Below are 576,716 nucleotides of genomic sequence, written 5' to 3'. Positions count from 1 at the left end.
GGCCACTATCACATTGGTTTGCCACTGAGAAGACAGACCGCGAAGATGCCGAACAATCGCTGCATAGCAGAGCAATGCGCCATCAGTCTAAAGAGAAAGCTGAACAAGAACCCCGACTTTCACGAAGACTACAAAGACTTCATGAGAAACATCATAGCGAAAGTCTATGCTGTAAAAGTGCCCGAAGAACAGTTGAACAGAGACGATGGAAGGGTCTGGTACATTCCTCATCACGGGGTGTATCACCCAAAGAAGAAAAAGATCCGTGTAGTGTTTGACTGCGCCGCCTCATTCAGAGGAACTTCATTGAATGACCAGCTGCTTCAAGGTCCTGATCTTACTAATACCCTCATTGGCGTCTTGACTAGGTTTAGACAAGAGCTCGTTGCCATGATGGCAGACATAGAATCAATGTTCTACCAAGTCAGAATCCCTGACGAAGATGCTGATCTTCTGCGTTTCCTTTGGTGGCCAGATGGCGATGTTAGTGAAGCGATGGTGGAATGTAGAATGGCCGTACACCTGTTTGGAGTCACATCATCTCCCAGCTGTGCAAGCTACGCTCTCAGAAAAACTGCAGAAGATGGCAAGGGCAAAGCACCATCCGAGGCTGTGGAGACAATCTTCAGAAACTTTTATGTCGATGACTGTCTGAAGTCCGTGTCAACAGAAGACGATGCCATCGCACTGTCAAGAGACCTTAGAACTCTGTGTTCGAATGGAGGATTCCATCTGACTAAGTGGATAAGCAACAGCAGAGCAGTTCTAGCTTCTATCCCAGAAAAGGAAAGAGCCACTGAAGTCAAAGATCTGGACCTGAGCCACGATGTCCTTCCTATCGAGAGAGCTCTTGGTGTACAATGGTGCATCGAGTCAGACACGTTCAACTTCAGGATAATGGTGAACGAAAGACCATCCACAAGACGAGGGATTCTCTCCGTGGTCAGTTCCATCTACGACCCTCTCGGATTCCTGGCACCACTCATTCTGCCGGTGAAGCTGATGCTACGAGAGCTGTGTAGAGACAAGAGAGGATGGGATGAAGATATCCCAGAAGGTCAAGCTCAGAGATGGCACAGATGGCTGACAGATTTGCAACAACTTTCTAGCTTCAACGTCAGTAGATGCATCAAGCCCGCGAGTTTTGGAGTTACAAAGATGGCTCAACTACATAATTTCTCGGACGCCAGTGAGGACGGCTATGGCACGGCTACCTACCTCTTGCTGACAAATCAACAGGGCCAGAAACATTGTGCCTTCCTCATGGGAAAATCCAGGGTGGCTCCGCTGAAGCAGGTCACCATCCCGAGACTGGAATTGACGGCAGCGGTTGTTGCAGTTAAAGTTGACCAGGTGATGTGTAAAGAGTTACAGCTCCCATTAGAAGAATCTGTCTTCTGGACGGATAGCACGACGGTGCTGAAGTATATAGAGAATGAGAAGATACGCTTCAAGACCTTCGTAGCAAACAGAATCTCATCCATTAGAGAAGCTACACAACCATCTCAATGGAGGTATGTAAACACCTCATTAAACCCAGCAGATCAAGCCTCACGGGGATTGAAGGCTGAAAACTTCATGAGGAGTGAAACTTGGATACAAGGCCCAAGTTATCTGCTGGAAACAGGGAGATCATGGCCAGAAAGACCAGATATGCCAAGTCAGATTACTGAAGACGACGTCGAAGTCAAGAGATCAGTCACAGTAAATTTCATAACGACGAAAGAGAACTTTGACACAGTGAACAAGCTTGTTAACCATTTCTCAGGATGGCACCAGTTGAGGAAAGCAGTTGCATGGTTTCTAAGGTTGAAAGAGTTGCTGCTACACCTGAGCGGTAAGAGAAAAGTGTACCGAGCCACTATCAGTCAGTCTGAAAGTAACCCTGATAAGCAGAGAACGCTTCTACAGCAGTATATGCATCAGCACAAGACCACATTGAGCAAGAATTCATTGACCGTGGAGGATTTGGCCAAGGCTGAGAAGGAGATAGTTTGCTTCAGTCAAAGACAAAGATACCCAGAAGAAACCGAAGCTCTACAGCAAAATACTCCAATCAAGAAAGGTAGTCATATCTACAAGCTGGACCCTACACTGCAAGATGGAGTACTGAGGGTGGGAGGGAGACTAAACAAATCTGCTATGCCAGAGGAGGCCAAGCATCCTGCTATCCTTTCTAAGGACCTCCGGGTTGCTACTCTCATTCTTCAGCATATACACCAGAGTATTGGACACAGTGGGAGGAATCACGTGCTTGCGAAGCTAAGACAAAGATACTGGATTCCAGGAGCTAATTCCGCAATAAGAAAAATACTCTCTGAATGTATTGTTTGCAGACGGTTACACGCTAGAGCTGGGGAGCAGAAAATGGCAGACCTGCCTGAAGGCCGTTTGTTACCAGACAAGCCCCCATTTACAAACGTAGGGGTGGACTATTTCGGGCCTTTCGAGGTAAAGCGAGGACGGAGCCTTGTCAAGAGATATGGTGTGCTTTTCACTTGTTTGACCATCAGAGCAGTTCATATTGAGGTGGCACACACGCTTGACACTGATTCCTGTATTAACGCCTTGCGGCGCTTTGTCTGTAGAAGAGGACAGGTGTCCATTATGCGTTCTGATAATGGCACTAATTTCGTCGGAGCGGAGAGAGAACTACGGGAAGCTATTGAAGGTTGGAATCAGCTTAAAATACAGGAAGCCATGATGCAAACAGGAATTAAGTGGATCTTCAATCCTCCGGCTGCATCCCACCACGGAGGTGTCTGGGAAAGACAGATACGCACCGTAAGAAAACTACTCAGTTCTGTACTGAAGCAGCAAGCGCTGGACGACGAGCGACTCCAAACCGTTCTGTGCGAGGTCGAAGCCATCATTAATGACCGACCGATAACTAAGACATCAGATGATCCCAATGACCTCGAAGCCCTGACTCCGAACCACCTGTTGTTATTGAAAACACAGCCAGCCATGCCCCCGGGAGTCTTCAAAAAGGAAGATCTGTATGCCCGTCGGAAGTGGAGGCAAGTTCAGTATATGTCAGACCTCTTCTGGACCAGATGGACAAGAGAATACTTACCTCTGCTACAGGAGCGTCAAAAATGGTCCAAAATAAAGTGGAACTTCATCGTCGGAGACATTGTCTTAATTGTGGATGATTCAGCCCCTAGAAATTCTTGGTTGATGGGAAAAATAATCAAGACCATGCCAGACTCCAGAGGCGTCATTCGTCGCGTCTGTTTGCAAACCAAGACCAGTACCCTGGAGAGACCGATCACAAAGCTCTGCCTGCTACAAGAAGCAGCGTGAAAAGCTCCCGAACGAAAGAAAAAAGTGGACACTTGTATTGTAAATATGTTGAACTCATTAGCTTATGACTCTTAATGTTTGAGTAATTGATATGCTTCATGTGCCTAGTCAATTAGGGGCCGGAATGTAAGAGCCATAAAAGCTTAAGAAAATACTTTAAAATAGTGGCTAAATGGCATAATACAGTTAATTTACCTGAACGACTTATTGTATTAAGAAACCCCCTATTTTCTTGCTCCAGTAGTATAGTCCGACACCCCCTTCATTCTTGCCACAATGGAACAGTCCCTAAGCCACACATGGGTGCAGCCATCTTACAGTTTTAAACTGCACGTGGTGAAAGAGGCAGAAGCTGTGAGGTTTGGAGCAGTACAGTTTTTGACCATGTTCGTTTATACGTGTTTGCTTTGTAATTCTGTTTGTTAAGTGTTATAGTAAACCGTTTAAAAGACAAAGCTACGTTTGGGAACGTTTTATTTCGACACGCGTCTACTCGATGTTAAAAGCCCCACAGCCCAGTGGCCTGCCTGTTTGGAAACTAAGAAGCGCCACTACAGGTAATGTAATAAAAAGGGCAAAAGCAGGAACTAAGGGCTAGATTTTCAGTATAGGCAGTTTTGGGGCGCTAACCTTAGCGCCCGCCCGAAGTTAGCGCCCGCCCCAAAGTAGCGCCCCGTTGCCGGGAATTCAGTGGCTTCGCCCTAAGAGGTTGGTGGAGCGCTAAAAGAGGCGTTCCACTACTATCTTTAGGCGCTAAGCCGGCGGTCCAGAGGGATAGCGCCCAGGCGGGGCGCAGCGCGGGTGCGGTCATTTTTGGACTGACAGCAAACCCCGTGGCGCCGACCAGCTCTTAAAGGGGGAAGGGACGAATTGGTCTGCTGCCACGCCCTGCACACTGCAGCCTTGCAAAGAGGCCTCAACACTGCTGCTCAGCCCCAGGGAGTCATGGCAACGCCAGAGAAGGCCCGTCAGCGTGCCCTGCGCTTCTCAGAGGGTGATCTGGACATAATGGTCACAGCTCTGGAGGTGAGGCACAAGATCTTGTTCCCAGAGAGTGGGAGGAATCCAACCCACCACGACTACACCAAAGCCTGGAAGCAGATCGCCCAGAGGGTGACGTTCACCGGCGATGCCCCCAGGACCCACAAACAATGTCGTAAAAAATACAACGACCTGACCAGGATTGTCAGGGTGAGTACCCTTTCCAGTCTCCTCCTCATTCTTGCATGTACACCTGACATGATGGGCAAAGGGAGCTGAAAGTCCTATTGGCCAGCCCTCAGCCAGCAGCATTGGGACAGTCATGAGCATCAATTGGCCATTCGGCACTCTACACTCTGGCCAAGCTATTCCACCATGGGAGGCTGTGCACACTACATCAGGGCTTCACTCTGTCCAAGCTATTCCACCATGGGAGGCAGTGCACACTACATCAGGGCTTCACTCTGTCCAAGCTATTCCACCATGGGAGGCAGTGCACACTACATCAGGGCTTCACTCTGGCCAAGCTATTCCACCATGGGAGGCAGTGCACACTACATCAGGGCTACACTGCGCACTTACAGCCCATCCTTTCTCTTGCAGGCTAAAGTAGCCTTTAATCGCCAGGCCCGTGCCAGGGGTGGCCGCGCCAAGCTGCAGAAGCTCACTCGGCTGGAGGAGCGCGTGTGTGTGCTCATGGGAGCCCGTGTGATCGTCCCCACAACGTGCGGAGTATCCGACCCTCCACTGCCCGGCAATGGTAAGGACCTCGCCTTTTGGCCCTCTCGCATCGCACTGGCCCATCCGAGCTACCTCCTTTGCCACTGTCCCACCAATGCGCTGAATGCCACCAGTCCTAACTCCCTCGCTGACGCCGTCTCCTCACTCTGAAGCTACTCTTGTGCATTCCTGCTTTCAGCTGGTGACGACCAGGACCCTGAAGCTGCCAGTGACAGCACCTCCGAGCAGGAGGAGGAGGAGGAGCAAGCCGGACCATCGGGGGAACAGTCACGTCCCGCAGGAGAGGAGGAAATGCTTGACACCTCCTCACTGGATGAGTGCCTGGAGGAACTGTCGCAGGGCAATGCAGCTTCTGGGACCAGTGGCGTCCAGCCACCCAGGAGCCGTGCGCGTGGCCCGCGGCCTTCCCCCCAAAGGGGGGAAGGATCAGAGGGGAGTGCTGCTGATCGGCACACTCGCCGCCACCAACGTGGCAAGGGTCCCCTAGTTCGGCCCCCTCCTCCCCAGCGGGAGAGTCGCGACTCCAGTCCGGACACCTTCACCTCGGAGGAGGTGCGGAAGCTGGATAAGATGGCCGAGGATTCGGACCGGCGCCACACGGAGCTCATGAGCGTGGTGGGGCGCATGCCTGAGGCCATCGAGTCGCTGGCGACCAGTGTGCTCGAGTTCGGGGCAGCAACTGCCGCGAGTGGCCGCATGCTGACTGATGCCGTCAAGACCCTGGCGGATGTGATGCGCGCGCACACCAGGACAACAGGGGCACTCACTGCTGCCACACGCGCTGTCTCAGGCAGGCATCGCCAGGGCAGCCGCCGCGCTGGACCATCCCAGCAAGCCGCCCCTCGGCTGATTGTTGCGGATCCTGCAGTGTGGGCCCGGCCGAGTGCCACCGCGCCACAGCACCAGCCAACGCATCCCAGACGCCAGCTGGCCCACATTGAGCCATCCGTCGCCGCCATTCCCCACTGGGGCATCAAGGGCAAGCGGCTGCAGCTGATGGTGGCCAGGCTCAGGTGCGCCACTCAGCAGACGGCCCCTCGAGGCCCAAACGCCGTGTAGGCCGCCCCCCAGCGGCATCTGGCAGAAGGGCATCTGAGCCTCAGGCGCCTTCCCCCAGCCTCGCAGCAGCCACTGGGCAGAGCTTGCGAAGGAGCAGCAGGCCGGGCAGGGGAGGCAAAAGGCTGGGCAAGGTCTCGCCCTCGCGGGCCACTCAGTAGAGGGTGTGGCCAGCTTTCCTTTTATATGGCGGTGGCCATCTTTATTTTGCCCATGGTTGTGTTGTTGGAGGGCTTATTTTTTGCGTTAGGCCGACGTTGAGGCCCGGTTTGAAGAAAGGTGGAGTGACTCCTCCCCAGTTTGTGGGAGTGAGTCATTTGTTGTGCTTTTTGTGGGGCCCGTTTATTGTTTTTGGGGATTCATGTGGGAAGGGCTTTTCATTTTTGTGTAATAAAAAATTATCTTTACTCATGCAGTCTCCATGGTTGTTCTTCTTAGTGTTTGTTGGCTTCGCCGGCTGAGGGCTTGCGGAGCGGCTGCATTCATCTTCCCTCATGGCCCCTGGCCATTCCCTGACAGGGGGCTTAGAAGTATCGTGTAATAAGGTGGCGTCGTGCGGCCCTTGGCCCTGGTCGCTCCCTCCTGGGAACGTACTCCTGCTGCTCCTCCTCCTCCTCCTCATGCTCCTCCTGCTCCTCCTCCTGAGGTGCTGGTCCAACGTCAGGTGGCAGTGCCTGAGTCCTGCGGATAGCCAGGTTGTGTAGCATGCAGCAAACCACCACAAATTGGGAGACCCGGTCCGGCGAATACTGGAGAGCTCCTCCGGAGCGATCAAGGCAGCGGAACCGCTGCTTGAGGACCCCAATAGTTAGCTCGATGATGTTGCGGGTGGTTTGATGGCTCTCGTTGTAGGCCTCTTCAGCAGCGGTCCTGGGCGCGCGGAGCGGGGTCATGAGCCAGGTGCACAAAGGATAGCCTTTGTCCCCGAGTAGCCATCCTCTTGGGGGAGGCTGTGCCTGGAACATGTCATGCACAGTACTCTGCCGCAGGATAAAGGCATCGTGGCTGCTGCCTGGGAAGCTGGCATTGACTGCCATGATGCGCTGCTTGTGGTCACACACCAGCTGCACATTCAGAGAATGGTAGCCCTTCCTGTTGCGATACTGCTCGCCATGCTCCAGAGGGGCCCGCAAAGCCACATGCGTACAGTCAATGGCGCCCTGCACCAAGGGGAATTCCCCGAGTCTGGAAAATCCCAATGCGCGCTGATGCTGGCTCTCCAGGGCCATGGGGAAGGAGATGAATTGGCTTCTCCTTCTGAACAGTGCTTCGGTCACCTGGCGGATGCAGCGATGCGCGCCGTACTGGGAGATGTTTCCTATGTCCCCAGCAGCGTATTGGAAGGAGCCGGTGGCATAGAAGTTCAATGCCACCGTCACCTTCACTTCCACCGACAGAGACGTCCTGCACCTGAGCTTTGGCCGCAGATCTCGGCAAAGCAGGTGGCAGATCTCTGCAATCACCTCCTTTCGGAATCGGAGCCTTTTAACACATCGCGCGGCACTCATGTTTAGGTAGGAGCGCTGCTGGCGGTATAGCCTGACTGGGTAAGGCCTACGTGGCCGACGCCTGTAGCCCCCTCTGCCTCTAGCCAGGGCTGCCCCTCTCACAATGCGTCTGCGAGCCCTACGGACATGGAGCTGCAGCTCCACGTTGGCACCCCATGCAACCCCCATCAAATCCTGGCAAACACTCTAATTTCCAAAAGGCCACTTGCAGCGCTCTGGCCTGAGTCCAAAAATACCTGAGCTCTTGCTGCTTGAAACCAGTTAGCTATCCTCCTTGTTGTGTCTCCAGAAATGCGTTGCACAAGAGTGTTTTCTGAAAAAAGGCTGGCCTTTATACTGGAGAGCACGTCCCCTTTAATTTGCGCCCCCCGGGGCCCGCGCTGGTTGTGTTGCGTTCCTTTTTCCAAACGCTCCAGCTGCCAGCCGCACAATGGGGCGGTCCGACTGAAGTTTGGAATCGGGGCGGCCAAAGGGCGTTGCACGAGGATGTGACGTCATTTTCTGCGCGCGCATCCGGGCGGGCGCTAAACTTTGCGCCGGCGCTAACGGGCAACTTAATTTGGGGCGGGGCGCAAACTGCGCTGCGCACGGGCGCTACACGCATAGCGCCCGAAAATCACTTCTCTTAAGGCGCTAACTGCTGGTGCTAGCAACTGAAAATCTAGCCCTAAGTGTCACAAAACATATTTGAAAGTTCTCTATCTGAATGCACGTAGCATTCGTAACAAAATAGACGAGTTAATGGCACAACTAATTACATATGGGTATGATCTTGTGGCCATTACAGAAACATGGCTGCAAGGTGACAATGCCTGGGAATTAAACATACCAGGTTATTTAACGATCAGGAAGGACAGGCAGGAAGGAAGGGGAGGTGGGGTGGCTATGTTAATAAAGGAAGGAATCACTGTAATACAGAGAAATGATATTGGGTCAAAAGATCAGGATAATGAAACAGTTTGGGTGGAGATAAGGAATAATAAGGGGAAAAAAACACTAGTGGGCATAGTCTATAGGCCTTCGAACAGTTGCAACTCGGTTGGACGGAGTATCAATCAGGAAATAGTTGAGGCTTGTAATAAGGGAACATCTATAATTATGGGGGATTTTAACTATCATATTAATTGGACAAATCAAACTGGGCAGGGCTGCCTTGAGGATGAGTTCATTGAGTGTATTAGGGATGGTTTTCTTGAGCAGTATGTAACTGAACCGACCAGGGGACAAGCAACCTTAGATCTGGTCCTGCGTAACGAGACAGGATTAATTAAAAATGTCCTAGTAAAGGATCCCCTTGGAATAAGTGACCATAACATGGTTGAATTCCATATTCAATTAGAGGGTGAGAAGGTTGGATCTCAAACAAGCATGCTAAGCTTGAATAAAGGAGAATATGAAGGTGTGAGAGCGGAATTGAGTAGAGTGGATTGGGAAAATAGATTAATGGGTAAGATGATACATGATCAGTGGTGTACATTTAAGAAGTTATTTTACAACTTCCAAAAAATATATATTCCACTGAGAATAAAAGGGTGTAAAAGAAAATACAGCCATCCATGGCTAAGTAAAGAAATTAAGGATAGTATTCGACTAAAAACAAGGGCATATAAGGTAGCCAAATCTAGTGGGAGTCTAGAGGATTGGGAAAACTTTAAAAGACAGCAAAAAATAACAAAAAGATTGATTAAGAAAGGGAAGATAGATTATGAAAGTAAATTAGCAAAAAATATAAAAACAGATAGTAAGAGTTTTTATACTTATATGAAAAGAAAAAGGGTGGCTAAAGTAAATGTTGGTCCCTTAGAGGATGAGACCGGGAAATTAATGGTGGGAAATATGCAGATGGCAAATACACTGAATGAATATTTTGTATCAGTCTTTACAGTAGAGGACACTAAGAATATCCCAACACTGGACAAACAGGGGGCTATAGGCGGGGAGGAGCTAAACATGATCAAAATCACTAAGGAAGTGGTACTCGGTAAAATAATGGGACTCAAGGCGGATAAATCACCTGGACCTGATGGCTTACATCCTAGGGTCTTGAGGGAAGTGGCGGTAGGGATTGTGGATGCATTGGTAATAATTTTCTAATTCTCCCTGGACTCAGCAGAGGTCCCGGCAGACTGGAAAACTGCTAATGTAACACCCTTATTTAAAAAGGGCAGTAGACAGAAGGCAGGAAACTATAGACCGGTTAGCCTAACATCTGTGGTAGGTAAAATGTTGGAGTCCATTATTAAGGAGACAGTAACAGGACATTTGGATAATCATAATTTAATAGGACAAAGTCAGCATGGTTTTATGAAGGGGAAGTCATGTTTGACAAATTTGCTGGAGTTCTTTGAGGAAGTAACATATAGGGTGGATAAAGGGGAACCAATGGACGTAGTGTATTTAGACTTCCAAAAGGCATTTGACAAGGTGCCACACAAAAGATTATTGCTTAAGATAAAAAACCACGGGATTGGGGGAAATATTCTGGCATGGATAGAGGATTGGCTATCTAACAGAAGGCAGAGAGTTGGGATAAATGGTTCATTCTCAGACTGGCAATCAGTAACTAGTGGTGTTCTGCAGCGGTCAGTGCTGGGTCCCCAACTCTTTACAATCTATATTAACGATTTGGAGGAGGGGACCGAGTGTAACATATCAAAGTTTGCAGATGATACTAAGATGGGAGGGAAAGTAGTGAGTGAGGAGGACATAATAAACCTGCAAGGGGACATAGACAGGCTAAGTAAATGGGCAGAGATTTGGCAGATGGAATAAATACTGGAAAGTGTGAGGTTATGCACTTTGGCAGGAAAAATCGTAGAGCAAATTATTATCTTAATGGCAAGAAACTGGAAAGTACTGAAGTACAAAGGGATCTGGGGGTCCTGGTGCACGAAACTCAAAAGGTTAGTATGCAGGTGCAGCAAGTGATTAAGAAGGCCAATGGAATGTTGGCTTTCATTGCTAGGGGGATAGAATATAAAAATAAGGAGGTATTGCTTCAGTTGTACAAGGTATTGGTGAGACCATACCTGGAATACTGCATACAATTTTGGTGTCCATACTTAAGAAAAGACATACTTGCTCTCGAGTCAGTACAAAGAAGGTTCACTCGGTTAATCCCGGGGATGAGGGGATGGACATATGAGGAGAAGTTGAGTAGATTGGGACTCTACTCGTTGGAGTTCAGAAGAATGAGAGGCGATCTTATTGAAACATATAAGATTGTGAAGGGGTTGGATCGGGTGGATGCGGGGAGGATGTTCCCGATGATGGGTGAAACTAGAACTAGGGGGCATAGTCTTAGAATAAGGGGCTGCTCTTTCAAAACTGAGATGAGGAGGAACTACTTCACTCAGAGGGTGGTAGGTCCATGGAATATGCTGCCCCAAAAAGCTGTAGAAGCTACATCATTACATAAACTTAAAACAGAAATAGACAGTTTCCTAGAAGTAAAGGGAATTAAGGGTTACGGGGAGCGGGCAGGAATTTGGACATGCCTCTAGGTTCAGATCGGTCATGGCCCTGTGGGTAGCGGAGCGGGCCCAGGGGCCGTGTAGCCTGATCCTGCTCCTATTTCATGTGTCTAATTCTGTTAGATTCAGGAGATAGTTCTGTGATAGAAGATTGGCGGTTAGGATCAGATGAGCCATGATCTTATTGAATGGCGGAGCAGGCTCGAGGGGCCGATTGGCCTACTCCTGCTCCTATTTCTTATGTTCTTATGTTCTTAAGGTCCAAAATGTACCACCACATGCCCCTCTACACCCATGGGAGTGGCCCTCCTCTCCATGGCAACGGGTGCACATTGATTTTGCTGGTCCATTCATGGACTCAATGTTCTTAATAGCAGTGGATGCTCATCCAAAATGGCCTGAGGTGATAAAGATGTCTTCAACCACTACAGAGAAAACGATTGCAGTCCTACGGACCATATTTGCCAGAAACGGGTTGCCAGAGCAGATCTGCTCTGATAATGGACCACAGTGTGTGTCCAACGAGTTCCAAAAATTCATGAAAAGGAATGGGGTAAAGCATTACACATCCGCCCCGTATCATCCAGCCACCAATGGATTGGCTGAGAGGTTCGTACAAACCTTTAAGAAGGCGATAAAGGCCATGTTCGATGAGAAAATTCCACTACAGCATAAGCTGGACAATTTATTATTAGCCTACCAAAACGCGACACATGCAGTTACCAACCAAACCCCGGCCATGATGTTCTTTAACCGAAGGTTGAGATCTCGTCTGGACTTGCTCAGACCAAATGTGCGAAGAAATGTTGTGGACAAACAATTCCAGCACATCAACAAGAAGCCGACAAGGAGCTTTAATGTAGGGCAACCAGTCTTGGCCCGGGACTATCGAACAGAGAAGTGGCAACCCGGAACGATATGTACAAGGCAGGGGCCATTAATGTACACAGTGGATGTCAGGGAGAACATTGTGAGACGCCACGTCGATCAGATCTTGGCATCACAGGAATGCGTCAACCCCATGTCTCGAGTACCTGGGGATGAACCCGACATACCGGTAGCATCTACTTCAGACCCAGTAGCAGTGGAACCCGATGAACTACCCGATGAAAAGGGGTCAGAATCGCCTCTGCACCAAGAACAAGAACCTCTGGAAAGGCGCTATCCCGAAAGGGTCAGGAAGCCGCCCCAAAGACTGAATCTATAAATGGACTTTTGTTATTGAATGTACATGTAAAAATGTAATTGTTATTTGAATATTAAGGGGGTATTATTAATCTAAAAAGGGAGGAATTGTAGTGTATGTGCCTTTAAGTCAGAACTACTTTTTACAGCTCCTGTATACTGTAGTACCGGCAGTGACCACACCGGTATATAAGCTGTGCGTATGCCTCTGTACCCCAGTCTAGAGATTACCCTCCTCCAGTAAAGACCTGTTATTTGTTAATGTACAGCATCCGTGTGATTATTTATCCACTGAACCACGGATCCAACACCATCCAAAAGCATCTGAGTGGGTGTGTGGTGTATGAGGAGGGTGATGGGAGAGGTGCCTGCGAAGATCCGGGATTTATTCACAGCCCAATATGTGGCTAAATGGTGCCTTTCAGATAAGTGGCAACCCGGAACGATATGTACAAGGCAGGGGCCATTAATGTACACAGTGGATGTCAGGGAGAACATTGTGAGACGCCACGTCGATCAGATCTTGGCATCACAGGAATGCGTCAACCCCATGTCTCGAGTACCTGGGGATGAACCCAACATACCGGTAGCATCTACTTCAGACCCAGTAGCAGTGGAACCCGATGAACTACCCGATGAAAAGGGGTCAGAATCGCCTCTGCACCAAGAACAAGAACCTCTGGAAAGGCGCTATCCCGAAAGGGTCAGGAAGCCGCCCCAAAGACTGAATCTATAAATGGACTTTTGCCTCTCTACATCGGTGAGTATTCTGGAGGAATAAACCACGGGTCTCAGCCTACCGTGCCGCTCTTGGAGCAGCATAACACTCAGGCCATCTCCACTGGCTGCTACTTCCAGAAAAAACTCCCTTTTCCCATCTATCGCTCCTAGGGCTGGTGCGGTCTGCAGGTCTCCCTTTAACTTAACAAATGCTGCCTGGCATCCCTCATCCCAGGATCACTCCACTCCCTTGTGTAGGAGACGGAGCAGAGGGGCCGCTGTGACTGCATAGTCCTCTATAAAATCCCTGCAGTACCCCGTCAATCCCAGGAACGTCCTCACCCCTCTCACTGAATTGGGAATCGGTAATTCCTGGACCACTTCCCTCCTTGCCTTATCTATGGCCCTCTCTCCTGTGCGGACAGTCAGACCCAGGAATTTAACTTCTTGCTGACCGATCTGCACCTTCTTGGGGTTGACTTTAAATCCCTTTCTCTGCAGCAGCTCCAGCAGCTCAGCCAGTCGTGGGCCATGCTCCCCGACCGAGTCGGTAAATAAGAGCAGGTCATCCACATACTGCAGTAACTGAGTGGGCTGACTGAACTCTTTTAAACTATCCTTCATGCATTGGTGGAAGATGCTGGGGCTGTTGTGGAAACCTTGTGGCAGACAGTTCCAGGTATACTGCTGTCCCTTAAAGGTGAAGGCAAACTTATATTGGTCCTCCCGTTTTAAAGGGATGGACCAGAACCCATTCGAAATGTCCAGCACCGTGAATGTGTTCGCGGATGCTGGAATACTGCTAATAAGATTAGCCACTGCTTCTACTGTGGGGGCACACGCAGGGATATTGCTGTTAAGCACCCGAGAGTCCACCGTGGCTCTCCATGAATTGTCTGGTTTCCTAACTGGCCAAAGTGGCGAATTAACATGAGTGGCTATGGGTCTCAACACTCCCTATTTAACTAAGGAGGTGATGGCTGCCTCCATGTCGGGTTCAGCCTCCTTGGGGAAATTGTACTGCTTCTGTGGTAGGGCCATGGGGTACCCGTCTATTTTAACCTCAAACCCTGTGATCCTCCCGCAGTCGTGTTTATGGGTGGCAAACGCTGTGAGGTTTGCCTGTACGACTGCCTGCAGTGCCTCTGGGACACCATTTACCATGAGCCCGAGGTCGTAACCTTCTTTGGGCTTCACAGTACAGAAGGTCCCCTTACCCTCCTTGCCCGGGATGACCACTACACCTTCTTCCCTGTCTGTGCTAGCCTCCCAAAGGCAATGGTTGCGGAGATCCACGAGGATCCCATGGCTCACCAAGAAGTCGGCCCCTAGGATCCCCTTTCCTTCCTCCTTATTCCACATTGCCAGGATGCACGTCCACTTAGTTTGGAGCGTACCCAGACGGATTGAGAGGGGTCTGGAGTATACCCCCGCCTGCTCCTGACCGGTGAATCCCGATAGTATGTATGGAACCCCGTTAGACAGAGGTGAGGTGGTGGGATTATCCGTATGGATCACGGTGCATGATGCCCCCGTATCCAATAGATAAGTCCCTGTAACCTTCTCTACCTCCATCTGTATGAGCGGCCTATTCCATTCATCGTACTGGAGATTACACAGACGGACAGGCTGCGCGGGCGCCAGTCATTGTGGGGAGGCAGAGGTGGGCGAGGGGGTTGCAGCACCACTGATGGCTGCTACCTTTCCCTGATTGGCCCTGAGGAAAGATTTTATCGACTCCATGACGGACTCGACTGTATCGGGAGGAGTTTCTGTCTCTGCCTTCTGAGTTGGGGCTGCGGGGGTCCTGGCTTTATCATCTCTCCCAGGCTTTTCACAATCCCTGTGCCAGTGGCCATCCTCCCCGCACCTGTAACAAGTGACCTTGTTCTGGGAGGGACGGCTCCCCTCCTGGTGCCACTCTTTCTTGTATTGAGCCCCAGGTTTAACCTCGTGGACCTTACCCTTTTGCTGGGGGTCCCACTATTCCTACCATTCCTATATGCTACCATGAGCTGCCGGATTACAGTCTCTTCAGTTGCTAGGGGGTCTCGGTGGTCAAAACAAGTATCAGCCTTTTCTTTTACCTGGGGCAGGCAAATGGACACCAGGCAACGGAACCATTGGGTCCGCTGCCGCTGGTTCAGGTGTGCCCTATCTTGTCCCTCTGTACACGCGCTGTTGTAGACTGGCCACAGCCTGTCTGCAAATGCCTGTGGGGTCTCCCCTTCCTTCTGCAGTGTTTTCCCTATGCGATCGAACGGACTGCCGTCGCTCGCACCCATGGCTTCCAGTATTTCCTCCTTTAGGTCCTCAAAATCCTTCTGCCCTCTCTTAGCCTCATCTGAAAGGGTCTGATAGAGCTTACTATCTACAGAGAAAAGCAACATTTTGGCTTTCTCTTCATCATCACAGCCGTTAACACAGGCTGCCTGTTCTATCTCTTGGAAGTGCATTGAGGGGTCTCCCTTTTCTGAGAGCAGGGGACTATGTTTCACCAGGCCTCTGAGCTGTTGGGTATCATAGGGTCCCTGTGATAATGACCCAGCTGAACAGTCCCTGGGTCATTATCATTCACGGGCAGACCGTACCTCTGTTGTCGGATGGGGTACACTGGTCCTGGTCTCCGCCTGCCTAGCGGGACCTGCTGGCGTTCTCCTACCACCCCATTTTCCACCCCTTCTTGCTGCCAGAGCTCCTCAAAACTCGGAGCTGTGGGCTGCGGTCTTGGGATCTCTAATTCCCTAGCCAGCTCTGTTCTGGGTGCTGCCTGTGGGGCGGTTTGATTTGAGCTGCTGGTACTGTCCGACGGACTTCCCTTCGGACTTATGAGACATACCATCCCTTTAGTCCTTAGTAACTCCATACTCAAAATCTCTATCTTTCTGTTACATGGGGTATGATCTGCTCCACTAAACCTTTGGTCGCAGGCCAGCTTATAAGCTGCCTTTACCTCCCTAACCTTTTCCTCCTGCTCTGTTACTTCTGAGGTGAGGCGGGCATTCTCTTCCCGCAGTCTCATCTCATTACTCTTTGCTTCTGTAATTTGGCACTTTAGGAACTCTATCTTGTACCTCGCGTGGCTTTTGCCCTCGCTAGCATCTTGGGTGAGGTGTGCGTTTTCCTCCTGTAGCATCATCTCACTGTCCCCAGCCTCTGTGACTTCCTGCAGAAGGCGCTCTATCTCCGCCTGGCATTTCGTGACCTCTAGTGTGAGGCGTGCATTTTCTTCCCGCACCCTCATCCCACTATCTCTGGCCTCATTCACCTCTCTGGCATTTTTCAAACTCTGACTCCCAATTCTTGGCCTCTGTAACCTCCTCCCGCACCCTCATCTCACCCTTCTTAACCCAGCCACCTATACTATAATAGGTCAGCTTACACGCTGCCGCTAACTTCTGCAGGGCTACCCACAGGCTGAAAGCAAGAAAAGCAAGAGCTGATGCTTTCTCCAGATCCAGACCACTTATCATATCAAAAACTGCCTCCAGTCCTGCCGCGGATGCCAATTTGTAGGGGGGCATCCTTTACCTGGTTTACGGTAATGTACCTGGTCAGGCAGCCTTTGCCACATGCACTGTGACCAATTCCAATCAGCGGTTTCGAATAGCTAAACCCCCCGCCCACCTCCAGTTCTGACTGGAGGAACTTATAATTAATGATATATTAATAACGGACAAATGGTCTGGATGCAAGAAAGTCAAATTTTATTAAAACTAAAGAAACTACACCATATGATCAAAGTAATCGCGGTAAAATTGCTTCACAGGGGAAGGCAGATGGCAAAAACGAGGGATAAATGGCTACAATGTTAATCTTACAATTTTAGCAACATTTCCCTTAAATTACCACCCCTTTACTTCTCACTAGATTGTCTTGCTAGTGGGTCAGAAGCCTTGCTCACCTGTAGTCCAAAGAGTAAAAGAGACAAAAAAAAGCCCCAGAGGACTTCCTGGGCTTAATCTTTATACCCTGGGAGTCCCTGATGTTTTCGCGCCGAAAAGGTCCGTGCACAATTTCGCGCCGAAAAGTCCGAATACACAAGAGAAGGGCTTTTAACTTCCTCCATTCATACATGGAGACATCACGTAGTAGAGTCAATTTCAGTGAATGGATGTGTGTAAACAACCCATTGTGCTTGCTGTTCGATGATTGGCTGATTCAAACGGGCTACTCCGCAGTGTAAACAAGCAGCTTGTAGGTTACCGGACCCGCCCAATACCACAGGGTGACTGACAGCTCGGGCTTCATTCAAACTTACTACAGGGCAGCGCTGAGCTTTTCATATGCTAACAGCCTGTCTGTCCTTTTCTGCTGCCTTTTAAAATTCTGTTTCCATGAGGTCTGTTCAGCCATTTTTATGCCCTGGGCAATTTAAACAGTCCAAAACTCAAGAGTGCACCTTTTAATAAAATGTACAACCTTAAAATGTGCGATTTTCACAAAGTTCTTTGATTCCAGTGTCCAAGTGCTGCCTAGCTTACGAGCTTTTTAACGCAGCCTTTTGCGGTTCTGGGTATGTTTTAAAACATTGTCCATCCCAGAGACAATTTAAATCACACAAGTCTTCGTCCACGATGTGGATTAATATTTCCCGATCTTCGGGGGCTGAGGGGATTTTGCGACCCCTACATTCCAGACCTGTGGCAAGCTGTTCGCCACCAGGCAACGGAGCCAATGGGCCAGGGAATCCCCGTTCAGGAACGCCCTGTCCAGCATCCCCGGACAGACCCTCCGGTACACCAGCCACAGCCGGTCCTCAAAAGCCTGCGGGGTTTCTCCTGGGAGCTGGATCATCTTCTCCACATGGGTGAAGGGACTTCCCTCATTCATCCCCATGGCCTCCAGAACCGCATCTCTAAGCTCCTCGTACCCACTCTGCCCCCTTTTACACTCGTCAGAGAGGGATTGGAGGAGACTACTCTCCAGGGAGAATAGAAGCATCTTGGCCTTCTCAGCGTCATAGCAGTCGTTGACGCTGGCTGCCTGCTCTACTTCCCTGAAGTAGATCGAGGGGTCTCCCTTTTCAGAGAGCCTCGGGATATGGTTGACCATAGCCCTAAGCTGTTGGGTGTTAAAGGGTAATATGAACTGGTTTTGGAGGGGTCCCTCATTGTCACCATTGGCGGGTGGGCCGAACCTTCGATGTGTGCTGGGCACATTGGTCCCGGCTCCGACCTCTCGGGCGGGGGTTCCTCCACCTCCACCTCTGGCTCCACCCCCCCTTGCCGCCAAACCTCGCTGAAACTTGGCGCTACGGGTGGTGGTCATGAGGTCTCCGCTCTCTCAACCGGGTCGTCCCTAGACACTACCGGTGACGTTGGAACTGTCCTCCACTCATTCCCCATAAAATCTGCCTGGCCTGCCTTTGGGCTTATGAGGCATACCATGCCTTTTGCCTTCCAGAGGGCCCGGCTCAGATTTTCTATCCTCTCTTTACAGGGGCCGTGGTCTGCCTCCTCAAACCCCTGTTCACTCGCTAGCTTGTAAGCTGCCTTTACCTCTTGTACTTTCTCTTCCTGTTCCCTAATCTGCCTTGCCAAGCGGGCATTTTTCTCCCGCAACCGTAACTCATTTCCCTTGGCCTCGGTGACTTGACACCGTAGGTATTCCAACTGGGCCTTGTGCTCTCCCATTAAATTTACTCTCTCCTGATTCAAAGCCTGCAAACCTACTAATAACTTCTCCCCTGCGAGAGCCTTATCCTGGATCTCCAGGGCTGACTCCCTTAACTCGACTGCCTGTGCTGCAACGAGCCTGTCCAACAGCTGGACCTGCTTTTTCAAACACATCAGCCAAACTGCCTTCTCTAAGGACTTCTTGTGTTCCTTTCCCTCTGTCCACTTAGCTGCTCAATCTACCAGATGCCCAGCCTTTAACAAAGTGGTGATCCACTTCTTAGCAATATTCACCTTGCTAAACACATAATCAGAAATCTTTTCCTCCATCATGGTTTGCTCATCCGAACCATTGTCTACTGTATCGCAACCCTGTTGCCGGTGTCCTGCCACGGTTGCCATTTCTGTAGGGGGTGGTGTGGGGTGGCGCGTGTGCCCAGTCAGTTATACCCCTGACTGTTTGTGAGCGGTTCGAATCACTCCTACGCCCCTGGGTTCTAGACACCGGACTTAGGTACAGGCGGCGATACAGAAAAGACTCGAGTGGACAGGTGGTTTGGATGTGAGAAAACCAAGATTTTATTGAAATAGAAATTAACACAATCTTATGAGAAGTTACTAGTATAAAATTACAGGCAAATACAAAATAACTATACTTATACAGGGAATGGGGAACACACGGCACATCGAGGGAAAACAAACCATTTTAACAATCCCCTTATCCTTATCCCACCCCTTATACCTAAGTAGATTAAGCTATGAGGGGCCAGAATTCATGCTCACCAATCAAAGGTCTGCTGAATTAAAACAGCGGTGGGGCTTGGGGTTCGCTCTTTGTGCTCTCTGGGGCCTGCCATCATCACGTGGTCTCAGGGCGCTGCAAGGGCATCGTTCAAGTACCAGTACCCCAAGGTTAAAGTCTTTGCTTGGGTACTTTACCTGGCAGGGATGATGGTTCCTCTTCCTCGGGCGGCAGTTGGAGTTTGCATGAAGATACTCGCAGGTCGGCTGTATTGAAGGCCCGATTATTCGAAGCTTTTCTTCAATCGTCTTCCCATTCGTCTTCCTCACCACCTCGCCTCGTCTCGTCCCGCCTCGCCTGGCCTGGTTGGTCTGTGTCCGTCTGGTGCAATGCCGGGCATTCCTGATGGGATGGGAAAGGCACGGGCAGTGGCCAGGCGGTAAGCGCGGGACGGGGGAAGAGCAGCAGCCACGAGGGCGAGGGGCCGGAGCAGGAGCCAAGAGCAAGGGCAGAGAGCAGAGCGAGATTGCTACCAGAGGCCTTCAGTTATACTCCTTCGGATGGCCCTTATCTGCACGCCAAATCAGGTTAGTTCTTTGTCCCAATCTTGGCGGGCTAGTTTAAATAATTGTAGCAATCTAAACTAACTGTTTTTAGATGGCCGGTAATCGCATCTACTGGCCTGATTATTGGGTTGTTTTGTTATTAATACATCTTAATCGGCCTGACCAGCCTCGATGGCTTCCTTAAACTGTTTCCGATTATTTATGCAAACAACTTGATGGCCTCAAGTACAGGCCTAACTGGTTTCGGTCTGTCTGCGATTTGGCTTAATGCATAATTCAAAATCCTGCTGTCTGCATTTCAAAATACAAAAAGTCTCTCTTCACAGAAACTGCAGCTTTGGTTTCGATTTCTCCACAAGCTGCTTGTGCCACAGAGTCCAAGCTTTTAAAAATCTTGCAGGCTTTTGGCCACGAGGTGCAGACGCCATCTTTGGGTACACTTTTCTTTAAAACATCCACGCAGGGTCCCTTTTATTAATAGTAACTGTAGTGTATGTACCTTTAAGAGAGAACTACTTTTACAGCTCCTGTATACTGTAGTACCGGCAGTGACCACACCTGTATATAAGCCTTGAGCATGCCTCTGTTCTCCCAGTCTTGAGACTACCCTACTCCAGTAAACACCTGTTGATTGTTAAGTTACAGCATCCGTGTAGTTATTGGAAAACATCATACTCTCAGAATCACGGATCTAACAGTGCCGACAAGTGTCGATTCGAATCTACCTGCAACTCTGCATTTCCCGTCAAGGATTCGCTCCGGAAGGGCGGTGGAAGAAAGTCGAGGCCAGAAGCACGGGCGTCGACCACGAGCAACCGCCCAGTCGTCCGGCAGAGAGTGAACATCGCAGGGGAGGCTGTTGAGAGCCGGGCTTGGTTCCCCAGCCACGACGATCCAGCAACAGACTGGCAACAGGTACAGTGCAGACCCTTCCCGGACAGCGGCGGCTGGAGCCGACCGACGGCAGAGAAAAAGCCGAGCAGCGTCGACGGGGTAAGAGAGAGGGTGAAGCGCACAGGGCGCAGCCGGGGGTTGAAAACCGAGCGGCGTCGAGGAAAAACAAAACAGAGAGAGAGATGAAAATGCGCAGAGCACAGCCAGGGCTCAAGGGCTGAACAGTGTCCACGGGGAGAAGAAGGGAGAGCACGGGAGACGCCATTGAGCCGCGGAGAAGAAGGAAGAGCGCGGGAGACGCCATTTTTAGAAGCCGCAGTGGAGAAGAAGGGCGAGCGCGGGAAGAAAGGAAAGCGCGGGAGACGCCATTTTGTGCCAGCGGAGAAGAAGGGAGAGCGCGGGAGACGCCATTTTTGACAGTTAAATCACATCCAGGGATGCCAAAGAGTGGCAGTATCTCTACGTTCGACAATGAAGTCGAAGATTGGGCGACATGTGGAACGCATTGAGGTGTACTGCAGGGCGAATGAAGTGCCAGATGTTAGGAAAGCACTGGTTTTGTTAAATTCCATGGGTGCAAAAACTTATGACTTACTGCGAAACCTAATAACCCCAGAGAAGCCTGTGAATAAGAATTTCAAAAGCAGAGTAGAAATCCTACAGGACCACTTAAACCCCACACCGCTGCTGATAGCAGAAAGATTTAAGTTCCACAAAAGGAACCAGCATAAAGACGAAAGTAATGCTGAGTACTTAACGGAACTGCGCAAGCAATCGAAACACTGCCAGTTTGGAGTGGGACTAGCAGATACGTTAAGGGACAAGTTTGTGTGTGGGCTTCAAAGTGAAGGAACCCAGAAACGGCTTCTATCAGAAAAGGATCTTACGCTGGACAAGGCTTTCAGCATGGCAGTATCACACAAAGCAGCCGCAAGGGGCGCTGCAGAGATACAACGGAGACCGCAAGAATATGGCACCAATGAAATGTCATATGGAACAGGGAAGTGTTATCGCTGCGGCAGAACAACACACGACCAGAAGGATTTTTGGTTCAAGGACCAAGTGTGCAGACAGTGTGTAAAAGCAGGACATATCTGAATCACTTAGACGGTAAAGAGACCTACATCAGAATGCTGTTCATAGACTACAGCTCAGTATTCAACACTATCGTCCCCAACAAGCTGGCCACCAAACTCCACATTCTTGGCCTGAACACTTCCCTCTGCAACTGGACCCTGGACTTCCTAACAAACAGACCCCAGTATGTCAAATTAGGTAACCACACCTCCCCCCCTGACCCTGAACACGGGGGCCCCACAAGGATGTGTGCTGAGCCCCCTCCTCTACTCCCTCTTCACCCACGACTGTGTGGCTGTTCATGGTTCCAACACCATCATCAAGTTTGCGGATGATACCATGGTGGTAGGCCAGATCACCAACAACGATGAGTCAGCCTACAGGGAGGAGGTCCAGCATCTCGTGAAGTGGTGCGCCGATAATAACCTGGCCCTTAACATCAAGAAAACCAAGGAAATCATTGTGGACTTCAGGAAGTCTAAAGGCGGAAGTCACACCCCCATCCACATCCATGGGGCTGTGGTGGAAAGGGTGGACAGCTTTAAGTTCCTCGGAGTCCACATCACGGAAGACCTCTCCTGGTCCCTCAATACCTCCTCTCTGGTGAAGAAGGCCCAGCAGCGCCTATATTTCCTAAGGAGGCTGAGGGGATGTAACCTATCACCCCTGATCCTCTCTAACTTTTACCGCTGCACAATAGAGAGCATCCTGATGAACTGTATCACAGTATGGTATGGCAGCTGTAGCTACTATTACTGGAAAGCCCTGCAGCGGGTAGTCAAAACTGCCCAACCGCATTACCGGTACCCGGCTACCGATCATAGAGCACATATACCAGAAACGCTGTTTACGGAGGTCACGGACCATCATCAAAGACCCTACCCACCCCAGCCACAGTCTGTTCACCCCCCTGCCATCTGGGAGACGCTACAGATGCATTCTCACCCGAACAACCAGATTTAGGAACAGCTTCTTTCCCAGGGCTGTCATCCTACTGAACTCCACAAATAAACTCTAAAGCCTGCACATCTGCCAATGCACTTTATTATGTTTATGTTAATGTATTACAAGCCAAATGAATGTTGAATGTTTAAATGTCTTAATCTAAATGTACACTCTCGGGAGCCGCAAGCCTACATTTCGTTGTACTGCACTTGTGCACGAACAATGACAATAAAGTTGATTATGATTATTATGATTATGATAGCAAGAGTCTGCAGGTCAGGGAAGAAAACCAACAGCAAGAAATCTCCACAGGAGAAGTACAAAAAGGTACATAAGGTGATGGACAGTAGTTCAGGCGAATAGAAAAGTGATACAGACTCCGGAAGCAAGGAGCTGGGTTGTCTGAAACTACATAAGGTAACCAAAATGGAGGATCACCAGACTATCTGGGTCACACTCAAGATAGACGGAGTCCAAGTGAAAATGGAATTGGACACAGGAACAGCCCCAACAGTCATAAACCAAAGGGACTACAAGCGGCTATTTTCACATATACACTTGAAAGCTACAGAGATTGTCTTGAAGATGTACACGGGGCAAAAAGTCTACCCCAAAGGAAAAATAAGGATGAAAGTGATATACAAAGGCCAGGAAATACCTAAAATGGACCTATATTTATTGCCAGATGGAGGACCACCACTACTAGGACGTGAATGGATCCGGAAGATACAATTAGATTGGCATACAGGCACTGAAGGTTGAGGCCAAAAAGGATGACGACGTCACACCTGGACGACTGTCAAAAATGCTAACTGAGGCAAATGAAGTGTTCCAGGAGGGACTCGGAACACTAAAAGGCATAACAGCAATGATTAATATAGAGGAAAATGCAAGCCCAAGTTTCTTAAGGCCAGACCAGTGCCTTATGCAATCCGACCAGCCGTCGAAGCAGAGCTGAAAGGGTTGGAACGTTCAGGGGTGCTGTCCAAAGTAGACTGGAGTGAGTGGGCTACACCCATCGTTCCTGTAATGAAGAGGTCGTTGAGTAATAATCCTGGGGAACCAAAGAAGGTCCGCATCTGTGGGGATTTTAAGGTGACAGTGAACCCAGTCCTTCACACGGTACAATATCCGCTTCCACGGATTGAGGATATATTCGCCTCGCTATCTGGAGGTAAACGCTTCACCAAAATTGATCTAGCCCAGGCGTACTTGCAAATGGAGGTAGAAGAAGCCTCGAAGCAATACCTCACGATCAACACTCATATAGGTCTCTACCAATACAAACGGCTGGTGTTCGGGGTAGCAACGGCTCCGGCTATTTGGCAAAGGGCGATGGATCAAGTCCTGCAAGGGATTCCAGGGACCCAGTGTTATTTGGACGACATCCTGGTCACGGGCGAAAATGACAGTGATCACCTCGCCAACCTGGAGAAGGTGCTCACTAGATTAAAGGAATATGGGCTACGAGCTAATCGCCACAAGTGTGAGTTTTTCCAGAAGCAGATCTCATATTGTGGCCACGTTATTGATGAAGAGGGGTTACATAAGTCCCCTGAAAAGATTGAGGCAGTAGTCAAGGCTCCAGCACAGGAAAATGTGTCACAACTGAGGTCGTTCCTCGGGCTGGTGAACTACTACCATAAGTTCTTACCAAATTTGTCTACAGTATTACACCCACTGAACACCCTACTGCAAACAGGGGTACCATGGAAGTGGAATGACGAACGTAAACGAGCTTTCCAGAAGTGCAAAGAATTGATCACATCAAAAGAGGTGTTGGCCCATTTCAACCCAGCACTACCAATTCGTTTGGCATGTGATGCAACACCCTATGGTATTGGAGCGGTGCTGTCACATAAATTCCCAGACGGGTTGGAGAGGCCAGTAGCCTTTGCGTCTCGGTCACTAACCTCAGCCGAGCACAACTACGCCCAGATTGACAGGGAGGCCCTCAGCCTACTATGGGGAGTAAAAAAATTCAACCACTATCTGCATGGGCAGAAGTTCACCTTGCTGACTGACCACCAACCACTTGTCTCCATCTTTAATCCAAAGAAGGGCGTTCCGGTGATGGCTGCACAATGGTTACAAAGATGGTCCCTTTTTCTAGGGGCGAACCAATATGAAATAGCATATAAAGGCACGAAACAGCATGGAAACGCTGATGGGCTATCACGCCTGCCACTGCCTACTGTGGAGGAAGCACCAGCAGTGGACCCTATTGAGATATTTTATTCATCAATAATTGAACGATTGCCAGTAACTAACGCGGATATAGAGAAGGAGACCCGCAATGATCCGACGCTGTCTCGGGTAAATGATTTGACGGTGAGGGGATGGCCAACACATGGCGACTCACTGTTGCCAGCATTCTCATCCAGAAGAGAACAGCTGTCAGTATGCCAGGGGACAGTGATGTGTGGATCCCGAGTGGTGATTCCACCCAAGTTAAGGGAGAGAGTGCTAAATGAGCTTCATGAAGGTCATCTGGGAGGGGTGAAAATGAAAAGCCTTGCTAGGGCTTATGTGTGGTGGCCGGGGATCGATCAACAAATCAAGGACCTAACTAAGAGCTGCTCAGGATGCCAGAAGGTCCAAAATGCACCACCACATGCCCCTCTACACCCATGGGAGTGGCCCTCCTCTCCATGGCAACGGGTGCATATTGATTTTGCTGGTCCATTCATGGACTCAATGTTCTTAATAGCAGTGGATGCTCACTCAAAATGGCCTGAGGTGATAAAAATGTCCTCAACCACTACAGAGAAAACGATTGCAGTCCTACGGACCATATTTGCCAGGAACGGCTTGCCAGAGCAGATTTGCTCTGATAATGGACCACAGTTTGTGTCCGAAGAGTTTCGGAAATTTATGAGAAGGAATGGGGTAAGGCATTACACATCCGCCCCGTATCAGCCAGCCACAAATGGATTGGCTGAGAGGTTCGTACAAACATTTAAAAAGGTGATAAAGGCCATGTGCGATGATGAAATTCCACTACAACATAAGGTGGACAGTTTCCTGTTAGCCTACAGAAATGCGACACATGCAGTTACCAACCAAACCCCGGCCATGATGTTCTTTAACCAAAGGTTGAGATCTCGTCTGGATTTGCTCAGACCAAATGTGCGAAGAAATGTTGAGGATAAACAATTCCAGCACATCAATGAGAAGCCGACAAGGAGCTTCAATGTAGGACAACCAGTCTTGGCCCGTGACTTCCGAACAGAGAAATGGCAACCCGGAATGATATGCACAAGGCAGGGGCCATTAAGATACACCGTGGATGTCGGGGAGAAAATTGTGAGACGCCACGTCGATCAGATCTTAGCGTCACAGGAACGAGTCAACCCCATGTCTCGCGTACCTGGGGATAAACCCGACATACCGGTAGCATCTACCTCAGAAACAGTAGCAGTGGAAACTGATGAACTAACCAACGAAAAGGGGCCAGAATCGCCTCCGCACCAAGAACAAGAACCTCAGGAAAGGCGCTAGCCAGAAAGGATCAGGAAGCCGTCCCAAAGACTGAATCTATAAATGGACTATTTCTGTTTAATGTGCATGTTAATGTGTTAATTGTTATTTGAATATTATGGGTACTGCTAATCTAAAAGGGGAGGAATTGTAGTGTATGTACCTTTAAGAGAGAACTACTTTTACAGCTCCTGTATACTGTAGTACCGGCAGTGACCACACCTGTATATAAGCCTTGAGCATGCCTCTGTACTCCCAGTCTTGAGACTACCCTACTCCAGTAAACACCTGTTGATTGTTAAGTTACAGCATCCGTGTAGTTATTGGAAAACATCATACTCTCAGAATCACGGATCTAACAGTAACCTTTGGGGAAATGTGGAAATTTTTTGAATCCTACAGAGGATATACATATCAGGAAAGGATGAACAGGCTGGGTCTCTTTACTCTTGAAAAAAGAAGGCTGAGGAGTGACCTAATAGAGTTCTTTAAAATTATGAAAGGTTTTGATAGAGTGGACACAGAGAGAATGTTTCCACTTGTGGGGAAGAGCATAACTAGAGGCCATCAATTTAAGATAGTCACCAATAAATCCAATAGGGAATTCAGAAGAAACTTCTTTACCCAAAGAGTGATGAGAATGTGGAACTCGCTACTACGGGGAGTGGTTGAAGTGAATAGTATAGAGGCATTTAAGAGGAGGCTGGACAAGCATATGAGGCAGAAGGGAATAGAGGATTACGCTGATAGATTTAGATGAGGAAAGACGGGAGGAGGTTCGAGTGGAGCATACACGCCGGCATGGACTGGTTGGGCCAAATGGCCTGTTTCTGTGCCGTATATCCTATGTAATCCTATATAATATTCTAACTTACATTTCCTTGTTCAGACTCATTATCAATTCTTCAATCTGATTCGGGAGACAAGTAGCAGAATGGAGAGTTGGCTGGTTTCAAGACAGAAAGCAGAGAGTAGGGGTAAAGGGTAGCTATTCAGAGTGACAGAAGGTAGGAAGTGGTGTTCTACAAGGATCAGTGCTGGGACCGCTGTTGTTCTCATTTTATATTAACAATTTAGACTTGGGAATCAAAAACACAATTTCTAAATTTGCGGATGACTCCAAATTGGGGGGGAATAGTCAATACTGAGGAGGACTGCAACAAATTACAGGAGGGCATATTAAACTTGCAGAATGGGCATATAATTGGCAAATGAAGTTCAACATAGATAAATGTGATGTATTACATTTTGGTAGGAAGAATAGGGAGGTCACTTATTACTTGGAGGATGTGAGTCTGGGTGGGGTAGAGGAGCAAAGAGATCTCGGAGTACAAATACACAAATCACTAAAAGTAGTGACACAGTTTAACAAGGCCATAAAAAAGCAAACCGGGCACTAGGATTTATTTCTAGAGGGATAGAATTGAAAAGTAGTGAATTTATGCTAAACTTGTATTGAACCTTGGTTAGACCACACTTGGAGTACTGTGTGCAATTCTGGTAGCCATATTATAAAAAGGATATAGAGGCACTGGAGAGGGTGCAGAGAAGATTTACAAGGATGATACCAGAAATGTGAGGGAAAACCTATCAGGAAAGGATGAACAGGCTGGGTCTCTTTCCTCCTGAAAAGAGAAGGCTGAGGGGTGACCTAATAGAGTTCTTTAAAATTATGAAAGGTTTTGATAGAGTAGCTACAGAGATAATGTTTCCACTTGTGGGGAAGAGCGTAACTAGAGGCCTTCAATATAAGATAGTCACCAAGAAATCAAATAGGGAATTCAGAAGAAACTTCTTTACCCAAAGAGTGGTGAGAATGTGGAACTCGCTACCACAGGGAGTAGTTGAAGCGAATAGTATAGATGCATTTGAGGGGTGGCTAGATAAGCATATGAGGCAGAAGGGAATAGAGGGTTATGCTGATAGATTTAGATGAGGAAAGACAGGAGGAGGCTCGAATGGAGCATAAACGCCGGCATGGACTGCTTGGGCCGAATGGCCTGTTTCTGTGTCGTATGTGTGATGAAATATGCCATTCGTCACTCATCGGTATTCTCTGCCTGTGACTGTGGTTTGGTTTCAGTTTCATTTTCCTTACCTCAGTTCCGTTTCCTCACCAATTGTATTGTGTGTAGGGCTCCGCCCATACCTGGCCCCTATGTAAGCAGGCCCAGCCTGCCTCACATCCAGTACAGCAGACCTCTGGATGGAAGATACCTCTCCACTGTGTGTTACCTTCTAAGTTAATAAAAGCCTTGTTTTGTTCCGCTAACATTGAGTCTCGGATTTATTGAGGCACATCAGTATGTAACCCTATGTAATCCTACGATTGGTTAAGGAGATACACAGTTGTTTGCCCTGTTCACACAGGTCCCAGATCAGCTGTAGAGCGCACCGTGCTGAAATGGCTTTCTAAATTACAGTAAGTTCCAGTGCAAAATCCCACAGAAACCCTGTGGGCAAGTGTAAGTCTAATGGACGGCCCGCACTGTTCGTTCGCCGCTGACTGCAAAATCTGGCCCATTATAACGAGGGCCAGTGTCACCACAGCTCGGACTTTCCTGGTTTTACACTCCTAATGCATTCTGGATAACTTAAACTGAGATCTATACGACCCAGCTGCTGCCAGGATCAGCTGATGCAGGCGAAAATGGGGAGTCTTTTTCTCCGAAGAGTTTGAATAATGATTTCTGCAGCTGGGAAACACTGTTAGCAGTAATTGCTTTTTGGTATACTGCCTATACTGCTTCTCACTGCTTCTGACAGGTTCAGATTTCTCCCCCTCCCCCCCCCCCCACACTCACAGTGAGGGCTTCTCAGGAGCAGGTATGGTGTCCCTGCAGGCAGGCCCTTGTATGCCATTATCAGGGAGGAGGAGCCCCAGTACATGGTGGAGCAAAGACGAGTCAGGCAGCATTTAAGGAGAATACAGCCTACAACGTATTGCCCCATCCCCCCATAGAATTCAGGTAGCACAGGTCACATCAGACCATTGCTGAAAAGATGCACAAAGCTTTTATGGCTCAGGCTCATTGCAGGCAGTCATGGGCGATCTCTAACACCAGCCGGGCTGCATTATGGCCATCCATTCGTCAGGTCACTGAGGCCCATCACAGGAGTGTTGCCAAATTTATCGCCTTGGCATCACAACAGTGAGATGGGTCCATCCAATTTTACAGGTTTGTTGGCTTCCCCAAGGTCCAGTGTGCAATCAATGGCACCAAGTTGTTTTGCGATCTCCCACAGAAAACCCCCTCAACAATCTCAACAGGAGGGGCTTCAATTCCTCAGCGTACAGATCATGTGTGGCAACATGCAGAGCATCTGAAGTGTCAACGCTTGATATGCTATATGTTGCCACAGTGCCTTCACAGCATGAAATTCAGGGATGAAAATCCAATTAATGTATAGATTTGGGTGATAAAGCCTACCTCCTGCTCCCATGGATGATGGTCCCACTAAGAATAGCACGAACAGCAACAGAGGAGCATTGCAATGAATCACATGTCTCTACAAGTTTGGCCATTGAGAGGACCATTTGAGTCTTAAAGGCAAGCTTTCATTGCCTGAACACATCAGAAGGGGCTCTGCAGTCTGCTCCAGATTGCGCGTCACAGAGAGTTATAGTCTGATGTGCACTTAACAACTTCACCATTCAAGAAAATCTGGAGTTGGCCATTGCTGACAATGAGACCTTGGTTCCATTGGATCCAGAACTACATGGGGGAGACCATTACGATGACCTGCACTCACTGGCTTCCTCAGTGACTGTTGCAAGGGGCATCAGGGTGCATCTCATCACTGGAGTCTTCTATGCAACTTGGTTCATCTTTGACACAACTGACTTACCTCCTACTTCGCTGCTTTCCAATAAAGGGACATTCTCTGAATCCACTACCCATCCTACAACATGAAAACACATCAGTCCTCTTTGCCCCATCATGAGCATGCCAAAAATAAGGTGGATGAATTAGCTGCGCAAATAGATGTAAACGGATATGATATAATTGGGATTACGGAGACATGGCTCCAGGGTGACCAAGACTGGGAATTCAACATCCAAGGGTATTCAATATTCAGGAAGGACAGGCAAAAAGGAAAAGGAGGTGGGGTAGCATTGCTGGTTAAAGAGGAGATTAACACAATAGTAAGGAAGGATATTAGCTCTGATGTTGTGGAACCTGTATGGGCAGAGCTGAGAAATACCGAGAGGCAGAAAACGTTAGTGGGAGTTGTATACAGACCCCCAAACAGTAATGCTGAGGTTGGGGGATGGCATTAAATGGGAAATTAGAGATGCGTGCAATAAGGGCACAGCAGTTATCATGGGTGACTTTAATCTACATATAGATTGGGCTAACCAAATTAGTAACAATACTGTGAAGGAGGAATTCCTAGAGTGTATACGGGATGGTTTCCTGGACCAATATGCCGAGGAACCAACTAGAGATCAGGCCATCTTAGACTGGGTATTATGTAATGAGAAAGGATTAATTAGCAATCTTGTTGTGCGAGGCCCCTTGGGGAGGAGCAATCATAATATGATAGAATTCTTCATTAAAATGGAGAGTGAAGTAGTTGACTCAGAGACTAGGGTCCTGAATTTAAATAAAGGAAACTACGATGCTTTGAGGTATGAGTTGGCTAGGATGGATTGGGGAACGTTACTTAAAGGGTTGATAGTGGATAGGCAATGGCAAATATTTAAAGATCGCATGGATGAACTACAGAATTTGTTCATCCCTGTTTGGCATAAAAGTAAAACAAAAAAGGTGACTCAACCGTGGCTAACAAGGGAAATTAGGGATAGCATAAGATCCAAGGAGAGGACATATAATTTGGCCAGAAAAAGCAGCAAACCTAAGGATTAGGAGCAGTTTAGGATTCAGCAAAGGAGGACAAAGGGATGAATTAAGAGGGGGAAAATAGAGTATGAGAGTAAGCTTGCAGCGAACATAAAAACTGACTGTAAAAGCTTCTATAGTTATATGAAGAGAAAATGATTGGTGAAGTCAAGCGTCAATCCCTTGCAGTCAGAATCAGGGGAATTTATAATGGGGAACAAAGAAATGGCTGACCAATTAAATACATACTTTGGTTCTGTCTTCACAAAGGAGGACACAAATAACCTCCCATAGATGTCGGGGAACATAGGGTCTAATGAGAGGGAGAAATTGAATGAAATCAGTATTTGTAGGGAATTGGTGTTAGGGAAATTGACGGGATTGAAGGCCGATAAATCCCCAGGGCCTGATAATCTACATCCTAGGGTACTTAAGGAAGTGGCCCTAGAAATAGTAGATGCATTGTTGGTCATCTTCCAAAATTCTGTAGACTCTGGAACAGCTCCCATGGATTGGAGGATAGCTAATGTAACCCCACTATTTAAAAAAGGTGGTAGAGAGAAAACGGGGAATTATAGACCGGTAAGTCTGACATCGGTAGTGGGGAAAATGCTAGAGTCCATTGTAAAAGATGTAATAGCAGAGCACTTGGACAAAATTAACATGGATTTACAAAAGGTAAATCATGCTTGACTAATCTACTGAAATTTTTTGAGGATGTAACTGGTAGAAAAGCTAAGGGAGAACCAGTGGATGTGGTGTATTTGGACTTTCAGAAGGCTTTCGATAAGGTCCCGCATAAGAGATTAGCATGCAAAGTTAAAGCACATGGGATTGGGGGTAAGGTACTGTCTTGGACAGAGAACTGGTTGGCAGACAGGAAGCAAAGAGTTGGAATAAACGGGTCTTTTTCCGAGCGGCAGGCAGTGACTAGTGGGGTACCACAGGGATCGGCGCTAGGACCCCAGCTATTCACAATATATATAAATGATCTAGATGAGGGAACTAGATGTAATATCTCCAAGTTTGCAGATGGCACAAAGCTGGGTGGGCGTGTGTGTGCTGTGAGGAGGATGCAGAGAAACTCCAGCATGATTTGGACAGGTTGAGTGATTGGGCAGATGCATGGCAGATGCAGTATAATGTGGATAAATGCGAGGTTATCCACTTTGGTGGCAAAAACAGGTAGGCAGATTATTATCTGAACGGCAATAGATTGGGAAAAGGGGAAGTGCAATGAGACCTGGGTGTCCTTGTGCACCAGTCGCTGAAGGTAAGCATGCAGGTGCAGCAGGCGGTTAAGAAGGCAAATGGTATGTTGGCCTTCATAGCGAGAGGATTCGAGTACAGGAGCAAGGATGTCTTGTTGCAGTTGTACAGGGCCTTGGTGAGACCACACCTTGGGAGGACTCGTAAAAATCAACATTTCATTGTGCAGTACACACGTCTGCTGTATATATGACAAATAAAAATTGAATTGAATTGAGTATTGTGTGCAGTTTTGGTTACCTTATCTGAGGAAGGATGTTCTTGCCATGGAGAGAGTGCAGTGAAGATTCACCAGACTGATACCTGGGATGGCAGGAATGATGTATGAGGAGAGATTGGGTCGATTAGGCTTATATTCGCTAGAATTTAGAAGAATGAGAGGGGATCGCATTGAAACTTATAAAATTCTAACAGGACTAGACAGACTAGATGCAGGAAGGATGTTCCCGATGGCGGGGGAGTCCAGAACCAGGGGTCACAGTCTAAGGATAAGGGATAAGCCATTTAAGACTGAGATGTGGAGGAATTTCTTCACCCAGAGAGTGATGAACCTGTGGAATTCTCTACCACACAAGGCAGTTGAGGCCAATTCATTAAATATATTCAAGAAGGAGTTAAATATATTTCTTAAGGCTAAAGGGAGCAAGGGATAGGGAGAGAAAGCAGGGACAGGGTACTGAATTTGGATGATCAGCCATGATCTCATTAAATGGCGGAGCAGGCTCGAGGGGCCGAATGGCCTACTCCTGCTCCTATCTTCTATGTTTCTATAATGATCACCGCAATGAATACACCAGCACCAAATAAGCATACCCTTTCCTATATGATTCTAAGCTCTATGAATAGCAAAGTGCAATATCAGTGCGCATTCTATTTTAATTCAATAATTGCATGCCAATCTACTCTTTCTTAATAATGTGCTTTCCCAGGGTTCCCACATGTGCCTTTCTTTGAACTATTCTGGTACTTCTTGAAAGCCAGGATCGCAGGAGGAGGCAGCTGCAGATACTCTATAAAAGGGATTATGGGGCTGTGGTGCCCTCATCTCATGACTGCTGCTGGCAGAATCTCCAGAGCTTGCTTTGGGAATCCAAGCATTGACTCCCATGTTCCTCTGGTGTGGTGCTCTGAGGGAGAAGGATGGAGACTTGGTTGTGCTGCTTTCCTGCAAGACCGTGGTATCAAACAGGTGGACTCCATCCATCACCATTCCACTGCCTAAGAAGAAGGATCTGTGTCCCCAATGATCAGGGGGGTGGCTGCTCTAATGGCAGCTATTAGCTCCTGAAAGCCCTGAGAAAAAATGTCCCACAGATTTAGCAGTAGGAACAATGAATGCGCAGGTTGAGCGCATGCTACCCCGCTGCTATATTGATATGTGCTTTGCACCCATTTCATGCCCGAAAATTGGCACAATGCATACCAATTTCTACACCTAAATCACCAAGTTAGCTTTTCCTATTAACATTTTAACTAATATGCATTGTGTCTCACTCTCCAACTTACAACATGGCACCATCTAAGGTTTGCATGTTGCACGGAAGACCAGAAGGCATATGGAGAGAATTAAAGATGCTAATTCTTGATGTTTAAAATGTTTCAATGAGAATATAGGAACAGAAGTAGGCCATTCAACCCGTTGAGCCTGTTCCCCCATTCAATTAGATCATGGTTGATCTGTATCTTAACTCCATCTACCCGCCTTGGTTCCTCAACCCTTAATATCATTGTTTAGCAAAAATCTATCAATCTCAGTATTGAAATTTTCAATTGACCTAGCCACAACTTATTTTTGGGGGAGAGGTTTGCAAATTTCAAATACCCTTTGTGTGAAGAAATGCTTTCTGACATCAACCCTGAACAATCTAGCTCTAATTTTAAGGTTATGCCGCCTTGTTCTGGACTCTCCCATCAGAGGAAATAGCGTCTCTCTATCCACCCTGTCAAGTTCTTTGATCATCTTAAACACCTCAATTAGATCACCCCTTAGTCTTCTATACTCAAGAGGGTACAAGCCTAGTCTATGCAACCTGGCCTCATAATTTAACACCTTAGGCCCCGGTATCATTCTGGTGAATCTGAGCACCCCCTTCAAGGCCAGTATATCTTTCCTGAGGTGCGGTGCCCAGAACTGAATGCAGTACTCCAGGTGGGTGTAACCAGAGGCCTGTACAGCTACAACATAACTTCCACCCCTTTGTATTCCAGCTCTCTTGAGAAAAAGGACAGCATTCCATTAGCTTTTTAAATTATTTTTGTATCTGTCCATTAGCTTTTAGTGATTTCTGTACTTGGACCCCTAAATCTTACTGCTTAGCCACAGTTCCCAGCTTCTCGCCATTTAGAAAATACTCTGATCTATATTTCCTAGTTCCAAAGTGGATGACCTCACATTTTTCCACATTGAACTCCATCTCCCACAGTTTTGCCCACTCACTTAATCTATCAATGTCCCTTTGCAACTTTCAGCTCCCATCTACACTATTTAGTGTGCCACCTAACTTAGTGTCATCAGCAAACTTAGATACATGACGCTCTATTCCTTCATCCAAGTCATTTATAAATATAGCAAAAAGCTGAGGCCCCAGTACAGATCCCTGGGGGACACCACTAGTCACATCCTGTCAATTTGAGTACATACCCATTATCCCCACTCTCTGTCTCCTAACCAATTCCCTACCCATGTCAATAGGATGCCACCAATTCCATGCACTCTCATTTTTGTTAACAATCTCTTATGTGTGACCTTATTGAATACCTTCTGGATGTCCATACAAATAGCATCCATAGACATTCCCTTATCTACCATGTTTGTTACCTCTCAAAGAAAATTCAACTAGGAGATGACTTACCCATTACAAATCCATGCTGGCTTTCTCTGATCAGCTCAGATTTATTCAAATGCTCAGTCACTCTGTCCCTAATAACAGATTCTAATAACTTCTTCACAACTAATGTTAGAATAATAGGCCTATAATTTCCTAGTTTATCTCTCCCACCCTTCTTAAATAATGCAGAGATATTGGCAGTTTTCCATTCCAAGTGGACAATTCCTAAATTGAGAGTTTTGGAAGAGAATGACTAATGCATCAACAATTTCCTCACCCACTTCTTTTAATACCCTGGGGTGGAAACCATCAGGCCCTGGAGATTTCATAGAACCACAGAATCATAGAATAGTACAGCACAGAAGAAAGCCATTTGGCCCATCGAGTTTACGACGGCTCTTTCGAAGAGCAATCCAGTTTGTCCCACTCCCCCGCTCTTTCACCACATCCCTGCAATTTTTTCTCCTTCAAGTATTTATCCAATTCCCTTTTGAAAGCTACTATTGAATCTGTTTCCACCACCTTATCAGACAGTGCATTACAAAACCTAACAACTCGTTGCATAAAAATATGTTTCCTCATGCCGCCTCTGGTTCTTTAGCCAATCACCTTGAATCTGTGCCCTTTGGTTATCAACCCTTCAGCCATTGGAAACAGTTTATTTTTATTTACTCTATCTAAACTCTTCATGATTTTAAATACCTCTATCAAATCTCATCTTAGCCTTCCCTGCTCCAAGAAGAACACCCCCAGCTTCTGCAGGCTATCCACGTAACTGTAATTCCTCATCCCTGGAACCATTCTAGTAAATCTCTTCCGTACCCGCTCCAAAGCCTCCACATCCTTCCTAAAGTGTGGTGTCAATATTTAATCCCATTGGTTTCTCCATTACCATTTTTTGATTCATATTGAATCTGGTTACTTCCTCCCCTTGATTTATTTTTAGTTTTCCTTGTATCTCTGGTGCTTTATCTTCATCTTCTACTATGAAGACCGTTGCAAAGTAGCTGTTTAGTAAGTCTGCCATTTCTTGATTTCCAATTACAATATCACTTGCGTCTGCCATTAAGGGGCCCACATTAATCTTAGCCACCCTCTTTCTCTTAATATATTTGTAAAAACTTTTACTGTTGTCCTTGATATCCCTCAGAAGCATTTCTCATATTCCCTTTTTGTATCCCTTACCACTTTCATTGTATCCCTTTGCTGTTCTTTATATCTCTCCCAGTTTGCGGGATCTCTACTGTTTATGCGTTAGTATAAGCCCTTTCTTTTAGTTTTATCTTATCTCTCAAGTTGTTTAATTACACACATAGAGCTCTTGCCCTTTAGGGGTATGTGCAAGTCTTATATTGTACCAAGTACTTTTTTGAACATCCCCCACCGTTCATCTGTAGTTTTATCCATTAATAGTTCTGCCCAGTCTACTGTGGTCAATTCCTGCCTCATCCCTCCAAAGTCAGCCTTACCTAAAATTTAAAACCTTGATTCGTGACTAACCCTTCTCCCTCTCAAACCTAATATTGAATTCTATCATATTATGTTTGCTATTAGCTAGGTGATCCCTTACTGTTAGATTATTGGCTATTTCAGGCTCATTACTCATCATTAAATCTAAAATGGCCTATTCTTTTGTTGGTTCAAGACATGTTGTTTCCTGAAACTGTCCCAAATACTCTCCAGAAATTCACTACCTTTGGGACTTGAGCTGTTCTGCTTCCCCCAGTCTAAATGAAAATGAAAGTTTCCCATTGTAACTGCACTGCTTTTGCAACAAGCTTCTCTGATCCCCGCGTTTATGTATCCTGCTACTTTATCACTGCTATTGGGAGGTCTATAAACAACTCCAACCAAAGACTTGTATCCTTTTCCGCAGGGGTACATTTATCATAGTTATCTGGTATATAATTGCCTCTACCTTCTCAGCATCTCTGCAGGGGTTGTTGATTTTTTTAAATTTTTGATGCAAATTACATTTGTACAAGAGGACAGCGGGAAGGTAACGGTCCCGCTCGGAATGGTAGTGTGGGCATCATGGGAATAAGAGTGGGTGTGAAGGAGTCTGTCAGAAGATACTTACGTTCATTTATGAATGTCACTGTTTGTTTGTTCTGTATTGCATTTGGAAATTTTCCTTCTAAATCATAATTTTTATTTAATTTTGCTTAACAGAAGTGATGATACATACCTCCCCTGCTCCTACTTCTGTTGGGATTACGCATAGCCCAGCATGTGTGCACTGTGGCCCCACTCTATTTGATAAGTTGATCTCATAGAACTTGGGTAGGCTCCAAGGAAAATGCAACACACAGGAAATTCTAGGCTGAGAAAATATTATCTCTGCAAAAGATACTCATATTTTAGTACATCTGGATGCCTAACTGCAGACAGAATTGAAATTGTTCTGGTAAGATTGATGAATAGAGAGTATTTCCAAAACAAAGAAGGATTTATTTTCTACCGGCCTTAATCCACTGAGAGTCCTTGAGAGGACAAAACCAGAATGGCATACATTGAAAGCGGAGTTAAATTTGACAATTTTGAAGACAACGTTGTGTAGCTGCATGAAGTTTTTTCAAACTGATGTACATGTAGCATTTGTTTGGTCAGATTACTTGAAGTAGCATTCACTGTAGTTGCTTATGGTAGATAAGCTCAGATGTCCTTCCCCTAAAGAAAGAAGGTTTAAGAGTATTAGATGAAGGTATTAAAAAGTTCTTAAAGAAATAATAAATAAGAACTTGCATTTATATAGCGCCTTTCAGGACCTCAGGACATCCCAATGTGCTTTACAGGCAATGAAGTACTTTTGAAGTGTAGTCATTGTTGTAATGTACGAAGTGCAGCAGCCAATTTGCGCACAGCAAGGTCCCACAAACAACAATATGATAGCAACAACAACAACTTGTATTTATATAGTGACTTTCATGTAGTAAAACGTTTCACAGGAGCATTATCAAACATAATTTGACACAGAGCCACATAAGGAGCAATTAGGGCAGATGATCAAAAGCTTGGTCAAAGAGGTAGGTTTTAAGGAGCATTTTGAAAGAGGAAAGAGAGATAGAGAGACAGAGAGGTTTAGGGAGGGAATACCAGAGCTTAGGGCCTAGGCAGCTTAAGGCATGGCTGCCAATGGTGGAGCGATTAAAATCGGGGATACTCAAGAAGCCAGAATTGGAGGAGCGCAGAGATCTCAGAGAGTGGTAGGGCTGGAGGAGATCACAGAGATAGGGAGGGGCGAGGCCATGGAGAAATTAAGAATGAGAATTTTTAAATCGAGGCGTTGGTTAACCAGGAGCCAATGTAGGTCAGCGTGCACAGGGGAGATGCTGCCAGTTAGGACACGGGCAGCAGAGTTTGGATGAGCTCAAGTTTACACAGAGTATAAAATGGGAGGCTGCAAAGAGTGCGTTGGAATAGTCAAGTCGAGAGGTAACAAAGGCATGGATGAGGGATTCAGCAGCAGATGAGCTGAGGCGGGGGGGAGTCAAAGATGTTACGGAGGTGGAAATAGGCGGGCTTAGTGATGACGTGGATATGTGGTTGGAAGCTCATCTCGGGGTCAAATACGACACCACAATTAAGAACATAAGAACATAAGAAATAGGAGCAGGAGTAGACCATTTGACCCTACGAGCCTGCTTCGCCATTCAATAAGATCATGACTGATCATCTACCTCAACTCCATCTTCCTACACTATCCCCATATCACTTGATTCCCTTAATATCCAAAAATCTATCGATCTCTGTCTTGAATATACTCAACGACTGAGCCTCCACAGCCCTCTGGGGTAGAGAAGTCCAAAGATTCGCCACCCTCTGAGTAAAGAAATGTCTCCTCATCTCAGTCCTAAATGCCCGACTCCTTATTCTGAGACTGTGACCCCTGGTTCTAGACTCCCCAGCCAGGGGAAACATCCTCCCTGCATCAACCCTGTCAAGCCCTGTAAGAATTTTGTATGTTTCACAGAGATCACCTCTCATTCTACTAAACTCCAGAGCATATAGGCCTAGTCTAATCAATCTCTCCTCATAGGACAAACCCCCCATCCCAGGAATCAGTCTGGTGAACCTTCGTCGCACTCCCTCTATGGCAAATACATCCTTTCTTAGGTAAGGAGACCAAAACTGTACACAATACTCCAGGTGTGGTCTCACCAGAGCCCTATATAATTGCAGTAAGATGTCTTTACTCTTATACACAAATCCTCATAGAATCATAGAAAGTTACAGTACGGAAGGAGGCCATTTCAGCCCATCGTGTCCGCGCCGGCCAACCTAGTCCCACTTCCCAGCTCTTGGTCCGTAGCCCTGCAGGTTAGAGCATCCCAAGTGCACATCAAAGTACTTTTTAAATGTGGTTAGCGTACCTGCCTCTACCACCCTTTCAGGCAGCGAGTTCCAGACCCCCACAATCCTCTGGGTAAAGAAATTGCCCCTCAAATCCCCTCTAAACCTTCCACCAATTACTTTAAATCTGTGCCTCCTGGTTTTTGACTCCTCTGCTAAGGGAAATAGGTCCTTTCTATCCACTTTATCTATGCCCCTCATATTTTTATACACCTCAATAAGGTCTCCCCTCAGCCTCCTCTGTTCCAAGGAAAACAGACACAACCTATCCAGTCTTTCCTCATAGCTAAGATTCTCTACTCCCGGCAACATCCTTGTAAATCTCCTCTGTACCCTCTCTAGTGCAATCACATCTTTCCTGTAATGTGGTGACCAGAACTGTACGCAATGCTCTAGCTGAGGCCTAACTAGTGTTTTATACAGTTGAAGCATAATCTCCCTGCTCTTATATTCTATGCCACGGCTAATAAAGGCAAGCATTCCATATGCCTTCTTAACCACCTTATCTACCTGGCCTGCTACCTTCAGGGATCTGTGGACATGCACTCCAAGGTCCCTTTGTTCCTTTACACTACTCAGTGTCCTACCATTTAATATGTATTCCCTTTCCTTGTTAGCCCTCCCCAAATGCATTAACTCACACTTCTCTGGATTGAACTCCATTTGTCACTGTTCTGCCCACCTGACCAATGTATTGATATCTTCCTGCAGGCCACAGCTTCCTTCTTCAGTATCAACCACACAGCCGATTTTAGTATCATCTGCAAACTTCTTAATCATACCCCCTATATTCAAGTCTAGATCATTGATATATACCACAAAAAGCAAGGGACCTAGTACTGAGCCCTGCGGAACCCCACTGGAAACAGCCCTCCAGTCACAAAAACACCCATCAACCATTACCCTCTGCTTCCTGTCTCCAAGGTACTTTTGAATCCAACTTGACACTTTGCCCTGGATCCCATGAGCTTTTAACTTCGTGACCAGCCTGCCATGTGGAACCTTATCAAAAGCCTTGCTAAAGTCCATATAAACTACATCAAACGCACTATCCTCATCTACCCTCCTTGTTACCTCTTCAAAAAATTCAATCAAGTTTGTCAGACACGACCTTCCCTTAACAAATCCGTGCTGAATATCCTTGATTAACCCGTGTCTTTCTAAATGAAGATTTATCCTGTTCTTCAGAATTCTTTCCAATAATTTTCCCACCACCGAGGTTAGGCTGACTGGCCTGTAGTTACTCGGTCTATCCTTTTCTCCTTTTTTAAACAAGGGTACCACATTAGCAGTCCTCCAGTCCTCTGGCGCAACACCTGAAGCCAGAGAGGATTGAAAAATGATGGTCAGGGCCTCTGCTATTTTCTCTTTTGTTTCGCTTAACAGCCTAGGATACATTTCATCCGGGCCTGGGGATTCATCCACTTTTAAAGCTGCTAAACCCCTTAATACTTCCTCTCTCACTATGTTTATTTCATCTAATATTTCACACTCCTCCCCCCTCCGATAACAATGTCTGCTTCGCCCCTCTCTTTTGTGAAAACAGATGAAAAGTATTCATTAAGAACCCTACTGACATCTCCCGCCTCCACACGCAGATTACCCTCATGATCTCTAATAGGCCTTACCCTTTCTTTAGTTATCCTCTTACTCTTAGCATATTTATAAAACATCTTTGGGTTTTCCTTGATTTTACTTCCCAAGAATTTTTCATGCTCTCTTTGCTTTCCTAATATCCTTTTTAATTGCACCCCTGCACTTTCTGTACTCCTCTAAATATTCTGGAGTATTTAGCCCTCGGTATCTATCATACACCTCCCTTTTTTTATTTATCCTACCCTGTATGTCCCTAAACATCCAAGGGGCTCTAGATTTGTTAGTCCTGTGGCGGATCGCCACCTAAACGGGCGCAATTCACTTTTCCGTCCGTGGACAATAAATCGGGCACCTTGCCTTTAAGAAGCATGCTGCCTTTAAGGCATGACAAAGGAGCGGGCGTCGCCCTCAGTGTGTACACAAAAGCGCGGGCATCGCCCTCATTCGGTTTTCGGGTTTAGCAGAGAGAAGAGCTGGGGCAGCCATCTCTCAAGAGAATGTAATAAAAAGCCATGTGTTCCTCAAATCGGTTCGGCCTCCATTCGTGTTCCGCGGCAGCCTCAACATTGGTGACCCCGATGCTCAGAACGTATTCCGAGCACTGCAATGGCGGACACGAACGCAGTTTCCGTGAAACTGCCGGAGTTTTGGGAAAACCAGCCCGAAGCCTGGTTCCTCCAAGCTGAGTCCCGATTCCGGCTGCGACACATCACCACAGATGGGGCGAAGTATGACAACCTCGTCGCATCACTCGGTAGCTCCACAGTCACGAAGGTCTGGATAGCGCTGCAGAACTCACCAGAGGAGGGCAAGTATGCACATCTTAAGGCCGCGCTCCTTAAAAAATTTACGACCTCGACATACCAGCGAAACTGCCGCCTCCTCGACCTTCCAGGCCTCGGTGACGCCTCACCGTCAGACCTCCTCTCCCACATGCTCTCACTCACCGACGAGAGCCCACCCGGGTCCCTCTTCCGCATGCTGTTCATCTGCCAGCTACCTCCCAGCATCCACCCAGCGATCGTGGCGTCCGGCCTCACGGAACTAGAAGCCCTGGCCGACGAGGCTGACAAGCTGCTGTCCGCTCACTCCAGCCGCGACGTCGCTCCGGACCTGGCAGCCACAGCCTGGGCGCGCCCCTCACCGGCCACCACGCAGCCACAAGGCCCAGCCACAGGGCCCACGGGGCCTTCGCACCCCACAAACCCGGGCTACTGTTACTACCACGCACGGTTCGGCACCAGGGCACAACGGTGCACACCTCCCTGCTCCTTCAAGTCCGCCCCCGTACCAGCCCCTGTGATGGCCGTGGGCCACGCGGGCTCCCTGCTGTACGTCACGGATGACAAAACCGGCCGTCGGTTCCTGTGCGACACTGGAGCTCAGCACAGCATCATCCTGGCCTCCGCCCTCGACATCCAAAAGGGCGAACGAGGACAGGCGCTGGCTGCCGCTAACGGCTCGGACATCCGGACGTACGGAACCCGCACAGTCACCCTCGACCTCGCTGGTCGCCGCTACCAATGGGAGTTCATCACTGCCAAGATACTCTCCCCTCTCATCGGCGCAGATTTCCTGTGCACCCATGGCCTACTGGTAGACATCCTTCGACACCGCCTCATGGACATGAACACCATGTCCCCCATCCTGGGCGCCATGGCCCCCCGTCAACCCGCCGACATGGCGTCACAGTGCCACGTCCGGACCACGGATGACTACTCGGCACTCCTGGCCGAATTCCCGGCCCTCACCAACCCGACCTTCTCCGCGGAGGTCGCCAAACACGGGGTGGAACACTTCATCCCTACCACAGGCCCCCCAGTGTACGCCCACGCCCGCAGGCTGGACCCGGCCAAACTGGAGATCGCGCGGACCGAGTTTGCCACTATGGAACAGCTCGGCATCATCCACCGCTCCAACAGTCCCTGGGCCTCCCCACTCCACATCGCCCCCAAACCAGGCGGGGGTTGGCGCCCCTGCGGGGATTACCGCCGCCTCAACGACGCCACCACCCCTGATCGGTACCCCGTGCCGCACATTCAGGACTTCTCGGCTAGACTGGCTGGCCGCTCAGTCTTTTCCAAAGTCGACCTGGTGCGCGGCTACCACCAAGTCCCCGTCCACCCCGCGGACGTCCCCAAGACGGCCGTAATCACCCCCTTTGGGCTTTTCGAGTTCCTGCAGATGCCCTTCGGCCTCAAAAACACGGCCCAGGCATTCCAACGGCTCATGGACTCGGTCCTTCGGGACCTGAAGTTCCTGTTCGTCTACCTGGACAACATCCTGGTAGCCAGTTCCTCCAAGCAGGAACACCTCAAACACCTTCGCATCCTGTTCGGGCGCCTCAGCGACCACGGGCTCATCCTCAGCCCAGCCAAGTGCCAGTTCGGCCTGGACAAGATCGACTTCCTCGGCCACCACATCACCCATGCTGGGGCCATTCCCCTGCCCACCAAGGTGCAGGCCGTCCAGCAATTTCCCCGCCCCACCACCATCAAAGGACTCCAGGAGTTCCTCGGGATGGTGAATCTCTACAACCGCTTCATCCCCAAAGCGGCGTCCCTCATGAGGCCCCTGTATGAAGCCCTCCGGGGCAGGAGCGGCAAGATGGCGGTCGAATGGATGGCAGACGTATCAGCCGCCTTCAACTCCACCAAGACCGCGCTCGCCGACGCCACCCTGCTCGCGCACCCACGGCCCAATGCTAGAGTAGCGCTCACCACGGACGCCTCCGACCACGCGGTCGGTGCCGTGTACGAGCAGTGGGTCGACGGCGCCTGGCAACCACTTGCCTTCTTCAGCCGCCAACTACGCCCCCCGGAGGTCAAGTACAGCACCTTCGACCGCGAGCTCCTCGCGCTGTACCTGGCGGTCCGCCATTTTCGTTTTTTGCTGGAGGGCCACCCCTTCACTGCGTTTGTCGACCACAAACCCCTGACATTCGCAATGGCAAAGACAACCGACCCCTGGTCCGCCAGGCAGCAGCGCCAGCTCGCGGCAGTGTCCGAGTTCACCACGGACATCCAACGCGTCTCCGGCCGAGACAACGTGGTAGCCGACTGCCTCTCCCGCCCCGCCATCCACGCCACACACCTGGCAGTCGACTACGCTCAACTCGCAGCAGACCAACTCACGGACCCTGATCTGCTCTCCGCACCTACCAACCTACCAGGGCTACGCCTGGCCGACGTCGCCTGTGGCCCGACCGCAGTCACGGTCAAGTGCGACATATCCCTATCTCAACCTCGGCCCGTTGTCCCAGCGTCCTGGCGCCGCCGGGTATTCGAGATTCTCCACAACCTCTCCCACCCCGGCGCTCGCGCATCCATCAAATTGGTAGCCAACCGCTTTGTCTGGCGCTGCCTTCGCAAGGATGTGCGTACTTGGGCCAACTCCTGCCTAGCCTGCCAACGGGCCAAGGTGCAGCAACACATGAAAGCACCCCTCGAGGAGTTCACCGTCCCTTCACGTAGATTCGACCACATCCACGTGGACATCGTCAGGCCCCTGCCGCCGTCGCAAGGCCACATGCACTTGCTGACGATCGGCGACCGCACCACGCGCTGGCCCGAGGCAATTCCACTGACCTCTACCACCACCGCCGACATCGCCAGAGCCTTTGTCAGCACCTGGGTCGCATGGTTCGGCGTCCCCTCCGACATGACGTAGGACAGAGGTCCACAATTTACCTCTGAACTCTGGACCGCCATCGCACGCAATCTCGGGGTGACCATTCACCGCACCACAGCGTACCACCCCCAAGCCAACAGACTGTGTGAGCGGTTCCACAGATCCTTGAAGGTATCTCTTCGAGCCAGCCTCCAGGATGGCGCCTGGACCGACCAACTCCCGTGGGTCCTCCTCGACCTGCGCTCCGCGGTTAAAGAAGACCTCCACGCATCGGCAGCAGAGCTCGTGTACGGCCAGCCGCTGCGCTTACCCGGCGAGTTCCTGCCCACCACCACGACACCCTGGTCAGCCAACCAGCAACGCCACGACTTCGCCTCACTGGCGCTACAGTTCGCCCCGGTGCCCATTGCCCGGCACGACGAATCCACCTCACACGTCCCGCTAAGCCTGTACCAGGCACGGTTCATTTTCGTCCGGCACGACGCCCACCGCGGACCCCTTCAACCCCCGTACGATGGGCCCGACAAAGTGCTACAGGCTGGGGACAAATTTTTCGCCCTACAAGTGGGCGACAGGACTGAAAAAGTGTCGGTTGACCGACTCAAGCCAGCACACTCGGAGCCCGGTGAGCAGGTCCCAGTAGCTCGTCCACCGCCACGTGGCCAGCCTGCCCTCAAGCCAGTACACCCGGCTGCTCCACGCCCGGCCATTCCACGTCCACCGGCGTCCTACAAGAGCCACTCCGGCCGGCCCATCAGACCGCCGCACCATCTCGTCCGCACCTCCTAAGCGGATTCTGGGGGGAGCTGTGTGGCGGATCGCCACCTAAACGGGCGCAATCCACTTTTCCGTCCGTGGACAATAAATTGGGCACCTTGCCTTTAAGAAGCATGCTGCCTTTAAGGCATGACAAAGGAGCGGGCGTCGCCCTCAGTGTGTACACAAAAGTGCAGGCGTCGCCCTCATTCGGTTTTCGGGTTTAGCAGAGAGAAGAGCTGGGGCAGCCATCTCTCAAGAGAATGTAATAAAAAGCCATGTGTTCCTCAGATCGGTTCGGCCTCCATTCGTGTTCCGCGGCAGCCTCAACAGTCTCACCTTTTTTCTTTAAGGGGTCATATTTGGTCTGAACCCTCTGGAACTCCTCCTTGAATGCCTCCCACTGCTCTGATTTACCTTCAAGTAGCTGTTTCCAATCCACTATGGCTAAATCCCCTCTGAGTTTAGCAAAATTTGCTTTTCCCCAATTTAGAATTTTTACTCCTGGTCTATTCTTGTCCTTTTCCATAACTACCTTAAACCTAACAGAATTTTGGTCACTAGCACCAAAATGTCCCCCCACTGATTCGCCTTCTACCTGCCCAGCTTCATTCCCTAAAACTAAGTCCAGAATCGCCCTGTCCCTTGTTGGGCTTGCTATATACTGGCTAAAAAAGTTCTCCTGGATGCATTTTAGGAATTCCGCACCCTATATACCCTTCACACTAATTTTATCCCAGTTAATATTGGGGTAGTTGAAATCCCCTACTATTACTGCCCTATAGTTTTTGCTCTTCTCAGAAATTTGTCTACATATTTGTTCTTCTATCTCCCTCTCACTATTGGGGGTCTATAGTACACTCCCAGCAGTGTGATCGCCCCTTTTTGGTTTTTCAATTCGACCCATGTGGCCTCGTTTGATGATCCGTTCAACATATCATCCCTCCTCACAGCCGTAATAGTTTCTTCAATCAATACCGCAACCCCCCCTCTCTTTTTACCTCCCTCTCAATCCCGTCTGAAAATCCTGTAACCAGGAATGTTGAGCTGTCATACCTGCCCCTCTTTCAGCTGTGTCTCTGTAATTGATATAATATCATAGTCCCAAATATCTGCCTGTGCCCTCAGCTCATCTGCCTTGTTCGCTATACTCGTTGCATTGAAGTATATACTATTTAGTCCAGGCAAACCTCCTTGTTGACTATTATCTAGCCCTTGATTCCTCTGCCCTTCCAATTTACTTTCTACATTTTTGTTTTCCAATTCCAGTTTTTCTTCCCTCCCTATTGACTCTGTACTTAGGTTCCCATCCCCCTGCCAAGCTAGTTTAAACCCTCCCCAACAGCACTAGCAAACCCTCCCGCGAGGATATTGGTCCCGTTCCCATTGAGGTGCAACCCGTCTGGCTTGTAGAGGTCCCGCCTCCCCCAGAAACGGTTTCAATTCCTCAGGAATCTAAAGCCCTCCCTCCTACACCATCTCTCCAGCCACGCATTCATCTGCTCTATCTTTCTATTTCTGAACTCACTAGCAAGTGGCACTGGTAGTAATCCGGAGATCACTACCTTTGAGGTCCTGCTTTTTAACCTCTTTCCTAGCTCCCTAAACTCTGCTTGCAGGACCTCATCCCTCTTCCTACCTATGTCGTTGGTACTGATATGGACCACAACCTCTGGCTGTTCACCCTCCCCCCTTGGAATGCCCTGCAGCCGTTCAGTGACATCCTTGACCCTGGAACCAGGGAGTCAACATACCACCCTGGAGTCACGTCTGTGGCTGCAGAAACGCCTGTCTGCTCCCCTAACTATTAAATCCCCTATCACCATTGCTCTCCCGCTCCTCTTCCCCCCGTGCCTGTGCAGTTGAGCCTTCCATGGTGCTGTAGACTTGGCTCTGGCTGCACTCCCCAGAGGAACCATCTCCCTCACCAGTACTCAGCACTGAATACTGGTTGGTGAGCAAGATGGGCTCAGGGGACTCCTGCACTACCTGCCTGGACCTCCTCTTCTGTCTGATGGTCACCCATTCCCTCTCTGCCCGCACACTCTTAAGCTGCGGGGTGACCACCTCCCAAAACGTGCTATCCACGTAGCTCTCAGCCTCGCGGATGCACAGCAGTGACTGCAGCCGCCACTCAAGCTCTGTAACCCGGTGATCGAGCTGCTGTAGCTGGCGACACTTCCCGCACATGTGGTCGTCCAGACCACGGGAGGTGTCCAGGACTTCCCACATGACACAGGATGTGCATTCTGTAGTGTATGTACCTTTAAGGGGAGAACTACTTTTTACAGCTCCTGTATACTGTAGTACCGGCAGTGACCACACCTGTATATAAACCCTGAGTAGGGATCTGTACGTTTAGTTTTTAGAGTAACCCTCATCCAGTAAACACCTGTTGATTGTTCTCTGCAGTCTCGTGTCTAGTCACTGAAGGACACACAACATCAAGATACACGGATCTAACATTGGCGACGAGAAGATTCAAACCTACCTGCAACTTTGCATCACCTCCCAGGGATTCGCTCCTGGAGAAAAGAAAAAAAAAGAAGGCACAGTCTAGAAGCACGGGCGTTGACCATCCAGTGGAGACTTGAGCATCGCAGGGGAGGCTGTGGAGAGCTGGGCTTGGTTCTCCAGTCACGGTGGTCCAGCGAAACAGGCTGGCAACAGGTACGGCGCAGACCCTTCCCGGACAGCGGCAGCTAAAGCCGACCGACGGCACAGAAAAAGGCCGAGCAGCGTCGATGGGAGAAGAGAGAGTGTAGAGCGCACAGGGCGCAGCCGGGGATCAGGACCGAGCGGCGTCAACGGGAGAAGAGAGAGGGTAGAGCGCACAGGGTGCAGCCGGTGTTCAGGACCGAGCGGCATCAATGGGAGAAGAGAGAGAGGCGCGCAGGAAATGCGCAGAGCGCAGCCGGTGTTCAAAGGACGAGCAGCGTCAGCGGGGAAGAAAGGAAAACGTGCAGAGCACAGCCGGTGTTCAAGGGCCGAGCAGCGTCAGCAGGGAAGAAAGGAAAGCGCGGGAGACGCCATTTTGAGCCGCAGCGGAGAAGAAGGGAGAGCGTGGGAAACGCCATTTTGAGCCGCAGCGGAGAAGAAGGGAGAGCACGGGAAAACGCCATTTTGAGCCGCAGCGGAGAAGAAGGGAGAGCGCGGGAAAATGCCATTTTGAGCCAGTCTAACCACACCCAGGGATGCCGAAGAGTGGCAGTATCACAGCGTTCGACAATGAAGTCGAAGATTGGACGACATATGTCGAATGCATAGAAGTGTACTGCAAGGCGAATGAAGTGCCAGATGAGAGGAAAGTGCTGGTATTGTTGAATTCAATGGGTGCAAAAACATATGGCTTACTGCGAAACCTAGTAACCCCAGAGAAGCCAGTGGAAAAGGATTTTGGAAACATAGTGTCAATCCTACAGGACCACTTAAACCCCACACCACTGCTGATAGCAGAAAGATTTAAGTTTCACAAAAGGAACCAGCATAAAGATGAAAGTAATGCTGAGTATTTAACGGAACTGCGCAAGCTATCGAAACACTGCCAGTTTGGAACGGGACTAGCAGATACTTTAAGGGACAAGTTGTGTGTGGGCTTCAAAGTGAAGGAACCCAGAAACGGCTTCTATCAGAAAAGGATCTTACGCTGGACAAGGCTTTCAGCATGGCAGTATCACACGAAGCAGCCGCACGTGGCGCTGCAGAGATACAACGGAGACCGCAAGATTATGGCACAAATGAAATGTCATACGGAACAGTGAAGTGCTATCGCTGCGGCAGAACAACACATGACCATAATGATTGCTGGTTCAAGGACAAAGTGTGCAGACAGTGTGGAAAAGTAGGACACATAGCAAGAGTCTGCAGGTCGGGAAAGAAAACCAGCAGCAAGACATCTCCACAGAAGGAGTACAAACAGGTACATAAGGTGATGGAGAGTAGTTCAGACGAACAGAAAAGTGATACAGACTCCGGAAGCAAGGAGCTGGGTTGTCTGAAACTACATAAGGTGATCAAAACGGAGGATCACCAAACTATCTGGGTCATGCTCAAGATAGCTGGAGTCCAAGTGAAAATGGAATTGGACACAGGATCAGCCCTAACAGTCATAAACCGAAGGGACGACAAGCGGCTATTCTCACATATACCCTTGAGAGATACAGAGATTGTCTTGAAGACGTACACGGGGCAAAAAGTCTACCCCAAAGGTAAAAATAAGGGTGAACGTTATATATAACGGCAAGGAAACACCAAAAATGGACCTATATGTATTGCCAGATGGAGGACCACCACTACTAGGACGTGAATGGATCCGGAAGATACAGCTAGATTGGCATTCCATACAAGCATTGACTGTAGATGCCAAAAAGGATGACGACGCCGCACCTGGACGACTGTCAAAAATGCTAACTGATGCACAAGAAGTGTTCCAGGAGGGACTTGGAACACTAAAAGGCATAATAGCAATGATCAAAATAGAGGAAAATGCAAGCCCAAAGTTTTTTAAGGCCAGACCGGTGCCTTATGCGATCGGCCCAGCCGTCAAAGCAGAGCTGGAAGGTTTGGAACGTTCAGGAGTACTGTCCAAAGTGGACTGGAGCGAGTGGGCTACACCCATTGTTCCTGTAATGAAGAGGTCATTGAGTAATACGCCTGGGGAACCAAAGAAGGTTCGCATCTGTGGGGACTTTAAGGTGACAGTGAACCCAGTCCTTCACACGGCACAATATCCGCTTCCGCGGATTGAGGATATTTTCGCCTCGCTATCTGGAGGGAAACGCTTCACTAAGATTGATCTGGCCCAGGCGTACCTGCAAATACAGGTAGAAGAAGCCTCGAAACAGTACCTCATGATCAACACTCATAAAGGTCTCTACCAATACAACCGGCTGGTGTTCGGGGTAGCATCAGCTCTGGCTATTCGGCAAAGGGCAATGGATCAAGTCCTGCAAGGGATTCCAGGGACCCAGTGTTATTTGGACGACATCCTGGTCACGGGCGAAAATGACAGTGATCACCTTGCCAACCTGGAGCAGGTGCTCACTAGATTGAACGAATATTGGCTCCGAGCAAATCGCCACAAATGCGAGTTTTCCAGAAGCAGATCTCGTATTGTGGCCACGTTATTGATAAAGAGGGGTTACATAAGTCCCCTGAAAAGATTGAGGCAGTAGTCTAGGCTCCAGCACCGGAAAATGTGTCACAACTGAGGTCGTTCCTCGGGCTGGTGAACTACTACCATAAGTTCTTGCCGAATTTGTCTACAGTACTACACCCACTGAACACCCTACTGCAAACGGGGGTACCATGGAAGTGGAATGACGAATGTAAACGAGCTTTCCAGAAGTGCAAAGAATTGATCACATCAAAAGAGGTGTTGGCTCATTTCAACCCAGCACTACCAATTCGGTTGGCGTGTGATGCATCACCCTATGGCATTGGAGCAGTGCTGTCGCACAAGTTCCCGGACGGCTCGGAGAGGCCGGTAGCCTTTGCGTCTCAGTCACTAACCTCAGCCGAGCGTAACTACGCCCAGATTGACAGGGAGGCCCTCAGCCTAGTGCGGGGAGTGAAAAAGTTCAACAACTATCTGCACAGGCAGAAGTTCACCTTGCTGACTGACCACCAACCACTTGTCTCCATCTTTAATCCAAAGAAGGGCGTTCCGGTGATGACTGCGCAACGGCTACAAAGATGGTCCCTTTTTCTAGGGGCAAACCAATATGAAATCGAGTATAAGGGCACGAAACAGCATGGAAACGCTGATGGGCTATCACGCCTGCCACTGCCTACTGCGGAGGAAGCACCAGCAGTGGACCCTGTTGAAATATTTTATTGGACTATAACTGAACGCTTGCCAGTAACTAACGCTGATATAGAGAAGGAGACCCGAAATGACCCGACACTGTCTCGGGTATGTGACTTGACGGTGAAGGGATGGCCAACGCATGGCGACTCACTGTGGCCAGCATTCTCATCCAGGAGAGAACAGCTGTCAGTATGCCAGGGGACCTTGATGTGTGGATCCCGAGTGGTAATTCCACCCAAGTTAAGGGAGAGAGTGCTAATTGAGCTTCACGAATGCCATCTGGGAGGGGTGAAAATGAAAAGCCTTGCTAGGGCTTATGTGTGATGGCCGGGGATCGATCAGCAAATTGAGGACCTGACAAAGAGCTGCTCAGGATGCCAAAATGCACCACCACATGCCCCTCTACACCCATGGGAGTGGCCCTCATCTCCATGGCAACGGGTGCATATTGATTTTGCTGGTCCATTCATGGACTCAATGTTTTTAATAGCCATGGATGCGCACTCGAAATGGCCTGAGGTGATCAAAATGTCGTCCACCACCACGGAGAAAACGATTGCAGTCCTACGGACCATATTTGCCAGGAATGGCTTGCCAGGGCAGATTTGCTCTGATAACGGACCACAGTTTGTGTCCGAAGAGTTTCGAAGATTCATGAAAAGGAATGGGGCAAGGCATTACACATCCGCCCCGTATCATCCAGCCACAAATGGATTGGCTGAGAGGTTCGTACAAACCTTTAAGAAAGCAGTAAGGGCCATGTGCGATGACGACATTCCACTGCAGCATAAGGTGAACAATTTCCTGTTAGCCTACAGAAATGCGACACATGCAGTCACCAAACAGACCCCGGCCATGATGTTCTTTAACCGAAGGTTGAGATCTCGTCTGGATTTGCTCAGACCAAGTGTACGAAGAGATGTTGAGAATAAGCAATTCCAGCACATCAATGAGAAGCCGACAAGGAGCTTCAATGTAGGGCAACCAGTCTTGGCCCGCGACTACCGAACAGAGAAATGGCAACCAGGAACGATATGCACACGGCAGGGGCCACTAATGTACACAGTGGATGTTGGGCAGAACATTGTGAGACGCCATGCCGACCAGATCCTAGAGTCACAGGAACGAGTCAACCCCATGTCTCGCATACCTGGTGATGAACCCGACATACAGGTAGCATCTACCCCAGAAACAGTAGCATCGGAAGCTGATGAACCAACTGACGACAGGGGGCCTCCGCACCAAGAGCAAGACACTCAGGAAAGGTGCTATCCTGAAAGGATCAGGAAGCCGCCCCAAAGACTGAATTTATAAATGGACTATTTTCAGTTAATGTGCATGTTAAAAGTGTTAATTGTTAAATGAATGTTATGGTACTGTTAATCTAAAAGGGGAGGAATTGTAGTATATGTACCTTTAAGGGGAGAACTACATTTTACAGCTCCTATATACTGTAGTACTGGCAGTGACCACATCTGTATATAAACCCTGAGTAGGGATCTGTACGTTTAGTTTTTAGAGTAACCCTCATCCAGTAAACACCTGTTGATTGTTCCCTGCAGTTCCCTGCAGTCTCGTGTCTAGTTATTGAAGGACACACAACATCAAGATACACGGATCTAACACATTCCACGGGTGTGAGCTGCCCTGCCATACCTCTAATTAACAGACTATATACTAACCTAGCTGGAATAAACTTAAAACTTTAAGAAAGCCAAGTAAAAACACTTACCAGATACTCACCAATCAGTTCCCTCTTTTTGAACATTTAGTTTTTAATCCCGGCTCTTAATTTAAACCAATGCCCAAGATAAAGAGAGAAATACTGACCAACCAATCACTTCCCTGCTTTCCCCTGACATCACTCCTTGTTTTTGTTGTCAGGTCCACTGCCTCCACTCTCGGGCTTTGCTCTGCCGTGCTCTTTATATCCTCAGGCTCCACTCTCGCTCCCTCTCAGGTCCGCTGCCTCCGCTCTCGGGCCTCGCTCTGCTGCGCTCTTTATATCCTCAGGCTCCACTCTCGCTCCCTCTCAGGTCCGCTGCCTCCGCTCTCGGGCCTCGCTCTGCCGTGCTCTTTATATCCTCAGGCTCCGCTCTCGCTCCCTCTCAGGTCCGCTGCCTCCGCTCTCGGGCCTCGCTCTGCCGTGTTCTTTATATCCTCATGCTCCGCTCTCGCTCCCTGTCAGGTCCTCTGCTTCCACTCTCGGGCCTCGCTCTGCCCCGCACTTTATATCATTAGGCTCCGCTCTCGCTCCCTCTCAGGTCCGCTGCCTCCGCTCTTGGGCCTTGCTCTCCCACGCTCTTTATATCCTCAGGCTCCGCTCTCGCTCCCTCTCATGTCCTCTGCCTCTGCTCTCGGGCCTCGCTCTGCTGCGCTCTTTATATCCTCAGGCTCTGCTCTCGCTCCCTCTCAGGTCCGCTGCCTCCGCTCTCAGGCCTCACTCTGCCGCGCTCTTTATATCCTCATGCTCCACTCTCGCTCCCTCTCAGGTCCTCTGCCTCCGCTCTCGGGCCTCGCTCTGCCGCGCACTTTATATCCTCAGGCTCTGCTCTCGTTCCTTCTCAGGTCCTCTGCCTCCGCTCTTGGGCCTCGCTCTGCCACACTCTTTATATCCTCAGGCTCCACTCTCACTCCCTCTCAGGTCCTCTGCCTCCGCTCTCGGGCCTCGCTCTGCCGCGCACTTTATATCCTCAGGCTCTGCTCTTGCTCCCACTCAGGCCCGCTGCCTCCGCTCTCCAGCCTCGCTCTGCTGCACTCTCTGTACCCTCAGGCTCCGCTCTTGTAATAAAGGATATTCAGCCTCAGACAGTTGCCAGGGAGAGGGATGGAGTTCTCGGCTAGGGAACGGAGTTTGTGGCGGTGACCGAAGACAATAGCTTTGGTCTTCCCAATATTTAGTTGGAGGGAATGTCTGCTCATCCAGTACTGGATGTGGACAAGCAGTGTGACAATTTAGACAGTGCAGTGGTCGAGAGAGGTGGTGGTGAGGTGTTGTGCTTTTGGATGTTGTCGCCGAGGGGCAGCATGTAGATGAGAAATAGGAGGGGGCCAAGATAATGAACAGATGATCTGTTTTAGTGATGCTAGTTCAGGGATAAGTATTGGCCAGGACACCTGAAAGAACTCTCCTGCTCTTCTTTCGAAATAGTCGCATGGGATCATTTACGTCCACCTGAGAGGGCAGACAGAGCCTCGGTTTAACGTTTCATCTAAAAGATGGCACCTCCGATGGTGCAGCACTCCCTCAGTACTGCACTGGAGTGCCTGCCTAGATTTTGTGCTCAAGTCTCTTAGAAATCTCTTAAGAGAGAAGGTCTTGAAAAGTTTTGAAAAGAATTCGGAAAGTTTTAGGTCAAAGTCAAAACCATGAACTCACAATTTTGCAGAGAGAGATACAAACCTCCAATAACACAGCCAGCTTACTACATGAGAAGAGAGGTTGTAAGCTTTTTGTCAATCTTACCTAAGGAACAAACTTATTGCTGAAATCCTTCCAGTGGCACCCGATCGAACTGGACCTTATACTTCATTTTTCAAAGAAATTGTAATCTTGGTCATTGAACATTGTTCTGTTATACTGTAATTATAAGCAGCAGCAGTGGCGAGAGGCTAAAGAGCGGCCCGAGAGCGGACCTGAATTAAAGCAACGGCAGCATTAGGGCTCCAATTCAAAAACAACAACTAAGAGTGACGCCACAGGAGAGCAGGTAGGTGATTGGTTGGTGAGTATTACGGCTCTTTTTTGCTCTCTAAGTTAGGGAAGGGGGTTAAATTAAGAGCTGAAAAACTGTAACTTGCTAGTAATTATTAAATTAATAACATAACTAAATAAAATAATCAATCAAACTACAATATTGATTGAATAAAATCTTTAACTAATTAATTAATAAATAAAACAAGGTTAGAGGTGGCAAGGCAGGTGGTGTGTTGTATCTGCAGCATGTGGGAGTCTGTGGAGAGCATCGCAATCCCGAGCAACCACATCTGCAGTGAGTGTCTGCAACTCGAGGAACTTCGGCTCAGAATTGTTGAGCTGGAGTCCAAGCTGCAGACATTGCGATGCATCAGGGAGGGGGAGAGTTACCTGGACACTTTGTTCCAGGAGGTAGTCACACCCTTTAGGTTAAGTAGTACTTTAGAGTTCGTCAGTGGTCAGGGACAGGAGGGTGTGACTGCGAGTCAGGAAGGTATGGGGACCCAGGATGTAGTGATGGAGGAGCCTCAGCCCTGGACCTTGTCCAACAGGTACAAGGTACTTTCTACCTGTATGGATGAGGAAATGGACTGCAGGGAGGATGGGCAAACTGACCACGGCACTGTGGGGGGAGAAGGAAGGAATGTGGGAGTAGTAGGGGACAGTATAGTCAGGGGGATAGATACTGTTCTCTGCAGCCGTGAAAGAGAGTTCCGAAGGCTGGGTTGCCTGCCTGGTGCTGGGGTGAAGGATATATCCTCGCAGCTGGAGAAAAACTTGGAGTGGGAGGGGGAGGATCCAGTTGTCGTGGTCCATGTAGGAACCAAAGACATAGGTAGAACTAAGAATGAGGTTCTGCTGAGGGAGTTTGAGGAGCTAGGGTCTAAATTAATAAGCAGAACCACAAGGGTAATAATCTCTGGATTACTACCTGAGCCACACGCAAATTGGCATAGAGTCAAGCAGGTCAGAGAGTTAAATGTGTGGGGCACTGGCACCAGTACTGGGGAAAGAGGGAGCTGTTCCGTCTGGATCAGCGTCCTGCCGAATCGAATAACTAGGGCTGTAGATAGGGCTTTAAACTACAAAAGGGGGGAAGGGTCAGGTGAGGGGAAATTTAGAAATTGAAAGAGAAAGGTCAAGGCAACAGAGCAGTGTAGTGATTTGGGTAAAAATAAGCAGAGTGTGACAGGAAGGGACAGAGAGTTTAATGGTAGCAGTGCAGCAGAGAATAAGGTCAAAGCAGGGAATAATGGTAAAAAATTAAATTAAAGGCTCTTTATCTGAATGCACGCAGCATTCGTAACAAGATAGACGAACTAGTAGCACAAATAGAAATAAATGGGTTTGATCTAATAACCATTACAGCGACATGGTTGCAAGGTGCCCAAGGTTGGAAACTAAATGTTCCAGGGTACTTGACGTTTCGAATAGACAAGCAGAGTGGAAAAGGAGGGGGAGTAGCCCTGATAATAAAGGATGACATAAGGACAGTAGCGAGAAAGGATCTCAGCTCGGAAGATCAGGAAGTAGAATCAGTATGGGTGGAGATAAGGAATAACAAGGGGCAGGAAACACTGGTAGGAGTAGTATATAGAACCCCTAACAGTAGCTATACTGTTGGACAGAATATTAATCAAGAAATAGTAGGAGCTTGCAACAAAGGTAATGCAATAATCTTGGGGACTTTAATCTTCATATAGATTGGACAAATCAAATTGGCAAAGGTAGTCTGGAGGACAAGTTCAGGAATGCAATCGGGACAGTTTCCTAGAACAATATGTCATGTAACCAACCAGGGAACAGGTTATTTTAGATCTTGTATTGTGTAATGAGACGGGGTTAATTAGCAATCTCATAGTAAAGGATCCTCTGGGGCAGGGTGATCATAATATGATAGAATTTTACATTAATTTTGAGCGTGACTTGCCTAAGTCCAAAACTAGAGTCTTAAACTTAAATAAAGACAATTACATAGGTATGAGGGGCGAGTTGGCTAAGGTAGATTAGAAAAATAGATTAAAAGGTATGGCGGTAGATAAGCAGTGGCTAGCATTTAAAGAAATATTTCATAATTCTCAACAAAAATACATTCCATTAAGAAACAAAAACTCCACGGGAAAAGTGATCCAACCATGGCTAACTAAAGAAGTTAAGGATAGCAAAGAAGAAGCTTATAATGTTGCAAAGAATAATAGTAAGCCTGAGGATTGGGATAGCTTCAGAAACCAATAAAGATTGACCAAAAAATTAATAAAAAGAGAAAAAATAGAATGAGAGAAAGCTAGCAAGAAATATAAAAGCAGATTGTAAGAGTTTCTACAAGTATGTAAAAAGGAAAAGTGTAACTAATATAAACATCAGTCCCTTAGAGGCTGAGACAGGAGAAATTATTATGGGGAACAAGGAAATGGCAGAAACATTAAGCAAACATTTTGTATCTGTCTTCACAGTAGAAGACACAAAAAGCATACCAAAAATGGTGGGGAACCAAGGGTCTAATGAAGGTGAGGAACTTAACGTAATTAATATAAGTAGAGAAAAAGTACTAGAGAAACTAATGGGACTAAAAGCCGACAAATCACCTGGACCCGACGGCCTACATCCTAGGGTTCTAAAAGTGGTGGCTGAAGAGATCGTGGATGCATTGGTTTTGATCTTCCAAAATTCCCTAGATTCTGGAGAGGTCCCAGCAGGTTGGAAGGTCGCAAATGTAACACCGCTGTTCAAGAAAGGAGGGAGAGAAAAAACAGGGAACTACAGGCCAGTTAGCCTGACATCAGTCGTCGGGAAATTGTTTGAATCCATTGTTAAGGAAGTGGTATCAAGTCACTTAGAAATCATAAATCAGTGGATGTAGTATATTTGGATTTCCAAAAGGCATTCGATAAGGTGCCACATAAAAGATTATTACACAAGATTAGGGCTCATGTGGTTGGGGGTAATATAATAGCATGGATTGAGGATTAGTTAACGGACAGAAAGCAGAGGGTAGGGATAATCGGATCTTTTTCAGGTTTGCAGGCTGTAACTAGTGGGGTGCTGCAAGGATCAGTGTTGGGGCCTCAACTATTCACAATCTATATTAATGACCTAGATGAAGGGACTGAGTGTAATGTATCCAAGTTTGCTGATGATACAAAGCTAGTTGGGACAGTAAGCTGTGAGGAGAACATGTAAGGGGTTTTCTACGCTACTGGTCCCCCGTTACACACCGTTCTTGGACTTCAGGATTTATAAGAACAAAATACACACGGCACAGGGTTTTGGCTCAACCTTTGATTCGTTCGTTTATTGAACACACACACACAATTACCTCCCCAGTATAAATCCCTATGATTTATATTAGACTAACAACCCCAAATTACAAACCCCTACGCAATGGTCACTTGCATCGACACAATATGACACATTTAAACCCGTCCGTGATTTGACTGTTACATATAAACTTACTCAGACTCAATCACAAAACCCATATTGTGATCTGACGGAAACTTACAAACTTACTCAAACTCAATCACAAAAGGCCCTCTATGATTTGATTGAAACATACAATCACCACTCCCGATCGGCTGTCTCCTGGAGTTGATTGTAGGCCTGAATCTTTCTGCTCGCTGTTCTTGCGTTAGCTTCCCACGCCGTCTCTCTTCGAAGTGGCTTTTTTTTTCCTTTATACCCAATACCAATTTGCAATATGTTGAAACACATTTCCTGTGCCCTCCTGTGCACACAATGGCCATATCAAAATGTGTGAATGTCTCTAGCAGAGAACTCTTGATGGTTAATTGTCCCTCGTATTGTCCATTGATTACTTGGGCACCGACTGTCTGTATTGAGGTCCTTTCTGACAATGCAACCTTCCCAAGGTGACTGCATATGTTACTTGTTGGTTTCTGTTAGCATTCATATTCAAATGGTTCAGGGCCCGGCCCATTGTCTAGGCCTGCCCTGATACCAGCTTTTCTGGAACCATGGTCCAAGGTGTGCTTCTTTAACAATGTAACCCCTTAAGGTAAACGAAAGGCGAATGTTCTTGTATATTCCCTAGACAGAAAACCTTCGTATAGCAATTTGGCTGCAATGTCGGAATTAACCCTTTATTGCCCATCTCTTTTTGCTGGCTGTGCAGTTCTGAGTTTTTATATTTCATACTCCAATTTTTACCATTGTGGGGGAGGAACAGATCCTACAAACGCAAAGGCCACGATTTTCTCAGAGGAGGCAGGTTGGAGGCGGCTTTGATGTTCGGCGGATTCCGGTCCCACTACCACTTTCAGCCGCCCAGGAATTAAGATATTCCCTTAAGTGGCCTGATTAAGGTCTCCGTGTGCATTACCCAGCCCAATCAGTGGGTTTGGGTCTGCTGCTCGCTTCTGTTGATGTTTGTCAGCCAACTGTATTTAAGGGGCCCATGCAGCCTTGTTTTTCAACCATCCTTTCCTGCTGCTTCTCGGTGTACCACTTGTGAAAATGACTTCTGCAAGAGCCAAGGCCTCTCCCCGATTTGATGGTGACTCCCTCCATGCTCTTGTGGAGGGATTGAGAGGTACTGTTCCCCTCAACTGGACAGAGGAAGCCTCCGCTGCAAAGCAAAGCAGCCTGGCTGCAAATTGCTGAGGAGGTGAGTGCCAGGTCTTTGTGTGGTCGCACCTGGGTTCAGTGCAGGAAAAGGTTCAATGACCTGCTACGCACAACAAAAGTGAGTATAACATCACACTTACCTTGAATCTGCTCCCCATCCCCTCATCACCAGCACTCTGCATTGTCAACCTACTCCTGCACATCCCACTTTACCCTTACATCCTTATCCATCCCTCTCTCTCTATGTACAGAATCACTTCACTATTCTACTCTGCACCCCTCACAGTCACTGTTAAGCAATGACAACAACTAACAACGCACAGGGAGGGCCCTTGGTGTTGGCACCTCACTCCCTCTTTGTCTCCCTCTAATCATCTATGCTATGGAGTCTCTACACGCACGCCAACATTCTCACTTAAACTCCACTTGTGTCCCTCATTGCAGGAAAAGTGAGCCCACGACAAGAGGGAGAGGACCAGGACAGGAGGAGGGCCACCTTCGAATGCCAGTTGACCACCGCTAAGGAGGTTACTCTGGACATCGTAGAAGGTGCTGAGGATCTGGAAGTGGGAGACAGTCAGACGGGTGAAGTAGAGCAAGCTGGTGACAGAATAGATTTGCAACCCTCTCCTTTACATTGCATGAGTGACTGATATGGCATCTGATGTTCATACAGATTGAGTTATGATCATCTGCACAAGTCGATGTGCCTGCTACGTTAATATCACATGTCTAACTCATGCCTTTACTCACCATAGGACCATCGAGAGCTCCCCTCCCCACTGTCCAGGAGGAAGAGCGGGAAGACTCCTCAGAGGAAGCTGCAACCTCTGAGGGCACAGCGTCAGCAGAATTGAGCGCACCCAGCACCAGCGCAGAGACACGCACCTCGGCGGCTCCTTCGCAACATAGAGTAGTGTTGTCAGCTGGTGTGTCACAACTCACAAGTGAGCATCAGCAGATGGTGGAGAAAGTGACAGCAGTGGAGAGGCCTCGTCAGAGGCTGCAGGGTGCTCCTAGCTTTGCTCAGCTGCATGTGGACCCTGTGCCGCTGGGGCCATCCAGAAGGAGAGTGGTTCTGGAACTTCAGGAACAAGTGCAGGAGTCTCTGACAGGTTTTGCATCCGGGGTAACTGCGAGTGTGCAGAAAATGGAGGAATCCATCTCTAACATGAGCATTGCCTTTGTAGAGGCAATGGCGCATGAATGTTCTGCCATGGAGTGGGTGGCAATCGCCATGGAGGACATAATTCGCCAGATTAACGAAAACATGGTCACTCTTCAAAATTGATTGTCTGCTATGGAGGAGAGATGGACATCTGTTGAGGAGATACACCAGAGGTTCTTGCACGTCCTTGTTATGAGGATTGTCAGTACAGAGATGGGTCCTCATGGCCCCCCTGGTGTGCAGCAAGGTGCTGTCCAGCCACTTGCTAGCACTGAAGTGAGGCTGACCCATGAGAGGGATGTTGGTGGCAGGCAACAAGGAAGTGTGGGCTCCTCTCCAAGTGGACACACTCCCATGCCACTCCGGAGCCCTCAGTCAGAGCCCAACCAGATTTTTTTTTAATTCCTTTTTTTATGGGATGTGGGCGTCGCTGGCAAAGCCAGTATTTATTGCCCATCCCTAATTGCCCTTGAGAAGGTGGTGGTGAGCCACCTTCTTGAACCGCTGCAGTCCGTGTGGTGAAGGTACTCCCACAGTACTGTTAGGTAGGGAGTTCCAGGATTTTGACCCAACGACGATGAAGGAGCGGCGATATACTTCTAAGTCAGGATGGTGTGTAACTTGGAGGGGAACTTGGAGGAGGTGTTGTTCCCATGCGCCTGCTGCCCTTGTCCTTCTAGGTGGAAGAGGTCGCGGGTTTGGGAGGCGCTGCCGAAGAAGCCTTGGTGAGTTACTGCAGTGCATCTTGTAGATGGTACACACTGCAGCCACGGTACGCCGGTGGTGGAGGGAGTGAATGTTTATGGTGGTGGATGGGGTGCCAATCAAGCAGGCTGCTTTGTCCTGTATGGTGTTGAGCTTCTTGAGAGTTGTTGGAGCTGCACTCATCCAGGCAAGTGGATAGTATTCCATTACACTCCTTACTTGTGCCTTGTAGATGGTGGAAAGGCTTTGGGGAGTCAGGAGGTGAGACACTCGCCGCAGAATACCCAGCTTCTGACCTGCTCTTGTTGCCACAGTATTTATGTGGCTGGTCCAGTTAAGTTTCAAGTCAATGGTGACCCCCAGGATGTTGATGGTGGGGGATTCGGTGATGGTAATGCCATTGAATGTCAAGGGGCGGTGGTTAGACTCTCGCTTGTTGGAGATAGTCATTGCCTGGCACTTCAGTGGTGTGAATGTTACCTGCCACTTATCAACCCAAGCCTGAATGTCATCCAGGTATTGTTGCATGCGGGCATGGACTGCTTCATTATCTGAGGAGTTGTGAATGGCACTGAACACTGTGCAGTCATCAGCAAACATCCCCATTTCTGACCTTATGTTGGAGGGATGAAGCAGCTGAAGATGGTTGGGCTTAGGACACTGCCCTAAGGAACTCCTGCAGTGATATCCTGGGCTGTGATGATTGACCTTCAAGCACCACAACCATCTTCCTTTGTGGTAGGTATGACTCCAACCAGTGGGGAGTTTTCCCCCCGATTCCCATTGACTTCAGTTTTACTAGAGCTCCTTAATGCCACACTCAGTCAAACGCTGCCTTGATGTCAAGGGCAGTCACTCTCACCTCACTTCTGGAATTCAGCTCCTTTGTCCATGTTTGTACCAAACCTGTAATGAGGTTGGGAGCTGAGTGGTCTTGGCGGAACCCAAAATGGGCATCAGTGAGCAGGTTATTGGTGAGTAAGTGCTGCTTGATGGCACTGTCGATGGCACCTTCCATCACTTTGCTGATGATTGAGAATAGACTGATGGGGCAGTAATTGGCCGATTGGGTTTGTCCTGCTTTTTGTGGACAGGACACACCTGGGCAGTTTTCTACATTGTCGGATAGATGCCAGTGTTGTAGCTGTACTGGAACAGCTTGGCTAGAGGCGCGGCTAGTTCTGGAGCACAAGTCTTCAGCACGATAGCCGGGATGTTGTCGAGGCCCTTAGCCTTTGCTGTATCCAGTGCGCTGAGCCGTTTCTTTATATCACGTGGATTCCTCACCCAACTGAGATTATTGTACAGATTGTGTATGGTGTGTTATGAAGGTGGCAGCGAATCTGGCATAGATTAGTACATCCCTTGCATTACAGCCAGCAATGTGCTCGCGTGCTGGTGGAACTGGCACATTCGCCTCCGCAAGGTCTTCCTCCTCCTGCTCCTCTGAGGAGGAGGCTATGCGCTGAGCCACTTGTTCCTCAGGCAGTGGTAAGCCACGCTGCTGTATAGAAACATAGAAACATAGAAGATAGGAGCAGGAGTAGGCCATTCAGCCCCTCTAGCCTGCTCCGCCATTAAATGCGATCATGGTTGATCATCCAAGTTCAGTACCCGGTCCCTGCTTTCTCCCCATACCCTTTGATGCCTTTAGCCTTAAGAAATATATCCAACTCCTTCTTGAATATATTTAAAGAATTGGCCTCGACTGCCTTCTGTGGTAGAGAATTCCACAGGTTCACCACTCTCTGGGTAAAGAAATTCCTCCTCATTTCTGTCCTAAAAGGCCTACCCCTTATCCTTAGACTGTGACCCCTGGTTCTGGATTCCCCGACCATTGGGAACATCCTCCCTGCATCTAGTCTGTCCAGTCCTGCCAGAATTTTATAAGTTTCAATGAGATCACCTCTCATTCTTCTAAACTCCAGCGAGTACAAGCCCAATCGATCCAATCTCTCCTCATACGTCATTCCTGCCATCCCAGGTATCAGCCTGGTGAATCTTCGCTGAACTCCTTCCATGGCAAGAATATCCTTCCTCAGATAAGGCGACCAAAACTGCACACAATACTCAAGATATGGTCTCAACAAGGCCCTGTACAACTGCAGCAAGACATCTTTGTTCTTGTACTCAAACCCTCTCACTATGAAGGCCAACATACCATTTGCCTTCTTAACTGCCTGCTGCACCTGCATGCTTAACTTCAGCGACTGGTGCACAAGGACACCCAGGTCTCTTTGCACTTCCCCTTCTCCCAATCTATTGCCATTCAGATAATAATCTGCCATCCTGTTTTTGACACCAAAGTGGATAACCTCACATTTATCCACATTATATTGCATCTGCCATGCTTCTGCCCAATCACCCAACCTGTCTAAATCATCCTGTAGTTTCTCGGCATCCTCCTCACAGCACACACGCCCACCCAACTTTGTGTTGTCTGCAAATTTGGAGATATTACATCTAGTTCCCTTGTCTAGATCATTAATATATATTGTGAATAGCTGGAGTCCAAGGACCGATCCCTGCGGTACCCCACTAGTCACTGCCTGACACTCGGAAAAAGACCCGTTTATTCCAACTCTTTGCTTTCTATCTGCCAAAGAGTTCTCTATCCAAATCAATACCTTGCCCCCAATCCCATGTGCCTTAATTTTACACGCTAATCTCTTATGTGGGACCTTATCGAAAGCCTTCTGAAAGTCCAAATACACCACATCCACTGGTTCTCCCTTATCTATTTTACTAGTTACATCCTCAAAAAATTCCAGTAGATTAGTCAAGCATGATTTACCTTTTGTAAATCCATGTTGACTTTGTCCGATCCTGTCACTGTTTTCCAAGTGCTCTGCTATTACACCTTTTATAATGGACTCTAGCATTTTCCCCACTACCGATGTCAGGCTTACCGGTCTGTAATTCCCCGTTTTCTCGCTACCACCTTTTTTGAATAGTGGGGTAACATTAGCTACCCTCCAGTCCATGGGTACTGTTCCAGATTCCATCGAATGTTGGAAGATGATCAGCAATGCATCTACTATTTCTAGGGCCTCTTCCTTAAGTACCCTAGGATGTAGATTATCAGGCCCTGGGGATTTATCGGCCTTCAATCCCATCAATTTCCCTAACACCATTTCCGTACAAATACTGATTTCTTTCATTTCCTCCCTTTCATCAGACCCAATGTTCCCTGACATTTCTGGGAGGTTATTTGTGTCCTCCTTTGAGAAGACAGAACCAAAATATGTATTTAATTGGTCCGCCATTTCTTTGTTCCCCATTATAAATTCCCCTGATTCTGACTGCAAGGGACCTACGCTTGACTTCACCAATCTTTTTCTCTTCACATATCTATAAAAGCTTTTACAGTCAGTTTTTATGTTCCCTGAAAGCTTACTCTCATGTTCTATTTTCCCTTTTTTAATTAATCCCTTTGTCCTGCTTTGTTGAATCCTAAACTGCTCCCAATCCTCTGGATTACTGCTTTTTTTGGCCAATTTATATGTCCTCTCCTTGGATCTTATGCTATCCCTAAGTTCCCTCATTGCCACGGTTGAGTCACCTTTTTTTGTTTTATTTTTATGCCAAACTGGGATGAACAAATTCTGTAGTTCATCCATGCGGTCTTTGAATGTTTGCCATTGCCTATCCACCATTAACCCTTTGAGTGACATTCCCCAATCAATCCTACCCAACTCGCCCCTCAGACCATCATAGTTTCCTTTATTTAAATTCAGGACCCTAGTCTCTGAGTCAACTGCTTCATTCTCCATCTTAATGAAGAATTCGATCATATTATGATCATATTAGATCATATATTGGTCCAGGAAACCATCCCGTAAACACTCCAGGAATTCCTGCACCACAGTATTGTTACTAATTTGGTTAGCCCAATCTATATGTAGATTAAAGTCACCCATGATGACTGCTGTGCCCTTTTTGCATGCTTCTCTAATTTTCCTTTTAATGCCATCCCCAACCTCCGCATTACTGTTTGGAGGTCTATATACTGCTCCCACTAACGTTTTCTGCCCCTTGGTATTTCTCAGTTCTACCCATACAGATTCCATATCATCAGAGCTAATATCCTTCATTACAATTTGTTAATCCCTTCTTTAAGCAGTAATGCTACCCCACCTCCCTTTCCTTTCTGCCTATCTTTCCTGAATATTGAATACCCCTGGATGTTGAGTTCCCAGCCTTTGCCACCCTGGAGCCATGTTTCCGTAATCCCAATCAAATCATATTCGTTTACCTTTATTTGCGCAGCTAATTCATCCACCTTTTTACGAATGCTCCTCACATTAAAACACAAAGCCTTCAGGCTTGTTTTTTTAATGCTCTTAGACCCATTAGAATTATTATTTACTGTGGCCATGTTTGATTTAAACCGTTGATTTCTCTGACTGCCACTTTTGTTTTTCTCCTTCCTATCTTTTGCTTTTATTCTTGTTTCCCTTTCCTCTGTCCCCCTGATCAGGTTCCCAACCCCCTGCCATTTTATTTTAAACCCTCCCCCAGAGCACTAGCAAACACTCCCCCTAGGACATCAGTCCCGGCCCTGCCCAGGTGCAAACCATCCGGTTTGAACTGGTCCCACCTCCCCCAGATCCGGTTCCAATGTCCCAGGAATTTGAATCCCTCCCCCTGGCACCATTCCTCTAGCTACGTATTCATCTGAAATATTCTTCTATTTCTACTCTGACTAGCATGTGGCACTGGTAGCAAGCCTGAGATTACTACCTTTGAGGTCCTATTTTTTAATTTACCTCCTAACTCCCTATATTCAGCTTTTAGGACCTCATCCTATTTTTTACCTATATCGTTGGTACCTATATGCACCATGACAACTGGCTGTTCACCCTCCCCTTCCAAGATGTTCTGCAGCCGCTCTGAGACATCCTTGACCCTTGCACCAGGGAGGCAACACACCACCCTGGAGTCTCGTTTGTGGCTGCAGAAACGCCTATCTATTCCCCTAACAATAGAATCCCCTATTACTATAGCTCTACCCCTCTTTTTCCTCCCGTCCTGTGCAGCAGAGCCACCCCTGGTGCCAGGAAGTTGGCTGCTGCTGCCTTCCCCTGGTAAGCCATCCCCCCCACCATTATCCAAAGCGGTATAGCTGTTTGAGAGGGGGATGGCCACAGGGGACCACTGCACTACCTGCCTGCGCCTACTACTCTGCCTGTTGGTCACCCATTCCCTTTCTGCCTGTGCCACCTTTACCTGCAGTGTGACCAACTGATTTAATGTGCTATTCACGATGTCCTCAGCATCACGAATGGTCCAGTATGTATCCAATCGCTGCTCCAGCACCGCAATGCGGTCTGCCAGTAGCTGCAACTTGACACACTTCCTGCACACATGGTTGTCAGGGACACAGGAAGTGTCCCTGAGTTCCCACATAGTGCAGGAGGAGCATACCACGGCACCGGGCTGTCCTGCCATGACTTACCCTTTAATTAATTGCAATTAAATTAAATTAAATCAATCCCACCAATTACACTACAGTTAAATGGTATATTTAAGGGCCCTGGTTTACAAACAGTCCCCGCTACACCACAGAGACTTTAGAAACTATAAACCACAGAGTTAAAGTTTATAAAAGAGAGAAATACTCACCAACCAATCACTTACCTGCTTTCTGGTGACGTCACACTACGATTACTTTTTACTTCTCTCCTTTCCTCTGAGTTCGGAGATTAGTATGCCTACCTGGGTCTCTGGGGCCTTTTGTACTGCCGCCACTCTGCGATTCCCGTCGCCTCTCGTGCTGCACTGAGGCCTACCTGGGTCTCTGAGGCCTTTTGTACTGCCGCCGCTCCGTGATTCCCGCCGCCTCTCGCACCGCACTGAGGCTTACCTGGGTCTCTGGGGCCTTTTGTACTGCCACCACTCCGCGATTCCCACCGCCTCTCACGCCGCACTGAGGCCTACCTAGGTCTCTGGGGCCTTTTGTACTGCCGCCGCTCCACGATTCCCGCCGCCTCTCGTGCCACACTGAGGCCTACCTGGGTCTCTGGGACCTTTTGGACTGCTGCCACTCCGCGATTCCCACTGCCTCTCGTGCCGCACTGAGGCCTACCTAGGTCTCTGGGGCCTTTTGTACTGCCGCCGCTCCACGATTCCCGCCGCCTCTCGCGCCACACTGAGGCCTACCTGGGTCTCTGGGGCCTTTTGTACTGCCGCCGCTCCATGATTCCCGCCGCCTCTCGCGCCACACTGAGGCCTACCTGGGTCTCTGGGGCCTTTTGTACTGCCGCCGCTCCGCGATTCCTGCCGCCTCATGTTTCTGGAGACCCTGGCTGGTGAGTACTGTAGGGTTCCACCTGATTTGTTGAGGCATCTGAATCGCATTTTGAGCAAGCAGCTGGTTTGCTTGATGATGGCTCTGGTGGAAATATGGCTCGCAAATGTAGCGCTCCTCGGCTTCGTTTGATGTCCTCCTCAACAGCTTCATCAGCCTTGTCTTCAGGGGATAGCCCTTGTCTCCAAGTAGCCATCCGGAAAGTTGGGTTGGCGGATTGAAGAGCAGAGGCACAGTAGACTGCTGCAGGATGAACGAGTCATGGCAACTGCCAGGGAACTTGGCGCAGACATGCAAAATGTCCTTCCTGTGGTTACACACCAGCTGGATGTTAGGGGAGTGGAAGCACTTGCGGATGACAAATACAGCTGGGTTGTGATGGGGTGCCCTAATGGCCACATGTGTGCAATCTACGATGCCCTGCACTCTTGGCAAGCCTGCCTATGGCCTACTCCTGCTCTTACTTCTTATGTTCTTATGTTCCCAACTAATGCTGAGATACTGTAATGCTTACCATTAAGAGTATTATTGTGCTTAGTCTATCAATTTATATAAATCATCAGTTATTTTTAATGTCACCACTGTTAACTTTAAGTTGATACTAATTGTAGAATACCAGTCATAGTCAATTATAATGGGGTTACTAATACATAATGGCCCAGAACTTGGTGTCGGGGGCTTGCCGCGCGTGCAAGCCCCCGATCTGCACTCACCCTGCGCGCTGACATCTGAAGCCTGGGCCTGCTTGCATTTCCTGTCACAGGCCCGGTTCAGATGTCAGCACACAGTGCTTACCTGATCCAGCGGCGTAGTTAGTGCGATGTGCCGGCTGGGATCAGGTGAGCACTGTCCAACCAATCAGGGGAGGGGAAGGTTCATTCATGAGTCAAACTCATGAAAACTACAGGGGCCCAAAACACTATTTAAACTTTAAATAAAAATTTAAAAAACATCCCAATCATTAAATTAAGTATAAATAAGTTTAAAAAAATAATTTAAACAATAATTTTTTTTTTTGAAAAAAATAAATTTTTAATAAAAAGGGTCTAAAACTAAACTTACCTTATTGTAGATTCTTTAAAATAATAAACCTGTGGAAAAAAAATTCTAAATTGCACTAAAACACCACTTACCTGTAAAAATAAATACTTACGTGTGCTTTTTACAAGCGTAAAGACCGGAGGCCTTCACACATGCGCCAATCCCCCAAAACAGAGGAAATCCAAGACGCACGCGCTGCCCCCTACAGCGCACGCACTAGCCTCTTCAACTCTTGGGTTAGAGGAGAGGAAATGCCGGTTTTCAGCGCATGCGCTGTGCATGCTGAAAACCGGCATTTCCTCCGGCCAGACGCGTGAGTACCCCTTCCGCACTCAAGCGTTTGGGGAGGAATTACTGCCCCATTCTGTATCTGGCTCAGTCCATGATCCCTTTGACAGTTAAGAGTTACATTCATTTCACTCAGTGTTCCACCATGGTTCTCCTGGTGACAACCTAGCTTAATCAATATTCATTGATTGGTTTATGTTGGTCAGCTTGAAACATGCTACTTTGGCATCATATGTAAAACCCTAGACATAAAAGGAACTCCCAAATCATTTTTCTTACATACTGGTGAAAGGAGAAGGGGCAAGTTGTGTGAAACTCCACAGCTGGAATAGGTTACATATTGGGAATCTGAATTAATCTACTATACACATCATTGGCCCTACAAGATCCTTGTTGGGCCTCGGTTAGAATTGTGCATCCACTTTGGTTTCCTCGCATAGTGGGTGATATTGAGGCTTTGGAAAGGGTGCAGAGGAGGACACAAGATTAATAACCAGTTTAAAGCATCTTAGTTATCAAGATAGGCTCAAAGAGCTGGGACTCTACACTTTAGAGAAGTGCAGACTTGAAGGTGATTGAAGCAGCGGCAGCGGCGAGAGGATAAAGAGCGGCCTGAGAGTGGATTTATATTAAAGCTGCGGCAGCGGCGAGGCTCCGATTCAAAAACAACAAAAAAATCAAAGAGTGATGTCACAGGAGAGCAATAGGTGATTGGTTGGTGAGTATTACAGCTCTTTTTTGTTCTCTAAGTTAGGGAAGGGAGTTAAATGAAGAGCTGAGAAACTGTAACTTGCTGGTAATTATTAAATTAATAACTTAAACTAGATAAAATAATCAAACAATAAAATTAATATTGATTAAATAAAAGCTTTAACTAATTAATTAATAAACATAACAAGGTTAGAGGTGGCAGGGCAGGTGGTGTGTCGTACCTGCAGCATGTCAGAATTTGTGGAGAGCATCGCAATACCGAGCAACCACACCTGCAGTGAGTGTTGTTAGATCCGTGATTCAGTGGATATGCTGTTATAAAATAATCACACGGATGCTGTACATCAACAATAAACAGGTCTTTACTGGAGGAGGGTAGTCTCAAGACTGGGGGTACAGAGGCATGTGCAAAGCTTATATACCGGTATGGTCACTGCCGGTACTACAGTATACAGGAGCTGTAAAAGTAGTTCTGACTTAAAGGCACATACACTACAATTCCTCTCCTTTTAGATTAGTAGTACCCCTAATATTCAAATAACAATTAACATTTCAACATGTACATTAAACAACAAAAGTCCATTTATAGATTCAGTCTTTGGGGCGGCTTCCTGACCCTTTCGGAATAGTGCCTTTCCGGAGGCTCTTGTTCTTGGTGCAGAGGCGATTCTGACTCCTTTTCATCAGGTAGTTCATCGGGTTCCACTGCTACTGGATCTGAAGTAGATGCTACCAGTATGTCAGGTTCATCCCCAGGTACTCGAGACATGGGGTTGATGCATTCCTGTGACGCTAAGATCTGATCGACGTGGCGTCTCACAATGTTCTCCCCGACATCCACTGTGTACATTAATGGCCCCTGCCTTGTACATATCGTTCCGGGTTGCCATTTCTCTGTTCGATAGTCACGGGCCAAGACTGGTTGCCCTACATTGAAGCTCCTTGTCGGCTTCTCATTGATGTGCTGGAATTGTTGTCCTCAACATTTCTTCGCACATTTGGTCTGAGCAAGTCCAGACGAGATCTCAACCTTCGGTTAAAGAACATCATGGCCGGGGTCTAGTCGGTAACTGCATGTGTCGCGTTTCGGTAGGCTAATAAGAAATTGTCCATCTTATGCTGTAGTGGAGTTTCATCACCACACATGCCCTTTATCGCCTTCTTAAAGGTTTGTATGAACCTCTCAGCCAATCCATTTGTGGCTGGATGATACGGGGCGGATGTGTAATGCCTTACCCCATTCCTTCTCATAAATTTTCGAAACTCTTCGGACACAAACTGTGGTCCATTATCAGAGCAAATCTGCTCTGGCAAGCCATTTCTGGCAAATATGGTCCGTAGGACTGCAATCGTTTTCTCTGTAGTGGTTGAAGACATTTTTATCACCTCAGGCCACTTTGAATGAGCATCCACTGCTATTAAGAACATTGAGTCCATGAATGGCCCAGCAAAATCAATATGCACCCGTTGCCATGGAGAGGAGGGCCACTCCCATGGGTGTAGAGGGGCATGTGGTGGTGCATTTTGGACCTTCTGGCATCCTAAGCAGCTCTTAGTTAGTTCTTCGATTTGTTGATCGATTCCCGGCCACCACACATAAGCCCTAGCAAGGCTTTTCATTTTCACTCCCCCCAGATGACCTTCATGTTGCTCATTTAGCACTCTCTCCCTTAACTTGGGTGGAATCACCACTCTGGATCCACACATCACTGTCCCCTGGCATACTGACAGCTGTTCTCTTCTGGATGAGAATGCTGGCAACAGTGAGTCGCCATTTGGTGGCCATCCCCTCACCATCAATTCATATACCCGCGACAGCGTCGGATCATTTCGGGTCTCCTTCTCTATATCTGCGTTTGTTTCTGGCAATCGTTCAATTATTGACGAATAAAATATCTCGATAGGGTCCACTGCTGGTGCTTCCTCCACAGTAGGCAGTGGCAGGCACGATAGCCCATCAGCGTTCCCATGCTGTTTCGTGCCTTTATATTCTATTTCATATTGATTCGCCCCTAGAAACAGGGACCATCTTTGTAACCGCTGTGCAGTCATCACTGGAACGCCCTTCTTAGGATTAAAGATGGAGACAAGTGGTTGGTGGTCAGTCAGCAAGGTGAACTTCTGCCCATGCAGGTAGTGGTTGAATTTTTTTACTCCCCATACTAGGCTGAGGGCCTCCCTGTCAATCTGGGCGTAGTTGCGCTCAGCTGAGGTTAGTGACCGAGACGCAAAGGCTACTGGCCTCTCCAACCCATCTGGGAATTTGTGTGACAGCACCGCTCCAATGCCGTAGGGTGATGCATCACATGCCAACCGAATTGGTAGTGCTGGGTTGAAATGGGCCAACACCTCTTTTGATGTGATCAATTCCTTACACTTCTGGAAAGTTCGTCGATGTTCGTCATCCCACTTCCACGGTACCCCTGTTTGCAGTAGGGTGTTCAGTGGGTGTAATACCGTAGACAAATTTGGTAAGAACTTGTGGTAGTAGTTTACCAGCCCGAGGAACGACCTCAGTTGTGACACATTTTCCGGTGCTGGAGCCTTGGCTACTGCCTCAATCTTGTCAGGGGACTTATGTAACCCCTCTTCATCGATGACGTGGTCACAATACGAGATCTGCTTCTGGAAAAACTCGCACTTGCGGTGATTAGCTCGTAGCCCATACTCCTTTAATCTGGTGAGCACCTTCTCCAAGTTGGCGAGGTGATCACCGTCATTTTCGCCCATGATCAAGATGTTGTCCAAATAACACTGGGTCCCTGGAATCCCTTGCAGGACCTGATCCATCACCCTTTGCCAGATAGCCGGAGCCGAGGCTACTGCAAACACCAGCCGGTTGTATTGGTAGAGACCTTTATGAGTGTTGATCATAAGGTATTGTTTCGAAGCTTCTTCTACCTCTATTTGTAAGTACGCCTGGGCTAGATCAATTTTGGTGAAGCATTTACCTCCACATAGCGAGGCGAAAATATCCTCAATTCGTGGAAGCGAATATTGTACCATGTGAAGGACTGGGTTCACTGTCACCTTAAAATCTCCACAGATGCAGACCTTCTTTGGATCCCCAGGCGTATTAATCAACGACCTCTTCATTACAGGAACGATGGGTGTAGCCCACTCGCTCCAGTCCACTTTGGACAGTACTCCTGAACGTTCCAACCTTTCCAGCTCTACTTCAACAGCTGGTCTGATCGCATAAGGCACTGGTCTGGCCTTCAGAAACTTTGGGCTTGCATTTTCCTCTATTTTAATCATTGCTGTTATTCCTTTCAGTGTTCCTAGTCCCTCCTGGAACACTTCTTTTGCATCGGTTAGCATTTTTGACAGTCGTCCAGGTGTGACGTTGTCATCCTTTTTGGCCTCAACCTTCAGTGCCTGTATGAAATGCCAATCTAATTGTATCTTCCGGATCCATTCACATCCTAGCAGTGGTGGTCCTCCATCTGGCAATACATATATATCCATTTTAGGTATTTCCTGGCCTTTATATGTCACTTTCACCCTTATTTTTCCTTTGGGGTAGACTTTTTGCCCCGTATACGTCTTCAAGACAATCTCTGTAGCTTTCAAGGGTATGTGTGAAAATAGCCGCTTGTAGTCGCTTTGATTTATGACTGTTAAAGCTGACCCTGTGTCCAATTCCATTTTCACTTGGACTCCGTCTATCTTGAGTGTAACCCGGATAGTCTGGTGATCCTCCATTTCAGTTACCTTATGTAGTTTCAGACAACCCAGCTCCTTGCTTCCGGAGACTGTGTCGCTTTTCTGTTCGTCTGAACCACTGTCCATCACCTGGTGCACCTTTTTGTACTTCTCCTGTGGAGATTTCTTACTGTTGGTTTTCTTCCCAGACCTGCAGACTCTTGCTATGTGTCCTGCTTTCCCACACTGTCTGCACACTTGGTCCTTGAACCAACAGTCTTTCTGGTCACGTGTTGTTCTGCCGCAGCGATAGCACTTCCCTGTTCCATAGGACATTTCATTGGTGCCGTATTCTTGCAGTCTCCGTTGTATCTCTGCAGCGCCCCTTGCGGCTGCTTCGTATGATACTACCATACTGAAAGCTTTGTCCAGCGTAAGATCCTTTTCTGATAGAAGCCATTTCTGGGTTCCTTCACTTTGTAGCCCACACACAAACTTGTCCCTTAACGTATCTGCTAGTCCCGCTCCAAACTGGCAGTGTTTCGATAGCTTGCACAGTTCCGTTAGGTACTCAGCATTGCTTTCATCTTTGTGTTGGTTCCTTTTATGGAACTTAAATCGTTCTGCTATCAGCAGCGGTGTGGGGTTTAAGTGGTCCTGTGGGATTTCTACTATGCTTTCAAAATTCTTGTTTACCGGCTTCTCTGGGGTTATTAGATTTCGCAGTAACCCATAAGTTTTTGCACCCATGGAATTTAACAGAACCAGTGCTTTATTAGCATCTGGCACTTCATTTGCCCTGCAGTACACCTCAAAACGTTCCACATATGTCGCCCAATCTTCGACTTCATTGTCGAACGTAGAGATACTGCCACTCTTCGGCATCCTTGGGTGTGAGTTAACTGTCAAAAATGGTGCCTCCCGTGCTTCCCCTTCTTCTCCGCTGGCACAAAATGGCATCTTCCGCGCTTTCCTTCCTTCCCGCGCTCGCCCTTCTTCTCCACTGCGGCTTCTAAAAATGGCGTCTCCCGCACTCTTCCTTCTTCTCCGCGGCTCAATGGCGTCTCCCGTGCTCCCCTTTCTTCGCCCCGCAGACCCTGTTCAGCCCGTGAGCCCTGGCTGTGCTCTGCGCATTCTTCTTTTTATTTTTTATTTTTATTCGACGCCGCTCAGTCTAGAACCCGGCTGTTTCTTTACCCTCTCTCTCTCTGGTTTGTTTTCTTTTTCTCGACGCCGCTCGGTGTTCAACCCCCGGCTGCACCCTGCGGTCTTCACCCTTTGTCTTACCCCGTCGATGCTGGTCGGCTTTCTCTCCGCCGTCGGTCGGCTCCAGCCGCCGCTGCTCGGGAAGGGTCTGCGCTGGACCTGTCGTCGGTCTCTTGCTGCTCGTCGTGGCTGGGGAACCAAGCCTGGCTCTCCACAGCCTCCCCTGCGAAGTTCAATCTCTGCCTGACGGCTGGGCGGTTGCTCGTGGTCGACGCCCGTGTTCCTGGCCTCGACTATTTTTTTTATTTTTTATGTTGCAGGTAGATTCGAATCGCCACTCGTCGGCACTGTTGGATCCGTGATTCATAGGATATGCTGTTATAAAATGATCACACGGATGCTGTACATCAACAATAAACAGGTCTTTACTGGAGGAGGGTAGTCTCAAGACAGGGGGTACAGAGGCATGCGCAAAGCTTATATACCGGTGTGGTCACTGCCGGTACTACAGTGTACAGGAGCTGTAAAAGTAGTTCTGACTTAAAGGCACATACACTACAAGTGTCTGCAACTCGAGGAACTTCGGCTCAGAATTGTTGAGCCGGGGTACGAGCTGCAGACATTGCGATGCATCGGGGAGGGGGAGAGTTACCTGGACATTTTGTTACAGGAGGTAGTCACACCCTTTAGTTTAAGTAGTACTTTAGAGTTTTTCTATGGTCATGGACAGGAGGGTGTGACCGCGAGTCAGGAAGGTATGGGGACCCAGGATGTAGTGATGGAGAAGCCTCAGCACTGGACCTTGTCCAACTAGTATGAGGTACTTGCTACCTGTATGGATGAGGAAAAAGACTGCAGGGAGGATGGGCAAACTGACCACAGCACCGTGGTACAGGGGGCCATCCAAGTGGGGGGAGAAGGAAGGAATGTGGTATGATAGGGGACAGCATAGTCAGGGGGATAGATACTGTTCTCTGCAGCTGTGAAAGAGAATCCCGAAGGCTGTGTTACCAGGGTTAAGGATATCTTCTCGCGGCTGTAGAAGAACTTGGAGTGGGAGGGGGAGGATCCAGCTGTTGTGGTCCATGTAGGGACCAATGACATAGGTAGGACTAAGAATGAGGTTCTGCTGAGGGCGTTTCAGGAGCTAGAGTCTAAATTAATAAGCAGAACCTCAAGGGTAATAAACTCTGGATTACTACCTGAGCCACGCGAAAATTGACATAGGGTCAAGCAGATCAGAGAGTTAAATGCGTGGCTCAAAGAGTGGTGTGGGAAGAAGGGGTTTCAATTCATGGGGCACTGGCAGCAGTACTGGGGAAAGAGGGAGCTGTTCTGTCGGGACGGGCTCCACTTAAACCAGGCTGGGATCAACATCCTGGCGAATCGAGTAACTAGCGCTGTAGATAGGGCTTTAAACTAAAATAATGGGGAGAGGGGTCAGGTGAGGGGAAATTTAGAAATCTAAAGAGAAAGGTCAAGGTAATAGAGCAGTGTAGCAGTTTGGGTTAAAATAAGCAGAGCGTGACAGGAAGGGACAGAGAGTTTAATGGTAGCAGTGCAGCAGAGAATAAGGTCAAAACAGGGAATAATGGTAAAAAATTTAAATTAAAGGCTCTTTATCTGAATGCACAAAGCATTCGTAACAAGATAGACTAACTAATGGCACAAATAGAGATAAATGGGTTTGATCTAATAGCCATTACAGAGATGTGGTTACAAGGTGAGCAAGGTTGGGAACTGAATGATCCAGGGTGCTTGACATTTCCAAAAGACAGGCAGAATGGAAGGGGGGTAGCCCTGATATTAAAGGATGACATAAGGACAGTAGCGAGAAAGGATCTTGGCTCGGAAGATCAGGAAGTAGAATCAGTATGGGTGGAGATAAGGAATAACAAGGGGCAGAAAACACTGGTGGGAGTAGTATATAGAATGCCTAACAGTAGCTATACCGTTGGACAGAATATTAATCAAGAAATAGTAGGAGCTTGCAACAAAGGTAATGCAATAATCGTGGGGGACTTTAGTCTTCATATAGACTGGATAAATCAAATTGGCAAAGGTAGTCTGGAGGACAAGTTCAGGAATGCATTTGGGACAGTTTCCTAGAACAATACATCATGGAACCAACCAGGGAAAAGGCTATTTTCAATTTTGTATTGTGTAATGAGACAGGGTTAATTAGCAATCTCATAGTAAAGGATCCTCTGGAACAGAGTGATCACAATATGATAGAATTTCACATTAAGTTTGGGAATACTTGCCAAAGTCTGAAACTAGAGTCTTAAACTTAAATAAAGACAATTACATAGGTATGAGGGGCGAGTTGGCTAAGGTAGATTGGAAAAATAGATTAAAAGGTATGGCGGTAGATAAGCAGTGGCTAGCATTTAAAGAAATATTTCATAATTCTCAACAAAATTACATTCCATTAAGAAACAAAACCTCCATGGGAGAAGTGATCCATCCGTGGCTAACTAAAGAAGTTAAAGATTGCATTAGATTCAAAGAAGAAGCTTATAATGTTGTGAAGAATAATAGTATGCCTGAGGATTGGGAGAGTTTCAGAAACCAGCAAAGGATGACCAAAAAATTGATAAAAAGGGTAAAAATAGAATATGAGAGAAAACTAGCAAGAAATATAAAAGCAGATTGTAAGAGTTTCTACAAGTATGTAAAAAGGAAGAGAGTAGCAAAAGTAAACGTCGGTCCCTTCGAGGCTGAGACAGGAGAAATTATTATGGGGAATAAGAAGATGGCAGAAACGTTAAACAAATATTTTGGGCAGGATTTTCATTGGGCCGTGGAGGTGGGATTGGAGGTGTGTGGGGGGTTAAAATTGCAAAAACTGGCGTGCGGGCCCAACCCCACCTCCATCCCGCCTCCAAGCAATTTTCATTAATTCATATCTAATGGTCCCATCTCCGTCCCGCCTCCAAGAGGCGGGATAGGACGTTAAGGCCCTTAACAAGCACTAAATTGCCTCTATAATGCCATTTTGAAAGGCCTTTGCGATTTTAACCATTTTCTCATGTAAAACACGCCTGTTCTGAAACACGACGGTGAAACCTGGCGGGAGCACAACTGGATTGCTGACTATCAGCTGCAGCTCAACCATTAAAGAGCAGATTTGATCAGCCATCATTTGCAGGTGGCAGGACTTTGTTCTCTCAGGTCTGGAGGAACTTTTAGAAGGCATAACCACAGCTGTGGAAGTTTGGAGCCTGACACCCATCTCCGGTGTGACCTCCTGGGAAACCCCTCTCGCCACCTTCACTGAGCGCTTCCTCAACTGAGACATATACCAGAGGCATGGGAGCCATTTATTTCCTTCCCTTCTGGACATTGGATGAGGACGAACACCAGCCGTGGCACCAGCAGCAGCAGGAACAACAGCAGCACCAACAGCAGCAGCAACAACAGGAGCGCCAAGCTACTGCTCACCCACCTGAAGCTGCACAGGCCAGAAGGGGCCAGCGCATGGAAGCCCATCGGCAGAGAAGATACCCCCCAAACAGGGTCTACAGACACAGGGGCAGCCACCTCATCATGTCTGAGCAGCAGTGCCAAAGGCGGCTCCGACTTTCGCGAGAGGTAGTGAGTGACATCTACACAATGCTGCAACAACACCTGCAGGCCAGAGGACCAGGTGGACAACCCTTACCAGTGGCCATCAAAGTCACCACCGCACTCAACCTTTTGGCCTCAGGCTCATTCCAGTGATCAGCAGCAGACATCAGCGGCATCTCCCAGGTGCCCGCACACACTTGCATCATGCAGCTAACCGATGCCCTCTTTGCCATCGCGCACAATCACATCCATTTCACCAAGGATCAAGCAAGTGTCACGGCACGTGCGTTTGGATTAGTTAATCTGGCAGACTTTCCAAGGGTGCAGGGCGCCGTTGACTGCACACATGTGGCCCTTAAGGCACCCCATCGCAATCCAGGTATTTTTGTCAACTGCAAGGGCTTCCACTCCATTAAAGTTCAGCTGGTGTGTGACCACCAGAAGGAAATTTTGCATGTTTGTACCAAGTACCCTGGCAGTTGCCACGACTCCTTCATACTGCACCAGGCTAGTGTGCCTCCACTATTCTGTCTGCCAGACCAACTTAACGGATGGCTACTTGGAAAAAAGGGCTATCCCCTGAAGACATGGCTAATGACGCCATTGAGGAGACCATCCAACAAAGCTGAGGAGAGCTACAACTCCAGCCACATATCCACCAGAGCCATAATCGAGCAAACCATCGGTTTGCTGAAGATGCGCTTCAGATGCCTGGATAGATCAGGTGGAGCCTTGCAGTACTCAGCAGCCAGGGTCTCCAGAATCGTCGTGGTTTGCTGTGCACTTCACAACATGGCACAACGTCGTGGCTTGCAGATTCCTGAGGACCAAGTGGCACGTCACATATCCTCCTCAGATGAGGGGGAAGAGGAGGAGCAGGAGGAGGAGGAGAATGAAAACCAACATCTTGCAGAGGCCCATCAACCAGCGGCAGCAGTACGCGACAACATTGCTGCCCGGGATGCAAGGAACGCACTCATCTTGGCCAGATGTGCTCAGCCTATCCAATCAAGCACTTTTGCCTTGCAGCTTCTTACCTGAGCATCGACAATGGCCAAGGACCAGCGGATTCCTAGCAATTTGACCACCATACTGACAATTGCAAGTAATCCTAAGCCCTCAATGTGAAAGTCTCATTCGCGAAATGACACACGCCACAACTACAGCAGTAGCCATCAGATTTTTTATTTACATTATTCATCTTATGGCTTTTTCACAGAAAACATCAAATTTCACCCAAGTGACTACCCTTGTGACTATTTGTGCAGTATCTTTTTCTTACGCGTGCTCCTACATGGTGCTTCCCCTGTGGCTTCAGCAGATGTGGAGTCCCCTTGCTCACTTTCCTGCTGCTCCTGTCTCGACACCTTTGGCGGGCGTCCTTTAGGGTTGCGAATCAGTGAGGGCTCGGCTGCAGCCTGCTGCTCCTGCGGCTGTGCAGGGGTTGAGATGCCAATCTCAGTTGGATGTGGACATTGGTGGGGCTCTGACCAAGGGCTCTGCAGTGGCATGGAAGTGTGAGCGCTTGGAGAGGAGCCCCCACTTCCTTGATGTCTGCCACCAACTTCCCTCTCATGGGTCAGGTCCCCCTCAGCGCTTGCAAGTGGCTTGAGAGCACCTTGCTGCACATCAGGGGGGCCGTGGGGACCCGTATCTGCACTGGCTGTCCTACTCAGAAGGTTTCTCTGTTCAATAGATGACCATCGCTCCTCCAGGGATGTCATTCTATTCAGAACCCTCACCATATTTTCTGCACTCTGGCGACTTATCACCTCCATGGAGGTTGCCATCCTTTCCATGGTGATGCGTTCATACGCCGATGACTCCACAAAAGCTCTGCTCATGTTTGCGATGGACTCCTCCATTCTTTCCACACTTGCAGCGACCCTGGAGACAAAACCTGCCAGAGACTCCTGCATCTGTTCCTGGAGTTCCAGCACCGCTGATCTTATGGATGGACCCCAGAGGCAGAGTTTCAACATGCAGCTGAGCCGAGCTGGCAGAGCCCTGCGCCCTCCGACTAGGACTCTCCACTGCTGTCCCTGTGCCCACAATCTGCTGATGTTCACTTGTGAGCTGTGATACATCAGGTGACAACACTACTCTATGTCCCAAAGGTCTCACCGAGGTGTGAGTGTCTGTGCTAGTGCTGGGTATGGTGAATTCTGCTGACGCTGCACCCTCAGAGGTTGCAGCTTCCTCTGAGGAGTCTTGAGGCTCAGGCTGTTCCTCCTGGCTAGTGGGGACGGGTGCTTGCGATGGTCCTGTGGGGGAGTAAAGGAAAGAGTCAGAGATGTGATGCCAAGGTTACATGCACATTGCATATTGCAGATGATCATAAGTCCATCTGTTAGAACTTCAGAATCATTATCAGCGACTCTTGCAATGTCAATGAGAGAGATGGAAAACTATTATGTCACCAGCTTGCTGTGATGCACCCCTCTGTCCGTCCCCCACTTGCGCATCTTCCTCCACTCCTACGATCTCCAGGACCGCCTCCTCCCAGGGGGTGAGGCGGGCTACAGAAGGTGGACCTCCTCCTGTCCTCGCTCTTTCTTGCTTATTGTGAGCTCTCTTTTCCTGCAATGAGAGAGACAAGTGGAGGTTGAGTGAGAATGACGGAGTGAGTGTAGAGATTCCATAGCATAGATACTTAGAAGGAAACAAAGATGGAGTGAGGTGGCAAGATCAAGGGCCCTCCCTGTGTGTTGTCAGTTGTTTTCATAGCATCACAGTGATAGGGGGTGTGAGGGCTGCATAGTCGAATAGTTAGCTGAATGTGACCAGAGAGAGAGAGGGAACGGTTAAGGGTGCATGGATGTCAGTGTCAAGTGGGATGTGAAGGAAGAGATTGCTAAAGCTGAGTGCTGGTGAGGAAAGTCAATGGGGCTCAGATTGAGGGTGATGGGAAATTCATACTCACTTTTCCAGTGCGCAGAAGGTCATGAAACTTCTTCCTGCACTGAATCCAGGTTCTGCGGGTTACTGATACTGAGTTGACCTCCTCTGCCACCTGGACCCATGCAGACTTGGTCTGCTGGGGAGGCTTCTTCCGCCCTGAGGAAGGGAAAAGCACCTCTTTATGAGCTCTTGCTCCCTCAACTAAAGCCTGCAAGGCAACGTCATCAAACCTCGGAGCAGCCCCAGGTCACTGGCAGGCCATTCTTCCTCCAGGTCCCTGTAACATGAAAGGTGTGATGAAATATGCCATTCATCAGGCACTCTGTATTCTCTGTGTTTGATTGTGCCTGTGACTGTGACAAGCAGGGGAGTTTAGTTTCAGTTTCATTTCCTTACCTGTATTGTATTGTGTGTAGGGCTCTGCCCCTACTTAAGCAGGCCCCAGCGTGTCTCACAGGCAGTACAGCAGATCTCTGGATGAGAGACACTTCTCGACTGTGTTTTACTTTCTGAGTTAATAAAAGCCTTGCTTTGCTCCGTTAACGTTGAGTCTCGGATTCATTGAGGCACATCAATTTTATTAACTCAATTTTCAACGCAATGGATCAACTCTTGAAACCCGAACGTTTGGATTTGGACCCGCATGCTTCGGACGCATCGGCACGATTCGGACACTGGTTTAAGTGTATGGAATTCTTCCTGGACAATTCCGCAGCCATCACAGACGCTACGGACGCTGAAAGTATGAAACTCGGAATCCTGCGGAATTGGGTAAGCCACCGGGTTTACCCCCTCATCCAAGACGCCGACACGTACCCGGCCGCCTGCGACATCCTAAAGGCGCATTACCAGCAGCCTACGAATGAGGTGTACGCTAGGCATCTGCTCGCTACTCGCACACAGCGACCTGGGGAATCGCTCGATGAGTTCCTAGTGGCCCTGAAAACGCTTGGCAAAGACTGCAAGTGCCAAGATGTAAAAGCCGCAGTGTACACTGATGAGCTTGTTCGTGATGCCTTTATCACAGGCCTCAGCTCCACTTACATCCGGCAGAGACTACTGGAAAAAACGGGATTGGACCTGAAACAGGCTGTGGACACAACGCGATCCCTGGATGTGGCCCAGAGAAACTCGGACGCCTACTCTTCAGCCCGCGCCGCCCACGCCGCCACGTGTGCACCAAGGGTGCCGCCATCTTGGAAGGCATCTTCCCCGCCCGGCAGCCCGACACCGTCGGGGCCCCGCTCTCCCCCCAGAAGCCCTACGACAGCCGCGACGCGTCGGGGACCCAACTGCTACTTCTGCGGGCAGCCGAAGCACACCAGAAACCTGTGCCCAGCGAAAGGCACCACCTGCTTTAAGTGTGGTAAGAAGGGGCACTTCAGGAAGGTGTGCAGAGGGAACCCCGCTGGAAAACCCGCCACCGCCGCGTGTACGCCGTGGGAGCGGCCATCTTGGACGCCATCTTGCCCGACCTCGTGGGGTCCGCCATCTTGTGAGCAGACAGTGTGGACGCCATCTTGTCTCGATCAGGGCCCTACAGTGCCATCGGTCACAGTGGACCAGACCAGACCGCACCCGCTATCCAAATCAATGGTGGACATCGAGGTAAACGGGTGCGGGGTTAAATGTTTAATTGACAGTGGAAGCACGGAGAGTTTTATCCACCCTGAACTAGCACAACAACTCTCTCTAACGGTGGTCCCTACTCGTGGCACCATCTCTATGGCTGATAAGACCCAGACATCAACCATTATGGGTTACTGCACGGTACAATTGTCCGTTAACGGAACTGTATACGATAATTTTAAATTACTAATCATGAAGAGTCTATGTGCGAGCGTGATCTTGGGCCTGGATTTCCAGTGCCACCACCAAAGCATCACGCTCAATTACGGTGGGTCCCAGCCGCCCCTCACAGTGTGCGGTCTGGCTACCCTGAAGGTAAAGCCGCCTTCGCTATTCGCGAACCTTACTCCCAACTGCCGGCCAATAGCGACCAAAAGCAGGAGGTACAGCTGGGAGGACAGGCGGTTTATCATGACCGAGGTGGACAGGCTGCTGAGGGAGCGCGTTATTGAACGCAGCAACAGCCCGTGGAGCGCCCAAGTGGTGGTGGTGAGGGGTAGCGAGAAGAAACGGATGGTGATCGACTATAGCTGTGAGGGTGCCAGTCAGTTCCTTCTGTAACCTCTAGATGGCACCTTCACTTGTTTGTTTTCTAGCCCTTTGTTAATTGTTCCTAGCCTCCTGTGTTAATGCTTAACGGCCTGTTAGCTGTTCATGGGTTGCACCTGGTTCTTGGTATATAAGTTCTGTGGTTGCTCCTCTCTGTGCTCAGTCCTAACCGGGGATCCAGGGACTAGCCTTCGCTCTGTGGCTCCTGGCTTTGACTAGCTGGTTGCCATGGTTCTCTCGAGCTCTGTATTTAAGATGTAACTAAGTCTGTGTTCTTGTTGTTCTTAGTCTTGATAAGGTGCTGGGCTGGACTAGCGTGTTGCCATGCTGGCGCTTGTCTGAGCTTTGTATTGATAAGCCTGTTACCCCTGCGGCAGCCCCTCATGATAGCTTGTCTCGAGTCTCGTCTCGGCAAGCTGGTTGCGCTTGTGGTAAGCTTATCCCAGCTCAGTATGGACAAGTAGGTTGCCTCATGGAAACTGTCCTGAGTTCCTATTCTTGACTAGCCGTTTTGTAACTTGTCTCGAGTTCTATGTATATTGTTCTTCTCTCGAGTTCTATGTATGATGTGGTGTTCCTGTCTCGAGTTCTTACGTATGCTGTTGTGTTCCTTGTATGAATCTAGTTATGTGTGAATCTAGTTAAGTAATGAATAAAGTACTGTTCCTTAAGATTGTATACCTGCCTCTAGCCTGGTTTCTGCACTTGGGTCCAGAACCTACCTTGCCCGGAGAGCACGGCCCCGTATCTACATGGCCCCGTGGCTCCCCAACCCTGACAATAGCCAAACGATCAACATGTACACCCAACTAGACGCCTATCCGCTTCCCCGCATATCAGAAATGGTGAACCAAATTGCCCAATACCGAGTGTTCTCCACCATCGACCTCAAGTCAGCGTACCACCAGCTCCCGATCAGACCAGAGGACCGCCCGTACACCGCCTTTGAGGCGAACGGACGCCTCTACCAATTCCTCAGAGTCCCCTATGGGGTGATGAATGGGGTCTCGGTCTTCCAGAGGGAGATGGACCGCTTGGTCGATGACCACCACTTGCAGGCAACCTTCCCCTACCTCGACAACGTCACCACCTGCGGTCACAACCAGCAGGATCACGACTCGAACTTCGAGAGGTTCCTGAAAACCGCACAAAAACTCAACCTCACTTACAATGAGGACAAGTGCGTCTTCAACACCACGCGCCTCTGCATACTAGGCAGCGTGGTGGAGAATGGGGAAATCAGACCAGACCCCGACCGATTGCGCCCCCTACGGGGGCTGCCCCTGCCCAACACTCCCAAAGCCCTGAACAGGTGCCTGGGGTTATTTTCTTATTATGCCCAATGGGTCCCCAACTACTCCGACAAAGCCCGCCCCCTCTTGAAAGCATCCTCTTTTCCGCTCTCTGCTGAGGCCCACGCCGCCTTCAAAAGCATTAAGCGGGATATTGAATGGGCCACGCTACAGGCAGTGGACGAGAACACTCCCTTTCAAGTGGAAAGTGATGCGTCTGACTTTGCCTTGGCGGCCACCCTCAACCAGGCGGGGCGGCCCGTAGCTTTCTTCTCGAGGACCCTCCAAGGGCCTGAGATCAGACACTCCTCCGTGGAAAAGGAGGCCCAAGCCATTGTGGAGGCAGTGCGCCACTGGCGCCACTACCTAGCCGGCAAACGATTCACCCTACTTACCGACCAGCGGTCGGTAGCGTTTATGTTTAATAATAAACAGAAGGGGAAGATTAAAAATGATAAGATTCTCAGGTGGCGGATCGAGCTCTCCACCTTCGAGTATGACATCATTTACCAGCCAGGGGCCCTTAACGAATCCCGCGACGCCCTCTCACGAGGGATGTGTGCCAGCGCCACCGGGGATCGGCTACAGACCCTCCACATCGACCTCTGCCACCCAGGGGTCACACGGCTGTTCCACTTCATAAAGTCCCGCAACTTACCCTACTCGATTGAGGAAGTTCGGTCTCTGACCAGGAACTGCCGCACTTGCGCTGAGTGCAAGCCTCGGTTCTACCGCCCAGATAGAGCCCACTTAATCAAAGCTACACGGCCCTTTGAGCGGCTCAGCTTAGATTTCAAGGGCCCCCTCCCGTCAGTCGACCGCAATGTTTACTTCCTGAACATTGTGGACGAATACTCCCGTTTCCCATTCGCCTTCCCCTGCCCAGACATTACCAGTGCCACGGTCATTAAATGCCTCAACAGCCTGTTCTGCCTGTTCGGTATGCCGAGCTACATCCATACGGATAGGGAGGCGTCCTTCATGAGTGAAGAGCTACGCCAGTACATGCTGTCCAGGGGGATCGCCACGAGCCGTACCACCAGCTACAACCCCAAGGGTAACGGCCAGGTGGAGCGAGAGAACGGGACAGTATGGAAAGCAGTCACTCTAGCTCTAAGGACCAAGGGCCTCCCTATCTCCCGCTGGCAGGAAGTCCTCCCAGATGTGCTCCATTCGATACGGTCGCTATTGTGTACTGCCACTAATGCCACGCCTCATGAACGAATGTTTGTCTTTCCCCGGAAATCCACCTCAGGCGTATCCATGCCATCATGGCTCTCCACCCCAGGTCCGGTATTTGTACGAAGGCATGTGAGGGGCCACAAGATGGACCCTCTCGTGGAGTCAGTGCACCTACTCCACGTCAACCCCCAATACGCGTATGTCCGGCACGCCGACGGAAGGGAGGACACCGTGTCCATAAAAGACGTCGCCCCAGCCGGTAACGACAACAACCACGACAACAACAGCAACAACGATCACAGCAACACTTACCCACCCACTATCCTTTTATCACCCCTGGAAGAACATCGGCCAACGGTGCCCCCACCAACTACCCCTTCAACAACCCTGGCGGCGCCCCCGGCAGAGACCCAGGAGGCCACCGGGGACACCCAGCCAACACCCGCGGCACCACAACAGCTACGTCGGTCACAGAGGACTATCAAACCCCCAAACAGACTAAATCTGTAGAAGGGGTGAATGTGATGAAATATGCCATTCATCAGGCACTCTGTATTCTCTGTGTTTGATTGTGCCTGTGACTGTGACAAGCAGGGGAGTTTAGTTTCAGTTTCATTTCCTTACCTGTATTGTATTGTGTGTAGGGCTCCGCCCATACCTGGCCCCTACTTAAGCAGGCCCCAGCGTGTCTCACAGGCAGTACAGCAGATCTCTGGATGAGAGACACTTCTCCACTGTGTATTACTTTCTGAGTTAATAAAAGCCTTGCTTTGCTCCGTTAACGTTGAGTCTCGGATTCATTGAGGCACATCAAAAGGTCAAAAGGCTGGCAGTCTGCAGAAGAAGCAAGGCTTGTTGCAGACTTTAAATGCAGCAGCAATGATGACATCATCGGAGGCGACTTTCAGACTGGAAAAGCTCATTTGCATGGGTTCCTGTAGTGTATGTACTTTGCAGAAGGAACTATATTCTGCAGCCCCTGTATACTGCAGTACCAGTAGTGACCAACCCTGTATATAAGCCTGTGTAGTAACTTTGCATAGTAGTTCCAGTTTTGTCTCCACTCAGTAAACACCTGTTGTAACCTATTCCTGCAGTCCGTGTCTCAATTACACACGGACATAATGCTGGTGACGAGCAGATCTGAACGTACCTACAGTTCTGCACCACCTCATGGGGATCCATCCCTGAAGCGAAGTAGTTGGAGGTCGAGGCCAGAAAGAAGAAAGAAAAAAAAAACAGAAGAAACGGGCGTCGACCGTGGACAACCGCCTCTGATTCATCGGAGTTGAAGATTTGCAGGAGAGGCTGTCGAGAGCGGGGCTTGGTTATCCTGTCTATGGTGTTCCAGCTAATCGGGCTGGTGGCAGGTAGTACACTGATCCTTCCTGGGCTGTGGCGGGCTAGAGCTTGATCGGGTGGCTTTTCAACGGGGCCGAGCAGCGTTGTCGGGAAGAGGAGGGAGAGAGAGAGGGTGGAGCACACAGGGCGCGGCCGGTGCTACGAAGCCGGGCAGCGTACAGACCCGAGAAGAGGGAGGAAAGTGTCCCAGACGGTTTGCTCTGGCGACGGGAAAATAAAATAAATTAGAAGCGCAGAAAGCCGCGAGGAGCTGCAGTTTGCCACGGGGACCGCGGAGAGCGGCGTTAGCAGCAGCGCGGGGGGGGGGAAGTGCGCGAAGACCATAGGGCGTCGCCATCAAGGCATAAATACGCCAGTAACAGCGCTAGCAGCAGCAGAGAAGACAGAAAGCGCGGGAGGCGCCATCTTAATCCAGCGGGGAAGAAGGCAAAGCGCGGGAGGCGCCATTTTGTTCAATCGGGGAAGAAGGCAAAGCGCGGGAGGCGCCATCTTAGATTTCCAAGATGCCGAAGACTGGCAATATCACTGCCTTCGATAATGCAATAGAAGACTGGACCACGTATGTGGAAACAGTCGAAGTATATTGCAAGGCAAATGAAGTAGCCGATGAGAAAAAGGCATCGGTACTACTAAACTTAATGGCCGCAAGAACATACGGCCTATTGTGGAACCTGATCACTCCAGCCAAACCGATGGCGAAGAGTTTTAACAAAATTGTTGATATCCTACAGGAACACCTAAATCCTACACCGCTGCTGATAGCAGAAAGATTTAAATTCCACAAGAGAAATCAGCATAAAGAGGAGAGCAATGCTGATTGCCTTACAGAACTACGCAAGCTATCAAAGCACTGCCAGTTCAGGGCAGGACTGGCAGATACCCTACAGGACAAATTTGTCTGTGGACTCCTGAGTGAAGGAACCCAGAAGAGGTTACTCTCAGAGAAAGAGCTGACGCTAGATAAGGCTTTCAGCGTGGCAGTATCGTACGAAGCAGCAGCAAGGGGAGCTGTGGAAATACAGCAAAAGCCAGAAGAATACGGCACCCATGAAATGACACGGGGATTTGAAAAATGTTATCGCTGCGGCAGAACAACCCATGACCAGAAGGACTGCTGGTCCAAGGACAAAATATGCAGGCAATGTGGAAATATGGGACATATTTGTCCAAAGATGTGCGGGTTAGGTTGATTGGCTATGATAAGTTGACCCTTAGTGTTAGGGGGATTAAATACGTGGGGTTACTGTTAAGTATGTGTATTGTATTGAACAATTAACACAAAGACTTAAACGTATAACTCAAACAGGTCTTTACTGGTTGGAGGTAGGGACTATACGTAGGTCTTTACTTCATGCCCACAGGTGGGAACTGAGGGGAGATCAGTACCCACAGTACTATTTATACCCCTATGGCCAGGAGTGGTACTGCGTATCACTACGCCCAACAAGTAGTGCAGTCCTGTCCATAGGTTCAAAGTAGCACACATATTACATACACAACATTCCTCCCTTCCTAGCTTTACAGTCATCTCCCCATTTAACATAACGTAATAACATATATACATATATAACTTCAGGTTTACATAACAGAATAACATAGATACATAGATAACTTCATGTCAAAACAGATCACAGATTCAGTCTCTGCGGAAAACAGTTCACAGATTCAATCTCTGTGGTGGAGTCGGTTCACGTTGCTGGAGTGACTCATTCAATAGTCCTTCCATGGATTTAACAGTTTGAACTTCCGAACTGAATTGGCTCCGTTCGGAGGGACCACGTGTGTGATCTGGTAGAGGTGATAATGGTTCAGATGGGTCATCTTCTGTTTTTACTTTTCCTTTTCTGCTTCTTGGAGACTCTCTGGGCTCCATTGTCAGCTGCCACAGCTGCCAGCTGCATGCGCAGTTCCTCCTTCTCTTCCTCCTGTTTCCGTCGTAGAGCCAGCTTCTCCCGATGTTCCGTAGACTTTTGGTGCTCCTCCATGATTTCTGCACTTTGGGAGTCGAAGTTACAAGCTGGGCAGGACAGGACATCGTAATATTCGGTGTCGTCCACCAGGTCATAGTAATATTCGGTGTCGTCCTGAGCTAGACCAGTGAGAGGGTCGTCTATTTCCTCCATGCCCAGCTGGACGTTAGCCAGCTCTTGTTCCAAATCCAGACATCTTTCCTGAAGAGACTTCTTCATGTGTACCTCTGCATCCAGCTTTTTCTGGGCTTTCAGCAAGTCGTTTACTAGTGACCTCATTTGTGATTTTAATACTTCAACTTCCTTTGGAGATTGATTGATCGGACTATGCAATCCCTCTACCGGAGCAGCTGTTTCAGCGGTCTGTTGTTCTACGTTGACGTGAGTCAGCGTACTTTTGGCATCCAAGGGCTGCTCTGTTGCAGTCATCTCAGTCTGTGTTGCCACCTCAGCTCTTCCAATAACCTTTGAGAGCTCCGAACCCCTTTCGTTTGAATATTGAAGTTCGTGTTCAAGTTTTCCCCATTTCAGAGTCCTGTCCTTCAGCATATGCAGGAGTTGGCTGACCGTTAACTCCTCTGACATCAGACGTTTTGTGTGCTCCTGTTCCATTTTCTCCATCAGCTGCTTCTGTTGTCTTTCCAGATTCTCCAACTCTATATCAAAGAACTCTTTCGTTGCATTCAACTCTTGCTCACAACGGCGAAGCATTTGTTCTAATTGCTGTTGTAGTTTGAAATGGAGTTGAGTTCGAGCCCGGTGTCCCTCAGAAATGGGCACATCAGTAGACTTGCCAGACTCAGAATCCACAGTTAAACTATGTTGTTGTTGCTCAGTGGAATTCTGTGCTGAAACTTTGTCTTTTGCACCTGAGTTGGGCTTACCATCATCCGTTCCAGAGTCTGGGCCGACTATCTTCACCGAGTTCTCACTCGTTATTGTTTGTAGGAAATGCCAGTCCATATTCATTTTCCTAATCCACTCCCGTCCTAGTAGTGGAGGACCTCCTTCAGATATCACATATAAGTCCATTATTTGACTGTCTTCGCCCTTGTGGACCACTGCAACCTCTATTTTCCCGATGGGGTACACTCTTTGCCCCGTGTATGTTTCCAATATAATCCCCGTATCCTGTAGGGGAATATGTTGGAATAACTTTCCGTAATCTTTCTTATTTATGACCGTCAATGCCGATCCAGTGTCCAATTCCAGTTTTACTTGGACTCCTTCTATCTGAAGAGTGACCCAAATTGTCTGGAGGTCTGCACCCTTACCAGCGTTGAGTACTCTTAAGCTAGCCAGTTCATTACAGCTTAAGCTAGCCAGTTCATTACTGCTAGCGTCTGAATCGGACTCCTGTTCGGTCACCTTGTGTACCTTTGCGTATTTTCCTTGCGGTGACTTCTTGTTGCTGGTCTTCTTCCCTGACCTGCATACTCTAGCTATATGTCCAAGCCTACCACAAGTTCTACATTCTTGGTTTTTAAACCAACACTGGTTCTGATCATGCGTTGTCTTTCCACAACGATAACATTTGCCAGAACTCACACCCAATTTGTGTGCACTGAGCTCCGGTGACCGTAGCTGCATTACTGCCGTGCCTCTCGCTGCGGCTTCGTGTGCTGCTGCCATAGTGACCGCCTTCTCAAGCGTCAGCTCATTCTCCTCGAGCAGTCGCTTTTGTGTATCCTGTTTAAATGAACCACACACAAATTTGTCTCGAAGTGCCTCTGTCAGTCCCGTTCCAAACTGGCAATATTTCGCTAATTTACGCAATTCCAGCAAATATTCAGCATTGCTTTCATGCTGTAGCTGCCTTCTGTCATAAAATTTAAATCGTTCCGCTAACATCAGCGGCGTGGGGTTTAGATGATCTTTCAGGGCAGTAACAATCTCATCGAACGTCTTATCCGCCGGTTCATCTGGTGATAACAGGTGTTTCAATTGCCCGTATGTCTTCGCAGCCATTAAATTTAATAATGTTAGAGCTTTATCTTGGTCACGAATTTTATTGGCCTTACAATAATTTTTTACTCTTTCAACATATATGGCCCAATCTTTGAGGTCACTATCAAAGGTACTAATATTCCCGTGTTTAGGCATTGTAGATTTGCAATTTCTCAGATTTTATTTTGTTTACTTGTTATCAAAGATGGCGGCTTCCCGCTCTTGCCGTCGTCCTCCGCCCACAAAATGGCGGTTTTCCCGCGCTTGGCGGTCTTCACCCGTCCCCCGACGCCGTCTCCCTTCAGCCCCCGAGTGCGGCCCTTATCTTTGGTCCCGATCGCTGGCCCGCGCTGTGCCTCGCACTTGAAGCGGCTCCCGGCCTCTGGCTCACCCGCTCGTGCGGCTCTTGCTTGCTCGCTCCCTCCCGGGCTCTGGCTTACCCGCTCGCGCGTTTCACCGCGGCTCTTATCAGGGATTGCGATCGCCCTTATCTTCTCCAACTTCCCCAGCCCTGTCTTTGCAGCCAACACTGCACGGCTTACCCCACCACCTAGGTTGAACAAGGAAACTGCAGAAAGACTTCTGTCAGTCGCTGGAAGCTGTCAGGATGTTTGCTGCACTCCAGTGCTCAGTCGCTGATGGAGGCTTCAGAGTCCTAAAGCCTGTCGCTTCTAGTGGGGTGGTGATGTTTGAAACCTCTCTTCAACTGCCGCAGGGTAAGAACCTGACTCGTCGCCAGTGTTAAGTATGTGTATTGTATTGAACAATTAACACAAAGACTTAAACGTATAACTCAAACAGGTCTTTACTGGTTGGAGGTAGGGACTATACGTAGGTCTTTACTTCATGCCCACAGGCGGGAACTGAGGGGAGATCAGTACCCACAGTACTATTTATACCCCTATGGCCAGGAGTGGTACTGCGTATCACTACGCCCAACAAGTAGTGCAGTCCTGTCCATAGGTTCAAAGTAGCACACATATTACATACACAACAGTTACGGGGATAGGGTGGGATATGTGTTGGTGTAGGGGTTACGGGGATCGGGTGGGATATGTGTCGGTGCAGGCTCGATGGGCCGAAATGGCCTCTATCTGCACTGTGGGGTTTCTGTGATTCTGTGATTCTGTGATTGCACGAGTTTGCAGGTGTGGAAAGAAGACTAACGACAACAAAAAGGCTACTAAGGAACAGTACAGGACAGTACAAAAGCTGATGGACAGTAGTTCCAAAGACCAGAAGAGCGGTAGTGAATCCGGGAACAAGAGACTAAGCTGTCTCAAACTTCACAACGTAATCGCAAAAGAGGATCACCGAACCATTTGGGTCACACTCACGATAGCAGGGTCCCAAGTCAAAATGGAATTGGATACAGGATCATCTCTGACCGTCATGAATCGACGAGACTAGAGCGGCTATTCTCACACATACCCTTGAAAGAGACATCCATTGTCTTGAAGACGTATATGGGGCAGAAAATATACCCCAGAGGAAAAATAAGGGTGCCTGTCGAATACAACGGCAAGGATATACAGAAATTGTATCTGTACATACTGCAAGATGGTGGACAACCGTTATTGGGACGTGAATGGATCAGAAAGATAAGTTTAGACTGGCACTCCATTCAGGCACTGACTGTGGCTGGTAAAAAGGATGACGACATCACACCTGGACGATTGGCAAAAATCTTAGCTAACGCCAAAGAGGTATTTCAACAAGAACTGGGAACTCTTAAAGGCATAACCGCCTCGATAAAAATAGAAGAGAATGCAATTCCCAAGTTTTTCAAAGCAAGACCGGTACCGTATGCAATTCGCCCAGCCGTCGAGGCAGAGCTGGAGAATCTGGAGAATGCAGGCGTGTTATCTAAGGTAGACTGGAGCGAGTGGGCGACACCCATCGTTCCTGTCATGAAGAAAATGTTAAATAATAAGCCTGAGGAGCCAAGGAAGGTCCGCATCTGTGGGGGCTTCAAGGTGATGGTGAACCCAGTCCTTCACACAGTGCAGTATCCTCTCCCAAGGATAGAAGATATTTTCACCTCACTATCTGGGGGGAAGCGTTTTACAAAAATTGACCTAGCACAAGCATATTTGCAGATGGAGGTTGAAGAATCCTCTACGAAGTATCTCACGATAAACACTCACAAAGGTCTTTACCAGTATAATCGAAAGGTATTCGGAGTAGCATCAGCTCCAGCGATATGGCAAAGAGCGATGGAACAAGTCCTGCAAGGGATTCCGGGGACTCAGTGTTACTTGGACGACATCCTAGTGACAGGTGAAGATGAGAGTGAACACCTTGCCAACCTAGAGCAGGTGCTCACTAGACTAAGAGAATATGGGCTACGAGCCAATCGCCCCAAGTGCGAGTTTTTTAAGAAACAGATATCGTATTGTGGCCAAGTGATTGATGAAGAGGGGTTACATAAGTCCCCTGACAAAATTGAAGCGGTAGTTAAGGCTCCAGCGCCTGAAAATGTGTCGCAACTGAGGTCATTCCTCGGATTGGTGAATTACTACCATAAGTTATTGCCGAATTTGTCGACAATTCTGCACCCACTGAACGCCCTACTACAAACTGAAGTAGCATGGAAATGGAGCGATGAATGTAAGTGGGCCTTTCAGAAGAGTAAAGACCTAATCACTTCAAGAGAAGTATTGGCTCACTACAACCCATCACTACCGATAAGACTGGCGTGTGATGCGTCTCCCTACGGCATTGGAGCGGTACTGTCACATAAATTCCTTGATGGTTCAGAGAGGCCGATAGCTTTTGCGTCACGCTCGTTAACTTCAGCCGAGCGTAACTACGCCCAGATTGACAGAGAGGCCCTCAGCCTGGTGTGGGGGGTGAAGAAGTTCAATCACTACCTGCACGGTCAGAAATTTACTCTACTAACTGATCATCAACCTCTTGTCTCCATTTTCAATCCTCAGAAGGGCGTCCCGATAATGACAGCACAACGGCTACAGAGGTGGTCCCTTTTCCTAGGGGCACACCAATATGACATCGAGTACAAAGGAACTAAACAGCATGGGAATGCTGATGGATTGTCGCGCCTACCGTTGCCGACGGTGGAAGAAAAACCTGCAGTGGATCCTGTGGAGATAATCCACTCGACCATATTCGAATGTCTACCTGTGACGAATGCAAACATAGAAAAGGAAACACGAAATGACCCGACACTCTCCAGGGTCTATGATTTAACGGTGAAGGGATGGCCAGCACATGGCGAACCATTGTTGCCAGCATTCTCGCCGAGAAGAGAACAGCTGTCAGTGTGCAGAGGAACCTTGATGTGTGGATCCAGAGTAGTAATTCCACCCAAATTGAAGGATAGAGTGCTCAATGAGCTTCATGAGGGTCATCTGGGAGGAGTAAAAATGAAGAACTTAGCCAGAGCGTTTGTGTGGTGGCCGGGAACCGATAGAGAAATCGAAGAGATGACCAAGAGCTGTACAGGATGCCAGAAGGTCCAAAACGCCCCACCACAAGCCCCTCTACATCCATGGGAGTGGCCCTCACCTCCATGGCAAAGGGTACACATTGATTTTGCTGGTCCATTTATGGACTCGATGTTTCTAATTGCGGTGGATGCACATTCAAAGTGGCCAGAGGTAATAAAAATGTCCTCAACCACCACAGAAAAAACTATCTGTCTTACGAACCATATTCACCAGAAATGGGCTGCCTGAACAGATTTGCTCCGACAATGGACCACAGTTTGTGTCTGAAGAGTTCCGGAGGTTCTTAAAGAACAATGGTGTTAAGCATTACACATCCGCCCCATATCATCCAGCCACCAATGGATTGCATGAGAGGTTCATTCAAACATTCAAGAAGGCTATCAAGGCAATGTGTAATGAAGACATACCCCTACAACACAAGGTGGATAACTTCTTGTTTGCCTACCGGAATGCAACACATGCGGTTACCAACCAAACTCCAGCCATGATGTTCTTCAATCGAAGACTACGATGCCACTTGGATTTGGTTAAGCCAAACATCAGAAGAGATGTGGAGAACAGGCAGTTTCAGAATATGAATGAAAGGCCGACCAGGAGTTTTAAGATAGGTCAACCAGTTTTGGCCCGGGACTACCGCACAGAGAAATGGCAGCCAGGAATGATCTGCACACGGCAAGGACCTCTAATGTATACCGTGGACATTGGAGAGAGCATTGTAAGACGCCATGCTGACCAGATTCTAGAGTCACTGGAAAACGTCAATTCCACACCACGATCCGATACACCTGGTGATGAAACCGAAGTACCAATTGCATCTACCCCAGAATCGGTGATATTGGAAGCAGACGAACCAAACAACGACGTTGATCCCGAATCAACTTTGCCAGAAGAACCTGATACCCCAAAGAGGCGTTATCCAGACAGAATCAGGAAGCCTCCTCAAAGACTGAACTTATAATTGCTTAACTTCAGCTAATGTATCTAGCAACTGTAATTGTAAATATGTTATTTAATTATTAATCGAATGTTATGTACTGTTTAGCTAAAAGGGGAGGAATTGTTGTGTATGTACTTTGCAGAAGGAACTATATTCTGCAGCCCCTGTATACTGCAGTACCAGTAGTGACCACCCCTGTATATAAGCCTGTGTAGTAACTTGGCATAGTCGTTCCAGTTTTGTCTCCACTCAGTAAACACCTGTTGTAACCTACTCCTGCAGTCCGTGTCTCAATTACACACGGACATAATAGTTCCCACACGTTGGAACTCAATTGGCCAATTAAGTTAAAATCACATCAATCTCCCACATTGATTTAGATTCAGGTGGATAACACGAAATGCAGACCCCAGCCCGCCCCGAATTAAAATTCTGCCCTTTGTATCTGTCTTCACAGTAGAAGGCACAAAAAGCATACCAAAAATGGTGGGAAACCAAGGGTCTAATGAGGGTGAGGAGCTTAATGTAATTATTATTAGTAGAGAAAAAGTACTAGAAAAACTAATGGGACTAAAAGCTGACAAATCACCGGACCTGATGGTCTACATCCTAGGGTTCTAAAAGAAGTTGCTGCAGAGATCGTGGATGCATTGGTTTTGATCTTCCAAAATTCCCTAGATTCTAGAACGGTCCCAGCGGATTGGAAGATATCAAATGTAACACCGCTATTCAGGAAAGGAGGGAGAGAGAAAACAGGGAACTACAGTTAGCCTGTCATTTTAATTCACCGCCCCATTCCCACTCAGAACTCACCGTACTCGGGCTCTTGCATTGTTCCACGGAAACCCAGCGTAAGCTCGAGGAACAGCGACTCATCTTCCGATTAGACACTTTACAGCCTTACGGACTCAATATCGAGTTCAACAATTTCAGATCATAACCTCGGCCCCCATTACATTTTTACTTATATTTTTATCCACACCTTTGTTTTGTGCCCTTCCCCCTTTTTTTTATGTCCCACACGGCAGCTGTCTCTCATTCTGCCAGCGCATTTCACACCTAATCTAGAGCCGTCTTTTGTCTCTTTACTAGTCCTATCACCAGCATTTTCTGTTGTTATTTCAGATTTCCCGCATCTGCGGTATTTTGCTATCGTACAGTTAGCCTGACATCAGTCATCAGGAAAATGCTGGAATCCATTGTTAAGGAAGTGATATCAGGGCACTTAAAAAATCATAATATGATTAGGCAGAGGATTTATGGTTTTATGAAAGGGAAATCGTGTTTGACAAATTTGTTAACGTTTTTGAGGATGTAACTAGCAGGGTAGATAAAGGGGAAACAGTGGATGTAGTATATTTGGATTTCAAAAAGGCATTCGATAAGGTGCCACATAAAAGGTTATTACACAGATTAGGGCTCACGGGGTTGGGGGTAATATAGTAGCATGAATAGAGGATTGGTTACCGGACAGAAAACAGAGAGTAGGGATAAACGGGTCTTCTTCAAGTTGGCAGGCTGTGACTAGTGGGGTGCCGCAAGGATCAGTACGGGGGCCTCAGCTATTTACAATCTATATTAATGACCTAGATGAAGGGACTGAGTTTAATGTATCCAGTTTTGCTGACGATACAAAGCTAGATGGGACAGTAAGCTGTGAGGAGAACACAAAGGGCAGTATTTTCATTGGGCCATGGAGGCAGGATTGGAGGCATGTGGGGGGTTAAAATCCCGAAATCGGGGGGCACGAACCCATCCCGCCCCAACCCGCCTCCATGCCAGTTTCAAAGGAGGCGGGTACCCGACCCGCACTGGGACCCGCCTCCCCGAGGCAGGAAGGGGATTAGTGCCAATTAACTGCCTGTTCACAGGTAGTTAACAGGCAGTTATTAGCCTAATTTCTATTTTCATTCTTGAAGTGTGGGATTCCCGACAGCTCCAAACCATGCCAAGTTAGCGAGGCGGGCCGTCGGGCTGAAGGGCTTGGAGGGGTCGAGCTGTCCGTTGTTCAGGTGAGTGATGGGTGCATGAGTGCAGAGGTAAGTGTGTTTGGTGTGTTTAAAGTGTTTAGAGACATTTTACTTACCTTTACAGCCTTCCTTCCTTCAAGTCTCGGGAGTCCCTCATCTCACCGGCACAGAAAGCAGATTGGCCGCGATCTGTCAAAAATTGCAGCATTCAGCTTTCTGTTCTGGAGAGATCTCTAAATCATTCTGAGAGGAAGGAATTAACTTAGAGTACAGATTGTCAGTGTTTGACAGCTTCAAACAGCTGTGAAATGCTGATATTTCATCTGTCAAAAGGTCTTGACAGATGAAATATCAATCTGTGACGGGTGGCCCTTAATTGGCCTGCTGAGCCCGCTGGGCATGTTCAATAAGGTCAATCAAGTCAAAATCACGTGGGTTGACTACAACTCGATGGAGGCGGGAATCCAACCCCGAAAGTTTTAGTCCCACCTCCTCAATGAAAAACCAGTCAAAGAGTCTGCAAAGGGATATAGATAGACTAAGTGAGTGGGCAGTAAAGTGGCAGATGGATTATAATGTAGGGAAATGTGAGGTTATTCACTTTGCTAGGAAGAATAGAAAAACAGAACATTTTTTAACTGGTGAGAAACTTTTAAATGTTAGTGTTCAGAGAGATTTGGGTGTCCTCGTGCAGAAACACAGAAAGTTAGCATGCAGGTACAGCAATCAATAAGGAAGGCAAATGGCATGGTGGCCATTATTGCAAGGGGTTTGGAGTATAAGAGTAAGGAAGCCTTGCTACAATTGTACAGGGCCTTGGTGAGACCACACCTGGAGTACTGTGCACAGTTCTGTTCTCTTTATCTAAGGAAGGATATACTTGCCTTGGAGGCGGTGCAACAAAGGTTCACTAGATTGATTCCTGTAATGAGAGGGCTGTCCTATGATGAGAGATTGTGTAGAATGGGCCTATACTCTCTGGAGTTTAGAAGAATGAGAGGTGATCTCATTGAAACATACAAGATTCTGAAGGGGATTGACAAGGTAGATGCTGAGAGGTTGTTTCCCCTGGCTGGAGTGTCTAGAACTAGGAGGCATAGTCTCAGGATAAGAGGTAGGCCATTTAAGGTCGGGATGAGGAGGAATTTCTTCACTCAGAGGGTTGTGAATCTTTGGAATTCTCTGCCTCAGAGGGCTGTGAATGCTGAGTCTTTGAGTATATTCAAGGCTGAGATAGATAGATTTTTGGACTCTAGGGGAATCAAGGGATATGGAGATCGGGCGGGAAAGTGGAGTTGAGGTCGATGATCAGCCATGATCTTATTGAATGGCTGAGCAGGCTCGAGGGGCCGCATGAGCTGCTCTTACCTCTTATGTTCTTATGTTCCCAACGAATGCTGACATACTGTAATGCTTACCATCTCTGCTCCAGAGGGCTGTGGATTCTCAGTCATTGAGCATATTCAAAAAAGAAAGAGTTGCACTTATATAGCGCCTTTCACGACCACCGGACATCTCAAAGCGCTTTACAGCCAATGGGTATTTTGAAGTGGAGTCACTGTTGCAATGTAGGCTGAGATAGATAGATTTTTGAACTGTAGGGGAATCAAGGGATATGGAGATCGGGGGGGAAAGTGGAGTTGAGGTCGAAGATCAGCCATGATCTTATTGAGTGGAGGAGCAGGCTCGAGGGGCCGTATGGCCTACTCCTGCTCCAAATCTTTATGTTCGTATGTTCTTATTTGATCAAGGTTTACAAGATGATGAAGGGAATAGATTGTGTTTGTGTAGACTGTTTGTTTCAACTAAATTAGTAGGGAGGACCAGAGATCACAATCACAAGTTGTGTAAGACCACAACTTAGTTAGGATTTGGTTCTTTACTCATGAATAGTGGATCTGTGGAAGAGGCTGCCAACTCATGTGATGAACGATGATTTGCTAATTTCCTTCAAGCGAGAGCTGGACCTGTTTCTGGCCAGGGTGGAGATCATCTCAGACAAAAGGTAGACACTGTATAACATTAATCAGGACCAGATGAGTTTCAATCGCCTAAAGGGGTCGAAGAAGAATTTTTTAGATTTTTTATTCCCTAATTGGCCTGAGTTGTTATCTGGTTTTTTGCCTCTCCCAGGAGATCACATGTTTTTGGGTGTGGTGCATAAGGCATTATAGTTGTGTGGGACAGTCTGGATGGAGCAGTGTGTCTTTTCCAGTCTGTCATGTTCGTATGTGTTTTTATATAATAATTTTACTTAAGAGTCTGTGGTAAGTGGTAGAATTTGGAATTACTCCAGTAGCCCAGGTACCAACCAGTGAAAGTGAATGTCTTACTCCATGGCGTCAATTTTCAAGTGACCATTTCCATTGGTTGGGCGGCGAGGAAAACAAGCCCACTGCCTGATTGATGAAAGTGGTCAGAAGCCCAAACCAGTTTCACGGTCTGGCCTCATTAGCACTCCGTCGACAAACTGTTTGTGCTTTTGAAACAGCTCGCCAATTGGAAGAGGCGGGACATCTGGTGGCCCAATCCACAAAGCCCTGCTGGTGAAGGTAAGTTGAGGGGGTGAGGGGGGTGGGGGGGTGTGGGGAGGTGATCACTGGGGAGGGATGTGGAAGGGCAGGCATCGCAGTGGGAGGAGTCAATTCTTGTGAGGGCAACAGGAGCATTTTAAAAACCTTGAGTTCTTTTGAGTGGCCTGTAGTGGTCCCTTTAAAGACTGCTGATTAGGGCACTCTGGACCAAGCTTTAATGGGCGGAGCATGCGCAAAGTGCGCTCCTCTCATTGGTACTTCAGAATTGCATTGGGGGTCTATTGACGTCATCAGACCCTGATTTAGCTGGGCTAATAAGACTCATGCCTGTTTCCGGTGGGCACCTTGTCCACCCATTTCAAGGCCCCCAGCAAAATGCCAGTCATAATAATAATAATTCAACTTTATTGTCATTGTACAATGCACAACGAAATGTGACCTTGCAAGTTCCTATGAGTCCAGTACAAATAACATTAAACGTAAACACCGTCCTGGGAGAAGCAAAGCCGCTGCGTCTGTGCGCGCCGCCATTCCATTTCCACCATTCCTCCTATCCGACAATCTTCAGCCCAACGCCCAGGCCTGCTCACCAGCCGCCCCTCCCGGGGCTCCTTCCGTGACCTTCTCACCAACCGCCCCTCCTCGGGGCTCCTTCCGTGACCTTCTGCACCTGGTCTTCCCTGATGATCACCCCTCCAGGTACTAACCAGGCCTGGCTCTGCTTAGCTTCCAAGCCTTGCCAGTGACCCTGTCCCTAGTCCCAGGAACAGGAATGGGGCCGTAAGTGCTGCGATGACATTTTTGTGGTGCTAGCACTGCATTCCTGCTTGATGGGGAGGATAAAAATCAGCCCCCATATGTTTTAAGCTGCTGCCGTGATGCTTGTATGTCCTGGTCAGTGGTCAAAGAAATCACCTGGGATATTCTGGTAGCCATGGATATAGTGACAGTGCACTCACAAGTCTACACCTACAATCTGAAAACCAAATGCATTTGCCTTTTCCTTACAGGACCAAAGTGAGACAGGGAGAAAAACAATCTGCTTGTATTTCAGAGAAGATCAAACTGCTCTTTAATTGCTCAGCTTGTACCCTGTATCATTCTGCCAGGTTTGGCCATCAAAAAGTAGACTAGCTCCTTCATATCACATCAAACAACTGTCTTTCCCTTGAGCTGTTTGTAAAATCACATATCTAACATCAAACAGATGATTTGCTCTTTTACCTGAAAAGTAACCCCCACCTAAAATGAACAGGTTAATGCCTGTACAAGGGTAGCACACACAGGAATGTCATACAAGTGTAGCCACTGTTCGTGCGTGAGCTTCACCGATTGGAATTTCCACCTTTCCACCCAATAAAGCAAAACCTGCCCACTTCTGGTGCTGGAAAAGAGAGGACACACATTCTGTGACTCAGGGAGCTACCCAAATTGAACTTGGCGCTGGTCCCCCAGTGACCTGTTTCAGTCAATCGACCACAAGGAGAACTACTTTAGTGCAAGAGGTAGCCACACTAGTTGACATGCTGCAAGATATCAAATCTGCCCGAGCAAATCACAATCGGCTGGGAAACCATTTTGAACATGCTCCTATGCCCTTCCGAGCCAGGGTCACTTCCATCACAATTAATAGCTCCATCATCCTGGGGTATTGCCAAGGTCCGTAAGTCCTCCCGACTCCATCCAGCTGCGGACATTCATGAAATTGATAGTACCGCCAAACAGATTTTTTTTTCAATGCCACTTCTTGATGGGAGCTATATATTTTTTTGCCTTACAATTTCTTTCACCTTTTGCTTTCTTTGGCATCTGCCCAAGTTACTGTTTTATATGAGATCAACTTACCAAGTAGAGTGCAGCCACTGTGCACACATGCTGGTTCATGCATCAGAAGTGGGAGTAGGGAAGGTATGTATCATCACCACTGTTAAGCTGTTAACAACAAAAAATATGTTCAAAGTAAAGAACATGGTCACAATGTTATGACTAACCAGTCCAGGTTTCTTCATAGTATTTTAGTCATAATCATGTCTGTGCCATTAACGCAACAAGGATTGGAATTACAAATCTAGATTTTCTACTTGTTGACTACAAATGAGTGGTAATTCTGGTAAGTCCAAACAAGTTGCAAAGACAGGCATGTTTTTTTCAATAGCTTCCAAGAAACACCCCTATAGTTATTAAAAATGCTTTACTCATTGCAATCTGATGTTTCTGGCAAAGCAGGTTGTTGCCCAGCAGCAGTTGTGACATGATTCCTCTGTTACTGCTTTGTAAATTTTTTTTAACTCTTCCACATCTTGTGTGGTGCTCCAGAGATTTGAGCACATATTCTAGGCCGACACACCAGTGCAGTACTGAGGGAGTGCTGCACTGTCAGAAGTGCCGTCTTCAGATGAGACATTGAACCGAGGCCCCGTCTGCCCCCTCAGGTGGACGTAAAAGATCCCTTGACGTTGTTTCGAAGAAGAGCAGTGCAAATCTCCCGGTGTACTGGCCAATATTTATCCCTCAACCAATATCACTGAAACAGATTAATTGGTCAATTATTTCATTGCTGTTTGTGGGAGCTTGCTGTGTGCAAATTGTCTGCCGCGTTTCCCTACATTACAACAGTGACAACACTTCAAAAGTACTTAATTGACTGTAAAGTGCTTTGGGACATTGTGAGGTCATGAAAGACACTCTATAAATGCAAGGCTTTCTTTTTTTTAATTTCTCATACATTTACTTCTCCGCAGTGGTGTAAAGTGTTCAGCCAGAGTTTTAGACCGTAATCACCATCGCTTGTTTTATTTTTTTTTAAAGGCATAGGCTTCACAGAAATGAATAAGCTTGTTCCATTTCTTTTCAAACACTCGGGATAATGACATTATCGGGGCAATTTTAACCTAACCCACACATCAGGAAACACACGGGATCGGGTGGAACGCTGGTTTTGCACCTCGCCCAACTTTACTCTTCATTGAAGTCAGAGGAGAGTAATATTAGGCGGGGTGTAAAACCGGCATTCCACCCGATCCCGTGGCTATCCCGCCCACATGAGTTAGGTTAATATTAACCCCAATGTGTTCGGACTTGGTTCCTGTTGTTGAAATTTGCACTCAGTTCTGTAGGGACTGTCCAAGATGTCCAACAAAGAGCAAAGGTGCAGTGTGATATTATTCTTTAATTTGGGAAAATACCTCTTTCTCCCGACACAATTGAAATTTTACATTTAAATTAGTGAGCTGTTTCTTCCAATAAGAAACTCTGGGCATAAACCACAGCTTTATAAAGAAAAGGATCATTGATTATATACCAGAAAAAAACAACGTTCGAATTAAACATTGGGCCAACAGTTGCGATTGGAGGCTTCCTGCGGGCGGACGCCTCCGACCTGCAAAATGTCTACGAAAGTACCTGGTGCCCCGGAGGTATGGAGGCTTGCGATCCTGGGCCTCTCCGGGTCCACGTGGGCAGAGCCCCACATATCCCAGGGGTGCATGCAGTTTGTAGGCACTCCTGAGATCACGCGGGCCGGCCCAACCAATAAAAGAAGAGAAACCCCATTCATACTTTTGACAGGTCCGTACGTACGGAACTGTCAAAAGTATGAATGGGGATCACTTAAGAAAGACACCAACATATTCAATTTAAAAAAAAATTAATTACATATTTAAAATTAATTAAAATGGCATTTCATTAAATATTTTAAACAAAAATGTAATATTTTCTGGAAAAATAATTAAATGTTTTTCCGGGCTAAAATTAAACTTACCCTTTTGAAGAATATTTTTAGTTTATAAATGAGTGATCAAATTTTATTTTTTCTATTTTTTTAATAATTCTTATGCTGGTAAAAGCAGGCCTTACGCCGGCTTTTACCAGGCGTAAGAATTTGACAGGCTTTCAGCGGGCGGAAGTTGTGCAAATATCGCATCTCTCCACCCGCAGAGGCCCTTTTCTTGGGCATGCAGAAGATCTGTCAACTTGACAGATCGCAGTGGAAGATTCGCAAAATTTCCACTTTTCCCCAAAGGTTACTATTAATAAAAGGGACCCTGCGTGGACATTTTAAAAAGGGTACCCAAAGATGGCGTCCGCACCTCGTGGCCGAAAGCCTGCAAGATTTTAAAAGCTTGGACTCTGTGGCACAAGCAGCTTTTGGGGAAATCGAAACCTAAAATGCAGTTTCTGTGAAGAAGGACTTTTGTATTTTGAAAAGCAGACAGCAGCACTTTGAAAATGCATTAAGCCAAATCATAGACAGACCAAAACCAGTTAGGCCTACACTTGAGGCCATCAAGTTGTTTGCACAAATAATCGGAAACAGCTTAAGGAAGCCATCGAGGCTGGACAGGCCAATTAAGATGCATTAATAACAATACAGCTCAGACATCCGGCCAGTAGGTGCGATCACCGGCCATCTAAAAACAGTTAGTTTAGACTGCTACAATTATTTAAGCTAGCCCGCCAAGATTGGGGCAATGAACTAACCTGATTTGGTGCGCAGATAAGGGCCATCCGAAGGAGTATAACTGAAGGCCCCGGGTAGCAATCTCTCTCTTCTCTTGCTCTCTTGCTCTTCCTCCTGCTCCCCGCCCTCGTGGCTGCTGCTCTTTTCCTCCTCCCGCGCTTGCCGCCTGGCCACTGCCCGTGCCTTTCCCCACCCCATGAGGGACGCCCGGCATTGCACCAGGCGGACACGGACAAACCAGGCCAGGCCAGGCCAGGCGGGATGAGACGAGGCGAGGTGATGAGACAAGACGAATCGGGAGAGGATTGAAGAATGCTTTGAATGATCAGGCCTTCAATTCAGCTGACCTGCGACTATCTTCATGCAAACTCCAACTGCCACCCGAGGAAGAGGAACCATCATCCCTGCGAGGTAAAGTACCCAAGCAAAGACTTTAACCTTGGGGTACTTGTACCTGGACGACACCCTTGCAGCGCCCCGAGACCACGTGATGATGGCAAGCCCTAGAGAGCACAAAGAGCGAACCCCAAGCCCCACTGCTGTTTGAATTCAGCAGATTTTGATTGGTGAGCATGAATTCTGGCCCCTCATAGCTTAATCTAGTTAGGTATAGGGGGTGGGATAAGGATAAGGGGATTGTTAAGATAGTTGTTTTCCCTCGATGTACCGCGTGTTCCCCATTCCCTTTATAAGTATATTATTTGTATTTGCCTGTAATTTTATACCAGTAACTTCTCATAAGATTGTGTTAATTTCTATTTCAATAAAATCTTGGTTTTCTTACATCCAAACCACCTGTCTACTCGAGTCATTTCTGTATCGCCGCCTGTACCTAAGTCCGGTGTCTAGAACCCAGGGGCGTGGGAGCGATTCGAACCACTCACAAACAGTCAGGGGCATAACTGACTGGACACACGCACCAAACACACCACCCCCTACAGCAAGTGCCGGGTTTCAGCGCATGCGCTATGCATGCCTAAATCCAGCACTTGCGTGCACCCATAGGGGTCTCAAAATCCGACCCCGTTTTACAGTTCTTGCTTGATTTACAACTGCTTTAACAACAGTAAAAAAAATCTCTCTGACTCCAAAATGGGTGTCTATATTAGAAAGCAAAGGCCCATCCTGCACTAATCCGTTAACAAAAGCTTTACATATACTTATGGTTGTCTCTGTTAGATCCGTGATTCTGAGAGTATGATGTTTTTCAATAACCACACGGATGCTGTAACTTAACAATCAACAGGCATTTACTGGAGGAGGGTAGTCTCAAGACTGGGGGTACAGAGGCATGCGCAAGGCTTATATACAGGTGTGGTCACTGCCGGTACTACAGTATACAGGAGCTGCAAAAGTAGTTCTGTCTTAAAGGTACATACACTACAATTCCTCCCCTTTTAGATTCGTAGTACGCCTAATATTCAAAAAACAATTAACACTTTAACATGTACATTAAACAACAATAGTCCATTTATAGATTCAGTCTTTGGGGCGGCTTCCTGATCCTTTCGGGATAGCGCCTTTCCTGAGGTTCTTGTTCTTGGTGCGGAGGCGATTCTGGCCCCTTTTCATCGGGTAGTTCATTGGTTTCCACTGCTACTGGTTCTGAGGTAGATGCTACCGGTATGTCGGGTTCATCCCCAGGTACTCGAGACATGGGGTTGACTCGTTCCTGTGACGCTAAGATCTGATCGACGTGGCATCTCACAATGTTCTCCGCGACATCCACTGTGTACATTAATGGCCCCTGCCTTGTGCATATTGTTCCGGGTTGCCATTTCTCTGTTCGGTAGTCACGGGCCAAGACTGGTTGTCCTACATTGAAGCTCCTTGTCGGCTTCTCATTGATGTGCTGGAATTGTTTATCCTCAACATTTCTTCGCACATTTGGTCTGAGCAAGTCCAGACGGGATCTCAACCTTCGGTTAAAGAACATCATGGCCGGGGTCTGGTTGGTAACTGCATGTGTCGCGTTTCGGTAGGCTAATAAGAAATTGTCCATCTTATGCTGTAGTGGAATTTCATCGTCGCACATGGCCTTTATCGCCTTCTTAAAGGTTTGTACGAACCTCTCAGCCAATCCATTTGTGGCTGGATGATACGGGGCGGATGTGTAATGCCTTACCCCATTCCTTCTCATAAATTTTCGAAACTCTTCGGACACAAACCGTGGTCCATTATCAGAGCAAATCTGCTCTGGCAAGCCATTTCTGGCAAATATGGTCCATAGGACTGCAATCGTTTTTTCTGTAGTGGTTGAGGATATTTTTATCACCTCAGGCCACTTCGAATGAGCATCCACTGCTATTAAGAACATTGAGTCCATGAATGGACCAGCAAAATCAATATGCACCCGTTGCCATGGAGAGGAGGGCCACTCCCATGGGTGTAGAGGGGCATGTGGTGGTGCATTTTGGACCTTCTGGCATCCTGAGCAGCACTTGGTGAGGTCTTCGATTTGTTGATCGATTCCCAGCCACCACACATAAGCCCTAGCAAGGCTTTTCATTTTCACTCCCCCCAGATGACCTTCATGTAGCTCATTTAGCACTCTCTCCCTTAACTTGGGTGGAATCACCACTCTGGATCCACACATCACTGTCCCCCGCCATACTGACAGCTGTTCCCTTCTGGATGAGAATGCTGGCAACAGTGAGTCGCCATGTGTTGGCCATCCCTTCACCGTCAAATCATATACCTGAGACAGCGTCGGATCATTGCGGGTCTCCTTCTCTATATCCGCGTTCGTTACTGGCAATCGTTCAATTATTGACGAATAAAATATCTTGATAGGGTCCACTGCTGGTGCTTCCTCCACAGTAGGCAGTGGCAGGCGCGATAAACCATCAGCATTTCCATGCTGTTTCGTGCCTTTATATTCTATTTCATATTGATTCGCCTCTAGAAACAGGGACCATCTTTGTAACCGTTGTGCAGTCATCACTGGAACGCCCTTCTTAGGATTAAAGATGGAGACAAGTGGTTGGTGGTCAGTCAGCAAGGTGAACTTCTGGCAATGCAGATAGTGGTTGACTTTTTTTACTCCCCATACTAGGCTGAGGGCCTCCCTGTCAATCTGGGCGTAGTTGCGCTCGGCTGAAGTTAGTGACCGAGACGCAAAGGCTACTGGCCTCTCCAACCCATCTGGGAATTTGTGTGACAGCACCGCTCCTGTAGTGCATGTGCCTTTAAGAACCCCAGGTGTGCTGTAATGCCGGCAATGACCACTCGGGCTATATAAGCCTGTATATTGTGTATATCCGTTAGTACCCCTCCAGACTTTGCTTAATAAACACCTATGAACCAACTCCTGTCTTCAGTGTCTCTATCAAAACACGGACACCACAGTGGCGACGAAGTGGAAACGGACATACCTACAATTCGGCAGCACCTCAAGGACATCGATTCCTCTGGCGTCCAGAAGAATCAAGAAGTGAAAGAAGCTGTTGTTTCACCAGCTGGCCAAGCTGGTGGCAGGTACTGCGGTAATCCTTCCTGGGCGTCAGGCTGGGGCTCCAGCGGCTGGCTCTACAGCTGGGCCAAGCAGCGAAAGCGGAGGCAAGCAGTAACAGACGGGGAGGGAGCACTCGGGAAACGGCCGCGGCTGCAAGCAGGTCGGCATTCAGACCTACAGAGAGAGTCCGGCGGGAACGAGTCTCCAACTGTAAATAAATAAAAAAAAGAACGGAAACCGCGGGAAACAGCGTTGTCATCGGCAGCAGCAGCGGGAAAGCGCGGGAAGCACCATATCTTTTCTACAGAAAAGAAAGAAAAGCGCGGGAAGCGCCATATCTTTTCTAAGATGCCTAATTCTGGCAATATTGATGCTTTTGATAACGAGATAGAGGATTGGACCACATATGTGGAAAGAGTGGTGGTATATTGCACCGCAAATGGAATAGAAGATGAGAAAAAAGCTTCAGTACTTCTGGATCTAATGGGCGCAAAGACATACAAGCTGTTACGAAACTTAATCACTCCAGCCGAACCGATGGACAAGAATTTTAAGGAGATTGTTGATACCCTACACTGCCAATTCGAGGCAGGACTGGCAGATTCTCTGCGAGACAAATTCGTCTGCGATCCCCTAAGTGTAAAAATACAAAAAAAGGCTATTTTCTGAGAAAGATTTAACACTGGACAAGGCTTTCAGTGCAATAGGAGCTGCAGAGATACAGCAAAGGCCACAGGACTTCGGCACCCATGAAATGACACGGGGTTTCGAGAGATGTTATCGCTGCGGCAGATCCACCCATGACGAGAGGGATTGCTGGTTCAAGGACTAAGCATGCAGGCAATGCAGAAAGATGGGACACATTCCACGTGTGTGCCGATCTGGAAACAAAAAATCCACTAACAGGAAAAGAATCAATAAGGATAAGCACAGAAAGGTACAAATGATGACGGACAGTAGCTCCGAAGACCAGCAGAGCGATAGCGACTCCGGGAACAAGAGACTAAGCTCTCTCAAATTACATAATGTAATTGCCACAGAAGATTGTCAGACCATTTGGGTTACCCTCACAATAGCAGGGTCCCCAGTTAAAATGGAGCTAGATACAGGATCAGCTCTGACCGTCATATATCGACGGGATTACGAGCGGCTATTTCCGCATATACCTTTAAAACACACATCCATTATCTTGAAAACATATACGGGGCAGAAATTATACCCCAAAGGAAAAATAAGGGTGCCTGTTGTATACAACGGCAAGGAAATACAGAAGTTGTATTTATACGTTCTACAAGATGGTGGTCCACCGCTGTTGGGACGTGACTGGATCAGAAAAATATGTTTAGACTGGCACTCCATTCAGGCACTGACGGTGACCAGTAAGTAAAAAAATGACGATGACGTCATACCTGAACGATTAAAAGACATCTTGGCCAACGCCAAGGAAGTGTTTCAAGAGAAACTAGGAACCTTGAAAGGCATCACCGCCTCAATAAAAGTGGAAGATGCAGCAATTCCCAAGTTTTTTAAGGCAAGACCGGTGCCATACGCAATTCGTCCAGCAGTCGAGGCAGAGCTGGAGAATTTGGAAAAGGCAGGCGTATTATCTAAAATAGATTGGAGTGAGTGGGCAACACCCATCGTCCCAGTCATGAAGAAAGCATTGAAGAATGATAAATCTGAAGAACAGAGAAAAATTCGCATCTGTGGAGACTTCAAGGTGACTGTTAACCCGGTCCTTCACACGGTACAGTATCCTCTTCCGAGGATAGAAGATATTTTCGCCTCACTATCCGGAGGGAAACGTTTCACCAAAATTGACTTGGCACAGGCATATCTACAGATGGAGGTTGAAGAGGCCTCTAAAAAATATCTCACGATAAATACACACAAAGGTCTGTACCAGTACAATCGACTGGTTTTCGGAGTAGCATCCGCTCCAGCTATCTGGCAAAGAGCTATGGAGCAAGTCCTCCAAGGGATTCCGGGGACTCAATGCTACCGAGACGACATCCTTGTAACAGGAGAAAACGACAACGAGCACCTTGCCAATTTAGAGCAGGTGCTCACTAGGCTGAGAGAATGGGGCCTACGAGCAAATCGCCCCAAGTGCGAATTTTTCCGAAATCAAATATCATATTGTGGCAACATAATAAATAAGGAAGGGTTGCATAAGTCACCTGAAACAATTGAAACGGTCATAAAAGCCCCAGCACCTGAAAATGTTTCACAATTAAGGTCGTTCCTGGGATGAATAAATTACTATCATAAATTTTTACCGAACTTATCAACTCTTCTACACCCTCTTAATGAACTGCTACAAACAGGAGTAATTTGGAAATGGAACGAAGACTTCAAACATGCCTTCCATAAATGCAAAGACTTAATCACATCCAAAGAAGTTTTGGCTCATTACAACCCATCACTGCCAATCAGACTGGCTTGCGATGCATCCCCTTATGGCATAGGAGCAGTATTAGCGCATAAATTCCCTGATGGCTCGGAACGGCCGATAGCTTTTGCGTCACACTCATTGAACTGAGCTGAGCGTAACTATGCCCAAATCGACAGGGAAGCACTCAGCCTGGTATGGGGAGTAAAGAAATGCAACCATTACCTACACGGACAAAAATTTACCTTGTTGACTGACCATCAACCCCTCATCTCCATATTCAACACTAAAAAGGGTGTTCCCATTATGACAGCGCAAAGGCTACAGAGGTGGTCCCTTTTTCTAGGGGCACACCAATACAACATAGAATACAAAGGGTCAAAACAGCATGGGAATGCTGACGGTTTATCGCGCCTACCGTTGCCAACGGTAGAAGAGGCACCTACAGTAGACCCAATGGAGATGTTCCACTCTACCATAGTGGAATGTCTACCAGTAACAAATTCTGCCATTGAAAGGGAAACGAGAAATGACCCGACTCTTTCACGGGTCTACGATTTAACAGTGAAGGGATGGCCAGCACATGGCGAACACTGTTGCCAGCATTCTCGCAAAGAAGAGAACAGCTGTCAGTGTGCCGAGGAACCTTGATGTGTGGATCCAGAGTGGTGATTCCACCCAAACTCCAGGATAAAGTGCTAAAGGAGCTTCACGAGGGGCATCTGGGTGGAGTGAAAATGAAGAACCTAGCCAGGGCGTTTGTATGGTGGCCAGGTATCGATGGAGACATCGAAGAAATGACCAAGAGCTGCCTAGGATGCCAGAAGGTCCAAAACGCTCCACCACAAGCCCCTCTACATCCATGGGAGTGGCCCTCATCTCCCTGGCAAAGGGTACACATCGACTTTGCTGGTCCATTTATGGACTCAATGTTCTTAATCGCGGTTGATGCACACTCCAAGTGGCCGGAGGTAATAAAGATGTCCTCCACCACCACGGAAAAAACCATCACAGTATTAAGGACCATATTTGCCAGGAATGGGCTGCCGGAACAGATCTGTTCTGGTAATGGACCGCAATTTGTGTCCGAAGAATTCAGGAAGTTCTTAAAAAACAATGGGGTTAAGCACTACACGTCCGCCCATACCATCCCGCCACCAATGGATTGGCTGAAAGGTTTGTCCAGAACTTCAAGAAGGCCATAAAGGCGATGGTTAATGAAGACATAAAACTTCAGCACAAGGTGGATAACTTCTTGTTCGCATACAGAAATGCAACACATATGGTTACCAACTAAACTCCCGCCATGATGTTCTTCAATAGAAACCTAAAATGCCGGCTGGATTTGGTCAAGCCCAACATCAGAAGGGACGTGGAGAACCGGCAGTTTCAAGGCATGAATGAACGGCCAACTAGAACCTTCCAGATAGGTCAACAAGTTTTGGGCCGGGACTACCGTACCGAGAAATGGCAGCCTGGAACTCTCTGCACACGAGTAGGACCACTGATGTATACCGTGGACATCGGAGAAAGCATAATAAGGCGCCATGCTGACCAAATCATAGAGTCATCCGAAAAGGGACAACCTATACCACAACTCTATACGTCTAACGATGAAGTAGAGATACCCATATCTATCTCCGATCCGGTGATACTGGAACCCGATGAACCCGACACTGGCATTCAAGCCGAATCAGCATTGCCAAAAGAACCTACTACACCACCAAAAACTACTGCACCACCGAGGCGTTATCCGGACCGAGTCAGTTAGAGACTGACTTATAATTAATTAACTGCAGCAATGTGTATATTATTTTTCTTATATAACATATAATTAATAATTACTTAAAATATGATGTACTGGTTAGCTAAAAGGGAAGGAATTGTAGTGTATGTGCCTTTAAGAACCCCAGGTGTGCTGTAATGCCGGTAATGACCACTCGGGCTATATAAGCCTGTATATTGTGTATATCCGTTAGTACCCCTCCAGACTTTGCTTAATAAACACCTATGAACCAACTCCTGTCTTCAGTGTCTCTATCAACACACAGACACTACAGCTCCAATACCATAGGGTGATGCATCACATGCCAAACGAATTGGTAGTGCTGGGTTGAAATGGGCCAACACCTCTTTTGATGTGATCAATTCTTTACACTTCTGGAAAGCTCATCTACATTCATCATTCCACTTCCATGGTACCCCTGTTTGCAGTAGGGTGTTTAGTGGGTGTAATACCGTCGACAAATTTGGTAAGAACTTGTGGTAGTAGTTTACCAGCCCGAGGAACGATCTCAGTTGTGACAGATTTTCCGGTGCTGGAGCCTTGACTACTGCCTCAATCTTTTCAGGGGACTTATGTAACCCCTCTTCATCGATGACGTGGCCACAATATGAGATCTGTTTCTGGAAAAACTCGCACTTGTGGCGATTAGCTCGTAGCCCATACTCCTTTAATCTGGTGAGCACCTTCTCCAAGTTGGTGAGGTGATCACTGTCATTTTCGCCCGTGACCAGGATGTCGTCAAAATAACACTGGGTCCCTGGAATCCCTTGCAGGACTTGATCCATTGCCCTTTGCCAAATAGCCAGAGCTGATGCTACCCCGAACACCAGCCGGTTGTATTGATAGAGACCTTTATGAGTGTTAATCGTAAGTTATTTTTTCGAAGCTTCTTCTACCTCCATTTGCAAGTACGCCTGGGCTAGATCAATTTTGGTGAAGCTTTTACCTCTAGATAGCGAGGCGAAAATATCCTCAATTCGTGGAAGCGGATATTGTACCGTGTGAAGGACTGGGTTCACTGTCACCTTAAAATCCCCACGGATGCGGACCTTCTTTGGTTCCCCAGGCGTATTACTCAATGACCTCTTCATTACAGGAATGATGGGTGTAGCCCACTCGCTCCAGTCTACTTTGGACAGTACTCCTGAACGTTCCAACCCTTCCAGCTCTGCTTCGACAGCTGGTCTGATCGCATAAGGCACTGGTCTGGCCTTCAGAAACTTTGGGCTTGCATTTTCCTCTATTTTAATCGTTGCTGTTATGACTTTTAGTGTTCCGAGTCTCTCCTGGAACACTTCTTTTGCGTCAGTTAGCATTTTTGACAATCGTCCAGGTGTGACGTCGTCATCCTTTTTGGCCTCAACCTTCAGTGCCTGTATGGAATGCCAATCTAATTGTATCTTCCGGATCCATTCACGTCCTAGCAGTGGTGGTCCTCCATCTGGCAATACATATATATCCATTTTAAATATTTCCTGGTCTTTATATATCACTTTCACCCTTATTTTTCCTTTGGGGTAGACTTTTTTGCCCCGTGTACGTCTTCAAGACAATCTCTGTAGCTTTCAAGGGTATATGTGAAAATAGCCGCTTAGAGACCCTTTGGTTTATGACTGTTAGGGCTGATCCTGTGTCCAATTCCATTTTCACTTGGACTCCGTCTATCTTGAGTGTAACCCAGATAGTCTGGTGATCCTCCATTTTGGTTACCTTATGTAGTTTCAGACAACCCAGCTCCTTGCTTCCGGAGTCTGTGTCACTTTTCTGTTCATCTGAACTACTGTCCATCACCTGGTGTACCTTTTTGTACTTCTCCTGTGGAGATTTCTTACTGTTGGTTTTCTTCCCAGACCTGCAGACTCTTGCTATGTGTCCTGCTTTTCCGCACTGTCTGCACACTTGGTCCTTGAATCAACAATCCTTCTGGTCATGTGTTGTTCTGCTGCAGCGATAGCACTTCCCTGTTCCATAGGACATTTCATTGGTGCCATATTCTTGCGGTCTCCGTTGTATCTCTGCAGCGCCCCTTGCGGCTGCTTCGTGTGATACTGCCATACTGAAAGCCTTGTCCAGCGTAAGATCCTTTTCTGATAGAAGCCGTTTCTGGGTTCCTTCACTTTGCAGCCCACACACAAACTTGTCCCTTAACGTATCTGCTAGTCACACTCCAAACTGGCAGTGTTTCGATAGCTTGCGCAGTTCCGTTAGGTACTCAGCATTGCTTTCGTCTTTGTGTTGGTTCCTTTTATGGAACTTAAATTGTTCTGCTATCAGCAGTGGTGTGGGGTTTAAGTGGTCCTGTAGGATTTCTACTATGCTTTCAAAGTTCTTGTTCACCGGCTTCTCTGGGGTTATTAGGTTTCGCAGTAACCCATAAGTTTTTGCACCCATGGAATTTAACAAAACCAGTGCTTTCCTAGCTTCTGGCACTTCATTCGCCCTGCAGTACACCTCAATACGTTTCACATATGTCGCCCAATCTTCGACTTCATTGTCGAACGTAGAGATACTGCCACTCTTCGGCATCCCTGGGTGTGATTTAACTGTCAAAAATGGCATCTCCCGTGCTTCCCCTTCTTCTCCGCTGGCACAAAATGGCGTCTCCCGCGCTTTCCTTCCTTCCCGCGCTCACCCTTCTTCTCCGCTGCGGCTTCTAATAATGGCGTCTCCCGCGCTCTTCCTTCTTCTCCGCGGCTCAAAGGCGTCTCCCGTGCTCTCCCTTCTTCTCCCCGCAGACACTGTTCAGCCCTTGAGCCCTGGCTATGCTCTGCGCGTTTTTTTATTTTTATTTTTTCCGTTTCCGCCGCTCGGTCCTGAACCCGGCTGTTGCTTTACCCTCTCTCTCTCCGTTTTGTTTTTTTTGTTTTTGTTTTTCTCTCGACGCCGCTCGGTTTTCAAACCCCGGCTGCACCCTGTGCGCCTCACCCTCTGTCTTACCCCGTCGACGCTGCTCGGCTTTGTCTCCGCCGTCGGTCGGCTCCAGCCACCGCTGTCCGGGAAGGGTCTGCGCTGTACCTGTCGTCAGTCTCTTGCTGATCGTCGTGGCTGCGGAACCAAGCCCGGCTCTCCACAGCCTCCCCTGCGATGTTCACTCTCTGCCGGATGACTGGGTGGTTGCTCATGGTCGACGCCCGTGTTTCTGGCCTCGACTTTCTTCCACCGCCCTCCCAGAGCGAATCCTCGAAGGGAAATGCAGAGTTGCAGGTAGATTCGAATCGACACTCGTCGCCACTGTTAGATCTGTGATTCTGAGAGTATGATGTTTTTCAATAACCACACGGATGCTGTAACTTAACAATCAATAGGCATTTACTGGAGGAGGGTAGTCTCAAGGCTGGGGGTACAGAGGCATGCGCAAGGCTTATATACAGGTGTGGTCACTGCTGGTACTACAGTATACAGGAGCTGTAAAAGTAGTTCTGTCTTAAAGGTACATACACTACAGCCTCATGATGCCCAAGGGTAGTGGTGTAGCACATGGTCTACTCTCGGGACCAAGGGCATTGTGTAGGAAGTAGTCTGGAAGAAGCAGAGAGCGAGCTTCTTCCACACGGTCCACTTTTTTGGAACCACACTTCTGGATCAGTTGCCTACCAGAAATAAGCTTCTTCAAATAGAGCTACACAACTTACTGAGACTCCAAGGTCTTTAATGCAGCCAGGTTATGTTGGTCTTTAGCCAGTCCAGAGACAGGTTATGTGGGTCTTTAGCCAGTCCAGAGATTGATTATGTGGGTCTTTAGCCAGTCCAGAGATTGGTTATGTGGGTCTTTAGCCGGTCCAGAGATTGGTTATGTGGGTCTTTAGCTGCTCCGGAGACAGTTTATGTGGGTCTTTAGCCGGTCCAGGGATTGGTTATGTTGGTCTTTAGCTGGTCCAGATATTGGTTATGAGGGTCTTTAGCCAGTCCAGAGACAGGTTATGTGGTCTTTAGCCGGTCCACAGATTAGTTATGTGGGTCTTTAGCCGGTCCAGAGATAGATTATGTGGGTCTTTAGCTGGTCTGGAGACAGGTTATGTGGGTCTTTAGCCAGTCCAGAGACAGGTTATGTGGGTCTTTAGCCGGTCCGGAGATTGGTTATGTGGGTCTTTAGCCGGTCCAGAGATTGGTTATGTGGGTCTTTAGCCGGTCCAGAGATTGGTTATGTGGGTCTTTAGCCAGTCCAGAGACAGGTTATGTGGGTCTTTAGCCAGTCCAGAGATTGGTTATGTGGGTCTTTAGCCGGTCCAGAGACAGGTTATGTTGGTCTTTAGCCGGTCCAGAGACAGGTTGTGTTGGTCTTTAGCCGGTCCGGAGACAGGTTATGTTGGTCTTTAGCTGGTCCAGAGACAGGTTGTGTTGGTCTTTAGCTGGTCCGGAGACAGGTTGTGTTGGTCTTTAGCCGGTCCAGAGACAGGTTGTGTTGGTCTTTAGCCGGTCCAGAGACAGGTTATGTTGGTCTTTAGCCGGTCCGGAGACAGGTTATGTTGGTCTTTAGCTGGTCCGGAGATCTCTATGGTGATCTGTTCTTGTTTTGTAGCAACCATGAGGTGTAACGCAGCAGCTCTTTTCATGCTTCACTATGTCTGGAGCCGCTATGTCCCTTTTATACAAAACTTTGGTTTATTATATGTATGTTTACTACAGTTCTTGAGCTTTGACCTTTAAATTGGGGAAATACGTTTGCCAAACAGTTTTCTCATCAGAGAGTTCTATAAAATCAGTAAGGCTATAACTCACACCAAAGATAATTTATGACCATCCATGTTGAGGAATAAGCTGTGTACTAAGGCTGCATTCATAAGGTAGGTTAGGTTTTTCTCTTTGTTTGTCCTAGATGCAGTGAAGAGGTTATGGAGTTGAAGACCTATCAAATCAGGTCTCTGCCATCATTACACTGTACCAGGGGCGCCCAGAAGAGGCAGTAGGCGCAGGTCCATGGTAAAGATGCTCATAAGTTGGGAGGGGGCATTGCCAGCTCTCCCGCCTATATTCCTTCTCAGCATGTCCTTGGGTGCCTAAACCAAGGGGCGCCCAAAAAAGGTTGGCGGTGGGGCTTCTTCTGTGACCCTTTGCGGACTCCAGGATCCTGGGAACACCACAGAGATTAAAGGAGAAAGAGGTAAGTAAATAAATCTCCCCCCACCCCAACCCCGCCTTTCAAACATGATCTTTGGACCTTGAAGGCCTTGTGGTTGCTGTAGGTCCCAATGCTGGTGTTACACTTGTATTGTGAATTCACCATTAAATAACAACCATCTTACAAACACCTGGGTGTTTTTAAGCACTTGGTAAGAGTAAATTAGGATGGCATGGTGTTGGGAAGTGTGCAATCAGATGGATTGGGGTGCAAGTACCAACACAGAGAATAATCCTTTCTGATTCCACGATCGTGGTGCATTTTAGGAGATGTTTTGATGCGCACACTGTCAATTCCTCTGAGGAATCCAGCTGTGGCATCAGAAATCTCCCTGGCTTTTAAGTTACTGATGCGTGGTATCTTGAGGTGGCCATAGATGGAGACGGACACAGGTTAACTCCGTAACATGGTTTAATCAACACTTGCACATAAAAGCTTCTGCCATGAGGCAGCAAAAACAAAGAGTACAACAAGTACAGACCAGACTTAACTCAGGAGACCAATTGCCACAGCACCACTTGGTGGATCAGGTTACTCATAACCTCCCAGGTTACTACACTCGTCCCCCCTTAGGATTGCCGTATGCAATTCTTAAACAATAACCCTTACTAGGTACTACGTTTTAATTAACCAGTATGCTCTAACCATGGTTAACCCCTGACTAATTTAACAGGTTTGTATAAGTCTTTCTGGTTGCTTGCAAATCCTTTGTGACCGTCTTAATTCCACTTGTGGTGGATTCTCAGATTCACTCGCACTTGAGATTGGAGTAGTCTCTGATGTTGGTTTTACTCTGTCCCGCTGTGGCCTGGCAGTACCAGTGTCCACTGGCACCTTATAAGCAGTGCTGGGTCCTGGAACAGCCTCCTCTACTGCCCTTTGTTCAATCTGAGGCAGTTCCCCCTGCTGCCGGCTGAAAAGCTGATCCACATGCCGACAAACCCCTCGACCATCCCCTAGTAACACGGAGTACGACACATGTCCTGTAATGTCCTGGATTAGTCCTGGTATCCATTTAGGTCCATAGCCGAAGTTCCGGGTGTACACAGAGTCCCCTATGGCGAAATGGCGAGCTTTAGTATGTTTGTCATGGTATGCTTTTTGGTTTGTTTCTTTTGTCTCAACCTTGCTTTTGAGATCTGGGTGTATCAGGTCTAACGTGCACCGTAACTTTCTCCCCATCATCAACTCAGCCGGAGAAAGCCCCGTGGTAGCTTGGGGTGTTATACGATAACTAAACAAGGCTCGATTGAGCTTGGTCTCCAGGGTGTCACCTGAGCTCTTCCTCATGAGCTCCTTAAAAGTCTGCATGGCTCGCTCGGCTAACCCATTTGAGGCTGGGTGATATGGAGCCGAGGTGACATGTGTGATTCCATTCCTTACCATGAATTCTTTGCTCCCTTCACTAACAAAACACTGTGCATTGTCGGATACAATCATTTCTGGAATACCATGCGTGCTGAAGCTGTTCCTGAGACAATCCAGTGTGGCATCAGTCGTTGCAGAGCTCACTGGATAAACGTCGATCCACTTTGAGTGAGCGTCTACCAGCACCAAAAACATTTTGCCCATAAAAGGTCCCACATAGTCTATGTGAATTCTCCTCCAGGATTTGCTGGGCCACTCCCAGGGATGGAGTGGTGCCCCGGCAGGTGCTTTCCTCTGTTCCTGACATATAGTGCATGACTTTACCTTTGACTCAATTTCAGCATCCAAGTTAGGCCACCACAGGTAGCTCCTAGCCAGTCCTTTCATTCTAGTCATTCCTGGGTGCGATTGATGCAACTGTTCCATCAAAGTAGAGCGTCCCCGCTCTGGGACTATGATGCGTGCTCCCCATAGCACACATCCATCTTGGACACTGAGCTTGTGCTGTCTCTGTCTGTACGGCGCGAACTCCAGTCCCTCACGGTGATCTGGCCAGCCTTTCAACACATACTCACGGACCCTTGACAGAACGGGGTCCTTGGCTGTCCAGCCCTGGATTTGCGCTGAAGTCATCAGGGGACTGATCTCCTGATCCAGCATCAGGACGTGCTCCTCAGGGGAAGTACTGCGAGGAGATTTTGAGAGGGGCAGGCGGCTGAGAGCATCAGCGTTCCCGTTTTCCTTGCCGGCTCTGTACGTGATCACATATTCATAGGCTCTTAGTATTACTGCCCATCTCATTATTCTCTGTGATGCCATTTGAGGCACCGCTTTCATCTCATTCAGTAAGCTAATAAGAGGCTTGTGGTCAGTACTGATTACAAACTTCCTCCCATATATGTACTTATGGAATTTCTTTACTCCAAATATAATGGCTAACCCCTCTTTATCAAGCTGTGAATAGTTCTTTTCCGCAGCTGTGAGCGTGCGTGAAACAAACCCGATGGGCCTTTCCGCACCATCTGGCATGCGGTGGGCCAACACTGCCCCCACTCCATAGGGTGATGCGTCGCAGGACATTATCAGCTCCTTCTTCTCGTCGTAATGCACTAACACCCTGCTGGACTGAAGTAGCTCCTTTGACTGCTGAAACGCTTTCGCTTGCACTGGCCCCCAACGCCATGGCTCCTCCTTTCTCAGCAGTTTGTGCAGGGGTGCCAGCAGCATCGATAAGTTTGGAAGAAACCGTTTATAATAATTCAGGAGCCCTAGATAGGCTTTCAGTTCAGTCACTGAGGTGGGTGCAGGTGCATCCTGCACTGCCCACACTTTCCCTGGTACTGGATGGAGGCCTGTGGCATCCACCCGATGTCCCAGGAATGTAACTTCCTTCTCCATGAAACTACACTTACTCCATTTCAGGCGTAGCCCTGCCTCTTCCAGCTGCTGTAGCACTTTGTCCAGTGTTTTTACATGATCCTGATCATCACTTCCTGTTAGCAGAATATCATCTAAGTACACGGCCACCTTTGGAATGCCCTGCAGAATGCCCTCCATAGTCCGTTGGAATATTACTGGGCTAGAACTGACACCAAATGGTAACCTGGCATACGTGAACAGCCCCTTGTGCGTGTTCACCGTGACAAACTTATTTGATTCTTCATCTAGCAATATCTGCTGATACGCATGACTCATGTCCAGTTTGCTGAATCTTTCTTCCCCAGCGAGTGATGTTAACATGTCCTCTATTCTCGGAATGGGGTACTGTTCCAGTGATGATACTCTGTTCACTGTTAACTTATAGTCACCACATACCCTTACGTTACCGTCGGGCTTCAATACCGGGACTATTGGTGCCGCCCAGTCTGAAAATTTCACTGGTTCTATTACTTTGTCCTTTAGCAGGCGATCTAGTTCCGCCTCAACCTTGGTTTTCATTGCAAAAGGTACCGACCTTGGTTTAAAGAAAAGAGGCGTGGCATCCCTTTAAGGTGCCCAGTTCATCCTTGAACACTAACTCATGCTTCATCAGTACTTCTTGCAGTGCCTCTGTACTGTCCTCCATTTTATTCATTGCCTGCCAGTCCACACTCAACTCACTGATCCACCCTCGCCCTAACAGGTTTGGCCCTGACCCTGCTACCATTACCACCGTAAGCTCTTTGGTGACTCCTTTATGTTCCACTTGTACTTCGGCCGCCCCCAAAATGTCCACCTTCTGTCCTGTGTAGGTTTTGAGACTAATGGGGCCTGTACCTAGCTCTGGTACTTTTGCTTCCCCCCATAGCTTGGCGTACTCAGACTGCGACATTATGGTTACACTACATTCGGTGTCAATCTCAAACTTTACTTGACCTCCATTCACTATCAAATACTGAGTGGGAGGGGGTACGTTGGGCCTTGAAGTGTCTATACTGTATATAGTGAAAACCTCCTCACTAGACTCACTAGACTTTTCCTCCTCTTGTATGTAATTTGCCCGCTTTGTGTACTTCTCCCTCCCCCCTTTAGCATGCTTTGCCCCTTTAGCACTGCTTCCCTCACTCACTGCCCTTTTGCAGACTTTCTTTAAGTGCCCTATTTTTCCACAATTGTGGCACTTTGCCTTTGCAAACCTGCAGTCCTTTGCATAATGGCTCATCCCGCCACATCGGTAACAATCCCCAACCCCGACTGGTGGACTTTTTGCGCCAGCTTCCATCTTGAAAACAGCTCCTCCCACTGGTTTACTCCATTTCTCCTTGCTTATACTGTTTAAGTCCTTAATGTCCTTGTTAGCCGTCTCCATGGCTTGTGCTTTTTTAAATGCCGTCTCAAACATTAATCCTTCTTCTGACAGCAACCTTTGCTGTATACTGTCGTCGTTAACTCCGCATACTAGTCTGTCCCTTAACATGACTGTGAGCGTATTTCCAAAATTACAGTCCTGTGCGAGCTTCCGAAGCTCCTCCACATACTCAGTAACGCTTTCTTCCGGCCTCCTAATCCTCGAATTGAATTTCCATCTCTGTACTATTTCACTAGGTTTCGGATTGAAATGATTCTTTAGTAGACTCACCAACTCGTCAAAAGATTTTTCTCCTGGCCGCTCCGGGCTCAGCAGATTCCTCATCTGTGTATAGGTTTGCGCTCCCACACAACTCAGTAAAATGGCCCTTTTTCTTTTCAGCACTGTCCACCTCGTTTGCCATAAAGAAATGGCTCAGTATTTCACAATACTCCTCCCAAGACTGCGACTTGCTGTCAAAAGGTGCCACGGAGCCTACCGTTCCTGCCATCCTTGGAGTCCGGTCACTTCAGCCAAAAAATCAAACTCCGTTTCGACTCCCGCGGCCTAGCCTCGTGCTTTTCCGACTAGTTTGCTAACCCACCCGAGCACCTCTTCTGAATACTCCATAACTATTTCTGATCCACCAAAACTTTTCCGTCCTTTATTCTCGTTGCCATATGTGGTATCTTGAGGTGGCCATAGATGGAGACGGACACAGGTTAACTCCGTAACATGGTTTAATCAACACTTGCACATAAAAGCTTCTGCCATGAGGCCGCAAAAACAAAGAGTACAACAAGTACAGACCAGACTTAACTCAGGAGACCAATTGCCACAGCACCACCTGGTGGATCAGGTTACTCATAAACTCCCAGGTTACTACATGATGCATCATGTTAAAAACAGTTATACTGATAAGCCGACCCTTATCAATACAACCTGACCTATAGGTTTAAGTATAGCAGATACTGCACGCGGACTGAAAGATAGAAGTGGCATGAAAAATGACAGCAGCTGTCACCTTCACTGCTTTTGCCAATTGCTGATGCAGGCCTTTCCTTCCCCCACTCAAAAAGACATCGGCCTAGAAATTCGGGTCGGGGGCTTCCCGTGGGTGTAAGCCTCTGATCTACATTTACCTTGCGCGCCGGCCGTTGAGCTCTGGGCCCCCGTGGAATTCCGATCCGGGGCTTGCGTATCCCAGGGGCGCAGTTAGTTTGATGTGTCCCCTGGGATCACGTGGGCCATGGGGAGCTAATCGGAGCAGGGAATGCTCCATTCATAAGTCTGACAGGAAGTGCTGTCAAGACTTATAAATACTACGGCCCCAAAATAGCACTAAATCTTCAAATACATTTTTTTTTAAATTACATTTTTTAAATAAACTATAAATTATTATTTTATAAATAACTATTTTAAACAATAATTTAAATTTTTGAAAAAAATAATTTTATTTTCTAACGGGGCTAAAAATAAACTTACTTTGCTTTAAAGTATTTAAAAATAATAAACCTGTGGAAAAAATGTTTTAGTTTTAATTAATTCACCACTTACCTTGTAAAAAGCAGGCCTTACACCTGCTTTATAGATTTGAACTTCTGCAGGCTTACCCTCGCGGGAAAACCTGTAAAAAAAAACGAAGTTCGATGCGCACACGCTGCCTCTCCCGCGCACGCGTTCGACCTCTGAACCCCTTCGTTCAGAGGAACGGAAGTGCCGGTTCCCCGCGCATGCGCAGTGCATGCAGGAAACCGGCACTTCCATTGGGCCTACGGGTGAGTACCCCGTGCGTACTCACCCGTGGAGACCCAAATTTCTGCCCCAATATTGCAAAGAAAAATGCAATATTTTACAAGTTTATATGTTGCAGATGTAAAGTTAAAGATTGACTTAAAGATTCTTATAAATCACACAATCAGGTACCTAGTATTATTTAATAAACCTTTGAAATTGAATATATTCCTTTTTGTCAGTGTCTGCTTCTTTACTGCATGGCCATAAAGTGGGATCTATGTCGTAGTATTGATCTACTGAGTAAGTATGTTGGGCCTTTCATGATATTCTTGTGTACCCGGTACTGCTGACTCCCCACCCTGTACCTTTGTGGTTTTCTCAATTCCCTAAGTCAGACATGCTTTTAATTGTCAACTGTATTCCACTTTCAGATCAGGAGAGTCATTCCTCAAATCCTGTCAAAAATGTTTAGCTTTGGCCAATATGTCTGTATCATGATCTCTTCAGGTTATTATGCCAATTATCAGGTGTATCCAGCATTGGGTACAAGTATGCTGGATTTCTCTACCATCATCAGCAGCCTCTTGGCCGTGCTTATGTCAGGTGTAGTTGTGTCGAGGTCCATCAAGTTGGAACAGTTCATTCAGAGTGTGTAGTACAATGAGTTTGCTGCCCGTCACTGTTGTCAGTGAACTTGTTATTTCTGTCTGAAAGGGTTGTATTGACTGAAGAGTGGTACATTGGATGTGTCAGAGAACTGGAGCTTTCATCCTGCATCAGATCAGGAAAAGCTTTTGCAGTTTTTTCGATGGGATTTTAAGTAGGCAGGATGTGAATTAAAAATTGGTTTCAGGTACCTGGGGAAAAAAACAACTTTCTTTGCCTGGTACTTGGGATGATCGCCAATCAACTAAACTGACCTGTTTCACCTATAATTTGTTGACTGGCTTTCTCTGTTGATGACTGTATCTATGCAGAAACTAATGAAGTCAAATTTGTTGGTTGGGCTATTATTTTTCTTGAAATGTTAATGTATGCAAGGTTACGGGCTGGAGGAAGTGGATGAATTCATCACCGGTAATAGCCGATGCATCAGGCGCTCTTTGGAGAGGAAGATAGCTAACCTTCTCAAGACTAACATGAAAGGCTCCTTTTGGCATAAAGGTACAGTCGTAGATATTTATTTCAAGGTTCGGTGTTTTCTATTCAGATTGGTCCAGTCTCTGGAATTGACTCTTGGGCCGGAATTTTTACCGTGGAGTCGGGTCGGGTGCGTGCGGGCCGTGTAACGAGTCGGGAACGTGATGGTCTGCTCAGCGCATTCTACAGGGCGACTTTAACTTAATGGCCCCACTTAAAGTGGTCATGTGCATTTCCCAGCCTAATTAAATGGAGCGGGTCTGATGACATCATCAATGACTCGTTTCCAGCGCCAATATTTAAAGCCTTGCACTCAACTCATTTGAAGGTTGCTAGAGGAAGGTGGAACCTGAAATCCAAAGGGCTGAGTGTTGTTCTAAAGCAGCAATGATGGATAGTCAAAGACAGAGGGCTGCACCACGGTTTTCTGACGCATCCCTGCATACTCTGGTGGAGGCAGTCAGGGCATGCAGGGAGGTCCTCTTCCCTGATGATAGGCAAAGCAGACCTCCAAACGACACCAAAAGAGCTTGGCTGAATATAGCTGAGGAGGTCAGCAGCAGGGATGTATGTGGTGAGGAGGTCCTGGATCCAGTGCAGGAAAAGATTCAATGATCTCATGAGGTCAGGAAAGGTGAGTCCTGAAGTACCTGTCACCACAACCCCATCACTCTGCCTTCCCAAGCCTACTTCTGCACATCATTCCTCACACCAACATACCTTGCACGTCCACCCATCCCTCTCTCTCTATGTATATACTCACATCCCCATCTGACTAACCACCTCTGACACGCAAAATCATCCGAATGCAATCATAGCAAGTAATACAACAGCAGGAGGCCATTTGGCAATGTCATCCCATTCCCTCGTAGTCACCCTCTACAGATGTAGCCCATCCATTCCTTACACTCATTCCATCACTTTCACTCAAACTTCTCTTCTTTCCATCCTCAGAGGAGAAGAGAGCCCAGAATATGCGGGAGAGGCAGAGAACCGGAGGTGGTCCTCCAGTCTTCACCCAACTAACACCAGCAGAGGAGGGGACTCTGGAGATCTCAGGAGTTGCAGAGGTACTGGCGGAGGAGTCCATCTCAAATATGAGCACCACCATGTCGCAGGCAATGGCGACGATGTGCTGTTCCATGGAAAGGATGGCCACCTGCATGGAGCAGCAAATGTGCCAGTCACATGACAACATGCTAGCTATTGATAACAGATGGCAGACACTCATTGACCTCCTCTCTACGAGGGATATAAACGTAGACTTTGGCCTTCATCACCCCACTGCTGTGCAGCAAGGTGCTCTCCAGCTCCTTGCTAGCAGGGAAGTGCGGGTGGCCCATGAGAGGGATGATGGTGAGAGAGGAATGGAAGTGGGGGCTCTTCTCAAAGCGCTCCCACTTTGATTCCATTGCCTTCCCCTCAGTCAGAGCCCCAGATGGCCGAGTCTGCCTCTGCACAGTCGCAGGAGGTGCAGACTTTGGCGGGGTCCTCACAGGCTCCAAAACCCAGAGGACGTCCACCAAAAGTGTCTGACAAGTCGCAGCAGGGAAGTGAGCAGCCTGCAACTGCCTCTGCTGAAGCCATAGGGGTTCCACCTTGTAGAAGTACTCGGAATAGAAAAATGACATCTTCAGCATGCCTATTGCTTGCTCTATGACATACATGGCGGACATGTGGCTGTCATTATAGTGCTCCTCGGCCTCATTGCTTGGCCTCCTCAATGGTGTCATCAATCACGTCTTCAGTGGATAGCCCTTGTCTCCAAGCAGCCAGCCAATAAGTGTGTTTGGAGGTGTGAAGAGCTGAGAAAGGGTGGACTGGTGCAGCATGCAAGAGTGATGACAGCTGCCAGGGAATCTGGCGCACACGTGAACATATTTTTATTTTATTCATTCATGGGATGTAGCCTCCGCTAGCAAGGCCGGCATTTATTGCCCATCCCTAGTTGCCCTCAAGAAGGTGGTGGTGAGCCGCCTTCTTGAATCGCTGCAGTCCCTGTGGTGAAGGAACTCCCACAATGCTGTTAGGTAGGGAGTTCCAGCATTTTGACCCCAGCGACGATGAAGGAACGGCAATATACTTCCAAGTCAGAATAGTGTGTGACTTGGAGGGGAGCTTGGAGGTGATGGTGTTCCCATGAGCCTGCTGCCCTTGTCCTTCTACGTGGTAGAGGTCGCAGGTTTGGGAGGTGATGCCAAAGAAGCCTCGACGAGTTGTTGCAGTGCACCTTGTAGATGGTATACACTGCAGCCATGGTATGCCGGTGGAGGAGGGAGTGAATGTTTAAGATGGTAGATGTTGTGCCAATTAAGTGGGCTGCATTGTTCTGAATGGTGTCGAGCTTCTTCAGTGTTGTTGGAGCTGCATTCATCCAGGCAAGTGGAGAGTATTCTGAAGTATTTCTTTAAAAATAAAACAAAAAAGGTGACTCAACCGTGGCTAACAAGGGAAATTAGGGATAGCATAAGATCCAAGGAGAGGACATATAAATTAGCCAGAAAAAGCAGTAAACCTGAGGATTGGGAGCAGTTTAGAATTCAACAAAGGAGGACAAAGGGATTAATTAAGAAAGGGAAAATAGAATATGAGAGTAAGCTTGCAGCGAACATAAAAACTGACTGTAAAAGCTTTTATAGATATGTGAAGAGAAAAAGATTGGTGAAGTCAAGCATAGGTCCCTTGCAGTCTGTGGTAAACCATTGTTGTTAGTATTGTTGTTCACCACTGTTGTTAGTACTGTTGTTCACTGTTAGTACTGTTGTTCACTCTTGCATATTGTTGTACTTGTCTGTGCATGCCTCAGCTGACTCCGCCCCTGGCTCCACCCTCATGGCTGGGTATAAAGGTCGCTGCTCAGCAGCCTCCGGCCCTTTTGGATACCAGGCAACCACAAGAGGCATGCTCTGTTCTTTGGTAATAAAAGCCTGTTTATTACTTTCTCAATCTCCAGTCTTTTGCAGCAATTGATAGTGCATCAATTTTATTACCAAAGTTAAATGTTGGCTGCGGATGCTGATCAACCGATGGCGCAAAACGCTGAGCAGCAGGCGCTGCTGCGAGCCCTCAGACCAACATGCCTGGACCTAGACCCCCAAGAAGCGGGTTCATCGACTAAATTCGCACAATGGCTGCGTTGCTTTGAGGCGTATCTGGAAGCCTCGACCGTGACTCTTGATGAAAATAAACTGAAAATCCTGGCCTCGAAGGTGAGCCACCAAGTCTATACTTTAATCCAAGATGCGACGACCTACGCGGCGGCTATCGATCTACTGAAAGGGCAGTATGCACGCCCAGTTAACACGGTCTATGCCAGGCACCTTTTAAGATCTCGCAGACAACAGCCCGGGGAATCGGTAGAGGCCTTCCTACGGGCACTGCGGGTACTCGGACGCGGCTGCGACTGCAAGGAAGTATCGGCCGCGGCACATGCGGAGGGACTGATACGAGACGCTTTCGTTGCGGGTCTAAGGTCCGACTACTCCCGGCAGAGGCTGCTGGAGAAGGGTGAAATAGACCTGACAAAGGCAGTGTCCCTCGCGCTCTCGCTCGACGCGGCCCACAGAAATATGGACGCTTTCTCCCCTAATCGCCCCGCGCCGTGGACGCCACAATCTTGGGCCATGGGACCGCCACCTCCGACTGCTGCAGTGATGTCGAAGGCACAAAAATGCTATTTTTGTGGCCAAGCTAAACACCCTAGAGCACGCTGCCCCGCGAAGAATGCTACCTGCTCCGGCTGCGGGAAGAAAGGTCACTACGTTAGCACCTGCAAAGGGAAGACCGCTAACGCCAGCAGCGCCGCGTGCGAACCGTGGGCGCAGCCATCTTGCCCGCCATCTTGGGCTCCCCCAGCCGCGTGGGGATCGGGACTGTGGGCGCCGCCATTTTGTCCGCCATCTTGGACGCCTCCGACTTCGGTTACGGGGGACCCGGACTCCACCACCGCCTCATCGGACGACCGCATCGACGCGCTTGAACATACGCTGGCTTCCATGACGCTAGATCAATCTCTCCCACATCAACTGTCCAGATCCATGATGGACATTACGGTAAACGGCCGCGCCACTACCTGCCTTTTTGACAGCGGGAGCACGGAGAGTTTTATACACCCCGACACGGTGCGCAGTTACTCTCTCCCGGTCCTGCCGACGCGTCATCGCATCTCTATGGCTTCCAAAGCCCAGTCAGCGGAAGTCGGTGGCTACTGTATGGTGACTCTTTCAGTGCGGGGTACTGAATACAAAAATTTTAAACTTCTGGTCCTGCCCGATCTCTGCGCTGCCGTCCTACTGGGGTTGGATTTTCAGTGCCACCTTAAGAGTGTCACTTTAGCGTACGGTGGACCCCTCCCCCCTCTCACGGTCTGCAGCCAGCAGTTTTTAAATCGCCCGCCGCGTGCCATTTGCAGCCTCTCCACCCTTAAAGTCTCCCCCCCCTCCTTGTTCGCTAACCTCACCCGCGACTGTAAGCCCATCGCTACCAAAAGTAGGCGTTACAGTGCCGGGGATAGGGGTTTCATTAAATCCGAGGTAGCGAGACTCCTGAAGGAAGGGATTATCGAGAGCAGCAATAGCCCATGGCGAGCACAAGTGGTGGTGGTGAAGACTGGCGGAAAACAGCGCATAGTTATTGACTACAGCCAGACGATCAATCGCTACACCCAGTTGGATGCATACCCACTCCCCCGCATATCTGACATGGTCAATCAGATAGCACAATACCAGGTGTTCTCGACGATTGATCTGAAGTCGGCATATCACCAGCTCTCCATCAGGGCTGAGGACCGCCAGTACACAGCTTTTGAAGCTGACGGTCGGCTCTATCACTTTCTCAGAGTTCCCTTCGGCGTCACCAACGGAGTTTCTGTCTTCCAACGGGAGATGGACCGGATGGTTGACCAGAACGCGCTCCAGGCCACTTTCCCATATCTAGACAACGTCACCATCTGTGGCCACGACCAGCAGGACCACGACGTTAATCTAGGGAAATTCTTCCGGACGGCCCAGCGGCTGAATCTCACATACAACAAAGACAAATGTATGTTTCGTACTAAGCGCCTTGCTATTCTTGGCTGCATAGTGGAGAACGGAGTCATCGGCCCAGACCCCGATAGAATGCGCCCTCTTATGGAGCTCCCCCTCCCCCACTGCCAGAAAGCACTGAAGAGATGCCTGGGGTTTTTCTCTTACTATGCTCAGTGGGTGCCCAACTATGCAGATAAAGCCCGACCCCTCATCAAGTCCGCCTCCTTCCCCCTGACAGCAGAGGCCTGTGCAGCCTTCACTCTCATAAAAAGCGATATTGCGAAGGCCACAATGCACGCTGTGGATGAGTCCCTCCCTTTTCAAGTGGAGAGCGACGCATCCGACTTTGCCCTAGCTGCAACCCTTAACCAGGCGGGGTGTAGTGGCGCTTCTTAGTTTCCAAACAGGCAGGCCACTGAGCTGTGGGGCCTTTAACAACGAGTAGACGCGTGTCGAAATAAAACGTTCCCAAATGTAGCTTTGTCTTTTAAACTGTTTACTATAACACTTAACAAACGGAATTACAAAGCAAACACGTATAAACGAACACGGTCAAAAACTGTACTGCTCCAAACCTCACAGCTTCTGCCTCTTTCACCACGTGCAGTTTAAACTGTAAAATGGCTGCACCCATGTGTGGCTTAGGGACTGTTCCATTGTGGCAAGAATGAAGGGGGTGTCGGACTATACTACTGGAGCAAGAAAATAGGGGGTTTCTTAATACAATAAGTCGGTCAGGTAAATTAACTGTATTATGCCATTTAGCCACTATTTTAAAGTATTTTCTTAAGCTTTTATGGCTCTTACACGGGGAGACCCGTGGCCTTTTTCTCAAGGGCCCTCCAGGGCCCAGAGATTCGACACTCCTCTGTCGAAAAGGAGGCCCAGGCCATTGTGGAAGCCGTGCGACATTGGCGGCATTACCTGGCCGGAAAACGATTTACCCTGCTCACTGACCAGCGTTCAGTAGCTTTTATGTTTCATAATAAGCAGCGGGGCAAAATCAAGAATGACAAGATATTAAGGTGGAGAATCGAACTGTCCACCTACAATTACGATATCTTGTACCGGCCCGGGAAACTCAATGAGCCCCCAGATGCCCTATCACGTGGTACGTGCGCCAACGCGCAGGTTGATAGATTACAGACCCTCCACAATGACCTCTGCCACCCGGGGGTCACCAGGTTCTTCCATTTTATCAAATCCCGTAACCTGCCCTACTCCATCGAGGAGGTCTGGACCATGACCAGGAACTGCCAGATCTGTGCCGAGTGCAAGCCGCATTTTTATAGGCCAGACAGAGCGAGCCTGATTAAAGCCACGCGCCCCTTCGAGCAGCTGAGCATCGATTTTAAAGGGCCCCTCCCCTCCTCTGACCGCAATGTGTACTTCCTCAATTTAATTGATGAGTACTCCCGTTTCCCGTTTGCCATCCCTTGCTCGGACATGACCAGTACCATGGTCATTAAATGTCTGAATGACCTCTTCGCATTGTTCGGTTTCCCTAGCTATATCCATAGCGACAGGGGCTCATCTTTTATGAGCGACGAACTTCGGCAGTACCTGCTCGCGAGAGGCATTGCTACAAGCAGGACCGCCAGCTACAACCCCCGGGGTAACGGCCAGGTGGAAAGGGAGAATGCGACAGTCTGGAAGGCAGTCCTTTTAAACTTAAAATCTAAGGGCCTTCCGACCTCCCGCTGGCAGGAGGTCCACCCTGCGGCGCTCCATTCCATTCGGTCGCTGCTCTGTACACCCACCAATGCCACTCCTCACGAAAGAATGTTCTCCTTCCCCAGGAAGTCCACGTCGGGGATTTCGCTACCAACATGGCTGACTTCTCCAGGTCCCGTCCTACTGCGGAAGCACGTGAGGACCCATAAGGCTGACCCCCTGGTCGAGAGGGTGAGCCTCCTCCACGCCAACCCGCAGTATGCTTACGTGGTGTACCCGGACGGGCGGGAGGACACAGTCTCCATTCGAGACCTCGCACCTGCGGGTGCTCCTGAAACACCCTCTTCGCCACCCACCGCTACTCCTGCCTACCCCCAGGACACAGTCCCCGCATGAGACCTCGCACCTTCGGGTGCCTCTGAGAGACCACCATCGCTACCTCCCATTACCCATGCTCTGACCCCTGTAGACGGCATGCAGCAGCCCCAGGGTCCGCCACCTGCTACACCTCCTCTGAACGAGACACCGGGTTCAACGTTGGATGCTGCACCATCACCGCCGCTGCTGCGACGCTCAGGACGGCTTACAAGGCCTCCTGATAGACTTCAGTACACGAATTTTTAGTGCACTTCACCCCGCCGGACTCAATTCTAAACAAGGGGTGAATGTGGTAAACCACTGTTGTTAGTATTGTTGTTCACCACTGTTGTTAGTACTGTTGTTCACTGTTAGTACTGTTGTTCACTCTTGCATATTGTTGTACTTGTCTGTGCATGCCTCAGCTGACTCCGCCCCTGGCTCCACCCTCATGGCTGGGTATAAAGGTCGCTGCTCGGCAGCCTCCGGCCCTTTTGGATACCAGGCAACCACAAGAGGCATGCTCTGTTCTTTGGTAATAAAAGCCTGTTTATTACTTTCTCAATCTCCAGCCTTTTGTAGCAATTGATAGTGCATCACAGTCAGAATCAGGGGAATTTATAATGGGGAACAAAGAAATGGCATACCAATTAAATAAATATTTTGGTTCCGTCTTCAAAAAGGAGGACACAAATAACCTCCCAGAGATATCGGGAAACATAGAGTCTGATGAAAGGGAGGAACTGAAAGAAATCACTATTTGTAGGGAAAGCGTGTTGGGGAAATTGATGGGATTGAAGGCCGATAAATCCCCAGGGCCTGATAATCTACATCCTAGGGTACTTAAGGAAGTGGCCCTAGAAATAGTAGATGCATTGCTGATCATCTTCCAACATTTGATAGAATCTGGAACAGTACCCATGGATTGGAGGGTAGCTAATGTTACCCCACTATTCAAAATAGGTGGTAGCGAGAAAACAGGGAATTACAGACCGGTAAGCCTGACATCGGTAGTGTTGAAAATGCTAGAGTCCATTATAAAAGGTGTAATAGCGGAGCACTTGGAAAACAGTGACAGGATGGGACAAAGTCGACATGGATTTACAAAAGGTAAATCGTGCTTGACTAATCTACTGGAATTTTTTGAGGATGTAACTAGTAAAATAGATAAGGGAGAGCCAGTGGATGTGGTGTATTTGGATTTTCAGAAGGCTTTCGATAAGGTCCCACATAAGAGATTAGCATGTAAAATTAAGGCACATGGGATTGGGGGCAAGGTATTGACTTGGATAGAGAACTGGTTGGCAGACAGAAAGCAAAGAATTGGAATAAATGGGTCTTTTTCCGAATGGCAGGCAGTAACTAGTGGGGTACTGCAGGGATCGGTCCTTGGACCCCAGCTATTCACAATATATATTAATGATCTAGACAAGGGAACTAGATGTAATATCTCCAAATTTGCAGACGACACAAAGCTGGGTGGGCGTGTGTGCTGTGAGGAGGATGCCGAGAAACTACAGGATGATTTGGACAGTTTGGGTGATTGGGCAGAAGCATGGCAGATGCAATATAACATGGATAAATGTGAGGTTATCCACTTTGGTGGCAAAAACAGGAAGGCAGATTATTATCTGAATGGCAATAGATTGGGAAAAGGGGAAGTGCAACAAGACCTGGGTGTCCTTGTGCACCAGTCGCTGAAGTTAAGCATGCAGGTCCAGCAGACGGTTAAGAAGGCAAATGGTATGTTTGCCTTCGTAGCAAGAGGGTTTGAGTACAGGAACAAGGATGTCTTGCTACAGTTGTACAGGGCCTTGGTGAGACCACATCTTGAGTATTGTGTGCAGTTTTGGTCACCTTATCTGAGGAAGGATGTTCTTGCCATGGAAGGAGTGCAGCGAAGATTCACCAGGCTGATACCTGGGATGGCAGGAATGACGTATGAGGAGAGATTGGGACGATTGGGCTTGTACTCGCTGGAGTTTAGAAGAATGAGAGGGGATCTCATTGAAACTTATAAAATTCTGACAGGACTGGACAGACTAGATGCAGCAAGGATGTTCCTGATGGGTGGGGAAGTCCAGGACCAGGGGTCACAGTCTAAGGATAAGGAGTAGGCCATTTAGGACAGAAATGAGGTGGAATTTCTTCACCCAGAGAGTGGTGAACCTGTGAAATTCTCTACCACAGAAGGAAGTAGAGGCCAATACATTAAATATATTCAGGAAGGAGTTGGATATATTTCTTAAGGCTACAGGGATCAAGGGGTATGGGGAGAAAGCAGGGACCGGGTACTGAATTTGGATGATCTGCCATGATCGTATTGAATGGTGGAGCAGGCTCGAGGGCCGAATGGCCTACTCCTGCTCCTACCTTCTATGTTTCTATGTTTCCATCACACTCCTGACTTGTGCCTTGTAGATGGTGGAAAGGCTTTGGGGATTCAATAGGTGAGACACTCACCACAGAATACCTAGCCTCTTGTTGCCACAGTATTTATGTGGCTGGTCCAGTTAAGTTTCTGGTCAATGGTAACCCCCCAAGTATGTTAATGGTGGAGGATTCTGCGATGGTAATGCCGTTGAATGTCAAAGGGCAGTGGTTAGACTCTCGCTTATTAGAGATAGTCATTGTCTGACACTTGTGTGGCGTGAATATTACCTGCCACTTATCAGCCCAAGCCTGAATGTCATACAGGTCTTGTTTCATGCGGGCATGGACTGTGCAGTCATCTGCGAACATGCCAATTTCTTGATTGGCACTCCATCCACCACCTTAAACAGTCACTCTTTCCACCACCAGTGTACTGTGGCTGCAGTGCATACCATCTACAAGATGCACTGCAGCAACTCGCCAATGCTTCTTCGGCAGCACCTCCCAAACCTGCGACCTCTGCCACCTAGAAGGACAAGGGCAGCAGGCGCATGGGAACACCACAACCTCCCAATTCCCCTCCAAATCACACACCATCCTGACTTGGAAGTATATCGCCGATTCTTCATCGTCGCTGGGTCAAAATCCTGGAACTCCCTACCTAACAGCACTGTGGGAGTACCTTCCCCAAATGGACTGCGGCGGTACAAGAAGGCACCTCACCACCACCTTCTCAAGGGCATCTAGGGATGGGCAATACATGCTTGGCCTTGCCAGCAAGGCCCACCTTCCATGAAGGAATATTTTAAAAAGTCCGCGAGCTTCGTGTGGTGGGTGGAACAGTGCTGGGACACCAGTCTGTCGCAGGATGAATGTATCGTGGCTGCTGCCAAGATCACAGGCATTGATGGCGAGGATGTGCTGTCTGTGCTAGCACACCAACTGCACGTTTAGAGAGTGTAGCCTTTGCAGTTGCAGAACACTTCTGCATTGTGATGAAGTGCCCGCAATGCCACGTGGGTGCAGTCAATGGCGCCCTGAATCATGGGGAAGCCAACTATCCTTGAATTACCACATGAGCGTTCATGCTGTTTGTCTCTGGTCATGGGAAATGAGATGTATTCCCTTCGCCTTCTGTACAGAGCATCTGTGACCTCCCGGATGCAGCAATGGATGGCAAACTGTGCAATGTTTGCAATATCCCCTGTTGAAGCTTGGAAGGAGCCACTGGCATAGAAATTGAGAGCGACTGTGACCTTCACTGCCACTGAGAGAGACGTCCTGGTCCTGAGCTGAGGTTGGAGCTCTGGCCGCAGGAGGTGGCAGAGCTCTGTGACCACCTCTATGCTGAAGCGGAGCCTTCTAAGGCACTGCTCCTCTGAGAAATGAATGTAGGAGAACTGCTCCCGGAATACCCTGGGAGGTTAAGGTCTCCTGTTGAGAGCTCTGTTGGCCCTCCCCGCTCTGTCCATGTTTCGCAATCTTTCTCTCTGCCTCCGCTGCCTCCGACGGTGAAGCTGGTGGATGAGGTCCCATGCCAGTACAGCCCCCATTCAGTGTTGGAAATGTTGCAGTATCAAAAGCAAGACAAATGAACCCGATAAATTTTTGTCAGGAGCAAAACTCCTTCAAGCAGGAAAACCTCAAATGGGTCAAAACGCCTGTCTGCTTCTGTCAGAGTGACAAGCCCATATTGTTTGCCGACAAAGAAAACCCCAGGAAGTGCACGCCTTTAAATAGCGCTCCTGCAGTTCTCAGCCGACAGCAAACCGCCTCCTCTACCTGTCATTCCTAACGGCAGGCGCTGAGGCAGGGGGCGAGAATGAATTTCTGGTCCGGGGCGCTACCACAGCGATGTGCAGCTGGATGACATCACAATCTCCGGGTGCAGGAGATCGTGGTGGTAGTGGTTAGTGCCACCGCAAGCCGCCAGGTGAACTTCGGCGCCGGTGCTAAAATCGCCGCTGCCGGACAGGAAGTCATTAGCGCCCCGTTAGCACCTCCCAAGCACTAATGGGAGGCTCTAGCCAATTGAATTTCTCCCCCTTACTGTTTTTTGGAGCCAACAGAAAAATGTGGTGGGCATCCCACGTGGCCTCCAGTATATTTTACTTAATTAAAGTGTCTTGTGATGCACCACCCATTCACGGCACACAGAAGGATACAGGTTTCAGTTCAAACAAGATTTTGTTTGTCTGTGGAAAGTAACTTTCTGCTGTGAATACTAGTTAAAATTCTTATAAAATTCTTAAGGGGCTTGACAAGTTAAATGCTGGGAGGATGTTTCCCCTGGCTGAGGAGTCTAGAACTAAGGGTCACAGTCTCAGAATAAGGGGTCAGCCATTTAGGACTGAGCTGAGGAGCAATTTCTTCACTCAAAGGGTTGTGAATCTTTGGAATTCTCTACCCCAGAGGGCGGTGGCTGCTCAGTCATTGATTATATTCAAGACAGAGGTCAATAGATTTTTGGATACTAGGGGAACCAAAGGATATGGCGATCGGGCAGGAAGGTGGAGTTGAGGTAAAAGATCACCCATGGTCTTATTGAATGGCAGAGCGGGCTCAGGGGGGTGGAATGGCCTGCTTCTGCTCCAATTTCTTATGTTCTTTTAAGTGTTGGGAGGCATCCTGAAACATATCAGGGCTCTTGCCAACTCTGCCAGTAGGTATCAATTGTTCTGATCTTTATCTGGTGTAGTGGACATGAGTATTAGAATGCTCTCTGCAGCATTCTGCGTGATACAAGATTAAGTGTGAACTCTTCATCAATGGCTATTCATTGGCATAATGTCCACTGTGTCAGTTATTGTTAACTGGACTTTGCATTCTCTTGGTTGTTTTTATCAATGTCACACCAAGAGATATTCGAAAAGCATAAGCTCTGGAAGAAAATTTGGGCTTGTATAAGAATTTAACAATATGGAGAATGAATATGCCCATCCATGTTCAGGAATAAGCTTCGTACTAAGGTTTATCCAAAGAGCAGACTTAATCAAATAGCGTTTATGCCTTTGGATACTGGATCTCGTCTTCACATTATTGTTGAATCTAGTGGTTCCTTGATGTATTTTCTGCTTATGTCTTGGGCATCAGTCGAAAATGTAAAGAAGAAAATCAGATCAGGGTAATATCCTGGTATCATAGTGGGTGATTTCCATTCAAAACATTTCTTAAACCACCTCTCAACACCACCAGCTTGCTTTGTCTCCACAAACAGTGGTTGTTAGTCAGGCCAAATAGAAATATGAATAATCCCCATCAGATTGATTCTATTTTCTGGTGGTGCTGAAGCAACATATGTGCAACAGTAAGGTGCCCGGACATATTTCCTCCCTGGACACTTTCAGACTTTCAATTTTTATGTATTATATTACAATATTATGCAGAATACATAGAATTGTATTTTAAAGCAAAAATGTATTGAATTACTTTTGTGATGATCTTCTTGGCCTTCACTTGTTCATCAACCATAGAATCCCACTGTGTGTTATTACCTTGTGCCTTTCCACTGAAGTTTTACGATACTGCTTCCATTTCACATAATGTCCTGTCCCTGCCAAGATAATGGGCGAGATCTTGCTGGCATCTTACAGCGTGCTCCGTTAGTTAGATTTTTCTCTGGTCCCTTCAGCTCAAAAATGTTTTGCGCCAAATTGCAAGCTGATAACAGCGTGATGAGGGCAACCGGGCATGTGGGACCTCACTGAATGGTGGGACCAACAGTGTATCTCCTTAACCAATGAGATTCAAGGTTTGAGAAAGAAACAGGATGAACTGAGAAGGGGTGTAAATTAGAGTGGGTGAATTTAATGTCAAATCAGGTACGGAAGGAAAATTAAGAGGGAAAGAGAGATTGGATTATGAGAGAGAGGGGAAAATGACAGAAAGGAAAAGTAAGAGAAAGAAAATTAAAATTTAAAACTTTACATTCTTTAAATCACTAAGAACAATTTACCACCTGAAGGCATGAGACTCCATAGTTTAAATTGTTCAATTTCTGGGCCAGAGAGGTTGATTGGCATTACATTAACAAGTATCACATCGTTAAAAAGGTACTTACACTGTTAATTGACAGACTTAACTTTCTGTGGCAAGTTTAATAGGCAATTAATATGCAAATCCAGCAAGTTCTTAAAAATACCAGGGAGGTTAAGGGCGAGAAACCGTGCGTGTGAAGCAAACAGCAGAGCAGCGTAAATCGCCCAGCAAGTTCTGGAGATTCGCAGCTTATGGTGTATCTCTTAATCCCCTGAACTTGCTGGCCAGTTTGCACATTAATAATGGTGTGTGGCATTAACATGCCATTGTTTTTCCAGAAATATCCGGCCCACTCATTTTCTAGAAGTGCAACCCACTGAAGATGTAAGAGCGAATTCCTAGAGATGCCGATTCCAGCCCACTTTCCAGGACTTTGCTTGAGAATTGAGGGCCAGAAAAAAGATAAAGTGAAGAGAAACTGACAGAAATCAAAAGGAAGTGGGAGCGCGATAGGAGAGTGAGACAGGAAGAAAAACAACAAGAGGAACAATGGATTACCACAGCTGGAAGCAATGGGAGAGGCAAAGCAAATGAGAAGAGAAGCAAGAACAGGTAGCAAGAAGCAACAAGGTATACATATTCCCCGCTGTAGGATTCGCAAAATTTCCACATTTCCCCAAAGTTATTAATAAAAGGGACCCTGCATGGACATTTAAAAAAAAGGTACCCAAAAGATGGCGTCCGCACCTCGTAGCCAAAAGCCTGCAAGTTTTAAAGTTTGAACTCTGCAGCACAGAGCAAGCAGCTTGTGGGGAAATCGAAACCTAAAATGCAGTTTCTGTGAAAAGGACTTTGTGTTTTGAAAAAGTAGACAGCAAACATTAGAATATGCATTAAGCCAGATCGTAGACAGATCAGAACCAGTTGGGTCTATACTTAAGGCCTATACTTAAGGTCTGCATAAACAATCGGAAACAGCTTAAGGAAGCCATCGAGGCCGAACAGGCCAATTAGACTGCAGTAATAACAATACAGCTTGGACATCAGGCCATTAGGTGTGATAAACGGCCATCTAAAAACAGTTAGTTTAGTTTGCTGTAATTATTTAAAGCAGCCCGCCAAATTTGGAACAATGAACTAACCTGATTTGGCGCGCAGATAAGAAATGGAAACGACGGGTATAACTGCAGGCCCCAGGTAACAATCTAGGCTCGCTCTGGCTCGCTCTCTCTCTGCTCTCTGGCGTTGGGCCCTCACTCTTGGTTCCTGGCTCACTCATGCCCTGGCCTCATGGCGGGTCTCTCCTCACTCCCCGCGGTGAGAGTTCAGCAGCTAAGTACACCATACCAACTGCCGGGGAGGAGAACGGGACCCGAGTCCCTCGTCATCTGGGACGCCCAGGCCGCAAAAGGGTCGAGACGAATTCAAGCAGGTAACAGGTAGATGAGACGAGTAGAAACGAAGAGGACGATAAACTCGATAAACTAAGGGCAGAGCAAGGCAGTGAAAAACGTATCGAATAAAAATCTGAGCGTCGAGTTATAAGCTGGCACTTGGGAAGACGAGCATCTTGAACACTGCGATAACGCAGGTGCCTACGCTATGATGAATAAACTGTCGTTCGATGCATGGGTAACAAAATCTAAACGACAAAGACTGTTAACTGTCCATTAAATATAACGTTAAAGCCGACGACCACCCGAGGGAGAAGAAGAGGAGTACCCATCGGGACGAGACGACGACGGTACCGGAGGAGAAGAAGGTGCATCGCGGCAGCCGCTCCCGCACTGCGCCCCTGAAGACCACGTGGCAACGGGGTACCTAAGAGGACAGAAAACCAAACCTCAAAATCCGCATTTCGTTAACAGTTTGCTTTGCTTTGGATTGGTGAGCATGAATTCTGGCCCCTCATAGCTTAATCTAGTTAGGTATAGGGGTGGGATAAGGATAAGGGGATTGTTAATATAGTTTGTTTTTCCCTCGATGTGCCGTGTGTTCCCCATTCCCTGTATAAGTATAGTTATTTTGTATTTGCCTGTATTTTATGCTAGTAATTTCTCATAAGACTGTGTTATTCTCTGTTTTAATAAAATCTTGGTTTTCTTACATCCAAACCACCTGTCTACTCGAGTCTTTCTGTATCGCTGCCTGTACCTAAGTCTGGTGTCTAGAACCCAAGGGGCATGGGAGCGATTCAAACTGCTCACCAAACAGTCAGAGGCATAACTGACTGGGCGCACGCACCACACCTGCCACCCCCTTACAGAATGGCGACCGCGGCAGGACACCGGCAACAGGGTTGCGATACAGTAGACAATGGTTCGGATGAGCGAACCATGATGGAGGAAATGATTTCTGATTATGTGTTTAGCAAGGTGAATATCACAAAGAAGTGGATCACCACTCTGTTAAAGGCTGGGCATCGGGTAGGTCCAGCAGCTAAGTGGACAGAGGGAAAGGAGCATAAGAGGTCCTTAGAGAAGGCAGTTTGGCTGATGTGTTTTAAAAAGCAGGTCCAGCTTTTGGACAGGCTCGTTGCAGCACAGGCAGTCGAGTTAAGGGAGTCAGCCCTGGAGATCCAGGACAAGGCTCTAGCAGGGGAAAAGTTATTAGTAGCTTTGCAGGCCCTAAATCAGGAGAGAGTGCATTTAGTGGGAGAACACAAAGCCCAATTGGAGGACCTACAGTGCCAAGTCACCGAGGCCAAGGGAAATGAGCTGAGGTTGCGGGAGAAGAATGCCCGCTTGGCAAGGCAGATTAGGGAACAGGAAAAGAAAGTACAGGAGGTAAAGGCCGCTTACAAGCTAGCGAGCGAGCAGGGGTTTGAGGGGGCAGACCACGGCCCCTGTAAGGAGAGGATAGAAAATCTGAGCCGGGCCCTCCGGAAGGCAAAAGGCATGGTATGCCTCATAAGCCCAAAGGCAGGCCAGGCAGATTTTATGGGGAACGAGGGGAGGACAGTTCCAACATCACCGGTAGTGCCCAGGGATGACCCGGTTGAGAGAAAGGAGATCTCACGACCACCACCCGGAGCGCCAAGTTTCAGCGAGGTTTGGCAGCAAGGGGGGGTGGAGACAGAGTTGGAGGCGGAGGCGGAGCAACCCCCGCCCGAGAGGTCGGAGCCAGGACCGATGTGCCCAGCACGGCATCGGAGGTTCGGCCCAGCCGCCAATGGTGACAATGAGGGACCCCTCCAAAACCAGTTCGTATTACCCTTTAACACCCAACAGCTTAGGGCTATGGTCAACCATATCCCGAGGCTCTCTGAAAAGGGAAACCCCTCGATCCACTTCAGGGAAGTAGAGCAGGCAGCCAGCGTCAACGACTGCGATGACGCTGAGAAAGCCAAGATGCTGCTATTCTCCCTGGAGAGTAGTCACCTTCAATCCCTCTCTGATGAGTGTAAAAGGGGGAAGAGCGGGTACGAGGAGCTTAGAGATGCAGTTCTGGCGGCCATGGGGATGAATGAGGGAAGTCCTTTCTCCCGTGTGGAGAAGACGATCCAGCTCCCAGGGGAAACCCCACAGGCTTTTGCGGACCGGCTGTGGCCGGTATACCGGAGGGCCTGTACGGGGACGCCGGACCGAGTGTTCCTGAATGGGGATCTCCTGGCCCATTGGCTCCGTTGCCTGGTGGTGAACAGCCTGCCACAGGTCCGAGCCAAGGCAGAAGCCTGGTTCGACCCCAAAAACCCCCAGACCACCGAACTTACGGTGATTAGGCAGCTCACTCTGGCCTAGAAAAACGGTAGGGGAGCCGATGCACACCCACCCAAGGGAAAGGTGCATGAGGTAAAACCCAGACCGGGTAGGAAAGAGTGGCACCAGGAAGGGAGTAACCCCCCCAACACAAAGACCAATTGTTACGGGTATGGGAAGGATGGTCACTGGCGGAAGGAGTGCAAAAACCCTTGGAAAGATAACAGGGGAAAGCATTCCACAGCCCCAGCCCAAAGGGCGGTAGCAGGGATCCCTCCCGCAGAAGTCGAGTCATTTTTGGACACCGTGAGGTCTTTATTGACTGGCCAGGGGAGAGTAGCAGCCGCTACCGGTGCTCTGACCCCATCAGCCCCATCCAACCCACAGCCCTGACTAGAGCCAGCGCAGCCTGTCGACCTGTGTCCCCTTGAAAACGATGAGGGGAACAGGCCCTGTGTTAAGATGCGGGTGGAGATGGTGCAGGGGAGATTTTTGGTGGACACTGGAGCATCCAGCATGGTGGTCCATTCTGAAGACCCGGCCAATCCACCCAGGTCTAACAAGGTCCCATTTAGCCTAATGGGATCTACAGGGAACGAGCAGGCTGGGGGAATGGCCAAACCTTTGGCCATAGATTTGGGATCCCTCCCTACCATGTGGGAGGGTAACCCAAGGACCAATGAGGTGGCCAAGCAGGGGGCCAGGGAAGGAGAGTTCTGGGATCCCTGTAGAGCAGGCCCGGTAGCCGCAGTCTGGGACAAAGGAGGCACACAGGGGGTAGCTTTGGCCCCGGACCTAAAGCAGGTCCAAGCCCAAGCTCCCGTCTGTAGGGCCGTCCCGGTAGAGGCAGAGAACAGGGAGTCCCTAGAAGGCCCGTTCGGGGCAGCGGACGAGGTTTTAAAACAGGCTGCTGGTTATATTAATCAGTGCAAATTGTTTAGACCTGAAAGGGGAAAGCAGCCAGTTGGGGTAAGGTCTGAGGATAAAGATCCTCAGCCTGCAGCAGGAGTGAGTTCACAGATGGCACAAGCAGGCGCTGTGGCTTGCTTAAAGGGAGGGGCCATCCCGCCCATCGATTGGGACACTCCCCCGCTCTTCTGGGACCCAGACGAGGGGGAGGGACCTGAGGGTGAAAACCCCGCCCCTAACCCAGGTGTAGAGAGGGAGGGACCTGAGGTTGAAAACCCCACCCCGGACCCAGCCATGGGACCTGGGGGCAGAGACTCTCAGCTCGCAGCAACAGGCTGCGAAGAGTTACCTGCCCCTAGCCCAGTTTCGGGAGATGTCAAGCCTGAGGGAACGGCGGTTCGGGTTAAAGGCCCATCGGCCAAGAAAGCCCCACCCGCCAAGGCCCCCAGAAGGTCCCCATGGACGCCCCAGCCGAGAAAGCCATGGTCACCAGCTCCCCAGGTACCAAGGGCCGCCCCTCGAGTTAGGGGGAGGTCCAAGGACAGAGGTCCTCAGCCAGCAGCCACAAGCTGCGAAGGACCAACAGTGCAGGACGGTGCGGCCACACCGGAGGTAGCGGTGAGCCGCGATCCAACCAAGAATTAACCTGGCCGCCCGGAGACGGGCGGCGGTTGTACATAATTTAGGTTGTTTAAGAATTGGTTAAATTAGGTATTTAGCTTAAGTTTGGGTGTTTTAGCTTAAGTTAAATAAGGTGATGGGTAGTTTAGATTAAGTAAGTAATCTGCCAAGAGTGTATATATTTGGGTCGCGGTCGCGGGACCCGACCATGCTTCACCAAGCCAGAGAATCTCTTGCGGACCTGGATGCATGTTTTTGCATATTTTTGCAGAAAGACTGTCAGGATGAAGGGGATCGTAGTCCTACTTGCCCTGATGGGACTGAGCCTGGGAAGGCGGGGCGATGTACAAGATTCCCACATCTGTGGGTGCTCAGGAGACACGGCGCCCATGGCGACCGACGGAAGCAGTGAGCGGGATGCGGAGGAGACCGCCGCCTACGTCCACGAGGGAAGGTGGCCAGGATGGCTGGGGTCCAATTCATCTCAGTACTCCAGCCAAATCGGATTCACGTACGGGGAAGCCTCCCTCCTGTGCCCCAGGGTACGGGTCATTACCATGATGGTCAGCGTCACTGTTGGAAAGCGTGTATGTTTAACGTGTAAAGGACACATTCCTCTGGATAGGTGGTGGTTGCTCAGGAAGCTGAGCAAGGATATGAGGAAACCCGAAGTCGAGTGCGAACGGTTGGGGAACAATACCCACCGGACAATTACAGGGACTCATGGAGGATTAAATGTGTGTTGGGACAAGTGGTGGGAGCCGGATCAAGGGATTTATATCTGTATGTGGGGGTCAGAGAGGGTCTGCCCTGCAGGCATATCCATTGTTTTCCACCGGCAGTGGCAGGACGCCAGGGAGGGGATGTAGTGGGATACCAGCCTGAAGGTGTGTGCGGTCCCATACACCCCGATCACAGTCAATGCCACTGAGCTTGTGCCCCGCCCATGGTACAGGCGGCGAGGTTACCCAGGGAAGGTTGCCCCACCACCACCAAAGGACCAGGGAATGGGCTGGTACTAGTACCTACCGATCAGGTGCTGTACCAGGGGGTACACTACGCGGTAGCCTCTGTGATTTTAAATCTCACCGAGCTACATTTACCAGAGTGGTGCCCCAAAGAAACAGAGCAGCTATACCAGGCCCTATTAAAGGACATGTTCAGGAAGTTTTATGAGTTCGATTTCGGCCATGTGGACAAAACCGAACTGTACACCACACACCTAGAGTTTTGGGGTAATGCAGGGAGACAAAGAAGGGCTGCATGGAATTATGTTTTTACTGCGTTTAATACTGGGTCCGCTGTCATCAATAGTTTGGATGACATAGAGCTGCAGACTCAGATAAACGGTTTAAAAACACAGTTAAAAAAGATATTGATGGATGAGAATAAAGTAGTGGGCTCGGAGTTGCATGAGGACCAGGCCATGACAGTCCATTTAAAGGAGATCATAGCGGAGTTGGAGAAGCACACAAAGATGGTAAATGCCCTCAAAAGGGAGGACAGAAATGCTTCTGACCAGGCTGCGCAGAAAGAGGTGTGCGTGCTATACGGGGCGTGGTTACTGGGCGAGTGCCGCAGTAATCTAGAGGATTTAAAACAGAGTTTAGTCCCCTCCTGGATCAGCAACAAACACCTCGCAGCCCTCCACCCTTTTGAGAATGCATTGAGCCCGTGTCAACTCCGGCTAGCCTCCGAAGCCTACCCAGTCCCCGTGGATTGTGGGCGGTCCAACCACACAATCATGGGAGTAGTAGTTAGGAAGCCGGTCATGGGTAGGACAGCCTGACCTGCGCCAGTGTACAGGGTAGAGAACATTGGAATCATTCAGGGGGGTGCACACATTCATTTCACAGCGGTCCCACCTTACATCATAAAGTGGGAGCACGCTATGACAGGTACTGACCTCTCAGGGTGCCAGAGCCAGGGAGCACACATAACCCTGTGTCCCCAGCACTTGAATGCATATTCGAAACCGCAGTGTGGGTTCAGAGCTGCTGGCGCGAAGCCTATAAATTGTACCATGGAGGCAATGGCACAAGGCCATGTTCCCCCGCAGGTAGCATATATAGGAGGTGGGACATATTGTGTCACCACCGGCGCGTCCCACTACCAGCACGGACAGCATAGTTGGTGTCCGGTTAGTGACAGCAGTTTCTGCTTTAAACCCGAGGCAGAAGTTCAAGTGGCCCAGGAGCAAATTGTCCCCATTCCTGAACCCTCCACTGTTCACCTCACTGGGAAGGAGAATTTTACGAATTTGCAAAAGTACGTAGCGCACTTCGGCTATGAAATTCCCCCTCTCCCAGAACACCTTACCAAAATACTCAAAGCCGTTATAGTTTCGCAGAAACATTTTTACACTCTAGAGCAGAAAACCGTAGAGATAGGGACTAAGATATTGGATATTGTGATTCCAACCTGGTGGGACATTTTCAATAACATAGAGGTCCCTTCGTGGATCAGACTGGCTTTCCACATTCTCGTGGTTTGCCAGTTAGGGATAGTGTTGTATCTAGTTTGTATTCAATGTAAGGGAAAAGGGCAGTTGTTAGAGTTCCAAAACCAGAAGAACTGGAAGGAACATTATGTGAAGGTGGAGGGAGATACGCCTGTTTAAGCTTTTTCCTTGTATTTCTGATTAAAGATTGTTGTTTTTTTTGTGTTTGTTGTTTTTAATAAAGATTCTTGCGATGAGTTGTTAATAAAGGTGTATGTGTACCAAGTGGTGCAGGGGTGTTGGACCCCTCCATGCTTGGATGTGTGTAAAAGACTGTAATTATTCTATGTATGCTTATGTACACTACATTTTCGTGGAATGGGAAGTGCATGTGTCGTGGGTATGTTAGATAGGTAATTACAGTGGAAGGTTGACTATGGAGGGTCAGAAAAATTTTGCTCACCTTGTAAGAATGATACTTCAAGCAAGTTTTAGTATCACAGGGGGGAGTGTAGGATTCGCAACATTTTCACATTTCCCCGAAGTTATTAATAAAAGGGACCCTGCATGGGCATTTTTTTTTAAAGTGTACCCAAAAGTTGGCGTCCGCCCCTCGTGGCCAAAAACCTGCAAGTTTTAAAGCTTGATCTCTGCAGCACAGAGCAAGCAGCTTGTGGGGAAATCGAAACCTATAATGCAGTTTCTGTGAAAAGGACTTTGTGTTTTGAAAAAGACAGACAGCAAACATTAGAATATGCATTAAGCCAGATCATAGACAGATCAGAACCAGTTGGGCCTATACTTAAGGCCATCAAGTGGTCTGCATAAATAATCGGAAACAGCTTAAGGAAGCCATCGAGGCCGGACAGGCCAATTAGAATGCATTAATAACAATACAGCTTGGACATCAGGCCATTAGATGCGATAAACGGCCATCTAAAAACAGTTAGTTTAGTTTGCTGTAATTATTTAAAGCAGCCCGCCAAAATTGGAACAATGAACTAACCTGATTTGGCGCGCAGGTAAGAAATGAAAACGACGGGTATAACTGCAGGCCCCAGGTAGCAATCTAGGCTCGCTCTGGCTCATTCTCTCTCTGCTCTCTGGCGCTGGGCCCTCGCTCTTGGTTCCTGGCTCACTCGAGACCTGGCCTTGTGGCGGGTCTCTCCTCGCTCCCCGCAGTGAGCTTCCAGTAGCTAAGTACACCATACCAACTGCCGGGGAGGAGAATGAGACCCGAGTCTCTCGTCATCTGGGACGCCCAGGCCGCAAAAGGGGCGAGACGAATTCAAGCAGGTAACAGGTAGATGAGATGAGTAGAGACGAAGAAGGCGATAAACTCGATAAACTAAGGGCAGAGCAAGGCAGCGAAAAACGTATTGAATAAAAACCTGAGCGTCGAGTTATAAGCTGGTGCTTGGGAAGATGAGCATCTTGAACACTGCGATAATGCAGGTGCCTACGCTATGACGAATAAACTGTCATTCGATGCATGGGTAACAAAATCTAAACGACAAAGACTGTTAACTGTCCGTTAAATATAACGTTACCGCCGACGACCGCCCGAGGGAGAAGAAGAGGAGTACCCATGGACAAATCAAATTGGGCAGAGCAGCCTTGAGGATGAGTTCATTGAGTGTATTAGGGATGGGTTTCTTGAGCAGTATGTAACTGAACCGACCAGGGGGCAAGCAACCTTAGATTTGGTCCTGTGTAATGAGACAGGATTAATTAAAAATGTCCTAGTAAAGGATCCCCTTGGAATGAGTGACCATAACATGGTTGAGTTCCATATTCAAGTAAAGGGTGAGAAGGTTGGATCTCAAACAAGTGTGCTGAGCTTGAATAAAGGAGACTATGAAGGTATGAGAGCGGAATTGATTAGAGTGGACTGGGAAAATAGATTAAAGGGTAAGACGGTACATGATCAGTGGTGTACATTTAAGGAGTTATTTTACAACTTCCAAAAATATATTCCACTGAGGAAAAAAGGGTGTAAGAGAAAAGATAGCCATCCGTGGCTAAGTAAAGTAATTAAGGATAGTATCTGACTAAAAACAAGGGCATATAAGGTAGCCAAATCTAGTGGGAGGATGGAAGATTGGGAAGTCTTTAAAAGACAGCAAAAAATAACTAAAAGATTGATTAAGAAAGGGAAGGTAGATTATGAAAGTAAATTAGCAAAAAATATAAAAACAGACAGTAAAAGTTTCTATAGTTATATAAAAAGAAAAAGGGTGGCTAAAGTAAATGTTGGTCCCTTAGAGGATGAGACTGGGAAATTAATGGTGGGAAACATGGAGATGGCAAAAACACTGAACAATTATTTTGTATCAGTCTTTACAGTAGAGGACACTAAGAATATCCCAACACTGGACAAACATGGGGCTCTAGGGGGGGAGGAACTAAATACGATTAAAATCACTAAGGAAGTGGTACTTGGTAAAATAATGGGACTCAAGGCAGATAAATCCCCTGAACCTGATGGCTTGCATCCTAGTGTCTTGAGGGAAGTAGCGGTAGGGATTGTGGATGCATTGGTAATAATTTTCCAAAACTCACTGGACTCAGCAAAGGTCCTGGCAGATTGGAAAACTGCTAATGTAACACCCTTATTTGGATAAACATAATTTAATAGGACAAACTCAGCATGGTTTCATGAAGGGGAAGTCATGTTTAACAAATTTGCTTGAGTTTTTTGAGGAAGTAACATACAGGGTGGATAAAGGGGAACCAGTGGACGTAGTGTATTTAGACTTCCAAAAGGCATTTGACAAGGTGCCACACAAAAGATTATTGCTCAAGATAAAAAATCACGGGATTGGGGGTAATATTCTGGCATGGGTGGAGGATTGGCTCTCTAACAGAAAGCAGAGAGTTGGGATAAATGGTTCGTTCTCAGATTGGCAATCAGTAACTAGTGGTGTTCCACAGGGGTCAGTGCTGGGTCCCCAACTCTTTACAATCTATATTAACGATTTGGAGGAGGGGACCGAGTGTAACATATCAAAGTTTGCAGATGATACAAAGATGGGACGGAAAGTAGTGAGTGAGGAGGACATAAAAAACCTGCAAAGGGACATAGACAGGCTAAGTAAGTGGGCAGAGATTTGGCAGATGGAATACAATACTGGAAAGTGTGAGGTTATGCACTTTGGCAGGAAAAATCATAGAGCAAGTTATTATCTTAATGGCAAGAAACTGGAAAGTACTGTAGTACAAAGGGATCTGGGGGTCCTGGCGCACGAAACTCAAAAAGTTGGTATGCAGGTGCAGCAAGTGATCAAGAAGGCCAATGGAATGTTGGCTTTTATTGCTAGGGGGATGGAATATAAAAACAGGGAGGTATTGCTGCAGTTGTACAAGGTATTGGTGAGACCGCACCTGGAATACTGCATACAGTTTTGGTATCCATACTTAAGAAAAGACATACTTGCTCTCGAGTCAGTACAAAGAAGGTTCACTCGGTTAATCCCGGGGATGAGGGGGTGGTCATATGAGGAGAGGTTGAGTAGATTGGGACTCTACTCATTGGAGTTCAGAAGAATGAGAGGCGATCTTATTGAAACATATCAGATTGTGAAGGGGCTTGATCGGGTGGATGCGGTGAGGATGTTCCCAATGATGGGTGAAACTAGAACTAGGGGGCATAATCTTAAAATAAGGGGCTGCTCTTTCAAAACTGAGATGAGGAGAAACTTCTTCACTCAGAGGGTGGTAGGTTTGTGGAATTTGCTGCCCCAGAAAGCTGTGGAAGCTACATCATTAAATAAATTTAAAACAGAAATAGATAGTTTCCTAGAAGTAAAGGGAATTAAGGGTTACGGGGAGCGGGCAGGAAATTGGACATGAGTCTAGGTTCGGAATGGTCATGGCCCTGTGGGTAGTGGAGTGGGCCCAGGGGCCGTGTAGCCTGGTTCTGCTCCTACTGTGTTCTAATTCTGTGTTAGATTTCAGGAGATGGTTTTATTCCTGTTCCTGGCTGGGGTGGAGATCGCCTTTACAGAAGGTAAGTACTGTAGAAAATATAGGGACAGAGTGATCTCCTGGAAGAATTTCGATCGCCTAGATGGGTCGGAGAGGAATTTCCCGGATTTTTTTCTCCCAAATTGGCCATTGGGTCTTTATCTGGTTTTTCGCCTCTCCCGGGAGATCACATGGGTTCGGGTGGATGCACAGTGATAGAAGATTTGAGGTTAGGATCAGATCAGCCATGATCTTATTGAATGGTGGAGCAGGCTCGAGGGGCCGATTGGCCTACTCCTGCTCCTATTTCTTATGTTCTTATGTTCTTAAGGTGCGTCACGGCAGCCGCTCCCGCACCGCGCCCCTGAAGACCATGTGGCGACGGGGTACCTAAGAGGACAGAAAAGCAGACCACAAAATCCGCATTTCATTAACAGTTTGCTTTGCTTTGGATTGGTGAGCATGAATTCTGGCCCCTCATAGCTTAATCTAGTTAGGTATAGGGGGTGGGATAAGGATAAGGGGATTGTTAATATAGTTTGTTTTTCCCTCGATGTGCCGTGTGTTCCCCATTCCCTATATAAGTGTAGTTATTTTGTATTTGCCTGTATTTTATGTTAGTAATTTCTCATAAGACTGTGTTATTCTCCGTTTTAATAAAATCTTGGTTTTCTTACATCCAAACCACCTGTCTACTCGAGTCTTTCTGTATCGCCGTCTGTACCTAAATCCGGTGTCTAGAACCCAAAGGGGCGTGGGAGCGATTCGAACCGCTCACCAAACAGTCAGAGGCATGATTGACTGGGCGCATGCGCCACACCCGCCACCCCCCTTACACCTCCAACCTTTGCTCAAAATATACGACTAGTTGAAAATGAATGGAAACTGTTCAATGTTTCAGAAGCCAACTATTTTCATATTTATTTTGCTGTGCTTGCACATTTGTGTATATCCCAGAACACAATCAGAACATACAAAGAAAAAGGTCGAATTGCGATTTGAAAACATTGATCTAGTTACTGTTAACTTGAATGAGTTCATTGCAATTTTCCCACACATTTTTCTTTCCATTCACAAATGGTCACATTGTGGTCTGGGACTACCTTGATGGTATTCAGACTGCCATTGTGAGAGGAGCACCAAGAGGAATTGGTCTGGGATAGCATGGACTTGTGAGCCTTATTCCAGTATCTTTGCTGGTGAGTGTACAAGCAGGAGGAATGATCCTGTGTCTTTGATGTGATTTGCTGCTCCGACAGAAAGGTACAATTCCAGTGGTCTCCACCATGGCAGCAGTTACTCGTCTTAATATCCTTCAATCTTTGTTGCCTCCCAGCACAACGTGAACTAAGTGGACTCCCTCCTTTCAAACTGAGCTAGTTTAGACCTGATCTTAATCCAGGTCAGAGAGTGCAGCAAGAATGCAGCATTACAGACTGTATGATGCCATCCAATTAACCCAGCCACGTGCATTCGGTGTAATAATTTGAAGTGTCAGCTTGCATTGATTATAGTGTAAAATGAATGTGCTTTCATCAATCAACATAAAAAAATCCATAGCTGGCTACAGCAGGATTATCTAAGTGTTATTTCCAGGTCGCTTGTGATTATAGATGACCATTTTCACAACAGGTGAGGGGAAACTGAAATGATAAATACCACAAATAGCATGGTTTGATCATGCAAGCTAGTTTTTTTCAACAAGCTTGTCAGTTGGAACTGATGGGCAATGACAAAGTAAGCATGCAATGTAGAATCATTTTGACTGCCCAGTTAGCTGGAACATACAACAATCTGGTAATGCGGAGAGCATATTTTTGAAATTCAGTAGTACCGCAATAAAATGCTCCATTGTTTCACCATACTGAGGTGTACAGTGATAGTTGTTTTCACTGCAGCCTGGAGACTGTGCAGAAGGCATTTTAGGATGTTCTAAGAAAGAGCTGAAGGGCTCTCATTGTTCCAGATGCTGTGCTGTCGTCAGGCAGAAACGATTGGGCTGGTTTGCATACAGTTGGGGGATTTACCATTTAACTGACTTTGTTTTACCGCAGTCGAAGTAAAATGTACCTTTTTATTCACCATCATTCAGGTAAATCAGTTACTGTTTGAAAAGCTTTTAAAAACTACATAGACTTTAACTACTGGGGACAAATTATTCGCTCTTCGATGGCCCATTAACTTTATATATTGACACACAATATAACTTTGAAATCAGCATTCTGAATGAGCAGACCAGTTTTTTTGACCAATAAGTCTTGGTATTGATTCAACAGTGTTCTTACGATTTTTTTTACATTGTATTATTGAGCAATAATTTGAATTCAGATATTTAAAGAGGAACCATCTGCACGAAAACGTTTTTGACAAGCTTTTTGTTGTGGGGGCAGGGTGGGGGGAACTTTGTGTCACTTTAATCACTATCATATCATGTGCAAGTCATGTAGAGATATGTTTCAACAAGATTTAGTCTTTTGCGTTGCGTGTTCGCAAAGAACTGAAAAAAAGGCTGGCCAGCAACTTCTTTGTGAATATGATAGCGCTTTAAGATTCCGATGTATGTAACTCAGTGGGAGTAATTTTGTTTGTGACATCACTGGTGGGCGGGGAGAGCAAGCCGCCCATCCAATCGCATCCATGAGAGGCCTCATTTGACTGTAATTGGCAAGCCGCCCACGTCTTTCCCAGCCCTCACCAAATATGGTGGGTGGGATCTCCAGCACCTACTTAGAGGTAATGTCAGCCATGGCTCAGTGGGTAGCACCCTCACCACTGAGTCAGAAGGTTCTGGGTTCGAGTCCCACTCCAGGGATAGGTTCAATCCCTTGAGATTGTTGATCTTGGGCAGGACAATGGTGGACCATTACAAGTTGACCTTAATGCCCCTGAGTTAGGGCGAATAATGTCAGCCCAGATTCCTGCTCCTGATTGATATCCAGTAATGAAAAGTGTGCTGTATGGATGTCAGGTGAAAGTAGCATCAGCTGAGCTGTGATGTCCCCTGTAACCACTGGCATTTCTGTCCAGGATCTCACGTGAAGAGAGGTCACTTGGAGAACAACAATGAGTCGGCGCTTTTTGAACAGTGGCTAGAAAATTGGAGGTAAAGGAGGAAGGTGACGAAGTAGTCCTGGATAAGAGTGAGAATAAACAAGTTGAAGGACAACCAAAAGCTATTAAAATTGTTATTTGAAATCATAGTGGAAAATAAAACAAGGCAGTACAAGAAAGATCTGCTCATAAAGGGCAGATGTTCAAAAGTCAGCACATTGAAAGGCCATTAACAACTTGCACTCTTTCAGAAATCAGCCTTTGATATATTTTTACACATGAGAAGTTTTTATTTTTTTTTAAAGCAGTTTTATTTGAAATAGTACAGGTCAAATCTTTTTTTTATTTTCAAGGGCTTGCACTTAAACAAATTCCACTAACAGAGCTCCCGTGGCATTGCTCAGCAGATAACATGGTGAGTCAGAAGATTCACTTGCCTCTGAGTCAGAGGGTCGTGGCCAATATTTCCTGTAATTCTGTTTGGTGCCACGTGGCCCCTTTAAGAGGCTGTGCGGGCCAGTCAAAATACCGTGCATGCACGATTTTTACATTGAAAGGCCAGTTGCATGGGATTCCTGAAGCTCTGCACGGCTGCTTGGCTTACAGGGAACACTGGTCATGGGTTCAAGCCCCGCTCCAGGACTTGAGCAAAGGTGGATATATGGATTGAAATACAGATCAGCCATGATCTAATTGAATGGTGGAGCAGGCTTGAGGGGCTGAATGACCTGCTCCTGTGCCTATGTTTCTATGTTCCTAGGATGGCCATATAGTCGAGGCTAACACTTCTGTGACGTACTGAGGGAGTTCTGCATTGTCGAAGATGCTCTCCTTTGGATGAGAAATCTGGCCTCTCAGCTGGACGTAAAAGATTCAGTGACAGTTAAAGATCCAGTGGCAGTAAAAGGTCCAGTGGCAGTAAAAGATCCAGTGGCACTATTTGACGAAGAGCAGAGAAGTTCTTCCGATGTCCTGGCCAACACTTATCCTTCAACCAGCACCTAAAAGCAGGTGATCTGGTCATTTATTTAATGGCTATTTGTGAGGCACTATAGAAATGTAAGATCTTTCTTTCTTTCTTTCTTTTGAAAGGATTCGCAAATTTCATGTCTCCCCCGAAGATTTACTTTTGGTTTATTAAAGAAACCCTGGTTGGACTGAGTTTAAAATCCAGGGTACAACAAGATGGCTGTGGTCAGCCTCATGGCCAAAGCCTGTAAGTTTCAGTTTGGACTGACAGCTTGTATTCTGATGACTGTGAGAAGGAACTTTCCAGAACTTGAATGCAGACAGACCTTCTGCATTTATGCATGAGAAACAAACCCAGTGGTATTCGGGCCTCTGGTTAAAAGCGATCAAGGTTGTTTGCACAAACAATCAAGAGCAGACGAGGCCTATTCAATATGTAGTGGGACAAGCTCAGCTGCATTCCGGCCTTTGTTTAGAGGACGTCAACATTGTTTACCCAAGTGCTTCAAAACGATCAACGGGGCTTCAGACTGGAATGGCCCCATCACGAAACCAGTTGGACAAAGGGGAACACTGATGAGGCATTTAAAACTGATTACCGGCCATCCAGGTCGATGGGCCCAGATCGGTACCTTTTGTATGAGTTTCAATACGTCCAGATTAAACAAAAGAAATGAGCTGATCTGGCGGGAGATAAGGGCTGCCAGGAAGGGTATAACTACTCCCTCAGGAGGCCATTTCTCTCTCTCTCCTGCCTCGCCTCCAGTGCCCTGCCTTACCATCAACCCAGCAAAAAGGACTGTCGACGAAGAGCCCATCCAGGAAAGTAGAATACCCGCAGTTACGTTTAAATTACTGGGGTATCTCTGCTTTGGGGCGGTGAAAACCTAAGACATCGGCAGGCAACAGGGCACAGAGCAGGCGTTTCAACATCCTAGACTGGCGAGCATCAATTTTCTGGCCCATCACAAGATAACCTAGATAGGTGTAAAGGGTGTGAGTTAAGGGGAATTGCTAAAGTGTCATTCTAGTCATTTTCCCTCGATGTGTCCATTTCTCCTCCCCCGTTAAGTGTAATTGTGCTGCATCCATAGTGATTTTCTCTGTATAGTCATTGTTCTCTATTTTAATAAACATTGGTTTTATTTGCACCGAACCACTGGTCTCGTTTGTTTATATCGCTACTTGTAAATAAGTCCAGTGGTCAGAACCAAAGGAGAAGCGATTCGAACCGCATGGGGCTGGGGCAGCTCAGGCACACGACTGACTGACCAGACACAAACCCCAAACCAAAACCCCCTACAGAAATGGCGAGCCAGGTAGGAGCATCGGCGACAGTATGCGATATGACAGACAGTGGTGCGGAGGGAAAAAGCGCAATGGAAGAGAGGTTGTCCACTTATGTGTGCAGAAAGGTCAATATCGCCAAGAAATGGGTGGGCACTGTATTAAAGGCCGAGTGTCCCATAGACGCCACCGCCCAGTGGTCAGCGAGTAAGCAGCATAAGAGGGCAATTGAAAAGGCAGTCTGGTTAATGTGTTACAAGAAACAAGTCCTAGTGCTGGACAGTGTTATAGCAGCACAGGCTGCCAAACTCAAGAAATTGGCCCTAGCAATGCAGGATAAGGTTGTAGCGGAAGAGAAAGTGCTAGTGGCACTTCAGGCATTAAGCCAAGAAAGAGCGCAGATGGCAAAGGAACACCAGGCAAAGGTAGAGCGCCTGGAGGCCCGGGCCGGCGAAGTGCAACGGGAATACCAGGCAAAGGTAGAGTGCCTGGAGGGCTGGGCCAGCGAAGTGCAACTGGAACACCAGGCAAAGGTAGAGCGCCTGGAGGCCCAGGCCGGCGAAGTGCAACGGGAACATCAGGCAAGGGTGGAGTGCCTGGAATACCAGACCGCTGAAATTAAAGCCAGCGCTAGGCGCAAGATGGAGCACTTGGAATACCAGGTCAGAGAGGCGAGGGGCAGTGAGATAAGGCTGCAGGACACGATTTGCGACCTCACCCAAGAATTAAAAGAGCAGGAAGAGAAAGTAAGGGCGGTAAAGGCAGCATACAAGCTAGCCTGCGACCGGGGGTTTGAGGAGGCAGATCACGGGCCCTGTAGGGAGGAGATAGAAAGCTTGGGCATGGCCTTATCGAGGGTGAAGGGCGTGGTATGCCTCATCAGCCCGAAGGCGGGCCAGTCGGACTTTACCGGCAACCCAAACAGAACCGTCCCACAGGCAGCACCCAGAACAAAGTTGGCTAGGGAATCAGAGCTCCCACGGCCACCACCCATAGCTCCAAGATTTCAGGAGTTCTGGCAGCAAGGGGGTGTGGAGGATGAAGTGGTAGGGGAAGCACAGCAGGCCCCGCTAGATAGGCCGGGACCAGGACCGGTGTACCCCCTCCGACAACGGAGTTACGGCCCGCCCGTTGATGACGAGGACCCAGGGGCCGTCCAAAATCAGTTTGTGGTGCCGCATGGCACCCAACAGCTCAGGGCCATGGTTAGTCACATCCCCAAGCTCACCGAAAAGGGAGACCCCTCTCTGCACTTCAGGGAGATAGAACAGGCAGCGTGCATTAATGACTGCGATGACGCAGAGCAAGCTAAGATGCTGCTATTTTCTCTGAGGAGTGATCTCCTCCAGACCCTATCTGATGAATGTAAAAAGGGGCAGAAAGATTATGAGGATTTGAAGAACGGGATATTGGAGGCCATGGGACTCAATGACGGCAGTCCGTTCGCCCGGGCGGAAAAAACGGTACAGCTCCCAGGGGAGCCCCCCAGGCGTTCGCATACAGGCTGTGGCCAGTCTACTGGAGCGCATGCCCGGGAATGCCAGTGCAGACATTACTGAACCAAGTCCAATTGACCCAGTGGCTCCGTTGTCTAATGAGAAACTGCCTGCCCCAAATCCAAGCCCAGGCTGCAGCCTGGTTTGACCCCCGAAACCCCCAGACCACCGAAGAAACAGTGATCCGCCAGCTCACGGTAGCGTTTAGGAATATGAGGGGTATCGAGACACCCCAACCCAAGGGAAAAGTCCATGAGGTTAACCTGGGGGCCAGAATAAGAAAGAGTGGCACCAGGAGGGAAACCGTCCCTCCCAGACTAAGTTAAACTGTTACGGGTGCGGGAAGGACGGCCACTGGTGCAAGGATTGTAAAAATCCATGAAAAGTTCGACCTGTGTCCCCGCGAAAATGCTGAGGGGAGCAGGCCCTATGTTAAGATGGGGTGAAGATGGTGCAGGGGAGATATTCGGTGGACACTGGAGCTTCCAGCACGGTGGTCCATTCGGAAGACCTGACCAATTCACCCCGGTCTAACAAGGTCCCATTTAGCTTAATGGGATCCACAGGGAACGAGCAGGCTGGGGAAAGGTCAAAACCTTTGGCCATAGATTTAGGATTCCTCCATACCACATGGGAGGGTAACCACAAGACCGACGAGGTGGCTAAGCAGGGGGACAGGGAAGGAGAGTTCTGGGACCCCTGTAGAGCAGGCCCGGTAGCAGCAATCCGGGACAAAGGAGGCACACAGGGGGTAGCTTTGGCCCCGGACCAAAAGCAGGTCCAAGCCCAAGATTCCACCTTTAAGGCCGCCTTGGTAAGGAGAAAGAATTTAGAACAGGGTTACTGGCAGGCTGCTAGTTATATTAAACAATGTAAGTTGTTTAAACCCGAAAAGAAAGAGCAGCCAGTTGGGACAAGGCCTGAGGATAGAGATCCTCAGCCCACAGCGAGTACAAGCTCACAGGCTGCACAGGCAGGCGCTGTGGCTTGTGTCAGGGGAGGAGCCATTCCACCCACCGTCCAGGACACTCCCCCAATCCTCTGGGATTCAGATGGGGAGGCGTCCGAGCGCGAGAATCCCGCCCCCGACCCAGGTTTGGAACCTGGGGGCGGATACTCACAGCCTGCTGCAACAGGCGGCGAAAGGTTACCTGCCCTCAGCCCAAGTTTGGGAGAGGTGAAACCTGAGGGGGAGGACCCCCAGCCAGCGGTCGTGGAAAACCCACAGACCATGCTAGCAAAGGCTGCGGTCCGAGCCAAAGGTCCACCCGCCAAGAAAACCCCACCCGTAGCCCTCCCTAGAAGGTCCCCTCGGACACCCCAGCCCAGAAAGGTATGGTCGCCGACTCCCCAGCTTAAAACGACAACCTCCCGAGTTAAAGAGAAGTCGGAAGACAAAGGTCCCCAGCTAGCAGCTACAGACTGCAAGGGACCGGAAGTGCAGGCCAGTGCAGCCACGCCGCAGGGAGCAGCCTGCAACAGCCCAAACAGGGATTCGGCTGGCCACCCGGAGATGGGTGGCGGATGTATATAGTTCAGGTAGTTTGATTTTTAAGTTTATATAGTGTTAAGTTTAGGGTGTTTAATTTAATTCTAATTAAGGTGATGGTTAGTTTTAAGTAATCTGCTCAGAGTGTGTACATTTGAGTCGAGGTCGCAAGACCCGACCATGCTTCACCAAAGCCAGCGAATCTCTAGGGAACCTGGCTGTGTGCTTCTATATCTGTTACAGGAAAATTTACGGAATGAAGGGGGGCCAATCCTATTCACCCAGATAGGACTGAGCTTCGGAAGGAGAGGTGACGTGGAGGATTCCCACCTCTATGGGTGCTCCGGAGACACAGCACCGATAGCGATCAATGGGAGCGGCGAACGGGATGCAGAGGAGAATTTTACCAATTATGGGAATAGTAGTCAGAATGCCGGTTATGGGTAGGACAGCCTGACCTGCCCCGGTATACAGTGTGGAGAACATTGGAGTCATTCAAGGGGGTGCACACATTCGTTACACAGCGGTCCCACCATACATCATAAAATGGGAGCATGCTATGACTGGTACCGACCTCTCGGGGTGCCGTAGCCAGGGAGCACACATAATCCTGTGTCCCCAGCACTTGAATGCCTACTCCAAACCACAGTGCGGGTTCAGAGCTGCTGGCGCGAAACCTATAAATTGTACCACGGAAGCCATGGCACAAGGCCATGTTCCCCCCCAGGTAGCATATATCAGAGGTGGGACATATTGCATCACCACAGGAGCGTCTCACTACCAGCATGGACAGCACAGCTGGTGCGCGGTGAGTGACAGCAGTTTCTGCTTCAAACCCGAGGCAGAAGTTCAAGTGGCACATATACGAATATTCCCCATTCCTGAACCGTCCACTGTTCACCTCGCTGTGGAGGAGAGTTTTACCCACCTCCAGAAATATGTCGCCCGCTTCGGTTACCCGATTCCCCCTCTCCCAGAGCACCTTACCAAATTATTAAAAGCCGTTCTTGTATCACAAAAGCACTTCTACACTTTGGAACAGAAGACTGTACAGATAGGGGCCGACATTTTAGATATTACGACCCCGCCCTGGTGGGACGTTTTTGAAAGTATAGAGGTCCCCTCCTGGATTCGTATGGCATCCCACATCTTAGTAGTCTGTCAGCTAGGGATCGTCCTCTCCCTAGTTTGTGTCCAGTGTAGGAGAAAGGGTCCCGGGGTAGAATTTAAAGCGAAAAGGTTGTGGAAGGACCAGTATGCCTGGGTGGAAGAAGAAACACCCATGTGAGCTTTGTGTCATATCACTACTGAGTGATGGCAGACTCATTTGTTATTTTTAATAAAGCTTGTTCCTTCCGTTTTTTAATTTTAATAAATATGGTTTTGGCCTGATGTTGATTTTATTAAAGATTGTGTGTTGTAATAAAGTTTTATGATGACCCAAGTAGTGCAGGGGTGTTGGTCCCCCTCCGTGCTTGGATTATTGTAACAGATCATATTTGCTATCGATAGATGCCTGCCGTGCACTGCGGTTTTCTCTAAGTAAGGGGAATGTATGTGTCGGGGGATCGTGAATAGATAAATATAGGGGAAGGTTGTTTGTGGTGGGGTCAGAAATTTTGCACACCTTGATTGGACACTTCAAGCAAGTTTCAGTATCCTAGGGGGGACTGAAATGATTCGCAAATTTCATGTCTCCCCCAAAGATTTACTTTTGGTTTATTAAAGAAATCCTGGTTGGACTGAGTTTAAAATCCAGGGCACAACAAGATGGCTGTGGTCAGCCTCATGGCCAAAGCCTGTAAGTTTCAGTTTGGACTGACAGCTTGTATTCTGATGACTGTGAGAAGGAACTTTCCAGAACTAGAATACAGACAGATCTTCTGCATTTATGCATGAGAAACAAACCCAGTGGCATTCGGGTCTCTGATTAAAAACCACCAAGGTTGTTTGCACAAACAATCAAGAGCAGACGAGGCCTATTCAATATGTAGTGGGACAAGCTCAGCTGCATTCCGGCCTTCGTTTAGAGGACGTCAACATTGTTTACACAAGTGCTTCAAAACGATCAACGGGGCATTCAGACTGGAATGGCCCCATCACGAAACCAGTTGGACAAAGGGGAACACCGATAAGGCATTTAAAACCGATTACCGGCCATCCAGGTCGATGGGCCCAGATCGGTACCTTTTGTATGAGTTTCAATACGTCCAGATTAGACAAAGGAAATTAGCTGATCTGGCGGGAGATAAGGGCTACCGGGAAGGGTATAGCTAGTCCTTTGGGGGGCCACTTCTCTCTCTCTCCTGCCTGGCCTCCGGTGCCCAGCCTTACCATCAACCCAGCAAAAAGGACCATCGATGAAGAGCCCGTCCAGGGAAGTAGAATACCCACAGTTACGTTTAAATTACTGGGGTATCTCTGCTTTGGGGCAGTGAAAACCTAAGACATCGGCAGGCAACAGGGCACAGAGCAGGCGTTTCAACATCCTAGACTGGTGAGCATCAATTTTCTGGCCCATCACAAGATAACCTAGATAGGTGTAAAGGGTGGGAGTTAAGGGGAATTGCTAAAGTGTCATTCTAGTCATTTTCACTCGATGTGTCCATTTCTCCTCCCCCGTTAAGTGTAATTGTGCTGCATCCATAGTGATTTTCTCTGTATAGTAATTGTTCTCTATTTTAATAAACATTGGTTTTCTTTGCACCAAACCACTGGTCTCGTTTGTCTATATTGCTACTTGTAAATAAGTCCAGTGGTCAAACCAAAGGGGAAGCGATTTGAACCGCACAGGGCTGGGGCAGCTCAGGCACACGACTGACTGACCAGACACAAACCCCAAACCAAAACCCCCTTCACTTTCTTTCTTTCTTTCTTATGCTTTTAAATGTTTTTTTGGTATTGAATGAAACTGAATATGCTGCAGCAGCAGTCTATATACACAGCATCTATGTAAACTTCATCCTTTTGAGGCTTATTTTATAGAAGATGAATAGCCATCCTGTTTGAAATGATTGAATAATATTTTGTAGGTTAATGGGGAAAAAATCTGAATATATTACCTTATTGATCTCATTGGTTTGGAAAGAAAACTGAAAAAAAAGCAGTGCAGCAGCTCTGAAGCCCCTGCATGAAATCATTTTGGGGGGCAGTGTTATGGTCTACCTGATTGCAGATCACTGAAACCACTTACTTCTTGAATTTCTTGAAAGATTACCATTGAATATTTATGTATGAGCATCAATTGCTTCCATTCATCACTATCCCAAGTATATATTCAAGATGTGAACAAGTAAAGATGAATAATAAAACACTCTGTACAGTTAGCACACTGGGCCTAAGGGCAGGCAAGTAGGTCATTACCACATCAGGACTGGGGACAGGCAGGTCAGAAGCAGAACGCTGTGATTGATGGCGAGTCAGTAGTATGGCAGTACAGCAGGGCTGATTGCAGGGTGTGATGGCCTTTCTCTGTAGCCTCTGGGCAAATGGTCTACCTGATCTCAAACAGTTGAAGCCACTTACATTTAAAAAAAAACAGAATTTCTTGATAGATCCATCATACGTCAACTCCGCAAGTCTATATCTAGGGAGAGCACGAGAGTATGAGATGAATAAAATACTGAAGAATAGTAGCAACTAGCCTTTGAAAAAATGCAGATCTTCCATGGCATTGCAGAAGGCTTGGCTGCAGAAGCAGACGGGGTCTCTAAAATGACTATGACTGAAGCAGGAACACTGGCTGCACTACAATGTTGAACTCTAACCCTAGATGCCTAAGCCTTTAAAACTACTTCATACATTTCCAATAGGAGATAGACAATATTTTGAGTGATTTCATTGGTTCCTCTTATCTTAGCTAGCTCTTTTCTCAGTATCTGTTTGCTCCCTGCTAATTCTTGATTTGTAGTTTGTATACCTCCTTGGTCTGATTGGCCGATAAATTTCATTCCTACTTACTATTGGTTCATTGGCAGGCCCCCAGTGTAGCATTTGAGTGATCGGGTGCAAGTGTGTCACATACTTTGGATGTGTGTCAAAGTGTGATGCTTTCAAGTGTGGCGGATACACACTAAATCCAAGACTTAGTGGGGATAAAATTGGTCTTGGGCATGATCGCAAAATGGACAATAGTGAATCGGCAGCTCATTTTACACCACGCCCAATTTCCCTTGCCATTGGGGTGGACTGTGGGGTCAAGCAGCATGGCTGGGATAGTTCAAGTTTCAGGCAGCACAGAAAGTGGAAAGAATATGAAAAGAAACTTGTAAGAGCCATGCACAGATATTGTGAATAATCAAAATCCTTAGAAGTAAAAAAAAAGTGATAATTTTCATTTGAAATTTTTTCACAACTAAGTTTCCTAAACTCTTCTTGAAGGTTATTTTTAACTAATTTAGAACAACAAAACTGAAATATTGTTATAACCTGGTCAAAGACATGCTTGAACATTTATACAGAAAATAATATATATATCTTTTATTAAGTCATTGTTTTTGAATTCTCAGCATAAACAGAATAAAACATAGGTCCTGTACTCAGCTTTTTTTTTTCTCTAGTAAATTTTGATGATAGTTTACAGATGAAACTTGACCTGGAAAACTTGACCTGGAAAATAGTTATTGAAATTTGTTTTCCACCTTAGGAACATAGGAACAGGAGGAAGACATTCAGCCCCTCGAGCATGGTGCATCATTCAATTAGATCATGGCTGATCTGTATCATAACTCCATTTACCTGCCTTGGTTTTGTGACCCTTAATACCCTTGCCTAACAAAAATCTATTCATCTCAGTTTTGAAATTTTCAATTGACCCCCAGCCTCAGCAGCTTTTTGGGGGAGAGAGTTCCAGATTTCCACTACCTTTGTGTGAAAAGGTGCTTCCTGACATCTCCCCTGAACAGCCGATCTCTAATACAGGAGACTTTGGTTTATCCGGAGGTTATATGTCCGGAATACTCGGTCTAACGGCAAAAATCAGGAGCCGTTTTCTATAAGTTTTTTTAGTTCTCGTTGCTTTTTTTCCCCAGTCAGGCACTGAAAGGTCTGTAGCTATAGCAACAGCTTCAGCTAGAGACGCTTGCAGCTGCAGCCGACTGTTTTGAAGCAGTTGCTAAGCAACAGGGTTTGTTGATTCACACGGAGCTTTTCAGTTCCGTATCTCTCAACATTAACGCTGGTATGTCCGGCACTTTTGATGGTACGGCACCAGCTCGGTCCCGTCAGTGCCGGATATCAGAAAGTTTCCTGTATTAAGCTTCTGCCTCCTTGTTCTGGACTCCCCCAGCAGAGGATTTTGGAATTAATTTCTTAAGAGATTTCTACAGAGACAGTAAAATTTGATTGATTCATGGAAAATTCATCAGTGTTTTAAAAATCTAAAAAACACATGGCTGCTTTATTTAAAAAATACATTACCTCATGAATGTTCAAATATCATGTTTGACACTGTTTCCATGTAGATGCAGGGATGTGTATGTGGTGGAGGGATGCAAATTTCCAGTGAAAGAATATGTAATGTGTCTAAGGTTACACCCAGAGACAGTGGTCCGAATGTTTTTTGATTGGGTTCTGGCATATAAATAATTAGTGTAAGAGTTCCCTGCAGCTCTATAAACAGATTAAACAATTGTAATGATCAGTAACATGTCATTCTAGAATGGTAAACTAGGTGGAGCTGTATGTTTAGTAGTGGGCTACCCACAAGGCAGTAGTCAAGATGGATGCCTGTACACTAGTCCACATGGCTGAATAAATGACTAGCTCAAGCCAGCTGTTCATAATGAAAACGTCTATTTATTTATGAACATAACATGGTACCAGGATTGGTAATATCTGCTGAATATTGTGAAACGCGACATGGAGAATTTGAAGCCACCGGAGGGTTTGAAACTCACGGGGAATGTCGACTGCAATTGGCGGACTTTCAAACAACAATTCGAACTCTACATTGCTGCCATCGGGTTCGGTACGATGCCAGACGCAAGGAAAATAGCGTTACTGCTCACGGTTGCAGGCACACAGGCGATAGAGGTATTTAATACATTTGTATTTGATCAAGAGGAGGACAGAGAAAAAATGGGCGATGTGTTAAAGAAGTTTGATACACATTGTTCTCCCAAAAAGAACGACACCTATGAGAGGTACGTGTTCCGTTCACGGACACAGCAGCAAAATGAGACTTTTGATAGCTTTGTGACTGATCTGAAACTGAAAGCACAGACATGTAATTTCTCTGAACTGAAATCATCCATGATTCGTGACCAGATTGTGTTTGGTATTCATGATAAAAAGGTCAGGGAACGTTTGTTGCGAGAAATCAAACTAACATTGGAGGATGCTGTGAAAATATGCCATACAGCTAGCTCAACAGCACGCAAAGACTTTCAGTGAAATTAATAATAATGCGACTGTAATGAGTGACTGTGCTGCTGTCGGTGCTGTGTCCTACAAAGGGAAGAAACGTGGGCAGAACAGAAGTGCAAAGCAATCGAAGGATGAAATTTTAAATTGTAAACGCTGTGGTTACCAGCACCAGTCAAGACAATGCCCAGCGTTTGGGAAAATGTGCACAAATGTAATGGAAAGAAACACTTTGCCAAACAATGCTTTTCAAAAGTAAAAACAAAGAAAGGGCAACAAGTCAATGTGATTGAGGACACTGATTTAAGTGAGACATTTTCTGTAGGAATGGTGTCATGTGACAATATAGAAAAGGATACAGAAAATGTGCAGCCCTCAGGAATGGACAATGCTGAACATAAAGTTAATGCAGTAAAAGAGGACAAATGGATGATGCCACTGCAGGTAAATGGAGCATTAGTTACATTGAAACTAGACACTGGGGCAAAAGCAAACTTAATCAGTATGAGTGACATTAAAAATATGAAAGAAAAGCCCAAAATACAGAAAAAGTCAGTACTACTGAAGAACTATAATGGACAGAAAATAGATAGCTTATGTGTATGCACACTCAAAGTGACAGTCAAAGACAAAGTGCATCATCTCATGTTTTCTGTTGTGGCTGAAGGACTTGATTCACTACTAGGCGACAAAGCTTGTGAGGACTTAGAACTGGTCAAGAGAGTCTACCGTATAAACTGTGCCATAAGCAGACCAGATGACTCAGTGGATTCTGTAGTGAGTAATTTCCAGGATGTGTTCAAATGATTTGGAGTTCTACCATTCACTTACAAGATCCGGCTAAAGGAGGATGCTCAGCCAGTGGTACATGCTCCACGGAGAGTTCCAGCACCCCTGCGTGACCGGCTCAAGAAAGAATGGGACAGAATGACCACACTAGGAGTCATCAGGAAAGTCGAAGAGCCAACAGACTGGGTTAACTCCATGGTATGTGTAAAGAAAAAGAACAATGATCTAAGAGTATGCATGGATCCAAAGGACTTAAATGCAAACATAAAACGTGAACACTACCAGATTCCCAAGCGAGAAGAAATCACCAGTGAAATGTCAGGTGCCAGATACTTCACAAAGCTCGATGCCTCACAAGGATTTTGGCAACTAAAACTGGATGAGGAGAGCACCAAATACTGTACCTTCAACACACCATTTGGCAGGTATTGTTTCCTCAGAATGCCTTTCGGGATAATATCTGCATCTGAAATCTTTCATAGAGCGATGGAACACATAATTGAAGGTCTGGAAGGAGTTCGGGTCTATGTTGATGACATCATCATCTGGGGCTCCACACTGAAAGAACACAATGAGAGACTGACTAAAGTGCTACAGAGCATATGCCAGAATGGACTGAAGCTCAACAAAGCCAAGTGTCAGTTTGGCATCCAGGAAGTCACTTTCCTAGGAGATAATCTATCTGGTAAAGGAATAGAGCCAGATATGGAAAAAGTAAATGCCATACTCAAAATGCCCCAACCCACTGACAAAAAAGGAGTGCTATGCATCATGGGGATGATAAACTTCATTGGAAAGTTCATTCCTAACTTGTCAGCCAAGACAGCCTGTCTGCGAGACCTGCTACATAAAACAAATGAGTTCGCATGGACAGAAAGACATGAACAAGAGTGGATGAACCTCAAAACAGTGCTGACAACCACACCTGTACTCACCTTCTTTGACCCAACAAAGAGAATCAAAGTGTCAATGGATGCATCAAAAGGTGGCCTAGGTGCGCTCTTGCTACAAGCAGAGGTTGAAGATTGGAAGCCTGTTGCCTATGCCTCCAGGTCTATGACTGATTCAGAGTGTCGATATGCCCAGATTGAAAAGGAATGTCTAGGCTTGGTAGTTGGACTAGAAAAGTTCCATGGCTACATATATGGACTTCCCACCTTCACAGTTGAGATAGAGCACTGCCCACTGGTTGCCATCATAAAAAAAAACCTGAATGAGATGTCTCCAAGGATTCAACGACTCATGATGAAGCTGCAAAGATATGACTTTGAACTGATCTACACACCAGGCAAACACATAGTGTTAGCAGATGCACTATCCCGAGCACCCACAATGAGTCATGTGAGCGCTACTGAGGAAGACGTGGATGTTCATGTGAGTATCGTCACTGCTGCACTGCCTGTGTCAGACACAAAATCAAAGCAAATAGCAAAAGAAACAGTAAAAGATACAGTGTTACAAACAGTAATAGAGAACATTCATCATGGTTGGCCAAAAGGTTCCTGTCCAAAGTACTATCACATCAGGTCAGAGTTGAGTGTCACAAGTGGACTATTACTAAAACAGAACAGAATAGTCATTCCACAGGCTCTACGTCAAGACATGCTCAAAAGGATTCATGAGGGACACCTCGGAATTGAAAAATGCAAAAGGAGAGCAAGAGACACTGTTTATTGGCCTGGCATAAGTAAGGACATTGAGAACATGATAGGCAAATGTGAGACATATCAGAAACCCCAAAACAAACAAGCAAAGGAACCAATGATTGTAGCTGACTTACCAACAGCACCATGGCAAAAGGTTGGTATGGACCTCTTTCATTTGAATGGTAAAGACTATCTAATAGTGATTGACCACTATTCTAACTATCCTGAGATGGCGCTGCTCTCAAGCACATCAGCAAGCAGTGTCATAATGCATGTTAAATCCATCTTCGCCAGACATGGAATTCCCAGGATTGCCGTTAGCAACAATGGTCCGTGCTTCAACTGTAAGGAGTGGCAACAGTTTGCAGCACATTATGACTTTCAACGCATCACATCCAGTCCTCTGTATGCTCAGTTGAATGGTAAGGCATAGAAAATTGTTCAAGTTCTCAAACAGCTACTGAAGAAAGCAACAGAAAGCAAGTCTGATCCTTATCTCGCCCTGCTGAGCTACCGAGCCTCCCCTTTAGACTGTGGTTCTTCACCTGCTGAGCTCCTAATGGGTCGCAAGTTGCGCACCATGCTACCCTGCTGTGCAAAAGAAAAGCAGAGTAAGGAACTAAGACAGAGACTTCAATTGTTAAAGCTGAAACAGAAATCTCACTATGACAAGTCATCCAAAACTCTGAAACCATTGACAAGGGATGATGTTGTCAGGATTGAGGATCCAGATGCATGGAACAGGAAAGCTACAGTTCTTGAGGAAGTAGGACCAAGGTCATACACTTTTAGAACTGAGGAAGGACAGATTCTCAGGAGGAACCGCCATTCCCTCCTGAAAACACAAGAAACTATCCAAGAGCAAATCGATGACAATGCCGCAACTGAATCTTTTCACTCACCACCAGAACAATCTAACAAAAACACACATACAGGCTCTCATGAAAACACATCAGACCTACCTGTGCTGAGAAGATCCACACGTGAAGTAAAAAAGCCTGATAGACTTAATCTTTGAGTACAAAGAAAACAAAAGTGTTACTGATATCATCTTTATCATTGTTCTTGAAAGTTGATTGATATTGATTTTGTTTAACCTCTAAGAAAGGGGGATGTAATGATCAGTAACATGTCATTCTAGAATGGAACACTAGGTGGAGCTGTATGTTTAGTAGTGGGCTACCCACAAGGCAGTAGTCAAGATGGATGCCTGTACACTAGTCCACATGGCTGAATAAATGAGTAGCTCAAGCTAGCTGTTCATAATGAAATAAATAATTAGTGTAAGAGCTCACTGCAGCTCCATAAACAGATTAAACAATGACTGGGCCTGCAGCAGGTGGTGAGAGAACCAACATGAGGGAAAAACCTACTTGACCTCATCCTCACCAATCTACCTGTCGCAGATGCCGATGCCCATGACAGTATTGGTAGCAGTGACCACTGCACAATTCTTGTGGAGTCAGTCTCGTCTTCACAATGAGGACACTGTCCATCACATTGTGTGGCACTACCGCCGTGCTAAATGAGATATACTCAGAACAGATCTAGCAGCTCAAAACTGGGCATCCATGAGGCGCTGTGGGCCATCAACAGCAGCAAAATTGTATTCCACCACATTCTGTAACCTCATGGCCTGGCATATCCCTCACTGTACCATTACCATCAAGCCAGGGGACCAACCCTGGTTCAATAAGGCGTGTAGGAGAGTATGCCAGGAGCAGCACCAGGCAAACTTAAAAATGATGTGCCAACCTGGGGAAGCTGCAACACCGGACTACATGCATACTAAAAAGCAGGAACAGCATGCTATAGAGAGGGCTAAATGATCCCACAATCAACGGATCAGATCAAAGCTCTGCAGTCCTGCCACATCCAGTCATGAAAATGGTGGTGGACCATTAAACAACTAACGAGAGGAGGAGGCTCCATGAATATCCCCATCCTCAATGATGGTGTAGAAGAGCATGTAATTTGATGACAGAGGATGGTACGACCTTGGATCTGAACTGGAGATGACGGAGGTTGAACAGTTTCCCGTTTGTTCTGTAGATTAGCTCCACTCCAGCGGGGAGCTTACTGAGGGTGAGATGGAGCATTGCAGCCAGGAAGATTTAGAAGAGCGTTGGTGCGATGATACAGCCTTGCTTGACCCCAGTCTGTACATAAATTGGGTCTGTGGTGGATCCGTTGGTCCGGATCATGGCTTGCATGTCATCGTGAAACAGGTGAAGAATGGTGACAAACTTTTGAGAGCAGCCGAATTACAGTATGCAGACGACGCTTGCGTCTGCGCACACTCTGAGGCCGAACTCCAAACCATCGTCAACACCTTCACCGAAGCGCACGAGAGCATGGGCCTTACACTAAACATCCGTAAGACAAAGGTCCTCTACCAACCTGCCCCCATCACACAGTACTGCTTCCCTATTATCAAAATCCATGACGAGGCCTTAGACAACGTGGACCACATTCCATACCTCGGGAGCCTACTGTCAACAAGGTCAGACGTCGATGACGAAGTCCAACACTGCCGTCAGTGTGCCAGTGCAGCCTTTAGTCGCCTGAGGAAGAGAGTGTTTGAAGACCAGGACCTCAAACCCAGCACCAAACTCATGGTCTACAGAGCAGTAGTGATACCTGCCCTCCTGTATGCTTCAGAGACATTGACCATTTACTGGAGGCACCTCAAAGCACTGGCATGATAGGCGCACCAACGTCAGTGTTCTTGCTCAGTCCAACATCCCCAGCATCGAAGCTCTGACCACGCTCGATCAGCTCTGATGGACGGGCCACATCGGCCGCATGCCCGATACGAGACTCCCAAAACAAGTGCTCTACTCGGAGCTCCAGCTCGGCAAGAGAGCCCCAGGTGGGCAGAGGAAATGCTTCAAGGACACCCTCAAAGCCTCCTTGAAAAAGTGCAACATCCCCACCGACACCTGGGAATCCCTGGCCCAAGACCGCAGAAAGTGCAGGAGAAGCATCCGGGAAGGCGCCGAACACCTCAAGTCTCTTCGCCGGGAGCAAGCAGAAGCCAAGCGCAAACAGCGGAAGGAGCGCACATCAACCCAAGCAACCCACTCACCCGCTCCTTCAACCACCGTCTGCCCCACCTGTGACAGAGACTGTAGGTCCCGCATTAGACTCATCAGTCACCTGAGAACTAATTTTTAGTGTGGAAGCAAGTCATCCTCGTTTCCGAGGGACTGCCTAAGAGAGGGAAGAGCATGCCAGAAGCAGCAGCAGGCATACCTAAAAATGAGGTGCCAACCTGGGGAAGCTGCAACACAGGACTACATGCATGCTAAACAACGGAAGCAGCATGCTATATACACAGCTAAGCAATCCCACAACCAAAGGATCAGATCAAAGCTCTGCAGTCCTGTCATATCCAGTCGTGAATGGTGGTGGACAATTTAACAATTAATGGGAGGAGGGGGCTCCATGAACAACCCCATCTTCAATGCTGGTGGAGCCCAGCACGTGAGTGCAAAAGACAAGGCTGAAGAGTTTGCAACCATCTTCAGCCAGAAGTGCTGAGTGGAAAATTCATATCGGCCTCCTCCTAAGGTCCCCACCATTACAGAAGCCAGTCTTCAGCTAGGTGAAACAGTGATTTACTTGTACTTCTTGCAATTTAATATATTGTATTCGCTGCTCACGATGTGGTCTCCTCTACATTGGGAAGACCAAACGCAGATTGGGCGACCGCTTTGCGGATCACCTCCGTTCAGTCCGTAAGGGTGACCCTGAGCTTCCGGTCGCCTGTCACTTTAATTCTACGCTTCACTCCCACTCTGATCTCTCTGTCCTTGGCCTATTACATTGTTCCAATGAAGCTCAACGTAAGCTTGAGGAACAGCACCTCATCTTTTGATTGGGCACTTTACAGCCTTCCAGACTCAACATCGAGTTCAACAATTTCAGATAATAATCCCTGCCCCCATTTTTCATGCTGTATGATTTTTGCCATTCCCACTTGCAACATTTTATCTTTCCTGCCTCTTACAAAAGTACAGTATGTTCTTTCAATTCCTTCCTCCCCTCCTAAACGCCACCCACCGCCCCCCCCCCACCCCCGTCTCTGCCCCTGCTTAATATCTGTTACTTCTCCAGCTTTTTCCAGTTCTGATGAAGGGTCCCAGACCTGAAACGTTGATCTGTTTCTCTCAACGCGGATGCTGCTTCTCTGTTGTTATTTCAGTCTTCAGCCAATTCGATTCAATCCACGTGATATCAAGAAAAGGCTGAGCACACTGGATACAGCAAAGGCTGTGGGCCCCGACAACATCCCGGCTGTCGTGCTGAAGACTTGTGCTCCAGGACTAGCTGCGCCTCTAGCCAAGCTATTCCAGTACAGCTGCAACACTGGCATCTACCCAACAATGTGGAAAACTGCCCAGGTACGTCCTGTCCACAAATAGCAGGATAAATGCAATCCAGCCAATTACTGCCCCATCAGTCTACTCTCAATCATCAGCAAAATGATGGAAGGTGTTGTCGACAGTGCTATCAAGTGACACTTATTCACCAATAACCTGCTCACTGATGCTCAATTTGGTTTCCTATGACCGGAAAGCCCTGCAGCGGGTAGTCAAAACTGCCCAACGCATTACCGGCTACCGACCATAGAGAACATCTACCAGAAACGCTGTTTACGGAGGTCACTGACCACCATCAAAGACCCTACCCACCCCAGCCACAGTCTGTTCGCCCCCCTGCCATCTGGGAGACGCTACAGATGCATTCGCACCCGAACGACCAGATTTAGGAACAGCTTCTTTCCCAGGGCTGTCATCCTACTGAACTCCACAAATAAACTCTAAAGCCTGCACATCTGCCAATGCACTTTATTATGTTTATGTTAATGTATTACAAGCCAAATGAATGTTGAATGTTTAAATGTCTTAATCGAAACGTACACTCTCGGCTACATTTCATTGTACTGCACTTGTGCACTAACAATGACAATAAAGTTGATTATTATTATTATTATTATTATTACCACTCAGCTCCAGACCTCATTACAGCCTTGAGCCAAACATGGGTAAAAAAGAGCTGAATTCAAGAGGTGTGGTGAGAGTGACTGCCCTTGACATCAAGGTAGCATTTGACCGATTGTGGCATCAATGAGCCCTAGTAAAACTGAAGTCAATGGGAATCAGGGGAAGCACTCTCCACTGGCTGGAGTCATACCTAGCACAAATAAAGATAGTTGTGATGGTTGGAGGCCAATCATCTCAGCCCCAGGACATCGCTGCAGGAGTTCCTCAGGGCAATGTCCTAGGCCCAACTATCTTCAGTTGCTTCATCAATGATCTTCCCTCCATCATAATGTCAGAAGTGGTGATGATTGCACAATGTCCAGTTCCATTCGCACCTCCTCAGATAATGAAGCAGTCTATGCCCGCATGCAGCAAGACCTGGATGACATTCAGGCTTGGGCTGATAAGTGGCAAGTAACATTTATGCCACACAAGTGCCAGGCAATGACTATCTCCAACAAGAGAGCATCTAACCACCGCCCCTTGACATTCAATGGCATTACCATTGCTTAATCATCCAACATCAAGATCCTGTGGGTCACCATTGTTGAGAAACTCAACTGGACCAGCCACATAAATACTGTGGCTACAAGAGCAGGTCAGAGGCTGGGTATTCTGCGGCGAGTGTCTCACCTCCTTACTCCCCACAGCCTTTCCACCATCAATAATGTACAAGTCAGGAGTGTGATGGAATACTCTTTACTTGCCTGGATGAGTGCAGCTCCAACAACACTGAAGAAGCTTGGCACCATCCAGAACAAAGCAGCCGGCTTGATTGGCACCCCATCTACCTCCGGCGCACCATGGCTGCAGTGTGTACCATCTACAAGATGCACTGCAGCAATTCGCCAAGGCTTCTTCGACGGCACCTCCCAAACCCATGACCACTACCACCTAGAAGGACAAGGGCAGTAGGCATATGGGAGCACCACCACCTCCAAGTTCCCCTCCAAGTCACACATCATCCCGACTAGGACATATATTGCCGTTCCTTCATCATCGCTGGGTCACAATCCTGGAACCCCCTACCTAGCAGCAATGTAGGAGTACCTTCACCTCACAGTGGTTTAAAAAGAAGGCCCACCACCATCTTCTCAAGGGCAGCTGGGGATGGGCAATAAACATCGACCTTGCCAGTGACGCCCATATCCTGAGAATAATAAAGAAAATGTAAGATAAAGCTCCATATTTTAAGGTTTAGGCTGTAATCAAGTTTTAATGCCCAAAAAATCAGTTGTTTTGGGAAAGCAAAGAAACTTAGAATTCCTGTTACTCAACTGGTAAAGACACACTTCAAGTTGTACACTGAGGGAATCATTCTGATGCATCTTGTAGATTCTGCACACATACAATTGTGGCTTCCTGGAAATTGGAGGTACGGTTATAGTTGGTAACTCCCTTCAGATAATAGTGTGATAGCGCAGGAACAATGTCAACTTCAAGCCCAACATTTTGAGAGAGGCTGAGGCCTTCAAGTAAAAATGTTACTGATGCTATTCAAAGATACAAAACGACAGTATCAAAGTGCATCATCCTTTTCCCTTCCTTCTTGTACAGTTAACTTTGCGAAATGTTATTTTAAAGTATTTTTCTTGGGTTAGAGACCTTGGAATCAATTGTAACTGTTCCCACTGAGCAGGAAACGGGCGGCAGTGTTGATTTTATTCCATCGATGTCAATGGAAAGGAAAATCAGGCAGGGTGTAAAACCGACAACAGAGCTGCTGCCATCTGCCAAAATGCTTAAAATTGACCTCCTTATTGTGGGCTGTGGTGAAGAATAACATTAATGTCAATGTCATCCTTTGTGGCATTTGAATTGTTAGCAGTTGGTTTAGATGAGGTTTATTTTAATCAGCATGCTAGTTTCCACATGTGTACATCATTAGTGTTATAATAAACTAAAGGGAAGAGTGGGGAGGTCCACAAATCAATGCAGTGGAATGGAAGATGCAGGGTGTAACACTATAGACAACAAGCTAATAGGTGTTGAGTCAACATCAGCAATGACTTTCATTGAGTGCAATAGAAGTATGAAGTCGACAAAACCCCTCATCACAGTTGCCCAGTTGGATTATTACCTTTGCCATAGATTCTGAAGTGACTGCTCAGATTCGGAAGTGAGTGCCCAATCATCTCCCTGTGTGCTACTGAACCAGATGCACTGAAAGCTACCTATTTCCTGCAGAATGCCATCCCTCCATTTGGTTCATCATCTTTTCCCCTTCCTTCGTGTACAGTTAACTTTGCTTTTCAAAATGACACCATGAAACGTGACCAAACTATTTCTGGTGTGGAGATGCCGGTGTTGGACTGGGGTGGACAAATGTAAGAAATCACACAACACCAGGTTATAGTCCAACAGCTTTATTTGAAATCACAAGCTTTCGGCGCCCTGCTCCTTTGTCAGGTGAAGTGGAGAGATGCATAAAAACACAACTTATATAGTCAGAGAATAATGTCAGATGTTTACAGGTAATCTTTCTAACTGCCATTTATCACACCTCGGCAGAGAGATAATCACAGCAATCAAAGGTGTAAATGGTGTCCAAACAGGTCAGTCAGGAAAACATTACATCAAAGAACAATGAGGTGGGGTCACAAGGGGTCAAATGTTGTAGATGCTGGGGTCTGTATGAAAAACAAAAATAGACAAAAAACATTTTTTTTGCTGGAAATCACAGCAGGTCCGGCCGCATCTGTATGGAGAGAACAAGCCAATGACGACTCGAGTCTGGATGACCCTACGTCAGGTAGGGTTACATGTAGCGTGACATGAACCCAAGATCCCAGTTCAGGCCGTCCTCATGGGTGCGGAACTTGGCTATCAGTTTCTGCTCGATGATTTTGCGTTGACGTGTGTCTCGAAGGCCGCCTTGGAGAATGCTTACCTGAAGATCGGAGGCTGAATGTCCTTGACTGCTGAAGTGTTCCCTGACTGGGAGGGAACACTCCTGCCTGGTGATTGTTGTGCGGTGTCCATTCATCCGTTGTCGCAGTGCCTGCATGGTTTCGCCGATGTACCATGCGGGGCATCCTTTCCTGCAACGTATGAGGTAGACAACGTTGGCCGAGTCACATGAGTATGTACCATTTACCTGGTGGGTGGTGTCCTCATGTGTGATGATGGTATCTGTGTTGATGATCTGGCATGTCTTGCAGAGGTTGCTGTGGCAGGGTTGTCTGGTGTCGTGGTCGCTGTTCTCCTGAAAGCTGGGTAATTTGCTACGAATGATGGTCTGTTTGAGGTTAGGCGGCTGTTTGAAGGCGAGTAGTGGAGGCGTGGGGATGGCCTTAGCGAGGTGTTCGTCGTCATCGGTGACATGTTGAAGGCTGCGAAGAACATGGCATAGTTTCTCCGCTCCGGGGAAGTACTGGACAACGAAGGGTACTTCCCCGGAGCGGAGAAACTACGCCATGTTCTTCGCAGCCTTCAACATGTCATCGATGATGACAAACACCTCGCTAAGGCCATCCCCACGCCTCCACTACTCGCCTTCAAACAGCCGCCTAACCTCAAACAGACCATCGTTCGCAGCAAATTACCCAGCTTTCAGGAGAACAGCGACCACAACACCACACAACCCTGCCACAGCAACCTCTGCAAGACATGCCAGATCATCAACACAGATACCATCATCACACGTGAGGATACCACCCACCAGGTACATGGTACATACTCATGTGACTCGGCCAACGTTGTCTACCTCATACGTTGCAGGAAAGGATGCCCCGGAGCATGGTACATCGGTGAAACCATGCAGACACTGCGACAACGGATGAATGGACACCGCGCAACAATCGCCAGGCAGGAGTGTTCCCTCCCAGTTGGGGAACACTTCAGCAGTCAAGGACATTCAGCCTCCGATCTTCGGGTAAGCATTCTCCAAGGTGGCCTTCGAGACACACGACAACGCAAAATCATCGAGCAGAAACTGATAGCCAAGTTCCGCACCCATGAGGACGGCCTGAACTGGGATCTTGGGTTCATGTCACGCTACATGTAACCCCACTTGACATAGGGTCATCCAGACTCAAGTCGTCATTGGCTTGTTCTCTCCACACAGATGCGGCCGGACCTGCTGTGATTTCCAGCAAAAAAAATGTTTTTTGTCTGTTTTTTTGTTTTTCATACAGACCCCAGCATCTGCAACATTTGACCCCCTGTGACCCCACCTCATTGTTCTTTGATGTAATGTTTTCCTGACTAACCTGTTTGGACACCATTTACACCTTTGATTGCTGTGATTATCTCTCTGCCGAGGTGTGATAAATGGCAGTTAGAAAGATTACCTGTAAACATATGACATTATTCTCTGACTATATAAGTTGTGTTTTTATGCATCTCTCCACTTCACCTGACGAAGGAGCAGCGCTCCGAAAGCTTGTGATTTCAAATAAAGCTGTTGGACTATAACATGGTGTTGTGTGATTTCTTACAAACTATTTCTGGTGTAGTTTTTGAATCCAACTTATGATCCCACCTTCCTCTATAACCTTATTTTGCTGTCGAATGCATAAGCTTAACTCCTTACATTGAATAGATTCTATAAAAACATGTCTTCTTTCAGCAAGTCCATTCTTTAAATGTCCAGATGTTTTAACCATGCAATACAATTAATCAGATTAAATCTGAGATCTCCACTGCAAGTACACACTTTCTGTTTCAAATACTTCTGGACTGCTGAGTACTCAATGAACAGTAATTGGCAGATGTCTACTGATACATATTGCTGGGCAGTACACCAATTGGGCCAGATGCATGATTATAGTGACTAATATCTTAAACAATACCTCACCAAATCCTCTTTGAGTGTTTTAAACACTAGGGAGGAAAATTTCTGCTGTTCATTTATCTTCAAGCTCCATTTTGTCCATGAACTGCAACCCAACTACCAGAATGATGAGTCTCCATTTAAAATTCCTTCCCTATTATTCTCTCCCTCAATTCCACTTTTCCAATTATTTTTCATTCCAAATTTCTCCCATTATTCTTCCCTCCTGAACTACGACAGGAACCTACCCAGGGAAACACTCCAAGGTGTTTGGCTGAAGGTATTCAAACAGGGAGGGGTTGGCGAGGTGACCATGGTATTGGGTATTGATTAAGTGTATTGAGTGAGATTGTAATGTGCAGCCTGCCAGCTAACTCAGGATATGTCAGGAACTGGACCCGGGACTTTCTTGGTTTCTGTGACTTAGAAACCAGCATTTGGCAGCAGGTGAGGCAGACAGATTTCTATTTTAATTTTTAAGGAACCCAATTTATTTCTGCACTTTATCTACTCATAACGCTTCCAAAATAAGCCCCATAACTAAGAAAGGAATACTGTCATAGACATCTTAAATGAGGCTAGTATATCTGTGTAACAGAAAGTGACATTACCCATTGTAGGCCATTGGTAATACATGCCACACTCCATCTTTGAACTCAATACTGAATGATGAATTGCAGGATACGATTCACGTTACACTTTTGTAAGTGACCTGTAAAACTCTCTCAATCATCATGTAACATAAATCATGTCCAGCAGTTCATCATTCAATACTCACCATCCCCTCACCCACAGATCAACCTTCTGACCAGATTTTGCTGTGTTTAATTGATGTTGAGTAAAATATTTACAGCAACATTGGTTGTGCGTGTAAATCCTTGGCTGTGCTACAGAGATGGCATTTCACACAGTGGGGATAATTTTAACTTTGGCCGACCGTGTAAAATGGGCAATGTTGAATTGGCCGCCCATTATTCACCCCGCCTGATTTTCCCTTTCATTGACTTCAGTGCTCTGCAAGTCAATTGCTCATATATTTAACTACTTACTGGAGTCTGGGATTGTTCCCATGGGTCGGAGGAAAGCCCACGTCGTGCCAATATTTAGAAGGGCCATCAAGTCAGAACCAGGAAATTACAGGACCATTAGCTTGACTTCGTTTACAGGCAGTTTGCTAGAAGGGCTCATTAAAGGATACACTGATAGACAAGGGGTAATTAAAGAACCTCAACATGGCTTCTGGAAATCATGTCTCACCAACTTGGTTGAATTAGGTTGGTGGATGTAGGTAGTCCTTGTGTATCTTGATTTTCAAAAATCCTCTAACAAGATGTCGCCCAATAGGCTACGAAATAAAGTTGAGTCCTGTGAGATAGTAAGCAGATCTTTAGCTGGATAAGAAATTAGTTGCATTCTCATAGACAGAAGATAGTTATTATTGGTAATGGGGCTCGGTTACTGGTGGAGTCCAGCAGTGGTCGGTGTATAGGCTGTTACTCATCACCATCTTTATTGATGGACCTGGATGAAGATGTTGGGGGAAACTGCCTGCAGATTCGCAGAAGATGCAAAGATTTGTGTGGGTTTTCAGGCCATGGATGAGAAAAATAGATTGCAGGCAGACCTCAATGCAAAGGAGAAATGGACCAATACAATAATGTGTATACCATGCAGAATTGTGTGCTTAAGGCTGTTAAGCAGGAGAAAAGCCTGGGTGTGTTGGTGCTGAATCTCTGAAGATCCACAACCAGTGCTGCAACGGTATTGTAAACGCAATTAGAGTACTAGTATGTATTGACAGGATGATTAAATACAAATCAAAAAATACTATACTGTATTTGTATAAGGCCTTGGCTAGGCCTCATTTAGAATACAGTGTCCAGTTTTGGTTACCTTACATGATATGTAATAGAGAGGCCCTGGAAAAAGATGAGAGAAAGGTCACTAGATTGCTACCCAGTTTAAAGGCCCTTGCTGGGGAGACGACTGTCAAGAAATGCCCAAAAAGGACACAAAGACGATGGAGCGGGCACTCTGCCCACCTGTTTGTGTCGGTGTGAGGCCCAGGCCTCATTAACACGCTGAGCTGCAGGCATGAAGTGGGCGCCCTTCTGCAGCTCGCCGCTGGCCCAAGGGTGCAAAATGGAGCAGCTCCCACCCTGAGCAGGTTGGCAGATTGGAGCTGTGGGGAGGGCAGTGGTCTCAGGTGTGGGAGGGCCTCGAATGGGCTGGCAGTTCTTTTTGGGAGCTCAGGAGGAGCAGGAGTGTTCCTGGACTAGCGTGTCCTGGACTGTTCAATGCCTGGTACAATTGGGCAGAGCATGCAATACGCAGGAAAGGCCACTTACCTGGATTCCTGTTGTGTTCGAGGGACGAAATGAAGAGGTTGCAGATGGTGAGAACTGTTGGTAAAGCATTTAATGAGGAAAGTACGCCCCTCTTATAAACTGATAGGACAGATATGTGCCAATCATTAAACAATGTGATTAATATCTCCCATCACTTTACTGGCACATAAGAAAGCAACCAGTTGGGGGGAGGGTAGAAATTCCTCTTTCTTTTGGAAAAGATAAGGAAATACAGTTAGTATCTCAATAGTTGGGCTGCTCTGGTGATGTACAAAATTTGAGTGGAACATTGAGCGTCTCCTCAAAAGGAGCTATTTGGGAGGACATGGGGAAACAAGGCTGCACATTTGTCATTGTGCTGAATATTGTGTTGCTACTTTATTTGAACCATGTACATTTATGATTTGAAATTCTGTGCAAGGCTACAAATCTAATCTACATGGTGTCAGGAGGGCGCTGTGCACTCTTTCCCAGTCCTCTCCCAGCAGCTCTTACTACAAACTGCATTTTTCCACAAGGTGGGAGGGAGGGATGGGGAGCACTTGAAATAGCATGGTAAGAAATTGCAGCAAGAGTCACCTGTAATGGAGGAGAGGTGTTTCATGAACCAGCCACTACTGGATGCTGAGGAACGCAGAGACTAGGGGAGGTTGTTCTGAGGTTCCAATTGGAAAGTTCCAAGTTTCCCACATAACCAAATGACTGCTTCACCAACCCTGCACAAGAATGATGTTAGTGAGTAAACCACAAAGAATCTCCGCCTCTCATATAGAGTTGTTGCCTGTTTAACCTTTCTTAAACTATTATCAAGAAGCAGAATTTTCCTAATTTCTTTGCGTAGCCTAGCACACTTCCACCATTAATTTTCACAGGGTGTGGGGGGGTTCTGCTGATCGTCTGCTGTAACGGTGTTTACACTGTTTCGCCAGAGATTCCGTGGAAAAAATGGCCGAAAGCGGCCGAAATAGATGTTCTGCCCAAGTTACAATGGACAATTGAAAGACCCTCTGCGGAATTTCAACCCCTTCATAACTAATTCTGGAAAAGGTGCACAGAATCCGAGACAACGTGTTTGTATTTTGGATTAGCTGGATGTATTTCTTTCAAATTCAGTCCCCACTACGAGCGCGTTAAACTTAACACGATTAGCTCGCTATAAGCGTTGGATAGTGCATCGTCTTTTAGCGACACCGAGAGAACAGGAACAGGAAATGTCTGAGGCCAGCATTGAAGTGACTGGCCTTACAGACACAGCCATTTTGGCCATCATGTCTCGGGTTAATAAGGTGATTATTGGCGCTAAGACCATCCTCGCTAATGGAGGACTGAGAGCAGTGAACGGGGCCCCCGCCCTCTCACTCGCTTTCGCAGCTAGGCACCGCTTCACGTCCATTACAGAAGGTGAGCTTCTCTCCAGGGTGAGCGCGCACTGCCCCGTGTTTAACTATTTCCCTCCAGAACTAATCACTCTGTTTATCTCCCACATTGGGGGAAGGCCGCCTCCTACATCTACCAGGGGGTGAGTGGACTCTACAACCTTGACTACCACCAAGTCTAGCTTAATAAAGCTCGTGGAGACTCAGAAAAAAACAGACATGGACACAGAATGACCCAAGGAGGGATTTGAATGCAAACATAGTAATGGTAACAAGGTGGGAAAAGCTTATTGAATTGCCCGAATTAGCTGGCCCGCTTAATGTGTTAGAAACAGTGCCTTTTTAATTGACTTAAGTGGAAATGGCAACTATTTGCCCAATATAGGCAGCTGCCCCTGATAAGCGTGGACGGTATAAGTGGTGGGGACTGTAATACGAAATTCATAAGTTTAACTGGTTCGGTGCTTACTGCCCTTTTGATGTCACTTGCCACACATTCCCAGCTGTTACTGTGAAATGATCTGATGTCTGATGATCTGATAGCATTAGAAAGGAAAAACAAAGAGCACAAAGGATTGGGAGAGACAGCACTAAAGTAAGAAATAGTAAGGTATTAGGTGGGGTCAGACTAAGACACCCTGGTCCACTCCTCAATCACCCTCAACAGCCCTGCTCCTTCACCTGGCACCTTCCCGTGCAAGCGCAGGAGATGTAACACATGCCCTTTTACCTCCTCCCTTCCCACTGTCCAGGGCCCCAAACACCCCTTCCAGGTGAAACAGCGATTTACTTGTACTTCTTGCAATTTAATATACTGTATTCACTGCTCACGATGCGGTCTCCTCTACATTGGGGAGACCAAATGCAGATTGGGCGACCGCTTTGCGGAACACCTCCGTTCAGTCCGTACGGGTGACCCTGAGCTTCTGGTCGCCTGTCACTTTAATTCACCGCTTCACTCCCACTCTGATCTCTCTGTCCTCAGGCTATTGCATTGTTCCAATGAAGCTCAACGTAAGCTCGAGGAACAGCACCTCATCTTTCGATTGGGCACTTTGCAGCCTGCCGGACTCAACATTGAGTTCAACAATTTCAGATAATTATCCCTGCCCCCATTTTTCATGCAGTATGATTTTTGCCATTCCCATTTGCAACATTTTATCTTTCCTGCCTCTTACAAAAGTACAGGATGTTCTTTCTATTTCTTCCTCCCCTCCTAACCACCCCCCCCCACCCCCCGCCCCGCTGTCTCTGCACCTGCTTAATATCTGTTACATCTCCAGCTTTTTCCAGTTCTGATGAAGGGTCCCAGACCTGAAACGTTAACTCTGTTTCTCTCTTCACGGATGCTGCCTGGCCTGCTGAGTATTTCCAGCATTTTCTGTTGTTATTTCAGATTTCCAGCATCCGCAGTATTTTGCAATTATATGGTCTAAGATCGGTTTACAGTGTATGTATGTGAACACACGAAGCATAGTAAACAAGGTTGGTGAGCTGCAGGCGCAAATAACCACATGGGAATATGATGTTGTGGCAATAACTGAGACCTGGCTCAAAGAAAGGGCAGGATTGGGTATTAAATATTCCTGAATATAAGGTGTTCAGCAGAGATAGGGAAGGAAAATAGGAGGTGGTGTGGCAGTATTGGTTAAGGAGAATGTTACAGTGCTGGAGAGAGAGGATGTCCTGGAGGGGTCAAGGACAGAATCTATATGGCCAGAGTTAAGAAATGATAGAGGTGCCATTACACTACTAGGTGTATTCGATAGGCCACTAACTAGTGGGGAAAATATGGAGGAGCAAATTTGCAGAGAAATTACAGAGAGATGCAAGAACTATAGAGTAGTGATAATGGGGGACTTCAACTATCCTAATATAGGCTGGGATAGTAATAGTGTAAAGGGCAGAGAGGGGGAAGAATTTCTGAAGTGTGTTCAGGAGAACTTTCTTGATCTGTATGTTTCAGGCCCAACGAGGAAGGAGGCATTGCTGGATCTGGTTCTGGGGAATGAGGTGGGTCAAGTGGAGCAAGTGTCAGTAGGTGAACATTTAGGGAACAATGATCATAGTATCATAAGGTTTAGATTAGCTATGGAAAAGGACAGGGAACAATCTAGAGTAAAAATACTTAATTAGTGGAAAGCCAATTTCAATGGGATGAGAACGGATCTCGCCCAGATAAATTGGAATCAAAGATTGGCAGGCAAAACTGTAATCGAACAATGGGCTGCCTTTAAAGAGGAAATAGTTTGGGTACAGTTGAGGTACATTCCCACTAGGGGAAAAGGTAGGGCAACCAAAGTCAGAGCTCCCTGGATAACGAAAGAGATAGAGTAAGATGAAGCAGAAAAAGTCTGAGAATTAGGCTAAATATAGAAAGATCAGAGGAGAAGTGAAAAAGAAAATAAGAGGTACTGGCAATAATCTTCCAATCCCCCTTAGATACGGGGGTGGTGCCAGAGGACTGGAGAATTGCAAATGTTACACCCTTGTTCAAAAAAGAGTGTAAAGATAAACACAGCAATTACAGGCCAGTCAGTTTAACCTCGGTAATGGGGAAGCTTTTAGAAACAATAATCAGTGACAAAATTAACAGTCACTTGGACAAGTATGGATTAATTAAAGAAAGCCAACACGGATTTGTTAAAGGCAAATTGTGTTTAACCAACTTGATCGAGTTTTTTGATGAGGTAACAGAGAGGGTTGATGAGGGCAATGCTGTTGACGTGGTGTACATGGATTTCAAAAGGCGTTCAACAAAGTGCCACATAATAGGCTTGCCAGCAAAGTTGAAGCCCATGGAATAAAAGGGACAGTGGCAGCATGGATACAAAATCGGCTAAGTGACAAGAAACAGAGAGTAGTGGTGAACGGTTGTTTTTCAGACTGGAGTGGTATTCCCCAGGGGTTGGTTCTGGGACCATTGCTTACATATATATTAATGACTTGGGCTTGGGTGTACAGGGCACAATTTCAAAATTTGCAGACACAAAACTTGGAAGTATAGTGAACAGTGAGAAGAATAGTGATAGACTTCAAGAGGACATAGACAGGTTGGTGGAATGGACGGACACGTGGCAGATGAAATTTAACGTAGAAAAGTGTGAAGTGATACATTTTAGTAGAAAGAATGAAGTGAGGAAATATAAACTAAAGGGTACAATCCTAAAGGGGGTACATGAATAGAGAGACTTGGGGGTATATGTGCACAAATCATTGAAGGTGGCAGGGCATAGTTAAAAAAGCTTATGGGATCCTGGGCTTCATGAATAGAGGTATAGGGCTCGATTTTATCAATGGAGGCGAGCAGGAGGCGGGGCTCCCACTTTTTGAGTTGTAGTCCCACCTCCATCGAGTTGTGGCCAACCCACTCGATTTTCCCTTGATTGACCTTGTTGAGCCTGCCCAGCGGGCTCAGCAGGCCAATTAAGGGCCACCTGGCAACAGGTGACGTCACAGATTGATATTTCATCTGTCAAAAGCCTTTGACAGATGAAATATCAGCATTTGACAGCTCTTTGAAGCTGTCAAACACTGAGGGGCCGATTTTCCCGCAGGCGCAGGGAATTGTTGGGTTCCCCAAATGTTGGGTTCCGACACAAATCTAAATGGGTCTGCCAGCTGGACGCAATTTTCCCTCAATTTGCCAATTAATTTCCAGCGTGTGGGCACCCTTGCTAATTGTCCATTTCCAGTCAGAAAGCCCCACAGTATGATGTCATCATTCGTGGTGCTTTAAAGTCTCCAGCAAGCTTTTCAACCTCTGCAGGCTTCCCAACCAGTCATACAGAATGGCAGAGGAGCCTGCACCAGCTGCTGCCAGCAGCAGAGCCCGAGCTGCCGCCAAATTTGATGAGACCTCACTGCAGACATTGGTGGATGGGGTTAGGGCCCACAGGGATGTCCTCTTCCCTAGCTCAGGGAGGACGAGGCCTCCCAAAGAGACCAGGGCTGCTTGGATGGAGGTGGCTGCAGAGGTGAACTCTCAGGGAGTCACCCGACGGACCTGGATGCAGTGCAGGAAGCACTTCCATGACCTTCACCGTCCAGAAAAAGTAAGTATGAAGTTTCCATCACCCTCAACCTGATCCCCATTGCCTTTCCCCAACAGCATTCAGCTTCAGCACTCTCTTCCTCCACATCCCACTTCACAGCCACATCCATGCAACCTTACCCATTCCCTCTCTCTATGCTCACGTTCACATAACTATTCCACCATGCAGCCCTCACACTGCCTCTCTGATGCTTGGAACACAACTGACAACACACAGGGAGGGCCCTTGGTCTTGCAGCCTCACACCATCTTTGTCTCCTTCAAAGTATCTATGCTATGCAATCTCTACACTCACTCCTGCACTCTCACTCAAACTCCACTTGTCTCCCTCATTGCAGGAAAAGAGAGCTCACAATAGGAGAGAGCGAGTGAGGACTGGAGGAGGACCACCCTCAATCGCCCACCTGACCCCCTGGGAGGAAGGAGTGATGGAGATTGTTGGGCTGACGTGGCTGTGGAAGCTGGGGAAGGAGAGACAGGAGCAAGCCCGCAAGCTGGTGACAGAATAGTTTCCCATCTCTCTCATTGACATAGCATGAGTCACTGATATGATTCTGAAGCTACATCATTTGGACTTATGAGCATCTGCCAAATCCAATGTGCAAGTAGCCTTGGCATCAGATCTCTAACTCTTTCCTTTATTCCCCCACAGGACCATCCAGAGCCCCCGTCCCCACTGTCGAGGAAGAAGAGGCTGTGCAGCCAGACTCCTCAGAGGAAGCTCCAGCCTCTGAGGGCGCAGCGTCAGCAGAAGTAAGCGCACCCAGCACCAGCGCAGACACTCACACCTCGTGGGGGCCTTCGGGACATAGAGTAGTGCTGTCACCTGGTGTTTCACAGCTCACAAGTGAGCATCAGCAGATTGTGGAGACAGGGACAGCAGTGGAGAGTCCTCATCAGAGGGCGCAGGCCTCTGCCAGCTCAGCTCAGCTGCATGTCGACCCTATGCCTCTGGGTCTATCCGCAAGAGAGGAGGTGATGGATCTCCATGCACAGATGCAGGAGTCTCTGACAGGTTTTGTCTCCAGGGTTGCTGCGAGTGTAGAGCGAATGGCGAGCATGAGCAGAGCCTTATTGGAGTCATTGGCGCATGAAAGTATCACCACAGAAAGGATGGCTACCTCCGTGGTAAGGCTGGCTACCACCGAGGAGAGGAGGGCTGCGGCCGAGGAGAGGAGGGCTGCGGCCGAGGAGAGGAGGGCTGTGGCCGAGGAGAGGAGGGCTGCAGCCGAGGAGAGGAGGGCTACGGCCATGGAGGAGCTTAGTCACCAGGGTATCAAAAACATGGTGAGTGCTCAGAATAGAATGACATCTCTTGAGGAGCGATGAGCATCTATTGAGCACCGAAACCAGACCTTCATGGAAGTCCCTCTGAGCGGGACTTCCAGTGCAGATACGTGTCCCCATGGCCCGCCTGATGTGCAGCAAGGTGCTCTCCAGCCACTTGCAGGTGCTGAGGGGGAGCTGACCCATGAGAGGGAGGTTGTTGGCACACCTCAAGGAAGTGGGGGCTTCTCTCCACGCGCTCATACTTCCATGCCACTTCAGAGCCCTCGGTCAGAGCCCCGCTGGAGTCCACACCCAAGTGAGATAGGAGTCTCAACCCCTGCACAGCCGCAGGAGCAGCAGACTGCTGGCGAGCCCTCACAGGCTCGCCACCCCAGAGGACACCCGCCAAAGGTGTCGAGACAGGAGCAGCAGGAAAGTGAGCAAGGGGCCTCCACATCTGCTGAAGCCACAGGGGTACCACTACGTAGGAGCACACGTAAGAGAAAAATAAAGCACCACTAATCACAAGGGTAGTCACTTGGGTGAAAAGTCTTGTATATAGTTTTAATGCCATCAGTTTCCTGTACGTAAAAAATCTGGTGGCAACTGCTGCAGTTGTGGCGTCTGTCATTTGGCGAATGGCACATTGAGGCCTTAGGATTACTTGCAGAGATCAGCAAGCTGGTCAGTAGGTAGAAATGCGCAGGGATGGGCCACTGTCTATGGTCAGTTAAGAAGCAGTGAGGCTACAGTGTTTGATGTACCAGGCTATGCAAATCTGGCCAGGATGAGTGCGTTCTTTGCATTCCACCCAGCAATGTTCTCATGCACTGGTGCCGCTGGTTGACGGGCCTCTGCAGGATGCTCGTTTCCGTCCTCCTCAGCATCATCCTCAGCATCATCATCATCCGAGGCGGCTCTGTGAGGAGCCTCTTGGTCCTGCGGAATCGGCAAGCCACGATGATTTTGGAGACCCTGGCTGCTGAGTACTGTAGGGCTCCACCTGATCTATCGAGGCATCTGAAGCGCATCTTTAGCAATCCGATGGCTTGCTCGATAATGCATCAGGTGGAAATGTGGCTGGAGTTGTAGCGCTCCTCAGCTTCGTTGGCTGGTCTCCTCAACGGCGTCATTAGCCAAGTCCGCAGGGGATATCCCTTGTCTCCAAATAGCCATCCTTGAAGTTCATTTGGTGGACTGAATCGTGGAGGCACTGTAGACTGGCGCAGTATGAGAGAGTCATGGCAGCTGCCGGGGTACTTGGCACAAACATGCAAAATCACCTCCTTGTGGTCACACACCAGCTGAACGTTAAGGGAGTGGAAGCCCTTGCGGTTGACAAAAACTCCTGGATTGCGATGGGGTGCCCTAAGGGCCACATGTGTGCAGTCAATGATGCCTTGCACCCTTGGAAAGTCTGCCAGCTGAGCTAATCCAATCGCTCGCGCCCTCACTCTTGCCCGATCCCGGGTGAAATGGATGTGATTCTGCGCGAGGGCAAAGACAGCATCGGTGACCTGTTTGATGCAAGTGCGTGCGGCCGCCTGGGAGATGCCGCTGATGTCTGCTGCTAATCCCTGGAAGGAGCCTGCGGCATATAAGTTGAGTGCGGTGGTGACTTTGATGGCCGCTGCTAAGAAGTGTCGACCTGGTGCTCTGGGCTCCAGGTCTTGCTGTAGCATTGCACAGATGTCAGTCACTACCTCTCGCGAAAGTCGGAGCCGCCTTTGGCACTGCTGCTCAGTCACGTTGAGGTAGCTCACCCTGTGTTTGTAGACCCTGTTTGGGGGGTATCTCCTGCGCCGATGGCCGTCCATGCGCTGGCCCCTTCTGGCCTGTGCTGCCTCAGGTGGCTGAGCTGCAGCCTGTCGCTCCTGCTGGTGCTGCTGTTGCTGGTGCTCCTGTTGTTGCTGGATCTGCTGCAGCCTCCTCTGCTGTTGGAGATCCTCTAATGCCAAGAAGGTGTAATGATCAGTAACATGTCATTCTAGAATGGTACACTAGGTGGAGCTGTATGTTTAGTAGTGGGCTACCCACAAGGCAGTAGTCAAGATGGATGCCTGTACACTAGTCCACATGGCTGAATAAATGATTAGCTCAAGCTAGCTGTTCATAATGAAAACGTCTATTTATTTATGAACATAACATGGTACCAGGATTGGTAATATCTGCTAAATATTGTGAAATGCGACATGGAGAATTTGAAGCCACCGGAGGGTTCGAAACTCACGGGGAACTTTGACTGCAATTGGCGGACTTTCAAACAACAATTCGAACTCTATATTGCTGCCATCGGGTACGGTATGATGCCAGACGCAAGGAAAATAGTGTTACTGCTCACGGTTGCAGGCCCGCAGGTGATAGAGGTATTTAATACATTTGTAATTGATCAAGAGGAGGACAGAGAAAAGATGGATGATGTGCTAAAGAAGTTTGATACACATTGCTCTCCCAAAAAGAACAAGACCTACGAGAGGTACGTGTTCCGTTCACGGACACAGCAGCAAAATGAGACTTTTGATAGCTTTGTGACTGATCTGAAACTGAAAGCACAGACATGTAATTTCTCTGAACTGAAATTATCCATGATTCGTGACCAGATTGTGTTTGGTATTCATGATAAAAAAAAGTCAGGGAACGTTTGTTGAGAGAAACTGAACTAACATTGGAGGATGCTGTGAAAATATGCCATGCCAGTGAGCTAGCTCAACAGCATGCAAAGACTTTCAGTGAAATTAATAATAATGCAACTGTAATGAGTGACTGTGCTGCTGTCGATGCTGTGTCCTACGAGGGGAAGAAACGTGGGCAGAACAGAAATGCAAAGCAATCAGAGGATGGAATTTTTAATTGTAAACGCTGTGGTTACCAGCACCAGTCAAGACAATGCCCAGCATTTGGGAAAATGTGCACAAAATGTAATGGAAATAATCACTTTGCCAAACAATGCTTTTCAAAAGTAAAAACAAAGAAAGGACAACAAGTCAATGTGATTGAGCACAGTGATTTAAGTGAGACATTTTTTGTAGGAATGGTGTCATGTGACAATATCGATAAGGATACAGAAAATGTGCAGCCCTCAGGAATGGACAATGCTGAACATAAAGTTAATGCAGTAAAAGAGGACAAATGGATAATGCCACTGCAGGTAAATGGAGCATTAGTTACATTGAAACTAGACACTGGGGCAAAAGCAAACTTAATCAGTATGAGTGACATTAAAAATATGAAAGAAAAGCCCAAAATACAGAAAGTCAGTACTACTGAAGAACTATAATGGACAGAAAATAGATAGCTTAGGTTTATGCACACTCAAAGTGACAGTCAAAGACAAAGTGCATCATCTCATGTTTTCTGTTGTGGCTGAAGGACTTGATTCACTACTAGGTGACAAAGCTTGTGAGGACTTAGAACTGGTCAAGAGAGTCTACCGTATAAACTGTGCCATAAGCAGACCAGATGACTCAGTGGATTCTGTAGTGAGTAATTTCCAGGATGTGTTCAAAGGATTTGGAGTTCTACCATTCACTTACAAGATCCAGCTAAAGGAGGATGCTCAGCCAGTGGTACATGCTCCACGGAGAGTTCCAGCACCCCTGCGTGACTGGCTCAAGAAAGAACTGGACAGAATGACCACACCAGGAGTCATCAGGAAAGTCGAAGAGCCAACAGACTGGGTTAACTCCATGGTATGTGTAAAGAAAAAGAACAATAAACTAAGAGTATGCATGGATCCAAAGGACTTAAATGCAAACATAAAATGTGAACACTACCAGATTCCCAAGCGAGAAGAAATCACCAGTGAAATGTCAGGTGCCAGATACTTCACAAAGCTCGATGCCTCACAAGGATTTTGGCAACTAGAACTGGATGAAGAGAGCACCAAATACTGTACCTTCAACACACCATTTAGCAGGTATTGTTTCCTCAGAATGCCTTTCGGGATAATATTGTAAGGGGTTTTCCTTGAGACGTTTCCCTGAGGTTTCTCTCTCCAGAGGCCTCTCTCTCTTGCACAGTAAAACCTTGAGTGGTTCGGCCCATTCGCCCCTTAGATTCTATACTCTGGACTTAGGTGCAAGAACTACAATGTAGAGAAAACTCTTGTAGACCAAGTTTGATGAAACAAAATGAAATTTTATTGCATAAGGAAAAATATCAAATCAAATGCAAGCAGACAAGAGAGTACATGGGAGGGAAAAACACACAAACAAATCAAAACGACACAGTACTAACTAAAGCAAATACAGGCATCTTATATTTGACAAAGATCATCATGAAATAAGGAAACACATGGAACATCGAGGGACAACAACTCATGTTAATTGTACCCTTAAATCCACCCCCTTATTAAACCTATCTAGATCTGATTGTGAAGGGCCAGAAACATGCTCACCAATCCAACTAGGAAGTGCAAGGTTTTGAACCAGTCTGTGTTTGATCCTTTCAGGCGTTCCGTTTCCACATGGATCGTGGAGCCCCAGCGAGCTGCGCCACACCTCTCTCCTGAGGTGGGGGTCGGGGGCGGCTGGACACCGGCTGGTTCTGGCTGTCAGCGGGGTTGGGGATCGTCGGCTCGACCCCGGTCAGAGGAGCCTTGGGCTGGCTCCCATCGTTTCTTCAGTTCGTTTTTGTCTCTTCCGAGTTGGGTCGATGGCCTCTCGTTTCGGCAACGGCCCGGGGATGGTCGATGATCTCCCGATGTGTTTCCCCGGGGCGGGACGCCGGCTTCGAGACGGCCTTCTCGATGTTGGCTTGGTTCTTCTTCCTTCTCCGAGTGCCTGCTTCTTCTTCTGGCTGTGATTCAAAACTCTCCAGCTCTCTCTGTCTCCAAGCTTCTTTTCAACTCAGTAACTCTCCAAGCTTGCCCCAACTGCCGAAAAGTCTCTCCAGATATACCTTTTCTCCAGAAACTTCCGTCTCCCGCCCAAAATTAGGTTAGTCTTTGTTTTACTTTTGGCGGGCTGGGAGCACAGTGGGGCAGTTATTATATTTTAAAATGTCTTAAACGGCCAGTAAAGGCCCATCTCTGGTCTGGAATTACCTTCATTGTTTTTAATGTCCTGCTGATCTCGTTATCTAGTCCTGGGTGCTGTTCTCATGAATATGAAATTGTCCCCTTTTGTCTGGGTCAACATTTTGATGGCCTCTGTCTCCAGGCCGATCTTGACTGGATCTGCATCTAATCCATATGCATACGTGTGGGTCTGGTTTCATTCTCTCAGAAACGGCTTCCAGAACTTGCTGTAGGTTGAATCCACAAAGCTGTCTGAGGTTGCACAGGAGCCATTTTAAAGTGTCCCAATAAGCTGGTCACATGGTATGGCGGCCATTTTGTATGCCCCTTTTTCTGGGCTTCTTTTAAAACAGTCTTTAAAATCATGGCCTCTTCTGCCATTTGACCCTTATTAACACAAAGTCCAATTTTGCGAATCCTACGATATCTGCATCTGAAATCTTTCATAGAGCGATGGAACACATAATTGAAGGTCTGGAAGGAGTTCGGGTCTATGTTGGTAACATCATCATCTGGGGCTCCACACTGAAAGAACACAATGAGAGACTGACTAAAGTGCTACAGAGCATACGCCGGAATGGACTGAAGCTCAACAAAGCCAAGTGTCAGTTTGGCGTCCAGGAAGTCACTTTCCTAGGGGATAATCTATCTGGTAAAGGAATAGAGCCAGATATGGAAAAAGTAAACGCCATACTCAAAATGCCCCGACCCACTGACAAAAAAGGAGTGCTACGCATCATGGGGATGATAAACTTCATTGGAAAGTTCATTCCTAACTTGTCAGCCAAGACAGCCTGTCTGCGAGACCTGCTACACAAAACAAATGAGTTCGCATGGACAGAAAGACGTGAACAAGAGTGGATGAACCTCAAAACAGTGCTGACAACCACACCTGCACTCACCTTCTTTGACCCAACAAAGAGAATCACAGTGTCAACGGATGCATCAAAAGGTGGCCTAGGTGCGCTCTTGCTACAAGCAGAGGTTGAAGATTGGAAGCCTGTTGCCTATGCCTCCAGGCCTATGACTGATTCAGAGTGTCGATATGCCCAGATTGAAAAGGAATGTCTAGGCTTGGTAGTTGGACTAGAAAAGTTCCATGGCTACATATATGGACTTCCCACCTTCACAGTTGAGATAGAGCACTGCCCACTAGTTGCCATCATAAAAAAAAATCTGAATGAGATGTCTCCAAGGATTCAACGACTCATGATGAAGCTGCAAAGATATGACTTTGAACTGATCTACACACCAGGCAAACACATAGTGTTAGCAGATGCACTATCCCGAGCACCCACAATGAGTCATGTGAGCTCTACTGAGGAAGACGTGGATGTTCATGTGAGTATCGTCACTGCTGCACTGCCTGTGTCAGACACAAAATCAAAGCAAATAGCAAAAGAAACAGTAAAAGATACAGTGTTACAAACAGTAATAGAGAACATTCATCATGGTTGGCCAAAAGGTTCCTGTCCAAAGTACTATCACATCAGGTCAGAGTTGAGTGTCACAAGTGGACTATTACTAAAACAGAACAGAATAGTCATTCCACAGGCTCCACGTCGAGACATGCTTGAAAGGATTCATGAGGGACACCTCGGAATTGAAAAATGCAAAAGGAGAGTAAGAGACACTGTTTATTGGCCTGGCATAAGTAAGGACATTGAGAACATGATAGGCAAATGTGAGACATGTCAGAAACACCAAAACAAAGAAGCAGAGGAACCAATGATAGTAGCTGACTTACCAACAGCACCATGGCAAAAAGTTGGTATGAACCTTTTTCATTTGAATGGTAAAAACTATCTATTAGTGATTGACTACTATTCTAACTATCCTGAGATGGCGCTGCTCTCAAGCACATCAGCAAGCAGTGTCATAATGCATGTTAAATCCATCTTCGCCAGACATGGAATTCCCAGGATTGCCGTTAGCGACAATGGTCCGTGCTTCAACTGTAAGGAGTGGCAACAATTTGCAGCACATTATGACTTTCAGCACATCACATCCAGTCCTCTGTATGCTCAGTTGAATGGTAAGGGAGAGAAAGGTGTTCAAGTTCTCAAACAGCTACTGAAGAAAGCAACAGAAAGCAAGTCTGATCCTTATCTCGCCCTGCTGAGCTACCGAGCCTCCCCTTTAGACTGTGGTTCTTCACCTGCTGAACTCCTAATGGGTCGCAAGTTGCGCACCATGCTACCCTGCTGTGCAAAAGAAAAGCAGAGTAAGGAACTAAGACAGAGACTTCAACTGTTAAAGCTGAAACAGAAATCACACTATGACAAGTCATCCAAAACTCTGAAACCATTGACAAGTGGTGATGATGTCAGGATTGAGGATCCAGATGCATGGAACAGGAAAGCTACAGTTCTTGAGGAAGTAGGACCAAGGTCATACACTGTTAGAACTGAGGAAGGACAGATTCTCAGGAGGAACTGCCGTTCCCTCCTGAAAACACAAGAAACCATCCAAGAGCAAATCGATGACAATGCCGCAACTGAATCTTGTCACTCACCACCAGAACAACCTAAAACAAACACACATACAGGCTCTCATGCAAACACATCAGACTTATATGTGCTGAGAAGATCCACACGTGAAGTAAAAAAGCCTGATAGACTTAATCTTTGAGTAAAAGAAAACTATAATAAAAGAATGAAAAGCTTAGAGTTCATAAAGTAAAGCTTTGAAAATGTGTTGACTGTTGTGAAGATGTTTATGTCGTTATGATTGATATTGATTGATATTGATTTTGTTTAACCTCTAAGGAAGGGGGATGTAATGATCAGTAACATGTCATTCTAGAATGGTACACTAGGTGGAGCTGTATGTTTAGTAGTGGGCTACTCACAAGGCAGTAGTCAAGATGGATGCCTGTACACTAGTCCACATGGCTGAATAAATGACTAGCTCAAGCTAGCTGTTCATAATGAAAATGTCTATTTATTTATGAACATAACAGAAGGGAAGGAACAAAAGGCCTCCCATGCTTTTGGCAGATGCCTCCGTTGAGGAAGCGCTGATTTAGGGTGGTGAGAGGGGCTTCCCAGGAGCTCACACTGGAGAAGTGTGTGAGGCTCCAACCTTCCACAGCTGTGCCTAAGCCTTGAACAAGTTGCCCCAAGCCTGGAGCAACAAGCTCCTGCAGCCTACAAATGCTGTCTGATTAAATCTCTTAATTCCTGATTGACCTGCAGCTGAAAGTAAGCAAGCCGATATTGTTCACGCCAGGTTTCATCAGCGGTGTTCCCACCAGGTGTGGTTTACATGGGGAAAGGCTGAAAATTGCAAGGGCTCCTTAAAATTGGATTACAGATGCCAATTCTTGCTGATTAGGCTCCTGACGACCAGTCCCACCTGCTGCAGGCGGGACAGATTCGGGTCGCTTTGAAACACCGGGGCGAAAGTCGGATGGGGCAGGGAATTGGGCGGGGGGCGTCGCGACCCCCTATTTCTGCGATTTTCAACCCCCGCACGCCTGAAACCCCACCTGATGGCTCCAGGAAAATCGAGGCCTGACAATCTGTACTCTAAGTTAATTTCTTCCTCTCAGGCTGATTTAGAGATCTCTCCAAAACAGAAAGCAGAGGCTGCAACTTTTGACAGCTCGCGGCCATTCTGCTTTCTGTGCCGGTGAGATGAGAGACTCCCGAGACCTGAAGGAAGGAAGCCTGCATTAGTAAGTAAAGGTAAGTAAAACTTATTTAAACACTTTACACACACCAAACACACTTACCTCTGCACTCATGCACCCATCACTCACCTGAACACCGGACATCTCGAACCCTCCAAGTCTTTCAGACCGACGGTCCGCCTCGCTAACTTGGCGTGGTTTGGAGCCGTCGGGCAGCCCACACTTCAGGGATAAAAATAGGGATTAGACTAATTGGCACTAATCCCCTTCCCGCCTCGGGGAGGCGGCTCCCAGCACAGGTCGGGTACCCGCCTCCTAGGAAACGGGCATGGAGGTGGGTTGGGGGTGGGATGGGTTCGTGCCCCCCGATTTTGCGATTTTAACACCCCACATGCCTCCATTCCCGCCTCCACGGCCCTGGGAAATTCTAGCCCATAGAGTACAAAAGTGTGGAAATTATGATGAACTTGTATAAAACACTGGTTCGGCCTCAACTGGAGTATTGTGTCCAATTCTGGACACCGCACTTTAGGAAGGCTGTGAAGGCCTTAGAGAGGGTGCAGAAAAGATCTACGAGAATGATTCCAGGGACTTCAGTTACGTGTTTAGACTGGAGAAACGGGTTGTTCCCCTTAGAGCAGAGAAGATTGAGATGAGATTCGGTAGAGGTGTTCAAAATCATGAGGGGTCTGGACAGAGTAGACAGAGAGAAACTGTTCCCATTGGCAGAAGGGTCGAAAACCAGAGGACACAGATTTAAACGTTCAAAATTCTTACAGGGCTTGACAAAGTAGATGCAGGAAGGATGTTTTCCCCTGGCTGGGGAATCTAGAACCAGGGGTCACAGTCTCAGAATAAGGGGTCGGCCATTAAGACTGAGATGAGGAGAAATTTCTTCACTCAGAGGGTGGTGAATCTTTGGAATTCTCTACCCCAGAGGGCTGTGGAGGCTCTGTCGTTGAGTATATTCAAGACAGAGATTGATAGCTTTTTGAATATTAAGGGAATCAAGTGATACGGGGATAGTTCAGGAAAGTGGAGATGAGGTAGAAGATCCGCCTTGATCTTATTGAATGGCGGAGCAGGCTCGAAGGACCAAATGGCCTACTCCTGCTCCTATTTCTTATGTTCTTAAGTTATGTTTTTAAGGTGATTGGCAGAAGAACCAAAAGCGACTTAAGGAAAAACTTTTTTACTCAGCGAGTGGTTAGGATCTGGAATGCATGCCTGAAAGGGTGGTGGAGGCAGGCACAATCACGGCTTTCAAAAGGGAGTTCGATAAGTACCTGAAGGGAAAAAAATTACAAGGCTACGGGGAAAGGGCGGGGAAGTGGGACTAGCTGAAATGCTCTTGCAGAGAGCCGGCTTGGGCTCAATGGGCCGAATGGCCTCCTTCTGTGCTGTAACCATTCTATGATTGACTAGATCAGGGAGCCATTGCAGTGGGGATGATGCCAAAAGCCGACCTCGTGAGTCACTCCCAACACGATGCTATTTGTGAAGCTCAAGGAAAAACAAGTTTGCGTGATGAAAAGGTCATTTGTGAATGTCAGGCTTCAAATGAAACAGAAAGTGGTTGAGGGGGTTTTCTAGACAATTTTTTATATTCATGCAGAACAATTTGTGCCTTATTTCTGCACAGTAGCCTTATAGAGCTGAGTTTGGGTTGCTTGCAGATCTTAAACTCTTAGCACTATTTTGTCTGCTGATACTGAAATTTGGACTGATTTGCTTCAGATTAGGTCTCTGGAAGGACTGAGTGTGTTGAGATTACACAGAAGCTGCTTGTTGTGCAGGGAAGTTAAATGGTTCCTAAATCACTGTTGATTCCTGCACAACCACCGAGTACAAAAATATGTTAACTCCCGTCCAAAATAAGCTCTTTCACTGGAGCACCTAATCGTTGTAAATGAAAAATGAAGGAGTTGTTTCTTTGGCTTATGTCTAAATAAATACAATAACCCAGTACAATGTGATTGAAACACAAATGGTACTGAATAATAACAGATTTCCAAGGTGACTTTATCCTTTCAAAACAAAACAAAAATCATACAACTACAATAGCTGGCTTCGGTTTGAATGGTGTTCACCTCAGATGTCAAAGTAAACTCAATTTTAAATTAATTGCCATTACAAAGAAAAATGGCCCCGATATTGGCCCGTATTTTCCAATTGCAGGCCTCCCGCGGGCGGAGGCCTGCGATCTGGAAAAATCTGCGCCCTTACCTGAGGGCTCCCGGGACACACACGCTTCCGCTGCTGGGCCTCACTAAACTTGAAGTGCGCAGCGCCCACGTATCCCAGAGGCGCATGTAGTTCACAGCGTCCCTGGGATCACGTGGGCCATGGGGAGCCAATCACAGAAGGGAATCTCCCTTCATACATTTGACAGGAAGACCTGGCAAATATATGAAAGGAGATCAATGAAAAAACATAATAAAACTTTAAATAAACTTTTTTTTAAATCACATTTTTAATTGAAATTACAATAAATTAAGTATTTTAAACAAAAATTTAATTTTTTGAAAAAATAATTGAAGCTTTTTACGGGGCTAAAAATAAACTTACCTTTTTTAAAGTATTTATAAATGATAAATCAGTGAAATTTAAAAAAAAACTTTTTTCAACTCTTATCCTGGTAAAAGCAGGCCTTATGCCTGCTTTTACCAGGCGTAAGAATTGTAAGGGTTTTCTGCGGGTGGAGGGTCTCCAAAAAGCGGAACTATCCGCCCACAGAGGCCCTGCTCCAGGACAGCCGGAGGATCTGTCAAGAGGATTCTTGACAGATCGGAAATGCCGGTTTTCAGCACATGCCTGAAACCGGCATTTCCAATGTCAGCGTCTGCCCACCCGTAGGGATCGGAATATCTGGGCCATTACTTAGAGACTCGTTGGGAGCGACGGGCGGGGGGCGCGGTGAGGGGGGTGGAGGGCTTGGCGGTGTCTGATTTCGCACAGGAAACCCGGAAGTAATTTCAGGGCGTCTGTCAGTGACTTTTTAACTGAGCCAGCTCATTTGCATTTTATTTCTGACTTCAGCGTCGAATGCATGGCAGCGGGTGTGAGGAGGACACGCATGACGCAATCTCAACTCCAACATTTAAAGGGCCAATCAACAGATGCAAGTTGGCGTTTGAAACAAAGGAAGAGGAAGTTCAAGAATGGGTTTGAGATGGGCAAAGCCTGCATCGCATTTCAATGACGCCTTCCTTGATGTGCTGCTGGGGGCTTTGAGGAGCCGTAGAGAGACACTCTTCCCCAACAATGGGGAATCGTCTGAAGAGTATCTGAACTTTGTTCCTTTTCCTCCTGAGGTCCAAACCTCACTGCTGCGCAATATTGTGCAGAGCGCAGCACACCATGACCGTTCTGCACATCCTGGCTGGTGCATACTCAAGGGCACCTCCAGATCTGTCTCGACACCTGAAGCACATCTTCAGCATGCCAATGGCTTGTTCGATCACACATAAGTGGCAGGTAACGTTCATGCCACAAATGTGGCATTCATTGTAGCGCTTTTGGGCTTCATTGGTTGGGTTTCTGATGGGTGTCATCAGCCAAATTTGAAGTGGGTATCCCTTGTCTTCTGGAAGGCACCCGTTAACTCTACTTGCAGGTCCGAAGACATCAGGGAACTTGGACTGCTGCAGCATGAAAGCATCATGGCAGCTCCCAGGAATTGTTCGCACACCTGCATAAATATCTTTTTGTGGTTGCACACCAGCTGCACATTGAGGGAGAGGAAGCCTATGCGATTGACGAATACTCCTGGGAGATCTGTGGGTGCCCGGATTGCCACGTGTGTACAGTCGATGACACCTTGCATGTGTGGAAAGCCAGCCAGAGATGCAAACCCGAGCACCCACTCATTCTGACTGGCGTCATTGCAGAAGAAGTTCACGTAATGCCTTATGCATTTGTGGGCCACCAACTGGGAGATCCTGGATATGTCTCCGGCAGAGCCCTGGAAGGAGCTGGAGGCAAAAATGTTGAGGGCGGTGGTGAATTTGCCAGCTACTGGTAACGCATGGCCACCAGGTCAATCATCACAGCCCCAGGACATCGCTGCAGGAGTTCCTCAGGGCAGTGTCCTAGGCCCAACCATCTTCAGCTGCTTCATCAATGACCTTAGCTCCAACATAAGGTCAGAAATGGGGACGCTCACTGATGACTGCACAGTGTTCAGCGCCATTCACAACTCCTCAGATAATGAAACAGTCCATGCCCACATGCAACAAGACCTGGACGATGTTCAGGCTAGGGCTGATAAGTGGCAGGTAACGTTCATGCCACAGATGTGCCAGGCAATGACTATCTCCATCAAGCGAGAGTCTAACCAATGCCCCTCGACATTCAATGGCATTACAGTGTTTTGGTACATCCTGAGGTTGTGAATGTGTTATAAAAGTGCATGTTATTTCTTCTTTTCTTTAAATGTTTTAAGGGTGACTCGAAGGGGTATGTGTTTTCTAATATATAAATTGGAAAATACATTTCCCTTTAGTGACCCATCATATCAACAACTTTATTGTGGTTTAACTCTATTAATATGTCCCTTTTTAAAAGGTTTGGGCTGCTGGGACTTACCATCATACTTGGTCCTGCAGCCAAGCCAAGAGTGTGAGATGGACATCAAGAGAAGCAACATACAAGGTAAGTCCTGTCAAAACTCCTTGGTGGTTAGCTAGGTAGAAGGCTGGTTAATGGTGGCCATTTTTTTTCATATCTCATCCCAAATGTGACCATGTACAGGATATAAATTCCCCAACCTTAGGTGCCAACAAGGAATGAATCTTTCATTAAAATTTACAATCTTGACAATGTTTGAATCCCCATGGTTTTAATGTTCAGCTGAGAATGTAATGAACTGAACTGTAGCTGTGCCACTTGCTATTTAACTCCTCAAGTTATACTGTGCATAGTCCATGAACAAGAAGGAAGTGGCCTTCCTGGTGTAAAACTGGCATTGTGGTTCAGCTGCCCACTATAGAAAGTGCACGATTTCCATTGGAATAACTAGTGCCAGTTTCATGCCCAGGCAGCAAGTTTAAAATCTACCCCATGAAGTTATAGAGTTATTAGAGTCATAACAGCACAGAAGGAGGCCATTCAGCCCATCGACTTCATGCCAGCTCTCTGTAGAGCAATCCAGTCAGTCCCATTCTCCCGCTCTATCCCCGTAGCCTTACAAGTTTATTTCCCTCAATTGCCTATCCAGTCTCCCCTTGAAAACATTGAGTGTCTCCGTTTCCACCACTTCCGTCAGCAGCGAGTACCAGGTCCTCACATCCCCCCTGTATCTCTTGCCTGTAGCACCAGCTTTCTGGCCATTTTTATGAATCATATTTTATATCCAAAACCCCAAGAAAGAACTGTACTGTTGGGCAAGCTTGTGGGCGTGGCTTAGGGAATAGGATTGCAAGCCAGGCTAACCTGACTAAGGTGCATTCATATGCAAACGGCCATCTCACACTGACAGGCTGGGTGGAAGGGAACCCAGGCCGATTGACGTCATCACCATCTAACATGATTACTAGGAACAATACGCTGAGAGGTAACTCAGAGACATTATGCCTTCACTTCAATAAAGCACAGTCCCAACTGAAATTGGTGGAAGGCAGGAGATGGCCAGGCCATTGTCTTCCAGGAGATAAGCCAGTTAAGCAAGTTCGGTTTGAGATTGAAACCCATTACCTGCTAATGGGGGCCATCAACTCAGGAAACGACAGATATCCAGTAATCAGCACTCATTGTCACTCCAGGTGCCAGGCCTGGGAGCGGGGGAACGGAATATCATTTTTCACAAAGATTTCAAAGGTGATGAGCCACTGCAGGCCACAGGGAGTCCATACAGACCACCTGAGTCAATACATCGATCAGTATTGGCGGGAGGGAAAGATGGTGGGTTTTGGGTATATAAGGAGCCGTTCGGGGGCTGCTCTCTCTCTCTCTTCTCCTCTGCATCAGTCTACAGCAAGTCTCCCGAGTGGGGCTCAGCTCGATGGAACACCGCCAGAAGCTGAGCGCTGCTCTTCATCCCTCATCAACGGACCTCGACTCAAACTGGAACTTGGATACCCCGTCGGCGGTACGGAACCAGGAGCGAGACGTACAGGAAGAAGTTGCAAGCAAGACAATGGGCAACCGGGGTGAGCATATTGCCTGCACCTACACATCCACAAGACCAATTAGCTGTGTGAGGGGGTGATTGTAAGTCCCAACCAATCCTTAGAGGGGTTCAGTGCTGGGGTCCGATGTTAGTTTATTTCACCGGGGGGGTGGGGGGGGTTCTTTTATTAGACCGTGGTATTTTAGCATGGTATGGCTTGTTGGACAAGCCAGGGTTAGAGTCATAGAGTCATAGAGTAATACAGCACGGATAGAGGCCCTTCGGCCCATCGTGTCCGCGCCGGCCATCACGCCCTGTCTAATCTAATCCCATATTCCAGCATTTGGCCCGTAGCCTTGTATGCTATGGCATTTCAAGTGCACATCCAAATGCTTCTTAAATGTTGTGAGGGTTTCTGCCTCCACAACCCTTTCAGGCAGTGAGTTCCAGACTCCAACCACCCTCTGGGTGAAAAAGTTCTTTCTCAAATCCCCTCTAAACCTCCCGCCCTTTACCTTGAATCTATGCCCCCTAGTTATTGACCCCTCTACTAAGGGAAAAAGCTCCTCAGCATCCATCCTATCTATGCCCCTCATAATTTTGTACACCTCAATCATGTCCCCCCTCAGCCTCCTCAGCTCCAAGGAAAACAAACCCAATCTGCCCAGTCTCTCTTCATAGCTGAAGCGCTCCAGCCCTGGTAACATCCTGGTGAACCTCCTCTGCACCCTCTCTAACGCAATCACATCCTTCCTGTAGTCTGGCGACCAGAACTGCACACAGTATTCCAGCTGTGGCCTAACCAGTGTTTTATACAGCTCCATCATAACCTCCTTGCTCTTATATTCAATGCCTCGGCTAATGAAGGCAAGTATCCCATATGCCTTTTTTACCACCTTATCCACCTGTTCCGCCGCCTTCAGGGATCTGTGTACTTGCACACCCAGATCCCTCTGACCCTCCGTCTTGCCTAGGGTCTTTCCATTCATTGTGTATTCCTTTGCCTTGTTAGTCCCCCCAAAGTGCATCACCTCGCACTTTTCCGGGTTAAATTCCATTTGCCACTGTTCCGCCCATCTGACCAACCCATCTATATCGTCCTGCAGACTGAGGCTACCCTCCTCGCTATTTACCACCCTACCAATTTTTGTATCATCCGCGAACTTACTGATCATACCCTTTACATTCATATCCAAGTCATTAATGTAGACCATAAACAGCAAGGGACCCAGCACCGATCCCTGTGGTACCCCACTGGCCACAGGCTTCCAGTCACAAAAACAACCTTCGACCATCACCCTCTGCCTTCTGCCACTAAGCCAGTTTTGTATCCAATGTGCCAAGGCACCCTGGATTCCATGGGCTCTTACCTTCTTGACCAGTCTCCTGTGCGGGACTTTATCGAAGGCCTTACTGAAATCCATGTATACCACATCCACTGCGTTACCCTCATCCACACACCTAGTCACCCCCTCAAAAAATTCAATCAAATTAGTCAGACATGATCTTCCCTTGACAAAGCCATGTTGACTATCCCTGATTAATCCTTGCCTCTCCAAGTGGAGACAAATTTTGTCCCTCAGGATTTTTTCCAATAATTTTCCTACCACTGATGTTAGGCTCACTGGCCTGTAGTTCCCCGGTTTTTCCCTACTACCCTTCTTGAATAATGGTACTACATTAGCGGTTCTCCAGTCCTCTGGCACATCCCCTGTGGCCAGAGAGGTCCTGAATATATGTGTTAGAGCCCCCGCAATCTCCTCCTTTGCCTCACACAGCAGCCTGGGATACATTTCATCCGGGCCTGGGGATTTATCCATTTTTAGGCCAGCTAAAACCGCCAATACCTCCTCCCTCTCGATGTTAATATGTTCGAGCATATCACAGTCCCCCCGCCCTATTTCTATGTCTACATCGTCCTTCTCCATAGTGAAAACAGATGCAAAAAATTCATTTAGAACCCCTCCTACATCTTCCGGCTCCACACACAGATTGCCACTTTTGTCCCTAATGGGCCCTATTTTTTCCCTAGTTATCCTCTTACCCTTAATATACTTATAAAACATCTTCGGATTTTCCTTTATTTTGCTCGCCAGTGTTATTTCATGGCCCCTCCTTGATCTCCTAATTTCTTTTTTAAGTATCCCCCTGCACTTTTTGTACTCTTCTAGGGCTTCCTCCGTCTTTAGCCTTTTGTATCTACCAAAAGCCCTCCTTTTTTTCCTAATCCATTCTCGTATATCCCCTGACATCCAAGGTTCCCTGTGGTTTTTGGAACCACCCTTGACCTTTACGGGAACATGTTGCCATTGTATGATCTCAATCTCCCTTCTGAAAGCCTCCCATTGCTCCGATGCGGATTTTCCTACAAGTAGCTGATCCCAGTCCATTTTGGCCAGATCCTGCCTTATCCTATTAAAATCGGCCTTCCCCCAATTTAGAACCTTTATTTCCGGCCCATCCCTGTCCTTTTCCATGGCCACCTTAAATCTTACCATATTATGGTCACTATCACCAAAGTGCTCACCTACTAGCACTTTTTCCACTTGGCCGGCCACATTCCCTAGAATTAGGTCCAGTACCGCCCCCTCTCTTGTAGGACTTTCTACATGCTGGCTCAAAAAGCTCTCCTGGATGCACTTTAAGAATTCTACACCCTCTGAGCCTTTCACACTCTGACTATCCCAGTTAATATTGGGGAAGTTGAAATCCCCCATTATTATTACCCTATTATTTGCACATTTCTCTGAGATTTGCCTACATATCTGTTCCTCTATCTCCCCCTGACTGTTTGGAGGCCTATAGTACACTCCCAGCAAAGTGCTTGCCCCCTTTTTGTTTTTAAGCTCCACCCATATGGCCTCATTAGAGGACCCTGCTAATATATCATCCCTCCTTACTGCAGTAATTGACTCCTTAATTAATATTGCGACACCCCCTCCTCTTATACCTCCCCCTCTGTCTCGCCTGAAGATTCTGTACCCCGGAATATTGAGCTGCCAGTCTTGCCCTTCCCTCAACCATGTCTCCGTGATAGCAACAATATCATACTCCCATGTGTTTATCAACACCTTCAGTTCATCCACCTTATTTGCAAGACTCCTTGCATTAAAATAGATGCCATCCAGCCTTGCCCTTATATATTTGCCCTGTCTACCAAGCTGACTTGTTTTTTTCTCTATAATTGGCAGCACATCCCCCCCTATTTCAGCTCCCCTTTGTATCCCATCCCCCTGCCAAGTTAGTTTAAACCCCCCCCAACAGTGCTAGCAAACCTCCCTGCAAGGATATTTGTCCCGCTCTGGTTCAGGTGCAACCCGTCCGACTTGTACAAGTCCCACCTTTCCCAGAAGCAGGCCCAGTGATCCAGGAAAGTAAAACCCTCCCCCCTACACCAACTCTTTAGCCACGCATTCATCTGCTCTATCCTCCCATTCCTATACTTACTAGCACGTGGCACTGGGAGTAATCCAGAGATTACAACCTTTGAGGTCCTGCTCTTTAATCTGTTACCTAGCTCCCTAAATTCTTGATGCAGGACCTCATCCCTCTTTTTACCTATGTCGTTGGTACCAATGTGGACCACGACCATTGGCTGTTCACCCTCCCCCTCCAGAATGCCCTGCAGCCGCTCAGTGACATCCTTGACCCTGGCACCAGGGAGGCAACAAACCATCCTGGATTCACGTCTACGGCCACAGAAACGCCTATCTGTTCCCCTTACTATAGAATCCCCTACCACTATTGCTCTCCCACTCTTTTTCCCCCCTTCCTGGGCAGCAGGAGCACCCCCAGTGCCAGGAAGTTGGCTGCTGCTGCCTTCCCCTGGTGAGTCATCCCCCTCAACAGTATCCAAAGCGGTATACTTGTTTGAAAGGGGGATGCCCGCAGGGGTTCCCTGCACTACCTGCCTGCCTTTGTTGCTCCGCCTGATGGTCACTCCCTGTGCTGCCCTGCCCTGAGGCGTGAACAACTCACTAAATGTGCTATCCACGAGCCTCTCAGCATCGCGCATGCTCCAAAATTCATCCACCTGCAGCTCGAGCGCCGCAATTCGGTCTGCAAGTAGCTGCAGCTGGATGCATTTCCCGCACACATGGTCGTCAGGGACACTGGCAGCGTCCCTGATTTCCCACATGGAGCAAGAGGAGCAGAACACGGGTCTGAGCTCTCCTCCCATGACTTACTCCTTTAATTAATTTAAAAATTTATTCAATACCCCAGTTACAGGTATACTCTAGGGCGCTTTATTTACCAACTGTCCCCACTACACCAGAGACCCTAAAAATTTAACACCACAGAAGTCAAGCTTGTATTGAAAAGAGAGAACTACTCACCAACCAATCACTTACCTGCTCCCTGGTGACGTCACACACTGATTACTTTTTACCTCTCTCCTCTGCTGTTGATTTGGTGGGCCTCTGCCTTCGCGCCGGTTTTTATACCGGGCTCACCTCCTCCGCTGCTGCTCTCCCCCGAACTGGTCGGGCCTCTGCCTTCGCGCCGGTTTTTATACCGGGCTCACCTCCTCCGCTGCTGCTCTCCCCCGAACTGGTCGGGCCTCTGCCTTCGCGCCGGTTTTTATACCGGGCTCACCTCCTCCGCTGCTGCTCTCCCCCGAACTGGTCGGGCCTCTGCCTTCGCGCCGGTTTTTATACCGGGCTCACCTCCTCCGCTGCTGCTCTCCCCCGAACTGGTCGGGCCTCTGCCTTCGCGCCGGTTTTTATACCGGGCTCACCTCCTCCGCTGCTGCTCTCCCCCGAACTGGTCGGGCCTCTGCCTTCGCGCCGGTTTTTATACCGGGCTCACCTCCTCCGCTGCTGCTCTCCCCCGAACTGGTCGGGCCTCTGTTGTATTGTGTTGTACTGTTGCGAGTGTTATTGTTAATCCTATTAAACACAATACGGTTGAGCTCAAACAGGCGTCCGAGTCTGAATTGTCCATATAATCCCTATCGTCCAGAACTTGTAGTAAGAGGTGTGTTTTCGGTGCACCCGAGAAACCATTTACATGCCCAAAACCTTAAATCTGTGTTCCCTAGCCCTTGTACCATCAACTAGTGGGAACAGCCTTTCCCTGTCTAGCATATCCAAACCCGTCATAATCTTTTACACCTCGATCAAATCACCCCTCAGCCTCCTTTGCTCTAATGAAAACAAATCCAGCTCCTCCAAACTGTCCTTGTAGCTAAGATCCCCCATCCCCAGAACCATTCTGGTAAATCTCTGCACGCTTGTAGGGTTCTCAAAATTCCCACATTCCCCAAAAGTTATGGATAAATGAACCCTGTATGGACAAGTTGATAAAATGGGTACCCAAAATGGCTTCTGAAAACCTCGTGACCAAAACCTACAGGATTTTAAAAGCAAGGCCCTGCAAAAGGCAGGCCCTTTCAAAACCTGAAACGAAACCTAACATGCATGGATCTGTGAAAGACTTTGTGAAGCCAGACAGCTAGGTAAACACAGAATATGCATTCTTCATCTTGGAACAGATCAAGTCAGGATGGACCTAATCTTGAGGCCATTAACTTTTTGCATAAATAATCGGTAACAGTTCAACGCGGCCACCAAGCCAGGAAAAGACGATTAAATTTCATAAATAACAAACAGCCAGGATATTGAAGCCATTAAACCAGGAGACAACTGCCCCAAAAGTCATTGAAGTGGATGGCTTTAATCACTTTAGACGAGCCCGCCAAAAATTAGAGAAAGAACTGACCTGATTTGGCGCGCAGATAAGAGGTGAAGGACTGGATATAACTGTAGGCCCACCGGTAGCCAGGGCTCGCTCTTGCCTCTTGCTCTTGCCTTGTGCCTCGTCGCGGGCTCTCTTCTCCCTCCTCACGCTGCTCGACACCAAGGACGCCCATTACTACACTGGGGGCCATACGTGGGAGGAGAACAGGACCCAAATTCGAAAACACACAGGACACACGGGGCCACAAACGGGCAGACGAGATGAGATGAACGGTAAACCCGATAAGGCAGAGAAGGGCAGCAAAAAAGAAGCATTGTCGACGAGCGGGTATGCACCCCGGCCTAGTTATAAGCTGGCGTTTGAAGCATGGGTAGAAAAATCAAAGTGACAATATAAACCACCAACCGAGCCCCAACCGTAACAAAACCATCGGCGACCAAACCTCCACTGGAAGAAGAACCATTGCTGCAAAGTAAAGTACCCAACAAAGACTTTAATGGAGGAAAAGGAGGGTATTTTGCACAGACGACTCCATCGCCGCGCCCTGTGACCACGTGACAACAGCAGGCCCCAAAGGACAACAAGAGCAAACCCCAAGACCACAACCGGCTCGATCAACAGGTTTTGAATTGTCAAGGAAACCCCATTGGTGAGCATAAATCCCTGGCCCCTCATAGCTTAATCTAGTTAGGTATTGGGGGTGGGACAAGGGTAGGGGGATTTTTAATGTGTTTGTTCCCTCGATGTGCCGTGTGCTCCCCATTCCCAAATAAGTGTAATTTTATATGCCTGTAATTATCCTAGTAATTCTCAGTGTTGTAATTTTATTGTGCCTTTAATAAAAATTACGGTTTCTTGTACCAAACCAGTTGTCTACTCTATTTTCTGTATCGCCGCCTGTACCTAAGTCCGGTGTCTAGAATCCAGGGGTGTGGGAGCGATTTGAACCACTCAGAGACAGTCGGGGGCAGAGCTGACTGGGCACACGCCACCCCCTACAGAAATGGCGACCGCGGCAGGACATCGGCAACAGGGGTGCGATACAGTAGACAATGCTTCAGAAGAGCAAACCATGATGGAGGAAATGATTTCTGATTATGTGTTCAGCAAGGTGAATATCACAAAGAAGTGGATCACCAATCTGTTAAAGGCTGGGTGTCCGGTAGATGCCACAGCTAAGTGGACAGAAAGGAAGGAGCACAAGAAATCCCTAGAGAAGGCAGTCTGGCTGATGTGCTTCAAAAAGCAGGTCCAGCTTTTGGACAGGCTCGTTGCAGCACAGGCAGCCAAGGTAAGGGAGTCAGCACTGGAGGTCCAGGACAAGGCTCTAGCAGGGGGGAAGTTACTGGTAGCATTACAGGCCCTGAATCAGGAAAGGGTTCAGTTAATGGGAGAACATAAGGCCAGGTTGGAATACCTAGAGTGCCAAGTCACCGAAGCCACGGGTAATGAGTTGAGGTTGCGGGAAAAGAACGCCCGCCTAGCAAGACAAGTAAGAGAGCAGGAAGAGAAGGTAAAAGAAGTAAAGGCAGCCTATAAGTTGGCAAGCGAACAGGGGTTTGAAGATGCAGATCATGGCTCCTACAAGGAACAGATAGAAAATCTGAGCCTGGCCCTAAGGAAGGCAAAGGGCATGGTGTGCCTCATAAGCCTGAAGGCAGGCCAGGCAGATTTCACAGGGAATGAGGGGAGAACGGTTCAGACACCACAGGTAGTGCTAAGGGGCGACCTGGTTGAGGAACAGGAGGTCACGCGACCAACACCCGTAGCACCAGGTTTTAGCGAGGTCTGGCAGCAAAGGGGGCTGAAGTCAGGGGTAGAAGCGGAGGTGGAACAACCCCCGCAAGAGAGGCTGGAACCAGGACCGATGTGCCCAGCCCGGCATCGGAGGTTCGGCCCACCCGTTAATGGTGAGGAAGAGGGACCCCTCCAAAACCAGTTCGTATTACCCTACAGCACCCAACAGCTTAGAGCTAAGGTGAGCCATATCCCAAGGCTCACCGAGATAGGGGACCCCTCGGTCCACTTCAGGGAAGTGGAACAGGCAGTCAGCATCAACGAATGCGATGATGCTGAGCAGGCTAAAATGCTGCTGTTCTCTTTGGAGAGTAAGCTCCTCCAATCCCTCTCTGACGAGTGTAAAAGGGGGCAAGGCGGGTATGAGGCGCTCAGGGATGAAGTTCTGGAGGCCATGGGGATGAATGAGGGAAGCCCTTTCTCCCGGGTGGAGAATACAATGCAGCTCACAGGGGAAACCCCGCAAGCTTTCGCGGACAGGTTATGGCCGGTATATAGGAGCGCCTGTCCTGGGGCACCTAATCGGGCATTCCTGAACCGGAATCAGCTGACCCACTGGCTCCGTTGCCTGGTGGCAAACAGCTTGCCACAGGTCCGGGCAAAGGCGGAAGTCTGGTTCGACCCCAGGAATCCCCTGACCACCGAACTTACGGTGATCAGACAGTTGACCCTAGCCTATAAGAACGGTAGGGGAACCGATGCACACCTACCTAAGGGGATGGAGCATGAGGTAAAACCCGGACAGGGTAGGAAGGAGTGGCATCAGGAAGGGAATAACCCTTCCAGCACTAAGCTCAATTGTTATGGGTGTGGGAAGGATGGTCACTGGAGGAAGGAGTGCAAAAACCCTTGGAAAGATAGCAAGGGAAAGAATTCCACAGCCCCAGCCCAAAAGATAGAGGCAGGGATCCCTCCCGCCGCGGTCGAGTCATTTTTGGGCAACATGAGGTCCTTATTGACTGGCCAGGGGTGAGTAGCAGCTGCTACCGGTGCTTTGACCCCGTTAGCCCCATCCAACCCACAGCCATGACTAGAGCCAGCGCAGCCTGTTTACCTGTGTTCCCTGCGGTACGATGTATGGAAGAGACCCCTCATTGAGATGGAGGTAGAAAAGGTGAAGGGGACCTATCTGTTGGATATGGGGGCATCATGCACCGTGGTCCATTCAGCTAACCCCACCACCTCGCCTCTATCTAGCGGGGTCCCATACAGTCTGGCAGGGTTCACCGGCAGAGAACAGGCTGCCTCGTTTTCCACCCCGCTCTCCATTCGTTTGGGTACACTCCGCTCTAAGTGGACCTGTATCCTAATGAAGTGGGAACAGGAGGGTGGAAAGGGGATCCTGGGAGCCGACTTTATTGTAGGCCACGGGATCCTGGTGGATTTAAGAAATCATTGCCTATGGGGGGCATGTACAGGAAAGGAAGGCGAAGTAGAAGTCATCCCAGGGAAAGAAGGGAAGGGGACCATGTGCAACATGAAGCCCAAAGAGGGTTATAACCTCGAGCTCATGGTCAGCAATACCCCAGAGGAGTTCCGGGCATTTGTGCGAGCCCACCTGGTCACATTTGCCACGCACAAACACGACTGCGGGAGGGTCAACGGGTTTGAGGTCAGCATAGACGGGGACCCCATGGCCCGACCACAGAAACAGTATAACTTCCCCAGGGAAGCGGAGCCAGACATGGAAGCAGCCATGTCCTCCCTGATACAGCAAGGGGTCCTGAGACCGATAGCCACCCACGTAAACTCTCCACTGTGGCCAGTTAGAAAGCCGGACAATTCCTGGAGGGCCACGGCGGACTATCGGGTGCTCAACAGCAACATCCCAGCCTGTGCACCCACGGTAGCAGCAGTTGCCGACCTGATAGGAAGTATCCCAGCAACCGCGACCACTTTCATGGTGCTGGATATTTCCAATGGGTTTTGGTCCATCCCTTTAAGGATGGAGGACCAGTACAAATTTGCCTTTACTTTTAAAGGGCAACAGTACACCTGGAACTGTTTGCCTCAGGGCTTCCACAATAGCCCCAGCATCTTCCACCAGTGCATGGCAAACAGTTTAAAGGCCTTCAGCCAGCCCAGGCAGCTGGTACAGTATGTGGATGACCTGCTCCTCTTCACCAATTCAAGAGAGGAGCATGGCCCACTACTGGCCGAACTGCTGGAGTTGCTCAGGCAGGAGGGTTTTAAAGTAAACCCAAAGAAAGCGCAGATCGGCCAGCAGGAGGTGAAATTCCTGGGCCTGACCGTACGCGCTGTGGAAAGGGCCATAGATAAGGCTAGGAAGGAGGTGGTACAGGAGTTACCAGTCCCCAACACAGTCACGGGTGTGAGGTCGTTTCTAGGGCTAACCGGGTACTGCAGAGACATCATTGAGGACTATGCAGCCACAGCAGCCCCTCTGCTCCGACTCCTACACAAGGGAGTGGAGTGGGCTTGGGATGAGGGTTGCCAGGCAGCATTTGTCAGGCTCAAGGAGGACCTGCAGACCGCACCAGCTCTAGGGGCCATAGATGGGGGGAAAGAGTTCTTCCTGGAGGTAGCAGCCAGCGGGGACAGCCTGAGTGCTGTGCTGCTCCAAGAGCAGCAAGGCAGGCTGAGGCCGGTGGTCTACTCCTCCAGGATACTCACGGATGTGGAGAAGAGCTACTCCAATTGTGAGAGGCACCTCTTGGCCACACATTGGGCTGTGAAAAGATCGCTGATCTTCACTGGCACCTCTCCCATCACCCTCCTCACCCATCACACACACACCCAGATGCTCCTGGATGGGAGGATCAAGGATGGGACGGTGAGCAGTGCCCGCATTACTCGCTGGACCCTGCTCCTCTCACAGATGGACCTAAAGGTGAAGGGTCTCTGCGAGCCAAAGCTCGCAGCCAACCTGGTATATCCTGGAACAGCCCACCGGTGTTCCATAGAAGGGGTTTGGGAAGTGGACATAGGTTTGCGAGCCGGGATACACCCCACGGGCCGCAAAATCTATGTGGACAGCTCCAGCACAGTATCTGCTGGCGAGCGACTCATGGGGTGTGGAGTTTATGACCCAGCAGCAAACATTGCCCTGGCAATTAAGCTCCCCAGCACCATGAGCGCCCAGCAGGCTGAACTGTCCGCGGTAGTGTACATCGTTACACACCCCAAAATCTTCCCCGCCCCGTACACGATTTGCTCGGACATCATGTTCACATGCAATTCGTGTATGGAGTACCTGGCCATCTGGTCCCACCGCGGATACACCTCCGCCGACGGGAGACCCCTCACAGTGAAACCCCTGCTGGAGAAAATCTTAGCAGCAGTGGGGGAGGAAGGGGAGGTTTTCATCCATAAGGTGAAAGCCCATTCCTCCACAGAACCCCGTAGTCAGGGCAACCAGCAGGCTGACATGCCAGCTAAGGAGGGTGCCCGCACCGGCACTTTCTGGGACCCATATGGGTCCAGACCCATAGCAGCAGACAGAGGTAGGGATGTGACACAAGGGGGTGCAGGGGTAGCTTTAGCCCCGGACCTCAAGATGGTCCAAACCCAAGACCCTGTCCTTAAGGCAGTCTTCAGTGCTGTGACTGAGGGAAAAAGGGTAGAGGGCCCTTATGGCACAGCAGCCCTCTCCGTGAAAGAAGGCATGCTGTTTAGGGGAGAACAGTGGGTTGTACCCCAGCAGCACCGGAGGGAAATCCTTCAACTGGCCCATGAGGTTCCATGAGCAGGGCATCCCGGGCCTGAGACCACCTGGCAGCGGGTGGAACAGGCGGGATGGTGGCCAGGACTCAGGGAAGATGTCTGTGAGTTCTGCGCCGGCTGTTTGGTGTGCGCTGCTAATAACCCTGACCCCCACAAAAGGAAGGTACCTATGGGACACATCAGGAGGGTAGAGGGACCATGGCAGTCAATACAGGTCGACTACATCAGGCCCCTACCCACCGCCCAGGGAGGTTATAAGTACTGCCTAGTCCTGGTAGATGTGTTCAAGAAATGGGTAGAAGCCTTCCCCTGCAGAACAGCCACAGCTCTGGGTACAGCCAGGATCCTGGTAAGGGAGGTGTTCTCACGATCAGGGCTACCACAGTATGTGGAATCCGACCAAGGGAGTCAATTTACCGGGCAGGTAATGCAGAATACCCTTATGCTGCTCGGCATCGAGGGGAAGTGGCATGTTGCACACACCCCACAGTCCTCAGGGATTGTGGAGAGGATGAACAGGACCTTAAAGGAAAGGCTGAGGAAAGAGACGGTGGACTCGCCTAGAAAATGGGCCGAAGTCCTACCGTTGGTCCTGATGGGGATCCGAGCCAGCCAGTCGAAAAGCACGGGGTACTCCCCGTACGAGCTGATGACTGGCAGGGTTATGCGGACCCCCACCAATGTATTAGCCCCGGTGCTCACAGAAGGTCAGCTCAGGGAGGTAAACCGGGACAGGATCGCCAGGAACCTCTTTGAGCACCTTAAGCAGGTCCATGGGCAGGCGGCTGGGAACATGGGAAAGCAGCATCGGAGTAACCGATTGCTGTTAGAACCCCGAAAACACCACGAGTGGGAAGTAGGGGATCAGGTTATGGTGAGGAATTTTGCTCAGGTAGGAAGTCTAGAACTGCTATACATGGGGCACTACAGCATTGTAGACAAGGCCAGCCCTATGGTATACGCCATTAAGATGCCTCGGCACACCAAATGGTTCCATATTAATCAGTGTAAACTGTTAAAGCCCGAAAAAAGAGAACAGTCAGTTGGGGCAAGGTCTGAGGATAGAAATCCTCAGCCTGCAGCGGGAACAAGTTCACAGACTGCACAGGCAGGCGCTGTGGCTTGTTTAAGGGGAGGGGCAATCCCCCACTCTTCTGGGATTCAGATGAGGAGGGACCCGAGGGCGAAGACCCCGCCCCTGACCCAGGTTTACAGGAGGAGGGACCCGAGGGCGAAGACCCCGCCCCGGACCCAGGTTTAGAGGAGGTGGGACCTGAGGGCGAGGACCCTCAGCCTGCAGCACCAGGCTGCGAAGAGTTACCTGCCCCTAGCCCAGGTTCAGGAGAGGTAAAGCATGAGGAGGAAGATCCCCAGCCAGCGGTAGTGGAAAGCCCACAGACCGCACCGGAGGGGGCAGTGGCTCGGGTTAAAGAACCATCAGCCAGGAAAACCCCACCCGCCAAAGTCCCCAGAAGGTCCCCACGAACGCCCCAGCCAAGGAAACCGTGGTCACCGGCTCCCCATTTTAAAAGGGCAGCCTCTCAAGTGAGGGATCGGTCTGAGGGCAGAGGTCCCCAGCCAGCAGCCACAGGCTGCGAGGGACCAAAAGTACTGGACAGTTCGGCCACACCGAAGGGAGCGGTGTGCCACAGCCCGAACAGGAATTAGGCTGGCTGCCCGGAGACAGGCGGCGGATGTACATAGTTTACGTAATTTTAAGTTTGGTATTATTAAGTTTGGGTGTTTGGTTTAAGTTTAAACGAGGTGATGGGTAGTTTAAATAGTAGTAGTTTTTTTAAGAGTGTTTATATTGAGTCGAGGTCGCAAGACTCGACTATGCTTCACCCAAGCCAGAGAATCTCCTCGGGACCTGGCTGTATGCTCTTGTGTCTCTTTGCAGGAGAGGATTTCAGGATGAAGGGGGGCATACTCCTACTCGCCCTGATAGGAATGAGCATTGGAAAGCGAGGTGACGTGGAGGAATCCCACATCTATGGGTGCTCGGGAGAGAGAGCACCGATAGTTACCGATGGAAGTGGCGAATGGGATGTGGAGGAGCTTGCCGTCTACTTCCACGAGGGAAGGTGGCCAGGGTGGCTGGGGTCCAATTTGACTCAGTACTCCAGCCAGACCGGGTTCACGTACGGGGAGGCCTCCCTCCTGTGCCCCAGGGTACAGGTCGTTGCCACAAGGGTCAGCGTCACTGTAGGGAAACGTGTATGTTTAACACGCAAGGGACAGATTCCTTTGAATAGGTGGTGGTGGCTCAGAAAACTGAGCAAGGATATGGGAAACTCCGCAGTCAGGTGGGAACGGTTGGGGAACAATACCCACTGGACGATTACAGGGACTCACGGGGGAGTGTGTGCTGGGACAAGTGGTGGGAACCGGATCAGGGGATTTATGTCTGTATGTGGGGGTCAGAGAAGGTCTGCCCCACAGGCATATCCATCATTTTCCACCGGCAATGGCAAGATGCCGGGAGGGGATGAAGTGGGATTCCAGCCTGAAGGCATGCGCGGTCCCATACTCCCCGATCCCAGTGAATGCCACTGAACTTGTGACCCGCCCCCGAAAGCCCCTGCCCACGACCCAGGCAGCAAGGACACACAGGGAGGGGTGCCCTGCCACCACCAAGGGACCAGGGAATGGGCTGGTACTAGTGCCGATGGACCAGGTGCTATACCAAGGGGTACACTATGCGGTAGCCTCCGTGATTTTAAACCTCACCGAGGTACACTTACTGGAGTGGTGCCCCAATGAGACAGAACAGCTATACCAGGCCCTGTTAAAAGAGATGTTTAAGAAATTCTACGAGTTCGATTTTGCCAATGTAGACAAAACGGAACTGTACAGGGGGGTGTAGGGGGGAGGGTTTTACTTTCCGGGATCACTGGGCCTGCTTCTGGGAAAGGTGGGACTTGTACAAGTCGGACGGGTTGCACCTGAACCAGAGCGGGACAAATATCCTTGCAGGGAGGATTGCTAGCACTGTTGGGGGGGGTTTAAACTAACTTGGCAGGGGGATGGGATACAGAGGGGAGCTGAAATAGGGGGGGATGTGCTGCCAATTATGGAGAAAAAAACAAGTCAGCTTGGTAGACAGGGCAAATATATAAGGGCAAGGCTGGATGGCATCTATTTTAATGCAAGGAGTCTTGCAAATAAGGTGGATGAACTGAAGGTGTTGATAAACACATGGGAGTATGATATTGTTGCTATCACGGAGACATGGTTGAGGGAAGGGCAAGATTGGCAGCTCAATATTCCGGGGTACAGAATCTTCAGGCGAGACAGAGGGGGAGGTATAAGAGGAGGGGGTGTCGCAATATTAATTAAGGAGTCAATTACTGCAGTAAGGAGGGATGATATATTAGCAGGGTCCTCTAATGAGGCCATATGGGTGGAGCTTAAAAACAAAAAGGGGGCAAGCACTTTGATGGGAGTGTACTATAGGCCTCCAAACAGTCAGGGGGAGATAGAGGAACAGATATGTAGGCAAATCTCAGAGAAATGTGCAAATAATAGGGTAATAATAATGGGGGATTTCAACTTCCCCAATATTAACTGGGATAGTCAGAGTGTGAAAGGCTCAGAGGGTGTAGAATTCTTAAAGTGCATCCAGGAGAGCTTTTTGAGCCAGCATGTAGAAAGTCCTACAAGAGAGGGGGCGGTACTGGACCTAATTCTAGGGAATGTGGCCGGCCAAGTGGAAAAAGTGCTAGTAGGTGAGCACTTTGGTGATAGTGACCATAATATGGTAAGATTTAAGGTGGTCATGGAAAAGGACAGGGATGGGCCGGAAATAAAGGTTCTAAATTGGGGGAAGGCTGATTTTAATAGGATAAGGCAGGATCTGGCCAAAATGGACTGGGATCAGCTACTTGTAGGAAAATCCGCATCGGAGCAATGGGAGGCTTTCAGAAGGAAGATTGAGATCATACAATGGCAACATGTTCCCGTAAAGGTCAAGGGTGGTTCCAAAAACCACAGGGAACCTTGGATGTCAGGGGATATACGAGAATGGATTAGGAAAAAAAGGAGGGCTTTTGGTAGATACAAAAGGCTAAAGACGGAGGAAGCCCTAGAGGAGTACAAAAAGTGCAGGGGGATACTTAAAAAAGAAATTAGGAGATCAAGGAGGGGCCATGAAATAACACTGGCGAGCAAAATAAAGGAAAATCCGAAGATGTTTTATAAGTATATTAAGGGTAAGAGGATAACTAGGGAAAAAATAGGGCCCATTAGGGACAAAAGTGGCAATCTGTGTGTGGAGCCGGAAGATGTAGGAGGGGTTCTAAATGAATTTTTTGCATCTGTTTTCACTATGGAGAAGGACGATGTAGACATAGAAATAGGGCAGGGGGACTGTGATATGCTCGAACATATTAACATCGAGAGGGAGGAGGTATTGGCGGTTTTAGCTGGCCTAAAAATGGATTAATCCCCAGGTCCGGATGAAATGTATCCCAGGCTGCTGTGTGAGGCAAAGGAGGAGATTGCAGGGGCTCTAACACATATATTCAGGACCTCTCTGGCCACAGGGGATGTGCCAGAGGACTGGAGAACCGCTAATGTAGTACCATTATTCAAGAAGGGGAGTAGGGAAAAACCGGGGAACTACAGGCCAGTGAGCCTAACATCAGTGGTAGGAAAATTATTGGAAAAAATCCTGAGGGACAAAATTTGTCTCCACTTGGAGAGGCAAGGATTAATCAGGGATAGTCAACATGGCTTTGTCAAGGGAAGATCATGTCTGACTAATTTGATTGAATTTTTTGAGGTGGTGACTAGGTGTGTGGATGAGGGTAACGCAGTGGATGTGGTATACATGGATTTCAGTAAGGCCTTCGATAAAGTCCCGCACAGGAGACTGGCCAAGAAGGTAAGAGCCCATGGAATCCAGGGTGCCTTGGCACATTGGATACAAAACTGGCTTAGTGGCAGAAGGCAGAGGGTGATGGTCGAAGGTTGTTTTTGTGACTGGAAGCCTGTGGCCAGTGGGGTACCACAGGGATCGGTGCTGGGTCCCTTGCTGTTTGTGGTCTACATTAATGACTTGGATATGAATGTAAAGGGTATGATCAGTAAGTTCACGGATGATACAAAAATTGGTAGGGTGGTAAATAGCGAGGAGGGTAGCCTCAGTCTGCAGGACGATATAGATGGGTTGGTCAGATGGGCGGAACAGTGGCAAATGGAATTTAACCCGGAAAAGTGCGAGGTGATGCACTTTGGGGGGACTAACAAGGCAAGGGAATACACAATGAATGGAAAGACCCTAGGCAAGACGGAGGGTCAGAGGGATCTGGGTGTGCAAGTACACAGATCCCTGAAGGCGGCGGAACAGGTGGATAAGGTGGTAAAAAAGGCATATGGGATACTTGCCTTCATTAGCCGAGGCATTGAATATAAGAGCAAGGAGGTTATGATGGAGCTGTATAAAACACTGGTTAGGCCACAGCTGGAATACTGTGTGCAGTTCTGGTCGCCACACTACAGGAAGGATGTGATTGCGTTATAGAGGGTGCAGAGGAGGTTCACCAGGATGTTACCAGGGCTGGAGCGCTTCAGCTATGAAGAGAGACTGGGCAGATTGGGTTTGTTTTCCTTGGAGCAGAGGAGGCTGAGGGGGGACATGATTGAGGTGTACAAAATTATGAGGGGCATAGATAGGATGGATGCTGAGGAGCTTTTTCCCTTAGTAGAGGGGTCAATAACTAGGGGGCATAGATTCAAGGTAAAGGGCGGGAGGTTTAGAGGGGATTTGAGAAAGAACTTTTTCACCCAGAGGGTGGTTGGAGTCTGGAACTCACTGCCTGAAAGGGTTGTGGAGGCAGAAACCCTCACAACATTTAAGAAGCATTTGGATGTGCACTTGAAATGCCATAGCATACAAGGCTACGGGCCAAATGCTGGAATATGGGATTAGATTAGGCAGGGCTTGATGGCCGGCGCGGACACGATGGGCCGAAGGGCCTCTATCCATGCTGTATTACTCTATGACTCTATGATACACCACACACAATGAGTTTTTTGGTAATACGGGGAGACAAAGAAGGGGAGCCTGGAATGATGTTTTTACTGCATTTAACACAGGGTCCTCTGTCATTAACAGCTTGGATGACATAGAATTGCAGACACAGATAAACGGTTTAAAAACACAATTAAAGAAAACCCTAATGGATGAAAACAAGGTAGTAGGCTCAGAGTTACATGAGGACCAGGCCATGACGGTCCATTTAAAAGAAATTATAGCTGAGCTGGAGAAGCACGCATAGACTGTAAATGTCCTTATAAGAGAGGACAGAAATGCTTCAGACCAGGCTGCTCAGAATGAGGTGTGCGTACTGTACTGGGTATGGTTGCTAGGCGAGGGCCGCAGTAATCTGGAGGATTTAAAACAGGGTTTAGTCCCCTCCTGGATCAGCAACAAGCACCTCGCAGCCCTCCATCCATTTGAGAATGCATTAAGCCCGTGTCAACTCCGGCTAGCTTCTGAGGCCTACCCAGTCCCAGTAGATTGTGGACGTTCAAACCATACTATCATGGGTATAGTAGTGAGGATGCCGGTCATGGGTGGGACAGCCCAACCCGCACCGGTATACAGGGTAGAGAACATTGGAGTCATTCAAGGGGGTGCACACATCCGTTTCACAGCGGTCCCACCTTATGTCATAAAGTGGGAGCACGCTATGACAGGTACTGACCTCTCAGGGTGCTGGAGCCGGGGAGCACACATAATACTGTGTCCCCAGCACTTGAACGCCTATTCAAAACCACAGTGCGGGTTTAGAGCTGCTGGCGCAAAACCTATAAACTGTACCATGGAGGTAATGGCACAAGACCATGTTCCCCCACAGGTAGCATATATAGGAGGTGGGACATATTGTGTCACCACAGGTGCGCCCCACTACCAACATGGACAGCATAGCTGGTGTCCAGACAGTGACAGCAGTTTCTGCTTTAAACCCGAGGCAGAAGTTCAAGTGGCCCAGGAACGAATTGTCCCCATTCCTGAACCTGCCACTGTTCACCTCACTGTAAAAGAGAATTTTACCAACCTACAAAAGTATGTGGCACATTTTGGCTACAAAATCCCCCCTCTACCAGAACATCTTACCAAAATACTCAAAGCAGTAATAGTCTCACAGAAATATTTCTACACTCTGGAGCAGAAGACAGTAGAGATAGGTGCCAAGATATTGGATATTGTGGTTCCACCCTGGTGGGACATTTTTGAAAACATAGAGGTCCCTTCCTGGATTAGACTGGCTTCCCACATCCTCGTGGTTTGCCAGCTGGGAATAGTATTGTACCTAGTGTGCACTCAGTGCAAGAAAAAAGGCCAAATACTAGAATTCCAAAACCAAAGGACCTGGAAGGAACATTATGTTAAATTGGAGGGAGATACACCTGTTTGAATTTTTTTGTGTGTTTCTGAATAAAGATTGTTTTTTTCTTTTGCTTTTGTTATTTTTAATAAAGACTTTTTCGATTTGTTATTTTTAATAAAGATGTATGTGTACCAAGTGGTGCAGGGATGTTGGACCCCCTCCATGCTTGGATGTGTGTAAACGCCTGTATTCTGTCTATGTATGCTTATGTACACTACATTTTTACAGAATGGGAAATGCATGTGTTGGGGGATCATAGATGGGTAATTACAGGGGAAGCTTGACTATGGGGGATCAGGAATTTTGCTCACCTTGTCAGGATGATACTTAAAGCGAGTTTAGTATCAACAGGGGGGAGTGTAGGGTACTCAAAATTCCCACATTCCCCAAAAGTTATGGATAAAGGGACCCTGTATGGACAAGTTATTAAAAAGGTTACCCAAAATGGCTTCTGAAAACCTCGTGACCAAAACCTACAGGATTTTAAAAGCAAGGCCCTGCAAAAGGCAGGCCCTTTCAAAACCTGAAACGAAATCTAACATGCATGGATCTGTGAAAGACTTTGTGAAGCCAGACAGCTAGGTAAACACAGAACATGCATTTTTCATCTTGGAACAGATCAAGCCAGGATGGACCTAATCTTGAGGCCATTCACTTTTTGCATAAATAATCGGTAACAGCTCAACGCGGCCACCAAGCCAGGAAAACACGATTAAATTTCATAAATAACAAACAGCCAGGATATTGAAGCCATTAAACCAGGAGACAACCGCCCCAAAAGCCGTTAAAGTGGATGACTGTAATCACTTTAGACAAGCCCGCCAAAAATTAGAAAAAGAACTGACCTGATTTGGTGCGCAGATAAGGGGTGAAGAACCGGGTATAATTGTAGGCCCACCGGTAGCCAGGGCTCGCTCTTGCCTCTCGCTCTTGCCTCGTGCCTCGTCGCGGGCTCTCTTCTCCCTCCCCGCGCTGCTCGACACTGAGGACGCCCATTACTACACCGGGGGCCAAACACGGGAGGAGAACGGGACCCGAATCGAATGCACACAGGACACACGAGGCCACAAACGGACATACGAGACGAGACGAACAGCAATACCGATAAAGCAGAGAAGGGCAGACGAGACAAGATGAATGGTAAAACCGATAAAGCAGAGAAGGGCAGCGAAAAAGAAGTGTTGGGGATGAGCGGGTACCCACCCCAGCCTAGTTATAAGCTAGTGTTTGAAGCATGGGTAGAAAAATGAAAGTGACAATATAAACCGCCAACCGAGCCCCAACCGCAACAAAATCATCGGCGACCAAACTTCCACTGGAAGAAGAACCATTGCTGCAAAGTAAAGTACCCAACAAAGACTTTAACGGAGGAAAAGGAGGGTATTTTGCACAGACGGCTCCATCGCCATGCCCTGTGACCACGTGACGACGGCAGGCCCCAAAGGACAACAAGAGCGAACCCCAAGACCACAACCGGCTCGATCAACAGGTTTTGAATTGTCAAGGAAACCCCATTGGTGAGCATAAATCCCTGGCCCCTCATAGCTTAATCTAGTTAGGTATTGGGGGTGGAACAAGGGTAGGGGGATTTCTAATGTGTTTGTTCCCTCGATGTGCCGTGTGTTCCCCATTCCCAAATAAGTGTAATTTTATATGCCTGTAATTATCCTAGTAATTCTCAGTGTTGTGATTTTATTGTGCCTTTCATAAAAATTACGGTTTTCTTGCACCAAACCAGTTGTCTACTCTATTTTCTGTATCACCGCCTGTACCTAAGTCCGGTGTCTAGAACCCAGGGATGTGGGAGCGATTCGAACTGCTCAGAGACAGTCAGGCCAGAGCTGACTGGGCACACGCCACCCCCTACAGCTCTCAAGTGCCTTCACTTCCTTCCTAAAGTGTGGTGACCAGAACTGGATGCAATTCTCCAGTTGTGGCCTAACCAGCGCTTTATAAAGGTTCAGCATAACTTCTCTATTTTTGTACTCATTACCTCTATTTATGAAGCCCAAGATCCCATATGGTTTGCTAACCACTCTCTCAATATGTCCCGCCACCTTCAGGGACCTATGCACATTAATTCCCAGGTCCCTCTGTCCCTGCACACTCTTTGAAACTGTGCCATTAAGTGTATATTGCCTCTCCCTGTTTCTTCTGCCAAAATGCATCACCTCACACTTCTCTGTGTTAAATTCCATCTGCCACTTGTCTGCCCATTCTGCTAGTCTTTCTATGTCCTGTTGCAGTCGATTGGTATCATCCTCGCTCTTTGCCACCCCGCCTAATTTGGTGTCATCGGCAAATTTAGAAATTCTACTTTGTATTCCAAGATCCAGGTCATTTATATATATCAAAAAAAGCAGTGGCCCCAGTACTGACCCTTGGGGAACACCACTGTCTACCATCCTCCAGTCTGAAAAACATCCATTTACCACAACTCACTGTTTTCTGTCCTGAAACCAATTCCTTATCCAAGCTGCTACTGACCCACCTATTCCATGAGCCTTAATTTTGTTAACCAGCCTGCTATGTGGTACTTGGTCAAATGCCTTCCTAAAATCCATGTAGGCAACATCCATTGCATTCCCTTCATCAACCCTCCCTGTTACTTCATCAAAGAATTCAATTAGATTAGTCAAACACGATCTGCCTTTTACAAATCTGTGTTGGCTCTCCTTAATTAGCTTAAACCTCTCCAAGTGCCCGTTAATTTTTTCCTTGATTATTGTTTCCTAAACTTTACCCATCACTGATGTTAAACTGACCAGCCTGTAGTTACTAGGATTGTCCTTACACCCTTTCTTGCCACTTTACTTTAGAATTTTGTAATAAACACAGATAAACAGACAATTATATTTTGGAATTTCCTTTATGATTTTACATTTGTTTCTGTCTGGTTGCAGCTTTAATGAGCTTGTGCATAACCTGTAACATGTTAAATACCACATGCGCAATGTAGAACAATCTTCGAATATCACAGAGAGTGCGTCCCAAAGAAGAGTCATAGGAAGATTGTGTTGTACAATGTATTGGCTCTTTCACCCATGACAACTGGGGTGAATCCACATTCAAACAGGTGACCTGAGGTACTGTACCTGGTTTAGTCAGCTTACTAAGCCCTTAAAACAAAATCTACCTCAATTTAGCTCATTCTCCTTTCAATAAAAATGCCTCGAAAGGTAGGATTTGATTTTATACAAGCTGATAGTGTCACGTGGTAAGTGTAGCCTGCTTGAGAGGAACAGGTGACTTTGGACCTATGGGGGGTGAAATTGGGTGCCTTTACGCCTCCCGTTAGCACCCCTGGCTTTGCGACCAGGCGAGGTGCTGACATCGACTCCCGCCATATTTGGCAGGAGTTTTGCGGCGGCGCTACAGCGTTGCGCCCCAATCTCCTTCACCTGGAGATCATGACGCCATTGCACACGCGCATCACCTCGGTAGCACCCAGGACCCAAAATTGACTTCCATCCCCTACACAGCCCCGGTTGAAAACACCAACAGCTGCAGGAGGCGTGCATTGGGCAGCCGGCCGCTTCAGGGGCAATGATTAAAGGCGAGCTGGCCGAGATAAGTAAAAAAAAACTTACCTTTCCTGTTCTAGTTTTTTTCGCGGGTCCTGCCCGCAATCGATCAGCCCAGCACTCTGCTTGAGTGCTGGGCTGATCGCACGGGATCATGGCTGCCTTGGTGGTCCAGGTAGGTACTTTTTAAATTGCAGTGCCTGCAGCGATAACCCTTCCCTTTAAAGGAGGGAAAGAGCCTTTGAACGCAGCAGCGCTGCACGGCCCAGTGTGCAGCGCTGCTGAAGTCTCTGCCCCGCTCTCCAACGTTAGCACCCTAAGAAGGAAGTGATAACTTGATTTAGTGCTCCACTTACCTCGTGGGGTGCTAAAACTCAATTTCTTGGTTGCCGACGCTAATTAGCGATAGGCACTAAAGTTAGCGACCAGGCGACGTTAGCGCCCCAAAATGGTCGATACCTAATTTTTTCCCCATGGTTCCCAAAGCTCTCCACCAATGGGGTTTTCCTCGCCTCATGTCTGGACCTGTTGTAGACTAATTGATAGGGATTGATTGCTGTGGTTAGTCAACATCTCCATTATCGATGTATGATGTGACTGCCGGGATGGTGGAAGGTGAACTAGATAGACTGTGGCCTTTTTTTGTCTAGCAATTCCTATGTTCCTATGACATTTCTGAGCACTCACTTTCTACTTGGCCATTGTAACTTGCATCATACAGCACATTTTTTAAACTAAAAAAATCAATTTAACTTATAAATTTTAAAAACCTTTGTCCCCAGACCCCAAGAAATATATTAGGGAATCTCAGAGGCACTGTGAGGTCATCGGATTTCTGTCAATCCATCATCAAATATAATTTTTTCCTATATTTGATGAATTACTAGCCCATTATTTTTGTTGCTGTGTTTACTAATAAACATTCAGCAATGATAGCAGTCTTTTCCTAGTTACAGCTCACGTGTCTTTCAGAAGTTTCCCTGGGGGGCATGGTGTGTATTTGCGGGGACGTCCCCAAGAGTGCGTAAATATTTGCAGGGCAGGGGTCCCAAGAGCAGATGAATATTTGTTTGGAGTGCCCCAGATGGAAAACTTTGAAAACTGCTGGCTTAAGATGGGGCTGTGGCCTATTTGCAAGCGAATGATCTTTTTCCTCTTGTGGGAATGGTGGGGGGTGGGGGTGTGGGGGGGGGCTGGTGGCAGGGGGAGTGGGGTTAAGATTGAAGTTTGGGATGCATCCTATATGCAGGGCAGCCTATATGCCTGTTATACGGAACTTTTTGTACTGTGGCTAATTTTAATATTGGTCAATAATACGGCTCTGGCTCTCTGGAGCTCATTTTCCACTCCAAAAGGCAGGCAGGCATAGCTTTCCACAACAATCTTATGGCATGATTGCTGACAGTAGCTCTGACTGCAACAGTTACATTGAGTTACATCAAGTATACAACACAGAAAAAGGCCATTCGGCGCAACTGGTTTATGCCGGCGTTTATTTATTTATTTTTATTCGTTCATGGGATCTGGGCATCGCTGGCAAGGCTAGCATTTATTGCCCATCCCTAGTTGCCCTTGAGAAGGTGGTGGTGAGCCGCCTTCTTGAACCGCTGCAGTCCATGTGGTAAATGTACTCCCACAGTGCTGTTAGGTAGGGAGTTCCAGGATTTTGACCTAGCGACGATGAAGTAACGGTGATATATTTCCAAGTCAGGTTGGTGTGTGCCTTGGAGGGAAACTTGGAGGTGGTGGTGTTCCCATGCGCCTGCTGCCCTTGTCCTTCTAGGTGGAAGAGGTCGCGGGTTTGGGAGGTGTTGCCAAAGAGGCCTTGGTGAGTTGCTGCTGTGCATCTTGTAGATGGTACACACTGCAGCCACGGTGCACTGGTGGTGGAGGGAGTGAATGTTTAAGGTGGTAGATGGGGTGCCAATCAAGCAAGCTGCTTTGTCCTGGATGGTGTCGAGCTTCTTGAGTGTTGTTGGAGCTGCACTCATCCAGGCAAGTGGAGAGTATTCCATCACACTCCTTACTTGTGCCTTGTAGATGGTGGAAAGGCTTTGTGGAGTCAGGAGGTGAGACACTCGCCGCAGAATACCCAGTCTCTGACCTGCTCTTGTTGCCACAGTATTTATGTGGCTGGTCCAGTTAAGTTTCTGGTCAATGGTAACCCCCAAGATGTTGATGGTGGGGGATTCAATTATGGTAATGCCGTTGAATGTCAAAGGGAGGTGGTTAGATACTCGCTTGTTGCTCCACATGAACCTCCTCCCAATCTTCTGTATATGAAACGATGTCGTCAGGAAGGATTTGCCCTCATAGCAACTGTAATATTTTGAAATGGACTTTCTCAGAACTGATGAAGAAAATAGTGAAATGGGTAATGAACCATTTATAGACATTGCTTATTACATTTACATTTCAATATGGATTTTATTGTTGACATATTGTCAAATTTACTTGTGCTTCTTTTAATTCCACGTGATTGTAATTAATACAATTAGAAGCCTTGGTCTCAGCTTGATATTCCACCAATCCGAAGCAACGGTGGCTATGTGGTACTTGAATATATTTAATTCAGTAAGCCAATCACTCCAATTAGGCTATTGTTAGCCTTTGTTATTGCTACACAACTCTGCTAAGGGAGCGATGCCGTAATGTGAATGAAGCTGTCTCCAGAGGTAGTGAGACCGACCTAAGGAGCTGCAGTTCTGCACTATCTCTGGAAACAAAAACACTCTGCAACAGATGCAAGTGCAGGCCCCAGAGACAGAGGCAGGCATATTTTCTGCCCCCCTCAGCTGCACATGCCAGACAATTAATTGATGGCCGCCATGATCTTTCCCAGGCAGAGAGCTAACTAGCAGCACTATTCCCTATAAATTTTGTAAAGTTTGACAATCCAGCTACACGGTGCACAGTTGATATCTGAATGACAGTAATACAGTAAAGAGTTTTTGGTCACAGGCTCACAGGATACTTAAGGATCAGGAAGCCCACTTGGCCTATCTTAGTTCATCCATCCAAACCAACCCACCACTCCTGGGGGAGGACAACCTGCCAGCATGAAGCATCAGAGTACATGACAGTCGAGCATCTCCTAAGCTTTCTGGTCTCCAGATTCACCCTCTCCTCCACTATGATCTTTTCATTAGTGGCCACTGCACCCAGGTCCTTGGGGAGGAAACTCCTCCGTCCAAAGATGTGCGGGTTAGGTTGATTGGCTATGATAAATTGACCCTTTGTGTTAGGGGGATTAAATACGTGGGGTTACGGGGATAGGGTGGGATATGTGTTGGTGTAGGGGTTACGGGGATCGGGTGGGATATGTGTCGGTGCAGGCTCGATGGGCCGAAATGGCCTCTATCTGCACTGTGGGGTTTCTGTGATTCTGTGAATAGTTGCTCCGCTCACTTCTGTGATGATAGTTCCGAATCTTCCCTTTTGCTAAGCTCACTAGATTAAGAAGTAAAATATTCGCTTTTACAGTTTGACGTAATGCTGCAAAAGTTTCTCATTAATTATATTTAACAAGGTCTTAACAAGTTAAATTATCCTTTTCTTTCCACTTTTGGCATCCTATTCTTTGAGGGGTTTGTGTATGTTGTATAGATTTACAGGAAGTTGGGTATACAATGGACTGTAACGTAATACTGGGATTCAGGCCATATAATAAACTGCTCCAAATTCATTGCATAAGCTGGCCCCCTCAATTTTGCTAGTCTTGTAATATAGTCCCAGATAGTTTTCTGGGCATTATATCTGGGTCTCTTTCCCCAGCTTTCATACTCTGAAATAGGATTCTTTATGACCCCTATGTTTCATTCCACCAGTGGTTTGATGAAGCATTGTTGTTGTCACTGTCTATTTACCAGAATAGAAGTAATAATACATGGGAGGTGACTATAATATGGCTTTGTGAAAATGTACAGATTTCCTCTGAGAACCATTTAGATGAGCTGCCTTGCAATAAAATCACTACTATGAAATAAGCAAGTGCAATTTTGTGGAGATGTTGATTACATGGCCTATTTGGAGAGAGCTGTGGCCATTTGGATTTGACGGATTTGACAAGAAGATGTGAATTCATGCATTGTGATGATATTAAAGGTGAAATGAAACAATGAAGATTGGAATCCAACCCCTCACATCGCAGTAGAGAAATACGTCATGTATTGTGGTGCTGAGCCATTCACACCAGCAAAGTCCCAACTTCAACACCCTGTCTATGCTGAGTCAACTGATCTCACTGGGGATGGTGGTGCGGAGCACTGCAGATGGTCCGAGTGGTTTTTTTGGGCCAGTGTTCTTGGTTCCAGTGAGTTGCAGCTGCTAGGCAATCTCTTTGTGTGGGCATTGTTTGAAAGCAGGATCAGGGGTGGCAGTGATGTCACCTGCTGCTCCACCAATTATGAAATATCCTACCCAATATTCACTGCCCATGCCTGTATAGAATAGTCACTTGGCTGAGGTACTGGAAGACGGTTAGTACCTGTGGAACTGTCCCGCAACATGAGGTAATACCTTCGGGAGAGGAGGGGAGCTGAGGAGGAGGGGGAGATGGCTCAGGTGTAAAGTTCAATAAGAGTTAATTGAGTAGAACTAACATTTTAGTAAATATTAGACATAACAGAGAAACCCAGAAATAAGGTCACTTTGCCAATGCTGAATGTCTGGAAACAATGGGGGGAATTTTAACCCTACAAACACGGGTGGGTTTTATCGGGTGGAATGTTAAAATCTATATCCCGACCCCATCCCGCCTCCAACCTGCCGACTTCCAGTTTTAACGGAGGCGGGTGGGGGCGGGTGACCAACTTGTTCCCAGGAGGCGGGTTGACAATTTAAATATTATAATGAGGCTGCGTGCCTCATATTTAACCATCATTCTAAATTTATCCCTTTTCTGGGCCTCGAGAAACCCGATGGCTAAAGGGAGGCGAGGACTGCTGAATCCAGGAGGAAAATGCCTTTCCACTTATCTGCTGGATCCAGTTTATCTGCTTCACCCACCCCCCGTGATCGGACACCCCCCGCCAACCCTTCCGATCTCCCTCCCAAACCCTTCCAGTTTCTCCCCAACTCTTCTAATCTCCCCCTACCCCCGTCTCTTCCGATCTCCTCCATGAGGCCTCCAATCTCCCTCGACCCCAGTCAAGATCTCCCCCCTGCTCCGGCCTCCAATCTCCCCCCCCTGTTCCAGCCGCTGATCTTCCACAACCCCAGCCTTCGATCTTGCCTCTGGCCTCCGATCTCCCCCTGCTCCGGACCCCAATATTCCACCGATCGTACCTCTTCTGCCCTGCACCCTGCCTCTCCCCCACCACTGCTCCTCGCAACCGCCCCCCCCCCGCCCCCCTCCCTTCCCCCTGCCTTTCCGATCCCTCCAAAATACATAAAATGCTAATCAGGTCCTGCCATCAAATTCGGCAGGACCTCAGGGAGATCCGTGCTTCCGGCTTTCCCGACTTCAATCCAGCCCCCCCGTCACTCCCTCTGCACCTCCGAGTTAATATCCAGCCCAATGTTCGTATTGTCTCTGTTGTGTCTGTGTATAATAAGACACAGACTGCAGGAGAAACGGTACAACAGGTGTTTACTGAATGAGGGTTACTCTAGAACTAACTGTACAGATCAGTACTCAGGGTTTATATACAGGTGTGGTCACTGCCGGTACTACAGTATACAGGAGCTGTAAAAAGTAGTTCTCTCCCTTAAAGGTACATACATTACAATTCCTCCCCTTTTAGATTAACAGTACCATAACACTCATTTAACAATTAAATATCAAACTAATTACAGATAACACTTTTAACATGCAACATTAGCTGAAAATAGTCTATTTATAAATTCAGTCTTTGGGGAGGCTTCCTGATTCTTTCTGGATAACGCCTTTCCCGAGTGTCTCGCTCTTGGTGCGGAGGCGATTCTAGCACCCTGTCGTCAGTTGATTCATCAGCTTCCAATGCAATTGTTTCTGAGGTAGATGCGACCTGTACGTCGGGTTCCTCACCAGGTACGTATGGCCGAGACATGGGGTTGACTCGTTCCTGTGACTCTAGGATCTGGTCAGCATGACGTCTCACAATGTTCTCCCCAACATCCACTGTGTACATTAGTGGCCACTGCCGTGTGCATATCGTACCTGGTTGCCATTTCTCTGTTCGGCAGTCGCGGACCAAGAGTGGTTGCCCTACATTGAAGCTCCTTGTCGGCTTCTCATTGATGTGCTGGAATTGCTTACTCTCAACATCTCTTTGTACATTTGGTCTGAGCAAATCCAGACGAGATCTCAACCTTCGGTTAAAGAACATCATGGCCGGGGCTTGGTTGTTGACTGCATGTGTCGCATTTCTGTAGGCTAACAGGAAATTGTCCACCTTATGCTGCAGTGGAATGTCGTCATCGCACATGGCCTTTATTGCTTTTTTAAAGGTTTGTACGAACATCTCAGCCAATCCATTTGTGGCTGGATGATACGGGGCGGATGTGTAATGCCTTACCCCATTCCTTTTCATAAATCTTCGAAACTCTTCGGACACAAACTGTGGTCTGTTATCAGAGCAAATCTGCTCTGGCAAGCCGTTCCTGGCAAAAATGGTCTGTAGGACTGCAATAGATTTCTCCGTGGTGGTGGAGGACACTTTGATCACCTCAGGCCATTTCGAGTGCACATCCACGGCTATTAAAAACATTGAGTCCATGAATGGACCAGCAAAATCAATATGCACCCGTTGCCATGGAGATGAGGGCCACTCCCATGGGTGTAGAGGGGCATGTGGTGGTGCATTTTGGACCTTCTGTCATCCTGAGCAGCTCTTTGTCAGGTCCTCGATTTTCTGATCGATCCCCGGCCACCACACATAAGCCCTAGCAAGGCTTTTCATTTTCACCCCTCCCAGATGACCTTCGTGAAGCTCATTGAGCACTCTCTCCCTTAACTTGGGTGGAATTACCACTCGGGATCCACACATCAAGGTCCCCTGGCATACTGACAGCTGTTCTCTTCTGGATGAGAATGCTGGCAACAGTGAGTCGTCATGTGCTGGCCATCCCTTCACCGTCAAATCATATACCCGAGACATTGTCAGGTCATTTCGGGTCTCCTTCTCTATACCAGCGTTAGTTACTGGCAAGCATTCAATTATAGTCGAATGAAATATTTCGACAGGATCCACTGCTGCTGCTTCCTCCGCAGTAGGCAGTGGCAGGCGTGATAGCCCATCAGCGTTTCCATGCTGTTTCGTGCCCTTATACTCGATTTCATATTGGTGCGCCCCTAGAAAAAGGGACCATCTTTGTAGCCGTTGTGCAGTCATCACCGGAATGGCCTTCTTTGGATTAAAGATGGAGACAAGTGGTTGGTGGTCAGTCAGCAAGGTGAACTTCTGCCCGTGCAGATAGTGATTGAACTTTTTCACTCTCCACACTAGGCTGAGGGCCTCCCTGTCAATCTGAGCGTAGTTACGCTTGGCTGAGGTTAATGACCGAGACGCAAAGGCTACTGGCCTCTCCGAGCCGTCCAGGAATTTGTGCAACAGCACGGCTCCAATGCCATAGGGTGATGCATCACATGCCAACCGAATTGGTAGTGCTGGGTTAAAATGAGCCAACACCTCTTTTGATGTGATCAATGCTTTGCTCTTCTGGAAAGCTCGTTTACATTCATCACTCCACTTCCATGGTACCCCCGTTTGCAGTAGGGTGTTCAGTGGGTGTAGTACTGTAGACAAATTCGGCAAGAACTTATGGTAGTAGTTCACCAGCCCGAGGAACGACCTCAGTTGTGACACATTTTCCGGTGCTGGAGCCTTGACTACTGCCTTAATCTTTTCAGGGGACTTATGTAACCCCTCTTTATCAATAACGTGGCCACAATACGAGATCTGCTTCTGGAAAAACTCACATTTGTGGCGATTATCTCGGAGCCCATATTCCTTCAATCTAGTGAGCACCTGCTCCAGGTTGGCAAGGTGATCACTGTCTTTTTCGCCCGTAACCAGGATGTCGTCCAAATAACACTAGGTCCCTGGAATCCCTTGCAAGTCTTGTTCCATTGCCCTTTGCCAAATAGCCAGAGCTGATGCTACCCCGAACACCAGCCGGTTGTATTGGTAGAGACCTTTATGAGTGTTGATCGTGAGGTACTGTTTCGAGGCTTCTTCTACCTCCATTTGCAGGTAAGCCTGGGCCAGAGCAATCTTAGCGAAGCGTTTCCCTGCAGATAGCGAGGCGAAAATATCCTCAATTGGTGGAAGCGGATATTGTACCGTGTGAAGGACTGGGTTCACTGTCACCTTAAAGTCCCCACAGATGCGAACCTTCTTTGGTTGCCCAGGCGTATTACTCAACAACCTCTTCATTACAGGAACGATGGGTGTAGCCCACTTGCTCCAGTCCACTTTGGACAGTACTCCTGAACGTTCCAAACCTTCGAACTCTGCTTTGACGGCTGGGCGGATCGCATAATATACCGGTCTGGCCTTCAAAAACTTTGGGCTTGCATTTTCCTCTATTTTGCTCATCGCTCTTATGCCTTTTAGTGTTCTGAGTCCCTGCTGGAACACTTCTTGTGTGTCAGTTAGCATTTTTGACAGTCGTCCAGGTGTGACGTCGTCATCCTTTTTGGCATCTACAGTCAGTGCTTGTATGGAATGCCAATCTAGCTGTATCTTCTGGATCCATTCACATCCTAGTAGTGGTGGCCCTCCATCTGGCAATACATATAGGTCCATTTTTGGTGTTTCCTTGCCGTTATATATAACGTTCACCCTTATTTTTCCTTTGGGGTAGACTTTTTGCCCCGTGTACATCTTCAAGACAATCTTTGTATCTCTCAAGGATATATGTGAGAATAGCCGCTTGTAGTCCCTTCGGTTTATGACTGTTAGGGCTGATCCTGTGTCCAATTCCATTTTCACTTGGACTCCTGCTATCTTGAGCGTGACCCAGATAGTTTGGTGATCCTCCGTTTTGATCACATTATGTAGTTTCAGACAACCCAGCTCCTTACTTCCGGAGTCTGTATCACTTTTCTGTTCGTCTGAACTACTCTCCGTCACCTTATGTACCTTCTTGTACTTCTCCTGTGGAGATTTCTTGCTGCTGATTTTCTTTCCCAACCTGCAGACTCTTGCTATGTGTCCTACTTTTCCACACTGTCTGCACACTTTGTCCTTGAACCAGCAATCATTATGGTCGTGTGTTGTTCTGCCGCAGCGATAGCACTTCACTGTTCCGTATGACATTTCATTTGTGCCATATTCTTGCGGTCTCCGTTGTATCTCTGCAGCGCCCCGTGCTGCTGCTTCGTGTGATACTGCAATGCTGAAAGCCTTGTCCAGCGTAAGATCCTTTTCTGATAGAAGCCGTTTCTGGGTTCCTTCACTTTGAAGCCCACACACAAAGTTGTCCCTTAAAGTATCTGCTAGTCCCGTTCCAAACTGGCAGTGTTTCGATAGCTTGCACAGTTCCGTTAAATACTCAGCATTACTTTCATCTTTATGCTGGTTTCTTTTGTGAAACTTAAATCTTTCTGCTATCAGCAGTGGTGTGGGGTTTTAGTGGTCCTGTAGGATTGACACTATGTTTTCAAAATCCTTTTCTACTGGCTTCTCTGGGGTTACTAGGTTTCGTAGTAAGCCATATGTTTTTGCACCCATTGAATTCAACAATACCAGTGCTTTCTTGTCATCTGGCACTTCATTCGCCTTGCAGTATACTTCTATGCGTTCGACATATGTCGTCCAATCTTCGACTTCATTGTCGAACGCTGTGATACTGCCACTCTTCGGCATTTTTGGGGTTAGACTGGCTTAAAATGGCGTCTCCCGCGCGTTCCTTTCTTCCCCACTGCGGCTTAAAATGGCGTCTCCCGTGCTTTCCTTTCTTCCCCACTGCGACTTAAAATGGCGTCTCCCACGATGCTGCCAACGCCGCTCTTGGCGGTCCTCATGGCAAATGGTGACGCCCTGTGGGTTTCGTGCGCTGCTCCTGCACTGCTGCCAATGCCGCTCTCTGCGGTCATCGTGGCAATGGCAGCGCCTCGCGTTTTCCTGCGCGCCTCTCTCCCCCATTGACGCTGCTCGGCCCTTAAACACCGGCTGCGCTCTGCTCTCTCTCGTCTCTCTCCCCCGTTGATGCTGCTCGCCCTTGAACACCAGCTGTGCTCTGCTCTCTCTCGTCTCTCTCCCTGTTGACGCCGCTCGGTCCTGAACACCGGCTGCGCCCTGTGCACTCTGCCCTCTCTCTCTCCCCCGTCGACACTGCTCGGCCTTTTTCTGTGCCGCTCGGTCGGCGCTAGCCGCCGCTGTCCGGGAAGGGTCTGCGCAGTACCTGTTGCCAGGCCATTTCGTTGGACCACCGTGACTGGAAAGCCAAGCCTGGCTCTCGACAGCCTCCCCTGCGATGCTCAAATCTCTGCTGGATGACTGGGCGGTTGCCCGTGGTCGACGCCCGTGCTTCTGGTCTCGACCCCCTTCCACTGTTCTCCAGGAGCGAATCCCTGGGAGGTGATGCAGAGTTGCAGGTAGGTTCAAATCTGCTCGTCGCCAATGTTGTGTCTGTGTATAATAAGACACAGACTGCAGGAGAAACGGTACAACAGGTGTTTACTGAATGAGGGTTACTCTAGAACTAACTGTACAGATCACTACTCAGGGTTTATATACAGGTGTGGTCACTGCCGGTACTACAGTATACAGTAGCTGTAAAAAGTAGTTCTCTCCCTTAAAGGTACATACATTACAGTCTCCAAAGCCTGTAAATTGTTTGATGCTTAGAAAGTTTGATTACAACAGTGACTACACTTCAAAAAGTACTTCATTGACTGCAAAGCACTTTGGGATGTCCTGAGGTCGTGGAAGGTGCTACATAAGTGCAAGCTCTTTCTTTATTACATTGAATTGCACTGCCAAGCTGATGTGGTGCTGTTCGGCACTAAAGCTTTATCTCCCAGAGCGATGAAAAGCAGGTTTGCACCCATAAGTCCACCCACAGTTCATTTCAGGCAAGCTTTTGGAGGGAGGCATGAGCAGAAGTTGTAAGAAGGGAGCACCTGGTTGCAATCTAAGCTGGGGAAGTGCTGCGCACTGGATGGCGGATGTAATGTATATGCCTTTAAGACGGAACTACTTTTACAGCTCCTGTATACTGTTGTACCGGCAGTGACCACACCTGTATATAAGCCTTGCGCATGCCTCTGTACTCCCAGTCTTGAGACTACCCTCCTCCAGTAAATACCTGTTTATTGTTAAGTTACAGCATCCGTGTGGTTATTGAAAAACAGCATACTCTCAGAATCACGGATCTAACAGTGGCGACGAGTGTCGATTCGAATCTACCTGCAACTCTGCATTTCCCTTCGAGGATTCGCTCCGGGAGGGCGGTGTAACAAAAAAAACAAAAAAAGTCGAGGCCAGGATCATGGGCGTCGACTACGAGCAAACGCCCAGTTGTCCGGCAGAGAGTGAACATTGCAGGGCAGGCGGTGGAGAGCCGGGCTTGGTTCCCCAGCCACGACAATCAGCAAGAGACTGACGACAGGTCCAGCACAGACTCTTCCCGGACAGCGGCAGCTGGAGCCGACCGACGGCGGAGAGAAAGCCGAGCAGCGTCGACGGGGTAAGACAGAGGGTGAAGCACACAGGGCGTAGCCGGGGGTTGAAAACCGAGCGGCGTCGAGAAAAAAAAACAAAAAACGGAGAGAGAGTGGGTAAAGCAACAGCCGGGTTCAGGACCGAGCGGCGTCGAGAAAAAAAAAAAGAATGCGCAGAGCACAGCCAGGGCTCAAGGGTTGAACAGTGTCCGCAGGGAGAAGAAGGGAGAGCGCGGGAGATGCCATTGAGCCGCAGAGAAGAAGGAAGAGCGCGGGAGACGCCATTTTTAGAAGCAGCAGCGGAGAAGAAGGGCGAGCACGGGAAGGAAGGAAAGCGCGGGTGTAGTGTATGTACTTTGCAGAAGGAACTATATTCTGCAGCCCTTGTATACTGCAGTACCAGTAGTGACCACCCCTGTATATAAGCCTGTGTAGTAACTTTGCATAGTAGTTCCAGTTTTGTCTCCACTCAGTAAACACCTGTTGTAACCAACTCCTGCAGTCCGTGCCTCAATTACACATGGACATAATACTGGCGACGAGCAGATCCGAACTTACCTACAGTCTGCACTACCTCATGGGGATCCATCCCTGAAGCAAAGTTGTCAGAGTTCGAGGCCAGAAGGAAGAAAGAAAAAAAAACAAACAGAAGAAACGGACATCGACCGTGGGCAACCGCCTCTGATTCATCGGATTTGAAGATTTGCAGGAGAGGCTGTCGAGAGCGGGGCTTGGTTATCCTGTCTATGGTGTTCCAGCTAATCGGGCTGGTGGCAGGTAGTACACTGATCCTTCCTGGGCTGCGGCGGGCTAGAGCTCGATCGGGTGGCTTTTCAATGGGGCCGAGCAGCGTTGACGGGAAGAGGAGAGAGAGAGAGAGGGTGGAGCACACAGGGCGCGGCCGGTGCTACGAAGCCAGGCAGCGTAGAGACCTGAGAAGAGGGAGGAAAGTGTCCCGTAGGGTTTGCTCTGACGACGGGAAAAAAAAAGAAATTAGAAGCGCAGAAAGCCGCGAGGAGCTGCAGTTTGCCACGGGGACCGCGGAGATCGGCATTAGCAGCAGCGCGGGGGGGAAGTGCGCGAAGACCATAGGGCATCGCCATCAAGGCATAAAAATGCCAGCAACAGCGCTAGCAGCAGCGGAGAAGAAAGAAAGCGCGGGAGGCGCCATCTTAATCCAGCGGGGAAGAAGGCAAAGCACGGGAGGTGCCATTTTGTTCAATCGGGGAAGAAGGCAAAGCGCGGGAGGCGCCATCTTAGATTTCCAAGATGCCGAAGACTGGCAGTATCACTGCCTTCGATAATGCAATAGAAGACTGGACCACGTATGTGGAAAGAGTCGAAGTATATTGCAAAGCAAACGAAGTAGCCGATGAGAAAAAGGCATCGGTACTACTAAACTTAATGGGCGCAAGAACGTACGGCTTATTGCGGAACCTGATCACTCCAGTCAAACCGATGGCGAAGAGTTTTAACGAAATTGTTGATATCCTACAGGAACACCTAAATCCTACACCGCTGCTGTTAGCAGAAAGATTTAAATTCCACAGGAGAAATCAGCATAAAGATGAGAGCAATGCTGATTACCTTACGGAACTACGCAAGCTATCAAAGCACTGCCAGTTCGGAGCAGGACTGACAGATACTCTAAGGGACAAATTTGTCTGTGGACTCCTGAGTGAAGGAACCCAGAAGAGGTTACTCTCAGAGAAAGAGCTGACGCTGGATAAGGCTTTCAGCTTGGCAGTATCGTACGAAGCAGCAGCAAGGGGAGCTGCAGAAATACAGCAAAAGCCACAGGAATACGGCACCCATGAAATGACACGGGGATTTGAAAAATGTTATCGCTGTGGCAGAACAACCCATGACCAGAAGGACTGCTGGTCCAAGGACAAAACATGCAGGCAATGCGGAAAGATAGGACACATTGCACGAGTTTGCAGGTCTGGAAAGAAGACTAACGACAACAAAAAGGCTACTAAGGAACAGTACAGGAAAGTACAAAAGATGACGGACAGTAGTTCCGAAGACCAGAAGAGCGATAGTGAATCCGGGAACAAGAGACTAAGCTGTCTCAAACTTCACAACGTAATCGCGAAAGAAGATCACCGAACCATTTGGGTCACCCTCACGATAGCAGGTTCCCAAGTCAAAATGGAATTGGATACAGGATCAGCCCTGACCGTCATGAATCGACGAGACTACGAGTGGCTATTCTCACACATACCCTTGAAAGAGACATCCATTGTCTTGAAGACATATACGGGGCAGAAAGTATACCCCAGAGGGAAAATAAGGGTGCCTGTCGAATACAACGGCAAAGAAATACAGAAATTGTATCTGTACATACTGCAAGATGGTGGACCACCGTTATTGGGACGTGAATGGATCAGAAAGATAAGTTTAGACTGGCACTCCATTCAGGCACTGACTGTGGCTGGTAAAAAGGATGACGACGTCACACCTGGACGATTGTCAAAAATCTTAACTAATGCTAAAGAGGTATTTCAGCAAGAACTGGGAACTCTTAAAGGCGTAACCGCCTCGATAAAAATAGAAGAGAATACAATTCCCAAGTTTTTCAAAGCAAGACCGGTACCGTATGCAATTCGCCCAGCCGTCGAGGCAGAGCTGGAGAATCTGGAGAATGCAGGCGTGTTATCTAAGGTAGACTGGAGCGAGTGGGCGAAACCCATCGTTCCTGTCATAAAAAAATGTTAAACAATAAGTTTGAGGAGCCAAGGAAGGTTCGCATTTGTGGGGACTTCAAGGTGACGGTGAACCCAGTCCTTCACACAGTACAGTATCCTCTTCCGAGGATAGAAAATATTTTCGCCTCACTCTCTGGAGGGAAGTGTTTTACAAAAATTGACCTAGCACAAGCATATTTGCAGATGGAGGTTGAAGAATCCTCACGATAAACACTCACAAAGGTCTTTACCAGTATAATCGACTGGTATTCGGAGTAGCATCAGCTCCGGCGATATGGCAAAGAGCGATGGAACAAGTCCTGCAAGGGATTCCGGGGACTCAGTGTTACTTGGACGACATCCTAGTGACAGGTGAAAATGACAGTGAACACCTTGCCAACCTAGAGCAGGTGCTCACTAGACTAAGAGAACACGGGCTACGAGCCAATCGCCCCAAGTGCGAGTTTTTTAAGAAACAGATATCATATTGTGGCCACGTGATTGATGAAAAGGGGTTACATAAGTCCCCTGACAAAATTGAAGCTGTAGTTAAGGCTCCAGCACCTGAAAATGTGTCGCAACTGAGGTCATTCCTAGGATTGGTGAATTACTACCATAAGTTTTTGCCGAATTTGTCCACAATTCTGCACCCACTGAACGCCCTGCAACAAATTGGAGTAGCATGGAAATGGAGCGATGAATGTAAGCGGGCTTTTCAGAAGAGTAAAGACCTAATCACTTCAAGAGAAGTATTGGCTCACTGCAACCCATCACTACCGATAAGACTGGCGTGTGATGCGTCTCCTACGGCATTGGAGCGGTACTGTCACATAAGCTCCTTGATGGTTCAGAGAGGCCGATAGCTTTTGCGTCACGCTCGTTAACTTCAGCCGAGCGTAACTACGCTCAGATTGACAGAGAGGCCCTCAGCCTGGTGTGGGGGGTGAAGAAGTTCAATCACTACCTGCACGGTCAGAAATTTACTCTACTAACTGATCATCAACCTCTTGTCTCCATTTTCAACCCTCAGAAGGGCGTCCCGATAATGACAGCACAACGGCTACAGAGGTGGTCCCTTTTCCTAGGGGCACACCAATATGACATCGAGTACAAAGGAGCTAAACAGCATGGGAATGCTGATGGATTGTCGCGCCTATCGTTGCCAACGGTGGAAGAAGCACCTGCAGTGGATCCTGTGGAGATATTCCACTCGACCATAGTCGAATGTCTACCTGTGACGAATGCAAACACAGAAAAGGAAACACGAAATGACCCGACACTCTCCAGGGTCTATGATTTAACGGTGAAGGGATGGCCAGCACATGGCGAACCACTGTTGCCAGCATTCTCGCCGAGAAGAGAACAGCTGTCAGTGTGCAGAGGAACCTTGATGTGTGGATCCAGAGTAGTAATTCCACCCAAATTGAAGGATAGAGTGCTCAATGAGCTTCATGAGGGTCATCTGGGAGGGGTAAAAATGAAGAACTTAGCCAGAGCGTTTGTGTGGTGGCCGGGAATCGATAGAGAAATCGAAGAGATGACCAAGAGCTGTACAGGATGCCAGAAGGTCCAAAACGCCCCACCACACGCCCCTCTACATCCATGGAAGTGGCCCTCATCTCCATGGCAAAGTGTACACATTGATTTTGCTGGTCCATTTATGGACTCGATGTTTTTAATTGCGGTGGATGCACATTCAAAGTGGCCAGAGGTAATAAAAATGTCCTCAACCACCACAGAAAAAACTATCACAGTCTTACGAACCATATTCGCCAGAAATGGGCTGCCTGAACAGATTTGCTCCGACAATGGACCACAGTTTGTGTCTGAAGAGTTCCGGAGGTTCTTAAAGAAATGGTGTTACGCATTACACATCCGCCCCATATCATCCAGCCACCAATGGATTGGCTGAGAGGGTCGTTCAAACATTCAAGAAGGCTATCAAGGCAATGTGTAATGAAGACATACCCCTACAACACAAGGTGGATAGCTTCTTGTTTGCCTACCGGAATGCGACACATGCGGTTACCAACCAAACTCCAGCCATGATGTTCTTCAATCGAAGACTACGATGCCGCTTGGATTTGGTTAAGCCAAACATCAGAAGAGATGTGGAGAACAGGCAGTTTCAGAATATGAATGAAAGGCCGACCAGGAGTTTTAAGATAGGTCAACCAGTTTTGGCCCGGGACTACCGCACAGAGAAATGGCAGCCAGGAACGATCTGCACAAGGCAAGGACCTCTACTGTATACCGTGGACATTGGAGAGAGCATTGTAAGACGCCATGCTGACCAGATTCTAGAGTCACTGGAAAACGTCAATTCCATACCACGATCCGATACACCTGGTGATGAAACCAAAGTACCAATTGCATCTACCTCAGAATCGGTGATATTGGAAGCAGACGAACCAAACAACGATGTTGATCCCGAATCAACTTTGCCAGAAGAACCTGATACCACAAAGAGGCGTTATCCAGACTGAATCAGGAAGCCTCCTCAAAGACTGAACTTATAATTGCTTAACTTCAGCTAATGTATCTAGCAACTGTAATTGTAAATATGTTATTTAATTATTAATCGAATGTTATGTACTGTTTAGCTAAAATGGGAGGAATTGTAGTGTATGTACTTTGCAGAAGGAACTATATTCTGCAGCCCCTGTATACTGCAGTACCAGTAGTGACCACCCCTGTATATAAGCCTGTGTAGTAACTTTGCATAGTAGTTCCAGTTTTGTCTCCACTCAGTAAACACCTGTTGTAACCAACTCCTGCAGTCCGTGTCTCAATTACACACGGACATAATAGCGGGAGATGCCATTTTGTGCCAGCGGAGAAGAAGGGGAAGCGCGGGAGATGCCATTTTTGACAGTTAAATCACACCCAGGGATGCCAAAGAGTGGCAGTATCTCTACGTTCGATAATGAAGTCGAAGATTGGGTGACATATGTGAAACGTATTGAGGTGTACTGCAGGGCGAATGAAGTGCCAGAGGCTAGTAATGCACTGGTTTTGTTAAATTCCATGGGTGCAAAAACTTATGGGTTACTGCGAAATCTAATAACCCCAGCACTGCCAGTTTGGAGCGGGACTAGCAGATACGTTAAGGGACAAGTTTGTGTGTGGTCTACAAAGTGAAGGAACTCAGAAACGGCTTCTCTCAGAAAAGGATCTTACGCTGGACAAGGCTTTCAGTATTGCAGTATCACACGAAGCAGCCGCAAGGGGAGCTGCAGAGATACAACGGGGACCGCAAGAATATGGCACCAATGAAATGTCCTATGGAACAGGGAAGTGCTATCGCTGTGGCAGAACAACACATGACCAGAAGGATTGTTGGTTCAAGGACCAAGTGTGCAGACAGTGTGGAAAAGCAGGACACATAGCAAGAGTCTGCAGGTCTGGGAAGAAAAGCAACAGTAAGAAATCTCCACAGGAGAAGAACAAAAAGGTACACCAGGGGATGGACAGTGGTTCAGACGAACAGAAAAGTGACACAGACTCTGGAAGCAAGGAGCTGGGTTGTCTGAAACTACATAAGGTAACCAAAATGGAGGATCACCCGACTATCTGGGTTACACTCAAGATAGACGGAGTCCAAGTGAAAATGGAATTGGACACAGGATCAGCCCTAACAGTCATAAACCAAAGGGACTACAAGCGGCTATTTTCACATATACCCTTGAAAGCTACAGAGATTGTCTTGAAGACGTATACGGGGCAAAAACTCAACCCCAAAGGAAAAATAAGGGTGAAAGTGATATATAAAGGCCAGGAAATACCTAAAATGGATATATATGTATTGCCAGATGGAGGACCACCACTGCTAGGACGTGAATGGATCCGGAAGATACAATTAGATTGGCATTCCATACAGGCACTGAAGGTTGAGGCCAAAAAGGATGACGACGTCACACCTGGACGACTGTCAAAAATGTTAACTGATGCAAAAGAAGTGTTCCAGGAGGGACTTGGAACACTAAAAGGCATAACAGCAACGATTAAAATAGAGGAAAATGCAAGCCCAAAGTTTCTTAAGGCCAGACCAGTGCCTTATGCGATCAGACCAGCTGTCGAAGCAGAGCTGGAAGGGTTGGAACGTTCAGGAGTACTATCCAAAGTGGACTGGAGCGAGTGGGCTACACCCATCATTCCTTTAATAAAGTGGTCATTGAGGAATACGCCTGGGGAACCAAAGAAGGTCCGCATCTGTGGGGATTTTAAGGTGACAGTGAACCCAATCCTTCACACGGTACAATATCCGCTTCCACAAATTGAGGATATTTTCGCCTCACTATCTGGAGGTAAACGCTTCACCAAAATTGATCTAGCCCAGGCGTACTTGCAAATGGAGGTAGAAGAAGCTTCAAAACAAAACCTTACGATTAACACTCATAAAGGCCTCTATCAATACAACCGGCTGGTGTTCGGGGTAGCCTCGGCTCCGGCTATCTGGCAAAGGGCAATGGATCAAGTCCTGCAAGGGATTCCAGGGACCCAGTGTTATTTGGACGACATCCTGGTCACGGGCGAAAATGACAGTGATCACCTCGCCAACTTGGAGAAGGTGCTCACCAGATTAAAGGAGTATGGGCTACGAGCTAATCGCCACAAGTGCGAGTTTTTCCAGAAACAGATCTCGGATTGTGGCCACGCCATCGATGAAGAGGGGTTACATAAGTCCCCTGAAAAGATTGAGGCAGTAGTCAAGGCTCCAGCACCAGAAAATGTGTCACAACTGAGGTCGTTCCTCGGGCTGGTAAACTACTACCACACGTTCTTACCAAATTTGTCCACGGTATTACACCCACTGAACACCCTACTGCAAACAGGGGTACCATGGAAGTGGGATGACGAACGTAGATGAGCTTTCCAGAAGTGTAAAGAATTGATCACGTCAAAAGAGGTGTTGGCCCATTTCAACCCAGCACTACCAATTCGTTTGGCATGTGATGCATCACCCTATGGTATTGGAGCGGTGCTGTCGCACAAATTCCCAAACGGTTTGGAGAGGCCAGTAGCCTTTGTGTCTCGGTCACTAACCTCAGCCGAGCGCAACTACGCCCAGATTGACAGGGAGGCCCTCAGCCTAGTATGGGGAGTAAAAAAATTCAACCACTATCTGCATGGGCAGAAGTTCACCTTGCTGACTGACCACCAACCACTTGTCTCCATCTTTAATCCTAAGAAGGGCGTTCCAGTGATGACTGCACAACGGTTACAAAGATAGTCCCTGTTTCTAGGGGCGAATCAATATGAAATAGAATATAAAGGCACGAAACAGCATGGAACGCTGATGGGCTATCGTGCCTGCCACTGCCTACTGTGGAGGAAGCACCAGCAGTGGACCCTATCGAGATATTTTATTTGTCAATAATTGAACGATTGCCAGTAACGAACGCGGATATAGAGAAGGAGACCCGCAATAATCCGACACTGTCTCGGGTATATGATTTGACGGTGAGGGGATGGCCAACATATGGCGACTCACTGTTGCAAGCATTCTCATCCAGAAGAGAACAGTTGTCAGTATGCCAGGGGACAGTGATGTGTTAATCCAGAGTGGTGATTCCACCCAAGTTAAGGGAGAGAGTGCTAAATGAGCTACATGAAGGCCATCTGGGGGGAGTGAAAATGAAAAGCCTTGCTAGGGCTTATGTGTGCTGGCCGGGAATCGATCAACAAATCGAAGACCTAACTAAGAGCTGCTTAGGATGCCAGAAGGTCCAAAATGCACCACCACATGCCCCTCTACACCCATGGGAGTGGCCCTCCTCTCCATGGCAACGGGTGCATATTGATTTTGCTGGTCCATTCATGGACTCAATGTTCTTAATAGCAGTGGATGCTCATTCGAAGTGGCCTGAGGTGATAAAAATGTCCTCAACCACTACAGAGAAAACAATTGCAGCCCTACGGACCATATTTGCCAGAAACGGGTTGCCAGAGCAGATTTGCTCTGATAACGGACCACAGTTTGTGTCCGAAGAGTTTCAAAAATTTATGAGAAGGAATGGGGTAAGGCATTATACATCCGCCCCATATCATCCAGCCACAAATGGATTGGCTGAGAGGTTCGTACAAACCTTTAAGAAGCCAATAAAGGCCATGTGCGATGATGAAATTCCACTGCAGCATAAGATGGACAATTTCTTATTAGCCTACCGAAACGCGACACATGCAGTTACCAACCAGACCCTGGTCATGATGTTCTTTAACCGAAGGTTGAGATCTCGTCTGGACTTGCTCAGACCAAATGTGCAAAGAAATGTTGAGGACAATCAATTCCAGCACATCAATGAGAAGCCGACAAGGAGCTTCAATGTACGACAACCAGTCTTGGCCCGTGACTATCGAACAGAGAAATGGCAACCCGGAACGATATGCATAAGGCAGGGGCCATTATTGTACACAGTGGATGTCGGGGAGAACATTGTGAGACGCCACGTCGATCAGATCTTAGCGTCACAGGAACGCATCAGCCCCATGTCTCGAGTACCTGGGGATGAACCCGACATACCGGTAGTGTAAAGTCTGTGGGTTGTACAGTTAATAACGACACAGACTTCAGGAATAACAAACAAACAGGTCTTTACTATTCGAAGGTCAGGGCGAATCTGCCCAAGGAATCATGCCACAACACTTATATACCGGTGTGGTCACCGTCGGTATTACAGTATACAGAAGCCAAACAAGTAGTGCCACACCTAAAGTAGTTCTCTTAAAGGTGAACGGTTACATACAATAGTTCTCTTAAAGGTAGACGGATACATACACTACAGGTAGCATCTACCTCAGAACCAGTAGCAGTCTGCAGCCTTCCGGTCTCAATATCGAGTTCAACAATTTCAGATCATAACCTCGGCCCCTATTTCATTTTCACTTATATTTTTCCACTCCTTTCCTTTCCCCCCCCCCTTTCCTTTTGTTTCTCTCTCACACCTGGCAGCTATCTTTTGCCCTGCCAGTACACTTTACACCCAATCACAGCCTATTACCATCTCGTCTAGCTTCTAATCTCTTTTACTTCTTTTGGTTCTTTTATTCTTTTGTCCAATCGCAGCCCTGCCTTCGATCTAGTTCCTTTTCTCTCCAGTTTTGAAGAAGGGTCAAACCCGAAACGTCAACTCAAATTTCTCTCCACGGATGTTGCCCGACTTGCTGAGTTTTTCCAGCATTTTCTGTTGTTATTTCGGATTTCCAACATCTGCAGTATTTTGCTATCCTTCTACTGGAGCAGCTGTTTCAACATTCTGTTGTTCACATAGACGCGATTCAGCGTACTTTTGGCATCCCAGTAAAGTCTGTTTTGCAACCTCAGCTATTTCCCAAACTTTTGAGAGCTCCGAACTCCTTCCCGTTGCAGATTGAAGCTCGTGTTCAGATTGTTCCCATTGCAGAGTCTTTTCCCTCAGCATATGAAGGAGTTGGCTGACCGTTAACTCTTCCACGGGAACACTGTGGATCAGAGTCTTCTCCATTTCATCCACCTTTTCCTCCAATGCTTCCACCTTCTGTTCCTCTTGTACTTTGGCTTTCAGCGCTCGGAAAAGTTGCGCCCTGATGCTCTCTAGCTCATGTTCAGGGACCATTCTTACAGTCTCTGTGTTTCTTACAGTTTCCTTTTCTTCCACTGAAAGGATTCCCAGTTGAATCTGTTCTTCAAGTTGTTGAACCTCGGACATTGCCGCCTCATAGTTGTCTTGGGTTTCCTTCAATATTTTTATGAGTTCTTGGACATCTTGTCTTTCATGTTCTGCCATGTCTTTCACCTCTAATTTCTCATCTATGGATGGAACTTCTACCGATGAGTCTGTCTTGGCCTTGAGCTCATCAAGAATTTCCTGCAGCCTTTGGACTTCTTGCTCATGTTCAACCTTTAGTTGTTCATATGCTTCTACTGAAACTAGCTTTTCGGAGGTTGCCGAGTTAACCCCCTCCAGAATTGTAGCCTGGGCCTGTTCATGCTGTTCTTTCAACTTCTCACACTCTGCTTGTAAGGAGTCGTAGAGAAGAACTGGAATAACATCCTGGCTTCCTGAAGATTCCTCTTCATTTGCTTCTTTCGCAATTTCCTGTTGGAGTTCAGCCAAGGCTGCTATGCTATCTGCCTCTCGAAGTCTCACTGCCATCAAATCTTCTTTATTCTTGCAGTCTATCTCAGCCATTTTCCAATTACTTTCATTTAACTGAGTGAGTAGTCCCTTATTCTGGGCTGAGAGATATTGCACCTTCTCATGTAGACCATAGCACTCCTTCTCTGCTCGACATAGCTGGTTACTGCTGATTTGGTTCTGTGTTTCAAGTTCCAACATCCTTTGCTTAGCTTCTTTCAGTTTCGCCCCTATAAGCTCCTCTTGCAACATGGCCACATTATTCACATCAGGTAAAGAAGCGTTTCTCTTTTCCATGTCCAAGATTTTTTTCTGCATATCTTTAAGTGCACACTGCGATTCAGCTTCTCTTAATCTTGCTTGCACTAGCTCCGTCTCCAATTGCAGAACAAAATCCTCAGTGTAGCGTGGTTTGCCTTTATGCTGTATCTCTAGATCATGCAAATATTCTAACTCCTGAACATCATAAGGGAGATGTGATCGGTAATTGGTCACGATGGCTCTATGGTCGCTCTTTGCTTGAGCTAGCTGCCTCTGCTGTCTTTCCAGGTTCTCCCATTCGGTGTCCCAGAACTTTTCCATTGTTTTCATCTCTTGTACGAGACGGTAACTCAACTGTTCTAATTGTTGTCGTACTTTGAAATAAGTTTGAGTCCGAGTTCGGTGTTCTTCCATCGTGGATAAGTCCTTAACTTGAACAGGCTCAGAATTCTCTGTCAAACTGGAGTTCTGCTCTGAAGCTTTATTCTTCTCGGTAGCATAAGCCTTTATGCATGTCTTCGTTTTCTCCACCATAGTCGGCAAGTTCATTTTAGCCTTGTCTTCCATATTTGAGTTGGTCTTATCGTCATCCGTTTCAGAATCTGAGCTGATAGCTTGCACCGAGTCCTCACTCATTATGGCTTTTAGATAGTGCCATTCCATGTCTATTTTCTTGATCCACTCTCGTCCTAGAAGTGGTGGTCCTCCCTCAGATAATACGTACAAGTTCATTCTTGGGTGTTCTTTACCCCTATCTCTCACCTTGACTCTTATCTTCCCCATGGGGTATACCTTATGCCCCGTGTATGTCTGCAATACGAACTTGGTATTTCTTAAGGGTATGTGAGAGAATAGCCGGTGGTAGTCCCTTCGATTTATGACTGATAGAGCTGATCCAGTGTCCAACTCCATTCTTACTTGGACTCCAGCTATTTTTAGTATGACCCAGATAGTTTGTAGGTCAGCTTCCTTACTCACATTGTGAATTCTCAGACTACCCAGCTCCTGGCTGTTTGGGCCTGAGTCTGAATTCTGTTCGTCTGAACTCTTCTCAGCCACCTTGTGTACCTTGTTGTGCTTTTCTTGTGGTGGCTTCCTTTGGTTGTTGGTCTTCTTCCCTGACCGGCATACCTTAGCGATGTGACCCAGTTTGCCACATTTCCTACATTCTTGGTTCTTAAACCAGCATTGATTCTGGTCGTGTGTTGTCTTCCCACAACGATAGCATTTTGTTGTACTTGAGGTAATTTGGTCCACCCCGAGTGCCGCCGCCTTTAGCTGCATTTCCGCCGTTCCTTTCGCTGCGGCTTCATGCGATGCGGCTATAAGGACAGCCCTGTCAAGTATGAGGTCGTTCTCTTCGAGTAGTCGCTTTTGTGTCCCTTCCTTGGACAATCCGCATACGAACTTGTCTCGCAGTGCCTCTGTCAGATTCCCTCCGAACTGGCAGCATTTCGCTAGCCTACGCAGTTCGACCAAATATTCCGCGTTGCTTTCGTCTTTCCGTTGCGTTCTTGCATATAATTTGAATCGTTCAGCCAACATCAACGGTGTGGGGTTCAAGTGGTCCTTCAGAACAGCCACAATCCCTTCGAAAGTCTGATCCGCCGGTTTAGCTGGTGCTAGTAGATGCTTCAAGAGCCCGTATGTCTTTGCGCCCATCGAGTTTAGCAATGTTATCGCTTTGTCATCTTCCTCTATTTTGTTGGCTTCACAATAGATCTCGATGCGTTCCACGTACGTGGCCCGGTCTTCTATCTCAGAATTAAAATCGTTAATATTCCCTCGCTTAGGCATCTTCCTTTCCTTGGGAGCAGCACAAGTATTTCTTTAAATTCTTATTTATTATTTATTTATTTCTAAGATGGCGGTTTTTCCTGCGAAAATGGCGGTTTCCCGCTCTTTCCTTCTCTCCCCGCCCCTTCAATGGCGGTCTCCCGCGTCAGTCGTCTTCTCCGCCTAATGGCGGCTTCCCGCGTTTCTTCCCTGGTGGGAGGGGTACGCTTTCCCCACAGCGGACAGGTTCAGCTGCTGGGCTGGCTTCCGCACAGCTCCCCTTACTCGGCTCTGTCTTTCTCTCCCACTCGCACGGCTCTACCGGCGCTGGGTACCCCATTCACGGAGAACAGTTCAGCCGCTGGACTGGCTCTCGCGCAGTCTCTCTCCCCTTGCTCGGCTCTGTCTCTCTCTCCCCCACGTTCGGCTCTACCGGCGCTGGGTACCCCGTTGGTGGAGAACAGTTCAGCCGCTGGACTGGCTCTCGCGCAGCGTCCTTTGGTCGGCTCTGCCTCTCCCACACGCCCGGCTCCCGTTCGCCTCCCAGCCCTCACGCAGTCCGGTGCTTCCCTCCCCGGCTGCGGCTGAGTTTCTCTCTTCCCGCGCCTGCTCCCGGTCTCAGCGCTTCGTGGCTTCGGTCGCTGCCCGGCTTTTCCCGCCGATCGCGGTCCGGCTATCTCACGACGCCGTTGGACCCGCCTTCCTGACCAGCTCTGCTCCCCCTCGACCGTGGTCGAGTGCACAGCCCTTATCCTCCGGATTTCGTTACACTTTTCCCTACTCACAGTCTCCGCGGCCGCCTTGTTTCCTGCTGATCGGCTCACTCCGCACCGTGGTAGAAGGGTAGTCAGTGCCTGTTGCTGATGGAAGCTTTTGTTGCTAAAGTCTTCCTCCTTTCTATTGCTGCAGCCTCGTGTTTTCTTCCAGCAGAACGACGAGGGCGGTTGCCTCTCTTCGACACTCTTTAGTTGCTTTGGTAGTCTTGCCGCAGGGTACGATCGGACTCGTCGCCACTGTAAAGTCTGTGGGTTGTACAGTTAATAACGACACAGACTTCAGGAATAACAAACAAACAGGTCTTTACTATTCGAAGGTCAGGGCGAATCTGCCCAAGGAATCATGCCACAACACTTATATACCGGTGTGGTCACCGTCGGTATTACAGTATACAGAAGCCAAACAAGTAGTGCCACACCTAAAGTAGTTCTCTTAAAGGTGAACGGTTACATACAATAGTTCTCTTAAAGGTAGACGGGTACATACACTACAGGTAGCATCTACCTCAGAACCAGTAGCAGTGGAACCCGATGAACTATCCGATGAAAAGGGGTCAGAATCGCCTCTGCACCAAGAACAAGAACCTCAGGAAAGGCGCTATCCCGAAAGTGTCAGGAAGCCGCCCCAAAGACTGAATCTATAAATGGACTATTGTTGTTTAATGTACATGTTAAAGTGTTAATTGTTATTTGAATATTAGGGGTACTACTAATCTAAAAGGGGAGGAATTGTAGTGTATGTGCCTTTAAGACAGAACTACTTTTACAGCTCCTGTATACTGTAGTACCGGCAGTGACCACACCTGTATATAAGCCTTGCGCATGCCTCTGTACCCCCAGTCTTGAGACTACCCTCCTCCAGTAAATACCTGTTTATTGTTAAGTTACAGCATCCGTGCGGTTATTGAAAAACAGCATACTCTCAGAATCACGGATCTAACAGCGGAGGAAGGAAGTACACAGAACAGAAGTGATCTTTAACAAACCTGAGCTGTTTCCATCGTCCGCCAGGTACCTTCCTGACCTTGGTGCTGAAATTAACAGCAGAAGTCAGCTGAAGGGAAAGCAACTGTGACAAACCTTCCTTTTTGTACAGAAGGCCAATAGTATGCACTTCCTTCCCTCTCAAAGGGCATTTAACAACCAGCGCCTCAAATTTTAAACAAAAGGCTGAGTGTGTTTGGAAAATGACAGTGGCATTGAACTAAGGAGTTTAAATGCTGAAGATTGCCCTGTACTGATCTGTCTGGTGTCTGCATTGTATCTTGCACTTTGTTGTGGTTGATAACCTCTGGGCAGAAACCCATTTAATCAAGCTTTAAAGCTTAACTGGAATATCCTGTACAAATATCTTTTTAATAAGTAATGAGGAACTCGCCTTAACTGCTTTGGGCCACACACAGCAGTTTTTCCCTATCATTTCCATTCCATATTGAGCTTCTGGGCTTCCTCTTTAATCTATCCAGGAGAGCTCACTTGCATTATAATGTTTTGTTTTCCCCCAAAAGTACTCTGGAGGAAACTAATCTTTCCCCCAGTCCCCACAGCCCACTCATTTACTATTTCCAACTATCAGTCATAATTACTGACTATGCCTAAAACAAATCCTTATCCAACTATTGCAATTAGCCTCCATTAAAGTATACATAGTGAAACCGTTGTGAGCAAAAATGGACCAATAGTTTTGTACAGACTAACATTACAGCTGATGTATTGGCACACTGTGCCACTTTTGATTAAGAGGCTTGTTCACTTAGCTTCTGTTGATCTAGAAATGCATCTTGGAAAAACTGCAGAAAACCACTTTGTGATTTGCAGCACTGTTTTGCTCTATGTTTCCTAACTCATTTTTAAAAAATATATCTGGTTGCCGAATTTTCTAGAATTCCACTCTTTGGATCTGTCGTGGTAAATTAAGGACTTGATTATCATGCATGACTGAGGGCTTGCAAAATGGCATTTAATGGGTAACAGAATTCCAGGCAGCCCAATTGATGTTAGCTGCTTGTAATTTGTAAAAGTACCACTCCTGGTACCCTACTGATTTCCGTCCTGACATATTAGTGCTGCTTTACTCAATCTGCAATGACAGCAAGCTGGGTGCTGTTTCCATCTCAGGCTTACCTTCCTGAACCAGACTGACACCAAATTACCAGGGCTTAAAGGATCATCACAGACAATGCTGGACTTCGGAAGAACATTTTGAGTCCACCTCTTCTAGACGATGCAATCTGACACGCAGATAGGTCTCAGGGGGGTGGGGAAGACTAGTGTCTGTAGCTAATCAATAGAGATGAGCATGCATCCATTTTCAGTGTAGTAGTGCAGAGGTCTGAATCTGCGACCTGCAGCTGTCCATAACAACTGCTGTGATCAGACCCAAAAGTTCAACTTTTGAAAACCACCCTATGAACCAATGGTAGCAAATTCTGCAGAAGAAGCTTTTAAGATAGAAAAACATCTCAAATGACTGTACAGATGGTAATAAAAATGGCTATCGCTCATGGAGAGAGAGACGGAAGAGGTGACAAAAGATTGGTTAAAGAGATGGGAGACCAAACAAGGCTGGAGGAGGTCACAGATGTTGCGTAGGGTGAGGCCGAGGCCAAATTTGAAAATGAGGATGAAGAGTTAAATTCAGTAAAGTTGGGGGACAAGGCACCGGTAATCAGCAAGGGGTGATAGCAGAATAGGGTATGGGCGACCGAGTTTTGAATGACTTGGAGTTTAGGGAGATTGGAGGTTGGTTTAAATTCTCATCTTGACCTAGCAACAATTTGTAGATTTTGGCAAAGTCAATATGCGACACAGTTTACAATCATTCCCTATTAATCTTTTTTTCAACATTTCAGAACACAAAGGGTAGTGAAAATCTGGAAATCTCTTCTCCCAAAACACTGCTGAGGCTAGGTCAATTGAAAATTTCAAAACTGAGAGTGACCTAACCTCAACAGCTTTTTGGAGGAAGAGATTTCCAGGTAGGCAAGGGTATTAAGGGTTATGGAACCAAGGCAGGTAGATGGAGTTAAGATACAGATCAGCCATGAGCTCACTAAATGGCGGAACAGGCTTGAGGGGCTGAACTGCCCACTCCTGTTCCTCTGATCATAGAATCCAACCCCATTTGCTAAGAATGTAACAAATAGCAATTACTGTACAACATATTTTGTAGATTTTGTGCAACTAAAGTCAGATTTGTGTGAAAAGGGTTAAAAACCTGTGCCAGTTACAAGAACAGCTGCAAAGTCAGATGCAAAGAGATCTGATGTATCTGCAGGCACAATTTCGTAACTCTACCACACTCATGGGAAAATTTAATTTCCTTCCAAGTCTCTACCCCGTTCAAAACAAGTTCATTTCTTATCCCCAAACATGTTGCTGCTGCTTTCTTATTCCCTGAAATAATTTGTGTTTTAATTTCTCACTCTGTCGTTTCGGAAGCTCTGTGCTTAATGCAAAGAAAATTCAATACACAGAGTTAATAGGTATGGGATTAAAAACAAAAATGGAAAATCCTATAATGCATTTTACAGATAAAAATGATTGCTTCGCACATAATTTTCTTTGTTTTACTTTGTAATTCTGACACTGAAGTATGTTTAGATAATCAAGAATATTGACAAAAGTAGGTGTAAATCAATTTTAATACCTTTTCTTTGTGCAAGAAATTAAAAGCTGTCACAGATCATTTTTATCTAACTGTTGGCTTGATGCAAAAACAATTTGATGAATTAATGGAGCCAAAGGGGACTATCAGTAAGTTTGTTGTTTTATTGCAATTTTTTTTAGCTGGTTGAATAATTAGGGGAATACTCAGCTACAGATTTCTGTGGAAAATATTGACCATTTAAGTATTTAAGGATGTATTTTTCAAGATGCCATTAGAGATGTATCAGAATATAATAGTATACACATTAAGGTGAAATGTCAACGGTAAGCATGGTAGATGTAATGAAAAAGGCAATTGTTTAATACAGATCAACCTGATGAGCATTATTTAGGCTGTACTCATCTGAAACAATCGGCAAGAGAGTACAGGTGAAGAGAGTTACAGGAGGGTAACACAGCCGAAGGGTCCAGATCATCTTGCAAACAATTGTAGGACCACTAGAGTGGCTTTGAGCAAGTGAACCATGCTGACCCTTTGGTTCCGATTTTAACTAGGGACTAGTTTTTGGCGGGTGAGTTTTGGTATCCGTTTAAAATGTACTCATTGCTACAAGAAGAGACCCAGTGTATTTTAACTACTGCCTTGTCTAGATGCCACCGGTGCCAACTTCCTGTTCCGGGCGGGAAATCAGCGGGAAGCAGCAGACAGTTGTGCAGTCTTATTCGGTTACCTGCCGAGGTAAGTGCACGGGTTCAGCTGCCAAACCATTCAGCGGGGATCCTTCTGATTGAACGGGTGCGGTGCGGGGGTGGCGGGGGGGGAGGTGCGAGATCATGAGGGGGGTGGACTAAAATTTCCTTTTGGGGCCAGAGGAGTAACACTAATCCAGTCAAAGGATTCAGGTGATGTAAACCTCAAGAGCAAATTTTGAGTCATTTTGTTAGCAACATTTCAGAACCACAAAAATTTTGTGTTGCAGCTTATTACACAATTCCAGCCATCTGTTACCTTACAAAATATATGCAATTTGGCTCTTAAGGGATTGTTAGCCTGCTGCTGTTTTCTCCCCTCCATTGTGATGTTTACGTCATTTGACAAGAAGGATGGTTACATGTGTTAGCATGCTTTGTGATGAAAGCAGTCACAGTGATACAACATTGTGACAAGAGGGAAAGGAGTGCTTGGAGTCTGTGTATGTCACTGGCATATTCACTTCCCGCACATATGATAAATGGGCCAGTTAACTCAATTCACCAATCAGTTGTCTGTCAAGTTGTCTTCAAGCTCACAATATCCGCATTCAGCTGTGGCCTGATGCACCTTCTCACTCATTGTAACCCAGTAGGCTGTAAATCTTGTTGAAGAACCCAAGATTGTCAAACCTGGCTGGCTGGGATGTGTGCTCTGATAGTTTTAACTGCTTCATAACCCAAGGGAGTGGGGTGATGCACACGTGAATGTTTTGTTGGCAGCAAAAGTCATTGTACAAATGATGTAGGCTGATGGGCTCTGAGACCGTTTGTTTACCCCTTTATAGATTTATCAGGTGAGTAGCTTAAATCATTCTAGCAACTAGAGTTAGTTTTTCTTATGCCGACTTTGTCCTGGAGTCAGGCTCAAAGTTTTCATTTTTGTTGCATGAATCCTGATGCTACTTCAATTGTGTCTTTGGAAACTGAAAGTGTTTCCTACTGTGCCGGAGTTTCAGGGTGACTTCGGTACATCACTGCCAAACCCCAGCTCAAACATTTCACCTAAATGACGTGGGAGATGGGTTCACCATCTGGACTTCCCAAGATCTCGAACATGGTAGAAGGAGAGTGAGTCATCCACTCACTCGGTTGGGCAGGTATCTCAGGATAACATTGCTTGGGAAGAACAGGGGGGCTGGGCTCATGGTTCAGTTCCTGATGAAGGTATCTGTGAAAGTTGAAGGACATTCCGAGGCTGAGCCTTTGTCATATTGAAAGTCAAATTAGTGTGCCTCTTAATTAGTAGGTTGTGGGTTCAAGTCCCACCCCAGAGACTTGTGCACATAATCTTAGCATAGGGTCTGATAAAAGGGAGGAACTGAAAGTAATCAGTATTTGTAGGGAAATGGTGTTAGGGAAATTGACGGGATTGAAGGCCGATAAATCTCAAGAGCCTGATAATCTACATCCTAGGGTACTTAAGGAAGTGGCCCCAGAAATAGTAGATGCATTGCTGGTCATCTTTCAAAATTCGATAGACTCTGGAACAGTTCCCATGGATTGGAGGGTAGCTAATGCTACCCCACTATTCAAAAAAGGTAGTAGAGAGAAAATGGAGAATTATAGACCGGTAAGCCTGACATCGGTAGAGGGGAAAATGCTAGAGTCCACTATAAAAGATGTAATAACAGAGCACTTGGAAAACAGTGACAGGATCGGACAAAGTCAACATGGATTTACAAAAGGTAAATCATGCTTGACTAATCTACTGGAATTTTTTGAGGATGTAACTGGTAAAATAGATAAGGGAGAACCAGTGTATTTGGACTTTCAGAAGGCTTTTGATAAGGTCCCGCATAAGAGATTAGCATGTAAAGTTAAGGCACATGGGATTGGGGGCAAGGTATTGACTTGGATAGAGAACTGGTTGGAAGACAGAAAGCAAAGAGTTGGAATAAACGGGTCTTTTTCCAAGTGGCAGGCAGTGACTAGTGGGGTACCGCAGGGATTGGCCCTTGGACCCCAGCTATTCACAGTATATATTAATTGTTGAGTCTGTGTGTCCCAGTTATGCTTATTATAAATCACTGGACACAGACAACAAGAATAACTTTAACAGGTCTTTACTATTCGGAGGTCAGGGCTGAACTGCCCAGCAAATCACTACACAACGTTTATATACTGGTGTGGTCACCACCGGTATTACAGTATATAGCAGCCAAGAGAAAGTAGTACATCTCTTAAGGTAGTTCTCTTAAGGTGGAACAGGTTACATACACCACAATCCTCCCTTTTTAGCTTAACAGTGTATATCCCCATTTAACATAACATAATAACATATATATATATATATACAACTTCATGCAAAACAGTTCAAAGATTCAGTCTCTGAGGAGGCCTCCTGATCCGAGTTGGATAACGCCTTTCAGGGGTCTCTGATTCTCGTTGCTGGGGTGACTCATCTAGTTGCTCTCTTATGGATTGGACATCATCATCAGGTACATTCACTTCTGAGGTAGATGCTTCAGGTTCACTAACTTCTTCCGAGGTAGATGCTTCAGGTTCACTAACTTCTTCCACGGTTGTCTCTGCCGTAACCATGGGTTCGAACCTTGTTCTCGATTCTACCAGTTGGTCAGCATGACGTCATATTACATTTTCACCAATATCTACCGTGTACATCAGGGGTCCTTGTCTGGCCCGAATTGTTCCAGATTGCCATTTCTCATTTTCATAGTCCCGGGCTAACACTGGTTGTCCTATTTCGAAACTCCGAGTGGTCTTGTTATTTATATGCTGGAACTGTTTGTTTTCGACTTCCCTCCGCACATTTGGTTTTAACAAGTCCAACCTGGACTGCAACCTCCTGTTATAGAACATCATGGCAGGACTTTGGTTTGTCACTGCATGAGTGGCGTTTCGATATGCCAGTAGGAAATTGTCCACCTTGTGTTGTAGTGGAATCTGATCTTCGCTCATGGCCTTTATTGCTTTTTTGAACGTTTGTACAAATCTCTCGGCCAACCCGTTTGTAGCTGGATGATATGGGGCAGAGGTATGATGTTTCACCCCATTCTTCTTCATGAATTTCTGGAATTCTTCTGACACGAACTGTGGTCCGTTGTCTGAACATATTTGTTCTGGCAATCCATTTCTTGCAAATATCGTTCTTAGCACCGCGATCGTCTTTTCCGAGGTAGTGGTAGTCATCTTAATCACTTCTGGCCATTTAGAATGTGCGTCCACCGCAATTAAAAACATGGAGTCCATGAATGGACCAGCAAAGTCAATATGTACACGTTGCCATGGGGTTGAAGGCCATTCCCATGGATGCAGCGGTGCAATCGGAGGTGCATTTTGAACTTTTTGGCACCCTGAGCGGCTTTTCGTCAGATCCTCTATCTGTTGGCCGATACCCGGCCACCACACATAAGCCCTAGCAAGGCTTTTCATCTTGACTCCCCCCAGATGACCTTCATGCAGCTCCTTTAGAAATCTCTCTCTTAACTTAGGAGGAATAATCACCCTTGTTCCATACATCAATGTTCCTTGACAGACGGACAGCTGTTCTTGTCTTGCTGAGAATGCCATTAACAGTGGATCACCATGTGCTGGCCATCCCTTCACTGTCAATTCGTAGACCCGGGACAGTGTCGGGTCGTTCCTGGTTTCTCTTTCAATACTTGCATTGGTGACTGGTAAACATTCGATGATGGTCCAGTGAAATAACTCAACAGGGTCAACCGTCGGTGCCTCCTCCGCTGTAGGTAGTGGCAGGCGCGACAGCCCATCAGCATTACCATGCTGCTTTGTACCTTTGAATTCGATCTGATATTGATGTGCCCCTAGGAAAAGGGACCATCTCTGGAGCCTCTGTGCTGTCATCACCGAAACACCCTTCTTAGGGTTAAAAATGGATACCAACGGCTGGTGGTCTGTCAGTAGCGTAAACTTTTGGCCCTGCAGGTAATGATTAAACTTCTTTACTCCCCACACAAGGCTGAGAGCCTCCCTATCTATCTGAGCATAGTTGCGCTCAGCGGAGGTCAATGATCTGGATGCGAACGCGACTGGCCTCTCCAAGCCATTTGGCAACTTGTGTGAGAGTACTGCCCCAATACCATATGGAGAAGCATCACAAGCCAAACGAATAGGCAGCGTTGGGTTGAAGTGAGCCAACACTTCCTCTGAGGTGATCAATGCCTTGCTTTTGCGAAAGGCCCTCTTACAGTCCTCGCTCCACTTCCATGGTACTCCCTTCTGCAAAAGAGCATTCAGCAGGTGCAGCACCGTGGATAAATTTGGCAGAAACTTATGGTAATAGTTAATCAACCCTAGGAACGACCTCAACTGGGATACATTATCCGGAGCGGGAGCCTTCACAACAGCTTCGATCTTGTCAGGAGACTTATGAAGCCCCTCCTGGTCAATGACATGACCACAGTACGAGATCCGCTTCTGAAAGAACTCACATTTCTGGCGATTAACTCGAAGTCCATATTCTTTCAATCTGGTGAGCACCAGTTCCAAATTTGCAAGGTGTTCCTCATCATCATCTCCTGTAATCAGAATATCGTCCAGGTAACATTGTGTGCCTGGAATTCCCTGTAATACCTGCTCCATGGCCCTCTGCCAAATTGCTGGAGCCAATGCCACTCCAAAAACCAGTCTATTATACCGATACAAGCCTCTATGCGTGTTGATCGTGAGATACTGGCGTGACTCTTCCTCAACTTCCATCTGTAAGTACGCATGCGCCAGGTCTATTTTGGTGAAGTGTTTCCCGCCAGACAACGAAGCGAAGATATCCTCAATCCGCGGAAGCGGATATTGCACCGTGTGAAGCACCGGATTAACAGTGATCTTGAAATCTCCACAGATGCGAACCTTCCCCGGTTCCCCCGGCTTGTTGCTCGATGAACGCTTCATGACGGGAACAATGGGCATGGCCCACTCACTCCAGTCCACCTTAGACAGTACTCCTGAATGTTCTAGCCCTTCCAGCTCAGCTTCCACAGCAGGTCATATTGCATAAGGTACCGGTCTGGCTTTGAAAAATTTCGGGTTTGCATGTTCTTCAACCTTGATGTTTGCCGTAATTCCTCTCAGTGTTCCCAGTCCCTGTTGGAACACCTCTTTAGCATCGTCCAATATTCTGGACAATCGTTTAGGTTTGACATCTTCTTTTTTACCGGAATCTACCGTTAGTGCTTTTAAGGAATGCCAGTCCATATTTATTCTCCTGATCCACTCCCATCCCAGTAGTTGTGGACCTCCCTCAGGTAGCACATATAAGTCCATTCCTCGGCTTTCTTTGCCCTTGTGGACCACCTTTACCTTTATCTTTCCGATGGGGTATACTCTTTTCCCCGTGTATGTTTTCAATACAATCTCCGTATCCCATAGGGGAATATGTGGGAATAACCTTTTGTAATCTTGCTTATTCATGACCGTCAATGCCGATCCAGTGTCCAATTCCATCTTCACTTGGACTCCTGCTATCTGAAGTGTGACCCAGATAGTTTGGAGGTCTGCTTCATTACCCACATTGTGTACTCTTAGACAACCCAGTTCCTTACTGCTGGAGTCTGAATCTGACTTCTGTTCATCCGAACTGTTCTCTGTCACCTTGTGTACCTTTCTGCACTTTTCCTGCGGTGACTTTTTGTTGCTGGTCTTCTTTCCTGACTGGCATACTTTAGCTATGTGACCAAGCCTGCCACATTTTCTGCATTCCTGATTTTTGAACCAGCACTGGTTCTGATCGTGCGTTGTCTTTCCACAACGATAACACTTTACTGCACCCAAGGCCATTTGATTGGTGCTGAGTTCCGATGACCTTAGCTGCATTTCCGCAGTGCCTCTCGCTGCGGCTTCGTGCGATGCTGCAATAGTGACAGCTTTATCAAGCGTAAGATCATTCTCCTCTAGCAGTCGCTTTTGTGTTCCTTCTTTTAACAATCCACACACAAATTTATCTCTCAGCGCATCTGCTAGTCCTGTTCCAAACTGACAGTACTTTGATAGCTTACGCAGTTCAATTAAGAATTCAGCGTTGCTTTCTTCTTTCAGCTGCGTTCTTCTGTAAAGTTTAAATCGTTCCGCTATCAGCAGCGGCGTGGGGTTTAAATGATTTTTCAGGACAGTAACAATATTCGCGAAAGTCTGATCCGCTGGTTTATCTGGTGATACAAGGTGCTTCAATAGCCCGTACGTCTTCGCACCCATTGAGTTTAATAAGGTTAGTGCTTTCTTATCATCTGGTACCTCATTTGCTTTACAATAAACTTCCATGCGTTCTACATACGTGGCCCAATCTTCGACATCGCTATCAAAAGCATTGATGTTACCATGTTTAGGCATCCTTGCAAGTTTCTTTAAATTTTCTTTTTCCCAAAATGGCGGCTTCCCGCGCTTGTCTTCTTCCCCCGCCTACTAAAATGGCGGCTTCCCGCGCTTGGCGGTTTTTTCCGCGCTCGTCTTCTTCCCCCGCCGACTACAATGGCGGCTTCCCGCATTTGCCTTCTTCCCCCGCTGGCTGCAATGGCAATTGCCGTGCTGCTGCCGTTCTCGCCTCCCCAGCGGTTCTCAATTCCCCGACGCTGCTTTTTGCTCCCCCGCGGTTCCCGTGGGCATTCACGCTTCCCCTGCTGTTGCGCCTCTCAGCCCCGCTTGCAGGCCGGTCCTTTACACCGGCTGCGGTTGAGTTCTCCGCGGTTCTCGTGGCCTTAACGCTGCCCCAGTCGCTGCGCCTCTCGGCCCCGATTGCAGCCCGGCCCTTTTCACCGGCCGCGGTCGAGTTCTCCGCCCTTTTTCCTCCGTTTTTCCCTCCCCTACTCCACAGCCAACGCGGCCGACTTTCTGCTCGTGTCACTGATCGGCTTACCCACCACCGTGGTAGAAGGGATGATCACTGCCTGTCGCTGATGGAGGGCTTCATGGTCAGAATTTTTCTTTTTAACCCGGGTTCTCGATGCCTCCCGTGCGATGTGGTGCTCAGCAGGATGATGAGGGTGGATGCCTCTTCTCGACGCTCGTTCTGAGGACAAAGCTGCCTTGTATGTAAAACTGCCGCAGGGTAAGATCGGACTCGTCGCCACTGTTGAGTCTGTGTGTCCCAGTTATGCTTATTATAAATCACTGGACACAGACAACAAGAATAACTTTAACAGGTCTTTACTATTCGGAGGTCAGGGCTGAACTGCCCAGCAAATCACTACACAACGTTTATATACCGGTGTGGTCACCACCGGTATTACAGTATACAGCAGCCAAGAGAAAGTAGTACATCTCTTAAGGTAGTTCTCTTAAGGTGGAACAGGTTACATACACCACATTAATGATCTAGACAAGGGAACTAGATGTAATATCTCCAAATTTGCAGACGACACAAAGCTGGGTGGGTGTGTGTGCTGTGAGGAGGATGCCAAGAAACTCCAGGATGATTTGGATAGGTTGGGTGATTGGGCAAAAGCATGGCAGATGCAATATAATGTGAGGTTATCCACTTTGGTGTCAAAAACAGGAAGGCAGGTTGTTATCTGAATGGCAATAGATTGGGAGAAGGGGAAGTGCAACGAGACCTGGGTGTCCTTGTGCACCAGTCGCTGAAGGTAAGCATGCAGGTGCAGCAGGCAGTTAAGAAGGCAAATGGTATGTTGGCCTTCGTAGCGAGAAGGTTTGAGTACAGGAACAAGGATGTCTTGCTGCAGTTGTACAGGGCCTTGGTGAGACCACATCTTGAGTATTGTGTGCAGTTTTGGTCGCCTTATCTGAGGAAGGATGTTCTTGCCATGGAAGGAGTTCAGCGAATATTCACCAGGCTGATACCTGGGATGGCAGGAATGACGTATGAGGAGAGATTGGGACGACTGGGCTTGTCCTCGCTGGAGTTTAGAAGAATGAGAGGGGATCTCATTGAAACTTATAAAATTCTGACAGGACTGGACAGACTAGATGCAGGAAAGATGTTCCCGATGGTCGGGGAGTCCAGAACCAGGGGTCACAGTCTAAGCATAAGGGGTAAGCCATTTAGGACAGAAATGAGGAGGAATTTCTTCACCCAGAGAGTGGTGAACCTGTGGAATTCTCTACCACAGAAGGCAGTAGAGGCCAATTCATTAAATATATTCAAGAAGGAGTTGGATATATTTCTTAAGGCTAAAGGGATCAAGGGGTATGGGGAGAAAGCAGGGACCGGGTACTGAAATTGGATGATCAGCCATGATCACATTGAATGGAGGAGCAGGCTCAAGGGGCCGAATGGCCTACTCCTGCTCCTATCTTCTATGTTTCCATGTTCAGCTGACACTTCAGTGCTGCACTGTTGGAGGTGCCGTCTTTCAGATGAGACGTTAAATGGAGTTTTCCCTCTCAGGTGAACATAAAAGATCCCACGGCACTATTTCGAAGAAGAGCAGAAAAGTTCTCCCTGGTGTTCTGGCTGATATTTATTCCTCAACCATCATCACTAAAACAGAATGTTTGGCCATTATCACATTGCTGTTTGTGGGAGCTGGCTGTGTGCAAATTGGCTGCAGCATTTCCTACATTACAGCAGTGACCACACTTCAAAAGTACTTCATTGGCTGTAAAACGGTTTGCGATGTCCTGAAGTTGTGAAAGGCACTATATAAATTCAAGTCTTTCTTTTTTTCCATAAAAAAGCAAAAATATTTGGTAGCTGATAATGTGGGGCCAGTGCAGTGGTGCCAGGGGGGCTGTGTATCAGGGGCTGCAGGTACATTGGCTCCAACAGGCTGACCATACCCAATGATTTAAGGATGGCTAATTTAAATATTTTGATGGTGTGCTGGGAGCACTCAAAGGGCGAGGTAAGACGTCAGCCCCAGCAGCTCTCAAAGAGCATTCTGCGGAGTGTCAAAAGTGGCTGGCAGCAGAACAGTCGTGTTCAGCGTTCAGATAGATGCTATTACAATAGATGTTGCAATGAAGGATGGCTCTATTTGCAGGAGAAAGCAATCGTGCAATGAGTAGCATCACCAGAGCTGCACGAATAGAGGTGGCAGAGTGCAACAATGCAATCTCATTGTGGTCCAAAATCTGGAAGCAAGTGAAGAATAAGTTTTATGGGCTGCGCAACATACAAGATTAGTGTGTAAACATGTGGCTAGACCTTAATAAGTTGTATCACAAAGCAGTTAATTGCACTTCAAATGTAAACTTGGTTTACAGAGGGAGATTGCAATGCACTTTGTCAACTAGTCATCTTCCTCAGTGAATAGGCATCTTCTCGTCCATACAATTTTGCTACATTAAAGTATTAACTCATTTGGGCTACTAAATGCAGCAAGTTAAAAGCACTAAGTACAAAGCTAACACAATGCTCTTTAAAGTTGCTGGTTCATACTGTGACATACAGTCATTATTGGGGAGAAAAATGCTTTAGGTTGCAGTGAAACTGGGTAAAGCATTCTGATTCTTTCCACCAAACCTACGGGGGATTATAAAACAGCCTCCAAGCTTATACTTCTTTGACCTATTTATTAATGGATGTTGCGTTCTCTAGGTCCCATTTGCAGTCGAGTTTCTTAATCTTGGAAGATTTCCTCTCTCCTATTCCTCAGTTTCATTTAAAAGATTGGAAGGAAGTGGATTTTGTTTTGGATGTTCACTATGACCAGTGCCCCTATATTTCTATCTGTGAGTGGTGAATCTCTTTACAAAAGGTGTTGAAGGGTTAACTGCGTTCCTGAAGGAAGGAGGAAGTAGCCTCAGGATATCTCCATTATATTGGGTAGATGTCGTGTACTGACCATTCAGTAAAATAGATATGGAATTTAAGGGAGCTTTCTTTCATGTATCTAATGAGATTATTTGGTTTTTAATTTTCACTGACATTCATTTTGACTAACAATCATGACTAACCACCAAATAGCGGGAAGGAGATCAAACTTCAAATTTGCAGGCAAATTACAGAAATATGCAAGAATTACAGAGTAGTGATAATGGGGGACTTCAATTATATCCTAATAAAGCCTCAAATAGTAACAGTGTAAAGGGCAAGGAGGGGGAGGAATTCCTTAAATGTGTACAAGAGAATTTTCTTGATCAGTGAGTTTCCAGCCCAACGAGGAAGGAAGCAGTGCTGAATCTAGTTCTGGGGAATGAAGTGGGGCAAGTGGAGCATGTTTTGGTGGGAGAGCATTTGGGGAACAGTGATCATAATAGCATCAGGTTTACAATAGTTATGGAAAAGGATAAGATACAATCAAACTTAAAAATACTTAACTGGAGGAGGGCTAACTTCAATGAGTTGAAAAGGGATCTGGCCCAGGTGGATAGGAATCAAAAATTGATAGGCAAAATAGTAATTGAACAATGTGAGGCCTTCAAGGAGGAGGATGGTTTGGGTACAGAGTAGACACATTCCTATGAGGGGGAAAGGAAGGGCATCCAAAGCTAGATCTCTCTGGATGACTAAAGATATAGAGGTTAAAATGAGACAGAAAAAGGAGGCTCATGACAATTGTAAGGTTCAGCATACTGTAGAGAACCAAGCTGAATATAGAAAGTACAGAGGAGATCTAAAAAAAGGAATAAGACTGGCAAAGAGAGAGTATGAGAATAGATTAGCGGCTAACATAAAAGGAATTCCAGGAGTCTTTTATAAACATATGAAGAGTAAAACGGTAGTCAAAGGAAGGGTGGGCCTGATTAAGGACCAAAAAAGAGATCTTCTTGTGGAGGCAGAGGGCATGGCTGAGGTACTAAATGAACACTTTGCATCGGTCTTCACTAAGGAAGAGAATGCTGCCAATGTCACAGTAAAGGAGGAGGCAGTAGCGATATTGGATAGGATGAAAATAGATAAAGAGGAGGTACTTAAAAGGTTGGCAGTCCTCAAAGTAGAAAAGTCACCTGGTCCGGATGAGATGAATCCTAAGTTACTGAGGGAAGAAAGGGTGGAAATTGCAGAGGGTCTGGCCACAATCTCCCAAGCCTTCCTCCTTGGGTACGGGGGGGTGGTGTCAGAGGAATGGAGGATTGCAAATATTACACCTCTGTTTAAAAAAGGGGAGAGGGATAAACCCGACAACTACAGGCCAGTCAGCCTAACGTCGGTGGTAGGGAAACCTTTAGAGACAATGTCCATAAAATTTGGAGGTCTAGCACCGGCTGTTAAGGCAGGTTTTACTGAAAAAATGGCGGCGCCTGACTTCTGCCCGCTTCCAATGCGGATCGCGGCAGCTGCCATTTTGGGGAGGTCGGTAGCGCTGCCGATACCTACGCTCACCATCCACATGTACATTATGTAGATCATGACATCAATTGGCGTGCAACACCTGAATTGATGCATGACTGTGATTTTGGACATCACCGCTGTGGATACCACCCTCTCTAAACCACGCATGGAAGACATGCATGCAGTAGTATTACAGAGACGCTGTCAGCACATCTTAAAGGAACATGACCATCTTTCAGGCAAGTTTATATTTTAGCTTTTGGACTTTTTTTTACATTTTATTGGCGTAGTGTCTTGATGCAATACAGCTAAGAAGTTGTTAAAAGGTGCAGTGAGTGCTGCTGGATGCTTACAAGGCTTTGGATGTTAAAGGAAGGCCTCTGAGAACAGCACTTGCTTACGGTCCTGGGGGCTCTAGTTGCAGTCTCCCTTGGGCTGTAACATCACATGGAGATAAGAACATAAGAAATACAAACAGTAGTAGGCCATTCAGCCCCTCGAGCCAGCTCCGGCATGGCTGATCTTCTACCTCAACTCTACTATCCTGCACTATCCCCATATCCCTTGATTCCCTTAATATCCAAAAATCTATTGATCTCTGTCTTAAATATACTCAATGACTGAGCCTCCACAGCCCTCTGCAGTAGAGAATTCCAAAGATTCACCAACCTCTGAGTGAAGAAAATTCTCCTCATCGCAGTCCTAAATGGCTGACCCCTTATTCTGAGACTGTGACCCCTGGTTCTAGACTCCCCAGCCAGGGGAAACATCCTCCCTGCATCTACCCCGTCAAGCCCTGTAAGAATTTTGTATAATTCAATGAGATCACCTCTCATTCTTCTAAACTCTAGAGAATATAGGCCTAGTCTACCCAATCTCTCCTCATAGGACAATCGCCCCATCCCAGGAATCAGCCTGATGAACCTTCTGGTGAACAATACTCCAGGTGTGGCCTCACCAAGGCCCTATATAATTGTAATAAGACATCTCTTTACTCTTATACTCAAATCTTCTTGTAATAAAGGCCAACATACCATTTGCTTTCCTAATTGCTTATTGTACCTGCATATTAACTTTCAGTGATTCGTGTACAAGGACTCCCAGATCCCTCTGAACACTAACATTTCCCAATCTCTCACCATTTAAAAAATACTCTGCTTTTCTATTTTTCCTACCAAAGTGGATAACTTCACATTTCTCCACATAATATTGCATTTGCCATGTTCTTGCCCACTCACTTAGCTTGTCTATATCCCCTTGAAGCCTCCTTACATCCTCCTCACAACTTACATTCCCACCCAGCTTTGTATCATCAGCAAACTTGGATATATTACATTTGGCCCCCTCATCCAAATCATTGATGTAGATTATGAGTAGCTGAGGCCCAAGCACTGATCCTTGCGGTATCCCACTAGTTATAGCCTGCCAACCCGAAAATTACCCGTTTATTCCTACTCTCTGTTTTCTGTCCTTTAATCAATCCTCAGTCCATGCTAGCATATTACCCCCAATCCCATGAGTTCTAATTTTGTTTAATAACCTCTTGTGTGGCACCTTATCGAATGTCTTCTGAAAATCCAAATACACCACATCCACTGGTTCCCCCTTATCTATTCTGTTGGTTACAACCACATAAAACCCTAACAGATTCGTCAAACACGATTTCCCTTTCATAAATCCTAGTTGACTCTGCCCAATCCTATTATTATTTTCTAAGTGCTCTTTACCATAATAATAGATTCTAGCATTTCCCTACTACTGATGTCAGGCTAACTGGTCTATAGTTCCCCATTTTCTCTCTCCCTCCTTTAATAGTGGGGTTACATTTGCTACCTTCCAATCCACGGGAACCGTTCTAGAATTTGTGGAATTTTGGAAAATGACAACAATTGCATCCACTATCTCTATAGCCAACTCTTTCAAAACATTAGGATGTAGGCCATCAGGTCCAGGGGATTTATTAGCTTTCAGTCCCATTCATTTCTCCAGTACTATTTTTTTACTAATACTAATTTCTTTCAGTTCCTCATTCTCGCTAGATAGACCCTTGGTTCTCCACTATTTCTGGGAAGTTTTTAGCGTCTTCTTCCATGAAGACAGACACAAAGGGCTGGATTTTACCAGCCCTGAGGAGGACGGTTTGGAGGCGGGATTGCTGGGAAAGTCAAAAAGAATGTGAGCGGGTCCCAAATTTTTCCACTGCTGCTGCGGGCTTCTCAACATCAGGGAACCCCACCAGGGTAAGTGAGGCATGCTGTGGGTCTCTTGTTATGTTGGTGTTTGGATGACAGCTGCAGAAGTAGTGTGAAGGATGGTTAGTATCAGAGGTAAGGAAATGTTATGAAAGTAATTTTTATTGTGATTAAATGTTTCTGCAGGTGACAAGCTGTGTAGTGTTTGTGTAGGCTCATCTCATCAGGAGAAGTGACAGATGGCTTCTCCAATCTCAGCTGCAGCTGCCATCTGTTTTATCCTAAAGAAAGAGTAATTGGAGAGCCTGGGCACAAGGGCACACCTTTGGACAGTGATTGTCAGTGTTTGACAACACCTCAATGCTGTCAAAAACTGTCAAACAAATGTGGTGCATTTGCCTTTAAGAAAACCGGCAGATGAAGCATCATCAACTGACGTCATCTGACACCGGCTTTCCCTTAATTGGCCGGAAAACCTGCAGGGCGGGCTTAACAAGGCCAATCAGGGAAAAATAGCGTCTGTTTGTCAGACATTGCTGGGGGTGGGACTAGAACCCGGAAGGCAGCAGTCCCGCCCCCAACTCATCTCGGTAAGTAAAATCCAGCCCAAAGTATTTGTTTAATTTCCAGGCCATTTCCTTATTCTCCATTATAATTTCTCCTGTCTCAGCCTGTAAGGAACCCACATTTACTTTCGCTAATCTTTTCCTTTTTACTTACCTATAGAAGCTTTTACAGTCTGTTTTTATGTCTCTCACTAGTTTACTCTCATATTCTATTTTCCCTTTGTTTATCAATTTCTTGGTCCTCCTTTGCTGAATTCTAAAATCCTCCCACACCTCAGGCTTACTATTCTTTTTGGCAACATTATAAGCCTCTTCCTTTGATCTAATACTATCTTTAACTTCTCTTTTTAGCCACGGTTGGGCCACTTTTCCGGTGGGGTTTTTGTGCCTTAAAGGAATGTATATTTGTTGTAAATTATGTATCAATTCTTTAAATGCTAGCCATTGCTTCTCTACCGTCATACCTTTTAATGTAGTTTCCCAATCTACCTTAGCCAACTCGCCCCTCATACCTATGTCGTTTGCTTTGTTTAGATTTAAGACACTAGTTTCAGATTTAACTAAATCACTTTTAAACTCAATATAAAATTCTATCATATTATGATCACTCTTCCATCAAGTCCCCTTTACTACAAGGTTATTAATTAACCCGTTCTCATTGCACAATACTAGATCTAAAATAGCCTGTTCACTAGTTGGTTCCTCAACATACTGATCTAAGAAACTATCTTGCATACATTCCATGAATTCATCCTCCACACTATTACTGCAAATTGGTTTTGCCCCATCTATATGTAGATTAAAGTCCTCCATGATTACTGTATTACCCTTGTTACATGCACCTCTAATTTCTTGATTTATACTCTGCCCCACATTACAACTATTGTTTAGGCGTCGATAAACAACTCCCACCAATGTTTTCTGCCCCTTGCTGTTTCTTAACTCCACCCAAACTGATTCTACTTCTTAATTTTCGGAGTTAAGATCCTTTCTCTCTACTGTCTTTATCCCATCCTTTATTATCAGAGCCACCCCTCCTCCTTTTCCATTTTGCCTATCTCTTCTGAAAGTTAAGTATTCTGGAATATTTAGCTCCCAACCTTGGCTACATTGCAACCACGTCTCCGTAATGGCTATTAGATCAAGCCTATTCATTTCTATCTGCACTAATAATTCATCTATTTTGTTGCAAATGCTTCGCGCATTCAGATATAGTCCCTTTAACTTGGACTTATTTCCTTTTTTCCCTGATGTCACCTTAGTCACTGATGCCTTATTACCTTTGTTACTCTCTCTGGCCTAGAAATTGGGTTGGGGCGCCAAAGTGGCGCAAAAGCCGCCTGAGCGCAGGATTTAGCGCAGCGATCGGAGTGATACCGATCGCCAGAAATTCAGTTTCAGTGCTCCTCGAGGGAGATGGGGCGAGGCTCGAGGCGCTCCGCGTCCCTCTTAGGGCGCCGAAACTGATTATTGCAGCGCAACGTGCTGCAGCGCCACATGCTGTGGCATGGCACGCTGCGGTACTGCAGGCCTTCCTCCCACTGTTAAGGGGGAGGTGCCTGCAACAGCGCGATCCCCGCTCGCGAGTGCCGGCAAATGAGCCCGGCACCAAGGAGAAGTGCCGGGCTCTCGGGAAACAGCCGGCAATGCCGCGGGGGGGGCGGTTAGGAGGCCGGGGACGGAGGTGCTGGCAGGCGGCCGCCGAAAAAGCGGCCGCCCCACACCTCCACCTTAACTTGCGCCGCTGCCGGCACAGTAAGGACCTGTGAGCCGGGTGCGGGTAGCGAACGGCGCAACTGCACCGTTCGCTACCAAATATCGCGAACGGGGCATGAATGGGGTGCTGCGCACACCGATGACGTCATCGGTGGCGGCGCAGCGCAAATGCCTAACGCCACCATTAGCGCCCCTACTGAATATCGCGGGAGACACAGCCAGTGGCGCTACAGCCACTGACTGCCTCTTTAGGCGCTAACAGGTGGCGCTACTCACCCAATTTCTCCCCCTCTGTCTCTTCCTGACCCACTCTCCTTATTTTTACCCAAAACTCTACTCTGCTCTAAAGCCTTGACACTTCTCTCGCTGCTTTTAAATTTACTCTTTCCTGAATCCTGTCACCCCCCCACCCTTCATTAGTTTAAATCCCTGTCTACTGCCCTAGTTATTTGGTTCGCCAGGACACTGGTCCCAGCCCAGTTAAAGTGGAACCTGTCCCAACGGAACAGCTCCCTCTTTCCCCAGTACTGGTGCCAGTCCGCCATGAACTGAAACCCCTTCCTTCCACACCACTCTTTGAGCCACGCATTTAAGCCTCTAATCTGTTTTATCCCAATGCCAATTTGTGCTTGGCTCAGGTAACAATCCAGAGATTATTACCTTTGAGGTTCTGCTTTTTCATTTGGATCCTAGCTCCTCAAACTCCCTCAGCAGAACCTCATTCCTAGTTCTACCTATGTTGTTGGTTCCTACATGGACCACGACAACTGGATCCTCCCCCTCTCACTCCAAGTTCTTCTCCAGCCATGAGGAGATGTCTTTAACCCTGGCACCAGGCAGGCAACACAACCCTCGGAACTCTCGGTCGCGGCTACAGAGAACAGTATCTATCCCCCTGGCTATACTGTCCCCTACCACAACTACATTCCCTTTCACTCCCCCACTTGAATGGCCTCCTGCACCATGGTGCCATGGTTAGCTTGCACATCCATCCTGCAGGCTTTTCCCTCATCCACACAGGCAGCAAGAACCTCATACCTGTTGGACAAGGTCAAAGGCTGAGGCCCCTCCAGCACTGCATCTGGGTCCCCTTATCTGCCTGAGTTGCAGTCACAGCCTCCTGTCCCTGACCACTAACCAGACCTGTATCACTACCTAACCTAAGGGGTGTGACTGCCTCCTGGATCAAAGTGTCCAGGTAACTCTCCTCACCCCTGATGGCCCGCAATGTCTGCACCTCAGACCTCAGCTCAAAAACTCTGAGCAGAAGTTCCTCAAGATGCAGGCACTTACTGCAAACGTAGTTGTCTGGGATCACAATGCTCTCCACAAACTCCCACATGCTGCAGTTGCGGCGCACCACCTGCACTGCCATCCCTATATGACCTTGTTTTATTTAATTTAATTTGTAATTAGGTAACTTAGTTTACAGTGTAGTTTCTTGACTACTTACTTACCTAGATTAAGTTATGGGTACTGAAATTAAATATCTACTTGTAACACAAAGCACTACAAGTAGTGTAGGCATAAAGCAGCAACTCCTTCACCCTCTTCTCCGAATTCTCACTCTTTCCAAATTCCCAAATTTAAGTACACTCCCCTTTAATCCCACTCTGTGCAGACCACTCTGTGCAGAGGCAGCAAAGGGGACAAGCTGCTTGCAGAGGGAAGAGGAAGTAGCAGAAGAGGAGGAAGCAAAAGAGGAGGAAGCAGAAGGGAGGAAGCAGAAAGAAGGATGCAACCCAGGCAGCCCCTTTCTTGCTGGTATATCCGGGATCGAATCATCTACCAGTGGTACCAGTGAACATAACCCCAATTCCCCTTTCAACATTTGTCCCACACCTTACCTTCCCTCCATTACTAACCATCACAGCGCCCTCTTGGCCACAATGCTGAAATAAAAGCCACCACAAAGCAAACTTTCCAATCCAATTTTATCCATATATGCATCCAATATGACATCAAAAAATCAACTAATCACCCTTGTGCATTCCCTTCGTGACTGTCTTGTGTGCACCTTTCCCTATCTTGCTGATGTCACACAGTGCTACCCCAGTGGCTGCAACATGGCTGGTGGAAGGCTGCTGACTTTCAGTGGGGGACACTGCAGGTGGCCTTGCAGGACGACCTCAAGGAGCTGGTGGCTGGGAGTGTGAAATCGAGTGACAGTGTTTCTTCTTCTTCACACTCCTCTCCCTCTTCTTGGTCAACCACTGGCTGGGCAGACTGCATTTCTTGGGTGGCTGAAATGAGGAAGGCACAAGGGTAGGGTTGTGGTGAGGGGAGGGCGGGAAAGCAAGAGCTGCATGCTTACACCATGCACAGCTTGTACATCAGAAGATATTGTAGGATGAGGGGGAAGTGGGATGTGAGAAGGAGGATAATGTATGAGGATACCAGCATCTTGTATTCTTTCAGCCCCCGCTGCTGACCAAAGGCTTTGCCATGCCCCTGCCAAGAATGGCCAGCACCCTCTCCTCCAAGGGGGTGAGGTGAAGAAGGACTGTGAGTTGTGCCTCATGTTTGGTAGAGATTGTCGGTAGGTGAGTGATGGGGGGTGGATCATGCATTGATCAGTGTGTGAGGCTAGTGATGCAGTTGGTAGGAGGCAGCTTGTGAAGATACATTCATTCGCCTTGACCACTCATCTGAGGCCATGTAACTTCTTTGGGCACTGGAGCCAGGTACTGGGGCGACACTACTGGCAGTGATGTCCTCGGCGATCTGGTCCCACATCCTTCTTTCTGAAGGGCCTCCTGGCCCCCTGTCAGTAGAGGGCCTCTCTTCCAGTGTTAACCCCCTGCACAAAGCTTGAGTGCTGCGACCAAGACCCTGAGTGCCCTTTCCCTGGCCTGTTGAGCCATTTGTTTTAGTGCTGAAGCACTTTGAGCATTTTTTTTATGTGCAGAAGATAGTTTAGCTTTGAGAGCTGCAGACTGCTTTGTTCTGAAGGATTTTTAATTTTTTTGCAGAAGGCAGTTCAACTTCAAGGTCTAGAAACTGCCTTGAAAAGGAACAGGCTAGCTTTAAGTACAGGCAGCCTCGCTCCAGCGATGCTAACTTGGGCCCCCTGCTGAACGCACAGCCTGTCAGCAGCTGTGTACTACAATCATTCAATTTGATGCTGCCTGCGGTTTCTGAACAGGCGCGGGCATATTTCGCATCGTGGTGCCCACTCCCGTTTTCAGGCCTTATCAAATTTCACCCCCAATAATCCAGGACAAAATTAATTGACATTTGGAAAAGTATGGGGTAATAAATGAAAGCCAGTGTGGATTTGTTAAACACAAATCGTGTTTGACTAATTTGAGCGAGTTCTTTGATGAAGTAACGGAGAGAGTTGATGAGGGTAGTGCGGTTGATGTTGTATATATGGACTTTCAAAAGGTGTTTAACAAAGTACCACATAATAGACTTGTTAGCAAAATTAAAGCCCATGAGATTAAAGGGACAGTGGATACAAGTGGACAGTGGACAGAGGATACAAAATTGGCTAAGGGGCAGAAAGCCAAGAGTAGTAGTGAATGGTTGTTCTTTAGACTGGAGAGAGGTATACAGTGGTGTTCCCCAGAGGTCGGTATTAGGACCACTGCTCTTTTTGATATATATTAATGACCTGGACTTGGGTATACAGGGAATAATTTCAAAGTTTGCAGATGATACAAAACTCAATAATGTAGTAAACAATGAGAGGGACAGTAACATACTTCAGGAGGATGTAGACAGACTGGTGAAATGGGCAGACACCTGGCAGATGAAATTTAACACAGAGAAGTGTGAAGTGAGGAGAGGCATTACAAACTGTATGGTATAATTTTAAAGGGGGGTGTTTGAACGGAGGCCTCAGGGTATATGTACACAAATCTTTGAAGCTGGCAAGACAAGTAGAGAAGGCTGTTAAAAAAGCAGATTGCATCCTTGGCTTTATTAATAGAGGAATATAGTACAAAAGCAAGGAAGTTATACTAAACCTTTATGAAACACTGCTTAGGCCTCAGCTGGAGTATTGTGTTCAATTCTGGTCACCACACTTTAGGAAGGATGTCAAGGCCTTGGAGAGGGTGCAGAAGAGATTTACTAGAATGGTACCAGGGATGAGGGACTTCAGTTATGTGGGGAGACTGGAGAAGCTGGGGTTGTTCTCCTTGGAACAGAGAATGTTAAGAGGAAATTTGATAGAGGGGTGCAAAATCATGAAAGGTTTTAATAAAGTAAATAAGGAGAAACTGTTTCCAGTGGCTGAAGGGCTAGTAACTAGAGGACACGGATTTAAGGCGATTGGCAAAAGAACCAGAGGTGATATGAGGAAACGTTTTTTTACATAGCGAGTTAAGAACATAAGAATTAGGAGCAGGAATAGGCCCTACAACCCATCGAGCCTGCTCCACCATTCAAAAAGATCATGGCTGATCTTCGACCTCAACTCCACTTTCCCGCCCGATCCCCATATCCCTTGATTCCCCTAGAGTCCAAAAATCTATCTATCTCAGCCTTGAATATACTCAGCAACTGAGCATTCACAGCCCTTTGGGGTAGAGAATTCAAAAATTCACAACCCTCTGAGTGAAAAAATTCCTCCTCATCTCAGTCTTAAATGGCCGACCCCTTATCCTGAGGCTATGCCCCCTAGTTCTAGACTCTAAAGTTGTCGTGAACTAGAACGCGCTGCCTGAAAGGATGGTGAAAGCAGATTCAATACAGGAAACTTTGTGATATCCGGCACTGACGGGACCAGCGTGTTGCCGATCTATCAAAACTACCGGACATACAAAGTTAATATTGAAGCATACGGAGGTTTTCATCTCCGTATCTGACACCAAACACTGTTGCTTAGCAACAGCTTCTAAAGAGTCGGCTGCAGCTGCAAGCATCTCTAGCTGAAGCTGTTGCTATAGCTACAGACCTTGCAGTGCCTGACTGGGAAAAAAAAAGAATGAGATCTAAAAAAACTTATAGAAAACGGCCCCTGATTTTTGCCATTAGATCAAGTATTCCGGACATACAACCTCCGGATAAACCAAAGTTTCCTGTAGTAACATTCAAAAGAGAATTGGATAAGTGCTTGAAGGGAAAATTTTACAGGGCTATGGGGAAAGATCAGGGGAGTGGGATTAATTGGTTAGCTCTAACAAAGAGCCAGCACAGGCATGATGTGCTGAATGGCTTCCTTCTGTGATATATCATCCTATGATTGAGTCTATGATTGGGTTCATGCATTTAAATTGTGGAAGTAATGAAATTGGAGAAGCATTGCTGTTAACTTGTATTGCATTGGTGCCAGGTAGATCTTGGTGAAGAAAACCAGTAACCAGAACCTTTCTCCTCACACTGACTGCATAACCTTTCCAAATGTTCTTCTTGGAGACTATTGGTGGTGGAAAGGCTGATAGATCACATTTGCTGGTATAAAAGTCTGAATGCTTGGCAGGAGTGTGTGGAGGGTGGGAGGGGTTCACTCCATGTTGCCTTCTAATTAACTTTTGTTTTGTTGTAACATTTATTTAGGCTCTTGAGTTTACTTCATTAATCTTCTCCAAATAAGACCCAACAAAATGAGATTGGGGTAGATTTTTTGACTTCAGTGCCCAGGCATAAGAGCTTGGCAGGGCAGTAGTGCTTATCACAAATTTGATAATCGTTTCCATCCTGTCAATTTCCTACATCCAACCACTGGAGAGGAAATTCTGACCCATTTTACTGCAATGTCTTCCCAAGTCTTCTAGCGCTCTGTGGGGGTTTAGGGTGTGGTACCTGATACCAAAGAATCGCTTCATCTGCTGAAAGTGCCACCTCAGAACCCCTGAGATACTATTTGCACTGCCTACAGTATTTGCTTATTGTTGCTCCTTAACTGCAAGATATCTTTCCCTGATTGTTCCAGTAAGGTCAGTTGCTTCATTAGAATGTTGCTCAAACCATCAAGATGTTTAATTGCGGCTTCGTTTTGATCAGAGCGTGAAAACATTAATTATATGTGTATTACTGGCAAATCAGCAGGGAAAATTACATCTTAATAAAAGAGCATTGTCTGTGCTCATTTACCAACGTTTAATGTTAGATTTGTGCAAACCAGTTGAGGGTATAGTTTTAAGAAGATTTAAACTCCAAAATCACGTCTGAATCCAAATATAACTTCTTAGTTGATATGACTTCTTACCCTTGGCATTCAGAAATGCACCTGGCTACGTATAGTGCCAGAATGTGCACAAACCTTGTTTACTTTAGAACTGATATTAACAAGAGCTTGCTATCATACTTCAAATCATGTGCATTTAATTTTGGAAAATAGAAATTGAAAGTAAGAAGGTGCTCCCAAAGTAACACCCCAATTAGCACAAAAGGCTTAAATCAAAATAGACAATGCTGGAAATGACCAACAAGTTGGTCAGCATTTGAAGGCGGAACCTTTCATCCAGCTTTTTTTTCTTTTGTCCTAATCTGAAGGAAATGACCGATGCTTGGGTACAATTCCACATATATTGGCAACCCCCATCCCTCACTTAAGTGGCCACGTGTAAGCATTATTGGAGAGTGATTTAATCACGGGGATGAGATATAAGAACATAAGAACTAGGAGCAGGAGTAGGCCAATCGGCCCCTCGAGCCTGCTCCGCCATTCAATAAGATCATGGCTGATCTGATCTTGGCCTCAACTCCACTTTCCTGCCCGCTCCCATAACCCTTGACTCCCCTGTTTTTCAAAAATCTGTCTATCTCTGCCTTGAATATATTCAATGACTCCGCCTCCACAGCTCTCTGGGGTAGAGAATTCCAAAGATTCACGACCCTCTGAGAGAAGAAATTCCTCCTCATCTCCGTTTTAAATGGGCGACCCCTTATTCTGAAACTATACCCACTAGTTCTAGATTCCCCCACGAGGGGAAACATCCTCTCAGCTTCTACCCTGTCAAGCCCCCTCAGAATTTTATATGTTTCAATAAGACCATCTCTCATTCTTCTAAACTCCAATGAGTATAGGTCCAACCTGCTCAATCTTTCCTCATAAGACAACCCCTTCAACTCAGGAATCAACCTAGTGAACCTTCTCTAAACTGCCTCCAATGCAAGTATATCCCTCCTTAAATAAGGAGACCAAAACTGTACGCAGTACTCCAGGTGTGGTCTCAGCAACACCCTGTATAGTTGTAGCTAGACTTCCCGACTTTAATACTCCATCCCCCTTGCAATAAAGGCCATCATTCCATTTGCCTTCCTAATTACTTGCTGTACCAGCATGGTAACTTTTTGTGTTTCATTTACGAGGACACCCAGACCCCTCTGTACCGCAGCATTCTGTAGTCTCTCTCCATTTAAATTATATTTTGTTTTTTTATTCTTCCTACCAAAGTAGATAACCTCACATTTTCCCACAGTATACTCCACCTGCCAAATGTTTGCCCACTCACTTAACCTATCTATATCCCTTTGCAGACTCTTTGAGGATGATTTTGTTAATGGGGATGCGTTGGAGGCGGGACTGCTGCTTGGAGAGTCGATGTCCCGTCTCCATCGATTTGTGGCCAACCCACGCTATTTTCCCTTGATTGACCTTGTTAAGCCTGCCCAGCGGGCTTAGCAGGCCAATTAAGGGAAAGCCGGTTGCAGAGAACATCAACGTATGACGATTCATCTGTCAAAAAATTTTGACTAATGAATTGTCATCGTTTGACAGCTCTGTGAAGCTCTGCGAAGCTGTCAAACAGTGACATTCTCTGTAGTTTGATGAGGCCTAAAATTCAAGACCTCATCAAACTTCTTTCTTTTGCAGAAATGAGATGGTTGTTGCATCTGAGAATGCAACGGCCATCTGTCATCTGCTTCAAGGAGGTCCGCATACACACCGACTGAAGCCTACAGGTAGAAACAAAGGTAAGTACACCTTTAGTAACACTTTGCACTTACCTCAGATATGCACCTCTCCACTCTTGCATCCATCACGTACCTTCACACCACACTTTTGCACTGCAGCCCCCCCCCCCGACCCCCGCAGACCCAGTACTCGCTTCGCTGACCTGGCGGGTTTGGAGCCTTCGAGAAGCCTGCACTTGTGAGGGCAAAAAGGGGATAATCCTATTTTCTGCCTGTTAACAGGCAGTTAATAGGCTTTAATCCCTTCCCGCCTCCAAGGAGACGGGACCTGGTGCGGGACGGCTACCTGCCTCCTGGCAAGATGGCATGGAGGCGGGTTGGGGGAAGGTTGGGCACCCGCCCCCAAATTCTGCCATTTTCCTGATAGTCCCGCCTCCATACCCGCCTCCCTAGGGCTGGCAAAATCTCCCCCTTTGTGTCCTCCTCACAACTTGCTTTCCCACCTATCTTTGTAATGTCAGCAAATTTGGCAACAGTACACTCAGTCCCTTCATCCAAGTCATGAATATAGATTGTAAATAGTTGAGACCCCAGCACTGATCCCTGTGGCACCCCACTAGTTATAGTTTGCCAACCTGAAAATGACCCATTTATCCCCACCCTCTGTTTTCTGTTAGTTAGCCAATCCTCTATCCATGATAATATATTACCCCCAACACCGTGAGCTCTTATCTTGTGCAGTAACCTTTTATGTGGCACCTTATCGAATGCCTTCTGGAAATCCAAATACACGACATCTACTGTGTTAGATCCGTGATTCTGAGAGTATGATGTTTTCAAATAACTACACGGATGCTGTAACTTAACAATCAACAGGTGTTTACTGGAGTAGGGTAGTCTCAAGACTGGGGGTACAGAGGCATGCTCAAGGCTTATATACAGGTGTGGTCACTGCCGGTACTACAGTATACAGGAGCTGTAAAAGTAGTTCTCTCTTAAAGGTACATACACTACAATTCCTCCCCTTTTAGATTAGCAGTACCCATAACATTCAAATAACAATTAACACTTTAACATGCACATTAAACAAAAATAGTCCATTTATAGATTCAGTCTTTGGGGCGGCTTCCTGATCCTTTCTGGATAGTGCCTTTCCTGAGGATCTTGTTCTTGGTGCGGAGGCGATTCTGGCCCCTTTTCGTCGGTTAGTTCATCAGTTTCCACTGCTACTGGTTCTGAGGTAGATGCTACCGGTATGTCGGGATCATCCCCAGGTACTCAAGACATGGGGTTGACTCGTTCCTGTGACGCTAAGATCTGATCGACGTGGCTTCTCACAATGTTCTTCCCGACATCCACTGTGTACATTAATGGCCCCTGCCTTGTGCATATCGTTCCGGGTTGCCACTTCTCTGTTCGGTAGTCACGGGCCGAGACTGGTTGTCCTACATTGAAGCTCCTTGTCGGCTTCTCATTGATGTGCTGGAATTGTTTATCCTCCACATTTCTTCGCACATTTGGTCTGAGCAAATCCAGACGAGATCTCAACCTTCGGTTAAAGAACATCATGGCCGGGGTCTGGTTGGTAACTGCATGTGTCGCATTTCTGTAGGCTAATAGGAAATTGTCCACCTTATGCTGTAGTGGAATTTCATCATCGCACATGGCATTTATCGCCTTTTTAAAGGTTTGTACGAACCTCTCAGCCAATCCATTTGTGGCTGGATGATACGGGGCGGATGTGTAATGCCTTACCCCATTCCTTCTCATAAATTTCCGAAACTCTTCGGACACAAACTGTGGTCCATTATCAGAGCAAATCTGCTCTGGCAAGCCGTTCCTGGCAAATATGGTCCGTAGGACAGCAATCGTTTTCTCTGTAGTGGTTGAGGACATTTTTATCACCTCAGGCCATTTCGAGTGAGCATCCACTGCTAGTAAGAACATTGAGTCCCTGAATGGACCAGCAAAATCAATATGCACCCGTTGCCATGGAGAGGAGGGCCACTCCCATGGGTGTAGAGGGGCATGTGGTGGTGCATTTTGGACCTTCTGGCATCCTGAGCAGCTCTTGGTTAGGTCCTCGATTTGTTGATCGATCCCCGGCCACCACACATAAGCCCTAGCAAGGCTTTTCATTTTCACCCCTCCCAGATGACCTTCATGAAGCTCATTTAGCACTCTCTCCCTTAACTTAGGTGGAATCACCACTCGGGATCCACACATCACTGTCCCCTGGCATACTGACAGCTGTTCTCTTCTGGATGAGAATGCTGGCAACAGTGAGTCGCCATGTGTTGGCCATCCCCTCACCGTCAAATCATATACCCGAGACAGTGTCGGATCATTGCGGGTCTCCTTCTCTATATCCGTGTTAGTTATTGGCAATCGTTCAATTATTGACGAATAAAATATCTCGATAGGGTCCACTGACAAATATCCTTGCGGGGAGGTTTGCTTGCACAGTTGGGTGTGGTTTAAACTAACTTGGCAGGGGGATGGGATACAGAGGGGAGCTGAAATAGGGGGTGATGTGCTGCCAATTATAGAGAAAAAAACAAGTCAGCTTGCTAGACAGGGCAAATATACAAGGGCAAGGCTGGATGGCATCTATTTTAATGCAAGGAGTCTTGCAAATAAGGTGGATGAACTGAAGGTGTTGATAAACACATGGGAGTATGATATTGTTGCTATCACGGAGGCATGGTTGAGGGAGGGGCAAGACTGGCAGCTCAATATTCCGGGGTACAGAATCTTCAGGCAAGACAGAGGGGGAGGTATAAGAGGAGGGGGTGTCGCAATATTAATTAAGGAGTCAATTACTGCAGTAAGGAGGGATGACATATTAGCAGGTTCCTCTAATGAGGCCATATGGGTGGAGCTTAAAAACAAAAAGGGGGCAAGCACTTTGCTGGGAGTGTACTATAGGCCTCCAAACAGTCAGGAGGAGATAGAGGAACAGATATGTAGGCAAATCTCAGAGAAATGCGCAAATAATAGGGTAATAATAATGGGGGATTTCAACTTCCCCCAATATTAACTGGGATAGTCAGAGTGTGAAAGGCACAGAGGGTGTAGAATTCTTAAAGTGCATCCAGGAGAGCTTTTTGAGCCAGCATGTAGAAGGTCCTACAAGAGAGGGGGCGGTACTGGACCTAATTCTAGGGAATGTGGCCGGCCAAGTGGAAGAAGTGCTAGTAAGTGAGCACTTTGGTGACAGTGACCATAATATGGTGAGATTTAAGGTGGTCATGGAAAAGGACAGGGATGGGCCGGAAATAAAGGTTCTAAATTGGGGGAAGGCCGATTTTAATAGGATAAGGCAGGATCTGGCCAAAATGGACTGGGATCAGCTACTTGTAGGAAAATCCGCATCGGAGCAATGGGAGGCTTTCAGAAGGGAGATTGAGATCATACAATGGCAACATGTTCCCGTAAAGGTCAAGGGTGGTTCCAAAAACCACAGGGAACCTTGGATGTCAGGGGATATACGAGAATGGATTAGAAAAAAAAGGAGGGCTTTTGGCAGATACAAAAGGCTAAAGACGGAGGAAGCCCTAGAGGAGTACAAAAAGTGCAGGGGGATACTTAAAAAAGAAATTAGGAGATCAAGGAGGGGCCATGAAATAACACTGGCGAGCAAAATAAAGGAAAATCCTAAGATGTTTTATAAGTATATTAAGGGTAAGAGGATAACTAGGGAAAAAATAGGGCCCATTAGGGACAAAAGTGGCAATCTGTGTGTGGAGCCGGAAGATGTAGGAGGGGTTCTAAATGAATTTTTTGCATCTGTTTTCACTATGGAGAGGGACGATGTAGACATAGAAATAGGGCGGGGGGACTGTGATATGCTCGAACATATTAACATCGAGAGGGAGGAGGTATTGGCGGTTTTAGCAGGCCTAAAAATGGATAAATCCCCAGGCCCGGACGAAATGTATCCCAGGCTGCTGTGTGAGGCAAAGGAAGAGATTGCGGGGGCTCTAACACATATATTCAGAACCTCTCTGGCCACAGGGGATGTGCCAGAGGACTGGAGAACCGCTAATGTAGTACCATTATTCAAGAAGGGGAGTAGGGAAAAACCGGGGAACTACAGGCCAGTGAGCCTAACATCAGTGGTAGGAAAATTATTGGAAAAAATTCTGAGGGACAAAATTAGTCTCCACTTGGAGAGGCAAGGATTAATCAGGGATAGTCAACATGGCTTTGTCAAGGGAAGATCATGTCTGACTAATTTGATTGAATTTTTTGAGGGGGTGACTAGGTGTGTGGATGAGGGTAACGCAGTGGATGTGGTATACATGGATTTCAGTAAGGCCTTCGATAAAATCCCGCACAGGAGACTGGTCAAGAAGGTAAGAGCCCATGGAATCCAGGGTGCCTTGGCACATTGGATACAAAACTGGCTTAATGGCAGAAGGCAGAGGGTGATGGTCGAAGGTTGTTTTTGTGACTGGAAGCCTGTGGCCAGTGGGGTACCACAGGGATCGGTGCTGGGTCCCTTGCTGTTTGTGGTCTACATTAATGACTTGGATATGAATGTAAAAGGTATGATCAGTAAGTTCGCGGATGATACAAAAATTGGTAGGGTGGTAAATAGCGAGGAGGGTAGTCTAAGTCTGCAGGACGATATAGATGGGTTGGTCAGATGGGCGGAACAGTGGCAAATGGAATTTAACCCGGAAAAGTGCGAGGTGATGCACTTTGGGGGGACTAACAAGGCAAGGGAATACACAATGAATGGTAAGACCCTAGGCAAGACGGAGGGTCAGAGGGATCTGGGTGTGCAAGTACACAGATCCCTGAAGGCGGCGGAACAGGTGGATAAGGTGGTAAAAAAGGCATATGGGATACTTGCCTTCATTAGCCGAGGCATAGAATATAAGAGCAAGGAGGTTATGATGGAGCTGTATAAAACACTGGTTAGGCCACAGCTGGAATACTGTGTGCAGTTCTGGTCGCCACACTACAGGAAGGATGTGATAGCTTTAGAGAGGGTGCAGAGGAGATTCACCAGGATGTTACCAGGGCTGGAGCGCTTCAGCTATGAAGAGAGACTGGGCAGATTGGGTTTGTTTTCCTTGGAGCAGAGGAGGCTGAGGGGGGACATGATTGAGGTGTACAAAATTATGAGGGGCATAGATAGGATGGATACTAAGGAGCTTTTTCCCTTAGTAGAAGGGTCAATAACTAGGGGGCATAGATTCAAGGTAAAGGGCGGGAGGTTTAGAGGCGATTTGAGAAATAACTTTTTCACCAAGAGCGTGGTTGGAGTCTGGAACTCACTGCCTGAAAGGGTTGTGGAGGCTGGAACCCTCACAACATTCAAGAAGCATTTGGATGAGCACTTGAAATGCCATAGCATACAAGGCTACGGACCAAATGCTGGAATATGGGATTAGATTAGACAGGGCTTGATGGCCGGCGCGGACACAATGGGCCGAAGGGCCTCTATCCGTGCTGTATAACTCTATGACTCTATGACTGCTGGTGCTTCCTCCACAGTAGGCAGTGGCAAGCGTGATAGCCCATCAGCATTTCCATGCTGTTTCGTGCCTTTATATTCTATTTCATATTGGTTCGCCCCTAGAAAAAGGGACCATCTTTGTAACCGTTGTGCAGTCATCACCGGAACGCCCTTCTTTGGATTAAAGATGGAGACAAGTGGTTGGTGGTCAGTCAGCAAGGTGAACTTCTGCCCATGCAGATAGTGGTTGAATTTCTTTACTCCCCATACTAGGCTGAGGGCCTCCCTGTCAATCTGGGCGTAGTTGCGCTTGGCTGAGGTTAGTGACCGAGACGCAAAGGCTACTGGCCTCTCCAACCCATCTGGGAATTTGTGCGACAGCACCACTCCAATACCGTAGGGTAATGCATCACATGCCAAACGAATTGGTAGTGCTGGGTTGAAATGGGCCAACACCTCTTTTGATGTGATCAATTCTTTGCACTTCTGGAAAGCTCGTTTACGTCCGTCATTCCACTTCCATGGTACCCCTGTTTGCAGTAGGGTGTTCAGTGGGTGTAATATCGTAGACAAATTTGGCAAGAACTTATGGTAGTAGTTTACCAGCGCGAGTAACGACCTCAGTTGTGACACATTTTCCGGTGCTGGAGCCTTGACTACTGCCTCAATCTTTTCAGGGGACTTATGTAACCCCTCTTCATCGATAACGTGGCCACAATACGAGATCTGCTTCTGGAAAAACTCGCACTTGTGGTGATTAGCTCGTAGCCCATATTCCTTTAATCTAGTGAGCACCTTCTCTAGGTTGGCGAGGTGATCACTGTCATCTTCGCCCGTGACCAGGATGTCGTCCAAATAACACTGGGTCCCTGGAACCCCTTGCAGGACTTGATCCATCGCCCTTTGCCAAATAGCCGGAGCCGATGCTACCCCGAACACCAGCCGGTTGTATTGGTAGAGACCTTTATGAGTGTTGATCATGAGGTATTGTTTCGAGGCTTCTTCTACCTCCATTTGCAAGTACGCCTGGGCTAGATCAATTTTGGTGAAACGTTTCCCTCCAGATAGCGAGGCGAAAATATCCTCAATTCGTGGAAGCGGATATTGTACCGTGTGAAGGACTGGGTTCACTGTCACCTTAAATTCCCCACAGATGCGGACCTTCTTTGGTTCCCCAGGCATATTACTCAACGACCTCTTCATTACAGGAACGATGGGTGTTGCCCACTTGCTCCAGTCTACTTTGGACAGTATTCCTGAACGTTCCAACCCTTCCAACTCTGCTTCGACGGCTGGTCTGATCGCATAAGGCACTGTTCTGGCCTTAAGAAACTTTGAGCTTGCATTTTCCTCAATTTTAATCGTTGCTATTATGCCTTTTAGTGTTCCGAGTCCCTCCTGGAACACTTCTTTTGCGTCAGTTAGCATTTTTGACAGTCGTCCAGGTGTGACGTCGTCATCCTTTTTGGCCTCAACCTTCAGTGCTTGTATGGAATGCCAACCTAATTGTATCTTCCGGATCCATTCACGTCCTAGTAGTGGTGGTCCTCCATCTGGCAATACATATAGGTCCATTTTAGGTATTTCCTGGACTTTGGATATCACTTTCACCCTTATTTTTCCTTTGGGGTAGACTTTTTGCCCCGTGTACGTCTTCAAGACAATCTCTGTAGCTTTCAAGGGTATGTGTGAAAATAGCCGCTTGTAGTCCCTTTGGTTTATGACTGTTAGGACTGATCCTGTGTCCAATTCCATTTTCACTTGGACTCCGTCTATCTTGAGTGTAACCCAGATAGTCTGGTGATCCTCCATTTTGGTTACCTTATGTAGTTTCAGACAACCCAGCTCCTTGCTTCCGGAATCTGTGTCACTTTTCTGTTCGTCTGAACTACTGTCCATCACCTTGTGTACCTTTTTGTACTTCTCCTGTGGAGATTTCTTGCTGTTGGTTTTCTTCCCAGACCTGCAGACTCTTGCTATATGTCCTTCTTTTCCACACTGTCTGCACACTTGGTCCTTGAACCAACAATCCTTCTGGTCGTGTGTTGTTCTGCCGCAGCGATAACACTTCCCTGTTCCATATGACATTTCATTGGTGCCATCTTCTTGTGGTCTCCGTTGTATCTCTGCAGCGCCCCTTGCGGCTGCTTCGTGTGATACTGCCATGCTGAAAACCTTGTCCAGCGTAAGATCCTTTTCTGATAGAAGCCGTTTCTGGGTTCCTTCACTTTGAAGCCCACACACAAACTTGTCCCTTAACGTATCTGCTAGTCCCACTCCAAACTAGCAGTGCTTCGATAGCTTGCGCAGTTCCGTTAAGTACTCAGCATTACTTTCATCTGTATGCTGGTTCTGTTTGTGGAACTTAAATCTTTCTGCTATCAGCAGCGGTATGGGGTTTAAGTGGTCCTGTAGCATATCTACTATGCTTCCGAAATTCTTATCCACGGGCTTCTCTGGGGTTATTAGGTTTCGCAGTAAGCCATAAGTTTTTGCACCCATGGAATTTAACAAAACCAGTGCTTTCCTAGCATCTGGCACTTCATTCGCCCTGCAGTACACCTCAATGCGTTTCACATGTGTCGCCCAATCTTCGACTTCATTGTCGAACGCAGAGATACTGCCACTCCTTGGCAGCCCTGGGTGTGATTTAACTGTCAAAAATGGCATCTCCCGCGCTCTCCCTTCTTCTCCGCTGGCACAAAATGGCATCTCCCGCGCTTCCCTTTCTTCCCGCGCTCGCCCTTCTTCTCCACTGCGGCTTCTAAAAATGGCATCTCCCGCGCTCTCCCTTCTTCTCCGCGGCTCAATGGCATCTCCTGCGCTCTCCCTTCTTCTCCCCGCGGACGCTTTTCAGCCCTTGAGCCCTGGCTGTGCTCTGCGCCTTCTCCAGTGCGCCTTTCCTGTTTCCGCCGCTCAGTCCTGATCCTGGCTGCTGCTTTACCCTCTCTCTCTCTGTTTTTGTTTTTCCTCGACGCCGCTCGGTTTTCAACTCCCGGCTGCGCCCTGTGCGCTTCACCCTCTCTCTTACCCGTCGATGCTGCTCGGCTTTTACTCTGCCGTCGGTCGGCCCCAGCCGCCGCTGTCCGGGAAGGGTCTGCGCTGTACCTGTTGTCAGTCTGTTGCTGGATCGTCGTGGCTGGGGAACCAAGCCCGGCTCTCAACAGCCTCCCCTGCGATGTTCACTCTCTGCCGGACGACTGGGCGGTTGCTCGTGGTCGACGCCCGTGTTTCTGGCCTCGACTTTCTTCCACCGCCCTCCCAGAGCGAATCCTTGAAGGGAAATGCAGAGTTGCAGGTAGATTCGAATCGACACTCGTCGCCACTGTTAGATCCGTGATTCTGAGAGTATGATGTTTTCAAATAACTACACGGATGCTGTAACTTAACAATCAACAGGTGTTTACTGGAGTAGGGTAGTCTCAAGACTGGGGGTACAGAGGCATGCTCAAGGCTTATATACTACAGTATACAGGAGCTGTAAAAGTGGTTCTCTCTTAAAGGTACATACACTACATACTGGTTCCCCTTTATCCACCCTGCTCATTACATCCTCAAAGAACTCTAGTAAATTTGTCACTTGATGTCGACACAGGTACTTTTTTCCAATCAGGGGTGAGTGGGTAGTGATCAGGAGTGGGAAGCTCAGTTGAACTTGATGTTTTTCTTCAGCATGAACTGTGGTACCCTGACTGCTATCCGAGCAGGCATCAGCTCTCTCAGCGTAGCTTAGCACACCATCAGTGTACTTTACCCACTGAGCCCTCAAAAAAGCCATGTTATAGCTTGCTAAAAGCACAGTATAGTGTACATGTAAATGTTTTGATCAGAGGATGCAGCTCACCATGTTTCTCATGTAGGTCATCAAAAAAATGTTTTTATTTTATTAAGCCTAGATGTTATGGTAACACATTCTTAATCTGTGTATGATGTTGTAGGGTTTCTTGGAGTAGATGAGTCGACAAATACAATAAAAGGTCTATTACATTTGTCATCTGACCAAGTAGTATGAAGGAAATGGGATAAGGCTGCTGAGGATTGCACCACTTTTGAGGTCACAGTGGACCCAATATAGGATGAGGTCATTATATTTCTCAAAACATGGAGAAGTTTTTTATTTGTGCAACAAGGATTACATATCATCAACTAAGTTTCCATTTTTGCTTGGTACAAATCTTTTTTTTCCTCATGTTTTGACTAACTACTTCAGAACTTTCAAGTTTTACAAAGTTGAAGACTTGGCCACGTACAGCAAGCACGAGATGTAGCTCAATTGTAGCCAGGGATTCGGAGCTGCTTTAGGCCTGCAGAAGCTTTGGGTTGTCACAAACCCTTCATTCGCTGTTGGATACAAAACATACCAGTAGTCCAAGTGATGAGGTTAATGTATATATGTTAAAAAGTGCCAGTGATTGTTAGGAAATAAGGGTGAGTTGAAGCCTCTGCTGCTGTGTATCTTCATCAGCTTCTTAATAGGTTTCAGAAAAAAGCAGGGTTGGGAAGCCATTCAATGCTTTCCCACTTTGCTAAGATATCAGGCTCTAGCACAGAGCCCTCACCTCTGGTAATCCAGTCAGAAGGGGCAGAGGCTCAAAAAATGTTTTGATACAATTGCCACATATCACTTAAGACAAGTAAAAAGGGAGCTTGTGTGGCGGTACCACTGGTTGTCCCTTACATTGAGACACATAATTCCCTTTAACTTACTTATGTATGTATAACTTACCTGTTGGGGCCATTGCCCCTTTAACTTACCTGTTCGGCCGTTGCCCCTTTAAGAGGTGACCTAACGCGCTGACGTCACGCATCACGTGACGCACGCGCGCCGGCCGCCAGCCCGACTCCGTCTTCCAAGACGTCCGCCGGCACAGCCCGGCCTACCGCGACTTCGGCCGCATCGGCCAGCCGACAGGAGCGACGCGATCTTCCGCTCCCGCGACAAGCACCGGCACAGCCCAGCCTCGCGGCCTCAGCCTCAACGGCCAGCGACGCAACGACGCGCATCACGTGACGCCCTAAGCGCGGGAAATGCGAGCAACATGATGACGTCATCACGCTCCCCACAGGACTGCGAACTCAGTCCTCGTGGAGCCCCCGCTGGGACAAGACCTATACCACGGTGCTCCTACAGTCAGCCATCTTACCTGCTATCTTACCTGCTATAATTAGCCTGTTCCTGTAAATAAACAACTTGTTAATAGTTCGTCGAAGTCAAACTCTCTTATTTAGTGGCGATCTACACGAACCGCTACATTGGTGACCCCACGACGTGAGTACGGGAGCTCATCAATTCCAACGCTACAATTGGTGAACCCGTATCCGTGAACGATTTTCACGGTAGCAACGCGCGCCTCAACCTCGTCTTCACTCAAGACGACCAACGCACAACCGACGAACAACCACGGAACAGCAACCGCCTAACACCGATTCCACCAAAAGCGACCCCGTCTTTGCGTACGTATTCGCAATGGAAGTGCAGCTTGGAGGTGAGCCCGTTTTTCACGAACGATGTCACAGAGGTAGAGCACGACCAACGGCAACCGTCATCCACCAGCGCTACAATTGGTGGGTTTGTGAACGTCTTTCACAAACGAAGCACGCTATGGAAGCATCAGCCGTTCTGCTGTCACTACCGTAATCCAGGGAGCCACGGTCTCCCTCGTGCTTTATGCAGGTAGAAGCCCTGTTCGCCGAGAACATCGATGTGGCACAGACCACGCACGTGCTCACGGTCTCCGTATTCGACTCTTCTACTGCCACACGGATCGTCCGCCTCTACATCCAAAGCAACAGCAAGTATACATCTCTCCAAGCGCGGGGTACAGCATGTCCGGGCCCACAAGATCGGAGCGTGCCCCGTGGGGATACCACAAGGACTCACCCCCGCAAAACACGAGGACACATTCCTCGCGCACGAGGACCCATCCCTCGCGAACCATGAGAACCCATCCCTCGTGAACACCAACGACTCTTTCCCCGCCGACGACGCACCAGCCCTTCAGCCTGCTGGTTGTGTTACCTACTACACGATTCGGCGTGAACAAAAGCGTGCCGCCCTCCCGGCTGTTTTCTCCTAAATCTACAACTGTTACAAGTGTTGCCGCCCTCCAGACAGAGTTAACCCCTCCTGAAAGCAACAACAACCTGGACCGTTGCCGCCCTTTCTCCAGTTTTCCCTTTAACAAACGCAAACGTCTACCGAAGCTGCACACATCGAGGACGGGTCCAACGGGCATCCTGCGGCCGTGAAAGTTGCTAGCCTCACCGATCACAGATCAACGCAGCAACTCTTCACCCTCCGTTGCGTTCACATCGTAGCACTATGGCACACACCGTTCCATGCGTTCCAGCCTCCAGAAGGTTTAGCTCACCAGCCAGCGGAGACATCGCCCGCGTCCGCCCAACCTGCCCGTCACTCTGACAAGGCCTGCTGTTTCGCACGTCTCCACGGTCCTTCGCCTCTCGGATACATTTTATTCGCCACGACGCGCGTAAGGATCCGCTCACGAGCAGCATCTTCATACCTCGCCCAACAAGCCGAGACAGCATGACCACCAGCTCGTCAGACCATCTCATCCTTGGACTTTCGTTAAAGCGAATTCTGGGGGGGCCTGTGTGGCGATACCACTGGTTGTCCCTTACATTGAGACACATAATTCCCTTTAACTTACTTATGTATGTATAACTTACCTGTTGGGGCCGTTGCCCCTTTAACTTACCTGTTCGGCCGTTGCCCCTTTAAGAGGCGACCTAACGCGCTGACGTCATGCATCACGTGACGCACGCGCGCCGGCCACCGGCCCGACTCCGTCTTCCAAGACGGCCGCCGGCACAGCCTGGCCTACTGCGACTTCGGCTGCATCGGCCAGTCGACGGGAGCGACGCGATCTTCCGCTCCCGCGGCAAGCACCGGCACAGCCCGGCCTCGCAACCTCGGCCTCAACGGCCAGCGATGCAACGATGCGCATCACGTGATGCCCTAAGCATGGGAAATGCGAGCAACGTGATGACGTCATCACGCTCCCCACAGGACTGCGAACTCAGTCCTCGTGGAGTCCCCGCTGGGACAAGACCTATACCACGGTGCTCCTACAGTCAGCCATCTTACCTGCTATCTTACCTGCTGTAATTAGCCTGTTCCTGTAAATAAACAACTTGTTAATAGTTCGTCGAAGTCAAACTCTCTTATTTAGTGGCGATCTACACGAACCGCTACACTAGGTTATCACACACTACAGTCCTCTATCGTGAAACTCTTTCCTGTTTCCTTTGTGAGAATTATTACCCTCCCCCTTTTTAGAAGTTCTTTTTTTTTCTTCTCCTGGTCTAACTGGACCACACATCCATTTGCAACCATAAGGGTAGCAACCTGTTCCCTGGCTTCTCCCTGTGTTGCTTTGAAAGAAGTAAATAAGAGTAAGCCAAAATAACAACAGAAAATGCTGGAAAAACTCAGCAGGTCAGGCAACATCCGTGGAGAGAAATTTGAGTTGACGTTTCGGGTTGGACCCTTCTTCAAAACCGGAAAGAAAAGAAACTAGATCGGAGGCAGGGCTGCGATCGGACAAAAGAATAAAAGAAACAAAAGAAGTAAAAGAGATTAGAAGCTAGACGAGATGGTAATAGGCTGGGATTAGGTGTAAAGTGTACTGGCAGGGCAAAAGATAGCTGCCAGGTGTGAGAGAGAAACAAAAGGAAAGGGGGGGGGAAAGGAGTGGAACAATTACAAGAGAAAATGAAATGGGGGCCGAGCTTATGATCTGAAATCTTTTGCCCTGCCGGTACACTTTACACCTAATCCCAGCCTATTACCATCTCGTCTAGCTTCTAATCTCTTTTACTTCTTTTGTTTCTTTTATTCTTTTGTCCGATCGCAGCCCTGCCTCCGATCTAGTTTCTTTTCTTTCCAGTTTTGAAGAAGGGTCCAACCCGAAACGTCAACTCAAATTTTTCTCCACGGATGTTGCCTGACCTGCTGAGTTTTTCCAGCATTTTCTGTTGTTATTTCGGATTTCCAACATCTGCAGTATTTTGCTATCGCAAGAGTAAGCCAAACCTAGTTTCCACTTGTGTACCAGTGTGCTTGAGCACGCTGCACCACCATGTCATAAGGAAGTAGGGGATCTACTATACCAGTGGCTGCTGCTACTAATAACTTTTCAAGGATTTTGCATTATAATGTAGCGGCTTCTGGTTATTGGGGTTATATGTGGAAAAGCTGTTGCTAGACCAGTGAGAACTAGTTTCCGTTGCAGCTCCTTTGTTTGCCGGTTCTTGTGCATGGATGAAGCTTGTGCTGCACGAATACTGAGCATTTTTGTGAAGTTTGCTTTGTCTGAAAGTACTTCAAATGTATTGAGGCGCATCCTTGCAGGTTGAGTGGGTTAAATGAGCAACTTGTCCATACAGAGTAGAAATGTCCCAGGTCTGATCCCTGTCCATGCTGACTTATCATATTTCAGCTATCCTGGCATTGGAGGCCTTTTCACCCTCATAATCCAGAGGCATTGAGGCCAATTGTGCAGACCCTTCTGCCACCCAAGCTGAGATGTGGATTGGGGAGGGGCGAGATTGGCCATCGTTTGCAATCTTGATTTTCGTACTATGACCCCTACTGGAAATGTTCATGTGGGAATATCCGACGCAGATGGGATCAGCCTTGGCTGTGATACTCTACCCACCCTCCCTTGTGAAATAGCTTGCTCACACTTTGGGATGGATATTCCTGAATCATTCTCAGCAGGGTCAGGGAGGGAGTTCTTATCATTACTGGAACCTCACTATGATGCAGTCCCAGTTTCTTCCTATGGCCTCATTTACTAGGCAGGATCTCTAAGAGAGAGTCCACAGATGCTTCAGGAGGAAGCTGCAGCTATGCTGCAGCATTAGAATAGGAGGCCAAATTTTAAAGGGACAGGAGAGCCCTGAAGATGTGGGAGCAACTTCAATAATAAGCCTGAGGAGAGGGCGAGGTGTCCATTAGTGTACCTTCCAAAAGTGGCATCAACTGATATTGTGTCGCTGCATCATGGACTGTCCCCGGAGTTGGAAGATTAGCGGCGGAGGCACCGAAATGGATGGTTTAAGGGCCCCGCCTCCCTGTCAGCATTTACTTCGGGAGGGCAGTGAAGATCAGCCAGCAGCCTTCCTAACAGAGGGAGGAAAATAGAGGTTGGAGCAGAAATGCAGTGGTAGGCCTCACCGCCCGATTCTCCCACCATTTCCTCCACTGGACTATCCTACTTGGGTGTGTAAAGTACAGGAAAATCCACCCCTCGCTATAGCGACTAACACATGTTGAAAGGCTCAACTGGCCACTTGTGTGAGGTACCTGACAGTGCCAATGAAACCATAACCCAAGAGTCAACAACTCCAGAAGAGGAGGAGCAAAAATAAGGGAAAGGAACTGCGTTTTCTGTTCTGTTTTAAATGCACCAGGACGAAAGGTGTTAATCAGAAACGAGGAAACCAGTCACAGTATGATAGGAGCTCAGGAAGTAACAAGCCTCTTCGAACCATCTGCTGAACTTGCACGTTGTGCAGAGTGACTTTTCACAGAATACTAATTTTGCAGCTAAAATGTTTTGATATGGTTATTTCCTCTCGTGCATCTTGCCACCAGATTATACTTATTGTGGTTTGATCTGATCTCCTGGTGACAGTGCCCATGTCCGCAGATAACCAAGTGACTGCGTTTATATTGAAACCCCAATCGACACGCATTTCCATGAATTACTCCACTGCAAACCACGTGCAGGAAAAGATTGGTAGGAGAGTTCATTTTGCAGCACTAGAATATTGAATTGGAACTGACAAGACTAACCAGACGATGAGATCTGTTCTTTGGTTAAAAGAGCAATCTTCTTAGCTTAGGTGTTACCTCTAAACCCACTATTAGTGACTTTAATGCAAATATCTTATTTTGCTTATTGTCACACTTCTCCTCATCTACACAGGAATTGTTGTAATTAATGGGAAAATTGAGTCTTTTCCGTAAAGTGGCAGGAAAATGGCAAAATCTTCTGTTTTTCCAGTATTTTACACTTGAGAGTTTTCCTGCTTCATTTCAAAATGGCCAATTCACTCTTTTTTCAATTCCCAGAGTTAATATGCAGCAGGCTTTTAGAATAGGTCACTTAGGGGAGACAAATGGAAAAAATGTGGTCAACAAAATGTGTTTCTGGAGAAAGAAGGGATTGTGCGGCATGGCGATAAGGTGGGTAAGTGTGCTTGAAAATGAATGAGCTTGTTGGGTTCTTTCGCCTTCACTTATTAGGAAAAATAGAAACAGGAGTAGGCCATTCAGCCCCACGAGCCTGTTCTGCCATTCAATTAGACCATGGCTGATCTGTACCTCAACTCTATTTACCCGCCTTTGCTCCATATCCCTTGATACCCTTACCTAACAAAAATCTATCGTCCTCAGTCTTGAAATCTCCAATTGTTCTAGCACCCACAGCCTTTTGGGGGGGAGCAAGTTCCAGATTTCTTTGTTCCTAAAAATTACAGTGTTCTAATCTCAATTGGCATTTGAAATAAATACTCTTGTTTAGCTACATATCATTTACTCTATATCCCTTTATTAAATAAGCATATACGTGGCACAAGAATGAAGATGCTAATTGGGTGAATTTATTTTCACGCAACTTCGTTAAGATCAAAGTCACATGCTCCTCTGTTGACTTTGTTGGTGAATCCTGCGTGGTACTGACCTGCACAGACCCGAAGATGCCAGATTCAATGCCCAGTTGTTGCTGTGTTTGTTAATCTCAGCTGGCATGGCAGGATTTGACCTTAGGTTCGGGACTCTTGGGTTAGGGAGAGGAAAATCAGCCAGAGTTCTTACTTCAGACCAGACCCCTGCTGAAAAGTATATTGAGGACAGGATCAGGCTTGTCCAAGACGGACCGCCCTTGGGTATATAGCCTGCCAATGCTCAGGCCTAGTTTTCTGTTTTCTGAGGTCACTTCATCAGCATAACTTCAGGTGCAGATTAGGACTATTATAAGAAGCAATATAGTCCCGAGAGTGGCAAATTGTATTTTAGTGAAATTTAATGGGATGGGATATTAAGTGGACATAAATTCTGAAAGCCTCTAAAGGATTTTCAACACATTATCAGCCTTAGCCTACAGGCAGGGGACTTAGAAAAGCTGAACAAACTGAAGGGAAAGGAGAGCGAACATGCAGGTAGGAGTCTGCAGGCAAGTGATGGAGCAGCCCAGCAACCCACCCTCAATTTGATGGCTGCTGGAGTTGAGGTGGTTGCAAAGAGGTGTCATTCAGGGCTCCATCCCCATAGGGAAGCATTGCAGCAAAGGGGTGCTGCAAAGCTTCAGATCACCAACTGACTGTTATTGGCATTGGATGTGCCAACCCTATACTGCATGGTGGCTGCAGGTATCCTTGTCTGCATCTGGATGACTGCTGACCCAGACACTGTGAAGGCAGTCCCCCACGGTTGTTGCCAGGTAGGTGTGCCAGTGCCTGCATACATGGACCTTGATGGTTAGTGTTGTGTCTGTGTATAATAAGACACAGACTGCAGGAGAACGGTAAAACAGGTGTTTACTCAACGTGGCTCACACTGGAACTGATCTGTACAGATTACTACTCAGTGCTATATACAGGTGTGGTCACTGCCGGTACTGCAGTATACATGAGCTGTAAAAGATAGTTCCCCTCTTAAAGGTATATACATTACAATTCCTCCCCTTTTAGATTAACAGTACCATAACACTCATTTAACAATTAAATATCAAACTAATTACAATTAACACTTCTAACATGCAACATTAGCTGAAAATAGTCTATTTATATATTCAGTCTTTGGGGAGGCTTCCTGATCCTTTCTGGATAGCGCCTTTTCTGAGTGTCTTGCTCTTGGTGCGGAGGCGATTCTGGCCCCCTGTCGTCGGTTGGTTCATCAGCTTCCGATGCTACTGTTTCTGGGGTAGATGCGACATGTACGTCGGGTTCATCACCAGGTATGTATGGGCGAGGCATGGGGTTGACTTGTTCCTGTGACTCTAGGATCTGGTCAGCATGGCGTCTCACGATGCTCTCCCCAACGTCCACTGTGTACATTAGTGGGCCCTGCCGTGTGCATATCGTTCCTGGCTGCTATTTTTCTGGTCGGTAGTCGCGGGCCAAGACTGGTTGCCCTACATTGAAGCTCCTTGTTGGCTTCTCATGGATTTGCTGGAATTGCTTACTCTCAACAGCTCTTCGTACGTTTGGTCTGAGCAAATCCAGGCGAGATCTTAACCTTCGGTTAAAGAACATCATGGCTGGGGCCTGGTTGGTGACTGCATGTGTTGCATTCCGGTAGGCGAACAGGAAATTGTCCACCTTGTGCTGCAGTGGAATGTTGTCATTATACATAGCCTTTATTGCCTTCTTAAAGGTTTGTACGAACCTCTCAGCCAATCCATTTGTGGCTGGATGATACGGGGCGGATGTGTAATGCCTTACCCCATTCTTTTTCAAGAACCTCCGGAACTCTTCGGACACAAACTGTGGTCCGTTGTCAGAGCAAATCTGTTCTGGCAAGCCATTCCTGGCAAAAATGGTCCGTAGGACTGAAATAGTTTTCTCCGTGGTGGTGGAGGATATTTTGATGACCTCAGGCCATTTCGAGCACGCATCCACGGCTATTAAAAACATTGAGTCCATGAATGGTCCAGCAAAATCAATATGCACCCGTTGCCATGGAGATGAGGGCCACTCCCATGGGTGTAGAGGGGCCTGTGGTGGTGCATTTTGGACTTTCTGGCACCCTGAGCAACTCTTGGTCAGGTCCTCGATTTGTTTATCGATTCCCGGCCACCACACATAAGCCCTGGCTAGGCTTTTCATTTTTACCCCTCCCAGATGACCCTCATGAAGCTCATTGAGCACTCTATCCCTTAACTTGGGTGGAATTACCACTCGGAATCCACACATCAAGGTCCCCCGGCACACTGACAGCTGTTCTCTCCTTGTCGAGAATGCTGGCAACAGTGAGTCGCCATGTGCTGGCCATCCCTTCACCGTCAAATCATATACCCGAGACAGTGTCGGGTCATTTCGGGTTTCCTTTTCGATACAAGCGTTAGTTACCGGTAGGTATTCAACTATAGTCGAATGGAATATTTCGACAGGATCCACTGCTGGTGCTTCCTCCGCAGTAGGCAGTGGCAGGCGTGATAGCCTGTCAGCATTTCCATGCTGTTTCGTGCCCTTATATTCAATCTCATAGTGGTGCGCCCCTAAAAAAAGTGACCATCTTTGTAGTCGTTGCGCAGTCATCACCGGAACGCCCTTCTTCGGATTAAAAATGGAGACAAGAGGCTGGTGATCAGTCAGCAAGGTGAATTTCTGCCCGTGCAGATAGTGATGGAACTTTTTCACTCCCCACACTGGGCTGAGGGCCTCCCTGTCAATCTGGGCATAGTTACGCTCGGCTTAGGTTAGTGATCGTGATGCAAAGGCTATTGGCCTCTCTGAGCCGTACGAGAATTTGTGCAACAGCACCGCTCCAATGCCGTAGGGTGACACATCACATTCCAACCGAATTGGTAATGCTGGGTTGTAATGGGCCAACACCTCTTTCAATGTGATTAGTGTTTTGCTCTTCTGGAAAGCTCGTCTACATTCATCACTCCACTTCCATGGCACCCCAGTTTGCAGTAGGGTGTTCAGTGGGTGTAGTATTGTAGACAAATTTGGCAAGAACTTATGGTAGTAGTTTACCAGCCCGAGGAACGACCTCAGTTGTGACACATTTTCCAGTGCTGGAGCCTTGACTACTGCCTCAATCTTCTCTGGGGACTTATGTGACCCCTCTTTATCGATAACGTGGCCACAATACGAGATCTGTTTTCTAAAAAACTCGCATTTGGGGCGGTTAGCTCGGAGCCCATATTCCTGCAATCTAGTGAGCACCTGCTCCAGGTTGGCAAGGTGATCACTGTCATTTTCGCCCGTGACCAGGATGTCGTCCAAATAACACTGGGTCCCTGGGATCCCTTGCAGGACTTGTTCCATTGCCCTCTGCCAAATAGCCGGAGCTGATGCTACCCCGAATACCAGCCAGTTGTATTGGTAGAGACCTTTATGGGTGTTGATTGTGAGGTATTTTTTTGATGCTTCTTCTACCTCCATTTGCAGATACGCCTGGGCCAGATCAATCTTAGTGAAGCGTTTCCCTCCAGATAGCAAAGCGAAAATAGCTTCAATCTGCGGAAGTGTGCTAAACCATAAATGTATTTTGATGCTTTGGCAACATAAGATGTAACTTATCATGCCAATAAAGCGATGTGAATTATTGTACGGTGTGAAGGACTGGGTTCACTGTTACCTTAAAGTCCCCACAGATGCGAACCTTCCTTGGTTCCCCAGGCGTGCTGCTCAACGACTTTTTCATCACAGGGACGATGGGTGTAGCCCACTCGCTCCAGTCTACCTTGGACAGTACACGTGAACGTTCCAGACTCTCCAGCTCTGCTTCGACGGCTGGGCGGATCGCATAAGTTACCGGACTGGCCTTAAAAAATTTTGGGCTTGCGTTTTCTTCAATTTTAATCGTCGCTGTCATGCCTTTTAGTGTTCCGAGTCCTTGCTGGAACACTTCTTTCGCGTCAGTTAGGATCTTTGACAGTCGCCCAGGTGTGACATCGTCATCCTTTTTATCAGCCACAGTCAGTGCCTGTATGGAATGCCAATCCAGTTGTATTTTCTGCATCCATTCACGTCCCAGTAATGGTGGTCCTCCATCTTGCAATACATACAGGTCTAGTTTTGGTGTTTCCTTACCGTTATACATAACGGTCACCCTTATTTTTCCTTTGGGGTAGACTTTTTCTCCCGTGTACGTCTTCAAAATAATTTTTGTGTCTCTCAAGGGTATGTGTGAGAATAGCCGCTCGTAGTCCAGTCAGTTTATGACTGTTAGGGCTGATCCTGTGTCCAATTCCATCTTTACCTGGACTCCTGCTATCTTGCGAGTGACCCAAATGGTTCAGTGATCCACCGTTGTGATCACATTATGTAGTTTCAGACAACTCAGCTCCCTGCTTTCGGAGTCGTTATCACTCTTTTGTTCGTCTGAACTATTCTCCGTCATCTTATGTACCTTCTTGTACTTTTCTTTGGTAGGTTTCTTAAGAACATAAGAACATAACAAATAGGAGCAGGCGTAGGCCAATCGGCCCCTCGAGCCTGCTCCGCCATTCAATAAGATCATGGCTGATCTGATCCTAACCGCCAATCTACTATCACTGAACCATCTCCTGAATCTAACAGAATTAGACACACGAAATAGGAACAGGATCAGGCTACATGGCCCCTGGGCCCACTCCGCTACCCACAGGGCCATGACCGATCCGAACCTAGACTCATGTCCAAATTCCTGCCCGTTCCCCATAACCCTTTATTCCCTTTACTTCTAGGAAACTGTCTATTTCTGTTTTAAATTTATGTAATGATGTAGCTTCTACAGCTTTTTGGGGCAGCATATTCCATGGACCTACCACCCTCTGAGTGAAGTAGTTCCTCCTCATCTCAGTTTTGAAAGAGCAGCCCCTTATTCTCAGACTATGCCCCCTAGTTCTAGTTTCACCCATCATCGGGAACATCCTTCCCGCATCCACCCGATCCAACCCCTTCACAATCTTATATGTTTCAATAAGATCGCCTCTCATTCTTCTGAACTCCAATGAGTAGAGTCCCAATCTACTCAACCTCTCCGCATATGTCCATCCCCTCATCCCCGGGATTAACCGAGTGAACCTTCTTTGTACTGACTCGAGAGCAAGTATGTCTTTTCTTAAGTATGGACACCAAAACTGTATGCAGTATTCCAGGTGCGGTCTCACCAATACCTTGTACAACTGAAGCAATACCTCCCTATTTTTATATTCTATCCCCCTAGCAATGAAAGCCAACATTCCATTGGCCTTCTTAATCACTTGCTGCACCTGCATACTAACCTTTTGAGTTTTGTGCACCAGGACCCCCAGATCCCTTTGTACTTCAGTACTTTCCAGTTTCTTGCCATTAAGATAATAACTTACTCTACGATTTTTCCTGCCAAAGTGCATAACCTCACACTTTCCAGTATTGTATTCCATCTGCCAAATCTCTGCCCACTTACTTAGCCTGTCTATGTCCCCTTGCAGGTTTTTTATGTCCTCCTCACTCACTACTTTCCCTCCCATCTTAGTATCATCTGCAAACTTTGATATGTTACACTCGGTCCCCTCCTCCAAATCGTTAATATAGATTGTAAAGAGTTGGGGACCCAGCACTGACCCCTGCGGAACACCACTAGTTATTGATTGCCAGTCTGAGAATGAACCATTTATCCCAACTCTCTGCTTTCTGTTAGATAGCCAATCCTCTATCCATGCCAAAATATTACCCCCAATCCCGTGATTTTTTATCTTAAGCAATAATCTTTTGTGTGGCACCTTGTCAAATGCCTTTTGGAAGTCTAAATACACTACGTCCACTGGTTCCCCTTTATCCACCCTATATGTTACTTCCTCAAAGAACTCCAGCAAATTTGTCAAACATGACTTCCCCTTCATAAAACCATGCTGACTTTGTCCTATTAAATTATGATTATCCAAATGTCCTGTTACTGTCTCCTTAATAATGGACTCCAATATTTTACCTACCACAGATGTTAGGCTAACCGGTCTATAGTTTCCAGCCTTCTGTCTACTGCCCTTTTTAAATAAGGGCATTACATTAGCAGTTTTCCAGTCTGCCGGGACCTTTGCTGATTCCAGGGAGTTTTGGAAAATTATTACCAATGCATCCACAATCCCTACCGCCACTTCCCTCAAGACCCTGGGATGTAAGCCATCGGGTCCAGGTGATTTATCTGCCTTGAATCCCATTATTTTACCGAGTACTACTTCCTTAGTGATTTTGATCGTGTTTAGCTCCTCCCCCCCCTATAGCCCCCTGTTTGTCCAGTGTTGGGATATTCTTAGTGTCTTCTACTGTAAAGGCTGATACAAAATATTCATTCAGTGTTTTTGCCATCTCCATATTTCCCACCATTAATTTCCCGGTCTCATCCTCTAAGGGACCAACATTTACTTTAGCCACCCTTTTTCTTTTTATATAACTATAAAAACTCTTACTATCTGTTTTTATATTTTTTGCTAATTTACTTTCATAATCTATCTTCCCTTTCTTAATCAATCTTTTTGTTACTTTTTGCTGTCTTTTAAAGTTTTCCCAATCCTCTATCCTCCCATTAGATTTGGCTACCTTATATGCCCTTGTTTTTAGTCGAATACTATCCTTAATTTCTTTACTTAGCCACAGATGGCTGTCTTTTCTTTTACACCCTTTTCTTCTCAGTGGAATATATATTTTTTGGAAGTTGTAAAATAACTCCTTAAATGTACACCACTGATCATGTATCGTCTTACCCTTTAATCTATTTTCCCAATCCACTCTACTCAATTCCACTCTCATACCTTCATAGTCTCCTTTATTCAAGCTTAGCACGCTTGTTTGAGATCCAACCTTCTCACCCTCTAATTGAATATGGAATTCAACCATGTTATGGTCACTCATTCCAAGGGGATCCTTTACTAGGACATTTTTAATTAATCCTGTCTCGTTACACAGGACCAGATCTAAGGTTGCTTGCCCCCTGGTCAGTTCAGTTACATACTGCTCAAGAAACCCATCCCTAATACATTCAATGAACTCATCCTCAAGGCAGCCCTGCCCAATTTGATTTGTCCAATTAATATGATAGTTAAAATCCCCCATAATTATCGATGTTCCCTTATTACAAGCCTCAACTATTTCCTGATTGATACTCCGTCCAACAGAGTTGCAACTGTTCGGAGGCCTATAGACTATGCCCACTAGTGTTTTTTTCCCCTCATTATTCCTTACCTCCACCCAAACTGTTTCATTATCCTGATCTTTTGACCCAATATCATTTCTCTGTATTACAGTGATTCCTTCCTTTATTAACATAGCCACCCCACCTCCCCTTCCTTCCTGCCTGTCCTTCCTGATCGTTAAATAACCTGGTATGTTTAATTCCCAGGCATTGTCACCCTGCAGCCATGTTTCTGTAATGGCCACAAGATCACCAGCTTATTGCTGGTTTTCTTTCCCGACCTGCAGATTCGTGCTATGTGTCCTACTTTTCCACACTGTCTGCACACTTTGTCTTTGAACCATCAATCCTTCTGGTCGTGTGTTGTTCTGCCGCAGCGATAGCACTTCTCTGTTCCATATGACATTTCATTTGTGCCATATTCTTGTGGTCTCTGTTGTATCTCTGCAGCGCCCCGTGCTGCTGCTTCATATGATACCGCAATGCCGAAAGCCTTTTCCAGCGTAAGGTCCTTGTCAGATAAAAGCCGTTTCTGGGTTCCTTCACTTTGAAGGCCACACACAAACTTGTCCCTTAAGGTATCTGCCAGTCCCTCTCCAAACTGGCAGTGTTTCAATAGTTTGCGTAGCTCTGTTAAATAATCAGCATTGCTTTCATCCTTATGCTGGTTCCGTTTGTGAAACTTGAATCTTTCTGCTATCAGCAGTGGTGTGGGGTTTAAATGTCCCTGTAGTATCGTTACTATGTCTTCAAAACTCTTTTCCATTGGCTTCGTTGGGGTTACTAGATTTCGTAATAAACCATACGTCTTTGCACCCATTAAATTTAACAATACCGACGCTTTCTTGTCATCTGACACCTCATTTGCCTTGCAGTATACCTCTATTCGTTCGACATATGTAGTCCAATCTTCGACTTCATTGTCAAATGCGGTAATACTGCCACTCTTCGGCATTTTGGGTGTGGTTTTAAATGGCGTCTCCCAATGGCTTAAAATGGTGTCTCCCGTGCTTTCCTTCCTCCCCCACTGCTGCCAACGCCGCTCCCGGCGGTTCTCGTGGCAATGGCGGCGCCCTGTAGGTTTCGTGCGCTTCTCCTGCGCTGCTGCCAACGCCGCTCTCGGCGGTCCTCGTGGCAATGGCGGCGCCTCGCGGGTTTCTGTGCGTCCCTCTCTCCCTCTCTCCGATGCTGCTCGGCCCCTGAACACTGGCTGCGCCCTGTGCGCTCTGCCCTCTCTCTCTCTCTCCCCCATCGACGCTGCTCGGCCCTTTGCTGTGCCGCTCGGTCGGGCTCTAGCCCGCCACTGTCCGGGAAGGGTCTGTGCACTACCTGTTGCCAGCCCGTTTCACTGGACCACCTCGACTGGAAAGCCAAGCCTGGCCCTCGACAGCCTCCCCCGCAATTCTCGAGTCTCTGCTGGATGACTGGGCGGTTGCCTGTGGTCGACGCCCGAGTCTCTGGCCTTGACCTCCAATCCACTGATCTCCAGGAACGAATCCCCGGGAGGTGATGCAGAGTTGCAGGTAAGTTCGAACTTGCCTCGTCGCCAATGTTGTGTCTGTGTATAATAAGAGACAGACTGCAGGAGAACGGTAAAACAGTTGTTTACTCAACGTGGCTCACAGTGGAACTGATCTGTACAGATTACTACTCAGTGCTATATACAGGTGTGGTCACTGCTGGTATTGCAGTATACATGAGCTGTAAAAGATAGTTCCCCTCTTAAAGGTATATACATTACAGTTAGGTTATACTGACTGTTGATCACCTTGGCATGCCTCGGTTCATGCAGTACCCCTGAAAGCATGATGCACAATGATTGGCATGCTTCCAGGAAAGTATTCAACGTTAGCTTTAGTCAGATATTCCCATATCTTAGTGGTGCCATTAGTAGGTCTGGTTCAGTGAGGAATTAGTGGCTGGTTAAAATTTCTTTGTTGAAATCCTTTTGCTGAGTGGTGTTTGAAGGACCCCAGCAGTGATTGATGGCCCCTTTAACATGATCCAGCCACAGACACAGGCAGTCTGGACCTCAGCAGTAGCGTTGGAAGGTTTCAGTGTTGCAAAGGCAGCTCTGCTGCCTCTGGAGATGTTCAGACCTATTTATCTGTTGTCAGCAAATACAAATGCTGCTGTCACCAATGCCCACTGCCATTTTTATTGTTTTCTTTTCAATGATTGACACCGCCTTTTCCTGCCAAGAGGGAAAGTCCAGCAGTAAACAGTAGAAAAGAATCGCAGCTTTTCAAAAATAATACACAGCATTCAGACTGCAAATGCCGGAGCCAGTGTTTTAGCCAGACCACTGTAGCTTATAGCAGTGTCTGATAGAAAGGGAGCAGGAGAGGGAATGGAGCCAACTTCAGTTGACCTTGATTTTTTCAAGAATGAAAAATAAGGATACTGAGTGCAAGTCTGTTGCCCATCCCCGGTTATCGGGCCAGAAATTCAGGTCGGAGGCTTCCCGCGGGTGTAAGCCCCCAACCTGCACTAACCTAGCGCGCCAGCCGTTGAGCTGTGGGCCTACGTGGGATTCCGATTCCTGGGCCTGCTCCAACTGCCGGCGCACAGTGCTTGCGTATCCCAGGGGCACAGTTATTTCGAAGCGTCCCCTGGGTTCATGTGGGCCATGGAGAGCCAATCGTAGCAGGGAATCTCTATTCATAGATTTGACAGGAAGACCTGTCAAATCTATGAATAGAGATTGGCCCCAAAACCTAACCAAAACTTCAAATAATTTTTTTTTTAAATCACATTTTTAAAATAACTATAAATTACATAAAATAACTATTTTAAACAATAATTTAAATTTTTGAAGAATTAATTACAGTTTATAACAGGGCTTAAAATAAACTTACCTTTTTTTAAAGTATTTAAAAATAATAAACGTGTAGCAAAAATGTTTTAATTTTACTTAATTTACTACTTACCTTGTTAAAAGCAGGCCTTGCGACTGCTTTCTAAAAGCGCAGCTGCTGGAGACTTACCCTCCCAGAGAAACCTGTAAAAAAAAGCAGAAGTTCCAGGCGTATGCGCTGCCTCTCTGGTGCACGCATTTGACCCGTGAACCCCTTCCTTCAAGGGAACGGAAGTTCCGATTTCCAGCGCATGCACAGTGCATGCACAAAAATGGCACTTTCGTTGTCCCTACGTGTGAGTACCCAGCGTGTACTCACCCGTGGGGACCCGAATTTCAGGCCCATTATATTCACCCCATTTGATGGGTAGGCATTGATGGCAAGAGGAGGTATTTTATTGTTTGACGCTAGCAGTAATAGTGAGGAAGAGCTGTTTTTTTCCCTCATCAATTTTCTCCCTTCCTGTTCCCCCTCCTGAGGGGCACTTGATCCAACAACAGATTTGTAGATTGAAAGGTCTAAGATGCTATCAATTATCTTCAGGTTGGGTCATTTGTAACTGGAAGTGTAATCAGCAGTGGGGGGCGGGGGGAGATTCAACTGTCCTCAGCTGCACTCCTTAAAAGTAAAATACCTGAAAGTAAGAACTAGAATTTATAAAGCGTCTCTCATGTCGCCATGATGAATTACTTTTGTAGGGGGTTTGTGTGGCGTGTGCCCAGTCAGCTCTGCCCCTGACTGTCTCTGAGCAGTTCGAATCGCTCCACACCCCTGGGTTCTAGACACCGGACTTAGGTACAGGCGGCGATACAGAAAAATGAGTAGACAAGTGGTTCGGTGCAAGAAAACTGTAACTTTTATTAAAGGCAATACAAGATCACAATACTGAGAATTACTAAGATAATTACAGGCATATAAAAATAATACACTTATTTGGGAATGGGGAACACACAGCACATCGAGGGAACAAACACATTAAAAATCCCTGGGTTTAAAGCAGAAACTGCTGTCACTTACCAGACACCAGCTATGCTGTCCATGCTGGTAGTGGGGCACTCCTGTGGTGACACAATATGTCCCACCTCCTATATATGCTTCCTGTGGAGGAACATGGCCTTGTGCCATTGCCTCCATGGTACAATTTATAGGTTTTGCGCCAGCAGCTCTGAACCCGCACTGTGGTTTTGCATAGGCATTCAAGTGCTGGGGACACAGGATTATGTGTGCTCCCCGGCTCCGGCATCCCGAGAGGTCAGTACCTGTCATAGCGTGCTCCCACTTTATGACATAAGGTGGGACCACTGTGAAACGAATGTGTGCACCCCCTTGAGTGACTCCAATGTTCTCTACCCTGTATACCGGCGTAGGTCGGGCTGCCCCATGCATGACAGGCATCCTAACTACTATACCCATGATCGTATGGTTCGACCGTCCACAATCTACTGGGACTGGGCAGGCCTCAGAAGCTAGCCGGAGTTGGCACAGGCTTAATGCATTCTCAAATGGATGAAGGGCTGCGAGGTGCTTGTTGCTGATCCAGGAGGGGACTAAACCCTGTTTAAATCCTCCAAATTACTGCGACCCTCGCCCAGCAACCACGCCCCGTACAGCACGCACACCTCTCTTATGAGGGCGTTTACTGTCTTTGCGTGCTTCTCCAGCTCGGCTATAATTTCTTATAAATGGACCATCATGGCCTGGTCCTCATGTAACTCCGAGCCCAGTACTTTGTTTTCATCCATCAGGATTTTTTTTTACTGTGTTTTTAAACCATTTATCTGGGTCTGTAATTCTATGTCATCCAAACTATTGATGACAGAGGAGCCTGTGTTAAACGCAATAAAAACATAATTCCATGCTCCCCTTCTTTGCCTCCCCGTATTACCAAAAAACTGATTGTGCGTGATGTACAGTTCCGTTTTGTCGACATTGGCAAAATCGAACTCATAAAATTTCCTAAACATCTCCTTTAATAGGGCCTGGTATAGCTGTTCTGTCTCTTTGGGGCACCACTCCGGTGAGTGTACCTCGGTGAGGTTTAAAATCATGGAGGCTACCGCGTAGTGTACCCCCTGGTACAGCACCTGATCTGTAGGCACAAGTACCAGCCCATTCCCTGGTCCCTTGGTGGTGGCGGGGCACCCCTCCCTGTGTGTCCTTGCTGCCTGAGTCATGGGCAGGGGCTTTCGGGGGCGGGTCACAAGCTCAGTGCCATTCACTGAGATCAGGGAGTATGGGACCGCGTACGCCTTCAAGCTCGTATCCCAATTTATCCCCTCCCCGGCGTCTTGCCACTGCCGGTGGAAAATGATGGATATGCCTGTGGGGCAGACCCTCTCTGACCCCCACATACAGACATAAATCCCTTGATCCGGTTCCCACCACTTGTCCCAGCACACACTTAATCCCCCGTGAGTCCCTGTAATCGTCCAGTGGGTATTGTTCCCCAACCGTTCCCATTCGACTGCGGGGTTCCTCATATCCTTGCTAAGCTTCCTGAGCCACCACCACCTATCCAAAGGAATCTGTCCCTTGCATGTTAAACATACACGTTTCCCGACGGTGACGCTGACCCTTGTGGTAACGACCTGTACCCTGGAGCACAGGAGGGAGGCCTCCCCATACGTGAACCCGGTCTGGCTGGAGTACTGAGATGAATTGGACCCCAGCCACCTTGGCCACCTTCCCTCGTGGACGTAGATGGCGAGCTCCTCCACATCCCATTCGCCACCTCCATCGGTAACTATAGGTGCTCTCTCTCCTGAGCACCCATAGATGTGGGAGTCCTCCATGTCACCTCGCTTTCCAATGCTCATTTCTATCAGGGCGAGTAGGTGTATGCCCCCCTTCATCCTGAAATCCTCTCCTGCAAAGAGACACAAGAGCATACAGCCAGGTCGCGAGGAGATTCTCTGGCTTGGGTGACCTCGACTCAATACAAACACTCTTAACAATACTACTACTAATATAAAACTACCCATCACCTTGTTTAAACTTACACTAAACACCCAAACTTAAAAATACCTAAACTTAAATTTACCTAAACTATATACATCCGCCGCCCGTCTCTGGGCGGCCAGCCTAATTCCTGTTAGGGCTGCAGCACACCCCTCCCTTCGGCGTGACCGCACTGTCCTGCACTTTCGGTCCCTCACAGCCTGTGGCTGCTGGCTGGGGACCTCTGTCTTCGGACCGATCCCTGACTCGAGGGGCAGCCCTTTTTAACGGGGTAGCCGGTGACCACGGTTTCCTTGGCTGGGGCATGCGTGGGGACCTTCTAGGGACCTTGGCGGGTGGGGGTTTTCTGGCTGTTGGGCCTCTAACCCGAGCCACTGCCCCCTCTGGTGCGGTCTGTGGACTTACCACTACCGTCGGCTGAGGACCTTCTTCCTCAGGTTTTACCTCTCCTGAACCTGGGCTAGGGGCAGGTAACTCTTCGCAGCCTGTTGCTGCAGGCTGATAATCTCCGCCCCCAGGTCCCAAACCTGGGTCCGGGGCGGGGTCTTCGCCCTCGGGTCCCTCCTCCTCTAAACCTGGGTCAGGGGCGGGGTCTTCGCCCTCGGGTCCCTCCTCATCTGGATCCCAGAAGTGTGGGGGAGTGTCCCAATCGGCGGGCAGGATGGCCCCTCCCCTTAAACAAGCCACAGCGCCTGCCTGTGCAGTCTGTGAACTTGTTCCTGCTGCAGGCTGAAGATCTCTATCCTCAGACCTTACCCCAACTGACTGCTCTCTCTTCTCGGGTTTAAACAGTTTACACTGATTAATATAACTAGCAGCCTGTTTTAAAGTCTCGTCCGCTGCTCCGAACGGGCCTTCTATGGACCCCCCATCCTTTCTCCTTACCGGGACAGCCTTAAGGACAGGATCTTGGGCTTGGACCTGCTTTCGGTCCGGGGCCAAGGATACCCCCTGTGTGCCTCCCTTGTCCTGGATTGCGGCTACCGAACCTGTCCGATAGGGGTCCCAAGATTCTCCTTCCCTAGCCCTCTGCTTGGCCACCTCGTTGGTCTTTTGGTTACTGTCTTGTTTTGCACACTTTGTACAAAAATAATAAATTGCAGAACAACGGAGTATTACAATTTAAACTCTTTTAATGAAGCATCAGGTCTGTAAGCTTTCTAAATCAATACAGCAGTACAGCACCGTGTGGACAAAATGGAGTTAGGACCCCCTGGGTCTTACAAACAATAGCAGTCCTTACAGATGCCTGCAGGCTAATGACAACTCAGCATGTGATCACATGTGAATATAATAGGTATTCCTTACAGATGCCTGCGAGCCAATGATAAATCAATATGCAAATGTTACATCCCCTTTCTTTTAAAAGAAAAATGTTATGCATTACTTTTGAACCTTTCTTCTACATAATGTTCTCAGTAGCATCAACATATAAGTAAACTCAACATTTAACTAGCACTGAAAACATCTCAACATTTCAATAACGATGTACAGTTATTTTTTTAGGGCAGTGATCCGCCTACACCCTTTGACAGTTCACAAGTCTAGGATAACTCTGGGCTTGACCTCTCGTCCCGACCTTGTGTGGTATGGAATTGAGCATGCTCCTGTATCGGTCAACAAATCAGGTTCAGGTTTAGGTTCAGGTAAGTATGATGTGTTTTGTGTATTGCTCTGTTCATCACACTCTGTTGAACTGATCCTCTCGTCGGAATGACGGTGTTGTTCCTTGGTGTTCAGGAGGTGCCTGCGATTGCGGCGGTACACCTGTCCTTCTGGGGTGCGGACGTGATACGATCGCTCAGTGTCAGCTGGCTGGATGACGACTGCTGGCTTCCAGTAGTCATGCTCCTGGATTCTGACGGATTCTCCATTGTGCAGCGGCGGCAGTAGTCTAGCTGACCTGTCATAGTATCTCTTTTGGTGTTGCTTTCTCTGTACACATTTTGCATGCACTTGCTTGCAGCTGACGACCTCTGGCTGCAGCTGCTGGTTGGTGCTTGGAAGGATTGAGCGAAGTCTGCGGCTCATCAACAACTGTGCTGGTGACTTGAAGTTGTCAACCGGAATGTTGCGGTACTCAAGGAAACTGATGTAGGCGTCTCTTCTGTCCGCTTTGGCTTTGTCCATGAGTGTTTTTGCAATCTGGACAGTTTTTTCAGCAAGGCCATTACTTTGAGGGTAATGTGGGCTTGATGTGACATGTGTGAAATCCCATGCCTTGGCAAACGACTCGAACTCTTTTGATTTGTATTGGGGGCCATTGTCTGAGACTAAAGTCTCTACCATGCCATGCCTGGCAAAGGCTGCCTTTAGCTTGTGGATCACAGCTGCAGATGTGGTGCTGTGAAGCTTGTCCAATTCAAAAAACCTGCTGTAGTAATCAACAGTTACTATGTAGTCCTCATTGTTCCATGTGAACAGATCCATTGCCGCGACCTGCCAGGGCCTGTCTGGGATATGGTGAGGTATCATGGGCTCTTTGACATTTGATGGGCGGCATTCTAGACAAATGGAACATTTTCCGACAATGTCCTCAATGTGTTTGCACATTCCGGGCCAAAACATAATGTCACATGCTCTTTGTTTGCATTTTTCCATGCCCATATGTCCAGCATGAATTTTTGTCAACATCTCTTCTCTGAGACTGGTAGGAATGATGATTTTCTCCCCTTTGAAGACGATTCCGTTGATTTGTGACAGTTCGTCTCTGTGGTTCCAGAATTCAGATATGCTCTGAGGGCATTTCCTCCTTTCCTCAGGCCATCCTTCATGTATGACTTTGCTCAGCAGTGTGAGTTGTGCATCTTTCTCTGTTTCTTATCGGATCTCCTTCAGTTTTGAGTCACTCACAGGTAAGCTGTTGTACACCATGTGCACCTGCACATCCATGCCTTCACTGAGGCTGCTGTCCTGGTAGCTAAGAGACTTTCTGGAGAGTGTGTCTGCGACAGGAATGTCTTTGCCTGGACGGTGAATGATTGTGAAGTCGTACTTCTGTAGCTGAAGGATCATTCTCTGTAGCCTTGGTGGGGCTGCGGCTAGTGGTTTCCTCATGATTGACTCAAGGGGCATGTGGTCGGATTCCACAATGACTTGTCGGCCATAGACGTACTGGTGGAAATGCTTACACCCAAACAGGATTGCATATAGCTCTTTCTCAATTTGAGCATAGTTGATTTCACTGTCTGAGAGAGATCTGGAAGCATAGCCAATGGGCTTTCCTTCTTGCAGTAATACTGCACCTAGTCCGTACTTTGACGTGTCCACTTGTAGTCTGAGCTCTTTGTTGGGGTCGAAGTAGGCAAGAACTGGTCCTGGTTCTCTGGTAATTAGGTCTTTCATTTTCTGAAATGCTGTGTCATGTGTTTTGTCCCACAGGAACTCATTGGATTGTTTGAGCAACTGACGCATGGTTGATTTCAGAGCGGCTCGGGGAAAACTTGGCTAAGTAGTTAACCATGCCTAGTACTGTCTCTAGCTCTGCGCGGTTCTTCGGCAGCTCCATCTTCTTGATGGCAGAGAAAATGGAGTTAGGACCCCCTGGGTCTTACAAACAATAGCAGTCCTTACAGATGCCTGCAGGCCAATGACAACTCAGCATGTGATCACATGTGAATATAATAGGTATTCCTTACAGATGCCTGCGGGCCAATGATAAATCAATATGCAAATGTTACAGTTACCCTCCCACGTGGTAGGGAGGGAACCCAAATCTATGGCCAAATGTTTGGCCATTCCCCCAGCCTGCTCGTTCCCTGTAAATCCCATTAGGCTAAATGGGACCTTGTTAGACCTGGGTGGATTGGTCAGGTCTTCTGAATGGACCACCGTGCTGGAAGCTCCAGTGTCCACCGAATATCTCTCCTGCACCGTCTCCACCCGCATCTTAACACAGGGCCTGCTCCCCTCACCGTTTTCAAGGGGACAGGTCAACAGGCTGCGCTGGTTCTAGTCAGGGCTGTGGGTTAGATGGGGCTGACGGGGTCAGTGCACCGGTAGCGGCTGCTACTATCCCTTGGCCAGTCAATATGGACCTCATGGTGTCCAAAAATGACTCGATCGCGGCGGGAGGGATTCCTGCCTCTGTCTTTTGGGCTGGGGCTGTGGAATTCTTTCCCTTGTTATCTTTCCAAGGGTTTTTGCACTCCTTCCTCCGGTGTCCATCCTTCCCACACCCGTAGGAATTGAGCTTACTGCTAGAAGGGTTATTCCCTTCCTAATGCCACTCCTTCCTACCCTGTCCGGGTTTTACCTCATGCACCATCCCCTTAGGTAGGTGTGCATCGGATCCCCTACTGTTCTTATAGGCTAGGGTCAACTGTCTGATCACCGTAAGTTCGGTGGTCAGGGGATTCCTGGGGTCGAACCAGACTTCCGCCTTTGCCCGGACCTGTGGCAAGCTGTTTGCCACCAGGCAGCGGAGCCAGTGGACCAGCTGATCCTGTTTCAGGAATGCCCGGTTAGGTGCCCCAGGACAGGCACTCCTGTACACCGGCCATAACCTGTCCGCGAAAGCTTGCGGGGTTTCCCCTGCGAGCTGCACTGTCTTCTCCACACGGGAGAAAGGACTTCCCTCATTCATCCCCATGGCCTCCAGAACTTCATCCCTGAGCTCCTCATACCCGCCTTGCCCCCTCTTACACTCATCAGAGAGGGATTGGAGGAGCTTACTCTCCAAAGAGAACAGCAGCATTTTAGCCTGCTCAGCATCATCGCATTCGTTGATGCTGGCTGCCCGTTCCACTTCCCTGAAGTGGACCGAGGGGTCCCCTATCTCGGTGAGCTTTGGGATATGGCTCACCATAGCCCTAAACTGTTGGGTGCTGTAGGGTAATAGGAACTGGTTTTGGAGGGGTCCCTCTTCCTCGCCATTAACGGGTGGGCCGAACCTCCGATGCCAGGCTGGGCACACCGGTTCTGGTTCCAGCCTCTCTTGCGGGGGTTGTTCCACCTCCGCTTCTACCCCTGACTTCACCCCCCCCTTGCTGCCAGACCTCGCTAAAACCTGGCGCCACGGGTGCTGGTTGCGGGACCTCCTGCTCCTCAACCGGGTCTCCCCTTGGCACTACCTGCGGTGTCTGAACCGTTCTCCCCAGGTTCCCTGTAAAGTCGACCTGGGCTGCCTTCGGGCTTATGAGGCGCACCATGCCCTTTGCCCTCCTTAGGGCCAGGCTCAGATTCTCTATCTGTTCCTTGCAGGGGCCATTATCTGCATCTTCAAACCCCTGTTCGCTCGCTAACTTGTAAGCTGCTTTCACTTCCTTTACTTTCTCCTCCTGCTCCCTTACTTGTCTCGCTAGGCGGGCGTTCTTTTCCCGTAACCTCAACTCGTTACCCTTGGCTTTGATGACTTGGCACTGTAGGTATTCCAACCTGGCCTTATGTTCTCCCATTAACTGAACCCTTTCCTGGTTTAGGGCCTGCAATGCTACCAGTAACTTCTCCCCTGCTAGAGCCTTGTCCTGGATCTCCAGGGCTGACTCCCTTATCTTGGCTGCTTGTGCTGCAACGAGCCTGTCCAAAAGCTGGACCTGCTTTTTGAAGCACATGAGCCAAACTGCCTTCTCTAGGGATTTCTTGTGCTCCTTTCCTTCTATCCACTTAGCTGCGGCATCTACCAGACACCCAGCCTTTAACAGATTGGTGATCCACTTCTTTGTGATATTCACCTTACTAAACACATAATCAGAAATCCTTTCCTCCATCATGGTTTGCTCCTCCGAACCATTGTCTACTATATCGCACCCCTGTTGCCGGTGTCCTGCCACGGTCGCCAATTCTGTCGGGGGTTTGTGTGGCGTGTGCCCAGTCAGCTCTTCCCCTCACTGTCTCTGAGTGGTTCGAATCGCTCCACACCTCCTGGGTTCCAGACACTGGACTTAGGTACAGACGGCGATACAGAAAAACGAGTAGAAAAGTGGTTCGGTGCAAGAAAACCGTAATTTTTATTAAAGGCAATACAAGATCACAATACTGAGAATTACTAAGATAATTACAGGCATATAAAAATAATACACTTATTTGGGAATGGGGAACACATGGCACATCGAGGGAACAAACACATTAAAAATCCTCTTATCCTTATCCCACCCCCTATACCTAACTAGATTAAGCTATGAGTGGCCAAGGATTTATGCTAACCAATTCGAAACCTGTTGACTTTAATGGTTGTGAGTTTTGGGGTCCGTTCTTGCTGTCCTTTGGGGTACCTCGTCGCCACTTGATCGCAGGGCGCAGCGGGGGAGTTGTTTATGTGAATCACCCTCCTTTTCCTCAGCTAACATCATTGTCAAGTTGTGTCTTCGTCGAGTCGTGATGGGTCTTCTTCTTCTTCCTCGGGCGGTTTAGTCGCTGACGGGTTTTTTTAAATGGTTAGGGCTCGGTTGGCAGTTTATACTGTCAAACTGAGTTTTCTACCCATTCTTCGAACGGCAGTTTATTCGTCATGGACACTGCTATCTATTGCATCTTGACCGAACAGTAATGAATAGAGGAGACGGAATGTACCTTTTACTATTTACTGAGTAAATGGGTGGACATTACAGCACATTGTCTGCATGGCAGAAACCGAAACTGAAAGTGAAAGACAAAGTAAAACCGAGCCCCCCAGCACCCCCTTCAGGTAACACCCGGGAACAGGGACAAACTTAATTGAAGCAAAACTCAAAACACAACACTCCTTTCCCCCAGATAAAACCCCTTAGTCCTCCAGGCGTCTGGGACGGAATCTAACCCAACTTGAGCGCCGCTGGACAGGCATAGTCGGGGTGCCACTGCTAGCAGCAGGAAAACCTTCCTCCATGGCTGATGACTCCGTGACACCTTCTGTCGATGTGGCTTCCGTCGTTGTTGCAGGAAGCAGGCCGTCACTGCCTGGCAGAGGTGGTGGAGACAATGGCCCAGCCTGTGACGTCTCTGTTACTCTCACCGGAGTACGACCCCGCAGCTGGTCTACGTGGCGTCTGTGTAGCTGGCCATCAGGTGTACGGACGCTGTACGACAGGGGACCCGTGGCCTGCTCCACCACGGCAGGCATCCATTTGTCTCCTCCTGCATAGCAACGGGCAAACACAGTCTCTGACGGCTCGAACTGCCTGGCGGTGCCCTGGTGCTTCTTAGCCAGCTCCTCTTGCTTTGTGTGCATCTCATCCCTGTAGTCCGGGTGTAGCCGCTCCAGTGCAGTCACCAGCCGGCGACCCATCAGCATCTTGGCAGGACTCTTCCCCGTTGCTGAGTTTGGTGTGGTATGCACCCCCTTCAGGTAACACCCGGGAACTGGGACAAACTTAATTGAAGCAAAACTCAAAACACAACACTATCCATGCTTGAAACGTCAGTTTATTCGTCAAACGCCAGCTTATAACTAGGCGTTTGGCCCCCAATGCGTCTTTTCGCTACCCTTCGCTGCCTTTATCGGTTTACCGTAATTCTTCGTCTCGTCTGCCCATTTGTGGCCTGTGTGTCCTGTGTGTTTTCGAATTCGGGTCTCGTTCTCCTCCCGCGTTCGGCCCTCGGTGTAGTAATGGGCGTCCTTGGTGTTGAGCAGCACGGGGAGCAAGAAGAGAGCCCGCCATGAGGCCAGGGCACGAGAATGAGAGGCAGGAGCCCAAAGGCCAAGCGATAAGAGGCAAGAGCAAGAGAGCGATCACGACCGATGGGCCTACAATTATACCCGGTTCTTCATTCCTTATCTGCGCGCCAAATCAGGTCAGTCCTGTGTCTAACTTTTGGCAGGCTCGTTTAAAATGATTACAGCCATTTACTTTAACGACTTCTGGAGTGGTTGTCTCCGTGCTTAATGGCTTCGATGTCCTGGCTGTTTGTCATTTATGAAATTTATAATTGTCCTCATCCTGGCTTGATGGCTACTGTGAGCTGTTACCAATTAAATATGCAGAAACCTAATGGCCTTGATTAGGCCCATTCTAACCTGATCTGTTCCAAGGTGAATGAATGCATATTCTGTGTTTGCTTAGCTGTCTGGCTCCACAAAGTCTCTTCACAGATTCATGCATTTTAAGTTTCGTTTCAGGTTTTGAAAAGTGCCTGCCTTTTTGCAGGGCCTTGCTTTTAAAATCCTGTACTTTTGGTCACGAGGTTGCAGAAGCCATTTTGGGTACCCTTTTTAACAACTTGTCCATACAGGGTCCCTTTATCCATAACTTTTTGGGGAATGTGGGAATTTTGAGAACCCTACACTTTTGAAGCCTAGCTGTTATTTTGCAGGCTAATGCAACATCCAGTTCATGCACAGCGCGGTCCCACAAACAGCAATGAGATAAATGACCAGTTAATCTGGTTGGGTGATGGTGTTTGAGGGCTAAGGGGTTGGCCAGGACTTGAGAAATACCAGCCCCCTCCTTTTTTTCTTCAATTAGTGCCATGAGATCTTTTACATCCACCCCAACAGGAAGATGGGACCTCAGTTTAATCACATCTGAAAGATGGAATCTTCAACAATGCAGCACTCACTCAGCACTTCATTGAAGTGTCAGCTTAGGCTGTGCGCTCAGGTCCGGGAGCTGAACTCAAAGCCACAGCCTGCTGCCTCGGAGATGGGAGCACTTACTATTGAGCCAAGCTGACTCTTAGCTATGTTCATGAACCTCCCGGTGAATGGTTTAGAACAGCACTGATGGAGTCAAGTTGTCCACTCACTTGATGCAAGGGCCAGTGGGACCAACAAAACAAAACTGAAAATAGAGAATTCTCAAATAAAACAAAACACACAAGAGGCAATTTTAGTAAAATAATATCGAACAGAAATAAAGAGGGTGATGCTCTAGATGTTTCATATGCAGTGTAAGTCTTACTGTGCACATAAAGGACCCTGACTGATGATGCTACAATGTACTACAGGAATCAACATAAACACAACTTTGTATCAATTGTAACCACTGCCCCTACTGATTTTCCTGCTTTTTTATTGAAGACTAGCTGGAGTATCCGGCGTTGCCGAGGGAACTGAAGAACCCTCTGCCATGTTTATAAAACTGTTTATAAAACTGTTGGGATTGAAGAACTCTTCCTAAGCACCCAGGAGGTGGTTCTTTAACTTCGTTTTTTGTTAATGGGGATCGCCAGTAGCCATATACTCCAGGTTTTATAGTTTTGTGTATGTCTCACCTGGTCAACAGCTTGCCGTGCCTGAGTCTGGTCAGGAATCTCTGAGGCTCTGGCTTGGGTATGTCTCACCTGGTCAACAGCTTGCCGTGCCTGAGTCTGGTCAGGAGTCTCTGACTCCCCCCTCCCTCTCCGTCTCCCTCCCTCCCTCACCCTCTCTCCCTCCCTCCCTTCCTCTCCCTCCACCTCTCTCTCCCTCTCACTCCCTCCCCTTCACTCTCTCCTTCCCTCCCCCCTCTCTCCCCCTCCCCCTCTCTCTCACTCCCTCCCCTTCACTTTCTCCCTCCCTCCCCCTCTCTCTCCCTCCCCATGCTCCTTCCCTCCCCCTCTCACTCCCTGCCCCTCTCTCTCTCCCCTCTCTCTCCCCTCTCTCTCTCTCTCTCCCCTCTCCCCCTCCCTCCCCGCTCTCTGTCCCTCCCTCTCTCTCCCTCCCTCCCTCCCCCTCTCTCTCCCTCCCCCTGTCTCTCCCTCCTTTCCTCTCTCTCCCTCCCTCCCCTCTCCCCTCTCTCTCCCTTCCTCCCCCTCTCCTCTCCCTCCCTCCCCCTCTCTCTCCCTCCCCCTGTCTCTCCCTCCCTCCCCCTCTCTCTCTCCCTCCCCTTGTCTCCCCCTCTCTCTCCCTCCCTCCCCTGCCTAACAATCTATCCCTTCCAATAGTGCCTTCAGTGTCCTTGCCCGCTGTACTCTGTCCTTGTTGCCCATCCCTGCCCCGGTCGAGAGAAGTGCCAGATGAAAGCAAGTTGCCGCTGAGGAGGAGGGTAGTATTGGCGTCGAGCAGGTTGACGTGCAGCTGCAGGGCAGAACGAAATAGATGGAGACCGGAACCGTTCACAGTAACTCCAAGTGTGGTTAGGAGAGAGAGAGAGAGAGAGAGAGGGGGAAGGAGAGAGAGGGGGAAGGAGAGAGAGAGAGAGAGAGAGAGAGGGGGAAGGAGAGAGAGAGAGAGGGGGAAGGAGAGAGAGAGGGGGGGAAGGAGAGAGAGAGAGAGAGGGGGGAAGGAAAGAGAGAGAGGGGGAAAGAGAGAGAGAGAGAGGGGAGGAAGGAGAGAGAGGGGGGGAAGGAGAGAGAGAGGGGGAAGGAGAGAGAGAGAGGGGGGGAAGGAGAGAGAGAGAGGGGGAAGGAGAGAGGGGGGGAAGGAAAGAGAGAGAGAGGGGGAAGGAGAGAGAGAGAGAGAGGGAAGGAGAGAGAGACAGAGACAGAGAGTGGGAAGGAGAGAGTTAGGGAAGGAGATAGAGAAGAGAGGAAGACACCCCGGGGAAGGGGTTGGACTCAGAACCCGGCCGCGGTGACCCGGAGCCCCCTTGCGCGGCCTAGCGCCTCAGGCCCAGCCCGACTCACCTCAGCTGAGCTCCCGCTCCGGCCCGCCGCCGCTGCTCCCCCGCTCGCTGTCTTTTGGGCCACGCGGTTCTCTCTGTGTAGATACATAGGCGAGAGAGAGAGAGAGGGAGGGGGAAGGAAAGAGAGGGGGAAGGAGAGAGAGAGAGGGGGAAGGAGAGAGAGAGAGGGAAGGAGAGAGAGAGAGGGAAGGAGAGAGAGGGGCAAGGAGAGAGAAAGAGAGGGGGAAGGAGAGAGAGAGAGGGGGAAGGAGGGAGAGAGGGGGAAGGAGAGAGAGAGGGGGGAATGAGAGAGAGAGAAAGGGGAAGGAGAGAGAGAGAGAGGGGGAAGGAGAGAGTGCGGGAAGGAGAGAGAGAGGGGAAGAGAGAGAGAGAGAGAGGGGGAAGGAGAGAGAGGGGGAAGGAGAGAGAGAGAGAGGGGAAGGAGAGAGAGAGGGGAAGGAGAGAGAGAGAGGGGAAGGAGAGAGGAGGGAAGGAGAGAGAGAGAGGGGGAAGGAGAGAGAGAGAGAGGGGGGAAGGAGAGAGAGAGAGGGGGAAGGAGAGAGAGAGAGGGGAGAAAGGAGAGAGAGAGAGAGGGGTAAGGAGAGAGAGAGGGGGAAGGAGAAAGAGAGAGAGGGGGAAGGAGAGAGAGAGAGAGGGAGGGAAGGAGAGAGAGAGAGGGAGAGAAGAGGAGAGAGGGAAGAGGAGGGAGGAGACTGAGGTCAGGGAGGGAGGTCGCACGAAAGATGAGCTGCTGAGTTTTAATGTTTTTTGTGTCTAAAGTGGGGAAAAAAGGTTACATTTCAAGTTTTAAGAAGTATTAATTTTTGCTAAGTTAGTTCAGTTTAGTTTAGTTTAATTTAGTTTAAGTTTAAGGTTAGTTTAACTTAGTTTAAACACAGAAAGAAAAGAAGAAAAAACCCGGAAAAAAAAAGAGCGCCAAAGACAGGACCCGGAAAAAGAAAGGAAAAAAAAAAACCAGAGGAAAGTAGAAAACAGAAAGAAAAGCCAAAGCTAAAAGAAAGAAGGAGAGGAATATACAGACCAAAGAAGAATCCGAACAACGGCCGCACGGGGCCGCAGCGGCAGCCGAAGCGAGGTGACTCGGCGAAGGCCGCACGGGGCCGCAGCGGCAGCCGAAGCGAGGTGACTCGGCGAAGGCCGCACGGGGCCGCAGCGGCAGCCGAAGCGAGGTGACTCGGCGAAGGTCGCACGGGGCCGCAGCGGCAGCCGAAGCGAGGTGACTCGGCGGAGGCCGCACGGGGCCGCAGCGGCAGCCGAAGCGAGGTGACTCGGCGGAGGCCGCACGGGGCCGCAGCAGCAGCCGAAGCGAGGTGACTCGGCGGAGGCCGCACGGGGCCACAGTGGTAGCCGAAGCGAGGTGACTCGGCGGAGGCCGCACGGGGCCGCAGCGGCAGCCGACGCGAGGTGACTCGGCGGAGGCCGCACGGGGCCGCAGCAGCAGCCGAAGCGAGGTGACTCGGCGGAGGCCGCACGGGGTCACAGCGGTAGCCGAAGCGAGGTGACTCGGCGGAGGCTGCACGGGGCTGCAGCGGCAGCCGAAGCGAGGCGACTCAACAACGGCCGCATGGGGCCACAGCAGCAGGAGAGCGGCGACTCAACAGCGGCCGCACGGGGCCACAGCAGCAGGAGAGCGGCGACTCAACAGCGGCCGCACGGGGCCGCAGCAGCAGGAGAGCGGCGACTCAACAGCGGCCGCACGGGGCCACAGCGGCAGGGGGTCGGAGCGCGACTCCAGAGCGGTGGCCGGAACACAGGACCGTGGACCGGGGAGGGGCCGGAGGAGCCGGGCCGAGACAGAGGCCTGGAGACCTCTGAGGGAGAGGGGAGCAGCCCGAGGGCACCGTGAGGCAGCGGCTCAGAGGCGCAGACAGTGAGTGCGGGTCCTGGGGAGGGAGCCTGAAGCCAGGGAAAGGCCCGAGGAACCTGGCCAAGGCAGAGGCTCAGAGACCTCTGAGGGGGAGGGGAGCAGCCGGGAGCCACCGGGAATCAGCAAATCCCAGACACAGACCAGGACAGTGAGTACGGGGCCTGGGGAGGGCCTGGAGAGCGAGCGAGTCCGGGGACTGGGAAAGGGCGCGAGCAGGGAGAGAGAAACACCAAACCCGGGGCCCCAGAAAAGCATATTCTGAGGTCAACAATAATTTCTACCTCAACAATACTAAAAATGAGCGAATCGGAGGAGCCACAGCAGCTCCCGAGGCACACTGAGAGCAACCTCTTCCAGATTCCCCCCAACACCAGAAAAAATGCTAAAAAATCGATCAAGCAGAAGCAGCTGAGAGAAAAACCAGAAACTCTTTTTGCTGACTGGTACAGCACTGGGAAAAAATGTAATCTCATTTTTTACTCAGATCAGTCAGCGGCTTGGATCACAGCAATAAAATCACACTATACCAGGGTTAAGCAGGAAAGAACCGCTAATGGGTCCAAACTGAAAATTAAGAAACCAGGGGACCCGGACAGTGCAACCACGACTGTCAACATGTACGATAACGGAACAATATTGGTGCAAGGCAACCTCGACGACTTTGAAACGATCTTCAAGACACTGAAAGAAATAACTGAGAGGGGAAGGAACAGCCCCAGAGTGGCTAACAGGGGAAAAGCGACTCGCACTCCCCCCACCATTGACAACTCACCAGGAGTAAATCAGCCTGGTCAGGAGGTGAACGAGCCACACAGTTCTAACCAGACACTCACCCCGGGGCCCCACAGCCACATGATACAGCTGACTAACCCCAGCATAATTACCAGGGAGGAAGCCACACATACTCCCCCTACCACTTCCAGCTCACCAAGAGAAGAGCAGCCTAGCCAGGAAGTGAGTGAGCCCTCCAGCGCCAACCAGACACATACCCCGGGATCACACAGCCAGATACAACTAAAGGATAAATTTAACCAGTTAGAGACAGAACTGGTTAAACTTAGAGAGGAGTTCCTTAAACTGAAACACGAACAAAAACAAGAGAGGGAGGGATACAGGAGAGAGCTGAATCGACTTGGGAATCAGGTGAAAGAGCTGCAGGAAAACAAAGAGAGCCATAGAGGAGAGATAGCACCATTAGACCAGCAGCCAGAGGCTAGAGATAAGACAATACAGAGCCCGACTGAACAGCTGCACTCCCACACTGAACAACAGCAGCAGACACACAATACAAGGGGTGCCACACAGACCGACCAGCATACTGAAGCTCAGTCTTCCCCCATCACCGTGGAACCACAAGCGAGCCGCTCACAAGAGGAGCGCACACACCAGACATGACCACCCCAGTCCAACACACACCATATGAGTCCAGGCGAAAGCCACCAGACAGTAAACACCAACAAGGCCGACATCGTAATACTCATAGACTCAAATGGGAAATTTCTATGGGAGAAAAAGCTCTTCCCTAGACATATAGTAAAAAAGATCCGGTGCCCAACAACAGACAGAGCCTTGGAATGGCTGACCAAAACCCGATTAGGCTCCCCCCAAAACATAATAATACACACGGGCACAAATGACCTAAAGGCCCAGCAGAAAGGGGTAGCAACATCGCTCAGAGAAGTGATTGAGAAGGCAAGCAATACATTCCCAAACACTAGAATCACTGTTTCCACAATATTGCCGAGAACAGACTTTAACAACAACACAATTCATGAGATAAATGCCAGCATAGCAAGAGACTGAATTAAAACACAACGTGCACCTGGCCCAACACCCCACCCTCGATGTGGAATGTCTTCACGACCGCGTCCACATCCACAGGAAACGAATACCGATCTTTGCCAAAGCCCTGAAGGACGTCGCTTTTAATCGGGTCCATACCCAGACTCCAGGAGGACCCCCCCCCCGACCACCAGAGATCAGCGGGATACATACCAGGACTACGACAGAGACCATCACCACACCAACCAGGACCAGAAAGGATCCCCATGCACAACAACAATATCAAACCTGCACCACTCCTGTCATACAGGGGAACAGGTCCGCTCCCAGCCAGACAGAGGGAGAGATGCACAGGGCGTACGCAATACCTCAGGCAGAGACAATCCATTAAGAGGCACTAAGCAGACATGCAGCAGCATCTACTTCCGCCTTATGGATCAGAAAAGAAAAAAAAAATCAAGGACTAATTACTAGAAAGAATTGTAACCAAGTAGTATTAGTATTTATAGACAATTGAGATGATCTTTTTTTCCCCCATTTAGACACGACAAACACATATCATTCTTTAACCTATCATAGTAAAAGATAAAACTTAACATGAAATCCTTATATATTTCGACCTGGAATATCCAAGGTCTACGCTCTTCGGTGCTCGACGTGAAGAGTAGGACCCCAGAGTTCATAGATGAAACTAAAGATCTGGATATTATCATTTTACAGGAAACCTGGTATAGAGGAAAAGGACACACTGGCCGTCCCCAAGGGTACACAGAGCTGGTGGTCCCCTCCAATAAATTGCCAGGAGTAACCCAAGGCAGAGACTCCGGAGGCATACTGATTTGGTTTAAAACAGAGCTTAAGAATTGCATCAAATTTATAAAAAAGGGCGAAAACCACATGTGGCTCAAAATTGAGAGGGGGATTATCTCTAACACCCAAGATGTTTTCATTTGCGCACTCTATATCCCCCCAATGGAATCCCCGTACTTTAAAGAAGACACCTTCTCCAACATTGAGAGGGAGATGATCCAATTCCAGGCCCAGGGGAACGTGTTGATCTGTGGTGACCTCAATTCAAGAACTGGCGAAGAACCAGACTTCACCAATAATCAGGGAAACAATTACATATTCGGGAATAACCACTTCAACATCCCTTCCCTCCCATACAGGCATAACTGCGACAAGCAGACAAATACCAACGGAAAACAGCTCCTGCAGCTCTGTCGAAGCCTGGGTCTGTACATTGTCAATGGTAGGTTCATGGGAGACCTCCTAGGAAGATCGACCTATTGCTCACCTCTTGGCTGTAGCACCGTAGACTATATGATTACGGATTTGGACCCATCCTCTTTGAGAGCATTCACAGTCAAACCACAAACAACACTGTCAGACCACAGTCAAATTACTATGGCCTAGAAATTCAGTATAGCCACTTTTGGGGCGCTAAAGTCGGGCGGCCGCTAAAGTTTGCGCCCGGCGCAAAGTCGCGCCACCTTCGCCGACATTCAGTCGCATCGCCCCAAGAGGTTGCTGCTGCGCTAAAACAGGCGATGCACGACTATCTTTAGGCGCTAAGCCGACGGTGCAGAGCGATACCCCCGAGGCCGGGCGCAGCGCCGGTGCGGCGAGTTGTTGATTGACGGCAGACACTCTGGCGCCGGTCAGCTCTTAAAGGGGGAGGGTGGATTTGTTTGCCTGCCACGCCCTGCACACTGCAGCCCTCAACCTAGGCCTGACCAGTTCAGCTTCATCTGCACAACGCCCAGGGCTATGGAGAAGGCCAGGGAGAGAGCGCAGCGCTTCAGCGACGGTGACCTGAGGCTGCTGCTTGGCGGAGTGGAGCGCAGGTGCCATGTTCTGTTCCCAGAAGGTGGCAAGAGGCCGCTGCCCAGCGCCTACCGGAAAGCCTGGAGGGAGGTCTCAAACAGGGTGTCTTCCAACAGCGTGGTTGCCAGGACTCCTGTGCAATGCCGGAAGAAGTTCAACGACCTCACTCGGGTTGTCAGGGTGAGTACCCTTTCCAGTGTCCTCCTCATCCCTGCATGTGCACCTAACTTTATGGGCAAAGGGACCTGAAAGCCCTAATGGCCAGCCCTCATCCAGCAGCTATGGGACTGGCATGAAAATCACTTGCACATTCAGCACTTTACACACTGTACAAGTTATTCGACCATGGGAGGCATTGCAGACAAGATCAGGGCTTCACACTGTACAAGCTATTCGACCATGGGAGGCATTGCAGACAAGATCAGGGCTTCACACTGTACAAGCTATTCGACCATGGGAGGCAGTGCAGACAAGATCAGGGCTTCACACTGTACAAGCTATTCGACCATGGGAGGCAGTGCAGACAAGATCAGGGCTTCACACTGTACAAGCTATTTGAACATGGGAGGCAGTGCAGACAAGATCAGGGCTTCACACTGTACTTAGAGGTCGTCCTTTCTCTTGCAGGCCAAGGTGGCGCACAACTGGCGAAAATGAACTGAGACTGGGGGAGGCTGTCCTGACGTCAAAGAGCTCTCCGACCTCGACCAGCGTGTGGAGCGCATTATGGCAGGCCGGCTGATTGGCCCCGTCGCCAGTGGAGATGCTGACCCTGTTCTGGGCACCAATGGTAAGGGCATCACCTTTTTGACCTCTCTCGTTCCACTTGCGCCTCAGATCAGCATCCTTTGCCACTGTCCGACCAATGCAGTGAATGGCACCACTCATGCCTCCCTCACTGCCGCCCTGTCCTCACTCTAAAGCTACTCTTGTGCCTTCCTGCTTTCAGATGGTGAATCACCAGGTGAGGAGGCGGGCCCTCAAGCTGCCACTGTCAGCGCTTCCGAATTAGAGGAGGAGGAAGAGGAAGCCGGCCCATCAGTGCCACCCTCAGCCGCGCCAGCCCCTGGAGGGGAGCCGGGGGGAAGGGTCGGAGGAGAGTGAAGCTCCGGGGCCCAGCGGGCTGCAGCAACGCGGGAGGGGTGGGGAAGCTCAGCGGACTTCTCCCCAGAGGGTGAGTGCGGCCTCCAGTCCTGCGACAGTCAGCGCAGAGGAGGTGCGGCTCCTGGAGGAAATGGCCGTCCAGGCTGAGCGCAGGCACAATGAGCTCATGGCTGCAGTGGCAAGGATGCCTGACTCCATTGAGTCTTTGTCAAGGAGTGTGCAGCAATTTGGAGCAGCACAGGCCAGGAGCCTACAGGACTTCGCGGCAGCACAGGCGGCTTCGAGCCAAGTGCTCAGTCATGCCGTCCATTCACTGGCTGTTATCATGCGGACACAGACCAGGGCCACACGGGCACTAACTGCTGCCACCCTCGCTGGATCAGCCAGGCATCGCCAGGGCACCCGCCGCGTAGCAGCAGCCCAGCAGTCTGTTCTTCAGCTGTTTGCTGCGCATGCTGCAGTGCTGGCCCGTGCGAGTGCCAATGTATCAGGCGACCAGCGAGCACCTGCGATCTGCCAGGTTGGCACCATTCGTGCAGCCGACACTGCCACTCCGCCATTGCAGCTGCCACGAGCCACTGGACAGACTGCTGCCGCCCAAGCAAAGTTGGAGCAGTCAGCAGCCGGCCCCTCCAGGGCCAGAGCTGGTGCAGGCCGACCCCCAAGGGCATCTGCCGTCTCGCCATCTGACCCTCAGCAGCCTTCCCGTAGCCTTGCTGCAGCCACTGGGCTCCCATTGAGGAGGAGCTGCAGGGCGGGCAGGGGCCAGGCAAGGATGCGAAAGGCATCGCCCTCGCAGGGCAAAAAGTAGAAGGTCTGCACAAATGGCTGGTGCTTTTTGTAACGCCGAGACTGGTGTAGTTGTGTTTTTGTAAGGCCAAGACTGGTGTCTTTCTTTGTTTTTGTAAGGCCGAGACTGGTGTCTTTCTTTGTTTTTGTAAGGCCGAGACTGGTGTCTTTCTTTGTTTTTGTAAGGCCGAGACTGTTAGTTTTGTGTTTTTGGAGGGGGCTTCTCCACATGATGTTGTAATGTGGGAAGGGCAGAGCTTTGCAATAAATTAATGTTCTTAAATTGCACTGTGCATGGTTTTTTTTGTCAAGTCCTGGTTGCCCTGCTCGGCTGAGGGCTTGTGGAGCGGCTACATTCATCTGCTGACATTGGCACAAGCCATTCCCTGAGAGGGGGCCTAGAACCAACGTTCAATAAGCCGGCGACGGGCGGCCCTTGCACTTTCTGCCTCCCTCCTGTGCTGGTCCTCCTCCTCCTCCTCCTCCTCCTCCTCCTCAGGTGGTCCTCCAATCTCTGGTGGCAGTGGCTGAGTCCTGCGGATAGCCAGATTGTGCAGCATGCAGCAAACGACCACAAAATGGGAGACTCGCTCCGGCGAATATTGTAGGGCTCCACCGGAACGATCCAGACAGCGGAACCGTTGCTTCAGGACGCCGATTGTTTGCTCGATGATGTTCCTGGTCGCTTGATGGCTATCGTTGTATCCCTCTTCAGCAGGGGTGCTGGGCGCACGGAGCGGGGTCATCAGCCAGGTAGACAAAGGATAGCCTTTGTCCCCGATAAGCAATCCTCGTGGGTGAGGCTGGGCCTGGAACATGTCTGCCACAGAAGTCTGGCGCAGGATGAAGGCATCGTGGCTGCTGCCTGGAAAGCGAGCATTGACAGCTAGGATGAGCTGCCTGTGGTCACACACTAGCTGGACGTTGAGCGAATGGTAGCCCTTCCGGTTGCGGTAATCCTCGGCATTCTCCAGAGGTGCCCGCAAAGCCACATGCGTGCAGTCAATGGCGCCCTGCACCATGGGGAAGCCCGCGAATGCTGCAAAGCCCATTGCACGCTGTTGCTGCTTGGCAAGGGCCATGGAGAAGGAGATGAACTGACGTCTCCTTTTGAAAAGGGCATTGGTCACCTGGCGGATGCAGCAATGCACGGCGAACTGGGAGATGTTGGAAATGTCCCCAGTAGCGGATTGGAAGGAGCCGGTGGCATAGAAGTTGAGAGCCACCGTCACCTTCACTGCCACCGACAGAGACGTCCTGCTCCTCAGCTGTGGCTGCAGATCACCGCCAAGCAGGTGGCAGATCTCTGTGACCACCTCCCTTCGGAATCGCAGCCTCCGAACACACTGCTCGTCAGACATGTTCAGATAGGAGAACTGCTGGCGGTATACCCTGGGTGGGTAAGGCCTCCTTTCCCGATGCCTGTTGCCCCCTCTCCGTCTAGCCAGGGCTGCCACTCTCTCACAGCGTCTGTGAGCCCTTTGGATGCAATGGAGAAAGCCAGCGTTTGCACCCATTGCAGCCCCCATAATATGTTAGCAAACAATGATATGTCAATGAGCCAAAGACAAGTGGAAAGCTGTGGCCTGAAGCCACAAGTACCTGTCCGAGTGTTGAGCCAAAGCAGAAAGCTCTCTACCTTGGTCTCTCTGCAAAGACCCATCTCTCAAGAAGGAGTGCTGCGAAATGGCAGCCTTTTATAGTGCAGGAGGAGTGCCCTTTAATTTGCGCCCCCCGCACCCCGCATCGACTGAGCAGCGTTCCACTCTACCAGTCGCTAGGGGCGCCAGGCGCACAATGGGGTGTCGCGACTGAATTTCCGGTTGGGGGCGCACAAAGGGCGTTGCACGAGGAAATGACGTCAGGATCTGCGCGCGCAGCTGAGCGCGCGCAAAGACTTTGTGCCGCCGCTAAATCGTGAGTGAAGTTGGGGAGAGGCGCAGATCGCGCTGTGCCTGGCCGCTAGCCGCCTAGCGCCCAACATCTACTCCTCCTAAGGTGCTACCGGCTGGCGCAACCAACTGAATTTCTAGGCCTATGTATCTTAAAAAGACAGAAACAACCAACACAGAAACACAACCCAGTAAGCTGTACAACACCAAAAAATCATACAGATGGGCCAAAAACAGCACGGAAAAATACCAGGATGCAATTAGCAATGAATCAACTCAAGCTCTATTGGACACCTTTCTGGATAACATATACACTCACAATAAAGAAGGCGTAAACCAGGCAGTGAATAACCTAAACAATATTTTTGATAATTTGGCAACAAGGTCAAACTTGAAAGCTCGCAAGAACAAACCCAAAACAAAAAACTATGAAAAATGGTTTGACCCAGATTGCCATAACATGAGGAAAAAACTTAGAAAAATATCAAACCAAAAACACAGACAGCCAGAAAACGAGGAATTACGCCTTATTTATTGTCAGACACTAACACAATACAGAAACACACTCAGAACCAAAAAAGAGCAGTATATTAAGAATACACTCAGCTCCATTGAGGAATCCATTGATTCCAATTGTTTCTGGGACAACTGGAATACCTTACACAAAAAACAACACGACAAATTGGCCATTCAAAATGGAGACACATGGGAAAACCACTTTGAAAAATTATACCAGAAAAACACACTAAGGCCAGAGCAACACCAAATATGCAAAAAACTGGAAAAGCTCGAAATGGCCATAAAAGATAACCAAAACCCGCTAGACGCCATAATAACAGAAAAAGAACTAGTTGAAAAACTCAAGGACCTGCGACTAGGAAAAGCTTGCGGTGCAGACGGCATACTAAGCGAGATGATTAAACACACAGACGATAAAATGAAACTGGCTATCCTAAAACTCTTCAACTTGGTTCTGAGTGTCGGTTACTTCCCTGATATCTGGAACAAAGGACTCATAATGCCCATATACAAAAGTGGGGACAAAGTCGGGTGGCATAGTGGTTAGCACTGTTGCCTCACAGCGCCAGGGACCCGGGTTCGAATCCGGCCTTGGGCGACTGTCTGTGTGGAGTTTGCACATTCTCCCCGTGTTTGCGTGGGTTTCCTCCGGGTGCTCCGGTTTCCTCCCACAGTCCAAAGATGTGCGGGTTAGGTTGATTGGCTATGATAAATTGACCCTTAGTGTTAGGGGGATTAAATACATGGGGTTACGGGGATAGGGTGGGATATGTGTTGGTGTAGGGGTTACGGGGATCGGGTGGGATATGTGTCGGTGCAGGCTCGATGGGCCGAAATGGCCTCTATCTGCACTGTGGGGTTTCTGTGATTTCTGTGAAATAACTATCGAGGAATCTGTGTAAACAGTAACCTGGGGAAGGTATTCTGTAGTATCATAAACAAAAGACTTATAAACTTCCTTGAGGAGCACAATGTCTTGAGTAAAAGCCAAATTGGATTCCTGCCAAACTATAGAACATCAGATCATATCTTCACCCTACAGACCCTAATTGACAAATACGTTCATCAAAACAAAAGCAAAATCTACGCATGCTTTATAGATTTCCAGAAGGCTTTCGATTCCATCTGGCACGATGGTTTATTCCTGAAACTTATCGAAAGCGGGGTAGGGGGAAAAACATATGATGTAATTAAATCAATGTATACAAACAACAAATGTGCAGTTAAAATTGGAGACAAACAAACAAAATACTTCCCACAGGGGCGGGGGGTGACGCAGGGCTCGCCCATCTCACCGACACACTTTAATATTTACATAAATGAATTGGCAAAACTACTTGAACAATCTCCAGCACCCGGCCTCACCCTATATGAATCCAAGGTTAAATTCCTCCTCTATGCAGATGACCTGGTTCTGCTGTCACCAACTAAGGAGGGTCTACAGCAGAACCTGGATCTGCTGGAGTCGTTCTGCCAGACCTGGGCCCTGACAATAAATCCCCAAAAAACCAAAGTCCTTGTGTTCCAGCAAAGATCCAGACATCAGGGACCCAAAATAAATTTCACACTAGGAACAACCAAAATTGAACAAACCACTAGCTACACATACTTGGGCTTAAAAATCAGTTCTACGGGAAATTTTCATCTGGCTGTGAATGAACTGAAAGAGAAAGCAAGAAGGGCTTTCTATGCCATTAAAAAATCAATCCAAATAGAAATCCCAATTAGCATTTGGCTCAAAATTTTCAAATCAGTAATTGAACCAATTGCACTCTATGGCAGTGAGGTGTGGGGACCGCTAACACAACAAGAATTTGCAAAATGGGACAAACATCCAATTGAGATCCTACATGCAGAATTCTGTAAAAGTATCCTCCGGACTCAAAGGAAAACCGTAAACAATGCATGCAGGGCAGAACTAGGCCAATATCCATTAATAATCACTATCCAAAAAAGAGCCACCAAATTTTGGAAACACCTAGAAATGAGCAACCCCCAGTGCTATCATTACGAAGCCCTGAAATGCCAAGAGAGGACCATAAAGAAGAATACCCTCAGTCAACTAGTCCTGGGACTCAGTGAAGTAACTACTAACACTACTAACAATAACCAGCCCCAGGACAGTGACAGTGTAACACAAAGAATTCGACCCAACACAATCGTCGCTAAGCAAAAGGAAAAATATCTGTCATATTGGGCAGAAACAACAAAAACCCAAAGCAAACTCAATTGCTACTTGGCCCTAAACAGACAATACAACATGGCTGACTACCTGACCAGGGTAAAGGATAGCAAAATGAGAAAAACCTCGACAATGTACAGACTTAGTGAACATAGCCTGGCGATCGAAAAAGGTAGACACAGGCAGACCCAGCTACCAAGAGAGGACAGGATATGCTCTCACTGCAGTCAGGGAGTGGTGGAGACAGAGATGCACTTCCTCACAGCGTGTAGAAAATATCAGGGCATAAGGGAGAATTTCTACCCAAAATTCACAAAAATATGCCCGGAATTCAGAAATTTGAATGACGACCAAAAACTCCCATACCTACTAGGGGAAGAGAGAAATTGTGTAACCTTAGCGGCACACTATGTTACAGCTTGCCATAAACAGAGGGACAACCACTAAATATAAGAAAAGAGTATATAAAAATTATATGAATGCATATTTATACACTCAGGGATATATCTGTTTGTACACTGTATGGATAGATCTGTATTTTTGTGTACAACCATGAATGTTTTTCGATGCTTTGGCAACATAAGATGTACCTTGTCATGCCAATAAAGCGATTTGAATTGAATTGAATTGAATTGAGAGAGAGAAGGAGAGAGGGAAGGAGAGAGTGAGGGAAGGAGATAGAGAAGAGAGGAAGACACCCCAGGGAAGGGGTTGGACTCAGAGCCCGGCCTTGGTGACCCAGAGCCCCCGTGCGCGGCGTAGTGCCTCAGGCCCGGCCCGGTGACCCGGAGCCCCCGTGCGCGGCGTAGCGCCTCAGGTCCGGCCGGAGTGACCCCAGCTCAGCTCCTGCTCCGGCCCGCTGCCGGAGAGAGAGAGAGAGGGAAGGAGAGAGAGGGGGAAGGAGAGAGAGAGGGGGAAGGAGAGAGAGAGAGAGGGGGAAGGAGAGAGAGAGAGGGGGGGAAGGAGAGAGAGAGAGGGGGAAGGAGAGAGAGAGAGGGGGAAGGAGAAAGAGAGAGAGGGGGAAGGAGAGAGAGAGAGAGGGGGAAGGAGAGAGAGAGAGAGGGGGAAGGAGAGAGAGAGAGAGAGGGGAGGAGAAGGAGAGAGAGAGGGAAGGAGAGAGAGAAAGAGAGGGAAGAGGAGAGAGAGAGAGAGAGAGAGAGAGGGAAGGAGAGAGGGAGGGAAGGAGATAGAGATGAGAGGAAGACACCCCGGGGAAGGGGTTGGACTCAGAGCCCGGCCTTGGTGACCCGGAGCCCCCATGCGTGGTGTAGCGCCTCAGGCCCGGCCGGAGTGACCCCAGCTCAGCTCCCGCTCTGGCCCACCGCCGGAGAGAGAGAGAGACGGAAGGAGAGAGAGAGAGAGCAAGAGAGGGAAGGAGAGAGAGGGGGAAGGAGAGAGAGAGGGGGAAGGAGAGAGAGAGGGGGAAGGAGAGAAAGAGAGAGGGGGAAAGAGAGAGAGAGAGAGAGGGGGAAGGAGAGAGAGAGAGGGGGGGAAGGAGAGAGAGAGGGAGGGGGAAGGAGAGAGAGAGAGGGGACAGGAGAAAGAGAGAGAGGGGAAGGAGAGAGAGAGAGAGAGGGGGAAGGAGAGAGAGAGAGAGGGAAGGAGAGAGAGAGAGAGAGAGAGGGAAGAGGAGAGAGAGAGAGAGAGAGGGAAGGAGAGAGTGAGGGAAGGAGATAGAGAAGAGAGGAAGACATCCCGGGGAAGGGGTTGGACTCAGAGCCCGGCCTTGGTGACCCGGAGCCCCCGTGCGCGGCGTAGCGCCTCAGGCCAGGCCCGAGTGACCCCAGCTCAGCTCCCGCTCCGGCCCGCTACCGCCGCTCCCCCGCTCGATGTCTTTCGGGCTCTCAGGCCACGCGGGTGTATCTGTCTCTGTGTGTGAATGCTCGCTGTCTATCAGGCTCTCGGGCCGCGTGGTTGTCTCTGTCTATGTCTGTGTATCTGTTTTCCCGGTCCCGCACTCACGGCAGACTGCAGGATTAGGCTCCGCCCACACATGCCATGAAACGCCCTCCGTGACGCACCGCGCTTCCCCCGTAGGACTGGTCAACCATCATGTCACTCAATGCTAATGAGCGGATTTTGTCCGTTTTTGAAAGTTTTCTGTATACTGTCCGAGCAATTTTTGTCTGACCAAAAGGTAAATATGCCTATGACACTCCCCTAATCATAAGCTTTCCTTTGATATAGCATATGTGTAGGTACGCTCTATAACTTTTTAGTTTACCACAGACATACACACAGACAGACAGACAGACAGACAGACTCATCCATTTTATATATATATATATAAAAATAAATAGTTTGTAAAATCTCTTTTTTCAAACATCTGACAGAAGACAAACACTTTTGAATTGCAGAACAGTTTTCATGGGCAGTTGGCAATCCCCTATGAATGAAAAGGATCTGGCTAAATTTAAATGTCTCTCTGTGATAGCTGACCAGATAATCCGTTGATGTTGCATGCTCTTAGAATCTGGACTTCCCTCAGATTAGCACCACGAACCTGAGTGTGCGATTATACCGCAGTTGTTTTATCACTCAGCTACCTAGTACTTAGTAAAAGGTTGTGGCAAAGCCACCAAGGGACTCCTGTATGACTATATAACTGCCTTTAACAGAGTGCTACAGCACCTATGTTTGTTTACTGTTTGTAAATAACCCGTTCTCGGTAAGTTCCAGAACCAGCGCAATGACATCATCACGTTGGTCAAGTGATGTCCCGAACGGCGGGAAACGTGATGACGTCATGATGTCAGGCTGGGAGGTTCCCAGGTCAGGCCTCGTGAAGCCAGCCTTAAGAAAAGACCTGTTGATTGTTTCTCCTGCATTCCATTGTCTGTTCTTTAGTTTACATTAAACTTCGTTTAATTATCGGACTGACTCGACCTCAGTATTTCAGCTAGGGATCTGACAATTCCTACAGAGGTGACCCCGAAGCTTCGCAGACGACCTTCGCAGAGGAAGCGCGACGCAGCACGATGGATGTTAATGCAGTGACCTTGAAGCTCCCTCAATTTTGGGAACAACAGGCGGCCTCCTGGTTCGTCCAAGCGGAGACTCAGTTCCAACTTCGGAACATCGTGCTGGATCAGACCCGTTATCTTTACGTGGTTTCTGCACTGGACAGCTCGACGGCTTCGAGGATCATCAGCCTGCTGGAAAACCCGCTCGTGGATAACAAGTATGATATGCTTAAGGCGCGATTAACGCAGGTTTTCGGCCTCACGAAAGCGGAGCGCGAGCGACGTTTACTCACACTGCCCGGGTTAGGCGATGCCAAGCCGTCTGAGTTGATGAGCCAGATGCTCACGCTCCTTGGTTCTGAGCCGCAGTGTTTTCTGTTCCGGGAACTGTTCCTGAGCCAGCTCCTCGAGCAGGTGCAAGCAGCCCTCGCCAGGTTGAAGGCCACGGACGGTGTAGCGCTCGCGGCCGAAGCCGACACTATTTATGCAGTGATGCAGCAGGACTGCGCCACCTTGAAGCGTGCCGCCCTGAAGAACCCCGCCTTGGCGCCTCCGCCATCTGGTCTCTGTTACTATCACGCCCGTTTTGGCCCAAAAGCCGGATCCTGCCGTCCTCCCTGTAGTTTCGTGCCTAATGCAATGAGAAAGCAACAGCACCGACTGCGTGAATGGAAGAACGACCCCGAGGTCGGTTTCGCATCTACGATGGCGGTTGGAGATTCCGGGAAGTTACTTTATATCACCGACTCCATTTCGGGCCAGTGGTTTTTGTGTGACATGGGCGCCCAGTGCAGCATCCTCCCCGCTTCGCTCCTCGACGTCATTGTCGGGAGGCGCGGTTCTCCACTCCAGGCCACCAACGGCAGTGCTATTCGTACGTTCGGGAAGCGGCGGATCCAGGTGTGTTTCGGCGGGCAATGTTTCCTATGGGAGTTTATCACCGCCCAAATTGCACAGGCAATCTTCGGCACTGACTTCTTCTGTGCCAATGGCCTGTTGGTTGATTTACGAAATCGTCGTCTGATTCACGCCACCACGTTTGCCTCCATCCCGTGCTTTCGGGGCTTAGGCGCGACTCACACGGTTTCCTGCACCGTGCCAGCGCCCAACGACTTTGCTCGCCTTCTCGGGGAATTTCCGGATCTAACTCGGCCCACCTTCTCGGCAACGACCGCTAAACATGGTGTGGAGCACCACATCGCGACGACTGGCCCTCCGATCTATGCCTGGGCTCGGCGGCTGGAACCCAGTAAACTCGAGGCCGCGAAGGCGGAGTTCGCCACCATGGAGCGGCTGGGGATTGTTCGCCGGTCGGATAGTCCCTGGTCTTCGCCACTTCATATCGTCCCTAAGCCCAGCGGTGGTTGGCGGCCCTGCAGCGATTATCGGTGCCTCAATGAGGTCACGACGCCCGACCGGTACCCAATACCGTACATCCAAGATTTCTCCGCACATTTGGCGGGCAATTCGCTTTTTTCCAAAATCGACCTCGTCCGGGGGTACCATCAAGTGCCCGTCCACCCCCAGGACATCCAGAAGACGGCGGTCATTACCCCGTTTGGACTGTTTGAATTCCTCCAAATGCCGTTCGGGCTCAAAAATGCGGCGCAGGCGTTCCAGCGCCTTATGGATTCAGTGCTGCGGGATCTTAAGTTCCTGTTTGTGTATCTCGATGACATCCTGGTCGCCAGTACTTCGAAAGAGGAACATCTCAGCCACCTGCGCCTCCTTTTTCGCCGCCTCCATCAGCATGGCCTCATAATTAACCCGGCCAAATGCCAATTCGGGCTGTGACAGATCGACTTTTTGGGCCACCGCATCACCGCAGAAGGAGCAGTGCCACTTCGGTCGAAGGTGGAGGCGATTGCTGCTTTTCCACGCCCGCAATCCGTTAAAGCGCTCCAGGAGTTCCTCGGTATGGTTACCAGCGGTTTGTTCCCCGGGCCGCGCAGCTTATGCGGCCACTCTACAAGGCACTCAGAGGGAAACCGAGGAAGGAACCTGTGGTCTGGACACCAGAGATGGATTGCGCTTTTGTGGACACGAAAGATGCTCTCGCAAACGCAACAATGTTGGCACACCCGCTGCCTGGCGCCACTATCGCGCTTACGACTGATGCTTCGGACTACGCTGTAGGCGCCGTGCAGGAGCAATAGGTCGACGGGACGTGGCAACCGCTGGCTTTTTTTAGTCGCAAATTGCATCGTAACGAACGCAGCTACAGCACGTTCGACAGGGAGTTGTTGCCGTTGTTTCTGGCCATCCGCCATTTTTGTTTTCTGTTGGAGGGACGCCAATTCGCCGCATTTGTGGATCACAAGCCCCTGACGTTTGCCATGGCCAAGACGGCTGAGCCGTGGTCGGCTCGACAGCAACGACAGCTCACCTTTATTTCTGAGTTCACCATCGACATCCGGCACGTGGCCGGCAAGGACAACGTGGTCGCCGATTGCCTCTCGCGTGCGACGGTCCAGGCCGTCCAGCTGGGACTCGATTATTCACTCATGGCTGCTGACCAAGCAGCTGATCCGGAAACGCAAGCTTTCCGTACCGACTCCTCCTGCCTTCAGCCAGCGGATGTGCTTTTCCACTCGGCCGGCACCTCCTTGCTCTGCGACAGCTCCTTGGGGGACCCCTGCCCGATCGTCCCGCTGTCCTGGCGTAGGAACGTTTTCGATGCCATCCACGGGCTTGCGCACCCTGGCATGAGGGCTTCACCAAAACTACTGCCGTCCAAGTTCGTCTGGAGAGAGATGCGCAAGGATGTCTGTGACTGGGCCAACACCTGCGTCGTGTGCCAGTGGGCTAAGGTGCAGCGGCACGTCAAAGCTCCCGTAGCCGTTTTCGAAGTACCGGAGCGGCATTTCGATCACGTCCATGTTGACCTCGTTGGCCCACTACCGCCATCACAGTGTTTCACACATCTCTTGACTATTGTCGACTGTACCACCAGGTGGCCGGAGGCCATTCCTTTGACGTCCACCACCTCCACGGATGTCGCCCGGGCTTTTCTTTCCTCCTGGGTTGCACGTTTCGGCGTTCCGTCTGATATTTCGTCGGACCACGGGCCGCAATTCTCGTCTGCACTGTGGAACGCCGTAGCCTTGGGTTTGGGCACCAAGCTCCATCAGACCACGGCTTACCATCCGCAGGCAAATGGACTATGTGAGCGCTTTCATCGGTCCTTGAAGGCGTCGCTGCGGGCCAGCCTCCAGGGGGCCGCATGGATAGACAGGCTGCCTTGGGTGATGCTCGGGTTACGCACAGCACCCAAAGAGGACCTGCAGGCATCGGCCGCTGAGCTGGTTTATGGACAGCCACTCCGGGTGCCAGGCGAGTTTCTCCCGTCACCAACGCGACCTTGGTCGGCAGCCGAACAACTGGAGGCTCACCGGGACGCAGCTCAATCTTTTAGGCCAATTCCGACGTCACATCACGGTTTGCCCGCGTCACACGTTCCGCCGGAGCTTATGCAGGCTAAATTTGTTTTTGTCAGGCATGACGCCCACCGTAGTCCTCTCACACCTCCATATACAGGCCCTTTCCAGGTACTGCAGGCGGGTGCCAAGAGTTTTTTAGCAGACGTCGGGGGCAAGCCTGACCACATTTCCGTGGACCGCCTCAAGGCCGCACACCTGGACCTCGAGCGACCGGTCGAGGCAGCGCAGCCACCGCGTTGTGGGCGGCCGCCCACTGCCGCCACACCTGACCGGACTGTTCCGCAGGCCAGCTCATCGTCTGCCCAGCCCATTCCTCTCCGGGAATATCGGAGTCGTTCGAACAGGCTTGTCCAACCTCCTCTGCGATTGACTTTTGTGGTTAAAGACACTTCTGGGGGGGCGCATGTGGCAAAGCCACCAAGAGACTCCTGTATGACAATATAACTGCCTTTAACAGAGTGCTACAGCACCTATGTTTGTTTACTGTTTGTAAATAACCCGTTCTCGGTAAGTTCCAGAACCAGTGCGATGACGTCATCACGTTGGTCACGTGACGTCCCGAACGGCGGGAAACGTGATGATGTCATGACGTCAGGCTAGGAGGTTCCCAGGTCACACCTCGTGAAGCCAGCCTTAAGAAAAGACCTGTTGATTGTTTAGTTTAGTTTAGTTTAGTTTACATTGTTTAGTTTACATTAAACTTCGTTTAATTATCGGACTGACTCGACCTCAGTATTTCAGCTAGGGATCTGACGATTCCTACAAGGTTTTAATTAAATGTGTACACTGGCATTACAACTGTGTGAGGATATGCAACTTGCTGACTTGTTCATAGGCATTCATTGGATTGGAAGTTGTGGAGAATTCCTAATCTCTCTTCTAGTCCTTCCAACTGAGAACTTTAAAAAATGGATGGCTGGGAGAAGGAGTTATTATAAAAAGTGGTGTGTGAACAATCAACATTCGACTTAGAAACAAGAAATGATGGAGCGTCAGTATTAAGGTTGGTTCCCCATTTGTTTTTCCTAAATGTGGCTTCTTCCCTCATCACTTCTCCCAATGAAAAACAGTGCAATCACTTCAGAGCTTCGAGCCCCACTGTTGGAGCTCTGAACATCAAAAGAAGCTCAGCATTAAACATTGCCTTGTCTAATGGTCAAAATGAACAAAGTCATTCTGAAAGTGTAACAAAGGAAGAACCTTAGGTCCCGACAGAGGGAATTCAGTCAAATTCTGTCATTAAAATTCATTGCCATGACAACCGTTCCCCAGCTAGCATACCTTTGCAGTGGATAGACTCTGACATGTGCCTGGGTCCCTGAATGCGAGATTCCATGTCAGAACTGCCTGCTTGTATGGGCAAAGCCCAGTGGTGTCTTTCCGTTTCAAGTCTGCCCTCTTCTTTTTTTTCTCTCTGGTCGCTGAACAGCAGGCTTCATTTTCCACATGAAGTCATTGCCATTTTCCGCTGACTCCCATGGTGGGATTAAAAGATCAGAATGAAATGTCAGAGTTCCACAGGGGAATTTGTCCAATCTTGAATGGGGTTCGGAAAAAAGACACTGCAGATTTCCCCGAAGTGATGATTTTATTTTTTGGTTTTTTGCATCTGCGGATTAACGTGAACACCACAACACACTTATTATTTACCAGACGGAAGCTAACAAGGATATTCCCATGTGAAGTAGGAATGTTTGAGTGTTATACAAACTGTGTTTGCAATCTAGCCACACCTCAACCTGAATCTACTGTTATTACCATACTGGCCTAATGAGGTAATGCTGCAATTCCCATTATGTTATGTTCAGAGACATCATTGACCTTCTTACACATTCAGGGCATTTGAATCTCTTGTAGACATTCTTCCCTTCTTAATTTGTAAACAGTACAAAAAGTCTCTGAGGTAGAATAAAGGCAACATTGAGTTCAACAATTTCAGACTATAACCCCTGCCCCCATTTTTCAGGCTGTTTATGATTCTGCCATCCCCATTTACAACATTTAATCTCTCCTAGCTCCAACCTTAGCACAGAATATTCCTTCAATTCCTTCCTCCCCTCTGTTAAATCTGGATATCTTTAGGTAGTGTGTCCTTCAAATAATCGACAGAGACTGCAGAGGAACAATCAACAGGTGTTTACTGGATGAGGGATGCTCTAAAACTAAGCAGTACAGATCCCTACTCAGGGTTATATACAGGTGTGGTCACTGCCGGTACTACAGTATACAGGAGCTGTAAAAAGTAGTTCTCCCCTTAAAGGTACATACACTACAATTCCTCCCCTTTTCGATTAACAGTACCATAACATTAATTTAACAATTAACACTTTTAACATGCAACATTAACTGAAAATAGTCCATTTATAAATTCAGTCTTTGGGGCGGCTTCCTGATCCTTTCTGGATAGCGCCTTTCCTGAGTGTCTTGCTCTTGGTGCGGAGGCGATTCTGGCCCCCTGTCGTCAGTTGGTTCATCAGCTTCCGATACTACTGTTTCTGGGGTAAATGCTACGTGTATGTTGGATTCATTACCAGGTACGCGAGACATGGGGTTGACTCGTTCCTGTGACGCTAGGATCTGGTCGACATGGCGTCTCACAATGTTCTCCCCAACATCCACTGTGTACATTAGTGGCCCCTGCCGTGTGCATATTGTTCCTGGTTGCCATTTCTCTGTTTGGTAGTCGTGGGCCAAGACTGGTTGCCCTACATTGAAGCTCCTTGTCGGCTTCTCATTGATGTGCTGGAATTGCTTATTCTCAACATTTCTTCGTACATTTGGTCTGAGCAAATCCAGACAAGATCTCAACCTTCGGTTAAAGAACATCATGGCGGGGGTCTGGTTGGTAACTGCATGTGTCGCATTTCTGTAGGCTAACAGGAAATTGTCCACCTTATGCTGCAGTGGAATGTCGTCATCGCCCATGGCCCTTACTGCCTTTTTAAAGGTTTGTACGAACCTCTCAGCCAATCCATTTGTGGCTGGATGATACGGGGCGGATGTGTAATGCCATACCCCATTCCTTTTCATAAATTTCCGAAACTCTTCGGACACAAACTGTGGTCCGTTATCAGAGCAAATCTGCTCTGGCAAGCCGTTCCTGGCAAATATGGTCCGCAGGACTGCAATCGTTTTCTCCGTGGTGGTGGAGGACATTTTGATCACCTCAGGCCATTTCGAGTGCGCATCCACGGCTATTAAAAACATTGGCCTAGAAATTCATTGACGCCACTTTTGGGGCGCTAAAGTGGGGCGTCCGCTAAAGTTTGCGGCCGCCGCCAAATCTAGGTCACTTCTCCGATATTCATTAGCTTCGCCCTACTAGTTCGGGCGAGCGCTAAAACTGCTGCTGGACGCCTCTCTTTGGGCGCTAAGCCGGAGGTGGTGATCGATAGCGCCGAGGCCGGGCGCAGCGCAGGTGCGGCCATCTCGTGATTGACAGCAGACACCCTGGCGCCGGCCAGCTCTTAAGGGGGAAGGGTCGACTGTGTCTGCTGCCACGCCCTGGATAGTGGAGCCCTCCAGCTAGGCCTGAACACTGCTGCTGGACCCAAATAGCGCCTGAAGACATGGAGAAGGCCCGTGAACGTGCGCAGCGCCTCTCAGAGCATGATCTGAGTGTGCTGCTTGCTGCTGTGGAGAAGAGGCGCCATGTTTTGTACCCGGACAATGGCAAGAAGGCAACGGTCCGCGTCTACAGGAGAGCCTGGAGGCATGTCGCCAGCAAGCTGTCAGCCAACAGAGACGTCCCCAGGACCGGTGCCCAATGCCGCAAAAAGTTAAATGACCTCACACGCATTGTCAGGGTGAGTACCCTTTCCAATGACCTCCTCATCCTTGCATGTGCACCTCACATTATGGGCAAAGGGACCTGAAAGCTTTAATGGCCATCCTTCATCCAGCAGCGATGGCACAGGCATGAGCATCAATTGCACATTCTGCACTTAACACACTGGCCAAGCTATTCCACCATGGGAGGCAGTGCACACCAGATCATGGCGACACACTGGCCAGGCTATTCCACCATGGGAGGCAGTGCACACCAGATCATGGTGACACACTGGCCAGGCTATTCCACCATGGGAGGCAGTGCACACCAGATCATGGCGACACACTGGCCAGGCTATTCCACCATGGGAGGCAGTGCACACAAGATCACGGCGACACACTGTACTTAGAGGCCGTCCTTTCTCTTGCAGGCCAAGCTGGCGAATAATCGCAAGAGCCGGACTGCGACCGGGGGAGGACGACCCCATATCCAGCCACTCACCGACCTGCAACATCGCGTGGAGCGCCTCATGGGTGGCCGGGTGATTGGGCCCGTTGCATGTGGAGATGCCAACCCTGTTCTGGGCAGCAATGGTAAGGACATCACCTTTTGCACCTCTCTCGTCCCACTTGCGCATCAGATCTACATCCTTTGCCACTGTCCGACCAATGCGCTGAATGCCACCACTCATGCATCCCGCACTGACGCCCTCTCCTCACTCTAAAGCTACTCTTGTGCCTTCCTGCTTTCAGATGGTCAAGAGGAGGTCCCTCAACTTGCCAGTGACAGACCCTCCGAGGAGGAGCAGGAGGAGGAGCAAGAGGAAGGCGGCCCATCAGGGGAACCCTCAGCCGCGGCCACCCAGGCCAATGTAGGGGACACGTCTTCCCTGGAGGGCAGCGTGGCGGAAGTGTCGAAGGGGAGGGGAGCTCCTGGGACCTGCGTGCTGCAGAAAGGCGGGAGGGGGGTGGAAGCTCGGCGGCCTTCTCCCCAGAGGGGGGATGCGTCGGAGGGGAGTCCAATTGCTGGGCCCAGCGGCCTCCAGCAACGCAGGAAGGGTCGGCCAGCTCGGCGGCCTTCTCCCCAGAGGGAGAGTCTGGCCTCCAGTCAGGAGATGCTCTTCGCCGAGGAGATGGAACACCTCGAAGGCTTGTCCGCGGACTCGGAGCGCCGGCACACGGAGCCCATGGCGGCAGTGGCACGGTTGCCTGAGTCCATCGATTCCCTCTCTCGGAGTGTGGCCGAGTTCGGGCCCTTAGAGGCCACCAGTCGGGCGGAATACCGGGCAGATCTGTCAGCGACTGGCCAGGTGATTAGTGGTGCCGTCCAGTCACTGGCTGCTCTGCTGCGGTCAGTGAACAGGTCAACACGGGCACTCACTGCTGCCACACTCGCTGTGTCAGCCAGGCATCGCCAGGGCACCCGGCGTGCTGCAGCAGCACATCGGTCTGTCCCTCGGCAGATTGGTGCGCATGCTGCAGTGCTGGCCCGGGCGAGTGCCAGTGTCTCAGGCGACCAGCGAGCGCCTGCCATCCGCCAGCTTGCCGCCATTCCTCCAGCCCCCACTGCCACTCCCCCAGTGGAGCTGCCAGGAGCTGCTGCAGCGACTGATGCTGGCCAGCCACAGCTGCAGCAATCAACAGCCGGCCGCTCGACGGCCAGACCTCGACTAGGCCGACCCCCAAGGGCATCTGCCGTCGCGGCATGTGCCCCTCAGGAGCCTGCCCCCAGCCTTGCAGCAGCCAATGGCCTTACTTTGAGGCAGAGCAGCAGGGCGGGCAGGGGCCACCCAAAGATGGCCAAGGCATCGCCCTAGCGGGCCAAATAGTCGAATGTGTGGCCATTTGTGTTTGTTTCTTGAGGCCGAGAATTGGATGTTTGTTTTTTGAAGGCCGATGATGTGATGTTTGTTTTGGACGAAGGCCGAGAATGACGGCCATTTTAGTTGCCCTATTTTGTTAATCCTCCCCAGGTTGTGGGAGCGAGTAATGTGTTTGAGTGTTTTTTGGGGGTTTCATCTGTTTTTGGTTTTCATGTGGGAAGGGCCCAGAGTTTGTACAATAAAGCATTTTATCTATTCACATTGTCCATGTTTGATCTTTGAAGTGTTTGTTGCCTTAACCGGCTGAGGGCTTGCGGAGCAGCTGCAATCATGTTCTATCATTGGCACAAGCCATTCCCTGACAGGGGGCCTAGAAGTGACGTTCAATAAGCCGACGACGGGCGGCCCTTGGACCTTGTGCGTCCCTCCTGGGCTGGTACTCCTCATCCTCGTCGTCCTCATGCTCCTCCTGCTCCTCCTCCTGAGGTGGTGGTCCAACGTGAGGTGGCAGTGCCTGAGTCCTGCGGATAGCCAGGTTGTGCAGCATGCAGCAAACGACGACGAATTGGGAGACTCGATCCTGCGAATACTGGAGGGCTCCCCCGGAGTGGTCGAGACAGCGGAACCGTTGCTTGAGCACGCCGATTGTTTGTTCTATGAGGTTCCTCGTCGCTTGATGGCTCTCGTTGTGTGCCTCTTCAGCAGGGGTCGTGGGCGCGCGGAGCGGGGTCATGAGCCAGGTACACAAAGGATAGCCTTTGTCCCCGATAAGCCATCCTCTTGGGGGAGGCTGTGCCTGGAACATGTCAGCCACAGTTGTCTGTCGCAGGATAAAGGCATCGTGGCTGCTGCCTGGAAAGCGGGCATTGACAGCTAGGATGCGCTGCCTGAGGTCACACACCAGCTGTACATTGAGGGAATGGTAGCCCTTCCGGTTGCGGTACTCCTCGGCATGCTCAAGAGGTGCCCGCAAAGCCACATGCGTGCAGTCAATGGCGCCCTACACCATGGGGAAGCCCGCTATTCTTGCAAACCCCACTGCACGCTGCTGCTGCTTGTCCAGGGTCATGGGGAAGGAGATGAATTGATGTCTCCTTCTGAAAAGGGCTTCGGTCACCTGGCGGATGCAGCAATGCACGGCGAACTGGGAGATGTTAGCGATGTCCCCAGTAGCGGATTGAAAGGAGCCGGAGGCATAGAAGTTGAGAGCCACCGTCACCTTCACTGCCACCGACAGAGACGTCCTGCGCATCAGCTGTGGCTGCAGATCTCTCTGAAGCAGCCGGCAGATGTCTGCAACCACCTCCCTTCGGAATCGCAGCCTCCTAACACACATCGCGGCAGACATGGTCAGATAGGAGGTCTGCTGGCGGTATACCCTGCGTGGGTAAGGCCTCAGTTGGCGACGCCTGTTGCCCCCTCTGCGTCTAGCCAGGGCTGCCACTCTCTCACGGCGTCTGTAAGCCCTTCTGGCATAAGGCTGAAATTCAGCGTTGCCACCCAATGCAGCCCCCATTATATGCTGGCAAACACTGAGCTCTGAATGAAGGCAAAGATAATTGGTAAGCTCTGGCCTGAGCCAAAAATATCTGTCCAAGTGTTGGTCCAAACCAGTAAACTCTCCTCCTTGGTCTCTGTCCAAAAAACCGTTGCGCAAGAGTGAATGCTGCAAAATGGCTGGCCTTTATACTGCTGGGTAAGTGCCCTTTAATTAGCGCTCCCCCCGGCCCGGCTGGCCCGTGTACCGTTCCACTTCACAGTCGCTCGGGACGCCCAGCGCACAATGGGCCAGCGCGAGTGAAGTTCCGGTTTGGGGCGTACAAAGGGCGTTGCACTATTAAATGACGTCATGATCTGCGCGCGCAGCAGGGCGCGCGCTAAGACTTTGCGCCGGCGCTAAATGTGTCCTGAAGTTGGGGAGAGGCGCAGATCGCGCTGCGCCCGGGCGATAAGCGCCTAGCGCTCGAGATCTACTCCCCCTAAGGCGCTAACGGCTGGCGCGCCCAACTGAATTTCTAGGCCATTGAGTCCATGAATGGACCAGCAAAATCAATATGCACTCGTTGCCATGGAGAGGAGGGCCACTCCCATGGGTGTAGAGGGGCATGTGGTGGTGCATTTTGGACCTTCTGGCATCCTGAGCAGCTCTTTGTCAGGTCCTCGATTTGCTGATCGATCCCCGGCCACCACACATAAGCCCAAGCAAGGCTTTTCATTTTCACCCCTCCCAGATGACCTTCGTGAAGCTCATTGAGCACTCTCTCCCTTAACTTGGGTGGAATTACCACTCGGGATCCACACATCAAGGTCCCCTGGCATACTGACAGCTGTTCTCTTCTAGATGAGAATGCTGGCAACAGAGAGTCGCCATATGTTGGCCATCCCTTCACCGTCAAATCATATACCCGAGACAGTGTCGGGTCATTTCAGGTCTCCTTCTCTATATCCACGTTCGTTACTGGCAAGCGTTCAATTATAGACGAATAAAATATTTCGACAGGGTCCACTGCTGGTGCTTCCTCCGCAGTAGGCAGTGGCAGGCGTGATAGCCCATCAGCGTTTCCATGCTGTTTCGTGCCCTTATACTCTATTTCATATTCGTTCGCCCCTAGAAAAAGGGACCATCTTTGTAGCCGTTGCGCAGTCATCACCGGAACGCCCTTCTTTGGATTAAAGATGGAGACCAGTGGTTGGTGGTCAGTCAGCAAGGTGAACTTCTGCCCGTGCAGATAGTGGTTGAACTTTTTCACTCCCCACACTAGGCTGAGGGCCTCCCTGTCAATCTGGGCTTAGTTACGCTCAGCTGAGGTTAGTGACCGAGACGCAAAGGCTACTGGCCTCTCCAACCCGTCCGGGAATTTGTGCGACAGCACCGCTCCAATACCATAGGGTGATGCATCACACGCCAGCCGAATTGGTAGTGCTGGGTTGAAATGAGCCAACACCTCTTTTGATGTGGTCAATTCTTTGCACTTCTGGAAAGCTCGTTTACATTCGTCATTCCACTTCCATGGTACCCCCGTTTGCAGTCGGGTGTTCAGTGGGTGTAGTACTGTAGACAAATTCGGCAAGAACTTATGGTAGTAGTTCACCAGCCCGAGGAACGACCTCAGTTGTGACACATTTTCCGGTGCTGGAGCCTTGACTACTGCCTCAATCTTTTCAGGGGACTTATGTAACCCCTCTTCATCAATAACGTGGCCACAATGCGAGATCTGCTTCTGGAAAAACTTGCATTTGTGGCGATTAGCTCAGAGCCCATATTCCTTCAATCTAGTGAGCACCTGCTCCAGGTTGGCGAGGTGATCACTGTCATTTTCGCCCGTGACCAGGATGTCATCCAAATAACACTGGGTCCCTGGAATCCCGTGGAGGACTTGATCCATTGCCCTTTGCCAAATAGCCGGAGCTGATGTTACCCCGAACACCAGCCGATTGTATTGGTAGAGACCTTTGTGAGTGTTGATCGTGAGGTACTGTTTCGAGGCTTCTTCTACCTCCATTTGCAGGTACGCCTGGGCCAGATCAATCTTAGTGAAGCGTTTTCCTCCAGATAGCGAGGCAAAAATATCTTCAATCCGCGGAAGCGGATATTGTACCGTGTGAAGGACTGGGTTCACTGTCACCTTAAAGTCCCCACAGATGCGAATCTTCTTTGGTTGCCCAGGCGTATTACTCAACGACCTCTTCATTACGGGAACGATGGGTGTAGCCCACTCGCTCCAGTCCACTTTGGACAGTACTCCAGAACGTTCCAAACCTTCCACCTCTGCTTCGACAGCTGGGCGGATCACATAAGGCACCGGTCTGGCCTTAAAAACTTTGGGCTTGCATTTTCCTCTATTTTGATCGTCACTGTTATGCCTTTTAGTGTTCCAAGTCCCTCCTGGAACACTTCTTGTGCGTCAGTTAGCATTTTTGACAGTCGTCCAGGTGTGACGTCGTCATCCTTTTTGGCATCTACCGTCAGTGCTTGTATGGCATGCCAATCTAACTGTATCTTCTGTATCCATTCACGTCCTAGTAGTGGTGGTCCTCCATCTGGCAATACATATAGGCCCATTTTTGGTGTTTCCTTGCCATTGTATATCACGTTAACCCTGATTTTTCCTTTGGGGTAGACTTTTTCCCCGTGTACGTCTTCAAGACAATCTCTGTATCTCTCAAGGGTATATGTGAGAATAGCCGCTTGTAGTCCCTTCGGTTTATGACTGTTAGGGCTGATCCTGTGTCCAATTCCATTTTCACTTGGACTCCGTCTATCTTGAGCATGACCCAGATAGTTTGGTGATCCTCTATTTTGATTACATTATGTAGTTTCAGACAACCCAGCTCCTTGCTTCCGGAGTCTGTATCACTTTTCTGTTCGTCTGAACTACTCTCCGTCACCTTATGTACCTTTTTGTACTTCTCCTGTGGAGATTTCTTGCTGCTGGTTTTCTTTCCCGACCTGCAGACTCTTGCTATGTGTCCTACTTCTCCACACTGTCTGCACACTTGGTCCTTAAACCAACAATCCTTATGGTCGTTTGTTGTTCTGCTGCAGCAATAACACTTCCCTGTTCCATATGACATTTCATTTGTGCCATATTCTTGCGGTCTCCGTTGTATCTCTGCAGCGCCCCGTGCGGCTGCTTCGTGTGATAATGCCATGCTGAAAGCCTTGTCCAGCGTAAGATCCTTTTCTGATAGAAGCTGTTTCTGGGTTCCTTCATTTTGAAGCCCACACACAAACTTATCCCTTAAAGTATCTGCTAGTCCCGTTCCAAACTGGCAGTGTTTCGATAGCTTGCGCAGTTCCGTTAAATACTCAGCATTACTTTCGTCTTTATGCTGGTTCCTTTTGTGGAACTTAAATCTTTCTGTTATCAGCAGCGGTGTGGGGTTTAAGTGGTCCTGTTAAGTGGTCCTGTAGGATTGCCACTATGCTTTCAAAATCCTTTTCCACTGGCTTCTCTGGGGTTGCTAGGTTTCGCAGTAAGCCGTACGTTTTTGCACCCATGGAATTCAACAATACCAGTGTTTTCCTGGCATCTGGCACCTCATTCGCCTTGCAGTACACCTCTATGCGCTCTATATATGTCACCCAATCTTCGACTTCATTGTCGAACGCTGTGACACTGCCACTTTTCGGCATCCCTGGGTGTGGTTAGACTGGCTAAAAATGGCGTCTCCCGCACTTTCCTTTCTTCCCGCGCTCTCCCTTCTTCTCCACTGGCTCAAAATGGTGTCTTCCCGCGCTCTCCCTTCTTTTCTTCCCCCACGGACGCTGCTCAGCCTTTGAACACCGGCCGCGCTCTGCGCGTTTTCCCCTCTCTGTTCAGCGCCGCTCGGTCTTCAACCCCGGCTGCGCCCTGTGCTCTTTACCCTCTCTCATTGATGCCGCTCGGTCTTCTACCCCGGCTGCGCCCTGTGCGCTTTACCCTCTCTCTTACCCGTCGACGCTGCTCGGCCTTTTTCTGTGCCGTCGGTCGGCTCCCACCGCCGCTGTCCGGGAAGGGTCTGCGCCGTACCTGCTGCCAGCCCGCTGCGCTGGATCGTCGCGGCTGGAGAACCAAGCCCAGCTCTCTACAACCTCCTCTGCAATGCTCAAGTTCTCCCTGGATGGTCGACGCCCGCACTGGTGGAATCGGCCTTCTTCTTCAGAGTTGCAGGTAGGTTCGAAACGACTCATCGCCAATGTTAAATCTGGATATCTTTAGGTAGTGTGTCCTTCAAATAATCGACAGAGACTGCAGAGGAACAATCAACAGGTGTTTACTGGATGAGGGTTGCTCTAAAACTAAGCAGTACAGATCCCTACTCAGGGTTATATACAGGTGTGGTCACTGCCGGTACTACAGTATACAGGAGCTGTAAAAAGTAGTTCTCCCCTTAAAGGTACATACACTACACCCTCCCCTCCCCCTTTCCCTGCCTCTGTACCTGCTTAAAATCTGTTACATCTCGAATCTTTTCCAGTTCTGATGAAAGGTCCCAGATCTGAAACGTTAACTCTGTTTCTCTCTCCACGGATGCTACCTGGCCTGCTGAGTGCTTCCAGCATTTTCTGATGTTATTTCAGATTTTGAGCACCCGCAGTATTTTGCTATTGTATTAGAATAAATGCAGTAGTGCTGACTGGTGATCGTGAGTTATGGCACTTTTATGAATGCAAGAGACCTACAACCCAGGAGTGGTACAGACATCAGCAAGCTCATGACACATTCTTTCCCACAAGTAATACAACATCCAGAACTCACTGCTTATATGATGGGCATGGTGTTTTTAAAGAGGAGTTTTCACTGAGTGCTTAAATGTATTCTTCAACACCACGTGGGTTGCTGCCTGCTCCATCTTACTTGACAGATGTGAATGATCCTTTTTGATTTCCGCACTTGCAAGGAATCGATCCTCTGGGCAAGGAAATTACCAGTCGTAGCCATAGAATAGATTCTGTTTCCCTGTAGGCAATTCATCTGGGAGTTTGGCAAAATGTTTAGGAGCCCAGCTATTTATGAATCCCACATTTTAATGGGAGTCAATGAGCCATTGGCAACTAGATCGGAATTTCTAGAAACCAATGTTACATGCATCAGTGAGCATAATAGCAGCCAAATAAAGACGTGGCAGCTATTGGAGGGGAGTGCTCTGTGGAAGTTATGCTTGCTTCACTCTTGAAAAAGAGCTCATAATTCAATTTCTTTGCAAGACAATCCTTGTGGAGATGAAAACTCATCTTCACACTGAGGACACACTCCATCGTGTTGTGTGGTACTACCACCGTGTTAAATGGGATAGATTCAGAAAAGATCTAGCAGCTCAAAACATGAGGCGCTGTCATCAGCAGCAGCAGAATTGTATTCCACATCAATCTGTAACCTCATGGCCTGGCATATCCTTCACTCTACCATTACCACCAAGCCAGGGGACCAACCTTGGTTCAATGAGGAGTGCAGAAGAGCATGACAGGAGCAGCACCAGGCGTACCTAAAAATGAGGTGCCAACCTGGGGAAGCTGCAACACAGGACTACATACATGCTAAACAGCAGAGGCAGCATGCTATAGACAGAGCTAAGCAATCCCACAATCAACGGATCAGATCAAAGCTCTGCAGTCCTGCCACATCCAGTTGTGAATGGTGGTGGACCATTAAACATCTAATGGGAGGAGGAGGCTCCATGAATATCCACATCCTCAAAGATGGCGGAGCCCAGCATGCGAGTGCAAAAGACAAGGCTGAAGCAATTTCCAACCATCTTCAGCCAGAAATGCCAAGTGGATAATTTATATCGGCCTCCTCCTGAGGCGCCCACAATCAAAGAAGCCAGTCTTCAGCCAATTCGATTCACTCCACGTGATATCAAGAAATGGCTGAGCGCACTGGATACAGTAAAGGCTATGGGCCGTGACAACATCCCGGCTATCGTGCTGAAGACTTGTGCTCCAGAACTAACCGCGCCTCTAGCCAAGCAGTTCCAGTACAGCTACAACATTGGTATCTATCCGACAATGTGGAAAACTGCCCAGGTATGTCCTGTCCAAAAAAAGCAGGACAAATCCAATCCGGCCAATTACCACCCCATGGGGGAAAAATTCAGTTGATTTGCGCCTCCCGTTAGCACCCTAAGCATGGCGCTGCGGCACAAAGCGCCAGGATATTCACTCGCAGTGCCCCAAGAGGGAGGCCGGGCGCTTCCAGTAGTGCCCAGCCTCCCTCTTGGGGTACTACCAGTGAATTTCTGGCACGGGGGTGCTAATTATTTCAGGTGAAGTTTACGCCCCAAAGGGGGCGCGACCCAATTTTGCCCCCCATAAGTCTACTCTCAATCATCAGCAAAGTGATGGAAGGTGTCATCGACAGTGCTATCAAGCGGCACTTACTCACCCATAACCTGCTCACTGATGCCCAGTTTGGGTTCTGCCAGGATCACTCAGCTCCAGACCTCATTACAGTCTTGGTCCAAACAAGGACAAAAGAGCTGAATTCCAGAGGTGAGGTGAGAGTGACTGCCCTTGACATCAAGGCAGCATTTGACCGAGTCTGGCTTCAAGGAGCCCTAGTAAAATTGAAGTCTATGGGAATCAGGGGGAAATCTCTCCACTGGCTGGAGTCATATCTAGCACAAAGGAACATGGTTGTAGTTGTTGGAGGTCAATCATCTCAGCCCCAGCACATCACTGTAGGAGTTTGTCAGGGGAGTGTCCTAGGCCCAACCATATTCAGCTGCTTCATCAATGACCATCCCTCCAACATAAGGTCAGAAATGGGGATGTTCGCTGATGATTGCACAGTGTTCAATTCTATTCGCAACTCCTCAGGTAATGAAGCAGTCCATGCCCGAATGCAGCAAGACCTGGATGATATTCAGGCTTGGGCTAATAAGTGGCAAATAATATATGCACCACACAAGTGCCAGGCAATGACGATCTCCAGCAAGCAAGAGTCTAACCACCGCCCCTTGACATTCAAGGGCATTACTATAAGAACATAAGAACATAAGAAATAGGAGCAGGAGTAGGCCAATCGGCCCCTCGAGCCTGCTCCACCATTCAATAAGATCATAGCTGATCTGATCCTAACCTCAAATCTTCTATCACTCTCCATCCACCCGAACCCATGTGATCTCCCAGGAGAGGCAAAAAAACAGATAAAAAACCCAATGGCCAATTTGGGAGAAAAAATCTGGGAAATTCCTCTCCGACCCATCTAGGCGATCGAAACTCGTCCAGGAGATCACTCTGTCCCTATATTTTCTACAGTACTTACCTTCTGTAAAGGTGATCTCCACCCCAGCCAGGAACAGGAATAAAACCATCTCCTGAAATCTAACACAGAATTAGAACACAAGAAGTAGGAGCAGAACCAGGCTACACGGCCCCTGGGCCCACTCCACTACCCACAGGGCCATGACCATTCCGAACCTAGACTCATGTCCAATTTCCTGCCCGCTCCCCGTAACCCTTAATTCCCTTTACTTCTAGGAAACTATCTATTTCTGTTTTAAATTTATTTAATGATGTAGCTTCCACAGCTTTCTGGGGCAGCAAATTCCACAAACCTACCACCCTCTGAGTGAAGAAGTTTCTCCTCATCTCAGTTTTGAAAGAGCAGCCCCTTATTCTAAGATTATGCCCCCTAGTTCTAGTTTCACCCATCATTGGGAACATCATTGTTGAATTCCCCCACCATCAGCATTCTGGGGTCACCATTGACCAGAAACGTAACTGGACCATCAACACAAATACTGTGGTAACAAGAGCAGGTCAGAGGCGGGGTATTCTGTGGTGAGTGTCTCATCTCCTGACTCCCCAAAGCCTTTGCACCATCTACAAGGCACAATTTAGGCGTGTGATGGTATACTCTCCACTTGCCTGGATGAGTGCAGCTCCAACAACACTCAAGAAGCTTGAAACCATCCAGGACAAAGCAACCTGCTTGATTGGTACCCCATCCACCACCTTAAATATTCACTCCCTTCACCACTGGCGCAACATGTCTGCAGTGTACTATCTACAGGATGCACTGCAGCAACTCGCCAAGGCTTCTTCAGCAGCACCTTCCAAACCCGCAACCTCTACCACCTAGAAGGACAAGGGCAGTAGGCGCATGGGAACACCATAACCTGCACGTTCCCCTCCAAGTCGCACAACATCCTTCATCGTCGCTGGGCCAAAATCCTGGAACTCCCTCCCTAACAGTACTGTGGGAGTACCGTCACCACACAGACTGCAGCGGTTCAAGAAGGTGGCTCACCACCACCTTCTCAAGGGCAATTAGGGATGGGCAATAAATGCTGGCCTTACCAGCAATGCCCACGTCAGCCAATGATGCACCAAACCTTAATTTTATTATAGTGTCTTTCCAATTTGGGCCCCTATCATTTCTACATTGTTGAATTGAAATATATCCATCAATTGGATTCTTGATCCATCCCTTTCCATGACTAAAGTTAAACATTGGGCTCGATTTTGCCAATGGGGTCGGGCTGGGGTGTGTCAGGTTTTCCTGATGTGAAGTGGTAAAAAAGTGTGATTTTCCCCAAATTGGGCACTTGATTTCCAGCGTGTGGGAACCCCTGGCCCAATTAGTCTTTCCATCCAGAAAGTCGCCTCCGATGACGTGATCAGTGCTGCTGGATTTAAGGCCTGCAAGCAGCCTTGCTTCTTCTGGAGACTGGAAATGCTTTGGACATTGTATGAAGGACTTCATTTACCGACCATGTCCACCAGCAAGTAAAAGTGTGCACCTCGATTTGGTGAGCCCTCCCTCCAAGCTCTGGTGCAAAGAGCAAGATCTAATAAGGAGGTGCTGTTGCCTTCATCAGGGAGAAAAAAGCCACCCCAGCAGTCCAAAGCTGTGTGGCTGCAAGTGGCCCAGGAGGTCAACTCCATATCAATGAGCCGCAGAACCTGGCTGCAATGCAGGAAGAGGTTTCATGACCTTCTCCGCACAGGAAAAGTGAGTATGACTTTCCCATCACCCTCAATCTGATCCCCATCGCCTCTCCTCACCAGCACTCTGCTTTGCCAACCTCTTCCTCCACATCCCACTTGACACTTACATCCCTGCACCCTTACCCATTCCCTCTCTCTCTATGGTCACATTCACGTCCATGGAGGAGCTTAGTCGCCAGGGTAATGAAAACATGGTAATTGTTCAGAATAGACTGACATCTCTTGAGGAGCGATGGTCAGCTATTGAGCAAACAAAGCAGACCTTCATGCAAGTCCTCTGGAGTAGGGCTTCCAGTGCAGAATTGGGTCCTCATGGCCCCCCCTGCAGTACAGCAAGGTGCTGTCAAGCCACTTGCTAGCTCTGAAGTGGGGCTGACCCATGAGAGGGATGATGGTGGCATACAACAAGGAAGTGGGGCTCCTCTCCAAGCGCTCACACGAACATGCCACTGCAGAGCCCTCGGTCAGAGCCACACCAGAGTCCCTACCCAACTGAGATTGGCGTCTCAACCCCTGCACAGCCACAGGAGCAGTAGACTGTTGCCGAGCCCTCACAGGCTCAGAACCCCAGAGGATGCCCGCCAAAGGTGTCGAGACAGGAGCAGCAAGAAAGTGAGCAAGGGGCCTCCACATCTTCTGAAGCCACAGGGGAAGCACCACGTAGGAGCACGCTTAAGAGGCAGATAATGCACAAGTAGTCACAAGGGTAGTCACTTGGGTGTAATGTGTTTATTTTTGAAATGCCATCAGTTGCTTATTGTCATAAAAAATTCTGATGGCAAACTGTTGAAGTTGTGGCGTGTGTCATTTCGCTAATAGGACTTCCACATTGAGGGCTTAGGGCGACTTGCAATTTTGATTATGGTGATCAGAGTGATAGGAATCCGCAGGTTCTTGGCTTAATTAGAAAGCTCAATCAAATGTTACCATGATTCCATATAGTACAAAGAATTAGCAGGAAGTGTCCCACTGAAAACAGAATTATTCTGAAAGGATTAATTAGCAATCTTGTTGTGCGAGGCCCCTTGGGTCAGAGTGATCATAATATGATAGAATTCTTCATTAAGATGGAGAGTGATGTAGTTGACTCAGACACTAGGGTCCTGAATTTAAATAAAGGAAACTACAATGGTATGAGGCGCGAGTTGGGTAGGATTGATTGGGGAATGTTACCCAAAGGGTTGACGGTGGATATGCAATGGCAAACATTCAAAGATCGCACGGATGAACTATAGAATTTATTCATCCCTGTTTGGCATAAAAATAAAACAAAAAAGGTGACTCAACCGTGGCTAACAAGGGAAATTAGGGATAGCATAAGATCCAAGGAGAGCACATATAACTTGGCCAGAAAAAGCAGTAAACTTGAGGATTGGGAGCAGTTTAGGATTCAGCAAAGGAGGACAAAGGGATTAATTAAGAGGGGGAAAATAGAATATGAGAGTAAGCTTTCAGGGAACATAATAACTGACTGTAAAAGCTTTTATATATATGTGAAGAGAAAAAGATTGGTGAAGTCAAGCGTAGGTCCCTTGCAGTCAGAATCAGGGGAATTTATAATGGGGAACAAAGAAATGGCTGACCAATTAAATACATACTTTGGTTCTGTCTTCACAAAGGAGGACACAAATAACCTCCCAGAGATGTCAGGAAACATAGGATCTAATGAGAGGGAGGAACTGAAAGAAATCAGTATTTGTAGGGAAATGGTGTTAGGGAAATTGACGGGATTGAAGGCCGATAAATCTCCAGGGCCTGATAATCTACATCCTAGGGTGCTTAAGGAAGTGGCCCTAGAGATAGTAGATGCATTGCTTGTCATCTTTCAGAATTCAATAGACTCTGGAACAGTTCCCATGGATTGGAGGGTAGCTAATGTTACCCCACTATTCAAAAAAGGTAGTAGAGAGAAAATGGGGAATTATAGCCTGACATCGGTAGAGGGGAAAATGCTAGAGTCCACTATAAAAGATGTAATAGCAGAGCACTTGGAAAACAGTGACAGGATCGGACAAAGTCAACATGGATTTACAAAAGGTAAATCGTGCTTGACTAATCTACTGGAATTTTTTGAGGATGTAACTGGTAGAATAGATCAGGGAGAACCAGTGGATGTGGTGTATTTGGACGTTCAGAAGGCTTTCGATAAGGTCCCGCATAAGAGATTAGCGTGTAAAGTTAAGGCACATCGGATTAGGGGCAAGGTACTGACTTGGGTAGAGAACTGGTTGGCAGACAGGAAGCAAAGAGTTGGAATAAACAGGTCTTTTTCCGAGTGGCAAGCAGTGACTAGTGGGGTACCACAGGGATGGGTCCTAGGACCCCCGCTATTCACAATATATATAAATGATCTAGACGAGGGAACTAGATGTAATATCTCCAAGTTTGCAGATGAAACAAAGCTGGGTGGGCGTGTGTGCTGTGAGGAGGATGCCGAGAAACTCCACTATGATTTGGACAGGTTGGGTGATTGGGCAGAAGCATGGCAGATGCAGTATAATGTTGATAAATGCGAGGCTATCCAATTTGGTGCAAAAACAGGAAGGCAGATTATTTTCTGAATGGTAATAGATTGGGAGAAGGGGAAGTGTAACGAGATCTGGGTGTCCTTGTACACCAGTCGCTGAAGGTAAGCATGCAGGTGCAGCAGGCGGTTAAGAAGGCAAATGGTATGTTGGCCTTCGTAGTGAGAGGGTTTGAGTACAGGAACAAGGTTGTCTTGCTGCAGTTGTACAGGGTCTTGGTGAGACCACATCTTGAGTATTGTGTGCAGTTTTGGTCACCTTCTCTGAGGAAGGATGTTCTTGCCATGGAGGGAGTGCAGCAAAGATTCACCAGACTGATACCTGGGATGGCAGGAATGACGTATGAGGGGAGATTGTGTCGATTGGGCTTATACTCGCTGGAGTTTAGAAGAATGAGAGGGGATCTCATTGAAACTTATAAAATTCTAACAGGACTAGACAGACTAGATGCAGGAAGGATGTTCCCGATGGCTGGGGAGTCCAGAACCAGGGGTCACAGTCTAAGGATAAGGGGTAAGCCATTTAGGACAGAGATGAGGACGAATTTCTTCACCCAGAGAGTGGTGAACCTGTGGAATTCTCTACCACAGAAGGCAGTGGAGGACAATTCATTAAATATATTCAAGAAGGAGTTAGATATATTTGTTAAGGCTAAAGGGATCAAGGGATATGGAGAGAAGGCAGGGACAGGGTACTGAATTTGGATGATCAGCCATGATCTCATCGAATGGCGAAGCAGGCTTGCGGGGCCGAATGTCCTCCTCCTGCTCCTATCTTCTATATTTCTATGTTTCTACTAACTGTATTTGAGGTGTTTCTATTGGGCTTTTACTGGGGTTCATTTTATCTTCTCCCCACCTCTTCTGAAGGTGTTGACTGTTGACTCTTTGATGGGCTACAGTTCCACTGCTGGCAGTGGCCCTCTGGTACCCAAATCAAATGGTCTTTCTTCGTGTGTGAGCCGAAATAGTGAGTACTGTCAGGCAATTCAACTATATCACCCCATCAGCCAAGGCTGATCTGTCAACACAATCGCACATCACACATGGAAAATTTACCTCTTAGCCATCAGAATAGCTGAGTGGGGGTAGTTGTAATGGTTTGTTTTTGTAGCGCGTGAACATCATCTTACACACTCACACAATATTTTTGTGGTTTAGAAGCAAAATCCTTCCTATTTTATTACTCTAATGCCCTGACAAATCAAATGTAATATGAACAGGGTTTAAACTTTAAGTATGTACTAAGATAGTCTTGTAGGATTTTTTTCAAATGTCTCTCTCCACTTGTAGGCCTGTGGGCTAACTCCAGTGGCGTGGTTTGTACATTCTCTGTCTGTATAACACCAGGGTAGTAACTAAGGGGGTGATTTTCCCAGCCCCGAGGAGGTGGGTTTGGAGGCGGGTTTGGAGGCAGGACAGTTGGCAAAATGGCAAAAACTGAGGGTGGGTTCGGAACCCGAATCCAACCTGTCTTTGTGCAATTTTGCCGGAGGCGGTTTTGATAGGTGCAATTCGGTCCCGCCTCCATCAGTCAAGAGAGGTTGTTAAGACCATTAAATAGTAGTTAAGGGCCTCTATAATCCTATTTTGACAGGCCCTCGTTATTTTACCACATTGTCAGCATGTTCCACGACCCTCCTAAACCACGCCAGCTAATCCTGACGGGTTGACAAGTGGGTGGCCTCCTCACAGCTGCAGCTCCACCATTAAAATGGAGCTTTCATAAGGGAGCAGTTGCAGGTGGCAGAAGTTTTGTTCCACTTTTAGCAGGCCTACCGAAGTCGGAGGTGCTGCAGCTTCTATCTCTCAACTGTGGGACCTCCTTGGAAGACTGGCTCCCCGCTTGGACTGAGCGCTTCCCTAATGGAGGTATCTGCCAGCAGCATGGGAACCATTTATTTCCTTTCATCATGGACCTCAGATTCAGATGAGGAGCAGCCACGGCAGCAGCAGAACCAGGCAGCTCAGCAGCAACAGCAGCAGGAGCGCCAACCTCCTGCTCACCCAACTGTTGCTGCACAGGCCAGAAGGCGCCAGCCCATGGAAGCCCGCCGGCGCAGGAGATAACCCCCTCTCAGGGTTTATAGACAGAGGATGAGCTACCTCAACATGATTGAGCAGCAGTGTCAAAGGAGACTGAGACCTTCGCGAGAGGTAGTGGGTGACATCTGCGCAATGGTGCAGTAAGACCTGGAGCCCAGAGGAGCAGGTGGACACCCCTTACCAGTGGCCATCAAAGTCAATGATCAGCCATGATCGCATTGAATGGCGGAGCAGGCTCGAGGGGCTGAATGGCCTACTCCTGCTCCTATCTTCTATGTTTCTATGTTTCATCAGCCCACTCAACTTTTTTGCTTTAGGCTCATTCCAGGGATCAGCAGCAGACATCAGCGGCATCTCCCAGGTGGCCACACACACTTGCATCACGCAGGAAACCGATGCCCTCTTTGCCATCGTGCACAATCACATCCATTTCTCCAAGGATCAAGCAAGTGTCACAGCGCGTGCGGTTGGATTAGCTAATCTGGCAGGCTTTCCAAGGGTGCAGGGCATCGTTGACTGCACACATGTGGCCCTTAAGGCATCCTATCGTAATCCAGGTATTTTTGTCAACCGCAAGGGCTTCCACTCCCTCAACGTGTGACCACAAGAACAAAATTTTGCATGTTTGTGCCAAGTGCCCTGGCAGTTGCCATGACTCCTTCATACTGCGCCAGTATAGTGTGCCTCCGCTCTTCAGTCCGCCATACCAACTTAACAGATGGCTACTTGGAGACAAGGGCTAACCTCTGAAGACGTGGCTAATGACGCCGTTGAGGAGCCCAACCAAAGAAGCTGAGGAGAGCTACAACTCCAGCCACATTTCCACCAGACCCATAATCGAGCAAACCATCGGCATGCTGAAGATGCACTTTAGATGTCTGGATAGATCAGGCGGAGCCCTGCAGTACTCAGCAGCCAGGGTCTCCAGAATCGTCGTGGTTTGCTGTGCACCTCACAACATGGCACAGCGTCGTGGCTTGCAGATTCCTGAGGACCAAGTGGCTCCTCACATATCCTCCTCAGATGAGGAGGAGTAGGAGGAGGAGGAGAAGGAGGAGAGCAAAAACAAATATCTTGCAGAGGCCCATCAACCAGCGGCAGCAGTACACGAGAACATTGCTGCCCGGGATGCAAGGAACGCACTCATCTTGGCCAGATTTGCTTAGCCTAGCCAATCAAGCACTTTTGCCTCACAGCTTCTTACCAGAGCATCAACAATGGCCAAGAACCAGAGGATTCCTAGCAATCTGACCACCATACTGACAATTGCAAGTAATCCTAAGCCCTCAAAGTGGAAGTCCCATTTGCGAAATAACACACGCCACAACTACAACAGTTGCCATCAGAATTTTTATTTACAATAACCAACTTATTAAATCCGTGTGTTAATGGAGACACGGAATGCAGGAGTTGGTTTAACAAGTCTTTACTGAATGGAGACAATCTGGAAACTGAAACTACAGAAGCCTGCCAGGGCCTTTTATACAGGGATGGTCACTGTCGGTACTGCAGTCTGAGACCAGTTATTCCCTTAAAGGGACATACACAACAATTCCTCCCCTTTTAGATAAAGAGTACATAACATTCATTCAACAACTAATAACTAATTACAATTACAATTACGGTTGCTAGATACATTAGTTGAAGTTAAGCAATTATAAGTTCAGTCTTTGAGGAGGCTTCCTGATTCTGTCTGGATAACGCCTCTTTGGGATATCAGGTTCTTCTGGCAAGGTTGAGTCGGGATCAATGTCGTTGTTTGGTTCGTCTGCTTTCAATATCACCGATTCTGCGGTAGATGCAATTGGTACTTCGGTTTCATCGCCAGGCGTATCAGATCGTGGTGTGGAGTTGAGGTTTTCCAGTGACTCTAGAATCTGGTCAGCATGGCGTCTTACAATGCTTTCTCCAACGTCCACGGTATACATTAGAGGTCCTTGCCGTGTACAGATCGTTCCTGGCTGCCATTCCTCTGTGCGGTAGTCCCGGGCCAAAACTGGTTGACCTATCTTAAAACTCCTGGTCGGCCTTTCATTCATATTCTGAAACTGCCTGTTCTCCACATCTCTTCTGACGTTTGGCTTAACCAAATCCAAGCGGCATCGTAGTCTTCGATTGAAGAACATCATGGCTGGAGTTTGGTTGGTAACCGCATGTGTCGCATTCCGGTAGGCAAACAAGAAGTTATCCACCTTGTGTTGTAGGGGTATATCTTCATTACACATTGCCTTGATAGCCTTCTTGAATGTTTGAACAAACCTCTCGGCCAATCCATTAGTGGCTGGATGATATGGGGCGGATGTATAATGCTTAACACCATTGTTCTTTAAGAACCTCCGGAACTCTTCAGACACAAACTGTGGTCCATTGTCAGAGCAAATCTGTTCAGGCAGCCCATTCCTGGCGAATATGGTTCGTAAGACTGTGATAGTTTTTACTGTGGTGGTTGAGGACATTTTTATCACCTCTGGCCACTTTGAATGTGCATCCACTGCAATTAAAAACATCGAGTCCATAAAGGGACCAGCAAAATCAATGTGCACCCTTTGCCATGGAGATGAGGGCCACTCCCATGGATGTAGAGGGGTTTGTGGTGGGGCGTTTTGGACCTTCTGGCATCCTGTACAGCTCTTGGTCATCTCTTCGATTTCTCTATCGATTCCCGGCCACCACACAAACGCTCTGGCTAAGTTCTTCATTTTTACCCCTCCCAGATGACCCTCATGAAGCTCATTGAGCACTCTATCCTTCAATTTGGGTGGAATTACTACTCTGGATCCACACATCAAGGTTCCTCTGCACACTGACAGCTGTTCTCTTCTCAGCGAGAATGCTGGCAACAGTGGTTCGCCATGTGCTGGCCATCCCTTCACCGTTAAATCATAGACCCAGGAGAGTGTCGGGTCATTTCGTGTTTCCTTTTCTATGTTTGCATTCGTCACAGGGAGACATTCGACAAAAGTCGAGTGGAATAACTCCACTGGATCCACTGCCAGTTCCTCTTCCACCGTCGGCAACGGTAGGCGCGACAATCCATCAGCATTCCCATGCTGTTTAGTTCCTTTGTACTCGATGTCATATTGGTGTGCCCCTAGGAAAAGGGACCACCTCTGTAGCCGTTGTGCTGTCATTATCGGTACGCCCTTCTGAGGGTTGAAAATGGAGACGAGAGGTTGATGATCAGTTAGTAGAGTAAATTTCTGACCGTGCAGGTAGTGATTGAATTTCTTCACCCCCCACACCAGGCTGGGGGCCTCTCTGTCAATCTGGGCGTAGTTACGCTCAGCTGAAGTTAACGAGTGTGACGCAAAAGCTATCGGCCTCTCAGAACCATCAAGGAATTTATGTGACAGTACCGCCCCAATGCCGTAGGGAGACGCATCACACGCCAGTCTTATCGGTAGTGATGGGTTGTAGTGAGCCAATACTTCTCTTGAAGTGATTAAGTCCTTACTCTTCTGAAAGGCCCGCTTACATTCATTGCTCCATTTCCATGCTACTCCCGTTCAAAGTAGGGCGTTCAGTGGATGCAGAATTGTGGACAAATTCGGCAAAAACTTATGGTAGTAATTCATCAATCCGAGGAATGACCTCAGTTGTGACACATTTTCAGGCGCTGGAGCCTTAACTACCGCTTCAATTTTGTCAGGGGACTTATGCAACCCCTCTTCATCAATCACGTGGCCACAATACGATATCTGTTTCTTAAAAAACTCGCACTTGGGGCGATTGGCTCGTAGCCCATGTTCATGTAGTCTAGTGAGCACCTGCTCTAGGTTGGCAAGGTGTTCACTGTCATCTTCACCTGTCACTAGGATGTCGTCCAAGTAACACTGAGTCCTCGGAATCCCTTGCAGGACTTGTTCCATCGCTCTTTGCCATATCGCCGGAGCTGATGCTACTCCGAATACCTTTCGATTATACTGGTAAAGACCTTTGTGAGTGTTTATCGTGAGATACTTCCTAGAGGATTCTTCAACCTCCATCTGCAAATATGCTTGCGCTAGGTCAATTTTTGTAAAACGCTTCCCTCCGGATAGTGAGGTGAAGATATCTTCTATCCTTGGAAGAGGATATTGTACTGTGTGAAGGACTGGGTTCACTGTCACCTTGAAGTCCCCACAGATGCGAACCTTCCTTGGCTCCTCAGACTTATTGTTTAACATTTTCTTCATGACAGGAACGATGGGTGTCGCCCACTCGCTCCAGTCTACCTTAGATAACACGCCTGCATTCTCCAGATTCTCCAGCTCTGCCTCGATGGCTGGGCGAATTGCATATGGTACAGGTCTTGCTTTGAAAAACTTGGGAATTGCATTCTCCTCTATTTTTATCGAGGCGGTTACGCCTTTAAGAGTGCCCAGTTCTTGTTGAAATACCTCTTTGGCATCAGCTAAGATTGTTGACAATCGTCCAGGAGTGACGTCGTCATCCTTTTCTCCAGCCACCGCCAGTGCCTGAATGGAGTGCCAGTCTAAACTTATCTTTCTGATCCATTCACGTCCCAATAACGGTGGTCCACCATCTTGCCGTTGTCTTCTACAGGCACCCTTATTTTTCCTCTGGGGTATACTTTTTGCCCCGTATACATCCTCAAGACAATGGCTGTCTCTCTCAAGGGTATGTGTGAGAATAGCCGCTCGTAGTCTCGTCGATTCATGACGGTTAGAGCTGATCCTGTATCCAATTCCATTTTGACTTGAGACCCTGCTATCGTGAGGGTGACCCAAATGGTTCGGTGATCCTCTTTTGCGATTACGTTGTGAAGTTTGAGACAGCTTAATCTCTTGTTCCCGGATTCACTATCGCTCATCTGGTCTTCGGAACTACTGTCCGTCATCTTTTGTACTTTCCTGTACGGTTCCTTAGTAGCCTTTTTATTGTCGTTGGTCTTCTTCTCAGACCTGCAAACTCGTGCAATGTGTCCCATCTTTCCGCATTGCCTGCATATTTTGTCCTTGGACCAGCAGTCCTTCTGGTCATGGTTTGATCTGCCGCAGCGATAACATTTTGCAAATCCCCGTGTCATTTCGTGGGCGCCGTATTCATGTGGTTTTTGTTGTATTTCCGCAGCTCCCCTTGCTGCTGCTTCGTATGATACTGCCACGCTGAAAGCCTTATCTAGCGTCAGCTCTTTCTCTGAGAGTAACCTCTTCTGGGTTCCTTCACTCAGGAGTCCACAGACAAATTTGTCCCGTAAGGTATCTGCCAGTCCTGCTCCGAACTGGCAGTGCTTTGATAGCTTGCGTAGTTCCGTAAGGTAATCAGCATTGCTCTCATTTTTATGCTGATTTCTCCTGTGGAATTTAAATCTTTCTGCTATCAGCAGTGGTGTAGGATTTAGGTGTTCCTGTAGGATAGCAACAATTTCGTTAAAACTCTTCGCCTTCGGTTTGGCTGGAGTAATCAGGTCCCGCAATAAGCTGTATGTTCTTGCGCCAATTAAATTTAGCAATACCGATGCCTTTTTCTCCTCGGCTATTTTGTTTGCCTCGCAATATACCTCGAGTCTTTCCACATACGTGGTCCAGTCTTCCATTGCATTATCGAAGGCAGTGATAGCGCCAGTCTTTGGCATCTTGAAAACCTAAGATGGCGTCTCCCGTGCTTTTCCTTCATCCCCGATGGATCAAAATGGCGCCTCCCGCGCTTTTCCTTCTTCCCCGCCGAGTTAAGATGGCGCCTCCCGCGCTTTCCCGCCGCTGCCGCTGCTGTCAACGCCGCTCTCCGCGGTATTTTTATTTTTAACCGTTCCCGTCATGGAGCGGACCCTCTGGGACACTTCCCTCCCTCTTCTTAGGTCCGAACGCTGCCCGGCTGCGAAGCACCGGCCGCGCCCTATGTGCTCCACCCTCTCTCTCTCTCTTTGCTTCCCGACTCGCTGCCCGGCCCCATTGCAGAGCCACCCGAACGAGCTCTAGCCCGCCGCAGCCCAGGAAGAATCAGTGCACTACCTGCCACCAGCCCGATTAGCTGGGAAACCACAGACTGGGGAACCAAGCCTGGCTCTTGACAGTCTCCCCTGCAAGTTTTCAATCCGATGATTTGGAGGGCGGTTGCCCACGGTCGACGCCCGTTTCTCGAGTTTCTTTGGATCATTTTCTTTTTTCTTTTCTGGCTTCGACCTTCAATAACGTCATCTGAGGTGCTGCCGAGTTGCAGGTAAGTTTGTTTCTTACTCGTCGCCAGTATTAAATCCGTGTGTTATTGGAGACACGGAATGCAGGAGTTGGTTTAACAAGTCTTTCCTGAATGGAGACAATCTGGAAACTGACACTACAGAAGCCTGCCAGGGCCTTTTATACAGGGATGGTCACTGCCGGTACTGCAGTCTGAGACCAGTTATTCCCTTAAAGGGACATACACAACACAACTGATGGCATTTAAAAAATAAACACACCATTTCACCCAAGTGACTACCCTTCTGGCTATTTGTGCAATATCATTCTCTTACGTGTACTCCTACGTGGTGCTTCCCCTGTGGCTTCAGCAGATGTGGAGGCCCCTTGCTCACATTCTTGCTGCTCCTGTCTCGACACCTTTGGCGGGCGTCCTCTGGGGTTGCGAACCTGTGAGGGCTCGTCAACAGTCTGCTGCTCCTGTGGCTGTGCAGGGGTTGAGACGCCTATCTCAGTTGGGTGGGGACTCTGGTGGGGCTCTGACCAAGGGCTCTGCAGTGGCATGTTCGTGTGAGTGCTTGGAGAGGAGCCCCCCTTCCTTGATGTCTGACACCAACTTCCCCCTCATGGGTCAGGTGCCCCTCAGCGCTTGCAATTGGCTTGAGAGCACCTTGCTGCACATCAGGGGGGCCATGGGGACTCGTATCTGCACTGGAAATCCTAATCAGAAGGACTTCCATGAAGCTCTGGTTTCTCTGTTCAATAGATTCAAGATTCAAGATTCAAGATCATTTTATTGCCATATGTAACTAGTGCAATGGAATGCTTACTCCCCACTCACTCCCACAATGCAAGCATATAATATAAAAGCAAAAAAATAAAAACAAGTATAAATAAAAACAATAAGCAAAATGCAAAAAGTACAGCAATAACAGTCCAAGTTGCAGGATATGATGAATAGTACAAAAAAGCCTCAATTACCACTGGAAATAATAGTAATGTAATATGATAAATATATGGTAATATGAATATAATATATATATTTACATAAACATATAACTATAATATATGGGGCAGTGCGATTAGCAGTTCAGTAGGCGCACTGCCTGTGGATAGAAACTGTTCTTAAACCTGCTGGTCCTGGTTCGGATGCTGCGGTACCGACGTCCGGACCGCAGGAGGGAGAACAGTTTGTGCCCAGGGTGATTGGGATCCTGGATGATGAAGCGGGCCTTGTTCTGGCACCTGGTCTGGAAGATCTCCTCGATGGACGGAAGTGCGCACCCGATGATGTTTTCTGCCGTATTCACAACTCTCTGGATGGCTTTCTTGTTCTGTGCAGTGGTGTTACCATACCACACATTGACACCATTCGTCAAGACACTTTCTATGGTGCCGCGGTAAAAGTTCACAAGCCACTGTGTGCTTATGCCGCATTTCCTCAGGCACCATAGAGGGTAAAGGCGCTGGTGTGCCTTCTTCAGCATAGCCTCAGTATTATGGTTCCAGGCCAGGTCATCAGAGATCTGCAGACCCAGGAATCGGAAGCAACTGACGACTTCCACTGGTGTCCCGTCTTTGCTGATGGGGCGATGGTTCCCTCGGTGGCTTCTGAAGTCCACGATGAGCTCCTTAGTTTTGCCAACGTTCAGGGCAAGGTTGTTGTCATTGCACCATCTCATCAGCTGGACTATCTCATCTCTGTACTCCGTCTCGTCATCGTTGCTTATCAGGCCAATTACTGTGGTGTCGTCGGCAAACTTGATAATCCGATTATTGCTGTGTATGGCTGTACAGTCATGTGTAAACAGAGAGTACAGCCAAGGACTGAGGCAGCAGCCTTGTGGCACTCCGGTGTTGAGAACCAGAGTGGATGAGGTGTTGTTCCCTATTTTCACCACTTGAGGCCTACCAGTCAGGAAATCCAGAATCCAATTGCAGATGGGGGTGCCCAGGCCTAGGTCCCTCAGTTTCAGGACCAGCTTGGAGGGAATAATAGTATTAAATGCAGAACTGTAGTCAATGAACAACAGTCTGACGTAAGTGTCCCTCCTGTCTAGGTGTTCCAGGGCAGTGTGTAGTGTTAGGGAGATGGCATCGTCTACAGACCTGTTCGCCCTATATGCGAACTGGAACAGGTCCAAGGAATCGGATATGATGCTGCTTATGTGTGTCATGACCAGCTTTTCCAGGCACTTCATGGCTATGGATGTTAGAGCCACGGGACGATAGTCATTGAGGCCTGTTACCTTGGTCTTCTTAGGTAACGGCACTGACGTGCCTCTATAACTTCAAGACTCGAAGTTAGCAGAATAAAACAAGGCTTTTATTAGCAAAGAAAAGATGCCGGTGGCTGCACCTAGCTTCACCTGGCGTGCTGCTGTTCTACTGCAGGACAAGCCTGGACTTGTCTTAAGTAGGGCCAGGTATGGGCGGAGCCGACAAACAAAGGGGGCGGTGCACTATACACAATACAAGGTACAAACACCGGAGCAGGCAATACAATATATACAGTTAACTACAGAGTCTGATGAATGACATATTTCATCACATTCACCCCTTCGACAGATTTAGTCTGTCCAGGGGTGTGATAGTCCTCTGTGACCGACGTAACGGTTGCGGTGCCGCGGGTGCCGGCTGGGTGTCCCGGGTGGTCTCCTGGGTCTCTGCCGGGGGCACCACCGGGGTTGTTGACGGAGTAGGTGGTAGGGGAGTAGGTGGTGGGTGTACCATTGGCTGGTGTTCTTCCGGGGGTGATGAAAAATTAGTGGGTGGAGTGGGTGGGTAATAGTTGTTGTGGTTGTTGTTGTTGTTGTTGAAGTCGTTGTCGTTGTTGCTGTTGTTACCAGCTGGGGCGAGGTCTTTTATGGACACAGTGTCCTCCCGTCCGTCGGCGTGCCGGACATACGCATATTGTGGGTTGGCGTGGAGCAGGTTCACTGGCTCCACGAGGGGGTCCGTCTTGTGGCCCCTCACATGCTTCCGCAGGAGTACCAGACCTGGGGTGGAGAGCCATGACGGTATGGATACGCCTGAGGTGGATTTCCGGGGAAACACAAACATTAGCTCATGAGGCGTGGCATTAGTGGCGGTACACAATAGTGACTGTATTGAGTGGAGCACATCTGGGAGGACTTCCTGCCAGCGGGAGATAGGGAGGCCCTTGGTCCTTAGAGTTAGGGTGACTGCCCTCCATACTGTCCCGTTCTCTCGCTCCACCTGACCGTTACCCCGGGGGTTGTAGCTGGTGGTACGGCTCGTGGCAATCCCCTTGGACAGCATGTACTGGCGTAGCTCTTCACTCATGAAGGCCGCCCCCCTATCCGTGTGGATATAGCTTGGCATACCGAACAGGCAGAACAGGCTGTTGAGGCATTTAATGACCGTGGCGCTGGTCATGTCTGGGCAGGGGAAGGCGAATGGGAAACGGGAGTATTCGTCCACAATGTTCAGGAAGTAAACATTGCGGTCGGCGGACGGGAGGGGGCCCTTGAAATCTAAGCTAAGCCGCTCAAAGGGCCGTGTAGCTTTGATTAGGTGGGCTCTATCAGGGCGGTAGAACCGAGGCTTGCACTCAGCGCAAGTGCGGCAGTTCCCGGTCAGAGACCGAACTTCCTCAATCGAGTAGGGTAAGTTGCGGGACTTTATGAAGTGGAACAGCCGTGTGACCCCTGGGTGGCAGAGGTCGTTGTGGAGGGTCTGTAGCCGATCCCCGGTGGCGTTGGCACACATCCCTCGTGAGAGGGCGTCGGGGGATTCGTTAAGGGTCCCCGGCCGGTATATGATGTCGTACTCGAAGGTGGAGCGCTCGATCCACCACCTAAGAATCTTATCATTTTTAATCTTCCCCCTCTGTTTATTATTGAACATAAACGCTACCGACCGCTGGTCGGTAAGTAGGGTGAAGCGTTTGCCGGATAGGTAGTGCCGCCAGTGGCGCACTGCCTCCACGATGGCTTGGGCCTCCTTTTCCACGGAGGAGTGTCTGATCTCGGGCCCCTGGAGGGTCCTCGAGAAGAAAGCTACGGGCCGCCCTGCCTGGTTGAGGGTGGCCGCCAAGGCAAAGTCAGACGCATCACTTTCCACTTGAAAGGGAGTGTTCTCGTCCACTGCCTGTAGCGTGGCCCGCTCAATATCCTGCTTAATGCTTTTGAAGGCAGCATGGGCCTCAGCAGAGAGTGGGAAAGAGGATGCTTTCAAGAGGGGACGGGCTTTATCGGAGTAGTTAGGGACCCATTGGGCATACTATGAGAATAACCCCAGGCACCTTTTCAGGGCTTTAGGAGTGTTGGGCAGGGGCAGCTCCCGTAGGGGGCGCAATCGGTCGGGGTCTGGTCCGATTTCCCCATTCTCCACCACGCTGCCTAGTATGCAAAGGCGCGTGGTGTTGAAAACGCACTTGTCCTCGTTGTAGGTGAGGTTGAGTTTTTGTGCGGTTTTCAGAAACCTCGCGAGGTTTGAGTCGTGGTCCTGTTGGTTGTGGCCACAGATGGTGACGTTGTTGAGATAGGGGAAGGTTGCCTGCAAGTGGTGGTCATTGACCATGCGGTCCATCTCCCTCTGAAAGACCGAGACCCCATTCGTCACCCCAAAGGGAACTCTGAGGAACTGGTAGAGGCGTCCGTTTGCCTTGAAGGCGGTGTACGAACGGTCCTCTGGTCTGATAGGGAGCTGGTGGTACGCTGACTTGAGGTCGATGGTGGAGAACACCCAGTATTGGGCGATTTGGTTCACCATCTCGGATATGCGGGGTAGCGGTTAGGCGTCTAGTTGGGTATAGATGTTGACTGTTTGACTATAGTCAATCACCATCCGCTTCTTCTCGCTACCCCTCACCACCACCACTTGGGCGCACCACGGGCTGTTGCTGCGTTCAATAATGCGCTCCTTCAGGAGCCTGTCTACCTCGGTCGTGATAAACCGCCTGTCCTCCCAGCTGTACCTCCTGCTTTTGGTCGCTATTGGCCGGCAGTTAGGGGTAAGGTTCGCGAATAGCGAAGGCGGCTTTACCTTCAGGGTAGCCAGGCCGCACACTGTGAGGGGCGGCTGGGTCCCACCGAAATTGAGCGTGATGCTTTGGTGGTGGCACTGAAAATCCAGGCCCAAGATCACACTCACACATAAATCTTTCATAATTAACAGTTTAAAATTATTATATACAGTGTCTTTAACGGACAATCGTACCGCGCAGTAACCCGCAATAGTCGATATCTGGGTTTTGTCGGCCATAGAGATCCTGCCCTGAGTAGGGACTATAGTTAGAGAGAGTCGTTGTACCAGATCAGGGTGAATGAAGCTCTCTGTGCTCCCGCTGTCAATTAAACATTTAACCTTGCACCCGTTTACCTCAATGTCCACCATCGATTTGGATAGTGGGTGCGGTCTGGACTGGTCCACTGTGATCGACGCCACTGTAGGGCCCTGATCGGGACAAGATGGTGGGCCACACGAGGCCGGGTAAGATGGCGTCCACGCTGTCTGCTCACGAGATGGCGGACCCCACGAGGTCAGACAAGATGGCGTCCAAGATGGCCGCTCCCACGGCGCGCACGCGGCGGTGGCGGTTTTGTCTGCGGGGTTCCCTCTGCACACCTTCCCGAAGTGCCCCTTCTTACCGCACTTAAAGCAGGTGGTGCCTTTCGCCGGGCACAGGTTCCTGGTGTGCTTCGGCTGCCCGCAGAAGTAGCATTTGGGGCCCCGATGCGTCGCGGCGGCCGTAGGGCTTCTGGGGGGAGAGCAGGGCCCCGACGGTGTTGGGCTACCGGGCTGGGAAACAGAGGCGGCGTGGGCCGCGCGGCCTGCCGAGTAGGAGTCAGAGTTCTTCTGAGCCACATCCAACGATCGCGCTGTGTCCACAGCCTGTGTCAGATCTAGGCCTGTTTTCTCTAGCAGTCTCTGCCAGATATAATTAGAGCTAAGGCCTGCGATAAAGGCATCCCGAATTAGCTCGTCTGTGTATACCGTGGCTTTCACGTCTTTGCATTTGCAGTCTTTGCCAAGCACTTTTAGGGTGACTAGAAAGTCCTCTAGCGACTCTCCGGGTCGCTGTGTGCAGGTAGCAAGCAGGTGCCTGGCGTACACTTCGTTGGTAGGCCGCTGACAGTGGGCCTTTAGGATGTTGCAGGCATCCAGGTAGCTGGCGGCGTCTTGTATGAGTGGAAAAACCCGGTGGCTTACCCGATTCTGTAGGATTCCGAGTTTCACATCTCCGGTGGCTGTAGAGGCTGTGACGGCTTCGGAGTTGGCCATAAAGAATTCCAAGCACTGGAACCAGTGTCCAAACCATGCCGATGCATCCGAAGCATGCGGGTCCAAATCCAAGCGTTCCGGCTTCAAAAGTTGATCCATCGTTAAAAATTTTGCTAATAAAATTGACGTGCCTCAATAACTTCAAGACTCGAAGTTAGCAGAATAAAACAAGGCTTTTATTAGCAAAGAAAAGATGCCGGTGGCTGCACCTAGCTTCACCTGGCGTGCTGCTGTTCTACTGCAGGACAAGCCTGGACTTGTCTTAAGTAGGGCGCGCCCTATACACAATACAAGGTACAAACACCGGAGCAGGCAATACAATATATACAGTTAACTACAGAGTCTGATGAATGACATATTTCATCACAGGCACAATGGTTGTCTCCTTGAAGCACACTGGTACAACAGAATGCTGCAATGAGATGTTAAAAATGTCCATGAACACAGGAGCCAGCTGGTCTGCGCAGGTCTTGAAGACACGGGGTGAAACCTCGTCTGGGCCGGCTGCCTTCCGTGCTTTCACCCTCCTGAAGGTTCTCCGGACCTCGGATTCAGTTAGCTGTAATGTGTAATCCTCTGGGTGGCTGGGGGTTTTAATGGCCGGCTCAGTGTTCTCCCTCTCAAAGCGAGCATAAAAAGTATTCAGTTCGTCTGGTAGGGAGGGATTGGTGTTGGTGACTCCCGCTGAGCTCCCCTTGTAGTTGGTGATGGCCCTTAGTCCCTGCCACATGCGTCTGGCGTCGGAGCCCCAGCCGTACTGAGACTCTAGTTTGTTCTTATAGTCTCTTTTTGCTGCTTTGATAGCCTTTCTGAGGTCATACTTGGCCTTCTTGTAGAGTTCGGTGTCCCCTGATTTGAAAGCGGTACGCCGTTCTCTTAGTTTGTTGCGGATGTCTGAGTTCATCCATGGTTTGCAGTTAGGAAATAAACGGACAGTCTTGGTAGGAATGCATTCATCCACCAGTCTGTTAATGTATCCAGTAACGTGACCTGCGTACACATCCAGGTCTGGGTTCTTGAAAACACTCCAGTCCGTTATTTCCAACCCTCCCTGCAGTTGTAATTCTGTGTCTGCTGTCCAGCTTCGCACCGTTTTTACTGTTGTGGGTGTGCTCTTTAACTTCTGTTTGTAAACAGGAAGTAGGAGTACGGAAATGTGGTCTGATTTGCCGAAGCCCGGCCGAACAATGGCACGGTAGGCGTGCTTTATTGTTGTATAGCAGTGATCTAGAATTTTTCCATTTCTTGTCGGACAGGAGATGTGTTGAAAGTATTTCGGCAATACTTTCTTTAAACTACAATGGTTGAAGTCTCCCGTAATGATAGGAACTGCCTCGGGATACCGGTTCTGAAGTTTACTGACCTCACTGTAAAGTTCACTCAGTGCAGCGTTTGCATCAGCTTGTGGCTGAATGTAGACTGCTGCCATGAGAATAGCAGAGATTTCCCTCGGTAAATAAAAAGGGCGACACTTAATTGTTAGTAGTTCTAAATTAGGTGAACAGTGTTGTGAAAGTACCTGGACATCTGTACACCAGTTGTTGTTGATCAGGCAGCAGACACCCCCACCTCTGTTCTTCCCCGTTGAATCAGCTGTTCCGTCGGCCCGAAACAGAAGGAATCCCTGGGGCTGCACCGCCTCATCAGGTATCATGGAGGTTAGCCACGACTCTGTTAGGAACATGGCACAGCACTCCCTAATGTCCCGCTGTGAGGCGATACGGCAATTCAACTCATCAATCTTATTTGCCAGAGGTTGAACATTGGCAAGGAGAATGCTAGGCAAAGCTGGTTTCCACCCCCGTCTGCGTGATCTAACTAGCAGGCCTGCCCGCGACCCCCGCCTGTGGGCTCGTCTGCACCTACTCCCCGGGGCCTGATGGTGCTGGTCGAGGGGTGGACTCCCCTGCCCCCGCTGCTCTCCATTGTCCCTCAGTAAGTCCACAGGTAAGTCTTTTGTTAAGTTTCTTGTTGTGATATCTGTATTTCCGTGAAAAACCACTGGAATATTCCGTAATTCCAAGAGTGTTTGGCGACTATATATAATAACCACTTTCGCACTCAGGATACACATAATAATAAATAAAAAGCAACAGCGAACCTGCAGGAGATGAGGCGGTCGAGCGGCGGCGATGATAAAAGCGGCGGGGAGGCAAATAGGCCCAGAGTGGCGACGGCAGCAGCAGCGGTCCCGTGGTAGACGAGGCGGCGGCTGTGAGGCAGGTATGCCTATATCCGAGGCAGGTAAGCCCAAAGGCGAGGCAGGTAGGCCCAGAGGCGAGGCAGGTAGGTCCAGAGGCGAGGCAGGTAGGTCCAGAGGCGAGGCAGGTAGGTCCAGAGGCGAGGCAGATAGGCCCAGAGCGAGGCAGGTAGGCCCAGAGGCGAGGCAGGTAGGCCCAGAGACGAGGCAGGTAGGCCTAGAGACGAGGCAGGTAGGTCCAGAGGCAAGACAGGTAGGCCCAGGGGCGAGACAGGTAGGCCCAGAGGCAGGTATGCCTATATTCGAGGCAGGTAAGCCCAGAGGCTGTGAGGCAGGTATGCCTATATTCGAGGCAGGTAAGCCCAAAGGTGAGGCAGGTAGGTCTAGAGGCAAGGCAGGTAGGCCCAGAGGCGAGACAGGTAGGCCCAGAAGCAAGGCAGGTAGGCCCAGAAGGCAGGTATGCCTATATGCGAGACAGGTAAGCCCAGAGGCTGTGAGGCAGGTATGCCTATATTCGAGGCAGGTATGCCTATATTCGAGGCAGGTATGCCTATATTCGAGGCAGGTAAGCCCAAAGGCGAGGCAGGTAGGCCCAGAGGCGAGACAGGTAGACCCAGAAGCAAGGCAGGTAGGACTAGAGGCAAGACAGGTAGGCCCAGAAGGCAAGTATGCCTATATTCGAGGCAGGTAAGCCCAGAGGCGAGGCAGGTGGTCTAGGGATCTAAAGGCGAGGCAAGGCAGGTAAGTCTATAGGCGACACAAGTAGACCCAGAGACGAGACAGGTGGGCCCAGAGGCAAGGTAGATAGGCCCATAGACAAGGCAAGTAGACCCCCAAAAGCGGTGCAGCAGCAACGGACCCGCGGGAAACCAAGCGGCCGAGCGACGGCGGTGAAACAGTTAAGCCCAGACGCAAGGTAGGTCGTCTCTAAAGCGGCGGCAGCAGCAACAAACCCACGGGAAACGAGGCGGCTGAACTGCAACGGAAAGGCAGGTAAGCCCAGAGGCGAAACAAGTAAGTAGATAGGCAGGTAGAACGGCCGCAGTAGCGAAAAAATAAAACAAAGCTGTGGGAGCTCACAGAGACAAGTCTGCTCTCTTCCAGCGCCGTGCTGTAAAGCTCATTCCTCCATCACTCATTCCACCATCACTCCTCCAGAGCTGTCTATCTATTCAGAACACTCACCATGTTTTCCTCACTCCAGCGACTTACTGCCTCCATGGCCGTAGCCAGCCTTTCCACGGAGGTTGCCATCCTTTCCGTGATGCTGCGTTCATGCGCCAATGACTCCACAAAGGCTCTGCTCATGTTTGCGATGGACTCCTCCATTCGCTCCACACTCGCAGCGACCCTGGAGACAAAACCTGCCAGAGACTCCTGCACCTGTTCCTGGAGTTCCAGCAGCGCTGTTCTTCTGGATGGACTCAGAGGCAGAGAGTCGACATGCAGCTGAGCTGGGAGAGTCCTGCACCCTCCGACTAGGACTCTCCCCTGCTGTCCCTGTCTCCACAATCTGCTGAGGCTCAATTGTGAGCTGTGATACACCAGGTGACAACACTACTCTATCTCGCGATGGTCCCACAGAGGTGTGAGTGCACTGGTGCTGGGTTGGCTGAATTCTGCTGACGCTGCACCCTCAGAGGTTGCAGCTTCCTCTGAGGAGTCAGGAGACTCAAGCTGTTCCTCCTGGCTAGTGGGGACGGGTGCTTGCGATGGTCCTGTGGGGGAGTAAAGGAAAGAGTCAGAGATGTGAGGACAAGGTTACATGCACATTGCATATTGCAGATGATCATAAGTCCATCTGTTAGAGCTTCAGAATCATTATCAGTGACTCATGCAATGTCAATGAGAGAGATGAAAAACTATTCTGTCACCAGCTTTCTCAGATGCACCCGTCTGTCCGTCCCCCACTTGCGCATCGTCCTCGAGTCCCACTATCGCCAGGACCGCCTCCTCCCAGGGGGTGAGCTGGGCTACTGAGGGTGGCCCTCCTCCTGTCCTCGCTCTTTCCCTCTTATTGTGAGCTCTCTTTTCCTGCAATGAGGGAGACAAGTGGAGTTTGAGTGAGAATGAAGGAGTGAGTGTAGAGAATCCATAGCATAGATGCTTAGAAGGAAACAAAGATGGAGTGAGTTGGCAAGACGAAGGGCCCTCCCTGTGTTTTGTAAGTTGTTTTCATAGCATCACAGCGATAGGGAGTGTGAGGGCTGCATAGTTGAATAGTTAGGTGAATGTGACCATAGAGAGAGAGGGAATGGGTAAGGATGCAGGGATGTCAGTGTCAAGTGGGATGTGGAGAAAGAGGTTACTAAAGCTGAGTGCTGGTGAGGAGAGGCAATGGGGATCAGATTGAGGATGATGGGAAAGTCATACTCACTTTCCTGTGCGCACAAGGTCATGAAACCTTTTCCTGCACTGAAGCCAGGTTCTGCGGATGAGGAACAACGAGTTCACCTCCTGGGCCACCTGGACCCACACAGCCTTCGTCTGCTGGGAGGCTTTTTCCTCCCTGAAGAAGGGAAGAGCACCTCCTTATTAGCTCTTACTCCCTCCACCAAAGCTTGCAGGGTGACGTCATCAAATCTGGGAGCAGACTTAGGTCTCCCGCTGCTCATTCTGCCTCCAGGTCCATCTCACTGCAAAAGCCAAAAGGTTGGCAGTCTGCAGAAGAAGCAAGGCTTCTTGCAGACCTTAAATGCAGCAGCAATGATGACGTCATCGGAGGCGAGTTTCAGACTGAAAAAACTAATTGGGCCATGGGTTCCCACACGCTGGAACTCAATTGCCCAATTATGTGAAAATCATATCAATCTCCCACAACGATTTGGATTCGGGTGGATAACACAAAAAGCGGATGACACGATCCCAGCCCGCCCCAAATACAAAATCCAGCCCCTGGTGTGTAACCTCAAGAAGGAGATTTTGCATGTTTGCGCCAAGTTCTGTGGTAGTTGCCATGACTCTTTCATCCTGCAGAACTCCGCTCTTCAATCCGCCAAACCAACTTAACGGATGGCTCCTTGGTGACAAGGGCTACCCCCTGAAGAAGTGGTTAATGACGCCGGTCAGGAGGCCAGCTAACGAGGCTGAAGAACGCTACAACGCCAGCCACATTTCGACCAGGTCCATCATCGAGCAAACCATTGGCTTGATGAAGATGCGATTCCGATGCCTTGACAGATCAGGTGGAGCCCTGCAGTATTCAGCAGCCAGGGTCTCCAGAATTTCGTGTTCTGCTGTGCACTGCACAACATGGCACAGCATCGTGGCTTGCAGCTTTCTGGTGAGCAAGTGGCTCAGTTCATAGCCTCCTCAGATGAGGATGAGGGTGAGGAGGAGAATGAGGATGAGGAGGAGTTGGAGGAGGACCGAGCACCGGCGTATTGACCAGCAGCAGCGGCAGCACGCGAGCACATGGCTGCCCGTGATGCAAGGGATGCACTCATCCTGGCCAGATTTGCATAGGTTTCCCATTTTGGCACATGTCCTTGGCTCCATCTTAACACATGATAGACAAAGGGCATGACTCTCTGGCCTCCTTTCACACTGGCCACCAACCTGACCATACAAGTGTTGTGGAGCCTGCAATATGGAGCTGCCTAAGGTGAAATAACAGATGCCATCACACCAACAGTTTGCCATCAAATCATTTTTATACTTTCAAACAGGGATGGCATTTCATCAATAAACATAAACAATCACCTAAGTGGCTACCCCTGCGACTAATGGTGCTTTATTTTTCTCTTACACGTGCTCCTACATGGTGCTCCCCCTGTGGCTTCAGCAGAAGTGGAGGCCCCTTGCTTACTTTCATGCTGCTCCTGCTTCGACACCTTTGGCGGGCATCCTCTGGGTTTACGAGCCTGTGAGGGCTCGCCAAATGTCTGCTCCTCCTACGGCAGTGCAGGGGCTGAGATGCCTATCTCAGTTGGGTGCAGACTCTGGTGGGGCTCTAACTGAGGGCTACACAGTGGCATGGAAGTGTGAGCATTTGGAGAGGAGCCCCCATTTCCTTGTTGTCTGCCACCAACTTCCCTCTCATGGGTCACGTCCACCTCAGCACTTGCAAGTGGCTTGACAGCACCTTGCTGCACATCAGGAGGGCCATGGGGACCCATCTCTGCACTGGCAGTCCTACTCAAAAGGACTTCCATGAAGCTCTGCTTTCTCTGTTCAATAGCTGCCCACCGCTCCTCCAGAGATGTCAGTCTATTCTGAACAATCATGTTATCCTGACTCTGGCGACCTATTTCCTCCATGGCTGTAGCCAGCCTTTCCATGGAGGTTGCCATCCTTTCCATGGTGCTGTGTATATGCGCCATTGCCTCCCCAACGGCTCTGCTCAGGTTAGAGTTGGACTCCTCCATCCTCTCTACACTCGCAGAGACCCTGGAGACAAGACCTGTCAGAGACTCCTGCACCTGCTCCTGGAGTTCCAGCATCGCTCTCCTTCTGGATGGACCCAGAGGCACAGGGTCAACATGCAGCTGAGCCGAGCTGGGAGAGTCCTGCGCCCTCCACCGAGGACTCTCCACTGCTGTCCCTGTCTCCACCAAATGCTGATGCTCACTTGTGAGATGTGATACACACGGTGACAACACTACTCTATATCCCGAAGGTCCCACCGAAGTGTGCGTATCTGCGCTGGTGCTGGGTGCACTTCCATCTCCTGAAGCTGCGCCCTCAGAGGTTGCAGGTTCCCCTGAGGAGTCGTGCTGCTCAGCCTCTTCCTCCTGGACAGTGGGCGGGGGCTCTGTGGATGGTCCTGTGGGGGAGTAAAGGCATGGGTTAGACATTTCATGGAAGTGTGACATGCACATGCAATAGTGCAGATGCTCAAGTGACATTCTAATAATGTACACCAGCAGCCATTTCTGTCACTCAAGCAGTGTAAATGAGAGAGAGGCAAAACTATTCTATCATCAGCTTGCTCTGCCTCGCCCGTCTGTCCGTCCCCCACTTCCATCTCCACCTCTGCGCCGGCGATGTCCAGGGCCAGCTCTTCAGCCTGGATGAGAAGGGCTAAGGAAGGTGGCCCTCCTCCTGCCTTTGCCCTTTCCCTTCTATTGTGGGCTCTCTTTTCCTGCAGTGAGGGAGACAAGTGGAGTTGGAGTGAGACTGATGGAGTGAGTGTAGAGAGTCCAGAGCATAGATGCTTAGGAGACAAAGATGGAGTGAGGTTCTATGTCCAAAGGCCCTCCCTGTGCGTTGTTAGTCTTTGTCATTGCATAACATTGAAAGGGAGTGTGAGGGCAACAGAGCTGAATAGTGAAGTGATTGGGTTCATAGAGTGAGAGGGATGGTGAAGGGTGCAAGGGTTGTAAGGGTAAAGTGGGATGTGGAGGAGGAGATTGACAATGCAGAGTGCTGGTGATGAGAGGAGAAGGGGAGCAGAAGGAGGGTCAAGCTGAAGGTATACTCACTTTACCTGATCTTACAAGGTCATTGAACCTTTTACGGCACTGCATCCATGTTCTGCTGCACACTGATCTGGAGATGATCTCCCTTGCCAGCTGCACCTTGGTTTCTTTGGGAGGCCTCTTCCTCCCAGATAAGGGGAAGAGCGCCTCCCTGCTGGCTCTCGCCCCCTCAACCAACATTCCCAGCGCCTCATCGGAGAACCTCGGGGAGGCCCTTGCCTTGGAGTTAGCCATTGTTGAAGCTTGGAGGTGGTGCACCATCGACCAAAATCCAGTGGAATGAGCCAAGGCAGCAAGCAGCCCTTAAATGAAGCTGGATAAGTGATGTCAGCAGAGGCGAGTTTCAGTCCCAAAACACTAATTGGCCCAGTGGAACTTGCACCTCTGAAATCAACTGGCCAATTAGGGGAAAATCGTTATTTTTTCCCACCTCTCAGTGGAGGTGGGTTTGGAACCCACCCAAACCGAAACCAGCCTCCAACCCACCTCCATTGGGAAAATCGCGCCCTAAGTGTCAGCCATGGCTCAGTGATAGCACTCTCGCTTCCATATCAAAAGGTTCTGGGTTCAAGTCCCTCTCCTAAAACTTCAGCACATAATCTAGGCTGGCATCTCAGTGCAGTGCTGAGGAAATGCTGTGTTGTTGGAGGTGCTGTATTTTGGGTGGGATGTTAAACCGAGGCCGCTTCTGTTTCTCACAGGCCAATCTCACTATTTGAAGACGAGCAGAGGAGTTCTTCCTTGGTGTCCTGGTCAATATATATCCTTCAACCAACATCACCATTAACCTGGTTATCTGGTCATTATCTCATTGCTGTTTGTGGAACCTTGCTATATGCAAATTGGCTGCTTTGTTTCATATATTACAACAGTGACTTCATTGGCAGTAAAGTGCTTTGGGATATCCTGAGGTTGTGAAAGGGGCTATATAAAAGCAAGTCCTTTCTTTAATGCACTGAAAGAACATGTATGATGGCTGAATTTAGCATATTCAGGCCACCACAGCAATAGCCCAGAGGGAGCTAAGGATAGACAATTTAAAGTATATCTTTATAGGTGGAGTCCACCAAAGGCTAAGTTTATGTGGAGCTGAACCACACAGATTAGGAAGATCCAAAGTGTGATCCCCAGCGAGGTTGAGTTAGCTGATCTCAGCCAAGCCCGTGATAGTGAAGCTTCTATTGGTCACTTGGCTCTTGGACTAGGGAAGGGAAAAGAATCAACCGTGGTTCACACTTTTGATCACCATCCAATGATTCCTGGTGCTAAGTTTCCCTGTGTTGATTTTGAATGAGGGCAGGAACGGACTCGGCGGCAATGTCATCTAGTCAAATAGTCTGCTGACACTCACTGTCTAGACTGACAGATGAAGAATGGGCAGTTGGGTTGAGCTATGGGAAGATTGCTGATGCTTGCGGAACTGTACCCCAGCATAAGTCTGTGCTTTTACATGAGGGTAGACAATTTGGAGGAGGGAGAATGATATTTACAGGCGATGTGGTACCAGCACATTGAAGTAACTGCACCATATGGAGTGGAGTAATGTAGACACTATTTTGCCCACTCTAAGTTTGTGATGGGGTCAGTGCCTTGGGGAGGCACTGAGCAAAGGGCAGGTGGCTGCTCTTCAGAGGAAGGAAAAAAAGCAGAAAGGTAATAGTTGCCAGGACACTTGTGCATCTCCTCACAGTCAGCCAAGAGGAGCATTGGCAGTGGCATGGGAGCAGATTGCTTACCCTACCCTTCTGACAGCAGGGGATCATTGGCATGTGAGAGGCAGAAAATTAGATGAGGAATAGTGAGCTGACAAAACACTTTTTAACATACGTTGTTTTTTATATGCTGCATTAAAAAACTGATGTAAAACTATTTGATTTTAGAATTTGCCATCCAAATCTGAAACGGTCTATATTCATCTCTATCACCTTTTCCTCACCCTCCTGCCCCACTACATACAACCTCCTAATATAATGGTTCAATCCATACAGCATCCTTAACGAGACAAAAGGACGCTGGGGATTACTTCATAGCTTCTGTCAACCCTGTTCCATGACTAACTCCCTTTGTTACATTATATTGTGTACAATAATATTTCACTATCATGTATGTCAAACAGATTCCATATTCACACAGAGCTGGTTCAAACATCATATTCCAAAGCACTAAACTATGCCCCAGTCATTCCCAGTGTATAGAAGACTAACTCCCTACTCTTAAATATCCATTTGTAGGATTCGCAAAATTGAACTTTATATTATAAAGGGTCGAATGGCAGAAGAGGCCATGATTTTAAAGACTATTTTAAAAGAAGCCCAGAAAAAGGGGCATACAAAATGGCCACCAGACCCCGTGATCAACTTATTGGGACACTTTAAAATGGTTCCTGCAAATCCTCAGACAGCTTTGTGGATTCAGCCCAAAGTAAGTTCTGGTAATCGTTTCTGAGAGAACGAAACCAGACACCCACATATACATATAGATTGGATGCAGATCCAGTCAAGATCGGCCTGTAGATAAAGGCCATCTAAATGTTGACCCAGACAAAAGGGAACAGTTTCATATTCATGAGAAGAGCATCAAGGACCCGTTAAGGACATCACCAGGACATTAAAAACAATGAAGGTCATTCCAGACCAGAGATGGCCCGTTACCGGCCATCCAAGAACAGTTTAAAATATAAGAACTACCCCGTTGTGCAACAAGCCCGCCAAAAAGTTGAACAAAGACTAACCTGATTTGGCGCGAGATAAGAGCTTCTGGAAAGAAGTATAATTGAGAGAACACACGGGTAGGAATTGGGTTATTTCAGCTTTCCAGCTTACAGGCCTGTCCAGTTTTTGAGCTGGGTAAAGAGGAGCTGCTTTGGGAGAAGATCAGCGTGACTCCTCTCCATCGTGGGAGAGGAAGAAGAAGAAGACTAAGCCGCCATCAAGAAGGTCGTTCGAGCTGACGTCCCGCCCCGGGGTAAAACATCGGGAGATCATCGACCAACCCCGGGCCGTTGACGAAAAAAAAGGCCATCAACCCACTCCGGCTCGGGAGAAGAGATAAAATAAAACTGAAGGAATGATAGGGTCCAGCACAAGGCTCCTCTGACCAGGGTCGAGCCGACGATCCCCGACCCCGCCGACATCCAGGCCAGCCGGTGTCCAGCCGCCCCCGACCCCCACCTCAGGAGAGAGGTGAGGCGCAGCTCGCTGGGGCTCCACGATCCACGTGGAGGCGGGACGCCTGAAAGGATCAAACGCAGACTGGTTTCAAAACCTTGCACTTCCTAGTTGGATTGGTGAGCATGTTTCTGGCCCTCCATAATCAGATCTAGATAGGTTTAAGGGGGTGGATATTTAAGGGTATAATTAACATGAGTTGTTATCCCTCGATGTTCCGTGTGTTTCCCTATTTCATGATGATTTTTGTAGAGTATAATATGCCTGTATTTGCCTTAGTTAGTATTGTGTCGTTATGATTTGTTTGTGTTTTTTTCCCTCCCATGTACTCTCTTATTTGCTTGCATTTGATTTGTGTTACCTTATGCAATAAAATTTCATTTCGTTTCATCAAACTTGGTCTACAAGAGTTTTCTCTACATTGTAGTTCCTGCCCCAAAGTCCAGAGTACAGAATCTAAGGGGCGAGTGGGTCGAACCAATCACGGTTTTACAGTGCAAGAGAGAGAGGCCTCTAGAGAGAGAAACCTGTGCGATCTAAAACCCCTTACACATTGCTAAATGCCTTTCACAAACAGTGGACTTGATTTTCATTGAAGAGGCGGGTAGGAGGCGGGTCTACAACTTTCGGGGTTGTAATCCCGCCTCCATCAAGTTCTAGCCAACCCACGCGATTTTGACTTGATTGACCTTGTTGAGCCCGCCCAGCAGGCTCAGCAGGCCAATTAAGGGCCACCCGGCAATAGGTGACGTCACAGATTGATATTTCATCTGTCAAGACCTTTTGACAGATGAAATATCAGCGTTTCACAGCTGTTTGAATCAGTCAAACACTGACAATCTGTACTCTAAATTAATTCCTTCCTCTCAGGATGATTTAGAGATCTCCCCGGAACAGAAAGCTGAATGCTGCAATTTTTGACAGGTCGCGGCCATTCTGCTTTCTGTGCCGGTGAGATGAGGGACTCCCGAGACCTGAAGGAAGGAAGGCTGCAAAGGTAAGTAAAACTTCTTTAAACACACCAAACACACTTACCTCTTCACTCATGCACTCATCACTCACCTGAACACCGGACATCTCGAACCTTCCAAGCCCTTCATCCCGATGGCCCACCTCGCTAACTTGCCGTGGTTTGGAGCCGTCGGGAATCCCACATTTCACCAACGAAAATAGGGATTAGGCTAAAAACTGCCTGTTAACTACCTGTTAACAGGCAGTTAATTGGCACTAATCCCCTTCCCGCCTCGGGGAGGCGGGTCCCAGTGCGGGTCGGGTACCCGCCTCCTTTGAAACTGGCATGGAGGCGGGTTGGGGGCGGGATGGATTTCAGGATTTTAACCAGCCACATGCCTCCAATCCCGCCTCCACGGCCCAATGAAAACCCTGCCCAGTACGTTTTAAAAATCCAATCCACTTTACACAAATAGACATTTAATTTTAATTTTTTTCTCTGTCTTTTCAGACCAAATTGCTGGATCAGTTGTAAAATGTGTTGACTTCTGCAGCAGTTTATAGAACCCTTGACCCCTAACATGGTGTATTATTTTTTGACAAAGCAGTAATATATTCATTAGTTTCGACGATAGATATGTTGTTGAGTAAATAATCTAGGAGCAAGAGGGTTTACTATTTTATTGGAAAGAAAACTGTCGGGTGGGTATGCATGTTGCACGTTTTGAAGTATCCTGTCCTGTCGATGTTGGAACTAAACTACATAAGAACATAAGAAATAGGAGCAGGAGTAGACCATTTGGCCCTTCGAGCCTGCTCTGCCATTCAATAAGATCATGGCCAATCTTCTACCTCATCTCTACTTTCCTGCATTATCCCCATATCCCTTGATTCCCTTAATATTCAAAAATCTATTGATCTCTGTCTTGAATATACCCAATGACTGAACCTCCACAGCCCTCTGGGGCAGAGAATTCCAAAGATTCACCACCCTCTGAGTGAAGAAATTTCTCCTCATCTCAGTCCTAAATGGCCGACCCCTTATTCTGAGACTGTGATCCCTGGTTCTAGACTGGGGGAACATCCTCCCTGCATCTGCCCTGTCAAGCCCTGTAAGAATTTTGTATGTAACAATGAGATCACCTCTCATTATTCTAAAACCTCGAGAATATAGGCCTAGTCTACTCAATCTCTCCTCATAGGACAATCACCCCATCCCATGAATCAGTCTGGTGAACCTTAGTTGCACTCCCTCTATGGCAAGTATAGCCTTCCTCAGGTAAGGAGACCAAAACTGTACACAAGAATCCAGCTGTGGTCTCACTAGGGCCCAAATTAATTGCAGTAAGACATCTTTACTCTTATACTCAATCCTCTGGTAATAAAGACCAACATACCATTTGCTTTCCTAGTTGCTTGCTGTACCTGCATGTTAACTTTCAGTGATTCGTGTACAAGGACACCCAGGTCCCTCTGAACACCAACATTTCCCAACCTCTCACCATTTAAAAAATACTCTGCTTTTCTATTTTTCCTACCAAAGTGGATAACTTCACATTTCTCCACATTATATTCCATTTGCCATGTTTTTGCCCATACACTTAGCCTGTCTATATCCCCTTGAAGCCTCTTTGCATCCTCCTCACAACTTACATTCCCACCTAGCTTTGTATCATCAGCAAACTTGCATATATTACGTTTGGTCCCTTCATCCAAAACATTGATATAGATTGTGAATAGCTGAGGCCCAAGCACTGATCCTTGTGGTACCCCACTAGTTATGAAGGGATTATTACTAGTCCTAGCCCCTTTAGGGCTACCCCGGAGCAGGCATATTCCCCAGATGTTCACTTTCAACTTAAGTTAGAGGTAGCCAAATCATAAAGACGCTTAATTGGGTCTAAAGGTCTGGACTATCTCTCCCGAAAGAAAAGGAACAGCCTGAAGATGTTACCATCCTCCAGATAGCACTTTTAATAAGTTGAGCTAGACTGTAACCTTCCAGATATTATGAGGGTCCAGAAAACACCCCAGAATTCTGCAACTCCTCACCAAAGAGTGTACAGAGATTGAGTTTGCGAGTTTGATACAGAAGTACTATGTGAGACAATTCTAAATATATATATATTTATTAAAGAACCGACATGTAATTACAGTAGGTGTTTCAATCGCGACATTAACAGTTCCAAATATAAAAAGCTTTTACAATCTTATTATCAGAGATCCTTATTCTCAAATCTTAACTTTGTTACATTTTTACATTTCTTAGTCTTATTCCAGGATATCCACCAAAATCAAATACAAGTACCTTGATCCCCGAGATACAAAGAGTTGAAGACTTTGCCTCAGAGTTTGCCTCTGAAGCCGAGAACCGCTTTGCCCCTTCAAGCGAATCTGTCTTCCCATTTGAAAGTCCAATTTTTATACCTTTTATCAGTGGTATTTCCTTTGAAGTTTTCTGCTGATGTAAGCTAATTATCTCTCGTCATTTTTCTGTTGACTTCTGCTGTTTTTACAGTCAGTTCAGCTGGTAGCAATGCAGACTCGTGTCTCTACCCTAGGTGTTCGAAGCTCATCATAAAAACAATGTGATGGCTGGTGCATCTATTTGATGTCATTCTTACCAAAGTCTTCTGTTTGTATCTTTTTACAATGTGTAAACTAAAAACACGTCAACCGGATGCACCATTGTCTTCTTAGTTACCTCAACTGTTTGTAACACATCGTGTCTCCCATGTTTCATTTGATGTTATTTTTACAAAGGCGTATGTTTCTTTTTCTTTTTTGTGATTCTTTCCAAAGTGTTGGTTTAAAACACTTTAACTGGGTCTACCATTGTATTCTTTCCAAGGCTTCAGACTTTCTGGAACCTCTAACATTCTGCTTCAATAAGGCTATTGATTCAGTGTCAACAACTTATCTTATCTCAATATCCTGTATGCTGTTTACAGCTTTTCCATTGATGAGGCTTTTAGATTTTCAAGCCCAGTATGTCATGTTTTAATAAAGTCAAAATTCTTTCATAGAATGGTGTATTTTTCTGAATAGGTATATTGCTTATTCCTTCACAGTTACAGCCGGCCAACCCGAAAATAACCCATTTATTCCTACTCTCTGTTTTCTGTCTGTTAACCAATCCTCAATCGATGCTAGTATTTTAACCCCAATCCCTTGAGCCCTAATTTTGTTTAATACCCTCTTGTGTGGCACCTTATCGAATGCCTTCTGAAAATCCAAATACACCACATCCACTGGTTCCTCCTTATCTATTCTGTTAGTTACAACCTCAAAAAACTCTAACAGATTTGTCAAGCACAATTTCCCTTTCATAAATCCATGTTGACTCTGCCCAATCCAATTATTATTTTCTAAGTGCTCTGTTACCAAGTCCTTAATAATAGATTCTAGCATTTTCCCTACTACTGATGTCAGTCTAACTGGTCTGTAGTTCTGTTTTCTCTCTCCCTCCTTTATTAAACACTGGGGTTACAATTGCTACCTTCCAATCACGGGAACCATTCTACAATCTATGGAATTTTGGGAAATGACAACCAATCCACCCACTATCTCTGTAGCCACCTCTTCTAAAACCCTAGGATGTAAGCCATCAGGTCATCAGTCCCATTAATTTCTCCAGTATTATTTTTTTACTAATACTAATTTCTTTCAGCTCCTCATTCTCGCTAGACCCTTGGTTCTCCACTATTTCTGGGAAGTTTTTTGCGTCTTCTTCCGTGAAGACAGATACAAAGGGCTGGATTTTGTCAGCGTGGGCGTGGTGGGCGTGTCAGGTGGAAATCGTGTCAGGACCCCGACTCCTAAGTGAAGTGTTGAAAAAGTGCAATTTTTCCCTAATTGGCCAATTGATTTCCTGCATGTGGGAACCACTGGCCTAATCAGTCTTTTCATACAGAAAGTCGCCTCCGACGACGTCATCAATGCTGTTGAATTTAAGGCCTGCAAGCAGCCTTGATTCTTCTGGAGACTGCAATTTATATGAAGGAGTTGAATTGTGGAAAATGTCAACGATCAAGCAAAAGTGTGCTTCTCGATTTGATGAGCCCTCCCTCCAAGCTCTGGTGCAGGAAGCCAGCTAAGGAGGTGCTGCTCCCTTCCTCAGGGAGAAAAAAGTCACCCCGGCAGACAAAAGCTGTATGGCTACAAGTGGCCCAGGAGGTCAACTCCATTTCGCTGAGCCGCAGAACCTGGCTGCAATGTAGGAGGATGTTTCATGACCTTCTCCGCACAGGGAAAGTGAGTATGACTTTCCCATCACCCTCAATCTGATCCCCATCGCCTCTCCTCACCAGCTATGCCAACCTCTTCCTCCACATGCCACTTGACACTTACATCCCTGCACCCTTACCCATTCTCTCTCTCTCTATGGTCACATTCACTTAACTATTCGACCATGCAGCCCTCACACTCCCTATCACTGTGATGCCATGACAACAACAACTTTCAACACACAGGGAGGGTCCTTTGTATCATTCTAAGCATCTATGCTATGGATTCTCTACACTCACTCCTTCATTCTCACTCAAACTCCACTTGTGTCCCTCATTGCAGAAAAAGAGAGCCCACAATAAGAGGGAAAGAGCGAGGTCAGGAGGAGGGACACCCTCAGTAGCCCAGCTCACCCCCTGGGAGGAGGCGGCCCTGGAAATTGCTGGGGTCGAGGAGGATACCCAAGTGGGGAACGGACAGATGGGCACATCACAGCAAGCTTGTGACAGAATAGTTTTGAAATTCTCTCATTGACATAGCATGAGTCACTGATAATGATTTTGATGCTCTAACAGATGGACTTATGATCATCTGTAATATTCAATGTGCATGTAAGCTTGGCCTCACATCTCAGCTACTGGACCATCGAAAGCTCACGTCCCCACTATCCAGGAGGAACAGCCTGAGCCTCCAGACACCTCAGAGGAAGCTGCAACCTCTGAGGGCGCAACACCAGCAGAATTCAGCGCACCCAGCACCAGCGGAGAGGATGGCTACGTCCATGGAGGAGCTTAGTCACCAGGGTATTGAAAATATGGTCATTGTTCAGAATAGAATGACATCTCTTGATGAGCGATGGTCAGCTATTAAGCAAACAAACCAGATCTTCATGCAAGTCCGCTGGAGTAGGACTTCCAGTGCAGAAACGGGTCCTCATGTTCCCCCTGTAGTGCAGCAAGGTGCTGTCAAGCCACTCGCTACCTCTGAAGTGGGGCTGACCCATGAGAGGGATGTTGGTGGCAGACAACAAGCAAGTGAGGGCTCCTCTCCAAGCGCTCACACGACCATGCCACAGCAGAGCCCTCGGTCAGAGCCCCACCAGAGTCCTCACCCAAATGAGATGGGAGTCTCAGCCCCTGCACAGCTGCAGGAGCAGCAGACTGTTGGCGAGCCCACACAGGTTCGCCACCCCAGAGGACGCCTGCTAAAGTCGTCGAGACAGGAGCAGCAAGAGAGTGAGCAAGGGACCTCCACATCTGCTGAAGTCACAGGGGAGGCACCACGTAGGAGCTTGCGTAAGAGGAAGATGAAGCACAGGTAGTCACAAGGGTAGTCACTTGGGTGCTGTGTTGATTTGTTTTTGGACCAGCCATCATTGTGATTGTATTATAAAGTGTTTTGATGGCAAACTGTTGAAGTTGTGGCCTGTGTCATTTCGCAAATGGGACTTTCACATTGAGGGCTTAGGGTGCCTTGCGATTATCAGAATGGTGGTCAGAGTGATAGGATTCCACAGGTTCTTGTCCATTGTCAATGCTCTGGTAAGAAGGAGCGAGACTAAAGTGTTTGATTGTGCAGGCTAAGCAAATCTGGCCAGGATAAGTGCATCCCTTGAAACCCAGGCAGCAATGTTGTCGCGCGCTGGTGCCTTCTGGCCTTTGCATCTTCAGGTGGGTGACTAGCAGCTTGCCGCTCATGTTGATGCTCCTACTGTTGGTGCTGCTGTTGCTCATGGTTCTGCTGCTGCCGCGGCTGGTCTGCATCTGAATCTGATGTCCAGGAGGAAAGGAATTAAATGTTCGCCATGCTTCTGGTATATGCCTCAGTTGAAGAAGCGCTTCATCAAGGTGGGGCGAGTGGTTTCCCAAGAGGTCACACTGGAATTGGGTGTCAGGCTCCAGACTTCCACAACACTGAGTATGCCCGCTAAAAGTTTCTCCAGACCTGAAACAACAAAGTTCTGCCACCTGCAAACGATCATTGGTGAAAACTCCTTTGTAATGGCGGAGCTGCAGCTGTGTGTAAGCAGTCCACTTGTGAAGCCACCAGCATTACCTGGTGTGTTCCAGAGGTGGCGTGAAGGATGGGGGGAATGTTTAAAAACCGGAAAGGCCTCTCAAAATGGGATTATAGAGGCTATTAAGTGGTTGTTAAGGGCCTTAAGGGCCTATCCTGCCTCTTGGAGGCGGGATGGAAAGGGGGTCAGAAAACACGCATTTGGGAAAATTGCTCGGAGCCGGGATGGAGGCGGCATCAGGCCCGCCTGCCATTTTTGGCAATTTTAACAACTCACACACCTCCAATCCCGCCTCCTCGGGCCTGGCAAAATCGAGCCCAATGTATTTGTTTAATTTCTCTGCCACTTCCTTATTCCCCATTATAATTTCTCCTGTCTCAGCCTGTAAGGGACCCACATTTACTTTCGCTAATCTTTGCCTTTTTACATACCTATAGAAGCATTTACAGTCTTTTTTATGTCTCTCACTAGTTTACTCTCATATTCTATTTTCCCTTTCTTTATCAATTTTTTGATCCTCTGCTGAATTCTAAAATCCTCCCAATCCTCAGGCTTACTACTCTTTTTGACAAAATTATAAGCCTCTTCCTTTGATCTAATAATATCTTTAACTTCTCTTGTTAGCCACAGTTGGAACAATTTTCCTGTGGGGTTTTTGTGCCTTAAAGGAATGTATATTTGTTGTAAATTATGTATGAATTCTTTAAATGCTAGCCATTGCTCATCCACTGTCATACCTTTTAACGTAGTTTCCCAATCGACCTTAGCCAACTCGCCCCTCATACCTACGTAGTTTGCTTTGTTTAGATTTAAGACCCTAGTTTCGGATTTAACTCAGTCACTTTCAAACTCTATATAAAATTCTTTCATATTATGGTCAGTCTTCCCTAAAGGCCCCTTTACTACAAGGTTATTAATTAACCCTTTCTCGTTGCACAATACTAGATCTAAAATAGCCTGTACCTCAACATACTGATCTAGAAAACTATCTTGCATACAGTCCATGAATTCGTCCTCCACACTATTACTGCAAATTTGGTTTGCCCAGTCTATATTTGGATTAAAGTCCCCCATGATTACTGTATTACCCTTGTTACATGCACCTCTAATTTCCTGATTTATACTCTGCCCTACATTACAACTACTTTTTGGGGGCCTATAAACAACTCCCACCAATGTTTTCTGCCCCTTGCTGTTTCTTAGATCCACCCAAACTGAGTCTACTTCTTGATTTTCGGAGCTAAGATCCTTTCTCTCTCTACTGTCTTTATCCCATCCTTTATTATCAGGGCTACCACCCCTCCTTTTCCATTTTGCCTATCTCTTCTAAAAGTTAAATATCCTGGAATATTTAGTTCCCAACCTTGGCCACTTTGCAACCATGTCTCCATTTTGCTATTAGATCAAACCTGTTCATTTCAATCTGCGCTATTAATTAATCTATTTTGTTGCAAATGCTTTGCGCATTCAGATATAGTGCCTTTAGCTTTGACTTATTTCTATTTTTCCCTAATGTCACCTTAGTCACTGATGCCTTATTACCTTTGTTACTATCTCTGTCCCTTCCTGATCCACTCTGCTTATTTTTATCCAAAATTCTACACTGCTCTAGAGCTTTGACATTTCTCTCGCTGCTTTTAAATTTATTCTTTCCCGAATCCTCCCACCTCCCCTTCATTAATTTAAAGCCCTGTCTACTGCCCTAGTTATTCGGTTCGCCAGGACACTGGTCCCAGTCCATAACTGGAGCCCATCCCAATGAAACAACTCCCTCATTCCCCAGTACTGGTGCCAGTGCCCGATGAACTGAAACTCTTTTCTTCCACACCACTCATTGAACTATGCATTTAAACCTCTCATCTGTTTGTCCCTATGCCAATTTGCACGTGGCTCAGGTAACAATCCAGAGATTATTACCTTTGAGGTTCTGCTTTTTAATTTGGATACTAGCTCCTCAAACTCCCTCAGCAGAACCTCTTTCCTAGCTCTACCTATGTCATTGGTTCCTACGTGGACCACAACAACTGGATCCTTCCCCTCCCACTCCAAGTTCTCCTCCAGCTGCGAGGAGAAGCCCTTAACCCCGGCACCGGGCAGGCAACACAACCTTTGGAACTCTCGGTCATGGCTTTAGAGAACAGTATCTATCCCCCTGACTATACTTTCCCCTACCACAACTAGATTCCCTTTCACTCCCCCCACTTGAATGGCCTCCTGCACCATGGTGCCATGGTCAGCTTGCTCATCCATCCTGCAGGCTTTTCTCTCATCCACACAGGCAGCAAGAATCTCATACCTGTTGGACAAGGGCAAAGGCTGAGGCTCCTCCTGCACTACATCTGAGGTCCCCTTACCTGCCTGAGTTGCAGTCACACACTCCTGTCCCTGACCACTAACCAGACCTGTACCACTACCTAACCTAAGGGGTGTTGACTGCCTCCTGGATCAAAGTGTCCAGGTAACTCTTCCCATCCCTGAAGCCCCGCAATGTCTGCACCTCAGACTCCAGCTCAAAAACTCTGAGCTAAAGTTCCTCAAGATGCAAGCACTTACTGCCAACGTGGTTGTCCGGGATCACAATGCTCTCTACAAACTCGCACATGCTGCAGTTGCAGCGCACCACCTGCACTGCCATCCCTATATGACCTTGTTTTATTTAATTCAATTTTTAATTAGGTAACTTAGTTTAGAGTGCAGTTTCTGGACTACTTGATCTAGATTAAGTTATGGGTACTGAAATTAAATATCTACCAGTAACACAAATCACTACAAGTAGTGTAGGCAAAAATCACCAATTCCTTCCCCCTCTTCGCCGAATTCCCACTCTTTCCAAATTCCCGAATAAAACACTCTGTTTAAGTCCACTCCGTTTAATCCCACTCTGTGCAGACCGCCTCATAACTCCTCAATGCACGGCAATGTTCTTATTATCAGCTTATTTGCCAGCCTCGTGTCAGAGAAGATAAGGAGAATCTAACAAAGTGACATATGTTGGTTTAAATAGGAAAAGAAGGTGGATTATCGTGTAATGTCAAATTGATGCGTGCAGCCAATTCTAGCGACTATTGAGTAAATAGGCTGCCTGAGGAGAAGCTTGCTTACAATGAGACAAGATGGAAATGACACTGTTAACTGGTTGGTAACATGAAAAGATAACCTGCAAAAAGCCACCCCAGTAATAACCCCAACATTCGTCACAGTCACACAAGCAAGAACATAGAGAACAAAACATGAGTGGGAATGTATGCAGAATTCAGCTCGTCATTTGTGAATCAGACAAAGGGCAGATTTTACTTGCACCACCAATTATAAGGAGATAACAAGATTTATTTTAACATGTTAAAAAATTAAATTATCCTTAGATTAAATTCTTCAACAACTGTCGAACAACAAAGGTAATCCTTTTTTTTTAATTCACAGTTATAAGATATGAATCAGATTCTGGTTTACATTACAGCCCATAAACAACCCACACTGCCAACTCCGGTATTTCAGAACATTAGGGGCCTTTCAGCCCAATAGTACTTGATCTGAATGTAGACATGTTATAGATAAATGAAATCATCACTTAATGAAATGCCATCACATACTTCCATATTCTCAAAAGCTGCTTTTTAAGGAATAGTTTAACTTCCTTTCAGAATTCAAGAATAATTTAGTTAAAAGTCATTCTACAGTCACATCCACATTCACTCCCTCCATCATCGGCGTACCGTGGCTGCAGTGTGTACCATCTACAAGATGCACTGCAGCAACTCGCCAAGGCTTCTTCGACAGCACCTCCCAAACCCGCGACCTCTTCCACCTGGAAGGACAAGGGCAGCAGGCGCATGGGAACACCACCTCCTCCAAGTTCCCTCCAAGTCACACCATCCTGACTTGGAAGTATATCGCCGATCCTTCATCGTCGCTGGGTCAAGATGCTGGAACTCCCTCCCTAACAGCACTGTGGGAGTACCTTCAACACACAGACTGCAGCGGTTCAAGAAGGCGACTCACCACCACCTACTCAAGGGCAATTAGGGATGGGCAATAAATGCTGGCCTTGCCAGCGATGCCCACATCCCATAAACGAATAAATAAAAACATGCACTTTTTTGTCCCTCAAATTCATACCAGAAGGACAAAGCTCAATGGTTAATTCCCTCTGTCAATATATGGTGCGTACCTGGTGAATAGTCTCATTTGACCAAAGAGCTCTTAATTAAAATGACCATGCGTATTTAATATAACCAATTGTATTTATATACCTTTGGGAACTATTAGCTATGAATGCAACATGTAATCAATGTTTACTATATTGTACCCTTAAGGTTCTAGAGTAGTCAAAGTGAAATATGAATGATGGTCACTGATCATCTGCTGCCTCTTCTCAGTTACTCACATCAGATACTTGTCATGCCAAGGCATTGCGAGCTCAGTTCAACCCTTATGAACCCCAAGCCATTGTACGTGAAATTAGGCCTGAGTCAGTGAAATGACAGAATTATACCCAATAAGTACAAGTGACAGCATAACTCAGCTCCTTAGGGTTTTATCAAATTTTTCATCCTTGAACTGACAAATCGCATGAAATAAGAATAACCGGGGCTGAAGCTCTTGCATGCTCCAGCCTGACCAAATGGGTGATGATCCCTTAGGTTTGTCTTCCTGCCTCATTTCATTGACATCTTCAAATTACATCAATTTCTGTACACTCTTTTGTAAGGAGTTGCAGAATTCTGGGGGGTATTGCGGACCCTCATAATATCCGGAAGGGTACAGTCTAGTTAAACTTATTAAAAGTGCTATCCGGAAGACGGTAACATCTTCAAGTCATTTCTTTCCTTTAGGTAGAGATAGTCTGAACCTTTAGACCCAATTAAGCATCTTATAGAATTCGGCTATCTCTAACTTTAGTTGAAGGTGAACGTCTGGGGAATATGCCTGATCTGGGGTAGCCCAAAATGGGCCAGGACTGTTGTGTCTGTGTATAATAAGACACAGACTGCAGGAGAAACGGTACAACAGGTGTTTACTGAATGAGGGTTACTCTAGAACTAACTGTACAGATCACTACTCAGGGTTTATATACAGGTGTGGTCACTGCCGATACTACAGTATACAGGAGCTGTAAAAAGTAGTTCTCTCCCTTAAAGGTACACACATTACAATTCCTCCCCTTTTAGATTAACAGTACCATAACACTCATTTAACAATTAAATATCAAACTAATTACAATTAACACTTTTAACATGCAACATTAGCTGAAAATAGTCTATTTATAAATTCAGTCTTTGGGGAGGCTTACTGATTCTTTCTGGATAACGCCTTTCCCGAGTGTCTCGCTTTTGGTGCGGAGGCGATTCTAGCACCCTGTCGTCAGTTGATTCATCAGCTTCCAATGCTATTGTTTCTGAGGTAGATGCGACCTGTACGTCGGGTTCCTCACCAGGTACGTATGGCCGAGACATGGAGTTGACTCGTTCCTGTGACTCTAGGATCTGGTCAGCATGGCGTCTCACAATGTTCTCCCCAACATCCACTGTGTACGTTAGTGGCCCCTGCCGTGTGCATATCGTTCCTGGTTGCCATTTCTCTGTTCGGTAGTCGCGGGCCAAGACTGGTTGCCCTACATTGAAGCTCCTTGTCGGCTTCTCATTGATGTGCTGGAATTGCTTACTCTCAACATCTCTTCGTACATTTGGTCTGAGCAAATCCAGACGAGATCTCAACCTTCGGTTAAAGAACATCATGGCCGGGGCTTGGTTGGTGACTGCATGTGTCGCATTTCTGTAGGCTAACAGGAAATTGTCCACCTTATGCTGCAGTGGAATGTCGTCATCGCACATGGCCTTTACTGCTTTTTTAAAGGTTTGTATGAACCTCTCAGCCAATCCATTTGTGGCTGGATGATACGGGGCGGATGTGTAATGCCTTACCCCATTCCTTTTCATAAATCTTCAAAACTCTTCGGACACAAACTGTGGTGCGTTATCAGAGCAAATGTGCTCTGGCAAGCCGTTACTGGCAAAAATGGCCCGTAGGACTGCAATAGTTTTCTCCGCAGTGGTGGAGGACATTTTGATCACCTCAGGCCATTTCGAGTGCGCATCCACGGCTATTAAAAACATTGAGTCCATGAATGGACCAGCAAAATCAATATGCACCCGTTGCCATGGAGATGAGAGCCACTCCCATGGGTGTAGAGGGGCATGTAGTGGTGCATTTTGGACCTTCTGGCATCCTGACAGCTGTTCTCTTCTGGATGAGAATGCTGGCAACAGTGAGTCACCATGTGCTGGCCATCCCTTCACCGTCAAATCATATACCCAAGACAGTGTCGGGTCATTTCGGGTCACCTTCTCTATACCAGCGTTAGTTACTGGCAAGCATTCAATTGTAGTCGAATGAAATATTTCGACAGGATCCACTGCTGGTGCTTCCTCTGCAGTAGGCAGTGGCAGGCGTGATAGCCCATCAGCGTTTCCATGCTGTTTCGTGCCCTTATACTCGATTTCATATTGGTGCGCCCCTAGAAAAAGGGACCATCTTTGTAGCCGTTGCGCAGTCATCACCGGGAACGCCCTTCTTTGGATTAAAGATGGAGACAAGTGGTTGGTGGTCAGTCAGCAATGTGAACTTCTGCCCGTGCAGATAGTGATTGAACTTTTTCACTCCCCACACTAGGCTGAGGGCCTCCCTGTCAATCTGGGCGTAGTTATGCTCGGCTGAAGTTTGTGACCGAGATGCAAAGGCTACTGGCCTCTCCGAGCCGTCCGGGAATTTGTGCGACAGCACCGCTCCAATGCCATAGGGTGATGCATCACACGCCAACCGAATTGGTAGTGCTGGGTTGAAATGAGCCAACACCTCTTTTGATGTGATCAATGCTTTGCTCTTCTGGAAAGCTCATTTACATTCGTCACTCCACTTCCATGGTACCCCCGTTTGCAGTAGGGTGTTCAGTGGGTGTAGTACTGTAGACAAATTCGGCAAGAACTTACGGTAGTTGTAGTGTATGTACCCGTCTACCTTTAAGAGAACTATTGTATGTAACCGTCCACCTTTAAGAGAACTACTTTAGGTGTTGCACTACTTTGTTGGCTTCTGTATACTGTAATACCGACAGTGACCACACCGGTATATAAGTGCTGTGTCAGGATTTATTGGGCAGATTCGCCCTGACCTTCGAATAGTAAAGTCCTGTTAAAGTTACTCTTGTAGTCTGTGTATTACTTCGCTATACAACCCACAGACTTTACAGTGGCGACGAGTCCGATCGTACCCTGCGGCAACAATACTTCCGAAGCAGTTAACGAGCATCGAGAAGAGGCAACCGCCCTCGTCATTCTGCTGGGAGAAAACTCGAGTCTGCAGAGCTGGAAAGGAGGAAGAATTCAGAGACAAAGACTTCCATCAGCAACAGGCACTGACTGTCCCTTCTGCCACGGTGAGGAGTGAGCCGATCAGCACGAGAAGCAAGCCGGCCACGGTGACTGTGAGTAAGGGAAAAGTAAAAAGAATAACCGGAGGATAAGGGCGGTGCACTCGACCACGGTCGAGGGGGAAAGGAGCCGGACAGAAGTCGGGCCCAGAGGCGCTGAGACTGGGGCAGCGTGGAGCAAGGAAGCCGCGGTACAGACAGGCTGGGGACGCAACGGCGTCGTGAGACAGCTAGACCGCGACCGGCGAAAAAGGCCGGGCAGCGACCGAAGCCACGAAGCGCTGCGACCGGGAGCGTAGGCGCGGGAAGATATAAAAACTCAGCCGCAGCCGGGGAGGGAAGCACCGGACTGCGAGAGGGCTGGGAGGCGCGATTGGGAGCCGAGCGAGCGGGAGAGGCAGAGCCGACCAAGGGAGACTGAGCGAGAGCCAGTCCAGCGGCTGAAACTGTTCGCCGTCAACGGGGTGTACCCAGCGCCGGTAGAGCCGAGCGAGCGGGAGAGAGACAGAGCCCGAGCAAGGGGAACTGAGCGAGAGCCAGCCCAGCGGCTGAAACTGTTCGCCGTCAACGGGGTGTACCCAGTGCCGGTTGCCCTGCCGAGAAAAGGGAAAGCACTGAAGCCGACGCGCAGGCTGTGAACCTGAAAGCCAGCGGCCGTCGCCCGTGGGGAAAGTGTACCCCTCCCGCCAGGGGAAGAAACGCGGGAAGCCGCCATTAGGCGGAGAAGAAGACAGAAGCGGGGAACCGCCATTGAAGTGGGCGGGGAGAGAAGATAAGCGCGGGAAACCGCCATCTTCGCGGGAACCGCCATCTTGGAAAAAAAAGAAAATTTAAAGAAATAATCCGTGGTGTTATCAGGAAGAGAGGAAGATGCCTAAGCGTGGTAACATCAACGATTTTAATTCCGAGGTAGAAGACTGGGCCACGTATGTGGAACGCATTGAGATCTATGGTGAGGCCAATAAAATAGAAGAAGATGACAAAGCTATAACCTTGCTAAACTCGATGGGCGCGAAGACATACGGGCTCTTGAAGCATCTACTAGCACCAGCTAAACCGGCGGATCAGACTTTCGATGATATTGTTGCTGTCCTGAAGGATCATTTTAACCCCGCACCACTGATGTTAGTGGAACGATCCAAATTTTACGCGAGAACGCAACGGAAAGAGGAAAGCAACGCGGAGTACCTGATTGAACTGCGTAGGCTAGCGAAACACTGTCAGTTTAGGGAAAATCTGGCAGAGGCACTCAGAGACAAATTCGTGTGCGGAATGTCGAAGGAAGAAACACAAAAACAACTGCTCGAAGAGAACGATCTTACACTTGATAAGGCTGTCCTTATTGCTGCATCGAACGAAGCCGCAGCGAAAGGAACGGCGGAAATGCAGCTAAAGGCAGCGGGACTCAGTGTGCAGCAAATTACTTCGGGTACAACGAAATGCTATCGTTGTGGGAAGACAACACATGACCAGAACCAATGCTGGTTTAAAAACCAGGAATGTAGGAAATGTGGCAAGCTCAGTCACATAGCTAAGGTATGCCGGTCAGGAAAGAAGACCAACAATAATGAGTCACCACAAAAGAGGTACAGAATGGTACATGAGGTGACTAGGAAGAGTCCGGAAGAACAGAATTCGGACTCACACTCCAACTGCAAGGAACTGGATAGTCTGAGAATTCACAATGTGAGTAATGAAGCTGACCGACAAGCTATCTGGATCACACTACAGATTGCAAAAGTCCAAGTGAAAATGGAAGTGGACACCGGATCGGCGTTGACGGTCATGAATAAGCATGATTATAAAAAGTTATTCAAGCATATTCCCCTACGGGATACGGAACTAGTATTGCAGACATACACGGGGCACAAAGTATACCCCATCGGAAAGGTAGAAGTCAAGGTGAGATACAAGGACAAAGATCACCAAAGGATGGACCTGTATGTGTTGCCTCAGGGAGGTCCACCACTTCTGGGACGGGAGTGGATCAGGAAAATAAAGATAGACTGGCATTCACTAAACACCATGACGGTAGATTCCGGAAAGGAAGATGTCAAACCTGAACGGTTGTCCAGAATATTGGACGAAGCTAAAGAGGTATTCCAGCAAGGACTGGGAACACTGCGAGGAATTAAAGCAAAGGTTAAGATTGCAGAACATGCAAGCCCAAAATTTTTCAAAGCCAGATCGGTACCTTACGCGATACGACCTGCTGTGGAGGCAGAACTGGAAGAACTTGAACGATCAGGGGTACTGTCAAAAGTGGACTGGAGTGAGTGGGCCACGCCCATTGTTCCCGTCATGAAGTCTTCACCAAGTAACAAGCCAGGGGGACCGGGGAAGGTCCGCATCTGCGGAGACTTCAAGATCACAGTGAATCCGGTGCTTCACACGGTACAATACCCGCTTCCGCGGATTGAAGATATCTTTGCTTCGTTGGCTGGAGGGAAAAACTTCACCAAGATAGACCTGGCACAGGCATACTTACAAATGGAAGTCGAGGAAGAGTCGCGTCAGTACCTCACCATCAACACACACAGAGGCTTGTATCGTTATAATAGACTGGTTTTTGGGGTAGCTTCGGCTCCAGCAATTTGGCAGAGGGCCATGGAGCAGGTATTACAAGGAATTCCAAGCAGCAGTGTTACTTAGACGATATCCTGATTACGGGAGAAGACGAGGAAGAACACCTCACAAATTTGAAACTGGTGCTCACTAGGTTGAAGGAATATGGCCTTCGAGTTAATCGCAAAAAATGTGAGTTCTTCCAAAAACGGATCTCGTACTGCGGTCATGTCATTGACCGAGAGGGGCTGCACAAGTCACCTGACAAGATAAAAGCTGTCGTGAAGGCCCCCGCTCCGGAAAATGTATCACAGTTAAGATCATTCTTGGGGTTGATTAATTATTATCACAAGTTTTTGCCGAATCTATCCACGGTGCTGCATCCGCTGAATGCTCTGTTGCGGAAAGAAGTACCATGGAAGTGGAGTGAGGAACGTAAAAAGGCCTTTCGCAGAAGCAAGGCATTGATTACCTCTGAAGAAGTGTTGGCTCATTTCAACCCAACGTTACCTCTTCATCTAGCTTGTGATGCTTCCCCCTATGGAATTGGAGCAGTACTTTCACACAAGTTACCAAATGGCTCGGAAAGGCCAGTGGCATTCGCGTCCCGATCATTGACCTCCGCGGAGCGAAATTATGCTCAAATAGATAGGGAGGCCCTCAGCCTTGTGTGGGGCGTAAAGAAATTCAATCATTACCTGCAGGGCAAGAAGTTCACATTACTGACAGACCACCAGCCGTTGGTGTCCATATTCAACCCTAACAAGGCCGTTTCCACCATGACAGCGCAAAGGTTACAGAGGTGTTCCGTGTTACTTGGGGCACACCAATATGACATCGAATACAAAAGGTCCAAACAGCATGGAAATGCTGATGGGTTATCGCGCTTGCCATTGCCGATAGTAGAAGAAGCGACTACAGTGGACCCGGTAGAGATGTTCCACTCATCCATAGTGGAATGTCTACCAGTAACAAATTCGATGATCGAAAACGAAACAAGAAATGACCCGACTCTCTCACGAGTCTATGATTTAACGGTGGAGGGATGGCCAGCACAGGGCGAACCAACGCTGCCAGCATTTTCGCAGAGAAAAGAACAGCTGTCAGTGTGTCGAGGAACCCTGATGTGTGGATCTAGAGTGGTGATTCCACCCAAACTTCAACAGAAGGTGTTAAAGGAGCTGCACGAGGGACATCTGGGTGGAGTGAAAATGAAGAACCTAGCAAGAGCGTTTGTGTGGTGGCCAGGCATTGATGGGGACATCGAAGAAATCACTAAGAGCTGTCTAGGATGCCAGAAGGTCCAAAACGCGCCACCACAGGCTCCTCTGCATCCATGGGAGTGGCCCTCATCTCCTTGGCAAAGGGTACACATCGACTTTGCTGGTCCATTTATGGACTCAATGTTTCTAATAGTGGTGGATGCACACTCCAAGTGGCCGGAGGTAATAAAGATGTCCACCACCACCACGGAAAAAACCATCACAGTGTTAAGGACCATGTTTGCTAGGAATGGGCTGCCGGAACAGATCTGTTCTGATAATGGACCGCAATTTGTGTCCGAAGAATTCAAGAAATTCTTAAAGAGCAATGGGGTTAAGCACTACACGTCAGCCCCATACCATCCCGCCTCCAATGGATTGGCTGAAAGGTTTGTCCAGACCTTCAAGAAGGCCATAAAGGCCATGGGTAATGAAGCCATTAACTTACAACATAAGGTGGATAGCTTCTTGTTGGCGTACAGGAATGCAACACATGCGGTCACAAATCAAACTCCCGCCATGATGTTTTTTAATAGACGACTAAGATGCCGGCTGGATTTGCTTAAGCCAAACGTCAGAAGGGACGTAGAGAACCGGCAATTCCAGGGCATGAATGAAAGGCCAACTAGATCTTTTCAGATAGGTCAACAAGTTTTGGCCCGGGACTACCGTACCGAGAAATGGCAGCCTGGAACTATTGGAAAAAGGCTAGGGCCGTTGATGTATACGGTGGACATTGGGGACAGTATAATAAGGCGCCATGTTGACCAGATCATAGGGTCAGCCACAAATGGCCAACCTACTCCACCACCTTACACGGTTAATGTTGAGACAGAGATACCCAGAACACCTACCTCCGATCTGGTAATACTGGAATCAGATGAACCTGACACTGTCCTTCAAGCCGAATCGACCTTGCCAGAAGCACCTACTACCCCGCCGGGAGTTACGACACCACCGAGGCGTTATCCGGACAGAGTCCGGAAACCTCCAGAGAGAGTGAATCTGTGAACTGTCTTGCATAAAGTTGTATATATGTTATAATGTATGTTTAATGGGGAATCAGTATGTTGTAAGCTAAAAAGGGAGGATTGTAGTGTATGTACCCGTCTACCTTTAAGAGAACTATTGTATGTAACCGTCCACCTTTAAGAGAACTACTTTAGGTGTTGCACTACTTTGTTGGCTTCTGTATACTGTAATACCGACGGTGACCACACCGGTATATAAGTGCTGTGTCAGGATTTATTGGGCAGATTCGCCCTGACCTTCGAATAGTAAAGTCCTGTTAAAGTTACTCTTGTAGTCTGTGTATTACTTCGCTATACAACCCACAGACTTTACAGTAGTAGTTCACCAGCCCGAGGAACGACCTCAGTTGTGACACATTTTCCGGTGCTGGAGCCTTGACGACTGCCTCAATCTTTTCAGGGGACTTCTGTAACCCCTCTTTATCAATAACATGGCCACAATACGAGATCTGCTTCTGGAAAAACTCGCATTTGTGGCAATTAGCTCGGAGCCCATATTCCTTCAATCTAGTGAGCACCTGCTCCAGGTTGGCGAGGTGATCATTGTCATTTTCGCCCGTGACCAGGATGTCGTCCAAATAACACTGGGTCCCTGGAATCCCTTGCAGGACTTGTTCCATTGCCCTTTACCAAATAGCCGGAGCTGATGCTACCCCGAACACCAGCCGGTTGTATTGCTGGAAACCTTTATGAGTGTTGATCGTGAGGTACTGTTTCGAGGCTTCTTCTACCTCCATTTGCAGGTACGCCTGGGCCCGATCAATCTTAGTGAAGCGTTTCCCTCCAGATAGCGAGGCGAAAATATCTTCAATCCGCAGAAGCAGATATTGTACAGTGTGAAGGACTGTGTTCACTGTCACCTTAAAGTCCCCACAGATGCGAACCTTCTTTGGTTCCCCAGGCGTATTACTCAATGACCTCTTCATTACAGGAATGATGGGTGTAGCCCACTCGCTCCAGTCCACTTTGGACAGTACTCCTGAACGTTCCAAACCTTCCAGCTCTGCTTCGACGGCTGGGCGGATCGCATAAGGTACCGGTCTGGCCTTAAAAAACTTTGGGCTTGCATTTTCCTCTATTTTGATCATCACTGTTGTGCCTTTTAGTGTTCCGAGTCCCTGCTGGAACACTTCTTGTGAGTCAGTTAGCATTTTTGACAGTCGTCCAGGTGTGACGTCATCATCCTTTTTGGCATCTACAGTCAGTGATGTATGGAATGCCAATCTAGCTGTATCTTCCAGATCCATTCACATCCTAATAGTGGTGGGCCTCCATCTGGCAATACATATAGGTCCATTTTTGGTGTTTCTTTGCCGTTATATATAACGTTCACCCTTATTTTTCCTTTGGGGTAGACTTTTTGCCCCGTGTACGTCTTCAAGACAATCTTTGTATCTCTCAAGGGTATATGTGAGAATATCCGCTTGTAGTCCCTTCAGTTTATGACTGTTAGGGCTGATCCTGTGTCCAATTCCATTTTCACTTGGACTCCTGCTATCTTGAGTGTGACCCAGATAGTTTGGTGATCCTCCGTTTTGATCACATTATGTAGTTTCAGACAACCCAGCTCCTTGCTTCCGGAGTCTGTATCACTGTTCTGTTCGTCTGAGTTACTCTCCGTCACCTTATGTACCTTCTTGTACTTCTCCTGTGGAGATTTCTTGCTGCTGGTTTTCTTTCCCGACCTGCAGACTCTTGCTATGTGTCCTACTTTTCCACACTGTCTGCACACTTTGTCCTTGAACCAGCAATAATTATGGTCGTGTGTTGTTCTGCCGCAGCGATAGCACTTCACTGCTCCATATGACATTTCATTTGTGCCATATTCTTGCGGTCTCCGTTGTATCTCTGCAGCACCCCGTGCTGCTGCTTCGTGTGATACTGCAATGCTGAAAGCCTTGTCCAGCGTAAGATCCTTTTCTGATAGAAGCCATTTCTGGGTTCCTTCACTTTGAAGCCCACACACAAACTTGTCCCTTAAAGTATCTGCTAGTCCCGTTCCAAACTGGCAGTGTTTCGATAGCTTGCGCAGTTCCTTTAAATACTCAGCATTACTTTCATCTTTATGCTGGTTCCTTTTGTGAAACTTAAATCTTTCTGCTATCAGCAGCGGTGTGGGGTTTAAGTGGTCCTGTAGGATTGACACTATGTTTTCAAAATCCTTTCCTACTGGCTTCTCTGGGGTTACTAGGTTTCGTAATAAGCCATACGTTTTTGCACCCATTGAATTCAACAATACCAGCACTTTCTTGTCATCTGGCACTTCATTCGCCTTGCAGTATACTTCTATGCGTTCGACATATGTCGTCCAGTCTTCGACTTCATTGTCGAACGCTGTGATACTGCCACTCTTCGGCATTTTTGGGTGTGGTTAGACTGGCTTAAAATGGCATCTCCCGCGCTTTCCTTTCTTCCCTGCTGCGGCTTAAAATGGTGTCTCCTGCGCTACTGCCAACACCGCTTTCGGCGGTCCTCGTGGCAAATGGCGACGCCCTGTGGGTTTCGTGCGCTGCTCCTGCGCTGCTGCCAATGCTGCTCTCTGCGGTCCTCGTGGCAATGGCAGCAGCTCGCATTTTCCTGCGCGCCTCTCTCCCCCGTTGACGCTGCTCGGCCCTTGAACACCGGCTGCGCTCTGCTCTCTCTCGTCTCTCTCCCCCGTTGACGCTGCTCGGCCCTTGAACACCGGCTGTGCTCTGCTCTCTCTCGTCTCTCTCCCCGTTGACGCCGCTCGGTCCTGAACACTGGCCGCGCCCTGTGCGCTCTGCCCTCTCTCTCTCCCCCGTCGATGCTGCTCGGCCTTTTTCTGTGCCGCTCGGTCGGCTCTAGCTGCCGCTGTCCGGGAAGGGTCTGCGCAGTACCTGTTGCCAGCCCGTTTCGTTGGACCACCATGACTGGAAAGCCAAGCCTGGCTCTCGACAGCCTCCCCTGCGATGGTCAAATCTCCGCTGGATGACTGGGCGGTTGCCCGTGGTCGACGCCCGTGCTTCTGGGCTCGACCTCCTTCCACTGTTCTCCAGGAGCGAATCCCTGGGAGGTGATGCACAGTTGCAGGTAGGTTCGAATCTGCTCGTCGCCAATGTTGTGTCTGTGTATAATAAGACACAGACTGCAGGAGAAACAGTACAACAGGTGTATACTGAATGAGGGTTACTCTAGAACTATCTGTACAGATCACTACTCAGGGTTTATATACAGGTGTGGTCACTGCCGGTACTACAGTATACAGGAGCTGTAAAAAGTAGTTCTCTCCCTTAAAGGTACATACATTACAAGGACTAGTAATTATCCCATCAACTGAAGTGTACGATAGCATGGACCTTATACTAAACATCCGTAATACGAAAGTCCTCGACCAACCTGCCCCCACCTCACAGTACTGCTCCCCGATTATCAAAATCCAGGACGAGGCCTTGGACAATGTGGACCACCTTCCATACCTCAGGAGCCTACTGTCAACAAGGGCAGACGTCGATGACGAAGTCCAACAATGCCTTCAGTGTGCCAGTGCAGCCTTCGGTCGTCTGAGGAAGCGAGTGTTTGAAGACCAGTACATCAAACCCAGCACCAAGCTCATGGTCTACAGAGCAGAAGTGATACCCGCCCTCCTGTATGCTTCAGAGACATGGACCATATACAGCAGGCACCTCAAAGCACTGGAGAGACACCACCAATGCTGCCTCTGCAAGGTCCTGCAAATCCATTGGCAGGATAGGTGCACCAACGTCAGCGTTCTCACTCAGGCCAACATCCCCAGCATCGAAGCTTTGATCACGCTCAATCAGCTCCGATGGCTGGGCGACATTGTCCGCATGCCTGATACGAGACTCCCAAAAAAAGCACTCTACTCGGAGCTCCGACACGGCAAGAGTGCCCCAGTTGGGCAGAGGAAACGCTTCAAGGACACCCTCAACGCCTCCTTGAAACAGTGCAACATCCCCATCAACACCTGTGAATCCCTGGCCCAAGACTGCACAAAGTGGAGGAGAAGCGTCTGGGAAGGAGCTGAACACCTTGAGTTTCTTCGCCAGGCGCAAGCAGAAGCCAAGCGCAAACAGCGCAAGGAGCGCACGTCAACCCAAGCATCCCACCCACCCGCCCCTTCAACCACCGTCTGCCCCACCTGTGACAGAGACTGTAGGTCCCGCATTAGACTCATCAGTCACCTGAGAACTCATTTTTAGTGTGGAAGCAAGCCATCCTTGATTCCGAGGGACTGCCTAAGAAGTATATTGTCATTGTATGGTGGTTATGGGAGTGTGCACTAGTTCACCAGTTTGTTGACACGGGTGTGCATATGGTGCAAACAATGCACATTTAAGGGTGGAAGCAATTCAGTTGGTCTTGGGTCCCGGGGTTCCATGGTTGGGGCTGCTATTGTTTCCTGGGATCAGGCAGGATGCTGCTATGAACTTACTGGTATTTGGGCCTAGAAATCGGATTGTGCAGTGCCTGTTTTGCAGGTGAAAAACAGGTGCTGAAGGGTCTAATATGGCGTGTGGGGTGCTCACACTCACTCTGTGCAGGATATGTGCCACACACCATATTATTTAGGGTGACATGTAATCGTCCAGGAAACCTTCCTGACACTGGCGTTAGGCCCAAAACCTATTCTAATGGGGAGGGGCCTAGCACCTATTTCAGGTCTCATATTGGATTGTGACTGAGCGTCAGTTTTCGCAGGCAAACAGCAGCCAAACCAACAGTCTTTAAAGGGACTGCTGGAGGCTGCCATCAAAAAGGTAAGAACATTTTTTTTACCGACCTGAATGTGGAGCCAGAAGGAGCTGGGGTTTTCTTCCTGCCTTCGCGGCGATTAATGGTAAAATTTATTATAACAAACTTAAGAACGCCAAAGCAATGTGACATAATATACAACCATCAAACTTGAGACAGAGACTATGGGGGAGAAATTCGGTATTGCCCCGTTTGGGGGGCAATTAACGGCCCGGGCGCAAAGCTAATTATCGCCTCTGACTGCAAACTTGGCTTCTATCGCCCCTTGGAGCGCTAAATCAGGCACTACACACCTGTCTTAAGGCATAAAGGCCGAGGAGCGAGGCGCTAACTCAGAGCGCTGGCGAAGCTCATGTGATGTCAGTCAGCAATGGAACACAGACGCACTGGTGTAAGGGGTTTTCCTTGAGAGCTTTCCCTGAGGTTTCTCTCTCTGGAGGCCTCGCTCTCTTGCACAGTAAAACCTTGAGTGGTTCGACCCACTCACCCCTTAGATTCTATACTCTGGACTTAGGCGCAGGAACTACAATGTAGAGAAGACTCTTGTAGACCAAGTTTGATGAATCAAAATGAAATTTTATTGCAAATGGAAAAATATCAAATCAAATGCAACACAGATAACAGTACAGTACATGGGAGGGAAAAACAAACACAAACAAATCATAGCGACATTATACTAACTAAGGCAAATACAGGCATCTTATACTCTACAAAGATCATCATGAAATAAGGAAACACACGGAACATCGAGGGACAACAACTCATGTTAATTGTACCCTTAAATCCACCCCCTTATTAAACCTATCTAGATCTGATTGTGAAGGGCCAGAAACATGCTCACCAATCCCACCAGGAAGTGCAAGGTTTTGAAAATGAGTCTGTGTTTGGTCCTTTCAGGCGTTTCGTCTCCACATGGATCGTGGAGCCCCTGCGAGCTGTGCCACACCACTCTCCTGAGGTGGGGGTCGGGGGCGGCTGGACACCGGCGGGCCTGGATGTCGGCGGGGCCGAGGATCATCGGCTCGACCCTGGTCAGGGGAGCCTTGGGCTGGTATGGCCCCTTCTACTTTCAGCTGCGGCCCGGGGATGGTCGATGATCTCCCGATGGTTTTCCCCAGGGCGGGACGCTGGTTCCGAATGACTTTTTATACAGTCATAATTATCCTTCTTTCTTCTCCGACGGTGGAGAGGAGTCCGCTGATCTTTCCCCAAGCCAGCTCCTCTTTGCCCAGCTCAAAAGCTGGTCCGGCTGCTGGGGCTGCAACGACTGTCCGACTGCAAACTGTCTTTTAGCTCGACTCTCCTTGTGACCGTCCAAGCTTGCCGATTCAAGCTTCCTCCAGCGTCTTCTCCCAAGCTGTGTCTTCCTCCTCAAGCTGCGTCTGTCGAGTCATGTCCCACTGCCGTCGCAACTGCCGAAAGGTCTCGGCAGATATACCTTTCTTCCCGAGGCCTCACTTCCCGCCCAAAATCAGGTTAGTCTTTGTTTTAACTTTGGCGGGCTTTGAGCACAGCGGGGCAGTTATTATATTTTAAATCATTTTAAGCGGCTGGTAATAGGCCCATCTCTGGTTTGAAATGGCTCTCATTGTTTTTACTGTCCTGCTGATCCGTTACCGAGCCCTTGGTGTTGTTCTCATAAATATGAGATTGTCCTCTTTCGTCTGGGTCAACATTTAGATGGCCTCTGTCTCCAGGCCGATCTTGAGTGGATCTGCATCTAATCCATATGCATGCCTGTGGGTCTGGTTTCGTTCTCTCAGAAACAGCTTCCAGAACTTACTATGGGTTCAATCCACATAGCTGTCTGAGGTTGCGCAGGAACCATTTTAAAAGTGTCCCAATAAGCTGGTCACATGATACGGTGGCCATTTTGTATGCCACTTTTTCTGGGCTTCTTTTAAAACAGTCTTTAAAATCATGGCCTCTTCTGCCTATTGACCCTTATTAATATGAAATCCAATTTTGCGAATCCTACACTGGCGCCGGCCAGTTCTTAAAGGGGAGGGTCGATCTTGCTCTCCAGTCACACCCTGCGCAATGCAGGCTTGAATCTCGTCATGGACAGACCTGTGCCTGAAAGCTTCAGCCAAGGACTATGGAGAGGGTCAGGGAACGAGCTCAGCGCTTCAGCGACCGGGCCTTGGAGGTTCTGGTTGGCGCAGTGGAGCGCCGAAGAGCAATACTCTACCCAGAGAGTGGCAGGAGGCCATTGCCACACGACTCATCACATCTGCTCCAGGAGCATGGTGCCCAGGACCCATACGCAATGTCGTAAAAAGTTCAATGACCTCACTCGGGTAGTCAGGGTGAGTGGCTGTTTTTCAATACCTCTCCAGCCCTCCATCTCAACCTCACTCTATGGCCAGAGGGTCTTCAAACCCCAATGCCCAACACTCATCGAAGACCTATGGCCATTGCATAAAACACACACGCACATTCCACACCTTGCTTATATTAAGGGCTATTCAACTATGGGAAGCACATCAGGCAAGACCATGGCTGCATACATTAAGGAATATTCAATTATGGGAGGCAGATCAGGCAAGACCATGGCTGCATACATTAAGGGCTATTCAACTATGGGAGGCACATCAGGCAAGATCATGGCTGCATACATTAAGGGCTATTCAGCTATGGGAGGCACATCAGGCAAGACCATGGCTACATATTTACTCAGATGCCATTCTTTTTCTTGCAGGCCAAGCTATCTCACAACAGGAGACAGCAGCAAAGGACAGGTGGAGGGCGGCCTCAGCTGCAACCCCTCAGCGATCTTGAGGCGTGCGTCCACAGGATTGTGGCAAGCCAGGTAATCAGTCCCGTCGCCCCTGGAGAGGCCGACCCCGTTCGGGACAGCAATGGTAAGGTCATCAGCTTTCTCTCCTCTCTCATTGCACTTGTCCCTCACAACATCAGCCTTTTACACTTTCAATCCAACTTACTAAATTGCACCACTCCTTCCTCCCTTACTGCCCCCCTGTCCTCACGTTAAAGCCACTCTTGTACCTCCCTGCTTTCAGATGGTGATTCACCAGCTGAGGAGATGGGCCCTCAAGCAGCCAGTGGCAGAGAAGCCACAGGCGAGGAGAAAGATGAAGCCAGAGCCTCAGTGCCAGCATCTCCCGAGGAAGCCCATGCCCACACTGGGACCACGTCTTCCCTGGAGGGGAGCAGGGGGGTAGGGTCTGATGAGGGTGAAGCTCCAGGACCCAGCGGGCTGCAGCAACGTGATGGGGGTGGTCACTGCCGGTACTGCAGTCTAAAACCAGTTCTTCCCTTAAAGGTACATACACAACAATTCCTCCCCTTTTAGATAAACAGTACATAACATTCATTTAACAACTAAATAATAACTAATTACAACTTTCTGGATATTATATACATCAACTGAAATAATCATTTATAAGTTCAGTCTTTGAGGAGGCTTCCTGATCCTGACTGGATAGCACCTTTCTCGAGTATCCTGTTCTTGCGGCGAAGCTGATTCTGGTTCATGGTCACTGGTTGGTTCGTCAGCTTCCAATACCACTGCTTCTGAGGTAGACGCAATCTGTACTTCAGGTTGATTACCAGGTGCACCTTCTCGTGGCACGGGTTTGGCTTGTTCCTGTGACTCTAGAATCTGGTCAGCATGGCACCTCACGATGCTCTCTCCAACGTCCACTGTGTACATTAGTGGTCCCTGCTGTGTGCATATCGTTCCTGGCTGCCATTTTTCTGTTCGGTAGTCGCGGGCCAAGACTGGTTGCCCTACCTTGAAGCTCCGGGTTGGCTTCTCATTTATGTGCTGGAATTGCTTATCCTCAACATCTCGTCTTATGTTTGGTTTGAGCAAATCCAGGCGACATCTTAGCCTTCGGTTGAAGAACAGTACGGCTGGAGCTTGGTTGGTTACTGCATGTGTCGCATTCCGGTAAGCAAACAAGAAACTATCCACCTTGTGTTGTAGTGGTATGTCGTCATTATACATTGCCTTTATGGCCTTTTTAAAGGTCTGAACAAACCTCTCAGCCAATCCATTTGTGGCTGGATGATATGTGTAATGATATCAGCAAATAGAGATGGTATTTGCCTGTTCGATTATGATGCCTTACCAGCATGATTGCATGTATTGATTGCTTGTGCCTGACGAGCAGAGGGCATGTGACAGAGACAAGCAAGGCAGTTTAGTTTAGTTTCAGTTTCGTTCTAGATGCATCACTAGCATCGTGTCTCCTGTAAAGCTGTATAAAGAGTTGAACAGACTTTAGATTAAAAGACATTCTCTTTCATAAATGTCTCATCATTGAGCTCACAAAGAAATCAATACATGGTGTCAGTAGTGGGATTTGTCCTGAGTGAAGTTCAACCAAGATCATACACCATTCAGACAGATGAGGGTGCTGTTCTGAGAAGAAATCGTCAAGATCTTCTCATGGGACCAGCCACAGCAGGTCAAGAGACTGATACTGTTGAACAACCTGATCACACAGCTGAGAACATATCATCTGAGGCAACAACTCAGATTCAAGGACAATCAATCGGAAAATCCTCAAGACACGTGAAGCCTCCTGAGAGACTCATTGAGCAAATTTAAGGACTATTGTTATAGAAGGAAGTAATGTTATCTTATTCTTTCTTCAAGTTCTAGTGTATTGACATATTTCATGTGAACACACAAAGCAAGGTTAAAAAACCTTGATCATGAAAATGATAATGTAAGTTCATTAAGTGTTACAGTTAAAATGCAGATTAATACAAAGAAAACATGTTGTTAGTTAAAAGTAAAATACTTTTGTTTTAAGAAAAGGAGATGTAATGATATCAGCAAATAGAGATGGTATTTACATGTTCGATTATGGTGCCTTACCAGCATGATTGCATGTATTGATTGCTTGTGCCTGACCAGCAGAGGGCATGTGACAGAGACAAGCAAGGCAGTTTAGTTTAGTTTCAGTTTCGTTCTAGATGCATCACTAGCATCGTGTCTCCTGTAAAGCTGTATAAAGAGTTGAACAGACTTTAGATTAAATGACATTCTCTTTCATAAATGTCTCGTCATTTAACTCACAAAGAAATCAATACAATATGGAGCAGATGTGTAATGTTTCACCCCATTATTCTTCAGGAACCTCCGGAAATCCTCAGACACAAACTGTGGCCCATTGTCAGAGCAAATCTGTTCTGGCAACCCATTCCTGGCGAAGATGGTCCTTAGGACTGCAATAGTTTTCTCCATGGTGGTGGAGGACATTTTAATGACCTCTGGCCATTTCGAATTGGCGTCCACAGTGATTAAAAACATTGAGTCCATAAATGGACCAGCAAAATCAATGTGTACCCGTTGCCAAGGAGATGAGGGCCACTCCCATGGATGTAGCGGGGCCTGTGGTGGAGCATTTTGGACCTCCTGGCATCCTGTGCATCTCTTGGTCATATCCTCGATTTCTTTATCGATTCCCGGCCACCACACAAACGCCCTGGCTAGGCTCTTCATTTTTACCCCTCCCAGATGACCCTCATGAAGCTCATTGAGCACTCTATCTCTCAACTTGGGTGGAATTACCACTCGGGATCCACACATCAAGGTTCCCCGGCACACTGACAGCTATTCTCTCCTTGGCGAGAATGCTGGCAACAGTGAGTCGCCATATGCTGGCCATCCCTTCACCGTCAAATCGTAGACCCGAGAGAGTGTCGGGTCATTTCGGGTTTCCTTCTCTATACTCGAGTTTGTAACAGGCAAACATTCGACTATGGTCGCATGGAATATCTCAACAGGGTCCACTGCAGGTGTTTCTTCTACCGTAGGCAACGGTAGGCGCGACAGCCCATCAGCGTTTCCATGCTGTTTCGTACCCTTGTACTTTATGTCGTACTGATGTGCCCCTAGAAAAAGTGACCATCTTTGCAGCCGTTGCGCCATCATCACCGGAACGCCCTTCTTTGGGTTAAAAATGGAGACCAGGGGCTGATGATCAGTCAGTAGGGTGAATTTCTGCCCGTGCAGATAGTGATTGAACTTCTTCACCCCCCACACCAGGCTGAGGGCCTCCCTGTCAATCTGGGTGTAGTTACGCTCGGCTGAGGTTAGCGAGCGCGACGCAAAGGCTATTGGCCTCTCTGAACCATCACGGAATTTGTGTGACAGTACCGCTCCAATGCCGTAGGGTGATGCATCACATGCCAACCGAATCGGTAGTGTTGGGTTGTAGTGGGCCAATACTTCTTTTGAAGTGATTAGGCATTTACATTCCTGAAAGGCACGCTTACACTCATCACTCCATTTCCATGTCACTCCAGTTTACATAGATACATAGATACATAGAAGATAGGAGCAGGAGTAGGCCATTCGGCCCTTCGAGCCTCCTCCGCCATTCAATGAGATCATGGCTGATCATCCAAATTCAGTACCCGGTCCCTGCCTTCTCCCCATATCCCTTGATCCCTTTAGCCTTAAGAAATATATCCAACTCTTTCTTGAATATACTTAATGAACTGGCCTCCACCGCCCTCTGTGGCAGAGAATTCCACAGGTTCACCACTCTCTGGGTGAAGAAATTCCTCCTCATTTCAGTCCAAAATGGCTTACCCCTTATCCTTAGACTATGACCCCTGGTTCTGGACTCCCCGGCCATCAGAAACATCCTTCCTGCATCTAGTCTGTCCAGGCCTGACAGAATTTTATAGGTTTCGATGAGATCCCCTCTCAATCTTCTAAACTCCAGTGAGTATATGCCCAATCGACACAATCTCTCCTCATACGTCATTCCTGCCATCCCAGGTATCAGCCTGGTGAATCTTTGCTGCACTCCTTCCATGGCAAGTACGTCCTTCCTCAGGTAAGGTGACCAAAACTGCACACAATACTCAAGGTGTGGTCTCACCAAGGCCCTGTACAACTGCAGCAAGACATCCTTGTTCTTGTACTCGAACCCTCTTGCTACGAAGGCCAACATACCATTTGCCTTTTTAAACGCCTGCTGCACCTGCATGCTTACCTTCAGCGACTGGTGTACAAGAACACCCAGGTCTCTTTGTTAACTGCCCCTTCTCCCAATCTATTACCATTCAAATAATAATCTGCCTTCCTGTTTTTGCCACCAAAGTGGATAACCTCACATTTATCCACATTATAGTGCATTTGCCATGTTTCTGCCCAATCACCCAATCTGTCCAAATCGTGCTGGAGTTTCACGACAGCCTCCTCACAGCATATCCTCCCCCCCAGCTTTGTGTTGTCTGCAAATTTGGAGATATTACATCCAATTCCCTCGTCCAGATCATTAATATATATTGTGAACAGCTGTGGTCCTAGGACCGATCCTTGTGGTACCCCACTAGTCACTGCCTGCCACTCAGAAAATGACCCGTTTATTCCAACTCTTTGCTTTCTGTCCGCCAACCAGTTCTCTATCCAAGTCAATACCTTGCCCCCAATCCCATGTGCCTTAATTTTGCACGCTAATCTCTTATGCGGGACCTTATCGAAAACCTTCTGAAAGTCCAAATACACCACATCCACTGGTTCTCCCTTATCTATTTTACCAGTTACATCCTCAAAAAATTACAGTAGATTAGTCAAGCATGATTTACCTTTTGTAAATCCATGTTGACTTTGTCCGATCCAGTCACTGCTTTCCAAGTGCTCTGCTATTACATCTTTTATAATGGACTCTAGCATTTTCCCCACTACCGATGTCAAGCTTACCGGCCTATAATTCCCCGCCTTTTCTCTACCACCTTTTTTGAATAGTGGGGTAACATTAGCTACCCGCCAATCCATGGGTACCGTTCCAGAGTCTATTGAGTTCTGGAAGATGACCAGCAATGCATCTACTATTTCTAGGGCCACTTCCTTAAGTACCCTGGGATGTAGATTATCAGGCCCTAGGGATTTATCGGCCTTCAGTCCCATCAATTTTCCTAACACCATTTCCCTACAAATACTGATTTCTTTCAGTTCCACCCTTTCATCAGACCCTATGTTCCCCGGCATCTCTGGGAGGTTATTTGTGTCCTCCTTTGTGAAGACAGAACCAAAATATGTATTTAGTTGGTCTGCCATTTCTTTGTTCCCCATTATAAATTCCCCCGATTCTGACTGCAAGGGACCTACGCTTGACTTCACCAATCTTTTTCTCTTCACATATCTATAAAAGCTTTTACAGTCAGTTTTTATGTTCTCTGCAAGCTTACTCTCATATTCTATTTTCCCTTTCTTAATTAATCCCTTTGTCCTCCTTTGTTGAATCCTAAACTGCTCCCGATCCTCAGGATTATTGCTTTTTCTGGCCAATTTATATGCCCTCTCCTTGGACCTTATGCTATCCCTAATTTCCCTTGTTAGCCACGGTTGGGTCACCTTTTTTGTTTTATTTTTATGCCAAACTGGGATGAACAAATTCTGTAGTTCATCCATTCGGTCTTTGAATGTTTGCCATTGCCTATCCACCGTCAACCCTTTGAGTGCCATTCCCCTATCAATCCTACCCAACTCGCTCCTCAGACCATCATAGTTTCCCTTATTTAAATTGAGGACCCTAGTCTCCAAGTCAACTAATTCATTCTCCATCTTAATGAAGAATTCGATCATATTATGATCGCTCCGACCCAAGGGGCCTCTTACAACAAGATTGCTAATTAATCCTTTCTCGTTACATAATACCCAGTCTAAGATGGCCTGATCTCTGGTTGGTTCCTCGACATATTGGTCCAGGAAACCATCCCATAAACACTCCAGGAATTCCTCCTCCACAGTATTGTTACGCATTTGGTTGGCCCAATCTATATGTAGATTAAAGTCACCCATGATGACTGCTGTGCCCTTATTGCACGCTTCTTTAATTTCTCTTTTAATGCCATCCCCAACCTTCGCATTACTGTTTGGAGGTCTATAAACCACTCCCACTAACGTTTCTTTCCCCTTAGTATTTCTCATTCTACCCATACAGACTCCACCTCATCAGAGCTAATATCCTTCATTACAATTATGTTAATCCCTTCTTTAACCAGTAATGCTACCCCACCTCCCTTTCCTTTTTGCCTATCTTTCCTGAATATCGAATACCCCTTGATGTTGAGTTCCCAGTCCTGGCCTTCCTTGAGCCACGTTTCCGTAATCCCAACCAAATCGTATTTGTTTACTTCTATTTGCGCAGCCAATTCATCCACCTTATTACAAATGCTCCTCGCAGTGAGACACAAAGCCTTCAGGCTTGTTTTTTTAACGCTCTTAGACCTATTAGAATTATTATTTACTGTGTCCATGTTTGATTTAAACCGTTGATTTCTCTGACTGCCACTTTTGTTTTTCTCCTTCCTATCTTTTGCTTTTGTCCTTGTTTCCCTTTCCTCTGTCTCCCTGCTCAGGTTCCCAACCCCCTGCCATTTTAGTTTAAACCCTCCCCCACAGCACTCGCAAACACTAGTTTGCAGCAGGGCGTTCAGTGGGTGCAAAATTGTAGATAAATTCGGCAAGAACTTATGGTAGTAGTTCACCAACCCGAGGAACGATCTCAGTTGCGACACATTTTCCGGTGCTGGAGCCTTGGCTACAGCCTCAATCTTGTCCGGCGACTTATGCAACCCTTCCTCATCAATCATGTGGCCACAATACGAGATTTGTCTCCTGAAGATCTCGCATTTGGGGCGGTTGGCTCGTAGCCCATATTCCTGTAATCTCGTGAGCACCTGCTCCAGGTTGGCAAGGTGTTCATTGTCATTTTCGCCCGTAACCAGGATGTCGTCCAAATAACACTGGGTCCCCGGGATCCCTTGCAGGACTTGTTCCATTGCCCTCTGCCAAATAGCCGGGGCCGATGCTACCCCGAATACCAGTCGATTGTACTGGTAAAGGCCTTTGTGAGTGTTTATCGTGAGGTATTTTCTAGATGCTTCTTCCACCTCCATTTGTAGATACGCTTGGGCCAGGTCAATCTTTGTAAAACGTTTCCCTCCAGATAGTGAGGTGAAAATATCTTCTATCCACGGAAGTGGATACTGTACTGTGTGCAGGACTGGGTTCACAGTCACCTTGAAGTCCCCACAGATGCGAACCTTCTTTGGCTTCCCAGGCGTGCTGCTCAATGCTTTCTTCATTACAGGAACGATGGGTGTGGCCCACTCGCTCCAGTCCACCTTGGACAGCACACCCGAATGCTCCAGACTCTCCAGTTCAGCTTCAACGGCTGGGCGGGTCGCGTATGGCACCGGTCTGGCCTTGAAAAATTTTGGGTTTGCGTTATCCTCAATCTTTATGGTTGCCTTTACTCCTTTTAGAGTCCCAAGTCCTTGTTGGAACACCTCTTCTGCGTCAGATAGAATTTGTGACAGTCGTCCAGGTGTGACGTCATCATCCTTTTTGTCAGTCACAGTTAGCGCCAGAATGGAATGCCAATCCAATTGTATTTTTCGGATCCATTCACGTTCCAATAATGGTGGTCCTCCATCTCGTAGTATATACATATATAGTTTCTGTGTTTCCTTGCCGTTATATTTAACTGGCACTCTTATTTTTCCTCTGGGGTAGACCTTTTGCCCCATGTATGTCTTCAATACAATGGACATGCCCTTTAAGGGTATGTGTGAGAATAGCCGCTCATAGTCTCGTCGATTCATGACAGTTAGGGCTGATCCTGTGTCCAATTCCATCTTTACTGGGGAATGAGGAAAGCTACATGATATAAGGGGTTAATTTCAAGTGCTTGCTGGGTAAAAGTTTTCAGACTTGACACAGGTAAAGAGTCGATGTGTAACTAGAGCTGTTGCACGTACTTAGATGACAGCCAAGAACAGATGCCTGCCCACCTAATGAGAATGTAGAAGTAAAACAATGGGTTCCTTTGAAGTAACCAGTGACCTGACAACTTGCGACCGTAAGCAAACCTAGCCTCCCAATACATGATTAAGATTAAAGAGGACCTCCGGTTACACGATTCATGCCCTGTTATAGATTAACGGTTGACTTATGTGTCCAGGATCCTTCTGTCAATATGTCATAAGACCTGATGATTAATCTAAAATGTATCCTGATAGAGGAACAAAGGAATGTCAATCAAACTTGTTTGTTACACTGTATAAATATGGAACGCTTACGCTGTATCATTGGAATAGTAGCCTCACCCCTTGAGTAGAGGTGCTGATTCCCCTTGCAAGAGAAATAAAAGGCCTGTCCGTCTGACGAATCCAAGAGTGTATTGAGTCATTACCCAGAGCTAAGAAAAAAGGCACTTCTACAGGACCCTGCTATCATGAGGGTGACCCAAATGGTTCGATGATCTTCCTTTGCGATCACGTTGTGTAACTTTAGACAACTTAGTCTCCTGCTCCCGGAGTCCTTATCACTCTCCTGATCTTCCGAACTACTGTCTGTCAGTTTCATTACTTTCCTGTACTGTTCCTTAGTACTTCTTGTCGTGTTGGTTTTCTTTCCCGACCTGCAGACTCTTGCTATATGTCCCATTCTTCCGCATTGCCTGCATACTTTGTCCTTAAACCAGCAGTCCTTCTGCTCATGGGTTGTTCTGCCGCAGCAATAGCACTTTTCTGCTCCATACGCCATTTCGTTAGTGCTGTATTCTTGTGGTTTCTGTTGTATTTCCGCAGCTCCCCGTGCTGCTGCTTCGTAGGATACTGCCACGCTGAAAGCCTGTTCTAGCGTCAGGTCCTTTTTTGAAAGTAGTCGTTTCTGGGTTCCTTCACTCTGGAGCCCGCAGACAAACTTATCCCGCAAGGTGTCTGCCAGTCCTGCTCCAAACTGACAGTGCTTCAATAACTTGCGTAGTTCCGTAAGATAGTCAGCATTGCTCTCATCTTTGTGCTGGTTTCTTTTATGGAACTTGAATCTTTCTGCTATCAGCAGCGGTGTAGGGTTTAGGTGTTCCTGTAAGGTATTAACAATCTCCTCAAAAATTTTCTCCATTGGTTTAGCTGGGGTAATTAAATTCCGCAATAGGCCATACGTACTCACGCCCATCAAATTCAAGAATACCGACGCCCTCTTTCCATCGGCCACCTCATTTGCCTTGCAGTACACTTCAATTCTTTCCACATACGTGGTCCAGTCTTCTACCTCGTTGTTGAAAGCAGTGATACTGCCACTTTTCGGCATCTTGGGTGATTTAAAATGGCGCCTCCCGCGCTTTTTCTTCTTCCCCAATGGAATAAAATGGCGCCTCCCGCGCTTTTCCTTCTTCCCCTTGCTGCCGCGCTGCTCCTAGCGTTCTACGGGGTAATGGCGGTGACCCGCGGCTTCGGCGCATCTCGCTTTCCTTCCCCCCCCGTTTATTTTCTCTCTGCTGCCCGGTTCTTGAGCACCGACCGTGCCCTGTGCGCTCCACCCTCTCTCTCTCTTGTTTTCTTTTCCCGGCGACGCTGCGCGGCCCGTTTTGTAGAGCCGCTCGATCGAGCTTGAGCCCGCCACAGTCCGGAAGGGTCAGCACACTACCTGCTACCAGCACGATTTGCTGGAACACCTTAACTGGGGAGCCAAGCACAGCTCTCCACAGTCTCTCCCGCAATTCTCCGAACACCGATGAATTCTTTGGGCGGTTGCCCTCGGTCGACGCCCGTTGGTCAGACTACGACCTCCAAGAAACCTCCTCTCAGGGCGAGATCCCCGTGAGATGATGCCACACTGCAGGTGAGTTCGAACTTCCTCGTCGCCACTGTAATACACGGACTTTGGGAGAACAGTTTAACAGGTACTTTACTGAACAGGAGGGCAACATCAGACTGAAATACAGAAGCCTGCTAGGGCCTTTCATACAGGTGCAGTCTAAAATCAGTTCTTCCCTTAAAGGTACATACACAACAGCGATGAGTGTCGATTCGAATCTACCTGCAACTCTGCATTTCCCTTCGAGGATTCGCTCCGGGAGGGCGGTGGAAGAAAGTCGAGGCCAGAAACACGGGCGTCGACCACGAGCAACCGCCCAGCCGTCCGGCAGAGAGTGAACATCGCAGGGGAGGCTGCGGAGAGCCGGGCTTGGTTCCCCAGCCACGACGATCAGCAACAGACTGACGACAGGTACAGCGCACACCCTTCACAGACAGCGGCGGCGGGAGCCGACCGACGGCGTAGAAAAGCCGAGCAGCGTCGATGGGGTCAGAGAGAGGGTGAAGCGCACAGGGCGCGGCCGGGGGTTAAAGAACCGAGCGGCGTCGAGGAAAAACAAGCAGAGAGAAAGCGAGGGTAAAGCAGCAGCCAGGTTCAGGACCGAGCGATGGCAACGGGAAAGGCGCACAGGAGAATGCGCAGAGCACAGCCAGGGCTCAAGGGCTGAACCGTGTCTGCGGAGAGAACAAGGGAGAGCGCAGGAGACGTCATTGAGCCGTGGAGAAGAAGGGAGAGCACGGGAAACGCCATTTTTTTTTAAGCCGCAGCAGAGAAGAAGGGTGAGCGTGGGAAGGAAGGAAAGCATGGGAGATGCCATTTTGTTCCAGCGGAGAAGAAGGGAGAGCGCGGGAGACGCCATTTAGACAGTTAAATTACACCCAGGGATGGCGAAGAATGGCAGTATCACGGCGTTCAACAATGAAGTCGAAGATTGGACGACATATGTGGAACGCATTGAGGTGTACTGCAGGGCGAATGAAGTGCCAGATGCTAGGAAAGCACTGGTTTTCTTAAATTCCATGGGTGCAAAAACTTATGGCTTACTGTGAAACCTGATAACCCCAGAGAAGCCCGTGGAGAAGAATTTCGGAAGCATAGTAGAAATCCTACAGGACCACTTAAGCCCCACACCGCTGCTGATAGCAGAAAGATTTAAGTTCCACAAAAGGAACCAGCATAAAGACGAAAGTAATGCTGAGTACTTAACGGAACTGCGCAAGTTATCAAAACACTGCCAGTTTGGAGCGGGTCTAGCAGATACGTTAAGGGACAAGTTTGTGTGTGGGCTGCAAAGTGAAGGAACCCAGAAACGGCTTCTATCAGAAAAGGATCTTACGCTGGACAAGGCTTTCAGCATGGCAGTATCACATGAAGCAGCCGCAAGGGGCGCTGCAGAGATACAACGGAGACCGCAAGAATATGGCACCAATGAAATGTCCTGTGGAACAGGGAAGTGTTATCGCTGCGGCAGAACAACACACGACCAGAAGGATTGTTAGTTCAAGGACCAAGTGTGCAGACAGTGTGGAAAAGCAGGACACATAGCAAGAGTCTGCAGGTCTGGGAAGAAACCCAACAGCAAGAAATCTCCACAGGAGAAGTACAAAAAGGTACACAAGGTGATGGACAGTAGTTCAGACGAACAGGAAAGTGACACAGACTCCGGAAGCAAGGAGCTGGGTTGTCTGAAACTACATAAGGTAACCAAAATGGAGGATCACCAGACTATCTGGGTTACACTCAAGATAGACGGAGTCTAAGTGAAAATGGAATTGGACACAGGATCAGCCCTAACAGTCATAAACCAAAGGGACTACAAGCGGCTATTTTCACATATACCCTTGAAAGCTACAGAGATTGTCTTGAAGACGTACACAGGGCAAAAAGTCTACCCCAAAGGAAAAATAAGGGTGAAAGTGATATACAAAGGCCAGGAAATACCTAAAATGGACTTATATGTATTGCCAGATGGAGGACCACCACTGCTGGGACGTGAATGGATCCGGAAGATACAATTAGATTGGCATTACATACAGGCACTGAAGGTTGAGGCCAAAAAGGATGACGACGTCACACCTGGACGACTGTCAAAAATGCTAACTGATGCACAAGAAGTGTTCCAGGAGGGACTCGGAACACTAAAAGGCATAACAGCAATGATTAAAATAGAGGAAAATGCAAGGCCAAAGTTTCTTAAGGCCAGACCAGTGCCTTATGCGATCAGACCAGCCGTCGAAGCAGAGCTGGAAGGGTTGGAACGTTCAGGAGTACTGTCCAAAGTAGACTGGAGTGAGTGGGCTACACCCATCATTCCTGTAATGAACAGGTCGTTGAGTAATACGCCTGGGGAACCAAAGATGGTCCCTGTTTCTAGGGGCGAATCAGTATGAAATAGAATATAAAGGCACGAAGCAGCATGGAAACGCTGATGGGCTATCACGCCTGCCACTGCCTACTGTGGAGGAAGCACCAGCAGTGGACCCTTTCGAGATATTTTTTTTGTCAATAATTGAACGATTGCCAGTAACGAACGCGGATATAGAGAAGGAGACCCGCAATGATCCGACACTGTCTCGGGTATATGATTTGACGATGAGGGGATGGCCAACACATGGCGACTCACTGTTGCCAGCATTCTCATCCAGAAGAGAACAGCTGTCAGTATGCCAGGGGACAGTGATGTGTGGATCCCGAGTGGTGATTCCACCCAAGTTAAGTGAGAGAGTGCTAAATGAGCTTCATGAAGGTCATCTGGGAGGGGTGAAAATGAAAAGCCTTGCTAGGGCTTATGTGTGGTGGCCGGGGATCGATCAACAAATCGAGGACCTAACCAAGAGCTGCTCAGGATGCCAGAAGGTCCAAAATGCACCACCACATGCCCCTCTACACCCATGGGAGTGGCCCTCCTCTCCATGGCAACGGGTGCATATTGATTTTGCTGGTCCATTCATGGACTCAATGTTCTTAATAGCAGTGGATGCTTACTCGAAATGGCCTGAGGTGATAAAAATGTCCTCAACCACTACAGAGAAAACGATTGCAGTCCTACGGACCATATTTGCCAGGAACGGCTTGCCAGAGCAGATTTGCTCTGATAATGGACCACAGTTTGTGTCCGAAGAGTTTCGAAAATTTATGAGAAGGAATGGGGTGAGGCATTACACATCTGCCCCGTATCATCCAGCCACAAATGGATTGGCTGAGATTTTCGTACAAACCTTTAAAAAGGCGATAAAGGCCATGTGCGACGATGAAATTCCACTACAGCATAAGGTGGACAATTTCCTATTAGCCTACAGAAATGCGACACATGCCGTCACCAACCAGACCCCGGCTATGGTGTTCTTTAACCGAAGGTTGAGATCTCGTCTGGATTTGCTCAGACCAAATGTGCGAAGAAATGTTGAGGATAAACAATTCCAGCACATCAATGAGAAGCCGACAAGGAGCTTCAATGTAGGACAACCAGTCTTGGCCCGTGACTACCGAACAGAGAAATGGCAACCCGGAACGATATGCACAAGGCAGGGGCCATTAATGTACACAGTGGATGTCGGGGAGAACATTGTGAGATGCCACGTCGATCAGATCTTAGCGTCACAGGAACGAGTCAACCCCATGTCTCGAGTACCTGGGGATGAACCCAACATACCGGTAGCATCTACCTCCGAACCAGTAGCAGTGGAAACCGATGAACTAACCGACGAAAAGGGGCCAGAATTGCTTCCGCACCAAGAACAAGAACCTCAGGAAGGGCGCTATCCCGAAAGGATCAGGAAGCCACCCCAATGATTGAATCTATAAATGGACTATTGTTGTTTAATGTACATGTTAAAGTGTTAATTGTTATTTGAATATTATGGGTACTGCTAATCTAAAAGGTGAGGAATTGTAGTGTATGTACCTTTAAGAGAGGACTACTTTTACAGCTCCTGTATACTGTAGTACCGGCAGTGACCACACCTGTATATAAGCCTTGAGCATGCCTCTGTACCCCCAGTCTTGAGACTACCCTACTCCAGTAAATACCTGTTGATTGTTAAGTTACAGCATCCGTGTGGTTATTGAAAAACATCATACTCTCAGAATCACGGATCTAACAACTTCCCCATTACACTTGCCACCGCCTGTAGCCCAGACTGCTGCCGCCCATGCAGAGTTGGTGCAATCTGCAGCCAGGCCCTCCAGGTCCAGAGCTGGTCGAGGGCGTTCTTCAAGGGCATCTGTAGTCTCAGGATCTGACGTCCAGCAGCCTTCCACCAGCTTGCTGCAGCCACTGGGGTCCCATTACAGAGGAGCAGTAGGGTGGGAAGGGGGCAATTGGGCAGGGGAAGGAGATCACCCTCGAAGTGCAAAAAGTAGGAAGTCTCAGGAAATGTTGGGAATGTTTTTATTAAAGGCCGAGGTTCGTGTGATTACTTTTGTTTAGTGTTTTGGCCATTATCTCCAGGTTGTGAGAACCAGTTATGTTAATTAATTATTTTTTTGCTTGTTTCTATTAGTTTGTCATGAATAAATGACACACACAGAGTTTGTAAATTTAAAAAGTTGTTGTATTCAAAATGTGCATGTTTGGCCTTTGGAATCATTGCTGCCATGGCCAGCTATAGGGGTTGTGGGTTGCTTTCCATCATGTTGTTCCCCATGCCAGAAGCCATTTCCTCAGTAAGGACCTAGAAGCGGCTTGTTAACAGTCTTTGACGGACAGCCCTTGCAGTTTCAACATTGTGGGCCTCCCTCCCACCTTGGTGCTGCTGCTGATCATCCTCCTCTTCCTCCTCCTCTGGTGGCGCACCAAGGCCTAGTGGCATTGGCTGGGTCCTGAGGATTGCAAGGTTATGAAGAATGCAGCAAACAACTATGAAGAGGGAGACTCGCTCAGGAGAGTACTGCAGGGCTCCTCCTGAGTGGTCCAGACAATGGAACCATTGCTTGAGCACGCCGATCGTCTGCTCAATGATGTTCCTGGTGGTGAGATGGCTCTCATTGTACCATAGCTCGGCAGGGGTTGAGGTTACAGAGCGGCGTCATCAGCCAGGTGCAGAGTGGATAACCCTTGTCCCCGTGGAGCCAACCACTTGACTGATGCGTTGCCTGGAAAAGCTCTGGCACACCAGTCTGGCACAGGATGAAAGCATTGTGGCTGCTGCCAGGATAGCGGGCATTGACAGCGAGTATCAGCTGTCTGTGATCACACACCAATTGGACATTTAAGGAGTGGAACCACTGGCAGGTTCAGAAAACCTCTGCATTCTCATGCGGTGCCTGCAATGCCACATGCGTGCAGTCAATGGCGCCCTGCACCATCGGGAAGCCCGCTATCCTTGCAAAGCCCAATGCTCGTTCATGCTGTTTGGCCTGGGTCATCGGGAAAGAGATGGACTGGTGTCTCCTTTTATAGAGGGCATTTGTGGCCTCCCGGATACAGCAATGGACCGCGAACTGAAAGATATTCCCAGTAGCTGCTTGAAAGGAGCCGGTGGCATGAAAATTCAGAGCCACTGTGGCCTTCACTGCCACCGACAAAGACGTCCTGGTCCTCAGTTGAGGCTGCAGGTCTGGTTGCAGCAGATGGCAGAGCTCAGTGACCACAGCCTTGCTGAAGCGCAGCCTGCGCAAACACTGCTCCTCAGACAAATGAATGTAGGAGAATTAATCCCGGAATACCCTGGGAGGGTAAGGTCTCCTGTGCGGAGGCCTGTTGGCCCTCCTCCCTCTGGCCATGATTGCCACTCTCTCTCTGCATCTCCGATGCCTCCGATTCTGCAGGTGCAGGACGACACCCCAAATCAGTGCAGCCCCCATAGTTTCTTGACAATCAAAGTAACGAAGGTCAAATCCAAAAGAACCTGCAAAGTGCTGCTCAGTAGCCAAAACTACTTCACACAGCATTGATTCTCTGCAGAAGTCTCTCTCTCTCTCAGAATCTCTCTGTCTCTGTCAGAAGGAGTGGTGCAAAAATATCTCCCACAAATAAAGGCGGGAAGAGTGTGCCTTTAAATAGCACTCTCCCAGCCCCTTGCCGACTGCAAAACGTTCCAGTCTCCCTGTCATTGCTTAAGGAAGGGGGCGCCACTCAATATCCGGTCCAGGGCGCCACCGGGACGTTGCACGCTCGACTGACGTCACGATCTGTGGGTGCAGGAGATCGGGGCGGTAGAGTTTAGTGCCGCTGCAAAAACTCTGGTCAATTTCGCGAGCGGCGCAAACATCGGCGCGCCCTGACGCTAGTTGCGTTGCGCCCCATTACCGCCCTCTTATGGCGGTAACGGGAGGCGCTAAGCAACCGTATTTTTCCCCCTATTAGTTTCTCCATTTAGCCACCTCTCTACTGCTGAAAACTTTGACCCTTCCCGGAGTACAGTTCCATGGATTCTGGTTGCTCTCCAGTACTTCACTCAAGTTGCAATATTCCTATGTGAGTCTTGACAATGAATGTTGACAGGTTATCTGGCCCGGGAAGGGAGGAGGGGCGTTAAGTGGAGGGGGGGGCAGTGGTGGTGGGCAATGCAGAGTCATCACAGCTGAACCCAACCCTTTTCTGACCTGATGCCACGCACGCACAATTCCTGTTGGGATTGCTGTATCAGGAACCATGGTTGGTTCCCCCCACCCCCCACCCCAATCCCAACATGCTTAGGCTAATTGTAGTGCCCCGGCTGGTTCGGCCTAAGGCCGCAAATCAAATCTGGGACCTTTCCCATCTGTACGGCTGAGTTCCGAACTGGATTACCTCATGGAACCATTAAAGGGGAGCTTGAAAATTTGACTTAAAATTATGTTTCCCATTGCCGTTGAACTCACGTTAATCATATCTTATAAGGTAATCTCACTAAATTCTCACAAGAGATTTCCTTTTTTATTAATTTAAATTTTTATCTGTTTTAGACCTGTATTAAATGCTTTTTATGAGGTTTTTTTGGGGGGTTTCTGCCACTGAAGTTATGGTGATGTGGGAAACCCCAACGGAAATTCACCCTCGTCATTTTTTTTGACAACATTGAAAATATCAAAATGATAAAGCAGCCTAAGCATTAAAAGATTCAATTCATTATTAATAGTCTTAAGCTCACCGCTAAAAATATTTTTTTTTAGTGGTTTATCCTTTGAAGTTTTCTGCTGATGTAAGCTAATTATCTCTAGTCATCTCTCTGGTGACTTTTTTCTATTCTTACTGTCAATTTAGCTGCTGCATGCATAATTATGTCTCTACCTTTAGGTGTTCCAAAAACTTATCAAAAAATGGCTACAACAGATTTATCTCTTTGATGTCATTCTCATCGAAGGTCTTCCATTCAATTCTTAATATTGGCTTAACTGGTTACTAGCTGACTCCATGGAATTCCAAGTTCAATACAAAAACCATGTGATTGCTTAGTGCATCTATTGAAGTCATATCTTCAAAGTGTTCTGTTGGTATCATATTTACAACATGTAAATTAAAAACACTTAAACCAGAGTGTTTACTTGTTTTCTATCTATCTCAATAGTTGTATTAAAGAATTATGTCTCCTGTCTTTCAAGTTTAACATAAAAATGATTTGACCAGCAAGTGTTTCTTTTACTTGATGTCATCTTTTCAAAGGCACATGCCTCTTTTAATGTTTCTGTGTTTCTGTTCAACGTGTTAGTTTATAACACTTTACTTGGGTCATTGTGTTTCTCCCAAACTCCAGAACTTCTGGAAGCACCAAACTGCTATTTCAATAGGGACATTGGTTTAGTGTTTTTAACTAATTCCCATTTCAAAGCTTGTATGGTGTTTTACAACTTTTGTTTTATCAAACCATCCCATCTCTGAATCCTGTATTGACACAGCTTGTGTCGCCGAGGCTTTCCAGACTTTTAAACCCAGTATATCATGTATTAATAAAATCAGAATTCTGTTCATATGATGGTGTATTTTTCTGAAATATGGCTTATTCCTTCACATAGTGAAGGTATTGACAATGGTTTGGAGTTCGACCTCCGAGTGTGCGCAGACACAAGCGTCGTCTGCATACTGTAATTCGATGACAGAGGATGGGACGACCTTGGATCTGGACTGGAGGCAACAGAGGTTGAACAGTTTCCCATTTGTTCTGTAGATTAGCTCCACTCCAGCGGGGAGCTTACTGAGGGTGAGATGAAGCATGGCAGCAAGAAAGATCGAGAAGAGCATTGGTGCGATGACACAGCCTTGCTTGACCCCAGTCCATATGTGAATTGGGTCTGTGGTGAAACCTTTGGTCAGGATCATGGCTTGCATGTCATCGTGAAGCAGGTGGAGGATGGTGACAAACTATTGGGCACAGCCGAATTTGAGGAGGACACTCCATAATCCTTCACGGTTGACAGTGTCGAAGGCCTTTGTGAGGTCAAAGAAGGCCATGTACTGGTGCTGTTCCCTGCATTTCTCTTGTAATTGATGCAAGGTGAAGATCATGTCCATTGTGCCCCTTAGTGGGCGGAATCCACATTGCGACTCTGGGAGGAGCTCTTCAGCCACTGGGAGATGGCGATTGAGGAGGATTCTTGTGATGGCTTTCCCTGTGGCAGACAGCAGGGAAACTCCTCTGTAATTACCGCAATCAGACTTGTCACCTTTCTTGAAGATGGTCATGATTACGACATCTCTGAGATCCCCTGGCCTGCTCGCCTCCTTCCAAATAAGGGAAATAAATTCATGTATTCATGCCAATAGTGCTTCTCTGCCATGCTTTAGCGCCTCGGCGGGGATTCCATCTGCTCCTGAGGCCTTGTTGTTCTTCAGTGTCGGATGGCCTTTTCAACCTAATGCCGGGCTCGGGTTGTGCTGAGGTGATGGTGGGTAGCATGCTGCGGGATGGAGTTGAGGACACTCGCATCGAAGACAGATCTTCGAAGTGCTCCTTCCAGCAGGCACTGACTGCCTCTCTGTCCTTGATGAGTACCTCTCTGTTCTTGGCCCGCAGTGGGGTAGGACCTTGGGTGCTTGGGCCGTAGGTGGTCTTGACTGCGCTAAAGAATCCACACATGTCGTGGTTGTTGGCTAACTGCTGGATCTCCTGCGCTTTCTCCACCCACCATCTGTTCTTTAGGTCGCGAGTTTTTTGTTGGACCTCGGCCTTCAGGCGTCTGTAGAGCTGCTTTCTTGCTCTCGAGTCCTGTTGCTGTTTCCAGATCAGGAATGCCTTGCGCTTGCTGCTTATTACTCTTGGATCTCCTGGTCGTTCTCGTCGAACCAGTCATGGTGTTGTTGTAGGAAAAATGATTCCTCGGAAACTAGACTTTGAGTAACAGAGACAACTTTATTAAATGACAGAGCTCTGGGAGAAGCGTCTGCAACCACGCGGTCTGCGAGAGCACCTTCTCCCCGATTGTAGTATGTGCCGAGCTTATATACAATTCCAAGAAGTTGGTTTTAGATCATTTACATTCATCCAATCAATTCGTTTATTAGCACATATCGTTATTTTCCTCCAGTCAGGAGTTTACACACTTGTGTTGCCAATTCTGCCTCTTTAGATCTTCGTTCCGTCTTGTTCCCCGGCGGAATGTGATTAGTTCGATAATAGGATACAAGTGATTAGTTCGATGATAGGATACCAGTGAACCTTGTTAGTCCTCAGTGATTCAATTAGTCCCAGTCAGCGAATTTGTTGTTTGTGTCTTTTCCAGCAAAATCTTGTCCAGCAATCTTGTCCAGCAAAATTTTATTCTAACAATCCCTCCTCTTGGTCCTGGAGCACGATTCATTTGCTCCCAGATGACCATCCTCGGTCCCCCTTTCGTCGGTGCTTACAGCCACTGGCTTATGTCTGGGGGTTCGGTTGTTCCTTCGACAGTGTCATATTGCTGTTCTTCGTCCCTTGGTAGCAGGTTGGTGTGTTCCTCCTCGATAGAGGCGATCAGCATCACGGTTTTCATAGCAGTTTGGCAACACAACTTTATAAGGCTCAGTGCACAACACATCAACATACAAATTACAACTATTATTATTATCCCTTGCATCATCCACGCTCCCCACCCGGTTTTCCCTAGCAACCAATCAAGCCACCCTGTGCTTGTGGGTTGATGGAGCTTCTTTATTTCTTCTTGGATATGATTTGCTAGGCTCGTGATATTCTCGGAGCTATCTGGGACATATGTACAGCAGTCTGTCCCGATCAGGGCACAGGTGCCTCCTTGCGCCGCCAACAGATAATCTAGGGCTATCCTATTCTGTAAGGCGGTGGTCCGGATCGCCACCATTTCGGCACTCATTTCTCTCAGGGACTCAGCCGCATCGTTGGCTATTTGTTCGAGCACTGCTACCATGTTTATGGATTCCCTTGCTATTTTTCTTGTTCCGTACCAGGGGAATGCTATAGCCCAGAATCTTTCGGTTTCCGTAATAGCTCTCTTAACACGCTTGGCTGGTTGCCATAACGACTGGTACCCGTAGTGGTGGGTTAGGGAGGATAAATAATGGATGTATGGTACTACGTATCCTATATAGCATGACCCAGTCCAGGTTCGTGGAAGCCATGGATACGCCTTATATCCGCAAATGAAATAGGTATTATTATAGGCCTCAAATTTGTTCCAAAGTTGGTACATGATCCCAGGTATTCCTTCCAGGGTAGATTGCTAGTCCGGTTTAGCACTTCGGATAAATTAAACGTTCCCACGTAGGGCCATTCTAGGGCACCTGGTGGTTTAGTACTGGTTTTGGTTAAAGTGTAATTATACTTGCACTTACTCCATCCAACCACTAACCCTATCTCGTCATAGTTTACCAAGCAGACTTCCCCCTCTGCATTGTTTAGTTTTCCCCCTGTGCTGACTAATAGCTCTTCTGGATACCTTCGATTATCGTACTGGGGATGAAACCATCCTTTAAAGTTCGTGGGGTTATACCCTGCCTGTTTCCACTCATGTTCCAGCTGATCTGGATTCAAGCTATTTTGGGTTTGTATGGTATCCTCCTTATTCCAGGTGGTATTAGAGTATAATAACCACCCTACCATCTCCTCTACCTTAAAGGGGATAGGCCTTAATGGGATTCCTCCCCCCGTATGGGTGGGCACATGGGCGCACACCCAGCAGGAGCTTTGGCCCATTTTTTCGCATAGACATATGACATATACAGAAAGGTATTTACATGCAATCCTCTCTCTTTACGTAAATGGGGTACCGCGCTTCCCGTGACAATATAAAATAACGCCATTACCCATAATACTCTAAACATGATTAATATATCACTACAGTCCAGTCTTTACAGGAATTTTATGACAAAGGGTATGCAGATCACCTGTAAAACAGATTCAGAAAGTAGCCAGTCAGTTGTCTTTATATACTTTCAATTGTGTCCAATGCTTCCATACTCCTTTACCCCTTATGTCTAGACAGGCACAGGTATCCCCACTGATTATGATTTCATATGGCGCACTCCATTTTGGGGCGAACCCTGGTTTGCTGGGCAGAGTTTTCACCATGACTTTACTACCCGCTGAGGGAACATAAGCCGTCATTGTGAGCTCTTGTGCCTGATCTTTGTCCTCCTGATTATCGCGGACATTCTTTCGCATCTCCTTTAATTGAGTGCTAAGTTCCAGAACGTATCGTTTTAGTCTATCTTTTAAAGGGCCTACATCGGCCCCACCTGTTATGATGCCTTCTGGCGATTGCATCGCCCTTCCTGTCATCAATTCATAAGGGGTCAAGCCTGTCGTTCGGTTTTCAGTGGCTCGCAGCTTCATTAGGATAATGGGCAATACTTCAGTCCAGGTTTTCCCTGACATCTGCATTGCCTTTGCCAATGCATTTTTGAGGGTTCGGTTCATTCGTTCCACCATGCCCGAACTCTGAGGGTGGTATGGGATGTGGAATTTTTGTTTAATTCCCATTAATTGGCATACCGTTTTTATGACACTCCCGGTAAAGTGGGTGCCTTGATCAGAGTCCATTTGAATTGGTATTCCCCACCTGGGGATTACTTCTTCAGCTAAGACTCTGGCAACCGTCAAAGCGGTGCAATTTCGCGCGGGGACAGCCTCTACCCAGCGGGTGAATTGGTCTATGACCACGAGGCAGTATGTTTTGCCGTGTGACGGTGGAAGGGGACCTGTGAAGTCTATTTGTATATGCTCCCAGGGCCCTCTAACAGTGTTTCCTGGTCGAGTGGCTGAGCGTCTCTTCACAGGCTGATTATGGAGGCCTTGAGTGCAGACCAGATGCTGTGGACACTCTGTGTCTCTGAATCACTGGGAGTCGCCAGGTTGGTTGTGAGGCACAGGCTGAATAGGGCTTTCTTAGCAGTGTCTTTGAGTGCTCCAGCATTGATTTTCCTGTGGCATTGCTTCTGTTGCTGCCGTTGTTTTGGGGCTACGTTGATGGAGATGATAGACCGGATTAGGCAGTGGTCTGTCCAGTAGTCGTCAGCTCCTGTCATGGCACGGGTGATGCGGACGTCCTTGCGGTCCCTCGCTTGGACGATGACGTAGTCCAGCAGATGCCAGTGCTTGGAGCGAGGGTGCTGCCATGAAGCCTTGTACTTGTCTCTCTGACAGAACAAGGTGTTGGTTATGACAAGGCCATGTTCTAAGTATTTCGTCAGGTGGAGGGTACCTTTGGAGTTGTCTTTCCCTACCCCCTCTCTGCCGATCACACCTCCCCAGAGGTCTGTGTCCTTTCCAACTCTGGCGTTAAAGTCGCCAAGGAGGATTAGCTTGTCGCCCGTTGGGACTCGGGACAGGGATTGTTCAAGGCTGGAGTAGAATTGCTCTTTGGTCTCGTCTGTGGCTTCCAGTGTTGGGGCATACGCACTGATGACCGTAGCGCACTGGTTCCGGACTAGGGTGAGCCGAACAGTCATGAGCGAATATACAGCGAAGGGACGGCGCTCACCGCTGATCTAGAAAAAAGCTGCCCATAAAGATTTAGTGGACCCTAAAGCATAGACTTATGCTTTTCTGGCATCAGTTTCAATTTGGCGACTTCTGTAGGGGATCGGTGGCATCCAGCAACAGGCTAGGCAGCAGGCAGGCTGATCAGATTGAAGAATTCCCACAGACGGCAAAGCAGGAAGTGAAAAGCAGGGAACATAAATCACATTTAAATTATTGTACCGAAAGCAAAATAAAGATTGGGACATACACATGGGTTAAGGGAGAAATGTAAATATCATAACAAAAATGTTAAAAAATAAAAAAAATTATTTTATTAAAAATCTGCAATTTTTAAATGTTCAATGAAATATGAGTCTGTATTTAAATCTTTGAAAAATAAACAGAGAAGGTGATTTGAAGGCATATTTTAACACTGCAAACCTACAATAATAATATTTTTTTTGTACTACTTCACTCCATATCATAAATATTCTCACACAATTATCAGAAAACTGTAGCCACAGTGTATCTCCAACACATTTCTATAATTTTTCTCAGAGAATTATCCTACGCCACTGAATTACTAGCAGCATACAAATCATTAATCTGCTCTGGTGAAGACATCACAACCTTGGTTAAGGAGGCTTGGGGATAAGACCTTGACATGCCAACTGATAATCCACAGTATCTTCCATAAGAAGATAATGCACATAAGGACATACACCAATGAAGCACTTATTTTTCATTCCTCACCAATTTTTTCTTCCTCTTCCCCCACCCCCCCAAAGAAAGAATTCACTTTATCCTGAAGTTTGGCCCTGCGGGTACCAATCAGCATTTGATACCTTGACCAAGTGGCTAATATTCATGTCTGAACTTTGACAATGAGTGTCAACAATCCTATTCTCACACAAGGGGATCAGTGGATAGTGCCAGGAGTTGATTTTTCCTGGGGGCATGGATGCCAATTGTAGCACATCTCTTGTGGCCCCAGATGAGGTCAGTTGATACAGCACTGACCAGATATCAAAACCCATGGATCAGCTGCTCACCAGATAAACTCACTGGGCCATCAAGGACTAATGGAAGCACTTCCAATGCTAAATATTTAATTGGACTTACCTTAAAAAAGAAAATAAACATTACGCCAACAGGTAGCGAGCATGACACTAACTTTTTTTTATTTGTTCATGGGATGTGGGCATAGCTGGCAAGGCCAGCATTTATTGCCCATCCCTAATTGCCCTTGAGAAGGTGGTGGTGAGCTGCCTTCTTGAACCGCTGCAGTCCATGTGGTGAAGGTACTCCCACAGTGCTGTTAGGGAGGGAGTTCCAGGATTTTTACCCAGTGGCGATGAAGGAACGGTGATATACTTCCACGTCCGGATGATGCGTGGCTTGGAGGGGAACTTGGAGGTGGTGGTGTTCAGATGCGCCTACTGCCCTTGTCCTTCTAGGCAGTAGAGTTCACAGGTTTGGGAGTAATTGTATGATGCCCATCCAGTGGTGAGACTTATGCTCGGTTTAAAGAGATCCATATGGTGCTGTCCAGGCACTGCAAGGCCCCAGAGTGGTGGGAAAGTTGATGAGGCCAAAAATCTTATCTACTCTAACAGTGTTATCTTGCTATGTTGGGGTTTCGTTTTTCTTGCTCCATCAGTCGTATTTTGATTCCAGCAATCCCAACCCAATACAATCATAGTTCTGAAAATGTTATTGTTCTTTACATAAACGTATTTGCATTTAAATTGTTCTATTATTTTCATCTGCATATGAGTCTATAGATCATTTTTATTTATACTTTTATCTCATTCAGCTTTGACACCTGCATACATGTAAGCTTGTTGTGTTATATGCATTGCTAACTTCTAATGTCACAAAAATCAAGGTTCGATTGTCATTCAGAACAATTGCTTTAATTTTACGTATATAATCATTTCAGAATAAATTGTTTTTGGCTTCAAATTCTGAAATACAGTACACTTCAAAATGCTGCAAAATGTATCCAAAAAGCGTCAAAAATCAAAATTTTCCCTACCATGGGGCATTTCCACAGACCTGTTAGCAAATAAATTTTGTATCATCAAAGCTCACTCCCAACATCCCAAAATTTCATATCCACTACTGCAGAATTTGCAATTTTTGGACAGCAGTTTTTTTACTTCCTCTGTAAAATACAACTGATGTGATATTGGGTTCAGCTGCAGTTTAGGCCCTGACAAGTTCATGTCCCACTGCATTCGCAGGGTGGCTGTTTCTTTCCACTTGTCATATGTAAGGTCACTGGGTTTCCGTTAATCAGAGTTTCCAAGGTTTGTAGGTTAGCACATATAGTAATGCACCAGTGAGGCAATGGCCAATTTTGACATGATTTATGTAACTAATTGTCTGTGTGTGTGAACAAAGATTGGCAGATTTAAGGACACGACAGGATGATTTTACAATGGCTGCTGCTGGTGTGGGTGCTGGGGCAGTCCCAGTCAATTGATCTTTAGGAAACAAAAGGATTGCCCTCTAAAAGAGTTAGGCTGAATTTTAATGGGGAGATCTTTGAGGAAAGGTTATATGGGAACTCCATCGATCTAAATCTGAAGGGAATTGATAACGGTCGGCTGGTAACTCCAGGCTGTGTGAATTGGCTGTTCCTTTACCTACAGTACCTATCTCACATACTATTTCCGTGTGCTGTTCATCAATAAAACCCCATCATGGACCAAGAACACTTTGTCTGAAAGCTTTTAAATGCTCCAGCCTATTTCAATAAGTGAGTAACTGATTGTAGCATGCTCGAGAGGCAGCCGGAGGATTGTCAGATACAGCTCAAGAAACAATCCTGCAGATCTGTATTATATACAGCAAGATTGGGGGACCGTCTCGGAGTCTAGATGAACTTAAGTACCCTGTAGCTCCATGTTTAATGTGTCGTGAGAACGCAACTCTGTTAAACACTTGTGCTGTTCTATAGAACATTTATCTGAAATCTGCCAATAATCTCACTTGGAGGGAGAAAAAAACCTTTCAGCCATTTGAGTAGCAGATGTTATTTAATATCAAGCTTTCAGCTATTAAAGGCCTGAGCATTCGGTATAATTGACAGTTTCTGTGCATTACCATCAGAAAACTGGTTTTGTAAAATGCAATATCATACCCCCATAATAACTGAATAAAACATAACTAGTATTGTATTAGCTTCTAGTCTGCCATATTTACATTTCTACTATTTATCCAGATCAATTTTCAGCAGGCTAATGATTTGGCTAACAATCAAGACCAGGAACCCTGACACATTAATTACCTCTCCTTTCTGTCCACGGTCCCTGTTGTATCTTCATTATTTGACCAGTATCAGGTTATTTTCTTACGAAGCCTGTGTCCCTTTAAATGCTGATCTCAAATAAAATTATTTCCCCCCCCCCAGACTCATTCAGATATTTAGTGGTTAAATTATTACGTCCAGTTTATTAACTGCCAGATATAATGTACAAATCAGTTATTTTGTGTGAAATATATTTTTGTTAATTTTGCTTTCTGTTTCTCTTTCTAAATAAATTACTAAAGTGCGGTAGTACAAGGATTTACCAAATCATTATTTCTGTCGACAGGTTGAGATTGAGACATTAAAAACTGCACTTGTTTGCAAACTAGTCATGTGTTTGAACAATTTTTGTTAATTTTAATCGTGATGCGTGTTTCCATTTTGTGTTAATAAGATCAAGTGCTGATCCTCTGAAGTAAATCAGGAATCGTATACGATGCCACTGTAACCCCGTGTGTAAATGGATCAAGTGCTGTAGTACGGAAGCACGCAGCCCAGGGAAGTCCTAGATTCAATCCCTGATCTGAGCTGAGTTAGCTGGCCTCAGTGTGGGAGTGGACAGATGTGGACATTGGGTGAGAAATGATAAGCCCCTCCCCCAATCAAATAGCCTGCTGGCTCCACCATCCAAGAATGCTCACTCAACAATCACCCTCAACCAACACCAAAAATTAATAGATTACCTGGTCATTAATTTTATTTACTGCATTTGGGACCTTGCTGTGTGCAAATTGGCTGCCACAATTGTCTACAAAACAACCGTGACTACACTTCAAAGGTACTGTATTGGCTTTGAAGTGGTTTACGATGTCCTGAGGACACGAAGGCACTCAATAAATCCAAAGGGTTCGATTTTGCCAGGCCCGAGGAGACGGGATTGGAGGCGTGTGAGGTGTTAAAATCGCAAAAACTGGCGGGCAGGCCCGATGCCGCCTCCATCCCGCCTCCGAGCAATTTTCCCACATGCGAGTTTTCTGACCCCATCTCCATCTCGCCTCCAAGAGGCGGGATAGGCCCTTAAGGCCCTTAACAACCAGTTAAGTGCCTCTATAATCCCATTTTGAGAGGCCTTTCTGATTTTAACAGTTTTCCCACGTGCTGCACGCCTCCTCTGAAACACGCCAGTGAAACCTGGCAGCAGCACAAGTGGATTGCTTACTAACAGCTGCAGCTCCACCATTAAAAAGGAGTTTTCACCAATCATCATTTGCAGGTGGCAGAACTTTGTTGTCTCAGGTCTGGGGGAACTTTTAACAGGCCTACTCATTGCTGTGGAAGTTTGGAGCCTGACACCCATCTCCAGTGTGACCTCCTGGGAAACCCCTCTCCCCACCTTGAATGAGCTCTTCCTCAACAGAGGTATATACCAGAAGAATGGGAACCATTTATTTCCTTTCCTCCTGGACATCAGATTCGGACGAAGTCCAGCCGCGGCAGCAGCAGGACCATGAACAACAGCAGCACCAACTGCAGGAGCAATAGCAGGAGCTCCAAACTGCTGCTCACCCACCTGAAGCTGCACAGGCCAGAAGGCGCCAGTGCATGGAAGCCCGTCGGTGCAGGAGATACCCCCAAACAGGGTCAACAGACAGAGGATCAGCTACCTCAACATGACTGAGCAGCAGTGCCAAAGGAGGCTCAGACTTTCGTGAGAGGTAGTGGGTGATATCTGCGCAATGCTGCAGCAAGACCTGGAGCCCAGAGGAGCAGGTGGACACCCCTTATCAGTGGCCGTCAAAGTCACCACCACACTCAACTTTTTTGCTTCAGGCTCATTCCAGGGATCAGCAGCAGACATCAGCGGCATCTCCCAGGCGGCCGCACACACTTGCATTACGCAGGTAACCAATGCCCTCTTTGCCATTGCGCACAATCATATCCATTTCTCCAAGGACCAAGCCAGTGTAACTGCACGTTCGGTTGGGTTTGAGAATCTGGCAGGCTTTCCAAGGGTGCAGGGCGTCGTTGACTGCACATATGTGGCCCTTAAGGCACCCCATCACAATCCAGGTATTTTTGTCAACCGCAAGGGCTTCCGCTCCCTCAACGTACAGCTGGTGTGTGTCCACAAGAAGGACATTTTGCATGTTTGTTCCAAGTACCCTGGCAGTTGCCATGACTCCTTCATCCTGTGCCTCTGCTCTTCAGCCCGCCAGACCAACTTAACGGATGGCTACTTGGAGACAAGGGCTATCCCCTGAAGACATGGCTAATGACGCCATTGAAGAGCCCATCCAACGAAGCTGAGGAGCACTACAACTCGAGCCACATTTCCACCAGATCCATAATCGAGCAAACTATCGGCTTGCTGAAGATGCGCTTCAGATGCCTGGATTGATCAGGTGGAGCCCGGAAGTACTCAGCAGCCAGGGTCTCCAGAATCATCGTGGTTTGCTGTGCACTTCATAACATGGCACAGCGTCGTTGTCAGGGCGAGGCTGGTTCTGGACCCAAGTGCAGACAGACGAGGCGAGAAGCAGGTATGCAGTCTTAAATAAAAGTACTTTACTAGAATCACACAGGTAAACAGTTACAAACATAGGAGCTCAAGACAAGCTACCACTAGGCAAACAGCTTGTCAAGACTGAGCACAGAGGGAAGAAACCACAGAACTTAAATACAAGCAAAAACAGGTGAAACTAATAAACCTGATAAAAGGCAGTTAAGTAATAAACACAGGAGAAACTAGTAACAATTAGCAAAAGGAAAACAACAAGTGAAGGTGCCATCTAGGGGTTACTGAGGGAACTAACCGGCACCCTCACAGGACCCCGTCCCCTAGGAACGGCTCCTGACGTTCCTCCTGGATGATCAGGGTGGTGACGGCGAAAATTCCTGATGAGTTCAGGATCCAAAATGTCCTGGGCCGGAACCCAGGAACGCTCTTCAGGACCATAACCCTCCCAGTCGACCAGGTATTGAATGCTCCTCCTAACCCGGTGACTATCAAGGAGGCGATGGACAGTGTAGGCTTGCTGACCGTCAATCATGCGGGGTGGGGGGGGAGGTCTGGAAGCAGGAACCAAGGGATTGGTAAGTACCGGCTTGAGGTGAGAGATGTGGAACGTGGGATGTATCTTCATTGACCGAGGAAGGAGGAGCCGGTAGGCCACAAGGTTTACTTTTTCCAAAATCCTAAAAGGCCCGATGAACCGGGGAGCCAACTTGCAGGACTTCACATGGAGCGGAAGATTCCGGGTAGACAGCCAGACCTTCTGTCCGGTCTGGAACCGAGGAGCTGGGCGGCGGTGTCGGTCAGCCTGCACTTTCTGCCGAGAAGAAGCGAGCTGCAAGGCGGATCGGACCCTCCTCCAGGTACGGCGGCAGCGTTGGATGAACCCCTGGGCAGCCGGGACTCCTACCTCCCTCTCCTGTTCAGGGAAGAGTGGCGGTTGGAAGCCATATTGACATTCGAAAGGTGAGAGGCCAGTGGAGGAGCTCTGAAGGGTATTGTGTGCGTACTCCGCCCAGACCAGATACTTGCTCCAGGTGGAAGGATTGAAGGACACAAAGCTTCTTAGCACCCTCTCCAGATCTTGGTTGGTTCTCTCAGTCTGGCCGTTAGACTGTGGGTGGAACCCAGAGAAGAGACTGATGGAAGCACCCAGGAGGGAACAAAAAGCCTTCCAGAACCTGGATGAGAACTGGGGACCATGGTCAGAGACGACATCCAGGGGCAAACCATGGAGGCGGAAGACATGCTGGACAACCAGCTGGGCAGTCTCTCTGGCAGAGGGAAGCTTGACAAGAGGGACGAAGTGAGCAGCCTTGGAAAAGCGATCGACCACAACTAGGATGGCAGTGAATCCCTCAGATGGAGGTAGCCCGGTGATGAAATCCAGGGCGATATGAGACCAGGGACGGCTGGGGATGGGCAAGGGATGCAGGAGACCAAGCGGAGGTTGTTGGGATGTCTTGTTCTGGGCACAGACGGGACAAGCGGAGACAAAGGCCCGGGTGTCAGCTTCAATAGAGGGCCACCAGAACCTCTTCTTAAGGAACTCGAGAGTCCGATGGATCCCAGGATGACCAGTCAATCGAGAAGAATGCCCCCATTGAAGGACCTGGGCGCGCACCTGACTGGGAACATAAAGGCTATGAGGAGGGCCTCCTCCAGGGTCAGCCTCCTGACGTTGGGCCCCTCGCACCACAGTCTCAATCTCCCATGCGACGGGAGCAACGATGCAGGAACTGGGGATGATAGGTTCCGGGGTCCGGTCCTTTTCCGAGGGGTCAAACTGGCGAGAAAGGGCATCCGGTTTGAGGTTCTTAGACCCTGGGCGGTAAGACAGGAGAAAGTTGAACCGGTTAAAGAAGAGAGCCCACCTGGCCTGCCGAGGGTTGAGGCGCTTGGCTTCCTGGATATATGTCAGATTTTATGGTCGGTCCAGACGACAAAAGGATGCTCTGCTCCCTCCAACCAGTGTCTCCACTCCTCCAAGGCCAACTTAACTGCCAAGAGCTCCCTGTTGCCGACATCGTAGTTACTCTCTGCTGGCTTCAGGTGACGGGAAAAGAAGGCACAGGGATGTAGCTTTTGGTCCTTAGGGGAGCGCTGGGACAGGACAGCCCCGACTCCAATATCCGAGGCATCCACCTCTACGATAAAGGGCAGGGTGGGGTCTGGGTGTACCAGAATGGGAGCAGAGGTGAAGCGTTGTTTGAGCTCCTGGAAGGCCCGTTCCGCTTCAGAAGACCAACTGAACCGTAAAGACGAGCCCTTGGTCAATGCGGAGAGGGAGGCAGAAAGGGAGCTGAAGTTGCGGATGAAGCGTCTGTAAAGTTGGCGAATCCCAGGAACCACTGAACCTGCTTAACCGACATGGGACGCGGCCAGTTCAAGACGGCTTGACCTTGCTAGGATCCATCTGGACGCTTCCACAGGAGATGACGTAGCCCAGGAAGGTGACCTTAGAGACGTGGAATTCACATTTCTCGGATTTGACAAAGAGACGGTTCTCCAAGAGCCTCTGCAGCACCCGTCTGACATGTTGGACATGCTGCTGGGGGGACTTTGAGAAGATGAGAATGTCATCCAAATAAACAAACACGAACTGGTTCAGCAGGTCCCGGAGCACGTCATTGACCAGAGCTTGGAAGACAGCAGGAGCGTTAGTGAGACCAAAGGGCATGACGAGGTCTTCCCAGTGACCGCTAGGGGTGATGTAGGCAGTCTTCCATTCATCCCCCTCCCTAGTGCGGATCAGGTTGTACGCGTTGCGGAGGTCAAGTTTGGAGAAGATGGTAGCTCCCTGCAGCTGCTCAAACGCTGAATACATCAAAGGGAGAGGATAGCGGTTCTTAATGGTAATTTTGTTAAGCCCCCGATAGTCTATGCAAGGCCTGAGACCACCATCCTTCTTCTTTACAAAAAAGCAGCCAGCACCCGCTGGGGAGGTGGAAGGGCGAATGAAACCTGTAGCAAGGGCTTCCTTGATGTATTCTTCCATGGAAACATTCTCAGGGCCAGAGAGAGAGTAGAGCTGACCCTGAGGGGGGCTAGTGCCAGGCAGGAGATCAATGGCACAGCCGTAGGACCGGTGTGGGGGGAGTGTAGTGGACCGCCTCTTACTAAACACAGCATGGAGGTCCGAATATTCAGGGGGCACATGAGCAAGGTCCAGCTGATCAGCTGGCTCGGGAGAGGAAGGACGGGGCAGACTAGGGAAGACCTTAAGACAGTTGGCTAGACATGAAGGACCCCACTCCAGCACAGTCCCGGTAGTCCAGTCAATGTGAGGGTTGTGAAGAGAGAGCCACGGATGTCCAAGAACGAGAGGGAGCTCAGGTGAATCGATAAGGTGAAACTGCAGCAACTCTTGATGTCTCTCCCCTACTTGGACATGTAATACTCCGGTGATATGATGAATGCGCCCAGAACCAAGGGGCCTGCCATCGAGGGTGGTGACTTGTAAAGGCTTGTCAAGGCGGAAGAAAGGAATTTTTAGGCTGCGCACAAGGGTGGCATCGATAAAACAGCCAGCGGCCCCGGAGTCAACAAACGCCTGGAGGTTGTACTGTTGTCCCTCCCAAGAGAGACGAGCGGGAAGCAGGGTTTGGAAGACAGAAGGAGTAGGAGAAGGGATTTGATCTGTCAGTATTTTCCCAATCCTCCTGGCTTTTTCCTGAAGCTCAGGGCATGTGGCTCTGAGATGGCCAGACAGGCCACAGTAAAGACAATGCCCCTCTCTCAATCTCCTCTGTCTCTCAAACTGGGAGAGCCGAGTTCTGCCAAGTTGCATAGGTTCCTCTTCGGTGCTAACAGGTGGACTCGGGGGTACTTGGAAACTCTTGGTCAGATTCGAAACACCGGAAGATCTCACCTCTGTGGAAGTAGTGAATCTCCTCTCTCTACCATGCTCCTGGAGGCAAGGGAGATGAGCGTGTCAAGGTCCTCCGATCCTCTCTGGACGCCAGTTCATCTTTGATAGATTCAGAAAGGCCATGAAGAAACGTGGAAAGAAGGGCCTCAGTGTTCCAGCGGCTTTCCGCAGCGAGTGTGCGGAACTCAATGGCGAAGTCGGCTACGCTGCAGTTGCCCTGGCGGAGATTCAAAAGTCTCTTAGCTGCCTCCCGTCCACTCACAGGATGGTCAAAGACTTTGCTCATCTCTTCGGCGAAAAGGAGAATGTCCGAGCAGACGAAAGATTGCTGCTCCCAGATAGCGGTAGCCCAGGCGAGAGCTTTTCCCGAGAGTACTGATATGAACGCTACCTTAGAGCGGGGTGATAGGAACATGGAGGGTTGGAGTTCAAAAACTAGGAAGCACTGGGTCAAGAAGCCGCGACACTTGCCCGAATGACCGTCATAGCGCTCTGGCATGGGTAGGCGAGGCTCTCGGTGAGTCCGGAGGTCGGCGACTGGTGGGGTAGTACCCAAAGGAACTGACTGAGGAGGAACATCCTGAGCAGAAGCCACAGCGGCTGGGTGTTGAATGGTCTGAGTCCACGTATTTACCTTGTCTGAAATGCTTTGGAGAAGTTGCTCAAGGCAGCCGAGGAAAGCACCTTGATGGGAGAGAATAGAACAAAATTCCTCCATCACTGCTGGGTTCATACTGACTCAGTCTTGCTGTCAGGGTGAGGCTGGTTCTGGACCCAAGTGCAGACAGACGAGGCGAGAAGCAGGTATGCAGCCTTAAATAAAAGTACTTTACTAGAATCACACAGGTAAACAGTTAAAAACATAGGAGCTCAAGACAAGCTACCACTAGGCAAATGGCTTGTCAAGACTGAGCACAGAGGGAAGAAACCACAGAACTTAAATACAAGCAAAAACAGGTGAAACCAATAAACCTGATAAAAGGCAGTTAAGTAATAAACACAGGAGAAACTAGTAACAATTAGCAAAGGGAAAAAACAAGTGAAGGTGCCATCTAGGGGTTACTGAGGGAACTAACCGGCACTCTCACAGTCGTGGCTTGCAAATGCCTGAGGAACAAATGGCTCATCACATAGCTTCCTCAGAAGAGGAGTAGGCGGAGGAGGAGGAGAGCGTCAACGACCAGCTTGCAGAGGCGCATCAACCAGCACCAGCAGCATGCGAGCACGTTGCTGGCTGTGATGCAAGGCATGCACTCATCTTGGCCAGATTTGCTTAGCCTAGCCAATCAAGCACTTTTGCCTCGCAGCTTCTTGCCAGAGCATCGACAACAGCCAAGAACCTGCAGTTCCTACCACTCTGACCACCATAGGGGCAGCGATTCAAATTCCTGGGACATTGGAACCGGTTCTGGGGGAGGTGGGACCAGCATAAACCATACGGTTTGCACCTGGGCAGGGCCGGACCGATGTCATAGGGGGAGTGTTTGCTAGTGCTCTGGGGTAGGGTTTAAACTAAAATGGCAGGGGGTTGGGAACCTGAGCAGGGAGACAGAGGAAAGGGAAACAAGGATAAAAGCAAAAGACAGGAAGGAGAAAAACAAAAGTGGCAGTCAGAGAAATCAACGGTTTAAATCAAACATGGCCACAGTAAATAATAATTCTAAAAGGTCTAAGAGCGTTAAAAAAACAAGCCTGAAGGCTTTGTGTCTTAATGTGAGCAGCATTCATAATAAGGTGGATGAATTAGCTGCGCAAATAGAGGTAAATGAATATGATTTGATTGGGATTACGGAAACATGGCTCCAGGGTGGCCAAGGCTGGGAACTCAACATCCAGGGGTATTCAATATTCAGGAAAGATAGGCAAAAAGGAAAAGGAGGTGGGGTAGCATTGCTGGTTAAAGAGGGGATTAACACAATTGTAAGGAAGGATATTAGCTCTGATGATGTGGAATCTGTATGGGTAGAACTGAGAAATACCAAGGGGCAGAAAACATTAGTGGGAGTGGTATATAGACCTCCAAACAGTAATGCGGAGGTTGGGGATGGCATTAAAAAGGAAATTAGAGAAGCATGCAATAAGGGCACAGCAGTTATCATGGGTGACTTTAATCTACATATAGATTGGGCTAACCTAATTAGTAACAATACTGTGGAGGAGGAATTTCTGGAGTGTATACAGGATGGTTTCCTGGACCAATATGTCAAGGAACCAACTAGAGATCAGGCCACCTTAGACTGGGTATTATGTAATGAGAAAGGATTAATTAGCAATCTTGTTGTACGAGGCCCCTTGGGTCAGAGCGATCATAATATGATAGAATTCTTCATTAAGATGGAGAATGAAGTAGTTGACTCAGAGACTATGGTCCTGAATTTAAATAAAGGAAACTACGATGGTATGAGGCGTGAATTGGGTAGGATTGATTGGGGAATGTCACTCAAAGGGTTGATGGTGGATAGGCAATGGCAAACTTTCAAAGACCGCATGGATGAACTATAGAATTTGTTCATCCTAGTTTGGCATAAAAATAAAACAAAAAAGGTGACTCAACCGTGGCTACCAAGGGAAATTAGGGATAGCTTAAGATCCAAGGAGAGGACATATAAATTCACCAGAAAAAGCAGTAAACCTGAGGATTGGGAGCAGTTTAGGATTCAACAAAGGAGGACAAAGGGATTAATTAAGAGGGGGAAAATAGAGTATGAGAGTAAGCTTGCTGGGAACATAAAAACTGACTGTAAAAGCTTTTATAGATATGTGAAGAGAAAAAGATTGGTGAAGTCAAGCGTAGGTCCCTTGCAGTCAGAATCAGGGGAATTTATAATGGGGAACAAAGAAATGGCAGACCAATTAAATACATATTTTGGTTCTGTCTTCACAAAGGAGGACACAAATAACCTCCCAGAGATGTCGGGGAACATAGGGTCTGATGAAAGGGAGGAACTGAAAGAAATCAGTATTTGTAGGGAAATGGTGTTAGGGAAATTGATGGGATTGAAGGCCGATAAATCCCCAGGGCCTGATAATCTACATCCTAGGGTACTTAAGGAAGTGGCCCTAGAAATAGTAGATGCATTGCTGACCATCTTCCAACATTCGATGGAATCTGGAACAGTACCCATGGATTGGAGGGTAGCTAATGTTACCCCACTATTCAAAAAAGGCGGTAGAGAGAAAATGGGGAATTACAGACCGGTAAGCCTGACAACGGTAGTGGGGAAAATGCTATAGTCCATTATAAAAGATGTAATAGCAGAGCACTTGGAAAACAGTGACAGGATCAGACAAAGCCAAGGCAAATGGGATTGGGGGCAAGTTATTGACTTGGATAGAGAACTGGTTTGCAGACAGAAAGCAAAGAGTTGGAATAAACAGCTCTTTTTCTGAGTGGCAGGCAGTGACTAGTGGGGTACCGCAGGGATCGGTCCTTGGATCCCAGCTATTCACAATATATAAATGTTGATCTAGATGAGGGAACTAGATGTAATATCTCCAAGTTTGCAGATGACACAAAGCTGGGTGGGCGTGTGTGCTGTGAGGAGGATGCCGAGAAACTACAGGATGATTTGGACAGGTTGGGTGATTGGGCAGAAGCATGGCAGATGCAATATAACGTGGATAAATGCGAGGTTATCCACTTTGGTGTCAAAAACAGGAAGGCAGATTATTATCTGAATGGCAATAGATTGGGAGAAGGGGAAGTGCAATGAGACCTGAGTGTCCTTGTGCACCAGTCGCTGAAGGTAAGCATGCAGGTGCAGCAGGCGGTTAAGAAGGCAAATGGTATGTTGGCCTTCATAGCGAGAGGGTTTGAGTACAGGAACAAGGATGTCTTGCTGCAGATGTACAGGGCCTTGGTGAGACCACATCTTGAGTATTGCGTGCAGTTTTGGTCACCTTATCTGAGAAAGGATGTTCTTGCCTTGGAGGGAGTGCAGCGAAGATTCACCAGGCTGTTACCTGGGATGGCAGGAATGACGTATGAGGAGAGGTTGGGTCGATTGGGCTTATACTTGCTGGAGTTTAGAAGAATGAGAGGGGATCTCATTGAAACTTATACAATTCTAACAGGACTAGACAGACTAGATGCAGGAAGGATGTTCCCGATGGTCGGGGAGTCCAGAACCAGGGGTCACAGTCTAAGGATAAGGGGTAAGCCATTTAGGACAGAGATGAGGAGGAATTTCTTCACCCAGAGAGTGGTGAACCTGTGGAATTCTCTACCACAGAAGGCAGTACAGGCCAATTCATTAAATATATTCAAGAAGGATTTGGATATATTTCTTAAGGCTAAAGGGATCAAGGGATATGGGGAGAAAGCAGGGACAGGGTACTGAATTTGGATGATCAGCCATGATCTCACTGAATGGCGGAGCAGGCTCGAGGGGCCGAATGGCCTACTCCTACTCCTATCTTCTATGTTCCTATGTTTCATACTGACAATTGCAAGTCATCCTAAGCCCTCAATGTGGAAGCCCCATTAGCGATATGACACACGCTACAACTGCAACAGTTGACATCAGAATTTTTAATGACAATAACCAACTGATGGCTTTTCAACAGTAAACGTAACATTTCACCCAAGTGACTACCCTTGTGACTACTTGTGCGTTATCTTCCTCTTACGCGTGCTCCTACATGGTGCTTCCCCTGTGGCTTCAGCAGTTGTGGAGTCCCCTTGCTCACTTTCTTGCTGCTCCTGTCTCGACACCTTTGGCAGGCATCCTCTGGGGTTGCAAACATGTGAGGGCTCAGCAACAGTCTGCTGCTCCTGCGGCTGTGCAGGGGTTGAGACGTCAATCTCAGTTAGGTGGGGACTCTGGTGGGGCTCTGATCGAGGGCTCTGCAGTGGCATGGTCATGTGAGCGCTTGGAGAGGAGCCCCCACTTCCTTGTTGTATGCCACCAACATCCCTCTCATGGGTCAGCCCCACTTCAGAGCTAGCAAGTGGCTTGACAGCACGTTGCTGCAATACAGGGGGGCCATTTGGACCTGTTTCGGTACTGGAAGCCCTACTCCTGAGGACTTGCCTGAAGGTTTGGTTTGTTTGCTCAGGAGCTGACCATCGCTCTTCAAGAGATGTCAGTCTATTTTGAACAAATACCATGTTTTCCATATCCTGGCGACTAAGCTCCTCCATGGACATAGCCATCCTCTCCTCTACCGTAGCCATCCTCTCCTCTCTGGTAGCCAACCTTACCATGGAGGTAGCCATCTTTTCCACAGAGGTTGCCATCCTTTCCGTGGTGATGCGTTCATGCGCCAACACCTCCACAAAAGCTCTGCTCATGTTAGCAATGGACTCCTCCATTTGCTCCACACTCCAGCGACCCTGGAGCCAAAACCTGCCAGAGACTCCTGCACCTCTTCCTGGAGTTCCAGCACCGCTCCTCTTCTGGATGGACCCAGATGCAGAGGGTCGACATGCAGCTGAGCCGAGCTTCCAGAGTCCTGCACCCTCTGACTAGGACTCTCCACTGCTGTCCCTGTCTCCACCATCTGCTGATGCTCACTTTTGAGCTGTGATACACCAGGTGACAACACTGCACTATCTCGCGAAGGTATCACCGAGGTGTGAGTGTCTGCTTTGGTGCTGGCTGTGCTGAATTCTGCTGACGCTGCACCCTCAGAGGTTGCAGCTTCCTCTGAGGAGTCTGGAGGCTCAGGCTGTTCCGCCTGGATAGTGGGGACGGGGGCTTTCGATGGTCCTGTGGGGGAGTAAAGGAAAGAGTCAGCGATGTGAGGCCAAGGTTACATGCACATGAATATTGCAGATGATCAAAAGTCAATCTGTTAGAGCATCAGAATCATTATCAGTGACTCATGCATTGTCAATGAGAGAGATGATAAAGTATTCTGTCACCAGCTTGCTCTGATGCACCCATCTGTCCGTTCCCCACTTGCACATCCTCCTCCACTCCCACAATCTCCAGGGCCACCTCCTCCCAGGGGGTGAGCTGGGCTACTGAGGGTGGCCCCATTCCTGTCCTCGCTCTTTCCCTCTTATTGTGAGCTCTCTTTTCCTGCAATGAGGGAGACAAGTGGAGTTTGAGTGAGAATGAAGGAGTGAGTGTAGAGAATCCATATCATTGATGGTTAGAAGGAGACAAAGATGGAGTGAGGTGGCAAGACCAAGGGGCCTCCCTGTGTGTTGTAAGTTGTTTTCTTAGCATCACAGCGATAGGGAGCGTGAGGGCTGCATAGTTGAATAGTTAGGTGAATGTGACCATAGAGAGAGAGGGAATGGGTAAGGGTGCATGGATGTCAGTGTCAAGTGGGATGTGGAGGAAGAGGTTGTCAAAGCTGAGTGCTGGTGAGGAGAGGCAATGGGGATCAGATTGAGGATGATGGGAAAGTCATGCTCACTTTTCCAGTGTGCAGAAGGTCATGAAACCTCTTCCTGCACTGCAGCCAGGTTCTGCGGCACATAGACAAAGAGTTGACCTCCTGAGCCACTTGCATCCACACAGCTTTTGTCTGCTGGGGAGGCTTCTTCCTCCCTGAGGAAGGGAAGCGCACCACCTTAATTCCTCTTGCTCCCTCCACCAGAGCTTGCAGGGCGGCGTCATCGAACCTTGGTGCGGACTTTGGCCTACTGCTGGACATATTGGCTGGAGGAATCTATCACAGCAAAGGGCATAAGGTTTGCAGTCTGCAGAAGAAGCAAGGCTGCTTGCAGGCCTTAAATCCAGCAGCACTGATGACATCATTGGAGGCGACTTTCAGGTTGGAAAGACTAAGTGGGCCAGGGGTTCCCACACGCTGGAAATCAATTGCCCAATTAGGGGAAAATCGCATATTTTTCCCACATCAATTTGGAGTCGGGTGGCTAACACGAAAAGCGGCTGACACGCCCCCAGCCCGCACCAATGGCAAAATCGAGCCCAAATCTTTCTTCGCTGAACTGCTGGGGCCTGTGGAAACATGGGGTGATTTTGCCAGCCCTGGGGAAGCGGGTTTGGAGGCGGGACTGCCGGGAAAATGGCATAATCTGGGGGCGGGTACCCAGCCTGCCCCCAACCCACCTCCGTGTCATCTTCCCAGGAGGCAGGTTACCCAACCCACACCAGCTCCCGTCTCCTCCAGGTGGGAAGGGGACTAATGCCAATTAACTGCCTGTTAACAGGTAGTTAGCAGGCAGTTTTTTGGAGAATCCCTATTTTCAGCCCTGAAGTGTGGGCTTCCCAATGGCTCCGAACCTCGCCAGGGTCAGCGAGGCAGGCCATCGGTCTGCGGGGGTCGGAGGGGTCGAGATGTCCGGTGTGCAGGTGAGTGATGGGTGCATGTGTGCAGTGGTAAGTATGTGAGGTGTGTGTAAAGTGTTTTAATAAGTTTTACTTACCTTTACTTCTTCCTGCAGGCTTCCTCCCTTCAGGTCTTGGGGGTCCCTCAGCTCACTGACACAGAAAGCAAAATGGCCGCTGAACTGTCAAAAGCTGCAGCCTCTGCTTTTGCTCAGGAGAGCTCTCTAACTGAGCCTGAGTGGAAGGACTCAACTTAGAGGACAGAATGTCAGTGTTTGACAGCTTCACAGAGCCATCAAACGCTGACATTTCATCTGTCAAAAGCTCTTGACAGATGAAACATCACTCGCTGAAGTCACCAGTAACCGGCTATCCCTTAATTGGCCTGCTAAGCCCACTGTGCGGGCTTAATGAGGTCAATCAAGGGAAAATAGCATGGGTTGGCCACAAGTCGATGGAGGCGGGACTAAAACCTGACAAGTGGGAGGCCCGCCTCCAAAGTCTCCCCATTGAGAAAATCCAGCCCCAGATTTTTGAAGCAAAGTTATTTTTATGTTACTTCTGATTTTACATTTCAGCTGAAAACCTTTTTGCTGCAAAACATTTATAGTCTTGTTAGTGGAGTGCTGTTTATTAATATTATGACTCTCATTGAATCCTATGACTAAAATAATTCAGTGAAATCCCAAAATCCACAAACAGGTCAAATGTCAAAAAAATTCATGATTATATAATTGAGTCTGACTGAGTCATGTTAATTTGACAGAAAATTATTTGATTGGAATCAATTCCAAAAGTGAGGGCATATAGATAAACGGGCTGTTACTTGAAATAATACAGACTAGGAAGTGATACATTCTTGTAACTGGAGATAAGGTGACTTAGAGCAGGGCTATGGTGACAGCTTTGCATTAAGGAAGAATCTAATAGAAGTGACATTCAAAGCTTTGGAAATGGTGACGTGGTACCAAAAACTGTCAGGAAAAGGAAAGAAAGTTAATAATAGTAATAAAACTATTTTGATAAGGCTGATAACAATTATAATGCCCAGACCATACTACTATCAATCCTTAGAAATGAGTGCTTCAGAGCAAGTGAAGGCAATAATGTCCCGAAACCATGTCATTATGGCCTCTCTCTCTCACACTCTCACACTCTCTCGTCTTACCAATTCTCTGTCATCACTTCCCTCCTTCTCAGAATGCACATTGAGTTCTATTTTTGTATAAAGTCAATGTTAAGGAAATAATAAAGCTCTTAAAATGGTTGTTTTTGACAATCTGTAAGATGTGACATGCAAATTATTAAAAGGTATCATGGCTGTGAACAAGTCCCAAGGCTGTAAGGGAAAGGTTGAAATTCGAGCAGTTTATAAACTCTAACAATATAAGTAACAGCCTTTAACACGCTCCCACTTCTTGTGTAAGATGGGTGTAGATTTTCATTTGTTGCCCCTTCTAAGCTTTGCCTTTGGTTTCATGTATCGTCCATTTCCCCTATGTTATGCAGCATAATATCAGAAGAGTGGGGGGATGGAGGTTACAAGATGTGACACTGAGCCAGATGAAAGAAAGGTGGAGTTTTATAATGGCTCTCATTATTATACCTGTTATGATAATAAAGTGAGTTTATTTTATTTGCAATCTATGCAACTTTCCATTTTACCAGCTGGATTAATTTCCTTCGCCATTACTACTTGTCTGCATCTGTGACTCTTCTACAACAGTGCACACCATGTTTTAGCCTTTCGCATCTTCGGTCTTTAGAGCAAGACTTAGAGGATAGATTTTCCACATCCTCGTACATGGCAAAGTAACTTGCACCCACCCTGCGAGTGCACATTAAAGAAATGTTGGGAATGGGCCCTCAGTTTTCCGATGCACATTCACTGCATGTGAGGAACTGGAAAATCTACCCTTATTTGCCATCTTATTGTTGCAGTGCAGCAGTTATATTTCGTATTCCATTCCATCGTGGTATTTCTATAGTGAAGGTAAATAGATTGGCAGACCGCTATTTCAGTTGATACTGTAAGATGGACTGTCAGATCTGACGCGACAGAACAAGGAGTGTTGATACATTCTCATAATTAGAGCTAGGGTGGCAGCATTGCATTAAAGAGTGACACCCACATGGTATAAGTTTTGGAAATGGTGATGCCGCACCAAAACCTGTCAGAGGAAGGTCGGAGAGATAATAATAGTAACAGAAATATGGCTAATAATAACTAGAATCCTTGAAGGACACTTCTAAGAGCTTAGAAATGAATGCTTCAGTGCAAGTAAAGACGGTAATGTCCCAAAACCACGTCATTATGATCTCTCTCTCAGAGGCAAGATTGCCACCACCAAGCCTGATCCCTTGGCTCAGTGGTACCACTCTCACCTCTGAGTCAGAAGGGCATAGATTCAAGCCTCATTCTAGAAATTTGAGCACATAATCCAGGCTGACACTGTCAAAGGTGCCATATTCCAATGAGACATTAAACCAAAGCCCCGTCTGTCATCTCAAGTGAATGTAAAGGATCCCATAGCACTGTTCAAAGAAGAGTAGGGCAATTTCTCATAATTAGAGCTAAAGTGGCAGCATTTCTCCCAGTGTCTTGGCCAATATTTATCCTTCATCATTAAAACAGATTATCTGCTTGTTATCTCATTTGGGGACCTTGCTGTGCATAAATTAGCTGTCGTGTTTCCCTACATCACATCAGTGACTACATTTCAAAAGTACTTCATTGACCGTAAAGCACTTTGGGATGTCTGGGGTTACGCAATATAAAAGCAGGATCTTTCTCTCTTTAATTGTGCCTTTGAATTAATGCATACAGAGAATTTAGTTGTACTTTGGTGTTGAACCCCTCTCCTGGGGAAATGACTACCAGTAAGTTCTTGGCTATTTCTCCCATTATATGTCTTGAAATTCATAGTCCACACAGCGGATGGATGTCTGGATTGAATATCCATCAGACTGAAGCTTGGGCTATAAACCAACGGAAACATTTATTTAACAGTAAAAGGGTAAATGAACAGTATTCAATACAAACGCTATAGTTATAACAGTTACAACCTTTACTTCTCTCCTAGAAATGTTAAAACAACAAAGACTCTTCTCCTGCACTAATTCTCAACTTAAGTGTGTCAAAACACTACCACAGCGGCACTGATGTAGCTTAGTGTCTCTGCTGACTTCTGAGTGTGTAAAATCAGTCACAGATATACCATTCAAAATCCTTTGAAGATATACTGAAACAAGGGAACTACAAAAAGCTATATCCATCATAACCACATTGGATTGACCGTGATTCACAATGTTCAAACAGACAATGCTTGTGGACCAAGCCTGTATCTCCTGTGGGTCAGTAGATTTAAATAGAATAACTTGGCCATTTAAGCACAATCAAGCCACCACTGCCAAGTGGGTCCCCATCAAAGTATAATGGTAACAATGAAACCATGCAGGCCAAGGCCTTCTTGTGCCTCAGCTTTAGCCTGAAGTGTGACAATTGGCCAGGATGTAATGTGAATTCCATACAAGCTCTAGAGAAAGTGAGCAGAGAGTATCCTTAATCCTGAGTCTGCACTGCAAAATGCTCAGCCATTTCCCTCAATACATGGCTTGAAATTCATAGTCCACACAGTGGTGGATGTTGAGCCTCTTGTTCTATCAGGACTGTACTACCAAACGAATGGTCATAGTGGAAATTTCAAATGGGAAAGAATCTGGTCATTCATTTAGCTCAGACAGTAGTGCTTCATTTTTATCACTGGGCAGTCTATTGAAGGCAAATCATATCTCATTTTCATCACAAGGACATCACAGGCAATTGATAGACTCATGTGTTTCGGCATGACACACATCATCATGTTGTGTGCTCAACAAATCTGTTTCATTTGTTCACATGCACTATTTGGTGAAGCCGTGCCCCTTTAAGAGGGGAGGGAACTAACCTAAGCTTTCTTATGCTGATGAACCTAGGCCTCTGCTTACCGACTGTGGCCGACCCAGTTCTCAGTTAAATATGGAAAAAAGGGGAAAGGTCATCACTGAAATGTGGACTTTCCCTCCTTCCAGTTGTTTTCCCTTATTAGAATAATAAAACCTGTAATTATTAAATACGTTCTACATTTCAAAAATAACATACGTAGCAGCTCATAATGCAGGAATGGTGCATGGATTATTCAATTAACATCTGGGAGAAATTGCCGTAAAAATGAGGATTTGCTGACAAATTCTATTGATCGAGAAAACATAGCTGTTTCCACTTCACATCATGCAGCCCAGGCTGTAGGAGATGGCAGAAACACTTTCCACTTTTTAACTCTTTATTCAGGTGAACAAGTGAAATGTTCAGTATGGGTTTGTCGATCAATATTACAGCTGCATGCAGCCCAGCTGTTTTCTAAAAGCAGTTACACCCTCTTATATTGCAGTTGAAATGTATGTCTGTAGCAGGTACATGATTAATTTTTCACCAAATTACTTCAATTAATCATTCATGAGTCTTAACATTTTTTAAGACATTATGAAGTGTTTTTTCAAAATGTAATCAGATAGTATTGACTCCATTAAACCAAAATATAATTTTTGGAAAGATAATCCACTTGAACAAGCAAGTCTAATTCAGAGACTGCCCAGTCATAAGTGCTGGCGCATACGTTTCTTAATTGTTGTCAGATGGTTGGTTTTGCCACTACCCGACTGGGGCATTTTATGGGATGTGGGCGTCGCTGGCAAGGCCAGCATTTATTGCCCATCCCTAATTGCCCTTGAGGAGGTATTGGTGAGCCGCCTTCTTGAACCGCTGCAGTCCTTGTGTTGAAGGTACTCCCACAGTGCTGTTAGGTAGGGAGTTCCAGGATTTTGACCCAGCGACACTGAAGGATCAGCGATATACTTGCAAGTCAGGATGGTGTGACTTGGAGGGGAACTTGGAGGTGGTGGTGTTCCCATACGCCTGCTACCCTTGTCCTTCTAGGTGGAAGAGGTCGCGGGTTTGGGAGGTGCTGCCGAAGAAGCCTTGGCGAGTTGCTGCAGTGCATCTTGTAGATGGTACACACTGCAGTCACAGTGTGCTGGTGGTGGAGGGAGTGAATGTTTAAGGTGGTGGATGGGGTGCCAATCAAGCGGGCTGCTTTGTCCTGGGTGGTGTCGAGCTTCTTGAGTGTTGTTGGAGCTGCACTCATCCAGGCAAGTGGAGAGTATTCCATCACACTCCACACTGCTACTGGGATTGCAGTCAAAGGGGGGCTGAGATACCATTCCAATACTGCATGTAACTGAGTGGTTGTTGCTAACTTTGGTACATAAATAGGTGGATCCAGAAAAATGAAGAAAAGAAAAATGTGCATTTATATAGCACCTTTCACAAACTCAGGATTTCTCAAAGCACTTTGCAGCCAATTAAGTACCTTTGTAGTCACTGTTGTGACGTAGGAAATGCAGCAGCCAATTTGCACACCGCAATGTGATCATGACCAGGTAATCTGTTTTAATGATGTTGGTCAAGGGATAGATGTTGGCCAGGACACAAGAGAGAACTCCCCTGCACTTCTTTGAAATAGTGCCATGGGACCTTTTATGTTTACCTAAGAGAGCAGACGGGGCCTTGGTTTAACGTCTCATTTGAAACACAACACCTCCAACAGTGCAGCACTTCCTCAATACTGCACTGATGTGTCAGCCTAGGTTTTGTGCTCAAGGCTCTGGAGTGGGACTTGAACCCACAACCTTCTCACTCAGAGATGAGAGTGCTACCACTGATCCATGGCTAACACAGAAAAGATTTTTTTATATTCATTCATGGGATGTGGGTGACACTGGTTGTGGTGTATGTAACCTGTTCCACCTTAAGAGAACTACCTTAAGAGATGTACTACTTTCTCTTGGCTGCTGTATACTGTAATACCGGTGGTGACCACACCGGTATATAAGTGTTGTGTAGGGATTTGCTGGGCAGTTCAGCCCTGACCTCCGAATAGTAAAGACCTGTTAAAGTTATTCTTGTGGTCTGTGTCCAGTGATTTATAATAAGCTTAACTGGGACACACAGACTTAACAGTGGCGACGAGTCCGATCTTACCCTGCGGCAGTTTTACATCCAAGGCAGCTTCGTCCTCAGAACGGGCGTCGAGAAGAGGCATCCGCCCTCATCATCCTGCTGAGCACCATCGCACGGGAGGCAGCGAGAACCCGGGTTAAAAAGAAAATTCTGACCACGAAGCCCTCCATCAGCGACAGGCAGTGATCATCCCTTCTACCACGGTGGTGGGTAAGCCGATCAGCAACACGAGCAGAAAGTCGGCCGCGTTGACTGTGGAGTGGTGGAGGGAAAACGGAGGAAAAGGGGCGGAGAACTCGACCACGGCCGGTAAAAAGGGCCGGGCTGCAATCGAGGCCGAGAGGCGCAGCGACTGAGGCAGCTTAAGGCACGAGAGCCGCGGAGAACTCAAACGCAGCCGGTGTAAAGGACCGGGCTGCAAGCGGGGCTGCGAGGCAAAGCAGCGTCGGGGAATTGAGAACCGCTGGGGAGGCGAGAACGGCAGCAGCACGGCAATCGCCATTGCAGCCAGCGGGGGAAGAAGGCAAACGCGGGAATCCGCCATTGTAGTCGGCGGGGGAAGAAGACGAGCGCGGGAAAGACGGCCAAGCACGGGAAGCTGCCATTTTAGTAGGCGGGGGAAGAAGACAAGCGCGGGAAGCCGCCATTTTGAGAAAAAGAAAAATTTTAAAAACTTGCAAGGATGCCTAAACATGGGAACATTAATACCTTTGATAGCGATATCGAAGATTGGACCACGTATGTAGAACGCATGGAAGTTTATTGTAAAGCAAATAAGGTACCAGATGATGAGAAAGCACTAACCTTATTAAGCTCAATGGGTGCGAAGACATACGGGCTATTGAAGCACCTTCTATCACCAAATAAACCGGCGGATCAGACTTTCGCGAATATTGTTACTGTCCTGAAAAATCATTTAAACCCCACGCCGCTGATGATAGCGGAACGATTTAAATTTTACAGAAGAACGCAGCTGAAAGACGAAAGCAACGCTGAATTTTTAATTGAACTGCATAAGCTATCAAAGCACTGTCAGTTTGGAACAGGACTAGCAGATGCGCTGAGAGATAAATTTGTGTGTGGATTGTTAAAAGAAGGAACACAACAGCGACTGCTTGAGGAGAATGATCTTACGCTTAATAAAGCTGTCACTATTGCAGCATCGCACGAAGCCGCAGCGAGAGGCACGGCGGAAATGCAGCTACGGTCACCGGAACTCAGCACCAATCAAATGGTCTTGGGTACAGTAAAATGTTATCGTTGTGGAAAGACAACGCACGATCAGAACCAGTGCTGGTTCAAAAATCAGGAATGCAGAAAATGTGGCAGGCTTGGTCACATAGCTAAAGTATGCCGGTCAGGAAAGAAGACCAGCAACAAAAAGTCACCGCAGGAAAAGTACAGAAATGTACACAAGGTGACAGAGAACAGTTCGAACGAACAGAAGTCAGATTCAGACTCCAGCAGTAATGAACTGGGTAGTCTAAGAGTACACAATGTTGGTAAGGAAGCAGACCTCCAAACAATTTGGGTCACACTTCAGATAGCAGGAGTCCAAGTGAAGATGGAATTGGACACTGGATCGGCATTGACGGTCATGAATAAGCAAGATTACAAAAGGTTATTCCCACATATTCCCCTACGGGATACGGAGATTGTATTGAAAACATACACGGGGCAAAGAGTATACCCCATCGGGAAGATAGAGGTAAAGGTGGTCCACAAGGACAAAGAAAGCCGAGGAATGGACTTATATGTGCTACCTGAAGGAGGTCCACCACTACTGGGACGGGAGTGGATTAGGAAAATAAATATGGACTGGCATTGCTTAAAAGCACTAACGGTAGATTCCGGTAAAAAAGATGTCAAACCTAAACGATTGTCCAGAATATTGGATGATGCTAAAGAGGTGTTCCAACAGGGACTGGGAACACTGAGAGGAATTACGGCAAACATCAAGGTTGAAGAACATGCAAACCCGAAATTTTTCAAAGCCAGACCGGTACCTTATGCGATACGACCTGCTGTGGAAGCTGAGCTGGAAGGGCTAGAATGTTCAGGAGTACTGTCTAAGGTAGACTGGAGTGAGTGGGCCACGCCCATTGTTCCCGTCATGAAGTGTTCATCGAGCAACAAGCCGGGGGAACCGGGGAAGGTTCGCATCTGTGGAGATTTCAAGATCACTGTTAATCCGGTGCTTCACACGGTGCAGTATCCGCTTCCGCGGATTGAGGATATCTTCACTTCGTTGTCTGGCAGGAAACACTTCACCAAGATAGACCTGGCGCAGGCGTACTTACAGATGGAAGTTGAGGAAGAGTCACGCCAGTATCTCACGATCAACACGCATAGAGGCTTGTACCGGTATAATAGACTGGTTTTTGGAGTGGTATCGGCTCCAGCAATTTGGCAGAGGGCCATGGAGCAGGTATTACAGGGAATTCCAGGCACACAATGTTACCTGGACGATATTTTGATTACAGGAGATGATGACGAGGAACACCTTGCAAATTTGGAACTGGTGCTCACCAGATTGAAAGAATATGGACTTCGAGTTAATCGCCAGAAATGTGAGTTCTTTCAGAAGCGAATCTCGTACTGTGGTCATGTCATTGACCAGGAGGGGCTTCATAAGTCTCCTGACAAGATCGAAGCTGTTGTGAAGGCTCCCGCTCCGGATAATGTATCCCAGTTGAGGTCGTTCCTAGGGTTGATTAACTATTACCATAAGTTTCTGCCAAATTTATCCACGGTGCTGCACCCGCTGAACGCTCTTTTGCAGAAGGGAGTACCATGGAAGTGGAGCGAGGACTGTAAGAGGGCCTTTCGCAAAAGCAAGGCATTGATCACCTCAGAGGAAGTGTTGGCTCACTTCAACCCAACGCTGCCTATTCGTTTGGCTTGTGATGCTTCTCCATATGGTATTGGGGCAGTACTCTCACACAAGTTGCCAAATGGCCTGGAGAGGCCAGTCGCGTTCGCATCCAGATCATTGACCTCCGCTGAGCGCAACTATGCTCAGATAGATAGGGAGGCTCTCAGCCTTGTGTGGGGAGTAAAGAAGTTTAATCATTACCTGCAGGGCCAAAAGTTTACGCTTCTGACAGACCACCAGCCGTTGGTATCCATTTTTAACCCTAAGAAGGGTGTTTCGGTGATGACAGCACAGAGACTCCAGAGATGGTCCCTGTTCCTAGGGGCACATCAATATCAGATTGAATTCAAAGGTACAAAGCAGCATGGTAATGCTGATGGGCTGTCGCGCCTGCCACTACCTACAGAGGAGGAGGCACCGACGGTTGACCCTGTTGAGTTATTTCACTCGACCATCATCGAATGTTTACCAGTCACCAATGCAAGTATTGAAGGAGAAACCAGGAACGACCCGACACTGTCCTGGGTCTACGAAGTGACAGTGAAGGGATGGCCAGCACATGGTGATCCACTGTTACCGGCATTCTCAGCAAGACGAGACCAGCTGTCCGTCTGTCAAGGAACATTGATGTCTGGAACAAGGGTGATTATTCCTCCTAAGTTAAGAGAGAGCGTTCTAAAGGAACTGCATGAAGGTCATCTGGGGGGAGTCAAGATGAAAAGCCTTGCTAGGGCTTATGTGTGGTGGCCGGGTATCGACCAACAGATAGAGGATCTGACGAAAAGCTGCTCAGGGTGCCAAAAAGTGCAAAATGCACCTCCGATTGCACCGCTGCATCAATGGGAATGGCCTTCAACCCCATGGCAACGTGTACATATTGACTTTGCTGGTCCATTCATGGACTCCATGTTTTTAATTGCGGTGGACGCACATTCTAAATGGCCAGAAGTGATTAAGATGACTACCACTACCTCGGAAAAGACGATCGCGGTGCTAAGAACGATATTTGCAAGAAATGGATTGCCAGAACAAATATGTTCAGACAACGGACCGCAGTTCGTGTCAGAAGAATTCCAGAAATTCATGAAGAAGAATGGGGTGAAACATCATACCTCTGCCCCATATCATCCAGCTACAAACGGGTTGGCCGAGAGATTTGTACAAACGTTCAAAAAAGCAATAAAGGCCATGAGCGAAGATCAGATCCCACTACAACACAAGGTGGACAAATTCCTACTGGCATATCGAAACGCCACTCATGCAGTGACAAACCAAAGTCCTGCCATGATGTTCTATAACAGGAGGTTGCGGTCCAGGTTGGACTTGTTAAAACCAAATGTGCGGAGGGAAGTTGAAAACAAACAGTTCCAGCATATAAATAACAAGACCACTCGGAGTTTCGAAATAGGACAACCAGTGTTAGCCCGGGACTATAAAAACGAGAAATGGCAATCTGGAACAATTCGGGCCAGACAAGGACCCCTGATGTACACGGTAGATATTGGTGAAAATGTAATATGACGTCATGCTGACCAACTGGTAGAATCGAGAACAAGGGTCGAACCTATGGTTACGGCAGAGACAACCGTGGAAGAAGTTAGTGAACCTGAAGCATCTACCTCAGAAGTGAATGTACCTGATGATGATGTCCAATCCATAAGAGACCAACTAGATGAGTCAACCCAGCAACGAGAATCAGAGACCCCTGAAAGGCGTTATCCAACTCGAATCAGGAGGCCTCCTCAGAGACTGAATCTTTGAACTGTTTTGCATGAAGTTGTATATATGTTATTATGTTATGTTAAATGGGGATATAACTGTTAAGCTAAAAAGGGAGGATTGTGGTGTATGTAACCTGTTCCACCTTAAGAGAACTACCTTAAGAGATGTACTACTTTCTCTTGGCTGCTGTATACTGTAATACCAGTGGTGAACACACCGGTATATAAGTGTTGTGTAGGGATTTGCTGGGCAGTTCAGCCCTGACCTCCGAATAGTAAAGACCTGTTAAAGTTATTCTTGTGGTCTGTGTCCAGTGATTTATAATAAGCTTAACTGGGACACACAGACTTAACACTGGTAAGGCCAGCATTTATTGCCCATCCCTAAATATCCTTGAGAAGGTGGTGGTGACCTGCCTTCTTAAACCGCTGCAGTCCTTTTAGTGAAGGTACTCTCCCAGTGCTGTCAGGGAGGGAATTTCAAGGTTCTGAACCAATGACGATGAAGGAACAGCGATATATTTCCAAGACATGAGGATGTGTAACTTGGAGGGTAACTTGGAGGTGGTGGTGTTCAAATGCGCCTACTGCCCTTGCCCTTCTAGGTGGCAGAGGTCGCGGGTTTGGGAGGTGCTGTCAAAGAAGCCTTGGTGAGTTGCTGCAGTGCATCTTGTAGATGGTACACACTGCAGCCACGGTACGCCAGTGGTGGAGGTAGTGAATGTTTAAGGTGGTGGAAGGGGTGCCAATCAAGCAGGCTGCTTTGTCCTGGATGGTGTCAAGCTTCTTGAGTGCAGTTGGAGCTGCACTCAACCAGGCAACTGGAGAGTATTCCATCACACTCCTGACTTGTGCCTTGTAGATGGTGGAAAAGCTTTGAGTAGTCAGGAGGTGAGTCACTCGCTGCAGAATACCGATCCTCTGACCTGCTCTTGTAGCCATAGGGCAGGATTTTGACTGGGCAGTGGAGGTGGGATTGGAGGCATGTGGGGGGTTAAAATCCCGAAATCGGGGGGGGCACAAACCCATCCCGCCCCCAACCCGCCACCATGCCAGTTTCAAAGGAGGCGGGTACCCGACCCGTACTGGGGATTAGTGCCAATTAACTAGTTGACAGGCAGTTTTTAGCCTAATCCCTATTTTCATTGGTGGAATGTGGGATTCCCGATGGCTCCAAACCATGCCAAGTTAGCGAGGCAGGCCGTCGGGATGAAGAGCTTGGAGGGGTCAAGATGTCCGGTGTTCAGGTGAGTGATGTGTGCATGAGTGCAAAGGTAAGTGTGTTTGGTGTGTGTTAAGTGTTTAAAGAAGTTTTACTTACATGTACTTACCTTTACAGCCTTCCTTCCTTCAGGTCTCGAGAGTCCCTCATCTCACCGGCACAAAAAGCAGAATGGCCGCGAGCTGTCAAAAGTTCCAACATTCAGCTTTCTGTTCCAGGGAGATCTCTAAATCATCCGGAGAGGAAGGAATTAACCTGGAGTACAGATTGTCAGTGTTTGACAGCTTCAAACAGCTGTCAAACGCTGATATTTCATCTGTCAAAAGGTCTTGACAGATGAAATATCAATCTGTGACATCACCTGTTGCTGGGTGGTCCTTAATTGGCCTGCTGAGCCCGCTGGGTTAGGGTTAGGGTTAGGGTTAGGGTTAGGGCGGGCTCAACAAGGTCAATCAAGTCAAAATCGCGTGGGTTGGCTAGAACTTGATGGAGGCGGGACTACAACCCCGAAAGTTGTAGTCCCGCCTCCTACCCGCCTCCTCAATGAAAATCCAGCCCATAGTATTTATGTGGCTGGTCCAGTTCAGCTTCTGCTCTATGGTAACCCCCAGGATGTTGATGGTGAGGGATTCAGTGATGGTGATGCCATTGAATGTCAAGGGGTGGTGGTTAGATTCTCTATTGTTGGAGATAGTCATTGCCTGGCACTTGTGTGACATGAATGTTACTTGCCACTTATCAGCCCAAGCCTGAACATCGTCCAGGTCTTGCTGCAAAACTGTGCAATCATCAGCGAACATCCCCACTTCTGACCTTATGATATAGGGAAGGTTATTGATAAAGCAGCTGAAGATGGTTGGGCCTAGGGCACTGCCCTGAGGAACTCCTGGGGCTGAGCTAATTGACTGCCAACAACCACAGCCATCTTCCTTTGTGCTAGGTATGACTCCAGCCAGTGGAGAGTTCTCCCCCTGATTCCCATTGACTTCAATTTTACTAGGGCTCCTTGATGCCACACTCGGTCAAATGCTGCCTTGATGTCAAGGGCTGTCACTTTCACCTCACCTCTGGAATTCAGCTCTTATGTCCATGTTTGGACCAAGACTGGAGTTGAGTGGTCCTGGCGGAACCCAAACTGAGCATCAGAGAGCAGGTTATTGGTGAGTAAGTCTTCTTCTTCTTCTTAGGCACTCCCTCGGAACCGAGGATGACTTGCTTCTGCATTAAAAACAAGTTCTCAGGTGGCTGATGAGTCCAATGTGGGATCTACAGTCTCTGTCACAGGTGAGGCAGACGGTGGTTGAAGGGGCAGGTGGGTGGGGTGCTTGGGTTGACGTGCGCTGCCTGCGCTTGGCTTCCGCTTGCTCCCAAAGAAGAGACTCGAGGTGTTTGGCGCCTTCCCGGATGTTTCTCCTCCACTTTGTGCGGTCTTGGACCAGGGATTCCCAGGTGTCAGTGGGGATGTTGCACTTTCTCAAGGAGGCTTTGAGGGTGGCCTTGAAGCGTTTCCTCTGCCCACTTGGGGCTCTCTTGCCGTGTCGGAGCTCCGAGTAGAGCGCTTGTTTTGGGAGTCTCGTATCAGGCATGCGGATGATGTGACCCGTCCATCAGAGCTGATCGAGCGTGGTCAAAGCTTCGATGCTGGGGATGTTGGCCTGAGTGTGAACACTAACGTTGGTGTGCCTATCCTGCCAATGGATTTGCAGGATCTTGCAGAGGCAGCGTTGGTGGTACCTCTCCAGTGTTTTGAGGTGCCTGCTGTACATGGTCCATGTCTCTGAGGCATACAGGAGGGCGGGTATCACTACTGCTCTGTAGACCATGAGCTTGGTGCTGGGTTTGAGTAAGTATCGCTTGATCGCACTGTCGATGACACCTTCCATCACTTTGCTGATGATTGAGAGTAGACTGATGGGGCGATAATTGGCTGGATTGGATTTGTCCTGCTTTTTGTGTCCTCAGTGTGAAGACGAGACATTGCCTCCACAAGGACTGTGCGGTGGTCACTCCTACCAATATTGTCATGGACAGATGCATCTGCGACTCGTAGATTGGTGAGTACAAGGTCAAGTAGGTTTTTCCCTCATGTTGGTTCTCTCACCACCTGCTGCAGGCCCAGTCTGGCAGTTATGTCCTTCAGGACTCAGCCAGCTCAGTCAGTAGTAGTGTTAGTGAGCCACTCTTGGTGATGGACATTGAAGTCTTCCATCCAGAGTAGGTTCTGTGCCCTTTCTACTCTCAGTGCTTTTTCCAAGTGGTGTTCAACATGAAGGATTCAGCAGCTGAGGGATGGCGGTAGGTGATAATCATCAGGAAGTTTCCTTGCCCATGTTTGACCTGATGCCATGAGGCTTCAAGGGGTCTGGAGTCAATGTTGCGGACTCCCAGGGCCACTTGCTCCCAACTGTATATCACTGTGCCACCACCTCTGGTGGGTCTGTCCTGCCACTGGGACAGAACATACCCAGGGATGGTGATGGAGGAACCTGGGATGTTGGATGAAAGGTATGATTAGTCAGTTTATCCAGCTTGCTTCGTCCAAAGGACCAGGTACAATCTATCTTCCCACGAATCCCTTCTCTCCTTTTAAATATGAGGTGTTCTTGAGTATAAAAGCCCTTCTGATTTAAAGGGGCATTTCTTCCTGAGAAATGTTTGGCACACCCTTTTTCTGCTTGTTTACTAATTTGCAATATTGTAATTTGAATCTTAGGGCTGGATTTTGTCAATGGGGACGCGTTGGAGGCGGGACTGCTGGTTTTCGGGTTTTAGTCCCGCCCCCAATGACGTCCTGCCAACCCACGCTATTTTCCCTTGATTGATCTTGTTAAGCCCGCCCTGCGGGCTTAGCTGGCCAATTAAGGGAAATCTGGTGACAGAGGACGTCAGTGTATGATGTTTCATCTGTCAAAAAATTTTGACAGATGAATTGTCAGCGTTTGACAGCTTTGAGAATGCAGCAGCCATTCTGTCATCTCTGCCATTGAGATGAGGCACCTCCGGATCCCCAAGGGTTGAAGCCTGCAGGAAGAAACAAAGGTAAGTAAACTTTTTCTAACACTTTACACTCACCTCTCATACTTACCTCTCCACACTTGCACCCACCACTCACCTCCACAGCACACTTTTCGACCCCTCTCACCCCCACAGACCCACTGCTCGCCTCGTTGACCCTGGTGAGGTTCGCAGCTGTCGGGAAGCCCGCACTTGTGTGGGTAAAATGGGGATAATCCTCTTAACTACCTGTTAACAGGCAATTACAGGAAACTTTGTGCTATCCGGCACCCACGGGACCGAGCTGCTGCCGTTGCCTAAAAAGTGCCGTACTCTCCAGAGTTAATGTTGAGAGATACGGAGATTCTTATCTCCGTATTTGACAACAAACACTGTTGCTTAGCAACAGCTTCTAAACACTCGGGTGTGGCCCTAAAGCTCTGTAGCTGAAGCTGTTGCTATAGCTACAGACCTTGCACAGCTTGACTGTTCAAACAAAGCAAAAAAAACAAACAAAAAGAATAAAAAACAGCTGCTGATTTTTGCCGGTGGCTCCAGATTGCCGGCTAGCTCACCTCCGGATAGCACAAAGTTTCCTGTAATTGGCTATACTCCCCTTACCGCCTCGAGGAGACGGGTCCCTGTGCGACTCGGGGACCTGCCTCCCGGGACGTTGGCACGGAGACGGGTTGGGAGCGGGTTCGGTACCCGCTCCCAGTTTCTGCCATTTTCCCGGCAGACCCACCTCCATACCCGCCTCCCCAGGGCTGGCAAAACTCCCCCCTCCGTCTTCAACTCTGTCTCTTCTGCACAACAAAAGTGATGATAATAGTATGTGTTTTCATGCCAGCACTTTTTTAGTTTAAATCACAGGAAACTAGCATTCATGTGTCAGCTCTCCAACTAAAACTGGTTCTCTTCTGACAAAAAAATGGGCTTATGCTTCTGCTGCTGGGTTAAGAGAACTAGATTTAGCTGTAAAAGTGGAGGCACCCAATGCACAGACAATAGTGCTCTAAATCCAAACTAAACAAACAACAGCATAAATGTGTCTAATGACACAAGCTTCTCCTGGACTTTATTTGGGGGTAAAAATATTGATTTGTCAAACAGTTTTGTTCTTGTCGAAAAAAAAACCTTTAGCAATACCTAACTACCTTTGGAAAACTCCTTGGGGTGGATCTTGAATTTATGTGATAGTGTAAAACAGGCGATACTGGATCTGTTGCTCATTTTATATCTCTCATGATTTTTATTACACTGTCACACAAATTAAAAATAGGAACATAGGAGGAGGCCATTCAGCCCCTCTAGCCTGATCCACCATTCAATGAGATTATGACTGATCTACCCTTTTGTGTTTAAAACAACTTCCTGACATCAGTCTGAAATTTGCCTTTCACTTGTTTGTGCCTCCTTGGCCTAATTTCACAGCTTACTTTGAGATATTGCTCCAGATTTATCTTTTCTGTGCAGTTCTGTATCTTGTACATTTCTGTACGTTCCCTTTGCAATCACCTCACCATTCAGAACTCTTTCCAGTAAATCAATCCACAATACAACAGGGCTGGGATAGACAGCAGTAACACCGCAGACATCCCTTTCTAATGTTAAGGATTATACTGTCATTATAGCGAATACGTTTCCACTTCAGGTACTAAGTTAAGTGCTTTCCTCTACATATTCAAAGCGGCGTGTTGGAATTGCAGAAGTCACCAGGGTGAAATGGCCTTGTGAAGTGAGGCAAAGACATTCAAGTAATGCTCCCAGCTGAAATTTTCTTTCAAAGGCTGTTTTCTTTCTCCGTCTGGCCCTGAGCCCACACATACTTTTGCCACAGCACAACATCATCCTCAAATATTGCCCTCAACACTCGCTCACCTCAGGTCCAAACTATCTTCAGTTCCTTTTTGATGCTGGCATTGGTGAATAAGTTTTTAACACAGAGACACCTGCAAAAGAGCAACGTGTTGGTGGCTGGCTCAGACTGAACAGACGGATAAAATAGAACGGAAAGTAAAAATTGCTAAAGGAAAAGACATCAGTACTCATTCTGAATTAGGAGAGGTGTGTGAATCAACAAATCTCACATGAACAGCAAGAGCTGAATTTTGGCCTCCCAGAAGACAAGCAAAAGAATAGGTACAGAACCAACCCACATGTTAAAATAAATTGTTTTTTTAAGGCTGGGGATCCCAAAATAAATATTACATAGAATTTGCAGCACAGAAACAAGGTACTCGACCAATGTTTATGCTCCACACGAGCCTCCTCTCACTCCATTTACTTCATCTCACCTTATCAACATATCCTTCTATTCCTGTCTCCATGTACTTATCTAGCTTCCCTTTAAATGAATCTATGCTATTCACCTCAACCACTCCATGTGGTAGCGAGTTTCACATTCTCTCCACTCTGAGAAGATGTTTCTCCTGAATTCCTTATTGGATTTATTAGTGACTATCTTATATTTATGGCCTCTAGTTTTGGACTCCCTCCGCAAGTAGATACATTTTTTCTACATCTACCCTATTGAACCCCTACATAATTTTAACAAGCTTTATCATCTTTCAGTCTTCTCTTTTCTAGAGAAAAGAACCCCAGTCTTTTCAGTCTTTCCTGATAGTTGCAACCTCTCAGTTCTGGTATTGTGGTAAAACCACCAATGAACTCCTGTACAAATGAATAACTGTCTTTAAAGCAATGTTACAGCTATGTCCGTTTGCTGAGTGTAAACAAGCTTTCTGTAAAAACCCTGAAACAACGCGATGACGTCATCACGTTGGTCACATGGTGTCCCGGGTGGCGGGAAATGTGATGACGTCATGACGTCAGAGGTGGGAGGTTCTGAGTTCAGACCTCGTGGAATAAGCTACTGTATAGACCTGTTTGCTGTTGCTCCTGCATGTTTTTGTTTTGTTCACCAGTTTAATTAAATTCGGTTAATTTACTGAACTGACTCGACCTCAGTGATTTAGATAGGAATCCGTTGATTCCTACATTGGTGACCCCGAAGCTTCGCGGACGATTTTCGCGGAGGCAAGCTCGAGAACAAGATGGATGTAAATGCAGCGAGTTTGAAGCTCCCTCAATTTTGGGAACAACAGGCAGCCTCCTGGTTCTTTCAAGCGGAGGCTCAGTTCCAACTGCGAAACATAGTGCTGGATCAGACCCGTTACCTGTATGTGGTCTCCGCACTGGACAGCTCGACGGCTTCCCGCATTATCAGCCTGCTGGAGACCCCGCCCGTGGAGAACAAGTACAAAACGCTCAAGGCGCGCCTCATGCAAGTATTCGGTCTCACAAAGGCGGAGCGCGCACGATGCTTGCTTGCACTCCCCGGGTTAGGCGATGCTAAGCCTTCCGAGTTGATGAGCCACATGCTCACCCTCCTCGGGTCTGAGCCGCAGTGTTTTATATTTCGTGAACTGTTCCTGAGCCAGCTCCCTGAGCAGGTACAAGCAGCCCTGGCCAGGTCGACGGCTACGGACGGTGTGGCGCTCGTGGCCGAAGCCGACACCATTTACACGGTGATGCAACAGTATTGCACCACCTCGACGCGCCCCGCCTCCAAGAACCCCGCCTCGGCACCTCCACAGACCGGCCTTTGCTACTACCACACCCGTTTCGGTCAGAAAGCCAGATGCTGCCGACCCCCATGTAAATTCGTGCCGCCGGCACCGAGAAAGCAGCAACACCGATTGCGCGACCGGAAGGGAAGCCCCGAGGTCGGTTTCGCCTCCACAATGACAGTTGGTGATTCCGGGGATATCGGAGTCGCTCCGACAGGATTGTCCGACCTCCTCTGCGATTGACTTTGATGATTAAAGACACTTCTGGGGGGGGCGCATGTGGTAAAACCACCAATGAACTCCTGTACAAATGAATAACTGTCTTTAAAGCAATGTTATAGCACCTATGTCCGTTTGCTGAGTGTAAACAAGCTTTCTGTAAAAACCCTGAAACAACGCGATGATGTCATCATGTTGGTCACATGGTGTCCTGGGTGGCGGGAAACGTGATGACGTCATGACGTCAGAGGTGGGAGGTTCTGAGTTCAGACCTCGTGGAACAAGCTACTGTATAGACCTGTTTGCTGTTGCTCCTGCAGGTTTTTGTTTTGTTCACCAGTTTAATTAAATTCGGTTAATTTACTGAACTGACTCGACCTCAGTGATTTAGATAGGAATCCGTTGATTCCTACAGTATCATCCTTATAAATCCTTTTTGCACTTTCTCCAGTGCTTCTATAACCTTTTTGTAATATGGAGGCCAGAACTGTGTGCAGTACTCTAAGTGTGGTCTAACCAATGATCTATATAAGTTTAACATAACATAACATAATAATTGATATTGACGTGATACATGCATGTGTGCAACTGTTAATGGCTGCTTTTGCTGCTGGCTGCAGGTTTGGATGCCTACTGATTATTGAAGGTGGATTATTATTCCTGTTCATTCAGTACCATTCTCTACATATCAACCTAATTACTCTTTCTTCCCTCCTCATTTGTGTGAGTCTCTCTGTCTATCTCCCCCTGAACTTGTGCCCCATGTTCTTAGTGTTTCCTTCAAATGGACCCTGTCTTGTTTTGCACACTTTGTACAAAAATAATAAATTGCAGGACAACGGAGTATTACAGTTTAAACTCTTTTATGAAGCATCAGGTCTGTGATCTCAATCATACAGCACAGTGGGGACAAGATGGAGTTAGGACCCTAGCCTGGGTCTTCAAAACAATAGCAGTCCTTACAGATGCCTGCAGGCCAATGACAACTCAGCATGTGATCACATGTGAATATAATAGGTATTCCTTACAGATGCCTGCGGGCCAATGATAATTCAATATGCAAATGTTACAGACCCTTTAACTCTTCCAATCTTTCCTGCCCCACAATGCTGCTCTTCCTTGTAGTCTTGCACTGAGATAGGGAATGTGATGACAGTGGGTCTAACTTGGCATTCTCCACATCTCTGAAAGTGATTGCCCAAGATAGTCTAGCTTCCATCTGTTGCTCTCTGTTGCGAGAGTGAGGCTAGCAGGGACCAGATTGCAGCTCATGGAGGGAAGTCACTGATGGGATGGGTTAAGGCCAATGGGGAATCAGCAGGACGAGAGTTTGAGAAGCATATTAAAAGAGCCAGAACAGGATGGGTATTTCAACGTGGCAGCAGACGGGCAGAAGTGGGGTTGAATGGATTTTACCGGTGTTTTTTCCCAAACAGAAGCTTCACTTTGAGCTCTCCTCTCCATTTTCCCACATGACCATTGTGCTATAATGACAGGTCTGTACAGCACAAGCACAGTTCAATGAATTACAGTCTGTGAATTTGAGTGTCAACATCACATCCTTCTACCCTCGCCCATTGAACACGTGAATTTATTTTAGTGATCTGTCTAATAAAGCAATTGCCTTATTGTGCAATAATAAAAGTGTGCACAAAAAATTACACCTACAAATTACAAAGTAGAATAAGGTAAGCGTTAGTTACTTTCTGGTAATATTTCATAATTATAGACAGGATGTTAAACACATCCACTCCAAATCTCCCCCACCATGATGTGCTGTTCATTCCTTTCTTCTCCTCTCTGTAGTACGTTTTGACATTCTATCTATCTTAAAGAAGCTGCATCAATGCAACTTGTTGGCCGCGATTTCGCCTACCGAGGTGGGCTAAGTGCGACCGAGATAGGTGCCGGATGGCGACCACGCTCCTGGTTCCATCCCGCTGTGTGAGAAGAATTATCCATTTGTTAAGCCCGCCCTGTGAGGTTCCCAACCAATTAAAAGGAAGTAGGTCTGATTATGTCATTTGATGACAGAACCGACACTTGGGAAAGTGACAAGTGTTAAGTCTGTGTGTTCTAGTTATTGTTAATAAGAATCACTGCACACAGACCACAAGAGTAAATTCAACAGGTCTTTACTAGTCGGAGGTCAGGCTGAACTGCCCAATAAATCATTACACAGCACTTATATACCGGTGTGGTCACCACCGGTATTACAGTATACAGCAGCCAAGATAAAGTAGTGCATCTCTTAAAATAGTTCTCTTAAAGGTGGAATGGTTACATACACCACAATCCTCCCTTTTTAGCTTAACAGTATATATTCCCCATTAAACATAACATAATAACACATATACACAACTTCATGTAAAAACAGTTCACAGATTCAGTCTCTGAGGAGGCCTCCTGATCCGAGACGGATAACGCCTTTCAGGGGTCTCTGGTTCTCGTTGCTGGGGTGACTCATCTAGTTGATCCCCTGTGGATAGGAAATCATCATCAGGTATATTCACTTCTGAGGTAGATGCTTCAGGTTCACTAACTTCCTCCACGGTTGTCTCTGTCGTAACTGTAAAGTCTGTGGGTTGTGCAGTTAATAACGACACAGACTTCAGGAGTAACAAACAAACAGGACTTTACTATTCGAAGGTCAGGGCGAATCTGCCCAAGGAATCCTACCACAACGCTTATATACTGGTGTGGTCACTGTCAGTATTACAGTATACAGAAGCCAAACAAGTAGTGCCACACCTAAAGTAGTTCTCTTAAAGGTGAACAGTTACATACAATAGTTTCCTTAAAGGTAGACGGGTACATACACTACAATCTTCCCTTTTTAGCTTACAACATACTAATTCCTTAGTAAACATACATTATAACATATATACAGCTTATGTAAGACAGTTCATAGATTCAGTCTTTCTGGAGGTTTCCGGATTCTGTCCGGATAACGCCGCAGTGGTGTCGTCATTCCCGGCGGGCTAGTATGTGCTTCTGGCAAAGTCAATTCAGCTTGAAAAACAGTGTCAGGTTCATCTGATTCCAGCATTACCAGATCGGAAGTAGGTGTTCTGGGTATCTCAGTTTCAACATTACCCGGGTAAGGTGGTGAAGTTGGTTGCCCATTTGTGGCGGACCCTATGATCTGGTCCACAAGGCGCCTTATTATATTGTCCCCAATGTCCACCATATACATCAATGGCCCTAGCCTTTTTCCAATAGTTCCAGGCTGCCATTTCTCGGTACGGTAGTCCCGGGCCAAAACTCGTTGACCGATCTGGAAAGATCTAGTGGCACTTTCATTCATGCCTTGGAATTGCCGGTTCTCTACGTCCCTTCTGACGTTTGGTTTGAGTAAATCCAGCCGGCATCTTAGGCGTCTATTAAAAAACATCATGGCGGGAGTTTGATTTGTGACCGCATGTGTTGCATTCCGGTAGGCCAACAAAAAGCTATCCACCTTATGTTGTAGATTTATGTCTTCATTACCCAGGGCCTTTATGGCCTTCTTGAAGGTCTGGACAAACCTTTCAGCCAATCCATTGGAGGCGGGGTGGTATGGGGCTGACGTGTAGTGCTTAACCCCATTGCTCTTTAAGAATTTCTTGAATTCTTCGGACACAAATTGCGGTCCATTATCAGAACAGATCTGTTCCGGCAGGCCATTCCTGGCAAACATAGTCCTTAACACTGTGATGGTTTTTTCCGTGGTGGTGGTGGTCATCTTAATTACTTCTGGCCACTTAGAGTGGGCATCCACCGCTATTAGAAACATCGAGTCCATAAATGGACCAGCAAAGTCGATGTGTACTCTTTGCCAAGGAGATGAGGGCCACTCCCATGGATGCAGAGGAGCCTGTGGTGGCGCGTTCTGAACCCTCTGACATCCTAGGCAGTTCTTAGTGATCTCTTCGATGTCTCCATCAATGCCTGGCCACCACACAAACGCTCTTGCTAGGTTCTTCATCTTCACTCCACCCAGATGTCCTTCGTGCAGCTCCTTTAGCACCTTCTTTTGGAGTTTGGGTGGAATCACCACTCTAGATCCACACATCAGGGTTCCTCGACACACTGACAGTTGTTCTTTCCTCTGTGAAAATGCTTGCAGTGTTGGTTCGCTCTGTGCTGGCTATCCCTCCACCGTTAAATCATAGACTCGTGAAAGAGTCGGGTCATTCCTTGTCTCATTCTCAATCATTGAGTTTGTTATCGGTAAACACTCCACTATGGATGAGTGGAACACCTCTACTGGGTCCACTGTACTTGCTTCTTCTACCATCGGTAATGGCAAGCGCGATAACCCATCAGCATTTCCATGCTGTTTGGACCTTTTGTATTCGATGTCATATTGGTGTGCCCCAAGTAACACGGACCACCTTTGTAACCTTTGTGCTGTCATGGTGGAAACAGCCTTGTTTGGGTTGAATATGGACACCAACGGCTGGTGGTCTGTCAGTAATGTGAACTTCTTACATTGCAGGTAATGATTGAATTTCTTCATGCCCCACACCAGACTGAGGGCCTCCCTATCTATTTGAGCATAATTTCGCTCTGCGGGGGTCAACGATCGGGACGTGAATGCCACTGGCCTTTCCGAGCCATTTGGTAGCCTGTGCGACAGTACTGCTCCAATTCCGTACGGGGAAGCATCACAAGCTAGACGAAGGGGTAACGTTGGGTTGAAATGAGCCAACACTTCTTCAGAGGTAATCAACTCCTTGCTTCTGCGAAAAGCCTTTCTGCATTCCTCACTCCACTTCCATGGTGTATCTTTCCGCAACAGAGCATTCAGCGGATGCAGCACCGTGGATAAATTTGGCAGAAACTTGTGATAGTAATTAATCAACCCCAAGAATGATCTTAACTGTGATACGTTTCCTGGAGCGGGGGCCTTCACGACCGCTTCTATCTTTTCAGGTGACTTGTGCAGCCCCTCTCGGTCAATGACATGACCACAGTATGAGATCCGTTTTTGGAAGAACTCACACTTCTTGCGATTAACCCGAAGGCCATACTCCTTCAACCTGGTGAGTACCAGTTTCAAATTTGTGAGGTGTTCTTCCTCGTCTTTTCCCGTGATCAGAATATCATCTAAGTAGCACTGCGTGCTTGGAATTCCTTGTAATACCTGCTCCATGGCCCTCTGCCAAATTGCTGGCGCCGAAGCTCCCCCAAAGACCAGTCTATTATAGCGATACAAGCCTCTGTGTGTGTTGATGGTGAGGTACTGGCGTGACTCTTCCTCGACCTCCATCTGCAAATATGCCTGAGCCAGGTCTATCTTGGTGAAGTGCTTCCCTCGAGCCAACGAAGCAAAGATATCTTCAATCCGCGGAAGCGGGTATTGTACCGTGTGAAGCACCGGATTCACTGTGATCTTGAAATCTCCGCAGATACGGACCTTCCCCGGTCCCCCTGGCTTATTACTTGGTGAGGACTTCATGACGGGAACAATGGGCGTGGCCCACTCACTCCAGTCCACTTTTGACAGGACCCCTGATCGTTCAAGTTCTTCCAGTTCTGCCTCCACAGCTGGTCGTATTGCGTAAGGTACCGATCTGGCCTTAAAAAACTTTGGGCTTGCATGTTCTGCAATCTTAACCTTTGCTTTAATTCCTCGCAGTGTTCCCAGTCCTTGCTGGAATACCTCTTTAGCTTCGTCCAATATTCTGGACAACCGTTCAGGTTTGACATCCTCTTTTCCGGAATCCACCGTCATGGTGTTTAGTGAATGCCAGTCCATCTTTATTTTTCGGATCCACTCCCGTCCCAGAAGTGGTGGACCTCCCTCAGGCAACACATACAGGTCCAACCGGTGGTGATCTTTATCCTTGTATCTCACCTTGACTTCTATCTTTCCGATGGGGAATACTTTGTGCCCCGTGTATGTCTGCAGTACTAGTTCCGTATCCCGTAGTGGAATATGCTTGAATAACTTTTTATAGTCATGCTTATTCATGACCGTCAACGCCGATCCGGTGTCCACTTCCATTTTTACTTGGACTTTGGCAATCTGTAGCGTGATCCAGATAGTCTGTCGGTCAGCTTCATTACTCACATTGTGAATTCTTAGACTGTCCAGTCCTTTGCAGTTGGAGTGTGAGTCCGACTTCTGTTCCTTCAGACTCTTCCTAGTCACCTCTTGTACCTTTCTGTACCATTTTTGTGGTGACTCATTATTGTTGTACGTCGTTCCTGACCGGCATACCTTAGCCATGTGACCGAGCTTGCCACATTTCCTACATTCTTGTTTTTTAAACCAGCATTGGTTCTGGTCGTGTGTTGTCTTCCCACAACGATAGCATTTCGTTGTACCCGAAGTAATTTGTTGTACCCTGAGTGCCGCTGCCTTTAGCTGCATTTCCGCAGTTCCTTTCGCTGCGGCTTCGTTTGATGCTGCGATAAGGACAGCCTTATCCAGTGGAAGATCGTTCTCTTCGAGTAGTCGCTTTTGCGTCCCTTCCTTGGACAATCCGCATACGAACTTGTCTCGCAGTGCCTCTGTCAGATTCCCTCCGAACTGGCAGTGTTTCGCTAGCCTACGCAGTTCGACCAAGTATTCCGCGTTGCTTTCGTCTTTCCGTTGCGTTCTTGCATAGAATTTGAATCGTTCAGCCAACATCAACGGTGCGGGGTTCAAGTGATCCTTCAGCACTGCTACAATATCATCGAAAGTCTGATCCGCCGGTTTAGCTGGTGAGAGAAGATGCTTCAACAACCCGAATGTTTTCGCACCCATTATGTTAAGTAAGGTTAAAGCTTTTTCATCCTTTGCTATTTTATTAGCCTTACAATGTATCTCAATACGTTCCACGTACGTGGTCCAGTCTTCTATCTCAGAATTAAAATCGTTGATGTCCCCACACCCAGGCATCTTCCTTTCCTTGGGAACAACACAAGTATTTCTTTAAATTATTATTTATTTATTTATTTTTCTAAGATGGCGGCTTTTCCCGCGAAAATGGCGGTTTCCCGCTCTTCCCTTCTCTCCCCGCCCCTTCAATGGCGGTTTCCCGCGTCTGTCGTCTTCTCCGCCTAATGGCGGCTTCCCGCGTTTCTTCCCTGGTGGGAGGGGTACGCTTTCCCCACAGCGGACAGGTTCAGCCGCTGGGCTGGCTCTCGCACAGTTCCCCTTACTCGGCTCTGTCTCTCTCTCCCGCTCGCACGGCTCTACCGGCTCTGGGTACACCCCGTTGACGGAGAACAGTTCAGCCGCTGGACTGGCTCTCGCGCAGTCTCTCTCCCCTTGCTCGGCTCTGTCTCTCTCTCTCCCGCCCGCTCGGCTCTACTGGCGCTGGGTACTCCCGTTGGCGGAGAACAGTTCAGCCGCTGGACTGGCTCTCGCGCAGTCTCCCTTGGTCGGCTCTGTTTCTCCCGCACGCTCGGTTCCCATTCGCCTCCCAGCCCTCTCGCAGTCCGGTGCTTCCCTCCCCGGCTGCGGCTGAGTTTCTCTCTTCCCGCGCCTACGCTCCCGGTCTCAGCGCTTCGTGGCTTCGGTCGCTGCCCGGCTTTCCCGCCGATCGCGGTCTGGCTGTCTCACGACGCCGTTGGACCCGACTTTCCGTCCGGCTCCTTTCCCCCTCGACCGTGGTCGAGTGCACAGCCCTTATCCTCCGGATATTCTTTACACTTTCCCTTACTCACAGTCTCCGTGGCCGCCTTGCTTCCTGCTGATCGGCTCACTCCGCACCGTGGCAGAAGGGACAGTCAGTGCCTGTTGCTGATGGAAGCTTTTGTTGCTAAAGTCTTCCTCCTTTCTATTGCTGCAGCCTCGTGTTTTCTCCCAGCAGAACGACGAGGGCGGTTGCCTCTCTTCGACGCTCTTTAGTTGCTTTGGTAGTCTTGCCGCAGGGTACGATCGGACTCGTCGCCACTGTAAAGTCTGTGGGTTGTGCAGTTAATAACGACACAGACTTCAGGAGTAACAAACAAACAGGACTTTACTATTCGAAGGTCAGGGCGAATCTGCCCAAGGAATCCTACCACAACGCTTATATACTGGTGTGGTCACTGTCAGTATTACAGTATACAGAAGCCAAACAAGTAGTGCCACACCTAAAGTAGTTCTCTTAAAGGTGAACGGTTACATACAATAGTTTCCTTAAAGGTAGACGGGTACATACACTACAGTAACCATGGGCTCGACCCTTGTTCTCGATCCCACCAGTTGGTCAGCATGACGTCGCATTACATTTTCACCAACATCTACCGTGTACATCAGGGGTTCTTGTCTGGCCCGAATTGTTCCAGATTGCCATTTCTCGTTTTTATAGTCTCTGGCTAACACCGGTTGTCCTATTTCAAAACTCCGAGTGGGCTTGTTATTGATATGCTGGAACTGTTTGTTTTCGACTTCCCTCCGCACATTTGGTTTTAACAAGTCCAACCTGGACCGCAACCTACTGTTATAGAACATCATGGCAGGACTTTGGTTTGTTGTTGCATGGGTGGCGTTTCGATATGCCAGTAGGAAATTGTCCACCTTGTGTTGCAGTGGAATCTGATCTTCGCTCATGGCCTGTATTGCCTTTTTGAACGCCTGTACAAACCTCTCGGCCAGCCCATTCGTAGCTGGATGATATGGGGCAGAGGTATAATGTTTCACCCCATTCTTCTTCAGGAATTTCTGGAATTCCTCTGACACGAACTTTGGCCCGTTGTCTGAACATATTTGCTCTGGCAATCCATTTCTTGCAAATATCGTTCTTAGCACCGCGATCGTCTTCTCCGAGGTAGTGGTAGTCATTTTAATCACTTCTGGCCATTTAGAATGTGCGTCCACCGCAATTAAAAACATGGAATCCATGAATGGACCAGCAAAGTCAATATGTACACGTTGCCATGGGGTTGAAGGCCATTCCCATGGATGCAGTGGTGCAATTGGAGGTGCATTTTGGACTTTTTGGCACCCTGAGCAGCTTTTCGTCAGATCCTCTATCTGTTGGTCGATACCCGACCACCACACATAAGCCCTAGCAAGGCTTTTCATCTTGACTCCCCCCAGATGACCTTCATGTAGTTCTTTTAGAACTCTCTCTCTTAACTTAGGAGGGATTATCACCCTTGTTCCATACATCAATGTTCCCTGACAGATGGACAGCTGTTCTCGTCTTGCTGAGAATGCCGGTAACAGTGGATCACCATGGGCTGGCCATCCCTTTACTGTCAATTCGTAGACCCGGGACAGTGTCGGGTCATTCCTAGTCTCCCTTTCAATATTTGCATTGGTGACAGGTAAACATTCGATGATGGTCGAGTGAAATAACTCCACCGGGTCAACCGTCGGTGCCTCCTCCTCAGTAGGTAGTGGCAGGCGCGACAGCCCATCAGCATTACCATGCTGCTTTGTACCTTTGAATTCTATCTGATATTGATGTGCCCCTAGGAAAAGGGACCATCTCTGGAGCCTCTGTGCTGTCATCACCGAAACACCCTTCTTAGGGTTAAAAATGGATACCAACGGCTGTTGGTCTGTCAGCAGTGTAAACTTCTGGCCCTGCAGGTAATGATTAAACTTCTTTACTCCCCACACAAGGCTGAGAGCCTCCCTATCTATCTGAGCATAGTTGCGCTCAGCGGAGGTCAATGATCTGGATGCAAATGCGACTGGCCTTTCCAAGCCATTTGGCAACTTGTGTGAGAGTACTGCTCCAATACCATAAGGAGAAGCAACACAAGCTAAACGAATAGGTAGCGTTGGGTTGAAGTGAGCCAACACTTCCTCTGAGGTGATCAATGCCTTGCTTTTGCGAAAGGCCTTCTTACAGTCCTCGCTCCACTTCCATGGTACTTCTTTCTGCAAAAGAGCGTTCAGCGGGTGCAGCACTGTGGATAAATTTGGCAGAAACTTATGGTAATAGTTAATCAACCCTAGGAACGACCTCAACTGGGATACATTTTCCGGAGCGGGAGCCTTCACAACAGCTTCGATCTTGTCAGGTGACTTGTGCAGCCCCTCCTGGTCAATGACATGACCACAGTACGAGACCCGTTTCTGAAAGAACTCACATTTCTGGCGATTAACTCGAAGTCCATATTCCTTCAATCTGGTGAGCACCAGTTTCAAATTTGCAAGGTGTTCCTCATCGTCATCTCCTGTAATCAGGATATCGTCCAAGTAACATTGAGTGCTTGGAATTCCCTGTAATACCTGCTCCATGGCCCTCTGCCAAATTGCTGGAGCCGAAGCCACTACAAAAACCAGTCTATTATATCGATACAAGCCTCTGTGCGTGTTGATTGTGAGATACTGGCGCGACTCTTCCTCAACTTCCATCTGTAAGTACGCTTGCGCCAGGTCTATCTTGGTGAAGTGTTTCCCGCCAGACAATGAAGCAAAGATATCCTCAATCCGCGGAAGCGGATATTGCACCGTGTGAAGCACCGGATTAACCGTGATCTTGAAGTCTCCACAGATGCGGACCTTCCCCGGTTCCCCTGGCTTGTTACTCGATGAACGCTTCATGACGGGAACAATGGGTGTGGCCCACTCACTCCAGTCCACCTTAGACAGTACTCCTGAACGTTCTAGCCCTTCCAGCTCAGCTTCCACAGCAGGTCGTATCGCATAAGGTACCGGTCTGGCTTTGAAAAATTTTGGGTTTGCATGTTCTGCAATCTTGATTTTTGCCGTAATTCCTCTCAGTGTTCCCAGTCCCTGTTGGAACACCTCTTTAGCCTCATCCAATATTCTGGACAATCGTTCAGGTTTGACATCTTTTTTTCCGGAATCTACTGTTATTGCTTTTAGGGAGTGCCAGTCCATATTTATTTTCCTGATCCACTCCCGTCCCAGAAGTGGTGGACCTCCCTCAGGTGGCACATATAAGTCCATTCCTTGGTGTTCTTTGCCCTTGTGTACCACCTTGACTTTTATCTTTCCGATGGGGTACACTCTTTGCCCCGTGTATGTCTGCTATACTATCTCCGAATCCCATAGGGGAATATGTGTGAATAACCTTTTGTAATCTTGCTTATTCATGACCGTCAACGCCGATCCGGTGTCCAATTCCATCTTCACTTGGACTCCTGCTATCTGAAGTGTGACCCAGATAGTTTGTAGGTCAGCTTCCTTACTCACATTGTGAATTCTCAGACTACCCAGTTCCTTGCTGTTGGAGTCTGAATCCGAATTCTGTTCATCCGAACTCTTCTCAGCCACCTTATGTACCTTTCTGCACTTTTCCTGCGGTGACTTTTTGTTGCTGGTCTTCTTTCCTGACCGGCATACTTTAGCTATGTGACCAAGCTTGCCACATTTTCTACATTCCTGATTTTTAAACCAGCATTGGTTCTGATCGTGTGTTGTCTTTCCACAACGATAACATTTCGCTGTACCCAAAGCCATTTGATCTACGCTGAGTACCGCTGCCTTCAGCTGCATTTCTGCAGTGCCTCTCGCTGCGGCTTCGTGCGATGCTGCAATAGTGACAGCCTTATCAAGTGTAAGATCATTCTCTTCAAGCAGCCGCTTTTGTGTTCCTTCTTTCGACAATCCACACACGAATTTGTCTCTCAGTGCCTCTGTCAGTCTTTCCCCAAACTGACAGTATTTCACTAGCTTACGCAGTTCAATTAAATACTCCGCGTTGCTTTCCTCTTTCAGTTGCGTTCTCGCATAAAATTTAAATCGTTCCGCTAACATCAGCGGTGTGGGATTCAAATGATTTCTCAGGACAGCAACAATATTAGCGAAAGCCTGATCCGCCGGTTTAGCTGGTGATAGAAGATGCTTCAATAGCCCATATGTCTTCGCACCCATTGAGTTTAGTAAGGTTAGTGCTTTATCTTCATCTGATATTTTATTTGCCTTACAATAAATCTCTATGCGTTCTACATACGTGGCCCAATCTTCAACATCGGGATCGAAATCGTTGATGTTACCACGCTTAGGCATCCTCGCAATCTTCTTGAGAAACAAAAATAAATTTTTCTTTTATTTTTTTTTTTCAAAATGGCAGTTTCCCGCGCTTGTCTTTCTCCCCCGCTGGCTGTAATGGTGATTGCCGTATTGCTGCGTTCGCCCTCCCCAGCGGTTCTCAAATCGTGCCTCCCAGCCCCTCTTGCAGTCCGGTCCTTTCCCCCGGCTGCGGCTGAGTTCTCCGCGTTTTTTTAAAATTTTATCCCGCGCCTCGCGACCTCGGTAGCTGCCCGGCCTTTTTCCTCGGTCGCGGTCGAGCTCTCTCTCGACGTTGTTGCGTCTCCCAGCCCGCTTGCAGCCCGGTCTTTTACACCGGCTGCGTTTGCATTCACCGCGGCTCCCGTGCCTTACGCTGCCCCAGTCTCAGCGCCTCTGGCCCCGACTTCTGTCCGGCTCTTTTCCCCGGCCGTGGTCGAGTTCTCCGCCCTTATATCCTCCGTTTTTCCCTCCCCTACTTCACAGCCAACGTGGCCGACTTGCTGCTCGTCGCTGATCGGCTTACCCACCACCGTGATAGAAGGGATGATCACTGCCTGTTGCTGATGGAAGGCTTCGTGTCAGGATTCTTCCTTGCTCTTCAGACCCGAGTCTTTTCTCAGCAGGATGATGAGGGCGGATGCCTCTTCTCGACGCCCGTTAAACTGCCTTGGATATATCTCTGCCACAGGGTAAGATCGTCATCGTCGCCACTGTTAAGTCTGTGTGTTCTAGTTATTGTTAATAAGAATCACTGCACACAGACCACAAGAGTAAATTCAACAGGTCTTTACTAGTCGGAGGTCAGGCTGAACTGACCAATAAATCATTACACAGCACTTATATACCGGTGTGGTCACCACCGGTATTACAGTATACAGCAGCCAAGATAAAGTAGTGCATCTCTTAAAATAGTTCTCTTAAAGGTGGAACGGTTACATACACCACAACAAGGAGGCGGGTTTACAGTGGGATACCAACCCGCAGTCAATTTTTGTGATTTTGACAGCGGACCCGCCTTGAAACCCACATTCTGAGCGCTGGTAAAATTCCAGTGTCCTGTGACTTTCACTTCGAATCATAGAATGGTTACGGCACAGAAGGAGACCATTCGGCCCGTCGAACCCATGCCAGCTCTCTGCAAGAGCACTTCAGCTAGGCCCACTCCCCCGCCCTATCCCCGTAAACTTGCAATTTTTTTTCCTTCAAATGCTTATCCAATTCCCTTTTGAAAGCCATGATTGAATCTGCCTCCACCACCCATTCAGGCAATGCATTCCAGATCTTAATCACTCGCTGCGTAAATTTTTTTTTCCTGATGACACCTTTGACACTTCTGCCAATCACCTTAAATCTGTATCCTCTGGTTCTCGACCCTTCCGCCAATGGGAACAGTTTCTCTCTAGTGTAGGATTCGCAAAATTGGACTTTGGATTAATAAGGGTCAAGTGGCAGAAGAGGCCATGATTTTAAAGACTGTTTTAAAAAGAAGCCCAGAAAAAGGGGCATACAAAATGGCCGCCATACCACGTGACCGGCTTATTGGGACATTTTAAATGGTTCCTGCGAAACCTCAGACAGCTTTGTGAATTCAACCCACAGTACGTTCTGGAAGCCGTTTCTGAGAGAACGAAACCAGACACCCACCTATACATATGGATTAGATGCAGATCCAGCCAAGATCGGCCTGGAGACAGAGGCCATCTAAATGTTGACCCAGACAAAAGGGGACAATTTCATATTCATGAGAACAGCACCAAGGACTAGATAACGAGATCAGCAGGACATTAAAAACAATGAAGGTCATTCCAGACCAGAGATGGGCCTTCACAGGCCATCTAAAACATTTAAAAATATAATAACTACCCCGCTGTGCTCCCAGCCCGCCAAAAGTTAAACAAAGACTAACCTGATTTTGGGCGGGAAGTGGAGGCTCCTGAAGGAAAAGTATAATTGGAGGAGTTGAAGTGGAATTTAAAACGGTTACAGTTGGAGGGGAGACAAACACAGTTGCAGTGGTCGGACAGTTGAGTGGTTGGAGAGTCGAATTCGAGGAGTGGAATCCGGCGGTTGTTGAGCTGGGTAAAGAGGAGCTGGTTTGGGAGAAGATCAGCAAACTCCTCTCCACCATCGGAGGAAGACGAAGAAGACTAAGCCACCATCAAGAAGACCCGTTCGAGCCGGCGTCCCGCCCCAGGGTCACACATCGGGAGATCATCGACCAATCCCGGGCCGTTGACGAAGATGAAGAGGCCCTCTCCCAACTCGGGAGAAGAGACAAAAATAAACAAAAGAAACGATGGAGGCCAGCCCAAGACTCCTCTGACCGGGGTCGAGCCGACGATCCCCGACCCCGCCGACATCCAGAACCAGCCGGTGTCCAGCCACCCCCGACCCCCACCTCAGGAGAGGTGTGGCGCAGGTCGCTGGGGCTCCACGATCCACGTGGAGACGGAACGCCTGAAAGGATCAAACGCAGACTGGTTCAAAACCTTGTACTTCCTAGTTGGATTGGTGAGCATGTTTCTGGCCCTTCACAATCAGATCTAGATAGGTTTAAGTGGGTGGATTTAAGGGTACAATTAACATGAGTTGTTGTCCCTCGATATTTCGTGTGTTTCCTTATTTCATGATGATCTTTGTAGAGTATAAGATGCCTGTATTTGCCTTAGTTAGTATTGTGTCGTTATGATTTGTTTTGTGTTTTTCCCTCCCATGTACTCTCTTATCTGCTTGCATTTGATTTAATTTTCCATATGCAATAAAATTTAATTTTGTTTTCATCAAACTTGGTCTATAAGAGTTTTCTCTACATTGTAGTTCCTGCCCCAAAGTCCAGAGTATAGAATCTAAGGGGCGAGTGGGTCGAACCAATCACGGTTTTACTGTGCAAGAGAGAGAGGCCTCTAGAGAGAGAAACCTCTGCGATCTAAAACCCCTTACACTATCTACTTTGTCCAGACCCCTCATGATTTTGAACACCTCTATCAAATCTCCTCTCAACCTTCTCTGCTCTAAGGAGAACAACCCAGCTTCTCCAGTCTATCCACATAACTGAAGTCCCTCACCCCTGGAACCACTCTCGTAAATCTTTTCTGCACCCTCTCTAAGGCCTTCACATCCTTCCTAAAGTGCGGTGCCCAGAATTGGACACAATACCCCAATTGAGGCCGGACCAGTGTTTTATAAAGGTTCATCATAACTTGCTTGCATTTGTACTATTTGAGCTGGATTTTTTCATTGGGGGCGGGTTGGGGTCGGGTCAGGTGGTCGGCGGGTTCTGCCCCCGCCTCCAATGTGAGGTGGGACAGTTGAGCGATTTTGCCCAAATTGGGCACTTGATTTCCAGTGTGTGGGAAGCCCTGGCCCAATGAGTCTTTTGGTCCTGAAACTCGCCTTTGATGACGTCATCTATGCAGCTGCATTTAAGGCCTGCAAGCAGCCTTGGTTCATTTTCTGCCTTACAACTTTTTGATTAGACTTCTGAGGGATTAGTGGACCAACCATGGCAAGCTCCAAACCAAACTGTGCACCCCGTTTTGATGAGGACTCCCTCCAAGCTCTGGTGGAGGGAGCAAGAGCTAATAAGGAAGTGCTGTTTCCTTCTTCTGGGAGGAAAAAACCTCCCCAAAAGACCAAAGCTGTGTGGCTGCAAATGGCACAGGTGGTCAGTGCCATCTCAATGTGCACCAGAACCTGGCTGCAGTGCAGAAAGTGGTTTCATGACCTTCTCGACACAGGAAAAGTGAGTATTCCATCACCATGACCCTCAATCTGATCCCACCGACTCTCATCACCAGCACTCTGCTTTGTCAACCTCCTCCTCCACATCCCATTTGACCCTTACATCCCTGTACCCTTAACCATTCCCTCTCTCTGTACGTTCACCTTCAATAACTATTCGACTATGCAGCCTTCACACTCCCTATCACTGTGATGCTATGACAACAACTTACAACACACAGGGAGGGCCCTTGGTCTTGGGACCTTACTCCATCTTTGTGTCCTTCTAAGCATCTATGCTATGGATTCTCTACACTCACTCCTTCATTCTCACTCAAACTCCACTTGTGTCCCTCATTGCAGGAAAAGAGAGCCCACAAAGGGCGAGGACAGGAGGAGCACCACACTCAATAGCCCAGCACACCAGTGCAAAGGAGGCGGCCCTAGAGATCGTGGAAGTCGAGGAGGATGCGCAAGTGGGGGACGGACAGACGGGCGCATCAGAGCAAGCTGGTGACAGAATAGTTTTTCATCACTCTCATTGACATTGCATGAGTGACTGATCTTGATTCTAATGCTCTAACAGATTGACTTATGATAATCTGCACAATTCAATGTGCATGCAACGTTTATCTCACATGCCTAAGTCTTTCCTTTACTCCCCAACAGGACCATCGAGAGCCCCCGTCCTCACTGCCCAGGAGGAACAGCTTGAGCCACCAGACCCCTCAGAGGAAGCTGCAGCCTCTGAGGGCACAGCATCAGCAGAATTAAGCGCACCCAGCACCAGCGCAGACACTCACACCTCGGTGGGACCTTCGGGACATAGAGTAGTGTTGTCACCTGGTGTATCACAGCTCACAAGTGAGCATCAGCAAATGGTGGAGACAGGGACAGCAGTGGAGAGTCCTCATCGGAGGGTGCAGGATTCTCCCAGCTCGGCTCAGCTGCATGTCGACCCTGTGCCTCAGGGTCCATCCAGAAGGAGAGCGGTGCTGGAACTCCAAGAACAGGTGCAGGAGTCTCTGGCAGGTTTTGTCTCTAGGGTCGCTGCGAGTGTGGAACAAATGGAGGAGTCCATTGCTAGCATGAGCAGAGCCTTTGTGCAGGCATTGGCGCATGAGCGCATCACCACAGAAAGGATGGCAACCTCCGTGGAAAGGATGGCTACCTCCATGGTAAGGCTGGCTACCATAGAGGAGAGGATGTCTACGGTGGAGGAGAGGATGGCTACGGCCATGAGGAGCTAAGTCACCAGGGTCTTGAAAACATGGTCATTGTTCAGAATAGACTGACATCTCTTGAGGAGCAATGGTCAGCTTTTGAGCAGAGAAACCAGATCTTCATGGAAGTCCTCTGGAGTAGGAACTCCAGTGCAGAAATGGGTCTTCATGGCCCCCCTGAAGTGCAGCAAGGTGCTTTCAAGCCACTTGCTAGCTTTGAAGTGGCGTTGACCCATGAGAGGGGTGTTGGTGGCAGAGATCAAGGAAGTGGGGGCTCCTCTCCAAGCGCTCACATGACCATGCCACTGTAGAGCCGTCGGTCAGAGCCCCACCAGAGTCCTCACCCAACTGAGATGGGCGTCTCAGCCCATGCACAGCCGCAGGAGCAGCAAACTGTAGGTGAGCCCTCACAGGCTCGCAACCCTAGAGGACGCCCGCCAAAGGTATCGAGGTAGGAGCAGCAAGAAAGTGAGCAAGGGGCCTCCACATCTGCTGAAGCCACAGGGCAAGCACCACGTAGGAGCATGAGTAAGAGCAAGATAAAGCACAAGTAGTCACAAGGGTAGTCACTTGGGTGTTCGCTTGTGTTTATTTTTGAAAAGCCACCCGTGAATTTATGTGATAAAATAATTTGATGGGAAACTGTTGAAGTTGTGGGCTGTGTCATTTCACAAATGGGACTTCCACATTGAGGGCTCAGGCCGACTTGGAATTGTCAGTATAGTGGTCAGAGAGATAGGAAGCCGCAGGTTCTTGCCCATTGTCGATGATGTGGTAAGAAGGTGCGAGGCAAATGTGTTTGATTGGGCAAGCTAAGCAAATCTGGCCAAGATGAGTGCATCCCGGGCAGCAATGTGCTCGTGTGCTGCTGCCACTGGCTGATGCACCTCCGCGAGCTGTTGGTTGTCGCTCTCCTCCTTCTCCTCCTCCTCCTCCTCATCCTCATCCTCATCTGAGGAGGCTATGCGATGAGCCACTTGTACCTCAGGCAGCTGCAAGCCACGATGCTGTGCCATGTTGTGAAGTGCACAGCAGACCACAACAATTCTGGAGACCCTGGCTGCAGAGTACTGCAGGGCTCCACCTGATCTATCAAGGCATTTGAACCGCATCTTCAGCAATGTAAGATTTGCAAAATTTCTGCATCTCCCCGAAGGTTATTATTAATAAAAGGGACCCTGCATGGACATTTTAAATGAAAAAGGGTACCCAAGATGACGTCCGTGCCTCGTGGCAGAAAGCCTGTGGGATTCCAAAATGGATTCTGCAGCACAGATAGCTTGGGAGAAATCGAAACTAAGGCTGCAGGTTTTCTGTGAAGAGAAACTTTGTGTTTTGGAACGAGACAGGACTCTGAACTATGCATTAGACTGAATTGGAGATGGATCTAATTGCAGTTTAGGCCTATAGTTAAGGCCATCAAGCAGTCTGCATACATTATCGGAAACATATTAACACAGCCATCGAGGTTAGACAGGCCCATCAAGGAACTTTCAGGACAATACAAGTCAATTATCGGGCTCGTAGATGCGATTACCGGCCATCTAAAAACCATTAACTGAATTGCTACCATTATTTAAAACTAGCCCGCCAAGTTTAAGACAAAGAACTAACCTGATTTGGCACGAAGATAAGGGTTTTCGACGAAGGTATAATTGAAGGCCCCGGGTAGCATTGAGTTGGGGCAGCTAGTTCGTTCGTTCGGAGGAGGGCCGTAGAGTTCATTGGTTGGTGTGCTGGTGCTGCTCCCCGGGCCCCTCACCCTCGTGGCTGCCGCTCTTTCCCCGTCCAGCGCTTACCTCCTGGCCTTTGCCTGTGCCTTTTCCCCACTCCATCTGGAACTGCCCCGGCACCGGGTCAGGTAGACACGGACAGATTCAGGCCAGGCAAGGCGGGACGCAATGAGGGGAGAAGGGAAAACCACCGAGGGGCAGACCAGCTGGAGGAGACCAAACGAGGGGAGGCTTCGAATCATCGGGCCTTCAGCCTCGGCCGACCTTCGAATAGCTGCACACTAACTCAAACTGGCAGCTGTCGATGAAGAATCATCCCTGCAAGGTAAAGTACCCAAACAGAGACTTTGACTTTGGGGTACTTGAACCTGGACAACGCCCTTGCAGCACTCGGAGACGACGGCAGGCTCCAGAGAGCAACAAGAGCGAACCCCGAACCCCACCGCTGTTTTGAATTGAGCAAACCCTGTTTTTTTTTGATTGGTGAGCATAGATTCTGACGCCTCATAGCTTAATCTAGTTAGGCATAGGGGGTGGGATAAGGATAAGGGGATTGTTAAGATAATTGTTTGCCCTCGATGTGCCATGTGTTCTCCATTCCCTGTACAAGTGCATTTGCCTGTAATGTTAAAGTGGTAACTTCTTTTAAGACTGTATTAATTTTTCCTGTTCAATAAAATCTTGGTTTTTGCCTGCATCCAAACCACCTGTCTACTCGAGTTTTCTGTATCGCTGCCTGTACCTAAGTCCGGTGTCTAGAACCCAGGGGCGTGGGAGCGATTTGAACCGCTCACAAACAGCCAGGGGCATAACTGAGTGGGCGCATGCACCACACCTGCCATCCCCTACAGCAAGCCAATGGTTTGCTCGATTATGGATCTGGTGGAAATGTGGCTGGAGTTGTAGCGCTCCTCAGCTTCATTGGATGGCCTCCTCAATGGCATCATTAGCCACATCTACAGGGGATAACCCTTGTCTCCAAGTAGCCATCCGCAAAGTTGGTCTGGCAGACTGAAGAGCGGAGGAACACGAGACTGCCGCAGGATGGAGTCATGGCAACTGCCAGGGTACTTGGCGCAAACATGCAAAATTTCCTTATTGTGGTCACCCACCAGCACGTTGAGGGAGTGGTAGCCTTTGCGGTTGACAAAAATGCCTGGATTGTGATGGGGTGCCTTAAGGGCCACATGTGTGCAGTCAACGACACCCTGCACCCTTGGAAAGCCTGCCAGATTAGAAAATCCAACCACACGCGCGGTTACACTTGCTTGATCCTTGGAGAAGTTGATGTAATTGTGTGCGTTGGGAAAGAGGGCATCGGTTACCTGCGTGATGCAAGTGTGGCCGCCTGGGAAATGCTGCTGATGTCTGCTGTTGATCCCTCTAAGGAGCCTGAAGCAAAACAGTTGAGTGCAGTGGTGACTTTGACGGCCACTGGTAAGGGGTGTCCACCCGTTCCTCTGGGCTCCAGGTCTTGCTGCAGCATTGCGCAGATGTCACCCACTACCTCTCGCAAAAGTCTGAGCCTCCTTTGGCACTGCTGCTCACTCATGTTGAGGTAGCTCATCCTCTGTCTGTAAACCCCGTTTTGGGGGTATTTCCTGCGGCAACGTGCTTCCATGCGCTGGTGCCTTCTGGTCTGTGAAGCCTCAAGTGGGTGAGCAGCAGGGTGGCGCTCCTGTTGTTGCTCCTGCTGTTGGTGCTGCTGTTGTTCCGGGTTCTGCTGCTGCTGCGGCTGGTCTTCATCCGAATCTGATGTCCAGGAGGGAAGGAACTAAATAGTTCCCATGCTGCTGGTATATACCTCAGTTGAGGAAGTGCTCAGTCAAGGTGGGATGAGGGATTTCCCAGGAGGTCACACTGGAAATGGATCTCAGCTGCATAACTTCCAAAATGAGTAGGCCTGCTAAAAGTTCTCCCAGACCTGAGAAAACAAACTTCTGCCACCTGCAAATGATCATTGTAGAAAACTCCTTTTTAATGGTGGAGCTGAAGCTGTTAGTAAGCCATCCACTTGTGATCCCACCAGGATTAACTGGCGTGTTCCAGGAGAGATGTGCAGCACGCGGGAAATGTGTTAAATTCAGAAAGGCCTCTCAAAATGGCATTATAGCGGCACTTAAGTACTTTTTAACAGCCTTAAGGGCCTATCCCGCCTGAAAGCCCGCTTTTGGGAAAATTGCTCAGAGGCGAGCTGGAGGTGGGATCGGAGCCCACCTCCATTTTTTGCAACTTTCCCACCTGACACGCCTCCAAACCCGACTCCTCGGACCTGGCAAAATCCAGCCCTATGCCTCTATTTATGAAGCCCAGGATCCTGTATGCATTTTTAACCACTTTCTCAACCTGCCCTGCCACCTTCAACGATTTGTGCACATATATCCCCAGGTCTCTCTGTTCATGCATCCCTTTTAGAATTGTACCTTTTAGTTTATATTGCCTCTCCTTGTTCTTCCTACCAAAATGTATCACTTCGCACTTTTCAGCGTTAGATTTCATCTGCCATGTTTCTGCCCATTCCACCAGTCTGTCTATGGCCTCTTGAAGTCTATCACTATCCTCCTTACTGTTCACCACATTTACAAGTTTTGTTTCATCTGCAAATTTTGAAATTGGTGCATTGAGGGCGGAACTGCTGGTTTCCGGGTTCTAGTACCACCCCCCATCGATGCCTGACGACCTGACGCTATTTTCCCCTGATTGGCCTTGTTAAGCCCACCCTGCAGACTTGCCTGCCAATTAAGGCAAAGCCGGTGTCAGATGCATGCCGCTTCATCTGCCGGTTTTGTTAAAGTGAAATGCCCCATAATTTTTTGACAGTGTTTGACAGCATTGAGGTACTGTCAAACACTGACAATCACTGTCCAAAGGTGAGCCCTTTCACCCTGGCTCACCAATGATTCTCTCCTTAGGAGAAAACAGATGGCCGCTACATGTGAGATTGCAGAAGCCAGCTGTCAATTCTTCCAATCAGATGAGGCTTCACACAAAAATCAAATCTTGTCACCTGCAGATACATATAAAAAGAATAAAAATATTTCTCACTACATTCTCTCACCTGTCATATATTCTTGTGCACCATTTCACCCATCACACTACCTCTGCAGCTGTCATTTGCACACTTACACTGCAGCTGACCCTGCGGGGTTTCTCACCATTGGGAACATCACATCAGCAGGCTGAAAATGGGGAAAAGCCTCTTAAATGCCTGTTAACTATCTGTTAGCAGGCAGTTAATTGGCTCTAATCTGCTCCCCGCTGCTAGGAGACTGGTTCCTGTGCGACTTGGAGACCCGCCTCCTGGGAAGATGGTTCGGAGGTGGTTTGGGAGCGGGGATGGGACTCACTCCCAATTTTTCCCATTTTCCCAGCAGTCTTGCCTCCAAACCCACCTCTTCAGGGCTGGTAAAATCCAGCCCCAAGTCTTTAACATATATCAAGAAAAGCAGTGGTCCTAGTACTGACCCTTGGGGAACACCACTGTATACCTTCCTCCAGTATGAAAAACAACCGTTCACCACTACTCTCTCTTTCCTATCACTTAACCAATTTCATATCCATGCTGCCACTGTCTCTTTTAATCCATGAGCGTCAACTTTGCTGGCAAGCCTATTATGTGGCACTTTATCAAACGCCTTTTGGAAGTCCATGTACACCACATCAACTGCATTGCCCTCATCAACCCTTTCTGTTACCTCATCAAAAAACTCAATCAAGTCAGTTGAACACAATTTGCCTTTAACAAATCCATGTTGGCTTTCCTTAATTAATCCACACTTGTCCAAATGACTGTTAATTTTGTCCCGGATTATCGTTTCTAAAAGCTTCCCCGCTACCGAGGTTAAACTGACTGGCCTGTAGTTGCTGGGTTTATCTTTACACCCTTTTTTGAACAAGGGTGTAACATTTATAATTCTCCAGTCCTCTGACACCACCTCCATATTCAAGGAGGATTGGAAGATTTTGGCAAGTACCTCCGTGATTTCCACCTTTACTTCTGTTGTGTATGTACCTTTAAGAGAATAACTGGTCTCAAACTGCAGTACCGGCAGTGACCACCCCTGTATAAAAGGCGCTAGAGAGCCTCTGTTGGTTCGTTTCGTTTATGCCTTTCACCAGTAAAGACTTGTTTGTTTCTCTCCTGCTAGTCCGTGTCTCAATCATTCACGGACTTAACACTGGTGACGAGTTAGAAACAAACTTACCTGCAACTCAGCAGCAGCTCCGACGACGTGTTGAAGGTCGGAGCCAGAAGAAAGAAGAAAAAAAAAAATAGGCCATTGAAACTCGAGAAACGGGCGTCGACCGTCAATCATCGATTTCAAAACTTGCAGGAGAGACTGTCCAGAGCCAGGCTGGGTTCCTCGGTCCGTGGTTTCCCAGCTAATCGGGCTGGTGGCAGGTAGTGCTCTGATCCTTCCTGGGCTGCAACGGGGCCGGGCAGCGAGTCGGGAAGCAAGGAGAGAGAGAGAGAGGGTGGAGCATACAGGGCGCGGCCGGTGTTTCGAAGCTGGGCAGCGTTCGGACCTCAGAAGAGGGAAGGACGTGTTTGAGAGGGTCCGCTCCACGACGGGAAAGTAATAAAAGAAAAGAATACGCGCAAGAAACCGTGGAAAGCAGCGTTAACAACAGCGGGGAAGAAGGCAAAGCGCGGGAGGCGCCATTTTGTTAAATCGGAGAAGAAGGCAAAGCGCGGGAGGCGCCATTTTAGATTGCAAGATGCCGAAGACTGGCTGTATCACTGCTTTTGATAATACATTAGAGGACTGGACCACATATGTGGAAAGAGTCGAGGTATATTTTGAGGCAAATGAAATAGCGGAGGGGAAAAAGGCATCAATATTGCTAAACGTAATGGGCGCTAGAACGTACGGCCTATTGCGGGATCTGATTACTCCAGCCAAACCGAAGGCGAAGAGTTTTAACGAAATTGTTGCTGTTCTACAGGAGCACTTAAACCTTGCACCGCTGTTGATAGCAGAAAGATTTAAATTCCACAGGAGAACTCAGCACAAAGATGAGAGCAATGCTGAGTATCTTACGGAACTACGCAAGCTATCAAAGCACTGCCAGTTCGGAGCAGGACTGGCAGATACCCTACGGGACAAATTTGTCTGTGGACTCCTGAGTGAAGGAACACAGAAGAAGCTACTCGCAGAAAAGGAGCTGACGTTAGATAAGGCTTTCAGCGTGGCAGTATCGTATGAAGCAGCAGCCAGGGGAGCTGCAGAAATTCAACAAAAACCATAGGAATACGGCACCCACGAAATGACATGGGGATTTGCAAAATGTTATCGCTGCGGCAGAACTAACCATGACCAGAAGGACTGCTGGTCCAAAGACAAAATATGCAGACAATGTGGGAAGATTGGACACATTGCACGAGTTTGTAGGTCTGGGAAGAAGACCAGCGACAACAAAAAGGCTACTAAGGAACCGTACCAGAAAGTACAAAAGATGACGGACAGTAGTTCCGAAGACCAGATGAGCGATAGTGAATCCGAGAACAGGAGATTAAGCTGTCTCAAACTTCACAATGTAATCGCAAAAGAGGATCACCGAACCATTTGGATCACCCTCACGATAGCAGGGTCCCAAGTTAAAATGGAATTGGATACAGGATCAGCGCTAACCGTCATGAATCGACGAGACTATGAGCGGCTATTTTCACACATACCCTTGAGAGAGACATCCATCGTCTTGACGACGTATACGGGGCAAAAAGTATACCCCAGAGGAAAAATAAGGGTGCCTGTCGAATACAATGGCAAGAAAATACGGAAATTGTATCTCTACATACTGCCAAATGGTGGACCACCGTTATTGGGACGGGAATGGATCAGGAAGATAAACTTAGATTGGCATTCCATTCATGCAATGACGGTGGACGGTAAAAAAGATGAAGACGTCACTCCTGGACGATTGTCAACAATCTTAGCTAACGCCAAAGAGGTATTTCAACAAGAACTGGGCACGCTTAAAGGCGTAACTGCCTCGCTAAAAATAGAAGAGAATGCAGTTCCCAAGTTTTTCAAAGCGAGACCGGTACCATATGCAATTCGTCCAGCCGTCGAGGCAGAGCTGGAGAATCTGGAGAAGGCGGGCGTGTTGTCTAAGGTCGACTGGAGCGAGTGGGCGACACCCATCATTCCTGTCATGAAGAAAACGTTAAGCAATAAGTCCAGAGAGCCAAGGAAGATTCGCATCTGTGGGGATTTCAAGGTGACGGTGAACCCTGTCCTTCACACAGTACAATATCCTCTTCCAAGGATAGAAGACATCTTCGCCTCACTGTCTGGAGGGAAGCGTTTTACAAAAATTGACCTAGCACAAGCATATTTGCAGATGGAGGTTGAAGAGTCCTCTAGGAAGTATCTCACGATAAACACTCACAAAGGTCTTTACCAGTATCATCGATTGGTATTCGGAGTAGCATCGGCTCCGGCGATATGGCAAAGAGCGATGGAACAAGTCCTGCAAGGGATTCCGGGGACTCAGTGTTACTTGGACGACATCCTTGTAACAGGTGAAGATGATAGTGAACACCTTAACAACCTAGAACAGGTGCTCACTAGACTACGGGAACATGGGCTGCGAGCCAACCGCCCCAAGTGCGAAATTTTTAAGAAACAGATATCGTATTGTGGCCACGTGATTGATGAAGAGGGGTTACATAAGTCCCCTGACAAAATTGAAGCGGTTGCTAAGGCCCCAGCGCCTGAAAATGTGTCGCAACTGAGGTCATTCCTCGGGTTGGTGAATTACTATCATAAGTTTTTGCCGAATTTGTCGACAATTCTGCATCCACTGAACGCCCTGCTACGAACGGGGGTAGCATGGAAATGGAGCGATGATTGTAAACGTGCTTTTCAGAAGAGTAAGGACTTAATCACTTCGAAGGAAGTATTGGCTCACTACAACCCAGCACTGCCAATCAGGCTGGCGTGTGATGCGTCTCCCTACGGCATTGGGGCGGTACTGTCACATAAATTCCTTGGTGGTTTGGAGAGGCCGATAGCTTTTGCGTCACGCTCGTTAACTTCTGCCGAGCGTAACTACACCCAGATTGACAGAGAGGCCCTCAGCCTAGTGTGGGGGGTGAAGAAGTTCAATCACTATCTGCACGGTCAAAAATTTACTCTACTAACCGATCATCAACCTCTTGTCTCCATTTTCAACCCTCAGAAGGGCGTACCGATAATGACAGCACAACGGCTGCAGAGATGGTCCCTTTTCCTAGGGGTACACCAATATGACATCGAGTACAGGGGAACTAAACAGCATGGAAATGCTGATGGATTGTCACATCTACCGTTGCCGACGGTGGAAGAAGAAGACCTTGCAGTGGATCTAATGGAGTTATTCCACTCGACCATAGTCGAATGCCTCCCTGTGACGAATGCAAACATAGAAAAGGAAACACGGAATGACCCGACACTATCACGGGTCTATGATTTAACGGTGAAGGGATGGCCAGCACATGGCGAACCACTGCTGCCAGCATTTTCGCCAAGAAGAGGACAGCTGTCAGTGTGCAGAGGAACCTTGATGTGTGGATCCAGAGTAGTAATTCCACCTAAGTTGACGGATAGAGTGCTCAATGAGCTTCATGAGGGTCATCTGGGTGGGGTAAAAATGAAGAGCTTAGCCAGAGCGTTTGTGTGGTGGCCGGGAATCGATAGAGAAATCGAAGAGATGACCAAGAGCTGTGCAGGATGCCAGAAGGTCCAAAACGCCCCACCACAAGCTCCTCTGCATCCATGGGAGTGGCCCTCATCTCCATGGCAAAGGGTGCACATTGATTTTGCTGGTCCCTTCATGGACTCGATGTTTTTAATTGCGGTGGATGCACATTCAAAGTGGCCAGAGGTAATAAAAATGTCCTCAACCACCACGGAAAAAACTATCGCAGTTTTACGAACCATATTCGCCAGGAATGGGCTGCCTGAACAGATTTGCTCTGACAATGGACCACAGTTTGTGTCTGAAGAGTTCCAGAGGTTCTTAAAGAACAATGGTGTTAAGCATTACACATCTGCCCCATATCATCCAGCCACTAATGGATTGGCCGAGAGGTTTGTCCAAACATTCAAGAAGGCTATCAAGGCAATGTGTAATGAAGATATACCCCTACAACACAAGGTGGACAACTTCTTGTTTGCCTACCGTTATTCAACACATGCGGTTGCCAACCAAACTCCAACCATGATGTTCTTCAATCGAAGACTACGATGCCGCTTGGATTTGGTTAAGCCAAACGTCCGAAGAGATGTGGAGAACAGGCAGTTTCAGAATATGAATGAAAGGCCGACCAGGAGTTTTAAGATAGGTCAACCAGTTTTGGCCCGGGACTACCGCACTGAGAAATGGCAGCCAGGAACGATTTGTACACGACAAGGACCTCTCATGTATACCGTGGACGTTGGGGAGAGCATTGTAAGACGCCATGCTGACCAGATTCTAGAGTCACTGGAAAACGTCAACTCCACACCACGATCTGATACACCTGGTAATGAAATCGACGTTCCAATTGCAGCTACCGCAGAACCGGTAATATTGGAAGCAGATGAAACAAACAACGACATTGATTCCGACTCAACATTGCCAGAAGAACCTGATACTCCAAAGAGGCGTTATCCAGACAGAATCAGGAAGCCTCCTCAAAGGCTGAACTTATAATTGCTTAAACTTAACCAATGTATCTAGCAACAGTAATTGTGATTGTAATTCGTTATCATTAGTTGTTAAATGAATGTTATGTACTGTTTATCTAAAAGGGGAGGAATTGTTGTGTATGTACCTTTAAGAGAATAACTGGTCTCAGACTGCAGCACCGGCAGTGACCACCCCTGTATAAAAGGCGCTAGAGAGCCTCTGTTGGTTAGTTTCGTTTATGCCTTTCACCAGTAAAGACTTGTTTGTTTCTCTCCTGCTAGTCCGTGTCTCAATCATTCACGGACTTAACAACTTCCCTCAGCATCCTAGGATGCATCCCATCCAGTCCTGGTGACTTATCTACTTTAAGTACAGCCAACCTTTCTAGTACCTCCTCTTTATCAATTTTTAACCCCTCCAGTATCTCAACTACCTCCTCTTTCACTATGACTTTGGCAGCATCTTCTTCCTTGGTAAAGACAGATGCAAAGTATTCATTTAGCACCTTGGCCATGCCCTCTGTCGCCATGCATAGATCTACTTTTTGGTCCCTAATCGGCCCCACCCCTCCTCTTACTGCCCATTTACTATTTATATGTCTATAGAAGACTTTTGGATTCCCTTTTATGTTAGCTGCCAATCTATTTTTATATTCTCTATTGCCCCTCGGATTTCCTTTTTCACTTCCCCTCTTAACTTTCTATATTCAGCCTGGTTCTCACTTGTATTCTCAACCTGACATCTGTCATACATTCCTTTTTCTGGGTCATCTTACTCTCTCTCTCTTTCATCATCCAGGGAGCTCTGACTTTGGTTATCATACCATTCCCCCTCATGGGAATGTAACTCAACTGTACCCAAACCATCTCCTCTTTAAAGGTTCCATTACAGTTTTGTCTGCCAATCTTTGATTTCAATTTACCCGGGTCAGATCCATTCTCAACCCACTGAAATTGACCTTCCTCCCATTAAGTATTTTTACTCTTGATTGCCCCCTGTCCTTTTCCATAGCTAATCTAAACCTTATGATAATATGATCACTGTTCCCTAAATGTTCCCCTACTGACACTTGCTCCACTTGACCCAACACATTACCCAGAACCAGATCCAGCAATGCCTCCTTCCTCACTGGGTCAGAAATGTACTGATCAAGAAAGTTCTCTTGAACACACCCCCTCTGCCCTTTACACTATTACTATCCCAGTCTACATTAGGATAGTTGAAGTCCCCCATTATCACTACTCTATAGTTCTTGCGCCTCTCTGTAATTTCCCTACAAATTTGCTCCTCTATATCCTTCCCACTAGTTGGCGACCTATAGAATACACCTAGTAATATAATGGCACCTCTATTGTTTCTTAACTCTAACCAAATAGATTCTGTCCTTGACCCCTCCAGAACATCCTCTCTCTCCAGCACTGTAATATTCCTCTTAATCAATACTGCCACCCCACCTCCTTTCTTTCCTTCCCTATCTTTCCTGAACACCTTATATCCAGGAATATTTAGTACCCAATCCCGCCCTTTTTTGAGCCAGGTCTCTGTAATCACCATGACATCATATTCTCATGTGGCTATTTGCGCCTGCAGCTCACCAACCTTATTTATTGGTGAGGGCAATGGTTCCTCTGGGAAGTACAGCCAGAGCTAAGTCCACGGCACCATGGGTGGCTCAGTTATATGGTGGGGGGGGTGTGGGAGGAGGAACATTGGGAAAGCAATAGTGATAGGGGATTCAATAGTTAGGGGAACAGACAAGCATTTCTGCGGCTGCAGACGTGTTTCCAGTATGGTATGTTGCCTCCCGGGCATTTGCACACATGCACTGCAAACCTATCATAGACCTTCTTGTATTCTCTCTTAGTCTGACCCCACCTAATGCCACGCTATTTCTTACTCTAGTATTGTCTGTCTCTCCCAATCCTTTGTGCACCTTGTTTCTCCTTTCTAATGCTACATCCTGGTGCCCATCCCCCCCGCCAAATTAGTTAAAATCCTGCCCAACAGCACTAGCAAACATCCCCGCGAGGATATTGGTTCCGGCTCTGTTGAGGTGCAACCCGTCTGACCTGTACAGGTCCCACCTCCCCCAGAACCAGCCCCAATACCCCAGGAATCTAAAGCCCTCCCTCCTGCACCATCTCTCCAACCATTCATTCATCTGCACTATTCTCCTATTTCTATACTCACTATCTCATATCACCGGGAGTAACCCGGAGATTACTACCTTTGAGGTCCTGCTTTTTAATCTATTTCCTAGCTCCCTAAAATCTGCCTGCAGGACTTCATCCCTCTTTCTACCTATGTCATTGATACTGATATGGACCACGACCTTTGGCTGTTCACCCTCCCGCCTCAGAATGTTCTGTAGCCGCTCAGTGACATCCTTGACCCTGACACCAGGGAGGCAACATACCATCCTGGAATCACGTCTGTGGCCACAGAAACACTTGTCTGCTCCCCTAACTAATGAATCCCCTATCACTATTGCTTTCCCGATCTTCCTCCTCCCACCCCCTGTATAACTGAGCCACCCGTGGTGCCATGGACTTAGCTTTGGCTGTACTTCCCAGAGGAACCATCGCCCTCACTAATAATGGTTAGAGAGTGAGCTGTACTCAGGGGACTCCTGCACTACCTGCCTGGTCCTCCTTGTCTGTCTGGTGGTCACCCATTCCCTCTTTGCCTGTACACACTTATGCTGTCGGGTGAAAACCTCCTGAAATATGCTATCCACGTAGCTATCAGCCTCACAGATGCACCAAAGTGCCACCAGCTGCTGCTCAAGCTCCGAAACCCGGAGGTGGGCAACCTCATCCACCAGGCATACGCAGCCCATGAACCCATGAAGGTTCACCAGAATGGTTCCTGGTATGGAGGGATTGTCCTATGAGGAGAGATTGAGCAGACTAGGCCTATATTCTCTAGAGTTTAGAAGAATGAGAGGTGATCTCATTGAAACATACAAAATTCTTACAGGGCTTGATAAGGTAGATGCAGGGAGGATGTTTCCCCTGACTGTGTAAGATTTGCAAAATTTCTACATTTCCCCAAAGGTTGTTATTAATAAAAGGGACCCTGCGTGGACATTTGAAATCAAAAAGGGTACCCAAGATGGCGTCCGCGCCTCGTGGCAGAAAGCCTGTGAGATTTTAAAATTTGGACTCTGCAGCGCAGGCAGCTCGTGGGGAAATCGAAACCAAAGCTGCAGTTTCTGTGAAGAGAGACTTTGCATTTTGAAAACCAGACAGGACTTTGAATTATGTATTAGATCAAATTGGAGACAAATCAAAACCCAGTTAGGCCTATAGTTAAGGCCATCAAGCAGTTTGCATAAATAAATGGCAATTGATTAATGAAGCCATCGAGGCTGGACAGGCCCATCAAGGTGCATTCATAACAAAACAAGTTAATTATCGGGCCGGTAGATGCGATTACCGGCCATCTAAAAACAGTTAGTATAGATTGCTACTATTATTTAAAATAGCCCGCCAAGATTAAGACAAAGAACTAACCTGATTTGGCACACAGATAAGGGTTTTCGAAAGGGGTATAATTGAAGGCCTCGGGTAGCAATCGTTCTCTGCTCTTCTCTTCTCTCTGGCCTCTCCCTGCTCCTCGCCCTCGTGGCTGTCGCTCTTTCCCCGTCCCGCGCTTACCCCCTGGCCTTTGTCCGTGCCTTTCCCCACTCCATCTGGAATCGCCCAGGCACTGCATCGGGTGGACACGGACAATTCAGGCCAGGCGAGGCGCGACGCGACAAAGGCGAGGATTTAAGACGAACTGAGGAAGACAACTGAGGAGACACTGAGGAGATGAACTGAGGAAGACGACTGAGGGTAGGCTTCGAATCATCGGGCCTTCAGTCTCAGCTGACCTGCGACTATCTTTATGCAAACTCAAACTGTCGGCCGAGGAAGAAGAACCATCATCCCTGCAAGGTAAAGTACCCAAACAGAGACTTTAACTTTGGGGTACTCGAACCTGGACAATGCCCTTGCAGCACCCGGAGACCATGTGACAACGGCAGGCTCCAAAGAGCACCAAGAGTGAACCCCGAACCCCACCGCTGATTTGAGTTCAGCAGACCCTTTTGATTGGTGAGCATAAATTCTGGCCCCTCATAGCTTAATCTAGTTAGGTACAGGGGGTGGGATAAGGATAAGGGGATTGTTAAGATAGTTGTTTTCCCTCGATGTGCCGTGTGTTCCCCATTCCCTGTATAAGTACAGTTATTTGTTTTTGCCTGTAATTTTATGCACTGGTAACTTCTCACAAGACTGTGTTATTTTTCTGTTTAATAAAATCTTGAGTTTTGCTTACATCCAAACCACCTGTCTACTCAAGTCTTTTCTGTATCGTCGCCTGTACCTAAGTCCGGTGTCTAGAACCCAGGGGCGTGGGAGCGATTCGAACCGCTCATAAAACAGTCCGCGGCATAACTGACTGGGCGTACGCGCCAAACACCACCACACGCCACCCCCTACAACTGGGGACTATAGAACCAGGGGTCACAGTCTCAGAATAAGGGGTTGGCCATATAGGACTGAGATGAGGAGAAATTTCTTCACTGAGGGTGGTGAATCTTTGTAATTCGCTACCCCAGAGGGCTGTGGAGGTTCAGCCGGTGAGTATATTCAAGACAGAGATTGATAGATTTTTGAATATTAAAGGAATCAATGTGCATAGCTCCCTGAAGGTGGCAGGTCATATTGAGAGAGTGGTTAACAAAGCATATGGGATCTTGGGCTTCATAAATAGAGGTATTGAGTACAAAAGTCTGAAGTTATGCTGAAACTTTATAAAGCGCTGGTTAGGCCAGTACTGGAAACATAAACATAGAGATAGGAGCAGGAGTAGGCCATTCGGCCCCTCGAGCCCGCTCTGCCATTCAATGAGATCATGGCTGATCGTCCAAATTCAGTACCCTGTTCCTGCCTTCTCTCCATATCCCTTGATCCCCCTAGCCTTAAGAAAAATATCCAACTCCTTCTTGAATATATTTAATGAATTGGCCTCTACTGCCTTCTTTGGTAGAGAATTCCACAGGTTCACCACTCTCTGGGTGAAGAAATTCCTCCTCATCTCTGTCCTAAATGGCTTACCCCTTATCCTTAGACTGTGACCCCTGGTTCTGGACTCCCCGACCATCGGGAACATCCTTCCAGCATCTAGTCTGTCTAGTCCTGTTAGAATTTTATAAGTTTCGATGAGATCCCCTCTCATACTTCTAAACTCCAGCGAGTACAAGCCCAATCGACCCAATCTCTCCTCATACGTCATTCCTGCCATCCCAGGTATCAGCCTGGTGAATCTTCGCTGCACTCCTTCCATGGCAAGAACATCCTTCCTCCGATAAGGCAACCAAAACTGCACACAATACTCCAGATGTAGTCTCACCAAGGCCCTGTACAACTGCAGCAAGACATCCTTGTTCCTGCACTCAAACCCTCTCACTACGAAGGCCAACATACCATTTGCCTTCTTAACCGCCTGCTGCACCTGCATGCTTACTTTCAGCGACTGGTGCACAAGGATGCCCAGGTCTCGTTGCACTTCCCCTTCTCCCAATCTATTGCCATTCAGATAATAACCTACCTTCCTGTTTTTGACACCAAAGTGGATAACCTCGCATTTATCCACATTATAGTGCATCTGCCATGCTTCTGCCTAATCACCCAACCTGTCCAAATCATACTGGAGTTTCTCGGTATCCTCCTCACAGCACACACACCCACCCAGCTTTGTGTCATCTGCAAACTTGGAGATATTACATCTAGTTCCCTCATCCAGATCATTAATATATATTGTGAATAGCTGGGGTCAAAGGACTGATCCCTGCGGTACCCCACTAGTCACTGCCTGCCACTCAGAAAAAGAGCCATTTATTCCAACTCTTTGCTTTCTGTCTGCCAACCAGTTCTCTATCCAAGTCAATAACTTGTCCCCAATCCCATGTGCCTTAATTTTACATGCTAACCTCTTATGCGGGACCTTATCGAAAGCCTTTTGTAAGTCCAAATACACCACATCCACTGGTTCTCCCTTATCTATTTTACCAGTTACATCCTCAAAAAATTCCAGTAGATTAGTCAAGCACAATTTACCTTTTGTAAATCCATGTTGACTTTGTCCGATCCTGTCACTGTTTTCCAAGTGCTCTGCTATTACATCTTTTATAATGGACTCTAGCATTTTCTCCACTACCGATGTCAGGCTTACCGATCTGTAATTCCCCATTTTCTCTCCACCACCACTTTTGAACAGTGGGGTTACATTAGCTACCCTCCAATCCATGGGTACTGTTCCAGAGTCTATTGAATTTTGGAAGATGTCCCGCAATTCATCTACTATTTCTAGGGCCACTTCCTTAAGTACCCTAGGATGTAGATTATCAGGCCCTGGGGATTTATCAGCCCTCAATCCCATTAATTTCTCTAACACCATTTCCCTACAAATACTGATTTCTATCAGTTCCTCCCTGTCATTAGACCCTATGTTCCCCGACATCTTTGGGAGGTTATTTGTGTCCTCCTTTGAGCAGACAGAACCAAAGTATGTATTTAATTGGTCTGCCATTTCTTTGTTCCCCATTATAAATTCCCCTGATTCTGACTGCAAGGGACCTATGCTTGACTTCACCAATCTTTTTCTCTTCACATATCTATAAAAGCTTTTACAGTCACTTTTTATGTTCCCTGTAGCTTACTCTCATACTCTATTTCCCCCCTCTTAATTAATCCCTTTGTCCTCCTTTGTTGAATCCTAAATTGCTCTCAATCCTCAAGTTTACTGCTTTTTCTGGCCAATTTATATGTCCTCTCCTTGGATATTATGCTATCCCTAATTTTCCTTATTAGCCGCGGTTGAGTCACCTTTTTTGTTTTATTTTTATGCCAAATTGGGATGAAAAAATTTTGTAGTTCATCCATGCGATCTTTGAATGTTTGCCATTGCCCATCCACCGTCAACCCTTTGAGTGTCATTCCCCAATCAATCCTACCCAACTCACACCTCATACCATCGTAGTCTCCTTTACTTAAATTCAGGACCCTAGTCTCTGAGTCAACTATTTCACTCTCCATCTTATTGAAGAATTCTATCATATTATGATCGCTCTGACCCAAGGGGCCTCGCACAACAAGATTGCTAATTAATCCTTTCTCATTACATAATACCCAGTCTAAGATGGCCTACATTGCATCCAGTTCTGGTCACCACACTTTAGGAAGGATGTGAAGGCCCTTGAGACGGTGCAGATGAGATTTACCAGAATGGTTCCGGGGATTGGGGATCTTAGCTACAAGGACAGGTTGGAGAAGCTGGATTTGTTTTCATTAGAGCAAAGGAGGTTGAGGGGTGATTTGATAGAGGTGTACAAGATTATGACAGTTTGGATAGGCTAGATGGGGAAAGGCTGTTCCCACTAGTTGATGGCACAAGGACTAGTGGACACAGATTTAAGATTTTGATAAGAGATACAGGGGGGACGTGAGTAAAAACTTTTTTGTGCAGCGAGTGGTGATGACCTGGAATTCGCTGCTGACAGAAGTGGTGGAAGTGGAGACACTCAATGTTTTCAAGAGGAGACTGGATAGGCACTTGAGGGAAATAAACTTGCAGGGCTATGGGGATAGAGCAGGGAAATGGGACTGACTGGATTGCTCTACAGAGAGCCGGCATGGACTCAATGGGCCAAATGGCCTCCTTCTGTGTCGTTATGACTCTATGACTCTATGAATCAAGGGATATGGGGATAGTGCAGGAAAGTGGAGATGTGGTAGAAGATCAGCCATGATCTTATTGAATGGCAGAGCAGGCTCGAGGGGCTGAATGACCTACTCCTGCTCCTATTTCTTATGTTCTAATGATTCCTCAGTCACTGGAGGTGGGCAACCTCAGCTACCAGGAATGTGCTGCCCATGATTTCTCCGCTACTAAAATGAATGGTCAGAGAATTGCAGTCAGTGTGCCTGAGGATTTTCGGTTTGTGCTGCTGACAAACAAAGTTCACCACCACCACCAGCAGGTACATGTAATATTATCCCCATACTGTCTTCTCATTGGCAAGAACGTATATCTACTGCTCGGTTTAAAGACGGGACAGCTTTTATATCCAAGATGGTAACTTTGCATCTCTTTGGTGAAAAGGTGGCGGCAGAGTTCATGCATAGAAACATAGAAGATAGGAGCAGGAGGAGGACATTCGGCCCCTCGAGCCTGCTCCGCCATTCAATGAGATCATGGCTGCTCGTCCAAATTCAGTATCCTGTTCCTGCTTTCTCCCCATATCCCTTGATCCCTTTAGCCTTAAGAAATATATCCAACTCCTTCTTGAATATATTTAATGAATTGGCCTTGACTGCCTTCTGTGATAGAGAATTCCACAGGTTCACCACTCTCTGGGTGAAGAAATTCCTCCTCATCTCTGTCCTAAATGGCTTACCCCTTATCCTTAGACTGTGACCCCTGGTTCTGGACTCCCCGACCATCGGGAACATCCTTCCAGCATCTAGTCTGTCTAGTCCTGTTAGAATTTTATAAGTTTCGATGAGATCCCCTCTCATACTTCTAAACTCCAGCGAGTACAAGCCCAATCGACCCAATCTCTCCTCATACGTCATTCCTGCCATCCCAGGTATCAGCCTGGTGAATCTTCGCTGCACTCCTTCCATGGCAAGAACATCCTTCCTCCGATAAGGCAACCAAAACTGCACACAATACTCCAGATGTAGTCTCACCAAGGCCCTGTACAACTGCAGCAAGACATCCTTGTTCCTGCACTCAAACCCTCTCGCTACGAAGGCCAACATACCATTTGCCTTCTTAACCGCCTGCTGCACCTGCATGCTTACTTTCAGCGACTGGTGCACAAGGATGCCCAGGTCTCGTTGCACTTCCCCTTCTCCCAATCTATTGCCATTCAGATAATAACCTACCTTCCTGTTTTTGACGCCAAAGTGGATAACCTCGCATTTATCCACGTTATAGTGCATCTGCCATGCTTCTGCCTAATCACCCAACCTGTCCAAATCATACTGGAGTTTCTCGGTATCCTCCTCACAGCACACACACCCACCCAGCTTTGTGTCATCTGCAAACTTGGAGATATTACATCTAGTTCCCTCATCCAGATCATTAATATATATTGTGAATAGCTGGGGTCAAAGGACTGATCCCTGCGGTACCCCACTAGTCACTGCCTGCCACTCAGAAAAAGAGCCATTTATTCCAACTCTTTGCTTTCTGTCTGCCAACCAGTTCTCTATCCAAGTCAATAACTTGTCCCCAATCCCATGTGCCTTAATTTTACATGCTAACCTCTTATGCGGGACCTTATCGAAAGCCTTTTGTAAGTCCAAATACACCACATCCACTGGTTCTCCCTTATCTATTTTACCAGTTACATCCTCAAAAAATTCCAGTAGATTAGTCAAGCACAATTTACCTTTTGTAAATCCATGTTGACTTTGTCCGATCCTGTCACTGTTTTCCAAGTGCTCTGCTATTACATCTTTTATAATGGACTCTAGCATTTTCTCCACTACCGATGTCAGGCTTACCGATCTGTAATTCCCCATTTTCTCTCCACCACCGCTTTTGAACAGTGGGGTTATATTAGCTACCCTCCAATCCATGGGTACTGTTCCAGAGTCTATTGAATTTTGGAAGATGTCCCGCAATTCATCTACTATTTCTAGGGCCACTTCCTTAAGTACCCTAGGATGTAGATTATCAGGCCCTGGGGATTTATCAGCCCTCAATCCCATTAATTTCTCTAACACCATTTCCCTACAAATACTGATTTCTATCAGTTCCTCCCTGTCATTAGACCCTATGTTCCCCGACATCTTTGGGAGGTTATTTGTGTCCTCCTTTGAGCAGACAGAACCAAAGTATGTATTTAATTGGTCTGCCATTTCTTTGTTCCCCATTATAAATTCCCCTGATTCTGACTGCAAGGGACCTATGCTTGACTTCACCAATCTTTTTCTCTTCACATATCTATAAAAGCTTTTACAGTCACTTTTTATGTTCCCTGTAGCTTACTCTCATACTCTATTTCCCCCCTCTTAATTAATCCCTTTGTCCTCCTTTGTTGAATCCTAAATTGCTCTCAATCCTCAAGTTTACTGCTTTTTCTGGCCAATTTATATGTCCTCTCCTTGGATATTATGCTATCCCTAATTTTCCTTATTAGCCGCGGTTGAGTCACCTTTTTTGTTTTATTTTTATGCCAAATTGGGATGAAAAAATTTTGTAGTTCATCCATGCGATCTTTGAATGTTTGCCATTGCCCATCCACCGTCAACCCTTTGAGTGTCACTCCCCAATCAATCCTACCCAACTCACACCTCATACCATCGTAGTCTCCTTTACTTAAATTCAGGACCCTAGTCTCTGAGTCAACTATTTCACTCTCCATCTTATTGAAGAATTCTATCATATTATGATCGCTCTGACCCAAGGGGCCTCGCACAACAAGATTGCTAATTAATCCTTTCTCATTACATAATACCCAGTCTAAGATGGCCTACATTGCATCCAGTTCTGGTCACCACACTTTAGGAAGGATGTGAAGGCCCTTGAGACGGTGCAGATGAGATTTACCAGAATGGTTCCGGGGATTGGGGATCTTAGCTACAAGGACAGGTTGGAGAAGCTGGATTTGTTTTCATTAGAGCAAAGGAGGTTGAGGGGTGATTTGATAGAGGTGTACAAGATTATGACAGTTTGGATAGGCTAGATGGGGAAAGGCTGTTCCCACTAGTTGATGGCACAAGGACTAGTGGACACAGATTTAAGATTTTGATAAGAGATACAGGGGGGACGTGAGTAAAAACATTTTTGTGCAGCGAGTGGTGATGACCTGGAATTCGCTGCTGACGGAAGTGGTGGAAGTGGAGACACTCAATGTTTTCAAGAGGAGACTGGATAGGCACTTGAGGGAAATAAACTTGCAGGGCTATGGGGATAGAGCAGGGAAATGGGACTGACTGGATTGCTCTACAGAGAGCCGGCATGGACTCGATGGGCCAAATGGCCTCCTTCTGTGTCGTTATGACTCTATGACTCTATGAATCAAGGGATATGGGGATAGTGCAGGAAAGTGGAGATGTGGTAGAAGATCAGCCATGATCTTATTGAATGGCAGAGCAGGCTCGAGGGGCTGAATGACCTACTCCTGCTCCTATTTCTTATGTTCTAATGATTCCTCAGTCACTGGAGGTGGGCAACCTCAGCTACCAGGAATGTGCTGCCCATGATTTCTCCGCTACTAAAATGAATGGTCAGAGAATTGCAGTCAGTGTGCCTGAGGATTTTCGGTTTGTGCTGCTGACAAACAAAGTTCACCACCACCACCAGCAGGTACATGTAATATTATCCCCATACTGTCTTCTCATTGGCAAGAACGTATATCTACTGCTCGGTTTAAAGACGGGACAGCTTTTATATCCAAGATGGTAACTTTGCATCTCTTTGGTGAAAAGGTGGCGGCAGAGTTCATGCATAGAAACATAGAAGATAGGAGCAGGAGGAGGACATTCGGCCCCTCGAGCCTGCTCCGCCATTCAATGAGATCATGGCTGCTCGTCCAAATTCAGTATCCTGTTCCTGCTTTCTCCCCATATCCCTTGATCCCTTTAGCCTTAAGAAATATATCTAACTCCTGCTTGAATATATTTAATGAATTGGCTTCAACTGCCTTCTGTGGTAGAGAATTCCACAGGTTCACCACTCTCTGGGTGAAGAAATTCCTCCTCATCTCTGTCCTAAATGGCTTACCCCTTATCCTTAGACTGTGACCCCTGGTTCTGGACTCCCCGACCATCGGGAACATTCTTCCTGCACCTGGTCATTCTAGTCCTGTTAGAATTGTATAAGTTTTAATGAGACCCCCTCTCATCTTCTAAACTCCAGCGAGTATAAGCCCAATCGACCCAATCTCTCCTCATATGTCATTCCTGCCATCCCAGGTATCAGCCTAGTGAATCTTCGCTGCACTCCCTCCATGGCAAGAACATCCTTCGTCAGATAAGGCGATCAAAACTGCACACAATACTCAAGATGTGGTCTCACCAAGGCCCTGTACATGGCCCTGTGGGTAGCGGAGTGGGCCCAGGGGCCGTGTAGCCTGATCCTGCTCCTATTTCGTGTGTCTAATTCTGTTAGATTCAGGAGATGGTTCTGTGATAGTAGATTGGCGGTTAGGATCAGATCAGCCATGATCTTATTGAATGGCGGAGCAGGCTCGAGGGGCCGATTGGCCTACTCCTGCTCCTATTTCTTATGTTCTTATGTTCTTATGTTCTTACATCCTTGTTTCTGTACTCAAACCCTCTCGCTATGAAGGCCAACATACCATTTGCCTTCGTAACCACCTGCTGCACCTGCATGCTTGTCTTCAGCGACTGGTGCACAAGGACACCCAGGTCTCGTTGCACTTCCCCTTCTCCCAATCTATTGCCATTCAGATAATTATCTGCCTTCCTGTTTTTGACACCAAAGTGGATAACCTCGCATTTATCCACATTATATTGCATCTGCCATGCTTCTGCCCAATCACCCAACCTGTCCAAATCACACTGGTGTTTCTCGGCATCGTCCTCACAGCACACATGCCCCCCCAGCTTTGTGTCATCTGCAAACTTGGAGATATTACATCTAGTTCCCTCGTCTAGATCAGTTATATATATTGTGAATAGCTGGGGTCCAAGGACCGATCCCTGCGGTACCCCACTTGTCACTGCCTGCCACTCGGAAAAAGACCCGTTTATTCCAACTCTTTGCTTTCTGTCTGCCAACCAGTTCTCTATCCAGGTCAATACCTTGCCCCCAATCCCAAGGGCCTTAACTTTACACGCTAATCTCTTATGCGGGACCTTATCGAAAGCCTTTTGAAAGGCCAAATACATCACATCCACTGGTTCTCCCTTATCTATTTTACCAGTTACATCCTCAAAAAAATCCAGTAGATTAGTCAAGCACGATTTACCTTTTGTAAATCCATGTTGACTTTGTCCGATCCTGTCACTGTTTTCCAAGTGCTCTGCTATTACATCTGTTATAATAGACTCTACCATTTTCCCCACTACCGATGTCAGTCTTACTGGTCTGTAATTTCCCGTTTTTTCTCTACCACCTTTTTTGAATAGTGGGGTAACATTAGCTACCCTCCAATCCATGGGAACTGTTCCAGATTCTATCGAATGTTGGAAGATGACCAGCAATGCATCTACTATTTCTAGGGCCATTTCCTTAAGTACCCTAGGATGTAGATTATCAGGCCCTGGGGATTTATCGGCCTTCAATCCCGTCAATTTCCCTAACACCATTTCCCTACAAATACTGACTTCTTTCAGTTCCTCCCTTTCATCAGACCCTATGTTCCCCGACATCTCTGGGAAGTTATTTGTGTCCTGCATGACATCAAACAGAGGCTGCTCTCGACTAGTTCAACCAGTCATGTTGGTGCTGCACTGCTTAATTGATGTGTGCTCCATGTTGCTCCCCTCCTCGCCTGAAGGCATGGATTCGCGCTGTGATATTGTTCCACTGGTGCTGACAGGCTTCCAGTGCTTTGCCCAAGAAGACATTATTCACATGTGGACCTGGGCAGTCAATGTCAGCAGGCTTTCAGCAGTGGAAGGAATCACAGGAGAGCCAGATCACACCCTATAAATTTAGTGCCTCAACTGCCACTCCGGCAGACCTGAGCTAACTGAGCCATTGAACAAGCAAATTGGCACTCTTCTGACAGGATATTACTGAGACAATACATGTTTTTAAATGTATTACAAGGAGTCAAAGCCTTTTGTGGTAAACCACTGTTGTTCACTCCACTGTTGTTCACTGTTGTTCACTTCACTGTTGTTCACTCTTGCCCATTGTTGTACCTGTCTGTGCATGCCTCAGCTGGCTCCGCCCCTGGCTCCACCCATATGCCCTGGTATAAAGGCGGCTGCTCTGCAGTCCCCAGGCATTCAGGACCGGTCGACCACTAGAGGCATGCCTTCGTTCTTTAGCTAATAAAAACCTGTTTGTTACTCTCTTAACTTCCAGTCTTTCTCAGTAATTGATAGCGCATCAATTTTATTAGCTAAACTTTTTTTCGATGGAGCAAATCCTCAAACCAGCACGCCTGGAACTAGACCCTCAAGAGGCGGATTCATCTACCAAGTTCGCACACTGGCTGCGATGCTTCGAATTTTTCCTAGAAGCCTCTGTCGAAACTGTTCAAAACGATGGCGACAAACTAAAAATTCTGACCTCCAAGGTGAACCACCAAGCTTATTCGCTCATCCAAGATGCGACTACCTACAAGGGTGCTCTCGACCTCCTTAAAGAACAGTACGCATGCCCGGTAAATGAGGTTTACGCCAGACACCTCCTGGGGTCCCGCAAACAGCAACCCGGGGAATCGATGGAGGTATACCTACAGGCGCTGAAGGTGCTCGGCCAGGCCTGCAAATGTAAAGAGGTGTCGGCCGCGGTGTACACGGAGGAACATGTCCGGGACGCCTTCGTCGCGGGCCTCAGGTCCAACTACACCCGGCAGAGACTGTTGGAGCAGGGCGAACTCGACCTGAAGAAGGCCACGGCCCTCGCACTCTCGCTAGACGTGGCCCACCGGAATATGAACGCCTACTCCCCTGACCGCGCGGCCGCATCGTGGATCGCGCGGGTGCCGCCATCCTGGGACACGGTAGGACCGCCACCCTGCGCCGTGCCACCCCCGTCACATCCCGCCAATGGCCCAACTTCTGCAGCGATGTCCCGGGGCCCGAAGTGTTACTTCTGTGGCCAAGCCAAACACCCCAGAGCGCGCTGCCCGGCGAAAAACGCTACTTGCTCTGGTTGTGGGAAGAAAGGGCACTACGTCAGCGTCTGCAAGGCTAAACCTACCCCAAACTCCAGCAGTGCCGCGTGTGGGCCAAGCAGGCCGCCATCTTGGATGCTGCCATCTTGGACGCCATCTTGTACGCCTCCAGCCGCGTGTGGATCATGGGCGCCGCCATCTTGGACGCCATCTTGGACGCCTTCGACCATGGGTGATCCGTTCCGGCCGCCGTTTTTGCAACGGGCCCCCGACTCACCCACCGCCTCACCTGATGACTGCAGCGACACGCCTGACCCTACGCTGGCCTCCGTTACACTGGACCAATCTAGACCTCACCAACTAGCCAGGTCCATGATGGACATTAAGGTAAACGGCCGCGCCACGACCTGCCTTTTCGACTGCGGGAGCACGGAGAGCTTTTTCCACCCCGACACGGTGCGGCGTTACTCTCTCCCGGTCCTGCCAGCGCGCCACCAGGTCTCTATGGCCTCCAAGTCCCATTCAGCGGACGTCGGCGGCTACTACGTGGTGACCCTTTCGGTGAGGGGCACAGAGTACAGAAACTTTAAACTGCTTGTCCTGCCCCATCTCTGCGCTGCCGGTCTACTGGGGTTGGATTTTCAGTGCCACCTTAAGAGTGTCACGATGGCGTACGGTGGACCCCTTCCCCCACTCACAGTCTGCAACCAGCAGTTTTCAAATTGCCCGCCACGCACCTTTTGCAGCCTCTCCACGCTTAAAGTCACCCCCCCCCCCGTTGTTCGCCAACCTCACCCACGACTGTAAGCCCATCGCCACCAAAAGCAGGCAATACAGCGCTGGTGACAGAGTTTTTATTAAATCTGAGGTGGAGCGGCTCCTGAAGGAGGGGATTATTGAAGCTAGCACCAGCCCCTGGCGAGCCCAGGTTGTGGTCGTCAAGACCGGCGAGAAGCAGCGCCTGGTCATTGACTACAGCCAAACAATTAATCGATATACCCAACTGGACGCATACCCCCTCCCCCACATATCTGATATGGTCAATCAGATCGCACAATACCGCATATTCTCCACCAGTGACCTTAAGTCAGCATATCACCAACTCCCTATCCGCTATGAGGACCGCCAGTATACTGCCTTCGAGGCAAACGGCCGCCTCTACCACTTCCTTCGGGTTCCCTTCGGCGTCACCAAAGGGAGATGGACCGGATGGTCGACCAGAATGCGTTGCAGGCCACTTTTCCCTACCTGGACAATGTGACCATCTGCGGCCATGACCTGCAGGACCATGACGCCAACCTCGACAAATTCCTCCGCACTGCCCAACTCCTAAACCTTACGTATAACAAGGAGAAGTGCATATTCCGCACAACCCAGCTCGCTATCCTTGGCTGTGTTGTGGAACACGGAGTCATCGGCCCCGACCCCGACTGGATGCGTCCCCTTATGGACCTTCCCCTGCCCCACTGCCTCAAGGCCCTGAAGAGATGCCTGGGGTTTTTCTCCTACTACGCCCAGTGGGTCCCTAATTATGCAGACAAAGCCCGTCCACTTATCAAGTCCACCTCTTTTCCCCTGGCGGCAGAGGCCCGCTTAGCCTTCCACCGTATCAAAGAGGACATTGCTAAAGCCACCATGCACGCGGTGGACGAGTCCATCCCTTTCCAGGTGGAGAGCGATGCGTCCGACTTTGCCCTGGGCGCTACCCTTAACCAGGCGGGAAGGCCCGTGGCCTTCTTTTCACGAATCCTCCAAGGCTCCGAAATCAGACACTCCTCTGTCGAAAAGGAGGCCCAGGCCATTGTGGAAGCTGTGCGACATTGGAGGCATTACCTGGCCGGAAAACGATTCACCCTACTCACTGACCAGCGTTCAGTTGCTTTTATGTTTAATAACAAGCAGAGGGGCAAAATCAAAAACGACAAGATTTTGAGGTGGAGAATTGAACTTTCCACCTACAATTACGATATCTTGTACCGGCCCGGGAAACTCAATGAGCCCCCGGATGCTCTATCGCGAGGTACATGTGCCAACGCACAGGTTGATAGACTGCGGGCCCTCCACAATGACCTCTGCCACCCGGGGGTCACCAGGTTCTTCCATTTCATCAAGGCCCGCAACCTGCCTTACTCCATCGAGGAGGTCAGGACCATGACCAGGAACTGCCAAGTCTGTGCCGAGTGCAAACCGCACTTTTATAGGCCAGACAGAGCACACCTGATAAAAGCCACTCGCCCCTTTGAGCGCCTGAGCGTCGATTTTAAAGGGCCCCTCCCCTCCTCTGACCGCAACGCGTACTTCCTCACTATCATCGACGAGTACTCCCGTTTTCCGTTTGCCATCCCCTGCCCAGACATGGCCAGTGCTACGGTCATTAAATGCCTGAACGACCTCTTCGCCTTGTTCGGTTTCCCCAGCTATATCCATAGCGACCGGGGCTCATCATTTATGAGCAACAAACTCCACCAGTACCTGCTCGTGAGAGGTATTGCCACGAGCAGGACCACCAGCTACAACCCCCGGGGGAACGGACAGGTAGAAAGAGAGAACGCGACAGTTTGGAAGGCCGCCCTGCTAGCCTTAAAATCTAAGGGCCTTCCAACCTCCCGCTGGCAGGATGTCCTCCCCGATGCACTCCACTCCATTCGGTCACTGCTCTGTACTGCCACTAACGCCACCCCTCACGAAAAAATGTTCGTCTTCCCTAGGAAGTCCACATCGGGGACCTCGCTACCACCATGGCTGACGTCTCCAGGGCCCATCCTACTTCGGAAGCACGTGAGGACCCATAAAACGGCCCCCCTGGTTGAGAGGGTCAACCTCCTCCACGCCAAACCTCAGTATGCCTACGTTGCATACCCGGACGGGCGGGAGGACACAGTCTCCATACGAGACCTCGCACCCTCGGGGGCCCCTGAAACCAACATCACCCACTACCCACTACCATTGCCCTTCACCGCTACCCACAATGCACCGGCGGCAACGGACCCATACCTAACCCCTGTAGACGGCACGCCGTGGCCCCGTGACCCGTCATTGATCACCAACCAACTCAACACCCATGAGGACGACATGCCAGTGCTCCGGCCCACGCGGGACTTAGCGTCGGAAGCTGCACCACCTCAGCCGTCGCCATGACGATCACGACAGCATACAAGACCCCCAGAAAGACTTAATTATACGAACTTTTAATACACTTCACCTCGTTGGACTCATTTTTTAAGCAAGGGGTGAATGTGGTAAACCACTGTTGTTCACTTTTGTTCACTCCACTGTTGTTCACTGTTGTTCACTTCACTGTTGTTCACTCTTGCCCATTGTTGTACCTGTCTGTGCATGCCTCAGCTGGCTCCGCCCCTGGCTCCACCCATATGCCCTGGTATAAAGGCGGCTGCTCTGCAGTCCCCAGGCATTCAGGACCGGTCGACCACTAGAGGCATACCTTTGTTCTTTAGCTAATAAAAGCCTGTTTGTTACTCTCTTAACTTCCAGTCTTTCTCAGTAATTGATAGCGCATCACCTTTATATTATAAACACATTCCACAACCTTCAATGTAGATCAGTTTACCTCTCTAAAACTCACAGGGAAGCCTCGTTTCAGAAACGGGGTTTAAAGTTGCACACAAAGGGAGTTTATTGAATGACAGAAGGCCAAACTTGGGTGTCCAACAAATTTCTCATGTTATTAGCATGTCATAGTGCCCAGGTAAAATTGGCCAAAATTTTGTGTCAGGAGCGATACAGCTTAGAATCATAAAATGATACAGCACAGGAGGATGCCACTTGGCCCACTGTGCCTGTGCTGGCTCTTTGAAAGAGCCGTCCAATTAGTTCCACTTCCCATATCTTTGCTCCATAGTCCTGCAAATTTTCCTCCTTCAAAAGCAACAACAACTTCCATTTATATAGCACCTTTAACATTGTAAAATGTCCCAAGGCACTTCACAGGAGTGTTACCAAACAAAATTTGACACCGAGTCACATAACGAGTTATTAGGGGCAGATGACGAAAAGCTTGGTCAAAGAGGTAGGTTTTAAGGAGCGTCTTAAAGGAGGAAAGAGAAGTAGAGAGGCGGAGAGTTTTAGGGAGGGAATTTCAGAGTTTAGGTCCTCGGTAGCTGAAGGCATGGCCGCCAATGGTAGAGCAATTAAAATCGAGGATGTGCAAGAGGCCAGAATTGGAGGAGCGCAGATATCTTGGAGAGTTGCAGGGCTGGAGGTGTTTACAGGGATAGGGAGGGGCGAGGCCATGTTTTTTCTTTAATTCATTGATGGGATGTGGGCATCGCTGGCTAGGCCTGCATTTAGTGCCCATCCCTAATTGCCCTTGAGAAGATGGTGGTGAGCCGCCTTCTTGAACCGCTGTAGTCCATATGGTGTAGGTACACCCACAATGCTGTTAGGAAGGGAGTTCCAGGATTTTGGCCCAGCGACAGTGAAGGAACAGCGATACAGGTCCAAGTCCGGATGGTGTGTGGCTTGGAGGGGAACTTGTAGGTGGTGACGTTCCCATGCATCTGCTGCCCTTGTCCTTCTAAGTGGTAGAGGTCGCGGGTTTGGAAGGTGCTGTTGAAGGAGCTTTGGCGAGTTGCTGCAGTGCATCTTGTAGATGGTACACACTGCAGCCACAGTGCGCCGGTGGTGGAGGGAGTGAAGGTTGAAGGTGGTGGATGGAGTGCCAATCAAGCGGGCTGCTTTATCCTGAATGGTGTCGAGCTTCTTGAGTGTTGTTGGAGCTGCACTCATCCAGGCAAGTGGAGAGTATTCCATCACACTCCTGACTTGTGCCTTGTGGAAAGGCTTTGGGGAGTCAGGAGGTGAGACACTCGCCGCAGAATTCCCAGCCTCTGGCCTGCTCTTGTAGCCACAGTATTTATATGGCTGGTCCAGTTCAGTTTCTGATCAATGGTAACCCCCAGGAGTGGGGCATTCAGCGATGGTAATGCCATTGAATGTCAAGGGGAGATGGTTAGAGTCTCGCTTGTCGGAGATGGTCATTGCCTGGCACTTGTGTGCTGCGAATGTTACTTGCCACTTGCCAGCCCAAGTCTGAATGTTGTCCGGGTCTTGCTGCATATGGACACGGACTGCATCAGTATCTGACGAGACTCGAATGGTGCTGAACAGTATGCAATCATCAGCGAACATCCCCACTTCTGACCTTATGATGGAGGGAAGGTCATTGATGAAACAGCTGAAGATGGTTGGGCCTAGGACACTGCCCTGAGGAACTCCTGCAGTGATGTCATGTGATTGAGATGAATGACCTCCAACAACCACAGCCAACTTCCTTTGTGCTAGGTATGATTCCAACCAATGGAGAGTTTTCCCCTTGATTCCCATTGACTTCAGTTTTGCTAGGGCTCCTTGATGCCACACTCGATCAAATGCTGCCTTGATGTCAAGGGCAGTCACTCTCACCTCACCTCTTGAGTTCAGCTCTTTTGTCCATGTTTGGACCAAGGCTGTAATGAGGTCAGGAGCTGAGTGGCCCTGGCGGAACCCAAACTGGGCGTCAGTTAGCAGGTTATTGCTGAGTAAGTGCCGCTTGATAGCACTGTCGACGACACCTTCCATCACTTTGCTGATGATTGAGAGTAGACTGATGGGAAGGTAATTGGCCGGGTCGGATTTGTCCTGCTTTTTGTAGACAGGACATACTTGGGCAATTTTCCATGTAGGGATTTGAAAGCCAGGATGAGAATTTTAAAATTAAGGCCTTGCTCAACCAGGAGCCAATGTAGATCAGCGAGCACAGGGGTGACGGGTGAACAGGGCTTTGTTTGAGTTAGGATACGGGCAGTAGAGCTTTGGATGAGCTCCAGTTTATGGAGGGTGGAAGATGGGGGTCCGACCAGGAGTGCATTGTAATAGTCAAGTCTAGAGCATTCAAGTATTTATCCAATTCCCTTTTGAAAGTTACTATTGAATTTTCTTCCACCACTTTCAGGCTGTGCATTCCAGATCAAAATAATTCACTGTGTAAAAAAAATCCTCATGTCACCCCTGGTTCTTTTGCCACTGTGTCCTTTGGTTACCAACCCTTCTGCAACTGGAAACAGCTTCTCCTTATTTACTCTATCAATACCCTTCAAGGTTTTAAACACCTCTAACAAATCTCCCCTTAGCTTTCTCTGCTCTAAGGAGAACAATCACAGCTTCCAGATTATAACAACTCGCTGCATAAAAAATGTTTTCCTCATCTCCCTCCTGGTTCTTTTGCCTAGTGCTGGCAGTTTGGTGAAAGGATGGTTGGATTCTGGGGAACCTACAAAAATGTGAAAGGATGAAGAAGAAGCTTAAGACCCTTCCCCTCCGAAGGTCACGCCTGTTGGTACTAAAAAAAGGAGGTGATCTTTTAAAACTTGAGGGAGGAGAAGACTCAGTCAGCTGCATCCAATGATACGGGAAAGTTCAATTACAATATACAGTATAAGGCAATCATTAAATATTGATTCTAAACATAAGTATGATCAGTTTCTATTATCTTTACAACATTATCCACACCTTCTGACACTTAAGTAATGTTCATTGTCTCTTGTGTCGCAGTGTCAGCTGTGGCTCAGTGGGTAGCACACTCGCCTCTGCGTCAGAAGGTTGGGGGTTCATAATCCCACTCCAGGGACTGACACTCCACTGCAGTGCTGAGGGAGTGCTGCACTGTCAGAGGAGCCGTCTTTTGGATGAGATATTAAACCGAGGTCCCGTCTGCTCTGTCAGGTGGATGTAAAAGATCCCATGGCATTTTTCGAAGAAGAGTAGGGGAGTTATCCCCGGTGTCCTGGCCAATATTTATCCCTCAACCAACATAGCAAAAACAGATTATCTGGTCATTATCACAGTGCTGTTTGTGGGAGCTTGCTGAGCGCAAATTAGCTGCCACATTTCCCACATTACAACAGTGACTCCATTTCAAAAAAGTACTTCATTGACTGTAAAGCGCTTTGAGACGTCCGGTGGTCGTGAAAGACGCTACAGTATATAAATGCAAGTCTTTCCTTCTTTGTACCTGTGCTCTATGAATTTGAAAAGAAAACAAGGTTTTCTCCTGGGTCTAGAGGAGAAGTCCTGCTTCTCCCGGCCTACAAATAAACCTTTAAAAAAACTTACCTGGGCCTCTTCAAGCCATGAGTCTGCCTGCTACAAAGTTTCACTGTCAGGTCCAGGACTGAGTGGGGCTTCGTGGATCTGCAGTTAAAACTATGCGCATCATGCAGATGACGTCATCGGTGAGTGACTTTGCCATTGTAATTAATCTGTCCCCAAGCAAAAACAAAAAATCACTAGATAAAATGGCGGTCAGCATAAATGGTTCAGGAACCTTGCGGTAAGTTCGACATCTGATTTTAACCGCCCCGCCAACCCTGCAAGCACTGTTCCTGCTGGACAGGTAGTGTTCAAATCAGGGCTACTGTTTCAGGCAATGAGCTCACCGGGGTATTTGAGTAGGAGCAAAAAGATTTGTACGATTCCAATGTGGAGGATTTGCAAGTCAACCATCCAATATAGAGAGGACAAATAGTTAGGGAGGACACTCCACGATAGGAATCCTGGCAGGGCTGCCTCATTAATGGTGAGGGATAGCCGGATAAACGGACTGCAAGTGAGAAAGGGAACATAAGACACAATGGTCAGGAGTCTGACACTCAATGCCAATGGCATGAAGAGATTGGACATGATGCTGAGATATGGATCCGATGTGTATTTTCATTTTTCCAAAATAAAAACTGAAAATAGCCCCATTTGAAAGATATAATGTGGCTTAAGTTCTGTCCCTCTATGGACAAGATTCCAGTCATTTAAAGTGACATTTTTCGGGGGGAAAAACTAGCTGGTTCCCACTGTAAAGCTGGTTGTAAAGTTTTAGTTTCTCTCATCCGTGTTCCATTTGTCGTATCAGAGGATCAGCTGCTTCCGGCACCATCTTGGATGAACACTTAAAGGGGCTAGATTGGGAGAAGGGGAAGTGCAACGAGACCTGGGTGTCCTTGTGCACCAGTCGCTGAAGGTAAGCATGCAGGTGCAGCAGGCGGTTAAGAAGGCAAATGGTATGTTGGCCTTCATAGCGAGAGGATTTGAGTACATGAACAAGGATGTCTTGCTGCAGTTGTACAGGGCCTTGGTGAGACCACATCTTGAGTATTGTGTGCAGTTTTGGTCACCTTATCTGAGGAAGGATGTTCTTGCCATGGAAGGAGTTCAGCGAAGATTCACCAGGCTGATACCTAGGATGGCAGGAATGATGTATGAGGAGAGATTGGGTCTATTGGGATTGTACTCACTGGAGTTTAGAAGAATGAGAGGGGATCTCATTGAAACTTATAAAATTCTGACAGGACTGGACAGACTAGATGCAGGAAGGGTGTTCCCGATGGTCAGGGAGTCCAGAACCAGGGGTCACAGTCTAAGGATAAGTGGTAGGCCATTTAGGACAGAAATGAGGAGGAATTTCTTCACCCAGAGAGTGGTGAACCTGTGGAATTCTCTACCACAGAAGGCAGTAGAGGCCAATTCATTAAATATATTCAAGAAGGAGTTGGATATATTTCTTAAGGCTAAAGGGATCAAGGGGTATGGGGAGAAAGCAGGGACCTGGTACTGAATTTGGATGATCAGCCATGATCGCATTGAATGGCGGAGCAGGCTCGAGGGGCCGAATGGCCTGCTCCTGCTCCTATCTTCTATGTTTCTATGGCAGGAAGCCATTTTACTCCACATAGCAGAAAATTCCATTCTGGCTGAAGGTTGGGTAACGTTCGAAAATCAAGCTGTGAATTTTAATCTGTGCCCTGATAATGGGGCCCCAAATGAATTATTGACCTTCTGATTGACAACTTACTTTTTCAAAAGTGCTTTTCATCAATTCTGCAACCAGGCACTTCTGAAAAAGTAAGGTGCGGTAAATAAATCGTCATGATCCTCAGGTGGATGCAGGTAAGACTGCCTGCCCTCCCCCTGATAGTTCAACAGTGTAGCCTGATCCTGCCCTCATTCAACGTGCAAATACATGCACTTTTCAGCAGGAGTTAGTGATATTTTTTTACACAGCAAGTTGTTACGATCTGGAATGCACTGCCTGAAAGGATGGGGGAAGCAGATTCAATATTAACTTTCAAAAAGTAATTGGATATATACTTGAAAAGGAAAAATTTGCAGGGCTGTGGGGAAAGAGCAGGGGAAAGGGACTAATTGGACGGCTCTTTCAAAGAGCCGACACAGGCACGATGGGCTAAATGGCCTCTGTGGTGTATGTAACTTGTTCCACCTTAAGAGAACTTAAACCTGTTCCACCTTAAGAGATGTACAACTTTCTCTGGCTGCTGTATACGGTAATACCGGTGGTGACCACACCGGTATATAAGTGCTGTGTAGTAATTTGCTGGGTAGTACAGCCCTAACCTCCGAATAGTAAAGACCTATTGAAAAGTTATTCTTGTAGTCTGTGTCAGTAATTGACCTTAAATATAACTGGAACACACAGACTTAACAGTGGCGACGAGTCCGATCTTACCCTGCGGCAGTTTACATCCACGGCAGCTTCGTCCTCAGAATGGGCGTCGAGAAGAGGCATCCACCCTCGTCATCCTGCTGAACAGCACGTCACGCGGGAGGCATCGAGGACCCGGAGTGAAGAAGAGAAATTCTGAACTCGAAGCCCCCATCAGCGGCAGACAGCTATCTTCCTTCTACCATGGTGGTGGGTAAGCCAATCAGCGAAAGTCGGCCGCGTTGGCTGTAGCGAAGGGGAGGGAAGACGGAGGAAAGAGGGCGGTGAAATCGACCGCGGCCGGTGAAAAGGGCCGGGCCGCATTCGGGCCGAAAGGCGCAGCGACTGGGGCAGCTGAAGGCGCAAGAGCCGCGGTGAATTCGAATGCAGCGGGTGCACATAACCGGGCTGCAAGAAGGGCTGTGAGGCGCGACGGCAGGGAAGCGCGAATGCCCACGGGAACCGCGGTGGAGTAGAAGCAGCGTCGGGGGAGTTGTTAACCACTGGGGAGGCGAGACCGGCAGCAGCACAGCAATCGCCATTGCAGCCAGCGGGTGAGGAAGACGAGCGCGGGAAAGACCGCCAAGCGCGGGAAGCCGCCATTTTGGAAAAAAAAAATGGCAAAGATGCCTAAACATGGGAATATTAATACTTTTGATAGCGACATCGAAGATTGGACCACGTATGTAGAATGCATAGAAGTTTATTGTAGAGCAAATAAGATACCAGATGGGGAGAAAGCACTAACCTTATTAAACTTAATGGGTGCGAAGACATACGGGCAATTGAAACACCTTCTATCACCAGAGAAACCGGCAGATAAGACTTTCGCGGATATTGTTACCGTCCTGAAAAATCATTTAAGCCCCACGCCGCTGATGCTAGCGGAACGATTTAAATTTTACAGCAGAAAGCAGCTGAAAGATGAAAGCAATGCTGAATTTTTAATGGAATTGCGTAAGCTAGCAAAGTACTGTCAGTTTGGAACAGGACTAACAGATGCGCTAAGAGGTAAATTTGTGTGTGGATTGTTAAAAGAAGAGACACAAAAGCGACTGCTTGAGGAGAATGAGCTGACGCTTGATAAAGCTGTCGCTATGGCAGCATCGCACGAAGCCGCAGCGAGAGGCACGGCGGTAATGCAGCTACGGTCACCGGAACTCAGCACAAATCAAATGGTTTTGGGTACAGTAAAATGTTATCGTTGTGGAAAGACAATGCACGATCAGAACCAGTGCTGGTTCAAAAATAAGGAATGCAGAAAATGTGGCAGGCTTGGTCACATAGCTAAAGTATGCCGGTCAGGAGAGAAGACCAGCAACAAAAAGTCACCGCAGGGAAAGTACAGAAAGGTACACAAGGTGACAGAGAACAGTTCGAACGAACAGAAGTCAGATTCAGACGCCAGCAGTAATGAACTGGGTAGCTTAAGAGTACACAACGTTGGTAAGGAAGCAGACCTCCAGACAATTTGGGTCACACTTCAGATAGCAGGAGTCCAAGTGAAGATGGAATTGGACACTGGATCGGCATTGACGGTCATGAATAAGAAAGATTACAAAAGGTTATTCCAACATATTCCCCTACAGGATACGGAGATTGTATTGAAAACATACATGGGGCAAAGAGTATACCCCATCGGAAAGATAGAGGTAAAGGTGGTCCACAAGGGCAAAGAAAGCCGAGGAATGGACTTATATGTGCTACCTGAAGGAGGTCCACCATTACTGGGACGGGAGTGGATTAGAAAAATGAATATGGACTGGCATTCCTTAAAAGCACTAACGGTAGATGCCAGGGAAACAGATGTCAAACCTAAACGATTGTCCAGAATATTGGACGATGCTAAAGAGGTGTTCCAGCAGGGACTGGGAACACTGAGAGGAATTACGGCAAACATCAAGATTGAAGAACATGCACAACCAAAATTTTTCAAAGCCAGACCGGTACCCTATGCGATACGACCTGCTGTGGAAGCGGAGCTGGAAGCGCTAGAACGTTCAGGAGTACTGTCTAAGGTAGACTGGAGCGAGTGGGCTACGCCCATTGTTCCCGTGATGAAACGTCCTTCGAGCAACAAGCCGGGAGAACCAGGGAAGGTTCGCATCTGAGGAGATTTCAAGATCACTGTTAATCCGGTGCTTCACACGGTGCAGTATCCGCTTCCGCGGATTGAGGATATCTTCGCTTCATTGTCGGGCGGGAAACACTTCACCAAGATAGACCTGGCGCAGGCGTACTTACAGATGGAAGTTGAGGAAGAGTCACGCCAGTACCTCACGATCAACACGCATAGAGGCTTGTACCGGTATAATAGACTGGTTTTTGGAGTGGCATCGGCTCCAGCAATTTGGCAGAGGGCCATGGAGCAGGTATTACAGGGAATTCCAGGCACACAATATTACCTGGACGATATTCTGATTACAGGAGATGGTGACGAGGAACACCTCGCAAATTTGGAACTGGTGCTCATCAGATTGAAAGAATATGGACTTCAAGTTAATCGGCAGAAATGTGAGTTCTTTCAGAAGCGGATCTCGTACTGTGGCCATGTCATTGACCAGGAGGGACTTCATAAGTCTCCTGACAAGATCGAAGCGGTTGTGAAGGCTCCCGCTCTGGTTAATGTATCTCAGTTGAGGTCGTTCCTAGGATTGATTAACTATTACCATAAGTTTCTGCCAAATTTATCCACGGTACTGCACCCGCTGAACGCTCTTTTGCAGAAGGGAGTACCATGGGAGTGGAGCGAGGACTGTAAGAAGGCCTTTCACAAAAGCAAGGAATTGATAACCTCAGAGGAAGTGTTGGCTCACTTCAACCCAACACTGCCTATTCATTTGGCTTGTGATGCTTCTCCATATGGTATTGGGGCAGTACTCTCACACAAGTTGCCAAATGGCATGGAGAGGCCAGTCGCGTTCGCATCCAGATCATTGACCTCCGCTGAGCGCAACTATGCTCAGATAGATAGGGAGGCTCTCAGCCTTGTGTGGGGAGTAAAGAAGTTTAATCATTACCTGCAGGGCCAAAAGTTTACGCTTCTGACAGACCATCAGCCGTTGGTATCCATTTTTAACCCTAAGAAGGGAGTGTCGGTGATGACAGCACAGAGACTCCAGAGATGGTCCCTTTTCCTAGGGGCACATCAATATCAGATAGAATTCAAAGGTACAAAGCAGCATGGTAATGCTGATGGGCTGTCGCGCCTGCCACTACCTGAAGAAGAGGAGACAACGAAGGTTGACCCTGTTGAGTTATTTCACTCGACCATCATCGAGTGTTTACCAGTCACCAATGCAAGTATTGAAAGAGAAACCAGGAACGACCCGACACTGTCCCGAGTCTACGAGGTGACAGTGAAGGGATGGCCAGCACATGGTGATTCTCTGTTACCGGCATTCTCGGCAAAACGAGACCAGCTGTCCGTCTGTCAAGGAACATTGATGTATGGAACGAGAGTGATTATTCCTCCTAAGTTAAGGGAAAGAGTTCTAAAGGAACTGCATGAAGGTCATCTGGGGGGAGTCAAGATGAAAAGCCTTGCTAGGGCTTATGTGTGGTGGCCAGGTATCGACCAACAGATAGAGGAGCTGACGAAAAGCTGCTCAGGGTGCCAAAAAGTGCAAAATGCACCTCCGATTGCACCGCTGCATCCATGGGAATGGCCTTCAGCCCCATGGCAACACGTACATATTGACTTTGCTGGTCCATTCATGGACTCCATGTTTCTAATTGCGGTGGACGCACATTCTAAATGGCCAGAAGTGATCAAGATGACTACCACTACTTCAGAAAAGACAATTGCGGTGTTAAGAACGATATTCGCAAGGAACAGATTGCCAGAACAGATATGTTCCGACAACGGACCACAGTTCGTGTCAGAAGAATTCCAAAAATTCTTAAAGAAGAATGGGGTGAAACATTATACCTCTGCCCCATATCATCCGGCTACAAATGGGTTGGCTGAGAGATTTGTACAAACATTCAAAAAGGCAATAAAGGCCATGAGCGAAGATCAGATTCCACTACAACATAAGGTGGACAAGTTTCTACTGGCATATCGAAACGCCGCTCATGCAGTGACAAACCAAAGTCCTGCCATGATGTTTTATAACAGGAGGTTGCGGTCCAGGTTGGACTTGTTAAAACCAAATGTGCGGAGGGAAGTTGAAAACAAACAGTTCCGGCATATAAATAACAAGACCACTCGGAGTTTCGAGGTAGGACAACCAGTGTTGGCCAGGGACTATGGAAACGAGAAATGGCAATCCAGAACAATTCGGGCCAGACAAGGACCCCTGATGTACACGGTAGATGTTGGTAAAAATGTAATACGGCGTCATGCTGACCAACTGGTAGAATCGAGAACAAGGGTCGAACCCATGGTTACGACAGAGACAACCGTGGAAGAAGTTAGTGAACCTGAAGCATCTACCTCGGCAGTGAATGTACCTGATGATGATGTCCAAGACATAAGAGACCAACTAGAGGAGTCACCTCAGCAACAAGAATCAGAGACCCCTGAAAGGCGTTATCCAACTCGAATCAGGAGGCCTCCTGAGAGACTGAACCTTTGAACTGTTTTTACATGAAGTTGTATATGTATATATGTTATTATGTTATGTTAAATGGGGATATAACTGTTAAGCTAAAAAGGGAGGATTGTGGTGTATGTAACTTGTTCCACCTTAAGAGAACTTAAACCTGTTCCACCTTAAGAGATGTACAACTTTCTCTGGCTGCTGTATACGGTAATACCGGTGGTGACCACACCGGTATATAAGTGCTGTGTAGTAATTTGCTGGGTAGTACAGCCCTAACCTCCGAATAGTAAAGACCTATTGAAAAGTTATTCTTGTAGTCTGTGTCAGTAATTGACCTTAAATATAACTGGAACACACAGACTTAACAGCCTCCTTCTGTGTTGTAAGATTCTATGAATCAATAATCAGGAGTGGGAACCCTGGTTGAATTTGATCTTCTCCTCCCGCCCCCTGCTCCAGCCTCAGAGGCACTGGGATTGATTATACTCTTCCCACCGCTGCTTTGACTGAGATTCACAAACTCAGTACAGACCAGCAATGTTACCTGGGAGTCTGCGACCTTCATAGCATGGCTCGGCATCGCACTATGAATAAAGTATTGACAATCCTTTTTTTTGGTTCGGGTTGGGAGAAGTTGTTTTCATTACCACAATGTCACCTGCAGGTGATGCGAGAACATCTAGCCTGTGATTACAGCCCATTGCAGGTTTGCATCATATCTTTCCAAGAAGATGATTCCACTTTAAATTAGGAGACTTGTTATAAAAATATTCAGGAATTGAGCACATGAAGTTCACAATTGTGACACATTTGATTGCTTTACCTGCATTTGCCAACAACATTAGCAGCATAAAGTTTGCTGACTTCAGCAAAGCAAATACACTGCATGCCATAACAAATACTATACACTATCACAATAGCAAAATACTGCAGATGCTGGAAATCCAAAATAACAACAGAAACTGCTGGAAAAACTCAGCAGGCCAGGGCAGCATCCATGGAGAGAGAAACAGAGTTAACGTTTCAGGTCGATGACATTTCATCAGAACTGGAAAAAAGCAGGAAAAGGAATAGATTTTAAAGCAAGTTAGGGGCTGGGAAAAGGGGGAGGGGATGAAAGAACAAAAGGGAAGGTCAGTGATAGGATAGAAAGCAGGAGAGATAAAGAGACATTAAGAGATATTCAAGGCAAGAGGAGGTGGTAATGGGACAGGGTAAGGAATAAAGGATGGCTCTAGATGAAGTGTAAATTGCGCTGGCAGAATGAAAGACAGCTGTCATGTGGGAGGGAAGAAAAAAGGCCAAACAAAAGTGTGGATAAAAAATAAATAAAAAATGTATATATATGTGATAGGGGCCGAGGTTATGATCTGAAATTGTTGAACTCTATGTTGAGTCCAGAGGGCTGTAGAGTGCCTAATCGAAAGATGAGGTGCTGTTCCTCGAGCTTATGCTGAGCTTCCATGGAACAATGCAAGAGGCCGAGGATGGTGAGGCCTGAGTGGGAATGGAGCGGTGAATTAAAGTGACAGGCCACCGGGAGCTCAGGTTACCTGAGGAAGGACGTTCTTGCCATGGAGGGAGTGCAGCGAAGATTCACCAGACTGATACCTGGGATGGCAGGAATGACGTATGAGGAGAGATTGTGTCGATTGGGCTTATACTCACTGGAGTTTAGAAGATTGAGAGGGGATCTCATCAAAACCTATAAAATTCTGTCAGGCCTGAACAGACTAGATGCAGGAAGGATGTTTCTGATGGCCGGGGAGTCCAGAACCAGGGGTCATAGTCTAAGGATAAGGGGTAAGCCATTTAGGACTGAAATGAGGAGGAATTTCTTCACCCAGAGAGTGGTGAACCTGTGGAATTCTCTACCACAGAGGGCAGTGGAGGCCAGTTCATTAAATATATTCAAGAAAGAGTTGGATATATTTCTTAAGGCTAAAGGGATCAAGTGATATGGGGAGAAGGCAGGGACCGGGTACTGAATTTGGATGATCAGCCATGATCTCATTGAATGGCGGAGCAGGCTTGAAGGGCCAAATGGCCTACTCCTGCTCCTATCTTCTATGTTTCTATGTTTCTATGTCATGGTCCAGGTGGAGGTAGGAGGAGGTGTCGGAGAGTTGGCGTGCAGCTTCCATTAGGTAGAGGTCGGTTCGCCAAACAACAACAGCACCACGCTTGTCAGCAGGTTTAATGACAATTTCGGGGTTGGATCTGAGAGAATGGAGTGCTGCAAGTTCAGAGGGAGGTAGGTTGGAGTGAGTGAGGGGAGCAGAGAAATGGAGACAGCCGATGTCACGGCAGCAGTTTGCAATGAATATACATTATCATTACATTACTACACATTATCACCCTGCCTTTTAAGTGTTATCCCATAACAATGCAGCTTCATTTCAGTGAAACCTTTTGTGAACAGTAACTGAGTCATTTTTGGTCAAAACAAAACTGAATTGAGGAAGTGTGATTTTGCATAGTAAAAGGCCAGGTGCGTTGAAAGATTCCAACATAAGAAAGAACTTTTTTATATAGCACTTTTCACGGCCACAGGACGTCACAGAGTGCTTTACCGGCAATTAAGTACTTTTGAAGTATAGTCGCCGTTGAAATGTAGGAAACTCGACAGCCAATTTGTGCACAGCAAGCTCCTGCAATCAGCAATGTGATAATGACCAGATAATCTGTTTTTTACAGATGTTGGTTGAGGGATAAATATTGGCCAGGACATTGGGGAGAACTCCCTTGCTCTTCTTTGAGTAGACCATGTGGATTTTTTACATCAACCTGAGAGGGCAGATGGCACTCTCCAACACTGCAGCACTCCTGTAGTACTGCACTGGATTGTCAGCTAGAATTTTGTGCTCAAGTCTCTGGAGAGGGACTTGAACCCATGACCTATTTGGTTCTGAGGTGAGAGTGCTACCAACTGAACCATGGCTAACACCTAAAAACATAAGAAAGATCGGGGGTGAGGTAAGGTTATTCAACTCATCAAAGTTTATCCCTCCAGATCCTAACTCTCCTTTCTAGGATCCAAACCAGTAATGTTTTTGTCTTTATTACCATGCCTGACAAATTGCTCCAAGTGTTTTCCTCCCTTTGAGTAAAGAAGCATTTCCTAATATGTCATTTTAATTTACTTTGCAATAATTTAATTTTATGTCCTCTGGTCCTAATTTCCTGCCTTACTTTGAAGTAATAATCTGGATTGTTCCCTCTGTACATGTTAGCCACCCCTAGGGTGCAGTGACCAGCACTGAACATGTATTTTGATTTGTGCAATATAAACTCTTAGCACAGCCTATGCAGACTTGTCCTGTACTGTTCTGGCTATATAATTGCAGCTGTCTGTTTTATATTGCCCCACCATGTTATCCAGACCCTGAAAGTAATGAGCTACCTTCCTCTGCCAAATTGTTTACTTATGATCAGGATTTTTTCAACCAATGTGCAAAAATTGATAGTTATCAACATTGAAATATATTCGCCATTTCTGACCAAGGCCTTTTTCACCCAACTAAGCATTTTCCTCTTTCACCACTTCCTTTTGGAGTCCTTCCAGTCTGGCTTCCAACCAGGACACAACACTGACACTGATCTGGTCAAAGTCACCTGTATGACTTTGACCTTGTCTTGCTGTCCCTCATTGACTTTTTTTGCTGCTTTAACACAGTCTACCTCTCCATTTTTCTCCATCACCGTCTGCCTTCATGGCACTTGCTCCCTCATTGCTCCACTCCTCCATTGATCTCCTCAATGGATTTCTCCTCCAGGGCCTACAGTCACCTCTGGTGTGCCCAGGGCTGCATCGTTGGTCCCTCTCTGTTCTTTATGTGCTACACCTCTGTGACATTATCCTTAAGCTCCCTTGTGTACAGCACCGGCACCCAACTCTACCTCTGGGTCACCATAATTGATTCCAAAGTTGTTGCTATTTCTACCTATTTGTCCAACATCAAGTCAAACTTTAGATGGAACCAGCCCAGTCAAGTGGTTGGAATGAAAACATCTGGTCATCTACTTGGATAAGGTGAATGTGGAAGCATAGCTACCTCAATGGCTTGTGTATAAATGGCCTGTTTGGTACTGTGCCACACAGAGCAGAAGTGTCTTCAGTTCACTGATCTCAACTGGGGCAGTGGTTTAGCCACTGCAACTGACTTCAGTGCCGCAGGGTTAGGGAGGGAGTAAAATCAGCCAGGGATCCTGGTATCCATTGACCCAGTTCCTAGTTATGTATTGGGTGAGGACAGAATCAAGCTTGGCCATGATGTCCACCATGATTGATTAGCCTGCAGCCATTAACTGTTTGGAATCACCGTTAAGCATGTGTGTGCTTAATGGAGCCATCCATTGATCTGCACCCCAGGAAGAGGCAGCATCCATTGAAGTGCTCCCCAGGAAGAGGCAGCATCCATTGAAGTGTACCCCAGGAAGAGGCAGCATCCATTGAACTGTACCCCAGGAAGAGGCAGCATCCATTGAACTGTACCTCAGGAAGAGGCAGCATCCATTGAACTGCACCCCAGGAAGAGGCAGCATCCATTGAACTGTACCCCAGGAAGAGGCAGCATCCATTGAACTGCACCCCAGGAAGAGGCAGCATTCATTGAACTGTACCCCAGGAAGAGGCAGCATCCATTGAACTGTACCCCAGGAAGAGGCAGCATCCATTGAACTGCACCCCAGGAAGAGGCAGCATCCATTGAACTGTACCCCAGGAAGAGGCAGCATCCATTGAACTGTACCCCAGGAAGAGGCAGCATCCATTGAACTGCACCCCAGGAAGAGGCAGCATCCATTGAACTGCACCCCAGGAAGAGGCAGCATCCATTGAAGTGCACCCCAGGAAGAGGCAGCATTCATTGAACTGTACCCCAGGAAGAGGCAGCATTCATTGAACTGCACCCCAGGAAGAGGCAGCATCCATTGAACTGTACCCCAGGAAGAGGCAGCATCCATTGAAGTGCACCCCAGGAAGAGGCAGCATCCATTGAACTGTACCCCAGGAAGAGGCAGCATCCATTGAACTGCACCCCAGGAAGAGGCAGCATCCATTGAACTGCACCCCAGGAAGAGGCAGCATCCATTGAAGTGCACCCCAGGAAGAGGCAGCATTCATTGAACTGCACCCCAGGAAGAGGCAGCATCCATTGAACTCTACCCCAGGAAGAGGCAGCATCCATTGAACTGCACCCCAGGAAGAGGCAGCATCCATTGAAGTGTACCCCAGGAAGAGGCAGCATCCATTGAACTGTACCCCAGGAAGAGGCAGCATCCATTGAACTGTACCCCAGGAAGAGGCAGCATCCATTGAACTGTACCCCAGGAAGAGGCAGCATCCATTGAAGTGCACCCCAGGAAGAGGCAGCATCCATTGAAGTGTACCCCAGGAAGAGGCAGCATCCATTGAACTGCACCTCAGGAAGAGGCAGCATCCATTGAACTGTACCCCAGGAAGAGGCAGCATCCATTGAACTGTACCCCAGGAAGAGGCAGCATCCATTGATGTGTACCCCAGGAAGAGGCAGCATCCATTGATGTGTACCCCAGGAAGAGGCAGCATCCATTGAAGTGTACCCCAGGAAGAGGCAGCATCCATTGATGTGTACCCCAGGAAGAGGCAGCATCCATTGAACTGCACCCCAGGAAGAGGCAGCATCCATTGAACTGTACCCCAGGAAGAGGCAGCATCCATTGAACTGCACCCCAGGAAGAGGCAGCATCCATTGAACTGTACCCCAGGAATAGGCAGCATCCATTGAACTGCACCCCAGGAAGAGGCAGCATCCATTGAACTGCACCCCAGGAAGAGGCAGCATCCATTGAAGTGCACCCCAGGAAGAGGCAGCATCCATTGAACTGTACCCCAGGAAGTGGCAGCATCCATTGAACTGCACCCCAGGAAGAGGCAGCATCCATTGAACTGCACCCCAGGAAGAGGCAGCATCCATTGAACTGTACCCCAGGAAGAGGCAGCATCCATTGAACTGTACCCCAGGAAGAGGCAGCATCCATTGAAGTGTACCCCAGGAAGAGGCAGCATCCATTGAAGTGTACCCCAGGAAGAGGCAGCATCCATTGAAGTGCACCCCAGGAAGAGGCAGCATCCATTGAAGTGTACCCCAGGAAGAGGCAGCATCCATTGAAGTGCACCCCAGGAAGAGGCAGCATCCATTGAAGTGTACCCCAGGAAGAGGCAGCATCCATTGAACTGTACCCCAGGAAGAGGCAGCATCCATTGAAGTGTACCCCAGGAAGAGGCAGCATTCATTGAAGTGTACCCCAGGAAGAGGCAGCATTCATTGAAGTGTACCCCAGGAAGAGGCAGCATCCATTGAAGTGTACCCCAGGAAGAGGCAGCATCCATTGAAGTGTACCCCAGGAAGAGGCAGCATCCATTGAAGTGTACCCCAGGAAGAGGCAGCATCCATTGAACTGTACCCCAGGAAGAGGCAGCATCCATTGAACTGTACCCCAGGAAGAGGCAGCATCCATTGAAGTGTACCCCAGGAAGAGGCAGCATTCATTGAAGTGTACCCCAGGAAGAGGCAGCATCCATTGAAGTGCACCCCAGGAAGAGGCAGCATCCATTGAAGTGTACCCCAGGAAGAGGCAGCATCCATTGAACTGTACCCCAGGAAGAGGCAGCATCCATTGAACTGCACCCCAGGAAGAGGCTGCATCTTTAAGAGATGAGGGGAGAAAATCAATTAAAAAGGCAAACGTCGAAGGGAGATTTGTGCAGCCAGCTCGAGCTAATTACAGGGCGTTGCGCAGGTGATGAAGGCACTGTCACAAAAGTACTGAAACTGATCCATAATCACAGGATGGTCGTCGTTACATGGAATTTATCAGCAGTCAATCTTCAGCATGTTCAGTACCTCATATCCAATATCAAATCAGTTGACTATCTGCCTTGAGGGACAGATTTCCCCTATTTGCTTCAGACCCCTGTTTATGTGTGATACTATGTGCACAAGTTCTCTTCAGATGTATAATAAACTGACTGGCAATTGCCAGGAAGTAAATAAAAGACTTGTCCTGGTGCATATGCCTAATAGAATTCCCACTGTCACTCAGTGGTTTATGTTTTTAGTAGTCCACAGCTCGGCGTCATCGATCCACATATACATATCACTGCACTTCTGTGTGTGTGTGGAAGATGCACCTCATTTGTGCCCGTTGTTATGTATTGCCATTAATTAGGGACATCTTTCTTATGTTGCTTCCATGTCATTTACCTCATCTTGGGAGAATGTCTGCTATAATCACCATTATCAGTGGTGTTCTGTGAGGCAGGAGCTGCAAGGACATCAGTTGCAGAGACAGCTGTCTGCAGTCAAGTATGGAATATATTCAGTGAAAAAGGCAGGCTATGAGTTTACAGATTATGGAATTATTGGCCAAACAGTAGCTCTGTGACTGTAGGCCCCCTGATACAGCTCGGCAGTGTGCGTTCATGTAGAATAATAGGTAGCTGGGAGTGAGTTTAAAAATAAAGGAGCTGTAATCCAATTGAGGGGTTCAGAAAGCCTTGTGATCCTAAAATAAAGCCTGAGTGGATTCTAAATGTGATATGAACCTTAACATGATGTTGCAGGCTTTAAATTGCTCCTGGGTATTTGCTTATTTTTATCAAATAAGGTTACTCTTTGAGTCCATTTATTGAATTGTTCACTGTACAATAAATAAGATCATATTACAAAATATTTCCTCTTTGATCTAATTTGTGCCTTTGGAGACTTTAAATTTCTTTGTTTCACTCCTTTATTTTGGGGAAAAAACAGATGAGGGAGAGCATATTTTATTTCCATCAGTCACAAAGACCTGAATGTGTTATGTTGTATTACTCTGGAGAAGTGTCATTTTTGTTGCCTCCATAGCTAATTCTTTGCATTGGTGTTTTGGAATCTGGTTTTAAGTAGCATGGAGCCAACTCCAGGATTGATAATCTCACTATACTCCTCGTCCTCCTCAATCTCTCTGCAGCCTTTGACACAGTCAACCACACCATCCTCCTCCAACATTGTCCCACTCAGTGGGACCAGCCTCGCTTGCTTCTACACGTGCCTATCTAATCATAGCCAGAGCGTCTCCAGCAATGGCTTCGCTTCTCAACCCTGAACCTTTAACTCTGAAGTCCGCCCAATAATTTATTCTTGCTCCCCACCCCTTCCTCATCTACATGCTGCCTCTTGCAGACAACATCCAAAGAGACAGGGTGAACTTCAACATGTATATTGACGACACCCAACTTTACCTCTCCACCACCTCTCTTGACCCCTCCACCGCCTCTGTGTTGTCAGACTGCTTGTCCGGCATCCAGTCCTGGATGAGCCAGAATTTTCTCCAATTAAACATTGGGAAGATCATTGTCTTTGGTTCCTGCCACAAACTCTGTAGCCTTGCCATCAATTCCATCCTCCTTCCTGGTCACTGTCACAAGCTGAACCAGAGGGCTGGATTTTGCTACGGGGGCGGGTTGGAGGTGGGAAACCCACATTCGGGCTTGTTGTCCCGCCTCCATGGAGATGTGGCCAACCCACTGGATTTTCCTCTGATTGACCTTGTTGAGCCCGCCCTGTGGGCTCAGCAGGCCAATTAAGGGCCACCCGGCAACAGGTGACGTCAGAGATTGACATTTCATCTGTCAAAAGCTTTTGGCAGATGAAATATCAGTGTTTAACAGCTGTTTGAAGCTGTCAAGCACTGAAAATCTGCTAATTCAGCCTCAGTCCTTTCTCAGGATAACTTTAAAATCATTTTGCTGCAGAAACCAAGAAGCTGTTTTTTTTTTTTAAATCGGAGCTTCTGTGGTTCTTGCAGCCGACTCCCGACACCGGAATGCAGGACTCCTGTAAAGGTAAGTAAAAGTAAGTTAAACTTATTTAAACACTTTAAACACTTGCAAAACACTTACCTTTGCACTCCTGCACCCCTCACTCACCTGAACACTGGGCATCTCGACCCCTCCAAGACCTCAGACCCACGTCCCGCCTCGAAAACTTTTCGTGGTTTGGAGCTGTCGGGAAGCCCACAAACCAGCAATAAAAATCGCGAATAGGCAAACAACTACCTGTTAACTACCTGTTAACAGGCAGTTTAATTGCCTTTAATCCCTTCCCGCCTCTGGGAGTCGGGTTCCAGCACTTGTCGGGAACCCGACTCCTATGAAATTGACATGGAGGCGGGTTGGAGGCGGGATGGGGTCGGGACCCCCGGATCTCCGATTTTTATCGCCCGCACGCCTCCAACCCGACTCCAGGGGCTTAGGAAAATCCAGCCCTCAGTGTTTGCAACATTAGCGTCCTATTTGACCCCGAACTGAACTTCCGAGACCATAGCCTCTCCATCACAAAGACTGCTTACTTTCACCTATGGACAACCTCCCCACCAACCCATCTCAGGTCGGGGGTGGGGGGTGAGGTGTGGGCGCAGTACAAACTTATATAATGTTGCTGACCTTAAAGTCATTGGGGGAAAAATTTGGTTGTGCCCACCTTGGGGCGCTTACTTCGCCGGGGCGCTACTTTTAGTGCCCCAAAGAAGTTAGCGCCCCTGCTCCATAAATTGAGTGGTAGCGCCCCAAGCAGGAGGTGGCGCACTACTGGAAACGCTCCCCCTCCTTCCTGGGGCGCTACCATTCAATATCGCGGCGCTACGTGCAACAGCGCCACAAGCATCAGCACATAGCGCTGCGGTATTGCAGGCTTCCCTCCCCTGATTAAAGAGGAGGGGTCTAGCACAGCGCACACTGGGGCCCTGCTGGACCACCGGGGAGCGGGGTGCCGGGAAAACAGATTGGCACCCAAGAGGAGTGCTGGGCTGACCGATCGCGGCCGGCACCATGCATGAAGGAGTGGAAGGGGGCAGGTGCTGGAAGGCAGTCCAAAAAAAATGGCTGCCTGGCACCTGCCCTTTAATTTGCGCCGCCGCAGCTGCAAAAACGCCACCTGACCCTGTCGGACACAGCGTCCAGCGGTAGGTCAGGGGGCGCAACCAAAGTTTGTGGCCGGGGCGTGAGCGGGGCGCTGCGCACAGCAACGGTGGTGCTACCGGCTACCGCCGCTGCTAACCTCCTGCTGAATTTCACGGTTGCGCTAACGGGAGGTGCAAAGCAGCCCAATTTTTCCCCACTTCAGTTTGGGAGCCCCACAGACCCTCTGGGGACAGGCCACAGCACCACGTTTTTTGGGCACCCCTGCACTGGGGGGGCCCAGCAAATAGTCGACCAGGGAAATGAAGTGGGAGACAGGGAACAGCCCCTCCTGCCTCATTAACATAGCTCTATCCATCCTGCATCTATTGAAACCTGGCTTTCTGTCTCTTTTTCATGACCTTTACGCCCAGGGAACTAGGCATTCGTTGGGACATGGCTCCTGAATTCTACTGGTCAATATTTCGCCCTCATGCAGCACCACCTTAACTGATGACTTGGTCATTTATTTTATGGTTGTTTGTGAGACTTAGCTGTGTGCCAATTGGCTGTCACATTTGTCCTACATAAAAAGAACAGCGACTGCACTTTATTACCTGTGAACTGCTTTGGGATATTCTGAAGACATAAATGGCGCTATATAAAGGCAAATTCTCTCTTTCTGTCTAGTTTTCTCATCTTTTCTTCACACTCACTTTTCAGGAACATTTAATGCAGTTCATGTTGTTGCTAAGTGCCAGCCTGGCTCAATACTCTTGCCTATGAGTCAGAAGATTGTGAGTTCAAGCTCCTTTCTAGGATGTAAGCAAATGATATTGACTATTCAGTGCTATCCTGAGGCTGTGCTGTGCTGTCAGGCATATTGTCTTTTGGATGAGATGTTAAAATAAGGTCTCCATCCGCCTGTTCAGGTGCATATTAAACGTCCCACGACAGTATTTGAAGAGGTGCGGGAGGCCTCCTGGTGTCCTGGCCACCATTCATCCCTCGACCAATACCACCAAATATAGATTAACTGGTTATTTATCTGATTTGTTGATTGTGGGACCTTGCTGTGTTTAAATTGACTGCTGCGTCTGCATACCAAACAGCAGTGTATATACTTCCATAAAGTATCTCCTGAGTGGTGAATCACTTTGGCATGTCTTGAGGCCCTGACAGGTGCTATATAAATTCAAGCTCTTTCTTGAGCTCAGTGAAAATTGAAAGTTTCCCCGGGTTTTTTAATTTTTTTCATTTTTGGCCTTTCATGTGTCAGGTTTGGTGGCTGAAACGCGCAGGGGAATGTGTGTACAGTTTGTCCACTGAAACTGTTCAAGTGGTGAAAGAGGCAGCCGTTTCGATCTGCCTCTCGCAGACCTGCGAATGCTTTGGCACAGGTCCAGCTTGCTTCGGGGCACAGCAACTGCCGCTGTAAATCCCGACTGTCATAAAAGCTGGCTTGGTTTTTTTTGTGAGGGGAAACGGCAATGTTAAGCAACTTGACGTTGCCACACATCTGTGAATGATTGGTGGGTGGGGCCTTGTTGTGTATGTACCTTTAAGGGAATAACTGGTCTTAGACTGCAGTACCGGCAGTGACCACCCCTGTATAAAAGGCCCTAGCAGGCTTCTGTAGTTTCAGTTTCAAGCTGCCTCTTGTTCAGTAAAGTACCTGTTAAACTGTTCTCCCCCGAAGTCCGTGTATTATTGAGGCGCGGACTTTACAGTGGCGACGAGTAAGTTCGAACTCACCTGCAGTGTGGCATCATCTCACGGGGATCTCGCCTGAAAGGAAGGTCCTGGAAGGTTGTAGTCTGAGCAACGGGCGTCGACCGAGGGCAACCGCCCGAAGAATCCATCGGTGTTTGGAGAATTGCGGGAGAGACTGTGGTTCCAGCGAATCGTGCTGGTAGCAGGTAGTGCGCTGACCCTTCCGGACTGCGGCGGGCTCAAGCTCGATCGAGCGGCTCTACAAATCGGGCCGCGCAGTGTCGCCGGGAAAAGAAAACAAGAGAGAGAGGGTGGAGCGCACAGGGCGTGGTCGGTGCTCAAGAACAGGACAGCGGAGAGAAACTAAACGGGGGGGAAGGAAAGCGAGACACGCCGAAGCTGCGGGTCACTGCCATTACCCCGTAGAACGCTAGGAGCAGCGTGGCAGTAAGGGGAAGAAGCAAAAGCGCGGGAGGTGCCATTTTATCCCGTTGGGGAAGAAGTAAAAGCGCGGGAGGCACCATTTTATTCCATTGGGGAAGAAGCAAAAGCGCGGGAGGCGCCATTTTAAATCGCCCAAGATGCCGAAAAGTGGCAGTATCACTGCTTTCGACAACGAGGTAGAAGACTGGACCACGTATGTGGAAAGAATTTAAGTGTACTGCAAGGCAAATGAGGTGGCTGATGGAAAGAAGGCGTCGGTATTATTAAATCTGATGGGTGCGAGTACGTACGGCCTATTGCGGAATTTAATTACCCCAGCTAAACCAATGGAGAAAAGTTTTGAGGAGATTGTTCATATCTTACAGGAACATCTAAGCCCTACACCACTGCTGATAGCAGAAAGATTCAAGTTCCATAAAAGAAACCAGCACAAAGATGAGAGCAATGCTGACTATCTTACGGAACTACGCAAGTTATCGAAGCACTGCCAGTTCGGAGCAGGACTGGCAGACACCTTACGGGATAAGTTTGTCTACGGGCTCCAGAGTGAAGGAACCCAGAAACGACTACTTTCAAAAAAGGACCTGACGCTAGAACAGGCTTTCAGCGTGGCAGTATCCTACGAAGCAGCAGCACGGGGAGCTGCGGAAATACAACAGAAACCACAAGAATACAGCGCTAACGAAATGGCGCATGGAGCCGAAAAGTGCTATCGCTGCGGCAGAACAACCCATGAGCAGGACTGCTGGTTTAAAGACAAAATATGCAGGCAATGCGGGAAAATGGGACATATAGCAAGAGTCTGCAGGTCGGGAAAGAAGACCCACACGACAAGAACTATTAAGGAACAGTACAGGAAAGTAAAGAAACTGACAGATAGTAGTTCAGAAGATCAGGAGAGTGATAAGGACTCCGGGAGCAGGCGACTAAGTTGTTTAAAGTTACACAACGTGATCGCAAAACAAGATCACCGAACCATTTGGGTCACCCTCATGATAGCAGGGTCCCCAGTGAAGATGGAATTGGACACAGGATCAGCCCTAACTGTCATGAATCGACAAGACTATGAGCGGCTATTCTCACACATACCCTTAAAGGACACGTCCATTGTATTGAAGACATACACGGGGCAAAAGGTCTACCCCAGAGGAAAAATAAGGGTGCCAGTTGAATATAACGGAAAGGAAACACAGAAACTATACATGTATATACTACGAGATGGAGGACCACCATGATTGGGATGTGAATGGATCCGAAGACTACAATTGGATTGGCATTCCATTCTGGCACTAACTGTGACTGACAAAAAAGATGATGACGTCGCACCTGGACGTCTGTCACAAATTCTACCTGACGCGGAAGAGGTGTTCCAACAAGGACTTGGGACTCTAAAAGGAGTAAAGGCAACCATAAAGATTGAGGATAACGCAACCCCAAAATTTTTCAAGGCCAGACCGGTGCCATACGCGATACGCCCAGCTGTGGAAGCTGAACTGGAGAGTCTGGAGCGTTCGGGGGTGCTGTCTAAGGTGGACTGGAGCGAGTGGGCCACACCCATTGTTCCTGTAATGAAGAAAACATTGAGCAGCACGCCTGGGGAGCCAAGGAAGGTTCGCATCTGTGGGGACTTCAAGGTGACTGTGAACCCAGTCCTGCACACAGTACACCGCGGATAGAAGATATTTTCACCTCACTATCTGGAGGGAAACGTTTTACAAAGATTGACCTGGCTCAAGCGTATCTACAAATGGAGGTGGAAGAAGCATCTAGGAAATACCTCACGATAAACACTCACAAAGGCCTTTACCAGTACAATCGACTGGTATTCGGGGTAGCATCGGCCCTGGCTATGTGGCAGAGGGCAATGGAACAAGTCCTGCAAGGGATCCCGGGGACCCAGTGTTATTTGGACGATATCCTGGTTACGGGCGAAAATGACAATGAACACCTCGCCAACCTGGAACAGGTGCTCACGAGATTGCAGGAATATGGGCTATGAGCCAACCGTCCCAAATGCGAGTTCATCAGGAGACAAATCTCATATTGTGGCCACATAATTGATGAGGAAGGGTTGCATAAGTCGCTGGACAAGATTGAGGCTGTAGTCAAGGCTCCAGCACCAGAAAATGTGTCGCAACTGAGGTCGTTCCTCGGGTTGGTGAACTACTACCATAAGTTCTTGCCGAATTTATGGACACTTTTTCTAGGAGCACATCAGTATGACATAGAGTACAAAGGTACAAAACAATATGGAAACACTGATGGGCTGTCGCGCCTACCGTTGACTACGGTGGAAGAAGCACCTGCAGTGGACCCGGTGGAGATATTCCATGCGACCATAGTCGAATGTTTGCCTGTTACAAACGCAAGTATTGAGAAGGAAACCCGAAATGACCCGACACTCTCTCAGGTCGATGATTTGACGGTGAAGGGATGGCCAGCATATGGCGACTCACTGTTGCCAGCATTCTCGCCAAGGAGGGAACAGCTGTCAGTGTGCCGGGGAACCTTGATGTGTGGATCCCGAGTGGTAATTCCACCCAAGTTGAGAGATAGAGTACTCAATGAGCTTCACAAAGGTCATCTGGGAGGGGTAAAAATGAAGAGCCTAGCCAGGGCGTTTGTGTGGTGGCCGGGAATCGATAAAGAAATCGAGGATTTGACCAAGAGATGCACAGGATGCCAGAAGGTCCAAAACGCTCCACCACAGGCCCCGCTACATCCATGGGAGTGGCCCTCATCTCCATGGCAACGGGTACATATTGATTTTGCTGGTCCATTTATGGACTCAATGTTTCTAATCGCTGTGGGCGCCCATTCGAAATGGCCAGAGGTCATTAAAATGTCCTCCACCACCACGGAGAAAACTATTGCAGTCCTAAGGACCATCTTCGCCAGGAATGGGTTGCCAGAACAGATCTGTTCCGACAATGGCCCAAAGTTTGTGTCTGAGGATTTCCGGAGGTTCCTGAAGAATAATGGGGTGAAACATTACACATCTGCCCCATATCATCCAGCCACAAATGGATTGGCTGAGAGGTTTGTTCAGACCTTTAAAAAGGCCATAAAGGCAATGTATAATGATGACATACCACTGCAACACAAGGTGGATAACTTCCTGTTTGCTCACCGGAATGCGACACATGCAGTAACCAACCAAACTCCAGCCGTACTGTTTTTCAACCGGAGACGAAGATGTCGCTTGGATTTGCTTAAACCAAACATAAGACGAGATGTTGAGGATAAGCAGTTCCAGCACATAAATGAGAAGCCAACCAGAAGCTTCAAGATAGGGCAACCAGTCTTGGCCCGCAACTACCGAACAGAAAAATGGCAGCCAGGCACGATATGCACACAGCAGGGACCACTAATGTACACAGTGTACATTGGAGAGAGCATCGTGAGATGCCATGCTGACCAGGTTCTAGAGTCACAGGAACAAGCCAAACCTGTACCACAAGCATGTGCACCTGGTAATGAGCCCGAAGTACAGATTGCGTCTACCTCAGAAGCAGGGGTATTGGAAGCTGACAAACCAACCAATGACAATGAGCCAGAATTGACTCCACCGCCAGAACAGGATACTCGAGAAAGGCGCTATCCAGTCTGGATCAGGAAGCCTCCTCAAAGACTGAACTTATAAATGACTATTTCAGTTGATGTATATATTACTGAGAAAATTGTAATTGTAATTAGTTACTATTTAGTTGTTAAATGAATGTTATGTACTGTTTATCTAAAAGGGAAGGAATTGTTGTGTATGTACCTTTAAGGGAATAACTGGTCTTAGACTGCAGTACCAGCAGTGACCACCCCTGTATAAAAGGCCCTAGCAGGCTTCTGTAGTTTCAGTTTCAAGCTGCCTCTTGTTCAGTAAAGTACCTGTTAAACTGTTCTCCCGAAGCCCGTGTATTATTGAGGCACGGACTTTACAGGCCTGTCAAAATCAAACAGACTTAATGAAGATCAGACACGCAATGACGTCCTAATGATTCAAGAGCACAGCTGCCATTTTACTGCAGGCAGCTGGACCGACTGAGACAGGCAGTGATTCTCGCAGAGCTGGTCGTGCATGGAAAGACTAGAGGGCAGGCACAGGCTTACTATTCATGAACTGCGTTGGAATGGAATGTCGAAAATTGCCTTGCTACACCTACACACTTCTCAAAAAAATTAGACTGTCGTGACTTCTCAAGGAATTCCTCAACACCTATGCCTGAAGACACTTGAGAAATGGGATGAGCGCATTAACTCTCTGAGGCCTGCAGTACATTAGTGTGCAGAGGTCCAACCTAAAACCTCAATGGAGAATTAATGATTGCTGGAAATAGATACCAACCAGGAAGTGGCAGGAGGGTGGGTAACCAGAGGACACAGATTTAAGATATTGGCAAAAGAACCGGGGTTGGGGGGGGGGTGGGGGACTGGGCGGTGAGGACATTTTTTTTATGCAGCGTGTTGTTATGATCTGGAAGGTGTTGCCTGAAACATTAAAGAAAGAAAAACTTGCATTTTTATAGCCCCTTTCACGGCCTCAGGACATCCCAAAGTGCTTTACCGCCAATGAAGTACTTTTGAAGTGTAGTCACTGTTGTAATGGAGAAAACGTTGGTAGAAGCAGATTCAATAGTAACTTTCAAAAGGGAATTGGGCATATACTTGAAAAGAAAAAATTTGCTGCACTATGTGGAAAAAGCAGGGGAGTGGGACTAATTGGCTAGCTCTTTCAAAGAGTCGGCACAGACAGCATGGACCGAATGGCCTCCATCTGTGTTGTATGATTCTATTATTCTAACCTGCAATTCACTTGAGGGGATTAGGTCAACTTGTTAATTCTCCCACTTTTAAAAAACCTCCTCAAAAGCTATCCTATTGACTGCATTTTAACTCTGCGAGCACTGCTCGCCATCCATTTCTCCTCTGTAAAGCAGCTAGGGACATTTAATACTTTAAAGGCGTTATATAAATCCAAGCTGTTGTTATTCATGCTATATAAATGTTTTTATACATGTGGCTTCTTACTGTGTGTAATTATCTGGCACGTTTAGCTACAGAACAACAATGACTACGCTTCACAAGTAAATCATCTGAGGTGAAGTGCTTTGAGATGTCCTGAGGATGGGATGCGGCACTATATAAATGCTCTTTTTACTGTTCCGAAAATAGTACAATCCACACCACACACCACTAGGTGCTAACGCGATTCACCCGCTATAAGCCCTTGGGGGAAAGCCATCATAGGTGGTAGGAGCCCCCCAGAGGGTTTGGAGTGTACCATTAAAAGTTACAAAGTTAAAGTACAGGTAGACTATCCTTTATCCGAATTTCCGAAAACCGAAAACCTCTAAAAACTGAAAGTTTTTTCATTCAGCGTAAGTCGTGCGCACGACATGACCAGAGTGGCGCATGACTTACGCTGAGCAGGGCAGAGGGTCACTGAGTTCCCTCCTGGGTAGGAGATTGCAGGCCGAGCCGGGCAGTGTGAAGGAGGTACCGGGAGAGTGAACCCAACAATACAGCGGCCCGTCCGATAGCTGCAGCGGCCCGTCCGATATTCTTTTCTCCCCCCCCGCCGACCCGACCCGAACCGCGGCCCGTCCGATATTCTTTTCTCCCCCCCCGACCCGTGCGATATTCTTTTCTCCCCAACCCGACCTGAACCCCGACCCGAACCGCGGCCCGTCCGATATTCTTTTCTCCCCCCGACCCCCCCACCCCGACCCCCCCCGACCTGAACCGCGGCCCGTCCGATATTCTTACCTCCCCCCCCACCCGACCCCCGACCTGATTTGCGGGCCAGCTTAATAGGAGTCAGCCGATATCCGGCTTTCCAGAGAAGCAGGAAGGGGAATGAGACACGGAACAGCCGCAAGAGGTAGCCTGAACTTTTAAAATGTATATTAAATACAAATTTTCCAGTCTTATAATAATACCTTCTGAAATCCGAAAAGTTCCGAAAACCGAAACTCAGCTGGTCCCAAGGCTTTCAGATAAGGGATAGTGTACCTGTAATTCCAAGTGTGTTAAAGGTAGCAGAATATGACAGATACATTCAAATAAAGTACACAAAACAGTGCTGATACCGAAGTTGAATTTAATATTTTTATTCATTTATGGGATGGCAAGGCCAGCATTTATTGCCCATTCCTAATTGTCCTTGAGAAGGTGCTGGTGAGCCGCCTTCTTGAACCGTTGCAGTCCGTGTGGTGAAGGTACTCCCACAGTGTTGTTAGGGAGGGAGCTCCAGGATTTTGACCCAGCGACAATGAAGGATCGGTGATATATTTCCAAGTCAGGATGGTGTGTGACTTGGAGGGGAACTTGGAGGTGGTGGTATTCCCATGCGCCTGCTGCCCTTGTTCTTCGAGGTGGAAGAGGTCGCGGGTTTGGAAGGTGCTGCCGAAGAAGCCTTGGCGAGTTGCTGCACTGCAGCCATGGTACGCCAGTGGTGGAGGGAATGAATGTTTAAGGTGGTCGATGGAGTGCCAATCAAGCGGACTGCTTTGTCCTGAATGGTGTCGAGCTTCTTGAGTGTTGTTGGAGCTGCACTCATCCAAGCAAGTGGAGAGTATTCCATCACACTCCTTACTTGTGCCTTGTAGATGGTGGAAAGGCTTTGGGGAGTCAAGAGGTGAGACACTAGCCACAGAATACCTCACCTCTGACCTGCTCTTGTAGCCACAGTATTTATGTGGCTGGTCCAGTTAAGATTCTGGTCAATGGTGACCCCCGGGATGTTGATGGAGGGGGGTTCGGCGATGGTAATGCCGTTGAATGTCAAGGGGCGGTGGTTAGACTCACTGCCTTGGCTTAGTTGGTAGCACCCTCTCCTCTGAGTCAGAAGATTGTGGGTTCAAGTTCCACTCCAGAGCATTGGGCACAAGAAATCTAGACTGACATCTCAGTGGAGTGCTGCACTGTCGGAGGTGCCGTCTTTTGGATGAGACGTTAAACAAAGTCCCTGTCTGCTCTCTTAGGTGGGCATAAAAGATCCTATAGCACTATTTTGAAAATGAGCAGGGGAGTTCTTCTTGGTGTCCTGGCCAATATTTATCCCTCAATCAACATCACTAAAACAGATTCTCTGGTCATTATCACATTGCTGCTTATGGGAGCTTGCTGTGTGCAAATTGGCTGCTGCGTTTCCTACGTTACAACACTGACTACACTTCAAAAAGTACCTCATTGGCTGTAAAGCACTTTGGGACGTCCAGTGGTCGTGAAAGGCATGGTAGAAATGCAAGTCTTTCTATATTAGATGGTACTTGAAGCGTCCGTGTTGATTTTTGAAAGACACTCACAAAGGCGGCAGCAGCAGTTCAGGAACTTTGAAATCGACCAGCTCACATTCAAGGTCTCAGCAACATGTATTTTTTTTCCCCCTGTACTAAATAGCTCAAGGTAAGACTCTATTCTAATGGTATCCACTGGCAACGTCCATCAATCCCTCACCAGGGCAGTTCATGGGTAGCAATGGTTGCTGCCATTCACCCTGCAATACTTGCACTTTCCACTGCTGTTATTGCGATTTGTGCAGAATGAGTAAATACACTGGGGGTGAAATTCGAGTAAACACAAAAACGGGTGCGGGAATTGAGTTGCGCGATCTGCCTGCGCCCGTTGAAAGGCGTTCGGGCAGCACATAAAATTTGCGCTGCCGACTGCTTTGCATGATTGCAGGGCACAGCCCAGTGCTTCACCCACTGCTGACAGGCTGTGCACTCAGCAGGGAGCTGAAGTTCGCCATGTTCGCGCATGGCGAGCTTCACTTAAAGCTAGCCTGTGCCTCTTAAAGGTAGTCTGCACGTCTTAAAGGTGAATTGCCTTCTGGTGATCAAAAATGTTAAAGCTGCTTTAGCACAAACCAAAATGGCTCAACAGGCCTGGGAAAGGGCACCCAGGGTCTCGGATGCAGCACTCAAGGCTTTTGTGCAGGGGAGATGTCCTCTACGCACAGGGGACCAGGAAGCCTTCCAGAAACGTTGTAAGAAGGATGTGGGACCAGATCACCGAGGCAGTCAATGCCAGTAGTGTCACCCCTCGGACGTGGCCCCAGTGCCCAAAGAAGTTTAATGACCTCAGACGACTGCTCAAGGTCAGTGAATGCATCTTCAAAAGCCATCTCCTACCAACAGCACCATGAGCCTCACACTCTGGTCAATGCAAAAACCCAACAATCTCTACCAAACACAAGGCACATATCACGTTCCTAGCTTCACCTCACCCTCACAGACTTACCACAGCTGCAAGCCTCACACCCACATCTCACAGCTTGAACACACTGTCAATTATTCAACCATGACAGCCACATCACTCAAACACATTACACCACACTCACTGACACACTTCCCTTTCTCTTGCAGAAATAGGTGGCACAAAATCAGCACCAGCAGACCTTAACCGATGGGGGACAGGATCGCCTGCATCACCTCACCTCCTAGGAGGAGACGGTGCTGGCCATTCTTGGCAGGGGCATGGCTGTCTTGTTTTGCACAATTTGTACAAAAATAATGAATTGCAGGACAACGGAGTATTACAGTTTAACTCTTTTATTAAGCATTAGGTCGGTGGTCTTACTCATAGCAGTACCAAGGGAAAAGCCTGGCATTAGGACCCCTAGCCTGGGTCTTCCAAACAATAGTAGTCCTTACAGATGCCTGCAGGCCAATGACAACTCAGCATGTGATCACATGTGAATATAATAGGTATTCCTTACAGATGCCTGCGGGCCAATGATAATTCAATATGCAAATATTACATCCCCTTTCTTTTAAAAGAAAAATGTTATGCATTACTTTTAAACCTTTCTTCTACATAATGTTCTCGGTAGCATAAACATATAAGTAAACTCAGCATTTAACTAGCACTGAAAACATCTCAACGTTTCAATAACGATGTACAGTTCTTTTTTAGGGCAGCGATCCGCCTACACCCTTTGACAGTTCACAAGTCAAGGATAACTCTAGGCTTGACCCCTCATCCCGACCTTGTGTGGTATGAAACTGAGCATGCTCTGGAATTGGTCAACAATTCAGGTTCAGGTTTAGGTTCAGGTAAGTATGATGTGTTTTGTGTATTGTTCTGTTCATCACACTCTGTTGAACTGATCCTCTCGTTGGAATGACGGTGTTGTTCCTTGGTGTTCAAGAGGTGCCTACGATTGTGGTGGTACACCTGTCCTTCTGGGGTGCAGACGTGATACGATCGCTCAGTGTCAGCTGGCTGGATGACGACTGCTGGCTTCCAGTAGTCATGCTCCTGGATTCTGACGGATTCTCCATTGTGCAGCGGCGGCAGTAGTCTAGCTGACCTGTCATAGTATCTCTTTTGGTGTTGCTGTCTCTGTACACATTTTGCATGCACTTGCTTGCAGCTGACGACCTCTGGCTGCAGCTGCTGGTTGGTGCTTGGAAGGATTGAGCGAGGTCTGCGGCTCATCAACAGCTGTGCTGGTGACTTGAAGTTGTCAACCGGAGTGTTGCGGTACTCAAGGAGACTGATGTAGGGGTCTCTTTTGTCCGCTTTGGCTTTGTCCATGAGTGTTTTTGCAATCTGGACAGTTTTTTCAGCAAGGCCATTACTTTGAGGGTAATGTGGGCTTGATGTGACATGTGAGAAATCCCATGCCTTGGCAAATGACTCGAACTCTTTTGATTTGTATTGGGGGCCATTGTCTGAGACTAAAGTCTCCACCATGCCATGCCTGGCAAAGGCTGCCTTTAGCTTCTGGATCACAGCTGCAGATGTGGTGCTGTGAAGCTTGTCCAGTTCAAAAAAATCTGCTGTAGTAATCAACAGTCACTATGTAGTCCTCGTTGTTCCATGTGAACAGGCCAAGGGGAAAAGCCTGGCATTAGGACCCCTAGCCTGGGTCTTCCAAACAATAGTAGTCCTTACAGATGCTTGCAGGCCAATGACAACCCAGCATGTGATCACATGTGAATATAATAGGTATTCCTTATAGATGCCTGCGGGCCAATGATAATTCAATATGCAAATGTTACATGGCTAAGCCCGGGGCTGAAGGAATACAAGATAACAGTAACCTTAGCGTTATCCTCCTTCTCAAATCCCACTTCCCCCTCATCCCACAATCTCTTCTGATTTACAATCTGCACATGGGAACACCATCACCTGCAAGTTCCCGTCCAAGTCACACACCATCCTGACTTGGAAGTATATCGCCATTCCTTCATCGTCGCTGGGACAAAATCCTGGAACCTCTCGCAAGATGCCGCAGAAGCGAGACGGCCACCATTTTGTTTTGCCTAAACTGGCCTTAACAGACGGCGCCAAGATGCCAAATTTCATGGCCAGTTTCTTTTGTTTGGCTTCGTTCGTTTGGCCGCTGAAATGTCAGAGTATTTTAGAGGATTTCAAATCCACCCCATCAGCAACGAAGGTGCGAAGAGCTTACCGAGTTACCCGAAATAGTCAGTGCATAATTGACTCCTATGGTGATGCAAAATGGTTATAGTTAATTGCCCAATATCAGGATCCTGAAACTGCCAAAAATAAAATTAGGAAATTTTGAAAAGCGAACTGTTGTTTCAATTTTTGAAGGGTTATGTCAAATTGCACTTTGTAGCAGATATAGACAGATTAAGTGAGCAAAACTTTGGCAAATGGAGTTTAATGTGGGCAAATGTGAATTCAGCTGCTTTGCACCGAAGATAGATAAATCAGAGTATTTCCTAAATGGTGAGCAAATAGGGACTGTAGAGGAGCAAAGAGATTTGGGTGTCCAAATACGCAATCATTTAAAGCTAGTAGACAGGTACAAAATGACCTTCCTTCCATCGTAAGGTTAGAAATGGGGATGTTCGCTGATGACTGCACAGTGTTCAGTTCCATTCGCAACTCCTCAGATAACGAAGCAGTCCATGCCTGCCTGCAGCAAGACCTGGGCAACATTCAGGCTTAGGTTGATAAGTGGCAAGTAACATTCGTGCCACTCAAGTGCCAGGATATGACTATCTCCAGCAAAAGAGAGTTTAACCACCACCCCTTGACATTCAATGGCATTACCATCGTCGAATCCCCCACCATCAACATCCTGGGGGTCACCATTGACCAGAAACTTAACTGGACCAGCCACATAGATACAGTGGCAACAAGAGCAGGTCAGAGGCTAGGTATTCTGCATTAAGTAACTCACCTCCTGACTCTCCAAATCTTTTCCACCATCTACAAGACACAAGTAAGGAGTGTGATGGAATACTCTCCACTTGCCTGGATGAGTGCAGCTCCAACAACGCTCCAGAAGCTCGACACCATCCAGGACAAAGCAGCCCGCTTGATTGGCACCCCATCCACCACCTTAAACATCCACTCCCTCCACCACCGATGCACCGTGGCTGCAGTGTGTACCATCTACAAGATGCACTGCAGCAACTCGCCAAGGCTTCTTCGGCAGCACCTCCCAAACCTGCGACCTCTACCACCTAGAAGGGCAAGGGTAGCAGGTGCATGGGAACACCACCACCTCCAAGCTCCCCTCCAAGCCACACACCATCCTGACTTGGAAATATATTGCCATTCCTTCATCGTTGCTGGGTCAAAATCCTGAAGCTGCCTCCTTAACAGCATTGTGGGAGTACCTTCACCACACGGACTGCAGTGGTTCAAGAAGGCAGCTCACCACAACCTTCTCAAGGGCAATTAGGGATGGGCAATAAATGCTGACTTTGCCAGCGATGCCCATTTTCTAAGAATGATTAAAAAACAACAATCATGAAGGCTAATAGAATGTTGGCCTCTATCTCAAAGAAGAGGAATTTATGGTTCAGTTGTAAAAGCCTTGCTCAACCCCCTATCTGGTGTATTGAGTAGTTTTGGGCACCACAACTCAGGAGAGATATATTGGCCTTGGAGCGGGTGCAGCACAGCTTCACCAGAATGATACCGAGGCTTAGAAGGTTAATTTATGAGGACAGGTGGCATAAACTTGACTTATATTCTCTTGAATTTAGAAGATTGAGGAGTGATTTGATCGAGGTGTTTTAAATGTTAAAATGATTCGATAGAGTAGATACAGAGAAACAATTTCTTCTGATGGAGGAATCAGGAATGAGGGGACATAATCTTAAAATTAGAGCTAGGCAATTTAGGAGGGAAATCAGGAAGCACTTTTTCAAAAAAAAAGTGAAGTAGAAAACTGGAATTCTTGCCCACAAAAGGCTGTGGATGCTGGGATAATTGAAACTTTCAAGACTGAGATCGATTGATTTTTGTTAGGTAGAGTTATCAAGGGATATGGAGCTAAGGTGGGTAAATGGAGTTGAGGTACAGGTCAGACGTGATCTAACTGAATGCTCAAGGGGCTGAATGGCTGACTCCTGTTCCTATGTTCCTAGATCGAAATCCCAGCTGTCATCAAACTCTCATTCAGATTTCTGACTGTCTAACTGTCTTTTAATTGATGTAATTAAACAAAGAGAAAAATTAAAGAAACAAAGATTATTGGGTCACTGCAGTAACACATCCAAAATGTATTGTCTGCATCGAGAAACCTTTGGAACTCTGCAGGACGGGTTTGAGATGCTCCCTTCTCCAAAACCCAAGTGATTGGGCAACTAAAACATTCCTAACCTGGTAGTTTTATTACAGCAGAAAATACAACAGGAAGAATATAACTGACGCAAAAGCTTTCCCGTCTCAAAACAATCAATTTGAAGAATATTAGAGGATGAGGATTAAGGGCAGAGAACAACATATTTCCTGTTCTAATACTATTATCCATCTTTATTTAGCCAACTTGGCCACGGTATTTACATTTTGGTTATCAGTGATTACGCTCAGCTTGTTTATGTTATTTTTGCTCATGGATTCCTGCAGCCAGGGCATGGAGTTGAATCGAATTTGACCTTGAGTCATTTAAAAGAAAATCCAGTTCTTATTGTAGAGATTCTTTTCTTCTGACTGTTGTGTTTTTAGTCTGTTCAGTTATGGAACAAAAGGGGGTAGTCCCCCATCCCCGCTTCTCTGCATGTTTCCCCTTTCCGCTGCCGAAATTGATGCCTCATGCTGGGGTTTGGCTCCACTGGCACTGGCAGCCACCGGCAATGTTCCCAGTAAGCTGCGCTTTGTTCTGTTCGGCCTGTTTCTTTTAATGTGCGGTCCCTTTAAATTTCTGTGCCTATGCGGGATTTACAACATAAAAGCTGGTGAGCGGCCTCCGCAGGACCTTCGGGATTACAGTGCGGCTGCGCTCCTTCGGGGGAACATTGGCCACCGGTACCTTGCCCAAGTGGCCATTCTTCATCTATCAGCCTAGAAGCTGTGTTGCACAGGGACCAAAGGGGAAACATGGCCAAGATCTGGAGAGGGCTTTGCAAACACACCACCCCCGCTCTCCCCACTCAATGATTTTCTGGCAGTCGGGTGACAGAGAATGGCCCACAGTGCCATGGGCGACTGTCTGCCTCTTGTAAATTAGGTGTCCTTCTAGTGATCCGGCAAATTCCTGCAGGATTAGTGCTAGAAGGCACTGGCGGGTGCAGTCCTGACATAACTACCAGGTTAGTGGGCTGCAGATTTGCAGGGCCACCATGTTCGCTCATTACAATACCAATTTCCGTTACTCTACTACTATGCATTGCAGTAACAATATGCACTGAAGTACCAGTATGCATCACAATGCCAATGTGCTTCTCTTCTGCCCTTTTATTTTACAGAAAGCCCAGAAACCGAGGAGGAGGACAATACTGGCACAGCAAGACTGTCGTATTTATAACAGCATCAATTGAAGCAGCTTCAGGCTATTTCTTTGGAGGATATTGGTGACTTTTGAGGAGAAAATACAAGGCGAATTACTGATTTTCGATGACAAAGGGACAGGGGTGGTGGGAGAAGGACTAACTGTTGCTCTGCAGGGGTATTGTATAACCATCGGCCGCATTGGGTTAATTTATGATTCCAGCTCATGGAGCTACCGATGAAATGGAGGACACTTCACAAGCATAAACAGGTGAGCAAGTCATTCGCTTCATTGCATGAGACATTGCAAGCTGGCCTGGGCAGAGATGTGGATTTTACCACCTAGCTGGGCACTTTCAGGAAGCAAGGATTCTGTGCTCTGTAGAATGCCGTTGAGCAACATTCAGGACCAGCGCCAAACACAATTGGAACATCTCTCAGGAATTATCCAATCAATCTTGTCAAATTGTTGAGGTTTACAGACCAACACACAATAAAGGCCAGTTTTGAAATGCTTGAAAACACGTCAGAGAGGGATTTATTGTAATGGCCACCACATACACAGTCACTGTTCTCAATTGAGACTTGGCCACAATGGCAGGATACGTGCAGAAGCAAATGAACAAGCAGGTGGCTCTCAAGTTGCTAGCACTTCCTTGCCAGCACCTGCATCTGGTCAGCTGGCAGGGGTGGCACCATAAAACACGTAGGCTTCCACATCTAGAATAGGACAGGTAATTCCTGACACACAAGCAGGGCCATCTAGGGATGCAATACAAGAGGTAGGAAGCCAGTAGAATCACAAGCTATTCCTCCTAATAAGGCATTGTTTAGGCGTAGTATGAGAGAACACACTAAAAGTTCACACCACATAATGGAACAGCACAGTGGCATATCATGTTAAATACGTGCACCGTGATATATTTTTTTAAAGTTCACGTGGTTAAGAATGCAAACAGAATTAATGTTAAAAATAATGAACTGGAATCAACATTGCAAAAAAAAGGTGCTGAGTTTTGTACCCAAACAAACAACAACTTCATACCTTGCTTCATACTGCAATGAAGCACTGAAGTCGTCCAAACACAGGAATTGTTGATTTAACACACCAAAAGTTCTCTTCTATTGTATAATTGCTTTGAGAATGTGCCTTGTTGTTGCCCCTTTCTACTGAGGTGTGAGGGTTCTACAAGGGTGTCGTCAGCTGATGCTTTATGCTGATGCTATTTCTGATACATGCTCACACAGGAAAACAGAGGGCAACAGTGAAGTATTCTCCCTATCTCTGTAATCTCCTCCAGCCTTCAACCCTCCAAAATCTCTGCATTCTTCCAATTCTGGCCTTTTGCACAACGCTGAATTTCATCGCTCCACCATTGGCGGTCATGGCTTCAGCTAAGCTCTGGAATTCCCTCCCTATACCTCTCCACCTCTTTACCTCCCTCTGCTCCTTCAAGATGCTCATTAAATCCTACATCTTTGACCAAGCTTTTGGTCTCTGTCCTAATATCTCCATATGTGGTTCAGTGTCCAATTTTGTTTGTTAACGCTCCTGTGAAGTGCCTTGGAATGTTTTACTGCATTAAAGGCACTATATAAATACAAGTTGCTGTTCGCTATACCGACTGATCTGTGTGGTGTCCTGTTTTACTGCCTGGAAGCACCCAGCAATATGGAAGTTTAGTACAATAGTCATCTTCACCTTGAATGGAAGTGTCTTCTGGATATTGCTCCTTGGTTCCAGACATTGACACGGTCTGAAATTGTGTCCTTCAACAAGTTGAGCTGCAGGTAGATCACACGTGTGGTAGTCACACTGCACCAGGCAGTAGTGAACCCTAAAAGTCCACCTCCAATGGCCTTGAACATCCTTTGCCAAGGCCTCGCACCTGTTCCTTCTCCTCCTCCTCAAGAATATCATGCATTTAGCTGCTTGATCCAGCAATCTATGCTGTGGAGTTATCCAAAAGACTTCATTTTGACCAGTTTCACATTGCCATGCCCTGTTCCGTTCACCCCTTGAACTCTTCCTGCTCCCTATAAATCTTTAATTCCAGTTCCAATAGTATAAAATTGGAGTGAAATAAATCATTTGTTATTCATTTCCTATTAATTGCTGCATAACAAGAAAAAAAAAACTCACAGTTGGGTGAGTGCATTTATGTGTGACCTGTTCACTGGAACTGTGGCAAAGGTTAGTGTGCGCTCTGAACACTACATTACCAAATACTGCAAGTCAATGAAACCCCTTTGTGTTAACCCACACGTTTACCAGGTTAGTCTAGTCACTAATCGTGGGCCTAGCTGTTGGTTGCAGTTCCTTATCGCAGGACTCCCACACAATTAAAGCACAACATGTGCCTGAAGCGCTGCACCACCAAATCCATCATACTGTAGAATGAGAATTCAGATTACTGAAATATCACTGCAGCACAGGCCTGAGAAGCACTTTCCTAAATATGTTGGCTCGGAAATTGGACCCGTCTGCGCCGGCCATTAAGGCCGGTGTGGAAGGAAAAATAGCGACAGCCTCGCTTCTGCCTGCTTCCGGCGTGGAACGTGGTGGGAGGCCATTTTGAGCAGGTCAGCAGCGCTGCCATTGCCTGTGCTCGCTTCAAATATTTAGATGAGCCAGATCATGATGTCAATTGGCGTGCAAGGCTGAATTGATGCACGATCTGGTATTTTGGACGTTGCCGCACTTATTAACACCCTCTCCAAAGCACGCATGGCAGAACATGTGTGTAGCAGCACAACGGACCCGCTGCAGTGCTTCTTAAAGGGATATACGCAACTTTCAGGTAAGTTTAGATTTTTGCTTTTGTACTGGTTTCTTTACATTTTATTTGAATAATAGCTTGGTGTAATACATTTAAAAAGTTGTTAAGGTGTGCAGGGAGTGCTGCTGGACATTTGCAAGGCTTTGGCTCTTAAAGGAAGGCCTCTGTCATGGGGGCTCTCATTGCAGTCCCCCTTGGGCTGCAGCATGACATGGAGATGGAGCAGAGGCAACAAAGGAGACAAGCTGCTTGCAGAGGGAGGGGGAGGAGGAAGAGGAAGAAGCAGAAGAGGAAGAAGCAGAAGAGGAAAAAGCAGAAGAGGAAGAAATGGAAGGAAGGAGGCAACGCAGCCCTTTCTGGCCGGGATAGCTGGGATCGAATCATCTGTCTGTGGTACCAGTAAACATAACCCCAATTCTCCTTTCAACATTACTATGTTAAAGGTGCTATATAAATACAAGTTGTTGCTGTTGTTGTTTTGAACGGGCGTGGGCATATCTTGCATTGTGGACAGCAGCTGTTGCTGATATCTCTAATATTCCCATTTACACCCTTTCTAGACTGATCTTTTGTTTCTTGACTTGTCCCATTACCATCTCCTTTTGCCTTGCACCATCATCCCTGTTGTCATTTAATCTCTCCTGCCTTCCGCCCTATCACAGGCCTTCCCTATTGTTCTTTCCTCCCCCTCCCCCCCGCCCCCTGCCATTTCCTGCCTCTGCTCAAAAGCTGTTACGTCTCTAACTTTGTCCAGTTCTGACGAAGGGCCACAATTATGTGTTGTGATGATGTGCTTTGACATCAAGCTTTTCCAAACACTTTTCAATGCTACACAGTGGGGTAGGTCTTGACTTTGCGCGATAATGTAAAGCGGGTGACAGTGAGTCAGCCGCCTGCTTTACATTTCACAATGGAAATCAAAATCAAGAGAGATATAAAATGGGCTGCTGACTTTCTGTCACCCGCTTTACACTATCGCACAAACTCAAGATCTACCCCAGTGCCCCTTTAAATGGTATGTTGCATGAACAATGAGAACAACTCATTGGTGCTTAAACACTATCATCGGATCTTTCAACTTCGAATGGCCGATATCGGATTGTAGTAAATATTCTGATAGATTTTTCTTCGGACCAAGCTTACGAAACATTCTGCAAAATTTCTAAGCCATACGTTAACATCAAAAATGCAGATGAAGGTAAATCCACAGATGCTGTATTCGAAGGTAGTGCGGGTCATAGAATCAGCACTCCAGTTTTGTAGCCCTACCCCTGGCCCGTGCTCCCTTTGGGCACAGCCCCCTACAGGGGAGCGCAGGATCAGTGTATTCACTTAATTGCGTTGAATGGGGTTGGAATGAATACTAAACTGCACCACAAAAAGGTAGGTGACTGCACAGCTGATGACTAAGTGGATGACTAACTGCTTTCTAAACCATTGAGCCACATAGACCAGAATATCACAGGTTCGATCTCAGGTCTGTGCTCAGTTAGCTGATCTCAGCTGGAATAGTAGCTGCGTGATTACAGTTGCCCTCAGGAAGGAGGGGAGGAAAAATAATCAATGGTCCGTAATTTGCGGTCAGCGGCAAAGCTAAGGCGCTCGCTGCTGATCTCAAAGAAAGCTGGCCACAGAGATCTCGCAATCTAGCGAAAATTTTAGGTTTCTCGACATGTAATTGACTGCAGCGCTCTGATTCAGGGATTCCGAGCATAGCGCAGCAGGTATGTCATCAAGCTGTTTAAGCAGCCAATCACGTTGAAGAATTCTCACAGACAGCAAACCAGGAAATGAAAAGCACTGATTATCTGCACTTTTAAAAATGTTACAGGAATCAAAATAAAGATTGGGACATGCACATGGGGTTAAGGTAGAAACTGAAATATTATGAACAAACTTTAAAAATATATATATATTTAAATTGTAATTTTTATCATAATGGAGAAATCTGTCACTTCACAAATATAACAATTAGTTTTTCAGGGCCAGAACAGTTGTTTAGCAGTCAATACAGTGTTAAAATCCCGGTTACATCTGTTCTAACAAGGCTTAACATTTAATGGGATATTTAACAGCGATATTACCGCAGAAAAGCTCAAGTTTTCATCAGTTCCACTGATTTCACTGATTGCCAGCTATGGCGGGGTTTGGGGATGAGTGGGGGTAGGGGAGTTCCACAGCGCAGCCTGTGTCGGGGCAGTGAATGACTGACAGCAACTTCAGGATTGCCACGTTTAGCTGCGCATGCGCTAAATCCTAAAATTACGGTCAGTTTCAGAGGGGTAGTGACGGCGAACACTGACAGTTCGCCGTCATTACCCACCGCAAAATCCAGGCAAATCAATGACCCCGTTCTTGATCGTTATTTATTAACGTTGCTGGAAAGTGCACCTATGTGGATGTCCGGTTAGAACAGGATCAGGCCCTGTGATACCTTCCACAGTCAAATAGCCTGGAAACACTCCTGGATTAAACGCACATATGAGGAATAGCCACCTGGGCAAAGTGCGAGAAGGCTGACGGTATCCGTGCAACTGTACCCCTGAAGGAATTTGTCCGTGCCTTTAGGAGAGGAAAGGAAAACTGAGAGGAATCTAGAGAAACAAAATGTGTCCTTAGTCTTTCATTTTTCATTTCTTCACCTCCCCCCAGTTCAGAATCGAGCCACCTCAGGATTGCATCATTCTTTCATCTTGGTGAGAGGTCAAAAGGCAAGTTAGTCCCCAGTGACCATCTGAGAAGCAGAAGGTCACTGAGCTAATGAAGAAATGTTCTCAGCCTCTGCCTAATTGTCCCCACATGGATAATGAGGATGTCCAAATGCTGATTTATTTTCATACAGCCCTCCTGTATCACTTTGGAAAATGACATGTAGCTGCATGAGGTCATCTAATGGCAGTGGTTCAATGACTTGATGTACTCATGTTGAGCCTAATAATGGAAAGAGACATGAAGGATGGATGAAAACCTTGACCAAGGACACTATTTTGGACATAAATATATACACATGTTCCCATCAAAATATTTGAAAGTGGTCCCAAATGTAATTTCAAAAGCTAGAACCTACAGCCTTTGAACAAACTAATGTTACAAGTTTTGCACCTGATTTTTTCAGGTGCATTTTGGAGTATCATTTGGAATGTTTATAACGGCATAAAGAGACAAATTGAAAAGAACTGATAAAACTAAAATACTTCAATTTATATACCCATCCCCAGCCCTCACAAGCTATTTAAAAGAAATACTTTTCAAGTCCCTTGTACAATACCTTAGTTAAGCCTCATCTAGAATACCATGTTCAGTTTTGGTCCTCTTACATGGATATACAGGGGCCCTGCAAGAGGTTAAGAGAGCTCCACGAGAATGACAGCTAGTTTAAAAGTCCTTAGTTACCATGATAGGCTTAGAGAGCTGGGTCTTTTTACTCGAGTAAAGTGTAGATCTCAGGGAGATCTGATTTAGTTCTTTAACATAATGAAGGGAACTAGACTGTGTCCATATGGTTTTACTAGTTGAATTAGGGAGAACCAGGAGACATGCAGATAAGTTTCATAAGCATAGAACGAACTACGTTAGACGTCAGGAGGTTCTTCTTTTCACAGATGGTCATCTACCTCTAGGGCAATTTGTCGGCTCGTTCAGTGAGTGCGGATTCACTGCAAACATTCAAAAGGGAGCTGGACGAGGTCCTGGCTGTGCCTGCATACAGGCAGGTAGGTAAGACATTAGGGGGGAGAAATTCGGTACCTTAGTACCTCCAGTTAGCGCCTGGCGGGGGTGCTAATGGGATGCTGAGGCAGTAGCGCTGTGGCGAGGCGAACCCAGCACTACACGCCAAATTCGGCCCCCCCAGTAGCACCGCCGCTACGAGTTAGCACCGGGGACTTCAGCGCCAGGCAGATCATGATGTCAGTGCAACGCTCACTGGGCGCCTGATCTGCCAAATTGAGTATCGTCCCTGCCTTAGCACCTGGTCCCGACAGCGACAGGGAGAGGAAGCATCAAGCAGGCGGATGCCGGCTTCAAGGGCGACATTTAAAGGGAGCATTAGTAATGAGTCGCAGCTGTCAGGTTAGTACTGTTTCAGTGCCTCCTTGTCGGTTTGAGATAGTTCAAGAGTTGAATTCAGTCATTCAAAGGTTGTTTAGTCTCCGGAGTGTTACGGCTTCTAAAAGTTAGTTACATTTATCCTCACAAAATATCAAAGTGCTGCACTTCCTTACATTAATGGGGGGCTGTACCGGCAACCCTCCAGGATCTGCTGCGGAGGGAGCGCAGGTAGCAAGAAAGATTGCAAGCTGTGGCCAGAGGGAGAAGAAGGGCCATCAAGGCTCTCAACAGGCCTTACCCTCGGAGGGTATTCCGACAACAATTCTCCTACTGTCAATTAAGCCAGGAGCAGTGTTTTAGAAGGCTCCACTTCAGCAAGGAGGTGGTCACAGAACTCTGCCACCTCCTGCAACTAGACCTCGAGTCTTAGATCAGGTCAACCACGGCTCTCAGTGGCAGTCAAGATTACCATCACCCTCAATTTATTCGCCAGCGAATCCTTCCAGTCTGTAACAGGAGATGTAGGCAACATCTCACAGTTCGCCGTCCATCGCTGCATCCGGAAAGTCACAGAGGCTCTCTACAGTAGGAGAAGGGATTACATTGCATTCCCCATAACCAGAGAGAAGCAGGACGAGTGCGCATGTGGTTTTGCCAGGATAGCGGGATTCCCTATGTTGCAGGGCACCATTGACTGCACCCACGTGGCTTTGCGGGCATCGCAAACCAATCCTGAGATCTTCCGTAACCGCAAAGGCTACCATTCACTTAATGTCCAGTTGGTGTGTAACTGCAGACAACGAATCCTCAATGTGAATGCCCGCTATCCTGGCAGCAGCCACGATGCCCTCATCCTGCACCAGACCGGTGTGCCAACATTCTTCCAGCCGCCACATCATGCTCGCAGCTGGCTGGACTGAGGCAAGGGCTATTCGCTCTCCACCTGGCTCATGACTCCCCTCCACAACCCCAACACTCCTGCACAGCACTCATATAATGCGAGCCATGCAGCCAACAGGAACATCATTGAGCAGACTATCGGGGTGCTCAAGCAATGGTTCTGCTGCCTTGACCGCTTGGGAGGAGCCCTCCAGTTCTCGCCGGAGCGGGTGTCTCATTTCGTCGTGGTCTGCTGCATGCTAGACAATCTGGCCATCATGGGGGCCCAGCCCTTGCCAGCAAGGATTGTGGGACCACCTCAGGAGGAGGAAGAGGAAGAGGAGGAGGAGAAACCAGAATGAGGGAGGAGGAACAGGAGCGAGGGAGGAAGCAGCCACTCAATCGGCCTTCGGGAAGGGCAGTCCATGATCACCTCATCAGACTGCGGTTCAAATGAATTAAACCCCAGATCCCCATTGCTCACCACATCCCCATCATTCCTTCCCTGTCACAGGCCATATCGCAGCGCAAAGCTAAAATGAGACACACCACAAAATCATCCAAAGTGAATTAATAAATTTTTCAATAATCAGTGAGCACATCTTTACAACAACAATATTTACTATTCACCCTTGTGCAATCCCTTAGTGCCTTTGCCTACTCTAGTGCTCCTACGAAGTGTTAACCCAGTGGCTGCAGCACGGCTGGTAGGAGGCTGCTGAGTGTCCGTGCGGGAGAGTTCAGATGGCCTTGCAGGACGCCCTCGACCAGCTGTAAACTGCACCACCTCAGCATGGGCGGCAGCAGTCTAGGCTGGCTGGATGACAGGCAGCGACAAGGGCAATGGCGGCGTGGCAGCGTTGGGAGCAGGAATGCTGTCATCCTGAGAGAGGACAGCAGGTTCCTGCTCCACTGACCCACTGCCATTCCCCCGGGGCAGCACCTCAGCATCCCTAGCAATCTGTTGCAGCACAGATTGCTGGACTGCTGCGACACAATGTGACACCATGAAAGCCCCGGTCGACGATGGTAGCAGTCAGAGCTTGCAAGACATCAAGCTGAGATTGCATGAGGGTCATATGAGATTGAATGGCACCAAGCATAGACTGCATTACAGCACTAAAACATTGCGTCGCTTCCGCCTGTGCTGCAATGGAAGCTGCCAGACCGCCCATCCCATGCGACATCAGAACTCGCCCTCCGGTGAGCTGACTCCCGAGCTACCCTTTCCCCCTGGCCTTAATGCAGCCCACTTGTTCCCGGTGTTGTTGAATCATAGTTTGAATCTGGCAGCATTAATGTTGCTGGGTAATTTCCAGAACTGCTTTTCAAACGTGGCTAATTAGATTGCAAAGTGAAGCCTCAATTGGCGTTGGACAATTTCACCCCACAGACTCTTGTGTTTCCAGTGCAGCCAGTGTTTAACAGCCGCAGCATCATCCTAGGTGATGTTGGCTTCCCCACAAGGTATTTTGTGGTTGACCTGCAGTTGGTTTGATAGCTTGTTATTAATATCCAACTTATGCCTGTGCAGCTCATTGAAATGCATGTTCTGTCTCTCATGATGGCTAGATTCCTAGTTGAGGGACTTTCCCTACTGTTGGTGTGTCTGATTACAAATGTACATAATGTAATGTGGGCTACGTCTTTGATCTTTCAAAATATGCATTTTGTGTTATTATTTTTCAAGCTTTTAGCACTGATTGTTTATCCAGTACTTCCGATATTTAATCAGGCATATATTATATTACATCTTATTTTGCCTTGGCTCCAGTTTTCAAAGGGATGTGTCTGTTTGATTATTAAGTGTTAATTGTTCCCTGGAATCTTAAATCTCCTCTAAGACTCATAGACCTCTTTTTATTCTCTTTTTGTTCGAACTTCACCAGGTCTTTGTGAATAAAGTGGATCATTGCACCAGATTTGTCTCTGTCCCACGGTAGTTCAGAGAGAGCAGAAAATGTATTTCTTGCTGGTACGTGACAAGGTTTCCAAACTGTTGAGTTTTATTGGTTCCAAGGGGAAGATATTTGCTTCTGATTACTTTGACAGAACGGAAATGCAGACAGAACATTGTGGAAGGCTGTGGTTCCAGCTCACATCAACACTGGGAAAGCTTCTGGCATCCCACACAGACCTTCCCCACTTGCTCATTGGCGATAGTCTTGGCTATTTTATTGGTTGTTTCCATTAAGACTTTAGTGTACGCTGCCATGATTGATTGGTACTGAAACAGGGAGTTGACAATGCCTGACCACTAGGCCATAGGGTGGCTGGTGTGGAAAATGTGGGAGGTTGGTGGAATCGCACTGTACAGAAAGGCATGTTGTTCTGAAGGAGGATATAAAAAAGGTGAGCTAATCATGCATCTCACTAGTGGTTGTGCTTGATCCAGGAAGAATGATGCTGTTGAAACCCTCATCCATGCTTTTGTTACCTCCAAACTCGACTATTCCAATGCAATGTGTTGTATCTATGCTTTACTGCGTTCAATCAAGCATGTAGATACGTCGAATTAAATCAGAGTCAGGCAGACAGGCTTCTAACTGTGACCTTTACTTTATTTGTAAAATGGCTGACTGCAGCTTTCCCGGGTAATTCCTATAATGCAATGCACATTACATTACCGTATTAACGGGTGTTAAACTCGCACATTACATTACCGTATTGACTGGTGTCAAACTCGCAATCAATACACGACATTCCCCTTTTCCTTGGAAACAAACTTGCAGTTTACAAACAGTTGCTTACAATAACACTGCATAACTTATTTGGTTTATAAACTTTTTACAAACTTGTGTCTTACCACACAACTAAATAATTCCCAGGTTTAAACATTTAACATCACCCATGCAGTCCTCGCACAGTTTATGTTGTGACACAATCAGACAATCTTTGGGGTTTTCTTCTAACCCTTTGGGGTCTGGCTGTATTGGGTATGTTTGACATGTTGGTGTCAGTGGGTATTGCCTGTGTCACAGTGGTATGTGTGTCAGGGTCTACTATACTGTCCTCAGTCCCTTGTGTTTCCTCCTGCTCATGGAGTGTCTCCTTTGGTCCATTGGTTCTGTATTTCTTCAAAAACGTAGTGTTTCTCGAGTAGCATGCTCCGTCTGGAGATTCTACTATTACTTGACTCCCTGTTTTACTCAAAACTTTGTGCAGTGTGGCATTAAAAGGAGTGGTGAACTTGTCCACTTTGTCCTGTCGTACCAGCACCGTGTCGCCAACTTCCACCTCTGAGTATTGTGTTCTCCGCTGTTCATCTGCATACAGTTTGGACTTGCCTTTTTGTTCTGCATCCCAGTCACGTACTGTGGTGATTATTCTTTATGTTTAGTAAGAAGTATTGTAATTGGTTGTTTGTTTCCTGCCTTGAGATATATGCTGTAAACTCATTGGTAGTTGATGTCATGTGATTTGTGGTGGCCATCTTAAATTCAGTTCTCTACAGCCTTGGTTGGGACTGGGTGCTGAAAGATGTGCTACTGGATTTTTAAAGTTAATAAAGCCTAGATTAGAAAGGCAAATCTACTCTTTATTTCAATTTATTAACTTTAAGTCAGAATGGAGCGATATCTTCAACTGGACGATTCAATGCTGACCCTAATTCTGCAGGAGTGGATGATAAATGGAAACACTGGTATCGTACATTTTAAAACTTTTTGGGTGTGTTGGATCAAGAGTCTCTAAATAAGCTGAATATGCTGATCAACTACATTGCTCCGGATGTGTATAAGTATATTTTGGACTGTGAAACTTAAGAATTGTCTATTTCTACATTGGAAAAGATTTTTGTTAAACCAAAGAATGAGGTATTTGCACGTCACCTTCTATCTGCCCGTAGGCAGCAGGTGGGAGAATCTTTGGATACTTATTTACAAGCACTTCAGCGCCTTAGTGCTAACAGTAATTATAAGGCCGTGACGGCTGAAGAATATAAGGAAGAATCGGTACGGGATGCTTTTATTAATGGATTACTGTCTAGATCAATTCGTCAGCGGTTGTTAGAAAATAAGACTTTGGATCTTAAGAGTGCTTTTGAGCAAGCCTCTACATTGGATGTGACTCAGAGAAGTTCGGATTCTTATGCTCTTTTTAATCGGCCTGCGACTGTGGTTTCGGCAGTTCCGGATGAAAAGGAATTATGTGGACTTAATAGGAGTGGTTTACTAGATTCTGAAACAGTTTCTACTTTGGCGGCTGTTGCCTCTAGGATTCAGAAGTGTTATTTTTGTGGGAACGTCCGGCACCCTCGTCTGAAGTGTCCTGCTAGGGAGGCTGTGTGTAGTAAATGCGACAAGAGAGGTCATTATGCACATGTTTGTAAATCATCAGGTTCAATTACCTCCTCTGCGACTATTCAGCCTTTAGATAGGGCGTTTATTGCATCAATTTCTGCTGCATTTGCTCATGGCCTAAACAAAGCTATAGTTACGGCCCAAGTTAATGGGTTAGAAGTGAAGGCCCTTATAGATACGGGCAGTACCGAGAGTTTTATAAGTCTTCAGTTTGCGAAGGAGAAGCGTTTGAAAATTTCACCTGTTACTTATCAGGTGTGTATGGCTCAGACGACTCTCACTTCACAAGTAGCTGGTTGTTGCCTTGTGAAATTGATTCTTCTAGGTAATACGTATACTGATATACGCCTATCTGTTTTGCCTAATCTCTGTGCGGATATTTTGATTGGTCATGATGTGCTTCAATTACACGAGTCTCTCAGTCTTTCATTTGGAGGGACTAAGCCACCTTTATCTATTTGTGGATTAACCTCTTTATCCATTTCTCCATTATCACTTTTTTCCAATTTGATGCCGGATTGTAAGCCAATTGCTACCAAGTCAAGAAGGTATAGCAGTCAGGATAGAGAATTTATTAATTCTGAAGTTCAACGTCTTTTATTGAAAGGAATCATTGAACCTAATTGTTCGCCTTGGCGGGCACAGGTAGTTGTCACCACTAACGAGAGACATAAGAAACGAATGGTGATAGACTACTCTCAAACTATTAATAGGTATACTCAATTAGATGCGTACCCTTTGCCTAAGATTGATGAGCTTATCAACAAAGTATCTCAGTATAAGGTTTTTAGCACTATTGACTTAAAGAGTGCTTATCATCAGATTCCTATTGTTAAGAGGGATCAACCATATACGGCCTTTGAGGCCGGCGGAAAGCTGTATCAGTTTTGCCGAATACCATTTGGTGTTACTAATGGTGTTGCTTCTTTTCAACGGGCAACGGATGCTTTTATAAGTGATAACTCTCTCTCTGTCACCTTTTCATACTTAGATGACATCACGGTGTGTGGCAAATCAAGGGTGGAGCATGATTCTAATTTAGAAAGATTCCTTCAAGCTGCGGAAAAAGTTGGTTTAACTTTCAATAAAGAGAAGTGTATCTTTTCGACTACTGAGGTAAATCTACTGGGGTATATTATCTCGGGAAACAAGATTAAACCAGATCCAGAACGTCTACAACCATTGATTGATTTACCTTGTCCTACTAATTCTAAGGCTTTGCAACGAGTTGTTGGACTGTTTTCTTATTATTCTAATTGGATTGCAAACTTTTCACAGAAGATCTGGCCCCTTATTTGGGTTATGACATATCCTCTATCATGGGAGGCCAGGACGTGTTTTGATAATTTTAAAAAGGATATCCTTGGAGCAGTTGTGCATTCTATTGATGAGCAGGTTCCCTTTGTGATTGAGATGGATGCTTCTGATTTTGCAATTGGGGCTACTCTGAACCAAAATGGAAGACCTGTGGCCTTTTTCTCACGTACCTTGAACAATAGTGAAAAAAGACATTCTTCAATAGAGAAAGAGGCATATGCAATAGTAGAAGCACTGCGTAAATGGAGACATTATTTATCGGGGCGACATTTTACGTTGGTAACTGAACAAAAGTCTGTGTCCTTTATGTTTGATGTCAAACATTTTGGAAAGATCAAGAATGATCAAATAATGAGGTGGAGGATTGAGTTGGCATGTTACCATTTTGATATAGTTTATCGTCCGGGGAAGGATAATGTTGCTGCTGATGCGCTGTCGAGGGCTTATTGTTCTGTGATTCACGGAGATACGCTTATTAATCTTCACAATGCCTTATGCCATCCTGGGGTTACGAGGATGATACACTTCGTACGCAGTAAGAATTTGCCCTTTTCAGTTGAAGACGTCAAGCGGATGACTTCATAATGTTCTATCTGTGCTCGGTGTAGACCGAATTTCTTTAAGCCTCAACGAGCTCATCTTATAAAGGCTACTTCTCCTTTTGAACGTTTGAGCGTTGATTTTAAGGGGCCTCTTCCTTCAACGACTCAAAATCGATATATATTTACTGTTGTGGATGAGTTTTCAAGGTTCCCTTTTGCTTTTCCTTGTGCAGATGTATCAGCTGCTACAGTTATCAAATGTCTGACTCAACTTTTTGTCATTTTTGGGATGCCTGCGTATATCCATTCGGATCAGGGAAGTTCTTTTATGTCTTCCCAGTTGAAGGAATACCTTCAGAGTCGGGGAATCTCTACTAGTAGAACTACCCCGTATAATCCCCAGGGTAATGGACAGTGTGAACGATACAATGGGGTGATCTGGAAGGCAGTTATGTTGGCTTTGACATCCCGGAACCTTAAGAATACACAATGGGAAATGGTACTGCCTGATGCCCTGCATTCCATTAGATCATTGCTTTCAACGGCTATTAATGTGACCCCCCATGAAAGGCTCTTTAACTATCCACGGAGATCTACTACGGGATATTCGGTACCTTCATGGCTTACTATGCAGGGACCTGTGCTGCTTCGACGCCATGTTAGATTGTCAAAATATGATCCTTTAGTGGAAGAGGTGGAGCTGTTGGAGGCAAATTCCCAATATGCTCATATTCGATTCCAAGATGGGAAAGAAAGTACTGTTTCAATTAAAGACTTGGCTCCTTGTGGTGGCCAGCCCTCTTCTGAGGATATTAACAATAGTCATGATTCAGATAATGTGGATGTCGTTACAAATACTACGAATATTTCCAATCCTATTGCAGATAATTATACTTCTATTAGTCAGCCTTCGATGGATGTTCATGACCGTCCCAGTTTACCTCCTGATGGGATTTCCAATCCGGAAACTGTTGATAATCGGGATATGGATAGCCTTCCTGCAGAAGATACTTCTGTGTCTCCTGGTGTGGGAGGGCAAGGAATTTCACCAGGGTTAAGAAGGTCGACACGAACAAGATATCCAGTCGACCGATTGAAAATGGACTTTTAAATTGATAGTAATGTTTTAAAATTGTTGAAATATTATATTTGTATTGTTTTAGTTGAGAGATACTTAATACTTATGTGCAATGTTACCACTTGTTGCTGCTCACTTAGTATTGTGTCATGTTGAATAGTTTTATTTTGTCTGTGCATAGTTTTAGTTGTAAATAATTAATTATAAATTGTAAAGGTTATTTAGGATGGAGTATATTTTAAAAGGAGGTGTGAATGTGGTGATTATTCTTTATGTTTAGTAAGAAGTATTGTAATTGGTTGTTTGTTTCCTGCCTTGAGATGTATGCTGTAAACTCATTGGTAGTTGATGTCATGTGATTTGTGGTGGCCATCTTAAATTCAGTTCTCTGCAGCCTTGGTTGGGACTGGGTGTTGAAAGATGTGCTACTGGATTTTTAAGTTAATAAAGCCTAGATTAGAAAGGCAAATCTACTCTTTATTTCATGTACTTCCATGTCTGCATGCGACTCTGTGATGTCTGGCAGCTTTCCTCTCATTTTCCGTTTAAAGAACAGCTCTGCTGGGCTCTTTCCTGTCGTGGCATGGTCAATGCTGCTGTACACAGTCACATATTTTCTAAGTTCACGTTTCCAATCTAGTCCTTCTGACTGAGCAATTCTGACTCTCTTCATCAGCGATGCATTCTGGCGCTCGACTTCTCCGTTAGCCTGAGCCCATTTTGCTGTCGTTTTCAGGTGTTTGATCCCGTTGGTTTCACAGTATTCTTTGAATAATTCAGATCTGAATTGGGGACCATTATCAGATTTGCAGGTGATTGGCAAACCATGACGGCTGAAGATTGACTGTAAACTTTCAATAACCTTCTCTGTTGTTGTGGAGGTCATGATGTCATATTCATAGCAGCGACTATAATAATCAACTACCACAAGAATGGAGTGGTTGGATGGCAAGGGTCCCAGTAAGTCTATAGCTACATCCTGCCAGGGGCCCTCCGGTAATGGCGTTGGTCTCAACATAAGAACATAAGAAATAGGAGCAGGAGTAGGCCAATCGGCCCCTCAAGCCTGCTCCACCATTCAATAAGATCATGGCTGATCTGATCCTAACCGCCAATCCACTATCACAGAACCATCTCCTGAATCTAACAGAATTAGACACACGAAATAGGAGCAGGATCAGGCTACACGGCCCCTGGGCCCGCTCCGCTACCCACAGGGCCATGACCAATCCGAACCTAGACTCATGTCCAAATTCCTGCCCACTCCCCATACCCCTTAATTCCCTTTACTTCTAGGAAACTGTCTATTTCTGTTTTAAATTTATGTAATGATGTAGCTTCTACAGCTTTTTGGGGCAGCATATTCCATGGACCTACCACCCTCTGAGTGAAGTAGTTCCTCCTCATCTCAGTTTTGAAAGAGCAGCCCCTTATTCTAAGACTATGCCCCTAGTTCTAGTTTCACCCATCATCGGGAACATCCTCCCCGCATCCACCCGATCCAACCCCTACACAATCTTATATGTTTCAATAAGATCGCCTCTCATTCTTCTGAACTCCAATGAGTAGAGTCCCAATCTACTCAACCTCTCCTCATATGTCCATCCCCTCATCCCCGGGATTAACCGAGTGAACCTTCTTTGTACTGACTCGAGAGCAAGTGTGTCCTTTCTTAAGTATGGACACCAAAACTGTACGCAGTATTCCAGGTGCGGTCTCACCAATACCTTGTACAACTGAAGCAATACCTCCCTATTTTTATATTCTATCCCCCTAGCAATGAAAGGCAACATTCCATTGGCCTTCTTAATCACTTGCTGCACCTGCATACTAACCTTTTGAGTTTCGTGCACCAGGACCCCCAGATCCCTTTGTACTTCAGTACTTTCCAGTTTCTTGCCATTAAGATAATAACTTGCTCTACAACTTTTCCTGCCAAAGTGCATAATCTCACACTTTCCAGTATTGTATTCCATCTGCCAAATCTCTGCCCACTTACTTAGCCTGTCTATGTCCCCTTGCAGGTTTTTTATGTCCTCCTCACTCACTACTTTCCCTCCCATCTTAGTATCATCTGCAAACTTTGATATGTTACACTCGGTCCCCTCCTCCAAATCGTTAATATAGATTGTAAAGAGTTGGGGGCCCAGCACTGACCCCTGCGGAACACCACTAGTTACTGATTGCCAGTCTGAGAATGAACCATTTGTCCCAACTCTCTGCCTTCTGTTAGATAGCCAATCCTCTATCCATGCCAGAATATTACCCCCAATCCCGTGATTTTTTATCTTAAGCAATAATCTTTTGTGTGGCACCTTGTCAAATGCCTTTTGGAAGTCCAAATACACTACGTCCACTGGTTCCCCTTTATCCACCCTATATGTTACTTCCTCAAAGAACTCCAGCAAATTTGTCAAACATGACTTCCCCTTCATAAAACCATGCTGACTTTGTCCTATTAATCACTTGCTGCACCTGCATACTAACCTTTTGAGTTTCGTGCACCAGGACCCCCAGATCCCTTTGTACTTCAGTACTTTCCAGTTTCTTGCCATTAAGATAATAACTTGCTCTATGATTTTTCCTGCCAAAGTGCATAACCTCACACTTTCCAGTATTGTATTCCATCTGCCAAATCCCAGGGATGAGAGGATGGACATATGAGGAGAGGTTGAGTAGATTGGGACTTCAGGTGGGTTGGGACTGGCTACTATCTGACAGCCGTGGCACGCTTTACAGTGTTTTTCAGCTGCCTTGTCCATGCCAGACCACCAAACCTTGGTTCTGAGATGTTGCTTTGTTCCAACTATTCTCAACTATTCCCAAGTGTCCTTCATGTGCTAACACCAGGGCTCGTGCGTGTAACACTGTGGGTAGCATGATGCGTGTTCCCCAAAGAACTAGGTACCCCACTATGCACAGCTCGTTTGCAATTGCTGCATAAGCTTTACAGTTCTCAAAATGTCCATTTGTGATTGCCTTCCATACCTCAATCAGCTCTGGGTCGGTAGCGGAGGCTTCCTCCACCTCTCCAGTAGTGAGTGCTTTTGGTGTCGCACTCACAGCTACAAATCTCACATATTCATCCGAGCCATGAGAATGTCTCTCCTGTTTTGCTGTCTCCCCCAGCAATCGTGACAGTGGGTCTGCAATGTTTTGCTTGCTTGGCATGTGTACCACCTTAAAATCATATGGCTGTAATCTAAGTACCCATCTCTCTATACGGGCACAGGGTTTAGAGTGTGGGCCGTATATCACTTGTAATGGCTTATGGTCAGTTACCAATTTAAATTTTCGGCCATACACATATGGATGCAGCCTCTCACAAGCCCATACAAGAGCTAAGGCCTCTCTCTCTGAGAGTATTTCCTCTCACAGTCTGTTAAACTACGACTTACATAGCATATTGGCACCTCTTGTCCCTGTTGGTCCTGAACTAGTACTGCGCCTAAACCTACAGGACTGGCATCTGCTATCACCTTGGTTGGTGCGTCCTTATCAAAATATGCTAAAGTGCCGGCTCTGGCCAACTCTTCCTTGAGTGCACTGAATGACTGTCTCTGTTGTGATCCAAATTTAAATGGTGTGTCTTTTCTCGTCAGGCGTCGCAGTGGCTCTGATAACGTTGCAAACTGCGGGATGAATCTGCTACTGTACCCAACAAGTCCCAAGAAACTCCTCACCTCTGTAGCATTCTCTGGTTCCCGAGCTTCTGCCACCATTCGCACTCTCTCTGCTGTTGGTCCAATGCCCTTTTCAGACAACAGGATTCCCATGAAAATCCCATGTTGAATTGGCACTTCTGAGTTTAGTGTCAGTCCACTTTCCATTAGTCTGGTCATGACAGCATGCAGGCATCTGTCGTGCATTTCCTGGTCGTGTGCATGCACGATAATGTCGTCTGAGATGTTTTCAACACCCTCTATTCCAGCTAAGGCATTCAATTCAATTTTATTTGTCATTTATGCAGCAGACGTGTGTACTGCACAATGAAATGTTGATTTTTACGAGTCCTCCCAACATTGGAATAAATATGACATAACAATGATAAAATACTAATAGAAATACAGTGATACTAAATAAAACAACAGTAATAATAAATAACAATAAATTATACGTTCATGAGTCTTATGGCCTGGGGGTAGAAGCTGTTTCGAAACCTGCTGGTACGAGACCTCTTACCGGACGGGAGCAGGGTGAAGAGGTTGTGGCTGGGGTGGCTCGCATCTTTAATGATTCTCAGGGCCTTCCCCCGGCACCTCTCGGGGTAGATATCCTGGACAGCAGGTAGTTTAATTCCTATAGTATGTTGTGCAGCTTTCACCACCATCTGTAGAGCCTTGCGGTCTATGGCGGTGCAGTTGCCATACCAGGTAGTGATGCAGCTGGACAGGATACTCTCGATGGTGCACCGGTAGAAGTTGGTGAGAATCTGGGGGGCCATTCCAAATTTCTTCAGTCTCCTGAGGAAGAACAGGCATTGGCATGCCTTCTTGGTTATGACGTCGATGTGATGGGACCACGTTAAGTCCTCCATAATGAATACACCCAGGAATTTGAAGCTGCTGACCCTCTCCACCTTAGCCCCTTCGATGTAGATTGGGGTGTGTCCCTCCCCCTGCCGCTTCCTGTAGTCCACGATCATCTCCTTTGTTTTGCTGATGTTGAGGGAGAGGTTGTTGTACTTGTACCATTCTGCTAGAGCTCTTACCTCCTCCCTGTAGCCTGTCTCGTCGCCATCTGTGATCAGGCCTACAACGGTAGTGTCATCAGCAAACTTGATGATGGAGTTGGAGTTGTGCGTGGCCACGCAATCGTGAGTAAACAGGGAGTACAGAAGGGGGCTGAGCACACAACCCTGGGGAGCTCCCGTGTTCAGGATCAGTGTGGAGGAGGTGTTACTGCCTATTTTCTCCACCTGGGGTCTGCCCGTCAGGAAGTCCAGGATCCAGTTGCATAGGGAGGTGTTAAGTCCTAGCTCACTGAGCTTGTTGACAAGCTTGGAGGGGATAATGGTATTGAATGCTGAACTATAATCAATGAACAACATTCTCACATAGGTGTTCCTCTTATCCAGGTGTGATAAGGCAGTGTGCAGTACAGTGGCGATGGCATCATCCCTAGATCTTTTTGGGCAGTAAGCAAATTGGAGTGGGTCCAGTGTGTCAGTTAGTAAGGAGTTGATGTGGGTTTTGACCAGCCTCTCAAAGCACTTCATGATGACAGAAGTGAGTGCTATGGGGCGGTAGTCATTTAAACAGGTTACTTTTGTTTTTTTGGGGACTGGAATAACCGATGTCATCTTGAAGCAGGTGGGGACTACAGACTGGTACAGTGAACGGTTGAATATATCCGTAAACACGGCTGCCAGCTGGTCAGCGCATGCTCTAAGGACACGCCCAGGGATTCCATCTGGACCGGGTGCTTTGTAGGTGTTCACTCTCTTAAAAGTCTTGCTCACGTCAGCCACGGAGATTGAGAAGACCCGGTCGTCCTGAGCCGCGGGCGCCCTTGCAACAGGCCAGTTGTTGTTGGCCTCAAACTGGGCGTAAAAAGTGTTAAGCTCGTCCGGGAGAGAGGCATTGCTGGGCATGACACAGCTGGGTTTCCCTTTGTAGTCCATAATAGATTGTAGTCCACTCCACATCCTTCGCGAATCTGAGCTATGATAGTGTGATTCCACTTTATCCGTGTATTGTTTTTTTGCATTTTTGATGGCTTTTCTTAGCTCGTACTTTGATTTCTTGTACTCATCTATGTCCTCAGAGTTGAATGCGATGGACCGTGCTTTTAGCATAGCACGGATATCGCCATTTACCCATGGTTTCTGGTTGGGAAATGTTCGTACAACAATCCTCAGAACAACATCATCTATGCACTTGTTTATGAAACTAATGACTGAATCTGTATATGTGTTGATGTCATTGTCCGAGGCATTCCGGAACATATCCCAGTCAGTGGAATCAAAACAGTCTTGTAACATAGCGTCTGATTGATCCGACCACCGTTGTAGAGATCTCATCACAGGCTTTTCCTGTTTCAGTTTCTGCCTATAGGTGGGTAGCAGCAGGATGGAGTCATGATCTGATTTGCCGAAGGGAGGGCGGGGGAGGGCCTTGTATCCATCCCGGAACGGAGTGTAAACGTGATCTAGTGTGTTCTTGGCTCGCGTTGGGCAGGTGATATGCTGATGGTATTTAGGCAGTACTTTCTTCAGATTGGCTTTGTTGAAATCGCCAGCCACGATGAATGCGGCCTCTGGATGGGAAGTTTCAAGCCTGCTAATGGTCCCATACAGCTCGTTTAGTGTCCTATTTGCGTCGGCCTGTGGTGGAATATACACCGCTGTAATGATCACGGATGAGAACTCTCTCGGGAGGTAGAAGGGTCGGCATTTGATCATCAGGTGTTCAAGATCGGGTGAACAAGAAGATTCAATTCAATTCAATTTTATTTGTCATTAATGCAGCAGACGTGTGTACTGCACAATGAAATGTTGATTTTTACGAGTCCTCCCAACATTGGAATAGATATGGCATAACAATGATAAAAATACTAATAGAAATACTAATAGAAAGACAGTAATAATAAATAAAACAACAGTAATAAATAATAATAAATTAATCGTTCATGAGTCTTATGGCCTGGGGGTAGAAGCTGTTTCGAAACCTGTTGGTATGAGACCGTATGCTTCGGTATCTCTTACCGGACGGGAGCAGGGCAAAGAGGTTGTGGCTGGGGTGACTCGCATATTTAATCATTCTCAGGGCCTTCCCCCGGCACCTCTCGGGGTAGATATCCTGAAAGATGTAAGTAGTTCTACGTCAGAACACCAAGAATTGCTGATCATAAAGCATACTTCACCCCCTCTATTCTTCCCCGAGTCCTTTGTTCGGTCTAGCCGGTGAATGTTGAATCCCTCTGGTTGAATGGCCGAAGCCGGTATCGATGGATCAAGCCAAGTCTCAGTGAAAATCAAGACGTTGCAGTTCTTAATGTCTCGCTGGAAGGTGAGCCTCCCCCTGAGTTCGTCCAGCTTATTGTCCAGTGACTGCACATTCGCCAGGAGAATACTCGGAAGGGGTGGTGGTGTTCACGTCGCCTCAGCTTCACTAATGCACCTGCTCGTCTGCCCCGCTTGCACCGTCGTCGCTTCCTGATCACAGGAATGAAGTCAGGTAAGCAGGTGGGAGGGTAGATGGTAGTAGCAGCAGAATCCCAGTTCGAAAAATCGGGGTTAGGTCCTATATCTCCGGACGATCTTATATCCAGAAGTGATTGACAGTCGTAGCGGATAAGCAAAGAAACAGTACTTACAAAATTGTTTAATAATAACAATAAAATAATAAATAAAGTGGAAAGTTGTGGACGAGCTCGTAAAACAGCGGCTACCCTCATGAGCCATACAGGTCGGTTAAACAGTAGAATATTTTTTTTTTAAACAACTAAACTACTAATACTAAAACTAGAATGCTAAATACTAAACAGTAGAATACTAAAAAACTAACAGTATGATATATTAAAATACAACATTAAATACATTAAATACAACATTAAAATATCAGTTGGGGAGGAGCTCGTAAAACAGCAGCCATACAGGTCAGTTAAACAGTAGAATATTTTTTAAAAATCAACTAAATTACTAATACTAAAACTAGTGTGCTAAATACTACACAGTAGAATACTAAAAACTAACGGTATGATATATTAAAATACAATATTAAATACATTAAATACTAGCTGGAGTGCCCGGCGGTACCGAGGGTTTTTTGAGGGCATGTTGTTATGAAAAAAGTAGAAATAATTTTTATATATATAAATGAGTTTGTCTGCCTGTCTGTCTGTGTGGGAAGGAGAGAGAGAGAGAGGGGGAAAGAGAGAGAGAGGGAAAGAGAGGGGGAAAGAGAGAGAGAAAGGGGGAAGGAGAGAGAGGGGGGAAGGAGAGAGAGTGAGAGAGGGGGAAGGAGAGAGAGAGAGAGGGGGAAGGAGAGAGAGAGAGGGGGAAAGGAGAGAGTGAGAGAGGGAGAAGGAGAGAGAGAGAGAGGGAGAGAGAGAGAGAGGGAAGGAGAGAGAGAGGGGGGAAGGAGAGAGAGAGAGGGGGAAGGAGAGAGAGAGAGGGGGAAGGAGAGAGAGAGAGGGGGAAGGAGAGAGAGAGAGGGGAAGGAGAGAGAGAGGGGGAAGGAGAAAGAGAGAGGGGGAAGGAGAGAGAGAGAGGGGGCGAGGGGGAAGGAGAGAGAGAGAGAGGGAAGGAGAGAAAGAGAGAGGGAAGAGGAGAGAGAGAGAGAGAGAGAGAGAAGGAGAGAGTGAGGGAAGGAGATAGAGATAGACGTGCCTGAGTCTGGTCAGGAGTCTCTGAGGCTCTGGCTTGGGTATGTCTCGCCTGGTCAGCAGCTTGACGTGCCTGAGTCTGAAGGGAGAGAGACTGAGGGGAAGAGAGAGAGAGAGGGGCGGAGAGCGAGAGAGAGAGAGAGATACGGGGGAGCGAGAGAGAGAGAGACTGGGGGGAAGAAAGAGAGAGAGAGAGACTGGGGAGAAGAGAGAGACGGGGGGAAGAGAGAGAGAAAGAGAGAGACTGGGGGGAAGAGAGAGAGAGACTGGGGGAGAAGAGAGAGACGGAGGAGAGAGAGACTGGAGGAGAGAGAGAGACTGGGGGGAAGAGAGAGAGAGAGAGACTGGGTGGAAGAGAGAGAGAGAGACTGGGGGGAAGGAGTGCCTCAGGCCCGGCCAGATGGACCCCTGCTGCTCCAGCGAACCGGAGCCCCCACGCGCAGCGTATCGTCTCAGGCCCGGCCCGAGTGAGCCCTGATGAGCTCCCGCTGCGGGCCTCCGAGGCCGCTCCGCTGCTGGACTTATTTCGGGATTAGCCTGGAGAGAGAGGGGGGGAAGGAGTGCCTCAGGCCTGGCCCTATGGGCCCCTGCCACTCCGGTGAACCGGAGCCCCCGCGCGCAGCGTATCACCTCAGGCCCGGCCCGAGTGAGCCCTGATGAGCTCCCGCTGCGGGCCTCCGATGTCGCTCTGCTGCTGGATTTATTTCGGGATTGGCCTGGAGAGAGGGGGGGGAAGGAGCGCCTCTGGCCCGGCCCGATGGACCCCTGCTGCTCCGGTGAACCGGAGCCCCCGCGCGCAGCGTATCGCCTCAGGCCCGGCCCGAGTGAGCCCTGATGAGCTCCCGCTGCGGGCCTCTGATGCCACTCCACTGCTGGATTTATTTCAGTCGATGTTTTTCTGGCTGTTGTATGGTCGCAGTTTATCAGTTTATCACTGTGTGGTTGTCTGTGGTTTTTCGCGCTCCCGCACTAACGGCAGTTTGAAAGATTAGGCCCCGCCCACACACGCCATGAAACGCCCCCCGTGATGCAGCGCCTTCCCCCCGTAGGATTGGTCAACCTTCACGTCACTCAATGCTAATGAGCGGGTTCCCCCGTATAATGAGCAGATTTTTGAACGTTTTTTGTATACTGTCCGAACAATTTTTGTCTGACCAAAAAGTAAATATGCCTATGACACTCCCCTAATCATAAGCTTTCTTTTGATATAATATATGTGTAGGTACGCTCTATAACTTTTGAGTTAAGTCCGGACATACACACAGACAGACAGACAGACAGACAGACACCACGATCCCTTTATATATATATTAAATACAACATTAAAATACCAGTTCGGGAGGAGCTCGTAAAACAGCAGACATACAGGTCGGCGCTGATGTCACAATAGCATTAGCTATCTCGTGCTGATATTGCTCACTAGCTGAAGATATACCGAATATCAGCCTCTTGTACCTGTATACTCCATTATGTACTGCAAACATTGTGATTTCTCGTGACTCAGGGGTCAGTTCTAGCTGGTGATAACCCCATTTCAGGTCTAGCTTTTTAAACACCGTCGAGCCATTCATACCTTGGAGTATCTCATCAACAGTGGGGATTGGATATCGTTCCCTCACTATTGCCTGGTTTGCTCGTCTCATGTCTAGGCATAACCTTACATCCTTATCCGCTTTTGGTACAATAACCACAGGATTTACCCATGGGGTGGGACCAGTTACCGGTTCGATAATGTCCATGTTCCTCAATTGTTTTATTTTGGCTTCTACTGCCCCGCTTAAGTTGAATGGTATACGCCTGAGTGGCTGGGCCACAGGCTTCACTTGTGGGTCGATATACAAACTGATCTGTTTTGCGTTCAGCCTTCCTACTCCCTGGAACACCTTTGGATACTGCTGTTCTAGTAGCTGTCTTACATCTACCACAGCTGAGACATCTGCACCTATTTTTAAAACTCTCAGTTTCATGGCTGTCTCCCTTCCTAGCAACGGCTCTCTAAGCCTTTAACCACAATGAACTTCGCCTGCTCAGTTCTCTTACCTATTGTAATCCCACATGTAAAAACACCTTTAACTGACAGTGGTCGGCTAGAAGCATAAGAGAATAACTTTCTCTCTGTCTTAGGGACATGTGACTGACACTTAATGTGTTCTAACTTTAATCCTTCCCATGTATTCTCATCTATCACATTACTAGTTGCACCCGAATCAATTAACGTTCTCAGGTTTACTTCCCCCACACAAAAGGTAAGTCTCTCTGTCACGTTGTTTCCAGTAACAGCCAATGCACAGTTATTTTGTTCCTCTACATTGTTCACACTGTGTTTCTTTGTACCCTTTGTGCGGCATGCTTTGGAGAAATGATCCTTTCCCTTGCACTTATGACACGTTTGTCCGCATGCTGGGCATTTCGGATCTCTGCCCATGTGGTCTATGTGTCCACATCTGTAACATTTCCTTTTGTTTCTATCGCCATTTCCCTTTGGTTTCTCTGTCGAGCTTTTCGCATAATACCCTCTTTTCTGTGTAACACGACGAACAGTATCTGTCTCCGCCTTCTCTGTACATGACATGGCTGACATCTGCTCCTCGACGTTTTCACATTGTGAGGCCAATTGTAACGTACGGGCGAGCGTTAGACCATGCCCTTCCTCCAGCAATTTCCTCCACACATAGGCTGACGTGCACCTACTCAGGAGAGCGTCTCTTATTTGATTATCCGCATCCCCCCCAAAAGCACAGTCTTTAGCAGCCTGCCGCAAGCGAGTAGCAAATTGTTGCAGTCTCACCTGACTTCTGGGACAACTTATGAAAAGTCTGTCTAGCAAATGCTGCGTTGACCTGGGGCACGAAGTAGTGATTCAAAGCACTAACCGCCGCCGTGTAGTCTGCTGGCTCTCCTGTGTCCGGTAGAGTCGAAAAGATATCCTGGACATCTGGTCCTGCTAGGTGTAGAAGTAGAGCTCTTCTCCTCTGCTTTGTGGCAACTGTAGAGGTATCGTCAATAATGAGTCCTTTGCTGTCGGCATAAAGCTCAAAAGACGTTAACCACCTCATCCATCTTGGACCCAACGTGGCTGGCTCGGCGAAACATGCAAAATTTTGAATGCCGGTCTTCTCCATCCTAGCTAACTAAAACTTGGGCAACTGCCTTTTTAGAAAAGATTCTGTCCGTTATCCTCATCGCCAATGTTGTATCTATGCTTTAATGCGTTCAATCAAGCATGTAGATACGTCAAATTAAATCAGAGTCAGGCAGACAGGCTTCTAACTGTGATCTTTACTTTATTTGTAAAATGGCTGACTGCAGCTTTCCCGGGTAATTCCCATAATGCAATGCACATTACATTACCGTATTAACTGGTGTTAAACTCGCACATTACATTACCGTATTGACTGGTGTCAAACTCGCAATCAATACACGACACAATGTTCCCTGTAATTTTTTCCATGGCGTCCCTTTAACTGGCTGCATGGCCTATTCACATTTTCGCACATGTACAGTTATTCCCATTGAAAAGCCGGTGAGCGGCCTGCGCGGGACCTCCGGACCGCTATTCGCAGGAATGTTATTCCAATGCTCTCCTGGCTGGCCTCCCATCTACCGCTCATCCAAAACTCTGCAGCCTATATTCTAACTTACGCCAAGTCCCGTTCACCCATCATCAGGAGTGGGCTGCGCAGAGTGGGATTAAATGAAGTGGACTTGAACAGAGTGTTTTATTTGGGAATTTGAAAAGGTGGGAATTCGGAGAAGAGGGAGAAGGAGTTGTTGCTTTTTGCCAACACTACTTGTAGTGCTTTGTGTTGCAGGTAGATATTTAATTTCAGTACCCATAACTTAATCAAGAAACTACACTGTAAACTAAGTTACTTAAAAACAAATTTAATTACATTTAATTAAATAAAACAAGGTCATATAGGGATGGCGGTGCAGGTGGTGCGCCGCAACTGCAGCATGTGGGAGTTTGTGGAGAGCATTGTGATTCCGGACAACCACGTTTGCAGTAAGTGCCTGCATCTTGAGGAACTTCAGCTCAGAGTTTTTGAGCTGGAGTCTGAGGTGCAGACATTGCAGGGTATCAGGGATGGGGAGAGTTACCTGGACACTTTGATCCAGGATGCAGTCACACACCTTAGGTTAGGTAGTGGTATGTGTTATGTATTGTGTGTTCTATTGTGTGTTCTCCTCCCACCTGTGGTGGCGCTGTCACAGGAGATAAATGGTTGGGTATTCTCTCGGTTAAGTTTAGCTCTCTTTGTTCAGAACTTTCCAGAACTTCCTTTCCTTCCAATAAAGCACTTCATGTTTGAATCTCTGAGTTCTGAGTCCTAAATTGTGCCTAGGTAGAAAGGTACCGACACAACAAGTGGCAACGAGAAGCGGATGAATCTGCGTACGTTACGGGTGCAGTGAGTAAACAGAAAATTTAATTTGAAACGTGAGATGGCTACTATATTAGGAAACATCGGTGATTTTGATGAAAATGTGGAGCAATGGAGTGCATATACGGAACGTTTTGACTATTTTGTATTGGCGAATGCGGTGGCAAATGAAAAGGTCGTGCCTACCTTTTTGAGTGTAATCGGGCCGAAGACTTTCAATTTACTTCGCAGCCTCGTGCAGCCAGATAAGCCAGGAACTAAAACATATAAGCAACTAGTGGAAATTCTTGGAGCACATTTTTCACCAAAACCTTTGGTTATTGCTGAGAGATTTAGATTTCACAAACGGTATCAAGAGCAGGGGGAATCAGTGACGATGTTTATTGCTGCTTTAAAAAGGTTGTCGGAACACTGCCAGTTCAAGGAGGTGCTGAATGACACCATTAGAGACAGACTTGTGTGTGGTCTGCAAAATACAGCCACACAGAAGCGCCTTCTTACTGAGGACAACCTTACTCTTGAAAAGGCCATTGAAGTTAGTGTCTCCATGGAGATGGCGGAAAAGGAGGCTCACCAGTTGAGTTCAACAGGGAGAGTTCACAAGGTGTCGTCTGAGCCTAAAGGTGCGCGGAACGGCACATGTTACCGTTGTGGGAAAACGGGCCATCTCGCTAATGACTGCTGGTGTACGGAGCTGGAATGCCGAAATTGTGGCAAAAAGGGTCACATTGAACGCGGCTGTAGAGGTAATAAAAGAACAGACAGAGCTGGGAAGCATGGAAGCAAAATGTCTGTATTTGGACAAGAGAGGAAAAAGAGTGTTCATTCAGTGCAGTATGATGGAACAAGCAAAACAGAGGGGAGCGACACCTCTGAGGAGGAAGAGGTGCACATACTGATGGTTGCAGGTGGTTCAAATGGCTACTGGGTGTCACCACTGGTGGAGGGACAATCAGTGCAGATGGAGGTGGACACAGGCGCGGCTGTGTCCCTTGTTTCAGACACTGTCTACAACAAAATGCTAAAGCATCTTACCCTTCAGCCAACAAACAATGTGCTAAAGATGTATACCGGCGAACCTGTGGCCATGAGAGGCGTCATTGAGGTGACAGTTAAATTGAACGGACAGACTGCAAAACTGCCACTATATGTGGTAAAGGGAAATTACCCATCGCTACTGGGACGTGCGTGGCTAGAGAAAATCACGCTGGACTGGCCTGCAGTCCGCATGATGTCAAAAGGGGAGTCAGGTCTGACTGCAGTGTTAAACAAACATGCAGAACTCTTCAATGGAGAACTTGGGAGCATGAAAAAGATCAGCGTGAGACTGGACATTAAACCTGACAGCAAGCCAAAGTTTCACAAAGCCCGACCTGTACCCTATGCAATTAGGCCAAAAGTTGAGGCTAACTTGGAGGCCTTAGTCGAGAATGGAGTCCTGGAGCCTGTGAGCGTGAGCAAATGGGCCACACCCATTGTTCCTGTCCTGAAAAAGGATGGATCTGTTCGAATCTGTGGGGATTTTAAAGTGACTATTAACCCGGTGCTGTCTGTGGAACAGTACCCTCTTCCCCTCATTGATGATCTTTTTACGGGCCTGGCCGGAGGGCAAAAGTTCAGCAAAATAGACTTATGCCAGGTTTATCTACAAATGCATGTCGATGACAAATCAAAGGAGCTGCTGACAATTGTGACACACAAGGGGCTATACAGGTACTGCCACATTCCGTTTGGAATTACGTCAGCCCCTGCTCTATTCCAAAGGGCAATGGATCAGATTTTGAGTGGACTGCCAGGAGTCCAGTGCTACCTGGACGACATCCTTGTCACTGGGACAAATGAGGAGGGTCATCTTCGGAACTTGGATGCGACACTACAACGACTGAAAGAGTACAGACTCAGAGTTCGTAAAGACAAATGTGAATTCTTTCAGTCTTCAGTTGAGTACCTGGGGCATGTGATTGACGCTACTAGCCTGCATAAGGCGCCGCCAAAGGTCAAGGCGATTGTGGAAGCCCCAGCACCCCAGAATGTGAGCCAGTTACGTTCATTTCTGGGGCTACTTAACTACTATGGGAAGTTTATTCCAGACTTAGCAACATTGCTGAAGCCATTACATCAGTTGCTATGTCAAGGCAAAACATGGAAATGGACTGAACTGTGCAACGAAGCTTTCGCCCAAGCAAAGAAAGCATTGCTGAATTCGGAGGTCCTGACACACTTCGACCCAAAGCTACCCGTGCAGCTAGCATGTGATGCATCACCATATGGTGTGGGAGCAGTCATATCCTACATCATGCCTTCGGGTGAAGAGAAACCTATCACCTTCGCATCACACACCTTGAACAAGGCCGAGAGTAACTATGCGCAGATCAAGCGCGAGGCCTTGGGAATCGTTTTTGGAATTCGAAAATTTCATCAGTACCTGTTTGGGAGAAGGTTCACATTCCTGACAGACCACCATCCATTGACTTCAATCTTCGGGCCCCACACCGGAATTCCGTCTCTCGCTGCAAGCAGGATGCAAAGGTGGGCTTTTCTGTTGCCAGGACACACATACGACATCAAATATCGCAAATCAGACTTGCACGGCAACGCAGACAGTCTCTCGAGGCCACCCTTGCCTGTTACTCCCCCAGAGCCTCATTTTCAACTTTAGACAAGTGGAGGGAGCACCTGTCACTGCAGTTCAGGTGCGAAGGTACACCCACAACGATCCAGTCCTGTCTGAGGTAATGGACGATGTCATTCGAGGGAGAGCGATAGGAGATTCTCCTAGTTTGAAACCTTACGTTTCAAAAAGAAATAAGCTCTCCGTCCAGGCAGGTTGTCTTCTTTGGGGACGCCGTGTCATCATTCCGCCACCTCTGAGGGAACCTATACTGCAACAACTTCATACAGGCCACAGTGGGATGGTTCGGATGAAGGAAATGGCAAGAAGCTACTTCTGGTGGCCAGGCCTCGATGGGAATATTGAGGAGAAAGCCAAAACATGTTCCCCATGTCAAAGGGTCCGGAATGTTCCATAGCTGGCAACCCTACACCCCTGGGATTGGCCTGCAGAAGTGTGGCAGCGAGTACATGTGGACTTCGCCGGTCCTTTCAAAGGGAAGATGTTTATGGTGGTTGTGGACGCTCGTAGCAAGTGGCCGGAGGTCGCTGTGATGAGGTCTACCACGGCAGAGAAAACAATTGAGAAACTTGGTGAGATGTTCAGCCGTTATGGCTCACCGGAACAACTCGTAAGTGACAATGGTCCACAATTTGTATCACAGGTGTTTGCAACCTTCCTGCATGTGAATGGTGTCCAACACATCAGGTCTGCGCCCTATCATCCCTCTACTAACGGCCAGGCAGAAAGGTTCGTGCAAACTTTGAAGCACGCCTTGAAGGCATCGCAAGGTCAAGGCTCAATCCACCAACGTCTGAACAGCTTCCTGTTGTCCTACAGGAATGAGCCGCATGCCACAACCAAAACTTCCCCCGCTTCGCTCATGATGAAGAGGCAGTTGCGGACAAGTTTTGACTTACTCAAACCTCCAAGGGCAGAGCAGGTTGTCCACCGTCAACAACAAGCTCAAGTTGAAAAGAGAGAGAAAAGAGCCAAGGAGAGACGGTTTCATCCGGGAGAGCACATCCTAGCTCGAAACTACAACACTGGACCGAAATGGGTTCCTGCTACGGTGATCGCGCAGACGGGCCCTGTATCTTACACGGTTGAGACTGCTGAGGACGTCGTCTGGAGAAGACACACAGATCAACTGTTGCTAGGAGCAGAGACAGCCACAGAGGCTGCAATGGCTGGTTGGCCTGAATTGTTTCCGAATGATACCGCAAACCAGCATCCTTTGCCACAGTGCTCTTCTCCAACACAGGAAGTCAAAGAGACTGTTCCACCTGTGCAAACTCCTGACTTTCAACTGACACAGGCACCTTCTCCATCCAGGCCTGTGTCAATGCCTACTGCTGTGGAAGCCACGATGGCCGCCGGTATCCTGTCAGAGAGCGGCGGCCTCCAAGACGCTTGGATCTGTAGGCTTAGTGACTTACCCACAAGACTGGGGCAGAATAAACCCCAGGGTAAAGTCAGGGTTTGAGGCAGTCTACCTCTACCCTAGGTTAGTTGAGTGTATTGAAAGTAACTTACCTATTGAGGAATAATGTGGACCTTCCATTTAAGAGGGGAGGAAATGTTATGTATTGTGTGTTCTATTGTGTGTTCTCCTCCCACCTGTGGTGGCGCTGTCACAGGAGATAAATGGTTGGGTAGTCTCTCGGTTAAGTTTAGCTCTCTTTGTTCGGAACTTTCCAGAACTTCCTTTCCTTCCAATAAAGCACTTCCTGTTTGAATCTCTGAGTTCTGAGTCCTAAATTGTGTCTAGGTAGAAAGGTACCGACACAACAGTACAGGTCTGGTTAGTGGTCAGGGACAGGAGGGTGTGACTGCAACTCAGGCAGGTAAGGGGACACCAGGTGTAGTGCTGGAGGAGCCTCAGCCTTTGCCCTTGTCCAACAGGTATGAGGTTCTTGCTGCCTGTGTGGATGAGGGAAAAGCCATCAGGATGGATGAGCAAGCTGACCATGGCACCATGGTGCAGGAGGCCATGCAAGTGGGGGGAGTGAAAGGGAATGTAGTTGTGGTAGGGGGAAGTATAGTCAGGGGGATCGATACTGTTCCCTGTAGCTGCGACTGAGAGTTCCGAAGGTTGTGTTGCCTGCCCAGTGCCAGGGTTAAAGATATCTCCTCACGGCTGGAGAAGAACTTGGAGTGGGAGGGGCAGGATCCAGTTGTCGTGGTCCACGTAGGAACCAACGACTACAGTAGAACTAGAAATGAGGTTCTGCTGAGTGAGTTTGAGGAGCTAGGATCCAAATTAAAAAGCAGAACCTCAAAGATAATATTCTCTGGATTGTTACCTGAGCCACGTGGAAATTGGCATAGGGACAAACAGATTAGAGATTTCAATGTGTGGCTCAAAGAGTGGTGTGGGAGGAAAGGGTTTCAGTTCATGGGCACTGGCACCAGTACCAGGGAAAGAGGGAGTTGTTCCGTTGAGACCGGTTCCACTTAAACCGGACTGGGACCAGTGTCCTGGCGAACCGAATAACTAGGGCAGTAGACAGGGCTTTAAACTAATGAAGGGGCTGGGGG

This window comes from Somniosus microcephalus, chromosome 6 (genome assembly GCF_052327205.1).
Source record: "Somniosus microcephalus isolate GS21.2 chromosome 6, FLI_Smic_1.0, whole genome shotgun sequence".
Taxonomy (NCBI): domain Eukaryota; kingdom Metazoa; phylum Chordata; class Chondrichthyes; order Squaliformes; family Somniosidae; genus Somniosus; species Somniosus microcephalus.
The sequence above is the reverse complement of the archived record's forward strand: the minus strand, read 5'-3'. Positions refer to the sequence as shown.